Here is a 497130-nt window from a genome sequence, read left to right as displayed (position 1 = left end):
CTTGCCACACACTTCCATAGGCTTTGCAAATGATCAAAAATATATTAGCAAAACTACTTCTCCTCTCTGACAAACTCTTTTTCTAGTTAGTTTTTATCTACAGAGAACTTCTTGGACATACATGTATTTTTGATAAAGAAACTTCACATCTTTGTCACTAATAGCCCACCTTCACCAAGCCCCAACCAAGCCTATCAGTTTGAAGGGTTTTCCTCCCTTGGAGTTTTAAACGGTAAAGTTGACAAAAATGTAGAATTACTCATCACCTCCTCATATATGCAGGGCCACAGGGGAACAAAAGCCCCTCCGTAGTGCTTTTTTGCCTTTCATATCCTCAAGAGCTCACTATCAGGGTCTTGTTCATTTATACGATTCAGCAAGCTTTTCCCTCCCATCCCTTCCTTCCAAACTGCACCAATCCTTCAAGGCCCATTTAAAACCCTGCCTCCTGACCTGATCAATCCCTACAGTCTTCTGTAGGGACTGTAGGGATCCCTCCTCTTCTAGCTTCTCTTGGTACTTGAAGTCTATACTCTTTATTTCATTAACGAGTTTTTATATACTAAATTCAATTCAACAGTATGTTTCCATTATGTGACCTTTCTTTTCTCCCATGTTTCCTCCTTTTCAATCTAGTGATTCTCAAAGTGTAGTCCCCAGACCTCTGGAAATCCCTGAGACCTTCACAGAGGTCACAAGGTTAACAACTAGTTTGTTAACAATGCAACATGTCTGGTCCTTTTTTGTTTTTGTTTTTTTGGATAGAGAGTCTTGCTCTGTCACCCAGGCTGGAATGCAGTGGTGGCATGATCTCAGCTCACTGCAACCTCTGCCTCCCGGATTCAAGTGATTCTCCTGTGTCAGCCTCCCAAGTAGCTGGGATTACAGAAGCCCGCCACCACGCTCAGCTAATTTTTTATATTTTGTAGAGACAGGGTTTCACCATATCACCATGTTGCCCAGGCTGGTCTTGCACTCCTGAGCTCAGGCAATCCACCCACCTCGGCCTCCCAAAGTGCTAGGATTACAGGCCTGAGCCACCTTGCCAGGCCCCCCCCCGGTTTTTGTTTTGTTTTGTTTTGTTTTGTTTTTGTTTTTGACACAGGGTCTGCCTCTGTCCCTGAGGCTGGAGTGCAGGAGTGCGGTGGCCTGATTATACCTCACTGCGGCCTCAAACTCCTGGGCTCAAGCGAGCGCCCCATCTCAGTTTCCCAAGTAGTGGGGACTACAGGCACGTGCGCCACCACACCCAGCTAATTTTTGTATTTTTGGTAGATGTGGGGTGTCACTGTGTTGCCCAGTCTGCTCTGGAACTCCTGAGCTCAAGCGATCTGCCCACCTCAGCCTCCCAAAAGTTCTGGGATTACAGGAGTGAGCCACCACGCCTGGCCTCCTCTGTCTTTTTGACTGAGTTTGTTTTTGTACTGATGGTACAAAGGAATAGGGACACTATTGATGCCTTAGCAGGGATCAAGACAGTGCCACCAACCTGTCTGGGTGGTCATTGGATCGCTGTATTCACTGCCACACATTCCCAGTTTTTAAGACTATTGATTTAGGAATATCCTGGATGAAGCAGAAGCATTAATTTTATTAAATTTAGGCCCTTGAATACAAGTCTTTCTAACACTCTAGGTGAAGAAATGGTAAGTACACATACACTTCTGCATGCCAAAGTGGGATGACTGTCTTGAAGACAAGCACTTGTGTGGTTGACTTACAGCCTGAACTACCTGCATTTTTCATGGTGAAACTGCCTTTGCAAAATATGATAGTAAGAGGAATCTGACCTCATTGATTTAATCTTGCTTCTGACCTCCAAGGTGTTCCTGGTCATTCCTGGGCATAAGCCAACTTAATTTGGGGAGGAAGTTAGTTTATGGTTTAACTTGAAAGCTAAGTTCCTCCCTAAAACTACCCCTGCTCTTGCTTAGGGATGAAAAACCACCTTTGGAAGATTAATGAAAAGCAGCAAGAATAGGATTATGGGAGGGGTGTGAACTTTGCTAAAGTGTAGGCATATTTCTATTAATATACTCCCTTACTGCTCAGGGGTCATGTGGCCAGAGGTCACAAGATTTGTGACTTCCCCAGTTGCTCCTATAAATAACATCAGTATTGTATAACTGAAGATTGCTTTTTGAGATATTTTTCAGACTGACCGCACCTGGACTTGTGACTCATGACTCAGAACTGGTCCTATAGCCCCACCCAGAGGCAGGCTCAGCACTCAAGGACTGTTTTCCACATCCCCATGATTCCATCCCCAACCCATCAGCAGAACCCATTCTCTAGCCCCCTGCTCACCAAATTGTCCATAAAAACCCTGACCTCCAACCCAGGGGGAGACTGATTTGAGTGATCACTCCAGTTCTCCTATGTGGCTGGCCTTGGGTCAATTAAACACTTCTCTACTGCAATACCTTGGTGTCAGTGAATTTCTTCTGTGCAGTAGCCAAGAAGAACCCATCTGGTCATTACAATGGAAGGCCATTTTTACTTGAAAGAACAATGGACAGATTTGGTGACTCATGCCTCCCAGCACTTTGGGAGGCTGAGGTGGGCAGATCTCTTGAGTGTAGGAATTTGAGACCAGCCTGGACAATATAGTGAAATCCTGTCTCTACAAAAAATACAAAATTTAGCCAGGCATGGTGGTGTGTGCTGGTAGTCACAGCTACTTGGGAGGCTGAAGTGGGAGAATCACTTGAACTCGGCAGGCAAATGTTGCAGTGAGCCAAGATCACTCCACACTGCACCCAGCCTGGGTAATAAAGGAAGACCTTCTCTCAAAAAAAAAAAAAAGAAAAAAAGGAAAGAAAAGAAGAAGAAATTACCACTTGTTGAATTTCACTATAGTATTAAAGAAGAATATCCGTAATTATCCAAAAGGACTATTTAATTTTCTTTCAAAGTCCTGAGATTCTTCATATACTTCAACCATAGAGAACCTAGCTATCTTCTATTAAATCAAATACTTAGAGAGTTGCAAAAATACAAAAGCAATCCTTTTCTTCTGATCAAATTTTTTTTATTTTGGAAAATATGGTTATTTTTCATAAAAGCATGCAATTTATGTTAAAATGTGTTTGGTTTATTGTTTTTAAAATTAATCAACAATTTAAAAAAGTTTTATCCTTTAAATTTCTAATACAATAACTATTTATAGATAGATAGATAGTTTCCTAAGGCCTCCCTAGACACTGAGCAGATGCCAAGATCATACTTCCTGTACAGCCTGCAGAACCATGAGCCAATTAAACCTCTTCATTTCATCAATTACACAGTCTCAGGTACTTCATTATAATAATACAAGAATGGCCTAATACAATAGATATAAACCACATGAACATAAGCTCTTCAAAGTCCTCAATACATTTTTCTTTTTTTTTTTTTTTTTTGAGATGGAGTTTCGCTCTTGTTGCCCAGGCTGGAGTGCAATGGTGTGATCTCGGCTCACTGCAACCTCCGCCTTCCAGGTTCAAGCTACTCTCCTCCCTCAGCCTCCCAAGTAGCTGAGATTACAGGCACATGCCACCACGCCCAGCTAATTTTGTATATTTAGTAGAGATGGGGTTTCACCATGCTGGTAAAGTTGGTCTTGAACTCCTGATCTCAGGTGATCTGCCTGCCTGGGCCTCCCAAAGTGCTGGGATTATAGGCGGGAGCCACTGCACCCAGCCAGAATAATTTTTAAGCATGTAAAGAAACTGAAAAGTTTGAGATCCCTGCTCTAACTCATGACATTCCTTCACTCTCATCACATTTCTCTTAATTCTGGTTGGAAATGTGATCGAGCGTGAAGGGTGCCAACCATGAATCACTATAACAGCCCCCTTTATTTCTAAATTCCAGAGATTGCCCCCACCTCTTGACAGTTTACCCAAACTCTATAGTAGGGAAATAATATTCGTAAAATAGTTATTAGCATCAAAGCCCTTAATATCAAAGTGAAATTACTTCCTTTTTCCAGAAAAAAAAAATATTTCTGGGTAACCCTTTAAGTTACCACTTTTAGCATTAGTTGGACCTTACTCCCCAAACAAACCTCAAATCCTAGTTCATCTATGATTGCTTTCCTTGTTTTACTTTTTAGCAAATGCTACATTTTACAAAACTGTGTTTTGGCTTTGTATGTTTATTTAATTCCTTTATAATTGTTTCTGACTTCAAAACTAATGTGGTGGCGGGGCACAATGGCTCACACCTGTAATCCCAGGACTTTGGGAGGCTGAAGCTGGTGGATCACTTGAGGTAAGGATCACTTGAGGTAAGGGGGATCACTTCGAGACCAGCCTAGCCAATATGGTGAAACCTTGTCTCTACTATAAAAAAAATACAAAAATTAGCTGTCCATAGTGTTGCTATGGGATTTCAGTGTTGCTGAAATCCCAGCTACTCAGGAGACTGAGGCAGGAGAATCACTGGAATTCAGAAGGTGGAGGTTGCAGTGAACCGAGATTGTGCCACTGCACTCCAGCCTGTTGACAGAGCAAGACTTCAACTCAAGAAAGGAAGGAAGGAAGGAAGGAAGGAAGGAAGGAAGGAAGGAAGGAAGGAAGGAAGGAAGGAAGGAAGGAAGGAAATACTTTTTGTAAAAACTACCTCTATTACAGAAATAGAGAATCATGTTTGGGTTGATGTACATAACTCACAATTTATTTCTATGAATATGATTAAATATTTTTTTTACATATCAGAACATATAATATTTATGCTATTTTGTAGTCAGCTATTTGTACTTCTCTGATTTTGACCTTTATGAAAATGCAAATAATTATTGTGTGTGTGTGTGTGTGTGTGTATGTTTTTGAGACAGTCTCCCTCTGTTACCCAGGCTGGAGTGCAGTGGCATGATCTTGGCTCACTGCAACCTCCGCCTCCCCAGTTCAAACCATTCTCATGCCTCAGACTCCTGAGTAGCTGGAACTACAGGCATGTGCCAATACACCTAGCGATTTTTTTTGTATTTTTAGTAGAGACAAGGTTTCACCATGTTGGCCAGGCTGGTATTGAACTCCTGACCTCAAGTGAGACACCCGCCTCAGGCTCCCAAAGAGTTAAGATTACAGGCGTTACCCACCAAGCCTGGCCAGTTATGTCATGTATTAAACATTTTTCTACCTTTTATTTTGGGAAACTAAAGAAATAGATACTGTACAACAGTTTTAATGTTTGGAGTGGCTCATTAAGGGTCTATTTTGAGGTTGGGTGTGATGGCTTAGCCTATAATCCCAGCACTTTGGGAGTCCGAGGTGGGTGGACTGCTTGAGGCCAGGAGCTTGAGACCAGCCTGGCCAATATGGTGAGACCCTATATCTACTAAAATTACAAAAATAAGCCCGGGTTGGTGGTGCGGGTGCCTGTAATCCCAGCTACTCAGGAGGCTGAGGCAGCAGAATCACTTGAACCTGGGAGGCAGAGGTTTCAGTGAGTTGAGATCGCACCACTCCAGCATGGGCAATAGAGCAAGGTTCTGTCTCAAAAAAGAAAGAAAGAAAAAAAAAAAAACAGCTATTTCGAGCTTACAAAAGTGTGAGTCTCTTTAAAGAAGTAGCTGACGTGATAGCCGGGTACAGTGGCTCATGCCTGTAATCCCAGCACTTTGGAAGGTGGGGATAGAAGGGTCACTTGAGGCCAGGAGTTCAAGACCAGCCTGGGAAACAGAGCAAAACCCTGTCTCTATGAAAAATAAATACAACAAAATATCAGTTGGGTATGGTGGTGCATGCCTGTAGTCCCAGCTACTCTGGAGGATCACTTGAGCCCTGGAGGTCGTGTTTGCAGTGAGCTGTGATTATGCCACTGCACTACAGACTGGGTGACAGAGCCCATCCCTATCTTTAAACAAACAAGTAAACAAAACTGTATAGGTTAAGAAAGTAAGGAAGTACTAAAAAACAAAATAAAACAAAATCTGCTTCCATAAGAGTATTTCAAAGGGGCACAGGAGCCAGCTGAGAGACAGATGTTGTTGTTTGCTGAAACTAAATTGCTCGTGTTAGGTTTTTAGTAGTAGAAAGATGTAGCTTCAGGTCCCCCCCGCTTTTTTTTTTTTTTTTTTTTTTTTTGAGATGGAGTTTCACTCTGTTGCCCAGGCTGGAGTGCAGTGGTACAATCTCAGCTCACTGCAACCTCTGCCTCCTGGGTTCAAGTGATTCTCCTGCTTCAGCTTCCCAAATACCTGGGATTACAGGCACCTTCCACCATACTTGGCTAATTTTTGTATGTTTAGTAGAGATGGGGTTTCACCATGTTGGCCAGGTTGGTCTCGAACTCCTGTCTTCAAATGCCCCATCTCGAACTCCTGTCTTCAAATGCCCCATCTACCTCAACCTCCCAAAGTGCTAGGATTACAGGCGTGAGCCACCGTGCCCAGCCTCATGCCCCTTTTCTTCAAAGGTTCACCTTATCTTATGTAAAATGTAGATTTACTGAGCACTAACTAAAGTGTCACAAGTATGCAACTATTTACCTCACTGCCGCCCCCTTGATTTAAGAAAAATGTATAAATACTGAACTTCCTGCGAACCTCTTTGGAAAAAGCAGCCAGATGCATCTGTGCCTTGGATATTTCCTAGTTGTACCCTTAAGCTGGCTCAGCATACCTCAAGGAGGGAGGATTGCTTGAGGCCAGAAGTGCAAGACCAGCCTGGGGAGGCTGACGTGGAAGGATTGCTTGAGTTCAGGAGACTGAAGTTGCAGTGAACTGTGATCATGCCATTGCCCTCCAGCTTGGGCAACAGAGCAAGACCCCCTGTCTCAAAAAAAAACAAAAAACAAAAACAAAAAAAAGAAGAATTTATAGTACCCCTCAGCCAGGTGATCAAGCTCAGTATTAACAATGTACCCTTGACATGATGTGATGAGAATGGCACTTTACCTCTGTGATCATCCTCCCCAAACCTCTAAGCCCAGTCTATCATGAGAAGAATATGAGACAAATTCCAGCTGGGCACAGTGGCTCACGCCTACAATTGACACTTTGGGAGTCCGTGGTAGGTGGATCACTTGAGGTCAGGAGTTTGAGACTAGCCTGGGCAATATAGCAAGACCCCATCTCTACTAAAAATACAAAACTTAGCCAGGCTTGGTGGTACATGCCTGTAGTCCCAGCTACTGGGGAGGCTGAGACATGAGCCCGGGAGGCTGAGACATGAGCTCAGGAGGCAGAGGTTGCAGTGAGCCGCAATTATGCCACTGCACTCCAGCCTGGGTGACACAGCAAGACTCTGACTCAAAAAAAGAAAAATTAATTTAATTAAATTAATAAATAAAAGAGAAAAAGTACAAGGTCTCTAATTGGAAAAGCTCAGAACTCTTATCATATTCTGTGGGTGATGGTGGTACTAGATGAACAGGTTATATCTTTGCCTCTCCTAGACAATTCTGGTTGAAAGCGATTTAAAAAGGAAATATAAAAAGTATTCTTTTTTAATAAAAAGAAATTGGATCCTTTGTATTTCTTTGCAGTCACTTTTAGACAGGTAATTTAATAAGATAAAAGCTGCACTGAAAAAGAACTCATTTTGAGGAAAAACCCACTATTTGAGATAGATAGCTCACTATTTGAGATAGATGATGCATTTATGATTTCTCAAAATTGGGAATACAGAGTAAATCTCGGTAATGGATTGCAAGGACTTATACATGATATGTGAAAGAAGGGGAGATGACATTTTTCTGAACTGTTACATCATATTAAAAATACCCCAGGCACAGCGGCTTACACCTGTAATTGCAGCACTTTAGGAGGCCAAGGCAAGAGGATTGCTTGAGGTCAGGAGTTCAAGACAAGACCTATTTCTACCAAGAAAAAAAAAAATGCCTGTTACCAAGAGCAAAATATGAATTGTGACCCACCCAGATAAGGATGATGACAAAGAAGACGGAATAACTTGTAACTTAATAAAAATAAGCAGGCGGGGCACAGTGGCTCATGCCTGTAATCCCAGCATTTTGGGAGGCCGAGGCAGGTGGATCACCTGAGGTCAGGAGTTCGAGACCAACCTGGCCAACATGGCAAAACCTCGTCTCTACTAAAAATACAAAAAATTAGCTGGGCATGGTGGCGGGCGCCTGTAATCCCAGTTACTTGGGAGGCTGACGCAGGAGAATTGCTTGAACCCAGGAGGCAGAGGTTGTAGTGAACTGAGATTGCATCATTGCACTCCAGCCTGGGCAACAAAGCAAGACTGTCTCTAAATAAATAAATAAATAAAATAAGAAATATAGGCCATCTCATTTGAGAAAATAGGAACAAAGAAAGCAGAACAAGTCAAATGTGGCAAGTCTGGAGGGAAGCTAATTCACAGAAATAACAAATGGACTAAAAGACGTATTTCCTGGGCTAAGGAAGGTGGTTGATCAATAATATTAACCTGGGCCGGGCGCGGTGGCTCACACCTGTAATCCCAGCATTTTGGGAGGCCAAGGCAGGTGGATCACGAGGTCAGGAGATCCAGAACATCCCGGCTAACATGGTGAAAACCTGTTCTACTAAAATACAAAAAATTAGCTGGGTGAGGTGGTGCACGCCTATAGTCTCAGCTACTTGGGAGACTGAGGCAGGGGAATGGCTTGAACCCGGGAGGCAGAGATTGCAGTGAGCCGAGATAGCATGACTGCACTCCAGCCTGGTGACAGAGCGAGACTCCATCTATAAATAAATAAATAACTTGTACCAAGTGGGTCCTGAGTACTGGGTATGCTCAACATCAATGTTAGAAGTAGAAACTACCCAAGATTATACAACCAGATTTCTAAAATAGCATACTTAGGCTTAGTGAGGCTGAGGCAGGCGGATCACCTGAGGTCACAAATTCAAGACTAGCTTAGCCAACATGGTGAAAGCCCATCTACTAAAAATACAAAAAAAAAAAAAACAAAACAACAACAACATTAGCTGTGTGTGGTGTGCATACCTGTGATCCCAGCTGCTTGGGAGGCTGAGACATGAGAATCGCTTGAACCTGAGAGGCAGAGGTTGCAGCCTGGGCGACAGAGCAAGTCTCCACCTAAAATAAAATAAAAAAATGAAATAGCATACTTAGGTATGGATGGCAAGGTTAAGAATCTTAGCTAAGTGTCAATGCCTTTTCCAATAAATAAAATACGTGTTAAGCCAAAATAAAAAAATTTAAAAATGGACTTTTATTAACTTTATGGTTTACTTGACTAGATCTCTGTGGGCAAGTAAATAAAACTAATATACAAAGAATTGTACAGTGGGGTTTTTGTTTTCATTATTTTTTTCTAGAGACAGGGTCTTGCTGTGTTGCCCAGGTTGGTCTGAAACTCCTGGTCTCAAGTACTCCTCCTGTCTCAGCCTCCCAAAGTGCTGGAATTACAGGCATGAGCTGCTGTGCCTGGTCTTGTACAGTCATTTAATATTTAATAAAACATTCTATAAAATAAAATATTCTGGTATAACACCAACCTAAAAAAAGGTTAGCAACATCTTGCTTCCAAAAAAACATCGTTTGCTATTAGAAAAGAAAACAAAGAAAAAAACATTCACAATATGAACTCTCAGATCAGAGTATGCACCAAACCCTCCACTAGAAATAAAAAAGGATAAATTTGCTGGGCCTTTTGTAACCTGCACTACACGTAACAAGTTACTCACTTGAAGCCTACATCCTCATCACATTTCCCTTATTAGAAAAGATGGGAGGCATGGCCCCTATTGCACTGTCTTATACTTTATTTTCTGTTTTTCTGTTTTTATTTTTATTTTTAAATGACCCAGGCCAGGCGTGGTGGCTCATGCCTGTAATTCTAGCACTTTGGGAGGCCGAGGCAGGCCGTCCACTTGAGGTCAGGAGTTCGAGACCATCCTGGCCAACATGGTGAAACCTCGTCTCTACTAAAAATACAAAAATTAGCTGGGCATGGTGGTGCGCACCTATAATCCCAGGTACTGAGGAGGCTGAAACAGGAGAATTGCTTGAACCTGGGAGGCGGAGGTTGTAGTGAGTCAAGACAGCACCACTGCACTCCAGCCTGGGCGACAGAGTCCATCTCAATAAAAAACAAATGACCCTACAGTAAAAATTGACTGGGGAGAGGGGTGTACCTTCTGTCCATTTCAACCCATTTACGGCCACACGTGGCCATCACCACAATCAGGACACAGAGGAGTTCCATTCTCCCCAACTCCTCTCTTGTGCTCTTCCTCTATATATCACAGGGTTTTCTTTCCATGTCACCATGGGTTTTTGTCCATGTCCTTTGCCACCTGAGTTTTTCTCCCTTCTTCACAGTCATTTCTGACCACTTGAGCCTTGGAACAATCGGGAATGGAGAGTGCCTCTAGTGAGAAGAGGGAGAGGGAATTAGAGGAGAGGCCTTCCGGGTTGCGGGAATACAGGAACCTTATTCAGATCATGAGGTTTCAGCCTTCTATCTGGAAGAGTCTCATAGCCAGTTGGGCATTTAACTTAGCTGAACTAAAAATCTTAAAGGTGAGAGGTATTAAGCCATTGACAGACATTCACTTGATGTCGCTGGCAACAGTGGCTTACAATTGCAGGACAGCTCAAAGCTACAGAACCAGTTGCTTTCAGCATGGAGACAACTGGTCTACCATTGGAGAAAATCTGGAGATCACACTTTGACCTCATTAGTACCAACATCTAGCCATACACAGGAATCTGTTTTAATATCACCAGATTAACTCACATCAAAACAGCTGCTTTGATTTTTAGGATCCATTATTATTCCTGTTTTACCGGAAGCTACAATGAAGACTTAAGTGACGGAAGCATCAACACATAGATTCATGCCTACTAATTCCTGCTGTAGAACCCCTGAGACTAAGATTAGTTTCAAACTGAAGAGTTACAAGTGGGATGCTAGGTCCTCTTACAGCTCAGTCACCACACACACAAGCACTCGTTTCTTCTGAATCAACTCCTGTAACTCTTCAGTTCCAAACTAATCTTTTGCATCATTCAATTCTACTCTGGTATCAAAAGCATAATTAGATGTGTTTCACCCAGAACTACAGCAGTTGCTATTGACATGTGTAGTATAGTACAGCTTGTGCTCGGCTCCCTGCTCTAATTCTACTGCACGAAAGGGGAATGGTTTCTAATTAGAGGGAGTAGAACTAACAGAGCATGTAAAACATGATATCCGTGATATAACCTAAGTTATTTAGTGTCTGCACTTGACTGATAAAATAAGAAATAGTCTCCCAAAGTGCTGGGATTACAGGTGTGAGCCATTGCAAGGCGGGCCAATCACCTGAAGTCGAGAGTTCGAGACCAGCCTGGCCAATAAGGCAAAACCCCGTCTCTACCAAAAATACAAAAATTAGCCAAGCATGGTAGCACACGTCTATAACCCCAGCTACTTGAAAGGCCGAGGCAAGAGAATCGCTTGAACCCAGGAGGTAGATGTTACAGTGAGCTGAGATTGTGCCATTCTAGCCTGGGTGACAGAGTGAGACTCCATCTCAAAAAAAAAAAAAAAAAAAAAAATTGATAAAAATAAAAACAAAATAAAATAAGAAACAGGCTGGGCGCTGTGACTCACGCCTGCAATCCCACCACTTTGGAAAGCCAAGGCAGGTGGATCACTTGAGGCCAGGCGTTCGAGACCAAGCCTGGCCAACATAGCGAAATCCCATCTCCACTAAAAATACAAAATTAGCCAGGCATGGTAGCACATGCCTGTAATTCCAGCTACTTGGGAGGCTGAGGCATGAGAATCACTGGAACCTGGGGGGCAGAGATTACAGTGAGCTGAGATTGTGCCACTGCACCCCAGCCTGAGCAACAGAGCCAGACTCTGTCTCAAAAAAATAATAAACAATAAATAAAATAAATTTAAAGGCCGGGCATGGCGGCTTACACCTATAATCCCAGCACTTTGAGAGACCGAGGTGGGTGGATCACGAGGTCAGGAGTTCAAGACCAGCCTGGCCAAGATGGTGAAACCTTGTCTCTACTGAAAATGCAAAAATTAGCCGGGCACAGTGGCAGGCGCCTGTAATCCTGGCTACTCGGGAGGCTGAGGCAGGAGAATCATTTGAATCTGGGGGGCGGAGGTTGCAGTGAGCTGAGATTGCACAACTGCACTCCAGCCTGGGCAACAGAGTGAGACTCTGTCTCAAAAAAAAAAAAAAAAAAAATTAAGAAGAAACAACTGAGGTGACAATGTTAGTTCCAGCCACAATAATACTCCAATTATTAAAATCAAAGTTGAACAATGCTGCCTATCTATTAAGGGGAAGAGCTAGCTGTAACATTAGTATGAAGAGCTCTCTAATTTAATGTTTTCATTGTGTCCAATCTGTTATATATTTGTAAATTACCTAATCCAGAAACCTATGCACTTTCAAGGTCCTTCCATCCCAAATCTACTTGGCTCAAAATTTTTTTTTTGTTTTTGAGACAGAGTCTTGCTGTGTTGTCCAGGCTGCAGTGCAGTGGTGTGATCATAACTTACTGGAGCTTCAAAGTCCTGGGCTCAAAGGATCCTCCCACTTCAGCCTCCTGAGTAGCTGGGACACAGGCACCTGCCACTAGGCCAAGCTAATTTTTTGTATTTTTAATAGAGATGAGGTTTAAGCATGTAGCCCAGGCTGGTCTCTAACACCTGACCTCAAGTGATCTGCCCGCCTCGGCCTCCTAAAGTGCTGGGATTATAGGAATGGGCCAACATACCTGGCCGCTCAGAATGTTTTCACCGATGCAGGATTTTCCCCAGCCAGTATGAACTAATATTGCTCTCATACTCTGCCTCTCATTTATTCTTTCTCCTCTAGATATAATCTAAAGGTTTACAAGAAAATGTAACATCTCCAAGGGATAGACCTTGGAATTGAGGGAATCCACTTAAAAAATAAATAAAATAAATAAAAATGCAAATAAAAAATGCTAGTGCTGGCCAGACGCGGTGGCTCATGCCTGTAATCCCAGCACTTTGGGAGGCCGAGGCAGGCGGATCACAAGGTCAGGAGATCGAGACCATCCTGTGAATGGTGAAACCTCGTCTCTACTAAAAATACAAAAAATTAGCTGGGTGTGGTGGTGGGAGCCTGTAGTCCCAGCTACTCAGGAGGCTGAGGCAGGAGACTGGCGTGAAGCCGGGAGGCGGAGCTTGCAGTGAGCCGAGATGGGGCCACTGCACTCCAGCCTGGGCAACAGAGCGAGACTCTGTCTCAAAAAAAAAAAAAAAAAAAAAAAAATGGTAGTGCCTGGCATAGGGCCTTGGGAAAGGAAATTTAAGCTTCTTTAGCTTTATGGTAACTCATTTCTGTCTCCAACATCTGGAAAACTTTAAATCTAGTCCATTAGCCGTACAAAAACACTGTTATTGAGATAAGCATACACACGTGCACACACACAATTTCACACGTACATGCAGGGTCCATAAGATGGCACCAGAGGCTGGACGTAGTGGCTCACACCTGTAATCCCAGGACTTAGGGATGCCGAGGAAGGTGGATTGCTTGAGCTCAGGAGTGGAGACCAGCCCGGGTGACATGGAGAAACCCTGTCTCTAGAAAAATATAAAAATTAGCCAGGCATGGTGTCATGCATTTGTAGTCTTAATTACTCTGGAGGCTGAGGTTGGAGGATGGCTTGAATTCAGGAGTTCAAGGCTGCAGTGAACCAAGATCTGGCCATTGCACTCTAGCCTGGGAAGATGGTCCCAGACATTACTCTTCCCATTAAGGTTAACCCCTTGACTTTCTGGTCTCCTTCCCTTTTCTCTCCTCCCCTCCATGTATTTTGATTGCCTAGAACCTTGGTGTAGGGAAGGAGGTGGAATTGCTGGGCTTCTTTTTCAATTTCTAGTTGTGTTAAGGATAGGGGAAATTTTAGGAAACTACAGTAATGTGCAAATACGGGCACTCAATACATTAATGGCAAATTAATTCAATGTATAAGTAACCATGGAATCTAAGATTTTTTTTAAACATGAACAGCCCTACTAAAGGAAGAATCAAATACTTTTTTTTTTTTTTTTTTGAGACAGAGTCCCGCTCCTGTTGCCCAGGCTGCAGTGCAATGGCGCAATCTCAGCTCACTACAACCTCCGCCTGCCGGGTTCTAGCGATTCTCTTGCCTTAGCTTCCTGAGTAGCTGGGATTACAGGCGTCTGCCACCACATCCAGCTAATTTTGTATTTTTAGTAGAGGCGGGGTTTCTCCATGTTGGTCACACTGGTCTCGAATTCCTGATCGCAGGTGATCCACCCGCCTGGGCCTCCCAACGTGCTGGGATTACAGGTGTGAGCCACCGTGCCCAGCCCAAAGATTCTTAAAGATATATTCAGGCTTGGCCAGGCGCGGTGGCTCACACCTGTAATCCCAACACTTTGGGAGGCCGAGGCGGGTGGATCACGAGGTCAGGAAATCGAGACCATCCTGGCTAACACGGTGAAACCCCGTCTCTACTAAAAATACAAAAAATTATCCGGGCGTGGTGGCGGGTACCTGTAGTCCCGGCTACTCGGAAGGCTGAGGCGGAGAATGGTGTGAACCCGGGAGGCAGAGCTTGCAGTGCGCCAGTGAGCCAAGATCGCACCACTCACCCCAGCCTGGGCGACAGAGCAAGACTCCATCTCAAAAAAAAAAAAAAAAAAAAAAAAAAAAAAGATATATTCAGGCTTGAGAAATGTGTTGAAACAAACAACAAGACATTTAATAGGGATTAAATATGATGGCTTGGATTTAGGTTTTAAAAAACTAAGTTACTGGGCTGGGTGCGGTGGCGCACGCCTGTAATCCCAGCACTTTGGGAGACCGAAGCAAGTGGATCATGAAGTCAGAAGATCGAGACCATCCCGGCTAACACAGTGGAAACCCATCTCTACTAAAAAAATGCAAAAAAATTAGCCCGGCATGGTGGCGGGTGCCTGTAGTCCCAGCTCCTCGGGAGGCTAAGGCAGGAGAATCACTTGAACCCGGGAGGCAGATGTTGCAGTGAGCCGAGATCACGCTATTGCGCTCCAGCCTGGGCAGCAGAGCAAGACTCTGTCTCAAAAATAAAAAAAAAAAGAAAAAGAAAAAAACCCCAGACTAATTACATACAATAAAAGGAATATAATTAATGTTCAACAGAAGCCTTACTAAAAACCATGAACCTGGCTCCTGAAAGAGTCAATCTCCTGAAAAAAAAAATCAACAAACACCAATAAACTTTAGGAGAAAAACACACAGCAAATGACATACTGGTATGGGACAATGTACTTTACACATAGATAGCTAGGAAGGATGAGAACAGCATATATTCCCAACAATCACTGAAGTAACAGATTAAAAATTTAGAGGGTTAGAGATTAAACAAAAATGTGTAGGTGCTATAGAAAAAATGTTTGCATCCCCCAAACTTCATATGTTGAAACCTAATCCCCAATATGATGGTTTTTGTAGTATGGGGCTTTGGGAGGTGTTACGTCATCAGGGTGGAGGCCTTCTGAATGGGATTAGTGCCTTTACAAAAGAGTTCCCAGAGAGCTCCCTCACTCCTTTGGTCATGTGAGGACACAGCAAGAGGACAACCATCTGTGATCCACAGAGGGGCCTTCACCAGACACCAGATCTGCCAGTAACTTGATCTTGGACTTAGCCTCCTATAAAAAATAACTTTTTTTTTTTTTTTTTTTGAGACAGAGTCTCACTCTGTCGCCCAGGCTGGAGTGCAGTGGCACGATCTCAGCTCACTGCAAGCTCCTCCTCTCAGGTTCACGCCATTGTCCTGCCTCAGCCTCCCGAGTAGCTGGGACTACAGGCGCCCGCCACCATGCCTGGCTATTTGTTTGTATGTTTAGTAGAGACGGGGTTTCACTGTGTCAGCCAGGATGGTCTTGATCTCCTGATCCGCCCGCCTCGGCCTCCCAAAGTGCTGGGATTACAGGCGTGAGCCACTGCGCCCGACCAAATGTCTGTTGTTTATAAGCCACCCAATCTACAGCATTTTGTTATGGCAGCCCAAATGGAAAGGTAGTGGGTCTGATGTTATCATTGTAACTCCTGTTAGAAAAAGGATAAATTGTGTCTGCATTGCCCTTACCTGGTTTTGAAAGCAGAGTGGTTATGATCTGAAAAAGGATTATAGGTGATGACTTTGAAAATAGGCTGAATACTAAGATTTTAAAGAAAAGGGCAATTTACTTTATGACAGTACATCTGATGTTATCATTATAACGCCTGTTAGCAATAAGGAAAAAGGATAAATTATGTCTGCATTGCCCTTACCTGGTTTTGAAAGCAGAGTCGTTATGATCTGAAAAAGGATTATAGGCGATGGCTTTGAAAGTAGGCTGAAGGTCAAGATTTTAGAGAAAAGGGCAGTGTATTACTTCAAGTATTTTTCATAATTGTCAATAAACAAATATACATAAAATACCTCCAAAAAGATACATGCCTAAGTGTTCCCTCTGGAGAGAACTGGAGAAGTGGGGACACAGAAATGTGTCCTTTAATGTTGTTGTACCTTTAATGTCATGTGGATTTTGTGCCATGTTTATGTATCATCAATTTAACACTTACTAATTTTAAAAAGTAGAAGACCTGGTTCCTACTCTTCCTAAGTTCATTGCTCCTTTTCTGTGTAGTTGTACTCTGTGGGATTATTGCTAATGTGGCACTTACCTGAATTCACTGCAATTATTTAGGGCAAGGGAAGAGTTTGTGAGGTTTTCATGTTGGAAAAATAACATCTTAGCCTTTTGTGAATGGAGAATGGATTAACAAGAGGCCAGAATGGATGCAGGCTGATCAGTTAAGAGGCTATTGCACCTGCCTAAGTAAGAAGTGACAGTAGTTTGGGCCAGGCACGGTGGCTCATGCCTGTAATCCCAGCACTTTGGGCTAAGGTGGGAGGATTGCTTGAGCCCTGGAGCTCCAGACCAGCCTGGGCGACACCATGAGATCCTGTCTCTTAAAAAAAATAGAAAAAATTAGTGGGGCATTGTGGTGCATGCCTGTAGTCCCAGCTACTTGGGAGGCTAAGGTGGGGGGATTACCTGAGCCCAGGAGGTCGAGGCTGCAGTGAGCCGAGATCATACCACTGTACTCTAGCCTGGGTGACGAAGTTAGACCCTGACTCAAAAAAAAAAAAAAAAAAAGGAAAAAAACCACAGTTATTTGGACTAGAATAGTGGTGGGAAAGACAGGGAGAAATGAAAAATGTTGGAGCTATTTAAATGTCTTTGATATTGGAATTGAGGTAGCAGGAAGTTACCAAAGATGACACCTGTTTCCAGATTTGGGAATGTATTAGCTATCTATTGCTGTGCATGGATTCTTTGGGTCAGATTTGGGAGTGGCTTAGCTGAATAGTTCTTTTTCAGGGTTTCTCATGAGATTTCAGTCAAGGTATTGGCCTGGGCTACAGCCATCTGAAGGCTTGACGGTGGCTGGGGGATCCTGCTACCAAACCCACTCACGTTACTGTTGGCAGGAGACCTCAATTCCATGCTGTCCCTGTGGACCTCTCTATCGGACTTCCTGGATCTCCTCATAAACTGTTAGCAGTCACACAGAAATCTGATGTTTGCCGAATTAATGTTTTTTAAAAACCTAGCCATTTCTGCTAGGGACAGTGGCTCATGCCTGTAATCCCAGCACTTTGGGAGGCCGAAATGGGCGGACCACCTGCGCTCAGGAGTTGGAGAGCAGCCTGGGCAAGATGGTGACTCTATCTCTACAAAAAATACAAAAGTTAGCCAGGGGTGGTGCATGCCTATAGTTCCAGCTACTTGGGAGGCTGAGGTAAGAGGACTGCTTGAGCCTGGAGGTCGAGGCTCCAGTGAGCCATGTTTGCACCTAGCAGAAATTTTTTTTTTTTTTTTTTTTTTTTTTTGAGACAGAGTCTTGCTCTGTCCCCAGGCTGGAGTGCAGTGGCGCTATCTCAGCTCACTGCAAGTTCCACCCCCTGGGTTCACACCATTCTCCTGCCTCAGCCTCCCAAGCAGTTGGGACTACAGGTGCCCATCACCATGCCTGGCTAATTTTTTTGTATTTTTAGTAGAGATGGGGTTTCACCGTTTTAATCAGGATGGTCTCGATCTCCTGACTTTGTGATCAACCCGCCTCAGCCTCCCAAAGTGCTGGGATTACAGGCATGAATCACAGCACCCGGCCAGAAATGGTTAGGTTTTTAAAGAAACATTTAAAAAATGTTTAGCCTGGGTGACAGAGTGAGACCCTGTCTCAAAAAAAAAACAAAACAAAACAAAACAAGAAACCTGGCCATCATTTCAACCAGGCAGAATTATACATTTATGCATCCATCCATCTTTAATTCCTTGATTGATTACATCATTATTTCATATATATTATGTGCCATGCAACGTTCTAGGTGCTGGGGCACAATACTTGTAGGGTCCTTTTCTCAATAAACTTACATTCCAGTGAGCAGAGACAGATAAAAATCAGGTAAATGAATGACAAAGATAATTTTCTCTACTAATTAATACTGTAAAGAAAAACAGTATAATTGAATAAAGTCATGGGGGATACTACATTAGCTAAGGCCATTAGGCAAGGATTTTCCGAGGTGACATTTGCGTTTATATGGCAAGGAGAGGCCAGCCCCACAAACATTTGCAGAACGAGATTTCCAGACAGTGGGAGCAGTAAGGGAAAAAGCTTGAAGGATGGATGAGTTAGGTGTGTTTGTGAAATAAAATGAAAGCCAGTGTGATCAGTGCATAATGAAAAGGAAGACCAAAACCAAATCTTGTAGGATTTTATCAACTTTGGTAAAGAAGTTCGGTTTTATTTCAACCACATGGAAGTCACTGGAGGTTTTTAAGCATGAATAATGATATAATCTGGTTTGCCATAATTAAAATATCCGTAGTGGGCCAGGCATGGTGGCTCACACCTGTAATCTCAGAATTTTGGAAGGCTGAAGCAGTAGGATTGCTTCAGGCCAGGAGTTCAAGAGCAGCCTGGGCAACATAGTGAGACCCCCATCTCTGGAAAATAATCCAAAAATTAGCTGGGTGTGGTGGCACACACCTGTGGTCTCAGCTACTCAGGAGGCTGAGTTAGGAGGATCGCTTGAGCCTAGGAGGTCAAGGCTGCAGTAAGCCGTGATTGTGCCGTTGCAACACAGCAAGATTCTGTCTCAGAAACAAAACAAAACAACACATGAAATATCCATACTGCTATAGGAAGAAGGCAGTATAATTGTTTGCTAGGGCTGCCATAACAAAATGCCACCGACTGGGTGGATTAAAGAACAGAAATTTATCCAGGCGCAGTGCCTCATGCCTATAATCCCAGCATTTCGGGAGGCCAAGGCAGGCAAATTACTTGAGGTCAGGAGTTCAAGACCAGCCTGGCCAACATGGTGAAACCCTGTCTCTACCAAAAAATACAAAAATTAGCTGGGTGTGGTGGTGCACCCTCATAGTTCCAGATACTCTGGAGTCTGAGATGGGAGAATTGATAGTACCTGGGAGGTGAAGGTTGCAGTGAGCTAAGATCACACCACTGCACTCCAGCCTGGGTGACAGTGAGACCCTCTCTAAAAAAAATAAAATAAAATAAACAGAAATTAATTTTGTCACAGTTCTGGAGGCTGGGAGTCCAAGATCAAGATGCTGGTCCGGCTGGTTTCATCTGAGGGCCTAAGGGAGAAGTCTGTTCCAGGCCTCTTTCCTTGGCTTGCAGATCGCCACCCTCTTGGTTGCTGCCTCTTCACATATTTGTCTCTGTGTGCATGCATCCCTGGTATCCCCCTCTTATAATTACACCAGTCACATGTGATTAAGGTCCTACCCCAATGGCCTCATTTTAACTTAATAATCTCTTTAACGACCTAATCTCTGGATATGGTTACATTCTGAGGTGCTAGAGGTTGCGACTTAGACAAGTGAATTTGGGAGAGACACATAACAGCCCATAACAGAAGTCAAGAATGGAAGCAGCAAGATCAGTTAGGACACTATTGCAGTATTTCAGCAAGAGATGCCAGTGGCTTGGATTAAGATTTTTAGACTAGGAGTGGTTGGATTAGATAATTATTTTAAAAGTAGCATGCATGGGTTTGCTACTTCTAAGTGCTAAAAAGAAATGACTCAGGGATTATCATCAGTTTTTGGCCTGAGCAACTTGGTTGCCATTTGTGAAACAGAGAAAACCAGCAGCAAGTTGGTGGGGCGCGGTGGCTCAAGCCTGTAATCCCAGCACTTTGGGAGGCCGAGACGGGCGGATCACGAGGTCAGGAGATCGAGACCATCCTGACTAACCCGGTGAAACCCCGTCTCTACTAAAAAATACAAAAAACTAGCCGGGCGAGGTGGCAGGCGCCTGTAGTTCCAGCTGCTTGGGAGGCTGAGGCAGGAGAATGGTGTGAACCCGGGAGGCGGAGCTTGCAGTGAGCTGAGATCCAGCCACTGTACTCCAGCCTGGGTGACAGAGTGAGACTCCGTCTCAAAAAAAAAAAAAAAAAAAAAAAAAAGAAGCAAGTTTACAGGGAGAACAAGAATTATGAGATTAAATTATTCTTTCTTTCTTTTTTCTTAGATAGAGTCTCGCTCTGTCGCCCAGGCTGGAGTGCAGTGGCATGATCTCAACTCACTACAAGCTCCGCCTCCTGGGTTCACGCCATTCTCCTGCCTCAGTCTACCGAGTAGCTAGGACTACAGGTGCCTGCCACCATGCCCGACTAATTTCTTTTTGTATTTTTTGGCAGAGACAGGGTTTCACCATGTTGGCCAAGATGGCTACGATCTCCTGACCTCATGATCCACCCGCCTCGGCCTCCCAAAGTGCTGGGATTACAGGCGTGAGCCACCGCACCCGGCCGAGAATAAAGGATTATTTAAGAATCACTCTTCTTTCATGAGAAGATTCTTTTTTTTCTTTTTCTTTTTTTTTGGATTCAGGTTCTGGCTCTGTTGCCCAACTGGAGTGCAGTGGTACAATTGTGGCTCACTGCAGCCTCAAACTCCTGGGTTCAAGTGATTCTCCTGTCCTACTTCCTAAGCAGTTGGCACTACAGGTGTGCGCCACCATGCCTAACTAAGTTTTTCTATTCATACTTTTTAAAGAGATGGGGTCTCACAATGTTGCCCAGGCTGGTCTCAAACTCCTGGCCTCAAGCCATCCTCTGCCTTGGTCTCCCAAAATGCTGGCATTACAGGTGTAAGTAAGCCATTGCACACAGCCAAGAATTCTACTTTGAACATGTTATGTCTAAAACATATTAGACATTCAGGCCAGGCACGATCACTCACACCTGTAATACCAACACTTTGGGGGGCCAAGACGGGTGGATCACTTGAGGTCAGGAGTTCAAGACCAGCCTAGCCAACATGGTGAAAACTGGTCTCTACTAAAAGTGAAAAAATTAGCTGGGTGTGGTGTGGCACGTGCCTGTAATCCCAGCTACTCGCGAGGCTGAGGCAGGAGAATCGCTTGAACCTGGGAGGCAGAGGCTGCAGTGAGCTGAGACTGCATCATTGCATTCTAGCCTGATATATTGCTATTAACTTCCAAAAAAACTTTTCATGGTCTCTGATTCAATTCCTGCACAGCACAAACTCATAGCCTACTGTCCAAAGATTGGGAGTGTGGTAGAAGAGGAGTCACTGCTCAACTGTACAAGAGTCTATGTGTAGAGAGTACCCTGAAGGCCTCATTACTCCTTGTACAAACTCACAACCAAATCCTATTTCAGCTTCTATTTTCTGGTACCTACTTTTCCTAGGACTCTTAGCAGTTCTTCAAAGTAAATCAAATTGCTTCTCACTGGTCTTCCCTTCTGCACCCTATGTCTACTATTAACTATCATTCTTTCAGTCTTACAAAAATTTGTTGAACTCTCATCTGCTGGAACTCTGCTTTCAGCAAAGATGGAAAGACCAGAACTGGATTTATCCTTCTGCCTAAAACAACTAGAACACCAGACAGAGTACATAAAACAATGGTTTTCAGATGGTGGATAATGGGCACTGCAGGACTGCGATCCCCAAGCAAAGGGAAAACACAGGTGACTCCTACAATTGAGCCAGCTTACTGTCTGGAGGCAGTTTTCAGGCTCTAGTGCAGGTAAAGGGAACCCAGACAGAGCATGGCTCTCTGGCTAGGTTGAGGAGATAGATACCAGAGTTCAGAGAAGTCACTAGAATTTTCAGAACAGACTGCGAGAGGAAGCCGTCTTGGCTGGGTGTGGTGGCTCATGCCCGTAATCCCAGCACTTTGGGAGGCCGAGGTGGGTGGATCACGAGGTCAGGAGATCGAGACCATCCTGGCTAACATGGTGAAACCCTGTCTCTACTAAAAATACAAAAAAATTAGCCGGGTGTGGTGGTGGGTGCCTGTAGTCCCAGCTACTTGGGAGGCTGAGGCAGGAGAATGGCGTGAACCCAGGAGGTGGAGCTTGTAGTGAGCCGAGATCGTGTCACTGCCTCCAGCCTGAGGACAGAGCGAGACTCCGTCTTAAAAAAAAAAAAAAAAAAAGAACAGACTGCAAGAGAAGACAGAGCTCTATAGAGAGAGGTCTAGAGACCTGGAAAACAAGTTTCCTCAAGTCTATGGCTGAGTTTTGGGCTGTGCATGCATGAGAAGAACATGACTGGGGCGAGAGAAATAATCTCTGGAAAGCAGTAGACAGAAAAAATCCTAGACCTCACACAGGGCTGGAAATAAATTATTCATGTTCTCAAAAGTCACAGTATTATACAGGGCATCAGGCAGAATCTTCAAAAGGTTGTTGCCTGAGTTGTGAAATCAAAATAGATCAAGATTAAAGACTGTTCTTTACTTACACCAATAATCTTAAAATAAACTTTCAAAAGGATCTAACTGATTTCAAGTACTTAACTGCACACTATATAAAATAATTCAGGCAGAGGATGGTGGTTCACGCCTGTAATCCCAGCACTTTGGGAGTCCAAGACAGGCAGATCACGAGGTCATGAGACGGAGACTATCCTGGCCAACATGGTGAAACCCAGTCTCACCATGTATTTGTAAAAACACAAAAATTGGCTGGGTGTGGTGGCCTGCGCGTGTAATCCCAGCTACTCTGGAGGTTGAGGCAGGAGAATGGCTTGAATCTGGGAGGTGGAGATTGCAGTGAGCTGAGATCAAGTCACTGCACTCAAGCCTGGCAACAGAGTGAGACTCCATCTCAAAAAAAAAAAAAAAAGAATTCAGTGGCCAGGTGTGGCGGCTCACGTCTGTAATCCCAGCACTTTGGGAGCCTGAGGTGGGTAGATCACCTGAAGTCAGGAGTTTGAGACCAGCCTGGCCAAAATGGTGAAACCCTGTCTCTACTAAAAATACAAAAAAATTAACCAGGCGTTGTGGTATGTGCCTGTAATCCCAGCTACTCGGGAGGCTGAGGCAGTAGAATCGCTTGAACCTGGGAGGTGGAGGTTGCAGTGAGCCTATTATCACGCTACTGCACTCCAGCCTGGGCAACAGTGAGACTCCGCCTCAAAAAAATAAAAATAAAAATAAAAATAATTCCACAAGATCCAGTAACTAGCAATGTGAAATTCATAACATCTGGCATCTACCAAAAATTACCAAGAATGCAAAGAAGCAACAAAATATAATTCATAATCAGGAGAAAAATAGACAAATCAATCAATAGGAACAAACTCAGAAATCATAGATATGATGAATCTAGCAGACAAGTTTTTTTTTTTTTTTTTTTTGAGATGAAGTTTCACTCTGTCACCCAGGTTGGAAGTGCAATGATCTCAGCTCGCTGCAACCTCTACCTCCCAGGTTCAAGCGATTCTCCTACCTCAGGCTCCTGAGAAGCTGGGATTACAGGCACCCACCACATCCGACTAATTTTTGTATTTTTTATTATTTTAAAAATTATTATTATTATTTATTTATTTTGGGGGATGGAGTCTCACTCTGTCACTCAGGCTGGAGTGCAGTGGCGTGATCTCGGCTCACTGCAAGCTCCGTCTCCTGGGTTCATGCCATTCTCCTGCCTCAGCCTCCCAAGTAGCTGGGACAGGTGCCCGCCACCACACCTGGCTAATATTTTTTTGTATTTTTAATAGAGACAGGGTTTCACTGTGTTAGCCAGGATGGTCTCAATCTCCTGACCTCGTGATCCACTGGGATTACAGGTGTGAGCCACCGCGCCTGGCCCTGTATTTTTTTTTTTTTTCTTTTAGTAGAGACAGGGTTTCACCATGTTGGCCAGGCTGGTCTGGAACTCGTGACCTCAAGTGATTCTCCCTACCTCGTCCTCCTGAAGTGTAGAGATTACAGGCATGAGGCATCATCCCCAGCTGCAGACAAGTTTTGTTGTTGTTTTTTGTTTTTTTGAGACAGAGTCTTGTTCTTGTCACCCAGGCTAGAGTGCTATGGCACGATCTTGGCTTACTGCAACTTCCACCTCCCAGGTTCAAGCTATTCTCCTGCCTCAGCCTCCAGAGTAGCTGAGATTACAGGCGCCCACCACCACACCTGGCTAATTTTTGTATTTTTAGTAGAGACGGGGTTTCGCTATGTTGGCCAGAATGGTCTCGAACTCCTGACCTTGTGATCTGCCTGCCTTGGCCTCCCAAAGTGCTGGGATTACAGGTGTGAGCCACTGTGCCTGGCCCACAGACAAGTTTTTAAAAATAGATTTTATAAATACACACAATATGTTCACAAAAATAGAGGAAAACATGATCATGGTGAGGAGAGAGAAAATATTTTTAAAGTCCCAAATAGAACTTCTAGAAATGAAAATGCAGTGTCTGAAATTAAAAAATACATTGGATGGAATTTAAAGATCAGATGCTGCAGAAGAAAATATCAATGAATTTGACAACACAGATATAGAAACTATCTAAAACGGAGCACAAAGAGGCTGGGCGCAGCAGCTCAAGCCTGTAATCCCAGCACTTTGGGAGGCCGAGGTAGACAGATCACCTGAGGTCAGAAGTTCAAGACCAGCCTGGCCAATATGGCAAAACCCCATCTCTACTAAAAACACAAAAATTAGCTGGGTGTGATGGTGTGTGCTTTTAATCCCAGCTATTCGGGAGGCTGAGGCAGGAGAATCGCTTGAACCCACGAGGCAGGACATTCTCTTGAACCCAGGAAGCAGAGGTTGCAGTGAGCCGAGGTTGTGCCACTGCATGCCAGTCTTTGCAACAGAGCAAGATTCTGTCTAAAAAACAAAATAAAAATAAAATGGAGCACAAAGAGAAAACAAGGCCAGGTGCAGTGGCTCACACCTGTAATCCCAGCACTTTGGGAGGTGGAGGCAGGCGGATCGCAAGGTCAGGAATTTGACACCAGCCTGGCCAACATAGTGAAACCCCATCTCTATTAAAATACAAAAACTTAGCCAGGCATGCTGGTGGATGCCTATAATCCCAGCTACTCAGGAGGCTGAGGCAGGAGACTCGCTTGAACCTGGGAGGCGGAGGTTGCCCTGAGCTGAGATCGCACCACCACACTCTAGCCTGGGCGACAGAGCAATACTCCATCTCAAAAGAAAACATTAACAAGGGAGATAAATTAATTAATCTAAATGTTGGTTCTGGCTGGGTGTGGTGGCTCACACCTGTAATCCTAGCACTTTGGGAGGCTGAGGCATGAGGATCACTTGAGCCCAGGAGTTTGAGACCTGCCTGAGCAAAATAGTGAGACCCCTGTCACTACAAAAAAATGCAATTAGCTGGGTATAGCACACACTTGTAGTCCTAGCTACTAGGGGGTCTGAGGCAGAAGGATGGGTTGAACATCCAGTCTGGTTAAGACTGTAGTGAGCCAAGACTGCGCCACTGCACTCCAGCCTGCAGGACAAAGTGAGACCTGGTCTCAAAAAATATAAAATAATAAATAAATGTTGATACTTTGAAGAGAGCATATCATAATCTGAAAAGAGCAATAAAATGGATAAAAACTAAAACAGGGACAGAGAAAGGATAAAAATTACCAAGGTCTGGCTTGAAAGATGATATTACTACAGATCTGATAGACATTAAAGGATACAAAAATATTATGGGCTGGGCACAGTGGTTCACGCCTGTAATCCCAGCACTTTGGGAGGCCAAGGTGGACAGATAACCTGAGGTCACGAGCTTGAGACTAGGCTGGCCAACATGGTGAAACCCCATCTCTACTAAAAATACAAAAATTTGCCAGGTGTGGTGGTAGGCGCCTGTAATCCCAGCTACTCCGGAGGCTGAGGCACAATAATCGCTTGAACCTGGGAGGTGGAGGTTGTACTGAGCTAAGATCATGCCACCGCACTCCAGCCTGGGTGACGGAGCCAGACTCCATCTCAAAAAAAAAAAAAAAAAAATTATGAACAATTTTATGACAATAAATTTGACAATGGAGACAAAATAGAGAAATTCTCTGAAACACATAAACTGCAAAACTTACTCTTTTTGAGTAAGAAATAGATAAGCTGAAAAGATCTGTATCTATTGTTTCTCTCTAATGACGTTTAATTTCACAGTAATGTACCTAGCTGTGGCTTTTTTTTGTGATGTCGTTTAACCCTCTTTGAATCCTTTCAATCTGAAATTTTCCTTATTTATAATGTAAGAATATGACTTTTGGGGGATTTAAAAAACAGTATGTCAAGTATTTAGTAAATGTCCAGTACTCAGTAAATATCAGATGTTCTGGCTGGGCATGGTGGCTCAAGCCTGTAATCCCAGCACTTTGGGAGGCTGCGGCAGGCAGATCATGAGTTCAAGAGACTAAGATCATCGTGGTGAAACCCCGTCTCTACTAAAAATACAAAAAATTAGCTGGGTGTGGTAGTGCATGCCTGTAGTCCCAGCTACTCGGGAGGCTGAGAATCGCTTAAACCTGGGAGGTGGAGGTTGCAGTGAGTCGAGATTGCACCACTGCACTCCAGCCTGGGTGACAGAGCAAGACTCTGTCTCAAAAAAAAAAAAAAAAAAAAAGTTAGCCAGGGCTGATTTCCAACTTGTTTTGGATGTAAGCATCCAGAAGAGACATTTCTTCCACCCTTACAACAACAACAAGAAAAAAAGGTAAACTTACTTCAAATTACCAAGTATTTTTGAATTTATCAAAGAGTTGAGTTCCTAGAACAAAAAACCAGTCCAAAATCTAAGAAGCAACAGATGCCTGCAGGAAGAGAAGGGCACTAGCTTACTTGGGACAGACACAACCAGGTACTGGTATAAGTTTAGCTAGAAGAATTGTGGAATTCATGCAGGCTGGTGTAGACTGGCAGAGCACTCAACTCTGTTGCTCAGGCTGGAGTGCAGTGGTATGATCTTGGCTCACTGCAGCCTCTATCTCACAGGCTGAATCCTCCCACCTCAGCATTCGAGTTTTGGGACTATAGATGAGCGCCACTATGGCTGGCATTTTATTTTTTGTAGAGACGAGGTCTCACTATGTTTCCCAGTCTGGTCTTGAACTCCTGGGCTCAAGCAGTTCTCCTGCCTCAGCCTCACAAAGTGTGGGAATTACAGGCGTGAGTCACTGCAACTGCCTTTTTTTTTTTTTTAACTGCTCTAAAAGGCAACTATCAAAAGCAAAAATAGCACAAGTATTGTATGTTTACAGCATTTGTAAAAGTGAAATGTATGGCAACAATAGCACAATGAATGGAATGGAAGAGTTGGGAATACAGTGTTTTAAAGTCCTTCCGCTACATGTGAAGTGGTATATTACTGGAGGTTCCTATTATGTGGAACCTATTTGAGTGGACCATTCCATGAAAGTTGTAGGCATGCAAGAATAAAAGTGTTACAGAAATATGTGACCTTGAATTCTAAAATTACACTGCATTACATGTATTTTTATAACAAGTATGCTCTTATGCTTTAAAAAGCTGTCTTTGTTTCTTAATAGACTTGATTTTTTTCAGAACAATTTTAGGTGCGCAGCAAAATTGAGCAGAAAGTGCACAGTTCCTATCATCCCCTCCCCCATATATGCACAGCCTCCCTATTAACACCCTGCACCAGCATGTTCTATTTGTTAGAACTGATGAATCTACATTGACACATCATAATCATCCAAAGTGCATACATTAGGCTTCATTCTTGGTGATGTACATTCAATGGGTTTTGACAAATGTATAATAGCATGCATCGACCATTATAGTATCATGTAGAATAGCTTCACTACCCTAAAAATCCTGTGCGCTCCCATTGGTCATTCTAAATCTTCATTCCTCCAAAGCTAGAAATCCCAAAGTTAAAGTTGGCCTTTTTCATTCTAAAGTATGTCTTCAATTCTAGGAAATTCTCAGCAATAATTCTTTCACATGCTATTCTTTTTTTTCCCCTTCTGGAATTTCTATTAGAAAAAATATTTATGCTTCTACCTTCCACATTTCTTTTTTTTTTTTTTTTTTTTTGAGACGGAGTCTTGCCCTGTGACCCAGGCTGGAGTGCAATGGCACGGATCTTGGCTCACTGCAACCTCCGCCTCCTGGGTTCAGACGATTCTCCTGCCTCAGCCTCCTGAGTAGCTGGGACTACAGGCACCCACAACCACGCCCAGCTGATTTTTGTATTTTTAGTAGAGACAGGGTTTCACCATGTTGGCCAGGATGGTCTCAATCTCCTGACTTTGTGATCCGCCCGCCTTGGCCTCCCAAAGTGCTGGGATTACAGGCATGAGCCACTGCGCCTGGCCTACCTTCCACATTTCTTAACTCTCCTTTCATGCTTTCCACGTCTTAGTTCCTTCCTTCCTCTAATCTTCTGGTTCATGAGTAAACTGTCCAGCTATATTCAACCCATCCATTGAGTTATTTCTTTAATATTTGTCAACACCCAATTCACAAATGCTTGTTTGTGCTTTGTGTTTCCAACATTCTCCCTTCTTTCTCTGAAGCTCTGTTAAGTTTATTTTCAATTCTTATTGTCTGATCCATTCACTTGACTTTCTCTGATATAGCTAGTTCTATGTATTGCTTTAGTAGTTCTCATGGTCCTCAGATGTTTCATGATTTTCCCTCTGTGCTCATACTTATTCCTTGGGACAATCAGCTGCCTTGGCTATCATATCTACTGAGGGAAAGGGAGAAAAGCCTCAATGTTTGTTTGTGCTGCTCCAAAGGGTTTAGGACTTGGGAAAAGGTATATCTCATGTTGAAGTGCTTCCAGGATAATGATCCAGTTCAAGCATTCTCTATTTTTCCATTTCGGGCATGTCCAGATCATTTCACAATTCCTCTACTCCAGCCACTGCTACTGATGGAGACGTAAACGGAAAGAATAGGGGGATATTGGGGCCCCCAGGCACAGGCTGGCCAATCCACACTGACACACCACACTTCCAAATGTCTTGGCTGGTTCTTTTTTTCTGACCTACTCCTTAAAGGTTGATGTTTTCCAATGCTCCCTGCATGTTCCTTTTATCTAACATTGGATGGAGTCTCTCTGGCTCACATTTTCTTTGCCTACACATAGCAGCCAAACATAATATTCAAAGTTTGTTAAATAATTGTGTAATTGGGAAATTCAAGGGACATTTTCAACCACATTCTGAATCTTGGAGGAGGTAAGGCTCAGTTTCAGCTTTAAAGTACCTGTCTTTATTGGTTCAGTTATTTTATCTTAAAAAGGAGGTAAATACCAAACAAAGTTAGAAAAAGAATTCTAACGGTCCAACTCTCTATTTCTGTGGATCTTCATTTGCACTGTGGAATTGCTTGAGCCATATAATTTTACCACGTTTAGTCTCTGGTGGATGTCAGTTAATATTAAGTGGATTATGGACTAATTTTTAGCTCTCTGTGAAAATCAACACACCCAGTTTTTAACACAAATATTTTGGTGTTCATATATGTAGGCATACTATAATTTTTAGGGAGGTGTTAAAATTAATTTTATTTATTTATTTATTTATTTACTTATAGAGACAGTGTCTCACTGTTATCCAGGTTATAGTCCAGTGGCACAAACTCCCAGACCCAAGGGATCCTCCTGCCTCAGCTTTCCGCTTAGCTGGGACTACAGGTATGCCACCACGTCTGGCTCATTTTTCAATTTTTTGGTAAAGATGGGATTTCAATATGTTGCCCAGGCTGATCTCGAACTCCTGGCTTCAAGCAGTCCTCCCACTTCGGCCTCCTACCTCAACCTGTGTTGAGATTACAGGCATGGGACACCTTGCCCAGCCCAGGGAGGTTATTTTTTGAAATTCTTTTCCTTAGAGTGTATTGCTCTCTGAGCAATATAAGCTAGTCTGAGGTCACTCTTTTGGCTCTACACATTAATATTTATTTTTTATTCTTACCTTTTCAGAACATGGCAAAAAAAACCTTTGGCTCCAATTTCTTTGCACAGCCTAGTATCCAGAGAGAGAGAAAACTGATCATCTATAGGGACTGCATGTATTATCAAGCTATGGTATTCAGATTTATTTTATCATCTAAATGATCATTTCCAAATTTTATATATTAAAAACTCAGATATAAAAGTTAGTGAATCTGTACACAGAAAGGCTTAGACACAAATACCAAATAAATTGTCATGCCAGGCTGGGCACAGTGGCTCATGCTTATGATCTCAGCTACTAAGGAGGCTGAGTTGGAGGATCGCTTGAGCCTGGGAGGCAGAGGCTGCAGTAAACTGAGACTGCACCACTGTACTCCAGCCTGGGTGACAGAGGGAGAACTTGTCTCAATAAATAAATAACATAAAATATAAATTGTCATACCTGGGTGTGGGATGGCTGGGTTTTCTAGTTTCTATTATAAAAAGTTACATTTGAAGAAAACAAAGTATCCACATGATGGCACTATAACCTACCAAATAAGAGATTGTCAATTTATGAAGACCAATAACTTGGTAAATTCTACTTAGAGTACTTATTACTCTAAAATACTGAAAAGAAATTGCCTAAAGAATGTGCTGAAAAATGGCTGGGCTCATGCCTGTGAATCTCAGCAATTTGAGAGGCCAAGGCAGGCAGATCTCTTGAGCCCAGGAGTTCAAGACCAGCCTGGATGACATGGTGGAAACCCCCTCTAGGAAAATACAAAAATTAGCCTGGCATGGTGATGCGCGCCTGTAGTCCCAGCTAGTCAGGAGGCTGAAGTGGGAGGAATGCTTGAGCCCAGGAGGTTGAGGCTGAGCGAGCCAAGATCATCCACTGCAATCCAACCTGGGCCATAGAGTAAGAGATCCTGTCTCAAAAAAACATTAACGAAAAAAAAGAATGCTGAAAAATAAGGCATTTTATATATAAGGTACTTATGGATATAGTTCCCTTATGTTTTACATAGACTTACTGGCTAATCCTTCATATCCCTTTCCAAGTTCATTTTTCCATGATTTATTTAATAATAGTATCTTAGTCCTAATGCGAGCACATGACCATGTTGGGAGCTACTTAATGCATTCCCCATAATGTCATGTCTTCCTATAGGTGATTCTAGGGGAAACAGTGTTAAATGAGACAGATGCCATCCATGGAGTTTATATTCTGGCCGGAAGATAGGCTTTATTTATTTTTTTGGGGTGGAGTCTCACTCACTCTGTCACCCAGGCTGGAGTGCTGTGGCATGATCTCAGCTCACTGCCAACCCCACTTTCCAGGGTCAATTGATTCTCCCGCCTCAGCCTCCCAAGTAACAGGGACTAGGAGCAAACCACCACGCCCAGCTGATTTTTTGTATTTTTAGTAGAGACAGGGTTTCGCCATATTGGCCAGGCTGTAAGATATGCACTGTATTAAAACCTTTATGTTATTCGCTAACGTATTCTTCTTCACAAACACTTTATGAAGTCAGTACTAGGATCCCTGCTCTACAGCTAAAGAAAACTAGGCTGAGAGAGGGGCTAAGGCCACAGAACAAAAACGTGGCATGGAGCCCTTTTCCAGTATGAAATATATTGATAATAACAATCCTCCTCTTTTCCTTATGCTTTTCTTCTCCCTTAGTGAGGCATGGTGGCACATGTCTGTAGTCCCAGCTACTTGGTCAGCAGAGGTGGGAGGATTGCTTGAGTCCGGGAGGTCGAGGCTGCAGTGAACTATGATCACACTATTGTACTCCAGCCTAGGTGACAGAACAAGACCCTGTCTCAAATAAATAAATAAAATAAAAATTAGTTTAACGACTGCAATCTTATAGTTTTAAATAATTCAGTAGCCTGGGTTTTTATTATAATATCCTTTAGCAATAGTTCTAAGTAGTTTCCTGAGCACACAGCACATCAGATTTAGAGGTTTAAGTTTACCAAAGTTAGAAACCAAAAGCACATAAACACACATACAAAATGGTATTTCCCATGTTGGAACATAGAACTGTTAACTCTCTAATAGAACGAAACATTTTTTGCCAAATCGCAAATCAAAGACATCATAAATCAAGCACGTATTATACTAACTTGCTTTTACCTTTCTCAAATATTTAAATTGGGCACACTATCTTTGTAAGTCTCAAATCCTAAAGTTTGAATAGAAAGGGCCTGCGTAGAAATGCTTTTTTTTTTTTTTTTTTTTTTTTTTTTTTGAGACGGAGTCTGGCTCTGTCGCCCAAGCTGGAGTGCGGTGGCCGGATCTCAGCTCACTGCAAGCTCCGCCTCCCAGGTTCACGCCATTCTCCTGCCTCCACCTCCCAAGTAGCTGGAACTACAGGCGCCCACCTCCTCACCCGGCTAGTTTTTTGTATTCTTTAGTAGAGACGGGGTTTCACCGTATTAGCCAGGATGGTCTCGATCTCCTGACCTTGTGATCCGCCCGTCTCGGCCTCCCAAAGTGCTGGGATTACAGGCTTGAGCCACCGCGCCCGGCCATAAATGCTTTTAAGGTGAATCCATTTTCTAGTTTTTCTCCATATTAAATTAGTAAAATAAACAAAATAGGATAGTCATTTGAAAAATGCTAAATCTTGGGATCTGTGGTCTAGAGGAAAGAAAGAGTACAGGGTTAAAAGTCACAAGTTCAGGGTTCTAGTCCTAATATTACTATCTACTAGCCAAAGGACATTTTGAAACCTCTCAGACTCTACTCTCTAATTTATAAAACAAAGGGGTTTATTTTGATTTCTAAGTTGTCAGATTTCACACAAGTCAACAAAGAAACTTGGTCAAGTCATAAAATAATAATTATAGCTCACATTTATTTAGTGCTTTGCATGCATTAATTTAATTCATGTAACTTGTGAGGCAGGTAGTAATAATATCCTTATTTTATTTTATTTTATTTATTTATTTTTTTGAGATAGAGTCTTGCTCCATTGCCCAGGCTGGAGTGCAGTGGCACAATCTCGGCTCACGGCAACCTCCACCCCCTGGGTTCAAGTGGTTCATGTGCCTCGGGCTCCTAAGTAGCTGGGATTACAGGCATGCTCCATCATGCCCGGTTAATTTTTGTATTTTTAGTAGAGATGGGGTTTTGCCATATTGGCCAGTCTGTTTGTTCTCAAACTCCTCACCTCAAGTGATCTGCTTGCCTCGGCCTCCCAATGTGCTAGAATTATAGGTGTGGGCCACTGTGCCTGGCCAATATCCCCATTTTAGAGAAGCCACCTATATAAAAAAAATAAAATTAGACAGGCGTGATGGTGCACACCTATAGTCCTAGCTACTCAGGAGGCTGAGGTGGGAGGATGGCTTGAGCCTGGGAGGTCAAGACTGCAGTGAGCTGTGACAGCACCACTGCACTCCAGCCAGGGTGACAGAGTAAGATCCTATCTACAAATAAACAAAACATACAAAAACAAAAACAAAACAAAGGACTTCATGCCAAACTTAGTTGCACTCTGTTAGCTAATAACATCTCACTGGTGTTTTTGCTTCATTAAAATGTCATGGTCAGGCGTGGTGGCTCAAGCCTGTAATCCCAGCACTTTGGGAGGCTGAGACGGGCGGATCACGTGGTCAGGAGATCGAGACCATCCTGGCTAACACGGTGAAACCCTGTTTCTACTAAAAAATACAAAAAAACTAGCCAGGGCAGGTGGCGGGCGCCTATAGTCCCAGCTACTCGGGAGGCTGAGGCAGGAGAATGGCGTAAACCTGGGAGGCGGAGCTTGCAGTGAGCTGAGATCTGGCCACTGCACTCCAGCCTGGGCAACAGAGCAAGACTCTGTCTCAAACATAAATAAATAAATAAATAAATAAATAAATAAAATGTCATTTATTTATAAAATATGTAAAGCACTCTTGCAGTACACAATTCAAGAGGCCACCAAAGATAATTCACAATCTCCTTTCACTTCTGTTCCTTAAGTTTCAGTCCCTCCTAGTCACTGTAGATTCTTTAAGAAGAGAAATCACATTACCAGAGCTATATCTAAGGAAAATGAATCAAACAGAAATGCTTAGGATGAACTATACTAGAAGTACCAGACGGGTAATAGTGGGAATAAAAAAAAAGGGATGGGTGCAAGTTTCTACAGGCAAAAGCAACAACACTTAGCATTTAGCACAGGGCCTGGAACATAGCAGGCACTTCAAAGTATTTTCTATGTGGCTCCTGAACGACATGAGTAGGCGAATGACCAAAATGATTTCAAGGTGTAGAGGCAGGATGACAAGGAGCTGAAAAGTGCCATTAACATTGCCAAAACAACAATAAAAAATCAAGTTTCAGGTATGAAAGGGGAAGAAGATGAGACATGTAGTTTTGAACCTATGAGTTGGAAACGCTCATGGGCCACGTGAGAACTGTCAGGTGTTCGAAAATGTGATCTGGTGTTAATGAATGAATTTGGAAACTTTGGGTATAAATTTTAGAATTATCTTTCAAAAAAATGGGTATGATTAGATAACTAAGGAAAATGCTTTTGAGGACAGTATAGAAGATGATGTCCAAGGACAGAAAATTAGTAACTGTCTACATTAGGGAGACAAAGATGAGTGAAACCATGAGAGCCAAGTATCATGAAAATTCAGGAGGGAGACTATATTAGGAAGGCGGCAGGCTTAGGCCTGTAATCCGAACACTTTGGGAAGCTGAGATGGGAGGATCGCTTTAGACTAGGAATTTGAAGCTGAATGAGCTATGATTGCACCACTGCACTCTAACCTGGGCGACAGAGCGAGACTCTGCCTCTAAGCAAATACATTTAAAAAAGAAGGCAGCAGTCATTGGAAGTATCAGATGAGGAAAATAGGTCAAGTAGAATGAAAAATGAGAAAAAGTCATCAGATTTAGTAATCAGAAAGGGGACAGATTTAGTAATCATTCCAAGGGCAATGGCTCATGCCTATAATCCCAGCACTTTCAGAGGCCAAAGTGGAAGGACTGCTTAAGCCCAGGAGTTCCCGACTAGCCTGGGCAAGAATGAGGCCCCATGTCTACATATAAAAATAAAAATTAAATTAAAAAAAAAGAGAGGGAAGAGAGCAAAAATTTGGCAGGAAATAACAAACGAGTGGGTGGTGAGGAAGTGAATACAGCCCCTGCCTTGCCTTCCTCTCTTGAGAAATCTGATGGTGAGGGGATGGCAAGGGATGGAGCAGTAAGTAAATGGGCAAAACATGAAATGTAAATGTACAACCTGGAATTGGCAACTCTGTGGCCTTCCTTATAGGGTTAGCAGTGCCAACAGTTTTCAAGAGGCAAGATACACATTTGTAGGGAATGAAGGAGCCAAGAGGACGAAAAAAGCTGCAGGTATGACTCATGGTAATTGAGCAAGATCTGATATGGGAAAGAAATGACATCTAACTTACAGTTGGATTTGGAAAGGAAAAGAGGCACTCCTCCTGACTCAGAAAGGGAGGGAAAGTTGAAGATATTTTGAAGTGAGGAGGGAGGATAAGGGTGTGACTGACAGCCTGTATTTTCTCAGAAAGTAGGTGACCTACTTGTCCCTCCCCACCAGAGAATTAACTAACACCTAGGTGAGGAGCCCCAAAAGCCAGACACTGGACTAACATAAACATGACTAGGTTTTTAAGTACTCATCTTATGGCAGATATTTTTTTAAAAATCTATAATAACCCTAACAGGTAGGTACTATTTTTCTGCCCATTTTAAAATCTTATGCTTCCCTTACTTGCCCACAGCTAACAAGCATACATTTAAACCCAGATCCAACTGCATGGTTTTTTAAGTCTATTACATCTTATGGCAAGGGATAGCAGAGGCCATGAACTGATGGGCTTGTAAGTATGTGTATCTCACCTCTAGTATTGATCTTTGTAAAAAAAACAGATTAACAGAAAACTATGGTTTGTGCTTTCTGAACTTTATAATTAAGACTACATACATATGGGAGTAAAATACTGACAAGAAAGGAAACAGTAGAGAAAATACTTTGCAAATAAGAAATTGCTGTTCCTTTGATTCTTTTTGATTCATATGAACTTCTGTTACACAGACAATTGTTGTGGACACAATTCCCTTTGACCTATGAAAATTAGATTTGAATAAAGGTTCAGATTGGATTTAGATTAGGTCCTGCTCAGTGAAAATTATGAAAACACTCTGACACTACAGTAACTGATATGAAAGAATAAATCCTCACTTAACATTGTCAATAGCTTCTTAGAAACTCGTTTTCAGTGAAACAATGTACAATGAAACCGATTTTTGTTGTCATCAATATTATAAGGAAATGAAGACAACATTGAATGAAATGTTTTTTTGTGGACCTGCTGTAAGTTGTTAGGCTAAAAACTATGGTTTCTAAGAACTTATCGTTAAGTGACGACCTACTGTACTTTATAACCATGCTGCTATTCTTTATTCCTGACATCTCATTAATTTTTTTTTTTGAGATGGAGCCTTGCTCTGTCACCCAGGCTGGAGTGCAGTGGAACGATCTCTCAGCTCACTGCAGCCTTGACCTCCCAGGTTGAAGCGATTCTCCTGCCTTAGCCTCCCAAGCAGCTGGGACTACAGGTGTCTGCCACCACTCCCGGCTAATTTTTGTATTTTTAGTAGAGATGGGGTTTCACCATGTTGGCCAGGCTGCTCCTGATCTCAAGTGATCTGCCCATGTCTGTCTCCCAAAGTGCTGGGATTACAGGCGTGAGCCCCAGGCCGACCTTTCTAATCTTAAAAAAAAAAAGAGAGAGATGGGGTCTCACTGTGTTCCCTAGGCTGGACTCCTGGGCTCAAGCGATCCTCCCACCTTGGCCTCCCGAAGTGTTGGGATTACAGGCCTGAGCCAGCGCGCCCGGCATGCGGAGCATTTCCAGTCAAACACTGGGATAAACTGCAAGAAACGACCCTAAGAAGCAGGTGAATTGTCTCAGGAGCTCAATCTTCCTTTGGAGAAGGACTCAACCAGCTGTGACTGGCTGTGAAGATGGAGGAAAAGGGCCACTAGTTAACGCATGTAGACAGCTTTTAAAAGTCAGAAGAAGCACGCCTGTAGTCCCAGCTACTCAGGAGGCTGAGGCGGGAGGATCACTTGAGCCTGGGGAGATAGAGGTTGCAGAGCCGAGATCACGCCACTGCAGTCGGGCCTGAACAGAGGTGAGACGCTCGCGGATCTTGGCTTGGGGCTGGCGGCTTTAGGAAGAAACTGACCTCGAGACCCTGAGGACCTGGCGACAGCCGTTACTCTGGCTGACAAGTCATTGGACTTCCGGCGCACGCGCGGCGGGGCGCGGCAAGGCCAGCTTCCGGTTTCCAGCCTTGCCCCGGCCCCTACCTTCCGCCCCACCTCCAGTCTAGTGCCTCCTCTTGGCCCCGCCCCTTGACCTTACTGCTCCCCACCCTAGGCCCCGCCCCCTGACCCGCTCCTTCCCGCCGCCCCTCCCCCGTTCCATTTCATTGTTGGATTGTGGCGCCTCACTCCTGCTGGTGGCCGGCAGGGGGCGGAGTTCGAGCCTGGATTTTTTTTTTCCGTCCCCCGGGAGGCCGTCCGGGCGTGGGGGAGGGGAGGGCGGGGCGGGAGGACGCGGTTCGGTCTGCTGCAGCGCTACTTTTGGTCCGGAGGCCGCGGCTACCGCATCAGAGCTGACGTGGGGACTACGTGGGGCCGCTGCCGGCGCCGGGTTGCTGGGCGGCGGCGCCGTTGCTGAGCGGCGGTCGGGCTCGCCGTCTCCACCTCCTCGCGTCCGTAATCAGTGACGAGGTCCGCTACGTAAATCCCTTTGCGGCGGGTAAGTGGTGCGCCGGCCCCGGCCCCGAGACCCAGCAGCCGGCGACGCGGCGCAGGAGGCGGAGGTGGAGGCAGGAGGCGGAGCGCAGCCAGGGGCGGTGGAGCAGCAGAGGCCGAGCGGAGCCGTGGGTGGCGGGCTAGGACCCCGGAGCCGGGCGGAGGTTTGGCGGGGAAGCCGCGAGTTCACCTGACGCGGTCCCTCGCTTGGCGCCCCCGAGGCCGCTGCCTTCTCGGCCCACGCCCGCTTGGTCCGCTCAGCTGCCCTGGGACCCGCCTGCCTCCTCGCGAACTTGGGACGAGTTGGAAAATCCGCTCTGAGAGAGCCTTGCGGCTCAGGGGAGCGGTTTAACTCGGAAAAGGAAAAGGAAGCCAGAAGTAAGGACCTCGGATTTCAGTGCCCACAGCGCTTCTGCCCCACTTTACGAGCTCAGTTCAAACTTGAGCGAATGCAGCCCGTTTTCCCCAAAACCCGGCCGGAGGGCCTCGTAGCTGAGTCATTCGGTCCCGGGCGCGAGCAATCTCAGGAGAGGGAAGGGCAGAGCCGCGACCGCTCTCGAAAGGCTTATTTTCCCTTCTGCCTGAGTCTTGCCTTTTTAGGGCCATCTGGTAAGGTTTCCAGAGCCTGCTGAATTTGGGGAATAAACACATTATTAAACATGCTTTTTTTTTGAGACAGTTTTGCTCTGTTACCCAGGCTGGAATGCAGCGAGCGGCATGATCTCAGCTCACTGCAGCCTCTGCCTGCTGGGTTCGAGCGATTCTCTTGCTTCAGCTTTCCGAGTAGCTGGGATTACAGGCATGCGCCACCACACCTGGCTAATTTTTGTGTTTTTGGTAGAGCTGGTGCTTTTACTATGTTGGTCAGGCTGGTCTCGAACTCCTGACTTTTGCCCCACCTCGGCCTCCCAAAGTGCTGGGATTACAGGCGTGAGCCACCGCGCCCAGCCTCAACATGTTTCTTGATCCTGTTGCGTTTTATTTGTATATCAGATACCTGAGTTTGAAATCACTTAGGGGTTTCCTGCATGCTGCTCAGTGAAGCAGCTGTCAGTTTGTAATCACATTTTAAGAAATTGTGACTTAAAGGGCCAGTCTCAAAGTGTCATTGAAACTGGAAGAGCCCCTTTAACAGTGTGGTTTATGTACGTGACTCAGTTTTTTTTCTTTTTTTTTCTTTTTTTTTTTTTTTGAGACGGAGTCTCGCTCTGCCGCCCAGGCTGGAGTGCAGTGGCCGGATCTCAGCTCACTGCAAGCTCCGCCTCCCGGGTTCACGCCATTCTCCTGCCTCAGCCTCCGGAGTAGCTGGGACTACAGGCGCCCGCCACCTCCCCCGGCTAGTTTTTTGTATTTTTTTTTTTTTTTAGTAGAGACGGGGTTTCACCGTATTAGCCAGGATGGTCTCGATCTCCTGACCTCGTGATCCGCCCGTCTCGGCCTCCCAAAGTGCTGGGATTACAGGCTTGAGCCACCGCGCCCGGCTCAGTTTTCTTTTCTACTTAATTTGCCGGGCGGATGAGAGTGCACCTTTCCCTTGACACAAAAGCCTAGATTGAATAGTGAGAGGTCCGCTATGAACATTTTATCAGATTACATTAATAAACCACGCTGTTTTGTTTTGCTTTGGCTTTGAAGCACCACCTTTTTTTCCTAGTCTTTTGTTTGTTTGTTTGTTTTGAGACAGAGTCTCGCTCTGTTGCCCAGGCTAGAGCGCAGTGGCACGATCTCGGCTCACTGAAAGCTCTGCATTCCGGGTTCATGCCATTCTCCTGCCTCAGCCTCCCTAGTAGCTGAGACTACAGGCGCCCGCCACCACGTCTGGCTAATTTTTTGTATTTTAAGTAGGGACGGGATTTCACCGTGTTAGCCAGGATGGTCTCGATCTTCTGACCTCGTGATCCACCCGCCTCGGCCTCACAAAGTGCTGGGATTACAGGCGTGAGCCACCGCACCCGGCCTTTTTTTTCTTAGTCTTGATTCTGTTTTTGGATAACAGACTTTCCCTTCCTAAGTCATAGTAGTCTTAAAGTCTTTCAATCTAAAGTAATTTTTTTCCCAAAGGAAGGCAAATTGCACACAATATGTTTGGCCAATAAATGCTAAGTATTAAAACTGATGTTTAAAGAACTATGTATTGATCCCGACACAACTTTAACAAATATATTAAAATGGTTTTGATCATGAATGAGTAAACACTTAAAGCATCGTCAGTATACACACGACTTTGGCGAATCTGTATAGATGAATATAACACATACTTTCCCAGTGAGTTGGTGATGGATATGGAATCATTTTGGTGAGTGTGAAGTTGTAATTACGATGATGTTTGTGTATATATTTTGGTGACAGTATATGAATAAATTTTTATTTAATGCGTAAACACAGAGGACATTTTTATTTTTAGTCTTTTTGTTTTTGCATTGTCCGTGAAAGTTAATGAAATTTACTTCTACTTTCTGAATTTTAAACTCTCGAATCCATAGTTAATAGGCTGTGTTCCAGTTTCATACTCAGGTGAGTCACTGCGTAATCAAAATACAAAATCTTGCTTAGGGTTATGACCATTTCACGAAAAGTAGGGAAAAGTTTTGCATTATTAACATACATAAGGAATCCTGACTGAATCTTTACCAATATAGACATATGTTTCTGATCCTTTTTCTCCCAAGTTGTATTCCCTGCAAATTAAGTATTGGGCCAGAAGATTGAGCTAGGTTTATTGTTGAAGTGGATAGTCCTACTGAAGAGCTCTCAAATGTCCTGTTCCTTTTAGATAGACTTCTTAAAACTGAGCAGTGCAAATAATAGCTGAACCACTGAGAGACGTTATTTTTTAAAGCAGTTTTAGAACCAATGTTTTTATATTTCCTTATCAACGTTGATAAGGAAATAAGCCTGAAATGCCGAATATTATTGTTTCTACTTAAGTAAACTGATGGATTCCATATGTAAAAGTCAGCTTTGAAAAGAATTATTATTGTACATTGAATATAGTTTTGATATTATCAACACAGGAACTTAAAAAAATACCCATTGTAGGCTGGGCGTGGAGGCTCATGCCTGTAATCCCAGCATTTTGGGAGGCTGAGGCAGGCAGATCACCTGAGGTCGGGAGTTCAAGACCAGCCTAACCAACACGGAGAAACCCTGTCTCTACGAAAAATACGAAATTAGCCGGGCATAGTGGCCCATGCCTGTAATTCCAGCTACTCAGCAGGCTGAGGCTGGAGAATCGCTTGAACCCAGAAGGCAGAGGGTGCAGTGAGGCGAGATCAAGCCATTGCACTCCAGCCTGGGCAACAGGAGCGAAACTCTGTCTCAGAAACAAAACAAACAAAAAAAACCACCCATTTTAGGAAAGATGTATCTCATTACACAATAGGTAGAAATGAACATTTTAAATAATTATGTTGATAATCTCCTTTTAGACAATACATTTTAAATACCTTTTGCAATGGGAGCTCCACAATAAAGACTGCTGTTCTTAAGAATAAATGCTTTTACTCATAGGTTTTCATTTTCTGATACTGTATATCCAGTAGAGAATAAGCAAGAACAAAGAAGAAAACCTAAGGATATCATTAGTGGAAATTTTTGTTGATACTACTTATGAAAATGCCTTAAATCTTACTGCACTGAATAATGATGTTTTGTTCAATGATGGACCACATATATGTCCCTTAAGATTATAATGGAGCTGAAGAATTCCTGTCACCTAGTGATGTCCTAGCTGTCCTAATGTCAGAGGGCAGAGTATTACCTTTTCTATGTTTAGGTATGTTTCAACACACAAATACATTCCACTGTGTTCTAATCACCTGCAGTATATAGTACAGTAACATGCTGTACAGGTTTTGTAGCCTAGGAGCAACAGGCTATCCCATTTGGCGTAGGTGTGTAGTCAGTTACGCCATCTTCGTTTGTTTAAGAGCAGTTTATAACGTTCGCAGAATGAAGTTGCCTAATATTTCTAAGAACATATCCCCATTATTAAGGAAAGCATAACTGTAGTTCAGTTATAGTAAGGTTTGCAAAGTAAAATGATATCTATTTGCACATTTCATGACAGGCCTTCCTAGGAGTGATAGAGGAAATTACTGGCAACATGTGTGTGAAGTTTTTGTAAGTAGAGGAAATGCATAGGCTACAAAACTATATGGTAGTTTTGCTTAAAGACTGGTTAAATAACTATCTCATTGGTCAAGAAGGAAGCTTACCTCTAAGAAAACCTTACTAGCAACTCATCCTCTTGTTAGACTTTTTTGAAGCCTCATCAGTTCTCCACAAATGAGAAATATTCTTTGTGCATGTTTTCTAAACAGTAGTATAACCAGGCCAATTAAATGTCAAGATATTAATAAAATCCTGTGAACGTTTAAGAGTGGAGCTAATGTGATGCTAATATTTTCCTTGAGAATTTCACAAAATAAACTCAGTGTCTTCAAAGTTATCTTAGTAAAGATTTTTTTTTAATTTTTTTAAACAGAGCAGACTTAAATCTCTATCTTAGAATAGCAAAATAGCAGATAGTTTTGTTTATATTCTTAACCTCAATGTTTTCATTGATAGCACAAAAAATGATTTTTTTTTTGCCTTAGAAATGGTTTTAACTGTAATTTATATCCTAGCATTGATTATGGTGAAAGTGTCCAACCTTGGAATTGTGGCAACTATATCATACATAAAGACCTACATTACTGAATATGGGTGCTTAGAATGTTTTTACTCTTAAAAATTTCTGAAGGAGTAAAATTAGGCATGTTTCTGCACTTAGAAGGATACAAGTTTTTTTCAGATGTATAAGATAGGCCCAATCTAGGTAAGTAAAATAATGGTAAAATTGTTTTTTCTGATCTTAAGCTGATTCAGGTAGTTTACTTTGTCAGATTTACTATCTAGTGGTTAATGCATTTATACTTAATATGTAGATGTTTTGAAATGTACGTAATGTGCAGTAAAAAAGCATGCAGTTGGAAAAAACAAAAAAACAAAAACCTTACAGTGAGCCTAGTCAAGCAAATAACTCCCTCAAAAGTTTACAAATTTGGTTTCACATTGGCCGGGTGCGGTGGCTCATGCCTGTAATCCCAGCACTTTGGGAGGCCAAGGTGGGTGGATCACGAGACCAGCTTGACCAAACATGGTGAAACCCCGTCTCTACTAAAAATACAGAAATTAGCTGGGCATGGTGGCTCACGTGTGTAATCCCGGCTACTCAGGAAGCTGAGGCAGGAGAATCGCTTGAACCCGGGAGTTGGAGGTTGCAGTGAGCCAAGATCGTGCTACTGCACTCCAGCCTGGGTGACAGAGCGAGACTCAGTCTCAAAAAACATAAAATAAAAATTTGGTTTCACATGAAGAGGTGGTGGTGAGGGAGGGAGGTGTTTGAAAGGATGGAGATAGACCATGATTATTTGAATTTCATTTTTCATTTCCTCTTCAGCAGCCGATTCTGTAGTTCATTTACTGTGAAACAGCCAAAAGCAGGCAGCAGGTGGGAAATGAATTGAAAAAGAGACACTTATTGAATAGCTAATCCTTTAGTGATTTTAGTAAAGAGTTAAGATTTCTTAATAACAGTTATCTCAGGCAATTAAATTGGAGTAGCCGTGAATCTGTATTAGAGAGCCTCCTGAATTTATGTATAATTCATGTTTGAAATATTAAAGACATTTACAAGTGTTTGGAATATTTATTTACGAGTATCCCTCTTGGCTATTCTGTTTTTACATGAAAGTGTAAAGATTATTTTTTGAAAGTTATTGTAACTTTGCTTCATAAAGAGTGTAAGACTAATGGTGTAATTTCATGGTACTGCTTTCTCACGTTGTTTTTCCTGTACTCATCTCCTTCCCCTAAAATACGTAACCATAGTCTCATCCCTGTCAATTTCAGCTGTTGGAATTATTTCTGTCTTACAAGTAGCCCCACCTTCTCTTAATATTTTAATCGACTTGGTTGAGAAGGACCAACTTTACAATATGAGCTTCATATTCTCCTTTATCTTTCAAACTTTATTGCTATTGCTACTTAAATTACAGTTAACCTATGGATATCTACTTTTGCAAAGAACTAAAACCTTGCTTCATCACAGAACCAAATAGATTGTATTTCTCTGTGTTCTCTTTCTCTTCCTGCTTCTGTAAAAGGTATGATACCTTTTATTCCACATTCCTTTCTTTTTCTTTTAGATATGCTAGTTGCAGTGCTTTCAGTTTTTATTATTTTTCTTAGGCTTTTTTTCCAAAACCATCTCAATAATGCATAATTTACAGTTTAGATTTTTGGGTTTTTGAAAGTGGCGTAAGAACTTAGATTGTTTGGCAAGTGTCTTATAAATCTTAATTTAATATTTCCCGTATTTCATAGTTATCTCCAACTGTAATATCTAGTCCAAAAGCAGGGTTTTTTTTTGTTTTGTTTTTTGTTTTTTTTGAGACAGAGTCTCACTTTGTTGCCCAGGCTGGAGTGCAGTGGAGTGATCGCGGCTCACTGCAGCCTTCACCCTCCCGGGTTCAAGCGATTCTCCTGCCTTTGCCTCCCGAGTACCTGGGATTACAGGCGCCCGCCACCGTGCCTGGCTAAATAACTTTTGTGGTTTTTGCAGATAGGGTTTCACCATGTTGGCCAGGCTGGTCTCGAACTCCTGACCTTATGTGATTACAGGCGTGAGCCACGGCGCCTGAGCAGAAGCAATTTTTTTAAGCAGAAAAAGCAAAACTGTCTTTATTGTCTTTCCAAAGCTTTCAACTTAGTCTTTAGAGAAACAGTTCTCTTTTTGAATCATTTAATCCACTTAGTCATTTCATCTAAGGTACTATTTAACAAAATTACAAAATTGCAACAAGTATGGCTGGCATAATCAGGTTTGGTGACAAATACAACTAACTCTTGGTAAGCACCCATCCCTGTTGGAGTGAACACAAGTGCTTGGGCACACTAGAGAACTGTGGTGGGCATTACTGTAAGCTTCACAGGAGTGGAGAACACTGTTAATATGGAGAGCTGGAAATTGGTTAAGTAGACTTTGGTATTCTAGTAAACTTGCCCAAGAAGTTTAATTCTTATATATACCTAATTTTTCCAGAAAGTTACATTAAGGTATTAATGTAATTAACCACAGCAGATTAGGTATTCAAAGTTTTTTTTTTTTAGACAGCTCTGTTGCCCTGGCTGGAGTGCAATGGTGCTATCTCGGCTCACTACAATTTCCACCTCCTGGGTTCAAGCGATTCTCCTGCCTCAGCCTCCAGAGTAGCTGGGATTGTAGGCACACACCACCATGCTAGCTAATTTTTGTAATTTTTTTTTTTTTTTTTTTTTTTTTAAATGAGACAGAGTCTCACTCTTTCGTTGCCCAGGCTGGAGTGCAGGGGCGGGATCTTGGCTTACTGCAACCCCTGCTTCCTGGGTTCAAGCAGTTCTCCTGCCTCACCCTCCCAAGGAGCTGGGATTGGTGCATGCCACCATTCCTGGCTAATTTTGTATTTTTAGTAGATAGGGGATTTCGCCATGTTGGCCAGGCTGGCTGGTCTTGAACCCTTGACCTCAGGTGATGTGCCCGCCTCAGCCTTCCAAAGTGCTGGGATTACTGGGGTGAACCACGGTACCTGGCCTCAACATTTTTAAGTGTTAATTTAATACTATCTTTATCAGCATATTGTATTTGTTTGCTTATTTTATATGAGCGTTTTCCAACATTCGCTTTCTTACCCTCTCTGTAATATATAATCCCATATTCAGATTTCACCATTTGTCCCCAAAATGTCTTTTATAGCATAATCAACATATTTTAAATATCATTTGTATAGAAAGCTATATATTGAAGTATACTGACAGCAATGAAATTAATTAAGCCTGGCACGATGGCTCAAGCGTAATCCCAGCACTTTGGGAGGCCAAGGCAGGCGGATCACTTGAAGTCAGGGGTTTGAGACCAGCCTGTCCAACATGGTCAAACACCGTCTCTACTAAAAATACAAAAATTAGCTGGGCGTGGTGGCATGTGCCTGTAATCCCAGCTACTTGGGAGGCTGAGGCACGAGAACTGCAGAACTGCTTGAACCTGGGATGTGGAGTTTGCAGTGAGCTGAGATGGTGCCACTGCGCTCCAGCCTGGGCGACGGAGCAAGACTCAGTCTCAAAAAAAAAAAAAAAAAAGAAATTAATTGAAGCTATTACACCAGAGGGTGAACATAGAGCAACATGCTGGTGAAAGTAAGGTGAATGCCAAATGTTATTTTTGTAATCATACCTAATAAAGTTTTTATCGGGATGTTAGATGACCTTCAAAATACGGCACAGAAATCCATAACCAGCAAAATAATTTTGGGTCTCCTTTCTTCTTGTAAGTTGTTACTTGCCTGTAACAAACTCCTCTAAAATATGCCTTTCTGCTCTAAAAGCTAAAGCTTAAGAGTCCCTTGGCAGATGGGACTTTTAAATTATTCCTGTAGAAAATTGGTAATATGTAAGTGTTACAGCTCATAGAATTTGTCCAGCAAGCTCTCTGGTTTTTCCAGAATGCCCTCCACCCCCCAAAAAAAGAAAATTGGTAGATTGGTAGTATACAGGATATATCAGTGTTCTTTGGGAGTTTAGTTATAAAGAGATCTGATTAGAAATTATAACTGGAGAGCTGATTACAGTGGCTCATGCCTGTAATCCCAACACTTTGGGAGGCTATGGTGGGAGGATTGCTTGAAGCTAGGAGTTTGAGACCAGCCTGGGCAACATAGTGATACCCATTTCTGGAAAAAAAAAAAAAAATTAAAAAGACATTAAAAAATAATGAGCCAAAGAAGATAGAGAACAAAAGGCTAGATAATTTGGAAGAAAAGCATGAAAGTAATGTCATAAAGAATTCAAAGAGGACAAGGTTTCAAATAGAGGAGGAAATGCTGTAGGGGTATTGAGGAAGATGGGGACTAGAAAGCATCCTTTTAGATTTGGCAAGCAGGCAAATTCATTGGTGCAAGCAAGCATTCATTCATTGGTGACCTTGTGGAGAATAGTTGGAATGAAGTAAGGCTCTCATCATCCTGAGTCAGGGTCAAGTTTATCTTGTCCTTATTCGGGTAGGAGGCTAGTTTTTCTCTTTGATATCCTGTGGCTCCCATGGCAAGAAGATGGTGCTTTCTTCAGTGGTGGTTACCTCTGGGAAGAGGAAGCAGGCGGCTGTTCCTGGACTTCTCTGAATACCTTTTTCTAGTTTTAAAGTTTTGAACCACAAGAATCTGTTATTCAGCAAATAAAATATTTCCAAGTGAAATACAGAAATTGGCATTTGTTTCTATGATACAGAAATTGGCATTTGTTTCTATGATACAGTGCTGTGATTGCCATTATTGTTCAAGTGCTATTATTATTTTATTGACAGATCTGCCCCCTCTTTAGATTGCAGGCTCCTGGAGAGCTGTCTCCTGCAGTGCCCCAGCATCTAGTGTGAGGGGGTGGCATCTAATGGGTTATACAACTTTTAAGAAGCATAAGATGTCCCTATGTAAAATGCTAGTGTAGTGTAACAGAATAAGGTTTAATCTCAGAATGGCATCAGTTCTGCTTTTTGTTCCTGTTGTGAGGAGCCTTTTCAAATGCCCTACTGTCTCTTGTCTCTATGCTGGGGGCAGATGGTAGCAGTAGTAACCATTGCCTTAGTGCCCTTAGTAAGGTCTGATAAACCTGCCTACTGCCTACAGTTCCAAATTTGACCAGGATTGTATGCCATCATTTAGAGGAACCCTTAGGAGGGGACTCTGAAAGCAGTGTGTCTGTCTAAGCACTGCTGTTGCGGGCAGAGGCGCCTAGAGGTTACTTAGGGATGAGCACGATTGTTTTCTCCAGCTCTAAAATAAATTAAGGACTCCCAGATTTTTTTTTTTTTTTTTTTTGAGACTGTCTCAAAAGAGTTTAGGTCTGTGAATGGTCTTGCTCCATCACCTAGGCTGGAGTACAGTGGTGCAAACATGGCCCATTGCAGCCTCAACTTTGTGCTCAAGTGATTCTCCCACCTCAGCCTCCTGAGTAGCTGGGAGTCCAGGCCTGTGCCACCATACCTGGTCAGTTTTCTTGTAGAGACAAGTTCTCACTATGTTGCCAAGGCTTGTCTCAAACTCCTGACTTCAAGCAAACCTGCTGCCTCAGCCTCCCACAGTGCTGGGATTACAGGTGTGAGCCACCATGTCTGGCTCAAGTGTTCTTTTGTCTTTTTTTTTTTTTTTTTTTTTGCCAGTTTTACTTCATTCCACATGTCAAATATATCTTTTTAAAGATATTAGTAAAAAAAGAGAGTTTAATTGCTACCGTGTCTAAACCAGGTTTTTTTCATGGATTGAAAGCTATCAGAAGGACGTTTTGAATAAATGTATTTTGTTTGGAGTTTAATTTTTGAATAAAAACCCAAGTTGGAATTTAAGGTAAATGAAAATTTTGTTGCATTGAAGTGAAATATAAGGAAATAATTCATTAAGTTTATTAAATGATCATTACTTCTTAAAAATAGAGCTGATACCCATGAGCTATACTTAGTGTGTATTAGATGATTTAGATAGCACTGCTTTGTCTTCAGTAGCAAATAATCAGAAAAATAGTGTATCATTTAAGTTTTGTCAATTTTTTTTTCCCTAGGAAGATAAGAAAAATACAGTAGAAATAAGATTGACAAAAAACAGTACAAGGCTGTTTTTAGCTTTCTAGTCTTTCAGTTTTTTTTTGCGGGGCGGGGGGTGGTGTTTTGTATTTTTAGTTTTATAGAAATTAGAATGTTCTTCCTGGCCTCGTTTTTAGAGGTTTTAATTTAAATAAAATTTAATTTGAGAGTTTTTTGAAGTGAAATGTTACTATCTCCCAATTCAACATTATAATTTTACTGCAGGATAAATAAAGAAAACGGGAAAGGAGGAAAGCATTGATTACAAATGTCTTAACAATGAGCAAATGTGCAAGGAAAAAATATATTAAGACAAATCTAAGGTAGGTAGATGTACGTTTTTCTGTTCTTTTGAAAATTCTACTTAGCTTAAAGTTCATGATGAGTAAATGGATATATAGATGTACACATACATATATGTATGTACATGTATTCTATTATATACTCAAATTATTCAGTCATTCACTTAAGGTACCATGTACTGTGTACCATACTAGGTGCTGTAGGGGATGTGTGGGTATGTCAGTTGACGTATGCTAAATACTGGTCTTTTCAGTTAGAAAGTAGACCATTTGTGAGGATGTCGATAGTTCAGTGGATTTGTAGAATTTGAAGAGTCCTCAGGGTTTTATTCTTCCTCCTGGCCTTTTGGCTATACTTGTACTTAACCTTACGAAGTAGAAGAAAGTTTCTACCAACATTTTACAAATATCCAAATAGAATTTTTCAAGTTTTCTTTTGATTACTTTCAGAGACATTCTGTTTCATCAGTTGGATATAGCCCTGAAGAGAAAATTGATTTTCCACTTTTTCTAAAGTTATTTAAAAGAATAGAAACAACTTTAATAACTACCTTTTCCAATTGGATTCTGTTTTTAGAAGAGGTGAAAATTTTTTTCAAGGGTAATGCACTTCCTCTGCAGTGTAATTTGTCTTTGAAAATTGGATGCAGCTAAAATTTTAGAATTTTTTTTTTTTTCTTTTTTTTTGAGACAGAGTCTCACTCTGTTACCCAGGCTGGAGTGCAATGGCACAATCTTGGCTCACTGCAACCTCTGCCTCCCAGGTTCAAGGGATTCTCCTGCCTCAGCCACCTGAGTAGCTGGGATTACAGGGTGCCACCATATCTGGCTAATTTTTTGTATTTTGTATTAAAACAATTTTTTATTAAAATTTTTTTTTTTTTTTTTTTTAGGCTAGGTGCAGTGGCTCTAGCCTATAATCCCAGCACTTTGGGAGGCCAAGGTGGGAGAACTGCTTGAGGTCAGGTGTTAAAGACCAGCCTGGGGAAAAAAAAGGAAAGCAAGAAAAGAGAAGAAGACCAGCCTGGGCAACATAGCAAGATCCTGTCTCTTAGGAAAAAAAATGTTTTAATGGAGGGTCCTATTTTTTTAAAAAACAATAGTTATATTAATATTTTATTAATTTGGATCCCAGTATATTCAAAACAGGTTGGGATAAAATATTTGCTTTTCTATCAAAGGAGAGAAGGGTTTGCTAAAATAATATAAAGGAGATTTCAGAAGAAATGTTTAACTTCAAAAGAAAATAATGTTCCTGCTATTATTAGTTGTTCGTAAATTTAAATATCCCCATTTTAGCTATTTTTTTGTTTGTTTGTTTTTTTGAGACACAGTTTCACTCTGTTGCCCAGGCTGGATTGCAGTGGCATAATCTTGGCTCACTGCGACCTCTGTCTCCCAGGTTCAAGAGATTCTTGTGCCTTAGCCCTTGAGTAACGGATTATAGGCGCGGGCCACCACGCCCAGCTAGTTTTTGTATTATTAGTAGAGATGGAGTTTCACCATATTGACCGGGCTGGTCTCAAACTCCTGACCTCAGGTGATCCACCTGCCTCGCCTTCCCAAAGTGCTGGGATTACAGGCATGAACCTCCGTGCCCAGCCACCATTTTAGCAAATTTTTACCTGTTTTTTAGAATTGTGGAACCAAATATTTGCCAGTATTTTGCTTGTTGTTAATTTATAGTGCTTAGCAGACTTTTTTGTTTGTTTTAGTTTTGTTTTATCCTTACATGTTTTTATTTTTAAATATTTTGTAATTCATAATTGTGAATTGGTTCTTTTCGCTCTGAAAAGGATTATTGTTTAAAATTAAAATACTACATAGTTAATTAAAGACTATTAGTTTTAGTACAACTGTGTTTATTTAATATCACAACTATGTCTAATATAGAAAGTGAGATTTGGGGAAATATATTCTAAGAGACATCTCTTCGGTTTTAATATATTTAGTTATAAATTATGTAGTGAATAATGTAAGATGATAATGGACTCTATAAATTCTATCTGGAGCAGCTGTGGCTGATTTATAGATGTTAATGCTGTATGTGCAACATTGACAGCTGAGTTTGGGGTCCTGCATTTCTGCTGAGACAGTGCTTGAAAAATGCCTGGTACAGTGCTTGACCCATGTTGAGCACTGAATTGTTAGTTGAATCTTCTGCACTGAGTCCTGTGTAGGAGTTGGGTTTTAGTGGGTTTAGGGGGTTGTACTGGAGGGCAGTTGGATATAAATCTGCGGAATAAACTGGCTGGAAATAGCATATATAGTTTAAATTGCTAGTGTTAACCTTACTTTTTTGTAGATGATTTTTACCTTCAAAAAAATAATTTTAGTATCAAACTTTTACTAAATGATATGAACTGAACACCGTGCAAGGTACTCTGACAGAATACAAATGGAATAAAATCACAGTCCATACATTTGCTATGAAAGAGAAAGCATATCTGAGTGAGACTGCAACAACAATTGCAGCATACTCCAAAACACATCATCATCATAAAATGTTGTCCAAACTGGAATACGCAGGGCACTGACCGTGGAAGGAACCCTGGAGTCACAGTCACAACACCTCTTTTTCATCACTCATCATGCTACCTATTATGTTCCCTGTAAAAGTCCCTTAATCTCTGTGAACGTTATTTTTCTTATTATAATAACACCTGAGAGTTGCACAGTTTTCCAGGATAGTTGAATAATTGGTTTATGTAGCATATACTGTACTAGGCACTGGGAATGCATGGAAATCTATAAGATGGGATCCCTGTCCCTGAGTTGCTCATGCTGTTGTGTGAATACATGTATTATATGCTACACAAATCTTATAACAGACTTGTAAAATGCTTTAGGAACTCAAAAAAGAATATCTAATTCTGCCCATGGCTGTTAGAATAGGCCTTTGAAAGATGGTGTCCTTGAACCAGACCTTGACAGACTAGTGAGAATTTGCCAGTTGGACAAAGAAGGATAAAGGGCATTTCAGGAAGAGGGAAGATTAGATGTAAAAGATTAAAACTGGGAGAGTAAGATATGTACTTGAAAAAATGTCTGATTAGGAGGCTGGCATGCAGTGTGTTGGAAAGAGTAGAGGGACTGGAGATGAGACTGTAGAACTAAAATGGGTCACATTGTGAAAGAGATCGAATGGCAGTGTGGTTTGGTAATGGAGTATATGGACTTCGGAATAAAACTTGGTTCGAAACCTGGCTATGCCACTTAATACCTTTGTGGTAAGATCAAATTCTTAACCTCCCTGAGTCTCCTTTTCCTTATTTCTTTTTCTTTTTTTTTTTTTTTTTTTTGAGACGGAGTCTTGCTCTGTCACCCAGGCTGGAGTGCAGTGGCCAGATCTCAGCTCACTGCAAGCTCCGCCTCCCGGGTTCACGCCATTCTCCTGCCTCAGCCTCCCGAGTAGCTGGGACCACAGGCGCCCGCCACCTCGCCCGGCTAATTTTTGTATTTTTAGTAGAGACGGGGTTTCACCGTGTTAGCCAGGATGGTCTCGATCTCCTGACCTCCTTTTCCTTATTTCTAAAAGAAGAACTAATTATTTTTTTATTTTTTGAGACAGTCTCACTCTGTTGCCCGGGCTGGAAGAACTGATGATAGTGATCTTACAGAGTTGTTAATCAAAACTACCAGTCACTTACCACATGCAAACTCTCAATAAATGATGGTTATAGTTATAAGAATTAGAAGTTTGGATTTTATTCTGTAGTCAATAGGAAGCTACTAAAGAGTTTTAAACAAAGAAATATTTTAAGTAGAAATACATGTTTTAGAAACATAACTATTGGCATGGATTGGAGCCAGAGTGGTGGCTGTGGAAATGTAGAGAAGGAGACTTAATTGTTCTTTAGAAGGTAGAATCATCAAACCTGGTGATGGTGCTGTGTGGAATGACAGGGAGTTTCAGGGGTTTCTGGCTTGAACAATTGGTTGGATGGTGGGGTCCCATTTCCTGAGATAGGAAACTCAGAAGGGTAGAAAGTTTGTGGAGGAAGTAGAGGAGTTTAGTTCTGGACCCATTGATTTTGAGGTTCCTGCAGGCCATGTATTTGGAGATGTTACACAGGGATTTGGATATTGCATTTTGGAATTCAGAAGAGACGTCTGGCCTAGAGTCGTGGACTTAAATCTGGCACTTGAACCCAGAGAAACAGACCCCATGAAGTAGGGAGAGATTTGAGAGTGAGGCAAGAAAGCTAAGCAGAGTCCCGAAGACATGCAACGTTGAAGGTTAACATTGAGAAAGGGAAGGAATTGTCAGAGGAGCTTGTGGAGGAATTGTCAGCGAATCGGATTGGAAGAGGAAAATGTAGTATCAGTACACTGAGACAGTGTTCAAGAAGGAAGATGTTGTCAACAGTTTGAATGCTGCTGAGGGATCAAACAAAAGATAGGACTTAAAATGTACATTGGATTTAGTGACAGAGATTAGTTACCATTTCTAGAGATGTTTTAGAGGCAGAAATCTCTGTAAACTTGGGGGAGTGTCTAGGAGTATGTGGGATGTGAAGTAACGGAGATAGTGTTGGCAATTCTTTCAAGTAGTTTAGCAGTGAGAAGGAGAAGAGAGGTTCAAGGGAATCGCTCGAGAGATTTCTGATCCAGTGGATTTGTAGCTATGTGTGTAAGTTGTGAGATGGGAGAGACGTGAATGCATTTAAGTCTTTACGGGAAAAAACTGTTAGAGGGGGAGAGAATAATTGATAGTATAATCCCCTGAAGGGCATGGGCTCCAAACAACAGATACAGGAATTTTAAGAGTGGGGAGGAGGCAGGAGGCAAGGGAGCATGGTGAGTGTAGATGTCAATAGCTTTGTTGATTTGGTGTGGGGAGTTGATGGAGTTCTAATTAGAGACAGCAGGCAAGGGCTTTCATTGAGTGTAGTCAGTATAGAAACGCAGGGATTGAGAAGAGGGAGCACATTCGAAACAGTTGTGGAGAATGGGAGAGTAGTAAGCCAAGTAGGCAACCTCCATCAGTTTGCCGCCCATTTGAGGTTGAAAACCAAGAATTTAATAGCTGTATTTATTTTATGGTTTTAGAGATGGGGTCTTGCTCTGTCACCCAGGCTGGAGTGCAGTGGCATGATTATGGTGCACTGCAGTCTTGACCTCCTGAGCTCAAGCGATCCTTCCACTTCACCCTCCTGAGTAGCTGGGACTACAGGTGCCCACCACTATGCCCAGCTAATTTTTTTGTTTTTTATGTAGAGACGGGGTCTCACTATGTTGCCCAGTCTGATCTCGAACTCCTAGGCTCATGTGATCCTTCTGCCTTGGCCCCGTCAAAGTGTTGGGATTACAGGCGTGAGCCCCTGTGCTTGGCCTTAATAGCTTATTCTGTCTTATAATTTCATTCAATATTGTTCATCTGCCTTGGTGCAGGCATAGAGGAGATGAAGAGTTGGTTTTATACAAGGTTGGTATTTACTAAGAATTTACAGCAGCGGCATAATCTTGGCTTACTGCAGCCTCCACCTCCCAGGTTCAAGCAATTCTCCTGCCTCCACCTCCCAAGTAGCTGGGATTACAGGCCCCTGCCACCACACCCAGCTAATTTTTGTATTTTTAGTAGAGACGGGGTTTCACCATGTTGGCCAGGCTGGTCTTGAACTCTTGACCTCGTGATCTGCCCGCCTTGGCCTCCCAAAGTGCTGGGATTACAGACGTGAGCCACCGTGCCTGGCTGGGAAACAATAATTAAAATGAGAAGCCATGCTAGCTGAATAGGGTGGGAAGTGAAGAAAGAGGGAGGTGGATGGGCAGAGAGAAAGTGGTGTGGAGATCTCAGTGTGTTGGAATAACAAGTGTGATGGGAGTGGTCAAGGGAGAGGGTAAGCTGGGGGAATAGGATGTTATAGGCAGAGTGGAATGTCGGAATTAATTTTTTCAGAGCTGGACCAGTTTGCACATTGGCAATGTCCAGGGTGTGGCCAACCATTCCAGTAGATGGCTGAAGTGGCGTAAAGTAAGTCATTGATCTCAGACATCTGGGTAAGGGATGGGTCTTCTTTTGAGTGTTGAACATAGACAGAATGGTGAAGAGGAAGACTTTTACATCAGGAGCCAGAGTCCTCAGTTTACATCCTGAAGGTCAGTAGATAATGATTATCTTATGGATCCTGATGACCTTGAGCCTCAGTTGAACAAGGGTTTTTACAGGGGAGTAAAGGAGGTGCAGGTGGGAAGCAACAGTGGGGAACAAAGCAGATGGCCAGTCAACATGCTGACCTTGATTGGGTGTGGGAAGATGAGCAGTACCTTCTTGAGAGGACAGCTGCGAGGTTTGGGAGTTCTGGATAGCACATTGCTGGGGTTTGGAAGGAGAACAGGAGTGAGGGGTTGTATTATGGAGGGAAAGGAAGCACTAGTTATGAGAGTGAAGATGAAATATGGAAGGAGTTTATATCTTGGACAGTGATTTGAGTATGATTCTGGCACGGGTACAGGGGCATTGCAGTTTAGTTGTGGCTTAGGAAGAGGCCCGTTGTCTGTGATTTTTGTCTTCAGAGTGGTTGGCAGCAACTGTGTGGAACAGCAGCTCAACTACTTTGTCCAGTGAGGCAATGGGAGGTTACAGCGAACAGTGCCCAGTGCTAAATTCTGGTAAGGAGGAGGAGTTGGGGTGGCTGCTGACCTTCCATCTCTGCCTTTCTCCCTAAGGCTCAAGGCCTCATGGCATTCTGACTGATGTTTAGCTTTGTGGGGTTGCTTTTTGTGGTTGATCTGGTTCTGACTGATAATATAGACACACGATTCTAGCTTTGGAGTCTGAATGGACGATGATACTCTTGACTAAAGAGATAAAAGAGAAGTGACAGGTGTCCATGAAAACCTCAGGTTGAGATACTCAGTAGGAGGGAGGTGTGTGTAAATACAGATTTGGGAGCCATCTGCATACAGGATTGAAGAAGCCATAGTATTCATATTGGAAAATTCTGTAATATTGACAAAAGGAAAAGGGCAAAGGACTGAACTCTCTGGGAAATGCCCCCAGAGAAAAATGGACCAATTAAAATGATTTCTTGAGATGATACGTATCAAGACATTTTCATGTATAAAACACTTTGAAATCTGTTTGATAGCTTACAGTCTTTTATCATATCTCAAAAATTGAGTCCCAAATAGTTTATCTTCTTAATCATTAAAACGTTTTTTGTTTTTAAATGGGAGACTTCTTGGATTCCACAGTGTGTACCCCTCTGTCCTTAAAGTATACTGAACATAATTAGCCTTTTTTTGATGACTCAGGATAGTTATTTTAAATATCAGTTATTGAGTTGTAACTCAGACAGGGCATGGTGGCTCACGCCTGTAATCCTAGCACTTTGGGAGGCTGAAGCGGGCTGATCACTTGAGGCCAGGAGTTGGAGACCAGCCTGGCCAACGTGGTGAAACCCTGTATCTACTAAAAATACAAAAAATTAGCCGGGTCTGGTGGTGCGTGCCTGTAATCCCAGATACTTGAGAGGCTGAGGCAGGAGAATCGCTTGAACCCAGGAAGCGGAGGTTGCAGTGAGTCCAGATCATGCCACTGCACTGCAGCCTGGGTGACAGAGCAAGACTTCGTCTCAAAAAAAAAAAAAAAGAGAGAGAGAGATTATTCCTAATTTAATTCCATGCAACCCTTCCAGCCCTATTTGTACCAGTCCTACTCTGTCTCTTTCCCATTAAATCTAATTATCCCCCCTTCCCTTCCCCAGATTTTCTACTCCAATCAGCTATTCTGTTTCCCAGATATCCTCTGTACTTTCCTCCCTCTCATAGTTGACCTGTTGTTTCTAGCTGGTGAAATCCTACTCAACCTACAACTCATATGACCACATCCTCTGGCGGACTTAGTCATTCTCTTATGTTTTCCAGAGCATTTAATGGATCACATACATCACATGATTCAAGAAATTACAGCTAGTTGCGGTGGCTCATGCCTAGTAATCCCAGCACTTTGGGAGGCCAAGGCGGGCAGATCACCTGAGGTCAGGAGTTGGAAGACCAGCCTGGCCAACATGGCGAAGCCCCGTCTCTTCTAAAAACACAAAAATTAGCTGGGCACGGGGGCGCACGCCAGTAATTCCAGCTACTTGGGAGGCTGAGGCCAGAGAACTGCTGGAACCTGGAAGGCAGAGGTTGCAGTGAGCTGAGACATGCCTCTGCACTCCAGCCTGGGTTGACAGAGCGAAACTCCACCTCAAAAAAAAAAAAAAAAAAAAAGAAAGAAAGAAATTACTTTACTTGTGATTTACTTTAATTACTGACCTGCCAATAAGCTGTGTTTCTCAAATTTTAGTACATATTGGAATTGTTTGAATATAAGAAGTTAAATTCTCAAGAAAGTTTGATTAACTAGGTTTGGGGTTGAGCCTAAGCTTCTGCATTTTTTAGGGCAAATACTTTTCGTTAATTCCGATGCGAGTTGTCCAAGGACCATAATTTGAGAAACCAACAACATAGTTAATGGATTCCACCAGGGCAAGGGCCATAACTTACCTGCTTTTGTATTTTCAGAGCCTGCCATGTAGATGATGCTAAATGAATGTTTCTAGAATGAAATAGAGTTTACTGGGGAAGGCCTTTCAGCATGTAATTTTTGAGTTGAGACCCAAGTTGTTGGAGAACCTTAAGAAAGGTTTTATGTTTCAAAGGCATAAAAAATAGCACAAGACATTTCCCATGTGGTTTCCAAAATACTCCTGCTAGGGCATGCTTTGTGGGAAAAGGGTTTGTTTGGTGGTCAGATGCTTTTAAAAAATGGTGTCTGTTGGACCTGTGCCTTTCACCCTTCTCAAGACACACTAGCAGATTGAAGCTTTTGAGATGTTCTGTGGGAAAGAAACCCTTTTAATCTTTAAAACGTTTTGACAAAGCACTTTCCCTACCCTTTTCCCCCAGATAATGCCTTTTTAGAACCTGCAGAACTAATGTCTTGAGGTATTTTCTTTGGAAACTGCTCACATAACCAAAAGTAGAACAGTAGGAGTTACACTTTATGTGTGATGATGACCTATAATTATTACCTAGAATTGGAGAGGCCACTCTGGGAAGTTTTAAGAAAAGAGATAAAGGATTAGGCAATATATAGGGAAAGACATTTTTCTATGGTAGGCTCTGTTTGTATTTTGGTATAATTGCTCTAAATTGTCCTGGTCAGCTATAAGTGTTAAAATAACTGTAGTATAGACGATAGCAGACAGGTTTGAGCATGGAAGGATTGGATTTGGCTAATGGCTATTGGAATGCAAAAGGCGGTATGAAGTCAAAGACAGTAGATGAAGGATCTGTAGGATCTGGTAACTAATTAAATCTGGAAAAACAACTTGGATGTTTTAATTCAAAGATGTAAGTGGACTATATACATTTTGGACGTATAGTTAGACTAAGGTGAAAAAAACATACTGTATTATTGACAGCTGAAAAGATGTGTAACAACAGGGAGTAGTTTCTATAAGTTTTTAAATTTAAATTTTATTTTGTTTATATTTTATCTTTAACAGGATAAAATTTATTATAATATAGTTTGCCTTCTAAAAAGAGTCCATATAGAAATCGTTAACTTAAACTGAAGTCATACACAGACTTCAAATCACATGAGAAGTTTTTTCCTGGAAAAATTAGGTCCTCTTTTTTCAATAATTGGGGTTTGTTTATCAGAAACGACTTAGTGATAACAATGCAAGACACATTTTAATATTATTATACATTTAATTTAGACAATGGGGAAATTCCTTCATGCTACCTCATAATATAAAACAGGTTTATTAGGCCTTGAGAATTATAGAATATTTATACTTTTCATGTAAAATGGGAAACAAAGTCATTCATGCTAAACAGCAGGGTTAAAGTAATAATCAGGAAGACTTTATTGTAAGTTTTTTAAGTTTTAAAATAAGGTAGTTCTCACAAGACGTTTTGCAGTGCTCCCTTGGTAATGTTCATATTCAGTGAGCAGAAAAGAAAAGCTGAGAGAGTTAGGACTCTACTATTGAACCTGTTTCTTGAAAAAAAAAAAAAAAACCAGATAGTACAATTGGATGTCAGAAATGGTTATTAGAAAGCTAGGTAAAAACAGTACAGGTTGAGTATCCCTTATCTGAAATGCTTGGGACCAGAATTGTTTCAGAATTTGGATTTTTTTGGATTTAGGATATTTGCGTATACATGTGAGTTACCTTGGGGATGAGAGCCAGGTCTACACACGAGATTCATTTATGTTTCATATACACCTTATAGTCCGAAGGTAATTTTATACAATATTTTTAATGATTTTTGTACAAGATACAAAGTTTTGAGCCATAGCATGAGGTCACATGTGGAATTTTCCATTTGTGGCATCATGTAAATGCTCAGAAAGTTTCAGATTTTGGAGCATTTCAGATTTTGGATTTTTGGATGAGGGATGTTCAACCTGTATTTCCAAATACTTAAGATAGGGCCTTAATTTGTCTTCCTTTTTATTGTCTTTTCAGACAAATGACCATGGAAACAGTTGAATCCCAGCATGATGGAAGTATAACAGCTTCTTTGACAGAGAGCAAGTCTGCTCATTTGCAGACTCAGACTGGCCAAAATTCAATCCCTGCTTTAGCTCAGGTAGGCAATAGGCAGGCACCGTTGAAAGTCAAAATACATGGAAATGAGAATTAGGTGCAGGTTCTGTTTTCTTGCCATTGATCTTAAATTTTCCATGTTCCTTGGTTATCAGCCATTCTTGCTGATTTGATTGTGAAGAAAAGATACATACTGTGATTAGCCTTGCATTTTAACAGACATTCAGCAGTGCCCCATCTCCACTGCCACCACCACTATGGACGGAAAAACAAAAACCCTTCTGGAATATGTAATCCTCAAAGTATGATTTGAGAGAGTTGCTAATTCGAAATCAATACAGTTCTGATGTCCTTAGCTGTTAAGATGACAGAAATCTTACCGTTTGCCCAGTATGTATTTGTCTTGATCATTACTTTCTTTTTAGTTAGGTCTCGAACTCTGAATTGGTTTCATTCAGAGAGCACCAGTATCAGTCAGTACCTATTTCCAGATCCGAAAATTTATTTCTGAGATAACTATAACACATTGGTTAGTTCATCAAATATTTATTGAATGTCTGCTGTGTCTAATTATTCCAGATGCATGTGGATATGTAGTTTCAGGCCTTAAGTATCTCATGGTTTGGTAGGGTAGACATATTTTAGCAATACCTCCAGTAGGGTAAGAAGTGCTGTAAAATACTATGTAGAAAATGAATAAGGCCTACAGAAGAGGGAGCAGCCAGCTGACTAGGAGTGCTTTACAGATCTCCTTTGAGCTAGACACAAAGAATGAGTGGGAGTCTGCCAGGTTGATAAGGTGAGGAAGCATATTCTAGGCAGAGTGAAGAGTGTGCAAGAGGCACAAAGCCAGGGCATGGGATGTTCAGGAAACTGTGGGTATTGAGTTTAACTGGAGCCAGGTGTCTGGGCTGGGCAGTCCAGCTGGTGAAGGTAAGCAGAGGATTGTATACATTTCAGGGTTTAGAGTACACTGTACTCTAAATAGTCCTGAAATATTTTTAGGTGCCCACCATAGTTTCAGTTTAGACACTAGTAGCCATGTGGAGGTGGAATTGGAAGTCAGTGAGTCGGAAGTGAAGACACCATCAGGATGCCTGGTAGAATCAAGGTAGCGTGAGGTACAGAGCAGTGGTGAGACCTTTGGTATGTTAAAGGGAGAATAAAAAGGACCTGGTGGCTGACTGGAAGGTGCGGGGGAAACACCAGACACTTCTTGGTTTATATTAGGCCAGACTGGTGTGAGAGCTCTCCTTTCCCATGTACCCAGCCTACTTTTCTTTCCTCTTTAAAGCTGCCAACACCCACTCGTTCCCTGGAGGTTTTCTGTGATGTTCTGTAGAGCTGTATCTCCCTAGCAACACCTTTTGTTACACTGAAAGACAGGCTTGTAGGCCAGGCCTTTTGCTTAAACACATAAACACACACACACACCCTCACACATGCACCCACCCTTGTTAAAAAAAAAAAATGCATGTTCATTGTAGAAAATAAATATTACTAAAATGAAGAATATGAAAACTATCCATAATCTTAACATCCAGAGATTTAATCATTGTTAACATTTTGCTGTAGCTCCTTTAGTGTTTTTGTCTGTGTGAATCGAATAGAAAGCATATACTTTTTTTCAAGGTTTTGGGATTTTCCAGAATTTTTAGAGCTGTGATTTCTGGTCAGTAATCTCCCTTTGCTGAAGTTGTAGTTGAAAGCACTTTTTTTTTTTTCAGTAGAGACAAATTCTCACTATATTGCCCAGGCTGGTCTCAGACTCCTTTGCAGAAGCTGTCCTTGCACCTCAGCTTCCCAAAGTGCTGGAATTATAGGCGTGAGCTTCTTGTACCCAGCCTGAAAATACATTTTATTCTTTCTACTTCCCTCTAGGTGGGTCCTGGCTCACTAAGTTCTACAGATGCCTTTTGCCCCAGAATTCTGGGGCTGAAGTCCCAGCAATAGACTCCCATTATCTAAATATGGTAATTTGCAATTCTGAGGACCTTCAGGCTGGGTGACAGCCACATCTGTGAGCCTCACTCAGAAATTGCCAACAGGTGGCTGGGTGCAGTGGCTCATATCTGTAATCCCAGTACTTTGGGAGGCCGAGGCAGGTGGATCGCTTGAGGCCAGGAGTCCGAGACCAGCCTGGCCAACATGAAAAAACTCTGTCTCTACTAAAAATACAAAACTAGGTGGATATGGTGGCACATGCCTGTAGTCCCAGCTACTCGGGAGGCTGAGGCACGAGAGTCTCTTGAACTCAGGAGGCCGAGGTTGCAGTGAGCCAACATGGAGCCACTCCACTCCAGCCTGGGTGACAGAGTGAGACTCTGTCTCACAAAAAAAAAAAAAAAAAAAAAGAAAGAAAAGTTGCCAACAGGTTAAGTAATGTGGAGTCTGAAAAGTAGCCTTGGGTTTCTGAGGGCTTGGAATTGAATAGGAGTCCAGTGGACAGAAACTAGCTTAGAGAATAAGTAAGAGGAGGGGAAGTGGAAATTGGAAGTATAGTGTCTTTTAAGAAACTTGTCTTGAAGTAAGAGAAAGATGGGTTTGTGAGACAAAAGGATGAGAACTGGGATGTGGGAAATTCGGGAATGTTTTGAATAAAATGGAAGATTATAGAAACTTCTGAGAAGGCAGAATCAAGGAACTAGAAAAAGCCTGTGTTTATGTTTGTAATGCTTCTTTAAAAATCTCATAATGTTGTATGCTAATAAATATTGATAGTTATTAAATCTGGATAGTAAATTCATGGAGTTTTGCTGTTTTTCTATTTTCTGTTGTTAGAAGTATTTTTTGTTGTTTTTGTTTTGTTTTGTTTTTGAGACGGAGTCTCACTCTGTCACCCAGGCTGGAATGCAGTGGTGCAGTCTCAGCTCACTGTAACCTCTGCTCACTGCAACCTCCACCTCCCGGGTTTCAGCAATTATTATGCCTCAGCCTCCCGAGTAGCTGGGATTACAGGCATGTGCCATCATGTCTGACTGATTTTTGTGTTTTTAGTAGAGACAGGGTTATGCCATGTTGGCCAGGCTGGTTTTGAACTCCTGACCTCAAGTGATCCACCTGCTTTGACCTCCTGAAGTGCTGGGATTACAGGCGTGAGCCACTGCACCCAGCCTGTTTGAAGTATTTGATCCAACAGTAAACTATGGTTTTTGTCTTTCACATGTTAGAAATATAAAGAGATTAAGAAGTAATCTGTATGCTGACTCATGGATTATTTTGATTAAGAATTATCCTGCATACCATGCATGGATCGTGATTTTTTGAAGAATTAGAAGACAATTCTTAGCAGTCAGAATTTTCTGAACATAATTACTCATTTAAGTTATTGTGACACCAGCAGCTGTTTGTTTATGAGTATTATTACTATCGTACGATGTCATATATCTTATAAGGAGTAGGAAATCAAGCTGAACTCTATTAACCCTATGATGTAATGCCAAAAGTGACTCTTCTGAATTTCTGATGGCTTTATATTTACTTGCTGCTTGACTCATTTTTCTTCAAACTTAAGGATTGTAAATTTCCATATGTTTTAGATTTAAATTTAGTTGTGTATAAAGAGGAATTTCTGACACTCACTTTCCTTGTTTATGTTATCAGATTATCAGTAAACAGTGTGGGAACAAAAGGCGTGAGCAGAACATTCAGTGGGTTTGATTCTCTGCATCTAATGTCATTTGATACTAGTTGTTTTGACTGCTCTGGGCTTTCCAGAGCTTCTGCTAATCAAGAATATACTCTGAAAATCATCAGAGACCTAGCAACTGTTGAGCTTGGTCTTGGCTGTCAGGCCCCTGTTCTGCTGATAGATTGAGGTGAGGTGCAGGTACACCAAGGGAGACTGGAGTTTTGCTTTTCTATTTTATAACTTTGTAGTAATAAATGGAGCCTTTCTCTTCTGTTCGAAAACAAAATCACGGTGGTGGTAATGTCCAAAAGTTGGAAGCACGAGTTGCCATTAACAAATCCTGATAACTGGAGGTTAAATGTTTTCTTGGCTTTCTTCTTGTCTAAATTATTTTTATGCTGATTTATTTTGAATGGAAGCTGGTATTTATTAAGTACGTGTGTTGATATATAGAACTAGACCCACTGGATTCTGGTAAAACCTTTGATAATAAATTGGAGAGTCCATTTTAAATAACCTGGCCAGGAGGAAATCTTTTCCAGAAATCAAAATGGTGAAAAGCAAAAATATTGTATGTATGATACAAGTAGTTTTAAAGTAGTGACACTTACATCCTCTGGAAATAATATGGTTTTTAAATAGGTAATGGGAAGTTAAAACTTCTTTTGTTGTGAAAGACTTCAAACATACAGAAAAGTAGAAGAATGATTCCATGTATATATAAAGTTAGTAATTATTAAGATTTTGCTAGGCCAGGCATGGTGGCTCATGCCTGTAATCCCAGCACTTTGGGAGGCTGAGGCAAGAGGATTGCCTGAGCCCAGGAGTTCAAGACCAGCTTGAGATCCTGTCTCTATAATAAAAAATAAATATAAAAAAATTTTTTGCCAGGTGTGGTGGCATGCCCTTGTAGTCCCAGCTACTTGGGAAACAGACCAGTTGATTGCTTGAGCCCAGGAGCTCAAGGCTGTAGTGCACTGTGATCATGCCTATGAATAACCACTGTACTCCAGCCTGACAACATAGTGAGACCTTGTTTCAAAAAAAAAAAAAAAAAAAAAAAAGATTTTGTAGCACTTGCCTCATCTATCTTCTTTTTTTCTTCTTGTCGCTGAAGTATTTTAAGCTGCTCGGCAGATCTCAGACATCATGTCATTTTACTCCTACTTACTTCTGGGTATACAACTCTTAAAACATTATGGACATTTTCTTATATAACAAAATGTCATTATACCTAGTTAAGTATAATTAATATGCAATCCATATTCATTTCACAAATGTATGATCTACTCTGAAGGCAGCAGAGTGGACACCTTGAACTTTTCTTGTTCCCAGACTCTTGGGAATTGGTAACACTGCCATGAAGACCTAGGTGGGTGAGGTCATTCAAATGGAGCCAGTGGAAAGGATGTACCTTAAAACTGACTTTCAGAAGTATAATTCCCCATAGCTGCTGATGAAGCCTGGAGGCCTTGACTCTGAAAGCTAAGTAACTCTTCTTTATAAATGACCACTTCTCAAGGTTTCAGCAAAGATAGAAGGGAAAGATGAAAGGAGCAACATCACAGGAGTCACGGGGGGGAAGGAAACTCTGGAGATTGTCAAGGTCAGCATACTGCCTCCAGAGAATTAGTTCTCGTATAACACTTAACCTCTCCAAGGACCTCTGTATTTTTGGAAACAAGGAGACGCTAGGGAGGCAGAGAAAGCCACTAGGGAATGTTGTTCAGAGATTATACTCTCCTAATCAAGCTGAACTCTGTGAACCCTATGATGTTTGCCAAAAGTGACTAACTCTTCTGAATTTCTGATGGCTTCATATCTTATCCTTTCTTATCTTTTCCATTCTAAACACACACTGTGTAAGGAGTCCCTTGGAATAAAGCAGCCCTAGCATGCCGTGGGGGATTGAAGTAGGAACGATTTAACAAGGGATACTTGGAAATGTTGTCATGTGTGAGTTGTAAATTTTCTTTTTTAATCTGGTGGAAAATTGGAATGGCATTTCTCTGTTTTGGCCAGCTATGCCAAAAATCCATCTTCTTGGTTCCAGATAGGCCTAGGAAGGATGTAGATGGCAATCACAAAACAGACAAAAAATGAGCAAACAAATAGAAAACCTCAAGCACCATTTTCTCTTGTTAATAGGTCAGCAACCTCATATTTGTGTATTAAAGATGGTCTGCATTATGTTAGGTTGATTTCATATAATTTCAGCTAAGTAGATCTAGTTATGGTCAGTGTTTTATTGAATCTTGTATTTTAGTTTCAGTATATTAATTTTCTTAGCTGAGGGACTCTTACTGAAGGAGAAAAGTGTTCCTGTTAAGATTTTGAAATAGAGCCGGGCGTGGTGGCTCACGCCTGTAATCCCAGCACTTTGGGAGGCTGAGGCGGGCAGATCACGAGGTCAGGAGATCGAGACCATCTTGGCTAACATGGTGAAACCCCATCTCTACTAAAAATACAAAAAAAAAATTAGCCAGGCATGGTGGCGGGTGCCTGTGGTCCCAGCTACTCGGGAGGCTGAGGCAGGAGAATGGTGTGAACCCGGGAGGCAGAACTTGCAGTGAGCCGAGATTGCGCCACTGCACTCCAGCCTGGGTGAGAGCAAGACTCCGTCTCAAAAAAAAAAAAAAAAGATTTTGAAATAAAAATTTGTTTTACTGTTGATTTTTTCACTATTGCTCCCTATTTTTATGTATTCTTTCCCCTGGCTGTTTTTCATTGTTCATATTTTATCTGTTACCTAGAACATTTGTATTCTGTTAGAATTATCTATAAAAATGAAAAAAAGTTGGCAGAAAAAGGAAGAGAGTAAATTTTTTTCAATTAATGCTAAATCTGTATTATAAAATGCTCCTTAACCAATTCAGAAAAACCCACTACTTTGAACTGTAATTCATTATTGAGGGTAATTCAAGGTTCAGAGGCCATAATAAAAAGTAACTCGTGAACTGTTTAGTAACCAACTTTTTTCAACTTCAACAAGAATTTGTTATGTATCTATGCTCACATTTTGATAATTTTGTATATAATAGTATATTTCTTTAAAGGTTAGTTTTTGGCTTTAGAATGCGTTTTTGTTTTCATACCAGTGTATTAAAGGTGACAGTACTTTGCTTTAATAAATTTTGGTGTTTCAGAGGTAATTTCAGGAAGTATAAATCAGTCAGAGTCAAATTTCAGAAAACGTTTGGTTTTATACTTACAATAAAAATGCATACAAATTTATTTTAGTGTTTGGGAGACTGTTAAAGATTTTTCTGTAATTTGTAAGGATTTTCTATGAAGTTTGGATACTCATGGAAAATGTTCAAGTTCCCCTTCTTAATTTTACTAATGGGTAATTTGTCACTAGCAGTAATGAAAAAATAACTCAGTATAAATACAGTTATTCCTTTTGCCTTTTTCTGTATGATTTTCTTTAGTAAAAGAGTAAGCTGCGAGGATGGAAAAATGGGGAGTCATTGTTTAATGGGTGTAGAGTTTCAGATTTGCAAGATGAAAAAGTTCTGGAGATCTGATTAACAATAATGTGAATATACTGAACACTACTACAAACTACACTTAAACGGTGAATATGTTATGTGTCTTTTACCACAATAAAAGATAATGAATAACAAAAAAAAATAGGCTAGATGTTGAAATTTGGAAAAAGAAACATTAATTTTATAGTTTCTTTTTTGAGTAAGACTTAGGGATTCTTTGTTGTTGTTGTTGTTGTTGTTGTTGTTGTTGTTGTTGAGACAGAGTCTCGCTCTGTCACCCAGGCTGGAGTGCAGTGGTGCAATGTCAGCTAACTGTAACCTCCACCTCCCAGGTTCAAGTGATTCTCTTGCTGACTCAGGCTCCTGAGAGTTGAGACTACAGGTGCATGCCACCATGCCCGGATAATTTTTCCTTTTTCCTTTCCCCTTTCCTTTTCCCTTTCCTTTCCTTTCTTTCTTTCAAGATGGAGTCTTGCTCTGTTGCCCAGGCTGGAGTGCAGTGGCGCGATCTCGGCTCACTGCAACCTCTGCCTCCCGGGTTCACGCCATTCTCCTACCTCAACCTCCCGAGTAGCTGAGACTCCAGGCTCCTGCCACCACGCCCGGCTAATTTTTTGTATTTTTAGTAGAGATGGGGTTTCAATTTCTTGACCTCGTGATCCGCCTGCCTCAGCCTCCCAAAGTGCTGGAATTACAGGCGTGAGCCACCGTGCCTGGCCACCTCTTTTCTTTTTTTTAAGATGGTCTCAATTTCTTGACCTCGTGATCCGCCTGCCTCAATTTCTTGACCTTGTGATCCGCCTCAGCCTCCCAAAGTGTTGGAATTACAGGCATGAGCCACCGTGCCTGGCCACCTCTTTTCTTTTTTTTAAGAAACAGAGTCTTACTCTGTCACCCAGGCTGGAGTGCAGTGGCTTGATTGTGGCTCACTGCAGCCTCAGTCTCTTGGGCTCCAGTGATATTCCTGCCTCAGTCTCCTGGAGTAACTAGAACTACAGGTGTATACCACCACGCTTGGCTAACTTTTAAATTTTTTGTAGAGATGGGGTCTCACTGTCTTACTCAGGCTGGTCTCGAACTCCTGACCTCAAGTGATCCTCCCTCTTCAGCTTCCCAAAATGTTGGCACTACAAGCGTAAGCCACTATGTTCAGCCAGAGATTGTTTTCTTTGCCTTATTTTATCATTTGTTATTTATAACCCTTGTAAATCCCAGACTATTGAGAATTATATTTGGAAAACAGAGGCTTTGGGAAATTTCTGGTTCATTGAATAGTTGTGATGACATCTTCATAGTGCTCTTCACAAATGTGGATTTTGTAGTCCTATCAGAGATAAAACTGTAGTGGTTTTCTTAAAAGGTAGAGGGGAGAAAACCCTGGTTATGGTATTGAATGTATTAGGTAGAGACAATATTAAATGAAGAAAACAGACATAGTTCAGGAAAAACACTTGTCTTTAAACAGGTTTCATTCAGAAGTAGACCTCTGTTTCGGCAGATAATAACCATTTTCCTTTAAAACAATGCATATAAAGATGCAACAACAACAAAAACTACAGTCAGTATCCCTGATGAACATAGGTACAAAATACTAACAAACCAAATTCAACAACATATTAAAAAGATCATTAACAATGATCAAGTACCATTCATCCCAGGGATGCAAGGATGGTTCAACATACACAAATCAATAAGCCTGATACATCACATCAACAGAATGAAGGAAAAAGACCATATCATCATCACAATATATGCATAAAAAGCATTTGAAAAATTCAATATTTCATTATAAAAACTCTCAACAAATTACATAAAGAAGGGATGTACCTCAATGCAACAAAGGCAATATGACACACCCACAACTAACATGCCAAATGGAGAAAGGTTGAAAGCTTTTTCTCTAAGATCTGGAATAAGCCAAGGATACCAGGCCAGGTGTTGTGGCTCATACCTGTAATCCCAGCACTTTGGGAGGTTGAGGCAGGTGGATTGCTGGAATCCAGGAGGTAAAGAGACCAGCCTGGGCAACATGGTGAAACCCTGTCTCTACCAGAAAACATACAAATGTTAGCTGGTCATGGTGGCACACACCTGTAAGTCCCAGCTACTTGGGAGGCTGAGGCGGGAGGATGGCTTGAGCCTGGGAGGCACAGGTTGTAATGAACGAAGATCATGCCCCTACACTCCAGCCTGGATGGCAGAGCCAGACCCTGTCTCAAAAAAAAAAAAAGAAAAAAGAAAAAGACACGGATGCCCATTTTTGCCACTTCTATTCAGCATTGTACTGAAAGTCCTAGCCAGAGCAATTAGGCAAAAGGAAGAAAGAAAAGGCAACTGAATTGGAAAGGAAGAAGTCACCTTGTCCCTGTTCACAAATGACATGATCTTACATCTGACGTGACCTTTAAAAAAAAGGAATGAAAATTAGAGAACCTTAAAGATGCCCCCAGAAAAACCTGTTAGATCTAATAAATGAATTCACTGAAGTTGCAGGATATGAAATAAAAATCAGTATTGTTTTTATCTAATAGTGAACTACCTGGAAAAAAATATCAAGAAAACTGTATTTACAATAGCTATGAAAAAAATACTTAGAAATAAAATTAAGCAAGGAGGTGAAATATCTCTACATTGAAAACTATAAAAAACATTGATGAGAGAAATTGAAGGAGACACAAATAAATGTTCATGGATTGGAATAATTAGTATTGTTTAAAAAGTCCACACTACCCAAAGCGGTCTACAGATTCAGTGCAATCCCTATCAAAAATATCAATGACATTCTTCACAAAGATAGGGAAAAACAATCCCCAAATTTATACAGAACCACAAAAGACCCCAAATAACAAAAGCAATCTTGAACCAAAAGAACGAAGCTGGAACCACTACCATGGCCAGTCCGTTGCAGGGTATCCTGCAGCTGCTTCAGACCCAGAAGTGGGCTGCTGAGAAGGTTTCCATGGCCCACAGGTGGATGGACGGGGGACTGAAGCAGGCCAAAGAAGTAGCTTAGGCTGAATTGAACAGTGCCAGCTGCAGAGGGAAAAAAGAGTTCAAGGCGAATGAAGCTGAAGTACTGAAGTGAAAAAGGAGGCCCAGGAAAAAAGATGATCATCCTCCAGACCTACTTCCGGCAGAACAAGGAGGAAGTCTTGAACAACCTCTTGGCCTTTGTCTGCGACATCTGGCCAGAAACCTATGAAAACTGCTGCGTAAATGGGTAGGAGAAGAAAAAAGCACCTTTTCTATGAATTGGCATTTTAGATGCTCTCATGGAATATGAAGTTTCAACATAGCTCTAGTTATATGCTTATGGAAAGGCATTAAATTATTTCTGTATATTATGTAATAGGTCCCTCCCCTTTTTGGAGAGTAGCAAATGCAGTTTTATTTTGTTTTTTTTTTTTTTCCCCAGACTGAGAACTTATCTAAAGATTTCGTGTTTCTTAGAAAATGAATTGGTATATGTTGTCTATTTTCATATGCCTTTTGGTTCAAGCAACATATATGTCAGTGTTGACATTTTCTTTCTTAGATCTAATTAAACAAAACCAATTTTTTTGAAGAAAGAAAGGGATTAAATAATTTTTCCCCCTAATGCATTACTGAATTTGCCAGGGCTTTATGTATGAAAAAATAGTAAATACTTATTTGTAACCTGTGTGAAGCAACATTCAGCCTTAATCTATTCCTGCTAATGATTAGGACAACAATATTGGTATAATTGTTTGGGCTGCTTTTAGTTTATCTTAATCATGTTTACTAGATTTTAGAACTTAAGAACTTGTTACATGTTATTACTTGGTATACTGATAATCATTTGAAAGTCAAGACTCTTTGTCTTGCAAAAAAAAAAAAAAAAGAGAACAAAGCTGAAGGCATAACACCAGCTGACTTCAAAATATACTGTAGAGCTATAGTAATTAAAACTGCATGGTACCAGCATGAAAACAGATACATTGATCAATGGAACAGAATATAAAGTCCAGAAATAAAACCATGTATTTACTTACAGCCAACTTATATTCAACAAAGATGGCAGGACCACACAATGGGGAAAGGGCCATTTTCCTTAATAAATGATGTTGGGAAAACTGGATATTCACATGCAAAAGAATGAAATTAGGCCTTTGTCTGTCACCATAAACAAAAATCGACTCTTGAAAATGGATTAAATATAAGACCCAGAACTATGAAACTACTACAAGGAAACAGGAAACTCCTTGACATTAGTCTGGCCAATGAGTTTTTCGATACGACCTTAAAAGCACAGGCAACAGAAGCAAAAATGGACAAACAATATTACGTCAAACTATAAAGCTTCCCCATAGCAAAGGAAACATTCAACAGAGTGAAGAGGGAACCTACAGAATGGGAGAAAATATTTGCAAACTATACATCTGATAAGGGGTTAATGTCCAAAACACAAGAAGGACTCAAACAACTCAATAGTAAGAAAATAACCTGATTTTCTAAACATCTGCAAAAGACCCGAATAGACTTTCCTCAAAAGAAGACATAAAAATGGCCAAGTACAGTAATTCATCACTTAACAACAGGTATACCTTTTGAAAAATGTGTTGTTAGGCGATTTCATCTTTTTTTTTCCCCCTTCTGATCCAACAGAACCAATGGTATGGTGATTTCATCTTTGTGCAAACATCTAGAGTGTACTTACACAAACCTAGATGATATAGTATAGCCCACTATATACCTAAGCTGTATGGTACAGCCCATTATTTCTAGGCTACAAACCTGTACAGGATGCGATTATACTGAATACTATAGGCAATTGGAGCACAATAGTAAGTATTTGTGTATCTAAGCATAGGAAAGATACAGTAAAAATACGGTATCAAAGATAAAAATGGCACATCTGTATAGGGCACAAAACCGTAGTGGAGCTTGCAGGACTGGATGTTGTCCTGGGTGTGCCAGCGAGTGGGTGGTGAGGGAATGTGAAGGCCTCGGACATTATTGTACACTACTGTAGACTATCTTTTTTTTAATAGAGTTTTGCTCTTTTGCCCAGGCTGGAGTAGAGTTCATAGTTCACTGCCGCCTCAAACTCCTGGGCTCCAGTGATCCTCCTGCCTCAGTCTCTCAAGTAACTGGGACTACAGGCACATGCCACCATGCCTGGCTAACTTACTTTATTTTTTTGCTATTGTAAACTTGATAAACATTGTACACTTAGGTTATACTAAATTCATAAAACATCATTTCTTCAATAAATGAACTGTAGCTTATTGTAAATTTTTTATTTTTTGACTTGTAATAACACTTAGCTTAAAATACAAACATATTATACAGCTGCATAAAAATGTTTTCTATGCTTGTTCTATAAACCTTTTCTGTGTTTGAAATTTTTTATTTTTTACTTTTAAACTTTTTTGTTAAAAACTGAGACACAAACACACATATTGGCCCAGGCCTGTATAGTGTCAGGATCATCCATATTGCTGTCTTCCACCTTCACATTCTGTCCCATTGGAAGGTCCTCAGGTAAAGAACTCATGGAGCTGTCATCTCTTATAACAGTGCCTTCTTGATACTTCCTGAGAAACCTGCCTGAGGCTGTTTTACAGTTAACTTTTAAAAATAATTTGAAGTAAAATAATAATAAAAAATACAATAAATACATAAACCAGTAACAGTCATTTATTAGTCAAACATATGTACTGTACATAATTTCATTGCTGTGCTTTTATATAATTATGAGACAGGGTCTTGCTCTGTTGCCCATGCTGGTGTGTGGTGATGGGATCTCGGCTCACTGCAACCTCCACCTCCTGGGTTCAAGCTATTCACATGCCTCAGCCTCCCAAGTATGGGATTACAGCCGTGCATCACCAGCCCTGGCTAATTTTTATGTTTTTAGTACAAAATTTCTCTACCAAAAATACAAAAATCAGCAGGTGTGGTGGTGGGTGCCTGTAATACCAGCTACTCGGGAGGCTTAGGCAGGAGAATCGCTTGAACCCAGAGGCGGAAGTTGCAGTGAGTCAAGATCACACCACTGTACTCCAGCCTGGGCAATAGAGTGAGACTCTGTCTCAACAAAAAACAACAAAAAAAAAACTCAACATCATTAATCATCAGGGAATTGCAAATCAAAACTACAATGAGATATCACCTTCCTCCTGTTAGGTTGGTTATTATCAAAATGACAAAAGATAACAGGTGTTGGCAAGAATACGGAGAAAAGGGGACACTTATACACTGATGGTGGGAATGTAAATTAGTATAGCCATTATGGAAAACAATATGAAGGTGCCTCCAGATATTAAAAATAGAGGTACCAGATGATCCAGCAATTTCACTACTGGGTATCTATCCAAAGGAAATGAAAGCAGTGTGTGGAAGAGATATCTGCACTTCCATGTTTATTGCAGCACTATTCACAATGGCCAAGATACGGAATCAGCCTCAATACTCATCAGTGGATGAGTGGATAAAGAAAGTATGGTATGTATACACAATGGAATACTATCCAACCATAAAAAAGAATAAAGTTGTGTCATTTGCAGCAAGATGGAGGCATCTGGAAGACATTCTGTTAAGTGGATAAGCCAGGCCCAGAAAGACACATACTGCATGATCTTACTCCTGTGGAGTCTAAAAAGTTCTCATAGAAGTAGGGAGTAGAATGGTGGTTAGCAGAGGTGGGGGTGCTTAGTTAGAGGGAAGGATGGGGAAATGTTGGTCCAAGAGTATATAATTACAGTTAGGAGGAATGTGTTCAAGAGAGCTATCGTACAGCATGGTGACTATAGTTAAGGACAATGTATTGTTGAAAAATATAGAGATAGTTGAGTGTTAATAATGTTCTAACCACAAAAACAACTATGTGAGGTAATACTGTTGTTAATTAGCTAGGTTTAACTTTTCCACAACTTATATATACTCCAAAACATCATGTTGTACGTGATACATGCAATTTTTTCTGTCAATTCAAAATGTAAAGTAAGAACATCTGAAAGGTATGTCTCTAACTTCCACATGCTTTCCTTGCCCAGTCTTTCTCTCCTGCTTGTCTCTCTGCCTGTCAGTGTGAGACACCCTCTCTAGGAAGCTGCTGTCATCCTTTACAAAGAAGGAGTCCAGAATCTAAAATCTTACACAGGCTGCTTCAGGCAGTACTGAACCCTGGGCTTCTCAGAGGCCATAGTAGAGGCCAGTTGTAGCAAATTTGGTTGAAAAAGCAGGAATTATTTTAAGTTTTTCTAACCACCTGAGCTCAATTTGCCCAGTTGTGAGATTTTGGTGCCTTTCTTAGGGCACCAGTAAACCATGGCCACCAGAAAGTAAAATCAAATACAAAATAATAATTAATGGGCGAGGCGCAGTGGCTCATGCCTGTAAACCACACTCCAGCCTGGGTGACAGAGCAAGACCCTGTCTCAAAACAACAAAAAACAAAAATAAAAACAAAATAGAGAACAAAAATAATAAATGTGTGCATATTTACTATTGGATATGGTAATATACCATGGTAGGTATTGCCTTTGTAAGTTGGTCTCCACTGTCTTTTGTTCCTAGAGCTTTCTCATTTTCTCATCTCCAAGGGCTTGTTTACTGCTTCATACATAAAAAGAGGCCAGGTATGATGGCTCATGCCTGTAATGCCAACACTTTGGGAGGCTGAGATGACAGGACCGCTTGAGCACAGGAGTTCAAGACCAGCCTGGACAACATAGGGAGACCATGTCTCTACGAAAAATCAAAAACTTGGGCCAGGAGCAGTGGCCCACGTGTGTAATCCCAGCACTTTGGGAGGCTGAGGCAGGCAGATCACCTGAGGTCAGGAGTTCGAGACCAGCCTGGCCAACAACATGGTAAAACCCTATCTCTACTAAAAATACAAAAAATTAGCCAGGCTTGGTGGTGGGCACCTGTAATCCCACCTACTCGGGAGGCTGAGGCAGGAGAATCGCTTGAACCCGGGAGGCGGAGGTTACAGTGAGCTGAGATCGCACCATTGCACTCCAGCCTGGGTGACAACAGTGAAACTCTGTCTCAAAAAAAAAAAAAAAAACAAAAAAAACAACAATTAGTTGAGTGTGGTGGCATGCACTTGTAGTTCAAATTACTCAGGAGGCTGAGGTGGGAGGATTGCTTGAGCCTGGGAAGTTGAGGCTACAATGAGCCGAAATTATGCCACTGCACTCTAGCCTGGGTGACACAGCAAGAACCTATCTCAAAACAAAATAAACAAAAAGAAACCTAATTTATGTGTGTATACTTGGTTTGAATTAAATTTAGCTTGTTTACTTAAAACTAGTGTTGAAGGTATTTTTCATACTATATTTTAATATTTTAAAGTTGATACTAATTTTATACAGTTTTAAGTATTAAGACTAATCATTTGATCCTTGCTTTCTTTACCTAAAACATGGAAAATACTGATTTCATAGATTAAATGAGATGATTTGTGTGAAGCACAAGCAGAGTTTGGCATCTGGTCAATGTGCAATAAATGCTTGCTTTTATCCTCATAGTGACCTGCCTTGATCTTAAAATTAAAATGGTAGTAATTAGGCTTTAAGCTGAAGTGGCTTATGCTGGTTTTAAAATATATTGTATTCGGAATCCTTTGTAAGTAACTATGTTTTCTTGTAACATTGTAATCTACTATGCTTAGTAGGCCTCCAGAGGGTATAGAGGAGGAAAACTAATTTTTTATAGTTGTTTTATAAGCAAACTTCCGGGATGTCAGGAGCTTGCTTAAAATGGTTATGTTTTATGCTTCTTAATTTAGGTACTTTAGGTTTCTCCTAGATATTTTAGAACATTGCAGGCCACTTTGGGCATAAAAATCTACAATATAATTTGTAACTATTTCGTATTTCATGGTAAGACCAAACTGCATTATAATTTTTGTAAGGAGCTAAACTCTTAGACTTTACTATTTATGTACTCTGACCATTGGACTGGAACTGAAAACAACTTAAAGATGCAATTTGGCCTGGCTGTGTTAAATTAGTCTGCTTTGCATTGCTATAAAGGAGTACTGGGCTGGGACAGTGGCCCATGCCTGTAATTCCAGCACTTTGGGAGCCTGAGTTGGGTGGATTTTTTAAGCTCAGGAGTTCGAGACCAGCCTGGCCAACATGGTGAAACCCCGTCTCTACAAAAAAAATACAAAAATTAGCTGGGTGTAGTGGCAGGTGCCTATAATCCCAGTTACTCCAGAGGCTGAGGCAGAAGAACGACTTGAGCCCTGAAGGCGGAAGTTGCAGTGAGCCAGATTGCACCACTGCTTTCCAGCCTGGGCCACAGAGCGCGGCTCCATCTCAAAATAAGTAAATAAATAAAATAAAAGGAAAAGAAATACCTGAGGCTGGATAATGTATAAAGAAAAGAAGTTTGTTTTGGCTCATGGTTTTGCAGGCTGCACAAGAAGCATGGCACCAGTATGTGCTTCTAGGGAAACCTCCGGAAGCTTCAAATCATGGCAGCTGGAGAAGGGGGAGCCAGGGTATCACATGGAGAGAGAGGGAGCAAGAGAGAGGGGAGGTGCCACACTGTTCAACAACCAGCTCTCAGAACTACTAGAGCGAGAACTCACCATGACCCAAACACCTCCCACTAGGCTCCACCTCTAACATTGAGGATTATATTTCAACATGAGATTGGGAGGGGACAAGCATCCAACTGTATCATATGCTTTGTCAAAATAATTCTGATTTTGACATCTTTTATGTAAATCTTCTTTCCTTGCCTCCATTTTGGGGACGATTTTTATACATTTAATCCTTTAAAATCAAAGGGTTTAATATACATGTATGTTATCTAAGCTGTACTTTGTTGACCAAATTATTTGAGTAAAATGTAGCAATAATAATAAGAATAACAAAAGTGAGCTTTTATTGAATATTTGGTATGTGCTAGGCACTGTTCTGTTCTGTTCTTTTTTTTTTTTTTTTGAGACGGAGTTTCACTCTCGTTGACCAGGCTGGAGTGCAATGGTGTTATCCTGGCTCACTACTATCTCTGCCTTCCAGGTTCATGTGATTCTCCTGCCTCAGCCTCCTGAGTAGCTGGGATTACAGGCATATGCCACCACGCCCAGCTAATTTTGTATTTTTAGTAGAGATGGGGTTTCACCATGTCGGCCAGGCTGGTCTCAAACTCCTGAACTCAGGTGATCCACCTGTCTCGGCCTCACAAAGTGCTGAGATTACAGGTATGAGCCATCGGGCCAGGCCGCCAGACACGGTTCTAAGTGCCTTACACACATTGACTAAATCTTCACAACTCTGTAGAAAGGTACTGTTTTCATAACCATTTGCAGCTGAGGAAAACAAGGCACAGAGAGTCTAAGTCACTTGTTTCAGATCATACAGCTAGGAAAGGCAGAGCCAAGATTTGAACCCAGGCAGTCTGTGTTTAGAGTCCATTGACCACTCCACCATTTATCACCTGAAATGCATAGGTACTCAGTGTTTAACCAGACAATCTCAGAGAACATTACCTAGAAAAATCCATAGTTGATTAAGAGTGATAATGAATATATACTCTCTTGTCTCCCTATATATATATATGTACTTCATAACAATTTGTATGTGTGTGTGTGTGTGTGTGTTTGCACTGTGTGTACTATGGATACATATATACTGTTACTCTGTTACTCCATTATTCAGTGTCAGAGAAGACAGTTTCAAATTTAGATCCCAGTTCAGCTTCTGACCCTGGATGTGTGAAGTCATAGAAAATTTAAATTTTACTCATTTTGATGCATTAGGAATTGTTTCCATATAATTCCTGGCACCAACAGCCATTTTATTTGTTGCACTATAATTCTCAGGTCAGGAGTACAAGAGAGTCCAGAGTTTTAGAATTATATCATTTAAGATGATGAGCATCAGTCTCATTGCAATTTAGTAAAATCAATTTAATGAGTGTTTTCTTGGGAAAAAGCCAGTTAATTATCATATCCATCAAATTTGGGGCTATAGTTATTAAAATTTTTTATTGTGGGAAAAATACCTAATATAAAATTTACCATGTTAGCGTTAAAAAAATTTTTTTTTTTGAGATGGAGTCTTGCTCTGTCACCTAGGCTGGAGTGCAGTGGCACGATCTCGGCTCACTGCAAGCTCCGCCTCCTGGGTTCAAGCGATTCTCCTGCCTCAGCTTCCTGAGTAGCTAGGACTATAGGCATGTGGCACCACCCCCAGGTAATTTTTTGTATTTTTAGTAGAGATGGGGTTTCACCATGCTAGCCAGGATGGTCTTGATCTCCTGACCTCACGATCCACCCGTTTTGGCCTTCTAAAGAGCTGGGATTACAGGCATGAGCCACCACGCCTGGCCTATGTTAGCAGTTTTTAAGTGCACAGTTCACTGATGTTAAGTAACATTTTCATGAAACAGATCTCCAGACCTTTTTTTATATTGCAGATCTAGAACTAAGCACCCATTAAACAACTGCCTCTTTTCCCCTTTCCCTCAGCCACTGGTAACCACCATTCTACTTTCTGTTTCTCTGAATTTGACTAGATACCTCCTATAGGTGGAATCATGCAGTATTTTGTCTTTTTGTGACTGACATATTTAGCATAATGTCGTTAACATTTTGTAGCATGTGACAGGACTTTGTTTTTTAGGCTGAATAATATTTTATTGTAGGTATATACCACATTTTTTTGTTACTATTTTTCTGTACTATTTTTCTATGGTGGTTTTTGTCAAGTCAGTACTCGTTAGACTTATACCAAGTGATTGGTAGAAGGAATATGATAATCAGAATAATTCATATAAATTGCAGTTTGACTGTTTCATAGATACTATAATAAAGAGTTGGTTTAGGTTAGAAATAAAGATTAACATGAGAGTTTTGATAAGTGGTTTGTAGGCATTCATTCCCTGTTTTCTAGCTTTTGGCATGAACATTTCCTGTTCATTATTAGAAATGATCCGTATTACTGTTAAGAGCAATTTTAATATCTACTGTTTGCCCTTATATGAGGTCTGTTGCATAAAAAGTCTTTTTTTGGCTTAGGATCTTAATTGCAAATTCTTTATGTGTGTTTATTATTTTGAAATACATTTGGCTAGCAAATTATGATCAATTTCCTTCTTACTGAAACCAAATACGAGATTGACTTCCAAAAGTTCCTTCCAGAGCTAAAAGAGTTTGACTTCTATAAAGATCATGTCCATTTTTATAGTACTTTAATATATATATATTATAATAAGTGAAACATATCTCATATTGGTTAGAATATAAAATGATGCCCCAAATACTATAAATAGGAAATCCAAGATACCATAAGGATTAACTCAGAAGAAAAAAAAGATTAGCTAAAGCACTGTTTTCAAAGGATAAAGAACCCTAATTTTAATTTAAGTGGTTACTGGAATTATTATCAAAATAGATTAAACTCTTCTGGATAATTAAGAATGACCAAATTCTAATAGTTGCTTTGCTTTCAAGAAGTGAATTTTTTAGAAACATGAAATTTAACCATTTACATTTACAGTATCAGAAACAATGATCCTCTTCCCCCTTTTTAATTTAGATTATGGATTTCAGCTTATGCGCTATACATAAAAAAAGGATTGGAGGCAACAACATCTCTTTAGAAGATAATGGATAGCAAATATAGAAATAATATTGTACTTGGCTAATCTTTTTTTTTTTTTTTTGAGACGGAGTCTCGCTCTGTCGTCCAGGCTGGACTGCAGTGGCCAGATCTCAGCTCACTGCAAGCTCCGCCTCCCGGGTTTTTTACGCCATTCTCCTGCCTCAGCCTCCTGAGTAGGTGGGACTACAGGCGCCCGCCACCTCGCCCTGCTAGTTTTTTGTATTTTTTAGTAGAGACGGTGTTTCACCATGTTAGCCAGGATGGTCTCGATCTCCTGACCTTGTGATCCGCCCGTCTCGGCCTCCCAAAGTGCTGGGATTACAGGCTTGAGCCACCGCGCCCGGCCGGCTAATCTCTTTTTAACAAATATTTTCAACATATATTCTTAAGGTAAAATTTAACTACATTGATTTTGCAATTTGTTAGCCACACTATCTTAAAAACAAAACAAAGAAAAACACCTAGGCCAGATGTAGTGACCCACACCTGTAATCTCAGCACTTTGGGAGGCCAAGGCGGGTAGATTACCTGAGGCCAGCAGTCGAGACCAGCCTGACCAACATGGTGAAACTCCGTCTCTACTAAAATTACAAAAATTAACTGGGTGTGGTGATGGACACCTGTAATCCCAGCTACTTGGAGGCTGAGACAGGAGGATCGCTTCAACCCAGGAGGTGGAGGTTGCGGTGAGCCCAGATCACACCACTGCACTCCAGCCTGGGCGACAGAACAGGAGTCCATATCAAAAAAAAAAGAAAAAAAAAATTACCTGGGCGTGGTGGCGGGCATCTGTAATCTCAGCCACCAGCCACTCGGGAGGGTGAGGCAGGAGGATTGCTTGAGCCTAGGAGGTGGAGGTTGCAGTGAGCCAAGATTGTGCCACTGAACCTCAGCCTGAGCAACAGCTAGACTCTATGTCTCAAACCAAAAACAAAAAACACTTTAATGGGAAAGAAGTCATTCAATACAACCAAAATGAAGACCAACTACATTTTTCATTTAGTGTTTGTCTTACTTAGCACAATCAAGTATGACTTTTAAAAATTAAAGCGGCCAGGTGCGGTGGCTCAAGCCTGTAATCCCAGCACTTTGGGAGGCTAAGACGGGCGGATCACGAGGTCAGGAGATCGAGACCATCCTGGCTAACATGGTGAAACCCCATCTCTACTACTCGGGAGACTGAGGCAGGAGAATGGCATAAACCCGGGAGGCGGAGCTTGCAGTGAGCTGAGATCTGGCCACTGCACTCCAGCCTGGGCAACAGAGCGAGACTCCGTCTAAAAAAAAAAAAAAAAAATTAAAGTGGGCCGGGCACGGTAGTTCACACCTGTAATCCCAGCACTTTCAGAGGCCAAGGTGGGCGGATCACCTGAGGTCAGGAGTTCAAGACCAGGCTGGCCAACATGGTGAAACCCTGTCTTTACTAAAAATACAAAAATCAGCCGGTCATGGTGGCGCATGCCTGTAATCCCAGCTACTCAGGTGGCTGAGGCAGGAGAATTGCTTGAACCCAGGAGGCAGAGGTTACAGTGAGCCGAGATAGCACCACTGCACTCCATCCTGGGGGACAGAGCAAGACTCCATCGCGGGGGGAGAAAAAAAATTAAAGTGGAATATTTTACATCTTTATTCAGGTATTTGATTTATAATATTATTATTTTCAGCTTTAAAACATTTGAAATATTCTTTTAAATGCTTTTTCCCCCATAGAACAGACTGTTGAGAATCCTGTCTTAATAACATAAACATCAGGATAGTTTTCAGCTTCTTGCTTAGCTTGTTAGTATATTTTTATTGTAGTCCTTAAACTAGGTAGTACAGAGATTTGATTTTTCAGGAGCAGAGTTGATAGAGCAGTCTGCTATATTGTGAATTCACATTTTAAAATCCTTTATTAATTGTCTTGAATGCAGGTCTAGTAGCTCTGTGACGTGTGCAGCTATACTATGACATCATAAACCCCATCTTGAGGGAACCTAGCTACGGGTCAGAGCTAGTCCACTAGGTGCTAATCAAATGCTGTGTTACAACACTGTGAGGTTTTCCCAGTTATAAGTGTCATTATTAGGGTTTTTTTTTTTTTTTTAATTGCAAAGCCAAGTAAGGCTGTCAATTGCATCATCTTACCTTATTTCTTCAGATTAAGTACTGTTTATAGTGGGATTTTCGGTGGATGTGGTGGCATCAGCATAATCTATGTTTCAGGCGTCCTATAGAAGAGGATTATTCTTCAAGGGATGTGGAAGAAAAGGTAAATGATGTCTGTTACAAGTACCTTCTACACACTTTTAAAGCCTCATGAAAAGAGGGGTAAAAATTGTGAAATATAAAATAGCATCCATTTTATGTTTTAGTTTTTTGAGCAGTGGCCTACTTGGTTATTAGAATGTGATAAATTATTCATAGATCTTGGTATCACTTTTTCCTTCTCTTCATTTAGGCTTTTTGTGCAAACATTCCCTCCTCTGAGAAATTATCTACAACCAATAGCCTCTTCCCACACCACCCCCAGCCCCTGCTTTGTTACTCTCAAATCCGTTATTCTGCTTTACTATTCTTTTAAGAGCGGAGCACCACCCAAATTATTTCCTCATCTATTTCTGTCTTCTGATCTGGGAGAGCAGCGACTTATTCTCATTCACTGCTGTATTCCCACTATCTAGAATAGCCCATGACAAGCTCCCAATAGATATTCAGCAAATAGAAGGGTTAATTCATAAATATGATGTGTTTTTTGATGTTTATAAGAAAGATTTCTCTATTTCTGCCTGTGATATGCATATTTTAGTTCAAGCGAACTTTGGTTTGTCTCCTTGTGTGTCTTTTAGGAAAGACTTTAATTCCTTTCTGTTTCCAGGGCTTCTTTAGAACCCTACTTATGAATAAAGTAATTATAATACTTTGTAGATTCTTCCTTGTTTGTATTACAAGGATCTTCTTCTTCTTTTTTTTTTTTTTTTTTTTTTTGAGACTGAGTCTCACTCCGTTACCCAGGCTGTAGTGCAATGGCACGATCTTGGCACACCACAACCTCTGCTTCCTGGGTTCAAGTGATTCTCCTGCCTTAGCCTCCCAAGTAGCTGAGATTATAGGCATGTGCCACCACACCTGGCTAATTTTTATATTTTTGGTAGAGACGGGGTTTCACCATGTTGGCCAGGCTGGTCTTGAACTCCTGACCTCAAGTGATCCGTCCACCTCAGCCTCCCAAAGTGCTGGGATTACAGGCGTGTGCCACCATGCCCAGCCTCCTTCTTCATCTTCTTCTTCTTCTTTTTTTTTTTTTTTTGAGACAGACTCGCTCTGTCGCCGAGGCTGAAGTGCAGTGGTGTGATCTCAGCTCACTGCAACTTCCACCTTCCAGGTTCAAGCAATTCTCATGCCTCAGCCTCCCCAGTTGCTGGGATTACAGGCGCATGCTACCACACCTGGATAATTTTTGTATTTTTAGTAGAGATGGGGCTTCACCATGTTGGCTAGGCTGGTCTTGAACTCCTAACCTCCATCGATCTGCCTGCCTTGGCCTCCCAAAGTGTTGGAATTACAGGCGTGTGCCACTGCACCCAGCCTCAGATGTTTATTTCTTATCTGGTCTCTAATCCAATAACCAGTCTCCTAATTCTCCTTGCCTGTGGAACATTTCCACCTGGTGGTCCTGCTGTTGCCCTGCCATTTTAGTGGCTTAGGCTCCCTAAAACTGAATCCATCACCTTGCACAAATCAAAAAAATGCTTCTTTATTTACCTATTTCGTCTCTGGGGATACCATGCATGTTATTGGATCTTTCACTGCCCTACTTCCCTTCATGCCATCTGTGTACCATACCCTACTTCACAGGCAGCCATGTACTCAGCTATAGCCCTACGCACTCAGTATAATAATAGTGCTTAGATGTTAAGGGTAGGAAGCCATGTGAATTTTTTTGAAGAATAGTAATGGTGGAGTTTAACCTATTAACTCTACCAGTATAATTATAAGCTTGACACTCTTGCTTATAAGTTTTGGCCAAACCAGTGAGAATGTAGAATGATAATTCTCCAGATCTAAGGGTTTTCTTTTTTAAAAGGAGACATTTGAATTCTACCTCCAGGTGTGTCATTTGTGCAGGGTCTCAGCCTTTATTTTAGCAGTTTAATGAAAAAATTGTCTCGTGAGCTTTTGGTCTGCCTAGAGTTTGGACATATAGAAGTTTCCTTGTAGTTACAGAATCTGTATAACCCATCTCCAGAATTGTCGGAATATGGTTTATGTTACCAGGTACAAGTTCTTTTTCTGTATCAGGTATTCTGAACCAAGCCTTTTTTTTTTTTTTTTTTTTTTTTTTTTTGGAGACAGAGTCTTGCTCTGTCATCCAGGCTGGAGTGTGGTGGCATGATCTCAGCTCACTGCAACTGAGTTCAAGAAATTCTCATGGGTTCAAGAAATTCTCATGCCTCAGCCTCCCAAGTAGCTGGGATTACAGGTGTGCACAACCACACCTGGCTGATTTTTGTATTTTTAGTAGAGGGGGTTTCACCATATTGGTCAGGCTGGTCTTGAACTCCTGACCTCAGGTGATCCTCCTGCCTCGGCCTCCTGAAGTGCTGGGATTACAGGCGTGAGGACTTAGCCATTTTTGATAGAGCTATTGTTTAATTAAAATTCTGAGAGTTGTACTTGAAAGATGATTAAAGCAATGTAAAGGATGATTTATGCCTATCAGACGCCCATGAATCTTTGTTGAATTGTTTTTCTGTTCTCCAGAATAATCTGATTTCTTTGAAGCTGGGCATTTCCCCACAAAAAGTGAATGTGGACACCACCTGCCATCTCAACCCATAGGTCTAGTTTGTGAGAATACTTGTAGGACCCCTGGATTTCCCCCTACAGTTTCAAGTTCATTGTCTTCAGATACCTTATTCTATGTATTTGGAAAAAAGAGTAAAACTTTGAGAGCCATTGGGTATCTGACAAGGTATCTTTGGGAGCTCCTTAATTCTAAAAAGAAAATTATTTTGATTTGAGAAAATGTGGTATCTTCAGAAATTTCCACCACCCAGCTATGTGACTGCATTTTTTAAAAAGGAAAGGAACAGAGAGGAAAATCAAGTCACTCTAACCTCCTTACTTACCTGTGGATTGTCCCTGCACATGATGGTGGGTGGTAGAAGTGGTGGTGGAGCACTGTATCCTCCAGAGAGCTCAGTCCGGAATCTGGCAATAAAGATCATGTCCCAATTTCCTGAACTGATGGGATAGAAGCTGGTCAATGAAGTCTTCTCTTTGTGTTATTTTTTTTCTTTTGTTTTATGTAATTATAAAGTATAATTTCTATTTTGCCAGTCTCTGACATACAGGCTTTGTCAGGGTTACTGGATATGTTTATTTTGTCTCTGCTGCTCTATTGGACCTGAAATCTCAGCCTGTCTGAGCAGTTCTTTAAGCTGAAAGCCAGGATGGTAGGGGCTAGATTAGAGTGGAATAACTGTTTTCAAAGTATGGTGTGCAGAACCCTGGGGGTGACTCTGAGACACTTTCATGAGGCTTGCTAGGTCAAAACCATTTTTACAGTAATGCTAAGATGTTATTTTTCTTTTTCTCTGTTTTGATATCTGCACTGATGGTGCAAAAACAATGGTGGGGGGGGAGTGGTAAATTGTTGGTACCTTAAGGCAGTGACAAAAACTGTTATTAGTATTCACTATATTCTTTACTGCTATCCACTTGCAGTTTTTTTTTTAAGTCAATTTAAGAATACCTTTGATGAGGCAGTAAAAATTACCATTGCGTTAAACCCTGACTCTGAGTACATGCTGTTTTGATATTCTGTGTCCTGAAGTGGGACAGCTGCAGAAAGCACCCCTGCTGCATCCTGAAGACCCATGGTGTTCTTGAGGAAAAGCACGTGTGTTATTTGAGTGCCAAGATGAATTAGCTGCCTGTTTTTCCACAGAACATCATTTTCTTCAAAAGAATGACTAATTGCCAAATGATGGCTATTCAAACTTGAAGACATTTCCTCAAAAACAAATGAAGTGAGCTTGTCAGTTCAAGGGAAACAACTCATGGTGTTTATTGTCACAAGCTTTTAAGGCAAAACTTTGAATTTTGGAAAATCTGCATCTGCCATTGTGAGCTTGACAATATTCATAGTTTTCTGATCAAACTGGTTATACTTGAATGAAATGTGATTTATAATAGTGTGTCATGAAATGCGTCCACATTTGGAAGATCTCCTGAACTCAGTGAGCCAGTATTTTCCAAATGAATACTTCAGGATGTTACAAAATCTTATGTGGGTAAAAGATTCATCCAAAGTACAAGACAGATCCATGGATTTTAATGTAACTGATACAGTCTCAGATTGTACGTTGCGATTAACCCTTAAGAGACAACCAGTTGTCAAGTTTTGGTATATCGATGAAGAATATCCATGATTTTCTACAGCAGCTATTATAATATTCCTCCCTTTTTCTAACATGAGTCTGTGAGGCCCAGATTTTCTTCACATGCCAACTAAAGCAACATATTGCATCAGATTCAGTGTAGAAGTAGATATGAGAATCTAGCTGTCTTCAGTTAAATCTGACCTTAAAATAATTTGTAAAAATGTAAAACAGTGCTACTTTTCTCATTTTTTTGAAAATGTAATCATTTTTCATAAAATGTTATTTATGGTAGCATATATTTATTATTTTAAAATGAGTTACTAAGTATTTTTTAAATTTCTGTTTTAATTTCCAATATGTTAAATATCAACAGATATAACCAGTGGTGTGCACAGCTGGCTTGTACCAGTGAAAACCAATTGTATAATCTTTATTCGGCTTTGTGTTCAATGTCATCCATTGGCAGCTTGAAATCAGCCATAGTAGGAGTATTTACATCACAGAAATGAGCAAACACCACAAATCAGTGTTCCTCCTCCTTAAGATCTAGTTATTAAGTGTTTACTAGCCCTCTACTGAATATAAATCACAGAAACAAAAGCTCTTTGAGGTCATCAGTAATTTTTAAGAGTGTAAAGATGCCCTGAGACTAAAATATTTGAGAATTAGTTGTGAGGAGAAAGAGTTATCTTTTGGGAGTTAGTCACCATAGAGGTGGTTGCCTTTTTATAATTCATACAGAGTTGCCTTTTGTGCTGGAAACATTTGTAGAATAAATCCAATGTTTTAAAACTTGTAGTTGTTAAATCTACTGGTTCCATAATGGGATGATGTTTTTCTTTTCCCCGGAATCTAAACTGGATGATAATACTCTGGGGGTAGGTGAGCTGAATTTTCCCTGTAGGCTATGTATTGGTTGCCTCTGTCCTGGTTTCTCACTGTCTGTCCAACTGTTATCTGGGTTTAGATCAAGCCTTCACTCATGCTCTGGCACCTACACAAAGCCCTCACTTACTGTTTGGGCCCATACTGATCTTTCTATTCTGTACTCCTATGATATTCAAGGCCTCTAAAGTGGAGCAATTAGTTCTATACTATTCGGCGTGCCATTGTTTCTTAGGTGCTAGTTTTATTCTACTTTCTACTAGTGTACCTAGTACAATGCTCAACACCTGGGTTCTCTTACACGGATAAAACATGTTTTAACTTTTGGATTGCCAGAGAAGTTTGTTTTCCAAGGGAATGATGTTGTAAATAAATCTTAGTTATTTGTTATAAACCCAGTTTTTAGTAATTCTTTTCAGGTATTAATATAAGTTGGAAATCATTGGTGTTCTTCAAAGTGAAGTCACACACAAAATCTTCCTTGAAAAATTGTTTTAGATCCTATGGTTCTACTACCGCACATGATAGACACTGGTGACTTATTTCCAAGGTCTTTGACTCTTGAGTAAGTCATAATGAATAGTGAATCTTAGTAAAATGAGTCAAAGTTTCTGAAATTATGCGGGCCTATAGGACAGAGTTGTTTACTAATTAGAAAACCTGGCAGGTTTTGAGTCTAGAGGAGTGGTAGTATCGTGCTTTCTAGTAGGGATCTCTGTTGAAGGAACTCAGGGAAGTAGTGAAGAGATGGCTGTTGTACTGATCTCTACCCAAAGCTAAGTGATAGTTCTGGCCTCTCTGGATGCTTGAGCTAGGGAGAGGAAAAGTGTCCGGAGGCCTCACCAGCCTTGAAGGCATGAGCTTTCTCTGGGTCAGAGACACCAGGGGCTTGAAAGGTCCTGGAATTTCTTTGGCCTATGCCTTTTTCGTGGTTATAAGGGCATAACAGTGACTGTGATTTTTATCAGTCTAGAAACAAAGCATCAGCTTACATCTAGAGTAACACTAGAATATCATATGTCACAGATTTAATAAAAATAATGCACTGGCCAGGCGTGGTGGCTCATGCCTGTAATCCCAGCACTTTGGGAGACCAAGGCGGGCAGATAACAAGGTCAGGAGATTGAGACCATCCTGGCTAACACGGTGAAACCCTGTCTCTACTAAAAATAAAAAAAATCAGCCCAGCATGGTGGTGGGCGCCTGTAATCCCAGCTACTCAGGAGGCTGAGGCAGGATAATGGCTTGAACCCAGGAGGCAGAGCTTGCAGGGAACCAAGATCATGCCACTGCACTCCAGCCTGGGCGGCAGAGCGAGACTCCGTCTCAAAAAAAAAAAAAAAAAAAAAAAAAAAAAAAAAAAAATCAACCGTATTTAAGTTCTATCTCCAATTTCTCTGAAGAAGTTAGAGAGGATAGTTTATATGCTGGCCTAAGAAAGGCTTCACTGTTAGTAGTCGTGAGGTCGTAGTGAGGTAGTTTAACTGCTTTAGAACTTCGTGCTTGGAACATTCTTAGCCACCGAAGGATGGGCACCAAAAGTGATAAGGAGCATGTGTTCCTTAATATCTGTCACATCAGAAAATGACTGTTCCAGGACAGTAACCACCTCCCGATGGTAAGTATCCTAGCTGGTTTGTCATTTCTCAGGAGCAGGATAAAGAGAAGTAGGGCAGCCATATTAGTGAGTGGTATTACTTAAAAATAAGCAAAAACAATAACAAAAAAGATCCAACTTTAATCCTCGATGGTGATTGTTTTGGCAGGTTTCTGTAGCTGCATCAGGCACCGGCAGAGGCTCCCCAGCTGTAATTCTAGTGCAGTTACCTTCGGGCCATACTATACATGTCCAGGGAGTAATTCAGACACCACAGCCATCGGTTATTCAGTCACCACAAATACACACTGTTCAGCTTAACTTCCTTCCTGGATGGTTTGTCTTTTACTTTCTTGAGCCACTTTTTTCCTCTTTCACTAATTCATTTATCATTTTTCTTTATGAAGCTTTTATGCGCAAATCTTTTTATTAGATATTTGGAGGAATCTCTTTTCCTTGCATAAGGCGCTCTGTGTCCTGCTAGGTACGTAGGTTTCACTTCAGAGCTGCAGCTTTGTTGTCAGCTCTTAATTTGGGGACTGAGTAATTGCAGATGAGCAGTTCATGTCTTCTTCACATTGTTGTTCTATGTTCAAACTCAGATTTATTTAGCGGTGCTCCCCAAGGGTGCTGAAAAATATTTTGAGGGTTCTTCAGAGAAGATGTCTGATAAACACAGTAATATAAAGATTATAGTACTGATGCTGTTTTCGTGAATAATCACCTTAATAGGTAGATACAAATTTATTTAAAATTCAGTATACATAATTCTTAGTAAGATGATTTTATTGATGTATCCCTCTCAGATTAAACCTTGGCTTTTGTAGATATAATTATTATTGTGGTTGAGATCTAGAGATGTATTTTACCCTTAACATTTCTTGAAGGTAAAACATTTTTTCCATCAATAGATGTAAATTGTTAAGTATGCATTTTTTTAAAGTATGCATCTTAATTACTGAATTTATTTCTGTTCCTTTTTAAGGTCAGTTATTATCCTTTAAATGCTGAAATTATCTGAACCTAATTGATAAAAAAAAAATCTGTGAGGAAAAGGGAGACCCATATACATAGTGTAGTCCTTTCCCGCGTGTTCAAGTCGTTTATCACAGGAGAACGATGAGAGTGGCAACAAGATACCTGACGTGACAAATTCACATATGTTAAAAGCTTGATTATCTTTGTGGCATGGGTATCTTCTCCTGTATTGCCCAAAAGTGTAAGAATAATTCTCATCATTATCTTTTTTTCCTGTGATGGCCCCTGATTCCAAGAGTTTCTAACTCTTTCTGACACTAATTTATAAAACAAGAAAGTCTTTCCAACCTCTTCTTTGTTTTATGCCTTTTATTGGGGTCCACATATTTCTACTTAGTTTTAACCTGGCTGGTATTGGAAGAAAGTATTGTCTATTATTTTTATTATTTAATAGAGACAGAATTCTCAGTATGTTACCCAGGTTGGTGTTGAGCCCCTGGCCTCAAGTGATCCTCTTGCCTCAGTCTTCCAAAGTGCTGGATTACAGGTGTGAGCCAGAGCACCCAGCTGAAAGAAAGTATTCTCTTATATTCAGTAGGCTTTGTTTGGATTTTGTTAAGTGAATGATTTAATTGTCCTTGTAGAAAGAGGTGCCAGTGGATCTTGTCCTAGAATACGTAATCCCTCTGCATGAACTTTAATTTTCACCTTTTCTAAAATAGATAAATTAATAGCCTACCTCACCTAAGGGAGTTGTTATGATTCTATGACAGATGTGTGAGAGCCTGGTGTAAAGTGATAAATACTTAATATTTGGTGGTGATATATGATTATCTGAGGCAACAACATTTTTTTCAGTAAGTTCTGTTGATTGAATGTGTGTGCTTTTGTGTGGGGCGTTCATGAGCAAAGATGCAGAGTCATATGTGAAGGTGAATATACACCTCCGTGTACTTTGGGAAGTATATATTCTTGCTTGCATTGTTGATATTTTAATAAGCTCTTTTGATTTTATCCAAATCAGTTTCCCATGTACTTACAATATGAAGTGAGTTTTGTAAACTCTGCTACCCTAGGCCCTCAAAGTATTAATAATTGACTGAATATATCGAAAGCGGTCATGTTGTTGAAGCGATTCATTGTTTTAGTTTTCTGACTTCTTTAATAATCATATCACTATATTATTACTTGACTTGAAAAATGAAATCATGCTTAAAACTCTGATCTTTCTCTTAAGGAGAAATTATTTGGATCTTCAAGACCTACCACCACCAAACCCTAACTTATTCCTTGTAATAGAAATCCTAATTTTACCCAGGCTTGTTTACTGACTTACTTATCTACTTAAGTATTCTGTCTTGGTCCTATCTGATGGCTAATGTGAAGACCCAGCTCACGCCAGTGCCAGCTGTGAGAGAGTGGAGACAGCAGTGTGATCCAGGAGCTCTCTTCTGCCTTGGCCCCTCGCTGGCTCCCTCCTGGATCCGTAGGAGCACTTTCAGGTTGAGAGCTTAGGTCTTGGGTATTTTACATTTTGTTCTTTGCTGCAATGCCTCATTTGACATCCCAACCGCTCTTTCCCTTGTATTTCTGTAGTATATAGTACCCGTATCATTCCTTTCCACACACATTTGTTTTATAACTGAAATGTTTGTGTCTGCGCTTCCTTTCTTGACCCAGACTCCTTTAGTGCAGATTCACTGTGTTGTATTGCTCGGTTGCTTCCACAGTGCCTGGCTCAGTGCTGCACACGCAGACTCTTACCCTTAATTTTTTGAATGAGGGAAAAGAACATATATTTTATGATACATTTCAGAAAATCTTATATTATAGGTAGCAACAATTGCAGAGACAGATGAATCTGCAGAATCAGAAGGTGTAATTGATTCTCATAAACGTAGAGAAATCCTTTCACGAAGACCCTCTTATAGGTAAGTTAACCAAGTTTCCTACTGTAAAGATACTTTTTCCAAAATGGTAGAATACTTATTCATCAAATCAATTCTTCCTTTATAGCTTTTATGTTTTAAGAGTCATTCATGTATCTTAGTGACTTACATTGTTAAATTATATTTTAGGAAAATACTGAATGAACTGTCCTCTGATGTGCCTGGTGTTCCCAAGATTGAAGAAGAAAAATCAGAGGAAGAAGGAACACCGCCTAACATTGCTACCATGGCAGTACCAACTAGCATATATCAGACTAGCACGGGGCAATACAGTATGTATGCTGCAATTCGATATGATACAGTGCTAGCTTTAAGTCTTCTCTAGTTATATTGAAGCAACTCAGGTTTTGGCATTAAATTGTTCCATTTTTAAGTGCATCAATACCTAAACTGTATCATAGAATGAAAGTATATGTTAAGAAGTGAGATATTTGTATTAACAGCTATCATATAATTTTGAAAAGTAAAAATTTTAACTGCTGAATATAGAAGAAAAATTTGGAGTAAAAATAAAGGGAGGATTTTTCCTACTTACATGTTTATATTAATCTCTAGTAAAACATTGTTTTTGTTGTCTTTATGATGCATGCAAACATAAATGTCTGTATTTCATTCTTGTTGGCTTTTGTTACCCACAATTACATCCTATACTTACTAATCTAAGAGTTTTCTAAAGTATGTTTTCAATGTTTCACTACTCACTGTTAATTTGTGCTACAGTTTTTCCTAAAAGAGAATGGAAAAATGATTTAAGTTTTTAAACTGAAGCAATTGGATAGATAATTTTATTTGAAATTTTACACACCAAAAGTTCTAAATAAACAGATACATTCACATTCAGTCTTGTGCATTTTAATGGACTGTTAATTCTGTGCTTTTAGCTCTGATTAAAGCACTAGTTTTTTCCCAAATGAAAAATGTTTGATACATAAAAATAGTAAAAACCAAGAGCTAGAAAGAAAAGAAAAAGGAGGAGAAGGGATAGGATATCACGTATCCTAAGCTAGCCACTTAGGTACTGGAATAATGTGATATTCCTATCCTTTCTGGAGTATAAATTGTCCACGGAAATTGTCCAAATCAGTTTCCCATGTAATTATAATATGAAGTAAAGTGAGTTTTGTAAACTCTGCTACCCTAGGCCTTCAAAGTAATTGACTGAATATATTGACAGCAGTCATGTTGTTGGAAGAGACTCATGATTTTAGTTTTCTGACTTTAAAAAGAGCTACTTAGGTACTGGAATATATGTGATATTAAATAATGTGTTTATCCAATTAAGGTATGGAGATTTTAGATATATTCTTTGTTTTTCCTTTAAAAAGTAGCAATACCAAGGAAAAAAATCTCAAGTCTTACTTTAAGTCCTGGCTACTAAAACAAGCTATAATTTTTAATATATGAGAAGACTTTATATAGTCTTTTTTTTTGGAGCTTTTTAGAGTTTTTCTTGTAGCATTGGTAGATTTGCAGTAGTAAACTATTAAATACATTCTCTGTTGGTAATTGAGGGAAACTCCTACCATGATAGCTAGTAGATCCGGGGTGTAGTATATTCACACCTTCTACAGGGCACCCAGTAGACTTGTCCAAAGTCAGTGTTAGCAAAAGAAAACTCCCCATCATCTGTAAGAAATAGACCTTGAGGTTTACATTGTCACTTTTTTATTACTTCTTTTGTTTACAGCTCTTTTGTCTGGCACACTGGGAATCTCTGGTGGGTTTTAGAACTATAAAACTCATTGAGTATGCTAATGTGCAAGGCCTGCTGGTGAGCCTCTGCAGCACAACACGCAGGTTATGAGAGTGCTGAGTGCCTCGTCCCTCTGTCCCCAGAGGGGCTGGGCAGAAGCTGCTGGTGCCTCCTGGCTGGTCAGCCCTGGCCTTGAGCAGCTCCATCTGCTCACCCCAGTGGGCTGTACACATATCATCATGCTCTGTTTGTGTCATGACAGGGAAAAGGTTGGAAGTGACTGCTGAAATGACACTAAGACTTCTCAAAGTGTTGGGGACCACTAAGATGCTGTCGTCGTAACATTTCTCTGGCATGTCCTAATGCTACTTAGGACTTCTGATAGAAACAGTGATTCCTTTACAAGTTGATAGGGAAGCAGATGCTGTAGGGTTAACTTGTCTAGATTATTAGCTGAAAATTTGAAATTATGAAAACGTTTGGGGTTGAAGCTGGAGAGGATGTGGGGAAGGAACCATCTTTGTGCCATTTGCAAACTCAGTGATCAGAGCAAGAAGCTTTATTAAATTCATATCTCAGGTTTTAGTCTTTGAAGTGGGAATAATACTAAATTGCCAAACTCTGGGGTTCCTGTGAAGACAAAGGAGATAACGGGTAAAAGTAGGGGGAAAAAGGCATGCTACTATTGGCATGAAACAGAGAAATTAAGTTAGATGTACCATTGTCTCATTCATGTTCATTGAACTTTCCCTCCAACCAGCCTCAATGGCTTCATTCCCTGTGTCCTTGGTGCCTGCTCACAGCAGGGGACTGGCATTAAACCTTACTCTGTGTGTCTGTAGGGGGATGAGAGGAGCGGAGTCAGGAATTCTGGTTGAGAACAGAAAACTGCATCTTTAGAAATTAGATCTTAGGCCAGGTGTGATGGCTCCCACCTGTAATGCCAGCACTTTGGGAGGTCTAGGCATGAGGGTTGCTTGAGGCCAGGACTTTGAGACCAGTCTGGGCAATAGAGTGAGACCCTGTCTCTACAAAAGAATTTTAAAAATTAGCAGGGCGTGGTGGTATGCGCTCATCCCAGCTACTCTGGAGGCTGAGGTGGGAGGATTGCCTGAGCCCAGGAGTTTGAGGCTGCAGTGAGTTATGATTGCACCACTGCACTGTCCAGCCTGGGCAGTGGAGTGAGACTCTGTCTCAAAACAACAAACAAACAAAAAAACACATCTGTGTATTTGCCACATAAGAAGTCATGGACTATTTCTTACTTTGATTTCTTAATTTGAGCCTATACAGTATGATCCTAGAAATTATTTTGATAAGAATTTATAGTTCTGTGTGTATAGTCTGCAGGTAAAAATTGCCATTTATTGGTTCACACAATGTGAATTTCCTTTGTTAAAAATGCATTTTGGGGACATTTAGTGACATTTATGTAGATAATTCTTTGATAAGTGAATACTAACAATATTCAAACTTTTTAGAAGACGTTTAATTGGAGGATAAACATATACTTACATACACAACATCCATTTTTATTGATCTTATTTCTTACAGAACTAACTTAGCAGATATTAATGCTTTACTGTTGTAGCAGAATGTCTAGAAATGGAAACAATTGCCAGTGTCCTTTGGTTTTTAGAATAGAGGAATTTATTTTACTAGAATTTCTGGAGATTTTCCTATTTTTTTTCCTTCCCTTTCAGCTGTAAATGGTTTTTTTAATGCTCTTTCATAACCTTTTATTATAAAAATTTTTTTAGGCCAGGCGCGGTGGTGGCTCAAGCCTGTAATCCCAGCACTTTGGGAGGCCGAGACGGGCGGATCATGAGGTCAGGAGATCAAGACCATCCTGGCCAAAACGGTGAAACCCCGTCTCTACTAAAAAAATACAAAACCTAGCCGGGTGAGGTGGCAGGCGCCCGTAGTCCCAGCTACTCGGGAGGCCGAGGCAGGAGAATGGCCTGAATCCGGGAGGCGGAGCTTGCAGTGAGCTGAGATCCGGCCACTGCACTCCAGCCTGGGCGACAGAGCGAGACTCTGTCTCAAAAAAAAAAAAAATTTTTTTTAGGTTTAATTCTTCAGCTTTGTCCATGGATGGCTTTCTCCCAAACTTTGCTTTTCTTTTTTTCCAAGATTAGTATTTTATTAGTTGTTTTTAATTTGAAATAATGAGTTAGCTGGTGTTTAAAAGAACTAAATGTATATCAAAGTTGAAGAAATAAAGTATATTCAAGTTTTCCCATATACAAGCAGTTACATTTTTCATAGTTGAAAGATACTTGGCAGAAGTTGGCCTTATTATATTGACTTACTATTATCACAAAAACTAAGAAGTGAAAGTTGGAATAGGCTACTCCCTGGGGAATAGGAAAACTAGCATAAAATAGACAGGGATCCATTATTACAACACCAAGTAAGTGAGCTTTACCTGCAGAATCCTCGCTGGAAGTACAGATCTCAGTGATAGGTGTGTTGCATAACAGTTGAGCGATGCTGGTCAAAGAAAGTCTTTTATCTCAGGAGCATATACCTGAGACATGGCAGGAGAGAGAGAGCCTTAGAATGAACAAAGAATGTTACTTGCTGCATAAGACAGTTAAGATATGCAGTAAATGAATGAATTTATAAAAGCAACTGAGGAAACTAAAATGTTTGAAGCTTCCTAATTCATTAAATTTTCTCTTGAAACAAAGGTTACTTAAATCCCCCCTCCTACTATACCCAACTTCTTCCTGTACCAATTAAAGACTATCACCCAAGACTTCAATTTTTTTTCCCCGTAAATGACCCTTGTTTCTGGTTGTGCCTACTGTATTTTACTAGGAATCTTATTAGAGTCTCTATTAACTCCTCTTTCTGGAATTCTTATACACGAAAGGTAAGTGGGTCGATCTAAACTGCACCATTATGAAAAGAAAAATGTGAACTTTGTGGATTGCTTATAAGAATTCAGATTTCTCAGGAGGCTCACGAATAAACACCAATTCAACTTCTTCATAAAGGGAATTGGAACATGATAGGCTTACACATTTGAAAGTTAATCCAGTTGCAGTTCTTAATAGTGATGTTTACATTTCTTTAGGGCAACTGTTTCAAAAATGTTTAAGGCACTACTTAATGTAACTCTGGCTTTTAAACTTTGGTGTTGCTATTCTTGTTAAAGCATGATTTAGTCTTCTTTCTGCTATATGCGCCTCTTGGCTTTTAAGGTACAGGTACTCATAGGTACTCTCTTATGGTCACTCTGAATTTAAACCTGAGAATTCATTGGAACAGAGGTCTGTTTACTGCTCTTTTTAAAGTTAATGCAGTGAGATTTCATTTATGAATCTTTGCATTGCAACTTGGAACAAGAGTGGTTTTAAATATAAACATTTACATGTTTATGTATTTTAATTAGCTCATGTGTATAAGTTTAGGTTTAGAAGTATATAACATGGGCTGGGCGTGATGGTTCACGCCTGTAATCCCAGCACTTTGGGAGGCCAAGGTGGGCGGATCACCTGAGGTCAGGCGTTCGAGTCCAGCCTGACCAACATAGTGAAACCCTGTCTCCACTAAAAATACAAAATTAGCTGGGTGTGGTGGCGCACACTTGTAATCCCAGCTACTCGGTAGGCTGAGGCAGGAGAATCACTCAAACCCAGCAGGTGGAGGTAGCAGTGAGCCGAGATCACACCATTGTACTTCATCCTGGGTGAGAAGAGTGAAACTCCATCTCAAAATAAATGAATGAATAAATAAATAAATAAATAAATAAATAAGAGGTATATAACATCACCAGGCTTAGTGGTTTGTGCCTGTAGTCCCAGCTACTCAGAAGGCCGAGGCAGAAGGATTGCTTGAGTCTAGGAGTTTAAGACCAGCCTGGGCAACATAGCAAGACCCCCATCTCTTAAATAAATAAATAAATAAATTAAATAAATAAATAGCTAAAATAGAAGATATGTCTAAATTCATTCAGTTAATTTCATCATTTTTTCTCACTCTCTTGATTTGTGTTTATTGAAAGCACATGTTATGCTATCCTTGAATATTTTGAAACCTAAACAATTTTCTCCTCAAATCTCTGAATACAGACAGGCCCACATAAAACCCATTTCCAGGATCCTGAGGCACTGGGAAATCTTGTTCTTGTCAGATGAGAGAGAACATTTTCAATGGGAAGGTCCTCTGTTATTTGATAACAACAAAATCAAGAGCACCTTTGGTATAAAAAATGAAAATGAGGCTAAACATGCCTGACTTAATCAGTAGAAATGTTTTCTCACTAGAGCCAGTGTGTGAGGGGTGTGTGTGTGTTTGTTTAGCTTTTGTTTTCCACATGTAATTAATATGACCTCACCAGAAAGTAAAATGAGAAGCAGATTCTTGATGTTCATATTGTGAAAACAAAGTTTTTTGATCAAACTATGGGGAAACATTACTGAAAGAAAAAAGGAAATGAGTAAATCAAAAAGAAAGAAGAGAAAAAAGAAAGATCTTTGTTATCTACCTGTTTAGGGGTTCTTACCCCTGAGGGAGCTACTCTCACCTCAGATTGACTTGATCTAAAAGTTTGATAATTACATTGGTGTTGAAAAACTAGGTTCTATGATTGGAATTTGAAACCATACCTCATTGAACTCTCCTAGATTCACAGGTGGCTTAAGTTGTTTATAATACCATCTGTCATGAGGAAATGACAGCCATTCATTCATTCATTCATTCTGTTTATTGACTGGCTGCTCTGTTCTAGGTTTTGTCCTTTTTTTTTTTTTTTTTTTTTTTTTTGAGACAGAGTTTCACTCTTGTCCAGGCTGGAGTGCAATGGCGCGATCTCGGCTTACCGCAACCCCCGCCTCCCAGGTTCAAGCGATTCTCCTCCCTCAGCCTCTCGAGTAGCTGGGATTACAGGCTTGCATCACCATGCCTGGCTAATTTCTTGTATTTTTAGTAGAGATGGGATTTCTCCATGTTGGTCAGGCTGGTCTTGAACTCCTGACCTCAGGTGATCCGCCCACCTCGGCCTCCCAAAGTGCTGGGATTACAGATGTGAGCCACCGTGCCTGGCCTAGGCTTTGTACTTTTAACACATCGTGGTTACCTGACCTTAGGCTGTTCTTTCTAAAGCACTATTTCTGTGACATCAAACTAATTATCGACTGAAAAATACACATTGAAATATATGACAACATACAAAATTTACTCATGTCTAGCCACGAAGGGCCAAGAAAGCAGTGTCTTTTGACATTTTCATACTTATAAGAAGTTAGATCTCCCTCCAACCCTTTTACTGTGAGGGCTGAATCCTGAGACCCATGAAATCTTTGGAAAGCCATGGTTTAAAAATATCCTGTTTTTAAAGTATGTACAGAAAATACTGCTCTAGATGAGCCAGATAAAGTGCTGTTACATCAGGGTATCTCAGCCTCGGCTCTGTTGACATTCTGTAACTGACTCTTCAGTTTCTGCCACACTGGCCTGTCAGTGAAATAAAACACAGAGAACGCAGCATGTGGAAATCTTTTTAAAAATGTTCATCTGTCTTCCTGTGTAGACACTGGCACCCTAGGTGAAAGAAGTGAAAATTTGTTGTTGTTACTCTTTCCATAATTCTCATAGGTTTGTCCTATCTAAGGTTATTACCTAAGTGCTTTTTTGCCTACATGCTATTAAAAACGTTTGGAAATGACTTGAAAGTATTCAGAGTATATTTTAAACACTACTTTATGCTACTGTAAGGCATGTATTGATGTATAGATGTCATGTTATTCTGGTAATGTGTTTTTAAAATCTTTGTTGTAAAGCCTAGTTAGCTAGTTTATATGTGATTTTTTAAAAAGCATAACCTCTGGTACCATTTAATACCTACTATTTAAAACATGCAGTTGGAATCTTTATGTTAAAATATACAGACCTTTCAGATATTTTAAATAATACTTGTCTATTAGAGTGAAATTTTGAAACAAAACATTTGATCAGTTATTCTTTGGAAGCTTCAAGTCAATTAATATGTCAACTTTTAAACATGACTGGCCAATCTCAGTATTTAAAGGGAGTCTACCTCATATTTGTTGCCATTAGATGTAGTTATTTGAGACACTTGGTAGAGATATTGTAGCACAAATCCTTTTAGTAACAGTTACTTTTTAAGGACCTTTTCAACTTGACATTTTATATTTCAGGATTCTCCTGACATAGACAAAATGGCAACGGTTACACTTTTCTAGACTTAAGCTTTATAACCAAAATATTTTTATATAAATTTATATATAAATATATATAATCATATATGACATATATAATTACATATATATAATTTTATATATAAATATATATAAAAATACTTTGGTTATATATATAACATATATATGATTGTATGTATGTATTTCTTTTTTTTTTTTTTCTTTTGTAACGGAGTTTCTGTTGCCCAGGCTGGAGTGCAGTGCTGTGATCTCAGCTCACTGCAACCTCCACCTCCCGGGTTCAAGCGATTCTTCAGTCTCAGCCTCCCGAGTAACTGGGACTACAGGCGCCTGCCACCACGCCTGGCTGATTTTTGTATCTTTAGTAGAGATGGGGTTTCACTATATTGATCAGGCTGGTCTCAAACTCCTGACCTCAGGTGATCTGACCACCTTGGCCTCCCAAAGTGCTGAGATTACAGGCGTGAGCCACTGCACCTGGCCTATATATTTCTTAAAAACTACTTTCTTGTGATGACAAATAAGAAAAGTAGCTGAATGAAGGTACAAATTCATTTTAATTCTAACATTAAACGGGAATTTTTCTCTTTTCTTTCCTTTTTTTAGAGACAGGGTCTCCCTATGTTGCCCAGCCTGGCCTCGAACTCCTGGGCTCAAGCAGCCCTCCTGCCTTGTCCTCCCAAAATGCTGGGATCACAGGTGTGAGCCACCACACCTGGCCTTAAATGGGAATTTTAAATGGTAGAAGAATGGTGTTTGTAAGGAAAAACATCTGAGAGAATGGAGAAGACCAGGAAGCTGGACTCTCCCTGTCTGCTTCTCCACTCTTCCTCTCGAGTAATGTAGTTAGCTGGATGCTAAGGAGTAGGAACACTCCATGGGCTCTATGAATCTCAAACAGTTATTTTCAGGTGTTTATAAGCTTTTCCTAGGGTATTGCCCCATGACGAATTCAGCATAGAAAATAAGGGTAACCTGAGAAAGAAGCAATGGTAATAAATAGACCCAGAGTATATTCTTCCAGTAGGGGATTATTAAAAATAAATCTTGAAATTCTCTAATATTTCTTTTCTTTTTCTGTTAAGTTGCTATAGCCCAAGGTGGAACAATCCAGATTTCTAACCCAGGATCTGATGGTGTTCAGGGACTGCAGGCATTAACAATGACAAATTCAGGAGCTCCTCCACCAGGTGCTACAATTGTACAGTACGCAGCACAATCAGCTGATGGCACACAGCAGTTCTTTGTCCCAGGCAGCCAGGTTGTTGTTCAAGGTATATTTTATTAATCTAATACATTTAGAATACCTATGGATTACTATATCACACCATTGAGTGGTGATTTTGTAGTTTTCTGAAATATATCAAAGGTAGATGGGGGGGGTTGGGATGCACTTAAAAACGCTTACAGAAGAAATATTTTAATACATTGAACAGCAAATTAAGTTTTATCATTTTTCACCTTTTAGCAGGTTTTACTGGCTCTGGAGAAAGGCCAAATTCAGAGTAGCATGATAGAAAAAGAGAGAGAGAAACATGAATGAATTTTTTGTTTTGTTTTGTTTTTGAGATGGACTCTCGCTCTGGCGCCCAGGCTGGAGTGCAATGGTGTGATCTCGGCTCACTGCAACCTCTGCCTCCTGGGTTCAAGCAATTCTTCTGCCTCAGCTTCCCAAGGATCTGGAATTACAGACATGTGCCACCACACCTGGCTAATCTTTGTATTTTTAGTAGAGACGGGGTTTCACCACGTTGGGCAGGCTGGTCTCGAACTCCTGACCTCAAGTGAAGGCCTCAGCCTCCTAAAATGCTGGGATTACAGGCATGAGCCACCATGCCCAGCCACATGAATGAATTTTTAAATTAAGTAAATATCCTTCATTTGGGGGTCGCAAATGTTGTACCTAATAGATTTATATTACCTAATCTATGACAATTTAAGTATTCAGGCTATGATGCCCCAAATTTGGGTTTTTCCCGAGCTGTTACTTTCAAGTCTAATTTCTAGGTAACTCATTTCAAAGCAAATGCTGACTTTGGGTTTTTTTGTTTTTTGTTTGTTTTTTTGATGGTTCTTAGTATGTTTGAATTCTGAGGTATCCATTCTAGTTCTTATGGAAGCTGTCAGTAATGAAATAAAAGTTGAGATGTAGCCCTAAGCTTTTAGGGTTACCTGAGATTTCAACTATTTCACCTGGATTTGTGATATACATTATTTTAATTTAATTAATTCAGTTGTGCTTATGATAACTATAATAGATGTATTTAATATAGCTTTCAAAACTCCTGTGTTTTAATTGAATTCTGTTCCTTTTGGTCCATTTGCTTAGGATTCAGGATTTAGCACTATTTTTTTTTTAAATTTATTTGTTTATTTTATTTATTTATTTTTGAGACAGAGTCTTGCTCTGTCGCCCAGGCTGGAGTGCAGCAGTGCGAGCTCGGCTCACTGCAACCTCCGCCTTCCCGGGTTCACGCCAATCTCCTGCCTCAGCTTCCTGAGTAGCTGGGACTATAGGCGCCCGCCACCACGCCCGGCTAATTTTTTTTGTATTTTTAGTAGAGACAGGGTTTCATTGTGTTAGCCAGGATGGCCTTGATCTCCTGCACTTGTGATCCTCGTGATACAAAAAATTAGCTGAGCGTGGTGGCAGGCGCCTGTAGTCCCAGCTACTCGGGAGGCTGAGGCAGGAGAATGGCGTGAACCCAGCAGGCAGAGCTTGCAGTGAGCAGAGATGGTGCCACTGCACTCCAGCCTGGGCGAGAGTGCGAGACTCCGTCTAAAAAAAGAAAAAAATTACTTCACAAGTCACAAAGATATTTTTCCACATTTTTTTTCTATTTGCTTTGTGGTTTTACCTTTCACATTTATGTCTTTAATGTATCTGGACTTCACTTCTGTATATAGTATTTGGTGGGAATTCATTTTTAACTTATATGGAGCCATTCCCAAGGGTTTGTTGTTTCCTCACTGGTGTATGGGGAAGCCTTAATTAGACAGTAGGTTTGCTTGTGCACGTGGATCTGGCCCATCTTCTGTCTGATTCATCTTTTTCTGAATGCCAGCACCATACACGTTTGTTATCTCATAGAACAAGTTCCCCTTGTCTTTTTTCTCAGTTTGAATGGAGGGTTAGCTTTTTGTGCACTATTATTCTTTTATATGCATTTGAAATAAGTTTGAGTTTCTAAGTAGTAGTAATAATAATAATAAAACCAATGATGAGACTGCATTAATTTTGTTTTGTTTTGTTTTTTTGAGACAGTCTCGCTCTGTTGCTCAGGCTGGAGTGCAGTGGCGCAATCTCCGCTCACTGCAAGCTCTGCCTCCCGGGTTCACGCCATTCTCCTGCCTCAGCCTCCTGAGTAGCTGGGACTCCAGGCACCCGCCACCACGCCCAACTAATTTTTTTGTATTTTTAGTAGAGACGGGATTTCAACGTGTTAGCCAGGATGGTCTGGATCTCCTGACCTCATGATCTGCCTGCCTCGGCCTCCCAAAGTGCTGGGATTACAGGCGTGAGCCACCGCGCCCGGCCGAGACTGCATTTCATTTAGGGACAGCTGCATAATGTTAAATTGACCTATCCCAAACCATAGAATGTCTTGTTTATTCAGTTCTCATTTTACTTCTTTTAGCAGTTGAACCATTTTCTTCATGGAGGTCTTGCATATTCTTTCTTCAGTTGGTTCCTAAATACTTTATGGGTTTTGTTGCCGTTACAATGGTACCTTATTTTTTATTGTATTTTCTCATTGTTGCCGGTGTAGAGAAATACAGATTATTTTAAGTTGATCTTTTATCTATTAACTTTGCTAAACTCTAATTACTTCTAATAATTTACTGATTCTTTGTGAATCGGTCTGTGATCCTATGTGAATGTTTATACAAATAGTGATGTTTTATTTCCTTCCTTCCAATCTTTATTCCTCTTTTCTTTTTTTCTTTTCCTTAAATAATCATGGCCAGGAGCTCCAGTTTAAACGCAGCAAGGCCAGTGGGCATTCTTGTCTTCCTGAACTTAGTGGCAGTGTTGCCTGCCTGCCTTCTCCCTTCATCTCACTGAAGGGCTGTGTCAGCTTCTTTGTGGATTCTCAGTGCCTGTCTTGGCTGATGCCTCAGCAGTATTTAACACTGTCAACTTCTGCTGCCTCCGCTTCCTGAGACTGTGTCCTCCTTGCTCTTCTCTCTCTGCTGCTTCTCTGTCAGTCTCGTTGCTGGGCGAAGCTTCCCCTGCCCCTGTCCTGAGTGTTTCAGTGATTTTCATGCTCGCTCCCCCACCCTCTTCCTGCTGAGCTCTCTCCCTGAAGGACTCCCTCCCACCCTGGCTTCAGTTCACTGTGACTATGTCCTGACTCCAGCTGGTTCCTTAGATGGCCCACACATACCTCTGATACAAATCCCTGAAACCCGCTGTTCCTATCTTCAGTGACCAACCACTACTATCCCACCTGGTGCTTGATGCCAGAAACCTGGATGTTGTCTCATATTCTCCCCAGTCTCCACTCAAAGTCACTGTGTAGATTCTTCTCCCTGGCTGAGCCATACATGCTTCTGCCACTCCACACCCCTCTGTCCTGGCCCTGGCCCTGGCCTGGGTGCTGTCCCTCTGACCCAGGCTACCCCTGTGGGCTGCAGTCTCCAGCAGCCACCAGAAGCTGGCTATTGTGGAATAGCTTTCTGATCTTCCTAATCATGCCAGAGGCAGCAGCTCTTCTTGGCTCAGTTTTTGGGAATTGTTCCTGAAAATTCAGCTAGACTCTTAATTCCTCACAGTGATTCTGGGAGCCACTGATACTTCTTAAAAACAGCAGCTTCTTGCCCCCAACATCTCCATTACTGCATTGCACTGTTTTTCTTTTCTTTTCTTTTCTTTTTTTTTTTTTTTTTGAGACAGAGTCTCACTCTGTTGGCCAAGCTGGAATGCAGTGGTTGGAACGCAGTGGTGTGATCTCGGCTCACTGTAACCTCTGTCTCCTGGGCTCAAGCATTTCTCCTGCCTCGGCTTCCCGAGTAGCTGGGATTACAGGCATGTACCACCACGCCCAACTAATTTTTGTATTTTTAGTAGAGACGGGGTTGCACCATGTTGGCCAGGCTGGGTCTCGAACTCCTGACTTCAGGTAATCCGCCCATCTCGGCCTCCCAAAGTGCTACAATCACAGGCATAAACCACCGGCACCTGGCATCTGGGGTCTTTTTTATAAGGGCATTAATCCTGTTCACAAGGGTGCCACCCTCATGACCTTATCACCTCTCAGAGGTCCCACCTCCAAATACTATTGCATTGGAAGTTAGGATTTCAACAGAGGAAATTGGGCAGGGATACACACATTCAGTCTATAGCATCCTCACAAAAGCATGCATAAATGTCTGTGACCTGTTTAGACAAAGCCCCAAATCTTTCATCTTTGCTTAATCAAAGCCTTGCTTTCTTTAATAGCTGCCTACCTCTCTATTTCTCCCTCTTTTGTAATACAGCTCTTTATTTCATTTCCTGGGATAGGCTCTCTCCCTCCAGGGCCTTCTTCACACATACTGATTGCCTGATAAGAATACTTTCCCTGATTGTATGCCCTACTCGTGTTTCACCTTAAATGATTTTTCCTCCAGGAATCCTTGCCTATCCTCCACATCTGGCTTAGGCAACCCCCTGTGAGTTCCTGCTGTACTTCCTTGGGCACACATCATGTTGTATTGTGGCTCTGTGTGTCTTGGTAGATGGTAAGTTCTATTTGGACAAATACCTAGCACAGACCTTGGCATGTGATAAATGTTCAGTAAGCATTTACCAAATGAAAGTGAAATATTCTTCCTCTGAAAATGTGATTTGTTCCATGTGTGATTTGTTCCATGTGAGATTAACTGGTCCAGGGAATATATTAAAACTTTACTAAGAGCAGTAATCAACTAAGCAACCCATTTCCCTTCTTTCTTTCCTTCCTTGACTTTTTTTTCACGCCAGTATTTATTGAGCATCTATGTGCCAATTTAAAGAAATGCTGACATAAAAATCAATTTCTTATTGATTTTCTGAAATTTGAAATAAAATTTCCTAATAGCATTCTTGGACCCAAACCCTCAGGTGTGGCTGGGACAGCAGAGTCCCTGCTGGAGCCCCAGATTAGGGTTGATGTCTAGGTCTAGGTGACCATCCAGGCTTTCTTACTCAGCCAATATATCTTCAGCTGAATTGAAACCCTAGCCCCCTTGTCAGGTATCCTGGAGAATTACTAGAAACGTGGACACCCCCTGAAACTTTACCTTCTGAGCATCTGAGGTGTAAAGTCCTTACCTTTACTGGAAGATGATTAGATTAAATACAGCCAAAATGTGGTGGGATGTCCTTTCATTGACATAAGGTTGGGTTGAATTCTAATCATACAAGGGGAAAGGGCTTTGTACAACTCACTGATAAAAACAAAAGGTCGGCCAGGCGCAGTGGCTCATGCCTGTCAACCCAGCACTTTGGGAGGCTGAGGTGGGCGGATCACCTGAAGTCAGGAGTTCGAGACCAGCCTGGCTAATGTGGTGAAACCTCGTCTCTACTAAAAGTACAAAAATTAGCCAGGCGTGGTGGGCACCTGTAATCCCAGCTACTCGGGAGGCTGAGGCAGGAGAATCATTTGAACCCGGGAGGCGGAGGTTGCAGTGAGCCAAGACCGCACCTTTGCACTCCAGCCTAGGGGAGAATAGCGAGACTTTGTCTCAAAAAAAAAAAAAAAGACAAAAGGTCTCAGTGGCATGTCACTTATTTTTTTGCAGTGGAAATGCCAATAATTTTTTTCCAGGCTATGGTCTGTTCTACGGTTGAACATTTGCCCATTTTTGTGTCTAACCTTATAATCACTGAATTTTCTATAATGATCCAGCTTTCTATGTGCTGAGCCTTCATTAAGTGATCCAAATAAAATTTGGCATTTTAAAAAAATGTATAAATAGTAATTTTGATTTATTTATGAATTTTAAAAAATCACAAAAGTCTTTTCAGGGGGGTTTAATCTGGTAAAACAATGTATTAGATTGAATCAACATGAAGCTGCTATTTTTGTGGGCCAAAAGGTCAAATATCAGCAAGTTCATGTGATTCAGTCTAGTAGTTATGGGGGAATACTACATAATACTTGCTCCATTGGCACAGTGAATTTTTAAAATTTCATTATCTACTCCCTTCAAGTGAAAGCAGCAAATTCTGTATCACCTTAGGAAGAGTTGGATTTTTTGATGGTGTAGCAAATAGCTCAGCAAATAAAAATGTGTTAAGTAAACACAGGTGGCTGGATATTTCTTGGTGAGTTTAGAAGTGACTATGAAATATGGTACTTCTTTGCTGATAATCAGTGTGTTGTTTTTTTTTAATCCCCAAAGTTTAAATCTCCAAGTGTTTTTTTCCTCCTATAAGTTAGGAAAATATATAGCGTTTATTCTCACTATGTTTACCTAGAAACCTTGGACACAACAATAATAAAGAAGTAGCCCTGTAAGATACAATCATGTAGCTTTTAGTGCTAAAAGAGACATTATTATTATTATTATTTTGCCAGAGCCCACCTCAAACAGATTTCTATGTAAAAATGAGAAACAAGAGCATTAAGATGGTTTATTACAGGAAGAGTTTTTATAGGGCTGGGGTTTCAGTGAGCTCGCCTGTGACAAAGCAAATTGATGGCAGTGATAGGCTAGTGATGTCATTGTGATGTCAGTCCTCCTGCTTATCCTGCACATGCTTGCTAATTTGGAACACTTTATGTTGAACTGTGGTAGAGGAAACAAGACAGTGCTGTCTGCAGAAGCCCATTATGGCTGTAACTGGAGATGACACAGGTAAGAATGTTAAAGAGGGGTTTCAGTTAATTCTGCAGATTGTTTTGAAGTTTAGGAAGTATTCAGGAACATCTGAGTGTTTCAGAAAGTGTTACTCTCCTAGTCACTTAGGTGTAAGACTTTTGAAATACACATCTATATATATTCAGCTCGCTTTGTTAGGGCATCTTAGTGTGATTGTTTCTTTGCTTAATATTCTATTGCTTGCTTGACTGAAGCACTAATCCTCTTCCTCCCTCTGTCCTCCCTCCCCTCCTCCCCTCCTCCCCTCCTCCCCTCTTCTCTTCCCCTCTCTTCCTCCCCTCCATCTCTGTGTCTCTCTTTCATGTGCATACCATTCTGCCCTACTAAAATAAGCTGTTACTTCATCTGCAACCTGTTGCAAATTCAGTCTAGCCACAGGTTAAATATACAGTATATACTGTTCACGTTCTGATTTCGTGACTGTGGGCAAATGCAGCTCCAAACAGAATAGGAAAAACCCGCGTGTTATGGATGTTTGTGTGCCTACTTGTTTCTTTCCTCCTGTATTTAAAATGGTCTGTTCAGCTAATTGAGTTCAAAGGGCTGATGTCATTACATTTCCTGGAATCGTGTTTCAGCAGGGGAAGTGGAAAAGTTAAACTCCAAGCGAGCTGCACATTGACGTCAGTTCCGAGTCATGTTGTGATTTAGTCAGTTCCTTTCTGTTTTGTAAAATGCTGGTGACAGATTTAGAGTTAACTGGCTCACCACTGCCTCTGCCTCCAAGCTCCCTTTTAGACTGAATAGCTTTTCTTGTTAGCCCTACTTTAACATTTCTTTTGAAGTGCGTATCTGCTTGAAGAGGGAAACACGTCACGAAACTGTAATGCATGAACAGAACTCAGGAGTTGTCTGGCCAGCTTAGTGGTAAGATTGAACCTCCTACTGAGGCCGTCCCTGCACGCGCCTGGTGAGAAATGGACGATGTATGTATAAGCTGGCGGGTTCTTTACTCTTACTCCATCTATTGGAACTTGCGATTCAGAGCGCTCTCTAGTGTTCGGTCAGGGAAGTGCTTGTCTTTTACTTACTCTCCCAGCCTCTGGTATTTGAATTTGTAATGGGTTATTTTTCACTAGGTTTGCTTTTCTCAGTAACAGATAGTGATTTCGAAAGACTTAGTTACTAATAACCTTTGTGTGCTTGCAGCGTTGTTTATTCAGTGGTCTTGTTTGTAATACAATACTGAATTTGCAGTTGAATTAAGAAAGAGTGGATGGTTTTAAACAACTTCACTACAGTTTAGCTCTTCGAAGTTAATGGGTCTCAGCCCTCTTTCTGGATAGGAACACTGGATTGTCTTGAGTAAGTAAAACCTGTATTTTTGTTTTTAAAACTGTCTTGAGGAGCTTTTTTTTTTTTTCTCAAAGAAGTTTTGTGAAGTTCTAGAGATGCTATAGACTGCAGAACTCAAATGATGAATTTATTTTAAGATGTAGATGAACATCTCAAACACTGCATGTCATATGATTCTTAGAACCAGAAGGCACTTTTGTATATATATTTATTTTCTAAAAATTATTGGTTTGTATCTTTCTTTACCAGGTCTTTCATTCCTATTCCCCTTTTGACTTGTCTAAGCATAAGACTCATAACAAAAAATAAATAAAATGATGTGAAAACGCTGTGTACTTTTTTTTTTTTTTTTTTGAGACGGAGTCTCACTCTGTCGCCCAGGCTGGAGTGCAGTGGCGCGACCTCGGCTCACTGCAAGCTCCGCCTCCTGGGTTCATGCCATTCTCCCGCCTCAGCCTCCGAGTAGCTGGGACTACAGGCGCCTGCCACCACGCCTAGCTAATTTTTTGTATTTTTAGTAGAGACGGGTTTCACCGTGTTAACTGGGATGGTCTCGATCTCCTGACCTCGTGATCCACCCGCCTCGGCCTCCCAAAGTACTGGGATTACAGGCTTGAGCCACTGTGCCCGGCCAAGGGACTTTTTTGAAGGTGTAGTAGAGTAGCTTTAGGAACCAGACTTCTGGGCTCTCAGTTCTGGGGTAACCCTGTGGATCGGCAGACCAAGTAGATTGAACTAGATTAGTGGCTTGCAAACTTTTCAACCATGACCCACATTATATCACGACAAAGTGGACCTATGTGTGTGTGTACCCTACATTTATATAAAACATGTTTTAGACATAATTCTTATCCTTAACAAAATGTGATGTACCCATAATTCCTTTTCTGTCCTTTTTTTAAAGTGCTTTTCTTGACCCATGACATTTACTTTATGACCCGTTAATGGTCTACAGCTTACAGTCTGAAAAACTCGAATCTAGACCGAAATCAGGCTCCTAGCACTAATGGCTGGCCTGGAAAAGATATCAGCATTTACTTACAGGATCATGAAGTGAAATATAAAAAGTAAATGACTGGGCGCAGTGGCTCATGCCTGTCAACCCAGCACTTTGGGAGGCTGAGGCGGGCGAATCACAAGCTCAGGAGTTCGAGACCAGCCTGGCCAACATGGTGAAACCCCATCTCTACTAAAAATACAAAAATTAGCCAGGTGTGGCACGCACCTGTTATCCCAGCTACTCAGGAAGCTGAGACAAGAGAATGGCTTGAACCCAGGAGGCAGAGATTGCAGTGAGCCGAGGTCGTGCCACTGCACTCTAGCCTGGGCGACAGAGCAAGACTCTATCTCAAAATAAATAAATAAATAACTGACTATAGTTTATGGGATTATATTATTGACTTTGTGGGACATAAGTTACATTTTTATTAGAAACTGCCTTTTGTTTTATTCATAAACTGATTCTGTTAGCATAATTTCCTATCTTTTAGACTCTGAGTCTCACGTTGCATTCTGGCTGGATTTCTGAATTGTTAAAAACAAACTTTCCAACAAATTTGGAAAACTAGTGTCTTAGTTAATATTTGATGCATGAGAATAAGGATATATATCATCTTTGCGAAAGGAGGCTATTAGCAATTATTTTTGCTTAGAAATATTTACATAAAAGAATAATTGGAGGGCGAGCGTGGTGGCTCACACCTGTAATCCCAGCACTTTGGGAGGCCGAGGCGGGCAGATCACCTGAGGTCAGGAGTTCAAGACCACCCTGGCCAACATGATGAAACCCCATCTCCATAAAAATACAAAAATTAGCCAGGTGTGGTGGCACATGCCTGTAATCCCAGCTACTCGGGAGGCTGAGGTGGAAGAATCGCTTGAACCCGGAAGGTGGAGGTTGCAGTGAGCTGAGATTGTGCCATTGCACTCCAGCCTGGGTGACAGAGTGAGACTCCATCTCAACAACAACAAAAAAGAATAATTTCATTTAGGTTGTGACAGCTTCTTGAAGTTGGTAGCTGAACAAGTTATAATCACTTTGGAAGTGGAAATAACAAGGCATTTATCTACCTTAAGATTCAGTAAACCAAATCTGCAGGGTGAAATTGGAAATTACTCATGTTATTTTCCTACTACTTTTGAAAAATGTATAATAAATTGTAATTTGGAGTATTTATTTCACTTTGCTCTGTTTTATTTGCCTGTATGAATATATTAGGCAAATGTATTTATTCATTTATATTCTAATAAAATAATTATACTTTGCATTTATGTAAACTTTAAAATAAAAAAAATCACTTAATGTTACAAATAAACATGAATACAAACTGTAGCAAGTGCTGTCAAAGAAACTATCAGATTGTGAGTGACACAGAAACATCTGGTCATACAGGTTAAGGGATCAGGTAGGTCTCACTAGGAAACCATGTTCAAATGCTAAAAAAGGCAGTTTACAGACATTCTCACTGATACATGCCCAGCTACACCCCGGTCAGACTGGGTAAATGACTTCCAATTTCACAAAGCTAGCAAGTAGTGAACCTGTTCGAGTCTTCAGAATCCTCGGGTTCTGTTCATGGCATATTAATGTGACTCTTCAAAACTCACCTGACATTGACACACAAATGCAGTGTCATGTGAGTACATGCTGCTACACACTGCTTATAAAACATATAAAATGAGGTTAGGTTAGTATCATTTTAAGTCATTAAAATGGCTTTTTTTTTTTTTTTTAAGACAGAGTTTCACTCTTGTTGCCCAGGCTGGAGTACAGTGGCGTAATCTTGGCTCACTGCAACCTCCACCTCCCAGGTTGAAGCGATTCTTCTGCCTCAGCCTCCCAAGTAGCTGAGATTACAAGCGCCCACCACCACACCCAGCTAATTTTGCATTTTTAGTAGAGACAGGGTTTCACCATTTGGTCAGGCTGGTCTTGAACTCCTGACCTCAAGCGATCCACCTGCCTCAGCCTCCCAAAGTGCTGGGATTAAAGGCATGAGCCACCACACCCAGCCTAAAATTGAATTTTTTATAGATTATTACTACTCTCAGAGGACAATAGAGTATATATTTGCTATTATATGGAACATTAAATTTCAGTGTTCATAATTTCCCATCTTTTCTATAGACTGACTCATAGATTTTCACATACTAAACAACTTTAAAAGGTCCTTTATATATAACTTACTTAGCTGGACTGTGATAATAATTTCATAATGTATGCATATGTGAAAGCATCACATTGTACACTTGGAGTATATACAACTTTTTTCAATTACACCTCAAAGCTGAAAAGATTTTGGTAAGTTATCTATGCGGTCTATGTGTTACAGTGATTGTAGCAAATTGGAAAATGATCAGTGCTTAAATAGCCATTTTTATGTAGGATTTAATTTTCACGGAGAAGGGAACGTTTTTGGCAGTGTGGGACATCAGGCATGGAAATGTAGGATCTGGGTATTAGGAGCAGGTGGTGGTAGGGAGGAAGAGAACCACAGCAGTGGTGGTGATGTCAGCAGCTTACCGGAGCTAGGGATAGAAGCCCCCGACTTAGAAGTGTGACATCTAAGTTAACCTCTGCTGCTTACTTAAAGGTGTATTTAGGATTAGTGCCATGCTGTGAAATGGCATATGAAAGCAGGAACTCTCTATACAAAAATGTTTTTTATTCAGTCTTTGTGCTCAGTACTACAGATACCTTAATAAATAAGCAATTGAATAAAATCACCATCATTTGGAGTGTTGAGAAATCATTTCACTTTGGAATTTACCAACATAGGTACTTGGCTGGGTTTCTTATTTATTTCTTTGTTCCCTACTCTCACTTGAGTTTTTTTTCAGTTTTCTTCTTCCCAGTCTGATGAGAGTATATCTTTGGCCATTCGAGGTTCTATTAGAAATGATTGCATACATTGAAAAGGACATCTTATATTATCTTTAATAATATATTCTCTAAAGGAATATAATGATATATAATTTTATAAGTTTTTAATAGGCATATTCTTTTAACAAAATAAGGAATAAGAGCCATAAATTTTGATTCCTTGGGTTTGTTAGAAGGGAAACTCCAGGGGGAAATGGGTTTATGGATGTTATATACATTTTAACTAATATACATTGTAAGCATAATTTGGAACATTGTCTTTCAGAACTTAAGGAGGGGAAGAGGAAGGGAACTAACATTTGTGGAGTGCCTGCCATGTACCAGGCACTGTGCTAGACACTTTGACATATATTATAGGGTTTATTGTGAGTACTAAATGAGATACTGTATCCCCATTTTACAGATGAGGAAACTGAACTTGCCCCAAGTCACATGGCTGGTAAGTGGCAGAGCTGGACTAGAACCCAGACTCCAAACCCCATGCTTTTTCTGCTGTACCGTGTTTAAAGCTTGCAAAGAGAGGTATGAAGTTAATGACCAAAACTGAGAGTTCTAGGAATTTTCTTTTCCCATGAAATATTTGATACTGAACCTAAAAAAAAATTTTAAAAATGCTTTCATGTCAGGAGCTAGATGGAAACACATCATAATGAGAACGCTTTTGTTTTTAAAATGTTATGTTAAACTTATCTAAAGTGCATCTAAGGAAGATTTAAGAAATAATGCCTTTTATCAAGAAAGGCCACTTTGAAGAGACACATCGCATCTTGTAGGGCTTTCCATGTCTTAGAAGTAAAGGTTTAGCTATAATAATGTAAGTTTATAAGAAAGACTGCTTATTTTAAGCATTCCAAATGACAGCAGGCTTGTACAAAACCCCAGGAAGTTCAAATTTTACTTCATACAGCACACATAAACTCATGGAACACCCATTATATGCCAAGTACTGTGCTAGATTCTAGGGGATTCTGGGGTTAAAAAATACTATCCCTGATTTGTCTTAAAGTTTTGCTTTCCTGAGAATAAAGTTAGTGTACAAATATTTTATAGTCTTTCTTCAATCATGATTGTTAATTCCCCACTGATAACCCATATATTTTCAGAATATGAAAATTCTAGAATAAAAAGTAATTCGGACACTTTCAGTAGCTAAATGGGACAGGAAGTGGCCTTTATAAGAGTACAGGAATAGCAGTGTGTCATCAGAGAACGCAGGATGGTCTTTGAACTGTGATCGTTGGTATCTTATCTGCTTTAAATTTACACTGAGTTCATAATATTGGAAATTTGAAGCTAACTAAGATAAATATTTTTTATAACTTGTTTTAAAATTACAACTTGTGACATTTAGATTTTTTCAAAACAAGAGATTATCTTTGTATCTTTATTTTTTTAAGAGACAGGGTCTTGCTATGTTGCCCAGGCTGGACTTGAACTCCTGGGCTCAAGTGATCGTCATGCCTCAGCCTCTGAAGGAGCTGGGATTACAGGCATGAGCCACTGTGCACAGCTGTCTTTGCCCATATCTGTTAAAATGTACTTTACTAATAAGATTATATTTGAGTATATGGAATTTGTCCATTGACCATTAGAAGTATACCACCATATAGATCCGTTGGGATATTATAGAAATTTATGCAAATTCCTACTAATTTATACTAATTCCTGTTTCTGGCTTGAACTAATGCACTGTCATTTTTATTTTATTGAGGGAAGTAAAAGGAATATATGATACCTCTGAAAAATTATAATAAAACCCAGTCACCTAACATCTCAGAACTAATACATCTGAATATATCATCCCCTTCCAAGTTATTTTAAAGTGGCATTTTTTTCTGAGCTATCGCTCAAAATGTTTTTAAGAATTCTTAGTTTGGAATTGCCATTGTCTTTCATGGTGCCAAATTTGGTCCCTTGAGGGTGGTTGTTGCTTCTGGAAACAGGCAAGAGTTGTTGAGAATCATTTCTGATAAATACAAGGCCAATTAATGAACTTCCTTTTTTCTTTTCTTGTTTCCTTTTCTTTTTTTTTCCTGAGACAGGGTCTTACTCTGTCGCCCAGGCTGGAGTGAAGTAGCATAGTCATGGCTTACTGCGGCCTCAACCTCCTGGGCTCACATGATCTTCCCACCTGAGGCCCTGGAACCACAGACACATGCCACCACACCTGGTTAATTTTTGTATTTCTTGTAGAGATTGGGTTTCTCCATGTTGCCCAGGCTGGTCTTGAACTCCTGGACTCAAGTGAACCTCCCACCTTGGCCTTCCAAAATGCTGGGATTATAGGTATAAGCCATCATGTCTGCCCTTGAACTGCATTTTTCACCTGTGACTATTCCCACCCACCCTTTTTTTAAAAAAAAAAAAAAAAAAGTTTTTTGTGGCCGAGCGTAATGGCTCACGCCTCTGATCCCGGCACTTTGGGAGGCCGAGGTGGGTAGATCATGAGGTCAGGATTTCGAGACCACCCTGAAAAATACAAAAATTAGCCGGGTGTGGTGGCAGGCATCTGTAATCCCACCTACTCTGAAGGCTGAGGCAGGAGATTTCGCTTGAACCTGTGAGGCAGAGGTTGCAGTGAGCCAAGATTGTGCCACTGCACTCTACCCTGGGCAGCAGAGCAAGATTCCGTCTCAAAAAAAAAAAAAGTTTTTTGTTTTTTTTTTAAACTAGCTTTTGTATATCATGGAACCATCCTGCTCTAACTTCATATTACAAGAAAACAGCAAACGTCTACAGAACTAGAGTGTAATGAGCCCCTCTCTACCTATTTTACTGCACGTCTGTGTGAGCAGTGTTTGGAAAGAACGATCCTAGACGGAGGTCCGTATCCATGCTGCCTGCACGTGTCAACCTGGTGTCATGTAAACTTCTCATTCGTCACTGGCTATTGTTCCAATTTTAGAAGGCCTAGGTGGCCACCAGCTGTTCCATTGTTTTAGCCTTTATTACCCCGTAACCTTCTTCCCTGGATGTGGGTGAAGAGAGAAAAGAGGAGAACTATGTTATTCTCTGCTCCACTCTATCTCCTCTGACAATACAATGAAGATATTTTAAACAATCTGTTGTTAGTTTATAACTGGCTTAACGTGACTTTCTTAACTATCTCAGAGCTATACAGTTTTGTACGACTCATTGAGTTGTCTGTGTATGCATTATTTTGAATAGTCACAAAAACAAATTTAGGACTTTTCTCAAGTTTATTCATATGCTGGTGATCATTAATCACAATTAGGCCGGGCGTGGTGGCTCACGCCTGTAATTCCAGCACTTTGGGAGGCCGAGGCAGGCGGATCACGAGGTCAGGAGATGGAGACCATCCTGGCCAACCTGGTGAAACCCTGTCTCCACTAAAAATACAAAAATTAGCTGGGCATGATGGCGCGTGCCCGTAATCCCAGCTACTCCGGAGGCTGAGGCAGGATAATCACTTGAACCAGGGAGTAGGAGGTTGCAGTGAGCCAAGATCGCACCACTGCGCTCCAGCTTGGAGCCAGCAAAACTCCAGCCTGGAGTCAGCAGAACTACGTCTCAAAAAAAAAAAAAAAGAATTATTACCTATCATCAATGTTTTAAAATTACACGTAGAAGGAAAAGGCAGTACAACATTGTAAATGCTGTTTTTATTAATTCTATGAAAATCTTTAAGCTTCCTTGAAAGCCACGTTTGTAACTGCTGTGTTCTTTCACCTAATTCTCAAGCCCTAGAAGGCAAAAATCTGGCATCTACCCAAAGAGAAGCACATCAATCAGTTCATCTTTGTTTAACTGTTTTAAACAAAGTTTCAGTGATAACATCCTTTTTAGCTGACAAAGTATTTGTCTCCCATGGGTAACATTTCACTTCTTATTCAATGGGTATAAAACATTTCCATGAAATATAGAAATGATATATTTTCCTCTTTTGATTGTAATTTAGTTCAGACAATTGTTAATAGAATTTGATAACTTTTTAAGAAATCTTTTTTCTTCCGCTTAGCTTTGAGAGAGCATATATTTTGTAATGTCTCATCAGAGTGACAAACTAACTGTGGACCATACGTTTCAATGTTGAAGCGTTGGTGGTAGAAACGTTTTATCACTCGAATCCATCTGTCTTTTCTAGGAAGCTATGTTTCTTGCAGTAGACAAACTTTGAATATAAATTAGGAAACTTTGAGAACTTACTTTTAGTATTTCATCTGAATACTAAGTAAATATTAAACCCTGTCTTTTAACTGTATGGTTATACTATGCTTAGACAATACTTTTAAATGAATATTTACAAATGTATTATTTTTCCTAGGAAACCTAAGAAAGACAAAAATTATCTTTCCCCAGAGAAACTAGGTTCAAGCAGAGCTTTGCTGGGTTTTCGTTGTTGTTTTTTGTTTTTTTAATGAAACTGCAGTGAGCTCAGTTCCTTCCAGTGCTTCAGTCATTTTCTAGTAATGAGAATTGCATTTAAAGACATTCAGTGACTGTTTCAGGCATGATACGGAGTGTAGGAAAATCTCTAAACTGAAATATTCACAGGATGGGGATATTCTGCTTCATGGAAATGTTTGCAGTGGTGTGCTATAGTCAGCTCCTGCTGGCTTGTTAGAGCCTATTGTTAAATTTTCAGGCCAGGCATGGTGGCTCACGCCTGTAATCCCAACACTTTGCAAGGCTGAGGCAGGTGGATCACTTTAGATCACGAGTTCAAGGCCAGCCTGGCCAACATGGCAAAACACGATCTCTACTAAAAATACAAAATTAGCCAGGCATGGCGGTGCACACCTGTAATCCCAGCTACTTGGGAGGCTGAGATACAAGAATCACTTGTACAGGGGAGGCGGAGGTTACAGTGAGCCAAGATTACACCATTGCACTCCAGCCTGGAGCCACTGAGTGAGACTCTGTCTAAAAAAAAAAGCCGGGCGCGGTGGCTCACGCCTGTAATCTCAACACTTTGGGAGGCCGAGGTGGGAGGATCACGAGGTCAGGAGATTGAGACCATCCTGGCCAACACGGTGAAACCCCGTCTCTACTAAAAATACAAAAAATTAGCCGGGCATGGTGGTGGGCGCCTGTAGTCCTAGCTAATCGGGAGGCTGAGGCAGGAGAATGGCGTGAACCTTGGAGGTGGAGCTTGCAGTGAGCTGAGATTGTGCCACTGCACTCCAGCCTGGGCGACAGAGCGAGACTCCGTCTCAAAAAAAAAACAAGAAAATTTCAGTACCTTTGTGAGCTGATTGTAAAACAGCCATTATTAAAAATTAAATGTGTGTATACACACACATACACAATTTATGTACACATTAAAAACAGTACTCAAAACTCATAATTTCTAAGTATTTTCTCTGTGCTCTGTGGGTATTGGCATCTGTTTTGTCTGTATGCTGTATGCTTACTACGTGTGTGTCTTTCCAATTCTATGATCAGCAAAGTCACCTTGGCAGCTTGAAATTGGCCATGGTGGAAGTATTTACACCATGAGAATTATCGGAACACTACACATCAGGGCTTTTTCATTGTTTTCCCCTGAGGACTGTTTATTAAATATTTATTAGCACACCACTGATTTTAAGCTAAATGAGCACCTGTGAGCTTTTGCATTTGATAAAAACCTGTCTAAAATGCGTTAGGACACTTTTCTCCTTAAATGTTTAGAGCGTGCTGAATATCATTGTTCTAAGTGCTGAAGAAGATCTTTAATACTTGAGATTGCTATAAATCTCAGAATAATTATCTTAAACATTACAAGATCACCTCTTATGAGATGTCAAAAGCATACCGTTTCCAGGTCAGTTTTATGTAAAATGCCAAATTATGAATTCTTTATATAAGCTCGAAATATTTTGTTTTACTGCAGCTGCCACTGGTGACATGCCAACTTACCAGATCCGAGCTCCTACTGCTGCTTTGCCACAGGGAGTGGTGATGGCTGCATCACCTGGAAGTTTGCACAGTCCCCAGCAGCTGGCAGAAGAAGCAACACGCAAACGAGAGCTGAGGCTAATGAAAAACAGGTGAGATGTTTCACAAGGAATCAGTAACTTCTAGAACACTTTTAAAAATTACAGTTTTCGCTGGGTGCGGTGGCTCACGCCTGTAATCCCAGCACTTTGGGAGGCTGAGGCAGGCGGATCACGAGGTCAGGAGATAGAGACCATCCTGGCTAACACAGTGAAACCCCGTCTCTACTAAAAAATACAAAAAAATTAGCTGGGCGTGGTGGCAGGCGCCTGTGGTCCTAGCCAGCTACTCGGGAGGCTGAGGCAGGAGAATGGCTTGAACCTGGGAGGTGGAGCTTGCAGTGAGCCAAGATCGCGCCACTGCACTCCAGCCTGGGCAACAGAGCGAGACTCCATCTCAAAAAAAAAAAAAAAAAAAAATTAAATAAATAATAATAATAATAATAATATATTAATAAATAATAAAAATAAATTCCAGTTTTCAGCCAGGCGTAGTGGCTCACGCCTGTAATCCCAGCACTTTGGGAGGCTGATGCGGGCAGATCACAAGGTCAAGAGATTGAGACCATCCTGGTCAACATGGTGAAACCCCGTGTCTACTAAAAATACAAAAATTAGCTGGGTGTGGTAGTGTACGCCTGTAATCCCAGCTACTTGGGAGGCTGAGGCAGGAGAATCACTTGAACCCGGAAGGCAGAGCTTGCAGTGAGCCAAGATCGGGCCACTGGACAGCAGCCTGGGTGACAGAGTGAGACTCAGTCTTAAAAAGAAAAAGATTACAGTTTTCATAAGCTGTTTCTCCCAAGTTACATGCCATGTGGCATTTCATGTAGGTTTGTGCTCTGTGTGTGTTATTAGTTTGTCTTCTAGTCAGAATTCCTGGCCATTAACTATTCCATCAGCAGGAATTACATCCCTATCTTGTAAGGGTAGTGTTCAAAAGATACAGTAATTTTTTAAAATAATGATTAAAGGACTTCATGAGAAACAAAGAGCTATTTTGTATTTAGTATTTGCTTTGTGAAGTAGGTGATAAGTCGAATTTTTTAGCTTCTCTGAGCAAAATAAATTGAAGTGTAAGTGAAGCATTTCTTTTTGACATTTTATACATATAGTTTCTTTTTGTCTATTTTGTAACTTTTTTCTTCTATTACACTGAAATACATATTTAATATGATAAATTCTAGTCAAGTGCAAATACAAAATAACAAAAAGAATTAAAATCATCCACGGCTTTAATCACTTAGGATACCTCCTATTATAGTCTATGTACTTCTAGTCAGCTGTCATTTTCTCTCTCTTTTTCTTGCTCCATAACTGTAATTTTATTTTTTAAGCGACATATTATAAAATGCTATTTTCTAAAACTTTTTAAAAATTAAAACATAAAATTTTATTTAACTTGTATATTATTTCTTGGTTTAGTTTTTATTATGGATAATGGTGCAAATTAATCTGATTTTCAAAAGGAACAGAATTGTCTTAGAGTTTCCCAGTAGTCTTGTCACCTTAGTCCTAAGTGTCAAATAATGTCCTCATTGTGTGCAGCCAGGACAGAGGCTCAGCAGTGTTATCAAGGGTCCAGGCTCCCTCTCCCGGCTGTGTCATCTTCAGCATGTATCATTCATTCTCGTGATCACAGCGTGGCTGCTGAACCTCTAGCCATTGCCTCAGACAGGAAGAAGGAAGAGCTAGAGCCAAAAACTGGGGCTAGCTGAGGTCTGGCTCAACTGCAGACGTTTCCTGGAAGACCCTCCCAGCAATTTTCACCTACATTTCATTGGCTAGAAATAGGTCTTTAGTCCCTGGCTGTATGGGATTCTGAGAAAGGTTTATTTTCGCTTTCTAAATCTCAGTTTCAGAGCAAGACAAGAGAAAAGCAGATGATACCTGGCTGTTAGGTTGCTCATTATCTGTTTAGCAGGTTTTAAGTGCTTTATTCTACTGTGTCTTTAATGCTTACATGAGAGTAGGTGATTATTATGCCCAGTTTACGGATGAGGACCAGAAGTTCAGAGATGTTAAAGAATAAGTTGGTTAAGATCACATGGCCCAAACTGGGCAGAACCAGGGCAACCAGGCAGTCTTTATTCCAGAGCCTGTCCTCTATCCCAGCATCGGGCACCCCGAAAATACCCCATGATAACCTGCAGATTTCACTTCCTGGGAAAGTGTATAGGCTTTAGTCGTTCACAGATAGATCTCTTACATATTCTCTTTTTATTCTTTGGTTGGTATCTATATTCGATATTTCATTATATCGCATTTCTGCCAATCCAGCAACAGTTTTTATTTCTCTCCAGCCTTGTCAGAGTTTCTTTCTTGCCTTGCATTTCGTCTCCATGCTGAGAATATGCTCAGATACATGCAAGCCTGAAAACTGAGCTCACTATTAATAGAAGAAACAGGTGTTTTCCATGGCTGAGGAGTACTTAGGAATGTACCATCTACTGATATGATCAGGGAAAGCTTTGTGCCTGGAACATTTTGACTCTAGTAATATGTGTGTCTGTGCGTGCACACACACACATGCACACTCAAATGTAAAATATGAAGTATGAATATTTATAATAGCTTGGTAAATAAAATGTTTAAAGACCCACAACACTACTATTAGGTCTTTAAATTTTTCATTTAATGGTAAGCCTGTTTTGTAAAATGACTATCTTCCTTCTAGGTCTAGAATTTAATATAATTTACTCATGAAAACCTTGGTATTCATAAATGAATTTCAGTTCCTTTGTGGAAAAGAGTTGAATTATGTTCCCAAAGTGGCAAATGTGTGTTTGGATTTATTCTTAACTTTTCCAATTGCATCATTTAGATTAAATTAGTCACTATAACGTTCAATTCAATTTTACATTTTAAATTTTTTTTGTTAACCAGCTGAGAAGTCTGAGAACTTTGTTCGTTCACAGGGTGAGTTCATTGTTCCTGGCTAGGAAGCAGGGGTTGATCTTTTCCTGCAGTTCGTTTGGATTGAAGGTTCTTTGCTGACTCTTGCTTCCACAGTGAAAACACAGATATCCAGTCAGTGAGAGTCAGCTATCTTAAAAAAAAAAAAAAAAAAAAATCACGTATACATCACCTGTGGTTCAGGATGCTAATTGGCATTATGGAAACTGGCGTTTAGACATTCAACACTGCTTTTGTTAACCTATTTGAATGATAATATATGTTTCAGTATAGGCTTTTTTGACATGAAGGGTGATCTACCTCAAAAGCAGTTATTCTGGAATTGAATCCTCCAAAATGAGGCCAATCCAAGGGTATCTTCTACAGAGGAGTTAAGGGAAGTGGTTGCCATCCCTCCCACCCTGAAAAAAAGAAAAAGAGAAAATGTTGGCTCTACTTATTGTTTTGGTGGGGTTATATATGAAAATGACTAACTCAACTCATCTGTTTGTGTTGTTGCTTTGGCTACTGGTCTGTTCCTTCATTTTGGGCTTATTAGTGCTTTAAAATTCAACATATTGGATATTAAATGCATGTAATTAGGAAACAGTCTTGAAATATGCCCGGAGTTACTCAGTAGCTTCTTTTTTATAATTTTAATTGTGGTGGTCTCACATTTGTGGGTTTAAATTGTCTGAGTTATTGAGTGTTGTACTTTGTAGCCCCCCTCTAATTTTCAGAAGCACTGTCCATTTCATTTCGGTTTATAAAAATGCACATCTTTTGTTTATTGTTATGATTTATCCATGTTGTGTTTTCTAGCTAATAAACTGTGTCTTGCAGTCACAATTGATCTTGTTTTCCTGAGATTTAGTTTTGAAGACTAAAAATTTCCGGTGTTGATATTTAAGGTTTTTGAAGATTAATTCTTATAATCATTTTTGATCACATAAAATTAACTCATTATGTTGGAGTATGTGCCTTTTGAGAGACAAAAAAATTAAGAGAATTGAAAGGATCTATAAATGTTTTTGTAGAAATTCCACTTGGGAATGTGGTCCTATTGTAGTTTACTGAAAACAGTTCTGGTCATTGTTACCAGTGGAATGTGTGCCCTAAGAAAACACCATTTGTGATGAATGCTGGGCAAACTGTGTTCTCAAGTCATTCCTGTTGTCTGATGGTTACCTTACAAAAAGCATGTACTTGGTTATGTTTGTTATGTGGCTTTGTACAGTCCTTACCTAGGATCGATTGGCTGTTGAGTTCGGGGGGCAGAAGTGCACTGACCCACTGTGGATTGTGTTGGAAGGCTGTTCCTGTAGTCATTTGCCTTGTGTTGGTTCCAGGGAAGCTGCCCGGGAGTGTCGCAGGAAGAAGAAAGAATATGTCAAATGTCTTGAAAATCGTGTGGCTGTGCTTGAAAACCAAAACAAGACTCTCATTGAGGAACTCAAGGCCCTCAAAGATCTTTATTGCCATAAAGTAGAGTAACTGTCTTTGACTTGGACCTTGTTTACTGTGAACTCTAATCAAGGCAGGAGATGCAGCAGTCCTACTTATTGCCATGTGGACTTGTGGAAAGGACACGTGTGACCCTTAAGAATCCAGTTCGGATTAGTGTTTGAAATTGAATTGGGAATGTTGTTCCAGGATGTGGAATGCAGCTGTGATCACACTTACCGAGCTTACTTTGACCTGTTTGTCAATAGCATGCAAAAAATGCTTTGTTTGCCCTTTGCTTCTGCTTTTTTCAGGGAAGCTGCCAAAGAATGTCGACGTCGAAAGAAAGAATATGTAAAATGTCTGGAGAGCCGAGTTGCAGTGCTGGAAGTCCAGAACAAGAAGCTTATAGAGGAACTTGAAACCTTGAAAGACATTTGTTCTCCCAAAACAGATTAGTAGAAATATTTAACTATGAACTGAAGACAGCATGTATAGTTGCTTTTGAAGGAATACAGTATATAGCTGGCAAGAATGGTGGCTTCTTTTCTTTGTATCATTCATCTTCTTTAATCTCTTAACATTCCTAAAATGCCTCACTGTACATAGTTAAGTCATAGCTATAACTTCAAATTTTTTAAAAGAGACAAACTAAAAAATGTATGTAACAGATTCTTAAAATGCAATATTTGTAAGGCTTGTTCCAATGCCACATACTTGCAGCTCCCATTCTCTGTGTCATCAGTAGTGTCCTATGCAATAAAATTATTTGCAGGTCTTTAAATCATTTTAGGAAAGGATGATCAAAAATAATGCATCCAGCAGTACAATTAAAGTAAACCACAAAAAAAATACCTCAGGAAAGAATAGAAAGAAAGTCTATCTAATGACATGCCTATATGAGAATAGCCTAGATATGAATATATGGCATTTGCAGATTTTTATATTAGTTGCTTTGTTAAAAAAAAAAAAGAAAAAAAAGAAAAAAAAAGATTGTATTGCTGTCCTTGAATGCCATAGTCAAAGGGAGTTTTTAATAGAACCATGTTGGTTGCACTTTGTAGTGTTTGGTGCTCATTTAAGTATCTGAACATTTACTACAGTTTTTAACTGTATTGTGTAACATAAAAGATCTTGCAGAAGTTCTTAGTGTCGGTTTAATATTAACTAATGAAAGTGATGACATATTTTTTCTATCTGGAATGAGCCTGTTGGAATCGCATTGCATACCGTCCGGGTACAAGTCAGTTTCTACACTGGGTGCTGATCCTTGCACGCACCCTTTCTACCATCTCATGGTGGGGATGGCCGCAGGTTGTGCACCCAAAAGAAAAAAATGGCCGTTAGCGGCCTTCGTGATGGCCTGAGACTATCTGTAGGTGGTCTGGAGCTGTCTGACTGGTGGCCCCCTATTTTGCCATTTAGCGAACAACCGCAGAAATTTTAAAAACAAAAGCATCCCAAGATTTTTTCATTTCAAAAAGCCTCAAAGTCCACATTAGATCAGATATCCTGCTGTCAGCACACTCAGCTGAGGTTCATTACAATCAAAGCCGTGGTGTGATCTACGTTTCATCTTGTTTTAATAATAAAAAGCTTCAGGAAACAAGCCCAAAGCCCTCACCACAGGATGCTGTGTCCCCTCTCATTCCCTGACATTTCTTGATTGTCTGCTGCGTGCTGGATTCTGCTGTGTTTCCTACTGTGACTTCTGCTTTAAGGATGTCCCTGCCCCACCCCGCAGTTTCAAGAGTAGATCTGGTCAGTGTGGTGGGAGATAGAAAATTGGGAGCTGGTTTGTGGAGCATCCAGCTGCTGCTTCTCCTGTACCATTGGAATTCTTTCCCTTATCTGTCACTCCCAGCAAGTATGGCATGTCATTGTTGGCTTTCTTTAAAAATATGTATTCTCCCTTCAGAGTCGGAGCTCTGAATTTTCTTTTCTTTTTTTTTAAGACAGTCTTGCTTTGTCGCCCAGGCTGGAGTGCAGTGGCGTGATCTCAACTCACCACAGCTTCCACCTCCCGGATTCAAACAATTCTCCTGCCTCAGCCTCCCAAGTAGCTGAGATTACAGGCATGTGCCACTACACCCAGCTAATTTTTCTATTTTTAGTAGAGATGAGATTTCACCACGTTGGCCAGGCTGGGCTCAAACTCCTGGCCTCAAGTGATCCACCTGCCTTGGCCTCCCAAAGTGCTGGGATTACAGATGTAAGCCACTGCACCCGGCCTGAATTTCTTTTATCTCAATTTTTGTCTTCTCTTCTACAGAGAAGATGAGGAAAGAAGACAAGGAAGAAAAAGGAAAGGAAAACTCCAGGTTTCAGATGCAGGACAGTAGGGCCTTGCACTCACTGATCTGCCCAGTCAGTCGCTGTACATCAACGGTGTGGCTGGGGTGGATGGACACACAGAGGGGACACGAGGATCAGCAGGCAAGATGTACAAAGTTGGAGATGATACATGCTACATGTTAGAATTCTAGAAAGATGCAGCTGGGGGTTAAATAGGAGACTTCATGTGGTAAGTGGATTTTGAACTGGGCCTTGAAGTGATTGACAGTGCTGGGGCATGGGGTGGGTATTTGGGGAATACAGACCACACACACTGCTCCAAGGAGCTTGGGTCTGGAGGATGACGGAGGCCAAGTTCTCACCCAAGAGTTAGTTTCATTTGAAAATTGGGGAAGACAGACTGAATGTGTGCGCGTGCATGTGTGTACTCTAGTCTGTAAAAGAGGTTATATTATTTCAGAGGAAAGGGACTCTATCCAATTTCTTGGGACCACCAGCAACAGAAGTCCCCCTTCCCAAACCCAGTGGTTTAAACAATAAGGAAATATACTACCTTGCAAAACAAGAAGTCCAGTGGTAAGAAATTCCAGGCTTGCTAATTTAGTGACAACAATGTCATCACTACCAGACCCTCCCTCCTCATTTTTTTCCCTCTACCTGCTGGTTCCCCTGACCTAATATTGCTGCCACAGTCCCAGGCATCAGAAATGGGAAAGACAACACCCTTTTTGGAGGGTACTTTTTTTTGTTTTTTTTTTTTGTTGTTGTTGTTTTCTTGAGACTGAGTCTCACTCTGTCGCCCAGGCTGGAGTACAATGGTGTGATATTGGCTCACTGCAACCTCCACCTCCCAGCCCAAAGACTGGGCTGAAAGGCACTGGGTTGCTCATGAGGATCCCACCCCTAGGGTTGGGGAGCTTCCAGGCTCTGGGGAAGCATATGGCCATCAATGTCAAATAAAACTGGGCTTCTGGAAGAATGGCGTGTAGACACGGGACGTCTGGCGCTGGGACTGAGTGAGCGCTTACCCTGTTCAAGAAGTGAGGAACAGCTTGTGAGAGGCTGGGGCTTGAGCCACGCTCCCAGACATGCACGGGAACTCTTATTCTTGTTCATGAAATGTATCCCTGAAACCAAGCTTCTGCTACCAAAATAGCACCATTTGACAGCAGTGCTTTCAGCCTTACAGCAGACACTGCCTACAACCTCTCCCTCAACAGAACCAGCAGTAGGGGAAGCTTTGCAGGGGGAAACGTTGCACATCTCACACACCCGTGCGTGCAGGATCCACAGCGCTCCGCACACCCGTGCATGCGGGATCCAGAGTTCTCACTGTGTGTGTCTTTCTTTGAATCCTAAAAGTTTCAGAATCCGGACTGCTGGGTATAGAAATTACTGCTCCAGGTTTAGGGGACTGCCTACCTTCTCTGTCCTGTCTAACTAGGTACTTCAGAATGCTAAGTCATGTGAGATGGGAACATTAAGGAAATGAACTCCTGCTAGTATTTAAACGTGTGTGACCATGAGGCATGCCTGAAACTGAGAACATGGACATCAGCAACATACTGTGCATGAATGGCGGCTGTTTCGGTGCCAGGTGCCTCATTCCTTGTTCAACCACACTTCTCAGTTTTCTTCATATATGTTTATGTCCAAAACATGCTGTTTCCCATGTGCCTAACAGTACAACTTTAAAAAATATGATTTGTGAAACCAACTTGATTGTTCTAGTCTACACCAAAAATAATTAGCTTGCTTTGACGTGTGAGGCAGGCATAGCTGTTACCAGTTGGCTGGCCATAATGCAATGACTGTCCTATGGTGGTATACCGTGGTTCTCAGAAGCTCAGATGTGTCAGGCTGGAGTGCAGTGGTGTGATCTTGGCTCACTGCAATCTCTGCCCCCTGGGTTCAAGTGATTCTCCTGCCTCAGCCTCCCAAGTAGCTGGGATTACAGGTGTGCGCCACCATGCCCATCTAATTTTTGTATTTTTAGTAGAAACAGGGTTTTGCCATGTTGGCCAGGCTGGTCTGGAACTCCTGACCTCAAATGATCCACCCGCCTCGGCCTCCCAAAGTGCTGGGATTACAGGCGTGAGCAACCGTGCCTGGCCATGCTTCATCTTTTCTAAGATCATCTTAAAGACATAGACTTGATTCTGAACTACTCAAGCATGGTATATTTTAATCTTTATGGTTTGTGGGAAGGTTTTTCTATATAAATCCATTTTCTTGGCTGGGCATGGTGGCTCACGCCTATAATCCCAGCACCTTAGGAGACTGGGGCAGGAGGATTGCCTGAAGCTAGGAATTAAAGACCAGCCTGGACAACATGGTGGGACTCTGTCTCCACAAAAAACAAACAAACAAAACATTAAGCAAATTAGTCGGGCATGGTGGTGTCCACCTATAGTCCCAGCTACGATATATACATGATTTATTGATCATGTTGCCTGTATCCTTAAATTGTCCCATCTTCAGGGCTATGTGATGCAGTTTCCAGAAAGCGACATGGGAGTCAGCATGTTCATTCACTCCTTCAAGTCAACAAGTGAGGCTGCCTTTGTAAGAAGTCCAGAAGGAGAGAGGGCAGCTTTGGGACCTAGGGCTGTGGCAACCCTCACACCAGCACCGTCCTGGGCTTGCTTTCTTCCAGCTATGTATGTAGCTCCACGGATGCTACAGCCATGCAGTCATGGCAGTCAAGAATAACAGCTACTGTGTACAGAGTGCTCACTCTGTGCCTAGGGGCTTCCACATTTTATTCTCCTAACAACTCTCATTTTGCAGATGAGGAAGCAAGGTTGGAGAAGTTCAGTAGCTTGCCAAAGGTCACATGGCTCAGGACCAAGCGCAGAACCAGGACAGGGAGCCTCTGTCCTGGCGGCTCTCACCCAGTCTGGACCCAAAGGCAGGAAAGTGATAAGAAACACTTGCTGGCAATGACTCAAGCAGGTGGTGGCTGCAGAGAGAGCTCTGTGGCTCTGAGTGGCTATGTGTGGGAACACCCAGACCTTCCTGTTCAAATGCACAAAAGCACATTTTCACTTCTCTCTGGTTTTTCAAATCCCTGATGCTGATCAGGAAAAAAATGACTTTACAGTTTAAGGACTAAGGACTAGCTAGCTGTTGGAACATCAAAGTCACAGTTATGCTTATTGAAATAGAATCTTACAGCTAAAAGAGGTCTTGCCGGTGTAATTTTTTTATTTTTATTTATTTATTTTTTTGAGACAGGGTCTCACACTCTGTCACCCAGGCTGAAGTGCAGTGGTACGATCTTGGCTCACTGGAACCTCCGCCTCCCAGGCTCAAGCGATTCTCCCACCTCAGCCTCCCAAGGAACTAGAACTACAGGCACAAGCCACTACGCTTGGCTAAATTTTGTGTTTTTTGTAGAGACGGGGTTTCGCCATGTTGCCCAGGCTGTTCTTTAATTCCTAGGCTCAAGTAATCCACCTGCCTCGGCCTCCCAAAGTGCTGGGGTTACAAGCATGAATCACTGAGCCTGACCAACAGGTGTAATTTACTCCTTTAATTTTATAGACAAGAAAACCAAATTTCAGGCTGATTTACTTAAATATTGCCAGCTATTGACAATAGACTAGAAATACTCAGATCTCTGAACTAGTGTGATAATCTTTGGATTTTCAGCCAGCTTTTGTGCAGCATAGCTTTCTGAGGAAGGATATGTCCCTGCGGTTTGAACGGACGGAAGCTGGAAGGAAAAACCCCATCATTTACTATGCAAAAGTCCAGCTGGTCTCTGTGACAGCTGGAGGACACAGGGACTCTGCCAGATCTATCTCAGCCACCTCACTTTATGAAGGATGCTTGACCTGTGGTTCAGTCATTTTCTAGGACAAATGGCTGTTAACAAGGTATGTGAGAGCTCTTGCTTTCAACGTTCGTGGAGCTCTCAGAAGTGCTGACTTACATCAGACCAGTGTCAGGCTTGACTTAGGAACGAACTTTTAAATTCTTACCTTTTAAAACACAGTTCACGATTGATACACTCCTTTTTTTTTCTTTTATTTCTTTCTTTCTTTCTTTCTTTCTTTCTTTTTTTTTTTTTTGAGACAGAGTCTCACTGTCGCCCAAGCTGGAGTGCAGTAGTGCAATCTCGGCTCACTGCAACCTCCGCCTCTCGCGTTCAAGTGATCCTCCTGCCTCAGCCTCATGAGTAGCTGGAACTACAGGCGCACACTACCACACCCAGCTAATTTTTGTATTTTTAGTAGAGATGGGGTTTCACTGTATTGCCCAGGCTGGTCTCGAACTCCTGACCTCAGGTGATCCACCCGCCTTGGCCTCCCAGAGTGCTGGGATTACAGACATGAGCCACCGTGCCCAGCCACTACTGATGGACTTTTGAGGAGGTAAGAAGCCCAAATAAGGAGGCTGTGGATGAAAGTGGGCTGTCCCGGGAGAGGATAGCATGAGTGTGCCCGTCTATGTCTTCTGTTTTGTGTTCCATACCTCTGGAATTTTCATTCAGTAGGTCTGGGTATTTGTATTTTTAACCAGTTCCTTGCATGTTTGTTTGTTTGTTTGTTTTTGAGACAGGGTCTTGCTCTGTTGCCAAGGCTGGAGTGCAGTGACACAATCACAGATCACCTCAGCCTCCACCTCCTGGGCTGAAGCAATCCTCCTGCCTCAGCCCCCGGAATAGCTGGGACCACAGGCATGTGCCACCACCACGCCAGGCTCAAGTTCCTGGCATGTTTCTGAAGCACTCTAGTGTTGGAGGACACTGAACTGTATGATCTAGGGTTGGGCCTAATTTTCCTTTAAGCTATGTGTGCTCTTACCCAGCATTTATCCAGCACAAAGACTGTTTAATGTCACAGCCACAGCGCCACCTAGTGTATGTGTGACTTCCAAGCGACTTATTTTCTTGGAAATAGTCCATGAACATTTCAAAACTCAACGGGTGGTATTTCGTTCCTGCAAGGGACTCTCCAAGTGTATGCCAAGCCCTATGGGGGCAAGGGAGTAAGGGCAGTTTTTTCTGATCTGATTTGGTAAATTATATTCAGAGTAACTCTGGGGAGTCTTGGGTTAACTGTGGGGAAGGGAAAATAATTTGACAAGGTTTGGGAATCTAACTTAAACTAAAGATTCTTCTCTAAGAGTACACAGTTACTTGCAAATAGACTGAATTATTTGACATAAGAACTGTAGACATTACTTCCAGGCCACATAGTTTTAGCAAGTAAGTGACTTTAAAATGAATCCATCTTTTCTCAGTAAAATTACCAGTTTTGCTTTAACTGCATATGATGGTTACTTTAGGTGGTTAGAACGTAGTGGAAATGAGGCCAGGCGCGGTGGCTCACACCTATAATCCCAGCACTTTGGGAGGCCGAGCCGGGTGGATCACTTGAGGTTAGGAGTTCAAGACCAGCCTGGCCAACATGAAAACCCCATCTCTAATAAAAATACAAAAATTAGCTGGGTGTGTTGGCACGTGCTTGTAGTTCCAGCTACTGGAGAAGCTGAAGCAGAACAATCACTTGCAGTGAGCGGAGATCGTGCCACTGCACTCCAGCCTGGGTGACAGTGTGAGGCTCTGTCTCAAAAAAAAAAAAAAAAAAAAAGACATAGTGGAAAAGAGTCAAAGTGTTTTACGTATCACTCAGACATGGCTGTGGGTGGCATTTTAGTTTTTATCGTAACCTGTGATCACAGTGTTGGCCTCATGGGAATTGGATGAGCATAACCATATCACTAGAAGTTTTTGACAGTTCTTGGAAAGTAAGTATCATTGACTGTGGGAGAGCGGTGATATTTTCATACTCTAAAAAGTATACATATCCTGTTGCTTAGTAATGCCGAGATCAGCATCTGTTTTGTTATTGTAGCTTGAAATATCATGAAAATGTAATCGGAGGTGAAGGTACTGATGGCATTTAGCAATTGCTTAGAGGTTAGATTAGTCACATGGTAATGATTATTAGATTAGATGCCTTTGAACAGTTTCTATTCAGAGACTTTTGATACAATATATGATATTATGAATAAGATAATGTTAAAAAGTCCAAATTTTAGGACATTAATCCATCTCAATATTAATTTAAAAATAAATACACATACATGCATACTTCTTTGGTCAGCCAGAATTTTTTTTTTTATTAGCCTTTTCCTCACATAACCAGCCAGTGTTAAAATAGATTTGATGTCATGAAGGTTGCAGCTTTTAGGCAGTATAATTTCTTTTCCTGGCATGCATAGTTCTGTATTATGTACATGGTTTCATTCATCCTTTTATCCAGATGTCTGAATTGATGTGACCCACCTGGATTTTATTGGAGTTTAGACCTAGAAGGGTAGAAGACAAATCTACTTTATCAAGGGTATAACATGCCTAACCTATTAGTCTTTCTAGTCAAGTAACCTGACTTAACATCATTAAATGCTGGGTTGCTGTTGCTCCAGGAATACAGGATTGTGGCAGTTTGGCGGGCAGGGAGGGGAAGTTGGAGTACGAGCAGAAGATTTCCTACAGGGAACATCCCATGTAACAACAGAGAAAGAAGACTGGGTTGCTGGAGGGGCTTAGCAGAAAATCTGCGGGGACTCTTCCACAGCTGGTATAGACTTCACCCACCAAAGGACATTGAGATTAGCTGTGGTTTCTTAGGGATTTTCACTACAATCAATTACTTGAATTCTTCTAGAGCATTTAGTATCCCAGCCACCCCTGTTTCATGATTTTGATTTTTAAAATGAGTCAGATAGTGATTACCTATGTTCTTAAAAATCCATCCTGGATAAAAAGAACTACAGAAACAAAACAAGAAAGCCCAAAGCTACAGGCGCTGTGAAGAGCAGAATGAACAGTGGGTGTGGGCTTGGCTCGAGGAACCATGGCTGACAGCCACCAGACCTGGGTTCTGGTCCTAGCTTTTCTGTTAAAACTCCCTGTGTCACTTTGGCAAGGTCACTTGCCCTCTGTTTGATTGGGAACCTCTGTTTTCTCCACATTGACCTTGACATTTGTGACACTGTGATGAAATTCACAGTGAAATGTTAATTTCAGAGAAGAGTTCATCAGATCTTATTTTTTCCTTCATCCCTGTGAACACAGCTTCTAGATTCTTAGTACTCAGGTCATGAACCCATAAAATTGTCTTTCAGAATGTCTTCAACATCAATATTTTTAATAATCCATTCTGAGGATTGCCCAGCATTTAAGAGAAAAAAGGTCTTAGGCTGAAACTAGCCTGTGATGAAGGCAGGGACATCTACTTTGATTCTGGTAACTAGATTAAGATTTTGACACATGAAGACTTGGGCAAATTTTGTTTTACTTATGTTATTTATAAATGTGCCAAAACTGTGACTGAAAATTTTCTACCACAGGAGTTAAAATGAGTCAGATAGTGATTACCTATGTTCTTAAAAATCCATCCTGGATAAAAAGAACTACAGAAACAAAACAAGAAAGCCCAAAGCTACAGGCGCTGTGAAGAGCAGAATGAACAGTGGGTGTGGAATGAACACTGCCCTTCTCAACCTAACAGGGCCGCACCAAGTTAACAGAAATTATCACTGGCTTAGAAAAGGTTGTGGTTTTCAGTGTACATTAGGAGGGTTACTGTCCCATAACCCAGTTTATTATTTAAATATTCTTGAAAGAACTGAAGTAATGAAGGGAGAGGCTATATTTTCCTTAGAAGATTTTTCCATGTTATTTGAAAAGTTTTATTGACACTTATTTTTCTTAGCAGAAAAGCAATCCTTATTAAATTGTACCCAACGATAAAATGATAGGATCAATCATGATCGATTTGAATAGCTGATACTTGAAAATATTTCCTTATTCCTGATGTTTGATAACTTCAAGTCCCTGAGACCCAGAACAAAGGCCTTCTTGTGAAAAGGCAGCTACATCTAGTGGTTGGTGGCATTTTCATTGGAAAATTTGGTTTATGAAAAAAATCCTTCATGGCTGTCTTTGCTGACATTCTGTGGTTGTACAGAGCATTACAACTAATGTGGTATGTATTTGTAACTTAACTGAGGAATAACTTCTACACCATAAAACTCACCCATTTTAACTGTACAATTCAATGATTTTTTAACAAATTTACCAAATTGTGTAATCATCACCACAATACAGATTTAGAACATTTCCATCACCCCAGTAAGATTATTCATTCCCATTTATAGTTAACCAATAATTTTATTTTATTTATTATTATTATTATTGTTTTTCTTTTAAAGACTAGGTCTCACTCTGTCGCCCAGGCTGGAGTGCAGTGGTGCAATCATAGCTCATTGCAGCGTCAAACTCCTGGGCTCAAGTGATCCTCCCACCTCAGCCTCCCGAGTAGCTGGGACTACAGGTGTCCGTTGCCATACCTGGCACAGTTTTAAATTTTTAAATAAAAATAATGCTCAGGCTGTTCTCAAACTCATGGCCTCAAACGATCCTCCCACCTCAGCCTCCCAAAATGCTAAGATGACGGGTGTGAGCCACTGCATCCAGCCCCTGGCCAGTATCTTGATTGTAGCCTGTGAAAGACCCTTAGAGGACCCAGTTAAGCCAGGGCCGGATTCCTGATTTACAGAAACTGTGAGATAATAAATGCTCTGTTAAGCCTCTTAAGTTTGGGGATTGTTATGCAGCAATATGGAACTAATACGTCTACTTGCCAAGCTAATCTAGCAATGTATGCAACTGAATATCCAATCTGCCAACAGCAGAGACCAGTACTGTGCCCTTCAGTGGCACTGGAGAAGAACCAGCCACTAGGTGGCAAGTCAGTGACAGGGACCCTCTTCCACCTTGGAAGGGACAGAGACAGATTGTCTGATCCTCTGGCATGGGATACCTGGTAACATCACATCAGGCCTGGGACCCACGTTACAGCAAGGGAGGTGGGGGAGTGGCCCAGGAACATAGGATCCTGTAGGGAAGCCATAGAACAGCGGACCTGATAGAGGCACGGCTGAAGTGCCCACTCCAGGGCAGGACTTTCAGGGGATGAGGTGCCATCCTCCAGGACACAGGCTGCACTTTAGAGACCTTTACGCAGTGCTCAGTGGGAAGAATGCCTGGGCCTAGGGACCAGAGGCCCTGCCTGTCTCATCCCCAGGGACCAGTTGGGAAAGGAATTGGCATTTCCCATCTCTGTAAGTTTGGGTTCTGCAGGTCTAAAGGGCCTGGTCCCAGGAGGACACTTTTGCCAGGGGAGGTGCCACTGGGGCACTTAATCTCCTTGTGCCAAGGGACCTTGCAGCAGGAAGAAGAGTCACCCTCCTAGTGGCACTGACTGGCCACCATTACCAGGAGGAGGAAAGGCTTCTGCTGCAGACTGGAAGCATATGTTTGGCATCCAGGCGATCCATGTGGGCACTTCAAATGCAGTGACCCCGGCTGAGAACAGCAGATGTGCCAGCTGAGGGATGGATGAATGGGGAACAGATGTAGAGGAAAGAGACAAGGAGTGTGGACTGCAGCCTGAGGCCAGCTGTGGTGGGAAGGGCTGTGGTTTGTCCTATTAACCTTCCTCTTCTAAATTCTCCCATAGGCCAGGTGTGGTGGTATACACCTGTAGTCCCAGCTACTTGGGAGGCTGAGGCAGGAGGATCCCTTGAGGCCAGGAGTTGGAGGTTGCAGTGAGCTATGATGGCACCATTGCATTCCAGCCTGGGTGACAAAGTGGGATCCTGTCTCTAAAAAAAGAAAAAGAAAAAAACACCCCCAGGAGGAGGCTCCCCCACACTCCCCAGAACCTCCAAGGAGCTGCTCTCTTAACCCTCTTAATGTATGTGACTGAGCAGCTGGCAGGCAGGGGTGGCTGTGGGGAAGACTGGGACATCCCCCGCTCCCCTGCCATAAAGGATCTTGCCCTTAGCTGCTGGGAGTGCTGTCAGCCCACAGCTTTCAACTCAGTCCCTTTGGGTGCTGCCTCAACCGATGCTCACAGGTCTGTATCCAGCAACGGACCCAGGTGGCCCCACCAGACAACACCTAGGGTCGATCTCGCTCCTGAGCTCCCTGTGGGGTCAGATGAGGTGGTCATTTGACCAGCACAGGAGCTGTTTCTCCCTCCACCCACTCTTGGACTCTTGCCTTCCCAAGAGCATCCACAACCCCTGTGTGCATGCCAAGTCCATCTCAGAGCCCACTCTCTGGCAGCAACCTTGTGCTGATCAGTGACAAAACTTAGACAAGCTGGGCCATTTTTCTAGAAAATCATAAATTTCTAAGCCAACTCAAGGGAAAAGAGAAACCGTGAACAGTATAAGCATTCACAAAAATTAATTATGCAAAATAACACCAGGGTCATTCAGCTTTACAAGCAAGTGCTATCAGATTTCAAGGTATGGATTCCTGTCCTAGAAAAAAAACAGTTACAGAAAATAGTAAAAGAAACCTAACTTATGAGATTTGTAAAACATTTGTAGTAAAATTGGGAAAGTCCAGTATAAAAGAAAATGTGTATGCTAATCTAATTGATAAACTAATATACAAAAGATCTAAATAAAGTGTTAGTAAACTAAACCCAGATATATATTTAAAATATTACAGTATTATCAAGTAGGGTTTATCCTAGGGATACACATTAACAGATTAACATTCAAAAAGAGAAAGAAAACATATTTCACTAGATGCAGAAAATCATTAGCTATGGTTCAACACCCTTTCTTGTTGTCAAAACATTTATAAGACAAACTTCTTGGCAAACCAAGAATAGATGGTGACATGGTTTGACTGTCTCCCCACCTGAGTCTCAGCTTGCATTGTAATCCCCATAATCCCCACATGTCGAGGGAAGGACTTGGTGGGACATGATTGAATCATGGAAGTGGTTTTCCCCATGCTGTTCTCATGATAGTGAGGAGTTCTCACGAGAGCTGATGGTTTTGTGTTTGACAATTCCTCCTTCACACACGCCCTTCCCTGCTGCCTTGTGAAGAAGGTGCTTGCTTCCTTTTTGCCTTCCGCCATGATTGTAAATTTCCTCAGGCCTCCCCAGCAATGTGGAACCCAGCCATGAGTTAATTAAACCTCTTCCATTTATAAATTACTCAGTCTCAGGTATTTCTTTATAGCAGTGTGAGAACAGACTAATACAGATAGGAACTCCCAAAACTTGACAGTGTACAACCAGCTTTCTTATTAGTGTAGTTAGAAGCATGATTCAATATTGTAATGAAGTGCCTAGTTAGTGCAACAAGATAAGAAAAACAAAACAAAAAGAACAAGTGGTCATTATTTACAGATTAAAATGTCCATATACAAAGTTCAGAAGAATCTGCAGACAAAAGGTTAGAAAGCAAAATAAAATTCAGTAAGTTTGCTAAATAAAAGATAAATGTGTAAATTAAAATTTAATAGTATTCCTATATACCTACAAAAAACAAGTAGAAATTGAATAGTAAAAAATCATGTTCATAACAGCAAAACATATACACAGCACCTAGGAATAAACATAACAAAGGCTATACAACAATTTTACAGGAAAAATTGTAAATCTTTACTAAAGGACACAAAAGAAGGCCTAAATAGAGAAACCATGTTATAAATGGAAAAGCTCAGTATTCTAAAGATGTCAGTTCTGAAATCAATCTATAAATTCAATACCACCCCAATCAACACCCTAACAGGGCTTCTTTTTCCATAGAACCCAGCAAACATCTCAGAATTCACAGTGAATTGTGAAAGGCCAATATGGTGACTGAATCATGGCTCCCATGAAAATGGCCACCTGTTAAAGGCTGGACCTGTGGATATGTTACAATAGCAAAAGAGACTTTTCAGATGTGATTAAATTAAGGGACTTGAGATGAGGAGATTATCCTGGATTATTGGGTAGGCCAATCACTAGGGTCCTTCTAAGAGGACAGTGGGATGGTCAGAGTGAGAAAGAGGCTATGTGACCAGAGGAGCAGAGAGAGAGACCAGAATATGCTGCACTGCTGCCTCGCAGAAGGGGAAGGAGCCACATGCCCAAAAATGTAGGCAGCTTCTAGAAGCTGGAAAAGACAAGGACATGGATTCTTCCCAAGAGTCTCCAGGAGGAACACAGAGCTCCAGAGCTGCAAGAGAATAAACCTGTGTTGTTTTCACCCCCTAAGTTTGTGGTAATTTGTTGTAACAGCAACAGGAGACTAACACAGTAAAATATAGTCAACTGACTTAGAAGAATAAGGAGAGAAACTTGCTTTCCAGGTATCAAGACTTTCTAGAAAACGATTGTGATTTGAGTAATATGGAACAGATGCAGAGTGTGAGACCAATGAAACAGAAAGGAATGACAACCACTTGCTGAGTACGGTATGTCTGGAGCTGGCGTTACAAACCAGGAGGAAAAGAACAGACTGTTTAATAAACGGTGCTGGATAACTGCTTATGCACATGATAAATTAAATGAGGCACATACCTCATTTAATAAAATACATTCTGGCCAGGTCCAGTGGCTCACACCTATAATCCCAGCACTTTGGGAGGCTGAGGCGGGTGGATCACTTGAGGTCAGGAGTTTGAGATCAGCCTGGCCAACATGGTAAAACCCCATCTCTACAAATACAAAAATTAGCTGAGTGTTGTGGTGTGTGCCTGTAATCTCAGCTACTCAGGAGGCTGAGGCAGGAGAATCGCTTGAACCCAGGAGGCAGAGGTTGCAGTGAGCCGAGATCATACCACTGCACTCCATCCTGGGTGACAGAACGAGATTCCATCTCAAAAATAAATAAATAAATAATAAAAATACATTCTATCAATCAAACTTTAAAACTTTTGAAGGAAATTAGAAGAATGTCTATATCAGGATTAAGATTTGTTGAAAAATTATTGAAAAGCTCAAACAATAGAGAAAAGTCAGGTAGAGATCAACTATGTTAAAAAAGAAAACTGCTGTATGACAACACCATAACAAGGGTAAGAGACAAACCACAGACGAGAATATGTTTTCATCACATAAAACTGGCAGAGAATTATTATCTAGATATAACAAGAACTAGCCTAATTTTTTTTTTTTTTTTTTTTTTTTTGAGACAGAGCCTTACTCTGTTGCCCAGACTGGCGTGCAGTGGTGCGATCTCAGCTCACTGCAACCTCCACCTCCTAGGTTCAAGCAATTCTCATGCCTCAACCTCCCCAGTAGCTGAGACTAAAGGTACCCGCCACCATATCCAGCTAATTTTTTTTTTTTTTTTTTTTGTAGTTTTAGTAGACAGGGTTTCACCATGTTGGCCAGGCTGGTCTCGGAACTCCTGACCTCAAAGTGATCTGTCCACTGTGGCCTCTCAAAGTGCTGGGATTACAGGTGTGAGCCACCGTGCCCGGCCTTAAGAACTAATATAAATTAATAAGGAAAAATACAACAATCCACATGCAAAATGGGTGAAAACTGAATGTTTACAAAAGGGAAAAAGCAATGAATAAACAGGAAAATATGCTGAATCTTTCTTGTTTTAAGGAAATGAAGTTTAAACAATAATTATCATTTCATATTCAGCAGATGGGTGAAAAATTATAATACCACCTAGTGTTGGGAGGATAGGGAGGAACAGGGACTCATACACTACTAGTTGGAATGTAAATTGCATCTTTATAGAGAAATTGATCGCTATCTATCAACCTTGAAGAGGCAGGTTTGTTGGGAGACCTCTTAGGTTTATATCTGAGCGACTCTCAAATAAGGAGGCTGATACAAGGAGACTGTTTACTGCAACAGTGTTTATAATAGAAAATTTTAGCCGGGCGCCTGTGATCCCAGCACTTTAGGAATATGAGGCCGGTGGATCACCTGAGATCAGGAGTTCGAGACCAGCCTGGCCACTAAAAATAAAAAATTACTAAAAATACTACTAAAAATACAAAATTAGCTGGGCGCATGCCTGTAATCCCAGCTACTCAGGAGGCAAGGCTGGAGAATCGCTTGAACCCGGGAGGCGGAGGCTACAGTGAGCTGAGATTTTAACACTGCACTCCAGCCAGGGTGACAAGAGCAAAACTCTGCCTCAAAAAAAAAAAGGATAAAAGAAAATGTTGGAAAGAACCTAAGTGTCCTTCAGTGAAGAAGGGTAACTGTAGCTTATTCATACAAAGGAATGCTATTCAACAGTTCAAATGCATGAATTACAGCTACGTGGGTCCAAAGGATCAATGCTGGACCGTGTTTCCCATAAGAAAAAACTGCAAACTGATCTAAGAGTTATACCATTTGTGTTAGTTTTACACTCCTAAAATAACACTATAGGCCAGGTGCAATGGCTCACGCCTGTAATCCCAGCAGTTTGGGAGGCCGAGGCGTGTGGATTGCTTGAGGCCAGGAGTTTAAGACCAGCCTGGGCAACGTGGCAAATCCCCTTCTCTACTAAAAATACAAAAATTAGCCGGGTGTGGTGGTGGGTGCCTGTGGTTCCAGCTACTCCAGAGGCTGAGGTGGAAGGATCCCTTGAGCCCAGGAGTTAGAGGCTGCAGTGAGTCCAGACAGCGCCGCTGCACTCCTGCCTGGGCGAAGGAGTGAGACTGTCTCCAAAAGAAGAAAAAGAAGCCAGTTCTGCTCACTTTTGTCCTCTCTGCTGCCTAGCTTGCAAACATGATGGCTGAGGAGGATCCAGGCCGTCCTAAATTACAAGGTGACCTTGATGACAGGTCACACTCTGAGGATGGAGAGGCAGAAACAGCATCGTAAGAACTCCAGCGTGGCTTTTATGTGAAGCCGCCATACTGGCTCCTGAAAGGGCCCCCTATGTCGGAGCTGTTAATATGAGAATAAACTCTAGTATTCAAGCCACTCTCATGAGGTTTCTGTTACTCCTAGGGGAATGCAACTCCTAACTGACACAGCTTCCGCATTGTGGAGTCTGACCTAAGCAGATCTGTACTGTGATTTTAGTGATTCAGTTTTACCTTTGGTCCCATTATTCTGAATGTCGGTTGGGGTACGTTTATTCACAAGACTGCAGATTGCAGACTCCACCACCACCCGTGAAGTAATAGAGCATGCATTTGAGATTTTATCTAGAGTTTTTTTTTAATTTTTAAATTTTTTTTGTAGAGATAGGATCTTGCTGTGTTGGCCAGGCTGGTCTTGAATTCCTGGCCTCAAGTGATCTTTCTGCCTCAGTCTCCCAAAGTACTGGGATTACAGGTGTGAGCCACTGTACCCAACCTATCTGTAGTTTTTTAAAAAATATTAAGTAAAGGGTTGACAACACCGAGTACAATCCCTTCTGTAGATAAAATATACCCAAATGTTAATATCATATCTCCTTAAAATACATTGAAAACACATACATTTATTTTGTAGCTACTATTATAAGGTGGGAAAGTTTATATATTTTTTGTAGCTGGCACCAGAATACTTTTGAGAGGAAAAAAAAAAAGAACCTGTTTCTGTTGGGAAATCTATCGGTGTGCTTGGGGTGGAAGCTGCTTGCCTAGAGCCTGAGCATTGGCTGCCCCCAGGGTTGAAGAACTTGAACACTCCCTTTAATTAGAGAGTAGAGAATTTCGTAACTCCCAGGGCTCCTTTTTGTGGGAGGTGGAAGTGTTAGGTGGGATTTGCTGTGTGATAAAGGCTTCCCTGGGAACCTACTTGTTCATAGCTCACAAAGTGTGAATGTGAGTCTGCGTGCATGTGCACGCCAACTCTGATGGCAGGAACTTACGGTCAAATAGTGGCGGTAGGCGCAGTGGCAGAAACAGGAGGCCTACCTGCAGCCAGTGTCTTGATGACATTTTGGGGTTTCTCCTGACATCCTCAGAGATAAATGACTCTAGGACTTAGCCGGAAGTCCATGATCACTGTGGCTGCCAAGCCCATGGATCCAGGTGCTGGAGAGGGGGAAAGTATTACAGACCAATTTCATTTTTAAATATGAGAGCCAAAATTCTGAATAAAATATTCATAAAGATGATTTAAAAGTACATTTAAATAGTAATATAGATCAACTAAGTGAGATTCACCTTAGGAACACAAAAACTCAAAAAAAAATTGTAATGCAAAAATGTTACGAAATCTGTAAATAGAACTCATATTCATTTGTTAAGAAGGAAAAATACGATTATCTCCATAGATGCCAAAAACTGGAACCACGTTCTCCAGCTTTCCTCCCAACCCGGAGAGACCAAACAAAATGGCAAGTGGAACACCGCGATTTCTGTTCTTGTGCAAAATTCATCCTTGGATTCCTATGTCTCTGTGTGGCCCGCCTCTTTCTTGTTGGGTATATTAGGGTGATTCTTAAGGAATTCCCCACCGCCACTCACTTCCGTTCCTCTTATTTATTTATTTATTTTGAGACAAGGTCTTGCTCTGTTGCCCAGACTGGAGTACAGTGGCGTGATCTCAACTCACTGCAACCTCCGCCTCCCGGGTTCAAACAATGCTCCTACCTCAGCCTCCTGAGTAGCTGGGACTACAGCCGCGTGCCACCACACCCAGCTAATTTTTGTGTATTTTTAGTAGAGATGGTGTTTCACCATGTTGGTCAGGCTGGTCTCGAACTCCTGACCTCAAGTGATCTGCCTGCCTCGGCCTCCCAAAGTGCTGGGATTATAGGCGTGAGCCACCTCGCCCTGCCTTTTTGTTAAATATTTTTAAAGGGGCCACGCAAATCTTCTCTGTATCATTCCAATTTTAGTATACGTGCTGCTGAGGTGAGCACGACATCTGTTCCCCTTATACTGCTGCTAGGAGTGGGAATGGGATGAGTCAGGAGCACCTAGAACCTTCTTGGTCAAGAGGATAGTGGGACTCTCCCACATCACTCTTACTCTTGATGGGAATTTTTTAAGATTATGATATAAGTAAGACCAATCCCTCCATGCCCTATCCACAAGTACCTTTTGTAATTGCCACTGCATTATTTTGCTGCTTTTAAACCACCTCTTTATTTTGTTGTGAATTTTGGGGAGGTATCTCATTGGAGTCTCTCCCTATTTTACCACCGAGGTCTAGGATATGCACTAATTTTAAAAGAGAAATTGGCAACTTTTGTGGGAGGGGGAGGGATCCTTGACAGTCACATATGGATTGATTAAGACCCTATTCTGCTTTTCCCGTGGAATGGGAACCTCTGGAGCCTGTGGTTCTACTATGAGCCTGGCTATCAGGCAATCACAAAGCTCCCATTTGAGGTAAGAAGACACCACGCCAGGCACAGTGGCTCACACCTGTAGTCCCAGAGCTTTGGGAGGCCGAAGTGGGAGGATCACTTGAGGCCAGGAGTTTGAGACTTGCCTGGGCAACAAAGCAAGACACTATCTCTATTTAAAAAATTAGCCAGGCAGGCTGGGCACAGTGGCTCACTCCTGTAATCCCAGCACTTTGGGAGACCGGGTTGGGCGGATCACCTGAGGTCAGGAGTTCAAGACCAGCCTGACCAACATGGAGAAACCCCATCTCTCCTAAAAATACAAAATTAGCCAGGCGTGGTGGCACATGCTTGTAATGGGGGAGGCTGAGACAGAAGAATCGCTTGAATGCAGGAGGCGGAGGTCACAGTGAGCCGAGATCGCACCATTGCACTCTAGCCTGGGCAACAAGAGCGAAACTCTATCTCAAATAAATAAATAAATTAGCTAAGCATTGTGGCATGCACCTGTGGTCCCAGCTACTCGGGAGGCTGAGTCAGGAGGATCACTTGAGGCCAGAAGTTCAAGGTCACAGCGAGCTATGATTGCACCACTGTACTCCAGTCTGGGCAACAGAGTGAGACCCTCTCTCTTTAAAAAAAAGAAAAATTCAGAAATCAGATACTTTATAGGGAAGGCAGGACAGGAACTGAAGATAGCCTTCTTATCTGTCTTTGGAACTTTCCACAAAATGTTGCAGTAATGACAGCCCCTGAGGCAGAGAAGCAAAAGAGATTTAAGAAGGAATTTCTGGTGCCACACATTCAGAACATTAAATGGATTTAGAATTGTCACCAACTGGTTCTGGTGGCAGGATGCCCAAACACATTCAGATGGGAACCAGCAGTAATGAGTATTGTCAGAAATCATCTGTTAGATTTCTAAACACACACGAACAGGACAGAGGAAGGACCTCTGTATAGGAGTGAAACCAGAGAGACTTGTGCCTGAAGCCTGTGCTACTCAATCAGAAACTCTAGGAAACATGTATTTTTACAAAGCTCTACAGACAATTCTGTTACCCAGTGCTGTGGTTTAATGTGTCTGGCAAATGCCAGGTGTTGGAACTGAATCCCCAATGTGGCAGTCTTGAGGGGCGGGGCCTTTAAGAGGTGACTGGGTCATGAGGGCTCTGCTCTCATGAATGGATTAGCCCATGAACCCATAATACGGGCCAGGTGCAGTGGCTCACGCCTGTAATCCCAGCACTTTGGGAGGCCGAGGTGGGTGGATCACCTGAGGTCAGGAGTTCAAGACCAGCCTGGCCCACATAGTAAAACCCCATCTCTACTAAAAATACAAAAATTAGCTGGGCTTGGTGATGGGCGCCTGTAATTCCAGCTACTTGGGAGGCTGAGGCAGGAGAATCGCTTGAACCCGGGAGGCGAAGGTTGCAGTAAGCCGAGATGGCGCCATTGCACTCTAGCCTGGGCGACAGAGTGAGACCCCATCTCAAAAACAAAGAAACAAAAAACATAATCATTGGCCATGCACAGTGGCTCACACCAGTAATCCCAACACTTTGGGAGGCTGAAGCAGGTCAATCCTTTGAGGCCAGGAGTTCAAGACCAGTCTGGGCAAGATACACACCACTGCACTCTGGCCTGTGTGACGGAGTGAGACTCTGTCTCTTAAAAACAAAAATAAAAACCAAAATTTGACATAATAATGATATTTATGACTGATAACAAATACTGAGACACATAAGAATTTTAGGAATCTCATACAATTTTGGAGCACATATTGATAATACATTTATATAAATATAACTCAAAGAAGGTTAAATGCCATTTCTCATTTAACAGTGCTTCCCATATAATTATTTACATAGTAAATAAGCCTAACACATCTCTCTTGGACTCCCAGGGGTCCTTTTTGGAGCCTCTAAAAGTTAGTTCGAGGTTAAAAGGACAATTTTAGATTTTAAAATTTGACTTTGGGATGTTTATCCAATACGAAAGGTTTAAAACGCCTGATCAAAATAGGAGTACAGGTCACTGCAAAGTAATATTCATTTAGCTAAAGTGATAATTCAGATTTCAAAAAGCAAAAACCTTTACTCTTTGATAGAGAGACACTCAGTTTTTCAAACGATCAAAAGACCTAATAAAATAGCATAAGACCAACAGAAGCTGTCTCTCCTTCTCCGCTTTTTTACAGTTGATCTCAAAGGTAAACAAAACCTTTTGCTTTTATTAATACTACACGAAAATCTCATTCAAAAGAGAAAACCAACTTCTACTTTTGCATTAGTGTTTTGTTTTGTTTCGCTATGTATCAGGGGCAGCACCCAGGACAGAGGCCAGAGCTGTAAAGACAATACCCAGAGTTTTGCTCTGTTGCCCAGGCTGGAGAGTAGCGGCGCGATCTCAGCTCACTGCAACCTTCACCTCCCGGGTTCAAGCGTTTCTCCTGCCTCAGCCTCTCAAGTAGCTGGGATTACAGAGGTGCACCACCATGCCCAGCAAATGTTTGTAGTTTTAGTAGATACGGGGTTTTTCCATGTTGCCCAGGCTGGTCTCAAACTCTTGGACTCAAGTGATCTCCCCGCCTTGGCCTCCCAAAGTGCTGGAATTACAGACGTGAGCTACCATGTTATGCTGCATTAGTGTATTATTAATAGTTAGGCCAATTTCAACAAAGCCTTATAAATAGATGCATCCAATTTCAATCAACTTTGACCACACAAAGTAAGATTTCTATTTACCTTTTATAACCTCTTCCAAGTTTTCTCATTCTTTCCCCCCAACTTTCTATATCTATTCATCTAAACTAGACAAAATTACTTTTCCTGTAGCAAAAACCACATTCTCATGCCTTTCCTATCGCCCTCCTCACCAAAAACACATACTTTTCTTTTTCTTTTTTTTTTTTTTGAGACGGAGTCTCGCTGTCACCCAGGCTGGAGTACAGTGGCCGGATCTCAGCTCACTGCAAGCTCCGCCTCCCGGGTTCACGCCATTCTCCTGCCTCAGCCTCCCGAGTAGCTGGGACTACAGGCGCCGGCCACCACGCCCGGCTAGTTTTTGTATTTTTTAGTAGAGACGGGGTTTCACCGTGTTAGCCAGGATGGTCTCGATCTCCTGACCTCGTGATCCGCCCGTCTCGGCCTCCCAAAGTGCTGGGATTACAGGCTTGAGCCACCGCGCCCGGCCACACATACTTTTCTTATACACTCTGTATACAGAAGTGTTTCTCTCAGTTCTAGTTTTAGTTGTATATTAACTATAATTTTAACTCTTAGTAGCCCTATTTTTCAGTGAAAAACCTAGGGAGTAAGTCATTTTAATTGCTATGTATCAGGGGCAGCACCCAGGGCAGAGCCCAGAGGTGTAAAGACAATACCCAGAGGACCCAACCCTTCCCAGAATGGCCAGGAAATCCTGCTGAGCCAGGGAAGATGGGCCTAGGCACTGCAGACACACGTGGGTCCCAGGCCTCACCATGGCCACTGTGTAGACTCCAGAATCAAATGGCTCCAAACCTAAGTCATAAAGTCACAGACAAATCAAGCAAGTTTCAAAAATATCTCCTAGCACTTTGGGAGGCTGAGGCGGGAGGATCTCTTGAGCCCAGGAGTTCAAGATCATCCCGGGCAAGATAAGGAGATGCCATCCCTTCAAAAAGTAAAAAAAAAATTTAGGCAGGTATGGAGGCATGCACCTGTAGTCCCAGCTACTCGGGAGGCTGAAGTGAGAGGATAACTTGAGCCTGGAAGGCCATGGCTATAGTGTTCCAGCCTGGGCAACACAGCAGGACTATGTTTCAAAAACAACAACAACAAGAAAAATTACAGAAGCTGTTAACAGGTTTACAACCTTAAAACATCATGGAGACAGTATAAACTCGTCTAAACTCAGGCAAAATGTCTAAATTAAATTCAGACGATGTTTTTATTTTATTGTATCAACAATATTAAAACTGGCTTTATTTATCAAAGGTTATTAAAGTTGCATGAATTTGAATATAATTTGGGCTCATTTACTTAATTTATAAATGCTAATTTATTTATAAGTAAATTTGGCACCATGTAGACAATATACAAGCAAACATGTGTATATAAAAATACATGCAGATGGCTGGGTGCGGTGGCTCACGCCTGTAATCCCAGCACTTTGGGAGGCCAAGGCTGGTGGATCACCTGAGGTCAGGAGTTCAAGACCACCCTGATCAACATGGAGAAACCCCATCTCTACTAAAAATACAAAATTATTTGGGTGTGGTGGTGGGTGCCTGTAATCCCAACTACTCAGGAGGCTGAGGCAGGAGAACTGCTTGAACCTGGAAGGCAGAGCTTGCAGTGAGCCGAGATAGCGCCACTGCACTCCAGCCTGGGTGACAGAGTGAGACTCCGTCTCAAACAAAAAAAAAAAGAAAAAAAAAAACATGCAGAAGTAAATAAAGGCCTTACAGCTTTGATTTCAAAATTATAGCCATGAGACTGGTAAAACTCACTAGTTTAAAAGGACAGGTGGATTAAACTGTGTCTCTGTAAATGGAACAGGTTAAAGTTTATCTGTCTCACATAGCTGAAGCCCTTACTGAGATAATAAGAGAAAATAATCTCTTATTATCAGATTTCAATCAGGAAAAACAGCCAATATTTTTGGGTTTTGAACCTTTTAACCAAAAGGAAGTAGCTCCCTAATTGGGAATCGAACCCAGTCCACAGTGGTGAAAGCACAGAATTTTAACTCCTAGGCCACAAGGTGGAGTGGCTGCCACTACAAATTCTGCAGGGAATCCAAAGCAGGCAGTTTGAGTGTACAAAGGATTTTAATTTTGTTTTCTGTCAGATTTGTGTTCTGAACTTTTTGTTAGGAAAATGTCTAAGGCTAGCCATGATACTATGAGTGCCTTTCTTTTAATTTGATCTTTCCTTAAACGCAAATAAGGCACTTGTTTGGAATGAAAGGTCTCTAAAATAGTTTTAGTTTAGGGGCCTTTGTAATTTAAAGAATCAATCTTTTGGCCACTGATGATTAGAATTTCCTGAGATGTGGCCAGGCACGGTGGCACAAGCCTGTAATCCCAGCACTTTGGGAGGCCGAGGTGGGTGGATCACCCGAGGTCAGGAGTTCGAGACCAGCCTGCCAACATGGTGAAACCCTGTCTCGACTAAAAATACAAAAATTAGCCGGGTATGGTGGTGCGTCTCTGTAATCCCAGTTACTTGGGAGGCTGAGACAGGAGAATTGCTTGAACCCAGGAGGCAGAGGTTGCAGGGGACCGAGATCGAGCCACTGCACTCTAGCCTGGGTGCCAGAGCGAGACTCTGTCTCAAAAAAAAAAAAAAAAAAAAAAGAATTTCCTGAGATGTACTTACACAAATAGCAACTCAATCTAATAAACCTCTTCATGGAATGCCCAGGAGGTAATTTTCCAGGTTTCAATTAAGTTTTTACCAATAAACAAGAGGTGCTTCTTAGAGAGGGCATAGAACAGGCAGCCTCAACGATCCCCATCCTCACAAATTCACCCCCAGGAATAGACTAAGGCAGCAAAAGGTTCTTGTTGCCACAGATGATAAAGGATGGTTTTTACATACAGTGCCTCTAGTATCCCACAAATTTGTGGGGGCCCGCCAGTCACACACCTATTAAGCTGTGACACCAGGCAGGCCCTCCTGGGATTGGACTTTCCCAGGACTAACCAGGCAGCAAGGTTGAGACAACAAAAGCACCTTATAAATAGGACTCATTGGCCAGGCACAGTGGTGCATGCCTGTAATCCCAGCTACTCAGGAGGCTGATGCAAGAGTATCACTTGAACCTGGGAGGCGGAGTTTGCAGTGGGTCAAGATCACGCCACTGCATTCCAGCCTGGGTGACAGAGCAAGACTCTATCTCAAAACAAACAAACAAACAAAAAAACTGCAGGACCAGCTGGCACAGTGCGCTTCTGGGGGTTCTAGGTCCATGTTCTACCCTATGGCACCCCTCTTTATGACAGATCCATAACAAAATAGAATGGAAAAGACTCTGAGAGAAAAAGGATCAGACGATATGAATATTCATGCCTAAAAGTACACCAGAATCGCTACTTAACCCAAGACTAGACACACAAATCCTTTTCTCCAGTTAATCAAGATTTTAGGAAAGGGGAAAGAGACAAACAGTGCTTTCTGCTGTCTGCTTGACAGCAGAAGAGAGAGGCCGGGAGGCTGGCTGGTAGGAATTTCTTACCCTTCTGATGCTTTGACAGGTCCTGGGTTCCCTCGACTGTGGCTTCCAGAAAAGTAGAGCAGCTTTAATATCCTGTCTGTGATGCCAACACTATAGGGGCCAAGGGAAACTTCACGAAGGTTTGCTGAACATCAACAGACAAAGACAGATTATTAAGAGACAAAGCATGCAAATCTATTAACACGCACAGGGGAAAATCACGGAGCGATTACCCCAGCTTCCCAGTGGAGCACAGAAGCTTTTCTGCCTTTTTTTTCTTTTTTGAGACGGAGTCTCGCTCTGTTGCCCAGGCTAGAGTACAGTGGCGCCATCTTGGCTCACTGCAACCTCTACCTCCCAGGTTCAAGTGATTCTCGTGCGTCAGCCTCCAGAGTAGCTGGGATTACCCCACCACCACACCCTACTACTTTTTTGTATTTTTATTAGATATGGGATTTGGCCATGTTGGCCAGGCTGGTCTTGAACTCCTGACCTCAAGTGATCCACCCACCTGGGCCTCCCAAAGTGTTGGGATTACAGGCGTGAGCCACTGGGCCCAGACTTTTCTACCATTTTGAGATTACAGAAAGAATGGGACCTCAGAGCATGGCCTCAGAAAGGTTATGGTGGTAAGTCAGGTGATGGTGGCAAAATAGATTATGGATGGGAGAGAAGAGGATGCCTGGCTAGCAAAGGTGGTCCTGTTATGCAGCTGAAACCTCACGGGTAGCAGCCCTCAGAGAGAAGAGGTGGGAAATATTCCTTTCAGATCTTGAGAGATGTCAGACTCTCAGTTCATCTTTCCTAGATCTGGACCAGGGAGGACCTCAGAGAGCCTGGCTGCAAGGATGCAGGTTTGCTTTACAGAGGCAAAGTTCCACGCAGACGACAGCTTTGCAGGGCTGCTTGGCTCTCTGAAGAACTATCTCAAAATATGTCAGCAAAGGATATTTTGGGGTGAAATATTTTGGTTTCCTTCAGTATCTCAGGATCTTTGGAGCTTAAAATCAAGTTATCTGACCAGACCTATCATCTGATTTCTTTTGAGATCTTAGAAGAAAACTTAGAATGATAAAACAAGAACAGGCTATGAGAATGTGGGAAAATGAGAGGCTGGAGTTGGATGTTTTGATCCTCAGAATCCTCATTCAACAAATAAGGAGTAAAATACTGTAATATATAGTGTATGTCTCTATATACAGATATATGGAGATACACAGAGTTGCCAGATTAGTGTATTTGGGACATTCTTAGGTTAAAAACTTATTTTTAAAATCTGAAATTTAGATATTACTGGGTGCCCTGTATTTTTATTTGGTAAACCTGGCAGCCTTAGTAATTTTAAGCAAAAATTAAATATAATGTTTGCTAAAAAAATAGACTCTATTAATAAATTTCAATCATTTCCCCCAAAACCTTCCTAGGATAAATTATTCTGTTTTAAAAGAGGGCGAAGGTGTTAAGTCGCGCTGACTAAAATTTGCTAACTGACCTCTAGAGGGAGCCAAATTGATAAAGAAACCGAAATGACATCCTAAATCCAGTGAATTTCTCTTTCTTTTATTTTTTTAATTTTTTTATTTTTTGAGATGGAGTCTTGCTCTGTTGTGCAGTGGCGCAATCTCGGCTCACTGCAACCTCCACCTCCCAGGTTCAAGCGATTTTTCTGCCTCAGCTTCCTGAGTAGCTAGGATTACAGGCTTGTGCTACTACCCCTGGCTAATTTTTTCTGTTTTTAGTAGTGACTTATAATATTTTTAGTAGACACGGGGTTTCGCCATGTTGGCTAGGCTGGTCTTGAACTCCTGACCTCAAGTGATCCGCCTGCTTCGGCCTCCCAAAGCCCTGGGATTACAGGTTTGAGCCACCGTGCTCAGTCTGGATTTGCCTTAAATCATGATCCCAAAATGAGCCCTATATGAGATGTAATCACTTCTCTAAAAGAAATGTTTCTTACTTCCTTAAAACAACATAGCACATTTAATGCTTTTTAAAAAGTAACAATGCGTGCTCTTCAAGGAAAGAATCCTTTGCGTTAAACCTTTCCATGTGCCGGGGAAGCCAGATGGGGGTAGGAGTGGAGCGTCGGGTGCAGGCTCACAGGAGCCACCTGAATAACGAATTCTGACACTGATTATGTAATGCGTTGAACTTAAAATTATAAACACGAATGTAATTCCAAAGGTGGTTACTGAGTCTTTGAGAAAAACACCAGGCAAGTTGTAGAAAATCTCCAAAATCTGTCCTCTTGACCCATCAGACATCTCCCCATGGGACATCCTCCCCACCCAGCATTCTTTGGCTAGATGAGAAAAGTTCTGTTCTCAGACGTGGAAGGGAAAGGCTCTTCCTGTTTTCCTTTCTGCTTCCACGAACTCCCTTGCACTCTGGTTTGAAGTAAATTGCTGTTTTCCTTTAAATTTTTTTCAAAGGATCATCCATTGCTTAAAGATAATGCCATTAGGCTGGGCATGGTGGCTCACGCCTGCAATCCCAGCACTTTGGGAGGCCCAGGTGGGCAGATCATGAGGTCAGGAGATCGAGACCATCTTGGTCAAGATGGTGAAACCCCATCTCTACTAAAAATACCAAAATTAGCTGGGTATGGTGGCACGTGCCTGTAATCCCAGCTACTTGGGAGGCTGAGGCAGGAGAATCGCTTGAACCAGGGAAGTGGAGGTTGCAGTGGGCCGAGATTGCGCCACTGCACTCTAGCCTGGCGACAGAGTGAGACTCTGTCTCAAACAACAACAAAAACATAAGGCCATTATAACAATCTATGACCCAGCCAAGTTTGTCTCAAAACATAAAGAGGGAGAGGCCAGGCACAGTGGCTCATACCTGTAATCCCAGCACTTTGGGAGGCAGAGGTGGGCGGATCACTGGAGGCCAGGAGTTTGAGACCAGCCTGGTCAACATGATGAAACCCTGTCTCTAGTAAAAATACAAAAATTATCTGGGCGTGGTGGTGTGCACCTTTAATCTCAGCTACTCAGGAGGCTGAGGCAGGAGAATTGCTTGAACCTGGGGGGCGGAGGTTGCAGTGAGCTGAGACCATGCCACTGTACTTCAGCCTGGGCAAAGGAGTGAGAGTCTGTCTCAAAAAAAAAAAAAAAAAAAAGCATTTGGGGCCTAGTGTGGTGGTTCATACATGTAGTCCCAGCATTTTGGGAGGCCAAGGCAGGAGGATCCTTGAGGCCACAAGTTCAACATCAGGCTGTGCAATATGTCTACAAAAAGTTAACACATTAGCTGGGCATGGTGTTTCATGCTGGTAGTCCCAGCTACTCAGGAGGCTGAGGCAGGAGGATCACTTGAGCCCAAGAGTTGGGGGCTGCAGTGAACTATGATTGCACTGCTGCACCCCAGCCTGGGTGACAGAGACCCTATTTCACTAAAAACAAAAAAAATTTTTTTAATTAATTATTTAATTCGAATAAAGAGGGAACACTTGGAATTTAGAAAACCCTATCTCTTCAAAAGCCTATTTTGCAAAATCAAACATTTACTCTTTCTCTTTGCCTTTTTTTTCTTTTTTTTTTTAAACGGAGTCTCACTCTGTCTCCCAGGCTGGAGTGCAGTGGCCTGATCTTGTGCCTTAGCCTCCTGAGTAGCTGGGACTACAGGTGTGCACCACCACGCCAGGCTAATTTTTTGTGTTTAGTAGAGATGGAGTTTTACCATGTTGACCAGGCTGATCTTGAACTCCTGACCTCAGGTGATCCACCTGCCTCGGCCTCCCAAAGTGTTGGGATTACAGGCATGAGCCACTGTGCCTGGCCTTGCCTTCTTGACACAAAAATTATAATCCTGCCTGAAGCAGATGCATGATGCCAACAGAATAGGGAAAGGTCATATATGTGTTGGGGGATCCAAGCACATTATATATTGAATATCCCAATAATATCCCTTACAATGTTATTTAGTGTCATAGCCAATCTGGCTTCATCAAGTACCTTTTTTTTTTTTTTAAAGAGAGATGGGGTCTTGATATGTTGTCCAGGCTGTAGTGCAGTGGCTATTCACAGGTGTGATCATAGCACACTGCAGATTCTAACTCCTGGGCTGAAAGTGATCCTCCCATCTGAGCCTCCCCAGTAGTTGGGACTATATGCACAAGACCACACTCTGCTAATTTCTTTTCTTTTCTTTTTCTTTTTGAGACAGGGTCTTGCTTTGTCACCCAGGCTGGGGTGCATTGGCTATTCACAGGCATGATCATAGCGCATTGCAGCCCCAACCTACCAGGCTCAAGTGATCCACCCATCTCAGTCTTCTGAGTAGCTGGGACTACAGGCACATGCCAGCACACTTGTTTTTTTCTTTTTTTTGTAGAGATGAGGTCCCACTTTGTTGCTCTGGCTGGTTTTGAACTCCTAGGCTTAAGCAGTCCTCCCACCTCAGCCTCCCAAACTCCTAGGATTACAGGTATGAGCCACCACACCCAGCTCCTGCTAATTAAAAAAAATTTTTTTTTTTTTTTAGAAACGGGGCTTGGCTATGTTGCCCAGGCTAGTCTCAACCTCCTGGCCCCAAGCAATTCTCCTGCCTCAGCCTCCCAAGTAGCTGGTACCACAAGTGCATGCCCCCATGCCCGGCCTCAAGTACTTTCTTATGTTTGATGTTTAGCCAGTAGTTATTAAAATCCAAGCAAAGAAAAACAAACCTCTTGGCACTCACATTCTTCATTAGGATATATGCCATGTCCCTATTATCTGGAGGTCATCCTTTGGGGCCACTCTAACTCTCCACAAACATCAGAAAAAAAAAAAAAAAACAATGGAAAATATTTCTCAGTGCCTGAAGTAACTTTAGTAGAAGATGACTTAGCTGGCAGTCTAACTGATAAACAAATTGTTCTAAAATAACTTTCCGTGTGATCATCTGTTGTTAAAAATTAGGTCATTGCAGGCTGGGAGACATGGCTCACGCCTATAATCCCAGTACTTTGTGAGGTGGATCACTTGAGGCCAGGAGTTCGAGACCAGCCTGGCCAACAGAGGAAACCCCTTCTCTACTAAAAATACAAAAATTGGGCGCGGTGGCTCACTCCTGTAATCCCAGCACTTTGGGTGGCTGAGGCGGATGGATCACAAGGTCAAGAGATAGAGACCATCCTGGCTAACACGGTGAAACCCCGTCCCTACTAAAAATACAAAAAAAATTAGCCTGGCATGGTGGTGGGCACCTATAGTCCCAGCTACTTGGGAGGCTGAGGCAGAAAAAATGGTATGAACCTGGGAAGTGGAGCCTACAGTGAGCCGAGATCGTGCCACTGCACTCCAGCCTGGGCGAGGGAGAGCAAGGCTCCGTCTCAAAATTAAAAACAACAACAACAAAAAATTAGCCGGGCATGATGATACGTGCCTGTAATCCCAGCTACTCAGGAGGCTGAGACATGAGAATCATTTGAACCTGGGAGGCAGAGGCTGCAGTGAGCCAAGATTGTGTCACTGCACACCAGCCTGAGTTACAGAGCCAGACTCTGTCTCAAAACAAACAACAACAAAACCACATCCAAAAGAGATTAGAGATAGATCAATTTTTAAAATTTATTTGTTATTGTTTAGAGACAGAGTCTTGCTCTGTCACCCAGGCTGGAGTGCAGTGACATGATCATAGCTTACTGCAGCCTCCAACTCCTGGGCTCAAGCAACCTTCCTGCCTTAGCTTCTCAAAGCACTGGGATTACAGCTGTGAGCCACCATGCCTGGCCTGATTTAAAACATTGTAATCATTATGCTGTTTTAGAATTAAGATATTTAAACTTCAGATATATTCGTCATTGAAATGGGTCAAGTTGCAGATTTTCTGGGTAATACATTTATTTTATGAAAACCAATAACCTGAAATGATGCACTTGATTGGGTGGACAGCAAAGCTATGTCTGCTATCATATACTATATACTAGGACACAAGTTCTATGAAAGCCAAAACTTTGTTTTGTTCAGCCCCTCATCCCTGCTGCCAAGAACAGAGTCTGATATATAATAAACACAAAAGAAATGTTTTTTGAATGAATTAATGTATGCTAACTCCTTTTTCAAAATTTATGTTTAATTGTGGCAATATACACATAGCATAAAATTTAACATCTTAAAATTTAATGTCTCTTTTTGTTGTTTTTTCATTTGTTTGTTTGTTTTTTGAGACAAGGTCTCACTCTGTCATTCAAGCTGGAGTGCAGTTGGGCAATCTCAGCTCACCACAGCCTCCACTTCCCAAGTCCAAGTGATCTTCCCACCTCAGCCCCCTAAGTAGCTGGGATTACAGGCACATGCCACCACGCCCGGCTAATTTTTGTATTTTTAGTAGAGACAGGGTTTTGCCATGTTGGCCAGGCTGGTCGTGAACTCCTAAGATCAAGCAATCCACCTGCCTTGACCTCCCAAAGTGCTGGGATTACAGTTGTGAGCTGCCGCGCCCAGCCAACATCTTAACCATTTTTAAGTGTACAGTTTAGTTTATCTTGCAATACTGAATCTCTATACCCATTAAACAACAATGCCCCACTTTTCCTCCCTTCAGTCCTTGGAAACCACCTTCTACTTTCTATCTCTGTGAAGACAAGAGAACTCAAGGTACCTCATATCAGTGTAATTACACAGTATGTGTCCTTTTGTGACTGGCTTATTTCACTTAGCATAGTGTTCTCAAGGGTCATCTATGTGGCATGTCAGAATTTCCTTCCTTTTCAAGGCTGAGTAATATTCCACTGCATGGATATACCACGTTTTCTTTATCCATTTGGCCATTGATGGACACGTGGGCTGTGTCCATCTTTTAGCTATTGTGAATCATGTTGGTATGAAAATGGATGTTCAAATATTGAAGACCTTCCTTTCAATTTTTCAGGGTGGGGGGCGTTTATATCCAGGAGTGACACTGCTGAATCATGTGGTAATTCCGTTTTTAACTTTTTGAAGACCCGCCATACTGTTTTCCACAATGGCTGCACCATTTGACATTTTCCCCCACCGTCCACGAGCATGTTTCTAACTCCTAAGTTTGGTGATCTGGTTTCCAGGTATGGTGCCAAGGAGCAGCAGTACATTAGGAGATGTTAGCAAGTAAAACAACAGGACAAAGTATCATCTGGCAATCTACTACTGAGAGACAAGAATTCCAAGAAGCAAAATTAGTACTAGATTATTACAATATTCAATCATGAGGCTTTCCGTGGTGTTTTGGAGATGCCATGAAAAAAGTTATGTTGATTTTTCATTGTACAAGGAGGCAGGCATCTATCTATTTCAGAAAGACATCCATTGATTCTCAATTATGTAAGTATTGTCATACCTAATTTTGTTGTTTAAAAAACCAAGACTTCCATCAAATATGGTGAAATTTTCAGCCAGGCACAGTGGCTCACGCTTGTAATCCCAGCACTTCGGAAGGGTGAGGCAGGTGGATCATGAGGTCAGGCGTTCAATACCGGCCTGGCCAACATGGTGAAACCCCGTCTTTACTAAAAAATAAATACGAAAAGTTAGCCAGGCATGGTGGCGGGTGCCTGTAATCCCAGCTACTTAAGAGGCTGAGGCAGGAGAATGGCTTGAACCTCGGAGGCGGAAGTTGCAGTGAGCCGAGATCACGCCACTGCACTCCAGCCCGGGTGACAGCACGAGGCTCCGTCTCAAAAAAAAAAAAAGTGAAAATTTCAAAGGACTGGTGGTCATTTTCATTTATCCAGAAATGTCATTTAGAGGGGATGTATCCCCTCCCTATGATGCCCCATTAGTGGGATGTTACTGCTTCCATATACAATAATGAATTATATGGATACCCTCTTGTATTAGTTCATTTTTGAACTGAAAGTGACAGCCAGAGGAGCACGAGCCAGAGAGGGGAGTTGCCACGCACTTTAAAACAACCCGATCTTGCGAGAACTAGCACCAAAGGGCTGGTGGTAAGCCATTCTGCCCCATGATCCAATCGCCTCTACCGGCCCCACCGCCAACACTGGTGATTACAGTTTGACATGAAATCTGGGCGGGGACACAGATCCAAACCATTTCACCTCCCAAATATAAAATGCGATAGTATAAGGACAAATACTAAGCTAAAATGATATTTTTAGTTCATGGTGTTTGTGGCATTGTGAAATGTTTATTGATAAAAAAAAAAAAAAAGGGAATCTGGCCAGGCACAGTGGCTCACGCCTGTAATCCTAGCACTTTGGGAGGCCAAGGTGGGTGGATCACCTGAGGTCAAGAGTTCGAGACCAGCCTGGCCAACATGGTGAAATCCCATCTATACTAAAAATACAAAAATTAGCTGGGCATGGTAGCACACGCCTATGATCTCAGCTACTCGGGAGGCTGAGGCAGGAGAATCTCTTGAACTCAGGAGGCGGAGGTTGCCATGAGCTGAGAATGCACCACTGCACTCCAACCTGGGTGACAGAGCCATCTAAAAAAGAAAAAAAGAAAAAAAAAGAAAAAAGGAATCTAGCCAGAAAAAACCTTGGGAAGTAAGTTGATCTTTTTTTTTTTTTTGAGAAGGAGTCTCGCTCTGTCACCCAGGCTGGAGTGCAGTGGCCAGATCTCAGCTCACTGCAAACTCCGCCTCCCGGGTTTACGCTATTCTCCTGCCTCAGCCTCCCGAGTAGCTGGGACTACAGGCGCCCGCCACCTCGCCCGGCTAGTTTTTTGTATTTTTTTAGTAGAGACGGGGTTTCACCGTGTTAGCCAGGATGGTCTCGATCTCCTGACCTCGTGATCCGTCCGCCTCAGCCTCCCAAAGTGCTGGGATTACAGGCTTGAGCCACCGCGCCCGGCCAGTAAGTTGATCTTTAGACATGTGTGAAATAAGATACTTGAGGTTGAGGATAAAAATCAGGATTTTCAGGGTATTTTAGGTTTCCTGAACCTGTGTCCTTTTTCCATTCAACTCATCTTTCATCAACCCAAATTTACAGGCCAAACCACTGAAGAATGACAAGTCTCACCTCTAATTATCATGGGGGTTAGAGCGGGGAGGAGTGCACTGTGCCCAGAGCACTAGGAACTCGAAGGAAGTTAGGGAAGACCCAGGCCCTGAGGAGGGCCATGACCTAGTGATGACACACAAGGGGCATTATTACAGTGCACACGGGGTGCCCCTGGGAGGGATGGGTGGGTGGGAGTCAGGAGAGATGTGAGCCTCATACCGGGAAGACCACACTGAGGCCACCAGGTTGAGAGCCACCTGGCTGGGGGGCTTGTCTAGGGACAGCACGGGCAGAGGCATGGAGGTGAGCTCTGTGCAACAGGAGCCAGGCCTGAGAACGCTCGGGCAGGAGGGGAACTGGGGAGTCAGGAGTCATGTTTGTGAAAAGCTTGCTCGGTGGGTGCACTAGCAGAGACTGCAGCCAGGAGACTTGGGAGGTCAGGGAATAGGGCACGATCTAGAGAAGGTGTGGAAATTGAGAATAGGGCCATGCACAGTGGCTCATGCATGTAATCCCAGCACGTTAGGAGACTGAGGTGGGAGGATCACTGGAGCCCAGCAGTTCAAGACCAACATAGTGAGACCCTGTGTCTACAAAAAATTTAAAAATTAGCCAGGCATGGTGGTGCACACCTGTAGTCCCAGCTACTTGGCGAGGCTGAGGTGGAAGGATCACTTGAGCCTAGGAGTTTGAGGCTGCAGTGAGCTAGGATCGCACCACTGCACTCCAGCCTGGGTGACAGAGTGAGACCTTGTCTCAAAATAAATAAATAAATGAAAAGAAAAATAAAGAAAGAAAGTGAGAATAAACAAGTGGTGAATAATCTGAATGGCAGGGCCATCAGAAGGGGTGCAGGAACTGTCACAAACAGCAAGGCTGTTATTTCACCATCACTTTATGTGCCACACGCTGGATTCCTTGGAAAAGCAAGGGGCTTGCTCTTCTAGGCTCACAGCCAGGAAATCGGGCAGTGAACCCAAGTCTCCTCCAGTCAAATCGACATCAAGAGCTGAACTAGGACTAGAAATCACCGCCCCAGAGCTTTTTGCTACCAGGTAAGCCTTGACCCTGTCATTTCCCAGTGCTAAAAAATATTTCTCTTCCTAGAAAAACCTTTTGTTTCTAATAAATGCTTTGTGTTTTAACAGGCAATGGGTTGTGGGGACTGGCAGTGGAGGAACATACCCATTGAAAATCAGACTAGGGACCGGGCACGGTGGCTCACGCCTGTAATCCCAGCACTTTGGGAGGCCGAGGTGGGTGGATCACCTGAGGTCAGGAGTTCAAGACCAGCCTGGCTAACATGGCGAAACCCCATCTCTACCAAAAATACAAAAAAATTAGCCAGGCATGGTGGTGCATGCCTGTAATCCCAGCTACTTGGGAGGCTGAGGGAGGAGAATTGTTTGAACCTGGGAGGTGGAGGTTGCAGTGAGCTGAGATCATCATTCCATTGTACTCCAGCCTGGGCAAGAAGAGTGAAACTCCCTCTCAAAAAAAAAAAAGAAAAGTAAAGTAAAGAAAATCAGACTAGGGCTGGGTGCAGTGTGGCTCAAACCTGTAATCCCAGCACTCCAGGAGGCCAAGGCCAGAGGATCACTTAAGCCCAGGAGGCTGATGCTGCAGTGAGCCGTGATCATGCTACCACCCTCCAGCCTGAGCAACACAATGAGACGTTGTCTCTAAAAAAGAAAAAGAAAATCAAACTAACACTTTGGTTTCCTCAGCAATGTTTGCTTAGGAAGTGGCCTGAATTTTACACTTTTTAAAAGTCTTTTTTAGTGACACTAGGTTTGTTTTGTTTGGTTCAGTAATACAGTCTCACTCTGTTGCCCAGACTGGAGTGCAGTGGCATGATCTAGGCTCATTGCAACCTCCACCTCCCAGGCTCAAGCGATTCTCCCAACACCTCAGCCCCAACAGGCACATGCTACCACTCCTGGCTAATCTTTTTTTAAATTTTAGTAAAGATAAGGGGGGCAGGTCTTACCATGTTGCCCAGACTGTCCTCAAACTCCTGAACTCAAGAGATCTACCTATCTCGGCCTCCCAGACTGCTGAGGTTACAGGTGTGAAGCACTGCTCCCTGCCAACACTAGGTTTTTGATGTCTTATATTGAGACTAATATTGAGTTGTAGGGGTTTTATATTAATATTAACCACTAAGCATGGGCTGGACTAATTATTTTGGCCTAACATGATGGTATTCATCTATTTTGCAAGCAACGAAGCAAGGGCTTTTTTGTGTATGTATGAAACTTCAGTGGAGATTTCAGAAAATCACTAAATGTAAGACTGTGTCGATTGTTTATGTTGTTTAAGACTTTAAAAAAATAACTAGAATGATAGAGAATGAGTCTTGGTCACATTTTATTCTTCAACTGCAAGTTGACTTATTTGGTATTTGAATCTTTAAACCTGAAAGCAAGAAAATTGCTTCTAGTTAGTTACAAACAAAATAGCCCAAGGCACTGCTATATTCTAGAATGTTCTGCAGAAAGTGTGGTTTAGGATTTATAACGATGAAGAGAATAGCAAGATAGAATGGCTGACCTCTTCCCGCCTCACCTTGTACAGTAGGGAGTCCTTGCAGACAAAACAAGCTTGCAGCTTTGAAAAAGATCTGGGATCTAAAGTGAAGGACAGGCCGGGCACGGTGGCTCACACCTGTAATCCCAGCACTTTAGGAGGCTGAGGGAGGCAGACTGCTTGAGGTCAGGAGTTCTAGACCAGCCTGGCCAACATGGTGAAACCTCGTCTCTACTAAAAATACAAAAATTAGCTGGGTATGGTGGCGGGCGCCTGTAATCCCAGCTACCCGGGAGGCTGAGGCAGGAGAATCGCTTGAACCCAGAGGGCAGATGTTGCAGTGAGTCAAGATCACACCACTGCACTTGAGCCTGGATAATAGAATGAGACTCCATCTCAATAAATAAATAAATAAATAAACAAACAAATAAATAGATAAATAATAAAGTGAAGGACAGAATGAAGCCATGAAAATCAGGAGTCATGAGGGCATTTTTCTCAAAATTTTGTGGTCCATGTATCCTCACAGTCAGAATCTTCTGAGATGTTTACTATAAATACATATCCCTGGGTCTCATTCTAGAACTGCCCAGTGAAAATCTCTGGAAGAGAAGTTTGAGAACCTGTTAAGCTCTCCAGGTAATTCTGTGCATGTTCAGGCTGAGGACTGCTGCATCTGAAGAGGTAAGTCGAGAATGCTGTCAAGGTCAGTTCTGCCTAATAGAGCCTCTTCCGGACACGCTGCCATTTCCATGACCACTTGATGAGAAGTACTGCACTTAGCTTTTTCACACTTCTCAAAGTAACAGATTTATGTGTATTCATAAGGTTCCTTTTCAGTAAGTGAAAATACATCTGGGAAGATTTGGGGCTTTCATTCATATTCACATCTAACACCTGATTGAGACAATTGCTCTGATCTTGGGAGGATGTTCAACTTCAGGCAATGTTTTCTCAAAATCGAGTATTGATTGATGGATGGATTTTTGAGGTGAACATCAGCTCAAGATTTTATTAAAATATGGAACTCTTCATGAATTTACATGTCATCCTTGCCCAGGGACCATGCTAATCTTCGCTGTATCATTCCCATTCAAATTTGAATATTTAACTGGACGGTTATAAAGAAAAATAAATGTCCACCTTAGAATTGTGACTTAAGACTATTTTTTGGCCAGGTGCAGTAGCTCACACCTGAAATCCCAGCACTTTGGGAGGTGGAGGCAGGAAGGTGGCTTTAGTTAGGGAGTTTGAGAGCAGCCCTGGCAATATAGTGAAACCACGTCTTGACAAAAATAAATAAAGGCTATTTTTAATATAATGTTACATACATATGAGCAAACATAATATTAACTTCCTTAGTGTTATTGGTGTCTGAATCCAATACAAGATGTACAAATGAAATACAAACAAAACTATAAAACTAATAAAAATTAAAATTGGCAGCACTGATGAGACAGATGGTGGTGTTTGCTGAAACTAAACTGCTCATGTTAGGTTTATAGTAGTAGAAAGATGTAGCTTCAGGCCCACTTTTATTTTTGATTAAAGTAACATGACTGCAGATAAGGTTTTGTTTGCTAAATTGGAATAATTAGACTTCATACTTAACCAAACTTTCCCTGGCAAGCAATCCTTTAGTGTCACTTTTTTTTTTTTTTTTTTTTTTTTTGAGATGGGGTCTTACTCTGTCATGCAGGCTGGAAGACAGTAGTATAATCACAGCTCACTGCAGCCTTGATCTCATGGGCTTAAGAGATCCTCCTGCCTCAGCCTCTCGAGTAGCTGCGACTACAGGCACGAGCCACCACTCCTGGTTAATTTTTGTATTTTTTGTAGAGATGGAGTTTCATTATGTTGCCCAGGCTGGTCTCGAACCCTGGGTGCAAGTGTTCTGCCTGCTTCGGTGGTCCAAACTGCTGGGATCACAGGCGTGAGCCACTGTGCCCAGCCTTCAACACAACTTTTAATGACATTTTTTCTGCAACTTTCAGACACCTACAGCCCTCTAGACAAGGGGCTTTTCTATTTTCTGCAAAGAAAAGCCCCTTGTAGGCTAACAGGCAAATTGAGGTATTATATAGGTACTTATAAAACAAGGAAATGTCTTTTTCACACAAATAAGATACTGCTGGACACTGATACCAATCATAGCATAAGATTTTAATTGTCTATATTCACCGCTTGAGGGCATTTATAGGAGTTTATTATATTCTTTCTTTGATATTTGCCTTTTAACACATTACTACACCGAAGATTAATCATTTCTCCTCAAAGGTTATGTAGAGGCTCCTCAACAGCACAGTTAAATGGGTTTTGAAATATGAGAATATCCTGGCCGGGCGCAGTGGCTCACGCCTGTAATCCCAGCACTTTGGGAGGCCGAGGTGGGCGGATCACGAGATCAGAAGATTGACACCATCCTGGCTAACATGGTGAAACTCCGTCTCTACTAAAAATACAAAAAATTAGCTGGGCGTGGTGGCGGGCGTCTGTAGTCCCAGCTACTCGGGAGGCTGAGGCAGGAGAATGGCGTGAACCCAGGAGGCGGAGCTTGCAGTGAGCCGAGATGGCGCCACTGCACTCCAGCCTGGCGACAGAACAAGACTCCGTCTCAAAAAAAGAAAGAAAGAAAGAAAGAAATATGAGAATATCTTTTGCAGTTGCATTGAGGTATGAAAAATATTGCTGGAACAGTTTTGGAAAATATATTCTCTGCAAATTTGTATGGGATGGAGATCTTGCTTCTTCTAATTTTTGACAGCAGAGGGAGTAAATAAAGCGGCTTGATATTGCTTATGGTTCCAACCACGTTGTTGTCATCCAAATGATTTTATTGAATAGAAGTTTTCTATACAACCTCTGTTTCGTCTTGTAGTTTTAGGCTTAATTCACTAAGAAACATTACCAAGTCTGCCGCAGAAGCTACTTTTCAAAGCCATTCAGAATTGTAGTGGTCACAGAAAGTCCTCATTTAGAAAAATTTGAATCTTAACTATGAGGTTAAAGAAAAAATCCGTACAATTTTACCACTGCAAAACCATCGAACTGCTGTGTGATAGGGCAAATGAGGATATTTGCTTCTATTTATGACAAAAATTCACGGGACTGAACATTATTAAGTCCTTGAGAACAAATGAAGTTCACTGTTGACACTATTGGTTGAATAACACATGATAGTCAAATATTTTTCACATATGTACCTGCTGATGACTAGTACAATGAATACAAAGAAGTCTTCCAACACCTCGAATTTAAAAAAAAAACTTTGTAAATTTGTTAAACCAGACCTTTATCTTCTCCACGTAGTTTTTTTGGGGGATAGGATCTCACTCTGTCATCTAGGCTGGAGTGCAGTTGTGCTATCACAGCTCACTACAGCATCCAGCTCTTGGGCTCAAGCAAGCCTCCCACCCTAGCCTCCTGTGTAGCTGTGGCTACAGACATGCACCAGCATCCTCACTAATTTTTGTATGTTTTGTAGAGATGGGGGTCTCTCTCTGTTGCCTAGACTGGTCTTGAACTTCTGAATTTAAGCCATCCTCCCACCTTGACCTCCTAAAGCATTGGGATTACAGGCGTGAACCACCATAAAATGGATAGTGATTTTTATAACTATCCATTTTAACACATCTTAGTAGATTCCCCACGAGGTTGTACTGAATTGGTGTTTTCTTGAGTGCTCTAAAAATATTCTCAATTATATTTGTTCCATGTAGACGATTCATAGAGGCTAACATTCAGTGACTTCAGACCAGGCATTGACTCCTTGAATAAACAGCAACTGAATAGTGCTGGAAATATCTGTTGAGTGATTAGAAGCCAAGGAAAATCACTCAAAATAATTTGCGTTGTTTTAAAATTGGCTATTGATGTTGCTCTCAATATCCGCAACTGTTTAAGTGACTGTTTTTTACCCAAAAGTGAATAGTCTTAAACCAGTTTATTTTCTCTGGACACATTTCTTTGGCTTCTGGAATTAAATATGATTTAATTAATTCACTATCAGTAAATGTGCTTGCCTAACAAATGAGCCATTTGGAAATTTATTTTGGTTGCAGCTTTATTTTTATTTTCTGTTTTAGTGAAAAAAAATGATGCTGTAATGAGATATTCTTTCTGAAATTTCCTGATTTTTCTGGCCGGTTGCTTTCCTGTGAGTTGAGAATGCTGTGAAGAATGCTTAGGTTGGTAATGCTGACCTACCATATGGTACTTTTTTCTTTAGCGCATAATTCCTTGTCATCTAATTTGATGATAAAATAATTAGGCTGGGTGCAGTGACTCATGCCTGCAGTCTCAGCACTTTGGGAGGCCAGTGGATTGCTTGAGCCCAAGAGTTCAAGACCAACCTGGACAACATGGCAAGACCCTGTCTCCACAAAAGAAAAAAAACAAAAATTAGCCAGACGTGGTGGCCTGTGCCTGTAGTTCCAGCTACTCAGGAGGACACTGTCTCAAAAAAAAAAAAAAAAAAAGGTGTGTTGTTTAATTTCTAGGAATTTTCCAGCTTTACTTCTGTAATTGATCTCTACCTTTATTCCATTGTGGTCAGAGAGGATACATTGTATGATATATATATATTATATATATATATATATATATATATATATATATATTTTTTTTTTTTTTTTTTTTTTTTGAGACGGAGTCTTGCTCTGTTGCCCAGGCCGGAGTGCAGTGGCACTATCTCAGCTCACTGCAAGCTCTGCCTCCGGGGTTCATGCCTGGCTAATTTTTTTATTTTTAGTAGAGACGCATCTCACCACGCCTGGCTAATTTTTTTGTGTTTTTGGTAGAGACGGGGTTTCACCATGTTAGCCAGGATGGTCTCGATCTCCTGACCTCATGATCCACCCACCTTGGCCTCCAAAGTGCTGGGATTACAGGCGTGAGCCACCGCACCTGGCCACATTGTATGATATTTTAAACAATCGACCGCTGTAGGTTGTAGCCTAACATAGGATCTACCCTGGAAAACTTTCTTTTTTTTTTTTTCTTTTTTTTTTTTTTTTTGAGATGGAGTCTCGCTCTGTCACCCGGGCTGGAGTGCAGTGGCCGGATCTCAGCTCACTGCAAGCTCCGCCTCCTGGGTTTATGCCATTCTCCTGCCTCAGCCTCCCGAGTAGCTGGGACTACAGGCGCCAGCCACCTCGCCCGGCTAGCTTTTTGTATTTTTTAGTAGAGACGGGTTTTCACCGTGTTAGCCAGGGTGGTCTCGAACTCCTGACCTCATGATCCGCCCGTCTCGGCCTCCCAAAGTGCTGGGATTACAGGCTTGAGCCACCGCGCCTGGCCCATGGAAAGCTTTCTATGTACACCTGAGAAGAGTGTGTATCCTTTTGTTGTTGGGTAGCATGTTCTATGTCCGTATATGTCTAATAGACATACAGTTGGTTTATTTTGTTAAATCATCTATTTCCTTACTTATCTTCTGTCTGGTTGTTCCATCCATTATTGATAGTGGGGCACTGAAGTCTACAACTTTTATTATAGAACTGTTTATTTCTCCCTTCAATTCTATTAGTTTGTGCTTTACATATTTTGATGGTCTGTGAGGTGCATAAATGTGTGTGTGTGTGTGTGTGGGTATATATATATATATATATATATATATATATATATATATATTTTTTTTTTTTTTTTTTTTTTTTTTTTTTTTTTTTAGACAGAGTCCTGCTCTGTCACCCAGTCTGGAGTGAAGTGGCATGATCTTGACTCACTTCACCCTCCATCTCCCAGGTTCAAGTGATTCTGGGACTACAGGTACAAAGCACCACGCCTGGCTAATTGTGGTATTGTTTTAGTGAGATGGGGTTTCACCATATTGGTCAGGCTGGTCTCAAACTCCTGACCTCAGGTGATCCACCTTCCTTGGCATCCCAAAGTCCTGAGATTACAGGCATGAGCCACCACACCCAGCAAATGCTTATAATTTTCAGACAAGCTCTCTCTCTGTCGCCCAAGCTAGAGTACAGTGGCATGATTATGGTTCACTGTGGCCTCAACCTCCTGGGCTCAAGTGATCCTCCCACCTCAGCCTCTCAAGTAGCTGGGACCACATGCATGTGCCACCATGCCTGGCTAATTTTTAAAACTTTTTGTAGAGATGGGATTTCACTATGTTGCCCAGACCGGTCTTGAACTCCTGGGCTCAAGCGATTTGCCCACCTCAGCCTCCCAAAATACTGGGATTACAGGCATGAGCCACTGCCCCAAGCCATATAATTATTATATCTTCTTGCTGTACCAAACCTTTTTATTAATCTATAGTGTCTTTCTTTGTCAACTGTACCTTTAAAAAATTTAAAGTCTATTTTGTCTAATATTAGTATAGTCATCCTGGCCTATTTTACTTACTATTTGCATGGAATATCTTTTTCCATTTTTTCACTTCCAATGGATTTTGTCTTTGGATCTAATAAAAATCATCTGAAGATAGCACATAAGTGGTTCCATGCTTCCTGCCTTACTATCTTTTGTGTTTACTTGATTTTTTATTGTGGAAAATTTAAGTTAATTTCTCATTTCGTTGTGTGTATATCTACAGCTATTTTTTCTGTGGTTACCATGGAGATCACATTTAACTTCCTAAAGTTATAAAATTCTAATCTGGATTTATACCAATTTAACTTAAATAACATACAAGGCTGGGCGGTGGCTCATGCCTGTAATCCCAGCACTTTGGGAGGTTGAGGCGGCTAGATCACGAGGTCAGGAGTTCAAGACCAGCCTGGCCAGGATGGCGAAACCCCATCTCTATTAAAAATATGAAAATTAGCTGGGTGTGGTGGCAGGTGCCTGTAATCCCAGCTACTCGGGAGGCTGAGGCAGAGAATTGCTTGAACCCAGGAGGCGGAGGTTGCAGTGAGCTGAGATTGTGCCACTGAACTCCAGCCTGGGCAAAAGAGCGAGACTCTGTCTCAAAAATAAAAAAATAAAAAATAAAAAATAAAAAAATTCCGCTTCTTTATAGCTAGGTCCTCACTCCTCTTGATTGTTGGTGTCACAAAATTACATATTTATAATGTGCTGCCCCAAGTCATAAACTAATAATTATTTTAAGTGCTTTTGTGTCTTAAAAGTAAAAAAACAAAATGTGGAATTACAGCCCAAAGTTATAATAATACTAGCTTTTTGACTAATTTTTAAAAATGTATTAGTCTTTTAAGAGACTATCATATAGTCTATCATATAGAAAACAAAAAGTGAAGTTAAAAACCTTTGTTACAATAATACTACCTTTTATAATGGCCCATGTATTTACCTTTATTGGAATCTTTGTTTCTCCATATGGCTTCCAGTTACTGTCTAATGTCCTTACATTTCACACTGTATGACTTTCCTGAGCATTTATTGTGGGCCAGGTCTAGTGGTAATTCTCTCTTCCTTTTCTTTTTTCTTTTCTTTTCTTATCTTTTCCCTCCCTCCCTCCCTTCCTTCCCTTTCTTTTCTTTTCCTTTTCTTTCTTCCTTCCTTCCTTTTCTTTCTTTCTTTCTCTTTCTTTCTTCCTTTTCTTTCTCTTTCTTTCTTTCTCTTCTTTCTTTCTTTCTTTCTTTCTTTCTTTCTTTCTTTCTTTCTTTCTTTCTTTCTTTCTTTCTTTCTTTCTTTCTTTCTTTCTTTCTTTCTTTCTTTCTTTCTTCTTTCTTTCCTTCTCCCTTTCTTTCCTTTCTTTCCTTTTTTCCTTTCTTTCTCTCTTTCTCTTTCTTTCTATTATTTTTTTTGAGACAGGATCTTGCTGTGTTACTTAGGCTGGTCTCAGACTCCTGAGCTCAAGTGATCCTCTCACCTCAGTCTCCTGAGCAACTAGGATTGCAGGCACACACCACCACACCCGGCTCTCCCTCATTTTTTATCTGGGAATGTCTTAATTTCTCCCTCACTTTTGAAGAACTGTTAAGCCAGATATAGGATTCTTGTTGTTGTTGGTTTTATTTTCTTTTAGCACTTTGTATACGTTGGCCCACTGTCTTCTGGCCTGCAGAGTTTCTGGGAGAAATGTGCTGACAGTCTTATTGAGAGACCCTTGTATGTGATGAACTCCTTCCCCCTTGCTGCTCTCAAGATTTTCTCTTTGTCTTTCAAAGGTCTGATTCTAATGTGTCTTGGTGTGGGTCTTTGAGTTTATCTTACCTGGAGTTTATTGAGCTTCTTGGATGTTTATATTCATATCTTTCAAGTTTGGGATGTTTTCAGCCATTACTTTTTTGAATATTCTCTTGGCTTCCCTCTTCTTCTTCTGAGATTAGACTTTCACAATATGCGTGTTGGTCCACTTGATGGTGTCCCACAAGTCCCTTAGATTCTGTTTACTTTTCTTCGATCTTTTTTCCTTCTGTTCCTTAGACTCAATAATTTCCATTGCCCTTTCTTTAACTTTACTGACTCCTCCTTCTGCCTGCTCAAATCTGCCTTTGAATCCTTCTAGTGAATTTTTCATTTTATTGTCCTTCTCAGCTCTAGAATTTTTTTTTATTTCTTTGGGAGGTAGAGGTTGCAGTGAGCCAAAATCGTCCCACTGCGCACTCCAGCCTGGGTGACAGAGTGAGACTCTGTCTCTACATAAGTAAATAAAACACGGTAACTCTGGAAATCAGATTCTCAGAGTTTGCTGTTCTTTGTTATGGTTTTTGTTTATTGTTGTTGTTATTTTAATGTTGTCTGCTGTCTCTGTGACCAGAAGTTAGGCTGAGGTGGAAAGCTGATGTTTTCTGAGGCCTCTTGTGAGCCTGCACCTTTCCCTGGGAGGTGTGAGTACTTCCTAATATAATTCCTGTATATTCAGTTGCTTTTGACTATCCCAGACTTTAGTATTTGACTCCCAAGGGGGAAAGAGAAAAAATGAAGGTGGGGGAAGGGCGCTGGCCCTTCATATCCAGAGGAGGGTCTTGCCACAATGACAGAGGTGTAACAAAAACGTCCACCTGCTTCTTCGTCTGCGCCTCTGTGATCAAAAGCAGAAACCAGTGATTCTGATATTTGTGGAGATTCCTAATAGTTGGAGGATAGGGCTTCTTTGTCGACCCTGGCTCCTGCAAGTTGGTTCAATCTGCCTTAGAAACACATGCGGCCGGGCTCGGTGGCTCATGCCTTCAATCCCAGCACTTTGGGAGGCGGATCATGAGGCCCCTGAGACCAGCCTGGCCAACATAGTGAAACCCTGTCTCTCTTAAAAAATACAAAAATAAGCTGGGTGTGGTGGCACACACCTGTAGTCCCAGCTACTCGAGAGGCTGAGGCAGAATTGATTGAACCTGGGAGGTGGAGGTTGCAGTGAGCCGAGATCGAGCCACTGCACTTCAGCCTGGGTGACAGAGAGAGACTCTGTCTCAAAAAAAAAAAAAAAAAAGAAAAGAAAAGAAAAAAAAAACACATGCACAGCTGCCTGCCTGCCGTGGGGAAAGGTGGTAAGGCAAAGGGTAGCTGCTACTGCACCAAGAGCTGAAATTGACCAAAATTATCCACAATTTACCATCTAAGTCTTCTGCTGAAAGCTGCAAGTCTTCAATAGATTCCAGGGTTCTGAAATAGTTATGACAAAGAGATTCTGCCTGGGTAATTGTTGTCTAGATAGGGAGACCGATTCTTGGGGCTTCCTATTCGATCATCTTTCCAGAATCCTCTGTCCAGGCCTTTGTTTGAAAGTATAGCTTTAAATCTTGTTACTTTTCCTTGGGTGGGGTTTTATTTTCAGCCTTATTTATTCACTGTGGCCTTGACTTCCTGGGGTCAAGTAATCCTCCCACCTCAGCCTCTTGAGTAGCTAGGAGTGCACCACCATGCTTGGCTGGTTTTTAAATTTTCTGTAGAGATGGGATCTCACTATGTTGCCCAAGCTGGTCTTGAACTCCTGGGCTCAAGCTTCACAAAGTGTTGGGATTACTGGCATAAAATACCACACCCAGTCCTGTTTTTTTTTTTTTTTTTGAGACAGAGTCTTGCTGTGTCACCCAGGCTGGAGTGCAGTGGCATGATCTTGGCTCACTGCAACCTCCACCTCCCCGGTTCAAGTGATTCTCCTGCCTCAGCCTTCCAAGTAGCTGGGATTACAGACACGAGCCATCATGGCTGGCTATTTTTTTTTTTTTTTTTTTTGGTAGAGACGAGGTTTGGCCATGTTGGCCAGGCTGGTGTCAAACTCCTGGCCTCAAGTGATCCGCCTGCCTTGGCCTCCTAAAGTGCTGGGATTATAGGCTTGAGCCACTGTACCCAGCCCCAGTCCCAGTTTTTTTTTTTTTTTTTTTTAATGTAGAAAAGAAAATGTGGGCTCTCCTTAAAGAAATTTTATGCATAATCAAACAACATACTTTTTTTTTTTTTTTTAAAGGGACCCTGAGACATCCCATTGGCTCAGAAAATCACTTGCTCTCCTAACTCTTACAGCCATTTTCTATTATACTAATGTCCCAGAAAGAAACCAAAACTACCAGGGTCAGGGAAAGCACGGCAATCTCTATGTTGGGACTGAGAATTTGATCCTGTTCATGCTTTGTCTTTCTACTTCCACCTTCAGTGCCTTTTCCTGTTCTTTTCTGGTGCTCTCTTTTCTCTTTTCTCCTCTCCCCCATGCCTCTTGTGGTATCATGCTACCTCATCCTTCCTATCATGACCAAGGCATTTGATGAACTCATTCCTGCCAGCTCTTCTCAGAGTCTGAGTCAGACAGGACCACGGGGAGAAAAGACTCTTGAATCATGGACTTGCATTTGGATTAAAGCACAGACCAAACGCTGTATGTAAGAGCCTACCTCCTGCAAGGCTGCCCCTGCTCCCACTATTACCCCATCCTGCCAGGGGCCGACTGGGCCAACACCATCATTCCCGTCATTCCCATCACTCCCCTCCCACCCCAGAATTGCAGTAGTATGTCAAATCTAGGACCCCGATCAGGGATCTGGGAAGTTGAGAAAGCATCCAGTTGGCAAACTAAGATATGGGTTTCACCCTAGGAAAAGAGTTTTAAATGCTGGCTGTGCATGAAAATTGCCTGGGAAGCTTTAGAAGAATGTAAGTGCCTGTGCCCCACCTGAGATCAATCAGATCATTTGATGTGGTTTAGAATAACTGCCCAGTTAACATTGCCAGGCAGGGCCTGTCACCAGGACATAATTTCTCTTCTCTACATCCAAATCCTGACCAAGGCCTAATCGAAGGGACTTTTGGGATCCTTGAGCTATGTTAGAAGCTGATAGTTCCATTTAAAGATGTTGGCAGTTTCTGCAAGGCTTGGTGTATTAAGTGTGTGAATAGTGGGCCAGGTTCTGTGGCTCAAATCTATAATCCCGAAACTTGGGCAGGAAGATTGCTCGAAGCCAGAAGTTCAAAACCAGCCAGGGCAACCTTGTGAGATCCCGTCTCTACAAAAAAATAAAACAATGAGCTGGGCATGGTAGTGCACACCTGTCGTCCTGGCTACTTGGGAGGCTCACTTGAGAAGTGGGAGGATCACTTGAGCCCAGGGAGTTGAGGCAGCAGTGAGCCATGATTGTGCTACTGTACTCTGCCTAGGTGACAGAGCAAGAATCTGTCTTAAAAAACAAAACAAAACAAAACTGAATAGCTTTGGGATGTTGAGGAAGGAGGATCGCTTGAGGTTAGCAGTTTGAGACCAGCCTGGACAACAGAGCAAGACCCTGTCTCTAAAGAAAAAAAAATTTTTTTTTTTTAGTCTCTCTCTGTCGCCCAGGCTGGAGTGCAGCCTGGCACGATCTCAGCTCATAGCAACCTCTACCTCCTGGGTTCAAGCGATTCTCCTACCTCAGCTTCCCAAATAGCTGAGATTACAGGCGTGTGCCAACATGCCTGGGTAATTTTTGTATTTTTAGAAGAGACGGGATTTTGCCATGTTGGTCAGGCTGGTCTCAAACTCCTGACCTCAGGTGATCCGCCCACCTTGGCCTCCCAAAGTGCTGGGATTATAGGCATGAGCCACCGCACCTGGCCTACAAAAAATTTAAAAAATTAACCAGGTTTGGTGGCTCATGCCTGTAGTCTTAGCTACTCAGGAGGCTGAAGCAGGAGGATTGCTTGATCCCAGGAGGTCGAGGCTGCAGTGAGCCACCATCATGCAGTTGTATTCCAGCTTGGGCAATACAGGGAGACCCAATCTCTGAAAAAAATTGACAGAACATAAAGAACTGAATAGGTCGGGTGCGGTGGCTCATGCCTGTAATCCCACAACTTTGGGAGGCCAATGCAGGCGGATCACCTGAGGTCAGGAGTTCAAGACCAGCCTGGCCAAAATGGCAAAACCTTGTCTTTACTAAAATTACAAAAATTAGCTGGGCGTGGTGGTGTGCGCCTGTAATCCCAGCTACTCGGGAGGCTAAGGCAGGAGAATTGCTTGAACCAGGGAGGTGGAGGTTGCAGTGAGCTGAGATTGCACCATTGCACTCCAGCCTGGTCAAAAAGAGTAAAACTTCATCTAAAATAAATAAATAAATAAATAAATAAATAAATAAATAAAGGGCCAGGCGTAGTGGCTCACGCCTGTAATCCCAGAACTTTGGGAGGTCAACGCAGGCAGATCACCGGAGGTCGGGAGTTCAAGACCAGTCTGGCCAAAATGGCAAAACTCCGTCTTTACTAAGATTACAAAAATTAGCTCGGTGTGGTGGTGGGCACCTGTAATCCCAGCGACTTGGGAGGCTGAGGCAGAAGAATTGCTTGAAACCAGAAGGTGGAGGTTGCAGTGAGCCAAGATTGTGCCACTGCACTCTAACCTGGACAATAAAAGTAAAACACTGTCTCAAAAAAAAATAAATAAATAAAAAATAAGAGAGATCAGGAGTTCAAGACCAGCCTGGGCAACATGGAGAACCCTATCGCTACTAAAAATACAAAAATTAGCTGGGTGTGGTGGCATATGCCTGTAGTCCCAGCTATTTGAAAAGCTGAGGCAGGAGAATCGCTTGAACCCAGGAGGAGGAGGCTGCAGTGAGCCAAGATGGCACCACTGCACTCCCACCTGGACGACAGAGGGAGACTCTGTCTCAAAAAAAAAAAAAAAAAAAAAAAAAGAACTGAATAGTATGAGTGTCACACAGAAGGTCAACATGAGTCATTTTATTTTTTATTTTTTGATATAGAGTCTTGCTCTGTTGTCCAGGCTAGAGTGCAGTGGCACAATCTCAGCTCACTGCAACCTCTGACTCCTGGGTTCAAGCGATTCTCCTGCCTCAGCTTTCCAAATAGCTGGGACTACAGGCATATGCCACCACGCCCAGCTAATTTTTGTATTTTTAGTAGCGATAGGGTTCTCCATGTTGCCCAGGCTGCTCTTGAATTCCTGACCTCACATGATCCGTCCACCTCAGCCTCCCAAAGTGCTGGGATTACAGACATGAGCTGCCATGCCCAGCCAGCATGAATCAATTATAAACTACTTATATCATTAATTGATATTGGGACTGGGGAATCTAAAAGTTTGGATTATCCTGGTATTGACTTTCCTTTAGATTCTCTGGAAAGCATCTTGAAGAAACATTATACTGACCTTGGGCTTCTCTTCACCAGTCTTTTCTGGGAAGAGTTTTAAAGTACCTTGACCCAATCCACAACTTGAGAAAATATGTAAGAAATGAAACATGAAAAAAAATCTCACTCTAAGAACAGTGTTCTAAAAGGAAAAAAAAAAAAAAAAGACCAGGTATGGTTGCTCACACCTGTAATCCCAGCACTTTGTGAGGCCAAGGCAGGAGGATCGCTTGAGCCCAGGAGTTCAAGACCAGCCTGAGCAATATAATGAGACCCTGTCTCTACAAAAAATTTAAAAATTAACTGAGTGTGGTGGCATGTGCTTGTAGTCCCAGCTACTCAGGAGGCTGAGGTAGGAGGATTGCTTTAGCAAACGAGTTCAAGGCTTCAGTGAGCTATGATGGTGTCACTGTACTCCAGACTCGGTGGCAGAGCAAAGACCCTGTCTTAAAATAAAATAAAATAAAATAAAATGAAGAAAAGGGGGAGAGGAGGAGAGAGGAAAGGAAAGGAACAGAAGGAAAGCAAAAGGTAAAATATGTCATTAAAAACATTTTTACTTTGTTTTTAAAATTATTTATATATATTTTTTCTTCAACTTTTATTTTAAGTTTCGGGATACATGTGCAGGACGTGCAGATTTGTTACATAGGTAAACGTGTGCCATGGTAGTTTGCTGCACAGATCATCCCATCACCTAGGTATTAAGGTCAGCACCCTAATGGGGTGCTGATTCTTCTTGATGCTCTCTCTTGTCCCCCAACAGGCCCTACTGTGTGTTGTTCCTCCTGATGTGTCCATGTGTTCTCATCATTCAGCTCCCACTTCTAAGTGAGAACATGTGGTGTTTGGTTTTCTGTTCCTGAATTAGTTTGCTGAGGAATGGCTTCCAGCTCCACCCATGTCCCTGCAAAGGACATGATCTCATTCCTTTTTATGGCTGCATAGTATTCCATGGTGTATATGTACCACATTTTCTTTATCCAGTCTATCACTGATGGGCATTTAGGTTGATTTCATGTCTCTGGTGTTGTGAATAGTCCTGTAGTGAACATACTCGTGCATGTATCTTTATAACAGAATGATTTATATTCCCTTGGGTATATACCCAGTGATGGGATTGCTGGGTCAAATGGCATTTCTGCGTCTAGGTCTTTGAGAATCACCACACTGTCTTCCACAATGGTTGAACTAATATACCTTCCCACCGACAGTATAACAGGATTCCTTTTTCTCTGCAACCTCACCAGCATCTGTTGTTTTTTGACATTTTAATAATGGCCACTCTGACTGGTATGAGATGGTATCTCATTGTAGTTTTGATTTGCATTTCTCTAATGATCAATATTGTTGACTTATTTTTCTTATGTTTGTTGGCCACATGTATATCTTTTGAGCAGTGTCTGTTCAGGTCCTTTGCCCAGTTGTTTGTTTGTTTGTTTTTTGCCAGAGTCTCGCTCTGTCACTCAGGCCGGAGTACAGTGCGTAATCTCAGGTCACTGCAACCACCGCCTCCCAGGTTCAAGTGATTCTCCTGTCTCAGCCTCCTAAGTAGCTGGGATTACAGGTGCCCACCACCACACCTGGCTAATTTTGCCAAGTTGGCCAGGCTGGTCTCAAACTCCTGACCTCAGGTGATCCACCCACCTTGGCTTCCCAAAGTGCTGGGATTACAGGCTTGAGCTACCGTGCCCAGCCATTTGCCCAGTTATTAGTGGGGATGTTTTTTTTCTTTTTTTTTTCCTTGTAAATTTAAGTTCCTTGTAGACTCTGGAGATTAGAACACTGTCAGATGGATAGGTTGTGAAAATTTTCTCCCATTCTGTAGGTTATCGCTTCACTCTGATGATAGTTCATTTTGCTGTGCAGTTTTAATTTCTTAAAGGGGGAGGGATGATAGCAAGAGAATCCTTGTGTCTCTACTTTTAAGAAACGGTGATGAAATATTTGGGAACTGCCAACAATGAAAATCTTCACAATCAAAGGACTAGGAATAGGCTGAGAGTATTAGTAGACTGGTGACCTATTGCGATGGACGTAACGTGAAGAAATAATTCAGGCATCTTACACACTAATCTTGTTCTTCCCTTGTCAAAGGAAAACAAATTAGATAAATAAAGAAGAAAGCTGAAGATTAGTGTTCTTTTTAACTTGACAAATAATGATGTATATATTTATGTGTGGGGATTAGGGTTTCTACAGTTGTTTTAGTTGTGAATTTCTGGGCCTTTCCACTGTCATTTATTAAATTCACTTTGCAATTTTTGTGCATAAATCAGTTACTCCTGTGGAGGCCTCTTGCCTGTAGTGACTCCCCTGTGCACTGACTCTTGACTCTGTGCAGCCAGAGTTGAGAGCTGGGGAAGACAGCAGCAAATGGCCCATGCCAAGGGCCTGAAGGTGCTGCTCCCGGCCAGCTTTGAATGAGGACCTGAGGATGTACACAGGTGTCCTGTTACTGAAGCAGGACACAGGCTGCCTTTATTTAGTGAAATTTCCTTAGTGGTTAAGGAGAAGGGGGCTTTTCAGGGAATGGCTCTCCAAAGCACATAGCTTCTGAAAGGAGCATAAAGAAGGTGTGGGGGGTTGGCCAAGGTGGGGCAGATATGAAGCCCACCAGCGTGTCACTGGCATGCTTGCTACCTCCCACACTGTCAGAGTCGCACCTGCAGGCCACCGGGAGAGGCTGTGGGTCACACAGCAGAAGCCAGCCCCACTCTTTACATTCTACAAGCACAATTATTTTTAAAATTCTAAATGACATAAGCCATACTTGGGTGGTTGTGGAGAATAAAAGATGACAGAAGAGAATTTACATGTATCTCCAGGAAACTTTTTTTTTTTTGAGACAGAGTCTTGCTCTCTGTTGCCCAAGATGGAGTGCAGTGGTACAATCTTGGTTCACTACAACCTCCACCTCCCAGGTTCAAGCAATTCTCCTGCCTCAGCCTCCCGAGTAGCTGGGATTACAGGCATGCACTACCATGCCCAGCTAATTTTTTTCTTTTTTTTTTTGTATTTTTAGTAGAGACGGGGTTTCACTATGTTGGTCAGGCTGGTCTCGAACTCCTGAAACCTCAGTGATCTACCAGCCTTGGCCCCGCAAAGTGCTGGGATTACAGGTGTGAGCCACCACGCCTGGCCCCAGATAACTTCTGAAGTGAGGAATGTAGCATGATTTTTTGGATCACTTAGTGGAGGAGTTCCATGTAGCAGACTGATTTAAAACATCCTCTCTCTCCGCATGGACACAGGCACACATTTCTCCTGTTCTATTACTTCCCCATATAGAGGATCCTCCTCTGCTGCAATGAAAATACTTCTCATTAACCATAAACAAACAACAGAGTGCAACAAGAGCCCTAATGCAATGTTGGTCACAGAGATAGCCCTACAGTGGGCGATGTGGGGGAAATTGTTGGCATCATGAAGGGTGTCATTAAGCATTCTTATTTTGCACTTGTATAGATTAGAAAGCAGTTGTTGACTTGATTTGAATGTAATTCATTCCACTTTCTAGGGCTTTTCTTGAAAGATGACCTACTGTGGCCGGGCACGGTGGCTCACGCCTGTAATCCCAGCAATTTGGGAGGCCAAGGCAGGTGGATCACCTGAGGTCAGGAGTTCAAGACCAGCCTGGCCAACATGGTGAAACCCCGTCTCTACTAAAAATACAAAATTTAGCTGGGTGTGGTGGCAGGCACCTGTAATCCCAGCTACTCGGGAGGCTGAGGCAGGAGAATTGCTTGATCCTGGGAGGTGGAGGTTGCAGTGAGCTGAGACTTCGCCATTGCACTCCAGCCTGGGGGACAAGAGTGAGACTTCTGTCTCAAAAAAAAAAAAGAAAGAAAAAGAAAAAGAAAGAAAGATGACCTACTGTGGGTAATGAGGGCACATAGAACAGCCTTTCCGTAAGAGAGTCATTCCAGGATAGGTGCAATGGCGTGCACCTGTAATTCCTCCACTTTGGGAGGCTGAGGTGGGAGGATTGCTTGAGCCCAGGAGTTTGAGGTTGCAGTGAGCGATCATTGTGCCATCCTACTCCAGCCTGGGCAACAGAGAGAGACCCCATCATTTAGAAAAAAAAAGAGGGTCATTCCAGCCTCATCCTCGGGCTTTTGTGGGAGCTGTTGGGAAGCTCTTCCCTGGTGGGCCTCTTTCTTCTCCAATTCTCCTTCCTGTTGACATGCTCAAACATTCCGGGGCTGGCTCGTTCTTTAGCTGCCAAATGAGGAACAGGCTGAAGAGCCCAGTGTGGAGCTGTCACCGTGTTCTGCTGGGATACACAGCTGACAGTCCAGCATGTCCATGGTGGTAGGTCTGGGGGCAGATTTGGTCTGAGTCTGGCAGGAAGCCAGAGGAGAGGTTCTGATGATGATGTAGATGTAAAAGGACGATAAGGGGGCCCTGGCTGCTCCCTCTTGTGACAGAAAACACTGCTTCCAAGTATCGATTCCCAGGATGAAAATCCAAAGAAACTAATAAAAAGTACAGTGCAGGCTTGAGTGCTGCCTTTTCGTTCCTTACATGTTCCTGCCTGAGCTGTGCAATGTTGGGTAAATAGCTGAGTGATGGAATAAAGTCACTGATTTACAAAGTTGAAAAAACTGATGGGTTAACACATAGCTGAAAAAGTGATAATTATTTTTGAGACGGGGTGTTGTTGATGGCTGATGTGATGCCTCAGCTCTTATCTTCTTTTTTCCTTTTTTTGGAGACAGAGTCTCATGACCAGACTGGCGTGCAGTGGTGCAATCCTGGCTGGCTCACTGCAGCCTCCACCTCCCAGGCTCTAGGGATTCTCCTGCCTCAGCCTCCCAAGTAGCTGGGATTACAGGCATGTGCCACTACAGCCCGCTAATTTTGTATTCTCAATCGAGATGGGATTTCACCATGTTGGCCAGGTTGGTCTCAAACTCCTGGCCTCAACTGATCTGCCTGCCTTGGCCTCCCAAAGTGCTGGGATTACAGGCGTGAGCTACCGTGCTGGGCCCCTTGGTTCTTATCTTCTTGGTATAAAAGAATTTAAACGCCAGGTGCAGTGGGTCACACCTATAATCCCAGCACTTTGGGAGGCTGGGGCAGGTGGATCGCTTGAGGTCAGGAGTTTGAGACCAGCCTGGCCAACACGGTGAAACTCTGTCTCTACTAAAAATAGAAAAATTATCGGCCGGGCGCAGTGGCTCAAGCCTGTAATCCCAGCACTTTGGGAGGCCGAGACGGGCGGATCACGAGGTCAGGAGATCGAGACCATCCTGGCTAACATGGTGAAACCCCGTCTCTACTAAAAATACAAAAAACTAGCCAGGCAAGGTGGCGGGCGCCTGTAGTCCCAGCTACTCGGGAGGCTGAGGCAGGAGAATGGCGTGAACACGGGAGGCGGAGCTTGCAGTGAGCCGAGATTGTGCCACTGCACTCCAGTCTGGGCGACAGAGCGAGACTCCGCCTCAAAAAAAAAAAAAAAGAAAAGAAAAATTATCCAGGTGCGGTGGCACACACCTGTAATTTCAGCTACTTGGGAGGCTGAGGTAGGAGTATCGCTCGAACCTAGTAGGGGGAGTCTGCAGTGAGCTGAGATTGCATCACTGCACTCCAGCCTGGGCAATAGCATGAGACTTTGTTTCAAAAAAAAAAAGTCTAAAGTCCAGAGTCTCATCTAAATCAGATATAGGTGAGACTCAAGGTACTGAGATGGAATTGTTCCCTTGACCTTGACCCCCTTCACGGGCAGGAACTGGAATGGCTCACTTCACTCTGCCGGCCGCTGGCCACTCCTTGTGAGAGGGGACATTCAAGGAAGCAAGTGCAGGAACCAGAGGGAACAAATGCTGGAACAGTCTGGTTGCTCCTTTCTAGCAAGAGCAGGCTCTGTGTGGGCCCCACAGCAGCATCCAAGCCCCTGCCCTCTGGGCACCTGGGTTCTTGTCCAGCATCCAGGAAGAATCAGGTCACACAAACTGAAAGATGATGAATGCGGAAGACTTTGTTGAGCAATGGAAGTGGCTCTTGGTGGAAGGGAAATTGGAAAGGGGATAGTACAGGAAGAAGGTGATCTTCCCCTGAAGCCCAGCTGTCTCTGACCGGGCTCCTCTCTGAAGCTGCACGGTCTGAAGTTAGCCACGTTTATCTGTAGTCTCTGACACTCAGTTGCTTGTATTCCCAACGTTCAGCCACTTGTATCCCCAATGCTCAGCCACTTGTGTTGCTCTGCCAGCTGAAGTCTTTTTATGGGCACAGGATAGGGGTGTGGCAGGCCAAAAAAGCAACATTTGGGTGGAAAAACCGAGTCAGCAGTTTTTAGGGCCGCAGTTCTAAGCTTAAGGGTGGGGTTTAGCCAGGAGCCCAGCCATTCTCCATCAGTACCATTTATCTTTTTTTTTTTTTTTTTTTTTTTTGAGACGAAGTCTCGCTCTGTCGCCCAGGCTGGAGTGCAGTGGCGCCATCACGCTCACTGCAAGCTCCGCCTCCTGGGTTCACACCATTCTCCTGCCTCAGCCTCCCGAGTAGCTGGGACTACAGCGCCTGCCGCCACACCCGGCTAATTTTTTGTATTTTTAGCAGAGATGCGGTTTCACCGTGTTAGCCAAGATGGTCTCGATCTCCTGACCTCATGATCCGCCCACTTTAGCCTCCCAAAGTGCTGGGATTACAGGCATGAGCCACTGCGCCCGGCCAGTACCATTTATCTTGATGCAAATTTCCCTCTAGCTGTGAGCCTGTGAAATCAAACAAGTTTTTCCAAACTATTTTTACTTCCAAAATACAATGTTGGGACAGGCATAGGATAGGCATTCCCATTCCAAAAGGGAGAAATAGGCAAGAAGAAAGGGACAACTGGCTCCAGGTAAGTCCAAAACCTAACAAGGGCAAACAACATTCAGTCTTAAGGCTTGAATCTAATCTTCTTTGCCTCATGTCCCACATGGGTGTGGCTGGGTCCCTGAGACTTCCCTGTCCCCGTGGCTTTGCTGAGGACTGCCTATACCGCAGCTCTTACAGGTTTGTGTTGTATTCCTGGGGCTCTCCCAGGCTGGTGTTGTGTGCTGGTGGCCCCACAATTCTAGGGTCTTGGGGTAGCCCTGCTCCCACAGTTCCACTAAGCATTCCAGCCAGGGCTCTCTGCAGCGACCCCTTCCCTGTGGCAGTCCTTTGCCTGGCCCCAAGGCTCTGTGAGGCATCCTTTGAAATCTAGGTGGAGGTAGTCATGCCTGCACAGCCCTTGCATTCTGCATGCCTACAGAGTTAGCACCACATGAGTGCCACAAGGTTTATGGCCCGAACTTCACAGCAGTGGTCTGAGCCACACCTGGGCCTGCTGGAGGCACAGCCAGAGTGACCAAGCAGCACTGGGCCAGAATACAGGGAGGCAGCAAGCCCAGAGGTCTCCAGCGCTCTGGGGCCCCTCCTTTGCCATTCTGCCCTCAAGGGCCTAGCACTGTGTGCCTGTGAAGGGCCTGGTAGCCCTGGAGATCTCTGGAATGCCTCTAGGGTGATTCTCCCATTATCTTCATGAACAGCATCTGGCTTCCTTCTCTCTGTACTCACCTCCTTATCAAACAGTCACTTGGCCACACCCTCAGTTTTCTATCCTTAAGAATACTTTTTAAAGACTTATGTGGCCAGGCTGAAAATTTTCCACATTTTTATATACTGCCTCCCTTTTGATCATAGATTTTCTCTTTAACTGATTTTTCCTTCTGGCATTTTAATATAAGCATTTAAAAACAGCCATATGGCACACTGAACACTGCTTAGAGATTTTCTTTGCCAAATATTCTAATTCATCACCCCTTCCTTCCCTTCCTTCCTTCCTTCCTGCCTGCCTGCCTGCCTGGTTTCTGTTTTGTTTTCTGAGACAGAGTCTCACTATGTTGCCCAGGCTGGAGTGCAATGGCACAATCTTGGCTCATTGTAACCTCCACCTCCTGGGTTCAAGCGATTCTCCTGCTTCACCCTTCCTAGTGGCTGGGATTACTACACCTGGTTAGGTTTTGTATTTTTAGTAGAGATGGGTTTTTGCCATGTTGGCCAGGCTGAGTCTCAAACTCCTGACCTCAAGTGATCCACACTCCTCAAACTCCCAAAGTGCTAGGATTACAGGCATGAGCCACTGTGCCCAGCCAAGTTCACCACTCTTCTTCTTCTTCTTTTTTTTTTTTTTTTTTTTTTTGAGAGGGAGTCTCAGTCTGTCACCCAGGCTGGAGTGCAGTGGCATGGTCTCAGCTCACTGCAACCTTCGCCTCCTGGGTTGAAGCGATTCTCCTGCCTCAGCCTCTCAAGTAGCTGGGATTACAGGTGCCTGCCACCATGCCCGGCTAATTTTTGTATTTTTAGTAGAGACAAGGTTTTACCATGTTGGCCAGGCTGGCCTCGAATTCCTGACCTTGTGATCCACCTGCCTCAGACTCCCAAAGTGCTGGGATTACATGCCCAGCCAAGTTCATCACTCTTAAATTCTGCCTTCTACAAAGTACTAGGATATGAACAAAACTCAGACAGGTTCTTTGCCACTTTTGAACATGTGACCTTTCTTGTAGTTTCCAGCAAGATACTCCTCATTTCCACCTAAGACCTCATCAGAATGACCTTTATTGTCCATATTTCAACCAACATTTTGTTCACGATCACTTCAGTAATCTCTGAGACTGAAGCTTTCTCTACAACTCTCCTCTTCTTCTGAGCCGTTACTCCAATTGCCCTTAATGACTCATTCAGGGCAGAACAGGCTTTTTCTAGTGGCCACTTCAGAACTGTTCTAACCTCTACCCATTACCCAGTTTCAAAGCTGCTTCTACGTTTTCAGGTATTTGTTATTGCAACACCCCCACTTCTCAGGGCCAATATCAGTCTCAGTTTGTTTGTGCTGTTATAAAAAATAACACAGACCGGGTAACTTACAAACAATGAAGATTTACTGCTCACAGTTCTGGAGGCTGGGAAGTCCAAGATCAAGGTGCTGGCAGAATTGGGGTCTGGTGAGGGCTACTCTCTGCTTCCAAAATGGAGAGGAGGAACTCTGTCTTCACGTGGCGGAAAAAATGAAACAGGTGAAAAAAGGAGTAAACTCCCTCCAACAAGCCCTTTGGTAGAGGCACCCGATCCCATTCATGAGGGTTCGCTGTCATGACCCAGTCCCCTCCTAAAGGGTGCACCTCTTAATAGTGTTGCATAGGAGACTAAAATTCACTTTAGTCTAATGAATTTTGGAGGGGACAAAAACATTCAAATCTAGCACAAATAGAAAAAAAGAAACGGGAGGAATTACCAATGTGTCCTCCATGACTCACATCAAGTGACATCAGACTTGCTGCTTCCTTGTTTCAGGGTTGATAAACTAATTGGAAAGACATTTTCAGATTTTGTTCTCACTGTGCAAAAATTAAAAGTTTAAAATAACATATTTTGGGGGTTTTGCCTGAATTGGTGTATGTACTGAAGTGTGAGTGCTCCAATTTGCCCAGAGTCCAGAACGCCACCTGCCAATCATGCTGTCTCTTTTTTGTTGCTCTAACTTCAGTGTGTAGCTGAATCTCTACCCCTTTTCGCAATTCTTAGACATACTCAGTTCTGGTTTTTTTTTTTTTTTTGAGACGGAGTCTCACTCTGTCACCTAGGCTGGAGTGCAGTGGTGTGATCTCGGCTCACTGCAAGCTCCACCTCCTGGGGTTCACGCCATTCTCCTGCCTCAGCCTCCCCAGTAGCTGGGACTACAGGTGCCCACCACCATGGCTGGCTAATTTTTTGTATTTTTAGTAGAGACGGTGTTTCACCATGTTAGCCAGGATGGTCTTGATCTGCTGACCTTGTGATCCGCCTGCCTCAGCTTCCCAAAGTGCTGGGATTACAGGCATGAGCTACTGCGCCTGGCCTTGGTATATTTTTATTGAGTTAAAGTTTATAGCTGTTTCTGGCCTGACATGTAAAGGGATTAGAAGTCATGCTCTGTCATAACAAGTAAAAAGCTCAACAAACTGAAAAATCAACAGCTGTTTTTAGATCTGTCAGAGGAGTGAAGTCACAGGAAAACCACTGTCCCCAAAATTGAAGAGACAAACAGGCAGTTATGGAAAATCACAACTTAATAGAGCAGAAACCTACAAACAAAAACCTCCCCAGGAATCAGCTCCAGGACAGAAAACCCTGAACTGCAATGGATGGATTGCTGGAGGTTCAGTGTGGAGCAGCCTGAGAGTTAACAACTTCAGGGGGAGCCATTCAGAAGAGAGTCCCACACACTCCTTTGAATTTACCTCCCAGAGCTCTACCAGGTCCTCACAATGAAGGCTGAAGAAAAATCCCCTGTGCTTCTGGCAGGGGGAAGGGAAAGTCTCCATTCTGAAATACCCCAGAACATTCTGTTCTCAACAAGGCCAGCCATCAGGAGAAACTATTTTACCAGAGCCTAACCTGCTAGGCTTTTTTAAAAGATAGGGTCACCCAGGCTAAAGAGAAACCAGACTGCTGTCCTCTGACAGGAGAAATCTGAGCTTCCCACTCTGCACCTCCACCATCTGTCTTTGCAGCTCATTCCCTCCTTCACCCTGATGCCAGTGGCCCCTCCAGCCCCACTGGGGCTTGCAATCCATTTCCTTGGCTCTTTGCCCTCTGCCCCCCTTGGTAACCACCTTGGGTTCCACAGTGCATTGCTATAATTACCCTCTGGCTTACACCCTCAACTCACATGCTCCTCTTTTTTTCTGTTGTACTTGAGGTACAATCCTGGCCCGAGTGAAAATACCACTAATGACTCACTCTTCACTTGCACCCAGGCAGCTGAAGCCAAATGGAGAAAAACGCAAACCCATGATGACCTAAAATGTATGACACTGTCACAGAGTGCCATAAATCTCTCTGTTTTTTTTTTTTTTTTTTAGACAGAGTCTCACTCCAGGCTGGAGTGCAGTGGAGTGATCTCGGCTTACTGCAACCTCCGTCTGCCAGGTTCAAGTGATTCTCCTACCTCAGCCTCCTGAGGAGCTGGGATTACAGGTGTGCAACACCATGCCCAGCTAATTTTTGTATTTTTAGTAGAGAGGGGGTTTCTCCATGTTGTCCAGGCTGGTCTCAAACTCCTGACCTCAGGTGATCTGCCCATCTCAGCCTCCCAAAGTGCTGGGATTACAGGTGTGAGCCACCGTGCCTGGCCTCTTTTTTTTTTTTTTTTAAACTTTTTACATTCAGGGGTACATGTGCAGGTTTGTTATACAGGTAAACCTGTGTAATGGAGGTTTGTTGTGCAGATTATTTTATCACCCAGATATTAAGCCTAGCAGCCATTAGTTATTTTTCCTGATACTCTTCCTCATCCCCCACCCTTTGTGTCCATGTGTTCTCATCGTTTAGCTCCCACTTATAAGTGAGAACATGCGGTGTTTGGTTTTTTGTTCCTGTGTTAGTTTGCTAAGGATAATTGCCTTCAGCTCCATCCGTGTTGAAAAAGAAAAAAGAAAAAGATGTTGTTCTTTTTTACAGCTGTATAGTATTCCATGGTATTCCATGGTATATATGTACCACATTTTCTTTATCCAGTCTACCACTGATGGACATTTAGGTTGATTCTCTGTCTTTGCTATTGTGAATAGTGCTGCAATGAACATATGTGTGCATGTGTCTTTATGATAGAATGATTTATTTTTTGTTAAGTATATACCCAGTAATGGGATTGCTGGGTTGAATGGTGGTTCTGTTTTTCAGGTCTTTGAGGAATCAACAGAGTTTTCCACAATGGTTGAACTAATTTACACTCCCACCAACACTGTATAAGTGTTCCTTTTTCTCCATAACTTTGCCAGCACCTGTTATTTTTTGACTTTTTAATAATGGTCAATCTGACTGGTGGTCAGAGTGATACTCTGATGGTATCTCACTGTGGTTTTGATTTGCCTTTCTCTAATGATCAGTGATGTTGAGCTTTTTTTCACATGCTTGTTACAAATTGCTATAAACTTCAAGTGTGCTCTTGGTGCTGCCTGGAAGTCCTATATTTCCCTAATCCATTCTCTTTCCCATTCTTCTAAATGCCTATTTCTCCTTAATCTTGTCTGCTCACATCTCCAAAACCTCCTCATCCTCCTCATTCTTAATTAACTTTTTTTTTTTTGAGATGGAGTTTCACTCTGTCGCCTAGGCTGGAGCACAGTGGCACGACCCTGACTCACTGCAGCCTCTGCCTCCAGGGTCCAAGCGATTCTCTGGCCTCAGCCTTCTGCGTAGCTGGGATTACAGGCATGTACCACCATGCCCGGCTAATTTTTTTTTTGTATTTTTAGTAGAGATGGGGTTTCGTCATGTTGGCCAGGCTGGTCTCGAACTCCTGACCTCAAGTGATCTGCCTGTCTCAGCCTCCCAAAGTGCTGGGATTAGTGGCATGAGCCACCTTGCCTGGCAATCCTCCTCATTCTTACCAGCTCATGCATTTAACTTGTACTCTCTGGCCTGGCATGGGTTCCAATCTAGGATGGGCTTGCTGGAACCCTCTTGAGGAGGATAGACTCCCAAACTGTGACCTGGTGGATTTGGCCGATGCAGGTCATGATCAGCGGCTTTGCCCACAGCATTACTTGATGTCCTGTGGTCAGACACATCAACTCTCCCAATGGGAGAGTTGTGCAATGGGAGCTGCTTTATGTGAAATGCTGCATAGCCTTGTTCCCAAACCAGAGGGGGCTACACTGTGAGTCTCCTACTGGGCTTACCACAAACTCCCCACAGCATCTTTTCCCACCACAGTTCCCTCTAGTATATAAGGTCTGCTAGGGTAGAGGGTATGACTGCTTGTACAGAAACCAGGACCTGCGGCAGGGCCCTTCCTGCTCTGGGTCCCATCTGGCAGCCTTCCATGTCACCCAGTCAGTGGGCTGGAGCAGCATTCCCAAGTATGGAATTTGCTACCTCCAGAACTTGAAAGGACTTGCCATGTGTATTAGTCTGTTCTCAGGCTGCTTATAATAAAGACATACCCGAGACTGGGTAATTTATAAGGAAAAAGAGGTTTAATTGATTCAGTTTCACATGGCTGGGGAGGCCTCTCAATCATGGCAGAAGGCGAAGGAGGAGCAAAGGCACGTCGTACATGGTGGCAAACAAGGGATAATGAGAACCAAGTGAAAGGGGAAACCCCTTTAAAACCATCAGATCTTGTGAGACTTGTTCATTACCACGAGAACAGTATGGGGGAAACTACCCCCTGTGATTCAATTATCTCCCACCGGGTCCCTACCACAACACATGAGAATTATGGGAGCTATGATTCAAGATGAAATTTGGATGGAGACACAGCCAAACAAAATCACCAAGTGCTATGCATCTTCTTAGTAGGGGTGGGGAGGGGATATCCCTGCATACTTCAGCCCTCCGGACCCCTAAGCCTTTCCCTGATGTCACAGGCTCCTAAACCTGAACAGGGCTCACTGTTCACCTTGCAAATGGCATATGTTTTATCAAGGCCTCCAATGAACTTGCCATTTCTTCCTCCTCAAGTCCAATTAGCACCAGGTCATCAACGTAGAGGACCAATGTCTTATTCTGTGGAATGTCCAGATGGTCCAGGTCCCTTTCAAGTGTAATGTGACAGAAGGCAGGGAGCTAACATAGTCCTGAGGGAAAACTGAAATGTATACTGTTTCGTGTCCCATGTGAATGGTAACTGCTTCTAATCGTTTTGGGAGGGATGGGAAAGAACACATTTGCCAGCTGGATGGTCATATGCCTTGTGCCAGCAGTGGTGCTAATGCGCTCTAGCAAAGCTGCCACATGGGCACAGCAGCTGCTGCTGGGGCTACGCCTTAGTTAAGTCTGCTGCAGTCTCCCATCACCTGCTGTGATCCCCTTGGCTTCTGCAGGGGCCAGACTGGTGGAAGAAATGGGGATATGACAGAGACCACTAGCCCTTCGTTCTTTAAGGATCTGAGGGTGGCATTGCTTTCTAGGTATTGTTTTTGATTCACTGTCATTCCTTTTTTTGAGATGGAGTCTTGCTCTGTCACCCAGACTGGAGTGCATTGGTGCCATCTTGGCTCACTGCAACCTCCACCTCCTGTGTTCAAGCAATTCTCCTGCCTCAGCCTCCCAAGTAGTTGGGATTACAGGCGCCCACCACCACGCTCGGCTAATTTTTTTGTGTTTTTAATAGAGATGGGTTTTCACCATGTTGGTCAGGCTGGTTTCAAACCCCTGACCTCAAATAATCCACCCACATCGGCCTCCCAAAGTGCTAGGATTATACACATGAGCCACTGCGCCCAGTTGATTCACTGTTGTTCCTGTGGGAGAAAGGAGTTCAGAGGTTTCCGCTTGACCTTCCCACTGCAATAATTCCCACTTTGCAGGTGGGGATTTTGCCAGCTAAAGAGTGTGTCCAGTCTTATTGTACATCCATGACCAGAGGAATGACCACTGGGCAGGTCTGCGAGCTGGATCTAGGTTGGGAACCATGGACCACATGGCCCCAGCCACCCCTGGTTTAGGAGGGAAGCCATGGTGATGCTTTGAATCCCAGGTTTCAGTGTCAATCCAGACTCTATCCAATAATCCTCAAAAAGTCTAGGTATTCCCCTTTCACCTAGGCATGGTTACCCATGTAAGCCGCCATAGTTCTTTACAGAAGGACTGGGGGATCACTACTAAATACATTTGTCATGTTTCTGCAGCCACAGACTTCTCATTCAGTAAGTTCCGGACCTGAAAATAGGTTCAGGTCCAGAAACAAACAAGGGATCGTGACTTACTGTAGTGACTACCTTTAGCCTCCTAACCATTTTTGACTTTTAAGAATTATGTCCTATAAGCCCCATTCCTTGTTCTCTGTGTGAGAAACTCCTCCTAGTTGCCATTCCAACCTTGTGTTCATTGAGATAGTTGCACCTGCCTTGATTCTAATGATTAGGTGCTGCCACTTGGCCTCCATCATTTTGGAAGGTTGGAATCCTCATTGCTATGTCAGAGAGCCCAGCTGTTGCTTTTTATTTATTTATTCTTATTTTTAGAGACCTGGTTTTGCTCTGTCACCCAGGCTGGAGTACAGTGGCATAATCACAGCTCACCACAGCCTCAACCTCCTGGGCTCAAGCTATCCTCCTACCTCAGCCTCTGTAGTAGCTGGGACTACAGGCATGCATCACCATGCCCAGCTAATTTTGAAATTTCTTACAGAGACAAGGTCTCACTATGTTTCCCAGGCTGGTCTCAAACTCCTGGCCACAAACAATCCTCCTGCCTTGGCTTCCCAAAGTAATGAGATTACAGGTGTGAGCCACCGTGCCTGGCAGGGAGCCCAGTTGTGAACGGTATCACCTTTCATCAACCCTGGTCTTCAGGGGACAGTCACTACGGAACTCTCCATGATTCTGGGACCCCTCTCACTAGTCCTTTCTTCATCACTTTGGCCTCCCAGGCTCTCCTGTGGCACACAGTCAGCTTGTGGGTATTCTGCTTTTTCTGCCTTTGTGTGACAGGCCTTTTCTTGAATGTGACCCATTACCTTCAGGCTCCCAAGAGCCATCTTCATGGTGCCTTAACATCTGCCAGGGTGTTAAATCCTTATAACAAGGGAGTGCTCTCAGATTGATAAATGCCAACTTATCCAGCTTTACATTCGACTGCTCTGGATCCAGCACCTTGGGATTCCATCTCTTGCATATTCTAGCTCCTGCCAGCAGGGCTTAGCCAGATTCTGCAGCTCCTTCGGCGTGTGCTCCCTTTCTTCCCTTGTCAGGCCCAGGGCAGCCTCAGTTGGACTTTGCTGGAACTTGACCTGTTACTGGTCTTGTTGCCAGGAGAGGAAGAGGGGGCAATCATGAGGGTTGCAGCCTTCATCTTGTGAAACATCTACCTCATTTAAAGTTTCTGCAACATCTTTAAGCAAGTAGAGAATACTATTTTTTTAACAAGAAGAAACGGCCCACTTTTGCAAGCCCAGTAGATTCAAGGTTCTTAATTGCATCCATCCAGTATTCCCATCTCAAGTCTCAGGGTCACACTCCTTTCCTATTAGGCCCTGACCCTGCCCAGAGACCTGCTGGGGCCGAGAATTCAACCTTCTCCGAGGCTCTGCTATTGTGAAGATTCAGCTCTGAGTCAGGTCCTCCTCTCTGCCTACTCTCCAGCTACAGGTTAAGACTTCCTCAAACTCTGCCTAGGAGGCCCTTGGAATTGGTGATAATCAACTGTCCTGAGCCTGCCGCTGTTTCTTCTCTATGAACCCGTGGTGCTTAGCAATAGTCAGAAACTTAGAAATAGCTTCCCATCTCTCTCAGTCTCTAGAACCAGAGACACTGCAACAGCCAGTGCATCCTATGCCTGTGGAAACTCTTTTTTTTTTTCCCCCCAAAGGAGTCCTTCCTGTCACAGAGCTCACATTTGTATGTTGCTGGGTGGACCATGGTCATCTGCAGTGATATTCAGGGGGATTTCCTCAGAGACCTGGGTTTGGGCCTGTGCACCCCAACTGGCCCTTTCCCGATCTCTTTAGCGGATGAGGCTGGGGAGGGTCCAAATCCTAAAAGGCCATCCCAGGAGTTCGGTTTATCCTGAGGACAGTGGAGAGCCAATAATGATCTCTGAGTGATGGGGTCCCTCCTGCCTTTAGTGCAGAGTTTAGGGAGGGCGAGCTTGGAGGTGCTTGGGTGGCCAGGTGAGGGGAAAAGGGGGATGAATTCAAAGTCCTTGGCAGGAGTGTCACCTGAGAGATGGATGACATTGGGAGAAGAAGGGAAGAGAGTGTGAGGCCAGCTCTTCAGCAAGTCCTCCAGCCTCTGCTGACCTGTCCCCCATCCTCATCCCATCATCAGGGGCTTGTCAAGAGCTCAAAAGATACAATGCTGATTATAGATTAGTAACAGGTCAGGTCCCAGCAAAGCCCAACCGAGGATGCCGTGGGCCTGACAAGGGAAGGGAGAGAGCACACGCCGAAGGAGCTAGAGAATACGCCAGAGGAGTCCGGGCCACTCCAGGTGAAAGTCAGCCCCTGAACTGCTGCAGCACCCCAGATCTGTCCATACTCTGCCCACCACTAGTGATGGGGTCCCTACTGCCAGCCTGCCAGCAGGAATCCAGCTCCAAAGTCTCATCTTAGAGTCTGCTTCCCAGGACTACTCCAATCATCTTAGATATTCCCTGGAAACAGAGGTGGAGTGTTGCACACAGAAATGCTGTTGAGAGGCACGTGTAGGCAGGTGAGGAAGACAGAACTGAGCAGAAGAAGAAACTAACCCAAAATGCAAGTGCAGCTAAAGCTTCAGGCAATTCTATAGGGTGCTCTGGAGCTGGGCTGGAGACCATTCCTTTGTGACCCTGGTCTTGGCCATGGGTCACCTATTGGGAGGGGAGTACACTTGGGCAAGGCAGTTATTTGTGGCTGAGGGCATTCCCAGTAAGGGACACAGCTATGAACCTTCCCTGCCAGGAGCCAGGGGCTGGGTGCACCAGCCCTGAGAGGGGATCCCGGCAAAGCACAGTATCCATCATGCCTTCTGCCTCCAGCCGCCCTCTCTCTGTCTTCTATTTCATTAGTCCTTCTTTATTGGCCCATTCTCATCAGTACATGATCTTGCTGGTAATGCCTCCCATAGAAAAACAACCAACCAAACAAGACATCCTCTGTCGGGGGCTCAGTGTGGCTCTTCAGAGCTCTCTAGCTAGTATGAGACGTGATTAAAACAAGCCTAAATGAAAGCACCAGTCAAGCCATGTGTGTGTGTGTGTGTGTGTGTGTATATATATATATATATATATATATATTTTTTTTTTTTTTTTTTGAGACAGGGTCTCACTCTATCACCGAGGCTGGAGTGCAGTGGCACAATTTTGGCTCATTGCAACCTCTGTCTCCCTGGTTCAAGCGATTCTTCTGCCTCAGCCTCCTGAGTAGCTGGAATTATAGGCATGCACCACCACGCCCAGCTAGTTTTTGTTCTTAGCAGAGATGGGGTTTCACCACGTTGGCCAGTCTGGTCTTAAACTCCTGGCCTCAAGCAATCCACCTTCCTTGGCCTCCCAAAGTGCTGGGATTACAGGCATGAGCCACTGCGCCCGGCCAAGCCTTTAATCATCTAATGCCATACCTTAAGCAAGGGGCTCACCTGGAGGGAATGTCCACTCCTGTCTGCTCTGTTTTCCCTCATGGAACAGTGTGCAGAGGATCAGATATAAGGGGAAGGGTTAAGTGTGGAAAATAATCAAGTCCAAGTAGAGAAAAGCAAGATTCCTTCTTCTCTTTGTGATAAGGAGAGGCGTCTGAGGAAGGCCTCAGCCAGATACCCTAAAGAGATTTCAAATGGAGGCACCTGGACTAGGAATGCAGATGTGTGAGAGCAAGGCCTGCCCATGGGGCCTGAGTCCTTGACCACAGCACCCTTCACGACTGTCATGCACTGGCTGTGTGCCAAGTCTGGCGTGGAGAGGGCAGCCTTCCCTACGAGGCCTGCCAGGACAAGTCCGTGTAATCGCCTATGGTCAAATTTGAAAGATCACATAGAGGTCTTTAGCTAGGGGCTGAACTCCTCAGCCCCTGTTATGGCTCCATCCCCCAGCTACTGTTGCTAGCAAACTCCTCAATATACTTGTTTCTACTCATTATTTCCAATTCCTCTCTTCCCATTCTGCCATGAATCCATTCCCATTAATTTTTTGTCTCCATCATTTCATAAAAACTGCTATTGTTCAGATCACCAAAGATCTCCACGTTTCATCTTTGTACCTATGGCCAGTTGATTTTGACAAGGGTGCCAAGACCATTTGGTAAGGAAAGAATACCAGCCTGGGCTACATGGTGAAACCTTGTCTCCATAAAAAATACAAAAATTAGCTGAGCATGGTGGTGCACGCCTTTAGTCCCAGCTACTCAGGAGGCTGAGGCAGAAGAATTGCTTGAACCTGGGAGGTGGAGGTTGCAGTGAGTTGAGATCTCACCACTGCATTCCAGCCTGGGTGATAGAGTGAGGATAAAAGAAAGAAGAGAAGGAAGGAAAGAAGGAAGGCAGGAAGGAAGGAAGGAAGGAAGGAAGGAAGGAAGGAAGGAAGGAAAGAAGAAAGGAAGGAAGGAAGGATCTTTTCAGCAAATGATACTGGGACAACTGAATAGCCACAAGCAAAAAAATGAAGTTGAACCCTTACCTCACACCATATACAAAAATTAACTCAAAACAGAGTGAAATATTAAATGTAGGTGCCCAAAATACAAACCTTTTAAAAGTAAACATAGAAATAATGACCTTGGATTTAGTGACAGCTTCTGAGATATGACACTGAAAGCAAGAGAAGTCAAAGAAAAAATAGAGAAACTGGACATCAGCAAAATAAAAAAAAATTGCACTTCAAAAGACACTATTGAGAAAGTGCAAGACAACCCATGGAATACAATAAAATTTTCACAAATCACATATCTGATAAGCAACTTGTATCTAGACTATATAAAGAGCTCTTACAACTCAATACTAAAAAGACATACAATCTAAACAAAAAATGGGCAAAGGATCTGGAGGTATTTCTCCAAAGAAGATGCACATGTGGCCAAAAAGCACACGAAAAGATGCTGTACCTCATTGGTCATCAGGGAAATGCAAATCAAAGCCACAATCAAATGCCACTTCATACCCACTGGCATGGCTATAATGAAAACACCAGGTAAAAAGAGTTAGGGAGAATATGGAGAAATTGGAACCACTCACATATGCTGCTGGGAATGGAAAATGCCACTGTGGAAAACAGGCAGCTCCTTTAAAAGTTTCCATGGTTACCATTTGACCCACCAATTTCACTCCTAGGTATGCACCCAAGAGAAATGGAATGTCTACACAAAAACTTGTAAAGGAATTATTTTGTTCTTGTTGTTGAGACAGGGTCTTACTCTGTCACCCAGGGTGGAGTGCAGTGGCATGATCTCAGCTCACTGCAACCTCTTTCCCCTGGGTTCAAGTGATTATCTTGCCTTAGCCTCTCCAATAGCTGGGATTACAGGCACCTGCCACCACACCTGGCTAATTTTTTTTTTTTTTTTTGTATTTTTAGTAGAGGCGGGGTTTACCCTCTTGGCCAGGCTGGTCTTGAACTCCTGACTTCGTGATCCACCTGCCTCGGCCTTCCAAAGTGCTGGGATTACAGGCGTGAGCCATCACGTCCGGCCTTGTACAGGAATGTTCATAGTAGCATATTATTATTCATAATAGCTAAATAATGAGAAGAATTCAAATGTCCATCAACTGCTGAATGGAGAAATAAATGAAATGTGATATATCCAATGTGATATAACCATACCATGGAATAGCATTCAGCCATAAAAGGGAGGAACTACTGATACATGCTATGGCATGAATGAGATTATTAAAATGTTCTAAAATGGATGGGGGTGATGGTGGTAATACTCTTTAAATATCCTAAAACCACTGAATTCTACTCTACAAATGAGCGAATTGTGTGGTATGTGTTATATCTCTGTAAAGCTGGTAGAAAAAACAAGATCTGCATATTTCTTAATCTCATGGTTTTCAGTTCTTGTCTTCCTAGAACTCTTGGCAGTCGCTCACAAAGTTGTTCATTTTCTCCTTCATAAAGTTCTATCTTTTCTTGGCTTCAAGGACATCACTATTCTCTTACTTCATTACCTACTCCTCATTCTGTTTTGTTGAATCTTCCTCACCTTCACTTTTTTTTTTTTTTTTTTTTTGAGACAGGGTTGCTCACTCTGTCACCCAGACTGGGAATACAATGGTGCAATCATAGCTCACTGCAGCCTCAAACTGCTGGCCTCAAGCAATCCTCCCACCTCAGGCTCCCAACTAGCCAGGACTGCAGGCATGTACCACCATGCCAGACTATTTTTTTTAAAAATTGTTTTTTATAGTGATGAGGTCTTACTATGTTGCCCAGGTTGGTCTTGAACTCCTCAGCTCATGAGATCCTCTCACCTTAGCCTCCTAAAGTGCTGGGATTACAGGTGTGGGCCACCATGCCCAGCCTGTTTTAAAAATCTGAACAGGCCGGGCATGGTGGCTCATGCCTATAATCCCAGCACTTTGGGAGTCTGAGGCAGGCAAATCACGAGGTCAGGAATTCAAGACCAGCCTGGCCAATATGGTGAAACCCTGTCTCTACTAAAAATACAAAAAATTAACTGGGTGTGGTGGCGGGCACCTGTAATCCCAGCTACTTGGGAGGCTGAGGCAGGAGAATCACTTGAACCTGGGAGGCAGAGGTTTCAGTGAGCCAAGATTGTGTCACTGCACTCCAGCCTGGGCAACAGTGTGAGACTGTCTCAAAAAAAAGAAAATAAAATGGGGCTGTAGTGGAGTTGGTCGGTGCATGTTGTTCTGTCCTCCCAATGAAGAAGAGTCTATTGCCAGGCTGTTAGGACACATAAATTGCATATTGCTGCTTAACAACAAATGACAGCAAAGAGATACATCTTACGGTGCCCAAGCTTAGTGCACCCGAGAGAGTTCCAGCTTGTAATTACATGCTATAACGTGTTCCACGGCTGTCTTCCTTTGATCACTGAGATGTGCTGCACATTGAGTGAACTTCACCTGGGTTTCACCATCCCACTGGGATCATTGAGGGTACAGTTCTTGAGTCTGTAGCATTAATGAAGGCAGTGGATTCTCCCTGAGGCCCAAACTAGCTTTTGATTCATGTGTTTTTAGGAACTCTGCTGGTGAACATAATTCTGAATAATTTAGTGTACTATCATTGATGACACTAGATGATAAAAACTATCCTCTACTTAAGTGAATCGAGCAGTAGAAGACACTAAAATCTTCTGGTTTTATAATTCAGTGTATAGAGGATGAGATATGTGGATAAAAATATCAATATTTCATTGCACACAGTAGAAATATTAGTTAGAGACACACTGTGACTTCAGAAAGACAATAGCGGAAGAATAATAAAAGCTTATTGTGCAGGGGTAAGGACAGTTTTTTTTTTTTTTGAGACTGAGTCTCTCTTTGTCACCCAGGCTGGAATGCAGTGGTGTGACCTTGGCTCACTGCAGCCCCCATCTCCCGGGTCGAGCGATTCTCCCGCCAGAGCCTCCCAAGCAGCTGGGACCACAGGCGCATGCCACCAAGTTCGGCTAATTTTTGGTATTTTTAGTAGAGATGGGGTTTCACTGTGTTAGCCAGGATGGTCTCGATCTCCTGACCTTGTGATCCACTCGCCTTGGCCTCCCTAAGTGCGTGAGCCACTGTGCCTAGCCAGTAAGGACAGTTTTGACGGTAGGTAACGGATGCCCTAACCACCGCCAAGGAATAGTTTACTGCTTCATAACGGTTTTTCTAAAAAATAGCTTAATTGGGCCTGGCGAGGTGACTCAGGCCTGTATTTCTAGCACATTGGGAGGCTGAGGAGGGCGGATCACTGGAGGTCAGGAGTTTGAGACCAGCCTGGCCAACAGGGTGAAACCCTGTCTTTACTAAAACTACAAAAATTAGCCAGGTGTGGTGGCATGTACCTGTAGTCCCAGCTACTTGGGAGGCTGAGGTAGGAGAATGATTGTTTGAACCCGGGAGATGGGAGCTGCAGGGAGCTGAGATCAGGTCAATGTACTCCAGCCTGGACGACAGAATGAGACTGTCTCAAATAAAATAAAATAAAAACAAAGATAAAAATAGCTTAATTGAGGTATGCTTTACAGATCATAAACTGTACATATTTCAAGTGTATAGTTTGACAAATGGATCTTCCTTGTCTTCCTGCCCTTTACATGAAGGAGTACCCAGGACTCAGCCTTTGAACTTTTTTTCCAGATATTCTCATTGCCTGGGTTATGATGCCCAGGTTTGCAGATGTAGGTATACATCTGTAAAACCATCACCATAATCATGAAAATGAACATATCCCTCAGTTCCAAAGTGTCCTCATGCCCCTTTGTGTAATCACTTCCTTCTGCCATGCCTGAAGTTATGTGGATATAGTTGTTCATAGTATTCCCTTATAATACCCTTTAACGTCTGTGGGATCTGGAGTGATATCTTTCCCTTATTCCTAATAAGGGTAATTTAGTGTTTTATCTTTTTTGTCAGTCTTTCCAGAAGTTTATTAATTTTATTGCTGTTTCAAAGGACCAGCGTTTATTTTCGCTACTCTTTTTTTGTTTATTTTCAATTTTGTTGATTTCTTCTCTGATCCTTGTTTCCTTCCTTCCACTTGGTTAGGTTTAGTTTGCTAGTTTCTTTTTCTAGTTTCTTGAAGTGGAAGCTCAGGCTATTGATTTAAGACCTTTTTCTTTTTCTAATATAAGCATCTGATGGCATAAATTGCCCTCCAATCACTATTTCAAGTGCATCCCACAAATTTTGATATGTTCTATTTTCATTTTCACTCAATTTGAAATAACTTGTAATTTCCCTTGGAACTTCCTCTTTGATCCATGAACAATTTAGTAGTGTGTTGTTTAATTTCTAAGCATTTGGGGGATTTTTCTTTCTCTTATTCAGTTCCAGGTTAGTTTCATTATGTTAAAGGCCATACTTTGTATGATTTCAACTCTACTAAGTTTGTTACAGTTTGTTTTATTTATTTATTTTTTTCCAGACAGAGTCTCGCTCTGTCACCCAGGCTGGAGTGCAGTGGCACGATCTCAGCTCACAGCAACCTCTGCCTCCCAGGTTCAAGCGATTCTCCTGCCTCAGCCTTCCCAGCAGCTGAGGGGATTACAGGTGTGCACCACCTGTAATTACCCAGCACCATGCCTGGGTAGTTTTTTGTATTTTTTGTAGAGATGGGGTTTCACCATGTTAGCCAGGCTGGTCTTGAAACTCCTGACCTCAAGTGATCCGCCCACCTTGGCCTCCCAAAGTGCTGAGATTATAGGAATGAGCCACATATCCTTTTATTTTAAAGCTGCCTATATCATTATGTTTGAACTGAGTTTCTCATAGACAGCATGTATATATGCTGTCATTTAACATCCATTTGGATAATCTCTATTTATTTGTATATGTTGAGACAGGGTATTGCTCTGTCATCCAGACTGGAGTATGGTGGTGCAATCACAGCTCACTGCAGCCTTGACCTCCTGTACTCAAGTGATCTTCCCACCTCACACTCCTGCGTAGGTGGGACTACTCAGATGTGAGCCACCACAACTGGCTAATTTTCTTTCTTTATCATCATTATTATTATTGTTATTATTTGTAGAGACAGGGTCTCCTTATGTTACTCAGGCTGGTGTTGAACTCCTCGGCTCAAGCAGTGCCCCTAAACTGGTGGGATTAGGGGCATGAGCCAGCACGCCCAGAAATCTCTGATTTCAAATTGCTGCATTTAAACCATTTGCATTTTTTAAAATTATGGATGTGGTTGGATTTTTTTTTTTTTTTTTGAGATGGAGTTTTGCTCTTGTTGCCCAGGCTGGAGTACAATGGTACGATCTCGGCTCACCACAACCTCTGCCTCCCGGGTTCAAGAAATTCTCCTGCCTCAGTCTCCCGAGTAGCTGGGATTACAGGCATGTGGCACCACGCATAGCTAATTTTGTATTTTTAGTAGAGATGGGGTTTCTCCATGTTGGTCAGGCTGGTCTCGAACTCCCAACCTCAGGTGATCCGTCCAACTCGGTCTCCCAAAGTGCTGGAATTACAGGCGTGAGCCACCGTGCCCGGCCTGGATTTCGGTTTAACATTTTATTACTTGTTTTCTGTTTGTTCTCTCTGGTTTATGTTTGTCTCCTCTTTTGTGACTTCTTTGGGATTATGTGAATATTTTCTACTATTCCAATTTAATTTATGATTTCTTTTTGATGATATCTCTCCATACAGCTTTTTGTCTTTTTATTTATTTAGTGGTAACTCTAGATATTATGATATACATACTTAATTTTTCAGTTTACTAAGAATTAGTATTTTACCTTATCCTTTTTTTTTGTTTGTTTTGAGACGGAGTGTCGCTCTGTCGCCCAGGCTGGAGTGCAATGGTGCGATCTTGGCTCACTGCAACTTCCAGCTCCCAGGTTCAAGTGATTCCCCGCCTCAGCCTCCCAAGTAGCTCAGATTACAGGCACCCTCCACCACGCCCAGCTAATTTTTGTATTTTTAGTAGAGATGGGGTTTCGCCATGTTGGCCATGGTTTTGAACTCCTGACCTCAGGAGATCACCCTGCCTCAGCCTCTGAAAGTGCTGGGATTACAGGCTTGAGCCACCGTACCTGGCCTTTTTTTTTTTTTTTTTTTTTTTGAAATGGAGGGTCTATGTTGCCCAGGCTGGAGGGCAGCAGTGGCGTGATCTCAGCTCACTACAACCTCTGCCTTGCGGGTTCAAGAGATCTTCTCATCTCAGCCTTCTAAGTCGCTGGAATTACAGGTAAGCACCACTACACCTGGCTAATTTTTGTATTTTTAGTAGAGACAGGGTTTTGTCATGTTGACCAGCCTGGTCTCGAACTCCTGGCCTTAAGTGATCCACCTGCCTCGGCCTTCCAAAGTGCTGGGATTACAGGTGCGAGCCATAGAAAGTAGAGAGATTTTTGAAGGTGTCCTTTCTCCATCAAAAAGAGCTACCTCTTAGCCACAATCTTTTTGGCAGTGAAAAATTCTGTAAGCGGGCAGTGTTTTCTTTCTACGGAATTCAAGAGAGTGTTTTTTATGTAGAACTTAAAAGGATTTATTCCTAGCTGAGACTCAAACTCAAAGGTTAGGATCTCTTTAAACGACTGGAGCACTTGTTACTATAAAAATGTGTTCTATTATAGTTTGTCCAAATGGAGGCGTTAACGTTTCTTCAAAAGGAGAGAAAGTCTAAAATTATTTTGAGATATCGTGTTCCCTATTTAAATAATTAAAATTATTTTAGGGTTCCTTAAATGTTATACACACACATTTACTTTTTAGAACAAACAGTTTAATTTACTAATAATATATAGCCCCATTTTAAGCATACAGTAAAATAAATTTTGACAAATAAACACATCTGCATCAAGACACAGAACATTTCTATCACCCCTAAAAGTTCATGTACTGTTTCAATCAATCCTTCCACCATTCCTGAACCCAAGCAAATACTGATCTGTTTTCTTACATATTAATTTTGCCTGTTCTAGAATTTCATGCAATTGGAATCATATAGTATACTTTTTTTGTGTCTAGCTTCTTTCACTCAGCATAATATTTTTGGGATTTACCCACATTGTTGGGTCTATCAGTAGTTCATTTCTTTTTACTGCTGACTCCTATTTCATTGTATTTAATATGAATATACTATAATTTGATTGTTCACTTGTTGATGAACTGTTGGTTTGTCTTCAGGCTTTGAATATTGTGAATAAAACTGATATAGACATTCATGTAAAAGATCCAGCTAATTTTTGTTTTTTAAGTAGTGATGGGGTTTCAGCATGTTGGCCAGGCTGGTCTTGAATTCCTAACCTCAAGTGATCCAGCCACCTCGGCCTCCCAAAGTGGAAAAAAAAAGTATCTATATGGATATGTATTTTCACTTTTCTTGGGTAAATACCTAGGAGAGGGATTCCTAGGCCATATGGTAAACATATGTTTAACTTTATAAGAGAATGCAAAACTGTTTTCCAAAATGGGTGTATCATTTACATACCACCAGTAATGTATAAGGGTTCCACTTGCTCCACATAGTAACTGATTACTGGTATGGGCAGGCTTAAAATTTTAGCTATTTTACTGAGTGAGTAGTTAATCCTATTATGATTTTAATTCCCATTTCCCCGATGACTAAAGACATTGAACATCCTTTCATGTGCTTATTAATACATATATATTCTACATATTTTATTTGAAGATAATTGAAGAAATGTTTCTTCAAATCTTCAAATCTTTTCTGTAATGGTCAATGTGTCTTATTGGGTTGTGTTTATTTGCATTATTGGGTAATTGGGTTATTTGTCTTATTATTGAGTTATCAAATTTTTTCTGTCTATTCTAGAAATGAATAATTTGTCATATATATGTATATATGTATTTTTTCTACAGTCTGTGGCTTGCTATCTTTAGATGGGGAGAAGTTTTAAGGTCCAATGAAGTCAATTTATTATCATTTTTAATGGTTTGTGCTTTTGTGCCCTAAGAAATGTTTGCCTATCCTAAGGTTGTAAAGATTTTCTCCTAGTATTTTCTACTTTCAGCTCTTACATTTAAGGCATACAATCCATTTTGAATTCAGTTTTGTGTGTGTAGTGACATTAAGGGTCAAGGTTCATTTTTTTCCCCATAAGGATGCCCAGTTGTGCCACAATCATTTGTTAGAAGGAGTATCTTCTCTCCATTCAGTTTTACCTTTAATCTCTATTGGAAATCAATTGGCCAAATCAATATCCATCAATGTAGGAACATATTTTGAGTTTTTCCTCACTGCCTTGACTACTGTAGCTTTATAGTAAGTCTTAAAATCAGGCAGTGTAAAACCTCCAAGTTCATTCTTCTTCAGAATTATTTTGGTCATTTTAGATCCTTTGATATTCCATATACATTTTAGAATCAGATTTTCCATTTCAAAAATCCTTCTGAGACTGTAATAGTGATTGTACTGAATCTTTATGTTGATATTATGTCTTCTAGTTCATGAACATAGATATCTCTCCATTTACTGAGGTTTTTAAAAATTTCAATATTTTAGAGTTTTAGTGTAAAGATCTTGCACATACATTTAAATTTGTTAAAAATTTTATTTTGTATATCATTATAAATGATATTAATATTTATTTTCTAATTATTTGCTGCTAGCATAAAAGATATAGTTGGTTTTTGTATATTGACTATCATATGATCCTGTTAATATTACTCATCGATTAGCAAAGTACATTTTTTAGGATTTTCCACACATGTAGTCATGACCTATAAATAAAGACTGTTTTAGTTATTTCTTTCCAACCAGTAAGCCTTTCTTTTTCTTCTTCTTACTTTATTGCATCATCTAGGCCCTCCAGAAAAAGGAAGAAAAGTGGGAAGGTGAACATTCTTGCTTTGTTCCCAATCTTAGAGTAAAAACATTTGGTGCTTTACCATTAAGTATGTTTTATTTAAATTTGTTTTTGGTAGATACCTTTTATCAGGTCCCAAAAGTTCCCTTCAATTATTTGTTGACTATGAATGTTGCTTTTAAAAAATTGGCTGGGAGCAGTGGCTGAGACCTGTAATTCCTGCACTTGGGGAGGCCGAGGCAGGCGGATCACCTGAGGTCATGAGTTTGAGACCAGCCTGGCCAACATGGTGAGATCCAGACTCTACTAAAAATACAAACATTAGCCGGGTGTGGTGGCAGGTGCCTGTAGTTCCAGCTACTTGGGGCTCTGAGGCAGGAGAATTGCTTGAACCCGGGAGGTGGAGGTTGTTTTGCAGTGAGCTGAAATCACCCCACTGCACTCCAGTCTGGGTGGTAGAGTGAGACTCTGTTTCAAAACAACAACAACAACAACAACAAAAACGTTCCTTCAATTATTTGTTGATTATGAATGTTGTTTTTAAAAAATCAGCTGGGTATGGTGGCTCATGCCTGTAATCCCAGCACTTTGGGAGGCTGAGGCAGGCGGATCACGAGGTCAGGAGATCAAGACCATCTTGGCTAACAAGGTGAAACCCTGCTCTCTACTAAAAATACAAAAAATTAGCCTGGTATGGTGGCATGCACTTGTAATCCCAGCTACTCGGGAGGCTGAGGCAGGAGAATCTCTTGAACCCAGGAGGTGGAGGTTGCAGTGAGCAGAGATTGCACCACTGCATTCCAGCCTGGGCAACACAGCAAGACTCCGTCTCAAAAAAAAAAAAAAAAAATTACCTGGGCATGGTGGTGTGCGCCTGTAATCCCAGCTCTTTGGCAGGTTGAGGCATGGACTCACTTGAGCCCAGGAGGCAGAGGTTGCAGTGAGCCGAGATTGTGCCACTGCACTCTAGCCAGGGCAACACAGCAAGACTCCATCTCAAAAAAAAAAAAAATTAGCTGGGCATGGTGGTGTGTGCCTGTAATCCCAGCTACTTGGGAGGTTGAGGCATGGACTCACTTGAGCCCAGGAGGCAGAGGCTGCAGTAAGCCGAGATTGTGCCACTGCACTCTAGCCTGGGCGACAGAATGAGACTCTGTCTTAAAAAAAAAAAATCATAAAAGAGTGTTTTTTTTTTTCTTTTTTGCATCTATTGAGAGAACTATATATTTTTCTATTTTACCTGCTAATGTGCTAAATTTTGTTGATTTTTTATTGGTTTTTATAATTTTTTCAAAAAGACAATTGAGATAAAACTTACATACTATATAATTCACTCATTTGAAGTATACAATTCAATAGTTTTTAATATGTTTTCAGAGTTGTCCCACCATCATCACATACAATTTTATAACATTAACACACTTTAGCCAGGTGCAGTGGCTCACATCTGTAATCCCAGTACTTTCCAAGGCCAAGGTGGGAGGATTGCTTGAGGTCAGGAGTTCGAGACCAGCATGGGAAACATAGCGAGACCCTGTCTATATGGAAAAACAACAACAACAACAACAACAAAACCAAAACATAAAACAAAAACAAAAGCAAAAAAACAAATCCAACACTTGAAAAGAAAACTCCCTACTCATTACTAGTCACTCCCATTTTCCCCTAACCTTTCCAGCCCTGGGCACACAATAATCTACTTTCTCTCTCTATAGATTTGATAATTCTACACATTTCCTTTAAATGGAATCATGTAATGTGAGGTTGTTTTTTTTTTTTTTAAAGATGGAGTTTTGCTCATATCGTCCAGGCTGGAGTGCAATGGGGCAATCTCGGCTCACTGCAACCTCTGTCTCCTGGGTTCAAGTGATTCTCCTGCCTCAGCCTCCTGAGTAGCTGGGATGACAAGCACCCGCCACCACGCCCAGCTAATTTTTTGTATTTTTAGTAGAGATGGGGTTTCACCATGTTGGCCAGGCTGGTCTCAAACTCCTGACCCTAGGTGATCCACCCGCCTTGGCCTCTCATTGTGCTGGGATTACAGGCGTGAGTCGTGCCTGGCCTAATATGAGGTCTTTTAAAGCTAGCTTCTCTCACTTAGCATAATGTTTTCAAGGTACATCCATGTTGTAGCATTACTGTACATTATTTCTTTTTATTATCAAAAAATATTCCATTGTATCAATAGAACACATTTTATTCACTTAATCCTCTGTCAGTTGTTTGTGTTGTGTCCACATTTTTGCTCTTATGAGTAATGCTGCTACAGCATTTATGTACGACTTTTTTTTTTTTTTTTTTTTTTTTTTTTGAGACAGAGTCTGGTTCTGTAACCCAGGCTGGAGTGCAGTGGCATGATCTCACTTACTGCTACCTCTGCCTCCCGGGTCCCGGTTCAAGCAATTCTCCTGCCTCAGCCTCCTGAGTATCATGCCCAGCTAATTTCTGTATTTTTAGTAGACATGGGGTTTCATCATGTTGGCCAGGCTGGTCTTGAACTCCTGACCTCGTGATCCACTGGCCTTGGCCTCCCAAAGTGGTGGGATTACAGGTGTGAGCCACAGCACCTGGCTTGTGTATGACTTTTTGTGTGGACTAAGGTTTTATTTCTCTTGGGCATATATCTAGGAATATAATTGCTGGGCCATATAATCCTATATTTAACCTTTTGAGAAATTACCAAACTGCTTTCCAAAGAGGTTGCAACACGTTACATTCCCACCAGTAGCATAGTGGGGTTCCAATTTCTTCACATATTTGCCATCTTATCTTTTGGATTGCGGCAATTCTAGTGGGCGTGAAGTGCCATCTCATTGTGGATTTGGTTTCCATCTCTCTGATAGCTAATGGTGTTGCATCTTTTCATGGTTTATTGGCCATTTAGGCACCTTTTTTGGAGAAATTCAAAATGTTTGCCCATTTTTACTTCCATGGTTTGTCTTTTTATTATTGAGTTATGAGTTCTTTATATATTCTATATACAAGCCCCTCACCCAAGAAATGATTTTTCTCCCCATTTTGTGGGTTGTTTTTTATTTTTTTTTGATGGCATCTTTTGGAGAACAATAGTTTTTAATTTTTAATTTTTTTTATTTTTATGTTTTGAAGATGGAATTTCACTCTTGTCGCCCAGGCTGGAGTGCAGTGGCATGATCTTGGCTCACTGCAACTTCTGCCTCCTGGGTTCAAGCAATTCTCCTGCTTCAGCCTCCCGAGTAGCTGGTATTACAGGCATTCACCACCGTGCCTGGCTAACTTTTGTATTATTAGTAGAGATGGGGTTTCACCATGTTGGCCAGGCTGGTCTCAAACTCCTGACCTCAGGTGATCCACCCTCCTTGGCCTTCCCAGGTGATCCACCCTCCTTGGCCTCCCAAAGTGTTGGGATTACAGGCGTGAGCCACCATGGCCCACCAATAGTTTTGAATTTTTATGGTGTCCAGTTTATCTTTTTTTCTTTCATTGCCTATGCTTTCAGTGTCATATCTAAGAAACCACTGCCTAATATTATCCTCTAAGAGTGTTTTTTTTTTTTTTTGGAGATGAAGTCTTGCTCTTGTCCCCCAGGCTGGAGTGTGATGGTGCGATCTCAGCTCACTGCAACCTCCTGGGTTCAAGCAATGCTCCTGCCTCAGCCTCCCAAGTAGCTGGGATTACAGGCACTTGCCACCACGCCCAGCTAATTTTTGTATTTTTATTAAAGACAGGGTTTCACCATGCTAGCCAGGCTGGTCTCGAACTCCTGACCTCAGGTGATCCACCCTCCTCGGCCTCCCAAAGTGCTGAGATTACAGGTGTGAGCCATTGCACCCGGCCTGTTATCCTCTAAGAGTTTTATAGTTTTAGCTCTTACCCGTAAGTCCTTAATCTATTTGGGTTTAAGTTTTGTATATGGAGTGAAGTAGAAAATCCAACTTCATTTTTGTGCATATGAATATCAGTTGTCCCAGCACCATTTGTGGAGAAAACTATTCTTTCCCCCATTGAGTTGTCTTGACACCCTTGTCAAAAATCAAGTCATCATAAATGTGAAAGTTTATTTCTGAACTCTCAGGACAGTAAGGTTCATTATGCCAAAACCATACTGTCTTGATTACTTAGCTTTCTAGATAGTTTTGAAATTGGGAAGAGTGAGTCTGTCAATTTTGTTCTTGTTTTTCCAGATCGTTTTAGCTAATTCTAGATCCCTTGAATTTCTAGATGAATTTTAGGATCAGGTTATCAGTTTCTGCAAAGAAGTTAGCTGGAATTTTGGTAATGAATGCATTGAATCTGTAGGTCAGCTTGGGGGTACTGCCATCGAAACAATATTAAACCTTCCAGTCTGTGGACATGTGATGTTATCTCATTTACTTAGACCATCTTTAATTTTTTTCAACAATGTTTTATAATTTTCAAACTATAAGTTTTGCACTGTTTTTGTTAAATTTATTCCTTAGTATCATTTTTTCTTGAGCTATTATAAATGGAATTGTTTTCTACGTTTCATTTTCAGAGTGATCACTAAAAATGTATAGACATTCAATTGATTTTTTTTTTTTTTTTTTTTTTTGAGACAGTCTCACTCCGTCACCCAGGCTGGAGTACAGTGGCATGATCTCAGCTCACTGCAACCTCCGCCTCTTGGGTTCAAGCGATTCTCCTGCCTCAGCCTCCCGAGTAGCTGAGATTACAGGCACACACCACCACACTCAGCTACTTTTTTTTTTTTTTTTTTTTTTTGAGACGGAGTCTTGCTCTGCCGCCCAGGCTGGAGTGCAGTGGCCAGCTCTCAGCTCACTGCAAGCTCCGCCTCCCGGGTTCACGCCATTCTCCTGTCTCAGCCTCCCCAGTAGCTGGGACTACAGGCGCCCGCCTCGTCGCCCGGCTAGTTTTTTGTATTTTTTAGTAGAGACGGGGTTTCACCGTATTAGCCAGGATGGTCTCGATCTCCTGACCTCGTGATCCGCCCGTCTCGGCCTCCCAAAGTGCTGGGATTACAGGCTTGAGCCACCGCGCCCGGCCTCAGCTACTTTTTGTATTTTAGTAGAGACAGGCTTTCACCATGTTGGTCAGGCTGGTCTTGAACTCCTGACCTCAAATGATCTGCCCACCTCAGCCTCCCAAACTGTTTGGATTACAGGCATGAGCCACTGCATCTGGCACAATTGATATTTGTATGTTGATCTTTTATCCTGAAACTTTTCAGAACTCATACCTCAGTTTTAAGGCTTTTTTTTTCTTCTTTTTTTATTAAGCTCCTTAGGATTTTTCTAGATTCAAGATCATTGCATTTACTAATAGAAATAATTTTACTTCTTCCTTCCCAATCTGGATGTTTTTACTTCTTAAAATTATCCTGTCTAGAACCTCTAGTATAATACTGAATAGAAGTGATGAGAGCAGATATCTTTGTCTTATTCCTGATCTGAGAGTGAAAATATTTAGTCTTTTACCATTAAGTGTAATGCTAACAGTGGGTTTTTCATAAATGTCATTTATCAGGTTGAGAAAGTTCCCTTCTGTTTCTAGTTTATTGAATGTTTTTATTATGAAAGATTGTTATATTTCATCAAATGCTTTTTTTCTACAGCTATTGAGATAATCTTGTGTTTTTTGTCCTTTATTCTATTGGTATCATGTATTACATTAACTGATATTCAGATGTTAAACCACCTTTGCATTTCTAGGATAAATCCCACTTGGTCATGAGGCATAAATCTTTTTATATGTTGCTGGTTTCACTTTTCTAGTATTTTGTTCAGGATGTTCACATCTATACTCGATAGATGCTTTCTAGGGATACTGTTGGGATTTAGCATGAGGGTACTACTGGCATAATAGAATAATTTGGAAAGTGTTTTATACCCTTTTATTTTTTCGAAGAGTTGGTGAAGAATTGGTTTTAATTACTATTTAAGTGTTTGCTAGAATTCAAAAGTCAAGTTACCTGGGCCTGGAATTTTCATCGTGGTAGTTTTCTGATGATTAATTCAATCTCTTTGTTATAGATTTATTTAAATTGTCCCTTTCTTCTTGAGCCAGTTTCAGTAGTTGTGGCTTTTTAGGCATCTGCCTATCTCATCTAAGTTATTTAACTTTTAGCCAGGTGTGATGGCTCACACCTGTAGTCCCAGTTACTTCGGAGGCTGAGGCAGATGGATTGCTTGAGCCTTGAAGGTGGAGGCTGCAGTGAGCCGAGACTGCACCACTGCACTCCAGCCTGGGCAACAGAGTGAGACCCTGTCTCCAAAATAAATAAATAAATAAAAGTTATCTAATTTGTTGGCATACAGATATTCGTAAATAAGTTATCCCTTATAATACTCTTTTTTTTTTTTTGAGATGGAGTTTCGCTCTTGTTGCCCAAGCTGGAGTGCAATGGTATGATCTTGGCTCACCGCAACCTCTGTCTCCCGGGTTCAAGCGATTCTCCTGCCTCAGCCTCCTGAGTAGCTGGGATTATAGGCATGTGCCACCACGCCTGGCTAATTTTGTACTTTTTAGTAGAGACAGGGTTTCTCCATGTTGGTCAGGCAGGTCTCAAACTCCGGACCTCAGATGATCTGCCCGCCTCTGCCTCCCAAAGTGCTGGGATTACAGGCTTCAGCCACCGCCCCTGGCCTCATCATCACAAACAGAAACTCTATACCCATTAATCAACAAATCACCATTTTACCCTACTCCCAGCCCCTGATAACCTCTATTCTACTTTATGTCTCTATGAATATTCATACAATACTTGTCCTTTTGTGTCTGGCTTATTTCACTTAGCTTAATCTTTTCAAAGTTCTCTTAATCTTTTCAAAGTACAAATATTGTACTCATACAATATTTGTCCTTTTGTGTCTGGCTTATTTCACTTAGCTTAATCTTTTCAAAGTTCATCCACATCATATTACATGTTAAAACTCCATTTCTTTTTAAGGCTGAATGATATTCCACTATATATACAAACTACATTTTGTTTATCCATTCCTCTGTTGATAGACATTTGGTTGTTCTTCTCCTGAATGACTTTTGGGTAATGAAATTAAGGCAGATATCAAGAAATTATTTGAAACTAATGAGAACAAAGATACAGCATACCAGACTCTCCAGGGACATAGCTAAGGCAGTGTTGAGGGAAGTTTATCTTAATAGCACTAAACGTCCACATCAAAAAGTTAGATCTCAAATTAACAACTTAATATCACAACTAGAGGAACTAGACAAGCAACAGCAAGCCAAACCCAAATCTAGCAGAAGACCAGAAATAACCCAAATCAGAGCTGAACTGAAGGAAACTGAGAAGCAAAAAACCATACAAAAGATCAATGAATCCAGGAATTGTTTCTTTGGAAAAGTTAGTAAGATAAACCACTAGCTAGACTAATAAAGAAAAAAGAGTCTGGGAGGCTCATGCCTGTAATTTCAGGACTTTGGGAGGCCGAGGCAAGTGGATCACTTGTGGCCAGGAGTTTGAGACCAACCTGGCCAAAATGGAGAAACCCCATGTTGACTAAAAAACACAAAAATTAGTGGAGTATGGTGGCACATACCTGTAATCCCAGTTACTTGGGAGGCTGAAGCAGGAGAATTGCTTGAATCTGGGAGGCGGGGGTTGCAGTGAGCCAAGATCGCATCACAGCACTTCAGCCTGGGCCACAGGGTGAGACTCTGTCAGAAAAAAGAAAAAAAGAAAAAAAGAAAAAAGAGAGAAGAACCAAATATACACAATTAGAAATGAGAAAGATGAAATTACCACCATCTACAGAGAAATACAAAAACCCTATGCACACAAACTAGAAAATCTAGAAGAAATGGATAAATTCCTGGACACATACCACCTCCCAAGATGGAACTAGGAAGAAATTGCATCCCTGAATAGACTAATAATGAGTTCTGAAATTGAAGCAGTAATAAAAAGCCTACCAACCAAGAAAAACCCAGGACCAGATGGATTCACAGCTGAATTCTACCAGATGTATAAAGAAGAGCTGGTAGCATTCCTACTGAAACTATTCCAAAAATTGTGGACAGTCTCCTCTCCAACTCATTTTATGAGGCCAGAGTCATCCTGATACCAAAACCTGGCAAAGACACAACAACAACAAAATCTTCAGATCAATATCCTTGATGAACATGGATGCAAAAATCCTTAACAAAACACTGGCAAATTGAATCCAGTAGTACATCAAAAAGCGAATCCACCATGATCAAGTAGACTTTACCCCTGGGATGCAAGGGTGGTTCAACACAAAAAGAAAAAAAAAAAGAAAAAATATATACAAATTAAAAAAAGAGATTGGTTCAACACACGCAAATCAATAAATGTGATTCATCATATAAACACATAAAAAAAAAGCATAATTATCTCAAGAGATGGAGAAAGGCTTTTGATAAAATTCAACATCCCTTCATGTTAAAAACTCTCAATAAGAAACAAGGCATTGAAGGAATATACTTCAAAATAATAAGAGCTATCTATGACAAACCCATAACAACATCATACTGAATGGATAAAAGCTGGAAGCATTCCCCTTGAAAACCGGCACAAGACAAGGAACCACTCCTATTCATTATAGTACTGGAAGTCCTGGCCAGAGCAATGAGGCAGAAGGAAGAAATAAAAGGCATCCAAATAGGAAGAGAAGAAGTCAAACTATCTCTGCTTGCAGATGATATGACTCTATATCTAGAAAATCCCATAGTCTCTGCCCTAAAACTCCTTATCTGAGAACTTCAGCAAAGTTCAGGATACAAAATTAACACACAAAAATCAATAGCATTCCTAAACACCAACAACATCTAAGCTGAGTGCCAAATCAGGAATGCAATCCCATTCACAACTGCCACAAAAAGAATACAATACCTAAGAAGCTAACCAGCAAGGTAAAAGATCCTACAAGAAGAATTACAAAACACTGCTTAAGGAAATCAGAGATGACTCAAACAAATGGAAAAAATATTCCATGCTTGTGGATAGGAAGAATCAGTATCATTAAAATGACCATACTGCCCAAAGCAACTTACATATTTAACACTACTCCTATCAAACTACCAATGACATTCTTCATGGAACTAGAAAAAACTATTTAAAAATTCTTATGGGCTGGGCGCGGTGGCTCACGCCTGTAGTCCCAGCACTTTGGGAGGCCAAGACGGGTGGATCACGAGGTCAGGAGATGGAGACCATCCTGGCTAACACAGTGAAACCCCGTCTCTACTAAAAAAAATACAAAAAAATCAGCTGGGCGTGGTGGCAGGCACCTGTAGTCCCAGCTACTCCGGAGGCTGAGGTAGGAGAATGGTGTGAACCCAGGAGGTGGAGCTTGCAGCTCCAGCCTGTGCGATAGAGTGAGACTATGTCTCAACAACAACAACAAATTCTTATTAAAAAAAAAAAAAAAAAAAGACTCTGAATAGCCAAGGGAATTCTAAGCAAAAAGAACAAAGCTGGAGGCATCATATTACTCAACTTCAAACTATACTACAGGGCTACAGTAAACAAAAAAGCATGGCACTGGTACAAAAACAGACACATAGACCAATGGAACAGAAATCTGTTGAAGTGTAATTAACATAAAATAAGCACACCCATTTTAGGTGCACCTTTCAATGAGTTTTCACAAATATAATCTCACCATATTCAAGATACAGAACATTTCCATCATCCCCCAAAGTTCCTTCATGTCCCCTTGCAACAATCCCAACCCAACTCTTGGCACCAGGGAATGACTGATTTGCTTTGTGTCACTATTGATTAGTTTTACATTTTCTAGAATTTTCTATAAATGTAATCATAACAATATACTCTTTATGTCTGGTCTCTCAGCATGTTTCAGGGATTTGTCAATGTTGTACGTGTTAGTAGTTTGCTCATTTTTATTGTTGAGTATTATTCCATTCTTTTTTTTAAAAAAAAAACAGACAGGGTCTTGCTCTGTTGCTCAGGCTGGAGTACAGTGGCACTATCATGGCTCACTGCAGCCTCAAACTCCTGGGCTCAGGCAATCTTCCTTGCCTCAGCCGCCTGAGTAGCTAGGACTACAGGTGAGTGCCACCATGTCTGGTTAATTTTTTTTGTTTAATTTTTTTGCAGAGACAGGGTTTCACTATGTTGCTCAGGTTGGTCTCAAACTCCTGGCTTCATGGGGTCCTCCACTTCAGTCTCTCAAAGTGCTGAGACTACAGGCATGAGCCATTGTACCTGGCCTCATTGGTTTCTCTGTTTGTTTGTTTTAACTGTAGTTAGTTTATCTAGTTATCTATTGATGAATATTTGGATTGGTTGTTTCCAGTTTATGAAAATTATAAAGATGATTAAAATCATTTATGTATATGTTTTGTAATGAACATATGTTTTCATTCTTCTTGGGTAAATACCAAGAAGTGCAATTGTTTACATGTTTGACTTCATGTTTAAAAAAAAATGACAACTGTTTTCAAAGTGATTGTAACATTTCACATTCTTACCAGCAATGTAGAAGAGTTCCAGTTTCAGTTACTGATTTCTAATTAAACTGCATTTTGTTGGAGAAGCCCAGTATGTGATTTCAATCCTGCTCAATTTATTGAGACTAGTTTTCATGGCCCAGCATATGATGAATGAATCTGCAATGAAAACACTGTTTAGTCTGCCATTGCAGGGTGGAGTGTTCTGTAAAAGTTAATTGGATCCAGTTAGTTGATAGCACTGTTCAAGTGTTCTGTATTCATACCAATTTTCTGTCTGCTACTTCTACCAATTATGAAGAGAAGGTGGTGAAATATGGAACTTAAATTATGGATTTGTCTTTTTTCCCTTTCAAATTCTGTCAGTTTTTGCTTCAGGCCTTTTGAAGTTCTACAGCTGGGTGCATTCACATTTAGGAATGTTATTTTTTCTTAGTGACCTGATAGTTTATCATTGTGAAGTGTCCCTCCTTATGTCTGGTAATATTTCTTGTCCTAAAGTGTGTTTTGCCAGAAATGAATACAGTCAATCCACCTTTCTTATGTCTCATGTTTACCTTTTTCCATCCTTTTACTTTTAACATTCTTGTGTCTGTATAAAGTGGATTTCTTGTAGACACCAGAGAGTCAGATCTTACTTTATTACCCAATTGGATAATCTCTGATTTATAATTGGAATGTTTAATTCATATTTATTTAGTATAATTGCTGATATGGTTAGGTTAAACTGTACTGTCTTACTATTTGTTTTCTATTTATACCATACATTTTTATCTTTTTCTTCTTTTCCTGCCTTTTTGGATTAGTTGAGTATTTTTCAATATTTCATTTTATCTTCTCCATTGGCGAATAACACTCCTTTTTTTAAAAAACAATGGTTGCTATAGGTTTATGGAATACATCTTCAGTTTATCAGTGTACCTTCAAATAATATGATGCCACTTCTACAATCACATAAGTTTTCAGAACCATATACTTTCAAGGTCTTTAGGCTTTGTCTGTTCAGAACCTGAACACCTCTCATATCTCTGGGGACTGCTCCTCTTAGTTTCTTAGTGGATGCTCTTTGCTTGGCCTCACCAAGTTTTACGTTGTGCATAAGCCAAAGATGTAAGAGGGCTCCCATGCGGATTTCTAGCTCTTGCTCTGTCTAGCTTACTCATCTGTGGTACCCTGCCCTAGAAATTCCAGTTGCCCTCCCCCCGTCCCTACTTCTGCTCTGTCTCATCAAGGCAGCAAGGCTGCCACGCCCTGCCTGAGTTACCCTCCTGTATCACAATCTGCAAAGCAGCTTCAGAAAGAGAGCTGGGGTGAGCGTGGGTCTTGCCTTGTTTCATTTCTCTTGGGGGTTACAGTTCTGCTTTGTCTGTTGTTCAGTGTCTGAAACAATTGTTTCATATATCTTATCTAGTGTCCTGTTGTTTATTGCAGTAGGGCAAGTCCAGTACCAGTTACTGCTTCATGACCAGAAGCAGTAGTCTTCTCTCATATTTGTTTTTCTTAGACCTTTATTTTTGCATTCGCTTGTACAATTTATTTTTTTATTTATCATTGCCATATGGTTCATTAAAAATCTATGTTTATTTTCTGCTTAACAACTGCTTTACTCAGTGGGTTACATGTGCTTGCAGACATACTGCTTAGAACATTTTCAAAGTAAATATGCTGTTTGTTCAGACTTCTAATGTAAGCTCCATTATTTATTCAAGCTAGTATTCTAACATTTATTCCATTATTATTATTATTATTATTATTATTGAGATGGAGTTTTGCTCTTGTCGCCCGGGCTGGAGTGCAGTGGCGCGATCTCAACTCACTGCAACCTCTGCCTCGCAGGTTCAAGTGATTCTCCTGCCTCAGCCTCCCAAGTAGCTGGGACTACAGGCAGCCACCACCATGCCTGGCTAATTTTTTTTTGTATTTTTAGTAGAGGCAAGGTTTCACCATGTTGGCCAGGCTGGTCTCAAACTCCTGACCTCAAGTGATCCACCTCAGCCTCTTAGAGTGCTGGGATTGTAGGTGTGAGCCACCATGCCCGACTATCATACCCATTTAAATAGGCGAAAAGATGCTTTAGAGAGATCACACAAGGATTCAAATTCAGATAATCTGGCATCAGGGCTGAGATCTTAACTACAACATATATTAGCTTTCAGAGTAATTTTTGCCTGAATACAAGTATAATATTCCTTGTTTAACAGATATGTGGCCAATGTGTGTAGACATGACGGAAGGCCCAGTTTTGAATATGGGTTGAAATGTGTTTCTAACCCTTTCCATTAACACTAGAAAGGGTTGTCTGAGAGACAGTGTGAAGACTTTCCTGGAAATGTTTCATAATAGAATTGCTTATATCCTACCCAGGAAAGTGAAGGTAAAATGAAGTCACTTCACTTCTATGTGGTCCATGGGCAAAGTGATAATCATTTTGCAGATGTTCTTGGCTGCACAGAGCTTTTATGCATGGTATTTCTCTTACTCCCTAAACACATGGAATATTTGAGCCTGACAAATTAGCAGTCTTTTCTTATTTTTTTATTGGAAGCCTGTTTTCATCGCTGTCTTTTGTTTTGTTTTGTTTTGAGACATGGTCTCACTCTGTCACCCAGGCCTGGAGAGCAGTGGCACGATCACGGCTCACTGCAGCCTTGATCTCCCTGGGCTCAAGTGGTCCTCCTGCCTCAGCCTCCTGAGTAGCTGGGACAACAGGTCTACAGGTGCAGGCCACCATGCCTCACTAATTTTTGTATTTTTTGTAGGCAGGGTCTCAATATGTTGCCCAGGCTGGTTTCAAACTCCTGGGCTCAAGCGATCTGCCTGCCTCGGCCTCCCAAAACGCTAGGATTACAGGCGTGAGCCACCCCACCCAGCCTTCATTGTTATTTTTATTTTATTTTATTTATTTTTTTTGAGACGGAGTTTTGCTCTTATTGCCCAGGCTGGAGTGCAATGGCGTGATCTTGGCTAACTGCAACCTCCACCTCCTAGGTTCAAGCGATTCTCCACCTCAGCCTCCTGAATAGCTGGGACTACAGGCACATGCCACCACACCTGGCTAATTTTTGTGTTTTTAGTAGAGATGGGGTTTCACCAATTTGGCCAGGATGGTCTCGATCTCCTGACCTCATGACCCACCTGCCTCAGCCTCCCAGAGTGCTGGGATTACTGGCGTGAGCCATCGCGCCCGTCCTCATTGCTCATTGCTATTTTTCTATCAAAACAGCAGGTTGATACTTTGACATGTTAATCTTTTTTTTTTTTTTGAGACAGAGACTTGCTCTGTCACCCAGGTTGGAGCACAATGGCACGATCTTGGCTCACTGCAACCTCCTGTCTCCCGGGTCCAAGTGATTCTCTGGTCTCAGCCTCCCAAGTAGCTAGGATTGGCAGGCATGCACCACCATGCCCGGCTAATTTTTGTATTTTTAGTAGAGACAGGGTTTCTCCACGTTGGCCAGGCTGGTCTCAAACTCCTGACCTCAGGTGATCCATGCGCCTCAGGCTCTCAAAGTGCCGGGATTACAGGCATGAGCCACTGCGCCCGGCCTGACATGTTAATATTTTAAAATGAAGAACAAAACAGCTAACCTAAGAAAAACAACTAGCAGGAACCCAAGGGCATCTCAGGATGAAAAATCTGTGGCTGAACAATCTACATCATAGCCACTGAGAACAATATTAATTTTTCAATTAGTAGCAAGAGCAGAGAGATCATGAACAGATAAGGCTGAGTAGAAAATTGCTAAAACAGGCCGGGCGCGGTGGCTCAAGCCTGTAATCCCAGCACTTTGGGAGGCCGAGACGGGCGGATCACGAGGTCAGGAGATCGAGACCATCCTGGCTAACACTGTGAAACCCCGTCTCCACTAAAAAATAGAAAAAACTAGCCGGGCGAGGTGGCGGGCGCCTGTAGTCCCAGCTACTCGGGAGGCTGAGGCAGGAGAATGGCGTGAACCCGGGAGGCAGAGCTTGCAGTGAGCTGAGATCTGGCCACTGCACTCCAGCCTGGGCGACAGAGTGAGACTCCGTCTCAAAAAAAAAAAAAAAAGAAAATTGCTAAAACATTTTGAGACATGCTAGCATAAAAGCTTCTTGTAAGTACGGCATGCTTATTCAGTGTAACTAAAACAATATTTGTTAGAAATTATAAAGGTAAGGAGGCTCATGCATGTAATCCCAGAACTTTGAGAAGCCGAGGTAGGAGGATTGCTTGAGGTCAGGAATTTGAGACCAGCTTGGGAAACATAGTGAGACCCTGTCTCTACAAAAATAAAAATAAAAATAAAAATAATTACCTGGGTGTGGTGGCACAAACCAGTAGTCCCAGCTACTTAGGAAGCTGAGGCAGGAGGATCACTTGAGCCCAGGGATTTCAGGCTGCACCACCGTACTCCAGCATGGGTGACAGAGTAAGACCTTGTTTCTTTTCTTTTGAGACCGAGTTTCACTTTTGTTGCCCAGGTTGGAGTGCAATGGCACAACCTCAGCTTACCGCAACCTCTACGTCCCGGATTCAAGCAATTCTCCTGCCTCAGCCTCCTGAGTAGCTGGGATTACAGGCATGCGCCAGGACGCCTGGCTAATTTTGTATTTTTAGTAGAGACGGGGTTTCTCCATGTTGATCAGGTTGGTCTTGAACTCCTGACCTCAGGTGATCCTCCTGCCTTGGCCTACCAAAGTGCTAGGATTACAGGCAAAACACCCTGTTTCTTAAAAAGAAAGAGGAAAGAAGGCCAGGTGCAGTGACTCATGCCTGTAATCCCAGCACTTTGGGAGGCTGAGGTGGGCGTATCACCTGAAGTCAGGAGTTCGAGACCAGCCTGACCAACATGGAGAAACCCCCATCTCTACTAAAAACACAAAATTAGCTGGACGTGGTGGCATATGCCTGTAATCCCAGCTACTCGGGAGGCTGAGGCAGGAGAATCCCTTGAACCTGGGAGGCGGAGGTTGCGGTGAGCCAAGATCGCGCCATTGCACTCCAGCCTGGGCGACAACAATGAAACTCTGTTCCAAAAAAAAAAAAAAAAAAAAAAAAAGAGGGAAGGAAGGAAGGAAAGAAGGAAAAAAGGAAGGAAGGAAGGAAGGAAGCAAGGAAGCAAGGAAGCAAGGAAGGAAGGAAAGAAAGGTAGATACATGCCAAATAGAAAAAACCTAGTCTTTCAAATTTTCCTAATAGATTAAAAGACAAACAAGAGCACAGATTATGATGTGGGGAAGAGACTAGGTTCCACCACTCTTTACCCACCCATCATAGTTTGCCTGGAATTAGAGCTAATTAGGAAGAAAGGAAAGACCATTCCTGATACCTACTGGGTGCTAGCCACATGCTCCAGTTTCTTTGTCTCCTGCACCCGTGGATGGGCTTCTGGAAAGCACCGACCCCTCTTCCTCTTTTAGTAACTTCGCAGCTCCTGCACACGGGGTAGCTCAGCATACGTTTGCTCAGTTCAGGTGACAGGTTAGAAATGGATTGGGAAAGGTGTTGAAAGTAAGGCTGAGGAAGTTACAATTTATAATCTAATAAGAGCCATTGTAAATTCTTGAAAAGGCTTTTTTCTTCTTTTTTTAAAAATTATTATACTTTAAGTTCTAGGGTACATGTGCACACCTGCAGGTTTGTTACATATGCATACATGTGCCATGTTAGTGTGCTGCACCCATTAACTCATCATTTACATTAGGTATATCTCCTAATGCTATCCCTCCCCCCTCCCCCCACCCCATGACATGCCCCGGTGTGTGATGTTCCCCTTCCTGTGTCCAAGTGTTCTCATTGTTCAATTCCCACCTATGAGTGAGAACATGCAGTGTTTGGTTTTCTGTCCTTGCGATAGTTTGCTCAGAATAATAGTTTCCAGCTTCATCCATGTCCCTACAAAGGACATGAACTCATCCTTTTCTATGGCTGCACAGTATTCCATGGTGTATATGTGCCACATTTTCTTAATCCAGTCTATCATTGATGGACATTTGGGTTGGTTCCAAGTCTTTGCTATTGTGAATAGTGCCACAATATTCTTTTAAAAGTGGTTTTGTTAGCATATTGCAGGTTTTCTCAGCCACAGTACTATTGGCATGTGGAGCTAGATCATTTTTGTTTTGGGAGGCTGTCCTGTGCCTTGTAGGATGTTTAGCAGAATCCCTGCCCTGTACCCACTAGATGCCAGTGGGATCCCCTAGTTGCAACAACCAAAAATGTCTCCTGGGGGCAAAATTGCCCAGGTTGAGAACCACTAGGGTGTTAGGGGGAGTGCTGAGCCTCAAGACAGGGGAGATCAGAGGAAGAAGAGCCAAAAAAAGTGGGTGGATGGAAGAGACACTAATTCAAGTGTGGTCTAAGAGTAGTGCTCTCATCACTGTTGCTGTGTTACACAGTATTTAGGAGCCTAATATACAAGTGTCATGAACAATTCATGAGGCATTTCCGTTTGTTTCTTTTGGAAAAATATAAAACCTGACATTGCTTGGAGAAAACTGGAGCCAGACTTGTCAGGAAAAGGTTATGGCCAGGTGTCCTTTTGCCCGAAGACATTTATCCTTTATGTAACTGGCAATACCAAAAGTAAACGTGCTTTCTAATGAAAATTGTCATTTTATGTTTACAAAGCTTTTGGTTTATTGTACAAGAGAAAAATTTCCTACAGTTAATGCTGTAATTCTCCCTTGCTAAGGAGTAAATTGTAAAAATACATGCTGTTACTCTTTGAAATGTGGAGTGATGTTCCTTAAAGTCTAGAGGATGTTACATGAAATCAGCTTCAACACAGGCTTGAGGGGACAGGAACATGAAATATATATTACACGCAAACACTTTGGTTTTGGAAATCTGCACGTTTATTTCAATGGCATCAGCTGATACTGTGTTCACTGTAACCTAGCAATGTCACAGCAGCATCTGGGGGCATATAATTGTGTCAGAGCTGCTGTTTACCCAGTTAAATGAGACGAAGATTAGGTAAGGTTTGTGCTACTTATGATTCAATGCCATGGCTTTATCTTCCTAATCCTCCCTATTTTTGCCCCTGCAAGAAAGAAAGAACAGTTCTAATATCTTCTTGTTTCTGAGTATTGATGATTGGGATATGTGGATACTTCTGGGTAGATGTCCATTTGGAAAAGATGCTTGCTGAGTGCCCTTTATACTGACAATGGTGGAAGAAATTTCCTGATTGGGATCTGGCTCTTGATATACGATCCTTAGAGGTAATGTCCCTGTGGATGGTGCTGCCAGTCTGGCCCCTTGTAAGACTTCACAGATAGGCTTGGGATCATTAGAGTGGGTTTCGTTTCTATCATAGAAGGAGTTGATAAAAGGTGCAGGAAATCTACTCCTATTTTCCGAAGTTAGTTTCCAGTATAGTAACACATCCTGTGTAATTTTGTACTTAAAATTCATCTTTCATATGCCTTTTCTTTCTTTTTTTTTTTTTTTTTTTGAGACAGAGTCTCACTCTGTCGCCCAGCCTGGAGTGCAGTGGTGCAATCTCGGCTCACTGCAGCCTCCACCTCTCAGGTTCAAGTGATTCTCCTGCCTCAGCCTCCCGAGTAGCTGGGATTACAGGCACACGCCACCACACTTGGCTAATTTTTGTATATTTAGTAGAGACAGGGTTTCACCATGTTGGCCAGGTTGGTCTCAAACTCCTGACCTCAAGTGATCCACCTGCCTTGGCCTCCCAAAGTGCTGGGATTACAGGTGTGAGCTACCGTGCCTGGCCAACTATCTTGGATTTGTCATTCAGTACAGCATGGAAGTTGGTGCCAGGCATCCTGCTTCTTTGTACAATATTTCCATCTCCTAGGATCATGCCACGTGAGCGAGGCCTGCCTGGGTTTCCACCAGCTCCTTCCCTGGCTTTTGGTCCATTCCAGCTTCTCTGAGCAGAACTCTGTCCATCCTTGGGGGACCAAGAAGGCACAAGGGCAAACCCACACATGAATGAAGGTTGTGGGTTATTTAGTGTGAAGCAAGCATCATGGCAGAAGCTGTTTGGGAAGAGGTGGTCTCTCTGGTACTCCCCAGTCTGTTCACTGTTCTCACCCCTTCTCCCACATGCCCTCTCCCCCTACTTCCCCTTCTTTTCCTTTTCTTTCTTTCCTCCTTCATTTTCTACATGACATAACAACCTTCAGGTAGCAAAACATCTGCTAGGAGTCATCCTGGCTTTTGTGTGTAAATCTGGTTCTATTTAGGATGCTCTTTAAAGAAAGTTTTATCTTAAGGGGCCAGGAGGATGGCAGGAGTGCTGTCTTAAATAGCCTTAGAGCAGCATGTCCAGGAGCCCAGGCATCTGCTAGAAAAGCACGTGTAGCTGCAAAAGATAAGCATTTCCATCAGTCAGGGAATCCGTGAGTAAGTTTTCTACTACTCACCTGAGTGTGTGCAGTCCCGCACCCTAGGAAGCAGTACACGGCAACACACCTCGCTGCTGGGCTGGGCTGCAGTGCCTCAGTGCTGCTGCTCGCTAGCCTTGTGCCCTCGGGTAACAAGCTGGCAACCTGGGCCTCTGCTTCCTGATTCATAACTCAGGGATGACGACGGCAAGCTCCCTCATCAGGCTGTGGTACAGGTTAAGCGAGTTTATAAATTTAAAATGCTGGCTCGCAGTCCACATTCAAGAAATGTCAGCTATAATAATATCATGATCCTTGTCCTCAAGGAACTTGAAAACTAGTTAGACAGAGGGAACAACACATGTGAAAGAATTACAAAAAAGAGTCAGCCCAGGTGTGGCGGCTCATGTGCATAAACGACATGGAGTTTAAAGAAGAATGAAATGTTTCAGCATCCGAGCGGTCAGATAATGTTAGCAGAGGACGGAGATTATGTTAGAGCTTGCAAGTTGTTAATCCAACAAACATTAAGCACCTATTCCTGTGACTCACTCACCCAACTGAGTGTTTGCCATATGACATTCATTTTGCCAATCACATTTTGCTAATCCTAAAACGAGGCACAATTAAGATCTTTGTGCTAGGTACTGGGCTAAATAACCTTCCATGCATGATGCCATTTCATCCTTTCAATCCTTTCAACGAATCTGGAATAAGGTAATTTTTTTTTTTTTTTTGAGATGGAGTCTCGCTCTGCTGCCCAGGCTGGAGTGCAATGGTGTGATCTTGGCTTACTGCAACCTCCGCCTCCCGGGTTCAAGTGATTCTCCTGCCTCAGCCTCCTGACTAGCTGGGATTACAGGCGGCCACCACCACGTCCAGCTAATTTTTGTATTTTAGTAGAGACAGGGTTTCACTGTGTTGGGCAGGCTGGTCTGGAACTCCTGACCTCAAGTGATCCACCCGCCTTGGCCTCCCAAAGTGCTGGAATTACAGGCATGAGCCATTGTGCCTGGCCAAGGTAGTAATAATTTTATGGACAAAGAAATTGAGGTTTTGGAGCTGTTAGCTTGTCTAAGATCAAAGCACTAACACATGGCAGAGCTTAGAATGGAGCAGGATCAAAGATTGCCTGATGGCAGAGCACGCAAAAGAGGAGGAGGTGGGAGGCTGGGCACTGTGGCTCAGGCATGCCAGTGATCCCAGCACTTTGGGAGGTCAAGGTGGGAGAATCACGTGACCCCAGGAGTTCAAGACCAGCCTGAGCAACACAGGGAGACTCCATCTCAACTGAAAAGTAAAAAATAGCTGGGCATGGTGACATGCACCTGTAGTCCTGGCTACTTGGGAGGCTGAGGCGGGAGGATCATTTGAGCCTGACAGTTTGAGGCTGCAGTGAGCTATGATCGTGTCACTGCACTCCAGCCTGCGTGACGGAGCGAGCCCATGGGGAGGAAGGAAAAGGAGTGTGTGAAGTATGAGAGTCTGGACAGACAGGGAGACTGGAAGAGGTGTGGAGGGTAGGGACCCAATGAAGTCAATATTCTAGTGGGAACAGGGCATCTGTGGGGGAGCCTGAGTGACATACATAATGTGAGACTAATGGGCTACTGGCAGAGGAGAGCTCATTTCAGCTTGAGAAAAGGCAGCCAGGCAAAAGGAAGTAGCAGCCATGCAGATGTGACCTGGTGAGGGCTCAGAGTCGGGGCAAAAAGAACAAAAAGAAAACTGTGAAGTCTGGGGGACCCCTTGAAGGCAATATTGACAGGTGTCTGTGACAGCTTGGATGACGATGGTCAGTGAGAGAGGGAGGGTGAGAGTGATCTCAGAGTCCTTGCCTCAGCAGTCCTGAAAATAGTGATCTTCAACCAGGCCAGGAAAACAGGGAAGGTGGGTGGGAAAGGAGGTGCTGTTTTATACACATTAAACTTAGGGGAATGTGTGGGAATCCTGTAAACATTTGGACAGACGAAGACTGGGGTATATGGGGGAGGCCAAACCTGGAGACAAAGATTTGAGAATTAGCCATACAGAGGGAAAGGCTACATCTCCAAGGCAGTGGTTCACGGCCAAAGGAAAAGTGGCCACAAAGGGAAGAAGAGCGATTGGTTTGGATGCTTACAGGAAAATCAGGAAAACAGAAACAGTGTCTCAAGGAAGAATATAGCCCTCCACAAGAGATAGGTCAGCAACCACTCAGGTCCTATGAGGAAGCAGACTCGGACTCAGTGGACTGTGAGGGCGGAGGAATTCCCCACCTGCCTCTGGGTGATGGAGAATCTACCTGGGAGGCTTGGGGATGACAGATGGAGAGGAAGAGCAGTGGGTTTTTGTTTTTTTTCATAGAGACAGAATCTTGGTGTCACCCAGGCTGAAGTGCAATGGCACCATCAAAGCTCTCTGCAGCCTCAAACTCCTGGGCTCAAGATAATTCTGCCTCACTCTCCCAAGTAGCTGGGACTGCAGGCACACACCACCATGCCCAGCTAATTTTTGAATTTTCTGTAGAGATGAGGTCTCACTACGTTGCTTAGGCTGGTCTCAAACTCCTCAGCTCAAGCGATTCTCCTGTCTTAGCCTCCCAAAGTGATGAGATTGCAGGCATGAGTCACTGTGCTCAACCTCCAAGTCTTTGTTAAAAACTAATTTTTTATTGATACATGGCAGTTATACCTATTTCTGGAGTACATGTGTTATTTATTTATTTATTTAGAGACAGAGTTTCACTCTGTCGCCCAGGCTGGAGTGTAATGGTGTGATCTCTACCAGCTAATTTTTGTATTTTAGTAGAGACAGGGTTTCACCATGTTGCCCAGGCTGGTCTCAAATTCCTGACCTCAGATGATCTGCCTGCCTTGGCCTCCCAAAGTGCTGAAATTACAGGCATGAACCACAGTGCCTGGCCAATAAGAGAGCACCTGAATTTTGGATTCAGTGCAGGGGTGATTCAGACCACTTGAATTAAAAGCTCTTCGGGTAAATGAAGCCCCAAATGTCTCATCCCATGGCCTGTACGGGGATTGAACTCGTGACCTTAGTGTTGTTAGTACCATGCTCTACCCAACCGAGCTAACAGGCCACACGTGATATTTACATAGATACATATAATGTGTAATGATTAAATCAGAATATTAGGATATCCATCCCCTCAAACACTTATTTCTTTGTGCTAGGCACATTTCAAATCTTCTAGCTATTTTGAAATATACAATAAACCACTATTAACTACAGTCATCCTACTGTACTAGCAAACGCTAGAACTTATTCTAACTGTATTTTTATACCTATTAACCTCTCCTCATCTCCCCTTTCCTCTACCTTTCCCAGAAGCTGGGAAACACTTTTTTTTTTTTTTTGAGACAGGGTCTCGTTCTGTCGCCAGGCTGGAGTGCAGTGGCAAAATCTCCGCTCACTGCAAGCTCTGCCTCCCGGGTTCACGCCATTCTTCTGCCTCAGCCTCCCAAGTAGCTGGGACTACAGGCACCTGCCACCACACCCGGCTAATTTTTTCTATTTTTTAGTAGAGATGGGGTTTCACCGTGTTAGCCAGGATGGTCTCGATCTCCTGACCTTGTGATCCGCCTGCCTCGGCCTCCCAAAGTGCTGGGATTACAAGTGTGAGACCCCGTGCCCGGCCAGGAACCACCATTCTTTTCTCTACCTCCATGAGATGAACTAAGTTTCCCATATTATTAGAGAGATCTTGTGGTATTTGTCTTTCTGTACCTGGCTTATTTCAATTCACATAATGTCCTCCAGGTCCATCCATGTTGCTACAAATGACAAGATTTCATCCTTTTTTATGGCTGAATAGTAGTCCATCATGTATATGTACCACATTTTCTTTATCCATTCATTAGCTGATACGGCACTGGGGTTGATATTTTGGCTGTTGTGAATCGTGCTCCAATAAACATACGAGTGCAGGTACCTCTTTGATATGCTTATTTCTTTTGGATATATACCTAGCAGTGTGCTTGCTAGATCAAAGGTAGTTCTGATTTGTAATTTTTTGAGGAAACTTCATATAGTTTTCCATGGCTGTATTAATTCACATTCTCACCAACAGTGTATATCTCCTTTCCCTGTATCCTCACCAGGATTTGTTATTTTTGGTCTTTTTGTCAATAGTGATTGTAACTGAGGTGTGGTTTTGCTTTGCATTTCCCTGATAATGAGTGACGCTGAGCATTTTTCGTACAACTGTTGGTCATTTGTGTGTCTTCTCCAAGCTTTTTTGATTGCTTAGCCTTTGTAGTGTGATCGCTTTTTGAGCACTGTCTTAATATATGTATAGTTTTAAATTATACATACACACTACTATGATTAGCTAATACCTCAAGTTATATTATTCACCAGGGTGAGTTCACTATTAAAAACAGAAGATTGGCTAGGAATGGTGGCTGATGCCTGTAATCCTAGTACTTTGGGAGACTGAGGTAGGAGGATTGCTTGAGTCCAGGAGTTCGAGACCAGCCTGGGCAACATGGTGAAACCCTGTCTCAACAAAACAAAACAAAACAAAACAAAACAAAACAAAACAAAACAAAACAAAACAAAACAGAGGATTGGAAATCACAGTGGCTCATGTCTACCATCCCAACACTTTGGGAGGCTGAGGCAGGAGGATTGCTTGAGGCCAGGAGTTGGAAACCAGGCTGGTCAACATAGCCAGATCCTGTCTCTACAAAAGCAAAATAACTAAAGTTAGCTAGACACGGTAGTGCGTGCCTGTAGTCCCAGCTACTTGAGAGGCTTAGGGAGGAGGATCCTTTGAGCCCAGGAGTTTGAGGCTGCAGTGAGCTATGACTGCACCACTGCACTCTAGCCTGGGCCACAGATCAAGACCGTCTCAATTAACAAAACAAAAAACAGAGGATATAATTTTATATTTCAAATGTTCTTGATAATTAAAAACTTATTTTTGGTTGAGCGCAGTGGCCCATGCCTATAATCCCAGCATTTTGGGAGGCTGAGGCAGGTGGATCACCTGAGCCCAGGAGTTCAAGACCAGTGTGGGCAACATGGCCAGACCGTCTCTACAAAAAATACAAAAATTAGCTAGGCATGGTGGCATGTGCCTTCAGTCCCAGCTACTTGGGAGGATCACTTGAGCCCAGGGAGGTCGAGGCTGCAGTGATCTAAGATTGTGCCACTGCACTCCAGCCTGGGCAATAGATGGAGATCCCATCCCAAAAAAAAAAAAAATTTTTTTTGGCTGGGTGTCGTGGCTCATGCCTGTAATCCCAACACTTTGGGAGGTTAAGGTGGGAGGACTGTTTAAGCACAGGAGTTCAAGACCAGCCTGGGACACCCCCTCTCTACAAAAAATTTAAAAATTAGCCAAGCGTGGTGGTGTGTGCCTGTGGTCCCAGCTACTTGAGAGGTTGAAGTGAGAGGATGGCTTTGAGTTCAGGAGTTTGTGGCCACAGTGAGCTGTGATTGTGCCACTGCACTCCAGCCTGGGCAACAGAGCAAGACTCTATCTAAAAAAAATTTTGTTTTTGTTTGGTTCCTTCTTGTTAGAATCAATTATATTGCCATTATGTTTACCTTGCACTTGACTAAGGGTTTGTTTAGTAAAGCTATGTAAGATAATTCATACTGGCCAGGCGCGGTGGCTCATGCCTGTAATCCCAGCACTTCGGGAGGTGGAGGTGGGTGGAACACGAGGTCAGGAGATCAAGACAATCCTGGCTAACACGGTGAAACTCCATCTCTACTAAAAATACAAAAACAAAATTAGCTGGGTGTGGTGGCAGGTGCCTGTTGTCCCAGCTACTCAGGAGGCTGAGGCAGGAGAATGGCGTGAACCCAGGAGGCGGAGCTTGCAGTGAGCCGAGATTATGCCACTGTACTCCAGCCTGGGTGACAGAAAAAGACACTGTCTCAGGAAAAAAAAAAAAAAAAATTCATATTAGGTACTTGTAAACCCCTGTCTGTGCAAACTAATGCATGTGGACACCATATCCTTCTCACTATGGTACCCTCACACCCAATTCAGGGCACCACATGCATCATTCCTGACCCATGGCTGTCTAATGTAGTACGATGTGAGGGTACCAGGTCATTTTCCCTCTTTTGTGACAAAATAAACCATAGATTTTATGTCCTAGTAAACCATCTTATCCTGGGGTATGTGCATCTGCCCCCCATCTGGTAGAACACATCTTTAGAGGGAACTATGTTGAGGAAATGGGAGAATTACACTTATCATTATCCCAATAGAGTATTCCTTTTTACTTTTTTTTTTTTTTAAGAGTTGGGGTCTTGTTCTGTTGCCCATGCTGGAATTCAGTGGTGTGATTATGGCTCTCTGTAGCCTCAAACTCCTACGCTCAAGCCATCCTCCTGCCTTGCCTCCCAAAATGCCAGGATTACAGGTATGAGTCAGTGCTCCCAGCCTCTTTCCTTTAGCTTAGCTCTTAGGCTTTTCCCTATGATTCCTTACCACCTTTCCTTCTAGGCATTGTAGGTCATTAAAAGTGCCTTGGACTGGGAATCAGGAGATGTGGTCTTAGCTGTCTCTTTGCTTCCAACTTGCATACAACCACCTAGGGCCAGTTCCTTTACCTTTCCCACACCTCAATTTCCTATAGTCCAGGGATGATAATCCGTTTCACATGATCCTGAAATGGCTACGGCTAGCTCACGTGGACTCGTGTTTGAAAGTGCGGCAAAAACTGGAAACCGTCAAAGGCCGAAGACTGGTTTCATGATAACTGTCTTTTCAGTCTCATCTCTGGGGACATACAGATTCCACATAGTATACCATTTTCACAAATTTCTTTATATTGCAGCAAATTATTTGTGAAGTATTTGTTTTATTTATATTAAGGCACTGAGGTAGGATGTGCAGGTAGAGCTGTGTCGCTTGTTAGCTGGTGATACTTACAGACTCCTTTGGGTCTCTTTGCCCATGTAACTGTCACTTCCCCGAGTTTGCGTCTGTTTCAGGTTCTCGGCAACAAGCACTTTTTCACTGTCAACGAAGTCCCGTGCCTATCCCTGCTGCTGGATTGAGGCACAGGAGCCTCCAGGTGGTTTACCTTGCTCTAGGCTCCACTCAGTGTGCCCAAGCCCAATCTACACAATCATCCAGTCAACTCAAAGTGGGGAGAGACCACAACACCACACAACTGGCTCTGCATAAATTACTAAGATTAAAAGTAAATGGCCAGACACGGTGGCTCATGCCTGTAATCCCAACACTTTGGGAGGCTGAGGCAAGTGAACCGCTTGAGTTCAGGAGTTTGAGACCAGCCTGGGCAACATGCTGAAACACCGTCTCTACCAAAAAAGATTAAAAAAGACTAGCCTGGTGTGGTGATGCTTTCCTGCAATCTCAGCTACTCAGGAGGCTGAGGTGGGAGGATCACTTCAGCCTGGGAGGGGGAGATTGCAGAGAGTCATGATTGCACCACTGCACTCTAGCCTGGGTGATAAAGAGACGTCATCTTGGGGAAAAAAAAAATAAAAGTAAAAAACTGTTTATTTTTTGTGGGGCTGGAAACATTTAATTTTGTTTTCTAATTATGAAACATTCATCATAGCAAATTGGAAAGATAAACAGAAAAAGAAAATAAAAATGAGCTGTAATCCCAATCTCATATTTTGGTGTCAATAGTCCTCATTCTCCCTTTATGGTAATTAGATCACACTCATAGTAGTCTGTTCTCTCGCTGCTGGTAAAGACATACTCGAGACTGGGTAATTTATAAAGAAAAGGGTTTAATGGACTCACAGTTCCATGTGGCTGGGAGGCCTCACGATCACGGTGGAAGGCAAAAGGCACATCTTACATGGTGGCAGTCAAGAGAGAATGAGAGCCAAGCAAAAGGGGAAACCCCTTATCAAACCATCAGATCTCATGAGACTTATTCACTACCAAGAGACCAGTATGGGGGAAACCACCTCTATGATTCAATTATCTCCCACCAGGTCCCTCCCACAACACATGGGAACTGTGGGAGCTACAATTCAAGAAGAGATTGGGGTGGAACACACCCAAATCATATCACACCATTTATAATTTATTAAAAATTTTTTATTGTGGTAAAATATGAAATTTATCATAACCTTTTTTTGTATTTCCATTTTTCTCATTTTTATTTTCCATAGTACATTTATGACACAGAAATGTCCTGCGTCCTCTCCTTGAATGTCTGTAAGACTGCATTTTCAATATCTCCTGCCTGTCATTTACTTATGCTAGCAATTGAAGTCTGATTCTTGCAATGAGTATTGTCCCATTAACATTAAATAATTTATAAAAAAACTTTTATTTTAGTTTCAGGGATACATGTGCAGGTTTGTTATATAGGTAAACTTATGTCAGGGTGGTTGGGTGTACAGATTATTTCATCACCCAGGTACTAAGCTACCATAGTACCTGTAGTTATCTTTTCTGATCTTCTCCTTCCTCTTACCCTCCTCCCTCAAGGGGGCCTCAGTGTGTGTTGTTCCCCTCTGTGTCCATGTGTTCTCATCATTTAGCTCCCACTTATAAGTAAGAACATGTGGTATTTGGTTTTCTGCTCCTGTGTTAGTTTACTAAGGATGATGGCCTCCAGCTCCATTCATGTTCTGCAGAGGACATAATCTCATTCTTTTTTATGGCTGCACAGTATTCCATGGTGTGTATGAATCACATTTTCTTTATCCAGTCTACCGTTCACAGGCATTTAGGTTGATTTCATGTCTTTGTTATTAAAAAGAGTGATTCAATGAACAATCACATGCATGTGTCTTTAAGGTAGTACAATTTATATTCCTTTGGGTATATACCCAGTGATTGGATTGCTGGGTCAAATGATAGTTCTAAGTTATTTGAGGAATTGCCATAGTGGCTGGACTAACTTACACCACCACTAGCAGTGTACAAGCGTTCCCTTTTCTCTACAAGCTCCCCAGCATGTTTTTTTTGACTTTTTAGTAACAGTCATTTTGACTGGTGTGTGATGGTAACTCACTGTGCCATCTTACCCATTTTTAAGTGTGCAGTTCAATAGTACTAAATACATTCATAATGTTGTGCAACCACTACCGCCATCTGTCTCCATTACTCTTTTCATCTTGTAAAACTGAAACGCTAAGAACATCTCATTCCAGTTTCCACCCAGACTTATTTCTACCTTCTGCCTCTATAGTTTTGACTACTCTATCCCATATAAGTGGAATCAGACAATATTTGTCTTTTATTGTGACTGACATAATATTTTAAAAATGTCATATTCAGTGCATTTTTTGTTATTAAATCTTCTTTTACAATGTGATTTTTAATGATGCGTTAGTATATTCCATTGTGTAGATCCCACTTGATTTAGTGATGCAGTGTTGTGAATACTCTGGCCATACTCTGCCTGCCTAGCAGTGTACTGCAGTAACAGAGCTGGCCAGGGGTAGGGGTTGGAAGCTACAGATACAGAGCAGGTGTTTAACCTGAGCACATGCTCCAGAAAAGAAACTTTGATAAAAATCTTCCCCCATGTTCTCACCTTCTCCTTGATGGCAGAGCTGGACTACGTGTTCATCACTGTGGTGTGCATTCCATACGGCTCTGTCTCTACCCACATCCATTGTTATCTCTTTTGGATGAATTCACAGAAATGAAAATATGGGATTAACATGTTTATAATATTCTAAAGCTTTTCACAACAAGTGTTGCACAACTGCCATTCAGAAAGTTTGAACCAAATGTAAAAGAATGCTTATTTCCTGGGTGTTGTTGCCAAAATTTGGTGTAATTTCTTTTTTAAAACATGGTTTTGTACTGGAATAATTTTAACTGTTTATGTTTACTGAATTAAATTGTGCTATGGACATCTAGCCAAAAAAAAGTTTCCAAGCCTCTTTTGGATGGTTGTAAAATTGTTTTAGTTTTTTGTTTCTGTTTAAGGCAATGGCCACAGCAATGAAAACTGAAAGCAGAAAATACCAAAACAGTGTATTAAAATCACCACTGAATACTAGAATGTATCAATAAAGCAAGAATTCACTGATTGCAGTATTGGTAGAGAATGTTTTAGATTACAAAGTGTGTAGACCAAGTCTCGCTCTGTCGCCCAGGCTGGAGTGCAGTGGTACAATCTCACCTCACTGCAACCTCCACCTCTCAGGTTCAAGCGATTCTCTTGCCTCACCCTCCTGAGTAGCTGGGATTATAGGCGCCCACCACCATGCCCGGTTAATTTTTGTAGTTTTAGTAGAGATGGGGTTTCACCAAGTTGGCCAGGCTGGTCTTGAACTGCTGACCTCAGACTATCCATCCGCTTCAATTTCCCAAAGTGCTGGGATTACAGGCGTGAGCCATCGTGCCTGGCCTAATTTTTTTTTTTTTAAGTTTATTTTTTATAGAGCTAGGGTCTCCCTATGTTACCCAGGCTGGTCTCAAACTCCTGGGCTCAAGTGATCCTCCCACCTTAGTCTTCCAATGTGTTAGGATTACTGGCATGAGCCACTGTACCTGGCACTCAATAAATATTTTCTGATCACACTCTGCACCAGGTCCTATTCTAGGAGTTGAGGGCACAGCAGTGAACAGAACCAAGTGCTTGTCCTCTTGCAGGTGATGTTGTGGCTTTCATGACCAAGATGACCTATTTCTCTACTCCAGGGTCCTTGCTTGACCAAGCAGCACCTGCGTTCAATCTGATTTCCTGTGGAGCCTGCTGGATTTAAACTTTGACTTATGCCAGGTTTGAGTTAGGATCAGGAAAATTCCAAGATGGTTTCTGACGTTTGAATCTGGAAGTCTAAGCTACAACTGCATGAAGACTGAACTGTGACCATATGGCATCTCTCAGCATGGAAGAGAGCACATTTCCTTGAGAGACATTTCACAAATCCTGGCCGGCTGTCACTGCTTGTGGATGAAGCAGCACTGCCTTCCTAAGTGTGTGCGCTCCCAGGGAAAGGAGATGTGGGGAATGGTGATGGTGAGTGAAGACTCACTTTGTCTTCAAATGTCCCAGTCAATGGACAGGTGGGCACCATTTGGAGGAAGCTACTGCTTAACTGGGTCAAAGACCCATCTAGAGAGACTTTCCCTTTGGAGGAGTGATCTACACAACCACTGTTAGTAACATGTACATACAGGGCTAAGTGCTACCTTACATAGTTCCAGCCTGGCATGGTGGCTCTTGCCTGTAATCCTAGCACTTGGTAGGCTGAGGTGGGAGGACTGCTTGAGGCCAAGAGTTCAAGATCAGCCTGGGCAACATAGGGAGACCTCATTTCTACAAAAAATTTCAAAATTGGCAGAGCGTGGTTGTGTGTGTCTGCAGTCCCAGCTACTCGGGAGGCTGAGGTGGGAAGATCACTTGAGACTAGGAGTTTGAGGCCAGCCTGGGCAACACAGCAAGGCCTTGTCTCTACCCATGATTGTGCCACTGCACTCCAGCCAAGGTGACAGAGCCAGACCCTATTTCTAAATAAATAAATAAATAAATAAGATTAAATAGCTCCATGTTAAGGAGAAGGGCAAGAAAGTAGAGTTGTGACCACCAACTGTGTGCATGTGCAACTACCCACCTACCCAGGTGTAACTGTGGGCCTTACAACTGATAACTGAGTAGCCAATTTTAATTTAGTCCCCTATCTAGTCATGAAGTAGAAATATTAATATATACTCCTATATCTACTGGAGAGAGATGAAAATCAGGTTTGCTGGATCTGACATGGTTTTAATTAGGTTATACACAGAAAGGTAAATTATTTTCTTATTTTTGAGGTAAATAGCTACTTTATGCTCCTGTATTGTAAACTAAAATGTGACAGAAGCTGGATCACACGGCAATTTTCTTGCAGTTCTGACTACACATTTCCCTTTGGTAATACTGAAAAGCAAGAGCTTTTTTTGTTTCTATGCAAGGATCTGTTGGCCATTTAGCAGCAGCAATGCAGTGATTCGAGTGGTAGAACAATAATGATGACTCAGTAAAAAAAAAAAGATAGTAAAAGAAGAACAAATTAAACCAAAGTAAAACAAAGTAAAAGAAAGGAAATAATAAATACAAGACTCTCCCCTCCCCCTGCTTCCCTTGAGACATGGTCTCACTCTGTTACTCAGGTGACAATTTAATTGATAATTAAATTTCCTTAGTATATATAGGGCTACTCAGATTTTCTATGTTTATTTATTTATTTTTTGGCCGGAGTGCAGTGGCGTGATCACGGCTTACTGAAGCCTTGACTGCCCTAGCTCAAGAGATCCTCCTGTCTCAGCCTCTCGAGTAGCTGAGACCACAGGTGTGTGCCACCATGCCCCAGCTAATTTTTAAAACTATTTGTAGAGATGAGGTCTTGCTGTGTTGCCCAGAACTCTTGGGTTCAAGTAAGCCACTTCAACTGGCTAATACATACAGGAATTAAAAGAGGCTGAATACAGTGGCTAGCTCACACCTGTAATTCCAACAATTTGAGAGGCTGAGGCAGGAGGACTACCTGAGACCAGGAGTTTGAGGCTGACTGAGTTATGATTGCTACTGTGTTCCAGCCCGGTCTGGGTGACAGAATGAGAACCTGTCTCAAAATAAACAAACAATAAGAGCAAGGAGGAAAAGAAAAAATTACCAACATTAGGAATGAAAGAGATGATATCACCACAGATCTTGCAGACAGTAAAACAAAAAAAATTGTAATTATGTAAATAAATTCAATGGCATAGATAAAATGGACAAATTGGTTGAATGCCGATTAACCATAGTGATTCAAGAAACTATAGAAAGAAGGCCAGGCGCAGTGGCTCACGCTGTAATCTCAGTGCTTTGGGAGGCTGAGGTGGGATGAATCATGAGGTCAGGAGTTTGAGACCAGCCTGGCCAACATAATGAAACCCCGTCTCTACTAAAAATACAAAAAATTATCATCTCAGGAGTTTGAGACCAGCATGGCCAACATAGTGAAACCCCGTCTCTACTAAAAATACAAAAAATTAGCTGGGCATGGTGGCAGGTGCCTGTAATCCCAGCTACTCGGGAGGTTGAGGCAGGAGAATTGCTTGAACCCGGGAGGTAAAGGTTGCAGTGAGCCGAGATCGCGCCATTGCACTCCAGCCCGGGCGACACTGTGACACTCTGTCTCAAAAAAAAAAAAAAAAAACAAAAACAAAAAAACAGGAAACTAGCCCTACATATACAAAGGAAATTTAATTATGAATTAAAACTTCTCACAAAGAAATTTCAGACTGAGGTGGCTTTAGCAGTAAATTCTATCAAATATTTAAGGAAAAAAACAATTAACAAACACACACAAATTCATTCTAAAAATAAAGAGATCACTTCTCTAGTCATTTTTTTGAGCCCAGACAATGACACTGAAAAGAAAGAACACTAGAGACCAGTATACTTCACTGAATACAGATGCAAAAATCCTTAATTAAATTTTTGGCAAATTGAATTCAGCAATATACAACAAGGATAATGCATCACGACTAAGTGGGGTTTATCCCAAGAATGCAAGCTTGGTTTAACACTAAAAAAATCAACATAACTACCATATTACAGAATAAAGGAGAAAAATCATATACAATGCTCTTATTAGATGCAGAAAAATATTTAACAAAATTTGCCACCCATTCACAATTTTAAAACTGTTAGCAAACTTGAAGTAGAGGGGACCTTCTTCATCCTGGTAGAGTACACAACCTCTGAAAAACCTTCAGTTAACATCATCTGTTAATGATGAACAACCGCATACTTTCTCCTCAGATTGAAAATAAGGCAAGGATGTCCAGTCTCAGGATTTCTATTAAACATTACTCTGGAAGTCCTAGCCAGTACAATAGCCAAGAAAAAGGCAAAGAAAACCATACAGACTGAAAAGAAGAAATAAAACTGTCTATCTGCAGATGACATGATTGTGTATGTAGAAACATTTAAGGAATCTTTAGGAAAAGCAAATCAAAATAGTAAGTGACTTTAGCATAGGTTAATACAAAACAATATTTTCTGCATACTAGCAATGACCACCTGGAAATTTAAATAAAATATTTACTATAGTATCAAAAACAATGCCTCTGGCTGGGCATGGTGGCTCACACCTGTAATTCCAGCACTTTGAGAGGCTGAGAAGGGAAGATCACTTGAGTCCAGGAAGTTGAGACCAGCCTGGGCAACACAGCAAGACCTTGTCTCAATAAAAAAAAAAAATTAGCTGGGTGTGGTAGTGCACACTGTCATCCCAGCTACTTGGGAGGCTGAGGCAGGAGGACTGCTTGAGCTCAGGAGGTCAAGGCTGTAGTGAGCTATGATTACACCACTGCACTCCAGCCTGGGTGACAGAGTGAGGCTCCGTCTAAAAAAAATAGATATACACACACACACACACACACACACACACACACACACACCGTTTACTCTAGTATCAAAAACATGGACTAGTTAGGGATAAATTTAACATAATACATGCAAGGCACCTATACAATTAAAACTATAAAAACATTGCTGAATATTATGTTGAAAATTAAAGATGCAAATAAATGGAGATATACTATGTCTATGAACTACAAGACTAAATATGATAATGACCATTTTCCCCAAATTGTTCCATAGATACAATGTAATCTTAACTGAAATCCCAGCAGGGGTGGGGCATGGTGGCTCACACCTATAATCCCAGCACTTTTGGAGGCTGAGGTGAGAAGACTGCTTGAGCCCAGGAATTCAAGATCAGCCTGGGCAATGTGGTGAAACCCCATCTCTACAAAAACAAACAGCAGCAAAATAGCCAGGTGTGGTGGTGCACACCTGTGGTCTCAGTTACTTGGAAGGCTGAGACAGGAGGATTGCTTGAGTCTGGGTGGTGGAGGATGCAATGACCTGTGATCATGCCACTGCACTTCAGTCTAAAGCTACATTATTATTATGGGATCAACATTTGGATTAATGGAACAAAATAAATGAACCCACATGTCTATGGGCGAGTAATTTTTGACAAAGTGGCCATAGTAAGTCAATAGGAGAAAGTCTTTTCAACAAATGGTGCAGGAAAAGCTGGATAACCATATGGGAAAAAATGAACATTGATTATTAACTTACTTATACACAAAATTCACCTCAAATTGGATCGTGTACCTAAGCTTAAAAGGTAAAACTTGGATGGGTGCGGTGGCTCACGCCTGTAATCCCAGCACTATGGGAGAATGAGGCGGGTGGATCACCAGGTCAGGAGATCAAGACCACACTGGCCAACATGGTGAAACTCCATCTCTACTAAAAATACAAAAATTAGCGGGTGTGGCAGTGGGACTACCTCCTGTAGTCCCAGCTACTTGGGAGGCTGAGGCAGAATTGCTTGAACCTGAGAGGCAGAGGCTGTGGTGAGCTGAGATCGTGCCGCTATACTCCATCCTGTGTGACAGAGAGAGATTCTGTCTCAAAAAAAAAAAAAAAAAAAAAAGGTAAAACTTAAAATGTCTAAAATAAAACATAGGAGAACATTTACATGATCTGGAGGGAGTCAAAGAGTTCTTAGATAATTGAAGACACACACACACACACACAAAAACAAACAAAGACAAGAGCTATAAAAGAAGATAGCTAAAAATTAGACTTTTACAAAGTTAAAGACTTCTGCTCTTCAAAAGACAATGCTAACAAAATGAAGACAAGTCACAGACTGGGAGAAAATAGTCACACAACACATATCTACATATCTGCCAAAGGTATTGTATCTAGAATACGAATAATTATTACAACTGAATAAGAAGACAACCAACCCAACTAAATTGGAAAACACACTGAATAGGCACTTTACAAAGATACATGAATATCCAACATGCACACAAAAATATGTCAACATCATTAGTCATCAGGGAAATGCAAAGTAAAACCACAGTTAGATACCACTACATATCCATTAGAATGGTGAAAATTAAAAAGACTGATAATAGCAAGTTATTATCAGTGAGAACGTACGGCAGCGACAACTCTCAAAACTTTACTGGTGGGATGTAAGATGGTACCAGGACTTTGGAAAGCAGTTTGGCCTTTTTTTTTTTTTTTTTTTTTTTTTTTTGAGATGGAGTCTCGCACTGTCGCTCAGGCTGGAGAGCAGTGATGTGAGCTCAGCTCACTGCAACCTCCACCTCCCGGGTTCAAGCGATTCTCCTGCCTCAGCCTCCCAAGTAGCTGGGATTACAGGCGTGTGCCACCATGCCCGGCTAATTTTTTTTGTAGTTTTAGTAGACATGGGGTTTCGCCATGTTGGCTAGGCTGGTCTTGAACTCCTGACCTCAGGTGATCTGTCCACTTCGGCCTCCCAAAGTGCTGGGATTATAGTTGTGAGCCACTGCACCCGGCTGCCATTTCTTTTAAAATTAAACATACACTTAGCATACAACCCAGTAGTCTTACTCCTAGATATTTACCCAAGAGAAAACATGTACACACAAAAACTTGTACACAGATGTTCATAATGGCTTTATTTATAACAGACAAAACTGGACAAAGCCTAAATGTCCATCAACATTTGTGGTATATAAATTGTGGTATATACATACATTGGAAAAATACTCAGTGATAAACAGAAACGAACCACTCATTCATGCAACACAGACAAGTCTAAAAACATTATGCTGAGGAAAAGAAACCTTACGCACAAGAGTCTACACATTTCGTAAGATCACATTTTTATGAGACTCTAGAAAAGACAAATCTGATCCGCAGTGACAGAAAACAGATGAGGGCTTGCCTGGGACCAGGGATGAGTACCAGGGAATTTGGGGATGATGGAAATGTTCCAGATCTTCATTGTGGTGATGGTGGTTACATGCGTATATTACTTTCTCAAAACTCATCAAACTGCGGCCTGGCGCAGTGGCTCACGCCTGTAATCCCGACATGTCCGGGGGCCAAGGCAGGCAGATCACCTGAGGTAAGGAGTTAGAGACCAGCCTGGCAAACATGATGAAACCCTGTCTCTACTAAAAATACAAAAATTAGCAGGGCGTGGTGTGCACATGCCTGTAGTCGCAGCTACTCAGGAGGCTGAGGTAGGAGAATCGCTTGAACCTGGGAGGCGGAGGTTGCAGTGAGCTGAGGTCACGCCACTGCACTCCAGCCTGGGCGAGAGTGAGACTCTGTCTAAAAAAAAAAAATTCCAAAGGTTTAAACTTAAAATATAATAAATACTAAATATATTTGGTGTACATAGGGAATGTGAAAAAGAATAAACCTCAAATCCAGGAAACGAGGCTCAATTCCTTTAAGAAGCCTCCACTTAGAGGACCCTGGGACTCATGGCTCAAAGCCTTGTCCTCAGAGAGGCAATGAGAGCTTTACAGTACCTGCTTTGTAAAACCAGATTCAGCCCTGTTACTGCCCACTCTGAGGCCAAGTCTCTTGCTTCTCTGCCAATGACTCCCTTACATCATCCACTGGAGAAAATTACTGCAGCTGAGCTCTGTAAATTAAATGGCATGAATGAGCAATGCTAATTTGAATACCTACAACATTTTTGGAATTACTAAGCATACAAGCTTATTTGGATTGTAATGAAACCCTGTAAACAAAATATTTGTATAAACCTTTTGAATTCAGTAAATCAATACAAAAAATTACACTGACAAATACTTAGGTATCTACTGTGGTCTCAAGGAGCTGAAGATCCCATTGAAGAGTGTGTAAGCACGGAATTGCCAAATAAACAAGACACCGAGTAACTCCTCTAAGAGCTGAGATAGGGGAAGTATTGCTTTAGGCTTTAGTAGTCTAGAGAGGGAGGCCTGATGAGAAACTCATACTTATGCAGAACCAAAATCCAAAAGACCAATAAGGAATATTTTTTTAATTATAGAGTGCTGCTTTTGTGCATACTTTTTTTTCCTATACAGTTGAACTGGGTCTGAAGAATAAAAGAAACATTAGGCTATATTTAACAGTCATAAAGGATACAGTAGCCTATATTTATCCTTCATAAAGGATATTTTGTGATGATTCTAATTCTCTGAATAATAGTTATTTGTGCACACTTATATATAAGCAGCCTTCTGAAGGCTATAATGAGAACACCCATCACCCCCTCAGTCCCACTCATGGAACCACTAGAAGAGACTGAAATTTTAAGTGTCAACATACTATAAAAATATAGAGAATTAGCTAGCTGTATAAACAACATAAATTAACTGCAAGAGTTTTATTTGGAGATACGAAGTTAAGGACATTTTTGGCAATCCTAGTTCAATCAAAATTTGATTTTAACTAAAAATTTAAACCTAATTATATTGGTAATGACTCTTATTTCCCTTTCATTTTTGTTTTGTGTCATTTTTTGTCATGGAGTCTCACTCTATCACCCAGACTGGAATGCAGTGGCATGATCTTGGCTCACTGCAACCTCTGCCTCCTAGGTTCAAGCGATTCTTGTGTGTCAGCTGCTTGAATAGCTGGGACTACAGGCGTGTGCCACCACACTCAGCTAATTTTTTGTATTTTTAGTAGAGAGGGGTTTGTGGCCATGTTGGCCAGGCTGGTCTTGAACTCCTGACCTCAGGTGATCCGCCCACCTTGGCCTCCCAAAGTACTGGGATTACAGGCGTGAACCACCAAGCCCAGAACTCTTTCTTTCTTTCTTTTTTTTTTTTGAGACAGAGTTTCGCTCTTGTTTCTTAGGCTGGAGTGCAATGGCATGATCTCGGCTCACTGCAGCCTCCACCTACTGGGTTCAAGCTGAGGCCTCCCGAGTAGCTGGGATTACAGGCATGTGCCACCACGCCCAGTTAATTTTGTATTTTTAGTAGAGACAGAGTTTATCCATGTTGGTCAGCCTGGTCTCGAACTCCCTACCTCAGGTGATCCACCCGCCTCAGCCTCCCAACGTGCTGGGATTGATTACAAGCGTGAGCCACTGTGCTCGGTCCCCTTTTCATTTTTTCAAATCAACTTTGGTCAGGCATGGTAGTTCACACCTGTAATCCCAGAACTTTGGGAAGCCAAGACCAGGAGGATCTCTTGTGGTCAGAAGTTCGAGACCAGCCTGGGCAACATAGCCAGACCCTCATCTCTTAAAAATTAGCTGGGCATGGTAGCACATGCCCATGGTCCCAGCTACTTGGGAGGAGGCTGTGGTAGGAGGATCACTTGAGTCCAGGAGTTCAAGGCTACAGTGAACCATGATTATGCCACTGCACTTTAACCTAGGCAACGGGGCAAGACCTTGTTGCAAAATAAATAAATAAATACACTTAACTGAGATACGGTTTACATAAAATAAAACGCACCCATTTTAGTTATACAGTTTAATGAGTTTTTTTGTTTTTGTGAGACAGAGTCTCACTCTGTCATCCAGGTGGCGGGCCTGGCCTGGAAAATATTTTTCAATGGAGAAGACTATGGTTTGCATTTTAGAGACATTACCTTTTACAGTGTTTTAATAATGAAAAGGCACAGGAAAATGCACATACAGTTACTCAAAGTACAGCCTTGGGGAGGGGAATGAGAAAGGAGAGGCAATGAAACGGCAGGGCCCTCAAAAGGATGGAACCTAAGTGACTAGACAGAAAGCATCTTGGCTTAAGTGGCAGCATAGCTAATATAATTTTACAGTAAGTTAAATAAAATGGAAGCTAACATGTTCGGTGCCCAAAGGCAAGACACTGTACCAGCTGATGCCTTTTAGTCTAAGAGCTAGGATTCTGTACCTAATGCTGAGTTTCCAGGCTGCACTTTTCCTGGATCAGAACCATTGCTTCTAGGCTGGGTGTGGTGGCTCGCACCTGTAATCCCAGTGCTTTGGGAGGTTTACTTGAGCCTACGAGTTTCAGACCAGTCTGGGCAACATAGCAAGACCCTGTCTCAAAAAAAAAAAAAAAAAAAAAAAAAAAAAAAAAAAAAAAAAAAAGCTAAACTAAAAATTAGCTGGATGTGGTGATGCACACCTGTAGTCCCTGATACTAGAGAGGCTTAGGTGGGAGGATTGCTAGAGCCCAGGGGTTGGAGGCTGCAGTGAGCTATGATGGTACCACTGTACTCCAGCCTAGGTGACAGAGTGACACTCTCTCAAAACAAAACACACACACACACACTATGGCTTCCCTTTTTTGTTTCCTGGTCCTCCTGGTCTTATAACCACATATGAAGTGTCTTCCTGCTTCGATTTTGTTCTATCGTGGGCATGGATTCTACTCTACAATCCTTCCTGGTTTTAGCAAACCACAATGGTTGATACAAAGATTAATAAGGGGAAAAGCATTTGAAGTAAAAGATTTCGCTAGGCTATTCTTTTTTGGAGGGAGGAAATGTATTATTGCTTTTTAAAAAGATACAGATTTAAAGCAAAAAAGGAAAAAGAAAAGAAAGAACAGAGGAAAAAAAAGACAACTAAGTTAATCACTGTTTAACAGTAAATATCCCTAACGACATCTCTTTGCATATATATTCAGTTTTGCAGTCTGCTTTCTCTCTTGACAATATTTTGTGGCTTTCTTTCTGTAACAATAAATACAGATGTACATCCTTATTTTTATGACTTCATAGAATTCCACTGTAGTCCACTGTATGTAACTAGCTATCATTCATGGCCGTTTAGGTTGCATTCAGTTTTTCACTATTATAAACTAAATGGCAATTTTTAGCATATTTTGCCCAACTAATCTGACATCTATGAATATTAATATTCTTTCCAAAGTTTAAAAAAAATCAGTAATATTTTGTGAATGGAGAAAACTGTTAGCAGGAGTAGATGTATTTTTCCTTCCTGAGAAGTGCTTTCCTTTTGCTACTGTACTTCCAATATTACAATGTTCATGTTTAGGGTATGGAAGATAGTAACCTAAACCTGGTTCGTCTCTTCTGTTCAGCACTGTAGACACAGAAGCTTCCCAAGGAAAAGTTGTGAACTCTACACCTTGAGAGGAGGTTGAGGCAGTGGGGGTGAGAGGTATGAGTCTTTCCGGAGCTGACTTTACTGTTTTTCGTCTGATCTCCTGTATACTTGATGTCCCCATGTTTTCCTCTGAGTGCTCCAGGCCCTCTATGGTGGCTCCCCAGCAAGAGCTGATCCTGTGTTCTCACTGGTCCTTTCTCTGTAGCTTCTCACAGGTTACCGAGTGAAGGAATGAGGCTTACAGAGATTGCCCTGTATTTTTCTGTTCCTTTAGTGCCTTGAGAGGTGAGCCAGCTGGCTAAGATACACTAGCTGGTACTGTGCTAGCAGAAAACAGTAACATTTTGATGTGTGAACATTCCAAATACCACTTCTCAAAGACAAAATGAGATTCTAAGGCGTCAGTCCCAAAGGGATAGACAACTGGCAATTTTGGGCCCCCTAATGGGCACTGAAGGTGTTATCACCAGGCAAACAGGGCCTTTGCATCCTCAGGGCACACTGGTGAGGGGGGCACCTGCTTTGACCTGCCTCTTTCCAGCCCAGTACCATAGCAAGCAGAGCTATACAGATGTTATGAAATCGATCTCATTTTCAAACAGAAGACCCCAGATTCTGGGGGCTGATACAAAAAGATGTGAAAATGGAGCTGGGATATAGGCAGAAGAGCGGGATTCACACTTCTTTCTTTTTATCTCTCACTGTTTTTCCTGGCATTTATCATACAGTGACTGATCAACATTCATTAAAACGTAGCATCATATACTTTGCCAAGGTAAAGTCCCCAGGAAATGCAGGACAGTAACTAAGCAACAAGAAGCCTCTGTGGTTTGTGATACTCATTTCTCAGGCTCCTGAGCGTATATGATGAGGTTATATCATGGAGAAACGCTGCAGGCAGAACCAACTACAAGTTTGTGTGATGGATAAAATAAAAAATGAGACTGTTAAAAGGACATGGTGAAGCAATGTGGAACTTGGAAAAGAAAAACATGTTGAAGAGCTGTCAGGGCCAGGTTAAGATGAATATAGCTCTTCAACTGTATGCAGCTTCCCTAGGTTAGGTAAGCTTTATTTTGATCTATCACAGGGAAACTGAGACTGAGACAATTACTTTTTCTGCAGATTTACCTAGAAAGGGCCTTGATGCCTGTTAGGTATTACTATTCTCAGTACTGTGCTACAGAGAGTAAAACAAGTTCTGTTTTCCACTTCAGAGCTTACTTGGAGAAATGCAAGCAAAACATAATACATCTTGATAAGTGTGTATAAATTATAATACATCTTGATAAGTATGTATAAAATGCTGCTAGGAGCAATGGAAATTTGTCCAATGACAGATCACAGAATGACCAAAAATTCTCTAGGTTTGGACCATCATAAGGAAACAATTATTTGTGTAAAATGATGTAAACTTTCTAAGATGTCATATGGCAATATTAAGAGATTTAAAAATGTTCCTTTTTGGTCAAAATGACCTAGATATTCCAATTCTAATGATTCCTTTTATAGAAATGAGCAGATACAGACAAAGATTAGCATATAAAAATGTTCATCCCCGGCCGGATGAAATGGCTCACGCCTGTAATCCCAGCACTTTGGGAGGCCGAGATGGGTGGATCATGAGGTCAGGAGATCGAGACCATCCTGGCTAACATGGTGAAACCCTGTCTCTACCAAAAATACAAAAAAAAAAAAAATTTTTTTTTTTCATCCTGGAACTGTTTTTATTATCCTGAAAAAGAAACAAATGAAATGTGCATTCACTGGGAAGAGGTTAAATAAGTTAGAGTACACCTAATATATTTTGCAGTCATTATAGTTTTAAAAAAACGCTAACTGGCATGGGAAATATTTATTCAGAGAGAATCTATGCGAGTTTATCATCTCCAGTCTCCAGTATGAAGGACAAAGGAAAAGCATTTTTTGTGCCAGGCCTTGAAGGTTAAGTAAGATGCAGAGGTGGGGAGGAATAGCGCTCAGAGGGAAGAGGTCACAGGAGCAAAGTGAGAGGCCACAGTGGGAGACACGGAGGGAGTTGTGAGCAGGTTTGAGCGGCTGGGGAGAAAGCCTGGAGAACAGGCCAACTTGACTGTCAGGTGGGCTGGGTTTTTAGTCTAAAAACAATGAGAAGCTATTGACAGATTTTAAGCAGGGGAGGGACAGGACCACCCACTTCAGTAGGGTCTATTGAGCTGCTCCTAGGGGGCCCAGGGCTATTTTAATGTTGAATTATAGCTGCAGTGCCTTTTGAGTTCCTTGGAGGTTACTAACGTGAGACAGAGACAAGTACAACTCATCAACTATCCCTTTTTGGCTTTTAAAATGCTGTCGGGTTTTGTCCTGTTAGGAACAGGGTCTGAAGTGAAGCCAGTTAACTAAGATTAAGGTATGTGAAAGTGCCTGGCTCGGGGGACACACTCAATAAATCCCCTCCCAAAGTCAGTCACCTTGGATAGAAAGATTTCTTGCCAGGGTATATTCAAGGAGCTTCCTGTTCACAGGAACCGTTAGCTACAGTTCTGAGAATACTGAAGAAGTGCTGTATTAAAGTAATATGTCAGATAATCCTTCTAATTTTCATGGGCCTAATCTGCCTCTTGGGTGAATCATTTATTTTTACCACTTATACCGCATCTTGGCTCCAGAGCCTGCCTACTGTATCATTCCATTCCATCCTGGATTCTCCTACGGGGAGCCAAGTACACATGATGGCCCCACAGGTCTTGGTCATAGTACCTATCGTCTGGGGGCCAATCAAGGAAAACTGCAACTGGATGCTAGAACTCCAGCTATCATGACCATACTCCAAGAAGCAGAGAAGAGGTAGCTTTTTTTTTTTGAGATGGAGTCTTGCTCTTGTCATGCAGGCTGGAGTGCAGTGGCACCATCTCAGCTCACTGCAAATCTCCACCTCCTGGGTTCAAGCAATTCTCCCCCCTCAGCCTCCTGAGTAGCTGGGATTACAGGAGTGTGGCACCGTGCCCGGTTAATTTTTGTATGTTTAGTAGAGACGGGGTTTTGCCATGTTGGCCAGGCTGGTCTCAAACTCCTGACCTCAGGTGATCCACCGCCTTGGCCTCCCAAAGTGCTAGGACTACAGGCGTGAGCCACCGTGCCTGGCTAGAGGTAGCCTCTTTAGAGAGTTTTTCTGGAAGCATCCACTCACATCTTAGTGGCCAGACTCAGCCCTGTGGACAGCTGTCATCTTTGAGCTGGGCACATTGCTGTTCTTCATGAAACAGGCCTTGAAACTACGGGAGATGGGAGAACAGCCATTGGGGAGCACAGCAGCCACCTCTCTCACTTCAACCTATGCCTGACCCTGCTAGATGCTACATTTTGCCTGATCACAGGTACATCCTAGTTCTCAAGGATCCCACATATATATACCATTTCTCTTCTTGAAGAGTATGGAAGAATAAAGAAGGTAGAGTTTGGCAAGAGATAGTCTGGGCTTCCTAAGGCCATTTAGTGTGGGGACAGATAGTGAACTTGCAGTGGTGAGGCAGATAAATCAGTTTCCAAGTGGGCTTTCTCCCAGATGCCAGAGACCCTGGCTGTCCCTGTTTCATCATGCATTCTATTAACAAAGGTTTTACTTAAGAAAAAACATGTGGCACAAGTGCTACCCTCTCCCTCACTCCTTCCCTCATGGCGGCTCCCTTCTCTGCTAAGCTGGAACATGACCTCAGAATCCTCCTCAACACAACATCCCTGGCAGTTACTCTGGTCCAAAAGACTTGGCACTACTACTTAAAACTATTAGCCATCCTTATTTTCTTGCGGGAATTTTTATTTGGATAGAGAATTTCTGGGTAGTTCCTAATTTCATGGAAATAAATTTCTCATGGTGCAATTTTAGGTATATGCCCAGGCGATAAATGTAGATATTTATAGGCGGCAGGCTTGGCATTCCTTAGATTTCACCACTCAGTGGCTGTAATCACTCTCATTGCTGGAAACTTGTTCTTGTGATTGTTTAACTTACTGGACTGTGAGTTTCTCCAGAATGGAAACTATAATCCACTTTTGTATCCTCATGGTTCCTGGCTCAGTATACTCTCAAAAATGTTATCCATAAATGAGTCACCTGCCTTGATCAAGGTCAAGTGGCTATCAAAGTAAATACTTCCCCTGTAGCTGGTTACACTGTGGACTGCCTACCACCAAGAACAACAGGCAGGCCTCATTTGGAGAGGAGGTCGGTGACAGGAGGAGCATCAGTAGCACAACACACAGAAGGTCTTGGTTATTTCACAACTGCCTTAGAAATGCTTGAGTAACTGTCATGAGAAACCGACTAGCAGGTGAAAGGGCAGCCATACCCCGAGGAGACACTACACATTTTCCTTTTCATGAAAGGTTCAGCTCCTGGGCTAACTCAGCTCAGTGTTTTCTGTGTTCTAGGAGGTGACTCAGGGAGTTGTGCAAATGACTGACTCATATTTCATGGATATGAGTATGGCTGATGTAAGACTGCAATTATCTCCTCCTGATTCAATTAAGGTAGCCTATTCTTGATTGTTTTTATAAGTAGATCTATGAATTATACAAGTTGATACTAATATCGCTTACGTTTTAAATAGTGTGGTTCCACAGAAAATTTTGTTTTTTTTCTGTGAAAAACAAAGCTACTACTGCTAAAACAGCATCAAGAGCACTGACTTAGCTACAGTTCATCTGAGTTTTTTTTTTTTTTGAGATGTAGTCTCGCTCTGTTGCCCAGGCTGGAGTGCAGTGGCGTGATCTCGGCTCACTGCAACTTCTGCCTCGCGGGTTCATGCCATTCTCCTGCCTCAGCCTCCCGAGCAGCTGGGACTACAGGTGTCCGCCACCACTCCTGGCTAATTTTTTGTATTTTTAAAAGAGACAGGGTTTCACCGTGTTAGCCAGGATGGTCTCGATCTCCTGACCTCGTGATCTACCCGCCTTGGTCTCCCAAATTGCTCGGATTACAGGTGTGAGCCACCATGCCCGGCCCACCTAAGTTTTATATTTACCTGGTTACAGTGATCAAATTCTTCAACAGTGATCATGGAGAAAGATGAAACAAAATAATTCCCAAAAGATTCTTTCTGCTCAAACAGCAGGGTGGGTATGAGTAGATCCAGGCCAATTTTTTTTTTTTTTTTTTTTTTTTTTTTTTTAAGAGACAGGGTCTCACTCTGTCACCTAGGCTGGAGTAGAGTGGTGCAATCATAGCTCACTGCAGCCTCCAACTCCCAGACTCAAGCCATCCTCCTAATCCTCCTCAAGCGTGAGGATAGGCCTTGTTACAGTGCTCAGTGTGTACCTCTCCCCTTCCCCACTCGCCTTGTCCACATTCTGGGCTAGATCCACACTCTACTGAGGAACTGTCCCTGTATTTTGATTCCTGAGTGACACAGTGCTGGAGATGCTGTGGCTAGATACACATGTTATTTCTGCATATGGCTACTCCTCAACCTTGTTGCCTGTCTTCTTACTCTGGTCTGAGGGCTGAACCCCACAGAAATAACAAGGCTACCCTCATCCCTTTCTCTCCCTTAAAGGTTAGTACTAGTCCTAAGTGGTCAGCTCCCAGCTTCCTTTAGGACAGAAAAAAGAGAAGGAGAGAAGCAACACTTGTTTTTCTACTCACAAAGTCCCGGAGATGGGAGGTAGGAGGTTGGCGTGGATGTAGCTTGGACTTTGGAATTTAGAACCAGGTTCAAATCCCCAGTTAGGACATTTCTCAGTATTTTGATCTTGCATAGGTTTACTTATCAGAGTTAAAGTGTCTATTTATAAAATGGGGTACAACTTATCAGATTTAGATGTAAGAAATAGTATAGTACATGACAGCTAGCAGGCTTTCAACAAATGACATCTCTCATTACTATCATTTTGACATCACATTTCTCTGCTCAGAGTTGGTTACTGTTCTGCAATTTTTCCCAAAGTGTCACTGTGTGTCAGGCAGGGAGCATCTGCCTGGAGGAGTCTGAAGTGTGCATGTAGGGTGGGTGAGTTGCAGGAGTCGGCAGCCAGGCAAATCACTAGCGAGGCTTTAGTACCTATCTTTTCTCTCCAGGATTCTTGACCAAAAGTTACACTCTAAAGTCCAAACAGGTACATACCTAAGGGGAATATGGTGGAAATCTCAGGAGATAGGGATGGTGCGGGGGCAGAAAAATCCCGGCAGACCAGAGGCTGTACCACCCTTTGTTAAGGGTATGTGGCTACATTGATCTCTGGTCTTCCAGACGCTCTTCCCAGTTAACACTGCCCAGTGACCTGCCTGGACAGGAAGCATGCAGCCAGCCACGCTGTCACCTTAGTGCCACTGTCTCTTTCTCCTCTTAAGCCCTCAAACCATAATTGAATGTAAATGTTATATATTTTATAATGAAATAAAAATTGCGTAATGCGCCTAAGTAGATATGCCACACACCTATGGTTCAATGACTGAATGCTGACTTTCATATATGGCCCAAATTACAAAGCAGCAATCAGAACAGACAACAAGGGAACTCCTCTCCCAAGGGTTCAGCAATCTGACCCAAACTCCATAGCCCAGACAATCTGAATACACACATGCAAGTGTAAATATGCCCCAATCAGCTTTCCCAGGAAGCAGGAAGGTCTACACAGCCTCAATGAAGAGCACTATTTTGGACTGTTGCTGTCTACCCACCCTCTCCAGGGCTGTAATTCTTTAGAATTCCCCTTTCACATTTCTTTTCTCATCTGGTCAGCATTACCACTTTGCAGCCACTTATTTTCCATGGACATCTGCCACTTATCCTAACAAATAGCATTAATACAGTTGAGAGCATGGAGCTTTCAAAATATGGACTAATAAATGTATAAACAGTACTTTGAGAGGGAGAGAACGCACAGGTTAAAACATGGCTAGATGTAGAGAATTAAATGAAATGTTTATAAAGCCTTTGGCAAGATGTCCACAAATTGCTGATGCCAGACAAATACCAAGTCCCTTATTCCTTCTCTTCCCTTTTAGTACCTGGATTTGTCACTAACAGGTACTGAGGTCTGAATAAATCAAGGCATGATTTCTGGGCCTCAGTTTCCTCATATAAAAAATTAAGATAGCTGTACTATCGTACTAGTCTTTTTTTCAAGAACTAGTTCAAAAAATTCCCAGCCCCCCCCCCACACCCCGACCAGACTCTCCTCATGACTCTCCTCAGTAAATATTTGGAAAAAGGGTAGGAAGTTTGTTTCTTCACCTTATATTCTTCCCAATAAAGGCAAGAAAAGTCAGAGATGGGCGTCGGGAGGGAATACGAACCAACATTTACTGTACTTCTCTCACAGCCAGGAACGTTCACATACCTTGATCTTAGTCAACTGGCCTAAGTGAACTTGTCCCCATCACGACAAAACCCGAAGGCATTCTAAAAGCAAAGCAAAGCAAGGGTAGTGGATAAATTTTGTTAATTTAGTTCTCTACCTCACGTTAACCTCCAAGGAACTCAAAACACTCCACAGCGAATTCAACATTAAAATAGCTCTGGGACCTCAAGATTTATTTCACAGCTTAAAACAAGGTCACCATCAAGTTCTCGGCAAAGCTCAAAATATAAAAGCGAGAACTCCCAAATCAAGGCCCAGCTTCTTTTAAAATGAGCTGGGTGCCGTGGCTCATGCCCATAATCCCATGGGAGGCCGAGACGGGAGGACTGCTTGAAGCCAGGAGTTCGATACCAGCGCGGGTTACGAAGCGATATCCCATCTCTACAAAAAGTTAACACAGACACACACACACACATCCACCACCTTAGCCTGGCTTAGGGGCGGGAGCCTGTGTTACGAAGCGAGGTTCCATCTCTACAAAAAGTTAACACACACACACACACACCCTACCTTAGCCTGATGTAGTGGCGGGGGCCTGTAGTCCTCACTACTTTGGACACACACACCGCCCCCTACCTCAGCCAGGCGTGGTGGCGCGCGCCTGTAGTCCTGGCTACTTCGGAGGCTGAGGCGGGAGAATCGCTTGAGCCCAGGAGTTCAGGCTGCAGTGAGCCGAGACTGCGCCACTGCCCTCCAGCCTGGGCGACAGAGCGAAACCGTATCTCTAAAAAAATAAATTAGAAAAAGAAGAAGACAAAAAGAGCCAGACCGGTCTCGGAGAGGCAGGCGCAGCCTCAGCTCCCTGGGCCTGCGTCCCCAACCCAGCCGCGGCTGCGCTCGCGCCCGCTGCGGGTACCAGGAACACACCTCGCACACCGCGCTAGGCCCCTTTCCGTCCGGCCCGGGGGACTGGAAGAGGCAGAGGCCGGGTGGGGAAGGGCCTCCAGAAACTGAGCTCCCGACGACGTCTCCCGGGACCCTAGCGCCGGAGAGAGGCGCGGCCCCCGGGAGCAATCCCACATCCGCGCGGGGCCGCGCCGCCCCGGCCCTCCCCGCGGCCGCCGATCTGCTTCCAGGGCAGAGGGAAGGGGCGGCGACGGGGCGGGGCGGGGCGGGGGCTGCGGCGAGGGCGGGCGCCGCTGGCGGGGTAGGGCCGTCAGCATCCTCCCTGGCCGCACCGCGCCGCGCGGGGCCCAGGGGCCTCGCCCACGCCCGCTGCCCGCTAGCTAGCCGGCTAGTCCCGCAGTCCGGCGCTGACACGCGTGCCCCCAGCTTGAACCGGAACCTCTTGCCGAGGCGGCCGCCGCCGCCGGGGAAGCGGACACCGACTGGGAAGCACGGGGGGAGGCGGCCTGCGCGGCGCCGCCCGCCATGGCCGCGGCGGGGTGAGGTAGGCGCGGCGGCCGCAGTCGCGCGGACCCGAGCGCTCCTCCGTCGCGGATAGGCCGGCCGAGGGGGAGCCGGGGCCGTCGCCCGCTCGTCGCCGCCGCCGCCCATGGCGAGGCCCCGCCGCCGCCGCCGCTGCTGACCCGGCGGCCGGCCGCGGCTTCCGCCCCCTCCCTTGGCGGCGAGCGGGCGGGCTTCCCCACACGCCCCCGCCGCCCGCGCCCCGCGTCTGCCCGCGCCCGGCGCCCGGGTCGGGGAGAACAGGACCGCAGCAGGAGTCGGGGGGCCGCCGAAGATGGGGAACACTACCTCGTGCTGCGTGTCGTCCAGCCCCAAGCTCCGGAGGAATGCCCATTCCCGGCTGGAGTCCTACCGGCCGGACACGGACCTGAGCCGCGAGGACACGGGCTGCAACCTGCAGCACATCAGCGACCGGGAGAACATAGACGGTGAGTGCGGCCCGCCGAGCCCCCTGCCGTTCCCCGCGGCTTCAGCCGCACAGCCAGCGTCGGGGCGGCCCAGCTGCACTTGCTTGCTGAGCCGGTCTCGGCTACCCTTGCATAACCGGGGCTTCGCCCGCGCTGCCGAGGCGCGCAGGGCCCCGCAGCCTCCGGGCGTACCCCTGGCTAGTTACCCCCAAGTGAGCGGCCGCGGAAACTTTGCAGGTCCGCGGCAACGAGCACGGCGGGCCGGGGCGGGTGTGTGCGCGTGGGTCGCGAGGTGACAGGATTCGGTCCTCGTCCTTAATGGAGCGGCCAGCGCTGGGCGGGGGCGGCCCGGGAGCTCCGGGTTCCAGGCATTACCTGAATGCAGCCCGAAGCCAAGTTGTGCACGTGTTTGTCCTCTAAAAGCGAAGTGAGTGGATTCCCATTTTGGAATCCCGGTGTCTCGAACCTGGAGTTGGAGAAACATGTTGCTTTGAATCAGTTCCTCGGAAGCTTACAAATGGACTTCACTTGGCTGACCCCCGTTCCCATTCTCTCGTTTTTTAAAAAAAGATATTTTTGAGTGGCGGTTCCAGGGTTACAGTCAAATAGCTTCTCCCGAGAATGCTCTTTAAAAGATTGTCAAGACACCTTTGGGTTAAGTCACCCAGTTTTTGCATGGGCCCGAATTGCAGTCCTATGAATTTATCATTTATTCAGCTGACTTTTGGTTGGACTGGAGTTTGCAAAAAGAAAAAAAGCTAAGACTAATTACTGCACCCAGTAATGTTTTATTTTATTAGTTTGGCAACGTATTTATTAGCACTGTTGCGCAATGATATCGACAGAGGGATATTTATGTATCATGCTTAAACTGTAGTTTATAGAATTTTCAATTGAAAAGATTTGAAATTGGAAATATATTTTTATGACAACGTGATTTTTTTTAACCCAAACATCTTCTCATAATCTACTTGAACTAATATGAAAAAATTTTTTCCTGTCGACTTTAGGATGGAATATTCTCTCTACTGTGGAAAGGCCACGTTTAAACTCTGCTAAAGGAAAGATTTTTCTCATTTGTCTTCGTGTAATTTCTTCTAAATGGTAATTTCATCTTTTTAGGAGGACATCTTTATTAAATGAGTGCCATGTATAAAGAGACTAACACAACGTCTGGTTTCTAGTACGCGCTTAGTAAATTATTGTTCCGTATGATGTTTCTAGTGTTATTATTTTAGATTTCCATTATTTTAAACATACTCTTAGATGTCTTTGAACTACAGACATATTTTCTTCTAAAATCTATGCATTAAAGGCATTTAAAGAAGTATGAAGGCCACATCGGTCTTGGTCACTTTCACAGCCTCTAGCATCTGAAAGAAAAGTCTAGCATATAACAAACATTCAGTAAGTATTGCACTTTAAAGGGAGGAATAAATGAATGAGTTTATTACAGAAAGCCATTACCCAGTCCTATACTATGTTGACAGGCGAAAACATTTGGAAATAATTTCTTCTTTATGCTGTGCAGTAAATTTCTTTATGTTGTGCAATATCTAGCGGAGGCTTTATGTTTTGAATGATGGCTCAAAAGGAAAAAAAACAAAAGATTTACATTTCTTAGAGCCAGGCTGCATAGTTATTATAGACTATTGTAAGGAAATAAGGTGGAAAAAATAAGTTAACCAGGTATTTGGCACTAAGGCTTAGTACAATTTTGCCAGAGTACAGTGAAATGATATTTTGTGTTCTTTCATTTCAAAGAAATCTTAAGTTTCAGTCATTAGGAATCTTTGAGAGAACGTTTGGAAGACTGTTTTGCAGATTCAGGGTAGTTTAACAGAGTATAGGGCAGGTTTCCGATCTAGGCTGTGGGGTGTCCTCTCATCCCAGATCCCAGTTCTTATGATTATGCTAGTTTAAACCCCAGAATACTAATTCACCTTCTGTCTCTCAGATTCAATAAATAATACTTCTAGCATTGACCCACCCAGCAGTTCTCAGCGTTGGTTTCATTTGAACCAGAAATCTAGTACTGTACATTGCCATTAATATGTTTAATTAAATCTCTCCAAGGTGGTTCTGAGATGCAGGTAGGCCTGAGAATTGTTGGCTGGACGAATCTTGGAAGTGTTACCTGCTGTTCAGGGACTTTTTTGGTAGAAATTCGTTATTAGAGGCTGAGAGAAGAGAACAGTTTTAATTAAATAGTATGTATATATGTACATATGTGTATATTTGCTAATCTGTATCTATGTATTTGAACTGAGTTATATTGATTGTTAGGTTATTAGTAAACATTTTAAAACTACATTTTAAGAATTATTGATTCTAGTATATATCAAAAAGCTGAAGTACTCAAGCACCATTTTTTTTTTTTTTTTGAGACGGAGTCTCGCTCTGTCGCCCAGGCTGGAGTGCAATGGCTGGATCTCAGCTCATTGCAAGCTCCGCGTCCCAGGTTCATGCCATTCTCCTGTCTCAGCCTCCCGAGTAGCTGGGACTACAGGCGCCTGCCACCTCACCTGGCTAGTTTTTTGTATTTTTTAGTAGAGACGGGGTTTCACCATGTTAGCCAGGATAGTCTCGATCTCCTGACCTTGTGATCCTCCCGTCTCGGCCTCCCAAAGTGCTGGGATTACAGGCTTGAGCCACCGCGCCCGGCAAGCACCATTTTTTTTATGTCCTGAAAAACATCCCACCCAGCTGGTTTAGAAAGGTTTGAAGTTCATGGGTCTTCTATGATAGGTTAGTGTCTTTAAATCACAGAGATATGACATATGTATCCTCTGTCACCAAACACATGAAGGGATAATATTTGTCCTGTAGAATTTCAGTAACTATTTTAGAGTCCGAGTACTTAGATGTCTATAGTGCTTTATGGCAACTTAATGTGTCTTTGTACTCAGTGTATCTTAGTGTTAGGTGATTCATGTTTTTGAAATTGGTATTAGACTCATGCTCCCCAGGTATTATTTTTTATAAAATCATTCAGAGATTGAGAAAAAACAACAACACATAACAACAATGATAGTAATCTTCAGAACAATTCTTTAGGAAAAGAAAAAAAATGATAGTAATAATTGCAACCTATATATTACTTTCTCTGTACCATCTGCTGCTCTAAGTACTTGGATTCCATTCATTTACTTAGAACTCACAGTAACCCTATGGGTAATATTATCCTTACTTTAGGACAAAGAAATGAGTCATTGAGAGGAGAAATGACTTGTCCAAAGTCACACAGCCAATACATGACAAGTGGAAACTTTCCATTGTTGCTTAACTTAGCCATTAAACATTAGCTAGTCTGGGGTTGCCTTCTGGGATAGAGTGTCTTGTCATTGTGGTCATATCCATACTTTCTCAAAGATAAACTTCTTCTATCTGCAACAGTTATTCAGTCCAGACTTCTAGGACTAGATTATTTCTGTGGGAGGAAAAAGGGAGGGCGGGACTAAAGAAAATTTAAAATGTGAGGAGACCAAATAAATCAGGATACTTGTAACAGCTGTACCCTAAAGTCTTTGTAGGGTTTTACCTCAAAGTGGTTGATGGCAACTTCATTTTTTTTTTTTTTTTTTGCGATGGAGTTTTGCTCTGTCACCCAGGCTGGAGTGCAGTGGCACAGTCTTGGCTCACTGCAACCTCCACCTCCCCAGTTCAAGCGATTCTCCTGCCTCAGCGTCCCAAGTAGCTGGGATTACAGGCATGCGCCACCATGCCCGACTAATTTTGTATTTTTAGTAGAGGTGGGGTTTCTCCATATTTGTTAGACAGGTCTCGAAATCCCGACCTCAGGTCATCTGCCCACCTCAGCCTTCCAAAGTGCTGAGATTACGGGGGTGAGACACCACTCCTGGCCCATTCTTTTCGTTTTTATAGTTTACCTGTCATGCTTGACAACTCACTTTCTCCCTCGTCTTGTATCATATCTGGTGGGAGAATGTGGCTCTCCGTCCTCAGAATACATCCAGACTTTGACCACTCTCAAGACCTCTACTGCTGCTGTTCTGAAGATCTAAGCAGCTGCCATCTCCCCCAGCCCACCTGGTCTCCCTGCTTCCACCCTTGCCTGCTCTAGTCTGTTCTCAACACTACATACGTGGCTGAGATCCTTTAAAAAACTTTTAACTTACTCCTTCACTCAAAAACGGCAGTGACGCCTCATTGCACAAGTAAAAGCCGTACGGTGGTCTTCAGGGCCCCTTGGGATCTGCCTGCCATCAGCTCACTCAGTCGTTCATTCCAACCACATTGGCCTCCTTCCCTGCCCCTCCTGGAACATACCAGACACAAACTTCCACCCCTGTTCTCTCCCTCTGCCTGAGGTGTTCTCCATGTGCTCTCTTGGCTGAGTCCCTTTATCACCTGCAGCATTGGTTCAAGCCTGACCTTTTCAGGGAGGTCCTCCCAATCACCTTTAAACATCCTTTCTGCTGCCCACTGGCAATGCCAGTGCATATTCCCTGCACTCCTGTTTCTTTATTCCCTAACATCTCATGATACACTGTATAAGTGTAAACATAAATAATAGCTACTTTCACCTACTAGCATGTAAGTTCCAGTAGAATATTTGTTTGGTTCACTGATGTAACCTAAGTGCCTAGAGTAGCACCTGATTCCTTGAAGATACTATAAATATTTGTTGAATGAATTTGTTGAGTGAAACCAGCCGTTGAAACATGTGAGTGAGAACATCATCGCATGTATTTATTGGGTGAGGGGAAACAGGAGGAAGGAAGAAAATGAAGAGGACTTGTCATAATGAAAGTAGCATGGATGTGAAACTTTTTGGCTTTGTAGTTTAACCTGAGAGGTAGCAGATAGAGTGATGTCCTGAAAATGAAACTTAAAGGTTTTAAAGCATATAAAGAAAAAAAAAGAAAACACACCCAGGCTGAAAGGAAACCCTGGCTAATGGGAATCTGTTTACTAATGTGGTATTTTTAGTTTTTTTTCCTTGTTTCTTTCAACGAATGACTTTAGCTGTGGCCTTACATCCTTAAGGGTCAAATTGAGACTCAAATGCTTAATTAACCAAAAAGTACTAGATGAACACCTGCAATTATGAACATAGTCACACATGTTGATTTTCTTGTCTGAGATGTGAAGTATCTTATGGAATATAGGTACATGGTGTTTGGAGACTCTATAGCCAGAGAAGCTAGAAACCTCAGGGACTCATCCCAAGCAGCGGAGGGATAACTGTCTAAAGTATGGTTGCTGTTAGAAGGGTGGGGATGTGGGGGCGATTTGAAATCTGAGTTCCTAAAGGATCAGCTTGCATATTGCTCTTGGCTTCCTTGAGTGTCTACAATCTATTTAACATCACCTCTGCAGCACTTTCTTGAATGTTCATCCCACATTAACATTACCAGCCCTAGTGAGCAGAACATACCTGTGGACTTTCTTTCCAGGCTAAGACTTATCAGCCCCGCTGCCTGCGAGATGTGTGGAAACACTCCGACCAAGCATGTGACTTCGTATTAGTTAACAGTGTGGAGACGTGCAGTTTAAGGATTTGTCAAGAGAGCCATTCTCCATGGCACTGACCATGGGCCCATGACCTATCTCTACTTGCTTTTCATATGTTTCTCTTTCGCTTAGAATCGAGGAGTCCTTTGCTTCCACACCCCCGTTTTACAGGTAAGAAGACTGAATCTCAGAGAGGTGTAGTTGCTTGCCTAGGTCATGCAGATCATGGATAATGGTAGTAGAATTTATTCTGTTAATTTTCAGCCAAGAACAGTGCTAATTACTTGACCTGTATTATCTTAGTCTTCTCATCATTCTCCCCACTTTCTAGGTGAAGAAATTGGGCCTTAAAGGTTAAGACATTTGTGGAAGGTTCCTCAGTTTGTTAGTGGCAGCTGGAGTTCAGTCTGCTGTCAGCTTGCCTCCATGCCTCAACTGCCCTGTGACAGCTAATTAGAGAATGATCCATGTCTAGAATCTGAACCTCCTGGTGCCTGGCCCAGCCCACTTTGTTTCAAGAGATTCACAGTTATTGCCTGTATGCTTTTGTCTAGCAATATTTTGTGATTAGGACTTTTACTTTCCCGCCTGCTTTTTTTTTTTTTTTCTCTGAGACAGGATTTCACTCTCTTGCCCTGGCTGGAGTGCAGTGGTGCGATCTTGGCTCACTGCAACCTCTGCCTCCCAGGCTCAGGTACTTCTCCTGCCTCAGCCTCCCGAGTAGCTGAGATTACAGGTGAATGCCACTACTGCCCAGCTAATTTTTGTATTTTTAGTAGTGATGGGGTTTCACCATGTTGGCCAGGCTGGTCCATATGATCCGCCTACTTTGGCCTCCCAAAATGCTGGGATTGTAGGCGTGAGCCACCACGCCCAGCCTGCTGCCTGCTTTTTGAGAGTAATAAAAATTAAATAATTCTGTGGAGTGGTAGATTTTCTCACCTTCTCACCCTCCTCTACGGAGCTGATGGTCTTTTTTTTTTTTGAGATGGAGTTTCGCTCTTATTGCCCAGGCTGGAGTTCAGTGGTGCCATCTTAGCTCACTGCACTCTCCGCCTCCTGGGTTCAAGCGATTCCCCTGCTTCAGCCTCCTAAGTAACTGGGGCTACAGGCACGCGCCACCACACCCAGCTAATTTTTGTACTTTTGGTAGAGACGGGGTTTTGCCGTGTTGGCCAGGCTGGTCTCGAACTGCTGACCTCAGGTGATCTGCCCGCCTCTGCCTCCCAAAGTGCTGGGATTACAGGTGTGAGCCACAGTCCCCAGCCTGATGGTCTTGCTTTTACATTTCTGGCTAGATGAAACTAATGCAAATATTAAATTTATTTTTATCCAGGAAGGGGCAGAACCAAAATATACCAAGAAACAGGATATGTGAGTGGCTTTGAAATTCTGTTTTAATCACATAAGGTCAGATATTTAGCTCCAAGTGTGTCACATTGGATTGACTTTAAGGAAACAGTGCTATTTTTCACAAGAGGGCTATTGACAGTATCATACTTGTCATACTTCACAGTACGAATCCTTTCATCATTCAACATTGGGCCATGAGGGTAGGTCCCCAGTAATGACAGTTGATGTAAGCCCCTCATCCTTTCAGTATTGTTTCCAGTTTGTAGCTGGAAGAAGGGTGAGAGTTCACTTTCCCTGCAGCATTTCTCATCCTCTTAGATGTTGAGTAGTTTGTTGCTTGGAGCCTTGGTTAGGAGACCGTTTCTTCTGTTATTCTCAGCATTATTCTAGCCTATCTTTCCTGAAGAAAGGAGAGGCTCAAGGAAGGTAAAGTCAGAGAGGGCTCTTCTCGGGGGATTTATAGGGTGTGCTCCCAGCTCTGTGAAGTGTGGTGGAGGGCAAAGAGAGGAAGCCTCGTAATGGAAAGACACGCATTCCAGATGTGGCTCCACTTTTACTGAGGGGCCTCCGTCCTGCTGAACCTCACCTTCCTCTTCTGCTTAAAAAAAGTGCTTAAAAATACTGCCTTGCCTTGGGCTGGGCGCTGTGGCTCACGCCTGTTATCCCAGCACTTTGGGAGGCTGAGGCGGGCGGATCATGAGGTCAGGAGATCAAGACCGACCTTGCTAACGCAGTGAAACCTGGTCTCTACTGAAAATACAAATATTAGCCTGGTGCGGTGGTGGGCGCCTGTAGTCCCAGCTACTCAGGAGGCTGAGGCAGGAGAATGGTGTGAACCCAGGAGGCGGAGCTTGCAGTGAGCCGAGATTGTGCCACTGCACTCCAGCCTGGATGACAGAGACTCCGTCTTAAAAAAAAAAACAAAAACACTGTCTCGCCTTACACGTTGAGGTAGTACTGTAAGGATCCAAATGAGGCTAAAATGCTTAATAAGCCACATAGTACTAGATGAACTTATGTCATTATGAATGTGGCACTCATATTGATTTTCTTGTATTATATGCGAAGTATGCTCCAAGATCTACACCTAATTATGTTTGGACTGTCCATAGCCAGAGAAGCTGGAAGCCTAAAGGGCTTATCCTAACAAAGACATCAAAGCAGGCTTCAAGGCAGTCCCAGAACATAACTGTAATTTTAGAGCTGGGTAGGGTGAGGTTATATAGAGCTGTCTGACCTTTGAGTGGGATGCTTGCTGGCTGTAGAATTTGAAATAGAAATACTATTTCTCAGATTCATTACTCTTCTGAGTTGCATCTTTCTGAAGTCAGTGTGATGCCCAGTGGGATGAATATTTGAAGAAGCTTTCCCTGACTCCTGGGGTAGTGGAGCCCACCCAGGCTGTCTCCTAACTGTGTCCTCGGAACCACATTCCTAGGAATGTCAGCATGCACCCTTAGGTATAAGCTGGAGCCAGGGCTTGCTTGCTTACTTATTCAAAGAATAGGGTTTTGAGGCTTGCATAAATATGCTTTATTGTATTAAAATACTGCTTTTAATAAAGGGTACTTGGTGACCTGAAATAATAAGGTCAGGCATTCCTCAGCAGGTTATTAGGGGCTGTTGTTTCCATTTCTTTTAGGAAAGGAGTCTAACTGGCTAGACCCAGAGTTACAGGGAGCTCAGGAGATACCCCGCCCACCTTTTCTTTTCTGCTGTTGGCTCTGTGTGCTGCTGGTAGCTGTTGCTAGGCTCTCTGTCTCCCTTTACTTTTTCTAGGGTCTTCCTTTGCTATCTGCCAGCTTGGAGAGAAGGGTGTGCTAAAGCTAAAATTGAGCACATCAGCCTGGCAACTCAGATTGGTGGATCCCACAAATCAGGAAGCTTTTTGCCTATAAAGTCCCTTGGTGACTCTGGCAGGAGAGGTCATTTCAGGGATTGGCCAACTCCAGACTGCTACTTTGTTGCCTTGCCAGGAAGGTTGCTTTTCAAATAGATAAGTGGAAAACCTGTAAATCTCTGTTTTTCATCTTTGTCAGAAGATGGACGTTCTATACGTTAGGTTTTTTTTTTTGAGACGGGTTTTGCTCTGTTGCCCAGGCTGGAGTGCAGTGGCGTGAGCTTACTGCAAACCTCTGCCTCCCGGGCTTAAGTGATCCTCCCACCTCAGCCTCCCGAGTAGCTGGGACTAAAGGTGCATGCCACCATGCCCGGCTAATTTTTGTATTTTTTGTAGAGACAGGGTTTCGCCACGTTGCCCGGGCTGGTTTGTCCTGGGCGCAAACCATCTGCCTGCCTCGGCCTTCCAAAGTGCTGGGATTATAGGTGTGAGCCACAGTGCCTGGCCTCATTAGTTTGTAAAAAAACTATTTTGTTATTATTTTGTGTTTTATTTTAGTATGGTTTAAAAACTGATCTGAGAGACAGTTTCATAATAGAAATTCTAAAATGTTTTGAACCATGGTAACAACTCTGGGCCAAGTCTAGTCTCCCATGGTTATACTGCTTGCATTTAAAATTACTTCAGTGCAGACACATTATCCTCTATTGGGGATGTATAGTGGGGCTTCAGACACATTATTCCCTACTGGGGATGTATAGTGGGGCTTCATTGAGTATGGTGTATGTGAGTGGCTTGCTCAGCAGAAATGTATGAGCAGCTTAGACATGTCAGCTGGCTCCTGGTACTGAGAGAAATACAGCTGGGCACAGTAAAGAGAATTGTTAGCAACTACAATCACATCCGTGCCAGTTTGCTTTGTGAGCTTTGCAGAAATCCCAGTTGGGTGGTGAAATGCAAGTCACTTCTATTTTGGATGCCTCTGATTATAGACCTTCTGACTGTGAAGGCTGACTAGGAAATTCTCTGCATGGGAGTTCTATGTAATATAGCTATATGTTTCAAAACTGTGAGTGCAGTGCTTACAACATTTTATAAGCAAGTTCTTTATTTTGGGTGGATGCTTCTTTCTTGGTGGGCAATAGGGAAAAAGAAGTTATTAAGGATATTTTGTTTATATTTGGTAAACTCCTTGCCTCACACTACAGATTTAACATGAATCAGAGGAATTAGTACATGGTGGGTAGGATGAGGTCTGTTTTTCACTTCTCGAGAAAAGATTTCACTCCAAATTTAGAGTTCTGTCTATTCATGATTACATGGTCTTAGGATTTTAATTGACTTTCAGGATTTTGTTGGATACATTTATTCCAGTTAGTGCAATAATAATAATAATCCTTTAAATTATTTCTGGTTCTTACAATAGGTTTGTAGAATTTGTGTAGGTGTTTAAAAGTCCAGGTTTTACAGCTCCTCGTCTGTGTATCCTGCCAAAGTCCCGGAGGAGAAAGAAGTCATGGTGCTGTGTTTAATCCAGTTTCCCAGATGCACACATTTATCAAGGATTCCTTTCATTTACAGTGAGTGTTACTTTTGTCAGTTTAGGGATAATCTTATTTTTCCACAGCTTTTTTTCCCTCAAGCTGTGAACCATTATTTTACCATGTAGTGCTTGTTGCTCTTTTGCTTGCAAAGTGATGATAAGCAGTTTATATAGCATTAGAGATTGCCTTCTATCTTCTGAAAGCCAAAGCTGATGTTATTGAAGAGTTACAAGTTGTTTATTCACTCTAATGTTAGCAAATGCTCGACTCCCACTTTTCTGTAAGATAAATCTGATGTCTGATTTGCCATTTCTCCTATTTGGTGGTAGGGAGTCTGGAGGAAGCCTAGTAAGCTTGCTGTTCAGAAAGGATGATGCTAGGCATAGCCACGGTGGGGTCCATCCGAGGGCTGGAATATACTCTTGCTTTGTGAACCATTGACTTCTGAGGAGGATTTTTGGTTCCGTTATGGCACATATCTTAAGCACTGTGTGTGCTCTGCAGGCACACTTGGCTGTTGGTTGAGTTCTCTTCTGAAGCAGGAGGATACAACTTCGTCACTCACAGTAGGAAGCTGCCTGCGGCCTCTGGGTGTTGGAAGTGTAAGATGTGAGTGGAGGATATGAGCAAGAGTCCCTGTCCAGGGTGGGATGAGTCAGGAAGGACCCCACTGCAAGATAGCAGGGCTGTGAAAGCCCGGCAGGGCCCTGAGAGGTCAGCAGCAGACAGCCAGAAGTAACTCGGGTGCTTTTATTCTTGGCGATGTTTGGGTGCCTCTGTGCTGTGCCCTGGAGAATGGCTCGGGCTGGACAGCTAGCATGGCAGTGATTCTCAGTTAGGGATGGTCTGAATCTGAACACAATTTCCTTCTTCCATGGAACTAATGGTCTGAGAGAAACATTTGTTGAAATCTAAGTTGGGTTGTTTTGAAAATGAACCTTACTCTTGTATCCAGGATGTTTTGTAAGGCGGCATTGTGACAGGAATCCAGTGACCCTTGAACAACACGAACTTGAACTGTGTGGGTGCACTTCCATGTGAATTTTTTCCAACCAAACCACATTGAGAATGCAGTGTTCTTGGGATGTAAAATAGAGGGCTGCCTTTTTGTGTATCAGCAGGTTCCACAGGGTGGACTGTGGGACTTGAGCATGCTTGAGTTTTGGTATCTGCAGGGGTCCTGGAACCAATCCCCCTCGGACACTGAGGGATGGCTTTAGAGTTAAGAATGAAGGGTGCCTCGGGAAGGAGAGCTCAGCAGGTGAGTCACAAAAGGGATGGTGTAGATGCGTGAGCAGTCTGCTAGGAGACAGCCAGCTGCCTTATGGACACAGCAGAGCCTCTCCTTGCTACCCACTCTCCCACAACCTCCGACTACATCTGTGTCTTCACTTTGGAAGTGGCAGGTTGACAGTTAAGGCCTCAAACAAGTGCATTTCCCTGCCCTCTGTGTCTGGCTTTAACATGGTTTGAAACATGTAAACTATAATATTGATGCCAACTAGAGAAGGACAGTGTGCAAGTTGACGATACACTTCTTAGTGTTCTGTTTCCTAAGCTCATTTTCATAAATGGGTTTCTTACTTGATTAGTCATATTCACATGTTAATGTGTATTTGCTAAATCTCGATACTTGATGTGAAATTCAGGGACACTTTAAAGCAGGAATTGATAAGGAAGCTATAGCAGAGTTTCTCCCTCCCAGCACTGTTGACATTAGGTGGGGGCTGCCCTGTCCATTGCAGGATGTTTATTGGCCTCCCACCTCTCTCCACCAGATGCCATGCCAGCAGCAGCAACAGCACCCTCCATAACAAAAAAAAATGTTTCCAGATGTGGCCAAATGAGATCTCCCCTGAGAGGGCAACTCCTCTACTCTGCCTGAAACTCAGTGCCTTACAGGCTGTAGGATTCCAGGTAAAAGAGAAATTTAGTAGAACAACTTGCAGTGGTTCTGTTTTCTTTGTGTCTGTCACTTGCACATATCCTGGCCTCAGAGAGGACTTCATAGACTGCAGGGGTTGCACAGCTCCAGGATTGCCATTAGCATCAGACTTTGATGTGCATGAGCCCTGTGCCTCCTCCTCCAGCTTTGCAAAGGGCTGCATTGTTCCTTTTAACTCCTTAGAACTAACATTAGGTTTTAAGATGGTGTTACTAATGGTATTGTTGACAGAAAAGACATTGGCCACCGTTCTTACAATGGGTGGTGGGGTAGCTTTCTGTGTGTGCTTGGAAGTTGTGTAATGTCTTCAACTCAGATTCATAATTCACTTTTTTTTGGCCCTTATTTCTTTTGCTTTTTTTTCCTTCCTTTTTGGAGTAGTATGTTGTACTGAAAGGGTAGTAAATTTTTCTTCCTTTATCCAGCAGTTTTGTTTCTTATTCATTTTTCACATTAGCTACTTCTGTATGTGTGTGTTTCATATTTTATGACTACTCACAGTACTTTTTTTTGAGAGTCTGTTCTGATGAGGAATATGTAAATGGAATGACAGTTAAGAGTCTGTAAAGTTCTCATCTGACTACATTTTCTGACAGTGTGTAGCTTTGGCTTGGTTCAGGTGCTGAATTGGTTTTGTATCTTTGTGAACTGTTCGAAATCTCAGCGGCAGCATGATGACCTGGCCCCCTGAGGCAGGTGGTGAACCGACCAGGCGTTAGATTCAGGGGTCTGGCATTCAAGGACATCCTTAGTGGAAAACTTTGAAGGGGAGAAAAACCCTTGTTTTGTTGCATCTCTGTTGAGCTGTTGAGGAAAAATAGTGATGAGATCATTTAAATTATTTGATCTCAAGAGTCACTTCCATTAGTCAAGTGCACTGCTGCTGGATTGAGGAAATGACAGTGTGGGTTTCTTGAAATAGAGGTTTAGAAATTCGAGTCTTGATTTTCAGCTTGCCTGGGTGAAGGAAGCTCCAAAGAATGTGGTGACACAGTATTCCTGACAAACATTGTCTCTAAGGATATTTGAACCGAAAGTGTCAGTTCCTTAGAAGAAAGTGTGTTTATAAATATACAAATGGGAGTGATTCTTGAAATTGAAGGTGTCTTCCAAAAGTCTGAGGTTTGAAAGCATTTAGTCACTCTTGCTCTGTCCATATAGCACACAACTTTTATTAGGAAAGTTATCATTATAAGAGAATAGCTATTCATTAAAGAGGTGGTTTTCAACACTGCTGTTACAGAGCTCAAGGGAGACTGCCTGGGCCATTACCACAGGATTAAAAAGGCCCCTGCACATGATTGTTGGGACTTCAGTCAGTGTGTACACAACCAGTCAGGAAGATAATTTGGAGTTGTGAGAATGAACCTCTTCTGTTTGTGTGACACATCTGGAAGTGACGGGGAAGATGAACTCTTCAGGTCAGTTTAGGCGAAGCTGCCAAACCTTGATTACTTTCTCTGTATTTCTTTTGGTATTCTGTGGTCCTTCAAAGTGACTGTAAGTACTGTTTTTAGAGTGATTCTGAAGTTCAAACAAGCTCAGTATATGCCTCATTTCCTGAAATAGGAGATCTCTCAGGGAACGTCCAGCCTAACCCAAGTTAAAAACGTGCTTTAGTTTTATCAACTGTTTTTCAGATGCAACTAATCTAGAAAGTTTGTTTGCACAAAATAAAAATATGGCAAAATGTATTTTATACTGCTTACATAGCGGGTGCTTAGTTTGTGGGAAACGAATATATTTCTGAAACAAGGAAAATTGTGCTTACAGAATATTTTAAGAATTTTTATTTTAAGTATGTAATACCATTGGAACAAGATGAACAGCACTACTTCTTATGAGATACCCTTACAGGACCTCTTTTGGTAAAAGGGTAACTAGCTAATTATTAGGGTAGTGTATATGTAGGGAGAGTATTTGTAATAGCTTGAAATCACATTCTCTTCTCAAAGACCAGTGCTCCTCCTGAATGTCTTCAGCCTAATAATCTAAAGAGCCATTTATTATACAGTTTGGTGGTTGGATTTAGCCATCTTGTGGTGGGAGCAGTCACTGAGCTCCAAGTTCAATTAGCCACATTGTTTTGTTTGCTTCTGAGTGTGTAAGTGATCTACCTAGTTGTCAAGTATTTTAAGATGTTTGGCGTATGATGTTTTCGCCTTCAGTTCACTTGTTTTATTCCATTGAAGTGTTAACGCTGATGGTAGGGTCACTGTATGGGGTGACAGTGACTGAAAAACTGACTGCAAAGCTATATTTAAAATTTTTTTAAGAGTTCAAGAGTGTTGTCAGTTCTTCAGTTTGACATTCTTGCTATAGATAGAGGTTATGTAAACACAGTGCTGGTACTCCAAGGAACTAAACAAGCTGAGTAGTGGAGTTCCTTTCCTTTCCTGTTAAGCTAACATTTATAGCAAGTAGCTGCATCCCCTCAAAGTGTTTGTAGAATGCCTTCTCTTCATTCACAGAGAAGATGTTGGAGAGAAAACAGAATTCACTGGGCAAGTAGTTGGCTGAGAGAATTACTAGTGCCTGTGGCGACTAGGCTTAGAGCCACAGCCGTTGTAGGTGGTCCACACATACGGTAGCCTGAACAGTGTAGCCATTTTCTAGAAATGTGAGAATTGGATGTCCCCTGTGGGAGTTCGAGGTTCATTTCTTCAGTAGGTCAACAACCATTGGTCAGTCCAAGTTCTGCGTTCCAACCTCCCTGCTGGATGCTGGGAATACAAAGATCAACATTATTTGGACCTTGCACTTAAGGACATAATGATCTATTGGGTGAAACAGATGCAAATAAGGGATTACAATACGTTGTGTAGGGGAAGAAGGGAGACCAGAGTCCCCTGGATGGCGGAGGATGTGGTCAGGGAAAGTTAGCAAGTAAGCACTGCCTGATTAGTGAGGGACAAGAGTGGTGAAGCGGGTGGGGTGGCAAGGCAGAGGCCAGTAAGGCCAAGGCAGGCACAGGGAATTTGCTTCTGAAAGATCCAGGCTGGACTGGGCTTCCTTCCTTCCTTCCTTCCTCCCTGCCTCCCTCCCTCTCCTTTTCTTTCTTTGCCCCTTCCCCTCCTTCGTCTTTCTTGCCTTGCCTTGCCTTGCCTCCGCCTCCGCCTCCCCCTCCCTCTCCCCTCCCCTCCCTTTTGTCTCACTCTGTCACCTGGACTGGACTGGGATCATGACTCCCCAAGTCTCAACCTCCCAGTCTTAACCAGTCCTTCCGCTTCAGCCTCCCAAGTAGCTGGGACCACAAATGTGCACCACTGTGCCTGGCTAATTTTTTAAATTATTTGTACATACAGGGTCTTGGCATGTTGCTTAGGCTGGTCTGGAACTCCTGGGCTCAAGGGATCCTCCTGCCTCAGCCTCCTAAAGTGCTGGGATTACAGTCATGAGCCACCACACGTGGTGGTCATATGTTCCTTTTGAAGTCAATAGGTAGTTTAGTTGAACTTGTTTGTGGCTTAGTCCCCAAACGTTTAATGCATTGTGCTCATTTAGAGGACATTTGTTGGAAAAGAGATTTCACAATGATGGATGTGTACTGGAGTTTCTTGTATATTTTTATATACTCTAGATTCTGGAGAATGATCACTCAGTTTTAATGTGGAAGACAGAATAGACATCTTTAGAACTGTAAAAGGAATAAGCTATTTTTGTTGAGTATGAGAAGAAGATAGCCTTCGTAGAAACACAGGCTGTTCTGAGCATCAAGGACCTCATACTGTGGAAATCCTCATGTTACAGATAGGGTAGCTGAGCTGCCAAGAGGAGCTGCTTCTCCACTCTCTATAGCTGGTTCACAGCAGTTCTTAGTCTGAGAGCAAGTCTTCTGATATTGGGGTCAGATCCTTTCACTGCAGCACACTGTACCTCTTTTAAACCAGTTCTTATAGCTAGGTAAAACTTTCTCAAGAAGAAATTGACCTATCTTAATGTTTTTCTTTTTTAATGTGATGTTAGTCTAAGTAAGAATTATGTTTTAGGGAATTGTATTAGTTGAAAAGCTGTAGAAGAAATTACCCCAACATTTAGTAACTTAAAACAACATTTATTATCTCTCAGTTTTTGTGAGTCAGGACTCCCAGCTTAGCTGAGAGCCTCTGGCTCAGGGTATGTCATGGGATTACAGCTGAGCTGTCAGTTGGGGCTGTAGTCATCTCAAGGCTCAACTAGGGGAACTGCCTCCAGGCTCACTTATGTGGCCAGTGCAGGCATCAGGTGCTCACTGGCTGTTGGCTGGATACGTCAGTTTCCTGCCACATTGGCCTCTCCATAGGGCAGCTGGCTTCCCCTGGACCAAGTGATCCGAGAGAGAGCAAGAGAGACCCATGAGATGGAAGCCATACATAGTCTTTTTTTTTTTTTGAGATGATGTCTCGCTCTGTCACCCAGGCTGGAGTGCAGTGGTGGGATCTCAGCTCACTGCAACCTCTGTCTCCTGGGTTCAAGAGATTCTCCTGCCTCAGCCTCCTGAGTAGCTGGAATTACAGGCGCCCACCACCATGCCTGGCTATTTTTTGTATTTTTGGTAGAGACAGGGTTTCACATGTTGGCCAGGCTAGTCTCGAACTCCTGACCTCAAGTGATCTGCCTGCCTTGGCCTCCCAAAGTTCTGAGATCACAGGCATGAGCCACTGCACCTGGCTGGAAGCCATAGTCTTTATAACCTGAGCTTAGAAGTGACATTCTGTCACTGCTATTTGATAGAATCAAGTCATTAAGTCGAGGGGACAGTATTATATTAATAGAAGAGTGTGAATACCAGGAGATACATTGGGGCCCGTCTTCAGGGCTGCCCATGACAAACATGGATTAAGATTCTGTTGATTGTGTTTAACAGAAGTCCACTAAAACTGACTTCAGCAAAACAGACGGGGAGTGGGAGAGAGAATAAATATGGGATATGAGGATTTTTCATGGAGACCAAGGGTGAGGAGCATAACTGAGTCTCACGAGGAACTGGACTTGGAAGGTGGACAGTCTGTAGGAAATGAGGCAGCTTTCTCCTTCAGTATCTTAATAGTAAAGTCTCTTATCCTTCTAAGTCAGTCTTATGTTTCACATGTCTCAAATTTATTTTTCGTTTAATCTTTATTCTTTATAAAATAGCTATTTTTCTTTGTCAACACATGGTGGAAAATGGCCACCCCAGTGGTTCTAGAACCATAAAAGACTAATGGGAAGAATCTCCGTGTCCCAGGAGAGAGGATTGAGTTTACTTTGCCCCACTCGTGGGATGGCTCCCCTATGGAAGTTGTTCAGTGAGCAGGGTCAAGGTTTAGGTTGGGGGTATGGACATGTCTGCAGTAGCCTTACTCTCCTGTGAGCTGTGGGGGACAGATAAACGGGATGAAGTTGGAGGGGTTTAGTGAATCATTGGGACAGCAAATTTCAGAGAAGAGCATTTGGAAATAATTTTCTCAAATACATAGTTTTAAAATCCATATTTGATTTTTTTCCTCAGGGATTCCCAAGCGAAGTAGAGCTAAAATGAATTAATTTGGGTAAAAGTAAAGTTAAGGCTAAGTTAGGAAACACTTTTTTAAAAAGAAGAACCTGCTGGGTGCTGTGGGCTCATGCCTGTAATCCCAGCACTTTGGGAGGCAGAGGTGGGCGGATCACCTGAGATCAGGAATTCAAGACCAGCCTGGCCAACATTGTGAAACCCCATCTCTACCAAAAATTCCAAAATTAGCTGGGTGTGGTAGCGCATGCCTGTAGTCCCAGCTACTCTGGAGGCTGAGGCAGGAGAATCGCTTGAACCTAGTAGGCAGAGGTTGCAGTGAGCTAATATTGTGCCATTGCACTCCAGCCTGGGCAACACAGCAAGACACTGTCTAAAAAAAAAAAAAAGAAAAACCTTAGTGGAAAAGTAAGCTTTTCTATGTTAATTATTTTAAAAAAGTCTCTGAGGCTAGTATTAACCTGAAAAACTTACTGATTATCATAAGTACTGTTTCTCTCTCTCTCTCTCTCTCTCGCTTTAGTTGCCCCTTATAAATTCCAGGTTTATCCACTTTTTAAAATGTTCTTGGGCTGTGAACATCTGTCAGCTTTCCTATATTAGATTTTTTTTAGCAGCTTATATAACTTGAAATAAAATTACCATTTTTTGTTCTAAAACTGCCTATTTAGTGTGTTGATAGGGTTTCGCTCTTGGCTTCAGTCTATTTCAATAGATGACAAAGATGCAGAAAAGGTTATTATTTTCATTTTTGCATGCTTGTTCACTTTCATGGCACTTTAAAATGATGCACACTCCGGCTTAGCTGCAAGAAAGCTTGTATTACAAGGGTAGAAACCAGAAGCCTTTTCTGGAGGTGTTTTTCTTTTTGCTTTGTAGATAAGTCAGAAGAATCCTGTAAAACCTAAAGGCAGTCTACCAGTTGCATAGTTGGGTAGTTTTCATTTTTGTTCTTAGAGTTGGATTTGAGCAGTTCAGCAGTAGCAGCGATTAAAGCTTGTTAGTGTATGGTAAACACTTATGCTTGTATATCTTAAGATGTTGCTTTGTTGGTCAAAATCCGATTTTAAAAGTTGAGACTGGGGCAGTGGTTTTGGGAATTACCACATGGTAAACAGCTCTGTTCCCAGCCCCCAACTCTCCATGACTCTGCGTAGGGGAAGCTGGTGGTGTAGCGCATGTTTGAGGAGGTGGATGTGGCAATGGGAAGTGTGCTTCAGGTGGGAGTGGGTCCACAGAGCCTAGCATGGTAGGCTGGGTGGTGCTCCTTCAGAAAAATCTGCACCCACTCCTTAACCTCTTCATGTTTTACTCATGCTTTGCTATTGTGGGTTTAGGTTTGGCAATAATGCTGCTGTTTACAGTGAGAACGTAATAGGGGAAAAAGGCTGGACTTTGTAGTTGCAGCGATTGCTGGGAAGATGCAACAAGTTTTTTTTAGCTTCTTCCTACTGTTTACCGTGATGCATTCTCTTAAAACTGTTCTTATAATCTTCTCTCTGTCTCCTTAACAGATGTGGAGTTGATCATGCCACTACCCTGCTCACAACCCCTGAGTGGCTTCTGTTCTGGTTAGGGTAAATACATACTCCTCCCTGTGGCTCACAGTCATTGGTGTCTGTCCCCTGCCTGCCATGTAAACCTCCTTTCTTGTGGTGACTCCAGCCACAAGGCCCTCCTGGTGTTTTTCAAGCTTCCAACTTTGTCTGTCTCAGGGTATGTACAGATGTTCTTCCTTCTGCCCTGCATGCCTTTCCCACGGCTTGTCACCTGGCTGGCTTCTGGGCATCCTGCATCACCTCTTCAGGGTTTTGTCCTAAGAATACGATCCAGAGAGAGCAGCCCCTGCCCCTGCCCCTGCCCCTGCCCCTGCCCCTGCCCCAGCCCCATCACACTCAGTCTCTTTACCTTTATGAGGTAATGTTTACCACAGTCTGAAATTATCCTATTTACCTGTTGCTTGTGTTTCCCCCACTCCCAGAATGGAAACACCATGAAGATAGGGACATGTCGTGCCCACCACGATGCCTGTCACCTAACACAGTACTTAGCATGCAGTAGTTCTCAGGAAATACTCGAATGAATAGAAGTGCTGCATTCGTTTAACACATAGCAAACATTTTTTTGTCTCTGTTTTTAGACCTTGGCGTTTTTCAAGAGCACTGGTCAGTTTGTAAAATATCGCTTAATTTGACTTTGTCTGGTGTTTCCTCTGGGTTAGATTCAGATTATGCATTTTTGGCAGAAGCAGTGCCTCGTGTCAGGAGGCACATGTCTGTTTATCCCAGCATTGGGGATGCTAACTTTGATGACTTTGTGAAGCTGTGGCATATTCTAGGTTTCTTCAGTGTACTGTTGCTGCTTTTCCCTTTGTAATTAATAAGTAACTTGTGGGGAGATTGAGACTTTGTAAAATATTCGATTTCTTATCAAACTTTCACTCACAAGTTTTAGTATCCATTGATGGTTTTTTAGGTCCTTCTGTATCTATTAGCAACCTTTGTCTTGTAAGGAAAAGCTCTCCCTTTTCATCATATATTGATCAGTATGGACAGATTGTTAATTTCATTGAGTTTTAATCTATTATTATTTTTTTGTTGCTTAAGTTGTCCAAAATTTGACTGGTGGGAGCCTCTTCAAACTGGTTTCAAGTTGTGTTCTTTTGCTATGTCCTCATCATTCCTTCAGTGCTTCCTCAGTTTCTGTCAGGACATCTGCTTTTTAGAAGTCATTTTTCTCCTGGTTTGGAAAAAGCACTTTTTTGCTTTTTCCCCCCCTGCAAGAAGTATGGATGTAATACTTTCCTTTACAGAACATCACCGTAACATCTGTAGTCAGTCATGATACCTAAAAATGTGACCTTAAGCAAGTCTTACTATTTTTTTTAAACTCTCATGATTTTTCTTGCTGTTTCTGTGAAATCTAAGAGGAGCAGCTTGTCTGTTTGTAGTTCAGGGACAATAGCGTTGTGTGAGATGGTCCATGGTATTTACTGAATACTGCCAGTGCATAAAGCGTTCTGCCTGGAGCTGGAGAGAATCACAAAAGAGAGTAGAAGAGAGCATGTCTCTGCTCTCAAGGATGGCAGGATTCAGTGGAGAAAGAGAAGACTGTACTGCACATAGGAACAAATGAAGTTGAAAAGGTTAATTTTCACAACTAACAGTCTTCTTTATCCTGCTCATGGATAAAGATTACCATTTAATTTGTAGCAGTAGTGAGTCTTGAAAACTGGGTGCCATTTATTACCACTTCTTGTCAAGCTCACACATGAGACAAGTCAAGGGCCAAGAAAGCCTGACCTGTAGATGAAACAAGCCGCTTGTAGATTTAGGTGGTTAATTACTTACACAGACAGAGAAAAGAAGAAGGCAAAGATACCAGCTTCCTATAGTCCTTGTCCAGCACACCAAGAAGGGTGACACTGAAACTCACGGCTGATGACCGTGAGTCACAGGATTCTGGCTGCTGAGGAACTAGATCCAGATGGCAGCTAAGTGGGTTTATCTTCTGGACCCTTAATTGAGGCCAGGTGGAGGGACGCCCAGAAAGTCCCATGCTTCACCAGAACCCAGGAGGCAGTGAGGACCTGTCTCCCGTCACCTACGAGGGAAGTAGAGAGGTGAGTGGGTGCTGACATAGCATTCCCCTCCCTTGTGTTCCTGGAGGGTCATGAGGTATTCTTCCGAGACAAAACATCTGCTCTTCAGGCCTTGCCTACGTGGCTTATTAGGTAAGTGCGGGCTGCCAAGAATTTGTGGCAGAGCTGTTCTTCTGTACTTCTTTGGACTTGTAGTGTGACTGATGTCTTCACATAACAGGTAATCACATCGCCTCTCAGTGTTACTTCCCAGCTTTTTTGCCTCCCCCTGTCCTGTCCCCTCTTTTGACAGATGCTGTTGTGTGAATCAGTCTGTTCTTGGGGCCTGTTTTCTGTCTGCCTCCTCTTTATATCTGACATGTAAACATGGCTGGCATTGGTTTGAGAATCCTGGTTCAGGCTCTCCCTGTACATATTTAGAGCCACTGGACTGCAACAGATATTGCCTCATTGTTTGTAGATGGCTGTGTTTTTTGTTTATTTGTTTAAAAAACAAATTTGTGGTATAATGTACACATGAAATTTACCATTTTAGCCCTTTCTTTTTTATTTATTATTATTATTATTTACTTTTTTTGTAGAGACGGGGTTTTGGTATGCTGCCCAGGCTGATCTTAAACTTTTGAGCTGAAGCAATCTGCCCGCCTTGGCCTCCCAAGGGTGCTGGGGTTACAGTCGTGATTCACCACACCCATTTTAGCCATTTCTAAGTGTGCAGCTCAGTGGCATTAGGTGCATTCACATTGCTGTGCAACCATCACCACTATCCATCTCCAGAACTACTTCTTCCCAAACTGAAACTCCGTGCTGAGTTATTAAAAAACCCCAAGTCCTCGTTTCCTCGTCCCCCCAGATCCTGGTGACCACCATTCTTTTGTTGCCTAAATTTGTACCTCATATAAGTGGATCCATACAATATTTGCCTTGTGACAGGCTTATTTCACTTAACGTAATGTCCTGAAGGTTTATCCATGTTGTTGCATGTATGAAAATTTCCTTCCTTTTTCAGGCTGAATAATGTTTTATTGTATGGATATATCACATTTATTTACTCATTCATCTGTTGTGGGTTACTTCTGCATTTTGGTGATTGTCAATAATGCTGCTAGGAACAACAGTGTTGAAACATTTGTTTAAGTTCTTGCTTTCATTTCTTTTGGGTATGTACTCAGAAGTGGAATTGCTGGAAGGACTGAAAGCTTAGTTTTTGGTTAATTTGTATTGTTACTTAATGTTAGTGGCTGTATCACCATATTATATGGGCCTTATGAGGCCAAATGGATGACTGGAATTTTAAAATTAAATTTCTTTTTTTTCTTTCTTTTCTTTTTTTTTGAGATAGGTCTCACTTTGTCACCCAAGCTGGAGTGTAGTGGTGTGATTATGGCTCACTGCAGCCTCAATCTCCTGGGCTCAAGCAATCCTCCTGTCTCAGCCTCCTGAGTAGCTGGGACCACAGGCATGCACTACCATGCCCAGCTAATTTTTTTTGTAGCTATGGGGTCTTGCCATGCTGCTCAGGCTGGTCTTGAGCTCCTGGACTCCAGCAGTCCTTCTGCCTTGGCCTCCCAAAGTGCTGGGATTACAGGTGTGAGTCACTGTGCTCTGCCTAAATTTTATTTTTTTAGAAGTAGTATTTATTATTTCCCTCCTTGATTGTAGAAAATTTAAAAAAGTATATAGAAAAAATTACCTGTAATCTCCTACCACACAGAGCAATGCTTGTTTTTAAAATTTTACATTAGTATTTTAATATTAATATGAACATAAATAATACTCTGTGGTATATCTGTATATGATTACACACAATGTATAACTTAAAGAAAATTAGATAATATATTAATATGTCTCTGGGTCAGACACATTAATCAAGCTTCTATGGTGGGGATTTACCAAAATGCAGGGTTTTTTGGTTTGTTTGTTTTTTTGTTGTGTTTTGTTTTGAGATGGAGTCTTGCCCTGTCGCCCAGGCTGGAGTGCAATGGTGCGATCTCAGCTCACTGCATCCTTCACCTCCCGGGTTCAAATGATTCTCCTGCCTCAGCCTCCTGAGTAGCTGAGATTGCAGACGCCCACCACCACGCCCCAGCTAATTTTTGTATTTTTAGTAGAGACAGAGTTTCACCATGTTGGCCAGGCTGGTCTCGAACTCCTGACCTCGTGATCCCCCTGCCTCGGCCTCACAAAGTGCTGGGATTACAGGTGTGAGCCACCGCACCTGGCCCATAATGCAGGTATTTATTCATCCATTTACTTATTGTTTCATTTTTCTCTCAGGTATGTTATCTGTATTTACATATATGCCTGTGGATGTATATTTCTTTCGTAATTGAGACCATGCTGTAAATATGACTTTATAATGTTTTTGTCTTATTATAAAAGTATGGCCTCTAAACAGTCTTCTAAAACATAATTATTAATTACCACAGGTAATACAAGGTACATCAATTCCATGATTTATTTAATCATGACAGTACTATTTATACTAGCATTAATTGAGTGCTCAGATTTAGATTTTGGTTCTTTAGGTTTTTTCTTTTAATCTTTTTAAAAACTCATATATAATATTTTGTTTGCATATCTGTGGGGGCATTTCCTTATTTTTAAAAGTCACCTTTATGAGACAAAGGAATGAAACTTTTGATACTTACTGAGTAGTCAGGAATTTAAAAACTACTGAATGTTATTTTTCAGGTGTATGTGAGTAACTTTTAATATGAATCTGAGAATCAGCATTCTGCTCACTGTCTTCACTAATTCTCTAAGAAAATATTAAGCATCTACTGAGAACCTTATTATATTAGGTAGATATTACAAAGATATACAAGACATGGCCCCTGATTTGTGGATCACTAAATTATAATTGTGAAAATGAGAAGTATGGGGTTGAGCATCCCTGATCTGAAAATCTAAAATCAGAAATGCTCCAAAATCTGAAACTTAAAAAATGTTGGCTCCCCTCAACACACACACCCCTGCACCTAAAATCTGAAACCTTTTGAATGCCAACATGATGCCACAAGTGGAAAATTCCACACCTGACACTTTTGCTTTTTGATGGTTCACTGTACACACATCTGTTTCATGCACAAAATAATTAAAACTATTGTATAAAATTACCTTCAGGTTATGTGTATAAGGTGAATATGAAACAGAAATGAATTTTGTGTTTAAACTGGGGCCCCATCCCCAAGTGTGTCAGCAAATCTTCCAAAATCCAAAAAAATTTGAAATCCAAAACACTTCTGGTACCAAGCATTTTGGATAAGGGAGACTCAGCCTGTATATACATTATCATTTAAGGCAGCATGTGATACATACTATGTACAGAAGTAGCTGCTAAAATCAATTAAAAAAGAGTGTGCAGTAAGATGTTTAAGGTGGAAGAGGCGACTTCTGGCCTGGGTGATCTGGGACAGTTTCATGGGGAGAGAGATTGGGGACTGGGTCTTTTGTTTGGGTGGTTCTTGCAAATAGAACATTTCTGGCAGTGGGGAAGGCAGTAGGAAAGGCCTCCAGGTGAAAAAGTACAGGATTTATTTGGGTCTTGGCAAATGAATTTACTCAAAGACAGGGAGGATAGTCCAGACGAGGCTTGGGCGACTTGCAGCCTAAGGGGTCTATGTCGTGTAGGGACCTGAATGCCCAGCTAGGGGGTGCCAGATTTTTTTTTTATTCTCCAATTTAAAACTTTTAATTAAAAAGTAAACTTTAATGTTGAAAATGCAGGCTTTGAGAGGGCAGAAGGATCACACACAAGGCTGTCACTTCACACTTGGAGGGTTGCACAGCAGCCAGGCAGAGGCACTCCTCACTTCCCAGAAGGGGCTGCGGCCGGGCAGAGGCGCTCCTCACATTCCAGACGGTGTGGGGGCCAGTCAGAGGTGCTCCTCTCTTCCCAGACAGTAGGGGGACCAGGCAGAGGCGCTCCTCAGTTCCCAGACAGTGGGGTGGCCGGGCAGAGGTGCTCCTAGCTTCCCAGGCAGGGTGGCAGCCAGGCAGAGGCACTCCTCACTTCCCAGACGGTTGGGGGGCCGGGCAGAGGCGCTCCTCTCTTCCCAGATGGTGGGGCGGCCGGGCAGAGGTGCCCCTCTCTTCCCAGATGGTGAGGCGGGTGGGCAGAGGCGGGGGTACCAGATTTTGGGGTAGTAGGCTCACCTGATCAAAGTGACCCCGGAAGATTAATATGCTGGAGATGTGGAAACTGGATGGCAATGGGAAAAGACTGAGTCAGTGAGATCAGCTGTGTTGGTTCTGTGTAGTGGGGTATTGGATTGGAAAGGGAGTTGTAGAAGCAAGTCTGGTGCTGTCACCCCGCCCTATGACCTGCGGGAGACGGTTTTGAACATGCTGATACTGTCAGTCAGAAGAAAGCTTTTAAAGGTTTTCGTATTCCTTGCCTACCTGGCACCGAGTAGGTATGAAATCATTGTTGAAAGAGTGAGTGAACCAGCAATATAATTTTGTACCTGAAGGTGCAGAGAGAGGGAGGATTCAGAGTTGACCCTGAGTCTTTGGAGGCAGGGTAACTGAATGAACATGCTTTTAGTGTATGGATATTGGAGAAGAGAGGAGGAAGATTGGCTCTTAAGAGGGATAGGGTAAGACTTTTGAATTTGAGCAGGTTTATACAGTCTTGCTCAATGTTAAGGGATATTGGTGTTTACAAACTTTATTTTAATGTGTTACTGTTGAGAATATAATTTTTTAATTCCAGTAATGGAAAAAGATCTGAGTGTTCTGATTTCTAAAGTGGTGTCAAAGAGATGATGGAAGGATCTGGATTTATGGTCAACTGACTTGATGACAATGTGTACTTACAGCAGTTCTTGGTGGTTTGGGATCCTTAGATCTCATTTCTCACGTGACTTCTGGTCATTTTAGCCCTTTCACTCGTAATTCACCATCCATCTAAACAATGGAAGGAATAAGCAGGAGTGGAATTCAAATGTGTAGATTTAACAAACGCTTCTTTTTGGTTATTCTTACCTTTTTCAAGATAGCATTGGTCTACATGAACACCAATAACAGAAAGTTAACTGAATTTTACATGCTGTTTGTCCCACCTGTCATTAGATGTATTGAAGGACTGACTGCTGACCATCAGATGTATGTTTTTAAATTAGTTTAAAATAATGTTATGTATTTAATTTAAAAATAGTGTTGTGGTGGGGGCATAAATGCCTGTAGGGTGCTCTTTGAGCATGTTCATAGCAGTGTAAAATATTAAGAGATGACATACTTACTCTAAAGAGTTTTGAAGCCTTCTGTGAAAGTCAGCTTCAATAGGGAACATTACCTGCATTAATATATTTATTAGGCAGTTCACTTCTGTGAATTGTGTGTTTTTATACTTCATTTTTTTCCAGCTACTCCTTTAGTATTTTTTCAGAAGTTTATTTATGGTTAGCCTAGTAGCTCATTCTTACAATTACTGCAGTTTTAAAAACCGTCTATTATAAACCGAGGTCTTCATCAAAGCAAAGGCTGTATAAATCTGATTGGGAAATGGTTCTGAGTAAGAACTGAGCCCTTCTCGAAGTGTGGAAATTTTCTGTTGTGCATTTTCCTAGTGCTGGTTTAAGTCCAAGCTCACCAAGTATATGCTTTTGAAACGAGCCAATTAGGGCATGTTTTACTATCAGTAGGCTTAAACAAATGTATTTGCATCGTGTTGGAATTTGGACTTAGTACTTTGGAAGGTGGAAAATTCCATATGTAAGTGAAATATTTCTATCACTGGGCTCCGTACTTGACAGCCAGTCCTGTCTCAAACTTAATCTGGTAATGTTTATTGAGCTGGTAACGTTTATGGAGTATAAATGAGATAGGCTATCTTTTCTGTAGGACATTGGTTATCTTCACTGGAGGTCTTTTGAAATTGAAAGAAAACAAGAGTAACATAAATTTGATACTTAGCTAGAGAAGAAGATGTATTTATATTTAACTTGTCCTCATGATATAAAGACTTGCTTTGTGTCTTTAAAAAAGTGGTTGCTGTTTTTACTACAGTATTAATATCTTAAAGCCAATACATAGATTGATTTCTTCTTTGTTCTCCAAATTCAAAATGAGGAGACATTTATTTCTGTGCTTCCTACTGCTACTTGAAAAAATGTTGAATATCAAAAATAAAAAATTGCAGGAGAATAAACAGCAAGAGCTAAAGTTCTTGTTTATTTGCATGTTACCTGCTCCTGGATTACCTACTGCAAATTAGGATGTTTTTGGTTAACTTTGATGGGTTTTGAGATTGTTACTTCTCTTTTACCTCTATTTAATCTTTGTATGCTTAGAAACTGCCAGTTTAGCATATTAGGTGAAAAGGGTTAGAAATATAATTAAAATCTTTAGTTGATAGTATTGTACCAATGTTAATTTTTTAGTTTAGAAACTTGTACTATAGCTATATAAGGTATTAACCTTAGAGGAAGCTGGGTAAAGTGTATATGGGAACTGAACTATTTTCACAGTTCTTCTGTTATCTGAAAATTATTTCCAAATAAGAAGCTGAAAAGTGATTAGACTAACTCAAAGGCTACAAAGTTATTAGTGTATTGCAAAACCAGAGATAAGTGATTTATGTGTTGTAGGGGTTGGACAGAGATTCTCTTCTCTTTGGATGGTTGAAATCGTTGTTCATTTTCATTGACCTGAAAAATTGAGAGTTGATACTGTATCTCATGAGGATGAAGATGCTGTTAGAGTATGTTTAGTAAATGCAGACCTCTTTTTCTGTGTTATGAATATATGCAAAAATACACGACAGATACCAATTTGCATACATACATGCAATATGTGCTTCCAAATGAGGTGATTGGCTTTCTAAAAATATCACAGAATTTCATTTTGACTTGTTACACATTTGTTTTCTTGATGAGATGATGGCAATCATTTGCTTTTTGAGAATAAATTCGATTCTTTTATTTTGGAAACACCAGCATGTGATTTGGGGCTTCATATATAAATTGAGTGATCAGACTTTTTAATACTGAGTTGAATCTAAATTTAAGAAATGAGTTTTTTTTTTTTTTTTTTTTTTTTTAAATAAGTGAACTGGCTCTGAATTTATTTCCAAAGAATAGTACAGATCTTTGTGTGGTTCCTGCATCATTGGACTAAGTCTGGTATTTGTGGATTTCAACTTTAAAGGATATTATCTGTGTACTTGATTTATGTTTATTATAAGTTATTAGTGCTATCTGTATTAACAGAGATGGAAGACTCCAAGGTTTTTCAGCAACTGCTTTCCCTAGGCCCATGCTGTAGCTGAGTGTGGACATTCACCTGGACATTTGGGCTGCATTTCCAGTCTTCACTAGTTCCACCCCATTTACCCTCTTGGAACTCACTCTTTTTGTTCTAGGGCAGCACTGTTATTAGAGCTTTCTGTGATGATGGAAATGTTATATATCTGCACTGTCCAATGTGGCAGTCACTAGCCACATGTGGCAAACACTTGAAACATAGCTAGTGTGACTGAAGAACTGAATTTTAAATCTTACCTAATTTTATAGAATAAATTTAGATAACCACATGTGACTAGAGGCTTCTATATTAGGCAGCACGGACTGAGGGCTACCATTGCTAATTCCTTAAATGGTCCACCTGGAATGCCAATTTAAGTGTAAAAGGAGGGAGTGGACACAGACGTTTATCATATAACTGAATTGTCTGTTGTTCTCATATAAAATTCCCTTTATAAGCATTTTAATTGACTTGCTGTGGAAATGATGTTACCATGCTGATTCCTTGCTTTTGGGTTGCCTTTTGTGAGAGGTACTCTTTGGGTACCACTTTAAAACCTGCTTTTTTTCACGTAAATTTTTTCATGTCAGTAAACACACTTCTGTCTCATTGTTTTTAATGACTGTGTAGTATTCTGTTTTATTGATGTGCGTCATTTACTTCTGTTTATCCTTTTTCAAAGTTTTTATGTTACCTACAAATTCAGGAAGACTGATCATGCACATACATTTTGGGGACACATCTTCGTTTTGTGACTTAGGAAATTCCTAGCCAAGTCAAAGGGTAGGAATATATTTAGGGTTTTGTAGTGATGGGTTGTTTAATGCACACTCCAAAAGTGCCACCTGCTGCCAAGCACTCTCCCCCACCAGGTTGTACCAATTTACCCTCTAAATTGGTGTTTGTGACAGATAATCAGTGAGAAACACTTTGGGGTTGTGTGTTTACACAAAGGGTGCTTTAAGGCAGCATCTCACACTCTTCTGTCTATTCTTTCTGTTCAGGGCAAAAATTAAGTGGCCTTGAATGTGGTGTGTTTGATATTTGGCTTCCTTGGTTTGGCATGGGCTGAGGGTGGTCCAGAAGGGGCCCCCATGGGTGGGGTTGAGGCTCATTAGGCAGGGCTTCTGGGAGGTCCCATCAGCAACCTCTCTGCCTGCAGTTCTTCATGCTGCCTTTTGCGTGGCTTGTTCCCTTGGATGGCAAGTCTGGGGCCTTTCAGCTCTCTCTTCACCAACTATAGAACAGGGGCCCTTGTGTTCCCTACCTGCGTGGCAGTGCTGCTGCCCTCTCTGATAGTGACAGCCCCGTCTGTGCACAGTGATGTATTTTTCGTGAGCCCAGGCTAATCTGCTGGATTTAGCTGAGTATCTGTGGTCAGTGTTTCTAGGCTGGTCTTGAAGATAGGTGCTTATTTTAAATTTGGGACCAAAGGAGGCCTCTGTTCTTTCACACTTGTGTTAGGATGCTGTCTTATCTTAGTTTTGAGAGAGGTTTCAAGTTCAGAGGTTTCTTGAAAAAGTGGCCCGCATTTTTTAAAAAGTAATTTTAAAATTGTGGGAATGGAGCTGTACTAACATGTTAATCTGGGACAGTGTATGGCTGGCTACTGGCAAGGAGACAAAATTCTCAAGCTTTAGAATTGATGGTGAAAATCAGATTTTCTCTTTCAACAGGTACTGGACATGTGCAGAATGTAGGGTTATATAAAGATGGGAATAACACTGCTTGCTTATCAGGGAATAGAGAGTTTATGTGAGAAGTAAGATATATAATGAAAAGTCATGAAACAAGAAATCTTTATAATGATAGAAGGTGGAAGAGGCAAATGGATTAACGTATATTGTGGACCTATCGAGTCCTGGCCCTGTGCCGTGCTCTTCGTACATTGCTGAGTTCAGTGTGGCTGTAGAGATGTGTCCAGGCACCCACGGAGAGTGTCCTGGAGTGGTGCAGGCTGCCTGACCCACGTCCATGGGGGAGAATTGGTGGGAGGGACAGGGTTCAAGCTGAGCCTGGGAACCTCGTTAATTTTGATGAAAAGGAGAGGATGCACCTTCCAGGCACAGAGAAGATTCTGAGAAAGGTTTGCCTCAGATGAAGACATTGGCCGAGGCCACATGGTGGCTGGGGCATTTGAGCTTTACTCTTGAGGCAGGGAGGAAGATTTCTCAGCAAGGCAGTGATGTAATAAAGTTGGAGTTTCAAGGTGTTTCATTGGGTATGAGTGAGTAGGATATATTGTTGGAAGGGAGTCTAAAAGGAGGGAAACCAGAATTCCTGTCTGGAGACAGGGACACTTCCCAGTGTTTTTGGCTGTTGTTACCCTTGTGGAAGTTACCAGTGAAAGGAAGGAAGAGTCAGCGGTCAGGGCTGGATCTCTCCAGTCCCAGAGTGGGTTAGAATCCCTTTTCCACCACACACTAGCTGGGAGCCTTGGGCCTGGTTCCTATCTTCCTTCTCTGTAAAATGGGACAGTAAAAATGTCTACCTCGTAGAATTGTTTTGGGTATAAAATGAAATAAGATAAAATGCTTGGTACAAAGTAAATGTGCTCAATAAATATTAGTTATTATTAATACTATTGTTAGGTAAAGGTCATTTCTTGTGAGATAACATGGGCCTACATCGCATGGATTTTATGGAATAAAACAGACACTTTAAAAGTTGGAACAGGTTAAACCTCTCTGGAATGCAGATCTGAATGCGGCTGCCTTCCCAGGGTGGCCTCCGCCATAGAAGTCACGGTGTGAGAGCACACCTTCCTGCCGCTGCCTGGAGCAGCGTCTTTGGGAACTGGGTAGGATTGTCAGTGTGCGCCCATGTCAGTGCCTCTTCCCCTTAGAGACTATTGCAGGTCTGCAGTTAAACAAAAGTAATTTTCCCAAACCTGAAAAAGTCATGTCTGAATTACCGGAAGTGAAATATTTCATTTAACAAAACTGACTTTTGTGGGAGTCAGTTTTGACTCTAATTTTGTCTACACTCCTGAGTAATGAGGCACAAGAAGTAGTCACATACATACTGCCCCTCTCCCACACCTCTTTAAAAACTTTGGACTGTAAATGCTGGCTTAAGATGTTTGGCTCATACTTGGAAGGCTGTTAGAAATGAGTTAAAATTCTCTGAAGAACGATTTAGGTTCTTATGCTAGGAAACTCTGGAAAGATTGGATAGAGTCTGGAATTGATTACAGTTGAGGCCATGGAGTCTTTCTGCCTGGAGGTTGTTAGAACAATGAGAGCTGCTTATTTGGGAAATCAGCTTTGTAGTGGAAAAACACCTGCCCAGAAATCTGGAGACCTGACATAATGTGTGCTTAGTCTTTAGCTGCATGACGTTCGGTGAGTCTCTTTCAGTTTTCTGGGCTTCAGGTTCCATCCTCAGCTCTAGTATTAATTTGTGGACTGTGTCCCAGTGTTTTTCTTTTTCTTTTTCTTTTTTTTTTTTTTTGAGACGGAGTCTCACTCTGTTGCCCGGGCTGGAGTTTAGTGGCCGGATCTCAGCTCACTGCAAGCTCTGCCTCCCGGGTTCACGCCATTCTCCTGCCTCAGCCTCCCGAGTAGCTGGGACTACAGGCGCCCGCCACCACACCTGGCTAGTTTTTTGTATTTTTTTTTTTTTTAGTAGAGACGGGGTTTCACAGTGTTAGCCGGGATGGTCTCGATCTCCTGACCTCGTGATCCGCCCGTCTCGGCCTCCCAAAGTGCTGGGATTACAGGCTTGAGCCACCGCGCCCGGCTGCCCAGTGTTTTTTATTTGCAGAAACTGCTTTGCATTAAAATGGAATAATCATAATCTTTTTTAATTTGCAGGGGGAAAAAGCATTTTCAGCAGAACTGGTAGGCTTTTATTAGTTTTTCTAATGTAAAATTATCTTAAACTTTTTTGCTACTCTTTATCTGCTACCAAGTGCTCATGTTGTTATTCTCATGTATGTGGTACATGGCAGTTGTCATTTTTTACTGTTCAGATGTCACAGGCACACCTCTGCTAGTGAAACCATTCCCAGATTGGACTGTTCGCATCCACATTTCGTGGTGTTTTTGGAGTGCTCTCCAGAGACACAGTGACTCCTCCTGGGGGTGTCCGCCTGGGTGACGCCCTCGGGCATTGACTGCTCTACAGCCCGGCCCCAGGCATCAGGGCAGACTGCTATGGGGTGGGCGGTGTGGCATAGGAGTGCCCTTCCAACTTGGGAATAAGGTAGCGGCTTTCTGATGTGAAGAGTCCTAAATCAGAGATAGATCCTCAGAGGGTCTGCAGAGTTCCTTTTCCTTGGCTTTCCTTAACCAGTGCTCAGAGGTACCCGAGGAGGTGAGGCTGGCAGGGTGGGGCTGGGCCTAGTGAGCAGGGTCTCTGTACTTCCACTGTTCACTTCTGAGATCTTATCACTATTTGGCTTCAGCAGTTTTTCAGTTTCTCCACTTTTCTGGTGTACAGGAAGGAGCAGCAGTAACCTGCCTGTTACTCTGAGGAACTTCCTGGTGATTTACATCATGGAGATCTGTCCTACTTGCTCTGTGGAAGTAGTCCAGGGTTAAACATACAAAAAGCATTGTGGACTAATAAATATTCAGGCCAAAATGACCTTGCAGTAGACTGTAGACAACATTCATTAAGAGTATGTGAGGTGCTGGTGACTGTGTCTGTCCTGATTTCCACTCCTGTGTGGGCGTCAGTGGGACAGGAACAGAGCAGGATGATGAGGCTTGAGGTCCCACCTGTGACCTTGGACCGTATTTCCTCCTGCCAGAGGAATCTGCCAAACTGTTAAGGGCATGAACATTGTTTGGTTTCAGTGATGGATTTGTTACCACATTTGGAAAGCTCCACACAGTTTAGGGAAGTTGTAGTCTCAGGAAAGACTTAAACAGCTGTTTTTGTAATCACTGAGAACTTGGATTCTTGCTTTCAGAAGACACAGAAGAAATTCCAGTCAACTTTTTATGGGTAAGAGTCATGAGCATATAAATTAAGAGAATACATTCTTGGCTTAATACATTCTTTTTGAGAAAACTACTGCATTGAGGCTGTTCCTATTTAAATTCATCTTGCCTGAGATTATCATAGGATTTTTATTAGTGTGCTGAGCCAACCACTTAAATGAGCTGAAGATACATACAAATTTGCAATGGAAAAGTTTCTGAGATTAAGCCTATTAATATGCTGCTTAATGTTTCTTATTCTGCACATTATCTAAATATGTATTTTGTAAATTGGACTTCATAAATTTTAATTTCTTATCAATATTTTTATTAGAGGTGACCAAATATCTTAATAAAGTGTATTTGAGTGCAGACTCATATAACTCCGAATTTTGTAAACTACTTTTAAGAACATTTAAAAAGATGACCTGTTTATTCTCTGCTTTAGAATTAATTATCTGGATGACTACTTAAATTTTCAGGGATCAGATGGAAGGACACGCATTTTTTAGTAAGCCTTAAAGTTTAAGAATCACTGACTACTTTAGTTTGTGTAGGCTTCACAGTAACTCCAGAGTTTCACGGTGAGGGTATGAGCTTGAGAGTACCGTCAAGCATATACATATACAGTAAATTGTTTGTTAGATGTATCCATGGATCCCTCATCCATATTCTTTTTTTTTTTTTTTTTTTTTTGAGACGGAGTCTCACTTTGTTGCCCAGGCAGGAGTACAGTGGCTCGATCTCGGCTCACTGCAAGCTCCGCCTCCTGGGTTCACGCCATTCTCCTGCCTCAGCCTCCCAAGTAGCTGGGATTACAGGTGCCTGCCACCACGCCTGGCTAATTTTTTGTATTTTTAGTAGAGACAGGGTTTCACCATGTTAGCCAGGATGGTCTTGATCTCCTGAACTTGTGATCCGCCTGCCTCGGCCTCCCAGAGTGCTGGGATTACAGGCGTGAGCCACCATGCCTGGCCGTTCCTCATCCATATTCTTTTGGTGTTTATATGTATACTTGCTCTGTGCCTGGAAACAGACTTAAGTATGAAGTCTATTGAACATTGAACTATATTGAACATTGTCATTATAACTGTAGCTAACTATAGACCTTGGATGATAATGACTAGGAATCTTCTCTGGCTCTGTTTTTATTGTGTGCAGTTATTCCAGAGACTAGGCAGATAGTATGAAGTGCCTCATATTTTCCCAATTACTACTTTTCTTCCTTTGGTTAAGTATCTGATCTTGAATAAAACAATTTTTTTTTTTTTGAGATGGAGTCTTGCACTTTCGCCCAAGCTGGAGTACAGTGGGGCGATCTTGGCTCACTGCAAGCTTCACCTCTCAGATTCACACCATTCTCTTGTCTCAGCCTCCCGAGTAGCTGGGACTACAGGCGCCTGCCACTACACCCGGCTAATTTTTTGTAGTTTTAGTAGAGACAGGGTTTCACCGTGTTAGCCAGGATGGTCTCGATCTCCTGACCCCATGATCCGCTTGCCTCGGCCTCCCGAAGTGCTGGGATTGCAGGTGTGGGCCACTGTGCCCAGCTGGGATAAAACTCTTAAAACCTATTCATTATTGATTGTCTGTTGGGTTATTTTACTTGCTGTTCTTCGAAATGGTTTTAAGAGGGCTGGATTTCTTTTCTTGACTTCTCTGTGTAGCCTGTGTGTCCCTTCAAAGCAGGGACTGTATGGATCATGTTGGTAGTACCACCACCCAGCCCAGCGCTGGGATACGGAAGCAATGTGATACCTGTGTAGTGACTGACTGGTGAGAGGTGACCTGGACATTGTATCAGCTGATGCTTCTTTGTTATTTAACTTGGACTCTCAAGAGACCTCCCCTTCCTTTCTGTTTCAATTGTGGCCACACTAGTTCCTGCCTTGATTTACTGAGGCTGGATTAATTGTCTTCCTTGCCTTAGTCTCTTTGCTTTTAGGTCCATCTTTCACAATCCTTCCAGGCTAGTCATCCATCCACACTCCTTTGAACAAGTCACTTTCCTTCTCAGTCACCTTCACTGACTTTCCCTTGTATGTAAGGTTCTCCATGATCTCACCTCCACCTGCCTTTCTAATTTCTCATACTGACCTTTCCAACCAAATCTGGCTGTTGGTGACAGGTACTTTCATCCTCCCTACAGTTTTAACATAAGGCCTCAGCTTGGGAGGAGGACTGGGACACAGTAGAGATGCTGTAACTGTTCCCATGGCATGGGAAGCTGGGGCACAGGGTGGAGGCCCTGAGCCATGTGGCACTTATGTCTGTGAGGCATGGGGAGAAGCGAAAACCAAGAAGGGTGGTCAGAGCTGGTGCAGGAACCAAAAGAAGCAGCCACAGAAGTCAGAGGAGGAAAGAACTTCAAGATGAGGAGGATGATCAGCAGTTTTGAGTTCTCAAGCAAGTCCATGAAGACTGAGCAAGTTTCATTGCATTTGATGAGTGATTGATGGCAGCCTGGTGTGTTTCTGAAAGATTTCAATGGGGACAGAAGCCGAATTGCTGACATTCAAGATTACAAAGGATGCAGCAACAAGGGCAGACCACTCCTGTGTGAGACTGGGGTGTGAAAAGTCAGGTACTGTGTTTTATATTTACATTTTCCCCCAACTGGCGGATGCATATGTGCTTTGAAGTCTCAGAGGATGAAGCCAGGTTAGAGGGAGAGATCCAAAATAATGAAAGGAGTCACTATGGAGGAGGAGGGAAAGGATGAGGGTACTTCAGGGATCCCATTAACCCTGACAGGAAGGAGAGGAGGGGACAGCAGGAGGAGTGGCTGCATTCAGGTGGCTTCATTTTTTTCTGCCGATTAGGAGAGGAGTTGCATGTGTTAGCAGTGCACATGGGCCAGCCTGAATTGTTTCTGCAAAGATTACTCTTCCAAAAGTCAGTGTTCTGTGGTCTTAGTCCTGTGTTCACAAGCCTTAGATGATTCACTCTGAGTCCCTGGGATCAGCCCTGGGCCTTCCAGGACATGCAGAGGTCATGCATGAAGTGTGGCTCAGCCAGCTCTGGCCTTTCTCTCACTCTTGGCCCTCTCAGACTCTCTGTTCCACTTGTCATTCTCTGAGCACTCCCTACATTGTTTCCCGATTACGTGCCTTTGCTCACTCTGGCTTGTGCTTTTGCTGGGCATCAGCCCTTCCTGCCCCACTTTTCTTCTTTGTGTCTGTTCTATGTCAGTTAACTGTGTATCCCATTTCATAGAGAACTACTGCTTACAGTTGTGGTCATTTTTATTTATTTATTTATTTTTGAGACGGAGTTTCGCTCTTGTTGCCCAGGCTGGAGTGCAATGGCGCGATCTCAGCTCACTGTAACCTCTGCCTCCCGGGTTCAAGTGATTCTCCTGCCTCAGCCTCCTGAGTAGCTGGCATTACAGGTGCCTGCCACCACACCTGGCTAATTTTTGTAGTTTTAGTAGAGACAGGGTTTCACCGTGTTGGCCAGGCTGGTCTCAAAACTCCTGACCTCAGGTTATCCACCTGCCTCAGCCTTCCAAAGTGCTGGGATTATAGGCGTGAGCCACCACACCTGGCCAGTTGTGGTTATTTTTATTCATACTCTTATTTCCTTTGCTAAATTGTAAACTGAAAGGATTTTAAAATGTAGGGATAATTTTAAATGTAATAAAATGTAAGAAAACTTTCATGAAGTATCAGAAGACAAGCCTGAGTCAGGAAGACTTGAGTTTGAATCCTGGCCCTGCTTCTTCCTGATGCGGTTTTGGGTGATTGCATCCTGTCTCTTTATTCACTTAATTGATTTACAGAGTGGGGATAATGAAACCTACTTCTTAAAGCTGTTAAGAGAATAAACGAGACAAAGCCTGTAAAGCATTTGACCTAGGCCTGACTCCACTGTAGGTGCTTAGTAGACCATGCTGTAGCCGTCAGCAGTGGATTCCTTGCCACCCAGCAGTGTTGGGTTGAACACCTGGATGGATGGTGAGTAGTGGAGGAGTGTGCTCACCTCCCACCCCATTTATGTTGAGGGCAAGGATGGTGTACTTTACTTTGTATTTCTAACATGGATCTCTATATATATATAGTAAAGAGGAACAGCATACCTCTTATAACTGGGTCCACTTATGCATGGATTTTCTTACGCCTCTGCTCCCCTGGAGACAGCAAAAGCAACCCCTCTTCTTCCTCATCTGCCTTCAGCCTGAGGATGCCTAGGATGAAGACCTTTATAATGATCCACTTTCACTTAATGAATAGTAAATCTGTTTTCTCTTCCTTATGATTTTTCTTAATAGCAGTTTCTTTTCAGTAGCTTACTCTGTTGTATGAATATGGTATATACATATATAAAACATATATTAATCAACTGTGTTATAGGTAAGGGTTGCAGTCAACAGTCGGCTATTAGTTAAGTTTTTGGGGAGTCAGAAGTTACACAGATTTTCAACTCCATGAAGGGGTTGTTTCTCCTAACCCCTGAGTTGTTCAAAGGTCAACTGTATTAACTTGTTTTCTAAAGTGCCCCATACAAATAACTTTTTTCACGTTAATTGCATAGAAGGAAGTATCATTTTGTACAGTTTTTTAAAGATTGGGAACTGGTTAGAAATGACGCATAATAAGGTGTTCATAACATTTATAGCAAGCAGTGCAGCTTATAGCATTAATTTTCCCAATTAAAGCCCCTTTGCATTGTTTTTGCCCACAGAACTCTGGACATATTTAATGATTTATTTTTTTTGACCCTTTCCTTTGTGGAACAAATGGGGAGGCCTAGAAGTTTTAGTGCAGCAGTTGTGTGAAGTGTACATATTATATAGTTTACGAAGCCAGAGAGGGAATGATACCGTGGGGTTAATTTTTTTAAAATTAATTTTTAATGCATATGACATTGTTTCTGGGTAGCTGATCCTTTCAGTTTCTTAGTAGGAACACAGATGCTTCCTCATAGAAAACAGGAAAAGAAGCTTGCTCTAGGAGAACTTGACAAACCAATATAAATGTTTCATCAGAGTGCCCTGTTGATCTCCACGGCCAGTCACAGGGGTTTTATCTCTCATTCATCTTTGTGATAAATGAGTACATATTAATTTTTAGTGCTGTAAAATGTCTTATTTGTTGTAGAGACTAGGGACAAATGACACTTTCAACCAAGATATTGTATGGAGATGTTTTACAGTTGCAGGTGGAATATGGTTTCTTCATTGAGCCAGTTAAAAGTATTTCATGGAATGGCCATGCAGCTGTGGTCTTTGTGAACTGTTTCTTGGTTTGTCAGGTGTGTCCATGTTTATGAATATAAATCTGGATCATTTTATATTTATAGCATACTAGTGATTCTAATATATGTGTCTCTGAAAAGTAGGGTAAATATGTTAAAGATAGTGGCAAAAAAGGGGGTGGAAAATGAAGTAATTGCCCATGGAAGAAATTTTGGATTGTTAAAGTGAGGATGCAGAGAAGGCAGAGGCGAATTATCAACACTTGCCACTAAGTGATACTAAGCAGCTTCTCGGATGCTTGTCATTTGATGGAAAAAAGGGTTTAAGAGTAAGCGTTCTCAGACTGTAAGAAAGGAAGTTGACAATCTCAAGGGGAAAGAGTGTGGCCAGGTCAGGGCCTCTATCTTATGAAATTAGTTGGGGTATGAGACTAGGAAGGGGGCGATTCTTAAAAGTGTATATATATATATACTTTTATATATATATATATAATTTTTTTTTTTTTGACACGGAGTCTCGCTCTGTTGCCCAGGCTGGAGTGCAGTGGCCGGATCTCGGCTCACTGCAAGCTCCGCCTCCCGGGTTTACGCCGTTCTCCTGCCTCAGCCTTCTGAGTAGCTGGGACTACAGGCGCCCGCCACCTTGCCCGGCTAGTTTTTGTGTGTGTGTGTTTTTAGTAGAGACGGGGTTTCACCATGTTAGCCAGGATGGTCTCGATCTCCTGACCTCGTGATCCTCCCGTCTCGGCCTCCCAAAGTGCTGGGATTACAGGTGTGAGCCACTGCGCCCGGCCATATATTTTTTTTAAAGGAGGACTTACACTGTGTTAATTTTCTACTGATGCCATAACAAATTACCACAGTTAGTGGTGTAAACAACACACATTTACTATTGTATAGTGCTGTAGGTTGGCGGTCTGATACAGGACTCGGTGGGCAGAAATCAGGCTTTCAGTAGGCTGTGTTTCCTGTTGTGGGCTCTAGGGGAGAATCTATTTTCTTGCCTTTTCCTTGCTTCTAGAAGTTTCTCACATTCCTTGGCTTCAGGCCCTTCCTCCATCTTTAAAGCCAGCAGTGGTAGATGGAGTTCTTCTCACATCTTCTCTCTCTGGCTCTCCTGCCTCCCTTTTTAGAATCCTTGTGATTATGTTGGGTCCACCTGGAAAATCTGGGCTCATCTCTCTACCTTGAAACCAGCAGATTAGCAGCTTTAATTCCATCTGCAGCCTTAATTCCCTTTTGCTATATGAGGTAATGTATTCACAGGTTATGGGGAAATGTTCTAAGTATTGAGTCATCTTGTTTGAATTTTGTTAGGGTACTGAAGTTCAGGAAAACTGTTCTCTCCAGAAGTCATCTGAGGCTTGCTCAGTATAGGGAAGTCTTAGTTTTCGCTGCTTCACAGATGTAATAAATATTGCAGACCTCACTCACAGAGGGTCTAACCTTGGGATTCTTTCTCTCAGCACAGAGAGAAATTGTGGCTATAGGTGAAGCAGATTCTTATCATCAGGAAGGGAGAAGAGGTGAAGGCGTGATGACCTGACAGGTGTGCGGTGAGGAGCTCAGCAGAAGCAAGAGGAAGAGAAGACACACTGAGGTGGAAAGTAAAAGAGGGTGAGAACAGAGTGGTGGGCATTGTGGCTTGAGAGTCCCAGGCACCAGTGGAAGACACCGAAAGGAGGACTGCTCATACCTGGGGTGGGCTGGGTGCAGTAAAGCCATTCCCTGTACTGTGCCTTGGAAGCTCTGAGGGGTCGTGGCTCAGATACTGTGTCTCTAAGCCTGAGCTTTGGTAGCACATGATGACCTCACAAGGAAGGGGACTTTTATCTCAGCAGCCCACAACCTGACACAGCAGTTATTAAACTTTTTGGTCACAGGACACCATGTATAGTGTTAAAAAGTATTGAAACTCTCGTACATTGCTGGTATAAAATGGTACAGCCACTGAGGAAAACAGTTTGATAGTTCGTCAAAAAGTTAAACATGAAGTTACCATATGACCCAGCAGTGCCACTCTTAGGTGTATGCCAAAGATAACTGAAAACATGTTTATACAAAAATGTATACCCAAATGTACACAGCATTATTCGTGATAGCCAAAAGGTGAAGACAACTCAAATGTCCATCAGTGGATGAATGGATAAACAAAATGTGGTATATCCATACAATGGGATACAGGTTGAGCATCCCTAATCTGAAAATCCAAAATCAGAAATGCTCCAAAATCTAAAACTTTGAGTGCCAACATGATGCTCGAAGGAGACGCTCATTGGAGCATTTCAGATTTTGGATTTTCGTTTAAGGGATGGCCAGCTGATAAGCATATAATGCACATGTTCCCAAATCCGAAAAAACCTTTAATCTGGAACATTTCTGGTCCTAAGCATTTCAGATGAGGGATGCTCAGCCTGTATTATTTAGCCGTTAAAAGGAGGGAAGTAGTGATAACCTGGTACAACATGGGTGAACCTTTAAAACATTATGGTAAGTGAAAGACGCCAGTCATAAAAAGCCACATATATTACGATTTCACTTATGTGAAATGTCCAGAACAGGGAAATCTAATAGAGACAGGAAGTAGGTTAGTAGTTGCCAGAGGTCGGGGGAGAAGAGGATGGGAGTGACTGCTAAAGGGTTTGGGTTTCTTTTTAGGGTAATGAAAATGTTTTGGAATTATGTAGCAGTGATGGTTGTACAACTTTGTGAATGTACTAAAAAACCACTAAATTGTATAGTTAGGCACCACATAATGATGTTTTGGTCAAGGATTGACTGCATATGCGTCGGTGGTCCCATAAGATTATAGTGGAACTGAGAAATTTCTATCGCCAAGTGTCGCCGTAATGTCATAGTATAATTACTTTTTTAAAAAATATATATATATTTAGTGTAGCCTAAGTGTACAGTGTTTATAAAGTTGACAGTAGTATATGGTAACGTCCTCGGCCTTCCCATTCACTCACCACTCACTCGCTGACTGACCTAGAGCAACTTCTAGTCCTGCAAGCTCCATGCATGATTGGTACCCTGTGTAGGTGTACCATTTTTAATCTTTTATACCATATGTTTACTGTACCTTTTCTATGTTTAGATACACAAGTACTTAGCATTGTATTACAATTGCCTATAGTATTCAGGGCATTAACATGTTGTACAGATTTGTAGTCTATGAACCACAGGCTGTCCCATATAACCAAGTGTGAAGTAGGCTATGACTGTCTAGGTTTGCGTAAGTACACTCTATGACGTTTGCACAGCAACAAAATTACCTAACAATACATTTCTCAGAACATACCCCTGTCATTAAGCAAGCATGACTGTACATATTTAATTGGTGAATTTGATGGTGTGTGAATTACATCTCAATAACAGAAGTTGTAGAGAAGAATTTTTATGTCTGTAGAGAGTTATATTAGAAATTAAAACTTGTAATTAAAACATACTAATTTTTAAAATAACATTATAATGTAACCATTATATGTTAACATACATTTTTATTTAAAAAAATCCTCAAAACAAAAAATTAAGTGGGAAGAGTAGCATTACCTTACATTTCTTTTATATCTTTAATATCTGGTTAGTAGGAAGCAGCAAGAACCTCATATGTGCTTCTGTATCAGTCTTTTGTGCTATGTTGCTTTGTGAAACTATGTGAAGAAAATTCAGCCTTACACAGATGTGATTGGAAAAGAAAGGAGTATTGTTTTACAGACTTTTGAGATAACATAAATATTCTTTGACACTACCTCAAAACGTGACAAATGGTAGTTTGTTAAAGGCTAGTTGCACTGTGGAATCTGAAATCATTTATATTAAAGTTTATTGATCTGTCATACTTTAAATGGACCTGTTACCACATGCAAGATTTTGTGTCATCATGCTTTGTCATTTGGAAAAGTATTGGTTCACTGAGTTATGCAGATCTTCCAAATATTGACTCATTTCATTATTCTGTCTAAAATCACATTTGCTAATGTCATCTCTGACCTCCTTAGAAAAGTCTTAATTATTGGGAAGCTTTCAAGCTCTTGGTGGTAGATACGAGTTTTCCAGAATTCTGACTTCTGTGTGATGAGAGCCTGTGTCTTTTTGGTTGGCTTTGGTGGGTGTGATCTTGACTGTTTTACAATATAAAAGAAGAAACGATTTTTGGGAGAATTTGTGAGAATAGAGTGCTGGTGCTAAGTTGTCTATATTGGGTGACTTCCTGGAAGAGGTTACCAGAGCCCTCTATGGTTGCTTCTTTGGCTAGGGTGGGGTGTATGTGTGTTGAGAAAAGTTAGGAGGGTTTTTCTATTTGAGCAGGGAGCTAGAAGGACAGTAGAAGGGCAGAGCTGAGTGTTGGACAAGGGAGATGGAGCCTAGGACGTGCCGGGGGAGTTAGAACATGTGGGTCAGGATGGCTTGCAGAGCGCTGTTCCACATCCTGCCCCGTTCGATCCTTACCATGATCTTACTAGTTAGGCCCAGAGGGTGTTCTGTTACATTTCTTTAATAGGTAAGGGAAATGAGACTCAGAAATGGCAGTGGCATTGTCTAGAATTGTCTGGTTAGTTAGGAGTGGAATGGGCACCTGTCCTCAGCCTCTGCTTCCTAATGCATACTGGTTTGCAGCTGCACTAGGCTTGCTTTATTGGTGAGAAACTGAGAGGTTTCTCATGGCCAGAGTCAAGGGAGACATTGGTGGAGTTGATGCACCATGCATCTTTGGATGAATGTCGAAAGGAGTATACAGGATCTTTTACTTTGGGAAATGCTATTGCCACTGTACAGAGGTGGGATGGACCCACACAAAGTGTGGTTCACGTGTCAGCCTGATGAGACCTCACTATACACCCAGAGAGTAAGAAAAGGTTAAGTATTGACATGGTAAAGCTTTTGGGGGAGAGCAGGCAGACTCTCCGGTCCAAAAGTGTCTTGAGAGAGCGGGGAAAGGAGACTGGCTTGGCTTTTGCATGATTAGGGGTTGGGGCTGGTCGAGGGCTTCCTTCCTTGCCCCCCTGGACCTGGATGGTTTGAACTTCCTGCCAGTGCCAAAGGAGGGGGCCCCAGGCTTTCTTATCAGCTTGCCTAGATGGGGGTAGAAGGGGAAGGTGGGGAGTGGTGGGGCCTGAAAACTGTCAGCAGTCAAATGTCAGAAATGGAGCCAGACTCTGTATTACAGGAAATGACATCTTTTCTCAAGGAATCTAGCAAATAGCAATTTGATTCTAAGTTCAAGACTTAGAACCAGCAAAGGGAGTGACTGAGTGAGCTACTGGCAGAACTTGTTGACTTAGCTGAAGTCTGCATGATCACAGCTCTGCATATCCTGGAACTCCACATTTCCTCCTGGTGAAGAAGTGATGTGTTTCAGCTGATTTAGAATGTTGGCCTATTGGGAACAAAGCGAAGCTTGTGGGAGAAGAAGATAACGTGGTGTAGGAAGGCCCTGAATGCAGGGATGTTGCTTTCTTTTACCGAGAATTCTCTCTTGCTTGCCGTTGCCTTTATCTGCCCCCCACCCCTTCTTTCCTTTTACCTTGAGAGTTGTTGGGAGGAAACTTAGCTGGGCCAGCAGATGATGGAACCATCTGTTGGAGGCTTTGAAATCCCATTTTGCCACACAAGGAGGAGAAGCATAGCCGTCTTCTCCAGGAATTTTAGTACTCATCAGTCCTAGGCTGTCATATGAAGCAGTCCACACAGCACAGTAAAAAAATGCGAACTAGTCAATAGTTTGTATGAGAGGACTACTTTGTGATTCGAACGTTTGTACTTGGAACACTGTCCCAGATATTGCTTAGGTTACACTTGGAAGATGTTTTGGAAGCAAGTAGGACTTGAACTCCAACAGATACTGAGTTAAGGAGGCTGCCAGGCAAACAGTCTTAGATCCCCGAGGGCTTGGATCTGGACGTGCTGGTCCCATTTTGGTTTGTATTTTGTAATGAATGCTTGGAGTCAGCTCAGCATCCAATAATTGAAGCATTTATGTGTGAAACATCGATTATGCAGTGATCACTTGAGGAGGTGACTGGTGGCCACAGCTTATTTCTCTAATGTTTTTCCCTTTCCCTCCCACTCCTGATTTCCACGTGGGAATCCTCTCCTTCCAGTCTGGAATATATAAGAGAGTTTTAGAGCCCAAAGAGACCTTGGAGGTGATTATTTCTCTTATGTGTTATATTTAAGGAACTTGATAATAACTAACTTCAAACATTTATTTCAAAAAGTTTCAAAACTATACAGAATTAAAGAGAATAGTGTGATGAGTATATATTACCCAAATTTAGTAATTTTAAGATATTGCCGAGGTACAACTATCCACATACAGAGCACTTCACATGCTTTACTTTTATAACCTCCCAATAGCCTCTTGCGGGTAGATACAAATATATTTCTTCTCTTGAAGATGAGAAAACTGACAGGCCCAGAGAGATGAAGAACGTTGCCTGGGGTCTCCCAGTCTGCAGCCAGCTGCCTGTGACTTCACCCTCTCTGCTGCACTGCCTGAAGAAGTTTTAAAGTTTGCCTGACATACACAGTCAGCTGAGGTCCAGCTAGAAGTGGAACCAAGAGATCTCACTCCTTCACTGTTTCTTTCATTGTGATTTTCTGTGGCTTTTCTCTTTCCGTTACTCTTTTGCAACTGACTTTTTGGGCCTAAAGAGTCTCGGTACCATTTTAACTCTGATAGGCAGACAGCAGCATCCTAAGGTTGGGGTGGTGGGAGTGGTCTGCTCCAGTGCCGGTGATGAGATGTGCATTGTCTATGGAGGATTTAATAACACTAATAAAAGCATCCAGAAGTATGCCTGTGAAGTCTAAATGTCTAGAATTTTGCCTGCAGTTCTAAACAATGTCGGTGATATTCTTTCCCCGGAAATCTTTTGTCAGTGTTCTAAATAATTGCTTTATTGAGTTTTAATAATATATATGTAAGCTTCAAATGAGTACTTCTGGAGTACTTAGCCTTTAATAGATACTGTAGGCCCAGCGCCATGGCTCATGCCTGTAACACCAGCACTTTGGGAGGCCGAGGCAGGTGGATCACCTGAGGTCAGGAGTTTGAGACCAGCCTGGCCAACATGGTGAAACCCCGTCTCTACTAAAAATACAAAAAATTAGCTGGACATGGTGGCATGTGCCTGTAATCCCAGCTACTGGAGCGGGTGGGCTGAGACAGGAGAATTGCTTGAACCTGGGAGGTGGAGGTTGTGGTGAGCCAAGATCGTACCACTGCACTCCAGCCTGGGTGACAGAGTGAGACTCTGTCTCAAAAAAAAAAAAAAAAAAAAAATACTGTATGCAGCATGGAAGTTAAATCTGACACTCCTGATTATATAGTTAGCCCTAAACACATGGGGGCTCAGCTGCTTGCATTCATTTCCAGAGTAACTTCTTAAGACTTTAGAATTGTTCAGAAAGCTTGCTTAGGACAGTGTTGTGTATTTAACCCTGTAGTATTACATATATCTGCTTTTAAACAGTAGATTTGAAATAAATGATAGTGTTACTGATGACTATAATTGTCAGTCTGTGTGATCACTTGGAGATTTTGTCTAAGAGTCCTTAAAAATTAAAATAGTGAAACAGAATGCAAACCGCGAGGTGTAATATTTTTGCTTGGTAAGTACAAAAATAATATCTGTAAAATTAAAATTTATCACTTATCATTTAAGACAGTTGTATTAAAACTAAAGAACAAATCTAGAAAATAATAGTTAATGATTTTTACGTAACTATTACTGAAAATATTTTTTTCATAGATGGAGGGTGTGTTAAAAAATGATCCTTCCTAGGTGTCTATAATGTGTTAGATATGCCATTGTAGGCAGAAGGCTTTTTCTATGATTCGTTTTTAAGTGAAGAGATTGAGAATCTTTCATACGTGCAACTGGAACCATTAGGATAGGAAGAAAGTTACACAGGGCATTATTTGTATTGAAGGTTTACTCTGTGCCAGAAGTTGCTGGTGCTTGGTATAGCTTCACCTCACTTTGATATTTGTCAGGCTTCTCAGTCCTGTCTGCAGTGCTGACAGACTGTGTGTGCGACAGTGGCAAGAGCTCCTGCCGGCTCCTTTGCTTGGAGCATGCAAAGGGGACTTGATGCCTTCTCTTGGGAGGGGGCCGTGGCACCTTTGCAGTGGTAAGACCTCAGCCGGAGCCCTAGCTTCTCTAACTCTTATCTCTAGCATCATGTAGAACAGTGCTTCTCCATTGATTTTGCCCCCAGGGCAGGTTTGGCAAAGTCTGAAGACATTTTAGTTGTCATCACTGGACAGGGGCTGCTATTAGCATCTTGTGGGTAAAGACATGACTCCTGCTAACTGTCCTGTGGTACACAGGACAGCCCCTGTACCCCTCCAGTAAAGAATTACCAGCCCCAGTCATCCAGTAGTGCTGAGCTTGAGACACTGACTTGGGGCAAGTTACTTAAACTTGTATGGCCTACTTCCTCATTTCCTCAAAATGGGAAAAATAACACCAGTACTTTTCCAATAAGGTTGTTGTGAAAACTGTGGGAGACGGATTCACAATAGCTTCAAAGACAATAAAATACCTAGGAATCCAACTTACAAGGGATGTAAAGGACCTCTTCAAGGAGAAATGCAAACCACTGCTCAGTGAAATAAAAGAGGACGCAAACAAATGGAAGAACATACCATGCTCATAGATAGAAATAATCAATATCGTGAAAATGGCCATACTGCCCAAAGTAATTTATAGATTCAATGCCATCCCCATTAAGCTACCAATGACTTTCTTCACAGAATTGGAAAAAACTGCTTTAAAGTTCATATGGAACCAAAAAAGACCCCGCAGTGCCAAGACAATCCTAAGCCAAAAGAACAAAGCTGGAGGCATCATGCTACCTGACTTCAAACTATACTACAAGGCTACAGTAACCAAAACAGAATGGTACTGTTACCAAAACAGAGATATAGCCCAATGGAACAAAACAGAGCCCTCAGAAATAATACCACACATCTACAGCCATCTGATCTTTGGCAAACCTGACAAAAACAAGAAATGGGGAAAGGATTCCTTATTTAATAAATGGTACTGGCAAAATTGGCTAGCCATAAGTAGAAAGCTGAAACTGAATCCTTTCCTTATTCCTTATACAAAAATTAATTCAAGATGGATTAGAGACTTAAATGTTAGACCTAAAACCATAGAAACCGTAGGAGAAAACCTAGGTAATACCATTCAGGACATAGGCATGGGCAAGGACTTCATGTCTAAAACACCAAAAGCAACGGCAACAAAAGCCAAAATTGACAAATGGAATCTAATTAAACTAAAGAGTTTCTGCACAGCAAAAGAAACTACCATCAGAGTGAACAGTCATCCAACAGAGTGGGAGAAAAGTTTTGCAATCTACTCATCTGACAAAGGGCTAATATCCAGAACCTACAAAGAACTCAAACAAATTTACAAGAAAAAACCAAACAGCCCCATCAAAAAGTGGGCAAAGGATATGAACAGATACTTCTCAAAAGAAGAAATTCATACAGCCAACAGACACATGAAAAAATGCTCATGATCACTCGCCATCAGAGAAATGCAAATCAAAACCACAATGAGATACCATCTCATACCAGTTAGAATGGCAATCATTAAAAAGTCAGGAAACAACAGGTGCTGGAGAGGATGTGGAGAAATAGGAACACTTTTACACTGTTGGTGGGACTGTAAACTAGTTCAACCATTATGGAAAGCTGTGTGGCAATTCCTCAAGGATCTAGAGCTAGAAATACCATTTGACCCAGCCGTCCCATTACTGGGTTTATACCCAAAGGATTATAAGTCATGCTGCTATAAAGACACGTGCACACTTACGTTTATTGCAGCACTATTCACAATAGCAAAGACTTGGAATCAACCCAACTGTCCATCAGTGACAGACTGGATTAAGAAAATGTGGTAGAATACTATGCAGCCATAAAAAAGGATGAGTTTGTGTCCTTTGTAGGGACATGGATGCAGCTGGAAACCATCATTCTCAGCAAACTATCACAAGAACAGAAAACCAAACACCGCATGTTCTCACTCATAGGTGGGAATTGAACAACGAGAACACTTGGGCACAGGAAGGGAAACATCACACACCGGGGCCTATTGTGGGGAGAGGGGGAGGGATAGCATTAGGAGATATACCTAATGTAAATGATGAGTTAATGGGTGCAGCACACCAACATGGCACATGTATACATATGTAACAAACCTGCAGGTTGTGCACATGTACCCTAGAACTTTAATGAAAAAACAAAGCAAAACAAAACAAAAAAACTATGGGAGACAGTACATTTAAGAGCTCAGTAATTATAATTGTTGTTATTATTGTGATTAACTTAGTGAAAATAAAATCCAAAAGGTAGAAAAAAAAAAACTGCTGCTGTGATATACCTAAGATCTGTAGAGAGTCAACATACTACACTCTTTGTACCCTTAGTACTACACAGTTGACCCTAAACACCTTGGATCTAAGCCACATTAGTCCACTTACATGTGGATTTTTTTCAATTGAACATGGATCAAAAACGCAGTATTTGCAGGATGCAAAACCTGCGTGACCAAGAACTGCCTTTTTCTGTATCTCTGGGTTCTACAGCTCTGACTGTGATACTTGAGCATGCACAGATTTTGGTGTTTGTCCAAATACCAGTCGCCTGCAGATAACCTAGGGGCAACTGTAAATGGATAACAGTGCTTAGAATAATGACCTTGAATCAATATTCAGTGTATGAAACTTAGTAAAGTGGGAAATTGAACTAGAAACATTTAGAAACATTTTCTTTTTTGATGGTGTTTTGCTCTGTTGCCCAGGCTGGAGTGCAGTGGCATAGTCTCGGCTCACTGCAACCTCCGCCTCCTAGGTTCAAGCAGTTCTCCTGCCTTGGCCTCCCGAGTAGGTGGGATTACAGGCGCCCGCCACCATGCTCAGCTAATTTTTGTATTTTTAGTGGAGACAGAGTTTCACCATATTGGCCAGGCTGGTCTCAAACTTCTGACCTCAGGTGATCTGCCCGCCTCAGCCTCCCAAAGTGTTGGGATTACAGATGTAAGCCCTCGTGCCTGGCCTGAAACATTTTCAAAAGAAGAAAATATTTCTGGCCAAATGTTAGCTTATCAATATTTTCTCAGCTGTTCTGATCGTGTCACCTCATGTGCCTCTTAAGCTACCCGACCCCTCCCTTAAAGTTTTTGATAAAGGGATCGGGGAATCCTGTTTTAACATGATAGTCCTAGATGATTTTTAAGATCAAGCTAGATTGGGGACTGTTCTTTTAGGTAGAAAAAAGATTTATCAACTAATAAAGCAGGTCTCTTTCCTGAAGCACTTTATATGGTAAATGGTAAATTATATTATGCATTGTGGGGAATGAGAGTAAAAAAAAATGTATGTATCAAGTAATATTTCCTAAACTTAACTATGGAATGTTCTGTTAAACACATTTTCTGATGATGTTTCACAGACAGCACACTGGGAAACAATTGCAACTCCCTCACCATAAATTCTGATTAAAGGAGGGTTTCCTTCCCTTTCACATTTTAGCAGAATAGCTATGTAAACCCAAAAGTATTTGAGACAAATCGCATTCAGTTTAGAAGTTTATTTTGCCAAGATTAAGGACAATGACAGGGATTAAAGAAACATGGCATCACACAAGCAGTTTATAGTCTGCTTTTCTCCAAAGATGATTTTGAGGGCATCAGTATTTAAAGGGGAAAAGCAGGCTGAAGGGGAAAGAGGGTAGGGTATGACTGAATCCACATGTTGCAAGAGAAAAGGAGCAGGTGGGGAATAGTCAGTTATGTATTCCTCTGGAGCTCAGTAAATCAACACTTTACCTAGATAAGGTGAACAATAGAGTAGCAACCTGTGGAGATACTTAACGTTTATTCTGTAGCTATCTACTTGGGAACAAAAGGAAAAGCAGCTTTCAGCATAATATTTTTCCTTTTGATATAGTGAGTTGGAGTCCCAAGTTTTTGTTTTCCTTTCACAGCTACTTGGCTTTCGAGTGGCCCTGCAGTGGAGGAGCGGGGTGAGTACACATCATGACTCACATAGGGTGAGTCCATCTGGGTCTGCACACTCATGTGTGGAGATGACTCCAGGCCAGTCCTGGGCACAGAGTTTGCCTGTCCTCCTCCCCCAGGGACAGGGTGCCTCTGGGACCCTTTCAGTTTAGGTTTGTGGGAAGAGCTTTCCTCAAAAAGTGCTTATGTGGGCTTCTGAGGCAGCAGGCCTGCCCTCTGAGAATTCTGTTAGCTCCTCAAGTGATGCCTTGGTGGGGTTTAACTAATTTCTGCCAAAGGTCCACACCCACGTTTGCCTCAGGAAATTCCTGCCAGTGCTCAGGTGACTGATGAGTTCCTTTTGGGCACCACTTGAGCTAATGGCAGTCATCTCTAGGAACTCAGATTAATGCACAACGTCAAATCCACAGCCTTTGTTCCCACCATATGGATTGAGTTTATCTGTATTTTATAGTGATTATGGCAGAAAGATAGTAGCAGAGATCCAGGTACATAACAGCTGTTGACGGATTGAGAATTGGTAGTGGCTCATAATCTGGTTACTTGTGTCTTTCATTATTGTAATTTGATACTCTTAAATCTCAAATATAGCAATATGTGAATTCAAATTATCATACTCTTACTGTTTATTCTTTTTAGCCCGAATTTGTGAAACACTTTTAGCCCAGAGCAGGGAGATGTGAGTGGTCTCCCTCCCTACCCCTTTGCCAGCAATTGGATTATTTGTACATTGTTTGTATTTCCAACTCCTGTGGTACTCCTGTACTAAATGGGTGACTCAGAATAAATGAAGTTAGTTCAGTGATTGTGATCCTGTCATTCTGTGTGACCACTTTAGTTTTTATTTGTGTTTAAAATTAAAAACTAAGCCTGAGGTGTAATATCATTTGGTACCTGCAAATTTTAGTTAGTATGTGGAATGCTTTGTCCACAGTTTTCCAAAGTGGTTATGCCAGTGTATACTCCCAGCAGCAAAGGTGAGAATATTCCAGTTGCCCCATATTGTTACCAATACCTGGTATTTCTTTAAAACATGTGAAATTGAGTTTCACTGCGATCTTCCTAATATTAGATAATAAAGTTTTAAAACCCAGTTGCACTTTGCAGTGTGTGTCATCAGAACCATACAGTCTTGGGGTGCCTTCCATAAATGAGAACTTTGTGATCTCCTCTTCCATGAATTAGATATTTAGTTATTTTGGTGGAGAGTGGTACCTGCCTTTTGCTCAGTCTCTTAAAAGAGAAAAGGTCAGCATCATCTTGTGGATTTCATTGAGCACAAAAACAGAATTTACCATAAGCATATGTGAGCTCTGAATGTCACTACGTATCTGCCCTAGCGTTTCTCATATTTTAAGTGTCTTGCTCCTTTGTCTTTGTTTCCCTCATCCCCCTGCCCCCCAGCAATCCGATTGAAATGGGAAACAGAAGGATAGGAAGTGGGTGTGCTTTTGGACCTCTGGATATGCAATTTCATTAGATTTAGCCAAAAATTTGTGTCACGTTCCTGTAGAAGAGAGCTAGTGACCTGGGGATGCTTAACTTGGGGCCGGCTGGTTGATAAGTCATACATTACATTCTGTGAATTTATCTTTTTTAAATCTTTGTATTCATGTCAGAGTCTGTGGAACTTTTTATATACTTAGCTCCCATTAACCTTGATGCTAGAGAAAAGGCAGGTCTGGAGTGGAAAGGGATTTCCTGGTAAAGCATGGCAGCTTTTCTCGTCCTGCAGGTCTCTCTTAAGAGAGCTATGCATCCTGGTTCTTAGAAGATGACAGGTGAGGAAGGGGCCTCTGATATCCAAAGTTAGACTTGATTGTTCTTTGGTGGTGAATGAGTCTAGGAGAATAAATACTAGGTAGTATTCATGGTTTGGGGCTTTAAAGTTTATTGTATATAAGCAGTATCCCATTATGTCAGTTTCCGTCATAAAAATATACTTATTGGCTTTTACAATATGAGAATGCAGGTTTCGCTAAACTGATGACTTAAATGGACTTGGAGTCCACTGGTGCTGACTTGTGTGAGCGCATCTTGCAATGTACAGCCTTCCAATATTGACAGAGTTGAAGGAAACCTGGAGGTTTGCTGGGAACTAATCTTCAAATGAGGCATTTACAGTATATTGTTACTTTTGTAGGATTGATTCTGTGTGGAAAGTGCATTCTTTAGATATGTCAAGATTCCTTCATTGATTTTTAATAATGAAGGTCTTTAGTAAAACCTGTTTTTTGTTTGTTGTTTGGTTTTTATGGAGAGATGGGGGGCGGTGCAATTCTCTGAAAGTGTTGGTAGTGAAAAGCTGGCAGCGGCCCAAACTGCAGTGCTGCCTTTGTGCACGTTCACATTCTTCAGTGAACACCAGCGGGCCCTTCAGTGATTTCCTGCTGTTGGGCCAAAACATAGCTAGTACTAAATTTTATGCTCCCCTGAGGTGCCAACATATACTACACTACTGAGAGGAATTCCACTGTCCTTTTATTCTAGAGGTAAATCTATTCTGAACTTTTATGGGAGAGAAATGAGACTGACTTAAAAAATACACAGGAAAAAATCTCCCACTCCTCTTTGATTAACTTATGAACAAAGGAAAACAAAACTTATTATTGATTGCTTTAAAAAAGTTACTGCTAGTGAGATAGTCCTTTTCTTCCTCAGGATGCTGAGTTCCTTCTGCCCTGTAGCTTGCTGAGGGGTTGCGGGAGCTCCGCTAAGAATGTCTGGTGATGAAGGTGGTTCTGAGGCTTGAGGGTTCTGCCGCTTCTGGATTGAAATGCAGAGGAGGCTGCTTCACAGCTGGACAGCAGTGAGCTCTGGGCCACCATAAGACTGCCTGCTCGGTGTTCTGTGTGGGGCAGATGTGGGAGAAGGATGGTGGGAAGAATGGCTTCCAAACTGTCGATTGATCAGATATGCAAGGGAAGATGCCAGGGGATAATGCCAAGAAGAGGTGGGTAAAGAAAGGAAAGGAATCCACAGAAGGGAGGAGGGGAGTGCAGGTGTGCATGTATTCTGAAAAGTGCTCATACACATACAGTTTGCTTGTTATTTAAAAACTTACTGTGGGAAGTTTTCTAAATGTATTTTATAAGGCAAGTTAAATGTTTGGGTTTTGTATAAATAAATTTAGTAGTTAATGTATAGCATGTAGAATTAAGCATTTTCTTCCTGAATGAGCTCACTGCCAGGATCCACGTAAGAATATTTAAAGTCACAGATCATTGGTGGATTCTGAACACAGCTGTAGGATTCCATACTGAAGCACAGCTTCCCTGAAAATAGCCAAATTAGGTGTGGCCCTTCCCCTCTGGCCTTAGTCCTGCTGAGGCTGTGTTCCTCTGAGTCATCTCAAGTAAGTGAACAAATGCTGCGCCAGTGTCCAGGAGGAAACAGCCCCTTTGTGTGTTTTCGTGTTCCTTTAGCATTTCAGAATGTGGCCTGACAGGTAACTGTGGGGCTATTTTTGACTCATAAAGAGAATTCTAGAGGAGGAGATGCTCTGGCCCCAGGCTGGGGGTGGGCTGTCTTCTGTAGCTTTTCCTGGTATCACATTTAAATGTTGTGCTCCATGGTAGGTTGTATTTGTAGTGTTTCAGTTGACAAAGGCTGAAGCAAAATAGATTGAGAGCAGACATCTCAGAAGGCCCAGATGAACACTCATGTATGTGGCACAGAAGTGCTAGGTGGCACTGCAGTTTCTGTGTGAATAGTTATGGCCTTGTATTGGCTAGTAGTTTTTCTCCCACATCACAACTCTGTTGACTGGCGAGTCTATGAAGGATGTTCTGGGAGCAGGCACTGGAAACTTAGTGTCACATGATGGATATATACCTCTTGACATTTGCATTTTTGCACCAAGCTTTAGATTTGATGAGCTTCCTCTCCTTGTTGGATGTGGCTGATGGAAGCATTGATAGGAATGAGTATTCTCTTTTGACATATAAATAATTACATTTTCCAATGGAAAGGCTCTGTGTTCATTTTCTGTTGCTGCCACAGCAAATTACTATACGTTTTCTGGCTTAAAACAATACAAATGTGTTATCTTACACTTCTCTAGTTTAGAAGTCTGACCTGGGTATCACTAGGCTAAAATCAAAGGGCTGGCAGCACTGCAGTCCTCTGGAGGCTCTCAGGGAAAATCTGTTTCCTTGCCTTTTCCAGTGTCTAGAGATTGCCTACGTTCCTTGACTTACAGCCCCCTCCTCTGTTTCTAAAGCCAGTGGCCTCACATGTCTGGAGTATACTTCTGTCAGCACATCCCTTTATCTTCTGCCTTCTTCTTCCCCTTTTAGGGAGATTACTTTAGGCTTACCCAGATAATCCCAGGAACATCTCTTTTAAAGTCAGTGGATTCACAACTTTAATTCCATCTGCAACCTTAATTCCCCTTTGCCGTGTAAGGTTGCAGGTTCCAGGGATTAGGAGGTATACTCTTTGGGGACATTATTCTGCCTGCCATAGGCTTTTTCTGTGTTTCCTTAGAACCCTCATCTGTATCAGGTTATATTAGAAGTTGTCTGTTTATATGTATTTTACTGCTGCTGCTACTACTGCTACTACATTTTACAGACTTCTCAAGGTCAGGCACTGTTTGTTTCATATTTGAATCCTGGCATTACCACAGCCCTGGTGTACATATAATGGTGCTTAGTAAGTGTTTGCTGAGCTAAAGGGAACTCTTTCAACTCCTTGATTTTACGTATGAACAAACTGTGAAGAAACAGAGAACTGTGCTTTTTTTTTTTTTTTTGAGACGGAGTCCAGCTGTGTCGCCAGGCTGGAGTGCAGTGGCATGATCTCGGCTCGCTGCAACCTCCGCCTTCCGGGTTCAAGTGATTCTTCTGCCTCAGCCTCCCAAGTAGCTGGGATTACAGGCGCCTGCTACCATGCCCAGCTAATTTTTGTATTTTTAGTAGAGACGGGGTTTTACTCTGTTGGCAAGGCTGTGGTCTTGAACCCTGACCTCATGATCTGCCCACCTTGGCCTCCCAAAGTGCTGGGATTACAAGCATGAGCCACCACACCCAGCTGAGAATTGTGACTCTTAAAGTAGTGAGAACTCAAAAACCCTTTTATCTTGACTTCCATAAAACTGTGAAATGCCAGGCTCAATTCTTCATGCTTGGAAGAAAACTTGGGTGTGCAATAAGAATGTGTTATTGTTGCCTTCTCTCATAAAGGCATCGTCTGATACTGGTCATGAGCATAGAACAAAATGAACAAAGTGAATTATTGCCTGTGTATCTGAAGACTGCTCTCTCCTAAACAGAGTATCACTTAGTCATAAATCAGCTCAGTGTTTACTTAATGGAAAATGAGGAAGATCTCCTACCAAGCATTCATTGGCTTGCTTTTAAGGATTATACTCTCAAAATGTGAGAACTATCAGATTGTTTGTACAAAATATAGCATACAAATTAAATCAGCATGGTAGCATAATTTGAAGACCATGCACTTGTGGCTGAGTATAGATAAATTCTTGTCAATTAATTTTGACCTTGTCTGAATGCCTTGCAATGATTAATTAGTAGGAAGCAAACCTAGGATAGCAAAACACCCCAAAATAGTTGCCCAGGATGCCTGGTGTGCCAGCAGACAGTATTTCCCCCCCAGGATCCGGATGGTGAGGAAACCCATATTCTTCTGCAAGATTGGCACACATTCAGGTGGTTTTAAAATAGAGCTGTGTATCTGTTGTGTTTATTTTGGTAATTGAAATTTTGTATATCAAAGCCAGCCCTAAAGAAAACAACAGATTTTCTTAACTTTTTATTTAAATACTGGCTGCTTTGAGGATGTGCTTACAGATTTGGTTTTGGTGTGAACCAATGACTGACAGTTGTCACCTGATAAAAGCGCTCCTTTACCTCTCCCTTACTTCAGTGTCTCGAAACGTTCTGGGCCTTAGAGTTGCAGTCTCATTTCCCTCTGCTTCCCAGCCTATGTGCAGGGCAGGCCTCTTCCTCCCTCAGTCCCAGCTCAGCACACCCGCCGCCAAAGATGCCTTTGTAGTTGGCAATATGGCATAGGACGATGGTTTTCAAACTGTTGTTTAGTTTTGGAAGTCATGGAACTCCTGTATTATTATTATTTTTAATGACATGTAAATAAGATACATAACGTGAATTAAAGTGGAACCGCTGAGGTTGAAGATGAGTGGGAACCCAGGGCCCTGCTGAGCTGGGGCCTGAGGCCAAGTATACAGGAATCCCTCTGGGAACACAGAATTCAGTTGAAATAGTCTTAAAGTAGAAAGAGCACAGATTCCATCACTTACTAGATGGATGAGGTGTGTGACTTTGAGCAAGTTACTGTTAGAAATCCTTGTTCCCCAGTGCCACAAAGAAATAGCACTCGAACATAAATTTAATTCTCTCAGCAAGGCAATTTTTACTTTCTGCAGAAAGGGTGCTCGTTGCAGATGGAACAATGGTCAGAGCACACCTGAACAGGGGAGGGGCAGGGATTCTTATTCCTGATGCAGGTAGCCCCTGCTGCTGTGTTGTTCCTCTATTGGCTAGGGTTGGACCGCACAGTCTAAGCTAATTCCGATTGGCTATTTTAAAGAGGTCAGGGGTATGAGCCAGAGTGGCAGGGTGAGTAGTTTGGTGGGAAGAACAGTTAGGAACAGGTAACTAAAGGTGACTTAGGTCAGAGCAGGTGACCAAGGGTGACTCAGGTCAAAGTGGATGACCGGAATTAGGACGGAGCAGATGACCAGGGAACAGATGTGAACTACTGATTAGGACTGGTGGAAAAGTTGTTTACTGAAACTAGAAGCAAGTGGGCAATGAGAACCAGGAAGTTAAACTTTAAAATGGAGAATCAAAGAATAAGAGAGCTGAACCTACTGACATACTGATTCTTTGAAGAGAAACTTGGGGTTCACCATATTTAACATTACCCTAGTTTTTAGTTTTCTCACCTTTAACATGGGAATAATAGTACTTGCCTTACTGGATGGTGGCAAAGATAGATGAGCTCGTGCTTGGGAGGAGCCTGGGATCAGGCAGGTTCTCAATCAGTGGTAGCCATAACTGTCGCTTTGTGATTCTTCTCTCCGCCCCTCCTCTGTCTTCCTGTTGTCCCCCTTCTACTTCCACTCCTGCTACCAGTCCTCCTCTTGTTCCCTCTTCCTTCTGTTTTTATCTGCCAGCCTTCATGGCCTGACTAGTGCTGGCCTCACTTCTCCTATGACTGTCTTGTTGCCTGTTCCTAGTCACAGGAACCGCAGCCTTCTCTAAATTCCTATAACACTTATTATTTGTTCCATTAAAATGTTTTCAAAATGACATTTTATGTCATTATAAAAGGAACATATGTTTGTAAAAGAAATATATGTTTATTGCAGAAGATTTAGAAGATATGTAACTACAAGATCTTTCAAGATAGGAACTCTTTTTATATTTTTTCCTGCTGCGTAAATATAGTGGAAATCATCCATTTCATACTTAATAGATTAAAAACTATTAGTTTTAAGTCTGTGGTGTTGTATTACCTCATTTGAAAGAGATTTTGATTTTTATGGCAAAGGAGGAAAGAATGTCCTGCATGAAGTTGAGAACGTAAAGACCAGAGGAAGGCACTGTTCTGGGTGTTGTGAAGGATGTAGAGGGACCCAGACCAGGTTTTCTGTCCTTCAGGAGCTCATAGTTCAAATAGGACTAAATGCTATTAAAAAAATAATCTAGTTACTGGTACAGAGAGAATGTCCCGTGGACTCATTGAGGATGAGGAGGTCCAGTCCTGCTGGGGTATCTGAGAAAGCTTCGGAGGCATTGGAATTAGAACCAGATCTTGAAGGGAGTAAGGATTTTGACAGATGGCCAGATGGCACTGAGAACATTCTAGTGGTGGGGAAGTGAAGTGCGAGATGTGGTTAGGTGACCCCAATGGCTGAAAACAGAGGAGAGGGTTGGCTGGGGAGCTGGGCCTCCAATGCCAGGCCAGTCCTCAGAGCTGTATGGCAACTCTGTCACAGCAGAGTTGGGAGTGGAGAAGTGACATGACCAGGCGACAGGACCAGTGGGAAGGTTTGAGACGGAGCGGCCAGGAGGACTTTAGTTGTGGCCATTACAGAGCCTAGCCTAGATGACAATGACCATCTCCTTGACCAGATGATACTCAGGCTCCTTCCAGTCCTCTTTTTGACCAGGCCTTTTTCTTGGGTCCTGTTTTCAGCCTGCATAGCTTTGCTAAGTCAGTTTAACTACAGCCTCCCACTCTTGAGCTCTCCTCCCCTGGCCTGCCTTCAGCAAGAATCCCCCTCCCCTTGCTGTCTCCTGTGAGTTATTTTCCATCCACTGACCCCGCTCACTCTGCGCATTGGTGCTGAGTCCCCAGCTGCCTTGTGTTTTCTGAGTTGAGCTCCGTCTCCTTCTCCTATTAGGATAGTCTTAGCATCTATCACAGCAGTCCTGGGAAAGTCTTCCTCACCATTTTAATAAGCGCCAGAGTAATTTTTTCTTTTACACAGATCTAGTAAAGAGATGCTCTTATAAGTATATGATGAATTGAATTGACTTGTGGAGGAAAGATGAGGCAATCAAATAGCAGTGTTTTCTCAAACCTTGCTGTCCTGGGCTTTTTGTTGTCATTGTCCTGAGTGGTGTCCTGAGTCTTTTATTGACTCAGAAATCGTGGCCTGGTTACTATTTGGGAAGGCATGTTTGTGAACCAGTGCAAATTGGTGGCATTTAGTACCCCTGCGTTTCCTTTTTAAATTCACCTTCCACTTTCCCTTCCACCCTGTTGTTAGGGACACCTGCCTTACTCACAGGTTGCTCCTGGAGACTTTGTGTAAAGGCTGATGTTGACCTGAAGGCCTCCTGCAGCTCGTTTTGCCTCCCTTGTGTTTTTCTTACATCTTTTCCCTTCCCTGGCTTCCAGCCATTCTCTGTGAAGAGGCAGCTCACTAGGTAAGCTGTGGCTTTAGAGCTTGTTTGCATTCAGTAGGTTTCCAGGCCATTTTCTCCAGCCTTTTAGTGCATGGCAAAGGCATCATTGGATGAGTATCATCAGGAGGGAAAGGGCAGATGGCAGTGTGTGGACTGTTAAAGAAAGCAGTGTGTGGGCACAGTGGCACGCACCTCTAGTTCTAGCCACTCCAGAGGATTGCTTGGAGCCAGGAGTTCGAGACCAGCCTAGCAACATAGCGAGACTCTGTCTCTAAGAAAAACAAAAAGGTTTACAAATCTAGGCTTTTAATCTATATAAAAGAAAAAAGAAAATGAAATAACAGCAAAAAAAAAAAAAAATGCAGTTTGTCCAGAGACAGGGATGTGACTAGACAGCAGGAGTGAGTTAAGCCTTTCTTTGCCAGTGTTTGGTTCAGTTCACTCTCCAGTGCTTTGTGCAATTCATGTTTCCCCTCCTGTTTCCTGCTGGGAAACAGCCTTCTCCAAAAGGTGTGGAGCTGTGGCTAGAAATGGCCTTATGGCTGTGGTAATCCCCAAGTCTACCTCATAGAGACCATCTGTCTGTTTTCTGATTTCTCCACTCCTAATTTAAAGCTTTAGTTAATTGCCTGCACTTTGAGAAGCCTGGTGGAGATAACTTATAAGCATAGGTTAATAGTGAAAATGCTGAAATACAAGAACTGCCCAAACTGCCTTGATTCAATTAACACGTGCATTTTTCTTTAAAAGAATTTCACGCTGTGAAAAGCCTAGTAATTGTGATTTAAATTGTTTGATAAAAGCGTTCATTTGATTGCAGACTTGAGTAACTCACATTTGTTTAAAAGACTCATGATGGGGGACAAGGGGGGTTAGGTTGATTCGCTTAGGATCCGATCTGAAGTTGAAGTGTATGGGTCACACGGCTTCAGGGCATTGTTTGGACCGGTCAGGGGGGAAGGATGGCACTTCATGGCTTTCACACTGAGTTGGTTTTCAGCCAGACCGGTCTTTTGGTATGCTGTCACATAGACACTTGTTAATATTTAAAGTATCTCTGACTTCTTGTACCTTTTAGTTCAAGATTTTTGTTTGTTTTGTTTTTAGGGCATGTTTTTCATTCCTTAGCCTCTGTTTTGAAGGGCCTTGGTGACCACACCATATTCTCCTGTTTAGGTAACCCCAGTGGCTGAAAGCAGAGGAGAAAATGTTTCATCACGGGCCCTCACCTTCTGAACATTGTGAGTCTGTGCCTTGGAAAATTAAATGAGAGTATTGTAAAACTCACTGAGGGCTTCTCTTGGGAAACTTCACATTCATTCTCCACGTGTTCTTCCCTCCCTCCCAGCCCCAATAGGAATTAAAAATTGGGAGTTGAAGAAGAAAGCTAGAAGTATTATGAAGCAGCCTTGTTTGCTTTAATAAAGTAATAGTTCTATTTTATCCTCCTCACTTTGCTGTGTGGTGTGCTCTCTTAAAGGTGACTCAGACAGTTGCCTGTCTCAGTCTTCTCCCTGTGGTCCCACTACCCAGGGTACGGAATATAATCATTATATTCTGGCTACCCCAACTCAACTCCTACGCAGAGAAAGACAACCCTTACGAATGTGGCTTTGATCCACTAAACTCCGCTTGCATTCCTTTCTCCGTAAAATTTTTTCTAGTCGCCATCACTTTCCTACTATTCGACTTAGAAATTGCCCTGCTATTACCCCTGCCATGGGCTCTCCAAACAACAAATCTTCCCGTAATAATCAAATCATCAATTATATTAATCACTATTCTAACCCTCAGCCTAGCCTATGAATGAACTCAAAAGGGACTGGACTGAACTGAATTGGTAAAAAGTTAAAAAGTTTTTACCAGAAAGTGATGGGTAATAGTACTGGCTTCCTGAGGAAAAGCTATGTGTTGTTGCATTGTTAGAGAAAAAAACCAGAGCTGGATAGTAGTTAAGGTGGTGAAAATGGATTTTCTCAGGAAAACCATTGCAATAGGGGAGGAGAGATCCCAGTATAAAACCAGGCTCAATGCCAAGTGCAGCATGGGCCACTGGGAATTCCGAGCCAAGGAGCAGTGCGAGGGTCATTGTATGGAAATTACTGGAGGAAACTTCAGGGGTCAGCGGGATTCTAGCTTCATTGACCCAGTGAGGATTCTTGCTGAGGGCAAGCCAGGAGAATCAGACATCACCTGGGGGGTTGTGGGGGATGGTGGAGGACGAGGGACACATCACATATTGACGGTGATCAGATGTTGAGGAGGGGGCAGTTCAGCTAAACTGACTTAGCAGGGCTCTTGCCAAAGTCAGGCGATGCAAAGAAGGATATGGAAGACCAAAGGTGGAGGTCCATTTTGGAAGAGCCTTAAGAACGGTCCGACTAAAGTTGGTCAGAGAGAGACGCTGTCAGCGCCTGGTTGTGTGTTACTTTTAGGTCCTGTGCGCTTTTTTCAGTTGAAAGGACAAACCCTCACCTTCAGCTGTTCTGGGTGCATCTCTGAGGCTGGATTTAGGGCTGGGCCTCTCCATTAGCTCCTGGGGATGGAGGCAGCACTCACCCTTTGCGGAGGTTTTATAGCACCCCCAGCTGGCCCAGTGTGTGGGTGTTGTGGGGTGCATAGGGCCCCCGTGAGAGACTTGGGGTCTGTCTCAGTGTGCGTGTTACTGTGTTATGCTATGGTGACTCCCTCTGTTTGCCTCTGTGAATGGTGGGCTCCAGAGGGCTGGGATCCTGACTGGCTCTTTCATCCTCTCATCTCCAGCATGGCGTTTTGCACATAGCACGTACTTGATATGTAGTGTGTGAAGCAGTGAAGGTCGTTTGTGAAAATTGGCCTCGGTTCTTTATACTCATGGTGATAGGATCGGGGGATCACAGTTTAGAAACTAGTGGAGAGAGCCTGGAGTATGGAAAGCTATAATTATTTTAAAAGCTTTCTCTTAACAGGTCATTTCATTCTCACACCTTCCCAAAGCATTCACCAGACAGGCCAACTGGAGTTTCACCTCCCCATTTGCTCTGCTCCCCACCCCATAGCTGAGTTGTAAGAGGCAGGTGCCACAAGAAGGTGGAGTGGTGGGCAGCCAGCCATAGTATCTGCAAATTGCAGAATGAGCCCTCCTTCTTGGCCTTCTGTAATTGAATGTTATACCACCTTTCTGGTACCGTTAATGGGCCAGGGTGCCCCAGTGTTCTCACTGACTCTGAAATGAACCATTTCTCTGTTGTGGGTTCTTGCATCTGGCAGGGCCATGGTGGGGAGACAGCGCTCCAGCCATGCCCCAGGGGCTGGTGAGGAGGTCCAGACAGTTTCACCTAGGCCTCAGGGACACTTCCCATGAGAAAAAAGGATTCCTGCTGGGCCGGGCACTCCTACCCTGCAGTGTGGGAGCGGTCGCTGGAGGTGCTTGAGTTGCTGGGTGCTGTGTCCCAGTGTCCCTGCAGTCCTCTTCCTGCTCTCCCCGTGAAGTTCCCAAGGCAGGATCTGGAGGCCCCAGACTGTTCAGGCAGCCTTGTCTGGCTTGCAGGATTCCTCTAAGCTCTGGGTTTCTAGGATTCCAATTACAAAGGGTTATAATCTCACCTCCAGTTGGGTAAGGAAAATTCAAAGTACTGGAGTCAGATCAATTTTTCTGTCTGTTACAATTCTGGGGTCTGGCTCAGAGGGAGCAGATTCTTAGCACTGCTCACTTGGCAGCTCCAGGTGCCCCTTGGACCCTACACTTTACCACATAGCCGTCTTCTTCCCAGGGCTGGGGTCCCTCTGTCACTGCTGCATGGACTTTTGTGCAGAACACACACATAAAACAAACTTGGAGCTAGTAGGAAACCTTTGTATTCAGAGGAAATGTGGAAATAAAACGCAAGTGTCCAGGAAGTTGTTCTGGTAGGCGGCCCTGTGCAGGCAGCAGTGGTGTCTCCAGTGGTGCCTCCCTTCAAACCTACTTACCCCACGTCATTGTATTTAGCACAGTGCATGAAATCCTTCTACTAAGTTCCCTAACCTTTATAATTATTCAGGAGCAAATATTGTACCTGTGGGATCCTAAGGAGCTAGCTCTTGCTTCTTTCCCCCCTTATCTCTGGGAGGTAGCTTGTCACAGACCCTACCTTAGAGGTACTCAGATACTTTGGAGGGCAGAATTAGTCACTGATGGGGGCACCGTTTCCCTCTTTGGCCCTGGATTGGGGAGGAGGAGTTCTAGGAGGCAGGGGAGAGACACAACATTGGTGGTGGGAGGGAATAACACTTCTTCTAGGGTCAGGTCAGCCTTGTATGCAGGGCACCAAATGAACCCTGTCCTTGGGACCAGAGACTGTGAACTTGGGCCAGGAGTGGCAGTGCTGGCAGTGCTTGAGCTATGTCTGAACCATCCCAGGAGATTACAGAATTAGGGAACTCCATCAGAAATGGCCCCAGGTGTGTGTGGGCTGTTGCATCCCTCCTGCCTGGAGGCACGTGTGTCCTTTCCGTCTGCCAACCTTCTAGTTTTTCATTTTGATCCATAGGTGGATTAAAGAGAGGACCTTAAACTGCCGGTTGCTAACCTTGAGTGAGGATTCTCAGAGGAGTGATGGCGCAGTATAGGCAGGACTTCCCCTTCTGGTGATGTGCTTGCTTCCAGGGCCAAGGGATGGGGAGGTACAGTGAGACTCGACTCTGTTCTCTGAGCCGTGCTGGAGGAGAAACACCCTCATCCATGCGGAGTGGGCATGGTTGGAGGCAGCAGGGAGGGTAGTACCTGGGCTTCCTGGGGCCTGTGGAGGCTGAGAGCAAAGCCACCTGATCAAGGAGCATGACTGGGAAGCCAGTGGAGGTCCCCTCTGCTGCATGAGAGCCACCTCCTGGATCCTAGGGCCCCGGCTCTGGGCAGAGCTGGCCCTCTGTTCTCTGCAGTGAGTATAGGGACAGATGTGATTGTGATCCTCTCAGAGGACTGATGCATTTTGCCAGAGACATAGAAGTGGCTCAAAAGCCAGCAAGGTCCTTGGTGGACATGATATAGATACAGGTTGTGTTCTTCGGAAGTAACCTGCACGTGTCTTTTTGCATGGTGGAGATTCGGAACTGCAACCTGTGCTAATCCTTTCGGGTCCTTTTGTTATGGCCATGGAGCCCCATGATTTGGTCACTACTTGGGGTCATTTATGTGTCCGACTGATCCAGTTCCTGTGTTTTGACTGCTGGGACCAACAGCTGTGTGATTAGGGCATTGCCAAGTTCCCGGTGGTCGAAATCTTTCTGTATGGTTCTCCAGATGTCATTGTGTAATTCAAACTCCTAAGGCTGTAAGTTTTGCTAACTGCTCTTGAAGTGGTGCTCTCCTTGCGTTTTACAAAATGCACAGTAGTTTTTGTCTAAAAGCAAAACAAAAAACTGGAAAGTGACCACGTAAATTTGCAGATAAAATACCCTTACATGTTTCTTCCTTTAAAATAACTGAAAATATGCTCAATTTTTATTTAGTTTAACCAGACCACGTTTGTGAGGGTAAGATATTCCTAAGCTATTCTGAGAGGGGGTTTAACCTGAGACCTGGTGGGGCCTGGGAAGGGATAAGACCTGCCTTGCCTGACAGAGCTGCCCCTGCGAAGAATCAGACATACGCTGTGCTTGCGTTCCTGGCCTTTCAGCTTGGTATGTCAGTCCCTCATAGCGTAGGCTTGTAGCAAACTCGCTGCAGAAATGCATTTTAAGTTCCAAGCAAATGTTGTGCAAATGAACTTTGAGAATCCAACTGACTTGAAAGCGTGAGCTGACTGGGTTTCTCACATGGTTTCTTTCCACATTTTATTAAGTTCCTGCTTTTTAACCATGTGTGCTTGGCAGTAAGACAACTAAAGGCAGCTTGAAAGTGAGGGTGGCATTTTTGATGTCCCTCTTGAGCATGGTGAGGTCATAGCTCCCTGCTAGGCCGTGGAGGCTGTGGACTGCATGTCTGGCTGCTAACTCTTGGCTTAACTGCCCAAGGGGTCCTTCTGCATGGCCAGGATGCTTATCCATGTTTGAGGTTCTTCTCGGGGACTGGTGTCTTGGGTGTCTCCTCCACTTTTCCGAAAATCTTTTTACTCCACCACAGAATTTGGGTACTAGTGTGTGAAGTGGTGAGGAGGTGACATGACCTGCAGACCAGCCACCTGCCAGGTGGCCGACACAGGACACACGCTGTTTCATTCAAGGTGTGAAGGGAGCCACAGGCTATTCTGTTTTCCTCAATTGAAAAGGAGCAGGATGGGTGTGGTGTTTCACGCTGTTAATCCCAGCACTTGGGAGGCCAAGGTGGGAGGTTGGCTTGATGCCAGGAGTTCAAGACCAGCCTGGGCAACATAACGAGACTCTGTCTCTACAAAAATAAACATAAAATAAAAGGGATTATTTCTCTTTGGCAATGGATCTTTTATTTTTCTGTGCTGAGTACTGATAGGGAAATACATAACTGGACTCCCCCTTAGCAGATCCCAGTAATATGCTCCCTTCAGTGCCATATGGGGGAGAAAATTCTGACTGTTGTGTGGAGAACCCTGAGAAGACTTCTTCCTGTAAATTGGAGATGTTCTGGCTGAACACAGGATTAGCCTCCAAACTGGTGATTTTGTTTTTAGAATAAGATACATGGCTAGTAGAGATAAAGTTCTGTTGACATGGAAGGCTAGGTATGTTCTCCAGTTTACATGGGGACTCAGAAAATATGTGGAGCTGGAGTCTCAGAGAGAAGGGACATGCCATGGGTCCCTTCTGACATCTGTCTGCTTCCCACCCCAGATCTCCCCTGCCTGATTTTAGCCCTGTGGATAGCTGTTCTTTATATTTGGATTTTCTTCCAGCACTATCTAGTTGATGTAGGCAGTTTTATAGAGGAATTCTTTTGGACTTTCTGAAATACTAAAAACGCTTTCTAGTGGTTTGATGAAAAGGCATTCTGTTTAGAATCTTCCTAGCACAGTGCAGGGGGTGGCAGGGCTGGTGGGGTGGGGTTGTTTCCCTTCTTGGAGGGGAAGCTGCACAGATCCCTCCCTGTCTTCTCCCTCCACTCACCTTGGGAATGAATGCCTGGGGCATTTAGGTTGGTCTCTTGGAATTAGCCAGTTCAAAGATGCTTGGTTTATGCTTGGTTTAAGAATATGCTTTGTTGAGAAAGCATATTTCTGTTTTAAAATATTAATAATTTTTTTCTGACCAACATCTTCTCCAACCTCCCAACTAAAAGAATTATCAGTGGCTATTTCCAGAGTTATCTACTGTTCATTAGATAGTTAGGAGCAGGAATATTTATTAATGGTGCAATATATACTTAAACAGTATTTTTGATGGGGAGGATTCAAGTACCTGAAAACAAGGGCGTGTTTTCTCCTCCCCCAGGATTGTAACTTGACTTCTCTCTCTTTTCTAGAGTCTCTTAAAGCATTTTGGAATGGAATGGTTGCTGTTACAAATTGAGCCATAGTGCAGTTGCTGTGGAAACTCTAGCATGACTTTCCAGACTATTGTGTGGTTTTTTAGTAGTAGACACACCGTGACATTGAACTGTTATCTTAATGTACACTTTTTTTTTTTTTTTTTTTTGAGAGAAATAGAAGGTAGTAGAGAAGAGAAGAGACTTTCTCAAATGTACACTTTGTGGAATAGTTTACTGAAGTAACTGTGCTCTGAAGGGCATGCAGCAGCACCTAGGGTGGAGGCCCAGCAACTGGCTGGCCCCGAACCAGGTGGCAGCTGAGTTTCAGCTGTGTTGAGCATCAGCAGTTCCTGTTTTTTGTAGAATTTTATACTGAGCTGTGTGTGCTTAGAATTGTTGGACTCTACCTGCCCTTGTGATAGTTCCTTCTCAGTTTTAATAAGAATAGAATAGGGAGCTGAGGGGCAGAGATGAGTGCAGAGGACTGTGTAGAGGACCATTTGCTTACCGGAAAACGAAGCTGCAGGTGTGCTCTTTTGTGATAGTGCTGTCTGTCTCTCTGGTTAAATCAGCATGGCTGGAGGTGATACTGAAACCCTGGAATCTGCAAGAGGATCACAGAGCACTTTGCAGTCCAATTCTGATTATCTGCCAGTTTCCTTCTTAAACAGCTAAAACAAAAATTTGTTTTGCCAGGAAAGAGATCAATTCTAAATTTCCCAAAGAACTTTTCTTTTCTTTTTTTCTTCTTAGGAGGTATAAGCAAAGGCATCTTCTTTTCTCCCTCTGAAAGTTTTTTTTTTTTTTTTGCTCAAAGTTAGCAATAGTAAGAGAAAATGAACAAAAAAATTTCTAGCTTTACTGGAGAATGTTGATGCTGGGATAAGCAGAGGTTTACACTAGAAATGGATTCAAGTAGACAAACTGTATTATTTCATCATAAATGCCGCCACTTTTTTTCTTTCCTTCCATTACCCTGCTCAACTCTTTTTTTTTTTTTTAATTCTAGTTATGAAGAAAAAAAGTTATTTTGCCTTGACCCAGTGCAGAGATGAAAGCAGAAATCAGATTTACCCTATGTAATAGCTTGTTACTGAGCAAAGAAATGAAGTACATTAAGGAGGCCTTTTTTCCTCCAATGGCTGTTAGACTGTGTATTGCAACCAGGAGTTGTCAAGCTCCTGATCCTAATCCAAGCTGGGGGCTCTGGTACAGTGTGGCCAGCTGCCTTGCCAGCTGCCTTTTGCCAGGCAGGTTTCGCATCTGTGATTGTCATCCCACTGGAATCAAGTTGCATGCCAGTGAGCTTGCTGGGGTGTGCCCAGGTCAGAACAGTTACAGCTTAAAAGTCTTCGCTGCCTTTTTTCAGATCCTCTTCCTGGGAGAGTCTCCCACACTAAGTTCGGCTTGGGTGCTGGCTGTGGTGAGGGTATGCTGCCACTGCAGCTGCTGTCTGGGCATCTGTGTTAGGGCCAATACTCCAAGAAGTGTGAGTCATTGTGAAGTGACTGTAGGCAGCTGGGAAATAACAGCTGTGAACAGAAAAAAGACTGATGGCCTGCTCTCTGGAGGCCTGGCCATAGTGATGAGAGGCTGAGGAACAGAGAGGGAAAAGAAAAATGAAGTTCTAAAATTAAAAAAAAAAAAACTTAATTTACACCGTGATTTACGGATAATTCCCAAGTGTGAAAGACAGTATAGGAAATACTCCAAATAACTTGCATTAAAATAAAAATAAATAAAAATGTAAAGATTTCCTGCCCCTATCTGAAAAAGTAATCTGTGATTGTTTTGTTTTGTTTTGTTGAGACAGGGTCTTGCTTTGTTGCCCAGGCTGGAGTGCAGCAGCATGATCACAGCTCGCGGCAGCCATGAACTCCTAGGCTCAAGCAATCCTCCCCGCTTGAGTAGCTGGGACCACAGACATGTGTTACCATGCCTGGCTTATTTATTTTTTGTAGAGACAGGGTCTTGCTGTGTTGCCCAGGTTGATCTTGAACTTTTGGGCTCCAGTGATCCTCCCACCTCAGCCTCCCAAAGTGCTGGGAATATAAGCGTGAGCCACTGCACCAGCCATGTGATTGTTCCATACAACTTAGATGGTACAGAAAAGCAAAGGAAGGAAAAATATCACCCTTGTCCTGTCACCTAGGAGGAGGGAACCAGAGACAGACACATGGTAAGTACGGACTTTGAACAGTGTCAAAGCTTGGAATAAGCTGAGCCTTACACAAATGCTGAAGACAAAACAAAAGAGGAAAAAGAGTTTTACATTTCAAACAGGACCAAGAAAGAGAAATGATCAATACGTGGAAGAGGATGTCAACTGAACAATTTGGTTTTCTCCAACTTTCTTCCCAGTGCCTGCTCTATTGGCATGCCAGCATGAAACCCAGATAAGGAGAGACATTTCTAAGAGATTTTTTTCTTTTAAAAATTATGATGTGGCAGACGCTAAGAGAACATGTGATCACGGAAACACTGCAGATAAATGTTAAGAAATTGTTAACACTGGGAAAAAAAGGTCACAAGGTAAGGCAAATAGGGTCCTAATTTTCCAAAAAGGGAGGAAAGAGTTTGTGTGCATTGTGGATTGGTGAGCTTAACTTTGCTTCCAGGCACAGGTGATAGAAAGGTTGATTAAATAGTTTTGGACATTTGGAAAACAAAGAGCTAACTAAAAGCAAGCTTAAGTTCAAGCAGAAGAAATCAGTGCAAGCATACCACCTTCAGTTTTGAGAGGGTTGTTCCAAGGACAGGCAAGTGCACCAGAGCTCTGCTTATCAAACCGCAGCTGCATCTGTGTCACTGGAGGGCTGGGTTTTGAGACAGTAGGTCTGGAGTAGGGCGGGAATTTGCATTTCTAGGATTCCAGGTGACGCTGATGTCGCTAGTCTAGAGAACTACTGCTAGTATACTTAGTGTTGTTGGATTTGGGGAAGACTTAACTTTTGGAGAATATTGAGAAATTGGTTGGGAATATTAATGGTGGTGTGTGGAGGGTGAGGGCTTTTGACTGGTTAAACAGTGGGCAACTTTGTTGTCATTATTTTAACTTGGACAGTTGTCTTTAGTATTTTGTCAGAATACTCTGGTCTTGACCCTCATCTGTTAAGTAATTTCATCAGGGACTCAGATGACAAAAAGGTATGTTTCTCAAATCTGAAACACTAAAAGATTCTAGCTAATAATGTTGAATGGTTGAGGGTTTAAATGATCTTGGTATGTTAGATTTAGCAGTGATAGGCCGGGTGCGGTGGCTCACGCATGTAATCCCAGCACTTTGGGAGGCCGAGGGAGGATAACCTGAGGTCAGGAGTTTGAGATGAGCCTGGCCAACATGGTGAAACCCCGTCTCTACTAAAAGTAGAAAAATTTGCCAGGCATAGTGCATGTGCCTGTGATCCCAGCTACTTGGAGATTCTCTTGAGGGAGGAAAATTGCTTGAACCCAGGAGGCGGAGGTTGCAGTGAGCTAAAATCAAGCCACTGCACTCCAGCCTGAGCGACAGAGCAAGACTCTGTCACAACAACAACAACAACAACAAAAAGATTTAGCAGTGATACATGTAAAATGACTGCAGTTAATTACAGGAGGCTCTACAATACCTTCTGGGATAAAGGCCTAGGAATTTGGATTGACCTCAGTATTGTTTGAGATAACCTTAAGGTGGACTATATCTCTTCCATCTGACAACCTGTTTCTTACCCCTACCTAGGAAATCCAAGACAAGTTTTACGTTCTACTGAGAGATTTCTTCCATGGTCAGGCCATATCTATTGTACTTAGTGCAGTTCTAGCACCACATTTGAAGATTTTGACAAAATTTGATAGCATCTTGAAGGAAGAGACCAAGGTGTTTAAATCCGGAATGGATTTGCTGTGATAACAACACCACTGTCTCACTGGCTTTCCCTAACAAGCCTTAATTTCTTGCTCATATCATGGGAAGGTTGCAGGTGAACTGTGGCTCTGCAGGGCTGTGCTTGGTTCCAGGTTTCTTCCTTCAGGACCCAGACCAAAGGAGCAGCTCCTGTCTGGGTCTGAGACATGCTGTTCTCATGGGAAAGGGCTGGAGTGCAAGGTGGGGAAGATGCCATGTTTGCGTCCATCTAATTGGCTGAGGGTGCCAAGGTCAGAGAGGTGGAGCAGTGACCTCCCACTTCATGCAAGGACACAGCCTGTGACTGTGGGGCAGAGGGGGAAGTTGTAACTTTGTTTCAGGGAGGGAGTGGGCAGTTGGAAACAGTAATCCAATCTACAGCAGATGGAATATTCAGTTACCTTAACATTTATTGATTACCTACAAAAAATTAGGCATTGTGCTAAGGCATGTAGGATTCAGAGATCAGTAGAAACCCTGGAGGAACTCAGTATAGAAGGACAGAGGGAGATATAATCAAATAAATTGCTATACAACTTGACAGAAGAATCACAGCATTCCCAAGTACAGAGGCTGCAGAGAAGAGGGTGGGAAGGGCTGGCGGCAGGGAAGTATGAGGTCAGTGTTCTCAGAGGAGGGGACATCCAGCCTAGGTGTTGAGGATTTAATTAAGAATTTGCAGCTGGGTGTTGTGGCTCATGCCTGTAATCCCAGCACTTTGGGAGGCCAAGGAGGGTGGATTGCCTGAGCTCAGAAGTTTGAGACCAGCCTAGGCAACGTGGTGAAACCCTGTCTCTACTAAAATACAACAACAACAAAAAATTAGCTGGGTGTGGCAGCGTGTGCCTGTAGTCCCAGCTACTTGGGAGGCTGAGGCAGGAGAATTGCTTGAACCCAGGAGGCAGAGGTTGTGGTGAGCCGAGATCACGCCACTACACTCCAGCCTGGGTGACAGAGCGAGACTCTGTCTCAAAAAAAAAAAAAAAAACAAAAACAAACAAAAAAAAAAACCAAAGAATTTGTGCGGTGGGCAAGAGGATAGGGATCAGGCTCTGGGCCAGGGATGGCATAATTGCAGCTGGAGGCCGGAAACAGTGGGCTGCTTCCTGGGGGCCATGTTTTGCTTGCTGCTGTATCACCAGTGTCCAGAACAGTGACTGGTGAATGAATGGTGGGTTTAGTCTTTTGGTATTGTATTGGAGGGATAAGAAGGAAAGAACCAAAAAGGAAGACACCAAGAGGTAATTTTAATGACATTTTCATGGGACACTTGGGAGCTAGATTAGAAGAAGCTAAGACTAGAATCGGGGAGACGAGTCTCAGGAGGGAAGTGGTGAAGGTCTGAAGGAAGGTAGGAAAAGGTGGGACAGATTCCAGACATATTTAAGGGGTGGTTGGATATGGGGAGTTTAAAGGGGAAGGAATGTGGTGGGTCAGTGGATATTGGTGACTGAAATCACCACTGCTAGGAATACAGTAGACAGAGAGCAAAAATAGTGAAAGGGAAGCTGATGTGTTTTGTTGTCATGTTTAGAGTTTGAGGTGACTGTGAGACACTGAGGTGAGGATATGCAATGAGTCATTGGATGTATGTGATTCTGCCCTAAAAATGTATATTTGAGCTTTATCATTAGAATGGGTGAAATTGCAGAGTGAGACTGTGTAAAACTTGGAAGTGCCTGGGACAGAAGCTCTGGGACACACAGTGTAGGAATGGCCAGGGGAGGAAGCTTTTTGAAGATTTGAAGGGGATATTCTCACAGCGAGAGGGCAACCAGGGAAGGTGATGTCCTGTGTGGAGTAGAGCGTTCAGCAGGAGAGAGTGGCTGTCACTAACTGCAGGGCAGGCAAGCTCAGGACCCAGCACCATGGCTATGGGAATGTCAGAAGTTGAAGAAAAAGGCTCCAGTGGCACTCAAGCGGGAAATGCGGTAGAGACTTGGAGACTCGACTTTTCAGAACTTGACTGAGAAGTGAGGGAGAGAGAGAGGAGTTCTGACATGCAGCAGGCACGTAGCTTTCGCCCCACTTCACAAAGGGAGGAGAAGCAGAGCCACGGAGGCTGACCTGGACTTCACTGCTTCCCCTCTGCGGTTGAGCTGCTGTCAGAATGTGGATTTGCAAATAAAGATCTGTTTTTTTGCCCAAGGTTTTCTAGGCTAAAAAATAGGCCTATTTTTTTCCTGTGTTAGTTTCCTTGCTGTGTAACAAATTACCAGAAGCTTAGCAGCTTAAGACAACACACATTGACTCTGTCACAGTTTCTGTGGGGCATGAGTCGGAACATGGCTTGGCTGGGTCCTGTGCTTCCCAGTCTCTGACGAGGCTGCAGTGAAGGTACTGTCATGGCTAGGGTCTCATCTGAAGACTTGCCTGGGCAGGATCCCCTTCCAAGTTCCCTTGCAGAACCTGGGTGTTGGAAGGATTCCATTTCTTTCAAGTTACGGGGCTGAGGGCCACAGTTCCTTGCTGGCTCCTGGCTGGAGGCTGCCCCAAGTTCCATGTCCTGTGGGTTTTTCCACCATGGGAGTTAGCCATTTCTTCAAAGCCAGCCAGAGAGAGATAGCTTGCAAGGGGGAAGTCATTGTATCATGCTGCCTTAGCACAGAGGTGACATCACCTGTGCCCTATTCTGTTGATTATGAGCAAGTCACAGGCCCCACTAGCACCTAGGAAAGGGGATTACATAAGAGCATGAATACCAGGAGGCGGGAGTCATTGGGTGGGTGAGAACCTTAGACCTGCCTGCCGCAGAGTAGAACTCCGTGGTACATCTTGTAATCATGAGACTTTTGCAGCATGACTTCAGCAAGTTGGGGGCCATGGTGGAAGGGAGTGATTCACTTCACTATCAGATGAGATTTTCACAGTGAAGGTGAGATGTGAACTGGTCTTTGAAGTGGTAGCTCCAGAATTTTCAAACATAAAAGGGGTTTAGGGTAACAGTCTGGTTGGAAGCAGGGTACATCACAAATGCAGTGTAACAAATTACCAGTATTTGGAATAGCTTGCTAGCCCTGAGGGTAGAAGGGCTTTGTTGGCCTTCAGAGGAGCTGGAGCCCAATCCTCAGGGCAGAAAGCCTTTTTGGGCCTTGAGAAGATGGAAACTCTTTCCTGAAGGCAGATAGGTCTTTGTGGACTCTCAGAGGAGATGGAGCTGGGTCCTGAGGGCAGAAGGGCTTTTAGCCTGGGTAATGATAGGATTAGTTTTGGGCTCTTTTCCTCAGCTGTAGGGGAAACTGCTTGGGAATGTGTTTTGCTCACATCTGTCTCCTCTGCTCTTGGCAGGAGACAAGAAAGGATGTAAGCCGAGAAGTCAGAGCTGCTGACGTGTTTCCCAGCTTCTGTTGCATCCTGAGAAGCCTGGGTCAGGCTGAGGTTTGGGAGAGATTGGGAATGTGTGACCCCACTCAGGAATCGGGCTGCTTACTTCCAGATCACTGTAGGCCAGCTCCCTCCTGCTGTACCTTTCACACGTGGACTCAGCCATCCTGTGGGCCAAGCAGGTGGCAGTGCCCGCTCTGACTACACAGATCAAGACAGAGTTTCGTAGATAAAAACCAATGATTCTTTAAAAGGCATCTTTTCTTCACGTAGAATTGGTATATTGGATGTCAGGAAGAAATAGTTGCTCTTTTTTCCCCATCCTTCCTGAAAGAGCAACTTTGTACAATGTTTTTGGCAGCTGATGTTTAAAGAAGATCAAAGAAGAAAACTGGCATTTTTGGCAGGTTATGACATTGGTACCCATGGGGTGCTGTTCACTACCATGTGACCTGACCTGGAAACTTGTGGCACTTGTGTGTGTGTGTGTGTGTGTGTGTGTGTGTGTGTGTGTGGCCTTGTAGGGTGTTACTTCTCTCCTTGGCTCCCTACCATTTACTTGGATGATGCTGACATTGGTGGATTTCTGCAGATGTGCTGTTTAGCCAGGTATGCAGCGCTCTTTATTTAAAATGGAGGGCTATTAATGATGGCTTACGCCTGTAATCCCAGCACTTCGGGAGGTTGAAATGGGAGGATTCTTTGTGCCCAGGAGTTTGAGACCAGCCTGGGCAACATAGTGGGATGCTGTCTTTTAAAAATAATAAAATAAGATGGGGAATCTTTTTGATTGGGGAGAAATTAGAATGTAATTTTGGAAAGGGTCATAAAGTAAGTCATGAGTTTGGGGAAGCACCGTGACATGTAATTACCTAGTTATCTCTTAAATTTCAAAATTGGACTTAATTGAGCAAATGGTGGTGAAGATACCACAGAACAAAAGATTCCCTGTTGCCTTCTGGGCTTTTTTATTATATGAAATGATGTGGCATGATTTATTTGGTTGTTGCTGTCTGGTTCTGAACATGAGCAGCCTTTAACTGACAGTTGGAATGGGGCCCAGTTGGAAGGATGGCTGCGGACCACCTGCTTTCATGGCCCTGTTGCCCTGGAGATCACTCCAGCTGTGACTGTTGCTGGCCTGTGGGAGCAAAATCAACTCTTCAGACAGGTGGCAGCAGGACTAAACTCCAGACTAGAGGAAACCAGGGAAGAGAAAGCCCAGCCTGAGTATAGCAGGAAAGAAACTGAAGTCAAGGGTCATTAATACTAGCCTTCATAACCCATCAAACAACGAAAATATATTTCTTGCTTAAACAAAACCATGTAGATTAACCCTCCTCCATCCCGTGGCTACCTTCTTCAGCAGGAACAGAGAGTCAGGAGAGGCATACTTACTGCCTTTCTGTGGAAGTGAGACACGTCACTTCTTAATCTCCATTGTGGCCCTAACTGATGGCAAGGATGACCAGGAAATGCCGGGAAGCACATGGAATGCCAGTCTTTGCTTTGACTCTCAGGACAGCTTTTCTGTTAAGGAGGTATTTAGAATCAATCCTCTTTGTGGATTGCAAAGAGGTGTTCTCATTCCACAGTGCCTTTCAGGGAGTAAGAGGACAAGCTGATCCCATTAGCTGTGGAGCAGAGCGGCCCAGAACAGGGGCTCTGGCATCTGAGTCTGAGCTCTTGATCCACCACTTACCATGTGACTTTGAGCAAATCATTTAACTTTTCTGCCTTTCTGTCACCATCTGTAAAATGGGGTCACTGATAGGACTGTTAAAAATATGAAATGATTGTTACATTCATAGTTTTATCTATGAGGGAAAGAGAAGTTGATGGTGGTCAGTTTTAGCTAAAATGTTTGAGCATGTTTTTCTTTGTTTTAATAAAGGGGGAGGTTAAAACAAAACTCCTTGAGAGGTGTTTATAGTCACTAGATGCTTTGTAGAGCTTTTGGTCATGTAGTTTTAATTCTAGGGTGTTTGCCTTTTGTGGTTTCTTTTAGGTGTTTTAAGGAATCAGACCTGCATCTTTTTTTATTTTTTATTATACTTTAAGTTCTAGGGTACATGTGCACAATGTGCAGTTTTGTTACATAGGTATACATGTGCCATGTTGGTATGCTGCGCCCATTAACTTGTCATTTACATTAGGTATATCTCCTAATGCTATCCCTCCCCTCTCCCCCGACCCCACAATAGGCCCCGGTGTGTGTGTGTGATGTTCCCCTTCCTGTGTCCAAGTGTTCTCATTGTTCAATTCCCACCTATGAGTGAGAACATGTGGTGTTTGGTTTTTTCTCCTGTGATAGTTTGCTGAGAATAATGGTTTCCAGCTTCATCCATGTCCCTACAAAGGACATGAACTCATCCTTTTTTATGGCTGTATAGTATTCCATGGTGCATATGTGCCACAGTTTCTTAAGCCAATCTGTCATTGATGGACATTTGGATTGGTTCTAAGTCTTTGCTATTGTGAATAGTGCCACATTAAACATACTTGTGCATGTGTCTTTATAGCAGCATGATTTATAATCCTTTGGATATATACCCAGTAATGGGATGGCTGGGTCAAATGGTATTTCTAGTTCTAGATCCTTGAGGAATCGCCACACTGTCTTCCACAATGGTTGAACTAGTTTACAGTCCCACCAACAGTGTAAAAGTGTTCCTGTTTCTCCACATCCTCTCCAGCACCTGTTGTTTCCTGACTTTTTAATGATCACCATTCTAACTGGTGTGAGATGGTATCTCATTGTGGTTTTGATTTGCATTTCTCTGATGGCGAGTGATCATGAGCATTTTTTCATGTGTCTGTTGGCTGCATAAATGGAATCAGACCTGCATCTTCAAATGGCATTCATTTCTTTTAACTTATATTCTGATAATAATGAACAAACCATCTATCAGAGCCAAATCTTCTATGCTCCAGATAATTGTAAGAGATTTCACTACATTTTTAGGGGTCTCTAATCCTGTCTGTGGGTTGACAGAATTGAGAGAGTGAAGAGGAAGCTACCAGGAATAGTTCACCTCTCCAGCAATCTGTTCTCTTTTTTTCATCAGCTGTTTCCAAAAGCCTTCAGCAAGATGCTGTGTGACATTCAGCTGGTACCATTTCCAGTAAGTCTAAAAAAGCTCTAAGCCCAGGCCTTTTGGAATATGTATCCTTTAGGAAAAATCATCAGTAAAACTTCAGGATAAGACTGTTGAGTATAAAATGGGGTTTATGCTGCAAAGTAGAAACTGAATCATTTAGCTTCGATTTTAGTGAAGGGCTGAGAGTTTATGTAACAGAACTGTCTAAATGCTCTCTTTTATATCAGTGCTTGTGAATATCAACAGCAGGGAGCAGGGAAGTAGGAAATTTTCTTCAGTGGCCTGGATGGAGTGTTTAATGAGCTTGTTCACCAAATATGTAACTGTGTCTGCCTGTAGCCGGGGCTGGAGGAATGAAAAGACTGGGAAACCCCTACCCCAAGCTTGGTCACTGCATTTTCTCAAGGAAACCTGTGTCTGTGCTGCAAAGCTCTTCTACCAGGAGGGAAGATGGAGAGAACAAGATAGAAAAAAACATGCCCTTGCTTGATCCTGCAGAGAAATTGGGCAGTCAGTTTTCGTCTGTGAAGCATTGGGAGCCATGTCCTACGGACAGAATTAAATATGGGGCCTCTTGTCCACAGGCCCTCTCCTGTGCATTCGGGTGGTGTGGTTGTGGTCACCCATAACAATGATGACAGATGGGGTAAGCGGTAACTGAGAATATGCCGCTGGTGCTCAAATGTGGGGGTCCTATGTGGGGACAGTGGAGGTAGAGCGCGTACAACCCAGCAATTCCCAGTGAGGCTCTGGAGTCAGAATGCCTGGTGTGAACCCTGGCCCTGTTGCTTGCTCATGTGAGATGTGATGTAGGCAGTTTCTTTCACTCTGCTGTGCTCAGTTTCTTCATCTATAGAATGGGGATATAATAGTTTTTTTTTTTTTTTTCTCTCTCTGTCACCAGGCTGGAGTGCAGTGACACTATCTCTGCTCACTGCAACCTCCGCCTCCTGGGTTCAAGTGATTCTTGTGTCTCAGCCTCCCGAGTAGCTGGGATTATAGGCACGCGCCACCACACCCAGCTAATTTTTGTATTTTTAGTAGAGATGAGATTTCACCATGTTGGCCAGGCTGGTCTCAAGTTCCTGACCTCATGATCCACCCGCCTCAGCCTCCCAAAGTGCTGGGATTACAGACGTGAGCCACCGCGCCTGGGTGGGATATAATAGTATTTATGTCCTAATGTCCTTGTGAATTAATGCATGTGAAGTAGTTAGGATACCATTTTGACATACTGTGAGTGTTCCATTGTATTACTATTATTTGGGAATTCTTGAAGAACAGTTAATTAAAAAGTAGGCTGAAGTTTATTGTGAAGCATCTCTAATGTGATATGGTGTGAAGGAATTTGGACTTAGCATTAAAAATTTTAAGCAAGGAAATGTTATGAAGGAAGTGTTTTAGAGGTATTGCAACCCTGGCAGAATGGCACAGGTTGGATCCGAGGTAGAAAGAAAGGTGGCAGGAAGGCTGATGGGAGAAAAAGTAATCCAGGTGTGACCCAGAGTGTGTGCTAGGGTGGTGTCCATGGACTATGAGGGAAGGACTGGGTTGTGTTAGACTGTTCCTTTTTTTTTTTTTTTAAAGCAATTTGGCAGATTTTTAAGGTGCTAAGTTATAGGTTCGAGGAAGTTATTGGATAGATAATTTGGAGATAATTCAAAACTCATTTGATATACAACTCAATTAGTCCTACAGATTGATTTTAACTGCTTTATCTCATGTCTCTCTTTCTTTATATACATTTACATAAATATATGTGTGCGTGTATGTCTGTATGTGTATGTGTGTGTATATATAATACTTCAGGTTTTGATACTTTTAGGTCATTCATACAGCATTGTGACTGCTGAAATTAGGAAATAGGTTGACAGATAACTAATTTCTAGGCAAACTTTATAATTAAAAGAAATAGATATGGCTGTGAATTTTTTTTTTTTTTAAGCACAGTTCAAAATAAATGGTGCCATTTGGTCTTGCAAATGGTTTCCTTCTCATCTAGTTTTATTTTTCTCTACATGAAAAGCCTTGCTGACTCCTGTTCTTAATTTTCTGTTGTTCTTAATTTAGGTCCTATGTCTGTGCTTGCCTGATTTTTCCTGTGACTATCTTTTATAGATAAAATAGTGGAAGAATCATCATGTATGTAAGTTTAGGAAGTTTTCATTAAGCTGCTAATTTCCTAAAGAAATCTGCATCATGGCGTACCCTTTGTTTGTTGTAGGAGAGTATAGTGATGCTGAATGAATCACATATTGCTCTGTGGCAAGAGGAATGTTTGGTAAAGCTGTTGTTTGCTTTGGTGAGCAGTGGAGGTGGAGTGGGATCTGACCCCAGTGGCCCTAAAAACAGCGAGCTGTAGAAACTAGGCCCACCTGGGCTTTCCTGGGTCTCCCTCACTCGTGCCTTCTTGTTTCTCGTGAAAATGTGAAGCTGCCGTGATATTTTGGGGTCTCTCACTTGGCATAGGTAGCTTTTCAGTGACTTTGCAACTATTCTTTCTGCATATCTTCAGCTGGAGATGAACATGTTTGTTTTGCAACTCAGCACCTGATGGGGATTCTGGAGAGTGCAGTGTGGGATCTAGGATCACCTTACCCGGTTCCCAATGACCATCTCATGAGGAAGTCGCATTCTCACTCCAGAATCTCACTGGAAAACAAAATCAGACTCTCACCTAAAAAGAAGGAACTGAATATGAAGTAAACTTTTAAAAAGTAAATATGTTTTCAAACTGCAAAAACAGATGCTTTCTTTTGGTAGTTTTGCTCATCAAACCTAAGCTGAATGTGAACAGAGACTAATTTTTAACTGTTAATTCACAGCCTAGATGGCAATGAGTCTGAATTCTAATTTCAAAATCTTATTTGAACTCTGTGTTTGGCTGACTGAAGTGAAAAATGTATTGTTTAGTAATTCAGAATCATACCCTGCAGCGTTTTAAGCCAATTTTGAGAGAGTCATGGCCAAGTGTAAATTTGCATACTTAACTTTTATTCGTTAGTCACACAGCCAGCCGAGTGGATAGGCCTGTTTGAAGTCAGGCTGTGTGCCCCTGTGCCAGTGCTGGCTCGGCTTTGGGGCAGGATTTTGGTTATAGGATGAGGTTCAAAGGACCTGGCTGAGGACGGCCACACAGGTTGAACAGGCCGTTTCTGGAGAAGCCCACTCAGTTGCTCTTCCTGGATCACCTTTCTAGGCCAAGTATAAAAGGAGAGGGAATTTCTTTGTTAAATTCATTCCTGGTTTCAGGGCCCTTTTGTTACCTTCTCTTCCCTACAAGCTCCCATCTCTGTGCTGCAGGAAGTTCAGAGACACGGTTTATCATGGGTGCTTGGCACCACTGTCTCTCTATGTGGATCCTAACTCCAGTCTCTTGATGGTCAGCTTGACACAGGTTCACTGAATCACTGCCTTCCAGTCCTGGGCAGGTGCTCTGTTTCTGTGTTATTCTAGAACCCCCGACCCAGAGAACACAGAGCTTGCTGGTCTGCCTTCATTTTCTCACCTCCAATTTAAGACCAAGTAATTTTATTTTGCCTCCACTTGGTGTTTGGAAGCATCTGGAGGCTTTTGTCAGGGTCACAGTTTCATGCCTCTCTGGCTTTTGTCCGCGTTGCCTGGTTCTCTTCTGGCTGACCCTGCTGACTGGAGTCTGTGATAGACTCCCATTTTCTTGAGCTGAGTCACTTGTTTTCCTCCAGGATGCCGTTCCCTACAGTTCATCCTGCTTGTTTTCAGTTACTTTCCTGTTTTCTGCCCTTGCTCTTATAACCAGGCCTGTTAGATCTGAATCTAGTCATTCTGCATTCTCTTCACAGGTTTCTCTTGACAGTAAACATAAATACAGTAATTTCTATGGGCCAGATATGGTTCTCAGTGTTGGGTGAATTTTAACTCAGTCTCCATAACCATCTGTGAGGTGGGTACTCATCTCCATTTTGCAGAGGGGAAACTGAGGCACAGAGAAAGTCAGTGCCCCACAGTCATCAGGGTGCAAAGTGGGGGAGTCAGGGTTGAACTCAGAAAACCTGGCTCCCGAGCCTGCGCTCTTTAATGTTATTCTATATTCTTTTTAAAACATTTTTTGACTTATTTTGTATTCTATAAATATTTTTGACTCATTTTTACATCCAATTTTACACCTTTCTATTCTTTTAAAACTTTTTTAAAATTTAAGTTTAAAACCTACAGTCATCAATAAAACATTATTCTATATTCTTGCTGGCTTGTGGGACCTCTGCTCTCTGGAATCTTCTGTGTGGCCTCCTTGCTCCCAGGATGAGTTAGCTTTTTCATATGATATTCAGCTACAATTCTATATAGGCAGTTGTGTTTTGAAAAAAGCATTGGAGTTAGCATTAGATCCGAGGTTCTGGCTGCAGTGCATGACTGATTGTGTGGCCTTGTCTAAGCTCTGTGACCTCTCTGGCGTGCGTTTCCCTGTCTTGTGGTATGAGCTGACTCTTGGGCATTTGAGAACATTAAATGTGAGTAAGTAACAAGGTACTTGATGCATAAAGGCAATCAGAAAATGGCAGTTATTATGCTAATAATTTAAAAAGTTGAAAGCTGTTATAAACTTTCAAGATATGTTGTTTTATGTTTACATTTAGTCAGTTAATTCTGGTTTCTAATTCATTAGGCCAAGAAGAGAGGTCTCTTAATCAGCATTCCATTAGGGATTTATTTATTTATATTTGCTTATTTTTTGTCATTTAAGAGTTAAAGGAATAGAAAGAATTCTGCCTTTTAAATGAAATCTTTTTAACATTAGTTACCCGTTAAGATATCTGTTTATCCTTCATGATTTTTTTGTTTTATTGCTAAAAAACATGGACTCATTTAATTGTCTAGCCAGTAAAGGCCTTTATAAAATTTTTCTCTAAAAGCACAATAAAATAGTATTTGCTTTTTTTAAAGTACAGTCTTTGTAACTGACTTTACATTTTGTTAGGTGGTACTAAATCAACCACAGTTACTGCTTTAGTTAATGGCACTGAAATATTACTTGATTTGTGAATCTATTTCGAGTGTTTTGTATGCTGAACTTTCCACCTCCCCAGTCTCCTAAAGTAAAACGACTGGTTGTCCTTTGGTGGTGTTTAGTCTGTGTGATGTTTGTCTTTAATTCATTTCCTTTTTTATAGAGTCTTTTTTCATTTACTTAAAATTTTTCAGCCAGGCGTGGTAGCTCACACCCATAATGTCGACACTTCAGGAGTCCGAGGCAGTTGGATTGCTTGAGCCTAGGTGTTCGAGACCAGGCTGGGCAACGTGGCAAAACCCCGTCTCTACAAAACATACAAAAATCAGCTGGGCATGGTGACGCACACCTGTATTCTCAGCTGCTTGGGAGGCTGAGGTCCAAGGGTTGCCTGAGCCCAGGGAGGTTGAGGCTACAGTGAGCTGTGATTATACCAGTGCATTCCAGCCTGGGTGACAGAGGGAGACCCTGTCCCAAAAAAAAAAAAAAAAAAAAAAACTACTGAAAGAGGCTTTTTTTTTTTAGGTAGGGTGGGGAGATGTGCATTGAGAGTGTTTGTTATAAGCAGCAGGTTATTTTGGTACACTGTACATTTTATTAAGGGATTTTTCCTCCGGGGTTTGTTGAATGATGGCGGATGTCTCAGTTTGGTTTCAATAACTGAATCCTTTGGAGACCCATGCAAAGAAACTTTTTGTCTAAGAAGAGCTTTGACCTGCCTCAGTCCTGAGTTGCTGGCCATGACCAGATTAGGTAAGTGATTAAAAATAGCAGAACTCTTTTGTAGACATGATCCTTTGAAAATTCTCAAATTTGCTTATTCTGAACTCCTGTAAGCTTACAATTATGTGAAGATCACTTACTCTTCACCTAACAGAAATTATAAGAAGATTGGGGTTAGAGAAGAGTTTTTCAGATGGTATCTGAGATGATCACCTCAACATGGAAATGAGGAAACTGAGGCTGGGGTTAGGGGAGGTAATTTCCATACCGGTAACAAGGTGGCAGAACAGAGAGGGTGAGAGCCTGGCTCTGTGGCCACGCTGCCTGGGGCTCTGGGGACTTCTCTAAGTTGTGTGGACTCGGAGCCTCGTTTGTCATCTGTCAAGAGAACGAAGTTAGTAATCATAGCTCCTGCAGAGTAGTTGTGAGGATTGAATGAGTCGGTATACCTTAGAGCATTCAGACAGCACCCAGCCCAACATAAGTTCTCAAAAAAAAATTTTTTTTTTTGAGATGGAGTTTCACTCTTGTTGCCCAGGCTGGAGTGCAATGGCATGATCTCAGCTCACTGTAACCTCCGCCTGCAGGGTTCAAGCAATTCTGCCTCAGCCCCCCGAGTAGCTGGGATTACAGGCGTGCACCACCACACCTGGCTAATTTTGTATTTTTAGTAGAAATGGGGTTTCTCCATGTTGGTCAGGCTGGTTTTGAATTCCCAACCTCAGGTGATACGTCCACCTCAGCCTCCCAAAGTGCTGGGATTACAGGCATGAGCCACCGCGCCCAGCTGTTATTTTCTAATAGTTGTAGTAAATAACCCCCTACATTTCTGCAGTACCTTGTGGCTTACAGAGTATTTTCTCACACATCTCATTTGATGCTCACAGAATCACCATAGGGAGGCGTATCTGATATTATTAAGTGCTTGCCAGGGTCTCCCAGCTCTCATGTGGCCTGATCAGAGAGCCTAGTCTTGCAACTCCTAAGTCTAGCTGACAAGTAAGGTGTGTTACCAAGTGTACCTGGCCAGGCACATAAAGGTACAAAATCGATACTTTAAAACTTGTGGCCGAGCGCAGTGGCTCAAGCCTGTAATCCCAGCACTTTGGGAGGCCAAGACGGGCGGATCACAAGGTCAGGAGATCGAGACCATCCTGGCTAACATGGTGAAACCCCATCTCTACTAAAAAATACAAAAAACTAGCTGGGCGAGGTGGCGGGCGCCTGTAGTCCCAGCTCCTTGGGAGGCTGAGGCAGGAGAATGGCGTAAACCTGGGAGGTGGAGCTTGCAGTGAGCTGAGATCGCGCCACTGCACTCCAGCCTGGACGACAGAGCAAGACTCTGTCTCAAAAAAAAAAAAAAAAAAAAACCCCAAAAAACTTGTGTGCAGTATGTTCTTTAGAAAGTTCCTCAAGCCATTGCCAAGAACCTGTTTGTGTTAGGGAAATGTCTAATCCACACTGTCCTACAGCCACATCAGGTTGGGGAGTCTAAGTGAAGATGTAAGGGGTGGCACTGGTTTTAAAAACAAAAACAGAACCATAGTTTCTGCCTCTTGAGAACCTACTCCCTCCCCAGTACAATGGCTGGTCCCAAAGAGGTCCTGCTGCTGTGTGCTGTGTTCCCAGGAGTGGCCATGAAGATTCCACTTGTGCTGTGAGCATGTACAGTCATACCTCCTGCATGCACGGGAGACACACACTGTTCCTCTGTCCCAAAAACTGCCAGGCTGATGTGGGAGCCGCTGCCCTCCAAACAAGACTGGCTTTAGGCTTGCAGTTCCCATTTCCCATATCACTTTGTGATAACAGTTCATTTGACTTATTCTTTGTTGTTTTCTCCTGTTTTGATCAGGAGGCTTGCATAGGCTTAAGGATTATTGCATTGGTATTGTATTAGATTAAAAAATTGGGTCTCGTAAACTGGTACTTCCTGACTGGAAAGCAGCTGTTTAAATTTATTTATGTGCTTTGACCTAGGAATTTCCACTTTACAGAATTTATCCCAGGAATACTCATACATGTTTGCAAAAGTAGAAATTCATCATAGCATTGTTTATTATAACTCCATAACAGAAGATTGAGTTATGGTACATTTATAGAGTGTGATGTTATATATGGCTTAAAATGAATTTTGTAAGTAGGAATATGGAAAGGTATCCAAAAATATATAACAAAGAACAGTGTGGTAAGAATGAACCAATGTTTGTTTATATCATGTGTAGTGTGGGAACTCCGAGGGAGAAATGAATGATTTGATCTGGAAAAATGTGTTGTAATAGTTGGGAGCAGGAGTATACCTAGTGGAGGGAATGTAAGCTTGCTATGGAGGACTTTCTACTTTCTAACTTTTACATCTGTGTTTGGTGTAAATGTTTAGTTAGATGTATTGCTTTTGTAATCAGAAAAACTACAAACTAAACAACAAAAACTTACCCCTGTCAGTGACTCATCCAGTGCCCTTAGTGACCAACTCTGACCCCAATTCTCTTCTAGGAGGGCAGTTTCTCCATCTTTATGCTGCTGAGAGGTTTCAGGAGAGGACTGCAGCTTCCTGTTCACCCTGGGGGAGACTCTGAATCCTGGCCATAGCCAGCAGTACCAGGGAGCCCACTCAGTCTTCTGCCATCTGGGCCCCTGTCCAAATTGAACCCCGGCATCTCTTCTCTCTGCACTGATCCAGCACGCGCGCACACACACAAACACACACGCTAGCATTTAGGTCTTTGCTCTCAAACCTTCTCTGCAAACATGCTGTGTTGTCCAGTTTTCCAGCTGTCAACAGGTTATTAAGAAGGCCTGATAGTGAAGAAGGAGATAGAAAAACTATAGAAACATAAGCTGAGACCCCAGAAAACACCACAGTTCAAACTCCTTTTAGTGTTGGTGCACATAGTTCATTGCAGGCAGCAGCCACTGCATCACATCAATACAGTCCCTGGGGTTTAGGACAATGACTTTGGGTGTCCATCAAGAAGAAGCAAAATACTGCTTAAAATGCTTTGTTTAGGAAGGCACGATTGTGTGTCATACGTTTTTAGAATGTTATTAAAATTGCTTTGACAGTGTGGCACATTAAAGTGTCAGTTATCTGGAAATTCTCTGATGCTGAATCAATGATGACTTTAAAGCCAGTATTTGTATTCCTGAGACCCTTTGTCCAAAACATAAAACATTAACTTGAGGCCAGAAGTCTTTCAGAAACCCTTCCCCACTGGTGCAGTATTCTGAATTAGCAAATCTGCATAGGCAAACACTGACAGAAAGGACCTCTTGGTTTTGTTCTGAGGAAGAAGTGAAATTTCCACAGCCTGCATATCACAATAGGCCTTGTGGGTCATTCATTGTTACTAGATTGAATTATAGTGAGAAGCCATTGTGCCTCTGGGCTCCCTGTCTTGGCCCACAGGGTTGGAACCACAATACCAGAAACAATTTCTAAGACACATTAGTACACTTTTTAAAAGTATATTTGTGTGTTATACAGAGGAGAACTGAAATCCTTTTAATATTTGGGGGCTTTAAAGTAGTAATTAAATGCCACAGACCCTGTCATGAATTTGTTAAAGATCTTTGAAAAATCTACCATGTCAGCTGCAGCACCAGCTGCTCTCGGGATGCCTGGACAGTGAGTTTTGCCAGTCGAACATTGTTGGTAGCTGGGTGGATTGAGGCAGGAGAATGTTGGAATGAGGAACTGGGCAGGTGTTAGAGATAATGCCACCTGGCTGAGCATGGCGCCCATGGAATCCATCCCCTGAGTAGCTTTACAGTCTGCCCTGCCTGAGTCCATCCCACTCCTGTGGAAACACCCAGATGTCACGGTTTTTTAAAACTTCCTAGGTGAGTCTAATGTGCATCCAGGTTGAGTGGTGGCTGTGCCACCTACCGGCTTGTCACCTTGGGCACTAAAGTTACACATCCCCTCTAACCCTTGGTTTTGTCAAAGCCTTGTGGTAAGAATTAACTGAAAGAATGCATGTGGCATCTAAGTGCTCCATAAATATGAAGAATATGTGTGTATTTCAATGTGATAATATTTATTACGATACACACATACATATATGTTACATATATAGAAGGCAAATTTGCTGTGACCCACAGGGTCATATATGTAAATAAATAGCATAGATCACAAGGAAGTTGAAACCAGCTTCAGAGATTTTCCAAAACATAAAGTACAATGTCACCGGGAGCCTATCAGAGTTCTTGGTAAAGCAGAGTGAAGTTAAACTTTCCCTGCAGGAAAGAGCAGCAAAACAAGTGCTGACAGTTGCCAGCGGTTGAGAGGATCCTAGCCCCTCAAGTTCTGTTCTGGATCCAGCCCCACCTGGGCCTGGTGGTGGCTCTTGGTGGGTACCTCCCCTTCCTTCTGTTAAATACCAGCTGTTACCTAGTGGTGAAGATGAAGGAAAGTAAATTGGACCGACTGTCTTGATTGGCTCATTCTTTCCTGTACATATGTATGTACATTGTCAGATTTATGCTGTCCTTTCATTCATTTAATGGATATTCAGTATGTATTTACTATAGCAGGCATTGAGTTAAAATGTGGAACAAAGCAGATGCTGTCACTGCTCTTGTGTTCTTTACAGTCTAGTGGAAGAGATGGGCATTCACAGCCCAGATCAAGCCACTCCGATGAGTGGCAGGTACGTTCCTTGATTGCCTAAAACAGAGAATCTGATCCCGACTGGGGCTCCAGGAAGATTTTGCTGAAGACACTGTGGTTGAGCTGAGACCTGAAGGGTGGTTGGGTGTATAGTGGTGGTAGAGGGTGTTTGAGTAGAAAGAAGGCCTGTGTGGTGGTGTCATCCAGGAACTGCAGGAAAGCCAGTCTGACTGGAATGAGAGAGTGTACACATGTGTGTGTGCATGATGAGGGTGAGCCCTGAGAGGTAGGCAGGAGCGGATTAAACATGGCTGTGTAGGCTGTATTAATAATTTTGGTATTTTTACTTAGAGCAGTAAGAAGCCATTGAAAGGATTTAAGCAAGGGGTAAGGGTGGAGGGAGAGAAGGAGAGAGAATGGGGTAGACAGAGCCAGCAGGCTCCTCCAGAGAGTGGATCAGAATGACTGAGATTCAATATGTGGGGAGGAGTTGTGGTCTAGGTGGAAGATGGTGGAGGTGAAGAGAAGTGATGTGTTTGACAGAGATTTAGGTGGTGGCATTGACAGGACGTGGTTTAGAGATGTGTTGGGTGCTGTGCAATGGGATGGATGATGGTTGCATGCATTTCAGGGAACAGTGGAGGAAGACCAAGTTGGGAAAGTACCCTGAACCCACTCTAGGGCAGCAAGCCCTTGGGCCCTTTACTCAGAGCAAGGCAGAAGTATTCTTTTTTAACTTAAACAATTTGAGGAACAAGTACATTATATTTAGTTGTAATAATTTTTCCTGTTATATTTGTTTTGGTTGGGGATTTTAAAAATTCATTTTGCTCAAAAATAATGTGTTTCTAGTCACCTTCTACCAGAATCTTACCAGGTTCTAGCAATCTAACCAGGCTTGGTAGTGAAGTGTATTCTTTGACTTTGTGATTTCTTTGTATTCTTGTATTTCAATCAAAGCAACATATTAAAACAGATTGAATGCTGAAGCAGATAGGGAACCTAGTTGTTTTCTTTTAAGCCAGACATTAGATTTTCAAAAATGTAAAACAGCATCATCTCATCAGTTTTTGTTTTGAGAAAGTTATTTTTGTAGAAATAGATTTTATTATAACATAAATGAACTTACTTTTGTTATTTAAAATGAATACATAAATATTATTAAAATTTCTCAGTTTTAATTTCCTAATAAGCTGTTTGGTGGATAGAACCCTTATAAACCATAGCCTTTTGGGGTCTTCAATAATTTTGATTTATAATAGAGTCTTGAGACAAAGGAGTTTGAAAATATTTGCTGTGGGTCATCCTAGGGTTTGTGATAGTAGGCAAATTATTTAAACTCTTAGCCTCAGTTTACATATCTGTAAAACGGAGAAAATGGGGTTGCTGTGAGTGTGGAGTATGCAGGTGATGTACTGTAACGTACCTAGTTCAGTTGCTGGTATGTAGTAACGGATAAATCGGTAGCTGCATTTGTGGTTGCTGTTATTGGGTCATTTCATCTACATTGCAAACTATTCTAGGTATGTTGCCATGTATTATGAAAGAAATTTCTGTTGTTGCTAGAACAGGTATTTAATAAAAGCCTTTTAAACAAGTGAATTGCAAAATTTCTATAGAGTATGATGATCTGAAATAGCCCTTGATTATTCGGCAGCTAACCTTGAATATTTGACTTACAGTTCAATAGTGACTGGCTCTGTTAGTAGCAGATTTAGCATGAAATGAAAGAACAGCTTTGGAACATAGAAGACTTTGCATGTCCCATTTGTTCTGTTCCTAAGTCTCTCCTTATCTCAGTTTCATCATTACAAAAAAAAAGTGATGAGATGTTGAAATCCTGCTATAGAGTTTCACATTCATCCATAGTGAATTTCATGGTAATTTTTTTTAAAGACACAGGTGAAGGGAAGAGTGGGAAAGGAAAGAGGGAGAATGTGATCATCTTGTGACTGAAAATCAGGTTATCAAATGGATAAATTAGGAGAAACCATTTGAATTTCACAGGCATTTTTTACTTTAGAAATAGATTAACCACATAATAGCAACTGTAGTGTAGTGTATTAACTACTTAACAAAAGAGGATTGAGGGTGGAAGTTTAACTGTTATTTCAATGTCCATTGGAATTGAGGATAATGGTTATTTGAAATTTAACAGAATTTAATAAGAAAAAGATTTCTTTGCTCATATGTGTATCACTAGCATAACTATGTAGGTAGGCATAATTTTATTTAGGAGGGATATTTCAAAAAATGTTATGTATATAGAATTTTTAAAAATTTAATATGGCCGGGCGTGGTGGCTCATGCCTGTAATCTCAGCACTTTGGGAGGCCAAGGCGGGCGGATCACGAGGTCAAGAGATCAAGACCATCCTGGCCAACATGGTGAAACCTCATATCTACTAAAAATACAAAAATTAGCTGGGCCTGGTGATGCGCGGTTGTAGTCCCAGATACTCAGGAGGCTGAGGCAGGAGAATCGCTTGAACCTGAGAGATAGAGGTTGCAGTGAGCTGAGATTGCGCCGCTGTGCTCCAGGCTGGTGACAGAATGAGACTCCATCTCAAAAAAAAAAAAAAAATATATATATATTTATATATTTTATAATATATAAATTAAGCCTGTTTATAAACTAGGCCTGCTAATTACAGAGAAGCATAATTTGAGTTACTCCGTTACTGTTCTTTAAATGTTCTTTAAATGCTTGATCTTGGAAGTGAAACTACTCACACTTGGAAGCATCCCTCACTCCTTCCTTCCCTCCTTCCCTCCTTCCCTCCTTCCCTCCTTTCCAGGGAAAGAGGAAAGAAGAGCATAAGAGGAAAAGGGAAGCGAAAAGCGGAAAAAGGAAAGAGAAAGTAAGAAAAGAAGAAAAGACAAAAAACAATATACCCTAACACGGACTCAATTCCTCCACCGCCAGCCACGCCTCTCCTCTCTCTCTCTCTTCCTCTCTCTCTCCTCTCTCCCTCCCTCCCTCCCTCCCTTCCTTTTCCTCCCCTCCCTCCCTCCTCCCTCCCTCCTCCTCTCCCCCTCCCTCCCTCTCTCATATCCCCTCTTCACGCCACTATGTATGTCTGTGTGTGTGGTGGAGGGGGAGAGAGAGAGAAACATTTCTTGAGGTTTTAGCACAGTCTGTCATTGCTCTGACCTTTGAATTCTGTCTGATCTATCTGGCAAATGCTTTGGAAACAAATGCTGTATTTTTAACTTCATTTTCATCGACTGAACTGTCATTCTTTTGAGTTTTGATAGGTGTTCTTCCTGCAGAATCCAGTAAAGCCATGCTCATTTCGTTGGGGAGAAAGAAACACTCTAAGCATCAGGTCCCAGGCTCAGGCTTGGAGCCCCATAGGCTACCTTAGACCTCGGTTCCACCACTTACAAGATGTGGCCTTCTTGAGTTGGTTACTTAGCCTCCTGGTTTTTTGTTTTTTGTTTTTTTTCTCCTAGCTTCTAAACCACCAGAGATTAGCCTCCTATTGTGATCCTCTGTTTTTACATCTGTAAAATAAAGGATGGATTTGTTGGTATGGAAGTTTATAAGGTATTCAGTGCTGTGTCTGAGAAAAATTATGGTTCATTTTCTCTTGTCAAGGAGTGGCACCAGCACAGATAGGGAGGTCATATTATGGAGTGAATGTCAGTGTGAGAAGCATCTTGGTATATCAGTAACTAAAATAGTTGAGCCATGCGGCATATTTTTATTAGTATAAGCTAACCCAGATTGTATAAGTGTAGGGGAAGGATCATTGGATTTGAGTTGGAAGTGCTATGTTGGAATCTTGGCTCTGTGACTTGCTGTTCTGCTTTGGGAAGGTGTTTTAATTTTCTCCACTTCAGTGTTCTGATTTGTAAAATGAGAATAATGATAGCTACCTCTTAATGTGGTTAAGAGGACTTAAATGAGATTATATCTCATTTAATATAGATGATTATATGAGATTATACCAAAGAACCTAAGAGTGCTGATACACAGTAAGCCCTAATGGGGAGTCTCTAGATTTTGTAAGTAAATGACCAGTATTTCTGTCAAACTGCTTACCTTTGACTGAAACTTTGAACTTTAGTGAGACCTTCATATAATTTTCATGACACTTAATAACTGAACATACTTTCCTAAACACACTATGCTTTGGGCATAAGAGTATGATACTTTTGTGTATTTTGTAATATTTAAGTACTTCTTCCTAATAAGCTGTTTGGTAGAGCATATATATCCATCCACCAGCCATCTTACTGAGAGAGGCAATCTATTCCTTCCACTGAAAGCTTAGGATCACAAGATGAAATTTCCTTAATATGAAAACAAAAACAAGTTCGTATTTTGGGTTTCATAAGTTTATTTATGGTTAAGTTTGGAAATTAAAATGTTTAAATAACTTTTCTGTTCTCCCTAGGAAAAATCCATTATTAGAATGTGAGAGACAAAACAAATCTTTTAATTATGCAGCCTAATAATGGGCAAACACCCCAATAAATTTTATTTCCTTCATCTTCATGAGTAGTTTCTTCACCATGTGTAACTTTAAAGCAGGCAAGTAGCCTTAAGAGAACATCGAGTTAACCCTCCTGCTTCACAACTGAGGAGTTTGCTGCTCAGAGGAGTTGCAGCTGGTCAGCGGCAGAGCCCAGTCTAGGTGCTTCGGGGGTCTCACTTGAGTGCTGTTCCGGGGGCAAAGGTGCTCCAGGGCTCAGTGTGTTCCTTTGCTGTCTTTTTTGCCAGCGTCTTATTTTGATCCTTAACGTGTCTGGAATGTGGTTAAGATACTAAAAAATATTTTGAACTGGACTAACGTGCCATTAGCATTACCACCTTGGTTTTACCAGCTGAGTGAGTATTCAGATTCTTGATGTGCATATGAGGTTAACATCTCTTTAAGATACTACCTGTAGGCCGGGTGCGGTGGTGGCTCATACCTGTAATCCCAGCACTTTGGGAGGCTGAGGCGGGAAGATCCTTTGAACCCAGGAGTTAAAGACCAGCCTGGGCAACATAGTGAGACCCCTGTCTCTACAAAAAATAATAAAAAAGATACTACCTGTAAACTAAGGTGGGGTTTTTCATTGATTATCTCCCTCCTCCTATTGTAAAACCTTTTGAATGAAATAAAATACATTTTTCCTTTGTACTCTCTTCTCAGCTTTTAAGTTTACTTTTCTGAACACGTAGAACATTTTTCAGCCTTATTTTTATTTATCTAATAAAACCTCTATTTTGAGGTTTCTTTTCATATCTTCAGTACCATAAGAGGATTTCAGGGTAATTATTTGACAAGTTCTTGTCAAGCAGTATAACACAGCCGTTGTCAAAGAAAAGGTGTGGAAAATGATGTTCAGTGTTCCAAAGTAGAAAAGCAGATATGTTAGTTATTGTGAATAAAAAGATAAAAACATGAACTTTCTAGTATATGATACATGTATTAGTCTTGGTTCTACCATCTTAAGAAATAGTCGTTTTTTGAGATGAAAGCTCCGCCTCCCGGGTTCACGCCATTCTCCTGCCTCAGCCTCCCGAGTAGTTGGGACTACAGGCGCCCGCCACCTCATCCGGCTAATTTTTTGTATTTTTAGTAGAGACGGGGTTTCACCGTGTTAGCCAGGATGGTCTCAATCGCCTGACCTTGTGATCCGCCCGCCTCGGCCTCCCAAAGCGCTGGGATTACAGGCGTGAGCCACCGCACCCCACTGAAGTTTCACTCTTGTCACCCAGGCTGGAGTGCAGTGGTGTGGTCTCGGCTCACTGCAACCTGAGCCTCCTGGGTTCAAGTGATTTCTCCTGCCTCGGCCTCCCCAGTAGCTAGGACCACAGGCACGTGCCACCATGCCTGACTAATGTTTTGTATTTTTAGTAGACACGGGGTTTCACCATGTTGGCCAGGCTGGTCTCGAACTCCTGACCTCAGGTGATCCTTCTGCCTTGACCTCCCCAAAGTGTTAGGAGTACAGGCGTGAGCCACCGCACTTGGCTAAGAAATAGTTGTTTCTGAAAGTGATGCATGTTACCACAGGAATTTGACTAATATTGGCAATATTTCCTTGTATGTGAACTTAAGTGCTGTAAATCTCATCAGTCATATTTACACACTTGTGAGTGACAGAGAGGGAAGGGGAGCAAGATCCTGCCTGTGAATTGTCTTTGCTGGAAAATAATCTTCTATTAGTTTATGCTCTTTAGGGTATTAAAAAACAGTGACCTGTAGCATGATGGCGGGTGAGGCCCGCGTTGCTAATGTGCTGCTGATGTGGATGCTCATTGTGGCTTTGGTTTTTACCCACAAAGGCTGTGAGTCCGGAAAAGACTGGCCCATTGCCATGAGTTATTAAGTTGTCTCCCTCTGTCTGAAATGGGGATTTAGGTGCGATGGGTTCAGGGAAAAGTGATGGCTGTGTAATCTCTCCACCCTTACGAATGAGTTATGACCCTGAGGGGAGTGCCCAGCTGAGCATACTGTGGAGCTGTGCATCCTCAGGGATGGAGCCTGGCTATGGATGGGAGAGCTTTGTCCTGCTCTTACTTTTGGTACTAATACTACTCATATTTCATTTTATGATTTTAGAGACTTGTACTATTTGACAAATGGTATTAAAAAAAGTTTTCAAATGGGAAGTGATTAATTTTGAACTCTGTTTTTCTTGGTGTATACTTTGCCCTTAAGTGATCCTTTGTCAAACACTTTTTACAAAACATTTAAGAACAAGACTCTCCTTTCTACTTAGGAAGTATTACTCTCTGTTCAGAGGGATGCTTTGAATGAAACCAGTAAGTAGGTGTTTTCAGAATGCCTTTTCCTGTTTGCCTTCTTCGTGTCACAGTTCTGAGAATGATTGTATTTTTTGACCCATGTCTAGGCACATTTGCCCTTCTGTGCTGGGGCTGCTGCTTGGATAAGACTCTTTTCTGCTCTCTCAGTTATTTATTGCTTCTATTTTTCTCCCCTTTCCTCACTTTGTACCCCTTACACTTTCTTTCTACTTAATTTATCTCCTGCTTCTCGACTCCTTTTTACTTTGAGAATGTCAGAGAACAGACTGATCTGTGCTGAACGCTGTGGGATGATGGACTGGTGAAGAAGGCAGGGTCAAGGAGGCAAGTGAGGAAACCCAAAGCCCCCCCTGCCTTGCAGAGGCTGCACCTGGATTGGGACAATGAATTGAGACATCAACATGTGGAGTCTGAGAGATGTCTGGAGATAGTGTCTATCAAGGGCAGATAAACAGAAGAGGATGGTTGGAAACACGGATTACAAGGCTAGGAGTCAGAAGCTCCAGGTCCCCATCTCTGCCAGGGCCTTCAGTAGCTATAGGTGAGGCACTTATACATACCTGGTAATCAGTTTCCTCGTCTGTGAGATAATGGAAATAACTATCCATTGTACCTCTGGACAGGCTCATTGTGAAGGTGAAATAAGATAGGAGGTACCTAAAGGCAGCTTGTAAGGGATTAAGCCCAATGTGTAGAATAAACCTGCCCCATACCCTTGGGGAGCAGTGTGGACTAGTGGGTCATATTGGGCTGTCTAATAGGCCCATGTGGCCCATCTGCATGGAGGACTGGTTTTACCTGAGGATAAGTAATATGAAAGATGATTTCTATACCAAAATAATCATATGCATTTTCTTGTACAATACAATGCTTAAACTTTATTTTAAAGATAAAACATGACACAGTCAAGCTGCCATTACGTCTCTGTGTTCTTTCTGGGTTACTTATTTACACACTTTTGTTTATTAGACCATTTCAATCACAAACTTTGTGAGCTGTTGGTATAGTCAGAAGCTTTTGTGTTGAGGACTCAGTGGACATGTGCTCAGAGGCTCTCGTTAAATCTCTCTGGGCCTCAGATTCCTCCTCTCTCCTGTGGGAGCCAAATGCTAGGTTTTGGTGAGGATTAAATGGGAGAACATCTGGCACAAGTAATGGCCTGTGCCATTTTTGAAATCTTCAAAAATCTTAAAATGAGTTAATTTTTTCCTGTTTCTTTTTTTCCTTCTCTATTGGTGATTTGGTTTACAGGTTCATGATCTATAATATTCAGTTTTTAAAGTGTTTAAGTTCCTCTTCTTCATTATGATGGTAGTAGTGACAATGGATAGTCCCTCCTGTAGTTCAGAAGGAGGAAGTTAATTCTGGGTGGGAGGTGGTCAGCAGAAGTTCCAGAAAGGAAGGAAGTTCGGTTATGAAAGAGGGATGAAGTTTGGATAGTGGACAAGAGGCTGTTTCAGGTGGAGAGAGAAGCCCCGACATGGGAGCTGGAGAGTCAGGCAGGGGTGGGGCAAGCGGCAGCAGCCGGACCATGGGGAAGTGTGACATGGGGACTGGGCAAGGCCAGGAGGGAAGCCCGGGAGTTACTTGTGGGACCCTGAGTGCCGAGCAGGGATTCGGACATCGTCTTTTGAAAAGGCAGGGCTTTAGAAAGGTGTGTGCGGTGGTGGGATGCAGTGTTCACATGGTAACAATTTCCTGGTGAGCTGATTCTTATGGGTCTCCCATCCCTCAGCAGGTATCTAGAAAGATTATCTTGGACATAAAGTGACCTCCGCCCTCCCCTTTGTCAGAAGCTCTTGCTCCTGGCTCTCAGGGTTAGGTTTGCTGCTGCTGCTGGCTTTATCCTGCAGTTGGTTGAAGGGTTTCCAGTTAGTCTCTGGAGGGTGACGGTGTAGGACCTGGTTTCACCTGAGCTTGGTGCCCTGCTCCAGGGAGAGAGCTGTTGTGGGGGTCATGATGTTTCTGGGGTTGTGGATCTTATGACACGTGGCAGAGCTTCGTGGAAGGATGCTGGAGGCATAGCACTTGCTCTTACCCACATGTTGCTCTTTTCCTCCATTACTTTGAGATCCTTAAATATGTTACCTTTTTAGAACTGGTGCTGGCTTTGATTTCTGTACATTGGATGAAAACGAAATCTTCAAAAATCTTAAAATGAGTTAATTTTTTCCTGTTTCTTTTTTTCCTTCTCTATTGGTGATTTGGTTTACAGGTGCATGATCTATAATATTCAGTTTTAAGTTTTATATTTGGTATCTGTATTAGTCTGTTCTCATGCTGCTAATAAAGATATACCCGAGACTGAGTAATTTATAAAGAAAAAGAGGTTTAATGGAGTCATAGTTCCATATGACTGGAGAGGCCTCACAATCATGGTGGAAGGCAGAAGACACATCTTAAGTGTCAGCAGGCAAGAGAAGAAATGACAGCAGGGGAAATGCCAAACACTTATAAAACCGTCAGATCTTGTGAGAACTCACTATCACGAGAACAGTATGGGGGAAACCTCCCCATGATTCAGTTATCCACCCAGCCCCATCATTGACACATGGGGATTATTACAATTCAAGGTGAAATTTGGGTGAGGACACAGAGCCAAATCAAATCAGCGTCACTTGACGGAACCAGGTTTGCAATGCCAGGATCCTTGAGAGTCTGATGTCACATTTGCTGTGTCTTCAGGCAAAGGCCTAATAATTTGAAATCAGATTTTTCCCTAGCTATGGCCTTAGGATCAACATTCATAGAACACTTTTCAATAAATTATTATTTGACCGTTAAAAGTATCATTTTCAGGCTGGGTGCAGTGGCTCACACCTGTAATCCTAGCACTTTAGGAGGTGGAGAGGGGAGGCTCCCTTAAACCCAGGAGCTTGAGATCAGCTGGGCAACATGGCAAAAAACCTGTCTCAACAAAAAATACAAAAATTAATCAGTCGTGGTGGCACGTGCCTTTAGTCCCAGTTACTCGAGAGGGTGAGTTGGGAGGATTGCTTGAGCTGGGGAGGCAAAGGTTGCAGTGAACTGAGATCACACCACTACACTCTAGCACTCCAGTTTGGGCGACAGAGCCAGACTCTGTCTCAAAAAACAAAAATAAAAACAAACCACCACCACCTTTTCAATGAAGCTAGTATGAATAGAGTGAGAACAGGTTTTTTTCCAGGATTTCATAAACTCTGTAGCCGTGTTTAAATACATGTAAACACCTAGCTATCATGGAAGCACTGTTTTACTGTTTCCCCTTAGCTTTAGCTGAATTATTCTAAGTCTTGCCTTTGGGTTGGGAATTTTTCACTTTTTTAAAAAAGTTTTTAAAATTAACGATAGTAAATAGATAATAAACTGGAAAGGAATGAAAATGGTATACAGGGAAACTTGTCGCCTTCACCCCTCAGCCTACTCTGATCTCTGGATGCCAGTTCTCTGCTTGGCAGCAAATACTCTTACCAGCTTCTGTGTGTCTCTCCAGAGAGTCTCTGCATGCATATTTATCTTCATACAAATGATGGCATCCAGGACACACTGCTATGGCCCTGCTTATTGTCCATAACAACATATCTTCAGAGTTTTTTTTTTCCCGAGACCAGGCCTTTTCTGTTTCCCAGGCTAGAGTGCAGTGGTGCAATCACAGCTCACTGCAGCCTCAGCCTCCTGGGCTAAAGCTGTCCTACCACCTCAGACTCCCAAGTAGCTGGGATTACAGGTGCACACCACCATGCCTGACTAATTAAAAAAACTTTTTTTTTTTTTTTTTTAGAGATGAGATCTCACTATGTTTCCCAGGCTAGTCTTGAACTCTTGGGCTCAAGTGATCCTCCTGCCTCAGCCTTCCAAAGTGCCTGGGTTACAGTTGTAAGCCATCATGCTTGGCCTGTCTTTTTAATGGTAGTATAATATTCTGTCGTATGGCTGTATCATTGTTAACTTAACCAACCCTCTATTAATGGACATTTATTTGTAGTCTTTCACTGTTATTCAGTGAATATTTTTGTTTATAACAGGTCAGTTAGTACATGTGGGAGCTATGTAATCGTCTTAAATATTTCTCCTATATACATTTAGAACCACAGTAGACATTGTTACACTGTTTGCTTCAGTTGTCAAATGTAATTTGGAAGATTCCAGAGAAGGAGGGGGAAAGCCTTTTACATTTTACCTGTGTTTTTACACACCCTCTTCTTCCTTTCTTCCTGATGTTGCAAGGTTGATTCATTTGATTTCCTTTTCATTTAGAGAACTTAGTTTAGCCATTCTTTCAGGGTAGGTCTGCTGGTGACAGTTTCTCTTAGTTTCATGAAAGTATCTTGATTTCCTCTTCATTCCTTAATGATATTTTTGCTGATATAGGATTCTGGGTTGTCACCTCTTTTCTTTCAATCCCTGGCAAGCATTGTGCCACTTTCTTCTGACTTTTCCTGTTTTCTGATGAACAATCAGCTGTCATTCAAATTGTTTTTTCCTTATCGGTAGGTGTCATCTTTCTTTGGCTGCTTTCAAGAATTTTTCTGTCTTTGGTTTTTCAAGGTTTAACTAGCTTTTTGAGTCTTGGGTTTCTGTTTCTTGCCAAATTTGCGAACTTTTCAGCTGTTATTTTTTCATATACTTTCCAAGCCCTGCCCTCTGTCTTTTCTCCCTTGGAACTCTGATGGAGAATGTTAGTTCTTTTGTCACAGTCCTACAAGTCCCTGTGGCTCTATTACTAGTTTTTTTCATTCTGGTCTATTTCTCGATTTCTCTCTCTTGTTAAGTTTGGGTAATTTCTTTTGTTCCATCTTCGAGTTCACTGATTTTTCCTTCTGTTCTGCTATTGAGCACATCTACTGAGCTTTTTATTTCTGTTGTTACATTTTTCAGTTCTAAAATTTCCATTTGGTACTTGTTTATAGCTTTTATTTCTTTGCTGAGCTGATCCTCTTTTTCTTTGCTGCCTCTTTCTCTTTTTTTTTTTGTTTAAAGTGTGTGTGTGTCCTTGTTCATTGAAGAGTGTTATTATGGCTGCTTTAAAATCTGTCAGGTAACTTGAACATCTCTGTCATCCCAGTGCTGGCATGTATTTTCTTCGTTTCGTACAGCTTGAGATCTAGCTTCTTTGTGGGGTGAGTGATTTTTTTTTTTTTAAATTGAAACCTCCTGGACATTTTGGATATTATTTAAACCTTCTGTTTTAGTTGACTTATGGCATTGCTCTGGCAGAGGATGGTGGGCCACTCCCTTGTTACTGCCAGGTGGAGACAGAAGTTCAGATTTTACTTAGCCGCCGTTGACACTGAGGGGCTGTGGCTGGGGCTCTTTGTTATAGTTAGTGAGAGTCTCACCTCTCCATTTGTTTTCATTGATAGTGCAGTAGTGCAGGGGGCTGGTTATTACTGGCAGTGGAGGATGAAAGTCCTGGCCCCCTACTTGGCCTTCTTGGACCCTACCCTTGGACCTAGAGGTGTTGGGGCATCTTGTTACCACTTCACAATGGCAAAAGTTTAGGCCTCATACTCAGTCTTTGTTGGTGTGGGTGGGACTGGACCCAGAGTCGTTTTTGATGCCTGTCTGGAGTAGAGTGGTTATTATCTAAAAATGTTCTGTCTTGGTAGACAGGTTCCTTTCTGTTCTTTGGACACAGAGAGCAGGTGTTCTTTTGGTCTGCACCCTTCTTGTTTGCAGATTGTCTCCTTCAGCTTTTATCTGAGATATGTGAAGCAAAAAGGAAACTCAGGGAACTCACCCCTATGCCATTTCTCATGGCCTTGTGTCCCTGGCCACTCTGGAACAGAGGTTAGCAGAGGTTCTCTGGAAAGGGCCAGATGGTCTCTGAACTGCTCAACTCTGCTGTTGAACTTCAGAAGCGAGCATAGACGATATGTAAGAGAACAGGCCTGGCTGCTCCATTTCAGTTTTGCTTATGAAAACAGCCTGGCCTCAATCTGCCTACCCTGCTCTAGACCCTTGCTTCCTACCCCTCGTAGAGCTGACTCTTTCCTAGATGTCTTCAGAATCAACTCTGGAGTTTTCTTGAGTGCAGCACATTTCTTGACTGTCCGGGGCACAGTCTTGTAGTGGTGATCACCTGTGGGGGAGAACTTCACAATCAGCTCCTAGAAAGAGAGATTCTGGGCATCAGAAAGGACAGAGCCTAGAGCAGTTTCCGAAGTAGAATGAAGTGTAATTGCACACGTGGGACTCCAGTCCCTGCTTATCTTTACTTCTGAGAAGCATTACACACAGTTGTTAATTATGCTGTGAGAGAGGTAGTCTTAATTCATAAACTAAGCTGAAATATGTCTAGATTTTCACATGTTATTGCTATTTTAAGACATCTCTTTTCATACTCATTTTGTTTTAACAAGTGTACTTGTGAAGTTAAGGATGGGTGCTCTTATTTCTATCATATTGCTTTGGATTTTTCTCTAGATGAGAGAGTATTGCAATTGCCAATTCAGAAGGCATTCTATATTGTTAGCACTGCTTGTAAGACCCTATTTGTCTGAAACGGAAAGGAAGAGTCCCATAAGGAGCTAGAATGGGGCCCCATGTGGTATGAGGGTCGGGGAGAGTCTGTAGCACTGACAGGTGTTTTGGCTTCTTCTGAATACTGCCTTGTTTTACCATGTTGCAGAATGGAACCATTGTAAGCCAAGAACAAGTTGGCCTTTAAACTATTGTTAGCAAAGAAGCAGAAGCAGTCTTCTTTGAAATGGCTTTCACTTTGGAAGGAACAGAGACAAGATGAATAAGAGCTTTCCCTGATGTTAAGTGTTTGTGGCCTTAGAGAGTGGTACAGTGTTTCCTATGTATCCACATTGTGTACGCTTCTTGCTTTCTTAATTTGGGGTCCTTATTATTACTATGCTTTGGCTTAGCAATTGGGCTTTTAAATGGAAAAAGCAGTAGGAGGCTGGGTGCGGTGGCTCTCACCTGTAATCCCAGTGCTTTGGGAGGCTGAGGCAGGAGGATCACTTGAGCTCAGGAGTTCGAAACTGGCTTGGGAAACACGGGCGAAACCTCGTCTCAACTAAAAATAAAAAAGAAAATAGCCAGGCATGGTGGCGCATGCCTATAGTATAGTCCTAGCTACTTGGGAATCTGAGGTGGGAAGTTTGCTTGAGTCCAGGAGATGGAGGTTGCATGAGCTGAGATTGTGCCATTGCACTCCAACCTGGGCAACAGAGTGAGGCCCTGTATGAAAATAGAAAAAGAAAAAGCAGTAGGTTATTAGCATAGACTTGATAAGAGTTCATGCTGGTGTATCTCATTTTAAGGTGTAGATGTCTTTAATAAAGTTCATTTCATTAAATGAAGTTAATTACCTATTGTAAAATAAAAATGTGTTTCCCTGGAAAACAAATTTGGCTGTATGATTTAAACTGATCATACTTAAGAGAACACCCATTGTTGTAAAGTCTGTATGAAAGGAAAAGTTCCCATTTATGGTTTTATTTAAAATGATGACATAATTTTAAAGAACTTAGATTCGTTGTTGCATTTTGAATAGTAGTTTAAAAAGTCTGGTAGGAGAGATGGCTTTATAATTGAAAGGTAGTGAAATAATGAGACCGGAGACTCATACAAATTACCTGGATAGGAGGTACTTTGTTGGGAGTTTAGGGTGGTCTACCTACAAGACTTGATATTTGAAAATAGTTTTTAAAAACAAGTAGGAGATTGCTTGTGGGATGAGAATGTTTTAGTCAAGGGAAAACTATTTGAAATACAGAGATATGAAACAGCATAATGTATTTGGGGATTAGAAGACATTTTCATGTTAGGAACATATAGAGTATGAGTAATGAATTTGGAAGTATGAATAAAGAAACTGTTGGGGATGGCTACAGGATGGGCTATTGATGTGGTTTGTGTTATTTTCCCCCTTTATTTCATATACAGTCATGTGTCACTTAGTGAAGGGGATACGTTGTAAGGAAGTGCTTCCTGAGAAATGTCTCATTAGGTGATTTCATCATTGTGTGAACATGAGAGAGTATACTTATCCACAGATCTAGATGGTCTAGCCACTACACATGTAGACTGAATACCTGTTGCTCCTAGGCTACAGACTTGTACAGCATCTGACTGGACTGAATACTTTAGGTAATTTGAACACAGTGGGTAAGTACTTGTATATCTAAACATCCCTAAACATGGAAAAGGTACAGTAAAAACACAGTATAGAAGATAAAAAATAGTATACCTGTTTACCGTCTCCATGAATGGAACTTATAGGACTGGAAATTGCTCTGGGTGAGTTAGCAAGTGAGTGGAGAGTGACTCTGAAGGCCTAGAACATTTCTGTATACTACTAGAGACTTAGCAAACACTGTACATGTAGGCCACACTAAACTGATACAAAATATTTTTCTTCACTAATAAATTAATCTTAGCTTACTGTTACTTTTTTACTTTATAAACTTTAAATTTTTAAAACTTTTTGACTTTTGAAATAACAGTTACAAACACATTGGATAGCTATACAGAAATATTTTTTCTCTTTATATCCGTATTCTGTATGCTGTTTTCTGTTTTAAAATTTTTATGGTCTTTTTAAACTTTTTTGTTAAAAACGAGACACGAACACACACAGCCAGGCCTCCACAGGGTCAGGATCATCAATATCACTGTCTTCCACCAGCACCTCTGTCCCACTCTGTAGAAAATGAAGTAGAGGTTCCTCTTCAAAGGGACTTTCCTCCCAGTCTAATTGAGAATAAATAGTAGCCTCTCTTAGAAGCAAAAGTTACTCAAAGACCTGTGCTAATATTCTTAACTATCTGCTAGCCATAATAAAGAAAGCAATATACTTTGTGTTCTTAGCCCCCATCTTTTAGCCTAGATATTTGCCCTGGCATGCCTGTACAGGTCTAAGCAAGCATTAGGTCATAGCCTGTTCCTCTTTCTTATTTGGAGGTGTTTTTGCCTTTCTCAGCATTCCACAAGTTACTTCCTCCTTTCCTTTGTTCTCCTCTACCTTTGCCTCTTTTGGGAAGTTCTAAATTGCCAGCCAGTCAGGACAAGTACAGAATGTGAGGTCCTGTTCCAGCCAGTGGAAACTGGACACAGCCATAGGGTGGACGCATCAGGCTTATAAATGACCCTGTCTCATTTGTTTGTGTGTGCTCTCGTGGCAAGACTGCTAGTGAGCAGCACCCTTTCTGCAGAAAGTAAATTGGCCTTGCTGAGAGATCCTTTGTCTTTGTGTTGATTTCTGCGACACTGAATACCCATTTCCAACACACTCGGAGGGCTTTAGAAGCGACAGCACATGTGGAGCTGTCATCTCCCATGATAGCAAGGTCTTCTTCTGGTACCTCCTGCAGGCCCTGCCTGGGGCAGTTTCACAGTTAACTGTATTTTGTTTTTGTTTTTGTTTTTTTGAGACAGAGTCTCGCTCTGCCGTCGGGGCTGGAGTACAGTACATGATCTCAGCTCACTGCAACTTCCACCCCCCGGGTTCAAGCTATTCTCCTGCCTCAGCCTCCCAAGTAGCTGGGATTATGGGTGTGCGCCATCAAGCCAAGCTAATTTTTGTATTTTTTGTAGGTATGGGGTTTCACAATGTTGGTCTGGCTGGTGTTGAACTCCTGACCTCAAGTGATCCACCTGCCTCGGCTTCCCAAAGTTCTGAGATTACAGTTGTGAGCCACTGCACCTGGCTGTAACTGTTTTTTAATAAGTAGAAGTGTAGTATACTCTAACAATAAAAAGTATACATAAACCAGCAAAATAATCATTTATTGTCATTATCAAGTGTTATATACTATGCATAATTTTATGTGCTAGACTTTCATATGACTGGCAGCACAGTAGGTTTGTTTACAACAGCATCATCACAAACACAGGAGTGATATGTTGCACTACATTGTGATGTCACTAGGTGATAGGAATTTTTCAGCTCCATCATAAGCTTAAGGGACTACTGTCATTGATGTAGTCTGTTGTTGACCAAAATGTTGTTATGCAGTGCATGACTGAATTTTTGTTTTAAAATCTTTTACAAATGAAATTAGATTTGTATTTTGAAAAGATAATCCTAATAAAGCAACGTGGAGAATGGATGTAGTGGTGGAGGAGGCGAGAGGTAGAGATGTTAGGATATTGAATAGTCCGGGCAACAGATGATGAGGACTTAAATCAAGGTGGTGGAAGCAGTGATGGAAATGAGAGGAGCTTCCAAATAGATTCGGATATAAGGGATGAGGGAACAGTAGAAATCAGGGACATTTTTAGTATTTGTGGTTTGGCTTCAGGGTGATCAGTGGTGCCATTAACTCAGTTTGGGATTATGGAAAGAAGAGCATGTTTTGGTAGCAGAAGAGTTCACATCTGTGGAACAGTAAATGGAACTGCTTGTGGGTGGCTGGCACTGTAGGTCTGGAAGTCAGTGGAGGAGTGTCCCTTAAAAGGTAGATTTTGGTGGGTATTAGAAATAGTTGGAATTAAAGGAGGAGATGAGTTAACCCATGAAGGAGAGCCTTTAGAGAAGGAAGTCAAGTTCCAGATAGAGCCATGCTGCCACCCTGCTCTCCTGCCGCCCACTCTCCACCCACGCAGACATTAATAATCATCACTGCTGTTTCCCATGGAGCCTGTGGGATCCTCAGAATCTTCTCAAGGCAGTGCACTGGAGAGCTGAGAGGAGTTGGGGCAAAATGTAAGGGTTAGAGGAAGAGACTGCGTGGAGAGACTGAGCAGAGAAGCAGGACTGGAGTCCGCATTTCTGCCAGGGTGGAAGACTGTTAGAGCTGGAATGTGCTGATGGATTTGGGAAGTAGGAAGTCATTGATGATTCTGGTGAGAACAGTTTTAATTGAGAGAGGGAGACAGAAGTCATGTTTTGAGGCTATTTGGAGCCAGGAGTAGGAGGTGAGAGACTACTTTTCCTAGGATCTTGACTAGGAAAGGATGGAGGTTGTTTGGAAACCAGAGGGAGGGAGGGGTGGAGCATGTATGTAGGTGTAGGAAATAGTTCATATCTTAAATAATTCTTTTATGTAATAATCCTGCTGATACATGTTCTTTAACATTTTATTTTGAAACAATTTCAAACTTAAAGTTGAAGTAGACCTGTAATCACCAGTATTAACACTGTGCCACATTTGTTTTATCATTTTTTTCTTTCTTACTACTTTTTTTTCTGCACCATTAGAGAATAAGTTGCAGACAGTAAGTAGGTGTTTTTACTTCTAAATATTTCGTGATTTTTAGGCTTTGTTTAGCACCCTTTACTCGCATAAGAAAGGTCATTGGGCAGATCTATTAAAAATAACTGGAGTACTCTGCCTGCCTCCTTAAATATTTTGTGGTTATTTGTCTCACAGGAGGATTAAACACAGGAAATTTGGGACTTGGACTGTACTGGAAACTTCTAAAATATAATTGTTCTTTCAGATTTTGGTCTCTTGATTGTTTGCTGATCAACAGAAAAGGTGGAAGGAAATGATGGCTATTTCAGCTTTTTAAAAATAGTACTAAATGTTCGATTCCACGGTACAATACTTTATCATCTGAGAAGTCAGGTAACAGGTCAGTGAGATTCAAAAGTCTCTTCAAAATACTTACATGTCAGATACCTAAAATATTCTCCTTGATGAAGATACTGGACACATGCTCAGTGGAAAATGTGGGGATTTTCCCCCACTAAATATCGATTTTCTTTCATTTAAATAGTACTTAATTGTCCTAAATTAACTGGCCTCCAGAACACATTTGTGTGCAAGAAGTTGTTCCTTTGTCCTTTCCTTGCTTTTAGTAAAAGTGTGGTAGTGTAGATTTGCCATGGATAGTTAGATTTGCTATGCATAATGTAGATTTGGACATGAACTCATGGACAGGAATTGTAATAAGCAGTCATATCCAGTTTATGTTTCATGAGCAGCTTCCCTTTGCCAGGGTCTTTGTGGTTAGTGGTGGCCTTCTTGTTGCCAACCCCGCCTTGTCACTGGCTCACTGGATCCTGGATGGAACAGAGACTAACAGTGCTGGGTTGTTCCTCTTGCCCCTTGTGGGATCTATAGGGCTGATGGCCCTCTGGGTACCACCCCAGAGCTGTTCGTTGTTCTCCAGCAGAAGTGTAATAAGCAGTTTGTCTCTTCATTCCTGACAGTTTCAAAATTGCATGTGGAGATAAGTTCTAGATTTAAAAATTAGTATCTCCTAATTTCTAATGTAATTTTTAGATAAATTGATTATGCAGATTTTGGAAAACATATAGTTACCATGTAGGTTAAAGAAAGGTGGTTTAGGGCCGGGCACGGTGGCGCATGCCTGTAATCCCAGCACTTTGGGAGGCCGAGGCAGGTGGATCATGAGGTCAGGAGATCGAGACCATCCTGGCTAACATGGTGAAACCCCGTCTCTACTAAAAACACAAAAAATTAGCTGGGCGTGGTGGTGGGCACCTGTAGTCCCAGCTACTCAGGAGGCTGAGGCAGGAGAATGGCGTGAACCCAGGAAGCGGAGCTTGCAGTAAGCCGAGATCGCGCCACTGCACTCCAGCCTGGATGACAGAGCAAGACTCCATCTAAGAAAGGTGGTTTAGTTCGAATTCTAGAAAAACCATAGTTTAACATGCGGCTTTGTAAGCGAGACTTTCAGATGTTATTGTTTCATGTGTCCATGTGAAGAGATCACCAAACAGGCTTTGTGTGAGCCACGTGGCTGTTTATTTCACCTGGGTGCAGGAGGGCTGAGTCCAAAAAAGGAGTCAGCAAAGGGTGGTGGGATTATCATTGCTTCTTAAAGGTTTTGGGATAGGCAGTGAAGTTAAGAGCAATGTTTTGGGGGCAGGGGGTGAAGCTCACCAAGTACATTCTCAAGGGTGGGGAGAATTACAAAGAAACTTCTTAAGAGTAGGGGAGATTATAAAGAACATTGATCAGTTAGGGTGGGGTAGAAACAAACCACAATGGTGGAAAGTCATCAGTTAAACTATTTTCACTTTTGTGGATCTTCAGTTGCTTCAGGCCATCTGGATGTATATGTGCAGGTCACTGGGGATATGATGGCTTAGCTTGGCTCAGAGGCCTGACAGTTATCATGTTTCAAAAAGACAGGAGGCTTTACTAGTGATAACGTGGTAAGCCAGATAGCAATTTTTATTTATATTTAGGGGCAGATGATGGGGAAACACTACTGTGGTCTTGAGACAGTGGGATGATTATGACCATCATCATCATTTCTGTTATTTCTCACACTTCTTGATTTTACCTGCACGTTTCCATGTCTTAAGAAAAACTTGCTAAACCCTAAAATAATATAAATACAATCTTAATTTCTAAGATTTCAAGAGGTTTGAGGTGTTGTTTAGTAGCAGTGTCATTGCAGTAGCTTGAAATATTTATAAGTAATAACCCAAGGGTAGCATTTCTGCCATGAAATGCCAGAAATAATGGGCACGTCTGACACTTTGGGGAGTTTCTAGGCTTCCTGTGATTTCTGTTCTCTGGCTTGCTCAGTCTGTTTGGCACAGGTTGGATGTTTGTGCTTGGTCTGGAATTTGGAACACGTGACTGTAAACCACAGATAGTTTGATAAAGGCATAACAGGCAGGAAAACAAAAGATATGCTTTTAACCAAAAAATGTAGGCCTGCCCCTGGCATTTCCCGTGATGAAGGTGTTTGAGGCTGTGCTTTGCCATTCATGGTGTAGCTGCTCATTCGTTTTCAGCTGTTAGAAAGGCCACTTGTTTTGGTGCTCCTTGGCTCAGCTCGCACCAGGTCACTGTCCCATTCTCCAGCCAGTGAAGGAAACCACCTTCACTATGGGAACCAGCGGCTCTTATTTTAATTGTGTTCTGATGACTCCTGTATAGCAACAGATTGATGACAGCTTTGCAGGTGGCTCAGTGTGATTGAATCGTTCTTTAACTCATTCAACAAGTAGTAGCCAAGTACCCGCTCTCCGTTGGACACCTTCTGGTGCCCCGGGGCAGTCATGAACAAAGCAGACAAGAGAGAAAACAAAACAGGAAGTTAAGGGTGGGGACATGGGTAGGGCGGGTGTAGCAGAAATTCTGGAGCCACGCTGCCTGAGTTGGAATGCGAATTCCCATTACTTACTGGCGGTGTGACTTTGGCAAGCCCTTTAACTTCTCCCTGTTTCCTCGTAGGTAACATGAGGGTAATATTATTATTACATGAGTTGTACTAAATAAATTGGCATATGTAAAATTCTTAGAACGATGTCTGCCATGTAACTGCTATGTGTTAGGTTTTAAGACAGTGCTTATATAAAGGGATGTTATGGTGTTACTCTTACGTAAGGTGACATCCTTCAGAGACCTGAAGGATGTGAGGGCTGAACCATGTGAATCCTTGGGGAAGGAGCCTTCCCAGCAGAGTGGGCATATGCCTGGTGGGTTTGAGGGGCAGAGGGAGGGTGGGGGATGGAGGGGAGAGATCAGAGAGGCAGCAGGGGCAGGGCATGGCCAGTCCTGCAGCCACTGTGAGTACCTCACACTCTGGGATGGGGGCCACTGTATAGTTTGAGCAGACGTGCTCCTGATGCAGTTTTGGCAGGATTCCTCTGGCAGCTCTGCAGAGAATGGACAATGGAGTATTCCCGGGGGGTGCAGTGTGGGTGCTGAAGAGGGGTTAGACCCTGAGGCATGTCAAGGGGCAAGGTCAGGGGATTTGCTGGTGGGCTGGATTGGGTGGGAATAGCGAGGGTGGAGGATGAGTGTAGGCCTTGAAGGGTGGAGTTGCTCCTTAGTGACTGATAGACTAGAAGGAGCAGGTCTTGAGCCTGTTGATTTCAATTTATGTATTAGTCAACAGGAGAGCTGAACGGGCAGCATGGGAGTTCAGTGGAGTCAGTGCTGGAGATAATAGCATGGGAGCCATTGGCATACTGAGGGTATTCATTACAATCTTGTGACTGAGGTCACCAAGCAGCAGGGAGGGAAGGGACAAGGAAGCAGCAGAGGTGTGTGTGAGAAGGAGCTGGGGAGGGGCAGAGATAGGGGCAGGGAGCCGCGGTGAAGAGAGAGAGATGGTCCCGGCAGTCAATGAGGGAGATATTTTGAGGATAAAGTGGGCATCTCTAGTAAGATAAGGACTGACATGTGGCCATTGAATTAGCTGTGGCCTTGGTAAGAGCTGGAGAGTTGGGGGTGGGAGCAATGCCCCTGCTGGGCAGGGTTGCAGAGAGAACAGGGAGGAGAAACTGGAGCAGGCAGGAGCCTGGCTGAACAGGAAGCAGAGAAATAGAGGGAAGGCTGCAGAGGAGAGGCTGGTTGAGAGCTGTAGTTTTGGTGTTTGGAATGAGAATAATTATTACGTGTGCCTGTGCTGATGGGAAATGCATGATGCAGGAGAGAGAGGATGGGAGGGGCAGGGATCCATTGCCAAGTAGCGGGGCCGGCCCCAGGGAGGTGCCTTTTTCAGGACCACAGGGAAGAGATGGCAGGGTGAGCGGAATGGAGGCAAGAGGGCTGCAGTGCTTCTCCTGGCCTCTGTCTTCTCAGCTGGATGGCCAGTAAGTTGAGAGTGCCAGGGAGTGTTGGAGGTTGGGGGAGAGACAAAAAGGGCCTTTCCAGTGATGCTGTCTCACATCACTCAGGGCTTACCTGAGTGGGGTGTCAAGAGTTTACAGTGGGACCGATCAGCAGGATTCTGCATCTCTTCCAGCTGTGTGCAGCTGCTTGGGGCAGAGGAGATGGGGAGTTAGATTTAATCAGCTTGGGATTTGCCAGAAAGTGCTTTGGAGGGCAGAGGAGTGTGGTGGCATGTGAGAGCACCAGGTAGCCGATATGACGATGAGGCTGTGGCTCTGAGTCGGGTAGAGAAGGAAGCGAGGATGTAGCAGGTGGAGGGGTGGCAGAGAGGTGATGGAATCGGGGTCTGTGGTCCTGGTGGGTGGAAGAATTTATGGGGTTGGGATGTCAGGGAGTGAGCTGGGAAGGTAGGAGATTAGGGTCAGAAAAGGGCTGCTCAACTTTGAGAACAGGAAGTCCTTTTGGTGACTTACAGGGGGAGGGTGGAGGTTAAGAGCAAAACACTAGGCCTTGCAGGGGAGTGGCATCCTGGGTTTCAGCAACGTATGGAGGATGTAGGACATTGTGCTGGGGATGTGCTCCTTGGGATGGTTTTGGAAGTTGGGAGATGGCATTAGAGGCTCTTTGGAGTTTTCCGGGCTCAGAGCTTGAATACTAAGGGACAGCATGGGAGTTGTCGGCTTCTTGAGCTGACAGCCAAGTGGGGATAAAGGGTTTCTTCTGATGGAAAGGTTGTGGTCCTGAGGCTACTGGCACTTTGGGAAGGGCATCTTGTGGGTTCCCGTCATTGTGGAGCTGCATCTTTATTTCTGAATTTTGGACATGGGGCACTTGGGGAGCCCAGTATTACGAAGAGATTTTTCTTTTTTTTTTCTTTCTCTTTTACATTTTGTGTATCAGTATTTCTTAATAAGAAATGCCTACTTATTTAAATTCAGTGGGAGATATTTTCGACATAATTTTTTCACTTTCTCTCTGTCCTCTGTTTTGGAGAATGACAGTGACGGAGCAGTGGGCTGGGAGCCTTCCTGTCACCAGCACCTGTGACTTTGGAGCAGCTACTTCCTCTGGGACTGTTGAAAAGAAAGGGTGGGGGGCTCATCTTTAAGGTCCTTTGGTTTTAGAATTAAACTCTACTTTATTGGTTTATGAAGCATGTTTTTTGTGCCCACGATCTCAAATTTCTTTGTTTTTAAAACTTTATCTATTTATTGTACCTTTAAAACAAATACATTTTATACCTAATGCAAATTCGTATTTTTTGAAGAGTGTTAGGCAGAATAAATGTGTATTTCCCCTCAGAGAAGGAACTACTGATAAGTACTTCAAGAAGACCCACAATTAGCATGTGTGTTTATATAAATTGTGAAATCATCTTCTCCCACTTCTTCCCCCTTTTTTACAAAAACAAGTTAGGAGTCAGAGAAGGAAAGAAGAAACGGGATTTGCACCATCATGGACTGATACTGCCTGGGTGTAGTTGTTTTGCTGGGTGAGCAGAACTTGCTGTATTGTCTGTAGCTTTCTTCATGTGTACTTGGGCAGTTGTAAATGTTACCAAGTGCCTCAGACCAGAATGGGTGGGTCATTTTCCATGTCGTCTTAAAATGACGGGAAAGTTGGTGATGAACAGAAGGCGTATTTTGATAACTGAGTATGGCCTGAAGGTGAGTGAGTGAAACCCAGAGCACTTTTCCGAGCAGGTTTTGGTTGGTTTGGTTCCTTTTTTGTTGGTGCTTTTGTGAGGGCCAATTCTGTATGGCACTAGACAGAGCTGGTTAGGCTCAAGAAATATAGTGTTACTAGGCAGGTTGAGAATGGACACCCACAAGCCCAGGAGCCTCCTGAGGCCAGTCCCCCATAGTGCCTGGGCCACATGGGGCTGGGCCTGTTAACCAGGGCAGGCGTGGGATTCATGTCTTTTACTGTCTACAACAGTGCAGCCCAGCAGGTCATTACCACCTCACCTCCAGGCATGGCAGGAGCAGGGGGAGTGGTCAGGGCACGCCTGTCCTGCTGCTGTCACCCAGATGAGCTGCACATTCCACAGTGGCTTAGATGGCAGTGACTTTGGGCCTGGCAGTGTCCTCTTGCCAGTCTCCTTCACTCATAATTTCATCTCAACTTTGTGTTATAGTGAAGTGTTTAATATGACACTGTCTTTCCTTTTTATTCTTTAATAGTTCAAATAGTAATTTATGCCAAGGTCAGACTAATATTTTGTTTACTAGCTTAATAATTTTCTTCTTGTTTCTACATGAATTAATTTATATGGGAGCAAGTGCTGGCTTTTGTGCTGTTGAATACCAGAGAACATACAGTAAATAATGATTTTTACATATTGAAGTTGCAGTTGTTGGCTGTGATGTTGAAGACGTCTTCAGACAGTAGTTTGTACGGCATTCCACACCTGGGGCTCAGACCATACTGACGTTTTACTGCTATATACATGATTTGCCAATTTTTAAACTAAGATCTATAGTAAAAAAATTTACATTTGAATCCAGTTTGTTTCTTACTGATAAACACACATGAAACAATATTTGTCTTTATGCATTTCATAATGTTATATTCTGAACTTTCTGTTTCATTCCATTTTTTTAAAAAGATGAGCCATTATCCTCTAAATTGATTTCATAATCTCCTAGAGGCTCCAACTCATAGTTTGAAAAACACTGTACTATACTGTGACATGCAGTGAATTCAGAGGAACACATGGCTTATTTCCCTGACTGCCTTTACTTTTCCTGTGTGTGGGTGGGAATCTTGTACTCATTCATCCTGGCAGTACCTGAGTGAGACATAAGGAAGCTAAGTACCCTACCCAATGACACACAACTACCAGTGGTCAAGCTTGGACACAGCCACTTCTGGGTGGCCCCCAGGTCCAGGGTCTCACAGTCCAGCAGCATAGAAGCTATTCCAGCTTCGCTTGTCCTGAAGGACACCAAGGCATCTGGAGGAGAGGCACATGATCTGCAGGAAAGACTCCACCGAAGTGGTTCAGTGCAGGTTTACCAAAGGCTGTTCACCTGGGGTGGACTGTGAACGCCCCCGCCCCAGAAACTGTGGCACAAGCAGAAGTCAACCAGGGTGAAATGAGGCTTTGCACTCTGACACTTGCCCCTTAAAAACCTGGAGCCTGGTAGAATTAGGGGAGGAAAGCAAGTTTTCCATCAGCAGAGGAGCATCTTCCACAGCTGCTAGAAGGATCAGTTAAAAGTGTCAGTCCGATGGCTTCCTTCGGGTTTTGTGAACCTCAGTGGCTTCCCCTGCCCTTTGCCTTTAACCAGCCAGTGGGGCCCTGCATGAGGTGCCCAGGGAGGTGGTGCGTGCACAGCATCCTTAGTAAGCCTGGAGGCGGATGTGCTCTCTGGCAGCAGCCTTCCTCCTGGCTTTCTTGTGGAATTGTCCTCCTTACCAAGATGCTTCTGCCAGGGTAAGAGGAAGGCCAGTGAGTGCTTGGGAAGGGAGCTTGACAGTAACTTCCAACAAAACTTGCCCCACTGTAACTTCTCAGAAGGGTGATATGACCAGCTGCAAATACCAAATGGAAAGAGATTTTGACTAGAGGGTTTTCAGGAGGGCCTGATGAACCTGAAAACCTTCCCTGAATGCAGTGTACCCTTCCATTCCATACAATAACCGTTGAAGAGCTTCATCTTAATTAACTCATGTGGACAGAAAATGCTACCTCCCCTCACCAGGTGAAACCATCATTGAAATCAAACTAATAGCAGACAACACTCTTTTCCCAAAGAGCAGGTTCATTGTATCATGGCAACAAGTAGCATTTCTTATTTTCAGCCTAGTCACATTGATTGACTGGAGCTTAAAAATAGAAAATAAAAGTATATTATTGATCTTGGATTTCTTGGAATGCTGAAAAAATTACTGCCTTTAAAATCAAATGTTACCAAACTTGGCAGATTACAGTAGGAAAACAACAGGATATGTGGATTTTCCTACTCCTGTTCTCTAGCACAGGGAATCTACTAGAGGGTCCTGCCTCCACTTCCATCAAACAAGGGAAGAAAATGCTGTCCCTGAGGTCATTGTTAACTAAGCCAGCACAGGGAGGCTCAGCACGTGAGCTGGCTTGGTGGGAAGAGGTGGTTCTGAATTCCCACTCTTTTGTAATGGCCTTGGGACCGGGGGCAAGTGACCCTCTCTGAGTTTTAGTTTCCTCAAGTGCACCGTGGGGCCTTGAGAGCCTCAGGATCTTCAACATGACCGAGCATTCATAAGGCTCAGTGCTCACTGTCTCCTCTTCCCTTTCTCTCGTGTTTTCTCTCTGAGTCTTGAGAGAACATGAACCAGGACCGCGGTGCCACGCCCATGGCTCTTGGCATATTTTATTGAACATTATTTACATGGTTAACAGACCGGAAAATCTCGGTGATCCTCTCATGGCTCCAAGGGATGCTTCCTTTTTTTTTTTAGGACAAGGTCTCGCTGTGTTGCCCACACTGGAGGGTGATGGCACAATCATAGCTCACTGCAGCTCCAAAATCCTGGTCTCAAGCAATCCTCCCACCTTAGCTTAGCTTCCCAAAGTATTGGGATTACAGGCATGAGCTCCTGTGCCCAGCTTTATTTTTCTTTTATAGTCATGATGACTTAAAATAGTCAACTTTAGGTACCTTGCTGCAGTATCACAGCCCAGTATTTTTCTGCTCATATTTTTCCCCGTGTCTCAATGGCTCAGGTTTTGCAGGAGAGTGACAGTTGTGTGTACTGGTATGTATGTAATTGCACTCACACATGTGTTGAAGGTTGTAAAGTTACATTCACCATTCACCAGCTTATGGAGAGATACTTCCTGTCTTCTTGCTCCCACTGCATCTCCGTCTCTGTCTCCCTCAGTGTAGCCGAGACCAGAGCTGGATGTGGCAGCCATGTGCTTCTTGAGCACTCACATGGAACAAAAAAGAAAGAGAATGGAGCTTCTGTTGTGCTGGGCTAATTGCCTTATTATTGATTCAGCTGTATAAGTGAAATGAATTGTTTAAACATTTTTGGTTTTGTGATTGTTTTAATTCAAGTTTTATTAAGCTGGGCAGCAGATCATTGACCACAGGATTCGGAGGCACATTCGTTTATATCTTTCAGGGTAGCTTTTCTGAATGCAAATCTTGTCCGTCTGGTTGCCTATTATCCATCCTTCCAAAGCTTGACGGACTTGATTAAATTCAGAACCGCTCTGCCTTGATAGTGGCATCTCAAATTTTATCATTAGTTATGCATCACATTTCCTTGTGTCTGAGGTGACCCTCAGAGGCTACAGTATTGCCTTTCTACTTTCTCAAGAACTGGAATGTTTGAAAGGCAGTTTAAAGTTACAGAATGAAGTAGGAAATAAATTTTCAATTTTTTTTCCCTTAAAATATGTATCAGGTCTGAAAGTGAGGAAAATACCGTAGGTGATTACTTCACTTGCAGATATGCCTGTGAGCTTGGCCATCAGGAATCATAGACGTGGCCTAGAACACCATTCACGGGTCAAAAAAATAACCCTTAGAGTCTGTGGGATATACATGTCTGTAAAAAGAGGTTGAATTGTTGTGCTTTCTCTGTCACCTGTTAATATTATGCCTTGTGATTCACATAGTGAACAAGCTCTTTGTTCTCCTATGAAAATGGAGGCGGGGGAAACTACCTTAGTATTCACATTTTGGTTTAGCCATCCAATCAAAGTTTTCTTACAGATTGGCTCCACTGTATTTGTCCTGAATTACATGTTCTTTTTCATGTTTGATGTATAACCTTTAAAAATATTAGTTTCTTTATGTGCTTTCTCCTTTTTATTCTCTTTGAGGTGATTTCTGATTATGTAGCCATGATTTCAGTGTTGGTTCTTTTCAATCTGAATGTCCCTCTTTAGTGAGGATGGCGCCCTCATTAAAGTCTCCACAGATGACTGCCTTGCTTCAGTCCTGTCGCAGCCTGGTGCTGCCTTTCTCACTTGTGGTCGCGTTGTCCACAGGTCTCTCTCATGTGTACACCTGCCTATTCTTTCTTGCTGGATGGGCAGAACTCAGCCCAGGGAGGCCTTGCCCCTCTGTGTTTCCTGTGTCTGGACAGAAGATGCACCTTGCTTGAAATCAGTTGTAATGGTACCATAAAACAGATCTATATGTTTCATCTCCATGTTGGATCCTGCACACTCTACTGTAACCCAAATTCGTAGTTTTTTTTTTTTTTTTTTTTTTTTTTTGAGATGGAGTCTCGCTCTGTTGCCCAGGCTGGAGTGCAGTGGCACGATCTCAGCTCACTGCAAGCTTCACCTCCCAGATTCACACCATTCACCTGCCTCCGTTCCCTGAGTAGCTGGGACTACAGGTGCCCGCCACCAAGTCCAGCTAATTTTTTTGTATTTTTAGTAGACACAGGGTTTCACCCTGTTAGCCAGGATGGTCTTGATCTCCTGACCTCGTGATCCGCCAGTCTTGGCCTCCCAAAGTGCTGGGATTATAGGCGTGAGCCACCGTGCCCAGCCCATACTTGTATTTTTAAATTCTCTTATGGGGGAATCATGAATGCAGAAATACGAGTTGGATTCCTTCTGAATTTTTTTCTCCTGTTGTTTTAACTATTCCTCTTTTTGGTTTCTCTTTTCCCATGTTTTTTGAGTTGGGGAAGATGTGGAGCAGGACATTATGTATGTGTTCTTTGTTTAAAAGAAAATTGGAAGTAGTACCTTCCTCCCTAAAAGGGGGAAAAAGTGGTGTTTTGTGTTTTCCTATGAGTTGTTTCTGCATACTTGTGCTTGACTACTGTAGAGGAATTGGGCTTTGCGGGTATGTCAGTGTCCCAAAGACCCCACCCATTGCACCTCAGAGTTGCTGATCCCTGAGGCAGCATAGCTGTAATGTGTTGGTGTGATGACACTGTCCTTTCCCTCTTCCAAGGGTGGAGAGAATCTCAGCTTTCTCCCTGCGTCCACAGTTTGTTGGAATTCTCTTTTTTCAGTTTACTTGTTCCGGACCATATAGAGTTTATAAGGATATTGTTTATAGAAGAGGAATTTTAATTAGAAATGTTATTCAGTAATTCCTCATTCAATAAATATTTATTGAGAATCTGGTTGCAGGGTTAGGGTGGCACCTTAGTATTCCCATTCTGGGTTAGCTTCTGACCAGGGTTTTCTCTTTGGCACTGAGGATTCTGCAGTGAACAAAGGAGACGGTCCCTTTCCTCAGAAATTACATTCCAGTGTGGGAGGAGGGAAGAGACAGATGACAAGCAAAATAAGTACTGTAATCTTACCTTCCGCGTCTGTAGCCTCAGCTGTGTGGAATGCCAGGGACATATGAGGGTGTGAGCCAAGCCCGTCCTGAATTGTGTGCACTGAAACTCTTAACCACTGCTCCCAGGCCTGCCCGTGAGTCTTTTTCACAAGTCTTTCCTCTTTCAGGGAACTGAGGCTCTTCAAGCTCCTCTTTGCATTCACTTCTAAAGAAGGAGAGAGTGTCCTTTCTCAGCCCTTAGTTGATTCAGAGCAGAAAATGGAAGGGAGAGTGAGGGGCAGATAGGGAGGCAGGGGACAGAAAGACCAAACCTGAGAAGCAGAAGCTACCTCTATCAGCGGAGGACTTCAAGGCTGAGCCACAGAGAAGAACAAATTCTGCTTAGCACATGGAGGGAAGCCCATCATATTTTGTAAAAAAGCTTGTTTAAAATGATGATTAAAATGAAGCTTTAGTTCAGAAGAGGGTAAAAATAGATGGAAATCTGTTCAGATGGGATTTCTTAGTTGAATCCGGAGTGATGCAGATACACCGTGAGAGGCAAAGCTGAGAGTCAAGAGGCTCCTGGGCCAGCACTACTGTCTGAGAGGCCACAGAATCTCTTCCAAAGGTGTAGACCAAGCTTGTCCAACCTGCAGCCTGCAGGCCGCATGTGGCCCAGGAGTGCAGCCCAACACAAATTTGTAAACTTTCTTGAAACATTATGACCTTTTTTTGCATTTTGTTTTTTGGTTTTTGCTCATCAACTATTGTTAGTGTTACTGTATTATATGTGTGGCCCAAGACAATTCTTTTTCTTCCAGTGTGACCCAGGGAAACCAAAAGATTGGACATCCTTGTGTAGACGAATGAAGTGACACTTCTTCCCAGGCATGATGATACTATTTTGACAGGGCTGCACTTTGTTTCGACAAGGTGGGACCCTGTCTTATAGGGGTACAAACAAAGGAAGTAATACGGTAGAGGATGCAGAGTTTTCTCAGAACTCCTCCCAGGCTAGTAGCGGGTTCCACCTCCTGCACCAGCTGACCCCCTATAGAGCATGCTCTCATTGCACTATCATGACTTGCCTGGAAGTTGAGGAATGGGCAGATAATTAACATACTGGTTATTGAATCGGATGTGTACTGGATGAGCACCTGCTTGGGGCTCTCTTTGTGTTGGGTACTTGGAGGCAATACGTACTTGGAGGGAGTACTTCATACCAGGACTAACAAGTATAGCTAACTGATCTTCTAGTCCCTAGCTAATTAAAAGGAGGGGGAAAAAAAGGATTACTGGCTGAGGTAGATATAAATGCAGCCTAAAACAACATCTGATAGCCTGGAAAAAAGATACAAAAGCTGTGAAAACCTCCATTGCACGCTAGTGGAACAGCAGGGGATGTTAACAGCATCTCTGCCTTGGTGAGGCAGCATAGTGTCATGGGAAAGAATGGCCTTTGTTTCAGGTAGAACTCCCTGATATCCCTGACCTAGTGTCTCCCTGCCACTTGGCAGCTGTGTGAACTTAGGAATGTTCTTTAACATCTCTGAGCCTCTTTTAAAAAATCAATCTCTTTCTCTCTCTCTCTCTCTCTCTCTCACTCACTCATATATATATATATATATATATATATATATATATATATATGAGATATACATATACATATATATATTTATAAAAATATAGTTATTGAGAATCAACTCACTGTAGGCATTGTATAAGAGAAACAGTGGTGATGCCCCATGTCCCTCAGGGTCCCACCTTGTTGAGACAGTGTCATCATACCTAGGAAAAAGCATCACTTCATTCATCTACACCAGGGGTGTCCAATCTTTTGGCTTCTCTGGGCCACATTGGAAGAAGAAGAATTGTATGTACACACACACACACACACACACACACACACACACACACAGCACAAGGATAATAATTAGAAGTTTCAAGGTTTTGTAAGAAATTGGAATTTATTTAGGTGAAATGCCTGGATACAGTGCCTGGCACATAACATTCATTTGGTAAGCATCAAGCTACTGTTGTTATAAATATGATTTGAACAAATGGAAGAGAAAAACAAAAATACCTTTAGCAGGAGCTCAGAGGAAATAATTAGCATGAAATGTTTGTGAAAATATTTAATGTGTTATCCATTCTGTTACATAAGGTTTTTCTAAAGTGTCCTGAATGTGGCAGCACAGTACCTATGGCATGGCACAGTATCATAGTACTCCTCACTCAGTTACTTCCTCCTTTCACTAGCTGAGGTTCTCTTGTTTTATTTGTTATTCAATCATTTATAGAGCATGGATGATAAGTGATGCTGCATGCCAAGCACTGTGCTGTGTCTAAGATGAACACGATACAGGATTTGTAATCAAAGGAACTTGTATGTGGAGGTTGGGCTAGGACATCCACTTATAAACTGAGGGAGGGATGTGAGGAGTGGGGAGCAGTGGGTAGGGGTGGCAGAGGCTGATGATCCACTGAGCCAGCCTGAAATAGGAGATGATGGCATGGACAGCTCCCAGGCCCACCACTGGGCTGGGTGAAGGTCTCCTGGTTATGGAAGCAAGTGGGGGATCTGAAGGATGACACTATATATCCTGTGCCTGAGGTTTGGTTGTGTTAAAGAAAAAAATATTCCATGACTCTTGTTAAAGCACTGTAAGGCGTACTCGACTAAGGACCATCTTAATAGGTAGAGGGACCACGGCAGTGGGGTTTTGTGATGGGGGAAAGAGATTAGGTTCAGGTCTGAATATAGCATGGGCAAGTGGGAATTTATAGCCCAGGAGCAAGGGATGTGGTTAGTGAATGGAAAATTACTAAGAGGAAGCATCAGGAGCAAGGAGAATTCTGGCTAAATCAACCCGACAGGATTCTTGCTGAAGGCAGGCCCGGAGGATCACCTGAGGGTGGTCAAGGACAAGGAGCTTGATTAGACATCAACGGTCAGGGGTTTTTGCTGATCTGACTTAGCAGGGTGCTTTGCTAAAAGTGGAGTTTATAAGGAAGTGCACAGATGGGCCCGGGAGAAGGTTCAGACGCCTGACCAAAGCTTGGCCAAGCAAAGACTCTTTAGAGTCATCCCCCAGCATCTTGGGGATCTTTTTCAGAATACTTGAGACCACTTGATGAAAATTTGAACCCCAGGTCTCTTTTGCTGCCCTTTTTCTAGCGTTCATGCCTTCCATGTGTATTATTCATGGCAAAGTATGGGCCCTTGGTCTACTGAATGGTTTTGTGTTTGAAAGGGGAAATCTCTGATTTGTTACTGAGGTATCCCAATGTTAGCATCTTCGTTTGTCCCTGATGTTATTCAATCCAGCTTGCATACGTAAATGCATAAATAAATCTCTCTGTAGATTTTCTGTGGACTAGATTTTCTGTTTTCTTCCCCAGCACATCCCACTCTTTGCCCCTCTTCTTACACTCAGTATAGTTATATCCCAGGCTCCTCTAATCTCCAGGCATTTGCTTCAATGGTGATCACACTCTAAGGCACTCAGTTTAGTACTGAAGTTTGATCCTAACTCTGGAAAATCAAGTCTTTACATCTCAGCCATAAACCTCTGGAAGTGGATTAAATAGGAATTTTGATGATTAAATGTGAATATTACCACAATGTAATAAAATTGATGTTTTTCACTAAAGTAACATTGTGACACCTTTACATCCACAGAAACAGTGTTTCTTCAAAGCAGCCATGTTAGGTGGAGCTCGTTTTGATGCCTCTTTAGGAATGGCAGTAGTGGTGCTGGCTCACCAGTGGCAGAAGGACCGTGGTCTCACGATTGGATAGTATATCCGCTCCCTTTCTCCTGTATTTTGCTCCTGAGATTTCCTGCACTTTGCATCTCCACCCTCACCTCACCTTCTGCTATTGCTTTGCCATTATGATCTGAGAAGATCCTCTTCTGAAAATCAGGAAACCATGGTGAACTACCTAAACAGTGAGACCATGCTGAGGCTGGAAGCAAGAGCCTTACTTTGAACCTAACAGGAAGCAGATGAACTTTCAGAAACGCAGAGGGCAAGGTCCTCTCTGCCAGGACCTGTCTTATTTGCTTATTTGCACTCACTGCCGCTGCAGCTGCTCTCTGTGACAGCTTCTCCGAGTATGCGGGTGGAGAGGTCATTCTGGAGAAGAGGGGCTAGTGCTGGATTGGAAAGCTGCCCACCACCCAAGGTTAGAAACACCAGCCATCCCTCTACTCACAGCCTGCGCAAGTTATGTCCCAGATCTCGGTGCGGATGGTGCCCCTGTCAGGAGGGCTCCTTCCATTGAGTGCCTCTGCAGGGTGCACTGCTGTGCTGTGAGGAAGGCAGAGCAGAGGACAATGGGATCTTGGCATTCCCAGCATTGTGTTGTGTATCAGCTATGTTAGGCCTTAGTTAGAGATACTTGGGGAAATAGTTGTAGCGGCACTTTTGGAATGTATAACCTGCTGGTAAATGGGGGTTCTGTACACTGAAAGTGAAGGTGTGTCTCCTTGACACTGCCTTTTGGCAGATGGAGGTTCCTAATCTTCATGGCTTCTAAGCCACGAAGGGATTCAAGCTAGGCTTCTAGAGGGATTCAAGCTAGGGTTCTGCATTCAGATGTGCTAGATGTGGAACCATAGTTGTGCTATGTGCTAGGGGTCTGACTTTGTATGATTTACCTTATCTGGTTTTCTTTATTCATCTAAAAAATAGGATTAGTAATGTCTATTTCAGAGAGTGTCTGTGAGGATTAAATAAACATGTCTGGAACATGGTAGATGCTTACTAAACATTAGTTTCTTCCATATGCTCTTGATTACCCATAGAGTTAATGTTCAGAAAGCATCTGTTACCTCAGTAACAATGGACATAGAATATGCTAACTCAGGTGATCCAGAGTATATGCATATATGTATGTAAGTTACTGAATCTGACAGAAGGAAGAGTCAAGGATGTTTTGGTGACTGAACTCTAAAGCAGCATAAGTTCGTGGAAGGTAATAAATAGTGAAACCCTGGAAGCCCCAAGTTTAAAAGGAAAAAGAGTCAATGAAGCTAAGAAATTACAGTTTGATAACAAATGACATCATATACCAACATCTCAGGAAACAACTGTCAGGCAGAACTTTAAAAAGATTTATGGAAATTGTTTTAAAACTCATTATTAAATTTGGCAGCACATCCTCAACTTGGAGAGAAAGGAAGAGGCAAAGAAATCAGAGGCTCTGACAGTAATTTATGGATGTAGGCAAATGATAAATACTTCCAGCGCTTGAAATTTACACCATCATTTTCTTGAAAGTAACCACTCGTTAACTGGATTTGGGAAGTAAGTTTATGACATTGACCTATTCCCTGATCATCAGCAGAGAAGCTGCATTATGGAAGGTCCTGCCTGGCCAGCATTAAAGCTTCAGAGTAAACAGGGGGCAGAGAAGGTACAGGAAGCTGCTGCCTCTAGAGCTGGAGATGGTAACAGGCTATCTTTATCTTACTGAGTCTGGAGGAAAAGGTTCTAGGAAATGGGAAAGAGGAGCGGTGTCAGGCATTTGGCACAGCTGTCAGCGGATGGAGCTTAATTGGATTGACAGGCCGTGGTTTTCCCACAGATAGGTTAAATTCAGCAGCGTATCCACCCCCGAACTGGGTCTTCCAGCTCCCTCCTCTGTGCCTTAGCCCAGCGTATGGCCCCATTGTCAACCACTGCTTGTCACCCTCATCTGCCTCCTTGTCCTCATGATCCAGCTTTCATTACTTACCAGGTGCATCCCGTCTCCTCTAGATCTTCATATCCATCTTTTTTTTCCAACCCCTTTCCCATGTAGATGATGACCACAGCTCCCAACTGACAAATTTTCTTCCTTGGGCTCATTTTTTCAGCAGCGTGTGGTCATAATGGTGTTTTTAAAGTGTGTATTTGGTCTGGTCACTCCACTCCTTCAGTAACTCCCTGGCTCCCTGGGGATAAAAATTCAGACATCACCAATTTTTTCTCACTGCTTCCCCCTTCTTATGGTGTGTCTGAAATGCCCAGTATGCTCTTTCTTTTTTTTAAAAATTAACTCATGTGTCTTTGATCTACTTTGCTTCTTATACCCTTCCCCTGCTCCCTTGTTAGCCTGGGTAACTAACCCATTCTTCCTGGAGGCACTTACCTGGAGCAAAAGCTTCTGACTTGTCTGCCTCAGACCCCACCCCCAGCCTTTAACCCTGGGGGCCACAGGCCCTCACCGTCGTGTTTCTCTTAAGGAACACCTACACTGAGTTGGTTCTCCATAAGTATTTGTTGAGTGTTTAATGGAGTAATGATAGTGGACTCAAATGCCTTTTTTCTAGCTTTCAGGGTGTTGTCATTTCATATGCTTTTCAGCTGTCTGCAACAGCAGGTTTCATCAATATTGCCCCCTAGTTAAAAGACCTAGTTATTTGCCGGGTATTAAAATATCAGCATCCAAGTGGTATTTTTCCTGTTCCAATGATAGTGCTAATTCATGCCTCTCAGGAGAGGCTGGTTGCTAGGAGATTCTTTCTTTGAGTTCATCTGCATTTGAGTTAATGGTTGGTCCTTGCCAGTTTTTCCTTTTCTTTCCTTAAGTTGTTGAGAAGAGGTATTTCATTTGATCATTCTTTTATGTTCCTTTCGTTATTCAGCTTATTTGTTAATGACTGTTGAACATTTGTACTTTATGTGAGTACTGTTCGTGTTCTAATGTGGTACTGATTCCACTGACCAATGCTTGCCCTGGCCCCCCCCCCCCCCCCCCCCCCCGCCCGCCTTTGTGCTGGGGTCCGAGCACCGCTGGCTTTAACTGGTATTGTCGCTCTGATCGTCCTAGAACCCAGTGAGGTCGTCATGTATATTTCTCTGATGCGTGATTTTTGTTTTCTCCTTTCTCTGAATTGAAACTTGTCACTTCACCTTCACATTTTCTTTTGATGAATGTCCTAAACATAAACACCAGCAGTCAAATTTGAACTGTTGAGATGTCATCAGTGGTTTGTTCCTCTGTCCTCAGGAAAAGTACAACTTCTTGTTCTAGCACCCAGGGCTTTCCGTAGTCTGGCCTGAATCCACCTTGCCTGCTCTCTTTATCCACAGCTTTTCTTCCTCAGCTGTCTTGCCTTGCATGTCTACTGGCAGTTCCCTAATAAACTTTTCTCTGTCCGTTATGTGCCTTGGCCTGTCCTCTTCCTTCTGGGTGAGATGCACCTCCTCTGAGCAGTCCTCCAAATAAAAATCCAGCTCTCTGTGAGGCCTGCCGAAATCTCGCCTGCTCTGTGCAGTCATTTCTCCTTCACCAGTCAGACTTGGAGCACTGCCCATCATTGCTGTATGTGTGATCCTTACTGCATTCTGCCTTGCTTCAGGATTATCAGCGGGGTAGGGAGAAGAGAGAGAGAGTGTGTGTGTGTGTGTCTGTGTTTGCTGTGGAAAGAAGCTCCTTGAGAGCGAGGACTGGATCTGAAATATCTCTCTGCAATCCATTCAGTTCCATTCCTTGGTGGCATATAGAAGACATTTGAACTAATTTACTGGCTCATTTCTGTAGTCAGTATACATTTTGGGGGTGTGGGGGACACACATTCAAACCAGTGTTTATAGGGACGTAAGAAGTACACAGGCATGTACTAGGTTTGGTGGGAGTGGGAGAGAGGCACAGAAGTGAGCCTAGGAGGGTCAGGAAGGCTTCCAGGGCTTAGGAGTTTGCCTGACACTTGAGGTGGGAATAGGAGTAGACCAGATGGCTTCCCCTAGAGAGGATATTCAGGGCAGAGGGGATGGCCTGGTCAAGCCTGGGAAAAACTGAAAGAAGATTATGTGGTGGCAAAGTTGCCAGAGCAGAAAGTGTGCGGCGAAGAGATATGGGAAACAAGGCCAGACTGGAGGAACAGGCCAGCTCCGTAGGGGTGATGATCAGGTATGGCAGCCAGGGAGAGCTTGCCAGTCCCAGTGTTGTGAATTGGAGAGAGTTCTCAGGTGTGTCCGCCTGTGCCCATGCTTCTGTCAAACCTCACACAGAAGGGAATAGGCACTAGCATTTATCCTGTTGCTCCTGCTGTCCTTCACCCTCACCTGGACTTTCTGTAACCCTCTTTATGGTTTTCCTTACCTGGCCTCTGGCGAATGTGGCAGTAAGCAGGAGAGTGCTCAAAAGGGAGCAGTGTTAGGGTAAAGCAAGGTTTCTGGCAAAGCCACACCTAAATTTTAAGGTTTGGCTTTGTTGTGTTTTTTAAATAGAGACAGGGTCTCGCTCTGTCACCCAGGCTGGAATGCAGTGGCACAGTCATAGCCCACTGCAGCCTTGAACTCATATGCTCAAGCGATCCTCCTGCCCCAGCCTCACTAGTAGTTGAGACTAGATGCCTGCACCGGCATGCCCAGCTAATTGAATTTTAAATCTTAAAATGAAAGTAGGTTGTAAAATGAACTGTGACCAGACAAGAGTGATAATCTTTAAATGTCCCAAAAGGATTGATAATTCTGTGAGCAGGGGCCATACCTTTTGTGTTCACTGCTGTGTGCCCAGCTCAGCATGTAGCCCATGACTTGACACAGGGCAGGGTATGTGTAGGTGTGAATAATTGTATGTACAGATGTGTATGTATGTGAGTAGAATATATTTCTATACATTATAGACATATTTTGGCATTTTATAATTTTCTATATAAGGTCTTTACACATCTTTTGTTTAATGATGTTTTGTTTGTATTGCTTAGTAAATGGGTTATTTTTTTATTGTCATTATTAGTATGCTAATTGTTTATTGCTCTGGGCCATAGTGTTTCTCAGTGAATACCCTGTTGGCCTTGGGAGGTACAGTTTCTCATTGTGTGAGACACTGGTGTGGACAAGTAGCAGCCACTTGACATGTGACAACTCCACACATTGCTGAACACCCCTAGGGTGAAGAGGATGACATTGCTTCTTAAGTTGAGCACTATTGCTGGGATGAAAGAATGAAATTGGTTTCTGTATGTCGGTTTGTGTCTAGCACCAATAGGTTTTTAAACTGTCTTATATTTTCTATGTAGAGAATTATATGCAAATAACAATAATTTTGTTTCTTTCCATTTCAATAAATTCCTTGTATGTTATGTTTTCTTGTCATTTTGCATTGACTGGGGCCCCCAGTACAATGTTGATGGTAGGTGGATCCCAGTTTCATTCCTGACTTGAGAATGTGTCTGATGTTTCACCATTAAGTGTACAGATTGCTGTAAGTTTTTGGCAGATAGCCTTTATCAGATTAAGGAGGTTTGCTGAGAGTTTTTATCCTAGGTGGTTATGGAATATAGAGCCCCTGTTACTTGAACTTAGTTCATCCTATACAATGTAACTCTGTTCTCTGTGCTCCATTCTAAGTGATTTCCTCAGATCTGTTTTTCAGGTCACCAGTTCTGTATTTAGGAATGTCTAACCTGCAGTTTAACTCATCTATTGAATTTTAGATTTCATTGACCATCTTAGTCATTTGGGCTGCTATAGCAAAATATTATAGACTGGGTAGCTTATAAGCCGTAGAAATGTATTCCTTACAGTTTAGGAAGCTGGTAGGTTCAAGACCAAGGCAGATTTGGTGTCTGGTGAAGGTCTGCTTCCTGATTCATAGATGACCATCTTCTTTGTAGCGTAACCTCACATGGCAAAGGGGGCAAGGACACTCTCTGAGGCCTCTTTCATAAGAGCGCTAATCGCATTCATGAGGGCTCTGCCCTCATGACCCAGTCACCTCCCAGAGGTCCCACCTCCAAATACTGTCACACTGGGAGCTAGGATTTAGTGTATGAATTTTGGGGGGACACAAATATTCAGTCTGTAGTGATTGTGTTTGCGTGCATGTATAGACACTTGTGTGTATATGTGTGTGTCTATATGAATCCTACAAACATGGTTCTTTTTTAAACAGACAGACAAAAAGGGAGTCTTTTTTAAAACTCCCTTTTATTTTTTCAGAGTATCTATTCCCTCTTATTTTAATATTTATTTTGATTTTCCCCACTGTGCACAAATTTATTCTGTGGTCTTTATTTAGTTTTGTTATCTCAAGTTTTTGAGGGTCCGATCGTGATATTTTTGAGTTTCTTTACTCTTGCTGAAGAGTCACGAGACTGTTTTTCCACCTGTGTCTTGCCATTTTAGATGGTGAGCCTGTCATCAGAGGACATAATCTGGTGGAATTCTGGGAGACAGCCTGCTTTAGAGTGGTTTATAATTTGGCCAATTTGGTGTGAATTTCTTTTCCAGGAGTTTTCTGGGCTACATGTGTAAAGTAGAATGTCAAAAACCACATTAGAGATACAGACAGACTGATAGTTACCAGTTGTTGGGAGATTGGGCAATTGCTCCCTCTGCCAGGCCCAGCCTCCTTTTCATTTGGGTTCATAGATACTTTTTCTTAATTCAGGTTTTTGCTAACATCGTAGCCCTCTGAGAGTTCTAGCTATATGTACAAGTGTCAGTTCCAACTCCTGTGTTATATCCTGTCCTGCAGGAGGTTAAAATAATAGTGTCTTCAAACCAAGACACTTCTGAGAGTAGAGGGAGTTAGAATTCTTAATTATGCCACATCACTGATGTGAACCCACATGTGTGTCACCTCGTCAAAACCCAAGACCAGCTCACATAGCTGGATATCCCCTGTCCTGCCACAGACTTCAGTTCTCTCTTTGATTCGGGCCTTAGACCGTTTACCTTGCTTTCTTGCCACACTCTTATAGGCATTTAAAAGGCTGTATTATATTTTAACTCACATTTCGAAGTGCCTGTAGCATGAGAGCTTTTAGGTTATCTGGTCTGTGCAGTAGCAGAAGAGTCTGTCTTTAGTCTTAACATTATCTTATCTCCTTGATTAATCTTCAGATGTAATATTAGATACATTAAGATAGAAAATTAAAAATAGGGCAGCAGAGAGGAACTGGGGAGAGAGGAAGGGAAAAAGGAAGCAGGTAGTTGTGGCGAGGAAAAGAAGGAGTAGAAGAGAGGCTGAGAGATGGGTTGGAAAGAGGAAGATGGAGAGGCAGACCGGGAGATGGAGAGATGGACAGACAGGGAGATGGAGAGACGGACAGACAGGGCAATGGAGAGACAGATAGACAGGGGGAGATGGAGAGTCAGACAGGGAGATGGAGAGTCAGACAGGGTGATGGAGAGTCAGACAGGGTGATGGAGAGACACATAGGGCGATGAAAGGCCGACAGGGAGAGGGAGAGACAGGGAGAAGACAGGGAGATAGCTAGGGCACTGGAGAAACAGGGAGATGGAGAGACAAACAGGGAGATAGGGCAATGGAGAGACAGACAGGGAGATGGAGAGACAGACAGGGAGATGGAGAGACAGGGCAATGGAGAGACAGGGACTTGGAGAGACAGACAGGAGATGGAGAGACAGGGCGATGGAGAGATGGACAGGCAGGTGGAGAAACCAACAGAGGGAAGGAGAGGCAAACAGGGAGATGCAGAGATGAACAGAGAGATGGAGGGACAGACAGACAAACAGAGCAGATGAGTGAGGGCTGGCTGTGTGTGCACAGAGAGCTGCACACAGATGCACATCGATTCAGACAGCAGCCCGCTCCCGGAGAGACTGCCCTGGAGGCCCACACACGTAGACGTGTGGACACAGAGACACACACTTGCAAAGACATACACGGAGAGCACCTGCAGGGGCACCAGCAGCTGAAAGAGAGTGAAAATAGGAAACAACTAAATATAAGTGTGTTATAATAGTCCAGAAAATAAACTTGAAGTCAGTGGGAGTAGAAAAGTTGGCTTTAGGTGGGATTAACCAGAATTGCAGTAGCAGCACTTGGCTGCAGCAGCCGTTGCCCTCATGGGAATGCTGATGCGGGCTCCTGGTCTCAGGCTTGCCTGTTGACAGCCTCCTGGAGCAAACCAGCCAGGTCAGCTCCTGATTTCATCCTGTTGACACTAACAAGTGGAAATAATCACTGATTTTGAGGCAGTGACAGGGACAATAGTAACAACAAAAGAAACAATCTGATTTAAAATTAACAGGCTTTGTTGATTTCATAATTGCCTCCCACATCATAGCCAGATTTGGAAATGTGACTACCTAAAATTGAAATTAGGGGTTTGAGATTTTAACCATATCAAATATTGCTCAAAAACAGGAAATAGAACGAGTGATGTCTTTGGAGGGTAACGGTGGGGCTGTATCACAGTTGGCTTCCCAGTTGGAGCTCACTTTCTATTTATCTTGAAATTCCAGAACCTATCAAGGAATCACAGGACTCTTGATTCCTTTGGGCTCTGCTCACTGACACTGTCTAGACCTAGGTGGACAGCTCATCTTGTGGAGATGATTTATGGGAGTGATTATCAGTTTGGGGTGTGGCAGTGCAGAGAAAGGGGGATGCGAGGGGGAGGGGATGGTTTGACTTTGCAGGCTTGCTTTGGCACCTCCTCTACATCCAGTGCTGTTTAGGTCTTGGTGTGCTTTTCTGCTTTGCTTTTTACTAGTTTTTCAGACCATTAATGATAGCTAATGATGGCTGCTTTTCTTAGCCACTCTCTTATTACCTGGATCCTTTATAATACTGGAAGGTAAACTTGGTGCTGGTTTAAAAGCTGAGATGAGCAATTGTGGATCATTGTTATTGTGACATCTGTGGAAAAGATTGAAGAAAATGAGGTTGCCCGGTGTAAGAGAATACTGCCGAATTAAACTGTGCCACATGCTGTTCAATTTTTTACTTTTGAATAAAGGCATTGTATTTCACTTTGTGCTCAGCTGACACATGGACTGAAAGCAATGTGACCGAACATTCAGTTGTCACCTCAGAGTCTGGCAGGAGGCCCTTAGAAAACTGTTCTTTGAATATTTTAATTCAGCTATGTATGTTAATAGGTATCAACATCATAAACAAAAAATAGGCTAAAACTCTGCTTCCTAAATATTAGATTGAAGTCAACTCGGGATTCCATGACATTCCTTAAAACTGCCTTTTCCTCTAAAGCATTACTTCCTCAGAGGTTAATTTATGGATGATCTTGCCATTCTTTTAGGAGGTAAGAGACTCTAAGTCAGGGGTATACAACACCAAAGTTTTAAACATCAATTTCAAGCCAGCACTCTTTAGAGAACAGAAATTGTGTAATGAAATTTAACAGTCTTTAATGTCTCTAAGCCTAACATTTATGTATTGAGAGTTTTATTTCTTCAGCCCTGATCTAAGTGCTGTGGCTTAATGTTTTTAATACCCATTATTTCTGGGGCCCCTGTTGTGTGGCGGGCATCCTGCCCATTGCACTAGTACATAACTCCTAATCTTCACAGCAGTCCTCGAAGCTAGGTGTCATTAGCCCACTTTATAGATAAGGAAAATGAGATCAGAATAGTATCACCATTTGCCTAAGGCCATAGAGCTAGCAAAAACGAATTCAAATCTGGATCTTTTACATTATAAAATGTGTAATTCTTTTTCTACTGTTTGAGCATCTCTTTGGGGAATGAATGATTTTGAGAACTCCTGGAGAGTCTAAATTCAGCTTTCTGAATGTGAGTTATAGAGTCAGTCTTGATGGGTTTTTCATTCTTTTTGTTTTCTCCTGAAATACTTTATACCTTCAACCTAGAAGGGTAGGGCTGAAACTTGATCTCTTTTGTTACTTCTGTATCCTCAGTACCTGTAACTCAGCAGTACTTAGTATCTAGTAGATGCTCAGTGATTATTTGTTGAATGAATGAAAGAAAGAATGAATGAATGAATGAAAACCATGGCAGAATGGACTGGCCCTGACAACCTCTGGGTATATACTTGTGACATCTAATGAAATGCTAATTTATCCTATCACAGTATAATCATGAAGGTAAATGATAGAAATGTCATAGGATGCATTTTGAAGTTAGCTAAATACATGTTTTATCTCACCATTAATTGACTGTAGCCCTTTGAAAACCAAGAATGCTTTCTTATGACCATGAAATAGGTCATGTAGAATAGGAAAGTTAATGACACAAGTGGTTACTACCCCAAAGTAGTATTTCGATACGAACAGGATTGAACATAATACCTAGCATAGAGTGGAGACTCAATGCATGTTGGTCCATTTAACTGAATTCAACTGAATAGCCTTGCTAGGAAAAAAAAAAAAAAAGCAATATTTATTTTTGACTCATAAAATTATGAGTCCAGTGCTTTGTTTAAGCTATTTTCTTGTAAGCATGCTATTCTGTGGTCTCCTAGGATTTGGTCACATATTTTATTCTTCATTGTTCCCTAGCTGGTTCTGTACTCTGATATGTCATGTACTTCATCTTGACTCCCTGAATCAGTTGTAAGTTTGTATAGGATAAACCAGGCCGTACATGTCTCTGCCCCTCCTGGAGGCCGACCACATGCCCGCCTGCCTCATGGCAGAGCTCTCAGCTTCTGTGTAGTGTAGTCTTTTCTCAGGGATGGAAATGCTCTGGTAGGGCTTCACTCTTTCAGTAAGGCAGTGGTTTCTGTTACAATGACAGCCAGTAGAGTGACTACTTAAATTTGTAAGTTCTTCTTCTGGGTGAGTTAGCACATGAGGTACTTCAAGAGCTTGATGGGACCAGGTAGGAAGAGTCAGAGCTCTCTGCATGCTGCAAAGGCAGGTCTAAGGGAGGCCCAGCTGTGTGAGGTTCCAAGAGGGGCTTCGTGAGGGGTGAGGGATATGTGATTTTGGGGTGGATTAAGGGAGGATCATGTGAACAGTGTTTAGATTATTACTTTAAAAATGAGTAATAAACTGTTAGAACTGACTTCAGTGAAGTGGTCAGCATACTTTAGCAGTGAAGTGTATTTCGTCTGTAATCTCTAATTTTAAGCTCAGTATTCCATGAATTTATTCCTTTTAATTTTTGTCATTGAAAAACATCATAGAGGTGAACTGAAACCACTACGCTCTTCCAAATGTGTTCTACCTCATGGTGAACATTGGGGATATCATTTTTCCTGACTCTGCAATGAGATTTTTTTTCCTTTATGACTAAAATTGCACTGTTTGTCGTGCTTGGCTTCAGTGTGAAGTTGGGGTGATAAAGCAGGTTCATTTTGCTTGGCTCATGAGAATGGTGGCTTTTCCCTTTTTTTTTTTTTTTGTTCCCCAGAGAGGTGGAGTTGCCATGACGGAACACATATTGTAATTATCATAGTTTTCTTCAAGATCTGGTCTGTACTCGCCTCATCTGTGAATTTCACATCAGACACTGGTCTTAAAGTCTCTGAACTCTGCAAGTCACTTGATGTGTGTCACCGCACTGGGGAGAGATGACACCTGGCTTGTCGCCATTAGGGACCACTTGTGGCCCAGGGAGCATTCTTTTCAGACTTAGAGTTATAAGTTGGCTGTGAAGGAAACGTGACAGGCTTTTCTTCGCCTCCCACTTGGTGCTTACCTTTCATAGGGAGAGTGTGAGACATAATTCTGCTGCTTTGCTTCCTCCACAGAAGAACAAGTGGGTCCTTCTGCCTTTCCTCGCTGCAGCCCTCTTCAGGGGGAGTGGAGAGGCACAGGAGCTGCTGGTGGAGGGCAAGGGTGCCTTTGCAAAGGAGTGCCTCTTAGCCGGTCAGTTTTCACCCTGAGTTTCTATGACAGTGGACACTGCCGAGTGGAGTCTCATCTTGGTGACTCTGTGAATCTCCTCTGAATTCAGGCTTCAGGGCATCTCCTGGGAACACCACTGTGTGTTGGAGCGGCAGTCCAGCCACTCAGAGGGTCAAATCAGTTTTCACAAGTAGTTTTTAAACAAAAGTTTAAAAAAGCAAACCAATAGGCTGGGCACAGAGTGGCTCACACCTGTAATCCCCCAGCACTTTGGGAGGGTGAAGCAGGAGGATCACTTGAGCCCGGGAGCTTGAGACCAGCCTGGGCAACATAGTAAGACTCTATAGCTACAAAAAATAAAAAAATTAGCCAGGCTTGTGGTGCATGCCTGTAGTCTCAGCTCCTCAGGAGGCTGAAGCAGAAGGATTGCTTGAATCCCAGAAATTGAGGCTGCGGTGAGCCATGATTGCACTGCTGCACTCCAGCCTGGGCGACAGAGCAAGACTCCATCTCAAAAACAAAAACCAACCAACAAAAGTGTTTACAGTGCATAAAACTCAGAAAACAATCACATTATTCAAAGGTAACCAAATATTGGTATATATTCTCTTAATGTATTTTCTATGCCTACACATATTTCCCCCCCAAAAGGGTATCATACTGCTTTCGTCACCTAATGACCTATGGTACATAGGTTCCATGTTAATAAAATATTCTTCATGTGATTTTTAGATGGCATGATAGCATTTCACCATCCAAATGATAGTACTGTTGTTTACTATTAAACATGCCCCATTATTGGAAGCTGTCCCTTGGAATCTGTGACATCCCTATTAACAACTTCGAGGGCTTGTGAACATAACAGCATAGAACCCCAATCTCTAGGCAGTCAGGGGATTGTCCTCCAGGACATTCTTGGACTTAGGAGCAGGATCTCAATTCTCCAAGAAATGACAGTCTCGTGTTATTTTGGTTCCAAACAGGAAAGCTTTACGTTTTTTGATTGTGGTGTTCCATAAACCCCTACTGATATATTTTAATAATAAAAGTGGGTCTTAAATAAAACTGGTCTGGTAGATGAGTCTCAGTTGGGCATTAAGGGAATAAGGTAGTAGTCGCTAGTCCAGATGCTGTCTGAGGCCAAGCATCGATTTTCTGGTGTCACCTTGCTGGCATGTGGGAACTGCATACGTGTTGTGTTTCCAGTGATACTTTTCTAGGGGACTCTGTGTTAAGGTTCTGGGACATTAAAAGCATCCATCATGGTTAGGATTTTATATTTGCCCTCATTTTGATATGCAGAAGCCCTCAAAACATTTAGTAGCACGTTTGTTATTTAACCCCTTTTATATCCTAGTTGAGCAGGAAACCTCCTTGCAGAGTCATTTTCACCATGAAATTTCTTGACTAACTGTAGTGCAAATTGAAGCAAATTCGAAAAATTCAGTGTCTCTTCCACCCATCTTTCTGCTTCCATCAAAACTCCATAATACCTTTTAACTCTGAAATTATTGTGTAATGTTAACAGAAGTTATATAATACAAGAAGGACCAGATAATTGAAGTAGCATCTGTTTAAGATTCAGATGTTTCTTTAATCAGGTACTCAGGGAGAAGTTAGGAACTGGCCCAGTAGCCATTGGCTGATGTAGGAAAAAGTCACCACGCTTCAGAAGTTTGATGAGAATAAATCTCCTTGTGGATAAGTAATTAGGTGTTACCTCCAGTGTGTATTTATTTGACCATCCTTGTCTGTATTTCACTTTATCTTTGATTGATTAGCTATTAAGGCTAAGGATAGCCCCATCTGTTTTTGTTAGTGTTGATTAGGTTTCTCTGCAAATTTATTGAAATAATTGAACCCAAAAAGTTTTCTTCTGACTGTAAGTTGATTTGAAGATCATTCTGGCTTTCCAATAATTTTGATCTCTGTTTCCTCCCCTAACTTAATTCTTCTGTTTTGCTTATTTTCTATGGGATCAGTTAAAAAAAAAAACTGGAAAAACTCTTCTGTGATGACATTCTAAGTTGTTTATACCATCCTGACAAGTTGTAGACCTTGGAGATTGTTCTAAGACTTCTAAGATTGCAAAATCAAATGCTCGTGAAAACCTGCCAGTAAAGCAGAGAGGGGTGGTCACTGGGGAGCTGGAGTCTTGTGTCCCATAAGGGACACAGCTACTGTGAAGGGGTCACAGCTGCTTGGCTTCAGCCGATTGTGACCATTGGGGTGGAGGCAGGGTATTGCCAAATGATCTGATTTCTCAAGGGAAGCTGGAAATAGGGGTGTGTGTGTGTGTGTGTGTGTGTGTGTGTGTGATTGAAATCTCTTTTATATGTTGTCTTAAATGTTTCTTAAAAAGTAGGGATCAAACAAAACATGTCTGGGGCCCAGATTAGGTCCACAAATGGCCAATTTGTAGCTTTTGCTCTAAGGAATAAGTTTTGCTTTGTCAGAAAATAATTAAGCAGGGTATGTGGATGCTGATTCACCCTAACGAGTTGAGATATTCCTATTTTAATCACCTTGAATAAGGAACTGCAACATACTTGACTGTAATGTTTAGATGAATCTGTTGTAGCACATAACTCTCTTAATCACATGCCATAACTCTGTCCTGCTATTTTATAATATAGGGTGCAGAGCAGAATTTTTTCAGAAGAAAGTGGAGTTTTTCTTAGGCTAATAGATGTCTAGCCAACTGTCTACTTTTATGTATGACTTTCAGATTTCTAAATAGCAGTGTTCTGAATTGAACCAAAAGAATCTGTTAACATAATAGCTATAGGTTTCCAGAATCCTTGAATGTATTAGCAATTTAAAGTTGAAAAAGAATTGAGTCAATCTTGGTTCCTCTTAGTTATCAGATGATTTATTCATATAATTTCTTTTCCTTTCTTTAAAGATTTGAACATGGAATTCAATCCTTCAGATCATCCTCGGGCCAGCACAATATTCCTCAGTAAATCTCAGACAGACGGTAGGTCCTTAATTTATGCTTCTTTTTTTAAAAAAGGCTCATGTTGGTACTTCGCCTAGTTTTGGTTTCTCACTAGATTTAATTTTCAATATGAAATAGAGTCCCTTTAGTGACCCACACATATACTGTTTAATGGTAGTTCTTTGGGGATTTTTTTCTTTTGCAGTGTTTTTAGAATTTCCTATTTGAAGCATCTATCCTCATTTTGTCAATCAGCTGTATTATTTCTACATACTTTGTGTCGTGAGAGTTTCTGCCCTAAGAGTCAGAAATTTTCCTTTTAGAATTGATATTTGCATAATTTCCCATAAGATCAGAAGTATTTGTTAATTTAGACAGTATGTAAAAGAAAGCAAAATATAATCCTTAAATACAAGTACCACTAACTAGCTCTGTTGTGTCAGTTGAGAGCTGAATTGAACCCGTACACTAGGTGCAGATGTTTTCTTCTTTTTTTTTTTTTGCCACCTCTATAATAATAACAACCATATCTAAGTTTATTCTTATAGATCGTACAATCTTTGTGGTTCATCCCAGGTGTGTGTGGAATTTCTCCTAGGGGTTTTCTCTCTTTTCAGCCCCTTCCCTGGGCCTTGGCTGCAAAGGAGAGAAAAGATAAAACTTAAACAACGTAGCAAACACACATCTTCATTGGATTCCTATAGAAAAAGGTGGCAGAGAAACTTGTTAAATTATGACATCGTGACCAGGATATTACTTTAGGATGCTGGAGTCCTGCATGATTCTATTCCTAACTTTTTGGGCAATTGCTAAGCTTTAATTTGGAGAAGATCCGGAATGGACTAGAAAATAACCAAACATGTTTAAGATAGTAAGTTCATATATGAGAATTGATAACACTTCAGTAACAGATAACAATTTTGGCAAGGTATAGTGCTGATTTAATATTATTGGGAATCTTTGGTTAAGCAAGACACTGACTTGATTTGAAAGAGTTTGATGTGTTTATGAAAAGTAAACACTTCCAAGAATAAATTAATATAGGCATCAAGTACTTAGGTTGGTGCAAAATTAATTTCGGTTTTTGCCATTAAAAGTAATGGCAAAACTGAAGTAAGTTTTCGGTGTGCTGGATACAAAAGAAACATTTTTTTTCCTCTGGTGAAGCAGGAAGCCATTGGGAGGGGTGGGATAATACAAAGGAAGGAGAGTGGCAATGAAGATGGGTGTTTAGAACCATGAAAAATGAGGGTCAAAACCACGTTTTGCAGACACTTACTGATAGTACTATAAAAACAAGAAACAAAGTTGGCTTACTTTCAGGTTTCATTCTTGCTTCTTGTGAACTCAGGGTGCAGACCAACTTCATTCAGAAGATGTGCTAACAAGATTCCCATGAAATTGCATTAGAGCCTCTAAGTGGATTTCCCAAACCTTGGTTGTCCTGGTAGAAGGAAACTTGACCTAAGTCAGGGTTGTTCCAGACTTAGGTTAGGGAACTCTATCTTCCCTCGTCACCTTTGCACTAGATGTCTTTCCCTTTCCTCTTCTGGAACATCAGGGCATCAATTACTCTGACCTCTCTGTTTATTGCTTCAGTTTCTTTTTAAATGCTGGATCTTTCTACTCAACATGTAAACATACACGAGCCTCACAGAAAAAGGGAAAATAACCAATATCTCTCTTCAGGTGAAAGCTTCTATGCCGTATCTACCTCTCTGCCTGTCCACTCTCCCATTGGGAACTTCCTCCTACCCCTGCCATTCTGTGGAGCATTGCGGTAGAGTGACCTAAGGACATTTTCTCTTCTTGGGCTATTGCCCACATATGTGGCACTTGCTGTCACCAAGAATTCCGTGCTTTTAAAAAACTTTTTGGCCTTCTGTTTTCAAATGGGCAATTTGCTGAAATTAAGTGCCACTAATGAACAATTGCTTTATAAATAATTAGAAAAAAATCAATTTTAAAAATAAGTAGATTTGGTAACTTTAATGAATTAATTATTTGGTGACATGATAATCAGAGAATTGGCTACTTGGTGAATTGGCTTTTGGCAAATTGGTCCTGAGAAATCCTGCCCTTCTGAAAACTCCTTCTCAGACATCTTCATAAACTTCTATTTGTCCCTCTAATGTAGTATTTCCCAGGGTCTCTCCTTTACCCTCTAACTTTTTGATTTGCACACAGTTCCTCATGGCATTTGTGTTAACTGTCATGTCTAACCATATTTTTCTCTGGACTGTTCAAAATGCATGTATTCAACTGCTTGCTGGACATCTTTCCAGTGAAGGCTGTAGGTTCCCCTGACTCAGTATGTCCCAGACAGAACTTAAGAATTCCAGTTAACTTTCTGCATTGTCTACCCTGCCCAGGTCCCTAAGCCAAGGAGGGCTTTGGATTTTCCTAGACTCTCCTCTTCTCAGAGGCAGGTGGCGGTGCTGGAGATACATTTCTTCCCAGCTCCAGGTTCAGTGACATTGTATTGGCGGCATGAAATAGCCATAGTCAGAGTATTTACACCATGGAAATTGGCAAATGCTACAAATCAGAGCATTTTTAAAACACATGACTGTTAAACATTTACTAGCACACCATTGCATCCAGGCATTCCAAGGTGTACTCAGTTTCATCTCTTACCCAGCCTTGAACCTGACCACTATTTCCTATTGCAGTTGCTGCCGCCTTAGTTCAGACTCAATTCCCCACCTGTGTTACTGCAGCAGCCTCTAGACTGGGCTCCCTGCCCTTGACCTCATCCCTCCCTAGTCCCAGGTCTGTGCTGCCGCTAGCTAACAGGACTTCCCATGAATCAGATATGATTGTGCCACTGGCTTCCTTAACCTTTCTTAAGGGCTCCCCAGTTGCTTTAGAGTTAAATTTCAAACATCTTAGCATGGAATATGAGGCCCATCGTGATCTTCTTTGTGTACTTCTGAGCTTCCACCATACTGAAATCACTTGCTTCCTCAAGTCTGCCACTGGCCTCACACCTGGATTTCTCCTCCCCTTTTTCACACAGCTGATTTCTTTTGTCCTCCAGGCTCCTCCTGCTGTTACTTCCTCCTTGAGGGTCTCTTTGACCCATCAGGCTGGGTTGAGTGGACCCTTGGTGAGCTCCCATAGGAGTAGCCTGTGGATCTTTCTTCATCGTCAGAACCATACTGTGGAATTTAAAACCACCTTTTTGTCTTTACCACCCGCTAGCCCCTAGAGGAAAAGGCGCATGTGATACTGGATGTCAGTATTCCTTGTGCCAACCTGACTGGTTGAAAGAAGGAAGATGACAAAACCCGGAAACATTCTTGGTTTGATTGTGATAATTCATCACTTGGATAAACTTATGTTTCCATTACAAGACCACAGCTGTGGATCTTCTACTCTGTTTTTTTTCTCATTGGAAGAAATGTAGTCTGAGACAGTAATGCATACTTCTGGTAGAGTCCTTTCTTTTGAATCTGGTGATCTCTTTCCTTCATTCAGGTTGATGTACTTCGACAGTAGTTTAGATTCGATTTGTGAATAGGGAGCCATAGTTGGGATGAGGACAGTCATGTTAGGGCAGCTGTTGCTTGGACCACAGACATGCACCTCCTGGGTCTTGACAGCTCTGTGTTTCTGCAGACCCCACATTCTCTTTCCCCTCAGCACTTTATGATCTGACAGACAAGTTGTCGGCCATGCATCCCACCTCCCAGCTGTTCACTAGACTGATTTAGATGGCACCTGCATGATGTCATCCGAGTTTTCGTGATTGCTGAATTCCTTTTCCTTCTGGATATCCAAGAGATTTAGGCTGGACATGGAACTTTTTTCTTGTTCCAAGCAGGAGAATAGTATTAAACTCCAACAAACTGAGTAAGTAGCCTGCTCATCAGACCCCTCCAGAGGCTGAAGGTAAGGGTATTTTATTCAAAACCAGAGTGACTGCTTTCTTTCTTCACACAAAGAGGATGGCATTGCAGACTTTGTACAGGAGCCGTTCAGCAAAGAAGGGACCAAGAGTTCCTCCTGGGGGTGGAGAAGTTTGCCAGGCCAGAGAGAAGTTTGAGGCCTGCCATGGTTTTTCATGCTACTCTCATTACTTGTGGGGAAGAATTGTAGTTCCTCGTGTCCTTTCCTTTTCTGTACTTATTTTAGTTAATCATTGTCAAAGATGTGAGAGCTTAATATTCTTAAATAATATGAGAAAGCAGCCAAGCCACATCTTTTTCCTTTTAATTAGTATGATTTTTAGAGATTTATTGTCTCAACAAAGAATTTGGAGGAAAAAACCCTAAGTGTGCGAAATCTATGTTTCTCAGGAGTCCCTTGAAATAATTAAAGGAATAAAAACTGTCCATCCCTTGAGTGGCTTGAAGCCAAAGTAGAAACATTAAAATTCAGAAATAAAAATATGTCATAGTTTTTGTTGCACAACAGTTTAGAAATACAGAAATTGAAAAAATACTCTGTGGCTGTCTTCATTGGGGTGGTGTTTTGGTTCCTGGGCAGTGTTGAACTTCTGCATGGTGAAACAACTACCCTTTTTGTCCTCCTTTTATCTAGCATTTAGGAGCAACTTTCCACTGCCCTGTCGGGATCACTTGCCTCTGAGCACTGTCATGACCTTGCTTTCTCCACCTCACTTGCATTCCCAGCTGTCTTTAGCTCCTTTGTGTGTGCAGATGCTGGGATGCCCCTTTCTCTAGCTGCCCTCAGTTGCTCGGTGTGTCTCCTCAGGGCATGTCAAGTGCCATAGGGAAGACCTAAGCATACACCAGTGATTTTCATGCTTTGTTCCTTTGCTTACATACCATGGAAAACAATTTTGAAAAACAACTCCCTCAGGCATTTTTATGTTGACCTTAAAATTTTTTTACCTTATCAAAGCATATAATTTCTGATGTATTATAAACGTTGATTTTTTAAAATAAACTGTCTTTCTTTAACAAATGTTTCAGATGAAATTTAATACCATAGTGATTTGATACCCGTCAGTCCTTTAAAAATGTATGAACATGCTCCTCTCGAACAGTTGGAAATTTCATATCACTCCTTTATCATCTTGAATTTGTATTTCCATTCTATTTTCTCCATAAAATTTTATAGTAGTATAATATATTTTGATTTTGGAAAGTCATTTATCACACTATCATATTCTTTTCTATAAAAATATGACCTAGGCCGGGTGCAGTGGCTCATGCCTGTAATCCCAGCACTGTGGGAGGGCGAGGCAAGTGGATCACGAGGTCAGGAGATCAAGACCATCCTGGCTAAGAGTGAAACCCTGTCTCTATTAAAAATACAAAAAATTAGCCAGGCGTGGTGGCGGATGCCTGTACGTTTTAACGGATAATTATTAAACAGAAAAGTGAAATACTTTTTGGAAAAACATTTCTTGGTGAGATGCTTCTGTGGTTGGATATTACTTATTGCTGAAATGAGGCACTTTTCATCATCAAAGCCTTTGTTTTTTTGTTTTGTTTTGTTTTTGAGATGGAGTCTCACTCTGTCGCCCAGGCTGGAGTGCAGTGGCACGATCTCGGCTCACTGCAAGCTCCGCCTTCTGGGTTCACACCATTCTCCTGCCTCAGTCTCTCGAGTAGCTGGGACTACAGGCGCCCGCCACCACGCCCAGCTAATTTTTTGTATTTTTGGTAGAGACGGGGTTTCACCGTGTTAGCCAGGATGCTCTTGAACTCCTGACCTCGTGATCCTCCCACCTTGGCCTCCCAAAGTGCTGGGATTACAGATGTGAGCCACTGCACCTGGCCAAGCCTTTGTTTTTATAGATGTAAGTGCTGAGGAACTTTGTTCATCTATATAAATAGATAGAAATAGAAAGAGGTTTATTATAGTCATATCATTGAATTCTTTCTACTTCATCTAGTTTATATGTCGAAAAATCTCCAAGGGATTTATCAACCAAAATAATTCCTAATAATCAGCTACAGTTCAGTTTTGTTCCCTTTCAGTTTTATTGACAGTAGAGAACTGGAATCTATTTGATTTGCAAAAGAGTTACTCAGTTAGAGGAGTCACTCATTTTTACAGTTTCTGGAAAGGTTTACCAAACCTTCAAACCTTTCAAAAAAGGTTTACCAAATGTAACACATGACTTTTAATTATATCTACTACTCTTTACATTTGGTGGCACCTAGCTTAACCTGATACCCTTGGGAGCTTTGGGAGAATAAATCTAGGCTTCATCTTAGATCACCTTCCCTGACTGCTGCCCCACTGCAGTCTGCATGCTCCTCTGTCGCTGCAGAGATCTTCACTGTATCGTAATTTATTCCAAGTCTTCACGTTTATATATCTCTGGCATTCACAGTGCCAGACCCATAGAAAGAACTCAAATATATGTTGAATTGAGCAACCCCCACCTGCTCTTTTCCTCCGAACTAATGTTTTCAGCTTCTCTTTTGTTTTAAATATATTTTCCTCAGAATGCTACAGGTTCTTCATATGACTTTGTTGGTAAAGCCAGGCATCATAGTCAATCCAGTCAGTCAAATCAGTCTTACTTTCTTTTTAATTAGATATTTATTTTTATTTTTGCCTGTCACACCTGTTTCTTATAATCAGTCTTACTTTCTGTCAGAAAAAGTCTGATTTTATTTTTCCAATTCATATAACATGTTAATGTGCATGCCCGTGGCTGCCTTTGTGCTTCTGATCATAAATGGCCAGACAGGTGCAGGGGAGTGCATGCCTGGACAGCAGTCTGCGGTCTGCTGCACCTTCCCACCCTGCCCTTTGCCCTCCTGCTCTGCTGCCCTCACTCCTCCCCGAACTTTGCTTGGGAGTCTAACGCCTCAAGAGGCAGGTCCTGTTGGAAACCTTCCTCACTACGATATCTGTAAACTCAGAGCCAGAAGTCTTTCCAGCACCCCTCCAGGGAAAATCCATAGGACAAAGAAGCCTCCAGGTTGTGGCACAGGAGGCTGGCAGGAGAGGAAAGACACATGAACCTGGTTTGAAGGTGGTTACCACAACCCCAGTGGCTGCTTGTCTTTTCGTCTGGCGCCCCTGGAGGTTTTCACACCAGGTAGGTGCAGGTCCCAGCTCGGGTGTGCCTGCCTTTCTTTGTGAAGCTGTGAGGGAGGAAGGTGGTTCCTGCATCACACCTCAGCCCTTTTAAAGGTCTCTTTGAATACTTGGTTTGGGGACCTTTGCTCTAGTCTAGCCCTAAGTTACTTGTGACAGACCATTTCAATAAAAGAATTGCAAAAACTACTACCTCACCTGTCTTTCCCTCTAGTTTGGGATGTGTGGAGGAGGGTGGGTACTCAAAAGCCATGAGTAGTTGAGTGTGCAGACAGGTTCATTTGTGCGTGCTGGGCTGCCCATGCCCTCGCCAGCCTGTGGCCACCCCAGTGGCAGGGAACTAGCCTCTGGCTTCCAGTTAGGTAAGGCTCTAGGACCCAGCTCTGTCTTAGGCCCTTGCCTGCCATTAGTTGGATTTACAGTCACATAATCTCTTGGGTCATAACTTCCTGTAAATTGACAGTGGGCACACCTGTCTCCTCAGACAGTTGCTCTCCTGAAGCAGTAGGGTGAGTCCCAGGCACACAGCGAGCCCTCAGCAATGTCTGCTCATTACTTGTGATGTAACAGGTACTTTGGGATCCTCACTGGGAATCCCTTGAGCCAACCTCTCCCAGGACCCCTGGCAAGGAGGAGCCACCCTGTCCTGGCACTGTAAGCATGCATTCCAGAGGTGTTTCCTACCGCCTGGTAGGCAGCCAGTCTGGAAATCATACTTGCTCCTTGGGGTTGGCATGTCCATATCAGAAGTCAGCATCTTTCCTCTCCTGCTAGCTTTCTCTCCCTCATCATCTAATTTTTTTTTTGAGACGCTCTGTCACCCAGGCTGGAGTGCAGTGGCACGATCCTGGCTCACTGCAAGCTCCTCCTGCTGGGTTCACGCCATTCTCCTGCCTCAGCCTCCCGAGTAGCTTGGACTACAGGCGCCTGCCACCACTCCTGACTAATTTTTTTGTATTTTTTGTAGAGATAGGGTTTCACTGTGTTAGTCAGGATGGTCTCGATCTCCTGAACTCCTCTCCTCCTTCCTCACCTGGTCTGTGGCAAGGCCCTTTCCCAGCCTCCTGCTTCCATCATGTCCTGTCTCACCTTTCTTCCACCTGCCTGCAAGTGGAGCTTCTCTTAGGCTCCTCCCTGTCTGACCGTCTGTTTCCTCACCACTGGAACAGTGAGATGCCAGCACACACACAGAGCCCTTTTCACCTTCTTGTGGGTCCCCTCCCCTGCAGGCCTGCAAGACCATCACCTGTGGGATGCTCTGCCCACAACACCTGCCCTCTGCCCCTGCTGACCCAATGACTGCCTCGTAGGTGATGCTCCCCTGTTTCCCATCATTCCATTGATTCTGATAGACACCTTTACTTGGCTGGAACACCTCTGAAATCAGCACAGTGACTTGCCAAAATTTAATTGGCGTTTTTTTTTTTTCTTTCTTAGTGACACATAGAGTAATGGTTTGCCAGAAAATCAGTGGCATTATGTTCAGTGCAGTTTGCATATTCCTCCGTGTGGAGGTGATTATTTTTATGGTATAGAAATAAATAGCCTGTTTATCTGCTGTATTGCGTCTTGCTCATGAATAGAAACTGTGCCTTACACATTCCATAGTCTCTGAAGTGGCTAGCACATAGAAGAAACTTACAAGGACAGGGGAATGAAAGAATGAAGGCAGGGCATCATGACCCACCCTGGGCAGACCTGCCGTGGCACAGTGGCAGTCTTCCTGAGTAGTGGCTTTCTGTTTTGTGTTGCAGCTTTACCTTCTCCTACCTTCCCTAGCTTTGTTAGAAAACAACACATCCATTATTTAGGGACAGGAGGTTGTAGGCTCAGGTGGTGTGTTTGGGCTTTCCTATTCTGGGTCAGAACTCATCATACCGTGCCATCCTCAGGCCAGCCCTCCCCTCTCCCCTCTGCAGTCTTCTCTTGAGGTGCGTGGGGGAGGGGAGGGGCAGGTGTCAGATCTCTTGGCCAGGTCTTGCCCTGTAAGTCAGATGCACAGGAGAGGCGCTCTTTGGGTGCCGTGGCTCACTTTTCTTGGGAACATCATCCAACTCCAGTATTTCGTCTCTTGGGCTTTCCAGTGTGGAGAAAGCTGCCGATATAGTAGAAACTCAAATGAATCATTTAGACCCAGAATGTCAGTTTTCTCAGTATGCCTTTTATCATATCCTCTCTCCTGACCTGCCCTGTTCCCAGGCAGAACATTGCTCAGTGAGCACAGATCCAGAATAGAGGTTAGCAGGGATAATTCCCCCAGGCTGGGGGAGTTTGATGCCCTGTCTACCACAGCCTTGTCTTACTGTTAAACAGCACTTGTGGCCTGCTGGTAGCCATAAACTCTTACTCTTCAGTTCTCTTTTTAAAAACTCTGAGCACCTGCATTTCCCCTTCAGTTGGCACAGACTGACAACCTTGTAAATACTTTTCATAGCTTACCATGTTTATAGCTTACCTTACGTGGCTTATATTTTCAGCTGGCTGCCCTGTGACATCTAGGGAGGCAGCTGAATTTCAGGATAATCTGATGCGGTCACCATATAAGAATAGTTAATGCCTTGGAATGATTGCCTGAAGATAGCAATCCTCTGGAATCAGACTGCCTGAGCTGGAGGCTTAGATCCAACACTCTCCACATAATCTTGGTGCATATGATCCGTCCACATGATTTCCCTGAACCTCAATTTTATCACTGTAAAATGGAGTTAGTACCTCTTTGTAAGATTGTCAGGAGGACTAAATGCATAATCCATCAAAGCACCGAGCCCTGTATGTAAGACAGCATAAGTTCTCAGTAAATACAATCCTTACTCTGGAGTGTAGGTTCTCATTTGCTCAGCTGGATTGAGTTTCTACCCTGACTTGGGTCTGTGCCATCTTCTAGCTTGTCTGTGCTGACAGCTCCTCTGTGCTGACTGTGACACCTTGCACCAGAACACTGGGCCTGACCAGGAGGAGAAGGGATGGATGCCAGGACAAGAGTAGAGGGTGGCTTCTGTGCACTGCTGTGCCCTGTCCCGTCTTTCTGTGTTTCTTTGATAAAGATAGATCATGGACCCCCACATCTTAGAGCTGCTTCCAAGCTAGGCACAGTGGCTCACTCCTGTAATCCCAGCACTTTGGGAGGCTGAGCGGGGAGGATTGCTTGAGCCCAGGAGTTCAAGACCAGCCTGGACAGCATAGTGAGACCCCATCCCCCGCCACGATTTCTACAAAAAAAATAAAGATTAAAAAAAAAAAAAAAAAAAGAGTTGCTTCAACACACCTTGGAAGCAAACCAGAAGGAGGCCAGGTCTGAAATTATGTCAGCCAGCATTTGATAGCAGCTCGTTATAATAGAATACACAACACTTTAAGTCTCACTTAAAAAATAAAATGATAACCTCACCTCCACCATGTGTCAGGATAGATTTCTGATGGATTGACTAGTGGTAGAGTAAATGTAACAAATACAATCATAATCATCTAGAAATAGTATACATGACTATTTAGTGTCAGAATGGGGAAGGGGCATGTAAGTTTGTAGAAGCAATGGAGGAAATTGCCTAAAAGTGAAAACTCATGTCAAAATGCATCCTAACAATGAAATCATCAGTGATGGAAATATCACAATATATAGGAAAAAGGATTAATGCCTTTATGTATTAAAGAATTATTATACAATCAGTGAAAATGCTAACACACCAATAGAAAAATGGGCATATTTTTGTTGGCATGTTCATATGTGAGCACATGTATACTTGCACGTATTTATATACAAATACATTCATATGCAAAAGTATCCATCATGCTTGCTTTGTATGCATGCACACAAAAGAGGCTCAAAGGATACACGTCAAAATATTAATAGTGATTGTCTCTGGATTATTGGATTAAACAGGTTGGGCCTCTCAAATTTGAAAATTTGAAATCTGAGATGCTCCAAGGTGGATCTGTAACTTACTGAGCACCAACCTGATGTTCAAAGGAAATACTCATTGGAGCATTTTGGATTTCAGATTTTTGGATTTGGGATGCTCAAATAATGCAAAATTTCAAAATCTGATAAAAAAAATTCTAAACCCATGCATTTCAGATAAGGGGTGATAAGGATACTCAGTCTGTGTGTGTGTATGTTTTATGTATCTCTGTGTTTTCCAAGCAAGCTTTTAATTTTTATTTGCAGTCGCATTTTCTTGTTTATACAGCTCTGTATTTTCCAAATTTTCTGCAATAAGCATGCATTTCTTTTCTAATTAGCAGAAAAGTTTTAAATGGATGCCACTTAGTTGAAGTTTCTGTGCTTCTGAAGAAATCCTTTGGCCTTAGATATTCTCTATGGGAAACAGAAAACCTCTCGAGTGAGTTGGCAGTTTAGATGGATGTTTGTTCTTTGAATGGTTTTCTTCTTATGTTCTTCCTTCGTCTGCTTCCTATTCTCTTCCCTGGAATTTTCTCCTCTCCATGACTGGCTGTGCCCTCAACATCTTAGAAATGTCTCTGTGTCTTTTCGTTTTTGTTCATTGGCTTTGCTTATTTAGATTTCACTTGGAATGCACAGAATGTCATGTTCCTCTGTGCCCAGATTTAGAAATAAGTGCAGGTCCGGGACAGTTCAGAGCAGGCCAGAGGTCTAATTGGAAGCTTCCTTCCTGCAGCACAGGAGGTGTGCCTCTGGGGGAAATGGCCACACCAGGATGCTTTGTTCTGAGCTCCAAAGTGTGGGTGATGTTCCTGCTACAGTGCACTTTGTGTCCTGGCCGTTTGTGTTCATGACGACCTCCCTGTCAGGGCAGGAGCTCAGCAGGGCAGGAGCCTCCATGTGCACTCTGAACAGGTGCTCAACAGTTGTTTTGAATTGAGTGTGTGAATTCCCTGAATTATTGAAAACTGTAGGAACTGTGTGGTAATCTCAAATTTACTATAAGAAAAGTTAATAGTGAACTTTTAATTTTACTATTCAAGGCCTGATCTATGCTACCCACAGTAAAAAGGAAAGGGAAATGAAACCTTTTCTTTTCAGCCAGATCTTTGTGATCTGCATTGGAGCTACCTCAGCAATTAGCTTCGTATATCCAAACAAAATTCTGTCATTCTTTAGTTGAAGCCTGCCTCTTGTGTGGCCTGCCAGTCCTTCACATCCAGAGTAATCAGTTAAGTAGATTTTCTTTGTAGAATAGCACAGCTCTGTTCATACCTGGTTCTAATTGTCATTCTGTTTTTAAATGGGACTCATTTTATGCAGATGCCAGAGGTGTCTGTTCACACCAGTGATGCTCCTGTTGGAGGGCGGGTGTATAGAGGAAGGGGTCCTTCACGCGATCTCCTCTCTTCTTCTGGGCCCTCCCTTTCTTGGCCTGCTTGGGCTCTTACCTTATTTGCCAAAGAAAGGGTATCTTGGGTATCTTAGGTATCTTAGGACCTTCTTAGCACCAGCATCCTATGGCTTGGTGGTGGCTAACACTTGCCATTGGAAGGTCGGTCTATTTTAGAAATGGAAGAGGAGAGTCAGGTGCGGTGGCTCATACCTGTAATCCCAAAACTTTGAGGGGTGCCAAGACAGGAGGATTGCTTGAGCCCAGTAGTTCAATACCAGCCTGGGCAACATAGTGAGATCTCATCTCTTAAAAAAAAAAAAAAAAAAAAATTGGAAATGGAAGAGGAGAAACCAAGGTAGTCTTTTAAATGCCGACCTATGACAGGAATCAGCTGAAATTATGTTTAGATTGTTAATAAATCCTCATTAATAATCAGGCACTAGGTTGAAAGTTGTATTTTAAAGAGTTACTTGCGTGACATTGTGGCAAGAGGGTATCCCATAGCAACTTAAGTGTAATTTTGTTTGTCCCTCAGATTGCAAGCACTGCCTTTTACTCTCTTAACTCCCCATTTTATCAGGAGAAGACTTTTAATGCCAACTGTATTGTTTTTGCTGATTTTAGATGGCTTATTTTTAAAGCCACTGGTACATTTTCTGTTTACGTCCTTATGGACTGTCACTTTAGCCAATTAAAAATCCTCTTAACTATCATAGATTGTGTCAAAGGAGATTGCTATTATTCCTCTCCCAGGAAAGAAAAAATTTATGATCTATATCAATTTATTGCCTGTTTTCCCTAAAGAAGCAAAACATGATTATTAATTAATTCAGTTAGACATTAACTCAGAAAACTCCAGAGATTTTGATTGATATGTTATAGTGACCAAAAATATTGAAGTTTTAAAGATGACTGAAACCAGCTATTAGGAATGAGTTGGCATATTGCTTATACCATTACATAAAATAGCTAAAGCATTTTTAATTTCAGAGCTGTACCAACATCAGCCTCAGTGGTTTCAAATTTATTTTAAAGCCAGATTTAGATTTGGGCAATTCTGTCAGTCTTTTCAGGTGATATGCCACTGTAAAATATTCTGCTTATCACTGGGTATGGTGGTTCATGCCTGTAATCCCAGCGCTTTGGGAGGCCAAGGCAGGCGGATCACTTGAGGTGAGGAGTTCGAGACCAGCCTGGCTGACATGGCAAAACCCTGTCTCTACTAAAAAATACAAAAAATTAGCTGGGTGTGGTGGTGCACGCCTGTACTCCCAGCTACTTAGGAGGCTGAGGAAGGAGAATTGCTTGAACCTGGGAGGCGGAGTGAGTCAGCTTACTTCCCTCCAGCCTGGACAACAGAGCGAGACTCCGTCTCAAAAAAAAAAAAAAAAAAAAAAAAAAAGATTCTACTTATCTTATTCCCCCATAGTAGTGTCTTGGTTGTGCTCCAGCTAGCTTAGGGGAAAAGGAGTAATTAATTTTAAGGACACTGAGGGTATCTCAGACAGCTCACAAATTGGTGGAACTGGGTCCAAAAAGCTGTTAGGACCAAGGCAGCACCTGCCTTCTGCCCATCTCCCTCTACCGTGCTTCTCTGCATGGCAGCTGTGTGGGGGGTCCAGGAATCATAAGACACAAAATACAGTCATACTCATGACTGTAACTTACTACAATGCAAGCACATGAGGCAAACTCAGTACAGGGAAGAGGTGCATGGGGCGAGTCCTCGCCCATGGAGCTGCACAGGTTGCACTTCATCCCCCCATTCACAAATGAGTTGTGAAAACACCTGTGGAATGTTGTCAGCCAGGGAAACTCCTGGGTAGAAACCCAGCACCCAGGATTTTTATGGAGGACCGCTTATGTAAGAAGGGTCTGCCTGTTAAGTACCAAAGTTCCAGACTCCCAGAAGGAAATAAACCATACTGTATGCGGCATAGAGCATATTTGTTCAGACAGCTTAGGCACAGTGAGCCACTTTTACCAGTTAGGAACAACGGAAGGGAACCCTTCTAAATCCGAGTTCCCAGATACCAGCCAAGGGCCAGCCTCGCAACAGGTGCTTTAAGGATGGCAGTCAGATCTGCTGCTTCATTCTTTCCTGCACAGCAGGAGATGAGCCCCACCCCAGTCTGAAGTTTACACATCATACCCTCAGTTAAGATTGAGCAGAGCCCTTCTTGTGTGTCCCAACTCCAGATTCCCAGGAGAAGGAGTTAGCCCAGAGAGGGTAGAGTGTCCCCCCAATCCAGGCAGGATGGTCAAAGTAGTGGGCCACTTGGTCTAACATGGATATCAGGAATTCTCCCCATTTATGTAGGGATAGGTTGTTGGTTTGGGGGTGCAGAAGACACTCCAAAAGCCAGTCGGCCATAGGGATTCATGTGTGGAAAATCTTCTCAGAAACTGTGCAGACTTCATCTGCCGAAGGCCCTCTTATCTTAGAAGGGGCATTACAAAACCATACAGGAAAGTGGCACCTGACTCAGGCCCCAGGAGCCCCAGGTTGCTCTGAGGAAATAGGGTAGTGTGTAGGTGTTCATTTGCATAGAAGCAGTGAATGCCTGAGAGATTCTGTAATAGATGCAGATAGCTTATCCTCAGGTGTTTTGTAATAGTCTTCTGAACTTTCGTTTTTCTTCACCATTCTGATTGCAGCCAGTTGGAGTTCATGAAAATGACCTGATTCCTTCCTGAGATTGATCCTTGTAGGTGGCAGACAAGAATGGCATGTGTGTTTATAATAGTCTTCTGTGTCTGCTGTAGTTTTTTTTTGTTTGTTTGTTTGTTTGAAAGCTTTTGTATTAGTCCATTTTCACACTGCTGATAAAGACATACCCCCAGACTGGGCAGTTTACAAAAGAAAGAGGTTTAATGGACTTATGGCTCCATGTAGCTGGGGAGGCCTCACAGTCATGGTGGAAGGTATCTCAGGCACGTCTCACATCGCAGCAGACAAGGCGAAGAGGGCTTGTGCCGAGAAACTCCCCTTTTTACAGTCATCAGATCTGATGAGACTTACTCACTATCATGAGAAAAGCATGGGAAAAGCATGAGAAAGCATGAGAAAGACCTGCCCCATGCAGGTCAATTACCTTCCATTGGGTCCCTCCCACAACATATGGGAATTCAAGATAAGATTTGGGTGGGGACACAGCCAAACCATATCAGCTTTCTTGGTCAGACTTATTGAAGGTTATGCATCTCAGCCATTACTTCTATGTGTGAATATTTCCTGTCTTCTCAATAGTACCCATATAGGAAGCGCTGGTATTTTTTGAGGCATGGATATCTTTCATTTGCTGAAGGCAGGGGCTGATGTAGGGTGTTGAGGTGACCTTAGTATATGCGGTGGTCCCCACAATTGGGAGACACAAGTCTCTTTTGCACAAACCTATCACTGGGATGCTCTGAGAAGGACTGTCATCTCAGAATATTGTGGGTTCCCTGTGAGTTCTGTCGCCCATGTAGAAAAGGTTTCCAGATCCCTTCAGTCAGTAGGAAATCACCATAGAATTATCATCATATCCCTATCCTTGGCTGCATGCATAATAGTTTAGTATAAATTGATTTAAAGAAAACACACACACGTGCATGCACACACTGTATGTATGTATGTATGTATGTATGCATGCATGCATGCATGCATGCCAGGAATTTAAAACCCAGAGCTTCCAGCCAGACCATCCTGTTTGTTTTGCTATGGTTTACATGTGGATGCTTCCTTGGAGTCAGGTAAAATGTAATCCCTCTGCCTCCATGCTATGCATAGCAGACCAGTTTGTCGCTGCCGTCTGTGCACTCATGTTCTTTGTGTGGTAGTCTGGCCTCAGGCATGGCCAGGGTGCCCTGTCCTCTGACAGCAGGGGGCTGATCGCCTGCACATGGGTCCATCGAGCTACCTTCTGTGTGTCAGTCTCTTTTTAAAGTGCCTAACAGTATCCTCAGACAAATTTTTGCTTTTGCATTTTTGCTTTTGTTATCTTTGAGATATCAAGGGTGGAAAGCAGCATTCATTCCAGAGAGGACAAGATTTCCATGGAAAAGAGAAGTGTTTTTTTGTGAGCCTAAGAACAGCATATGAATGTTAGAAAAACAGTTCCATCATCCCTCCAACAGATCAGCAGGAAGGCTTTCAAAACAGTAGTAAATCTGCTTTGTGGGGGCATGGACTGGAAGGAGAAAGCCTTCCTCTATCTTTTGTACACTGTTGTTTTAGGGTACCCCAAGATAACATTGTTGATTCTTGGAGACCTAGGATGTTATCTCCTTGAAGGAAACCTATTTTTCATGTCTTTTACAGTAACGAATAAATGTGTTGATGGATTAATCTGTACCCACAAAATGAGCCTTCAGAAAAGAAAATGCAAAGTTCAGTGATACTAGGTTATTGCAAGCTCTTCGTGTTCCCTGTGACTGACCCTTCTACCTCTCTGGGGCTGCAGGCTTCCATTCTGAGAAACATTGGTGTCTGGGGACACTGGAGGCTGAGCTGCTCAACACAGGCCATGTGTACAGACAGCAGTGTGAGAAGCCACCTTGTTAGAGCAGTATCAATTATGGTGACCTCTGTCAGCCTTATGGGGTTGGGGGTGGGTGCCACAAGGAGCTCCAGGGGCCTCCCAGACAGAGGACCACTGTATTCACCAGCACCCAGCATGGAGAATAATGGGTTTCCATGATAAGTAACGCCGCTGATGTACGTCGTCTTCCTGGATCTCAATGCTTTCTAGATGTTGTTGTTATTTATATTTCCCTTATATGCTGTGGAGCTTTATGGGTCTGGTAGGGTTGGGAATAAATAGTCCTATTATTTATTAATTATGTTAAACTAATAGATGCATATGAGTTTCATGACGGTTACTAATTACTTTTTTATTCAGTTAATGGAATCTGTTACCCCTTAATTGATTTCAGCTGCGGTTATATTGTTAGGGTGCTGTTGTTTAAATGGGTCTATATTTCCCTTTGTGAGCCAAGTTCATTCAGATCTGCGTTTGTGCAGGTCCCATATTCTTATGTTTGATAAATGAGCAAGTGGGTATGTTGGTTGGTGGAAGGATGGGACCACAACACAGGGGCCCAGTCCTCAGCCACCTGCCAGGGGTTGGCATGCAGGCATGTAACATTTCTGTTGCATCTTTTGTTTTCACAGTGAGAGAAAAACGCAAGAGTCTCTTCATTAACCATGTAAGTGAAGCTGTCTCCCTGTGTTTTTCATAATGACTGTACGGTATAAAGAGCTGAAATAACTGTGTCTGTGATGGTTGAAAATGGCTCATGTGCTTTGTAGATACTTGGAAGAATGTTGCAGTGTACTTATGCTTAGTGAGGTTTGTAATTTGACAAGCATTACTCGGTATTTGTCCACTGTCCCAAATATTTTTCCAGAAGCCCTAGACCACTATTGTTCATGAGATGATGTGTGTGAACAATAACATCTCAAACATCACCCAGCAAGTCCAAGCGAAAGGCACTTCTTTTTAATTTTTGAATCCTTTCCTTTCTCTACCCTCACCCCCAAATTACTCTTTCTCTCTTGCAGCTCAGTTTCATTTGAATAAACACATAATTGTTTTCCATGAGGCTCTCTGTCTCCACACTTGACTCTTCCCATTTGTTGTTTGTGGGTCCAGTAGAGTCTGCATGTTCTTCTGATGCTCCAAGAAAGAGGATAAACTTGATAACACTAAATTAAAAAAAGATGTTCAAACATTTGGCTGTAGTCTTTTGGCCATTCTTAGCCATGTCTCCCTCCCCTGGTGGTCAGGTGCAGGTGCCCCGTTGAGATACTTTATCCCTCTTCCTTCCTTGAGCAGAGGTGTAGTTGGCTGGCTCCAGCGCCTACTCCACACCTTATGTACCAGGCAAGTCCTAGCCACCCCTTCTTAGAAATATGCCCCTTTAGGAAAGAAAACTCTCTGAGAGGTATGGAATGATGAAACAGGTGTAAATTATCAAAATAAGTATGCTGTAAGTTCTCATTCTAAAAACAGAACCATACAAGGGTCTTTCTCAGGATTTTTAGACTGTCTGCATCTATGTATTTGCAGATCTTGAAATACTTATTCCTAAAGCTGTGTATGAAAGAGACTTAAAGCCATAATATTGTATTCTCTGCCCTTTGAAAATATGGACAAAATGCAGTTGGGAAGAAATTCATAAGCTGGGCTCTTACACTTAAGGGACGTGATGCTATGCCCATAGAAGATTGATAACTTCTTTGTAGTCAATGTTAATATATATGCACATATACAGTTTCTAGGGGTCAGAGGGCTTATAATTTTTAGCAGATTCTTAAAGCAGTCTGTGACCTTTTCCCTCAGCCCCTTAAATTTCAAAACATCCATGTAAAGCACCTTTGAAATTGCAGTCTGTGTCATGAGGAAAATATGAAAATTGCGATGCTTTTTTTTTTTTTTTAAAGCAGTATATACCTGGATATAAAAATTCGAGCGATTGGAACAAATTCTCTAAATCCTTGCTTCCATTTCTTTGCCTGCTGGGTGCACTTGAATGCTTTCCTACTCATTATACTCATTAGCACGCCTGCCAAGGAGCTTGCAAGGGAAAGGGAAGAGCTGGAACTGCATCCAGGCCATCTTTCCTGTTCACTGCAGCTCCATGGAAGGTGCATTGAAGAAATAGGAGGATAGGAGTTTGTGCCGCTCTGTTCTCATTGCGACTGATGATACAGAGGTGTGCTCCCACAGTTCTAACCTGCATACCTCTTTTAACACCCCTGCCCTCCACCCAGGCACACACCTAACCTTGCCATTTTGTGTCCTTTACAGTCCTAGCATCTGCCACACACTTGAGTACACACTTTCTGCACCCAGCACGTGGATTAGAATGGGAGGTCATGCATTCTCATGCACGATAGCTTCTAAAACCCAGCCCAGCATTCAAACCTCTGTAAAATCACATCTGATGACACAGAGTGAAATTGCACAGTTGTTGAGATCTATGCAAATGCACCTATTCCTATAGAAAAAAAATCTGGGTGCTAAGTTTCTTATATAACAAATGACCCTGTAACAAGGAGCATGACCCTCCAAACTGTGAACAGACCTCACTGCAAATGAGCGCCATCAGTCCTGCCACACTGGGAAAAGCCGTGGGAGTGTGCCAGTCCAACCAGCTGAAATATCATTTGAGTGAAATTACCTGCAGATTCAATTAGGCTAATAAAGCAGCTGTACTTTGCAGGTTTTGAAACTTGGGAATAGTAAGTTAGAACGGTGGAGAAAAGACGAGCAATAATAATAATCAGTACCATCTGCTGAGTGCTTTAAAGCGTGTGTGCCAGGCTCTGCTGTGATTGGTTTAATGGACGCATTTAGTTAGCACAATGGCCGTGCTAGGTAGGTACAATTCAGTATTACTATTTTACAGATGAGGAGACCGAGGCACAAAGAAGTTAGCCAAGTAGACAGTGGAGCCTAGGTTGAGTTCCAGGTGCTCTGCTTCAGCACCCAATTTAGCTCGCATCCTCTGTGCTCCTCAGATAATGACACCGGTTCCCGTGTGACAGAGGTTGTTTAGCTTGCTTATCTGAAGTTAGAGATAACATTTATAATTAAATTTGTGTGGCACAGTCTCTAGGGTTCATTTCTGAATATGGATCTCAACTAAAATTTGTCATTTAGTCTGTTACTGAACTCTGGAGTGACAGTTATTTTTCACCCTTATTATACCATTTCATTTTTTATTTGCCTTATTGTGAGGGAGATTGTTTCTTTAATTTCTCTTTCAAGTTTTGAAGAACCCACTTAGTGCATGTTGCTAAGATAACCTACAAAGAGGTTACTATTTAAAAGAAATGAATACAGTTGTGTAGGTAAGCCATTTAAGGCAAGGTGGATGTTCACCTCTACTCCCAGGACCATGATAACTGCAGGGGAAATAACCTCCTCCAGGTGGAGAAAAGTAGGGCTTTTCTGGTTTCAAACAACACACATGAGCAAGTGAGAAGAGTGGGCTTTGACCCAGGACATTCTCCAGGGAATGGGGCAGTAGAGAATGGAACCCCAGGCTAGAAAATGAGAGGGGCCTTTAAGTGGCTCAAAACAGCCAAGAGAGACTCAGAGGATTAAGTGAAAGGAGACCACTTCTCAAGGAATTATTACAGGTTTTAAAGCTTGAAACCATTTGAAAATAAACCACTTTGGATGTTTTGACAGCAAGTTCAACCAGGGTGAATTATAAAGGTTAATATTCTAATCAACACCTATGTTTTAGATGTAAATAAAGTGAACAGTTATAGGAAGTTTTTGTGTTTTTTGTTTGTTTGTTTGTTTGTTTTGAGAAGGAGTCTCACTCTGTCCCCCAGGCTGGAGTGCATTGGCACAAACTTGGCTCACTACAACCTCCCCCTTCCGGGTTCAAACTATTCACCTGCCTCAGCCTCCCAAGTAGTTGGGATTACAAGCATGCACCACCATACCCAGCTAATTTTTGTATTTTTAGTAGAGACAGGATTTCGCCATGTTGGCCAGGCTGATCTCGAACTCCTGACCTCAGGTGTTCCACCCACCTTATTAGCTTCCCAAAGTTCTGGGATTACAAGCGTGAGCCACTGCGCCCAGGTAGGAAAATTTAATGCATATGAAAGATATACGTATTTTTAAAAGGCTATGTAAAGGACTTTATTTAAAGTGTATACTTTGTTTAAAATTTGCTGACGTTTTGACTTTGCTTTTTTTTTTTAAAGGTTAGCTATTTTTATGAATCTTTTAATTAAAGTGTGAAAATATTTGATTATATATTGTGGGTGACATTGTAGGTGGTTGGAGTTCATAATCACTCCTGAAAAAAAAAATCACTCCTGAAACTCAGAGAGAATGCATGCTTTTTATCTTAGCCTAACTTTTCTATGATTATCTTCCTGCTACCTGGTGATAGCATACCAAAAATGAATGGATTATTCTAAGAAGTTAAAAAAAAAGGTATGAAAACAGAACAAATCAGGAGTTGAATAGCCAGCTTCCTTTGTCTTGTTTGCCATAGGTGCACTTTGAAACGAGAAAACCAGACTGAGGATTATGTGTAGTGTCATCCTCAAAAAAACCAAAGCGTTTGTCTCAACACTGAGTCTGGTGATAGTTCAGGAAACTTTGTGAGTAAGTAAAGCAACTAGGGAGTGTTACTTATCAGCTAAGCAAGAGTCACATTATTAGCAGGACTTGGAGCCAGAAGAACTTTATTCAAGCCCTCATTCTGCCACCTGCTAATTGGGCAGTCTTGGAAACATCTTGAAATCTCAGTTCTCTTATTTCCTAGGATGGTTCATAATTTCAGACCTACTTGACTCAAAGAAGGTAATGATTTGCAGCCTAATTATAACACCATATACGTATGTTGTGTTATTATTGCCCATTGGAGTTTAGGTAAATTTGATTTGATTTTCAAAGTTCAATATCAAAACTGATGAAAGTCTTGCTGGTATTTTGAGTATGGATATAGTTTTTTCATAATCATTAAGACCAAGATTTTCTGGGACGAGTATATTCTGTTCAGCTCCCTTTGGGGAATACTGACTTGAATAGTTTGCTGCTCTTAATGTAGTTCAGTTCCAAATCAGTTTCTGCCTTTTAGTTTTGAGTGAGGTAGGAATAGGATTCCTTGTAAAATGGTGTCTATTCTGGTTATAAGCTTCATCTGTAAGTCATAAAAGTCAAGTAATACAGTGAGCTACATCTAGGAACTGAAATTCAAAACATTTTAATCTTGCTTTTGCCTCTGGAAGATTTACTCTTAATAGAATGAGAGTTTATTGAGCAGCTGCTGTGTTAGCATCAGTGCCATATGCTTGGAGGATGTGAAGGAAGACTCAGTGTTAAAATATCAGTAAAAATTTAAAAAATCCAGTACGATTAAAGAAATCCAGCTTTTACTTTGAAATAATTTCAAATTTATAGAAAAGTAGCAGCAATAATTGAGAGTACAGGATTTTCATGTCACTAAAGGAACCTTAGATGCCCTGGTTGTCAGACCTCCTGTTCTGCTTCACCCAGGGATGTTGAAATGGGGTAGATATTTTGTTATTTTCTCTCTTCTTTTTGTTTTTTCTTCTTCTTTTTGTGGAATGTTTAGAAATGATAATGTTACACGTGGAAATACTGGTACGTTGAGAAGCTTGTGTAGGACATCAATTCCTTGAATGTATTGGTTATGTCTGTGGAGGACTATATCTTTTCTTACCTTTCTGTTTCTTCTTCCCTTCCTTCATGCTGTCACTCTTGTTACGAGGCACAAAGGAAGTGGCACTGGAAAAGTGTAATGGCCCATTCAAATACAGGACAGCTGACAGGTGGAATTGCTTCCCTAGTGCCTTTGTGGAAGGTCATTTTGAAAGCTACGTTGTCCTTGTTAAGACACCCAAGTGAAGGGGCCACTGAGCTGATGTTACGATTTATCCTGGTAACTCATGGTGTGTTCTCCGTGGAAGTTTCTATGTTGGAAGCCCTGATCTTTTGTATATAGTGTTAGGATCTCATCCCTTAATTAGCCAGCACAAATTCTTGACCACAGCTGCCTGTTTTTCATATTGCTCAGACACTGCTATGTGTGGGGAAGGAGCTGTTCTCGTTTTAGTCAGTCACTGACTCTTGCTTGGTTCCATTGCTGCCATTCCTGGGGTCAGGGGAAGCACAACCACTCCTGCTAGCTGGGCAGGCACTGAGTGCATCTTCGCTGTGCATTCTACTTGTCACTTCATTGCTCTCCTAACCTCCTCAGTTTTCAACTTCATCACCTTGCTCAGGGACTTCTGGAGTAGAGAGAAGAGAGGAATCAAGTGAAGCCTTGAAGGAACATTGTATTTGAAGCAGGAACTTTGTCAGAAAAGCCCTTTAAGAAGCAGACTCTGTTACCCTTAGCCTTGTGTTATAATCTGTTCTTTGACTTTATAGATACATATATATGTGTGTGTGTGTGTATATATACGTGTGTATATATATGTGTGTGTGTATACATATGTATATTTTAACTTTTATTTCAAACTTACAGAATAATTATAATAATAAGAATAATAATAATACAGAAAACTCTCATCTACCCTTTAGCCAGATTCATCAGTTTTAAACCAGTATTCCCTCACATTCTGCATATCCTTGGTCATTGTCCTTTATTATTTTTTCTGAATTGTTTGTAAGTAGGTTGTCTGCATTCTGCCTTTTCTCCCTAATACTCCACTGTGTGTTTCCTAAGATCAAGGCTGTTCTCTGTGTAACCACAATATTGTCAAAATAAAGAATTTAACATTGATATGTTTCTTCTAATTAACTGACCATATTCCAGCGGTGTTAAGTGGCTCCGTAATGTCCACTACAGCGTGTTTGTCTGTGGTATGGGTTTCACTCCAGGCTGACACATGGCATTTAGTTGGCATGTACCCTCGATGTCCTTTAATCTGGAGCAGATCCTAGGCCTTTCTCAGTCTTTCAGGGCGTTGACACTGTTGGAATAATACAGGGTCAGGTTTTTTTTTATTGTTTTGTTTTTGTTTTTTTAAAATAATAACGTAATGTTTCTCATTTTGGATTTGCCCGAAGGATTCAGTTAAACATTTACAGCTAGAGTACTACATGGAGTGTAGCCTTTTTCAAGGCATCAAATCGAGAGGCAGGCAGTATCATCTGACTCTTGTTGCTGGTGTTGATTTTAATTACTGGACAAGGTGCTGCCTGGATTCTCCACTGTCTGTTTACTCATTTTCCCTTGGCAACTAACAAGCAGTCTCTGGGCAGGTACTTGAAAACCATGTAGATATCCTGTGCTTTATCCCCACCCCCTGATCTGTTGATCAGGCTTATGTGAACCAATCTTTATTATTTTTGGTCACAGAATGGTGGTTTTCCAACCCTGCCATACTTCCTCTCCCTTTGTCAGTAGGTGTTCTGCTTCAGCGGAGAGCCTTCTCTTCCCATCTGTCCATCTGTCTGTCCATCCAGCCATTTTCAGTACAGATTCCTGGATTTCTGCTTTTCCAGTGATACCTAGTTCATGCCTCTGCTTAAATATTTTGATGCTCAAACTGTCCTAGATTTGGGTAGTGGCAGTCTTTTGACACTGGTTTTGTGTTCTTGTGACATGCTTCATCCTTTCATTTTGTTTTGAGAATTCCTTTGCTCTTTGGCACAATAAGATATTCCAGGCTTATCTTGTACCTTTGCCTCAACCCTGGATAGCCATTTCTCCAGAGAGTCCTGATTCCTTTTAGTGGCAAATGGTACTGGAACCAAGGTCTGGACACCATGTGTGCTCATTGCTGCTACGGTGTTACTGCTTCTAGGCCCATTTAGCAGGTGTAGCTAGGAAACAGACATTTCAGAAATCATGAATTACTTTAAATTTCCAATTCCAGTCTATCCCATAGGGTTTTTTCTTGACCTGGGCCTTTGACTTTTTAATTTCTAATGGAAAACTTATTTTTTAAAGTAAGTTTTATTGATATGCAATTAACGTGTAAAATTCACCTTTTAAAAATGTACAGTTCAGTGGTTTTTAATATAACCACAGATGTGTGCAGCCATCATCACAGTCAATTTTAGAACATATTCATCACCCCCAAAAGAAACCCTGTACCCATTAGCAGTCATTCCTACTCCTTCCCCTCCCCGACTAGTCTACTGTTTGTCTCTGTAGATTTGTCTATTTTGGATATTTTATATAAATGTAATCATATAATGCATGGCCTTTTTTGAGTGACTTCTTTCACTTAGTATAATGTTTTCAAGGTTCATCCATGTATCTCAGAACTTCATTCCTTTTTATGGCCAAGTACATATCGACAAAGCAGAATTCTACCATAAAGTTGGCATTTTCCAGTTTTTGTTCTGAGATCCAAAGTTGGTTTATTTTCTCGCTTTCATAGAGAATGATTTGGTTCACCTGTGTTCTTAACTCCATGGTCATTTGCCTTCTACTTTAGTCTTGCTGTAAAAAATTGATCCCACTAAAAGCTGTACCCTTTTTTGAGGGGTGGGGGTAGGGGGACAGAATCTTACTCTGTTACCCAGGCTGGAGTAAAGTGATGTGATCTTGGCTTACTGCAACCTCTGCCTTCTGGATTCAAGTGATTCTGCTGCCTCAACCTCCTGAGTAGCTGGGATTACAGGCACTCGCCACCATGCCCAGCTAATTTTTGTATTTTTAATACAGACAGAGTTTCACCATGTTGGCAAGGCTGGTCTCAAACTCCTGACCTCAAGTGATCCAGCTGCCTTGGCCTCCCAAAGTGCTGGGATTACAGCCATGAGCCACTGCGCCTAACCTGCACCTTCTTTTTCTTTCTATGGAACATTAGTTTGTGAACACTTTGAGGTCAGAGAGGAAGATTTTTTCATAGTTTTGCTTTTTGTCTTTGTGTCTCCGTGACCCCTGGTGGTCTTGGAAAAGTGATGATGATGCTTTCCTTTCTCCCAGCCTGGTGCCTTCCACGTATGGGCATCCCCCTGTGAGCACGCCTGCTCTTGCTGATCAGTGCTCTGGGTTTCACAGGCTTCAGAATTCCACACAAAGTTCTTGAATTCCACTCCACCCTGTATTAGCTGTGTGAATAAGGCAAAGACACTTCTGCAAAATGAGTGGCCTTTATGGTTTCATGGAGACTATCTGTGAGCTGGGAGTTCAGCAGGTGGCAGGTGTGATTCTGCAACCCAGCCTCCCCTCCACTTCTGCACTCCAGCAGGCCTTTCATTCATTCCTAGTCAAGGTATGCCAGTGCAAATGTCCTTTCTCTGTGGCCCAAGGAGGCTGCAGACCGAAACCTGCCTCCTTTATCAAGGTCATAGTTTGACCTCCTTAAGATTAAAAAAAATTGTGGAGCTTTCATATTTAGAGATTTCACTTATATTACTTCCTTTCACAAACTTTTACTGCTTATTTTCCTCTAGTAATATTGCTTCATTTTATTTATTTATTTATTTGTGAGACAGGGTTTCACTCTTGTCACTCAGGGTAGAGTGTAGTGGCACAATCATGGCTCACTGCAGTCTTGACTTCCTGGGCCCAACCCATCTTCCCGCCTCAGCCTCCTGAGTAACTGGCACCACCGGTATGCATCACCACACATGGCTAATTTATTTCTCTTTTTTGTAGAGATGAGGTCTTGCTGTATGGCTCAGGTTGGTCTCGAACTCCTGGGCTCGATTGATTCTCCCACTTGGGCTTCCCAAAGTGCTGGGATTATTGGCATGAGTTACCATGCCTGGCCCTTACATTATTTAATGCTTTTTTTTTTTTTTTGATCCTAACAAACCTTTCTAGGAAGTAAGACCGTCATTGAAAATGGGAAGTTAAAGCCTAGAGACTCTTAAGTGTTAAGTGACTTAATATTTATTGAGTTCATCTACGTGCTAAGTACTTTACAGGTGTTACTCCTCATAGCACCACAATGAAGGGCAGGTTCTGTATCTGAATTTTATAGATGAAGACATTGAAGCTTAGGGAGGCTAAGCTTAAGGTGATAGGCTTATACATTTTAATTGATTATGAAAAGGGGTACTATTATTGGTTATTCTAGGACAACAGGGATAAACTACGGCTGTCCTGATCAAGCCAGTATGTGTGATTGTCCTCTGTAAGTAACTTGGCCGTGTTTACACAACTCATCAGTAACAGAGCTGCAGCCCAACACTGAGCTTTCTGACTCCACTGTGCTGCCGCGCTGCCTGTCTGGAGTGCCTTGTCCACGTGAACTTGGCTCCTTGATCTGCCTGCCATGCCCCATTTCGTGTGTTCTGCATGTATCAGCATTTCACTGCCCAGTGGTGCAGGCCCCTGTCGCCAGCTCATTGCCACACAGCATGCCCTTTCTGCCGTAACACAGCTGCTGTGGCCACACTGTGGTCTCCCTCACAGAGGATCCTGTGCCGTCATGGAGGTAGATGACTTCCCACCTTTAGGAGAAGTGAGTACTCTAGTCCCAAGATGGAGCTGTTCTTCATTTGCTGATTCAAGAAAATTATCCAGTCTGTACCTCCAAGACACCTGCAGTCTAGACCCTAGAGACACATAGAAAACTGAGCCAGAAACGACAATGGAGAGTGACTGGTGCTGTGGAGGGCGAACATGGGCATAGAACACACAGAGGGGTGCCCAGCCCAGGTGGTCTGGTGGTGTTGGGAAGGCATCTAGAGGAAGCACTGTCAGCAGAGTGCTGAAGGATGAGTGGAGTCAGGGAGGGGAAAAGGTCTTTAGGGTATTATATGAGAAGGTTTAGGAGAGAACAGCTCAAGGGAAGGGCTGCAGAACCTCAGGGAGGGAGACACGGGCTTGGGAGTCAGACAAACATGGCTTTGTGCTCTGGTGTCTTAGATTTGATGTTGGAAATGCTACTTCATTTCTCTGATCTCCTTATCTTTAAAATGGCAATTCTACCTGCATTGCAGGGCTCTAAATGTTTGTGAGCTCTAAATGAATACACGTAAAGTAACCCAGCACACTGTGGGCTCATCCTTGATGGCAGTTAAATAAAACTGGCCATTGTTCCTTTCATCTTTGAATTATGTCCAAGTGTGGTGTGCAGGGAAAGAGGAAGTAAACAGTGAACCTGGAAAGATGGAGAGTTGACTCGTGTGCCTCTCCCCAGTGGAGAACCTCAGAACCATCTAGGCAGGGAGGCAACACGATCTGATTTGCTTTGTATTAAGATGACAGTAGCACTTAAAGAAGAATGGTTTGGAGAGGAGTGAGCCTGGAGGCAAGGTGGTTACTGCACTGATACAGGTGAGAGACCATGTGGCTTTCATATACCAGATAGTGGCTAGAGGGGTGCAGGGGAAAGGATGATGTGAAAGTGTACTTGGAGTAGAATTGATAGCACTTGATACAAGGAAACCAACAGAAAGGAAAACGAGGATTTCTGGTTTTAAGCCATTACAGTTGATTAGAGGAACAAATTAGTTTGGCATTTGAGGTGCCCATGAGGAACATTGAGATGGAGGGGTCAACCAGGCAGTAAGTAGTGAGCTCAGAACAGAAGTTGGGGCCAGAGAGGAGAGATTTGGGACTCAACACAGGGCAGAAGGAAGTTGAATTAATGAGAGTGGGTGAGAGTCCCCTGGGAAAGTGTTTAGAGGAAGACGAAAAGATGATCACATCTAAGGAAATTCAGAGAAGCAGAGTCCGCAAAGGGACTGAGACTGAGTGGCCGGAAAGATGGGAGAAAGCAAGGAGGAAACCCCAGAAAGAAAAAAACTTCAGTTCAAATATCAGATTGGTAGGAGGACTGCAGAGGACCCATCTGCATAGCAGACTTAGAGATTTTTGTGAATGGGGAGGAAGTGTGGAGGTTGAGCCAGTTCGGAAAGACATTTTGAAGAAGCCAAGGTACTAATTAGTTCTGGCCTGAAGAGAGTTAGGGCTTCTACTCCAGGTAGAGGGAGGTATGACCGATTTGCCAAGGAAGAAGAGGCAAGAAAGTGAGGGGACGCTGTCTGGTGGCCTCTGGGTTCTGTGACTCAGACTCCCTGTGGGGAGCTCAGCATGGTGATGGGTGGAGGGTTTGAGGAGGTGTCGCGGGTGGGAGCAGTTGAAATAGTTGGGAGAAAGATTGGGGTCATTGTGGAAGGTCCAGTGGAAGTCTTATCTCTGCTTCCTCCTCCTCTTCATCCTGCACTTTGATTGTATGTTTGTGTGTGCATGTACATGTGCATATCCATGTATCTTTGTATCTGACATACATCAGTACTGGAATTATCTAAGGGGATAATCTCATTATTTGGGACACATGATAACTCTTCAATAAAATCTTCTTAAATATGTCATTCAGCAATTTTCATATATTAGTGGACCTTGATGTAAATCACATTTTGTACTGTAGACATGGTGTGAATACGTGGACTAAATGAACTTGCTTCAGTCTAGCTCTAAAATTTGATTATTCTGCATATTCGTAACTTAATCTGTAAGGTTCACATTATTTCAAAGATACAGATTTTATTTCTTTAGAATAATTCATAATTGGGCTTCTCATTCATCAGGCTCCTCTTCTAAGCAGTTCGTGGTTGACTCTATAGTATCTGCGCTCTCGCTAAGACACTTGCTGTTTTTGGGACAATCTTTCTAAGTTGTCTATAGGATGATGTCCATCGTTTGCAAGTAAAACATTGCCTTAGGCATTTCCTTTTATGTTTTTCCAAAATGTTGTAAGCGTTAGGCATAAAGAACATCCCTGTTGCTTTGTTGACCTGTTTAACGCAGTTTCTACTTAATGATTACCGACAGGTGCTTCCCACATGCTCGCCCTGCTCAAGGTGCTTTACAAATACTAACTCGTGCACTCCTTCTGATAGACCCATGAGGTAGGATCTGTCATTTTCATCTCTGTTTTACAGCTAAGAAAACTGAGGGACAGAGAGGAGGCCAGGTAACTTGCCCAGGCCACACAGCTAGTTATGTCCAAGTCAGATTGACTACTAAGAGTTGTGCCCTGCTGTTTCTCCAGCGCATCACTTTGCCGTGTCATTTACTAGCAAAGATGGGAACCTAAGTGGCAGGGTCTGTGTGTGCACGCGCACGCGCACACACATGTACAAGCATACTAGTGTTTTCAGAATCATGGAGCAATACATTAACAAAAACATTTTGTGTAACATTGAGAACTACCTGACACGTGTGCTTATGAAAACTATCGAATTAGAGTGCCCTGTTCTGAGTGATGTGCCTCTGCCGCGTCCAGAGGCCAAGCATCAGTCAGTTGTTGGATAGTACCACACAGCAGGAGGTGTTGTACTTTCCTCCACCACACCCTGAGGGAACCAGTTCAACAACAACAACAACAACAACAACAACAACAAAAACCAGCGACAACCCTGGGGTCAAGAGCGTTTCTGGTGGAAGGATTACAGCTATTTCAGCTTTTTGGTGATGTGGGGTTCAGATTAAGCGAAGTTCACATTCTGTGAGTCTTGTAGTCCTGACAGTCAACAAATGACTTAGTGCCTAAATGGTCTTTAGAGTGTTGAGATACTCTGAAACTAAAACCTTTATAACTCAACACTTGGGATTTTTATTCAGTTTCAAATTTATTAAATAGTTTAAAAGCTGGCTTGGCATCCCCCTGGGGTCGAGGGCTTTGGCAGATCAGCCCTTAGTTCTGGGATGCTCAGACCCGCACCTGGGACAGTCCTCAGGCCAGGGCAGGGTCCCTTTGTGTGGCTGGCTTTGAGTTAACTCTCTGAACCTTAGGGATGGTGCACACAGAGGGGTGTCCTGCCCATTAACTGACAAAGGTTACTTCCTAGATTATGATGGGATATTCTCTGTATCCTGAGAGGTCCCATGACCCTGTGTATCACTCTTCTTTCCCTGACTTCATGGCTTATATTTTCTTAGGGAAACCATTTATTCTTTGCGAGCCCTGTTACATTTTAATCGGGAAGGAGTTTGCATCAGAGGAAACAATTGAAACCCCACAAGAAACACAAATGAAATATTATTGTCCTTTTCCTTCGTTGTTAGGATTTCTAAAGTTATCCCATATGTCTAAAAATTTATTAACACCAGAAAAAATTTAATTACTGGCTTTTAATGTTAAATATAGTGTCTGTGTTAAAGACAGATTTTTGTTTGTAGTAGATTTTACATCTGTAGGAAAAATTCCCTAAGCATTTTTAGTTTATTACCTATAGTAATAGCTGTTATTAGAGTCTGAGGCTTTAGTATGTCTTTTATGACTTACATGTGATTGCTACAAGAGTTTAAAAAGAGGAAGAGAATTGTTTTTAATGTCTGGATTGTCTTAATGAAATGTGATTCATTTAATAGATGTTAAATGCCATGTGAAAACTGACATTTGACTTGAGACTTGAATTTCACAAGCGTTCTCTATGCCCTGTCTCCATACAGGCACTTGAGAGTGTAAGCCTAAGGAAAGAACCCTGGGGAGAGGCCTTAGCTTCTGAATTTCCTGGTTGTGGTTCTTTCCTTCTGACCCGTGTGCTGTTGATGTGAGACTGGGGCTCCGAGGGTCAGGATGCTTCAGCAGTGCAGTGCTGTCTAACTGATTTAAGAAATTGGAACCCCAAAGAAGTAACTAGTATCATTTATCTAGTTTTGAGAAGAGATTCTGTTTATAACGTTGTTTATATATTTCTCAGGCTGCCTCACATTTTCCTTACTTTATTACTGAGGAAATCTTATTAAATGGGAATAAACTTTAAGATACTGAACAGGGCATTTGGTCTCTAACATTGAGGCTTCCTTTACTAAATTCGTGAACTGTGTATACCAGGGTATGTTGCAGGCAGCCAGGTCAGGCATACGATATTGGGATCCCCAAGGAATTGTTGGTTTTTTTGTTGCTGAAAATGACACTCAGACATTCAACATAGCATCAGGCACGTGGAAACTTGTTTGCATAGTTTAATTTTTTTTCTAGTTTGCTTTTGATCAGGAGCTATCCAGATTGATGTGTACTTATCATATTGCCCGATTGTTGCCAGAAATCTATTTAGTGTTCAGCTAGCTGTTATCAGTGTGTGCTATAAATTCTATTTACTTCACCAGTATCTTCTAGAAGAAATTCTGTTCTAAAGTTCTCCAAAGAGCCCAGCACTTGTACAATTATGAAAGAACCTGTCATAAGACCACACAAAGAACTACCTAAAGGTCATTCATTGGTTGTATTTTCAAAAGTATCAGATAATCTTCCCCTTTAAAACTTATTTTGTCCTTAACAAAGCAGTATTTTTTCATTATAACTTTACCTGCTGAAATTCAAGCAGATTAATCAGGAGATTCTAAATTAACATTGGTTGCATTTTCCATGGCCCCTAAATCAACTGTATTTCAAGAGTAAGGAAAGTGGGTACAGTGTCTTGATCTTATGCATAAAACCAGGCCACCATCTAAATTGCAGGCTTTTGTTAGTGTAGTGTTTCATACAAGCCATGGGGCAGGTGATTTTTGTGGACTCTGAAACATACTTTTTGATGCTTGATTGCAAGAGTTTACTGTTCTCCTGATGCAGGAAGTTAGGGACTAGACATGGTCCTGGTGACTTTTATATATGGAAGAGCAAGGAAGTTCATTTTATGAATAAAGTGTTTTTGTACTGTTCTTGGTGGTAATGTTGACATTTTCTTGCTAAGACATTTTTCCTCTGTGGTCTTATCTCAAGTTAAGGGGGTGATGTTAATCTTGTTGCTGTTGTTTTCTAGCATCCTCCAGGACAAATAGCAAGGAAATACAGTTCCTGCTCCACCATTTTCCTAGATGATAGCACAGTCAGTCAACCAAACCTCAAGTATACAATTAAATGGTGGGTATATGGATGGTTTTTTCTTTCTTTGTTTTTTTAAACTTAACTGAATGCTTTTTTCTCTTCCTTAACCTGACAGCTAAGCTGGTTGGTTGTGGGGTCTGAGAGTGATAAGATTGGATGGGTGGGAGTGGGGGTAGCACTGATAATTCAGGAAATCTTTTTGAAAAATGATTTTGGTAGTTAAATGTGGGGTATTCGAAATATTTTTACATATTTACATTAAAAGACCAAAATTTTAAAGTATTTTAAATGTAGATTACTTAAAATGTATTTTTGATTTTTTTTCATGCTTTCTACCCTTGCACTTTTTATTGAAGCCATCCTGGCATAACTCCACTAACTTTTTACCTTCTAAGTTAGAAATGTGTTGTCTGGGCCGGGCGCGGTGGCTCACGCCTGTAATCCCAGCACTTTGGGAGGTCGAGACGGGCGGATCATGAGGTCAGGAGATCGAGACCATCCTGGCTAACACGGTGAAACCCTGTCTCTACTAAAAATACAAAAACTAGCCAGGCGAGGTGGCGGGCGCTTGTAGTCCCAGCTACGTGGGAGGCTGAGGCAGGAGAATGGCGTAAACCCAGGAGGCGGAGCTTGCAGTGAGCTGAGATCCGGCCACTGCACTCCAGTCCGGGCGACATAGCGAGACTCCGCCTCAAAAAAAAAAAAAAAAAGAAATGTGTTGTCTGTGTAAATCACTGGTTCCTGCCCTGGCTGCACCTAAGAGTCACCTGGGAGCTTAAAACCACACTGACGATTGAGGTCTCCTTACAGATCTTGATTGAATCTGGCTGAGGCATACTGTGAGTATCTGGATTTTTAAACCTCCCCAGGAGAGTCTCACAGGCAGCCAAGGTTGAGGACCCCAGATGGAAGTGGATAGCTGCCCTCCCCTCCCCCAACAGTGTCCCCCTGCCACTTCTAAATGAACTGTGGGTTAGAATGTAGAGAACAGAGAAGCTGAAGAGCAGGAACAAGCTAGCTAGCTATGAGATTTCAGTGTAGATACTGGGCTTCCCTGACCTGAACACATGGTCTCTGCACTGCACACATTTGAAACTCCTTCAGTCTGTAATTCAGTTGCTTTAAAAAGTATCTTCTTTTTCTTCCTTTCCTTTCCTTTCCTTCCCTTTCCCTTTCCCCTTTCCCCTTTCCCCTTTCCCCTTTCCCCTCCCCTCTCCCTCCCCCTCCCCTTTCCCTTTGCCTCTCTCCCCTTCCCCTTCCAAAGAAAGACCCCCCTCCCCTCCCCCCCTCTCCCTCTCCCTCCTCTCCCTCTCCCTCTCTCTCCCCCTCTCTCCCCCTCTCCCTCTCCCTCTGCCTCTCCTCCCTCTGCCTCTCCTGCCTCTGCCTCTCCTGCCTCTGCCTCTCCTGCCTCTGCCTCTGCCTTTTTCTTTTTTCTGAGACAGGATCTCTATCCCCAGGCTGGAGTGCAGTGGCATGATCTCAGCTCACTGTAACTCCACCTCCCACGCTCAAGAGATCCTCCCGCCTTAGCCTCCCAAGTAGCTGGGATTACAAGCACACACTACCACGCCCAGCTAATTTTTGTATTTTTTGTAGAGACATTTGTTTCACAGTGTTGCCTAGGCTGGTCTTGAATTCCTGGGCTCAAGCAATCCACCCACCTTGGCCTCCCAAAGTGCTGGGATTATAGGCATAAGTCACGGTGCCCAGCCAAAAGTATCCTCTTTTTAAAATGCACACTGGGAGCTGGGCAGGGTGGGACCCAACTGAAGTAGTGCCATCAGAATCCTTCCCTGGAAATAACCAGCATCTCACACTTCCTGTAGGTAAAGAGGCAAAAAATATAGAGACGTTAGCAGGTCCAGTTGAGTTCTTTAGCTAGGGGTGTTGACAATATGAGAGGAAAGGGATACTCAGAAGGAAGAGGAGTGAAAAAGATAGGAAGTTGTGAAATTCACATGCCATCCCATTCTAAAATTTTGCCTAAATCTTGCCCTACTCCTGTCCAAAGAAAACTCCTATTTTCTTTTTTGCTTTCTCTGCCTCCTGTTAACCCCAGGTCCTCTTGCATCCTACTCCAGACATTAAAACTGATAACACAATCATTAATATTGTAGTTCAACTTCATTGTGGGCATAAGTGAGCATTTGTGGGCCAGAGTTGCTTCCTGAAATCCAGTTACAAAGTTGTAACTATGAGAAGAATGTCCTAGGTTGTAAACAGTGATTTATAAGCTGGTTTTTGGAAGATAATCCACCTGTAAAGTGGGGATTGCCAGAAATAAACATATTTGCAGATTCTAGTTGGGGATTGGGTGGAGGGTTGAGTGCTAATCTAACAGTGAAGGAAAAGCTATAAAAAGGTTGGGTATTCTTTCAGTGCTCACTCTTTCTGTAGACATAATTTTTTATTTTGAGAACTTGATTTTCCTATTTTTCCCCTAAATGCCAACAGCTGTGGTATGAATTTAGAGTTTGTCAGCCACACTTTGTGCCTCTGCAGCCAAACCCTCCCCACTAAATTCTCTGACAAGCATAAGATGATGATCAAAGAAAAGAGTGGAGGGTGCTGGGGAGCCCCTTTGCGTACTTGGCTGCACCATCAGGGTCCTTGGCCTCCAGGGCCAGGGAAGAGCTAATGCCCATCACAGCCCTGTCTATGGCTTAGCCCCTCTGTGCTGCTAGAACCCACCCCTTCTTGCCCTTCAGAGGTTTTAGGATTGTCATGTACGTTGCTAATTTAGCTCTGGGTAAGAAGTAAGACAAATGCAGTGCCAAAAGTCACAAATCCATTTTGTTTTCTTGTGCAAGAAAATAGCATTTACTTCCTCCCCAGCTAAGTGGCAAAAGCTGCTGAGCAAACCCTATAGTCCAAATGTTCTGTTCTCTGTTAGGGCTCCGGCCCTTCCTTGGTGAAACTGCACCATTTTCTGAGGACTTGGCCGAGCTGACCAAGCCTCTGAAGCTGGGCACTCAGGGTCCCCCAGGTCCCCTGAGTTCTTTCTGTGTCCTAACTGGAAATCCGAGTGCCTTGACCACTCTCTGGCCTGGTTAACTTGGATTTGATAAGGGTGGTAAGAGCCAGTTAACTCTGTGGCTCACCAGGGTTAATTGATCTGGTTAGCCACTCTGGGCAGAAACTAAAGGAGGCCTTAGGCACTTGTCTGGTAGGGTAGACACCAATGGGTGGTTCTGTCTGGAGGTGAGGCAGAAAAGATTAACAATGTCACAGCCCTCCTCCATCAGACAGCACCTTCTTGGCTCCTGGGCTGTTCCCTGAGAGACAGGATCATTCTCGCCCTGCAAAGGAGATATGCCTGGGGGTCCTTCACCATAGAACCCTATAAACAAGGTACAGGCTTTGTTGCACAGATTGACACTGAGGGTGGCGGTCTATGCCCCTGCTTTCCAGGGGCCGGATGGCACCCCGTTCACTGCCAGCATGCACGGTAAGCCCCTCAAGACTGCCCCACCTGGATGGAAGGACACTGTTTCCCACCTTATGTCCCTTGGATGGGGCTTCATGGCTGAAATAGGGGAAGTAGAAACAATGACTGGCACAGCTAAGGTGAGTGCTGCAAAAACAGGGGAACCTGAAAAGAGACCAGAAAAAAAGGGAGATCCAACAAAACGGGCGTCAAGGAGCCAAATTTGACAAGACCTTCTAAAGACAGGTCCAAAAACAAAATAGAAAACCCAGTACAATTCTCCTTAGACTTTTAAAACCCCCAAAGCCAGAGCCACCAGTTCACCACTAGCGTTAATCCTAAACCCTGGACACTGCCTCTAGAAAAAAACCCAAGGACAGAGGTGGTGAGCACTGCAGCCTCTACACTGACAAGAAAGCAAAGTTCTCCTCAATGTGGTGCCATTCATTGGTTCCCTCGAAACATAGTTTTGACTCTGGTGGCTCCAGGGCTGAGCGTACTCCATGCCTGCTGATCCTCACAGTTTCTGGGCCCCTGACTCATAGATATGGATCCAGAGATCCATCCACCTGCCTTTGTGAGATGAGCACACCTCCTGTTACAAATTAGACATGCTCCACTTACCCACTGTGGGTCTGCATCTCAGTCCCAAAACACATTTTAGGGAGAGACAGTCTCCTGGGAGCTGCCTTTAGAGGAACGCAGACAAATTCCATCTCTGGGCAAGGGTGATAAGAGCCACACTCCAGGGGGAGGCCAGATGACAGCCAGTATATGACCCCACCCAAGATAGATTCTATAGATACACATCTCTCAGGAAGACTCAGAAAGATAACAGCAGCTACTCAAAAACGAAAGAGAGTGAGGATTGTGCATCCTACACAGAACCCATACAACAGCTGTGTGTGGCTGATGCAAAAATGTAACAGCACCTGAAGGATGATGGTTGATTACCAAAAACGAAGGTAACTCTGCCCACACATGCTGCGGTCCCAAATGTTAGCCCCCAAAGACTGTTAAGGAATATGAAAGACTGTCCTACAACAAATCTTTCTTGAACATACCCTTAGACCCAGAGTCCTAGGACATGTTTGCTTTCACCAGAGAGGCCCCAAGTGAACCCTTCAGGCTTTCCTCCAGGTCTGCTCACAGAGCCCCACTACTGCCTTGGCTTGATGACCAGAGACTTGGCTGTTTGGGTGAATGCCTTGCATATTGCCTAAAACATTGTATAGATAATATGTCACTGACTTACACAGGTTTGAGTCTTTTAAAAAAGGCTACCTAAAAGGTTCTAAAACACCTACAATTCCCAGAGGATAGGTTGTCAATGAACAGCAAGTCCAGGAACCAGGGGACACCATAAAGTCCTGGACGTGGTCTAGTCGGGTGAGGCTGGTTTTTCCAACAGCCATATTTGACAAAAGACACAGCTGCAAACAGTTGAAATATTGCAGACCGTTCTAGAGCCACTAAGATATGAAAGGACCTTCATTTCCACTTGGCCCACTGTCTCAGGCCATCATACTGCCTAATTAAAAGGGGGCACAGTGGCACAGAGATCCGTTTTTGGGGTGATTCCAGCCTTAGGTTTGGCAAGAGAGACTGTGTGCAGGGTGAAGCTGCAAGCCTGGGCCTCATTCAGTTGTCAGCTGACAGCCTCTTCGGGCAGTCACTTCCTTCCAGGTGACTGCTAAACTAGTCCATGGAGCTGTACCGTACCGAAACCCTCAGCCTGGTGGTCTCACTTCCTGGGATATAACCTTGAATGGAAATTGGCCTACAGAGTGGCACTACTTTTCCTGGAGGTCTTAGGCCATGATAATATCCAATCTTGACTTTAGCTTGGGAGATAGTAATCTTGGGGCCCTGAAGGTTCTCACCTGTTCAGCAGAAGCCAGACACTACGGGAATAACAATAATAGTAACTTGAGGGCAGAGCAAGATGGCCGAATAGGAACAGCTCCAGTCTCCAACTCCCAGCGCGAGCGACACAGAAGACCGGTGATTTCTGCATTTTCAACTGAGGTACTGGGGTCATCTCACTAGGGAGTGCCGGACAATCGGTGCTGGTCAGTTGCTGCAACCTGAGCAGCGAGAGCTGAAGCAGGATGAGGCATCGCCTCACCTGGGAAGCGCAAGGGGGAAGGGAATCCCTTTTCCTAGCCAGGGGAACTGAGACACACAACAACTGGAAAATCGGGTAACTCCCACCCCAATACTGCGCTTTAAGCAAACGGGCACACCAGGAGAATATATCCCACACCTGGCCGGGAGGGTCCCACGCCCACGGAGCCTCCCTCATTGCTAGCACAGCAGTCTGCGATCTAACCGCAAGGCAGCAGCGAGGCTGGGGGAGGGGTGCCCGCCATTGCTGAGGCTTAACTAGGTAAACAAAGGCGCTGGGAAGCTCGAACTGGGTGGAGCTCACAGCAGCTCAAGGAAACCTGCCTGTCTCTGTAGACTCCACCTCTGGGGACAGGGCACAGTTAACAACAACAACAAAAGCAGCAGAAACCTTTGCAGACACAAACGACTCTGTCTGACAGCTTTGAAGAGAGCAGTGGATCTCCCAACACGGAGGTTGAGATCTGAGAAGGGACAGACTGCCTGCTCAAGTGGGTCCCTGACCCCTGAGTAGCCTAACTGGAAGACATCCCCCACTAGGGGCAGTCTGACACCCCACACCTTACAGGGCAGAGTACACCCCTGAGAGGAAGCTTCCAAAGTAAGAATCAGACAGGTACACTTGCTGTTCAGCAATATTCTATCTTCTGCAACCTCTGCTGCTGATGCCTAGGCAAACAGGGTCTGGAGTGGACCTCAAGCAATCTCCAACAGACCTACAGCTGAGGGTCCTGACTGTCAGAAGGAAAACTATCAAACAGGAAGGACACCTACACCAAAACCCCATCAGTACGTCACCATCATCAAAGACCAGAGGCAGATAAAACCACAAAGATGGGGAAAAAGCAGGGCAGAAAAGCTGGAAATTCAAAAAATAAGAGCGCATCTCCATCCCTGCAAAGGAGCGCAGCCCATCGCCAGCAACGGATCAAAGTTGGTCAGAGAATGACTTTGACGAGATGAGAGAAGAAGGCTTCAGTCCATCAAACTTCTCAGAGCTAAAGGAGGAATTACGTACCCAGTGCAAAGAAACTAAAAACATTGAAAAAAGAGTGGAAGAATTGACAGCTAGACTAATTAATGCAGAGAAGGTCATAAATGAAATGACAGAGATGAAAACCATGACACGAGAAATATGTGACAAATCCACAAGCTTCAGTAACCGACTCGATCAACTGGAAGAAAGAGTATCAGCGATTGAGGATCAAATGAATGAAATGAAGTGAGAAGAGAAACCAAAAGAAAAAAGAAGAAAAAGAAATGAACAAAGCCTGCAAGAAGTATGGGATTATGTAAAAAGACCAAATCTACGTCTAATTGGGGTGCCTGAAAGTGAGGGGGAAAATGGAACCAAGTTGGAAAACACTCTTCAGGATATCATCCAGGAGAACTTCCCCAACCTAGTAGGGCAGGCCAACATTCAAATTCAGGAAATACAGAGAACACCACAAAGATACTCCTCCAGAAGAGCAGCTCCAAGACACATAATCGCCAGATTCACCAAAGTTGAAATGAAGGAAAAAATCTTAAGGGCAGCCAGAGAGAAAGGTCGGGTTACCCACAAAGGGAAGCCCATCAGACTAACAGCAGATCTCTCGGCAGAAATTCTACAAACCAGAAGAGAGTGGGGGCCAATATTCAACATTCTTAAAGAAAAGAATTTTCAACCCAGAATTTCATATCCAGCCAAACTAAGTTTCATAAGTGAAGGAGAAATAAAATCCTTTACAGATAAGCAAATACTTAGAGATTTTGTCACCACCAGGCCTGCCTTACAAGAGACCCTGAAGGAAGGCCTGAACATGGAAAGGAACAACCGGTACCAGCCATTGCAAAAACATGCCAAAATGTAAAGACCATCGAGGCTAGGAAGAAACTGCATCAACTAACGAGCAAAATAACCAGTTAATATCATAATGACAGGATCAAGTTCACACATAACAATATTAACCTTAAATGTAAATGTACTAAATGCTCCAATTAAAAGACACAGACTGGCAAACTGGATAAAGAGTCAAGACCCATCAGTCTGCTGTATTCAGGAGACCCATCTCACATGCAGAGACATACATAGGCTCAAAATAAAGGGATGGAGGAAGATCTACCAAGCAAATGGAGAACAAAAAAAAGCAGGGGTTGCAATCCTAGTCTCTGATAAAACAGACTTTAAACCATCAAAGATCAAAAGAGACAAAGAAGGACATTACGTAATGGTAAAGGGATCAATTCAACAGGAAGAGCTAGCTATCCTAAATATATATGCACCCAATACAGGAGCACCCAGATTCATAAAGCAAGTCCTTAGAGACTTACAAAGAGACTTAGACTCCCATACAATAATAATGGGAGACTTCAACACTCCACTGTCAACATTAGACAGATCAACGAGACAGAAAGTTAACAAGGATATCCAGGAATTGAACTCATCTCTGTACCAAGCGGACCTAATAGACATCTATAGAACTCTCCACTCCAAATCAACAGAATATACATTCTTCTCAGCACCACATCACACTTATTACAAAATTGACCACATAATTGGAAGTAAAGCACTCCTTAGCAAATGTAAAAGAACAGAAATTATAACAAACTGTCTCTCAGACCACAGTGCAATCAAACTAGAACTCAGGACTAAGAAACTCACTCAAAACCGCTCAACTACATGGAAACTGAACGACCTGCTTGAATGACCACTGGGTACATAACGAAATGAAGGCAGAAATAAAGATGTTCTTTGAAACCAATGAGAACAAAGATACAACATACCAGAATCTCTGGGACACATTTAAAGCAGTGTGTAGAGGGAAATTTATAGCACTAAATGCCCACAAGAGAAAGCAGGAAAGATCTAAAATTGACACTCTAACATCACAATTAAAAGAACTAGAGAGGCAAGAGCAAACACATTCAAAAGCTAGCAGAAGGCAAGAAATAACTAAGATCAGAGCAGAACTGAAGGAGATAGAGACACAAAAAACCCTCCAAAAAATCAATGAATCCAAGAGTTGGTTTTTTGAAAAGATCAACAAAATTGACAGACCGCTAGCAAGACTAATAAAGAAGAAAAGAGAGAGGAATCAAATAGATGCAATAAAAAATGATAAAGGGGATATCACCACTGACCCCACAGAAATACAAACTACCATCAGAGAAGACTATAAACACCTCTACACAAATCAACTAGAAAATCTAGAAGAAATGGATAATTTCCTGGACACTTACACTCTCCCAAGACTAAACCAGGAAGAAGTTGAATCCCTGAATAGACCAATAGCAGGCTCTGAAATTGAGGCAACAATTAATAGCCTACCCACCAAAAAAAGTCCAGGACCAGATGGATTCACAGCTGAATTCTAGCAGAGGTACAAGGAGGAGCTGGTACCATTCCTTCTGAAACTATTCCAATCAATAGAAAAAGAGGGAATCCTCCCTAACTCATTTTATGAGGCCAACATCATCCTGATACCAAAGCCTGGCAGAGACACAACCAAAAAAGAAAATTTTAGACCAATATCCCTGATGAACATTGATGCAAAAATCCTCAATAACATACTGGCAAACCGGATTCAGCAGCACATCAAAAAGCTTATCCACCATGATCAAGTGGGCTTCATCCGTGGGATGCAAGGCTGGTTCAGCATTCGCAAATCAATAAACGTAATCCAGCATATAAACAGAACCAAAGACAAGAACCATATGATTATCTCAATAGATGCAGAAACGGCCTTTGACAAAATTCAACAGCCCTTCATGCTAAAAACGCTCAATAAATTCGGTATTGATGGAACGTACCTCAAAATAATAAGAGCTATTTATGACAAACCCACAGCTAATATCATACTGAATGGGCAAAAACTGGAAAATTTCCCTTTGAAAAGTGGCACAAGACAGAGATGCCCTCTCTCACCACTCCTATTCAACATAGTGTTGGAAGTTCTGGCTAGGGCAATCAGGCAAGAGAAAGAAATCAAGGGTATCCAGTTAGGAAAAGAAGAAGTCAAATTGTCCCTGTTTGCAGATGACATGATTGTATATTTAGAAAACCCCATTGTCTCAGCCCAAAATCTCCTTAAGCTGATAAGCAACTTCAGCAAAGTCTCAGGATACAAAGTTAGTGTGCTAAAATCACAAGCATTCTTATACACCAGTAACAGACAAATAGAGAGCCAAATCAGGAATGAACTTCCATTCACAATTGCTTCAAGGAGAATAAAATACCTAGGAATCCAACTTACAAGGGATGTGAAGGACCTCTTCAAGGAGAACTACAAACCACTGCTCAGTGAAATCAAAGAGGACACAAACAAATGGAAGAACATACCATGCTCATGGATAGGAAGAATCAATATCGTGAAAATGGCCATACTCCCCAAGGTTATTTATAGATTCAATGCCATCCCCATCAAGCTACCAATGAGTTTCTTCACAGAATTGGAAAAAACTGCTTTAAAGTTCATATGGAACCAAAAAAGAGCCCGCATTGCCAAGACAATCCTAAGTCAAAAGGACAAAGCTGGAGGCGTCACGCTACCTGACTTCAAACTATACTACAAGGCTACAGTAACCAAAACAGCATGGTACTGGTACCAAAACAGAGCTATAGAACAATGGAACAGAACAGAGTCCTCAGAAATAATACCACACATCTACAGCCATCTGATCTTTGACAAACCTGAGAGAAACAAGAAATAGGGAAAGGATTCCCTATTTAATAAACGGTGCTGGGAAAATTGGCTAGCCATAAGTAGAAAGCTGAAACTGGATCCTTTCGTTACTCCTTATATGAAGATTAATTCAAGATGGATCAGAGACTTAAATGTTAGACCTAATACCATAAAAACCCTAGAAGAAAACCTAGGTTATACCATTCAGGACATAGGCATGGGCAAGGACTTCATGTCTAAAACACCAAAAGCAAGGGCAGCAAAAGCCAAAATTGACAAATGGGATCTAATTAAACTAAAGAGCTTTTGCACAGCAAAAGAAACTACCATCAGAGTGAACAGGCAACCTACAGAATGGGAGAAAATTTTTGCAATCTACTCATCTGACAAAGGGCTAATATCCAGAATCTACAAAGAACTCAAACAAATATACAGGAAAAAAACAAACAACCCCATCAAAAAGTGGGGAAAGGATATGAGCAGACATTTCTCAAAAGAAGACATTCATACAGCCAACAGACACATGAAAAAATGCTCATCATCACTCGCCATCAGAGAAATGCAAATCAAAACCACAATGAGATACCATCTCACACCAGTTAGAATGGCAATCATTAAAAAGTCAGGAAACAACAGGTGTTGGAGAGGATGTGGAGAAATAGGAACACTTTTACACTGTTGGTGGGATTGTAAACTAGTTCAACCATTATGGAAAACAGTGTGGCAATTCCTCAAGGATCTAGAACTAGATGTACCATATGACCCAGGCATCCCACAACTGGGTATATACCCAAAGGATTATAAATCATGCTGCTATAAAGACACATGCACATGTATGTTTATTGCGGCACTATTCATAGTAGCAAAGACTTGGAATCAACCCACATGTCCATCAGTGACATACTGGATTAAGAAAATGTGGCACATACACACCATGGAATACTATGCAGCCAGCAAAAAGGATGAGTTTGCATCCTTTGTAGGGACATGGATGCAGCTGGAAACCATCATTCTTAGCAAACTATCACAAGAACAGAAAACCAAACACCGTATGTTCTCACTCATAGGTGGGAACTGAACAATGAGATCTCTTGGACTCGGGAAGGGGAACATCACACACCGGGGCCTGTCATGTTGGGGGGCGGGAGAGATTGCATTGGGAGTTATACCTGATATAAATGATGAATTGATGGGTGCTGACGAGTTGATGGGTGCAGCACACCAACATGGCACAAGTATACATATGTAACAAACCTGCACGTTATGCACATGTACCCTAGAACTTAAAGTATAATAAAAATAAATAAATAAATAAATAAACTATAGTTCAAAAATAAAATGGAATATATTCAGCAACATAAAGGAATGGGGAATTGATATACACAACAACATGGACAAATTTTGAAAGCTTTATGTTAAGTTTAAAATCCAGTTTTCAAAAGTCTTTAATAAATGAATGAATTTATATGACATTCTGGAAATAGGAAAAACCACAGCAATGGCAACAGATCAGTAATTACCAGGGTGGGGATAGGAGGAATCAGGTTGGTGATTCTAATTCCATATTCTGATTGTGGGAGTAGTTATTTAAATCTGTGTGTTAAAATTAATAAACTATATACCAAAAAGTTAATTTTAATGCATATTACATTTTAAAATTTTTAAATTAAAATTGGCTTGTTAAGCACTCAAGAAAAAATAGTAACTTTTCTTTTAAAAGTTAATGTAAGATCATGCTTTTATATACTTTTTTTATTTGATCATAATTACAACTCCATGATGTGGGTTGTATTGTTCTAATTTTATAAATGAGGAAATGAAAGCTCTGAGAGGTGAATTAGCACTAATAAAGAGGAAGGATCCAGGTTCAGAACCCAGGTTGATGTGGCTTCAGTCTAGTGATATTTCTACTGCTGTATGCTCCCTCACAGGGGAAGCAGGAACATCTTCCTTCTCAAAGACATTAATCATGTGAAACATTTCATTGAAATGTAACATTAGATTAGAAGAACAGTCATCACAGCATGACTAGTAAATGAATAAAACTTAATTCCTCCCTTTCCCAGAGGCTACATGGTCAAAACGGAAGGGCACACAGCCTTATACAAGCCAGAAATCCTGACAGCTACCGTCTGAACCTGAGTTTTTCCCATGTATAAAATAGAATCAATAGCATCTATTTTTTTCTTACAGGACTATTAACATATGTGAAAACACTTTGAAAACCTTATTACTTTTTATAAATTCTGAAGCCCTTTTACCCCAATTACAGTTTCTTCGTCAGCTTCAATGCTTTTCAAGATGTTAGAAGAAAAAGGATGTATTAGCACTTATTTGCTCATGAGTACTTTCAACACTAGGCCGAAGTCATTTAAATGAAGAGCTCTGGAAAGAGAGAGGTTTAGAATAATATAAGAGAGTGAGATTAGCTACTGTCGTGTTAAGTCACGGGGAACATCTGAGTGCTTTGGAATCCAAGGTGCATGCTCATGTCTCTAAGCCATTGTGGCTGAGTAAGCGGAAATGTTTGGGCCAAGTCAGTACCCTGAGAGGATCAGAACACTGTCTGCTGCAAACAGTTACCTATGTTCTTAGAAGCTTAAAAATAATTTTTGGCCTCCTCAATAAATTTTAATGTAAAACAAAAATAGTGGAAGTATCTAGACAGATTTTGAAAGAGGAAAGTTTAAAAAATTGTCCAGAACATGAATAACCCTGCCAACTTGATAGGAGTTTAAAGAAACCCAGGTAGAAAAAGGAAAACTTTTTTTTTTTCCAGCTGTCCAGTTGGGAGACCACTTGGTCAAAAGATTCAGGTCAGTGTCAGTGAGTGCGAGTCGAAACAGACGCTGCTGGGGAGTCCACTGGTGTAGACTTTCTGCAAAGATGTTTGGCAATATGTGTTGAGAGCCTTATCATTGTTAATGACTTGAGGTCAAGTGATTCCAATTATAGGATGTATCCTTATGGAAATAATATAGTTGTATATTGCACAAATATTGGGATGTTCATTATGGTGTTAATTATAATTACAAAGTATTATAAACAACCTAAATGTTCAGTAGTGGGGAATAGTTAAGTTTTCGACAACCATATGAAGGAATATAATCAGCCATTTAAAATCATGTTTTTAATGATAAAAAAATGTTAACATGACAAAAGTTAAAAGCAGGATGCAAACCTGTCTCCTTACATGATTTATAGAAAGCTATATATCTTAAGCTAATAGTTGTATTTTCTAAATATGTTCTCCAAAATTTCTGTAATGAATATATTTTCTTGTCAGAAAAAAAATTATTTTAGAAAAGAAGTTCAGAGAAAGGGAATGTAGTTGTTCATTAAATTCAGACCTTTTAAAATGTAAAATAAAATTTTAAGTAGTGCTGCAAATAAAAGTTACAGTACCATTTCAGCAAATGAATGAATAACTTGAGCAGATTGCCCAGAGGTTATTAAGGGAAAAATAGCAAACTTCTTGGGTGACATTCACATTTTTCTGGTAGTTATAAAGAAACCATGAATTTTCTAAACTAGTAGGTTATGAGTTGGAGATTTCTAAAGGTGTTTTCTTTATACCACCAATGTTTTACATAGTGTTTTTTTTTTTTTAAATACAAGTGAGAAAAGCTGAAAATCTCTGAATAGAAAGAGCAGTTTGCTTCTATCACTTGAAGTTCTTTTGTTTCTAGAAGAGATGTAATATTATTCCTGGGAATGAGTGCCAGATTGATTTACTCAGAAGAGGACATTTTCCTGATCAGTATTGTGAATGAAATGAGACCATTCAGAAAGATTGTTAGGCTTTGACTTCTGTTTAAATATTTATGTTCAGACTGTGGCCAGGTAATGTGTAAGGTCTTGAATATGCTCATGGACACTGAACCTCTGCATTTTATTTTCACAGTGTCGCTCTTGCAATATATTATCACATCAAAAACAGGTATGTGGATGGTTGTGTGCTAAAAGCATCATACATTATCTTCTATTATGTTGCTCCTATTTTTTTCATATTTTAGTTGCCTAAACCTTTGAATTACACATTCTTAACTCATATTTTCATAGAATTTCTAAAGGTAGTATAATTTACTAAAACTTCCCAGGTAAGTGCTGAACTGCTTTCGAATCAGAGGAAACCAAATGAGTGTGGTTGAAACCAGCAAAACAGACAAAGCTTCTCAACGATGTTTGGCTTCCTTTTTGTTCTTTACTTTCTGTAAAATTTATTTAAACATTCTGTCTTTTGTAAAATGTCATTTTAAAAGTTCACTGGGTGCAACTTTAACATGAAAAAATGTTTAATTTATAGTTTGAATTCACTAAAGGCAATTTTGGTGTAAATTTAGCAGGCATAAACTATTTTAATGTAGAAGCCCTCTCTGATATAAGTGTATCTGGCAATAGTTGGTTAATTTTAAAAGTCAGTTAAAATGGAGTGAAAAAAAATCTACCTTATACATTTTATTTCAACATAAAACATGTAAGAATGCATTCATTTGCCAATTTTTTAAAAATGCAGCTTCAAGACATTTGCTTCAAGCACAGGACATTGATTGGAGAACCAAAATTTCTTTCTTTCATAAGCCACAGCTATAATTAATTCATCCTTTCCAATTTTTTTTTTTTTGTCAGTAGTGAGAAAGCTTGAGGACATTCCATAACAGATGAGTATAAAATCTTTCCAGTTTTGACCACACCTAATCTACAGCAAATTTATTTTTAGTGATTTCCTTTTATCGGATCTTTTCCAAAGCATCCTCCTTAGTTTTCATGAGGACATAGCCACTCTCATGGTAGTCATATTTCATGCATAGTGTGACAGTCATGTATGTTACATGAGTCTGCTGGGTGCAGCTGGTGTGAACTAGTTTGGGAACAAGCAGAGCCACCACATGCTAAGTGCAGAGCTCAGCCGGTGGGAGCCCCACACCTTGTATCTGTTTACAAAGCGTGGTTAGTCAGTGCAAGGGAGGTTGGATGACAGCTTCTAATGAACAGTATTGGAGAAAACACGAATATCTAGAAGGAGACACCTAGAAAGGAATTCTCTGTGATCATCTATTTCCATACTGTAATTGTGATTCATGGTTCTTTATGGTGCTTGAGAATTTTGGATTTAAGAACTTACTAAACAATACAACTTCAGAACCCTAAATCTTGAATTAGAGTAATGTTATCAATGAAAGTGTAGATTTTGTTGCCTATTTCTATACTAGTTCAAACTTTTTAAATCTGTAAAGCTTAAGAAACAGTGTAATTCCATTGATGAAGCTCAGTTGTGCTTTCAAGACAATTTTGCATTAGAATCTCTATTTCTTAGTACTTAAACTATGATGGATCCTGAAGTGAATGTAGCCAGAGCTGATAATAGTAAGAGTTGGCTTTGTGAAGTGCCTACTCTGACTCCTCTGGTCAGTTCTTTACATGCTTTAATAACAACTCCTTAAGGTGATGCTGGTATCTTCATTTTACAGATAAAGAAATTAGAGGCACAGAGAGATTAATTTGACTAAGATGATACAACTAGTAAATTGGGGAATTGGGAAATGAATGCAATCTAGCACTCAGACCACTAATCATATTGCTCTCCTAGATTAATGGTGATAAATTGCACCAAAAGTAAGTGAGTGGAAGTAGAGAAAGTCTAACTGAAAAATTGAGCATTGTAAACAAGCATGATTAATATACAGATTGCCACCTGCATGTCTCTAGATATGAGGAGGCATGCCCGTCTGCACGCCTGCTCCTCGCTGTCATGCTAGGCTGGCCTTTGGTGCTGGTGATAGACCTGTTAGCTTGATAAAGGTGGTGTGGTGCTGTTCAGCTGGGACACATAGCTTTTAGTGCAAATTAGGAAACAGTCTGCTTCTCAGAGGATTCTCCAGAATTCCCTTTCCTGAGTCTTCTTAGCTTGAGCTCTTAACTCTCATTTGTATTTTTAGACTCTGTTCTCATTTTAAAAATTATTTCAGGCGAATGTTTCTCTAGAGTACTGGATGCTTTCAGGGGCCCTCGTTCTTCAGCAAAATTGAATGGGTCTCAACTGCTGAGGAATGGGGTCCTGGGCCAGGCTCTGTCTCTTGTGTAGCATCTTGAATGCCTCATAGAGATTCAAGATTTGGTTTATTTGAAAACTCAGTAAATAAAATGAGGGAATCCGCTGATTCTTTGTAGCCAGGGTTGGTGTCAGAGTGTAGCCATGTGCACCCAGAAGCTGCTTTTTGCTCACAGACTCCCTGCTGGGTTGAACCTTTCTTTCGTTTGGATTGATCTGTGTCTCTGCTGCCTGTGTTCATACAGGCAAATGTAAATGAGCACAGGTGTGAATGCCCAGAGCTTTAAAAATAATTGCTGTGACCAAGCGCGGTGGCTCGTGCCTGTAATGCCAGCACTTTGGGAGGCCGAGGCAAGCCGATCACAAGATCTGGAGATGGAGACCATCCTGGCCAACGTGGTGAAACTCCGTCTCTACTAAAAGTACAAAAATTGGCTGGGCGTGGTGGCATGCAATCATAATCCCAGCTACAGGGGATATTGAGGCAGCCTCTACAAGGAGACTGAGGTAGGAGAATCGCTTGAACCTGGGAGGTGGAGATTGCAGTGAGCTGAGATTGCGCCACTGCACTCCAGCCTGGTGACAGAGCGAGATTCCGTCTCAAAAAATAATAATAATAATAATTGCTGTTGTGCAAATGTAGGAATGAAAATTGAGCTGTTTTGTTAAGCTCTTTCTCTTTTATTTTTACACAGATGTTAAATTTCTAAAGCAGATATTGTAATGTTTGCAATGATGAGTGTATGTTAGGGACAGGTCTGTAGCCTTCTGAAGTACTGAAGCAGAGACTATGGAAATTACACGCAGTTAGCCAAAAGTTGTTGTTTCCAAGTTTGGTTTTTTACAGAAAATTTTTTAGGCAAAACTTAAATTTCATGTAACAGATGAAAGCAGAGCTGTCACTGGTGAGGTACAGAGGGTCCCCACAAAGCCCAGCGGCCCATGGCACTGTGTTCACAGTGAAAGCTACCTTGTTAAGTGGTTCTGTGCACGTACCAGCCTGTTAATAGCCAACTATTCACTTACAGGTTATTGACTAAAGACTTTTTATCTGTCACCTCTTGTTTTTCAGTGTAAAATTGTGAAACTTAATGAAGTAATGACGTTACATGTTGTGAATAATAAGACTGATCTCTAGGATACATTGAGTATTCATTCTTACCCTGGCACTTCTTTCCTATCACCCACAATATGGTAATGGCTTAAGCAGATCCATTAACCTTTGCTTGGAAATAAGATGTCAAATTTAAGTCATTTGCCTAGATTTGGTTCATTTGAAAACTCAGAGCATTAAAATTAAATTTTTACTTAATTTAGCTAAGTGTGGTTTATAACGTTTATTTCTTTGGGCTATTTTAATCAAAAGTGATTAAGTATTGCACCCAAGAAAAATCATTATTCATGAATAACAATTTAGCACTGACTTGTGTTTCCTGAAATAGTCGAATTGACTGGGTACAGTGGCTCACACCTGTAATCCCAGAACTTTGAGAGGCCAAAGCAGGTAGGTCTCTTGAGGTCAGGAGTTCGAGTCCAGCCTGGCCAACATGGTGAAACCTTGTCTCTACTAAAAATACAAAAAAAAAAAAAGATTAGCCGGGCATGGTGGCAGGCACCTGTAATCCTAGCTACTTGGAAGGCTAAGGCAGGAGAATCACTTGAACCCAGGAGGTGGAGGTTGCAGTGAGCTGAGGTGGCACTGCTGCACTCCAGCCTGGACCAGAGTGAGACTCCGTATCAAAAAAAAAAAAAAAAAAAAAAAAAAGTCGTTGAATTAAAATGTATTTTTGTTTTATTTGAATGACATTCTTGCAGAAAGTAAGTTTCATTTTCTATTGTTTTCCCTACCAGGGACCCAGATGGAAGGATGCTCTTAGATATTTTTGATGAAAACCTTCACCCTCTTTCGGTAATCTCCTCCTCCTTGTGTTTCATGAGATGATTTAATTCTTTTTTGCTCTGATCGGGAGAGCAGTCATCTGAAAATATTTTCTTCCCCAGAAATCCGAAGTGCCACCAGATTATGACAAACACAACCCAGAGCAGAAGCAGATTTACCGGTTCGTTCGGACACTGTTCAGTGCTGCTCAGCTGACGGCTGAATGTGCCATCGTCACCCTGGTAAGTGCCCTCAGGATGGCCACACCCATCCCCAGCCGGGGTGGTTCAGGGCCCATTCCTGTCACTCAGCGGAGTGGGGTTTGAGCAGGGAATCCTCACCAGGTTACCCTGTGGACACTGTGGCATAAGCTTCAGTGTTGTCATTCTCCTGGGAGAATAGAGGATAGATATCCCAGAAGAGGGCGTGAAGATTGTTCCGTAGCCCCCACCTAAAGTCATTTGTGAAATCACATTCAAATCCAATAAATGCTGAAATTAAAAATGCAGGTAAGTAAAACAGTAGGACTAAGGGAGTGATCAAATGGCCAAGGTACTCCCTATAAACGTCTAGGTTTCCTGGTGTTGATTCCCTACAAAGATTGTAATAATATTAGTAAGATATGATGAATAAACATTCATCTTACATGAACACTTGTCTAGGAAGGAGTGTGTATATTCTTAGCTTCTGTTCTGTGACTTTTGAGTAAATATGTCTGCAGGATATTCAGAGACAGTATGGAGGTAATGTATATTTTAAGACTCAAGAAAAAATAAAAATTTATTTTTATGGCTGGGCTCCATGGCTCACATCAGTAATTTCAGCACTTTAGGAGGCCAAGGCGGGAGGATCGCTTGAGCCCAGGAGTTTGAGATCGGTCTGGACAACATAGTGAAACCCCAACTGTACAAAACTTAAAAGTCAGCTGGGCATGGTGGCACGTGCCTGTGGTCCCAGCTACTTGGGAGGCTGAGGTGAAAGGATCACTTAAGCCCAGGAGGTCAGGCTGCAGTGAGCCGTGATCATGCCACTGCACTCCAGACTGAGGGGCAGAGTGAGACCCTGTCTCAAAAGAAAAAGTATTCTTGGATTCTTAAAATGTTATACACTATTTAGGTCAAATCTCACTTGGAAAATAGATTTAACAGTGGAACCCTTTTTGTCACTGACCTTTTACATTGTGTGTAACTTAGATGAGAAATTAGGTTTACCTGTGCATGAGCTATCCTGGAGATCAGAATACCATTTCCTGTAGTTTCTGAGAAGAGACAGTTGTCTAGTAGAAGCCTTACAGGTGACCGAAGGACTCTTTGTGTCTCTGCCACATGAAGAGCTGTGTGCTCTGAGGCTAACTGAACAGAAACCCTGTTGGCTTGTTTGCTCATTCATTCATCTGTTCATCCATTTGTTCATTCTTCTCATTGAACTCGCAGCCTGAAGGATAATAGAAAAATCAAATAATCATTAGATGATTAGGAATGATTGCAGGTTCCTATGTCATAATTGAGAAATGTATGTATTGCCCAGCTTTGTTCCTCAAAGGGATTTCAACTTCTAACCAAAACACACAACAGGGCAACAGGGTTGAGATTTTTATGTAGGGAAATTGAGTGAAGGGAAAAGACGAGTAAGAAAAAGAGATGAAACCATAGATAAAATTAGTACTGGACTACATGCCATGAGGAAGGGTTTATTTTGAAGTTGCTGTAGATGGAAGGGGGTGGGGATTTTTTCTACCTTTAATTCCTGAGAAAAATATGGCCTGGCTGTGAATGATAGTGCCCTCCTGGTCGGGGTTATTATTTAGCTTGAAGGATGTTCATGTCCTGTGGAGGACAGGGCCAGCATTTAAACCCCACAGCTCACCCACTGTCTGCCTTGAGAGAACATCTAACAGGCATCCCTCGCTGCCCTCTACATCACTCACCAGAGATGATACGGCTGATGAGTTCATTTCTTTGGAGTAGTGTAGGACTGGCACTTTTCTTGTGAATAATTATAACTATTGAAATCTTCATTTGTCCTATGAAATAGACTGGTGTTGGCCAGGATGCCAGTTTGCATGGGGGTCTTGTTGGTTGCAGCTGGAGAGGAGCAGCCTCGGAGGCCTTCGTGGTGGGTGCAGCCCTGCAGCCTATCCCCTGGTCACTGCTGTCTGCCAAGGCTCAGCCCAGCTGCATGCTTGTGGGCAGAGGGCATAGAGATGTGTGCCTTGAGCAAGACTCTTGTAGGATTGTTCTTCCCTCCTCGTGTTCCCTAGAGTTAGAAATAGTCATTCAGGACAGATCTGGCCTAGAGTTGACAGAGATGCATTCATTAACCTCTTATTTTCACTGGGCATCTTGGCATGCTGCTCAGGAGGCGATGGGGGAGGAAGAGCAGTTAGTCCTGGCCCTGCTTCCCACACAGAGTAGGACTGCAGCCTGCTGTGGACAGAGAGCCTGCAGACCCTTCAGACACCCAAACCTACTTCACCCAAAGCAAATATTTCACAACAATAACTTAGGATCACTAGGTGTATTTTTTAGCCTTGTAGAATATGCTGAAAGCTCTCCTATGGATACTGCCACATGAGGAAATTCGAAAGGGAGCGAGGTCATTGATTTGCACCTTGCTGAGTTATGTAGAGGCCTTTGTGGTGTTCCCGCAGCAGCTGGGGGAAGCCAGACCTGCGGTGAGGTGGGCAGAAAGGTCTTGGCATCCAGCTGCCCCTCCACGAGCCCCTGCCCTTCTTCAGGAGTCACCCAAGCTGGCTGATACTGAGAACCATGCATAGCACCCACTTTAGTCCCAGGTGGTACCTTGACAACACGAAAAGCTCACCGCCTGTTTGAACTGGGATCTTCTGTTGGAAGGATGAGAAAGCCAGAGGCCAAGGCAGAAGGAGATATTGGAAGGGCCAGGCAGGTCCCACATATCCCTTGTCCTGTAGGTCTGGAAGGACATCAGTCTGTAGAATGAGGCCCACTGCAGGTTTCTCTTCCTTCTGGCTGCTTCTCTCACCTTTGCGCGCTGCTGTGACTCTGGGGTCTTAATGTGCAGGTCGGCTTTCTTGCTTCCGATGGGATGTGACAGGACAGTATGAATAGCTTTTCCCACCCTAGCTTCATCGCCTCTCCGTTTAAGGCCACACACCCTCTAACTCAGTCTCCTCTTTCCATTTTGGAGGCCCCAGTTCCTTTGGGGTCAGATGTTCATGTGTAGAAAAATCAGTCATGACCCAGAGCTGAAGGAGCTTGGTCCTGCTCTTTTTTCTCACTTTGCACTCTCCTGTATTCAGAACCTATAGTGGTTCCCATCTTCCTCAGAGGAAAACACAAAGCCCTTACGTGACTGACGGGGCTCAGCAAGATTAAGCCTCCCTTTCCTCTCTGTCCCGCTGCCTCCACTCTCCTCAGTGTCATGCTGCAGCCACTTTGTTCCCTGAAAGTACCTACACACACCTGCCTCGGGACTTCTGCACCCAGCCCCCTTGGCACCCAGCCCCCTCTGACCCAGGCGTGCTTGAGATGCGTCCTGCCCTCCTCCTCCTCATCTTTGCTCAAAGGGTACATCAGGGAGCTGTTGCCTGGCTACCATATCTGAAGTTGCAGCCTCCCTCCTGCACCGCACTCCCTGCTCATCACTTCCTGCTTTTTCTCCACGTGCTTATCACCTGTCAGCATGCTTTAGGTTGAAGTCATTAATTTTATTGTTTTGTCAGTAAGCCCCATGAGTAAGAAATGTTTTGTCTTTTTGTCCATTTGGTTCACTACAATATGACCAACATCTGGAACGCAGCCCAGCTTATAATAAATGCTCAGTAAGTATTTGTTGAACATGTAGTGAGCACAGGAATAACTGCCTACTGGCTGAAGTACATGGTAGTGATGTGCCTGAAACATAAGGAGCATTTAATACCTATTCATTATCGTCCCCTGCCCCAGTAGCTTTAGAACATTTGACACATATTCTGTCATTTCATTGCTTAAGCTTTTTTTTTTTTTTTTTTTTTTTTTTTGAGATGGAGTCTCACTTTGTTGCTCAGGCTGGAGTACAGTAGCACAATCTCAGCTCACTGCACCCTCCACCTCCTGGGTTCAAACGATTCTCCTGCCTCAGCCTTCTGAGTAGCTGGGATTGCAGGCTTGCGCCACCATGCCCTGCTAAGTTTTTTAGATTTTTAGTAGAGATGGGGGTTTCACCATGTTGGCCAGGCTGGTCACTCCTGACCTCAAGTGATCTGCCCATCTCAGCCTCCCAAAATTTTGGGATTACAGGCATGTGCCACCACACCCGGCCCTGCTTAAGCTTTCTGAAGGGACAGAGGCAAACTTTTCAGTTTCAGGGACATAACTCAGCTGAACCTTGATTGAGCATTCCATGTGAGGTTAGTTCTGTCTGCAGAACCACAGCAATAGAAGAGGGAGAAAGAGGAAGTTGGTGATTGATGGGAGGATTCAGGCATAAGGGAAGGGGGACCAAGAAGAGATGGAGGTGGCAAAGTGACAGCTGACCAGACAAGAGGGGGTGCGGTCCCTTTCTTTATTCCCTAATTTTTAATAGCTTTATTGATACATATTTTATATACCATTACAATTCAGCCATTTAAAGTGAGCATTTCAGTGGGTTTTAATACGTTGTACAACCATCACTCCAACCTAGTTTCAGAATATTCCCTTCACCCCATAGAGAAACCCCTTACCCTTTGGCATTCACTCCGCATTCTTAGTCTCCACCCAGGCCCAGGAAACCACTAATCAAATTTCTGTGTCATTTGCCTATTCTGAACATTTCATATAAATAGTATCTCATATGATAGTTCATGACTGGCTTCTTTTACTTAGCATATATTTTCGGGATTCATCCATGTTGTAGCATGTATAGTATGTCCTTTATTGCAAATAATATTCCATTGAATGGAGATACATATATATATGAGACTATATATGACTATGAGACATATATATGACATATATGACTGAGACATATATATGACTATGACTATGAGACATATATATGACTATATATATATATATGCCACAGCCCCAATCCCTGTTGGAGTGAACAAAGGAGGACAAACGCAAGAATAAGACAAAGACAAAAGAATGTATTTGGAAGACGGGGTCAGGGACCTCCTTGCTTTTAGTGAACAAGGACCCTGAGCTTCTTTAGCCCTTTATTGAGTATAGTATTTGTAGTATAATATTTATAGTATTTATTGAGTAAAGGAGATAGGGAGAAGGGGGTGTTTGTCAGTCAGCTGCTTGACTTAGTGCAGGCCTGCACAGCTGCATTCTCTGAACAGTAGTCTCCAGATGTTCCAGTAGATAACCTCAGGGAGCACGGTGCCAGGGAGTTATTGCCATCAGCAAACCTTCTGGTGGCAGGCACAGTTGTGAGTTTGCCCACATCCTGCATTCATGGTGAACATTTTGCTATTTGATCATATAACCTCCAGTGGAATGCTGAGTTGGTCACAACCCACAGGCTTTCGGCACTCTCTGTATATGTATATGTATATGTATATGTATATGTATATGTATATGTATATGTATATGTATGAGAGAGAGTGAGTGTTGGCCCTCCTTGTATAAGGGTTTTGCACCTGAAGGTTCAACCAACTGCAAATTGAAAATGTGGTTAGGGGCCGGGCGCGGTGGCTCAAGCCTGTAATCCCAGCACTTTGGGAGGCCGAGACGGGCGGATCACGAGGTCAGGAGATCGAGACCATCCTGGCTAACACGGTGAAACCCCGTCTCTACTAAAAATACAAAAACTAGCCGGGCGAAGTGGCGGGCGCCTGTAGTCCCAGCTACTCGGGAGGCTGAGGCAGGAGAATGGCGTAAACTCGGGAGGCGGAGCTTGCAGTGAGCTGAGATCCGGCCACTGCACTCCAGTCCGGGTGACAGAGCGAGACTCCGCCTCAAAAAAAAAAAAAAAAAAAAAAAAAAAAAAAAAAAAAAAAAAAGAAAATGTGGTTAGGCCTGTGATGGTTGTATCTGTGCTGAACATGTACAGACTTTTTCTTCTTGTCATTATTCCCTAAACAAAACAGTGTAACAACGATTTACCTAGCATTTACATTGTATTAGGCATTATAAGTCATGTAGAGATATGCAAGATGATATATGCACAGGTTATACGAAAATGACTATGCCATTTTATTTCAGGGACTTGAGCATCCTCAGATTTCAGTATCTGCAGGGGGCCCTGGAACCAACCTTCCACAGATGCTGAGGGTGGCTGTACTTTATTTTGTTTACTCATTCATCAGTTGGTGGACATTTAACTTGTTTCTACTTTGTGGCTATTATGAATACTGCTGCTGTGAACCTAAGTTTGTGGTAAGATTTGTATAAGTTTGTGATGTAGTTTGGCTGTGTTGCCACCCAAATGTCATCTTGAATTGTATGTCCCATAACTCCCATTATTGTGGGAAGGACCTGGTGGGAGATAACTGAAACATGGCAGCAGTTTCCCCCATACTGTTCTCGTGGTAACGAATAAGTCTTACGAGATCTGTTGGGTTTATCAGGGGTTTCTGTTTTTGCCTCCTCCTTATTTTCTCTTGCTGGCACCATGTGAGAAGTGCCTTTCACCCTCCGCCATGATTCTGAGGCCTCCCCAGCCATGTGGAATTGTAAGTCCAATTAAACCTCTTTTTTTCCCAGTCTCGGGTATGTCTTTATCATCAGTGTGAAAACGGACTGATACAGTAAATTGGTACGGGTAGAGTGGGGCGCTGCTGAAGATACCCAAAAATATGTAAGTGACTTTAGAACTTGGTAACAGGCAGAGATTGGAACAGTTTGAAAGGCTCAGAAGAACACAGGAAAATGTGGGAAAATTTGGAACTTCCTAGAGACTTGTTGAATGGCTTTGCCCAAAGTAGTGATAGCGATATGGAAGATAAGGTTCAGGGTAAGGTGGCCTCAGATAGAGATGAGGAACTGGGGAACTGGAGCAAAGGTGACTCTTGTTGTTTTATCAAAGAAACTGGTGGCATTTTGCCCCTGCAATAGAGATTTGTGGAACTTTGAACTTGAGAGAGATGATTTAGGGTATCTGGTGGAAGAAATTTCTAAGCAGCAAAGCATTCAAGAGGTGACCTGGGTGCTGTTAAAGGCATTCAGTTTTATAAGGGAAGCAGAGCATAAAAGTTCACAAAATTTGCAGCCTGACGGTCTGATAGAGAAGAAACACCCATTATCTGAGGAGAAATTCATGCAGACTGCAGAAATTTGCAGGAGAGAATGTTAATCCCCAAGACAATGGGGAAAATGTCTCCAGGGCATGTTAGAGGTCTTCAGGGCAACCCCTGCCATCTCAGGACTGGAGGTCTTGGAGAAAATGGTTTCGTAGACTAGGCCCAGGGTTCCTGTGCTGTGTGCAGTCTAGGCACTTGCTGCCCTGTGTCCCAGCCACTCCAGTTATAACTAAAAGGGGCCAAGGCACAGCTCAGGCTGTTGCTTCAGAGGGTGGAAGCCCAAGCCTTGGCAGCTTCTGTGTGGCATTGAGCCTGTGGGTGTCCAGAAGTCAAGAATTGAGGTTTGCCTAGATTTCAGATGTATGGAAATGCCTGGATGCCCAGGCAAAAGTTTGCTTCAGGGGCGGGGCCTTCGTGGAGAACCTCTGCTAGGACTATGTGGAAGGGAAATGTCGGGTCAGAGCCCTCACACAGAGTCCCTGCTGGGGCACTGCCTAGTGGAGCTGTGAGAAGAGCTACCCCAGAATGGTAGATCCACCAGCAGCTTGTACCATGCACCTGGAAAAATTGCAGACACTCAACACCAGCCTGTGAAAGCAGCCAGGACGGGAGCTATTCCTTGTAAAACCACAGGGGTGGAGCTGCCCAAGACCATGGGAACCCACCTTTTGGATCAGCATGACCTGGAGTCAAAGGAGATCATTTTAGAGCTTTAAAATTTGACTGCCCTGGTGGATTTCAGGCTTGCTTGGGCCCTGTAACTTCTTTGTTTTGGCCAATTTCTCCCCTTTGGAATGGCTGTATTTACCCATTACCTGTACCCCCATTGTATCTAGGAAGTAACTAGCTTGCTTTTGATTTTTCAGGCTCATAGGTGGAAGGGACTTGCCTTGTCTCAGATGAGACTTTGGGCTGTGGATTTTTGAGTTAATGCTGAAATGAGGGACTGTTAGGAAGGCATGATTGGTTTTGAAATGTGAGGACGTGAGATTTGGGAGGGGCCAGGGGTGGAATGATATGGTTTGGCTGTGTCCCCACCAAAATCTCGTCTTGAATTGTGTCTCCCATAATTCCCATTGTTGTGGGAGAGACTTGGTGGGAGATAATTGAATCATGGCACCAGTTTCCCCCATACTGTTCTCATGGTAGTGAATAAGCCTTATGAGATCTGATGGTTTGATAAGGGGAAGCACCTTTCGCCTGGCTGTCATTCTCTCTTTGCCTGCTGCCATCCGTGTAAGACGTGACTTGCTCCTCCTTGACTTCTGCCGTGATTGTGAGACTTCCCCAGCCATGTGGAACCATAAGTTCAATTAAACCTTCTTTCTTCTGTAGATTGCCCAGTCTCAGGTATGTCTTTATCAGCAGCATGAAAATGAACTGATACAGTTTATATGTGGGCATATGTCTTCATTTCTCTTGGTATATCTCTAGAGGTAGAATTGCTGGGTCGTATGGTAACTGTTTTGAGGAACAGCAGATTGACTGTTTTTCAAAGTGACTGCACAATTTCAGATTTCCTTTGGCAACATAATGAGATTTTCAGTTTCTCCACGTCACATCCTTATGAATGCTTGTTAGTGTCTGTCTTTTTCATGTTAGCCATTCTAGTGGGTTTGAAGGGTTAGCTCATTGTTTTTATTTGCATTTCCCTGAGGATTAATGACGGTTGAGCATCTTTGCATGTGTTTATTGACCACTTGTATGTTTTCTTTGGAGAGGTATCTATTTACATTCTTTGCCCATTTAAAAAATGGGTTTGTCTTTTGGTTGTTGAGTTGCAGGAGTTCTTTATATGTTTTGGATACAAGTCCTTTGTCAGGTATATGATTCACACACATTTTCTCGTCTGTTTTGTCCTTTCTTTTTTGTGATGGTATATTTTGGAACTTAGGTTTTTATTTTCACGAAGCCCAATGTATTTCTTTTGTCACTTGTGCTTATCTAAGAATCATTGCATAACCCATGATCATGATGATTTACCCCTATATCTTCCTTTAGGAGTTTTATAAATTTAGCTCTTATATTTAGGTCCATCATTCATTTTGAGCTAGTTTTTGTGAGTTAGGGGTCCACATTCATTCTTGTGCATTTGGATATCCAGTTGTCCCAGTGCCTTTATCCTTTCCCCATTGAACTGTCTTGTCACCCTTGTCACAAATCACTTGACCATAAACATGAAAGTTTATTTCTGGGTTTTCAGTTTTATTCCATTGATCTTTATGTATATCCTTATATCAGTACTACACTGTCTTGATTACCATAGATTTGAAGTTGAAATCAGAAAGTATGAGTTTCCAACTTTGTTTTTCTCTCTCAATGTTGTTTTGGCCATGCCATCTGTGATCCTTGCATTTCCCAATGAACATTAGAATTAGCTTGTCAATTTCTGTTAGCACCCACCACCCCAGAATTTTGGGATTTTAGTAGGAATTGCATTGATACATTGTAGATCAGTTTGGGAAGTATTGTGGTCTTAGTATTAAGCATTCAAATATCTTCTAACATGGAATATCTTTCTATTTATTTAGATTTTCTTTCATTTTGTCAACATTTTTCTATAGTTTTCAGTATACAAATCTTATATTTCTTTTGTTAAATTTATTTCTAGGGACTGGGCGCGGTGGCTCACACCTGTAATCCCAGCAGTTTGGGAGGCCAAGGAGGGCGGGTCACGAGGTCAAGAGATCGAGACCATCCTGGCCAACATGGTGAAACCCCATCTCTACTAAACACACAAAAATTAGCTAGGTGTGGTGACATGGGCCTGTAGTCCCGGCTACTCAGGAGGCTGAGGCAGGAGAGTCGCTTGAACACAGGAGGCGGAGGTTGCAGTGGCAGAGATTTCAGTGAGCTGAGATTGTGCCATTGCACTCCAGCCTGGTGACAGAGTGAGACTCCATCTCAAAAAAAGAAAAAAAAAAAAATTCATAGGTATTTAATTATTTTTCATGCTGTTATTAACTCAATTGTTTTCTTAATTTCATTTTTGGTGGTTTATTGCTAGACTATAGAAATATAATTTATTTTTGTAGATCTTGTACGCTGCCACGTTGCTGAATTCATTTATTCTAATAATTTTTTTAGTAGATTCTTTAGAATGTTACATGGGAAGATCACCTGCAAATAGAGATCGTTTTACTTCTTCCTGTTCGTTATGGAATGCCTTTTATTTCGTTTTCTTGCCTAGTTGCCACAGTTAGTACCTCTAGTACAGTGTTGAATAGAAGTATCATGAGTGCACATCCTTGTCTTGTCATTGATAATAGGTGTGAAGCTTTCCATTCTTCTCCATTAAATGTGCTGTGTGCTGTGAGTTTTTTGTAGATGTCCTTTATCAGATTGAGGAAGTTTTCTTGTATTCCTAATTTGTGTAGTGTTTTTATTTTGAAAGGGTATTAGATTCTGTTAAATGCTTTTTCTGCATCTATCGTGATTGATTGTGTAGTTTTTATCTTTTGTTCTATTAATATGTTAACCCTGCATTCCTGGGATAATTCCCAGTTAGTCACAGTGTATAATTCTTTTTATATGTTGCTGAACTCAGTTTGCTAGTCTTTTGTTGATAATTACATCCATATTTGTAAGGAATTTGGTCTATGGTTTTCTTGTGATATCTTTGGTTTTGGTATCAGGGTAATACTAGCCTCATAGAACAAATTGAGAAATATTCCTTCTACTTTTTTTTTTTTTTTTTTTTTTGAAGAGTTTGTCAAGGGTTGGTATTCTTATTTGAATGTTTGGTAGAATTTACCACTGAAGCCATGTTGGTCAGGGTTTTTCTCTTTTGGAAGTTTCTACGTTACTAATCAGTCTCCTTGCTTATTTCTTATAGGTTATCTTTCAGGTTATCTCTTCTTGAGTCAATTGCAGTAGTTTGTTTTTCTAGGAATTTGTCCATTTCATCAGCATTACCCAATTTGTTGTCATGCAGTTGTTCCACAGTATTCTTTTGTAATTCTTTTTGTTTCTGTAAAGTCTATAATGTCCTCTGTTTTGCTTCTGATTTTACTGATTTGAGCCATTTCTCTTTTTCTTGGTTGGTCTACCTTCAGCTTTTTCAATTTTGTTGTTTTTTCCAAGGAATCAACTTTCAGTTTTATTGATTTTCTCTCTTGTTTTAATATTTCTATTTCATTTCTTTCCACTTCAATCTCGATTACTTCCTTCTACTTTAGTTTCAGTTTGCTCTTCTTCTAGTTGCTTAATATGGAAAGTTAGGTTATTGATTTGAGTTTTTTTCTTTAATACAGGCATCTATAGTTATGAATTTCTAAGCTTTAGTTGCATTGCAAAAGGTTTGCTGGGTTATACTTTAATTTCCATAGATGTATTTTTTTAAATAAACTTTTGTTTTAGATTAGTTTTAGATTTACATAAAAATTGTGAAGAAAACAGAGTTCCTGTAAACCCCACATCGTTTGTTTTTAACATCTATAATATTATAAAATTGTATGTTATAATGTACATAATTTAGTATCTTAGTGTGATCTGTTTGTTACACTTAATGAACTGATACTGATATATTATTATTCTAACTATTATTTTTGAGATGGATCTCATTCTGTTGCCCTGGCTAGAGTGCATTGGCACCATTCATGGCTCTCTGCAGCCTCAAACTCCTGTGCTCAAGTGATCCTGTCCCTGCAGCCTCCTGAGTAGCTGGACCTACAGCCGTGCACCTTCATACTCGCTTAACTTTTAAAAATATTTTGTAGAGACTGGGCCTTGCTGCGTTGCCCAGGCTGGCTTTGAACTTCTGTCTTCAAGTGACTCTTCCTCTTCGGCCTCCCTGAGTGCTAGGATTGCAGGTGTGAGCCACCATACCTGCCCATATATTATTATTATTAACTGAAGTTCATTTTTACTCCAGTTTACTTAATTTTTACCCAGCATCCCTTTTCTTCTTTAGGATCCCATCCAGGACACCATATTGTATCTAGTTGTCGTGTCTCCCTAGTCTCCTCTTGGCTGTGATAGTTTCTCAGGCTTTCCTTGTTTTTGATGATCTTGACAGTTTTGAGGAGTGCTGGCTAGTTTTTTTTTGTAGAATGTCCCTAACTTGGGATTTGTGTGATGTTTTTCTCATGATTCGACTGGGATTATATGTTTTTTTGGAGGAAGATAACAAAGGTAAAGCATCATTTTTATCACATCACGTCAAAGGTACATAAGGTCAACATGACTTATGACTATTGATGATAACCTTGATCCCTGGCTGAGGTTGTGTTTGTCAGGTTTCTGTGCTTTGTAGCCACTCTTTTTCTCCACTTTCTGTACTGTGTATCCTTGGAATGAGGTCACTGTCTACAACCCACACTTAAGCAGGCGGTTGTGCTCCACCTCCCTAGGTGATGCATTCTAAGAAGAGTGCTTGTTATATCAATATCAGCCTGTCAGGATGACTGGTCATGCCAAGTGGGGTTGGGTCTCAGCCTGAGGAGTCCTTGGCAGGGCCCAGCCATTGCTGCATGGCTGTCCGACGCCTGCCATTCAACCCCCTGACTGCAGCCTCTAAATCCCTTCTCAGAATCTGGTGCTCTGATGGTGAAGTGACTGTGGAATCAATTGAATCTGACCCTGAAAGACTTCTTTTATGGGTCACTTTTAATAGATTCTGAGGAATTCAAAAGCTGTTATTCAGGTGGCATCTATTCAGTGATGAGTCCAGACATCTTATTCAGTTGCTCCTCCAATTGCTAGCAAATAATAAGTGGTGGTCAAGTCACTAGTTACCTAAACTTAGTGACAGGGAGTCTAAGAGTTGCCATGCTTATGCAAATTCAGTAAAGTTAAAGGCAAGTGCAATGCAAATTATGTTCATCTTAGTGCACACTTAGTGCCCAAGATTTCATAAACAGATACCTCAACTTGCTAGATCTATTCTTTTCCATCTGTTTCATTTTTTAAAAATTTCAGTAAAGAATGCTGTTCATAATCTGGTATATTTGTTTAAAAACTCACTAATCGGGTGCAGCCTGGCATTTGTAAAATACTGTGTGTGTTGGGAGTCCCCAAGACCACCCCAGGTTTGATCATTTACTAGCAGGACTCACAGGACCCAGCATGTAGTTCTACAGCTATGACTTATTATAATGTCCGGGTATAATGCAAAATCAGCAAAAAGGGGAGGGCCCGTGGGGCAAAGTCTGGAGGAAAAATAGTCCTCTCCCAGTGGAGTGATACAGGTCACACTTGATCCCCCAGCAGTGAGTTGTAACAATACGGTCATGTGCCACATAATGGTGTTTCAGTCAACGATGGACCACATATATGACATTTGTCCAGAAGATTATAGTGGAGCTCAGAAATTCCTATCGCTTAGTGACATCATAACATGCTAGTGCATCCTAGGTGTCAGGTGTTTGTGGCGATGCTGATGTAAGCAAACCTGTGCTGTCAGACATTTAAAAGTCTAGCATGTGCACGGTACATGTGATACTTGATAATAAGCGACTCTGTTACTGTTTTATGTGTTTACTATACTATACTTTTTATTGTTACTTTAGAGTGTACCCCTTCTACTTATTTAAAAAAAAAGAAGTTAACAGTGAAACAGCCTCAGGCAGGTCCTCAGGAGGTGTTCTGGACCACTGCTTTGTGTGTATTACTGCCTCTGAAGACCTGGGAGTGGGGCAAGATGTGGAGGCAGAAAACAGCAATATTGATAATCCTCACTCTGTGTAGGTCTAGGCAGATGTGTGTTGATGTCTTAGTTTTTAACAAAAAAGTTTAGAAAGTGAAGAAAAAAAAAACTTAAATATGAAATAGCTTGTAGAATAAGGATATAAAGAGAGAAAATATTTTTGTACAACTGTATAGTGTTTTCAGCTAAGCATTATTACAAAAGAGTCCAAAGTTTAAAATTTTTTTAAAGTTTATAAAGTTACAGTAAGCTAGGGTTAATTTATTATTACAGAAAATCTTTTTCATAAATTTAATAGAGCCTAAATGTACAGCATTTATCAAATCCACAGTAGTGTACAGTAATGCCCTAGGATTCACATTCACTCACTCATCCAGAGCAACTTCCAGTCCTGCAAGCTCCATTTACCGTAAGTGCCCTGTACAGGTGGACCATTTTTATCTTCAATACCATATTTTTACAGTACTTTTTCTTTGTTTAGATATATTTAGATACACAAATACTCACCCTTGTGTTCCACTTACCTACAGTATTCAGTACAGTCACATGCTGTACAGGTTTGCAGCCTTGGAGCAATAGGTCATACCACACAGCCTTGGTTTGTAGTAGGCCATAGCACCTGCTTTTGTGTAAGTGCAGTCTATGGTATTCCCACAAGGATTGAATTGCCTAATGAAGCATTTTTCAGAACGTACCCATTGTTAAATGACGTATGACTATACTTCGAAGATGTTGTCCACCAGCAAAGCCCATTAGAGACTCAGCGCCTGAGGTTTGTGTTGGTCACGCAGACATCCTCTGTTAAGCACATACCAAAATTCCAGAGTCCCAGAGGGAAAGCAGGCTCAGCATAAACCACCTTGTTTGTACACCTGTGTGCATAGCGAGCTGCTCTTACCTGTCCTGGGAATGCTGGGAGCCCTCCTGAAATGGACGCTCTCAAATGCCAGCTGAGGTCAGCCTGAGAAGCAGCCTGTTCTGAGCATGGCAGTCTCAGGCTTGCTATGTTCACTGTTTGCTGCACTCCGTGCTGTTTTGTTCTTTCTCTTCTGTTTATACATTTTAGGTGGATGATCAGGATCATTTCCTGGGCTGCAAATGCCTCCTTTTAGAGGAAAGAGAGGGCTGTTACTGATGGCAAATGCTAAGTAAGCATGTGTTCATGTGTGTGCATGCATGTACACTCAGTAACATTTGAAAATCACAGCATGACTAATCCTTGCCATGTAGAAATGAGGGGCTGGAGCCTTCCAGTGTTCAAAGAGAAGCTAGAAAACCGGACTTATTTTTGAACATTCCCTGTTAGCTGAGATTTTAAAAAGAATCTCGAAGCCAAACGAAACCTGTCTGTGAGCTACTCCCAGACTGTGGATGGCCAGCTTCGCTTCAGGTGGCAGGGAGCCATCAAGATCTTTAGACAGATATTCTGTTAATTCCCTGGGGCTGCCAGAACAATGTACTGCACACTGGGTGGCTTCAGCCCCAGAACTTCATTGTCTCCCAGTCCTGGAGGCCAGAAGTCCAAAATCAAGGCACTGGCCAGGTTAGTTCCGAGGGCTGTGAGGGAAGGTTCTGCTCCAGGCGTCTCTCTGTGGTGTGTGGGTGCCCAGCCTCATGCTCATGCTGCGTTCTCCTGTGTGTATGTCTGTCTCCAAGTTTCCCCTTTATGTAAGGGCCCCAGTCATATTGTATTAGGTCCCACCCTAATGACCTCATTTTAACTCCACTAACTCGGTAAAGGCCTTGTCTCCAAATAAGGCCCTATTCTGAGCCACTGGGGGTTAGGACTTCAACATATTGGAAGAGGGGACACAGTGTAACCCATATCCACAGGATACCAACAGAATCATGTGAGATTTTCATTAAGATCTCTCCAGGAATACCAGCAAGGAGGTTATTGCTGTAGGTTAGGGTAAAGATTATACTTTATGTTAATTTATTAATCTATATTCATAATATAAGTGTATATTATTCCAGGCTATTGGAAAATCTTCCAGCATCAGGTACAAAAAGAATCCAAATGTGAAACTGGCAGAAATTTTATAAACAGAAAATAATAATTACTCCTTTAAAATAATTTTTTTGGCCACAAAAGTGGTAATTTATGGAGCATTGCTGAATACAGGGAGTTTAGGAAGCTACCCGCATTCCCCCAAAATAGTATGTTTATGAGACAGCACTCTGGAATTAGGGTATAATTGAGAATGGAATGAAGCTACCAATTCACTTCACAGAGTCTTGACCCGTATGATTTCGACCTCAGCTGTATCGTAACATGCTCTAATCATCCAAACCAAACAGCTGAAAGACGGCAGGATTAAAGTCCAGAAGGAAATTATATCTGGTACAGATTCAGAGAATTAACTGGCCTAGTATTATTCTTTAAAATCGGATTGGAATAGTTTCAGCATCATTGGGATCTCATTTGCATATATCCTCGATTCCGTGAGTTTTGTTTGATCCCCTCCAAATGCCTCTGAACGGCTTTGTGATGTGCAGTCAGCTGATGCCTCTTTACAGCCCCATAGTTGCTCATTAACCTGTAGTTTCGAGAGAGACTTCTCAGAATAGTCATTCTCATGAATTAAGTGTGAAAACTTATTTAAGAGTGACCTCTTAGCAATGGTCGTGGGATATTGTTTAGGAAAATCAACTGTGTATTATTTTACTTGGCAGAGAGTTAAAATATCCAAGTGGGAGTTTACTAAAGAAGTTGCAGCTGACTGTTGACTATAGTTGTATTGGCAAGTTTTGCTAAATTAAGTATTTTTAAGTTAAGCTTACCGTGAATGCCTTATCTCCCAGTATAGCAACTGCTTTCCCTCTGTTACAGGATGTATCGTGTTGTCTGATTCCTTCAGTTAGCCGTAATGGAATATCCCACCTGGTTCATGACTGGTTTTTTCCCAAACATTAAGTGTTCTCTTAAATATTACCTAATACAGTTATTAATATTCATCTACTAAGGTAAGTTACAAAGTCAGAAGAAAATGTAGTCAGCTTTTTGTACTGAGCCAGTGAGCATCGACCTCTGTGGAGAGCTTGGGAGGTTTGAGCGCCTCACGTCTGTGAAGAAATGGAGTCTCTGGTATCCGGGTGAAGATTGCGTCACAGTCTTCTTTTTCTGCTGCTTTAACGATCTGGAGGTTTACTTAGGTCCAGCCCCCATTTTCTGCTGTCAGCACAGTGGTATTGCACATTTTCTGGTTGTCCCTTTGTTGGAGAGTGAGAGGAGTTTGTCACCAGCCTTTGTAAAATACACACCCTGGGACCCTGAGGTCAGTGCCAGCTGGAATTCCACTGAGCGTCACCTAGATCTTTACCTGAAGAGTTATGATGTTCACACAGAGGAAAATTACGATCTAAAGCATTAGCTTATTCTTTCTGTTTAAACTTAATATAATAAATGAAAATCCCCCAAAATTGATAAGGTTATTGAGCTTTCTTGAGTGACTTACTTTTTTCCACCATTGTTGAGTGAAGGACACTTGGAAACTCCCACAACGGCCTTTCCAGTGCAGTTACAATGCCGTGCTTTATGACTTCCTGGACCTTATTTGAAAGTCTCTCTGGCTTCCTGTGTGCCCATAGCTGCCGCCTCTGAACTTTGTTGTTCACCACTGCACCTGTCTCACAAGCCAAGGACTCTGTTTCCCTTAATTCACTACGCGTTTGTCAATGCAGTTCTCTTTCCTGAATGCCATTATTTGTGGTCGTTTTACTAGCAAATCACTCTCGTATGTAGTCCTGCCGACTTCCCTTGGGCTGGAAATCTGTCCTTTCATAGCTCTTTCAGTAGCCTGCTGGAGCCCTGTGTGGATGCAGGCCCCTCATCATCCCTGCAGGGGACCATGTGTCCATGAAGCATTCAGGGAGCATGCACTGCCGGCCCCTGTGCTAGATGCCGCGCATACTGGGGATGAGATGAGGGTTTATCCAGGCTTCCTATCCAGGGAAGAGGCCCTTACCCTACCCTGAGATAAATGCAGCACTCGGAGCAAGGGGAGGGTCACCCAACTAATTTGGGAAGGTCAAGGTGGACTTTCCCTATAATGGTTTTCCATTTTATTATTAGTATACTTAGAACCTCTTACTACAGCTTATTGGCTATTTGCCTTTGGGATTTCAAATGTGTTACTCCACTTGACCCATGAACAACTCCAGGGTTTGAGGCATGGAACCCTGCACAGTTGAAAATCCACATAGAACTTTTGACCCCCCCAAAACTTAATAGCCTACTGTTGACTGAAAGCCTTACCTATAACATAAATATTTGATTATTTATTTTGCATGTTATATGTATGCTGTACTGTATTCTTACAATGAAGTAAGCCAGAGAAAAGACAATGTTAAGAAAATAAGGACAAATATATATATGTGTGTGTGTGTGTGTGTGTGTGTGTGTGTGTATATATATATATATATATATATTTTTTTTTTTTTTTTTTTTTTTGAGATGGAGTCTCTCTCTGTCACCCAGGCTGGAGTGCAGTTTCACAATCTTGGCTCACTACAGCCTTCACCTCCTGGATTCAAGCAGTTCTCCTGCCTCATCCTCCCAAGTAGCTGGGACCACAGGCATGTGTACCATGCCCAGCTTATTTTTGTATTTTTAGTAGAGATGGGGTTTCACCATGTTGGCCAGGATGGTCTCAATCTCCTGACCTCGTGATCTGCGCACCTTGGCCTCCCGACGTGCTGGGATTAAAAGTGTGAGCCACCGCGCCCAGCCAGGAAAATATATTTCCCATTCATTAAGTGGAAGTGGATCATCATAAAGGTCGTCATCCTGGTCGTTTTCTCATTGAGTAGGCTGAGGAGGGGAGGAGGGATTGGTCTTGCTGCCTCTGGGGCTGTGGAGGCAAAAGAGGTGGAGAAGGTGGAAGGGAGGCAGGAGAGTCAGGTGCATTTGGTGTAGCGGTTAACGAAAATATCTGCATATTAGTGGATCCACACAGCTTGAACCTGTGTTGTTCAGAGGTCAACCGTACTTTCTTTTTAGGATTTTTACTTTGTCTGCAGTACGGTGCCCTGATCTATTCTAAGGAACATCTGATAAGCCATAAAAATCCAAGTTTTTAAGATTTAAAAAATTGCGATTTCATTATTAAAGCACTGAATACAGAACAGTAATCTTTTTAAGCAAGAGAACCATTGGTCATGGATGTTTTCATTCAGCAAACATTTGGGTGCCAAACCCCCCACCCCTCACCACGCCAGAATCCCCATTTCTCTGGAAGAGACCGAGAAGAGTCTGACCTCCCCCTCCCCACCCCACCAGTTTCTCAGGGGCTTCACAACTGCACCTGGCAAAATAAACCACAAGGAAGTTTCTGGTTGTTTTGGGGAGCATTAGACCCTCTTATTCTGTCTGTGGTTTAGGGATGAGGGTTGGGGGGCTCTGCAGAGGAGCTGGTCAAGCCACGTGACCCTACGCTGCTTGTGACCCTGCGCTGCTCATGGCCCATGACCCTACAGTGCTGGTGACCCTGTGCTGCTCACTGATGGTCTTTTTATCCTTTATCTGCCCAGAGTTTTGCTTCCATTAAGGATTGTTCCTCCATCCCCTTCTTCCACCCTGTCTTCCCTGCCACTGCTTTTGTCCCTCTACCCTTACTCCCTTGCCCTTCTCTCCCTGGCCTCCTCCCTCCTGAACCCACCATGCCTGCTGCTTCTCCTGCCCCACCACTTGCACAATAGAATCCTTGATCTTCCAATTTAATGTTTTATTGTGCAAGAGACCCCTTCAGTTTCCTTCTCATATGCCCCATATGATGTTGTAAGCCTAGTTTAGGCACTTGCAAACACAGCTTTGCCTTAGAAGTTCTTTTCCAAACTATTACAAGACTCAACAAGAACACCACATACCAGGTTTTACTCCTCCCTCTCTTTTGCTGCCCCTTTATCCTGTCTCCAGCCCTTAAAATGGAAGGGACCCTCCAGTCTCAGGCCCAGCCCCTCCTTTTCTTAGTTCTTAAGCCTCCCCCAGGTCCCTTGCCCCTGGCTTTGCTCTGTCTGCCTGTCACAGACTCTCAGACTGGCACCCCAGTGCTGTCTTCTTGGAGCTCCAGACCTGTGTGTTCACTACTTATGTGGCATCCTCTAGGACATTTCAAGACAGAAATCACCCAGAGTTAGGCCTGCGATCTTTTACCAACCTCTTCCTGCCCAGTGCACCCTGTCCCAGAGAACAGCACCTACCTAGCTGTGCAAGCTGGGAGCTGGGGTTCTTCATAGCAGTCCACCTTCTGTGGTTGTTGGGTCCCCTCACAGGCCTTGTGCATTCGCATCCCGTAAGAGGCCTCTCCCAGTCAGTGTTAATTACCCTTTTTCTCAAGAACTTCCTAAACTTCATTAAGATGTCTCAAGAACATCCTAAAGAAGTAACAGGTGTGAATTCTTCCTTTTTAACACAAAACAACAACAAACCTTTCCCATTCCATTTGGGAATGTTGGTATCATTTAACTGAAAATAATCTATTTTATTTATGTATAAATAAATGTGCCTTTTTGCGTTTTGCAATATTTAAGACTTTATGGACCTTATATACTATGAATAATTATAACATTAATAGGTTTTATCTGCAAGTTCTTAAAGCATAGATGATGTCTGTTTAATTTTGTTTTTTTTTTTCTGATACATTTTCACTTTGCAAATGCATTTGATAAAAACTGTAGTAGTAGTTTCATAGTTCAGAGAAGTGTTAAGACATACTATCAATAATAAACAGTTTTACTATGGAAACTAAAAAAGACATTCTTACCTCGTGGCCCAACTTACTGGACTTTATAGATATTTCTGATGTCTGTCTTCAACCTAAATTCTGTCAGTTTAGAAATCCTGTATTACTTGGTTTTATTTTCCAATCATTTTAATGATTTAAAAATAGGTATATAAAATCATAATCACAATGATACATGACTTCACACCCATCAGGACGACTATTACCAAAACAAAACAGAAAAATAAGCAGTGTTAGGGAGGATGTGGAGAAATTGGAATCCTTGTGCATTGCCAAAATGTGAAATGGTGCATACTGTGGAAAATGGTATGTCAGCTCCTCAAAAATTGAACATAGGATTACCCTATGATCCAGCAATTCCACCTCTGGGTATGTACCCAAAGGAATTAAAAGCACGGATTCAGACAGATGTTTGTACACCAGGGTTCATAGCTGCATTGTTCACAATAGCCAAACGGAGGAAACAGCTCAAATGTTCATTGACAGATGAATGGATAAACATGATGGGGTATGTGCATACAGTTGAATATTATTCAGTCTTAAAAAGGAAGGAAGTTCTGACCCATGCCACAACATGGGTGAACCTTGAGGACATTACACGAAGTGGTAATAAGCCAGACAGAAAAGGACAAATATTTTATGATTCTACCAATATCATGTGCCAAAAATAGTCAGATTCATAGAGACAGATTCATAGAGTATGGTGGTTGCCAGTAGCTGCAGAGAGGGAGGAAGTGGGGAGTTATTATTTAACGGGTGTAGAGTTTCAGTTTGGGAAAATGATAAAGTTCTGGAGATAGCTGGTGGTGATGGTTGCACAGCCGTGTGTCAGGTGAATGTGGTAACCACCACACTGCAGAAACAACACAACAGTGTGAATGTACCTAATGCCGCTGAACTGAAAATGGTTAAATGGTAAATTATACGTTGTGTATATTTTACCACAGTAGTTAAAAGATAGGCTTAACAACTACATGTGTATCTACAGTTACCTCAAAACAAAAAGCTTAATTTTTAAAAACCTACAAACAAACAAACAAAATAAGTGTATTCTCTATCCTTTCTGTTGGAACATTCATTAACATGTATGGATATCACAGTTGACAGAGTGAGAAATTAGCCTGTGCTTCCTGGAATTGGTTCCTCCACAGAGTCTGTTTAAGATCCAGCTGCACCCACATTGTCCACTGACGGAGTGGGACTTTTAGCCCATGTTTCATCAGACTCATTGAGCCCTTTGGCCTTTTCAAAATAAATATGATTGGGTAATAAATTCCCATTTAAAGGTGGATATGATACATAATATTTTAGCATTTCTTGAGGTGTGCTGGTGTATAGGAGAAAACAAATCACTTAGCTCTGGCATTGTCTTGTCTTCCCAGGTGTACCTTGAAAGACTTTTAACATATGCAGAGATAGATATCTGTCCGGCCAACTGGAAGCGGATTGTTTTAGGGGCGATCCTGCTGGCCTCCAAGGTGTGGGATGACCAGGCTGTATGGAATGTGGATTACTGCCAAATCCTGAAAGACATCACGGTGGAGGACATGTGAGTAGGGGGACAGGGGTAGGTGGCCATCAGAGTCTTGGCCAGACCATTTGGAAAGAAAGCTGCCTCCTTTTTTAATGGTCTGTATAGTGCAGAACGAATGCATTTGACTGAATGTTGTGAGCTGGTACCACGGGGGCATGGCTATGGAGTATTACATATGAAAACCTGCATTTCTCATTATGTGGATCATGGACAGGTAGTGGTGACACCTCCAGGTTTTGTGAAACTGGTTTACGGAAACTATATTGTAAGCAAACTCTCCTTTAATTAGAAAGGTGTGGTCCAGCACTGATAGCAGCCTGTGATGGTTTATATTTGGGCTTCGTATCTCACTGCAGACTGATCACAGAGAGGTAATGCCCCCATACAGTCCTTTGTAGGCAATAAGCCAATCCAAAAAGCACAAAAGCTAAAATATTTTATATTTTTGTTTAGTTTCACAGAGAAAACATCCACTTCTTTGTCATGTTTTGCAGGCTCAGTTGCCTCAGGTCATCCTTGTGTCCCGGGGCTCCCACTTGCAGCATGAACACAGCTCATGGAGGGGCATCGGCCTTGGGAGGCGTGGGGACTGAGAGCTGTCCACTCCCCTTACTCTTTGGGCAGTGTCAGGGTTTCTCAGATGGGCTAGTCTTCAATTTAGGTGAGGATTATTAGTAGGACACCTGCAGACTCTTGTCTGGGGGAGGAGTGGAGTCTCTATGGACTGGGAATCCAGGAACTGAGTTCAGAGCCCTTGGGGAAGAAGGAATTGTAGAAAACAATTAGCTAGCACTACTTGACTTACAGTTCCTTATGATTTATAGTCACTTCTGACATTGTTGCTAAAATTTTTCTCATATGTTTTGTTTGGCAAACCAACTCAAGGTGTCTTTAAGCTGGATGAGGTTACCAGCTCTGTCCCAGTCTACACCCACATCCCTGCCCCCAGTAATCCTCAGATGCAGGACCTTCCCAGTGCCTGTGACAGCTACCACTGCAGGGGCGTCCCTGGGCTGCAGACTTGTGGGCATGTGGGTTCTGGATTCCGCAGTAGCCTAGGGCCCTCCTTGCCTCCAGTTACCAACTCCCTGGGCACCCATTGTTGTGGTGGCCTTTGAAGTATGCTTGTTTATGTTCTTAGGGCATTTGTTGCAGAGCCTATTCCTGCTGCAGACCTATACAATTTCATCCTGTGTCTGCAGTTCTCTTATTACATAAAGTAAGAAACACATAAAGAAGTTTTTTTTTTAAATCAGAACTATATAGTAAGAAAAATAAAATTCTTGACTATGTTTCGTGGTGAAAGCAGCTACTAAAACAGTTGTCATTCATATCATAAAGGAGGTGGACATTTGGGTGCAAGGTATAAGAAATTCTGGCCCGTTTTCTTTATTAGGGATTATCTTTCCTCAGCTCCTTGGTATCATTTGACACTGACCAGCACGTCACGTGATGACTTCTGGCTGTCCCCTCCTGTTAGATGGTACATGACCAGTGACTTGGTTTAGGTGGTGCCCAGGTTCTGTGAGAGCACAGAGGGTTCCCCCCCCATGACTAGGTGTGTCCACTTAAAGCCAGAATACCTGATGAAATTAGACTCAGTCTTAAATATTTTGATTTGTATCCTAGCTGTATTTGTAAAAGGAAGTGAGAGACAAACACGAATTACAGATACCACAGAAGCATGAAAACAAAAGAGAACAGAGAAAAATGATCAGTGAAGAACATTAGAGGTGTGGAGGAGATGCTTTTTGTACTCTTATCCTTAGCCCACCAGGTTTAATTCACTAAAATGCCAGCAAACTGAATTTTCGTGGAAACCTAGGATCAATGGAAAATCCCCTTAGTTTGATTTAAAATTTTGAGGAAATGTTTATAAACTGTTTGTCAGGAGGTACACATTACTCAGTTCATGCACATGTCAGTTGAATCCTCTCAGCACTGCTGTGACATGTATACTGATGTCCATGTTACAGATCTGGATACTGAGGCCTAGAGAGGGTCAGTAATGTCCCAACAAAAGAACCAAGTGGGGAGTTTAACCCCCAGCTGATGAGGAAAGGCTCACCTTTCTCAATCCCAGTGAACATTATACAGTGGCCAAATGAAAATGATGTGTACTGGTCCCCAGTTACGAAGATGTTTTAATTAAGGGCACGAAACATTAATTTTTACTTTTTCCTACTCTCCTTAAATAAAAAGATAGGAGGGTAAAGGTAATTTGGAATTCTAGGTACTTAGGTTGTATTCATTGAAGGTTTAAATTCAAGTCAGTAAAAACCAATTACCAGGAATTTATAATCACAGTAACAACAAGAGCAGCAGCAGCTATCCTATATTGAGCACTTCCTTGCTCAAAAGAAATGACTTTTCTATGTTAATTCACATCTCACATTTATACATGAGGCTGTACTATTATTTCCATTTTACAGATGAAAACGAGGCACTGAGAATTAAGATGCCCAGGTCACTTGACTAGTAAGTCAGTCAAAATTTATGTTTCTTCTCTTCTAAGCAATTGGAGCTACAGTTGTTTCTTTATCTAATACTTAATAAAAAACAAAAAAACTATTTTTTGTAAATCAACTCTTTTTCTACACAGAGAAGTTAAAACAGTTGGCCAGTGTTCATTCAGCTGAAATTAACTTAATATCAAGAATTGTTTTGATAATGATAGCCTTAATATCTGTTCTTTTGATGGGCAGTCAATAGCTTAAACAATTACACATTATAATAAGGTTGGATTTTTTTTTCAAGTGCAAAATAGTAATAGTTACTGTACTGAGTGAAGCTGCTGCTTTACTCACTAAGATTTTGAAAGAATCAGCACTGTGGTTAGTAGAATAGTAGGATTGATGTTAAAATTCTGTTCCGTATTTTGTCCAAAGAAAATTGATCATTTTTTAGCCTGCTTTTTGTCTTTTTTGAAAGCTATTGGTGCCCAGGCTACCCTGTCACCATCTGAGCCACTGGCTGAACCTTAGTGACTCAATGCAGCATTTGATCAGTGCCCCGCATGCCTGTAGCTGGGCAGAGGAAGGAGGCATTCAGGAAGCCCTGATGTTTCTAAAAGGTCTGACCATAAATAGTTCTCCTGAAGAAACTCTGGAGTGCCACCTTTTTCCACTGCCCTCTGCCAGGCTGGAGAACAGATCATGGGGAGATGCAGCTCAGGCACCCTGTGCTCATCTGCTTTCCTTGCAGAGCTCTGAGGACTGAAGGCCCAGAGTAGGCAAAGTTGTAACCCAGCCAGACTGAGTCCTTGCATGTTCAGATTCTTGCATATTTTATTCTACTGTTTGTTTTGAGAGCCACTGTGGTCCATCTACAATATATTGTTTACTCTTTGGTTATATGATGAACACACTATAAGACTCTATATGTTCTCTGTAGAAACGCTGATCAAACAATCACATATATGGATATTTGGGGAGGGATAGACATGTTTTCCCCCTGCCAGAAGATTGGAGGGAGCATGGAGCTTCCTTCTGATAGGGGTGATAGCCGAAAGGATCCTCTGAACCACACATTTACAGTTCCTGATTATGCAGAGGTACTTGGCACAGTTGTGTCTCCATTTCTTTCTGGAGGTGACAGCCAGTGACCACAATAGCGGAGGTCTTTATACATTTTGGCCTGTTTATCCCTAGAAGAAGTTTGAAAAATTTTATATACCCACTACATTTAAAAAAAAAAAAAAAAAAAAGACAGAGTTTCGCTCTTGTTGCCCAGGTCAGAGTCCGATGGAGTGATCTCGGCTCACTGCAACCTCTGCTTCCCGGGTCAAGTGATTCTCCTCAGCCTCCTGAGTAGCTGGGATTACAGGCACCTGCCATTAGTCCTGACTAATTTTTGGTATTTTTAGTACAGACGGGTTTCACCATGTTGGCCAGGCTGGTCTCAAACTCCTGACTTCAGGTGATCTGCCCGCTTCGGCCTTTGTAGTTGACATTTGAAAATGTTTATCCCAAGTTTTAGTCATTGTAAAGGATGTTATTTGCAATATATTTTATATCATAGGATTTTAAAGTTAAAAGTATACACTGGAGACTGAATATACCAGAGTAATACGAAACTCACAATTACCTATTTTCTTAGAGGTGAAAATTTTACATTGTTCCTTTTTCTCCTTGAACTCATTATTTTCTTTCTAGTTTCCTCACACATTAGCCTCTTCCTCAAAATTCTCCGTTCCTCAAAAGTCTCCTCAAAAATATACATTTAAGTCAAAATTGCAGTAGTGTTTTCTGGATGATAATGTTCTAATTTATTAAAAACACTTTCAGGTCCGAGTTGTCATTAGTACACAGTTGATTAAAATATAGACATACTAAGGCTGGGTGTGGTGGCTCACACCTGTAATCCCAACACTTTGGGAGACCGAGGTGGGTGGATCACTTGAGGTCAGGAGTGCAAGCCAGCCTGGCCAACATAGTGAAATGCCGTCTCTACTAAAAATACAAAAAATTAGCTGGTACTGGTAATGCTCACCTGTAGTCCCAGTTACTCAGGAGGCTGAGGCATGAGAATCACTTGAGCCCAGGAGGTGGAGGTTGCAGTGAGCCAAGATCGTGCCACTGCACTCCAGCCTTAGCGACAGAGCAAGGCTCTGTTTTATATTTTTTTAAAAAGTCAATATAAATTCTTAAATATAAAAAGCAAAACCTTATGGGAAATAGATCTCTTAATGAGATCAGTAGTTTTTTCTTTCATTAGTTTATATTTTTGTGTATGATGATTATTGAAACCAGGCTGAGCATCAGTTTTATTCCCCTTTCCCTTTTGCCTCTTTAGTGTGAGTTCAGAGCACATGTTCAGATGAGTGGGTGAAATTTTCAGGAGTTTTATTATAGCAGTGTCACTCAAGTCTTAAAACACTTCTTGAATTTTATGTTAAAATTACACAGCCATCTATTAGTAAAGGCTATTTAAATGAGCCTACCAACCCCTACTTCAGTTTGTTGAAAGCAAAAATTGGAAACCGTCCAGGTAGCCTGTCATTAGAGCCATTCACTTTCCCAGCACATGTTGGGATATAGTCCCTTTCCTGGGCTCCTCAGAGGGTTTTCCCCCTGAGACAGTGAACCTTAGTAAGGGCAGGTGAGCAGCCTGCCTTTCCCTCCCAGGGCAGGAGAAGAGCGACTGGGAAAGAAGAAGCCAGAAGGAAAACCTGCGCACACAGATTTGTTCTCCAGCAAGTCAGTTTTAGGAGAGTGAAATGAAAGTTACAGATCTAGAAATCTCTTTCCTAATGCTGTGTTCTCAAGCATGCTTAGAGACACTTTCTGTACTGTAAATTGAATGCATATCCCAGCTTGAAGTCCAGAGTCCCACTGAGTCCTGTAACAGATGCTATTCATGATATGGGCTGAATTGTCTCCTCTAAAATAGATGTGTGAAGTCCTAACCCCCAGACCCTCAGAATGTGACCATATTTGGAGATATATTTTTTAAAGAGGAAATTAAATTAAAATGGGGTCATTAGGGTGGGCCCTAATCCAGTATGTCTGATGTCCTCATAAGAAGAGATTAGGACACAGACAACACAGAGGGATGGCCATGTGAGGACACAGAGAAGGTAGCATCTGCAAGCCAAGGAGAGAGGTCTTGGAAGAAACCAACCCCACTGACACCTTGATCTTGGACTAGTAGCCTATAGAATTATGAGAAAATAAATTTCTGTTGTTGAAGCCACCCAGTCTGTAGGACTTTGTTACCTGTGTTAGTCTGCCGCCCTAGCCGACTAATACAGATTATGGTACTGGGAAGTGAGGTGCTGCTGTAGAAAATACCTAAAAATGTGGAAGTGGCTTTGAAAGTCAGTAAGGAATAGAGGCAGGAAGAGTTTTGAGGTGCATATTAGAAAAATCAAAGACTGCCTTGAAGGGATTGTTGGTAGAAATGTGGGAAATAAAGGTGCTTCTGGTGAGGACTCAGAAAACAGGACAGCTGTAAAGAATGCCTCTACCATTGTAGATGCATTCACATGTCATCATGAACAGAATGTTGTTGGCAGTATGAATGTCCAGGGTGCTCATGGTGAGGTCTCAGAAAGAAGTGAGGAGCATGTTCCTGGGAGCTGGAGGAAAGGTGATCCTTGTTAGAAAGTGCCAAAGACCTGACCAAATAGTGTTCTAGTGTTTTGTGGAAAGTAGAATGTTTAAGAAATGAATGTGGATGTTTTAGCCAAGGATATTTCCATGCACAGTGTGGAAGGCACAGCCTGGTTCCTCTTGCTGCTTGTAGTATAGTGTGAGAGGAGAGAGATAAACAGGAGGGATTATTCAGTAACAAGGAATCAAATCTTCTAGCCGAAGATTTAGAAATCTCAAATCTTCTAGCCGAAGATTTAGAAATCTCAAATCTTCTAATCTCAGTTTATCCATATGGCAAAAAAAATGGGAAAGTGTGCTCTGGAGGCAACACAAGGTATGGTAGGACAGCATTTGCTAAAGAGATTACAGATGTGAAACATGGATCCAGTCGGCCATCTCAGCAGAAGCGCTGCCGGCTTGCACCCGAGGGCCCAGAGAGAGGACAGGTGAAGCAAGGCTGTCATACTCTGGCATTCCACAGGCCAACAGAACGGTCTGGCATGACGTGTGATATCCTCCAAGGAAAGGGATGAATGATCCTGAGATGGTACCGAGGCCAGCAAGGCTGCCACTGCCACTGTGGGCCCAGCAGGCACAGCCTGGAGTGAGGCTTTTTCCTCCTTGGCTCCAGGGGGTTAGGCCAAGGCAGGGCTGGCTTCCTGGGGGCCAGTGATGGCACATCAGCAGAGAGAACTGCTCTCAAGTCTTCGATCGCTGGAGCTTGCCCTGCTAGATTTCAGGCTTGCTGGACACCGTGACCCCTTTCTTTCTGAGTTTTTTTCTTTCTTTTGGAAGTAAAGGGGATGCCTGTCCTATGTCCTATGTCTGTCCTGTGCCTGTGCCGCCATTGTATTTTGGAAGCAGGTCACTGGGTCACAGCTGGAGAGGAATTTTACCTTAGGATGAATCATACCTCAAGCTTCACCCATACCTGATTCAAATGATATTTGGATAGGATTTGGGACTTAGAGATGGAGCGGGAATGAGTTAGGACTTTGGGGCTGTTAGGATGAGGTGAGTGTGTTCTGCGTGTAAGGTGGACATGAATTCTGAAGGGCACGACGAGTGTTGCGGGGCTGAACTTTGGCCCCCTCAAATTCACATGCAAAGCCCTCCCAACCCCTAGTTTAAGATGTAACCATGTCTGGAGATAAGGTCTTTAAAAACCTAATTAAATTAACATTGGTTCATTTGGGTAGGTCCTAACCTAATATGACAGGTGTCCTGTAAGAAGAAGAGATCTGGACACAGGCAGCAGACAGAGGGATGAGCATGTGAGACTCAGATGGCCACCAGCAAGCTATGGAGAGCAGCCTCAGGAGATACCAGTCTGCCAACAGCTTGGACTTACAGCCACAAACTGTGGGAAAAAAATTCCTGTTGTTTAAGCCTCCTAGCATTTTCATTACAGCAGCTCTTACAAACTAATACACCCTGTAAACTTTATTAAAAGAAGGAATTAAATCCGTATTCTAGGAGCTGCTGGGGATATCTGTGGACATAGATGCTGGTGGACCTAGAGGCTCCAAGTTATTTTGTGGCACCCACACAGTAAATAGATTCACTATTAGAATTTTTAGAAATGAATGCTTCATTCAGTCTTTCCCAGTAAAACCGTGTGAGCTCTCAGGAATTGGTGGAATTGGGCATCACTTGGCTGAATGGCTGAGGGAAGATCATGATTCCTCGGTAGCCCTTTATGGGAAGAGAAGGCAGCACGAGGCTCATTGGAAGCTGGGGGCCCTGTGCCAAGATAAAGATGAGCAGAGGCACTGCCGGTCAGTTCCTGGTGGACATGAATTCTGAAGGGCACGACGACAGTGTTGCAGGGCTGAACTTTGGCCCCCTCAAATTCACATGCAAAGCCCTCCCAACCCCTAGTTTAAGATGTAACCATGTCTGGAGATAAGGTCTTTAAAAACCTAATTAAATTAACATTGGTTCATTTGAGTAGGTCCTAACCTAATATGACAGGTGTCCTGAAGCATAGCTTCAGGAATAGAGCTGATATGACACAGCCTGTAGAACAGGGGCCTGGACAGCCATCCGAGCTATACTCCCTACCTGCAATGCCTTGGATGAGCAATGGGTTCCTTCCGCAAATCCCATTTGGGTGTCCCAGAATAGGGGAGGTGCATGCCAGGAGCCTGTCATTCTTGGCACGCTATGGAAGTCCCCAGGATGCTAGAATCCTTTTGTTCTACCTCCCAAGTGGGAAAAGAGTCAGTGGCTTGGGCCTGAGGGTGGGGTGGGAGGCGTTTGGGCAGGAGAAGTCTCAGATCTCCTGGGGTTGACTCCGTCCTAGCAAGGGCTGCCCTGCCATACTTTTCTGTAATCCCGTCACTCAGAATATTGCTAACATTTTTATTATATAGAACTTCCCAGTGTTTACATAGATTTTATTTTTACAAAACTGGGCCCATATTGTACGTGCTGTTTTAAACTTTTTGCCATTTAGCAGTGTGTTAATCTGTCTCAGTTTCCTGGCAGAGGCAAACAACTCGAGCTTTCCCTTGGAGCTCCTGAGCAGGGAGAGGGCTCACAGGTTTCAGACGGAAAGCTTTTCAAATGGGGTTTTTGTTAGTGCTTGTTCTTCTAGGTACCCTTCTTCGTGGCCTCCTGTGTCCCAGCTTCCTGAAGTGACTTTCCTGGTATTTTTGACCATAGGCTAATCTCCTGCTCAAGAATTATCCAACAGTGAGAACTTGACTTGGAGTCTCCCCATGTACCTTTGGACAGAGGGGTTCTGGCTTGGAAGGCAGCTGACTGTGTAGCTCCGTGTCTGTGGGCGCAGGCTGAAGAACACTGTACGATGAGTGTCACTGAGATTTGCAGGCAGAACAGTCAGGGCACCAGGCCATGTGGATAGTCACCAGCACCAGTCAGATGTTATCTCTAGGCCGACCTCATGTGGGAAGATGGGGCCAAAGGCCAGCCTTTCTCCCACTCTCACCAATAATCAGTGGTCACAGCATCAGGCCAGCTTAGAGCAAGAAGTGGCAACCGCTGTGGATGGGGAAAGGACGATGAAATTTCACCGTGCAGAGTTCTGTAGGCAAAAAGCCTGTAAAAAAAAAAAAAAAAAAAAAAAATTACACCTCAGGGTTTGTCTGTTTGTCTGTTTCTTGTTTTTGTTTTGCAGTGTTCCTGTGTCATTTTCATGTGTAGACAAATCCAAATAAGGAGAAATCAAGTGACTTGTCCAAGCATTCATGGCACAGGAGGTCACAGAGAAAGAACTTCAGTTCCTCTGTAGATACCTGGTGTCTGGGGTTTTGTTTTTAAATTGTGGTAAAATGTATGTAGCACAAAATTTACGATTGTAGCCATTTTTAAGTGTACATTTCTGTAGCGTTAAGTACATTCACATTGTTGTGCAACCATTAACCACCATCCATCTCTAAAACTCTTAATTTTCGCAAACTGAAACCCTCCCCCTGTTAAACACAAACTTGCCTTTCCTCCTTCCTCCAGCTCCTGGTAATCACTGTCCTACTTTTTGTCTCTATGAACTTGACTGCTTTCGGGACCTCACGTAAGTGGGATCATACAGTCTGTGTCCTTCTGTGTCCGGCATATTTCACTTGCCGTAATGTCCTCAAGGTTCCTCCATGTTGTAACGTGTGTCTGAATTTCCTTTCTTTTCAGGGCTGTGTAGTGCTGCCCTGAGGGTGTGTGTCCCGTTTGGTTTGTCCATTCATCCACCCATGCACACTTGGGTTGCTTCCACATCGGGCTAGTAGGAATGGAGGCTGTAAGTGCGGCTGTGCAGATACCTCCTCAAGACTCTGCTTCTTGTTCTTTTGGGAAGTGACCCTAGTTTCTAGAAAAATAGGCAGCATATTAGATGCTTTTTACATCATTTTAGAGTTCTGTTTTCAAGTTGCTGAATTGCACCAAATTGGTTTTTTATACAGTGTTGATCTATTTTGAATATTTCTGAAATGTGCTTTTTGTTGATCAATTTGAATATATTTCTTTTTTTTTTTTGAATATATTTCTTACAATGTTTTACACCAAAACTGTTTCTTCATAGTTATCTAAATGCTGATAGTAAATCCATCAGGCCCATTCTTGGCATCACATTAGTTTTCTGATAATTTATCACATAGCAAGCTGCCAGTGTCCCTGTAAAAGATGTGCTGCTGTAGTTTGGAAATTCAAGTTTTGGAAATTATTTTTATTTTCGAAATCTTTAGAAAAAATTATTTTCAAAATCTTTAGAAAAAAATTCATTGTTTGATACAACAGCTCTAAAATCTGTTTCCCCAAAGCTTAACCAGAAACTCAAGCTTGAAGAAAGGTTGGTCTGTTTTCCAGGGAACCCTGGGAAAATGCTGCCTTGTTCAAAATCAGCTTCCTTTTGACTTTGCTCATAGTGTCTGCCTCCATCTAGAACCATGGTGTCTGTATATCATTTTGGGTAGGATTATCAGGCTGTTCTCTTAGAGTACTAGGACTTCTTAGCATTGGGAGAATACGCTCTGCAGTGACGCCTGTTGGCCACCAGACGGCGGTGTGTCCATGGCAGCTCCCAGATTCACCTGGGATTTGCTCCTTGGACGTTTATTTTTTTATTTTTATTTTTTTTTATATTTATAGTTTTTATTTTATTTTTTTATTTAATTTTTTTTTATTATACTTTAAGTTCTAGGGTACATGTGCATAACGTGCAGGTTTGTTACATATGTATACTTATGCCATGTTGGTGTGCTGCACCCATCAACTCGTCAGCACCCATCAATTCATCATTTATATCATGTATAACTCCCCAATGCAATCCCTCCCTCCTCCCCCCTCCCCCCTCCCCATAATAGGCCCCAGTGCGTGATGTTCCCCTTCCCGAGTCCAAGTGATCTCATTGTTCAGTTCCCACCTATGAGTGAGAACATGCGGTGTTTGGTTTTCTGTTCTTGTGATAGTTTGCTAAGAATGATGGTTTCCAGCTGCATCCATGTCCCTACAAAGGACGCAAACTCATCCTTTTTTATGGCTGCATAGTATTCCATGGTGTATATGTGCCACATTTTCTTAATCCAGTCTGTCACAGATGGACATTTGGGTTGATTCCAAGTTTTTGCTATTGTGAATAGTGCCGCAATAAACATACGTGTACATGTGTCTTTGTAGTAGAATAATTTATAATCCTTTGGGTATATACCCAGTAGTGGGATGGCTGGGTCATATGGTACATCTAGTTCTAGATCCTTGAGGAATTGCCATACTGTTTTCCATAATGGTTGAACTAGTTTACAATCCCACCAGCAGTGTAAAAGTGTTCCTATTTCTCCACATCCTCTCCAACACCTGTTGTTTCCTGACTTCTTAATGATTGCCATTCTAACTGGTGTGAGATGGTATCTCATTGTGGTTTTGATTTGCATTTCTCTGATGGCGAGTGATGATGAGCATTTTTTCATGTGTCTGTTGGCTGTATGAATATCTTCTTTTGAGAAATGTCTGTTCATATCCTTTCCCCACTTTTTGATGGGGTTGTTTGTTTTTTTCTCGTATATTTGTTTGAGTTCTTTGTAGATTCTGGATATTAGCCCTTTGTCAGATGAGTAGGTTGCAAAAATTTTCTCCCATTCTGTAGGTTGCCTGTTCACTCTGATGGTAGTTTCTTTTGCTGTGCAAAAGCTCTTTAGTTTAATTAGATCCCATTTGTCAATTTTGGCTTTTGCTGCCCTTGCTTTTGGTGTTTTAGACATGAAGTCCTTGCCCATGCCTATGTCCTGAATGGTACTACCTAGATTTTCTTCTAGGGTTTTTATGGTATTAGGTCTAACATTTAAGTCTCTAATCCATCTTGAATTAATCTTCGTATAAGGGTAAGGAAAGGATCCAGTTTCAGCTTTCTACTTATGGCTAGCCAGTTTTCCCAGCACCATTTATTAAATAGGGAATCCTTTCCCCATTTCTTGTTTCTCTCAGGTTTGTCAAAGATCAGATGGCTGTAGATGTGCGGTATTATTTCTGAGGACTCTGTTCTGTTCCACTGGTCTATATCTCTGTTTTGGTACCAGTACCATGCTGTTTTGGTTACTGTAGCCTTGTAGTATAGTTTGAAGTCAGGTAGCGTGACGCCTCCAGCTTTGTCCTTTTGACTTAGGATTGTCTTGGCAATGCGGGCTCTTTTTTGGTTCCATATGAACTTTAAAGCAGTTTTTTCCAATTCTGTGAAGAAACTCATTGGTAGCTTGATGGGGATGGCATTGAATCTATAAATAACCTTGGGGAGTATGGCCATTTTCACGATATTGATTCTTCCTATCCATGAGCATGGTATGTTCTTCCATTTGTTTGTGTCCTCTTTTATTTCACTGAGCAGTGGTTTGTAGTTCTCCTTGAAGAGGTCCTTGACATCCCTTGTAAGCTGGATTCCTAGGTATTTTATTCTCTTTGAAGCAATTGTGAATGGAAGTTCATTCCTGATTTGGCTCTCTGCTTGTCTGTTACTGGTGTATAAGAATGCTTGTGATTTTTGCACATTAATTTTGTATCCTGAGACTTGCTGAAATTGCTTATCAGCTTAAGGAGATTTTGGGCTGAGACGATGGGGTTTTCTAAATATACAATCATGTCATCTGCAAACAGGGACAATTTGACTTCTTCTTTTCCTAACTGGATACCCTTGATTTCTTTCTCTTGCCTGATTGCCCTAGCCAGAACTTCCAACACTATGTTGAATAGGAGTGGTGAGAGAGGGCATCCCTGTCTTGTGCCAGTTTTCAAAGGGAATTTTTCCAGTTTTTGCCCATTCAATATGATATTAGCTGTGGGTTTGTCATAAATAGCTCTTATTATTTTGAGGTACGTTCCATCAATACCGAATTTATTGAGCGTTTTTAGCATGAAGGGCTGTTGAATTTTGTCAGAAGCCTTTTCTGCATCTATTGAGACAATCATGTGGTTCTTGTCTTTGGTTCTGTTTATATGCTGGATTACGTTTATTGATTTGCGAATGTTGAACCAGCCTTGCATCCCAGGGATGAAGCCCACTTGATCATGGTGGATAAGCTTTTTGATGTGCTGCTGAATCTGGTTTGCCAGTATTTTATTGAGAATTTTTGCATCAATGTTCATCAGGGATATTGGTCTAAAATTCTCTTTTTTTGTTGTGTCTCTGCCAGGCTTTGGTATCAGGATGATGTTGGCCTCATAAAATGAGTTAGGGAGGATTCCCTCTTTTTCTATTGATTGGAATAGTTTCAGAAGGAATGGTACCAGCTCCTCCTTGTACCTCTGGTAGAATTCAGCTGTGAATCCATCTGGTCCTGGACTTTTTTTGGTGGGTAGGCTATTAATTGTTGCCTCAATTTCAGAGCCTGCTATTGGTCTATTCAGGGATTCAACTTCTTCCTGGTTTAGCCTTGGGAGAGTGTAAGTGTCCAGGAAATTATCCATTTCTTCTAGATTTTCTAGTTGATTTGCGTAGAGGCGTTTATAGTATTCTCTGATGGTAGTTTGTATTTCTGTGGGGTCAGTGGTGATATCCCCTTTATCATTTTTTATTGCATCTATTTGATTCCTCTCTCTTTTCTTCTTTATTAGCCTTGCTAGCGGTCTGTCAATTTTGTTGATCTTTTCAAAAAACCAACTCCTGGATTCATTGATTTTTTGGAGGGTTTTTTGTGTCTCTATCTCCTTCAGTTCGGCTCTGATCTTAGTTATTTCTTGCCTTCTGCTAGCTTTTGAATGTGTTTGCTCTTGCCTCTCTAGTTCTTTTAATTGTGATGTTAGAGTGTCAATTTTAGATCTTTCCTGCTTTCTCTTGTGGGCATTTAGTGCTATAAATTTCCCTCTACACACTGCTTTAAATGTGTCCCAGAGATTCTGGTATGTTGTATCTTTGTTCTCATTGGTTTCAAAGAACATCTTTATTTCTGCTTTCATTTTGTTATGTACCCAGTAGTCATTCAGGAGCAGGTTGTTCAGTTTCCATGTAGTTGAGCGGTTTTGATTGAGTTTCTTAGTCCTGAGTTCTAGTTTGATTGCACTGTGGTCTGAGAGACAGTTTGTTATAATTTCTGTTCTTTTACATTTGCTGAGGAGTGCTTTACTTCCAATTATGTGGTCAATTTTGGAATAAGTGCGATGTGGTGCTGAGAAGAATGTATATTCTGTTGATTTGGGGTGGAGAGTTCTATAGATGTCTATTAGGTCCACTTGGTGCAGAGATGAGTTCAATTCCTGGATATCCTTGTTAACTTTCTGTCTCGTTGATCTGTCTAATGTTGACAGCGGAGTGTTGAAGTCTCCCATTATTATTGTATGGGAGTCTAAGTCTCTTTGTATGTCTCTAAGGACTTGCTTTATGAATCTGGGTGCTCCTGTATTGGGTGCATAAATATTTAGGAGAGTTAGCTCTTCCTGTTGAATTGATCCCTTTACCATTATGTAATGTCCTTCTTTGTCTCTTTTGATCTTTGATGGTTTAAAGTCTGTTTTATCAGAGACAAGGATTGCAACCCCTGCTTTTTTTTGTTCTCCATTTGCTTGGTAGATCTTCCTCCATCCCTTTATTTTGAGCCTATGTATGTCTGTGCATGTGAGATGGGTCTCCTGAATACAGCAGACTGATGGGTCTTGACTCTTTATCCAGTTTGCCAGTCTGTGTCTTTTAATTGGAGCATTTAGTCCATTAACATTTAAGGTTAATATTGTTATGTGTGAACTTGATCCTGCCATTATGATATTAACTGGTTATTTTGCTCGTTAGTTGATGCAGTTTCTTCCTAGCCTCGATGGTCTTTACATTTTGGCATGTTTTTGCAATGGCTGGTACCGGTTGTTCCTTTCCATGTTTAGGGCTTCCTTCAGGGTCTCTTGTAAGGCAGGCCTGGTGGTGACAAAATCTCTAAGCATTTGCTTATCTGTAAAGGATTTTATTTCTCCTTCACTTATGAAACTTAGTTTGGCTGGATATGAAATTCTGGGTTGAAAATTCTTTTCTTTAAGAACGTTGAATATTGGCGCCCACTCTCTTCTGGCTTGTAGAGTTTCTGCCGAGAGATCTGCTGTTAGTCTGATGGGCTTCCCTTTGTGGGTAACCCGACCTTTCTCTCTGGCTGCCCTTAAGATTTTTTCCTTCATTTCAACTTTGGTGAATCTGGCGATTATGTGTCTTGGAGTTGCTCTTCTGGAGGAGTATCTTTGTGGCATTCTCTGTATTTCCTGAATTTGAATGTCGGCCTGCCCTACTAGGTTGGGGAAGTTCTCCTGGATGATATCCTGAAGAGTGTTTTCCCACTTGGTTCCATTTTCCCCCTCACTTTCAGGCACCCCAATCAGACGTAGATTTGGTCTTTTTACGTAATCCCATACTTCTTGCAGGCTTTGTTCATTTCTTTTTCTTCTTTTTTCTTTTGGTTTCTCTTCTCGCTTCATTTCATTCATTTGATCTTCAATCGCTGATACTCTTTCTTCCAGTTGATCGAGTCGGTTACTGAAGCTTGTGCATTTGTCACGTATTTCTCCTGTCATGGTTTTCATCTCTGTCATTTCGTTTATGATCTTCTCTGCATTAATTAGTCTAGCTGTCAATTCTTCCACTCTTTTTTCAAGATTTTTAGTTTCTTTGCGCTGGGTACGTAATTCCTCCTTTAGCTCTGATAAGTTTGATGGACTGAAGCCTTCTTCTCTCCTCTCGTCAAAGTCATTCTCTGACCAGCTTTGATCCGTTGCTGGCGATGGGCTGCGCTCCTTTGCAGGGGGAGATGCGCTCTTATTTTTTGAATTTCCAGCTTTTCTGCCCTGCTTCTTCCCCATCTTTGTGGTTTTATCTGTCTCTGGTCTTTGATGGTGGTGACGTACTGATGGGGTTTTGGTATAGGTGTCCTTCCTGTTTGATAGTTTTCCTTCTGACAGTCAGAAGGACTGTCTGTTGGTCTGTTGGAGATTGCTTGAGGTCCACTCCCGACCCTGTTTGCCTGGGTATCAGCAGCAGAGGTTGCCGAAGATAGAATATTGCTGAACAGCGAGTGTACCTGTCTGATTCTTCCTTTGGAAGTTTCCTCTCAGGGGTGTACTCCACCCTGTGAGGTGTGGGGTGTCAGACTGCCCTTAGTGGGGGATTTCTCCCAGCTAGGCTACTCAGGGGTCAGGGACACACCTGAGCAGGCAGTCTGTCTGTTCTCAGATCTCAACCTCCGAGTTGGGAGAGCCACAGCTCTCCCCAAAGCTGTCAGACAGAGTGGTTCGCGTCTGCACCGGCCCCTGCTGTTTCCCCTGTTGGTCTTCAGCTGTGCGCTGTCCCCAGAGGTGGAGTCTACAGAGACAGGCAGGCTTCCTTGAGCTGCTGTGAGCTCCACCCAATTCGAGCTTCCCAGCGGCTTCGTTTACCTCCTTAAGCCTCAGCAATGGCGGGCGCCCCTCCCCCAGCCTCGCTGCTGCCTTGCCGATAGATCGCCGCAGACTGCTGTGTTAGCAGTGAGGGAGGCTCCGTGGGCGTGGGACCCTCCCGGCCAGGCGTGGGATATATTCTCCTGGTGTGCCTCTTTGCTTAAAGCGCCGTATTGGGGTAGGAGTTACCCGATTTTCCAGGTGTTGTGTGTCTCAGTTCCCCTGGCTAGGAAAACGGATTCCCTTCCCCCTTGCACTTCCAGGTGAGGCGATGCCTCGCCCTGCTTCAGCTCTCGCTGGTGAGGCTGCAGCAGCTGACCAGCACCGATTGTCCGGCACTCCCTAGTGAGATGACCCCAGTACCTCAGTTGAAAATGCAGAAATCACCGGTCTTCTGTGTCGCTCGCGCTGGGAGTTGGAGACTGGAGCTGTTCCTATTCGGCCATCTTGCTCCGCCCCCCTCATTCTGGATGTTTATTTTGACACTTCTGGCCTTAGCAGTGCCTCTGACACTTTAGTTTTATTGAAATCTTACCTGGATTCCAGTATTTCGCAGGATGATCACTTAAAATAAAAGTTGTTTTAAGTAAAAATTATCCCAAATCAAAGTAAATTATTATTTATTTATTTATTTTTGAGATGGAGTTTCACTCTGTTGCCCAGGCTGGAGTGCAGTGGGGCAATCTCGGCTCACTGCACCCTCCGCCTCCTGGGTTCAAGCAATTCTCCTGCCTCACCTTCCGGAGTAGCTGGGAAATTAGAGGTGCCCACCACCATGCCTGGCTAATTTGTTTTGTTTTGTTTTTTGTTTTTTGTTTTTTGTTTTTTTTTGAGACAGAGTTTCACTCTTGTCGTCCAGGCTGGAATGTAATGGTGCAATCTTGGCTCACTTCAACCTCCACCTCCCGGGTTCAATGGATTCTCCTGCCTCAGCCTCCTGAGTAGCTTGGATTATAGGCACGTGCCACCATGCCCGGCTATTTTTCATTGTATTTTTAGTAGAGTTGAGGTTTCACCCTGTTGGCCAGGCTGGTATCAAACTCCTAAACTCAGGTGATCCGCCCGCCTCAGCCTTCCAAAGTGCTGGGATTACAGGCGTGAGCGACCACGCCCGGCCTAAATTCTTAAAAACTATAAAACTTAGTACAGTAAATACATTTGGAGCTTGTTATAAGTCTTTTCACAAGGCTGTGCGGAAACAAGCAGTGACGCTCATCATCTGATGAAGAGCCTAGATCAGGCCCTCTTCAGGCCTCCTTCCTTGCTGCCTGCCCATGGGTCCCAGTGCTCCTTTGCCCAGCAGCTTCTGTCGCCCCAGAGCCACTGGCCTTGCTCAGCCCCAGCCTCCCTGCCCGCCTCCTTACTGCTCCTGTCCTTTGTCACAGCAACTTGAGCTGGTGTGGAGCCCTCCTCAGTCCTTTATAGCTGAGTGCCATGACTCACTAGCAACAGCCATAGGGGTCTCAGGACATCACTCAGGACAGGATGGTGCCTGTGTGTGGGGCTCAGACCCGAACCGGCAGCGTTCAGCAGAGTTGGCAGGACATGACTCAGAATGCTGAGCCTGGGATCGGGGTCAGGAGGGTGGAGGCCCTGTGCTAGGGCCCTGGCTTCATTCACAGGAAATGGTGACTGTGTGTTCTGGCTGCCTGCAGGAGGTTGGAGGGGACCCACTCTACCTGAAATACCCCCTCCTCAGCCCTGGTTCCTATCCGCCAAGCTCCTTGCTTCCGTCACCCCAGTTCAGCTCTCACTGCTGTGGGAAGCCTTCTGAGAGGTCATGTGCTGGGGGCCAGGCACGCAAAAGCAGATGTTGCAGTTTCTGGCTATGAGGAGACCAGTTCAAGAGGCTGAGTTCAGCAGCCGCATGCTGCATAGTATGGGCAAGGACAGGAAGTGCCTGGAGGGTGCGCGGTGGGTGGGCACCCCTGGAGCCTTCCTGGGGAGAACGTGCTGAATCTGGGTGCCTGACCCAGGACCGATGCTCCACAGATAGTTCCCTCACTGAGAAGGTTCCCCACCCAGAGGAACTATCCAGAAATCAACCTAATTTGAAAGATAGCTGACACGAGAAGTTCTCAAAGTAGAAGTTTTTAAATTTATCCCAGCAACCCATCAGCATGTAGATGGGCTGGCAGCGTGGGTCTCAGGACCTCCTCTCCTGACCTACGTTTTTTAGTTGAGTGGTTCTCAGAGTGTGGGCCTGAGGCAAGAGCCTCAGCCTCACCATCACCAGGGAACTCCTTAGAAATGCACATTCCCAGGCCCCACCCCAGACCTACTGATCCCCACAGTGTGAGAGTGAAGCCCCATGTCTGTTCTAACAAGCCCACCAGGCGATGGAGTGCATGCTCAAGTGTGGGAACTACTGCTTCCATTCTTCCCAGCTTGTGAGTTCTCTTTCTAAGAGACTGAGGCAGAGACTGGACACTCTCCCCCCATAATCCCTGCCTTTTGCCTAAGAAAGTGCATACACAGTTCCTCCCCTCTTTTCTCTCTGGAGGCAGGGAGGGGCCACCAAGGAAACCAAGGTCCTCTAGGTCTGCAGAGGCCGAGTGTTTTCCTCCCCTCACTGGACTCTACATGGCAGCTCTTGGCTGCTCCTTCCGCAGCCTGTCCTCACGGAGACTTGCAGCCAGAGCCTGCTATGTGTGTGTTAGATCTCAGTGAAGTGATTCACCCTGAAACCCTTCCTGGTGATGATCCCAATTAATCAGTCCTCATCCTGGGCACCAGATCAAGTGGATTTGGCTTTTAATCCCAATATGGTGGTGAGACTGCAACTCTGGTGTCCAAACAGACATTTAATTAGATCACTGGTCTCCCTGGAGGATGCAGTTTTCTGGACTCAGGTCTCCAGCAACTTGCCTTGGCAGGCCATGCGGCCTGGTGTGGTGGCTAAGCACAGGCTATTTTTGTCTTTGCTTTGCAGGAACGAGCTAGAGCGACAGTTTCTTGAATTGCTGCAGTTCAACATCAATGTTCCTTCCAGTGTCTATGCCAAGTATTATTTTGATCTTCGTTCTCTGGCAGAAGCGAACAACCTGAGCTTTCCCTTGGAGCCCCTGAGCAGGGAGAGGGCTCACAAGCTTGAGGTAAGATGCTTTAAAACAGCATTTTGTGGTGCGATGTTGCTGATGCATCATCTGAGGACCAGGGATATATGTGGTCACATTGATCATTTTCGCCACTACATGATGTAAAATAAAGATGAGCTACTAGGATATATAGCTGGGCAGTTCATTATAATTTGTCCTTTTTTTCTTTGAGACAGAGTCTCACTCTGTCACCCAGGCTGGAGTACAGTGGTGCGATCTTGGCCCACTGCAGTCTCTGCCTCCCGGGTTCAAGCAGTTTTCCTGCTTCAGCCTCCCAGGTAGCTGGGATTACAGGTACCTACCACCACACCCAGCTGATTATTTTTTATTTTTAGTAGAGACGGGGTTTCATGATGTTGGCCAGGCTGGTCTCAAACTCCTGACCTCAGGTGATCCACCCACCTTGGCCTCCCCAAGTGCTGGGATTACAGATGTGAGCCACTGCACCTGGCCAACCGCTTCATATTTTTAATAACCAGTTTAATATCACTTTATACTTAATAAGCATAGTTGTTTTTTTTTTTTTTTTTTTTTTTGAGATGGAGTCTTGCTGTGTTGCCCAGGCTGGAGTGCAGTGGCGCAATCTCAGCTCATCACAACCTCCACCTCCTGGGTTCAAGTGATTCTCCTGCCTCAGCCTCCCTAGTAGCTGGGACTACAGATGTGCGCCACTGTGCCTGGCTAATTATTTTTGTATTTTTAGTAGAGACGTACGGGATTTCATTATGTTGGCCAGGCTGGTCTAGAACTCCTGACCTTGTGATCTACCCACCTTGGCCTCCCAAAGTGCTGGTATTACAGGCATGAGCCACCGCAATTCTATTTTGAAATAAAATATTTTTTAAAACCCTTACCTTTACAGATAGGTTTAAAAAAATTGTAAGTCCCCCCAAAAAGCATTTCCCACAATATAAGCCCCTCAAAAAGGTATTTCTCAGCATGCACTTTTATAGGAAAAAGCTGCCAGATGATATTAACAATTGGGAATCCAAAAAGGTTTGATTCTGCTTTTGATTTTTTTTCCAAAATATTTTGTCCATAGCCCAGTTAGAGCTGAGGGCAGCACCGCCAGTCTTGGTCTGGGTTTTGGGCCGTCGTTAAGCTGTGTAACTTTGGGTCTCACCACAGCATATTTGTATGTGCTTCCACCTCATATGCTCACCAGGCTCTTCCCACTTGACCTTTTGGTAGGAAGAAAAGGGATGGGGTGGTAATGAAGCAGGATCCCTGGGGAGAGACCCTCTCCTCCAGAGAGGGTGTGCCCTAGCCTTTCCCCTCTGCACCTTTGTGCCCAGTCCTGCCTTGGTCTCATCCCACAGAGCCTTTCCAAGTACTGGATGGCACAGTCATGTCCCCAGCTTGTGAGACCCAGAGGTCTTCGTGCTGCCCATGCCACTGCCCATCCCAGGTGGGATGTTGTCACTCAGTGCAGAGTTGGTGTGGCATTGTGATGGCCTGGCCACACGGTGGTCTAGAGCTGGGAGAAGAAAGCTGTTATGGATTACATGCTTAAGAAAGGAAAATGTTAAATAAAAATTTAAAAAGTAATATGTTAATTCCAAGAAGTAAACCATAGAAAAGACTGGATGCATAGCACTGGTTAGAAATAAAAATCCAGTGAGCATTTCAGAACTCAACCATGCCCCTGTGATTGTGTGCCGGCCTTTGGAATGGAAAGCCCACCCACTCTCCCAGTTGTCATCTATTCGAGGAAAAATGGAAAACCCTCCCTCTGCAGGATTTCCTGCAAGGCAAATGTTGTGAAGCCTTCGCAAGCACAGATGTAGGTAGAATCTGGCTTTCCCTGAGAGCGTGAGCCCCCTCTCAGCCTGTGCTGTGGTCCCTGGTCCCCCTCGTCACCAGCCATGACTCCAGTGGCTGCTTCAGTGCTGATGAGACAAGCCGGAGCTCCTGGCAGCTACGCAGCTCTGCAGGGAAGCGAGTCCGTGTTCTCTGCTGAAGAATATATGGGGCTCCGGGTCAGCCACCCTGAGAGCACAGGCCCAGGTTGGTGGAGTTGGTACCTGCTGTTCCCTCTGTTAAGTTTCTCCGAGTGCCGAGAAGGGAGAGCTCACCTGCTTCTGGGGCTGCTGTGCCACGGGCCCTAGGGTTTCACCGGGCCAGGAGAGAAGCCCAGTCTGTCCTGAGAAGGCTGCTCTTTCTCTTCTCCAAATAATCAAAGCCTTCCCATGACGCAGACCATCCCCTCCTGGGACAGCGGGCTCAGCTTTTGCCATCAGCCGGTTCTAGCCACACCCAGTGGCAGCCCTGGGAGAGTTGTTCCCAGGGTAGCATGGCCCCCGTCCTCATCACCAAAGTGTTAATTATCTGCACATCTTAATGTTTTTGTGATCCTCCTGGGTCCCTCTTTCAGCAACCCTCTAGAGGTGACTTAAGTCCTCCATCCTTTTCTGCGGAGTCCCTAGCTGGTGGTCTGGCTGCAGCTCTCCTTGCCGCCGGTGGCCGAGCTCTCCTCCCTGTGAGGCTCAGCTGCAAGCCTGTGCTTGACGCCAGCCCTGCCAGGATGGTGCTGTTCTTGCCCCGCTTGCAGATGAGGACGCCAAGGATTGGAAACAGCACGCGTGGGGGCAGGGCCGTCCCACACCCCTAGGGTGGGGAGCCAGCATTGACCCTGGTTGGGCCAATTGCAAGGTGACACTGTCCTGTTATTTCACATCCCGAGAGTCTTTTCTCAGACTGTGAGCTCTTGGGAGACAAGAGCTGAGTCTACACTCCCTTCATATCTCCCTGCGGCCAGCAGAGAGCTGGGCTGCCCGCCGGAGCTCCACAGGGGCAGGGGCTCTGCCTGTCCATCATGCAGCGCCCTCGGCGCCCAGGGCGAGTGAGCGATGGGCGCAGATATGGCCCGCCCTGACCCACACTGTCTCTCTTGCCCCTCAGGCCATCTCTCGCCTCTGCGAGGACAAGTACAAGGACCTGAGAAGATCTGCGAGGAAGCGCTCAGCCAGTGCAGACAACCTGACGCTCTCCCGTTGGTCCCCGGCCATCATTTCCTAACTGCGGAGGCCCGCCAGAGGCCACACCATCCCTTAGTTTCTCCTTTAGTTTGAGAAAAGACAGACGTGGGGTGGGTTTGTTTTTGTTTTTTCTTTCCTTTTCTTTTTTAACGCATAGTTCCGTCAGGCTGCCTGGATGAGCGCCCACGCAGCAAGGCTTGGAGGAAGCGTCAGTGCCCTGGAGGTCCCAGCTCGCTCTCACCACTGTCAGCAACAGCACTTCCTTTGTGGAGGAAGCAGACTCGAATCCTGCATGAGGAAATAAAGGGAAAGGGAAGTCGTGGAGAGGCAGGGAAAATGGTTAAGCAGCCCGGCCCTCTGGAGTCCCCGTGGGGGCGGTAGCTGAAGTTGGTGAGCGCAGCGTGGATGCAGAGCTGGCTGCACCCAGGGCTGGACCAGTGTGTCCTGTAAGACTTCTTGCATTCCTTCTGCTGCTTTTTTGGGATGGGGGGATTTTGTTTTTGCCCTGTTTTGATTTTGGTCCCACAGAGCAGGGGATGTAGTTTGTACCCACCATGGCGCAGACTTCCAAATAAATAGTACTGGTCATTTCTCTCCGCACTATTTCTGCGCGCTGTCTTCTGAGCTTTCTTCCTCACCAGTGGGCTGTGCTCGTTCCATTTCTGTACACCCTTATTTTATACCGTTTTTCTTCAACAATGGTGAAATTGACTGTAGTGCTGAACCAAAAGTATCCCTTTCCCTCCTTATTCCTCACCCCAAGAACATTCTAGATCACATGGGTGCTTGTGCCTTCCGATTTTCTTGCATTTGTTTTTTTCCTGACCTGAAGTTGTTGTTACAAAATCAGTCAGACTTCGTGGGCTGAAGGACACTGTGCAGCAGAGGGTGTCCCCGTGAGAGTTCTGCAGAGTGCTGGGCGTGCACCCGAAGCTACCGAGTAGGAGCCATTTCTTTGTATCCCTGCCTAATCCATTCCTCTCCTTCCAAGTCCATTGTTGCAAGCAATATTCTTCTCAATTTTTATATGTTTACTTTAAATCAAAGTTAGTCTATTTGTATAAAATTTTTTAAAAATCTAAAATAAAAAAAAAAAAGGGTGGGTTGGGTATTCCAGTTGGAAGATCATTGAAGGGAAAAATGTTACTATTTACTGAGGTATTTTTCACAGAATGACTGAATTTAAAAAAACTCAACTTGCAATTTCATTGTGGGTGCTTAGAGAAGTTCTACAAAATTCAAACTGTGAAGGTTTATGCTTCATTAATTATGACCATACTTTTTCATTTTCTGACGATCCCTGATTTCCTTATGGGCTCAATAAGAATCTTTCATACCAAATAAAATAAAAGAGTTAATGATAGAATATCAAATAATGAATTTGATATGAAATCTAAGAATGTGAGTCACTTGCATATATAATGCTTTGGGTTTTTGCATATTTTCTTAGGTCACAGTGACAGATTTCTGAGTTGTTTCCTTTTTCAAGTCTCTGGGAGGCCAGTGGCAGCAGCAGGTCTGTGTTTCACCTTCTTCCCATGTGAGCTTGGAAAACTTTGGCATTTTAATTAGTATTGAATCATGTACCTGATCCCCAAACATTGCCTGCTCTCAATGAAACATGCTTTGGAAATGGAAGGGACTCAGAAAGTCAGAATCCCAAGAACTCCAAGCCAAAAGTGTTAGGTTTTAGTGAAATTTGTGTCAAGTGTAAGCATACCTGTTTGGGTCAGAATTATTATCACAGCCTTTCTGGCCCAAACTTTCACAAGCAAATAAACAGAATATAAAACATTAATTATCTTTCCATTGTAATTGTGATGGTCTACTCTGTGTGGGTACCAAAATCAGCTTCTCTCTTCAAGTCAGAGTTGAATTTAGAACTTTAAATGCAGGTCTAAAAATGTAGAAAATAGCATTTTATATTCCCTAATCTATATAGCTGAAAAAGGGATGTATTTTCTTAGCTGAATATGAATACCTCTTAAACATAAATTAGTTCCTCTCCAGTGAAGTATCTTATTTTACCAATCCATTTCAGGAAAGAGGTTCTGCTGCCTTAATAGCAGAATTTTATTTTTATCCCTTTTATTTGAATGAGAGATTTGAAAGTTGAATTATGTAAATATTTCAATGCATCTGCTATTATTTTGTGGAGTTTATTAAACTACTTTAAAAAATTGTATAGTCTATTTATTGTATATATGTACATACAGTCTGATACCTAAAATTTAAAGTGGATTCCATAAAACCGGACTCAGTCTTGTTTAGACTACTGAATACTGTTTTAGCCTGTGCCCTCGACTCTACCTCTGTATAGGAAAATTTTCCATATTCATTAATTAGTATTGATCTGTATTAATTGGTTATGTTTCTTGCACTAAGGATGTTTAAAACTGCTGTAAGTGTAGATTTTAGTTTTACTGGCAGGATGAATCACTTGACACATAGGTAGATACTTGAGGTTCATTTTCTTTTCTTTTTCTACATGATGATGAATAGTTATGTTTTCTTCTCTGATTTGTTCAAAGTTTGCCAAAAGAAAACACACAACCAGTACAGTACTTATTGATAAATCGTAGTTGACTGTAATTTGTTTGTAAGGCGAATTAATGCTCTACAATTAAAGCTGGATTACTGTTGAGGAACACATTGTCTTAGTGTAGTTTTTGAATGGAAAGTTTTTGTCATTAATGAAGGATGAAGGAAACGACACAATTTGTTACTTTAATTTTAGATTTGATTTAAACAACATATAAAGTCATTGGGACAATAAATATATATCCCGATGAATCTTTTTTATTTGTTTTACATTTTCTTTCTTTCTTTTTTTTTTGTTTAACTAGAAAAAGGGAAAGAAGAAGTCAGGAGTTTAAAACCAAATTGGAGGGCAGATGAGAATTCCTGCCAAAATCGAGATATGCCTTCATGCACGAGGTGAGCCCAGAGGTGGGGGCACCCGTATCTGCCTCCTCTTCTGGTCTGGGTTTCCTGCCTGCCTTCTCTCGGGCTTGGGCAGAGCCATCTCCATTCTGGGGTTTCCTTTAAGCTAAGCTGCAAAGCAGAATCTGGGGAGTGAATGATTTAAACTTTTCCTGCTGCTTTTGGTAACTTCTCACCTGGGGTCATATTTTACAGATTTGATTGATTGATTGATTGATTTTTTGAGACGGAATCTCGCTCTGTCACCCAGGCTGGAGTGCAGTGGTGCGATCTCGGCTCACTGCAAGCTCCGCCTCCTGGGTTCAAACATTTCTCCTGCCTCCGCCTCCCAAGTAGCTGGGGTTACAGGCGAGCACACCATGCCCAGATGATTTTTGTAGTTTTAGTAGAGACAGGGTTTCACCATGTTGGCCAGGCTGGTCTTGAACTCCTGACCTCAAGTGATCCACCTGCCTCAGCCTTCCAAAGTGCTGGGATTACAGGCGTGAGCTACCGTGCCTGGCCAAGATTTGAAATTAAAAAAAAAAAAAAAAAAAAACATGATTCCTGGTTATTGTAGGTATCTAATAAATGTTAAATAAATACATACATAGAACAAAGTAGTGCCTGCCTTCCTGCTGTGTTTTTTGTTGGTATATTGATTGAGATAAAATTCAGTAGGTTTTATGGATGCTGAGTGAACCAGTTCTTTGCAAGAGCAGTGGTAGAAAGTGGTATTGGCCCTGTGTTCTTGAGCGACTCACACAGGTATGAGAGCTACTCCAGCAATTGAGAAGTAGCACAATAGAGACCTAATAGAACATGTCGCCTTCATATTGATACCCCATTTTGTCTGAAATCACTTTATCTCCCTTAATGTCATTGGAGTCAGTGTCTTGGGTGGGTCTTAAAGACATTATCTTCTGAAAAGTCAGCCATAATGAGGTACTACCCTTGTTGAAAAAGAGAAGGAAACAAGAAACATGCTCTTGCACTGAGATGGGAAAAGGATACTTCAGTTTGTGTATCTTTTTTTTTTTTTTTTTGGAAAGAGAGTCTCACTTTGTCACCCTGCCTGGTGTGCAGTGGCACAATCATAGCTCACTGTAGCCTGAAACTCCTAGGCTCAAGTGATCCTCCTGCCTCGGCCTCCCTAGTCTCAGCCTCATTGGGATGAAGGGTGTGTGCCACCATGCCCACCTAATTTACTTTTTATTTTTTGAAATGGAGTCTCGCACTGTCACCCAGGCTGGAGTGCAGTGGCACGATCTCAGCTCACTGCAACCTCCGCCTCCCAGGTTCAACTGATTGTCCCTTTCTTAGCCTCCCAAGTATCTGGGACTGCAGGCAAACACCACCAAACCCAACTAATTTTTGTATTTTTCATAGAGATGGGGTATCACTGTGTTTGCCAGACGGGCCTCGAACTCCTGACCACAAGTGATCCTGTCACCTCTGCCTCCCAAAGTGCTGGGATTACAGGTGTGAGCCACCACACCTAGCCAGGCTAATTTATTTTTAAATTTTCTATAGAAAGGGAGTCTTGCTTTGTTGCCCATGCCGGTCTTAAATTCCTGGCTTCAAGCGCTCTTCCTGCCTCACCCTCTCAGGGTGTTATGTCTTAAGCTGCATGGATTTCAAGGCAAGGCCTGCAAACAGCTTGGTTAAGGTGCTGACTTGCTGTTATTGAATGCAGCGCCCTGTTAGAGCTGTTGCACCCAAACAGGGCTAGGGAGATGCCCAGGAGTGCTTACAGTCGCAGTGGTGGGGCTGGGGTTTGTACCTCCAAGTCAGCGGGCTCCCTGCCTGTTTTCCTGTTAGATTTTCTTACTAAGTTTGCATATGTGAAGGGGCTAAAGGTCCTGTCTCTCGCTCTCCTCATCAGTGATCAACCTCAAAATGAGCTTCTTAATCTGGCAGCTGCTGTCTGTGTGCACTGCGGCAGGTCTGAGCTGGGCACAGCACCCGGGTGAGGACTTGTCCTGGCAGCTATATCTGTCCTTCGTAGGTTTTTGTGAAAAGAGTTCTGTAGAACCTGTTACAGTAAGAAGTGAACTCAAACGTAATGTTTGACTTAATGATGTTCAGATTCTATAGGTCTCAATAAACTTCCCTGTGTCCTTTAAGGGACTTGGTTTCACTGAGGGGCTTTCCTTTTAAGAATTTTTGTTTATATAAATAAGTTATTTCAAATAAGGGATAAAAGAATGGCATTACAAAATATAGTTTGGGATAGAAGTATTTAGTGAGAATTTATGCATAAGATGTTAACATTGGTATTGATTTGTATTGTCATGGAACCTTGGGTTTTAGTCTCAGTCCAAAAGATTAACTTGCTCTGTGACCTTGGACAAATTACTTGACCTCTCTGGACCTCTCAATGACCTTGGGTGTGAGGGAGACTCTTGTTTTCATCACCTGTCTTAGTCTGTTTCTGAACACGCTCTACTCAGCCATTCAGTCACAATTTTTGGACGCTCCTCTAAATGTAGCAAGACTGGACATAATAAAAGCCAAGTGCAAGCCTACCGGTGACAGAAAACCCAGGATGAGGAGAAGTCGGTTGTGTTCTGCAGGCCCTCTCCTAAAGAAGGGTGGCCGTGGGTAGAAGCAGCACGTCTTACAGGACCTGGGTACCCAGTTTTCCGCTGCAGTCCCTCCTTCCCCAGCTCTCCCCAGTACAGCTGAATGCCCAGCGTGGCCTCTAGTTGGCCATTACTGGACCTGCTTTGTGAGTTCTTGTCCACATTGGTGGATCCTGGAAATCTCGAAACAATGGAGGTGGGTGTGTGAATCCACTGCCAAGTGCCTCTGTAATGAAGAGGATGCTGTGTCATTTCTGTGAGCTCCAGCAATGCTTCCTTAAACCCACCAACCAAAGCTCAGGAAGCCAGTCTTGGAAGAGAAGGATTTTGCACCTCCTTCCGTACAGACACCAGCATTGGGAGGGGGGCAGTGTGTGGTAATGATGACTCTGCAGGGGCAGGACCCCCCAGGACCAGGCCTTGGTGCAATGTAGTGGCTATGTGGTCTAGTGGGTCTCATGGCTGTGATCCATCCTGAGTCACTTCATCTTTAAAACAAAGAAATGTGTGACTTCCAGAGCCTTTCCATTCCTAATATCCCATTATGGTTATGCTGGGTTTTGCAGGAGCAACCTCGAGACTAATGAGAGGTTTAATCACCCCTGCAATCTTTGAAAAACAACAAATACAGGATGTGGAAAAACCGAGAGTGAAGCACCCAGACCCCCGAATGCTGGGTAGCTCCTTCCCTAGTTTGTGCAGCATCTTGTGCTGAGCTGCAGCCCCTTGTGTGTAAGCAAAACTCAAAACAAAATTCCTGTTCTAGAATATTATCTAGAAAATGTGTACTTGTTTTATACTGATGTAATTCCTTCAACAAATATTGAGCTGGACACTGTCTAATTCATGTTGGGGGTGGATGTGGCAGAAATGGATGAGGTCTTGGCTTTCTTTGGGGATGTTCTAGTGGAGCAGCTGGTCAAACAAGTTAGCGTGTAAAAAAGATTGTGGTAAGTGTCAGGAGGGAAATTGAGTAGTTATGATAGTAACTAGGAGGTGGCAGCTTGGTGAACATGACCTTTTGAGTGGACATCTCCATGGAAGAGATGGGGAGAAGGAAATATGATTGGAGATGGGGATGTGGTTGGAGAAGAGCTGATCAGCCCAGGCCTCACAGGCATTGCTGAGGAACACAGATTTGAAGACCAATGGGAAACTATGGTAGAATTTAGTTAGACTGCACCATGCCAGGTACGGTTCTGGTGCTCAAGGAGTGGGTGTGACAGGCAGCACAGTTCCCACCTGGACGGCCACAAGCTGGAGAGAAGGGCCACGTGCACTTCAGAGGTTACACATAGGAAAAGAAAGACCAGTTCTTGTCACACTTCTGGGATGAACCATCAGTAAGTTGTAACAGATAATGTGTTCCTGAGGTTAGTCCAAATCCTGAGTACCCATAATCTACCATGCAACATACATGATGGGACTGTGTCAAGATGAAAAACCCGGGCCCCTGCTCTCAAAAGCTGTGTTTGGGCTGGATCAATGAAAACAGACACATTTTCGTCATAAACACATCTTCATCCTAGCATGGACATGAGGTGGAATTTCTGAACCTGTCTTTGCTAATAAAAATAGAGACAAAGTGGTTCTTGAACATGATTTCTTCCTGCAGACACTCATGGGTTATATAGTCATTTATCTTGTGTTCAGTATTTTTTTTTTTTTTTTTTTAGTACCTTGAAGCTAATGTGATTTCTACCAAGAAAATCTAGGAGAAACAATTGGAAAATTATAAGAATTCAGTAAGATTATAGTTATAAGATTAATACACAAAAATTGAGTTATCCAATTTACCAGCAGTAACCAATTAGAGAATATAATGGAGATGGCATTCAAAATAGCAACAAATTGTTGCTATTTTGCTGCACATGCCTGTAGTCTCAGCTACTCAGGAGGCTGAGGCAGGAGGATCGCTTGAGCCCAGGAATTCGAGACTGCAAAGAGCTGTGATGGTGTCACTGCACTCCAGCCTGGGTGATAGAGCAAGACCTTGTCTCTTAAGGAAAAAACTCAGACAACAAAATGGCAACAAATTATATCGAAGAACAAAAACATTTATTAAATGCTTATAGTGTGCCCTGCACAGTTTAAGCACTCAGCATTTGTTAATTCATTTAATCCCCATAACAATTTCATGAGGTAGCTGCTATTATTCCCAGATGAAGGTGCTTATTAGGTTTGGAGAGGTGAAAACCCTGGTCAGTAAGTGGTAGAGCCAGAAAGCCTGATTCCAGAGTTTTTTTTAGAGGCAGGATCTCACTGTGTTGCCCAGGCTGGTCTTGAACTGGACTCAAGTGATCCTCCTGCCTTGGCCTCCCAGAAGGCTGGGATTACAGGCATGAGCCACTGCACTTGGCCCAATCCAGAGCTTTTTTCTCATCACTCTGCTACGTGGTCTTTCACTGCCACTGATTAGGGAGAAACCCATCTAGAAACATGCTATGCTGGATTGAGTAGTGCCCTCTAAAAATTCATGCCAACCTGAAATGTACAGATGTGACCTTATTTGGAAATAAGGTCTTTGCAGATGTAATTAGTTAAGATGAGGTCATATTGGACTAGGGTGGCCTAAATCCCTGTAAGGAGAGGGGGGTCAGCAGACACGGCCAACACACTGTGGAGGTGAAGGCAGAGGTTGGAATGATGCAGCCGTAAGCCAAGGAATGCCAAGGTTGGCCAGGGCCAGCAAAAGCTGGAAGAGACAAGGAAGAATCCTTCCCTGGAGTTTCCAGAGCATACGGCCCTGCTGGCACCTTGATTTCAGACTTCCAGCCCCCTAAATAGTGACAAAATAAATTTCTGTTGTGAGCCATCCAGTGTGTAGAAATTTGTTATGGCAGCCCTAGGATACCGACACAGGTGCAGTTCCTAAATAGAGAAAATGCCAGCCGGGCGCAGTGGCTCATGCCTGTAATCCCAGCACTTTGGGAGGCCGAGGTGGACAGATTACTTGAGGTCAGGAGTTCAAGGCCAGCCTGGCCAACATGGTGAAACCCCGTCTCTACTACAAATACAAAAAGTTAGCAGGGCATGGTGGTGCGCGCTTGTAATCCCAGCTACTCAGGAGGCTGAGGGAGGATAATCACTGGGACCTGGAAGGCAGAGGTTGCAGTGAGCCGAGATCACACCACTGTATTCCAGCCCGGCCACTGAGCGAGACTCCAGCTCAAAAAAAAAAAAAAAAGAAAATGCCAAACTTAGCTGGCAGTCATCACGAAAAACCTGAATGAAAAAGACGTGCCATGTTCCTGAGTGGGAAGTCATAGGACCCGACAAATGTCACATCTCTTGTTCCCACTCCCCCTTTTGTCCAGTGTGTTCTCTAAGTATACCAAGTTCTGTTCCGATTCAGGAACTTTTTCTGCATTGTTGTTTCTGTCTGGCATGCTTCCCCCCGATACCTGCATTGCTCACTCTTCTCACTATCTGCTGTTTTTCTTGTTCACTTGATTATTGTCTGGTGTGGCATTTTTCCAGAAACAAAGCTCTGATCTCATATTTGGAGGTACTTCCAACTGTCAAAGCTTTCTTCTGCAACTCCCTGATGTAGGTAAAACAGCTGTTCCATCCCTATCGCTTTTCAGTAGAGCCGAGGGCAGTGTTAGGGAAAGAGCAGTCTCAGAAGAGAAGCGTATCACAAATATGGGAGACTCTGGCCGTCAATTAAGGAAGTTTGAACAGTGTCATTCAGTCTACAAATATGTGCCTTAAACGTAACATTTTTCCAGAAACACAGTACTGATCTCATATTTTGAGGTACTTCCAGTTTTCAAAGCTTTCTTCTTCATCTCCTCTGCGGCTCCCTGATGTAGGTAGAACAGATGTCTGCTTCAATGCCATGTCCTCACAGGCCTCATCTGACCACCGCCCTCCCCCTGGGGAAGGGACCCTTATGGTGTTGCCCAACCATAAGCCTTGCCCGACTCTCCCCACTATCTGCTGCTTTTCTTGTTCACTTGATTATTGTCTCGTGTGGCATTTTCCCAGAAACAAAGCACTGATCTCATACTTGGAGGTACTTACAATTGTCAAAGCTTTCTTCTGCAACTCCCTGATGTAAGTAGAATGGCTGTTCTATCCCCATCGCTTTTCAGTAGAGCTGAAGTGCAGATAGGCTAGGTGACTTGTCAAGGTTGCGTCATCCGCAAGCAAACATCTTGCAGTTAATCTACAGCTGCCCCTAGAACCACAGAGCGTGGCAAGCCCCCCTGCACCTAGAATGCTGACTCAGGAGGAGAAGCCTTGTGTGACCCATTCCCCGCTGAACCCCAGGACCCGATACCTGCCAGGCCCTGTCCAGTGAGTGAGTGGATGGGGTGAGGCACAGGTCTAGAAAATCAGGACAGGAGTCAAGGCATAGTCAAAGCTTGAGCAAAAGGAGCAAAGCTGGAGGTATAGAAATGGAGATAAAGTGGTTCTTGAACATCATTTCTTCCTGCAGGCACTCATGGGTTCCACAGTCATTTATCTCGTGTTCAGTATTTTTTTAGTACCTTGAAGCTCACGTGATTGCTGCCAAGAAAACCTAGGAGAAACAACTGGAAAACTATCAGAATTCATCACACCTGTGAGAATGGTATGGAGAAAAGGGCGTCCCTTTGCACTGCTGTTGCGAAGGCAAATTATTACAGCCATTCTAGAAGACAACATGGAGGCTCCTAAAAAGACTAAAAAGAGAACTGCCATGTGATCCAGCAATCCCACTTCTGGCTGTATATCCAGAAGAATTGAAATCAGTGTGCTGGAGAGACAGCTGCACTCCCATTAAAGCACTGTTCACAATAGCCCAGACAGGGAGGCAACGTAGGTGTCCATCACTATGTGAAACAAGCCAGGCACAGAAACAAATATCGAATCATTTCACTTACATGTAGAACCTAAAAAAAGCCGAACTCAGAAGTAGAAGAGTAGAGTGATGGTTACCAGAGGATAGGAAAGGAGGAGGATGAACAAAGGGGAGAGCTTCACCAATGGGTACAAAATTTCAGTTAGCAGGAGTAAGCTCTAGTGATACATTGCACGAACAGCTACCGTAATAAATGCATTGAGTATTCCAAAGTTGTAGATTTCAGTTGTTTTCACCACACACACAAATAACTACGTGAAGTGATGGACTTGTTAAATAGTTTGATTTAATCATTCCACAATGTAAAACATGTATCAGAACATTGTACCCCATAAATATATACAATTGTTTGTCAATTAAAAATAAAAAGTAGAGCTATGAGGCAGCTTCAGGAAAGAGGCAGAGCTTGAACCGGGTGTGTTGTAGAATCTGGATATGCAGAAAGGAAAGGAATTCCAGCAGGAAGCGCATGAACCAAGAGTCCGGAGCCCACCCGCTCAGCATTGCTGAGGACAATGTTAGGGAAAGAGCAGTCTCAGTAGAGATGCGTGTCACAAATACGGGGGACTCTGGCCGTCAACTAAGGAAGTGTGAACAGTGTCATTCAGTCTACAAATATGTGCCTTAAACATAACATTTTTTCCAGAAAGACAGTATTGATCTCATATTTTGAAGTACTTCCAATTTTCAAAGCTTTCTTCTTCATCTCCTCTGCGATCCCTGATGTAGGTAGAACAGATGTTCTATCCCCATCGCTTTTCAGATAGCGCTGAAGTGCAGAAAGGCTAAGTGATGTGGCAAAGTTCACGTCATCAGCAACCAAACATGACTTGCAGTTAATCTACAGCTGCCCCTAAACCACAGAGCATGGCAGGCCACACCTGTCACATGAATCTCCATGCACGTTGTCTTTGGAGAAGAGACAGCTGCAACATTTTAGCTTTAAAAAGTACTTAGCAAATAATGCACCTACAAGCAAGAATGGTGTCTGGGGATCCTGTTATTTTTATTGTTGCTGGATATAGAGCCCACACAGATGGTAAGTCTGGCTTATTAATGGCATTTTGCAGAAATCTAAGAGTTACTATTTCAGAATTGCTGCCTGGCCCCCAAGTGACATCCCCTCCCCACCAGGTCTCAGTTTAAGAGCTTCAGAGAATCTGGAAACTCAGGGATTTCATGCGTAGTCACCACCTGTCCCCTCTCTGAGGCCGTGGCCCCTACTTTAGCAGGTGTGGTTCTGCTGGACTGGAGTTTTATTTTTCTGAGCTTGCAGTTTCTCATTTTGAGGTTTGAGGTGTTTTTCCATCTCAAAACCTGCCCAACCCATGACTTTCATTGAATGCCTCAGTATGGATTTCCTCATTGTTCACGTCTTATCTCGAAAGTTGTGTCTTCATTGGCCTTTTCTGTGCAGCTCATCTAAAGTAGCACCAGTCCCTCTGTCTCACCCCATTGCTCAACTGCCAGCCCTCCTGATTCGATTTCTTTGGCAGCATGTCATTTAGCTGGTGGTACCCTGCTTACTCCTTACAATCTAAGTTGTGCCTCCCATCAAAGGCAGAGCCTGCCCTTCCCCATCTAGAACAGAACGCTGACTTCCTTGCTTGCTAAGCAGGGGACAGTCTCTGAGCAAAGGGAAGAGCTGATCTCACACAGGGCCTTGGAAAGCATGAAGTTCAGGGATATCAGTGCCCGGAGCATTTAGGGATTGGTGGGCATTTGCCTATGTCAGCATGGTTACTTAAGCAAGACTTGCGGATTGCCTGGCCTTGGCTACTGATGTGAAATCCTTGTTGATCAAGGAGAATGGGTTTTAAATTGTTTCTGATGGTCACTTGTTTCTATGGCCAAATAACAGCTAGCCCTCCCTAGGAGGATAGAAACTTCATATCCCCGGAGCTCAGTAAGAGCTCATACGCTCTGTGAAATCAAGGATCTTCTGTCTTGCTCATCTCTGCATACCAGAGCGTAGAAAAATGCCCACACTGGATGAGTCAATAAAAACCCAATGGGCTGGGCGCGGTGACTCACGCCTGTAATCCCAACACTTTGGGAGGCCAAGGTGGGCGGATCACTTGAGGTCAGGAGTTTGAGGCCAGCCTGACCAACATGGTGAAACCCCATCTTTCTTAAAAATACAAAAATTAGCTGGGTGTGGTGGTGGCCACCTGTAGTACCAACTACTTGGGGGGCTGAGGCAGGAGAATGGCTTGAACCAGGGAGGCAGAGGTTGCAGTGAGCTGAGATTGAGCCATTGTACTCCAGCCTGGGAGACAGAGCGAGACTCCATCTCAAAACAAACAAACAAACAAAAAACTAATGAAGGACTGGCCCCAGCTTCTCCTGTGGTGGATGGGGCTGTGAGACCTTAACTTGGAAGGAAGGACTGAGCAAAGGTGAAAGACGGATGTTACTCTGTTATTGCAGAGGGCAGAACTGGAGCCAGGAATCAGCAAAAGTTTCTGAGACATGGATTTCCGCTCGGTATAAGGAAGACCCTTTAAGAGTTACAGTCGTGCAGAGTTAGAAACAGCCAGGGGCCGCCTTCTCATGGGCTAACCAGCGGTTATTGTTGTCCGCTTGCTGCAGCACAAACCTGTCATACAATGAGCTCCTCCGTGGAACCCCAGTGTATACAGGTCAGAGGCACGCAGATCTGTGTCAGTGGAAGAAACTGTGGAGAGCCAGTTCCAGCCACATGGCAACCCCTGACACACCCTGACCAGACTTTACGGTTCTAAGAAGCAAGTGCAAGAACCACTCATTACATTATTTAAAAATTCCTCCCGTTATTCTGTGCAGTGGGCATCTGCATTTACCACTTTTCAGCTGAAAGGACTTAGGGGAAGAGAAGGTAACTTGAGGGTGGCAGAGCCAGGATTAGAACCCATGCTAGTCTGATTCTGAAGTCACGCTCACAATCACACTACCCTATCACCTCCCATTGAAGTGAAACAAGATGGTCCATTGCTAAAAAGAAGTCTGGGGGGCCAGGCGTGGTGGTTCATGCTTGTAGTCCCAGCACTTTGGGAGGCCAAGACAGGCGGATCACGAGGTTAGGAGATCGAGACCATCCTGGCTAACACGGTGAAACCCTGTCTCTACTGAAAATACAAAATATTAGTCGGGCTTGATGGCAGGCGCCTGTAGTCCCAGCTACTCGGAGCTGAGGGAGGAGAATGGTGTGAACCCAGGAAGCAGAGCTTGCAGTGAGCCGAGATTGTGCCACTGCACTCCAGCCTGGGCGACGGAGCAAGACTCCGTCTAAAAAAATATATATATATATATACGGGAGAAAGAACAAACTCCGTGTGATTTCTTAGTTTTTCAGATTGTATCTGTTAATTTTGCTTCCCTAGAAATCTTAATGACTTATATATTGATGACAGAGATGAATCAAGAAAATATTGCTTTACAGGCAGGTGGATCACCTGAAGTCAGGAGTTCGAGACCAGCCTGGCCAACATGGTGAAACCCTGTCTCTACTAAAAACACAAAAATTAGTGGGGCACGGTGGTGGTCACCTGTAAGCCCAGCTACCAGGTAGGCTGAGGCAGGAGAATGACTTGAACCTGGGACGTGGAGGTTGCAGTGAGCCGAGATCACGCCACTGCACTCTAGCCTGGGTGACAGAGTGAGACTCTGTCTGAAAAAAAAAAAAAGAAAAAGGAAAATACTGCTTTAAAAAAATCTTGTGAGTGCAAATTCATTGCTTGAAAGGAATTGAGGACATATAAAAGGATTTTCTCACTAGCCACTGGACTGTTTATTAGAGAACCTAGTACTAAACACGCATTAAAATATTTTCCCATCCATTGCCCGATTAGGTGTCCGGTTTGTTCATCCACAGTGCCTTCTTCATTCTTAACTTCATGCTCCAATAAATGGGGACTTTGAAAGGCCCAGCAGCTGGTACTGGACAAGGCATTTTGCACATGAAATTGTACATTCATGGGTGCTCGAGGTTTTTTTTTTTTTTTGTCATCTTTGTTTTTTTTTTTTTTTTTTTTTTTTTTATATTTTGAGATGGAGTCTCGCTCTGTCGCCCAGGCTGGAGTGCAGTGGCCGGATCTCAGCTCACTGCAAGCTCCGCCTCCCGGGTTTACGCCATTCTCCTGCCTCAGCCTCCCGAGTAGCTGGGACTACAGGCGCCCGCCACCTCGTCCGGCTAGTTTTTTGTATTTTTTAGTAGAGACGGGGTTTCACAGTGTTAGCCAGGATGGTCTCGATCTCCTGACCTCGTGATCCGCCCGTCTCGGCCTCCCAAAGTGCTGGGATTACAGGCTTGAGCCACCGCGCCCGGCCGACATCTTTGTTTTTTGAGACAGGGTCTCTCTCTGTCACCCAGGCTGGAGTGCAGGGCTCACTGCAGCCTCAACTTCCCAGATTTGAGCGATCCTCCCTTCTCAGCCCTGCAAGTAGCTGGGACTATGGGCATGTACCACCACGCCTGGTTAATTTGTTTGAATGTTAGTAGAGACAGGATCTTGCTGTGTTGGACGCTGGTCTCCAATTCCTGAGCTTAAGCGATCCTCCCATCTTGGCCTCCCACAGACATGAGCCACCGTGCCTAGCCGGTGCTTGAGGTTTTTAGGTCCAGTTACAACATTTTATCTTTTCACTCACTAGTCAGCAGCAGAGATTGCTCACAAGAAGTATACTGAAGTCCTGTATTTTATTATCTCCACTGCAGGACCTTTACTTTTGCAAACTGCTTGACTTATTCCTCCCTGAAACTTTTGTAATGCTGTAATTGTGTCACAAATATAAGCTCCAAGGACTCTGCTACAATAAAAACATTTAATGTGAACAAGGTAAGACAGGCTCTAAATCCTCCCCACACCATTTTCATTTCCCCAGGATTGTTCTTTTTACTTTACAGAGAATACAGATTTGACCTATGGGAAAAATACATCCATGGTATCCAATCAGCCTAACTCAGTGCAACATCAACCTCATTCTGATACTTTCCGCAATCAGGGATGGCCTTTATGCAGCTTCCTCTGAGTGTCAATGATCAATCTCTTTGAACCAAATCCTGGGGAAATCTGAATGCCTCTAGCTGTTGAAATATCTTTGATTTTGTGAATAATATTTTCATATACTTATGCATCTTGTTCTCTGTGTAATCTGTTACAAAAATAAGAAGAGTTTCGGTATTCAATGACATGACGATGTCTTTCCCAACCACATTCTGCCTGCACATGAAACTCGTCAAAGTAAATGAGTTGACGGACAACCGGGTGCCCCTATGGTTATGTTCTGACAATCAGACCTGTGAGCAGGAAAATGTCCTGAAATAACCGGAGCCAACTGGGCACAGCGCACAACTTTCCAGCATTGCAGTTTATTGTTTTAGAGCCCAAGCCCCAGGCAGGATGCTCAGGACCCGCGGTCCTTGGCGACTGGGGGAGATGGTAGAACATCAGAGATGAGGGTGCTTTACAAGAGCTCACTCATTTGTGAGAGTCAACTCACTGTGGATTCAGGAGGTCGGAATGATTTCAGCCCTCTGTCTTTTCTTGGAGGAAGCCAATCCAGGCAAACCAATTGCCACCCACAGAGCATGGCTCTTCACCAAACTCCAGGAGGGCCCAGGCCCGAAGACTGGATTGCTCCAGCTTCCTATGGCAGAAAGAGGGTTATAAAAATAGCTGATGCAGCAACCATCTTGCTGCCTGAGGAGCATAACCTCATGCTTGTTTGGAAAGACTTGAACAGGTAGCTGAGGGTGCAAACAGGGCAGCTGCATTTGGAGAGAAGAGGATGAAAGAGGAATGAGGGGAGAAGGTGGGAGGGGAAAATCAAAGGTGTGGAAAAGATATGTTATGGTGGGTTAGGTTAGTGGACATCTCCACTTCAACAAGACCTTCCACAAAAAAGCTGACGCCTCGTGCCGAAATCAAGGTCCCATTGCATCTGCAAGAAGGGGAGTTGCGTTTGGTGAGAGCCTGTGATACAAGTGATAAAGACAGAAGCTTACTGTTGAAGAACCACGAAATGCCTCCAATGGGCAGGTCATTAAACAGCAATTCATCTACTTTAGTATTTCCAGGGCTTTGTCACCAGCTCAGGCTGTCCTCACATCCTGCTGTCACAAACACCTCTACTTGACGAAGGCCACCCTTCCTCCCTCTCCCCGGCCCTGTGTCCCACACCTGTCGCTTCTTAATGAGGGACCCCATCTGCCCGGGTGCCTGGGCCAGTAGGCTTCCTCTCCTTAGGTTCTCTCCACCCTCATGCACACTCATCGCTCTGGACTTGGCCTCCTCATAACCCCTGGGTTCCATCTCCGGTAGCCTGGGGAGCACTCGTCTCCACTGCTGCCACCTTCTCACTCCTTCTCTTCACAGCAGGTGATGCCGTCTTCCTCAAGTGCAGATCCGATTGTGTCACCTCCAGCGGAGACCTTCAGTGACTTTCCATTGTCCATCAGGTAGAACCCACACTGTCCCAGGAGCAAACAGGGCCCTGCTTCCACCCTCACCTTGTTCCCACCCGGGCTTTGTTTGTTCTGCATTTCAGACAGTGCCCGGTACCCTGCAGCTTCACTCCCAGCTCTGGGGTGTTGCATATGCTGCTTACTGCCCATCATGGCCTGGCGACCCTTGAGTCCCTTCAGAGCCTGCCACACCTCTCCTTTAGAAGCAGCCCTAAC

General features: G+C 42.6%; 3 protein-coding genes and 3 non-coding genes across 42 annotated transcripts; 3 read left to right on the top strand and 3 right to left on the bottom strand.

Annotated features, from left to right (window-relative positions):
• Positions 1 to 37643: 37643 nt before the first annotated feature.
• CREM (cAMP responsive element modulator) lies at positions 37644 to 123775 on the top strand. 35 transcript variants are annotated; one of them, XM_030940861.1, is made up of 10 exons: positions 37721 to 37971; positions 48841 to 48938; positions 59390 to 59513; positions 88205 to 88375; positions 90847 to 90944; positions 91092 to 91234; positions 99929 to 100117; positions 112274 to 112309; positions 117707 to 117863; positions 122054 to 123775. In XM_030940861.1, exons 2-10 carry the CDS (start codon positions 48895 to 48897, stop codon positions 122196 to 122198), a joined length of 1107 nt encoding a protein of 368 aa, XP_030796721.1. In that variant the 5' UTR covers positions 37721 to 37971; positions 48841 to 48894; the 3' UTR covers positions 122199 to 123775. The 35 variants fall into 35 exon arrangements, with proteins under 35 accessions (XP_010387694.1, XP_010387700.1, XP_010387708.1 ...); XM_010389388.2 differs by lacking the exon at positions 88205 to 88375 and having other exon boundaries at positions 122462 to 123775; XM_010389385.2 differs by lacking the exon at positions 88205 to 88375.
• On the top strand, positions 46440 to 46498 carry LOC115900573. Its single transcript, XR_004060246.1, has one exon. It is a non-coding gene; the product is annotated as a U7 small nuclear RNA (small nuclear RNA).
• A 6774-nt stretch (positions 123776 to 130549) lies between the features above and the next one.
• Positions 130550 to 361535, bottom strand: LOC104682677 (translation initiation factor IF-2-like). Its single transcript, XM_030940174.1, has 10 exons — positions 361423 to 361535; positions 358042 to 358123; positions 349529 to 349691; positions 249393 to 249610; positions 248309 to 249196; positions 247421 to 247482; positions 181546 to 181667; positions 147732 to 147855; positions 140125 to 140244; positions 130550 to 130763 (listed from the first exon to the last, which is right to left on the bottom strand). Exons 1-6 carry the CDS (start codon positions 361533 to 361535, stop codon positions 247441 to 247443), a joined length of 1506 nt encoding a protein of 501 aa, XP_030796034.1. The 3' UTR covers positions 130550 to 130763; positions 140125 to 140244; positions 147732 to 147855; positions 181546 to 181667; positions 247421 to 247440.
• Positions 140968 to 141077, bottom strand: LOC115900560. Its single transcript, XR_004060237.1, has one exon. It is a non-coding gene; the product is annotated as a U6 spliceosomal RNA (small nuclear RNA).
• Positions 160187 to 160294, bottom strand: LOC115900526. The gene has a single exon (XR_004060211.1). It is a non-coding gene; the product is annotated as a U6 spliceosomal RNA (small nuclear RNA).
• Positions 248603 to 482761, top strand: CCNY (cyclin Y). 3 transcript variants are annotated; one of them, XM_030940401.1, is made up of 11 exons: positions 248970 to 249276; positions 299866 to 299904; positions 384743 to 384817; positions 402260 to 402294; positions 417273 to 417373; positions 431460 to 431495; positions 435459 to 435516; positions 435609 to 435728; positions 457447 to 457613; positions 476970 to 477132; positions 480037 to 482761. In XM_030940401.1, the coding sequence occupies exons 1-11, from the start codon at positions 249123 to 249125 to the stop codon at positions 480151 to 480153; spliced, it is 1065 nt and encodes a 354-aa protein (XP_030796261.1). In that variant the 5' UTR covers positions 248970 to 249122; the 3' UTR covers positions 480154 to 482761. The 3 variants fall into 3 exon arrangements, with proteins under 3 accessions (XP_010387715.1, XP_030796261.1, XP_010387716.1); XM_010389413.2 differs by lacking the exon at positions 299866 to 299904 and having other exon boundaries at positions 248603 to 249276; XM_010389414.2 differs by lacking the exons at positions 248970 to 249276; positions 299866 to 299904 and adding an exon at positions 359046 to 359065.
• The last annotated feature ends 14369 nt before the right edge of the window (positions 482762 to 497130 follow it).

Source organism: Rhinopithecus roxellana, chromosome 11 (assembly GCF_007565055.1).
Source record: "Rhinopithecus roxellana isolate Shanxi Qingling chromosome 11, ASM756505v1, whole genome shotgun sequence".
Lineage (NCBI taxonomy): Eukaryota > Metazoa > Chordata > Mammalia > Primates > Cercopithecidae > Rhinopithecus > Rhinopithecus roxellana.
This window is presented reverse-complemented; position numbering and strand designations above follow the sequence as displayed.

What these genes read in the sequence shown, in the direction of transcription:
- CREM (XM_030940861.1), top strand. Translation starts at nt 48,895, where the DNA reads ATGAGCAAATGTGCAAGGAAAAAATATATTAAGACAAATCTAAG. An exon ending in GACTAGCACGGGGCAATACA is followed by an intron (nt 91,235 to 99,928) that starts GTATGTATGCTG and finishes TTTTCTGTTAAG; the next exon opens with TTGCTATAGCCCAAGGTGGA. An exon ending in CTGAGGCTAATGAAAAACAG is followed by an intron (nt 117,864 to 122,053) that starts GTGAGATGTTTC and finishes TGTTGGTTCCAG; the next exon opens with GGAAGCTGCCCGGGAGTGTC.
- CCNY (XM_030940401.1), top strand. Translation starts at nt 249,123, where the DNA reads ATGGGGAACACTACCTCGTGCTGCGTGTCGTCCAGCCCCAAGCTCCGG. An exon ending in CGACCGGGAGAACATAGACG is followed by an intron (nt 249,277 to 299,865) that starts GTGAGTGCGGCC and finishes TTCCTTTCACAG; the next exon opens with CTACTTGGCTTTCGAGTGGC. An exon ending in CAGTAAATCTCAGACAGACG is followed by an intron (nt 384,818 to 402,259) that starts GTAGGTCCTTAA and finishes TTGTTTTCACAG; the next exon opens with TGAGAGAAAAACGCAAGAGT.
- LOC104682677 (XM_030940174.1), bottom strand. Translation starts at nt 361,535, where the DNA reads ATGTATATAGCAGTAAAACGTCAGTATGGTCTGAGCCCCAGGTGTGGA. An exon ending in CCCCCATCCCAGAGTGTGAG is followed by an intron (nt 349,692 to 358,041) that starts GTACTCACAGTG and finishes CTCTCTTTCTAG; the next exon opens with GAGCTGATTGTGAAGTTCTC. An exon ending in AAGCAAGGGTCTAGAGCAGG is followed by an intron (nt 249,611 to 349,528) that starts GTAGGCAGATTG and finishes TGGAACCCGGAG; the next exon opens with CTCCCGGGCCGCCCCCGCCC.